This window comes from Ylistrum balloti, unplaced genomic scaffold, assembly GCF_031769215.1.
Source record: "Ylistrum balloti isolate Yb309-2 unplaced genomic scaffold, AGI_CSIRO_Ybal_v1 Utg369730, whole genome shotgun sequence".
Lineage (NCBI taxonomy): Eukaryota > Metazoa > Mollusca > Bivalvia > Pectinida > Pectinidae > Ylistrum > Ylistrum balloti.
The window spans coordinates 1,163,417-1,740,132 of record NW_026781945.1 but is presented as its reverse complement, the minus strand read 5'-3'; the positions used below and the strand labels follow the sequence as shown (position 1 = coordinate 1,740,132).

At 37.6% G+C, this 576,716-nt stretch overlaps 14 protein-coding genes across 76 annotated transcripts; 5 read left to right on the top strand and 9 right to left on the bottom strand.

The window, feature by feature from the left end:
* Positions 1-76,346: 76,346 nt before the first annotated feature.
* On the bottom strand, positions 76,347-139,836 carry LOC132565702 (lactadherin-like). Its single transcript, XM_060230400.1, has 12 exons — positions 139,800-139,836; positions 99,714-99,780; positions 92,632-92,837; positions 88,115-88,237; positions 87,595-87,733; positions 87,178-87,318; positions 85,174-85,346; positions 83,085-83,168; positions 81,750-81,894; positions 81,132-81,179; positions 80,590-80,868; positions 76,347-80,261 (listed from the first exon to the last, which is right to left on the bottom strand). The coding sequence occupies exons 2-12, from the start codon at positions 99,778-99,780 to the stop codon at positions 79,981-79,983; spliced, it is 1,686 nt and encodes a 561-aa protein (XP_060086383.1). The 5' UTR covers positions 139,800-139,836; the 3' UTR covers positions 76,347-79,980.
* Positions 139,837-215,226: 75,390 nt separating this feature from the next.
* On the top strand, positions 215,227-226,718 carry LOC132565678 (protein starmaker-like). Its single transcript, XM_060230375.1, has 6 exons — positions 215,227-215,455; positions 218,743-218,846; positions 219,654-221,025; positions 222,684-223,022; positions 223,284-223,416; positions 226,613-226,718. The coding sequence occupies exons 1-6, from the start codon at positions 215,227-215,229 to the stop codon at positions 226,716-226,718; spliced, it is 2,283 nt and encodes a 760-aa protein (XP_060086358.1).
* A 13,986-nt stretch (positions 226,719-240,704) lies between these two features.
* LOC132565703 (opioid growth factor receptor-like protein 1) lies at positions 240,705-265,382 on the bottom strand. Its single transcript, XM_060230401.1, has 7 exons — positions 265,245-265,382; positions 263,904-263,990; positions 263,235-263,307; positions 262,619-262,697; positions 258,602-258,668; positions 256,283-256,431; positions 240,705-241,963 (listed from the first exon to the last, which is right to left on the bottom strand). Exons 1-7 carry the CDS (start codon positions 265,380-265,382, stop codon positions 241,405-241,407), a joined length of 1,152 nt encoding a protein of 383 aa, XP_060086384.1. The 3' UTR covers positions 240,705-241,404.
* A 238-nt stretch (positions 265,383-265,620) lies between these two features.
* On the top strand, positions 265,621-280,553 carry LOC132565665 (mitochondrial potassium channel ATP-binding subunit-like). Its single transcript, XM_060230361.1, has 18 exons — positions 265,621-265,783; positions 267,418-267,841; positions 268,396-268,551; positions 268,969-269,114; positions 269,790-269,865; positions 270,213-270,353; positions 272,054-272,139; positions 272,747-272,844; positions 273,638-273,743; positions 273,922-273,994; positions 274,100-274,219; positions 274,564-274,636; positions 275,770-275,903; positions 276,416-276,487; positions 276,614-276,792; positions 277,209-277,267; positions 277,499-277,587; positions 278,382-280,553. The coding sequence occupies exons 1-18, from the start codon at positions 265,710-265,712 to the stop codon at positions 278,478-278,480; spliced, it is 2,205 nt and encodes a 734-aa protein (XP_060086344.1). The 5' UTR covers positions 265,621-265,709; the 3' UTR covers positions 278,481-280,553.
* Positions 280,554-282,465: 1,912 nt separating this feature from the next.
* LOC132565677 (uncharacterized) lies at positions 282,466-291,594 on the bottom strand. The gene is made up of 2 exons (XM_060230373.1): positions 291,456-291,594; positions 282,466-284,673 (listed from the first exon to the last, which is right to left on the bottom strand). Exons 1-2 carry the CDS (start codon positions 291,592-291,594, stop codon positions 283,718-283,720), a joined length of 1,095 nt encoding a protein of 364 aa, XP_060086356.1. The 3' UTR covers positions 282,466-283,717.
* Positions 291,595-294,275: 2,681 nt separating this feature from the next.
* LOC132565628 (protein sister of odd and bowel-like) lies at positions 294,276-391,195 on the bottom strand. 15 transcript variants are annotated; one of them, XM_060230274.1, is made up of 6 exons: positions 391,119-391,195; positions 389,764-389,941; positions 388,095-389,545; positions 387,578-387,846; positions 295,671-295,817; positions 294,276-295,517 (listed from the first exon to the last, which is right to left on the bottom strand). In XM_060230274.1, exons 2-6 carry the CDS (start codon positions 389,887-389,889, stop codon positions 294,571-294,573), a joined length of 2,940 nt encoding a protein of 979 aa, XP_060086257.1. In that variant the 5' UTR covers positions 389,890-389,941; positions 391,119-391,195; the 3' UTR covers positions 294,276-294,570. The 15 variants fall into 15 exon arrangements, 14 of the variants coding, with proteins under 14 accessions (XP_060086257.1, XP_060086258.1, XP_060086265.1 ...); XM_060230275.1 differs by lacking the exons at positions 294,276-295,517; positions 295,671-295,817 and adding exons at positions 310,534-312,264; positions 312,492-312,623; XR_009554928.1 differs by lacking the exons at positions 294,276-295,517; positions 295,671-295,817 and adding exons at positions 336,663-336,741; positions 336,947-337,746.
* On the bottom strand, positions 302,925-304,405 carry LOC132565630 (uncharacterized). Its single transcript, XM_060230298.1, has one exon. The coding sequence runs from the start codon at positions 304,388-304,390 to the stop codon at positions 303,461-303,463; it is 930 nt and encodes a 309-aa protein (XP_060086281.1). The 5' UTR covers positions 304,391-304,405; the 3' UTR covers positions 302,925-303,460.
* Positions 367,461-368,452, bottom strand: LOC132565631 (zinc finger protein 700-like). Its single transcript, XM_060230299.1, has one exon. It carries the CDS (start codon positions 368,347-368,349, stop codon positions 367,753-367,755), a length of 597 nt encoding a protein of 198 aa, XP_060086282.1. The 5' UTR covers positions 368,350-368,452; the 3' UTR covers positions 367,461-367,752.
* A 5,996-nt stretch (positions 391,196-397,191) lies between the features above and the next one.
* LOC132565632 (uncharacterized) lies at positions 397,192-400,214 on the bottom strand. The gene is made up of 3 exons (XM_060230300.1): positions 400,192-400,214; positions 399,502-399,611; positions 397,192-398,406 (listed from the first exon to the last, which is right to left on the bottom strand). The coding sequence occupies exons 1-3, from the start codon at positions 400,211-400,213 to the stop codon at positions 398,071-398,073; spliced, it is 468 nt and encodes a 155-aa protein (XP_060086283.1). The 5' UTR covers position 400,214; the 3' UTR covers positions 397,192-398,070.
* A 1,416-nt stretch (positions 400,215-401,630) lies between these two features.
* Positions 401,631-407,135, bottom strand: LOC132565676 (uncharacterized). The gene is made up of 4 exons (XM_060230372.1): positions 407,117-407,135; positions 406,590-406,696; positions 405,259-405,323; positions 401,631-402,834 (listed from the first exon to the last, which is right to left on the bottom strand). Exons 1-4 carry the CDS (start codon positions 407,133-407,135, stop codon positions 401,631-401,633), a joined length of 1,395 nt encoding a protein of 464 aa, XP_060086355.1.
* Positions 407,136-418,234: 11,099 nt separating this feature from the next.
* LOC132565629 (myoneurin-like) lies at positions 418,235-490,756 on the bottom strand. 11 transcript variants are annotated; one of them, XM_060230288.1, is made up of 6 exons: positions 490,644-490,756; positions 488,696-488,867; positions 487,145-488,418; positions 486,659-486,939; positions 428,484-428,621; positions 427,218-428,283 (listed from the first exon to the last, which is right to left on the bottom strand). In XM_060230288.1, exons 2-6 carry the CDS (start codon positions 488,828-488,830, stop codon positions 427,322-427,324), a joined length of 2,790 nt encoding a protein of 929 aa, XP_060086271.1. In that variant the 5' UTR covers positions 488,831-488,867; positions 490,644-490,756; the 3' UTR covers positions 427,218-427,321. The 11 variants fall into 11 exon arrangements, 10 of the variants coding, with proteins under 10 accessions (XP_060086274.1, XP_060086271.1, XP_060086272.1 ...); XM_060230289.1 differs by lacking the exons at positions 427,218-428,283; positions 428,484-428,621 and adding exons at positions 436,969-438,817; positions 441,801-441,920; XR_009554929.1 differs by lacking the exons at positions 427,218-428,283; positions 428,484-428,621 and adding exons at positions 454,083-454,126; positions 455,215-456,625.
* A 1,055-nt stretch (positions 490,757-491,811) lies between these two features.
* Positions 491,812-562,557, top strand: LOC132565723 (myoneurin-like). 39 transcript variants are annotated; one of them, XR_009554934.1, is made up of 6 exons: positions 491,812-491,898; positions 493,113-493,267; positions 493,656-494,980; positions 495,169-495,464; positions 506,518-508,275; positions 508,480-509,444. XR_009554934.1 is itself a non-coding variant. In XM_060230460.1 (6 exons), exons 2-5 carry the CDS (start codon positions 493,142-493,144, stop codon positions 556,110-556,112), a joined length of 2,154 nt encoding a protein of 717 aa, XP_060086443.1. In that variant the 5' UTR covers positions 491,812-491,898; positions 493,113-493,141; the 3' UTR covers position 556,113; positions 556,892-556,976. The 39 variants fall into 39 exon arrangements, 38 of the variants coding, with proteins under 38 accessions (XP_060086443.1, XP_060086424.1, XP_060086425.1 ...); XM_060230460.1 differs by lacking the exons at positions 506,518-508,275; positions 508,480-509,444 and adding exons at positions 555,706-556,113; positions 556,892-556,976; XM_060230441.1 differs by lacking the exons at positions 506,518-508,275; positions 508,480-509,444 and adding exons at positions 540,590-540,954; positions 541,967-542,171.
* A 4,117-nt stretch (positions 562,558-566,674) lies between these two features.
* On the top strand, positions 566,675-567,205 carry LOC132565675 (gastrula zinc finger protein XlCGF32.1-like). Its single transcript, XM_060230371.1, has one exon. The coding sequence runs from the start codon at positions 566,675-566,677 to the stop codon at positions 567,203-567,205; it is 531 nt and encodes a 176-aa protein (XP_060086354.1).
* On the top strand, positions 567,146-573,900 carry LOC132565728 (zinc finger protein 728-like). The gene is made up of 2 exons (XM_060230467.1): positions 567,146-567,213; positions 572,932-573,900. Exon 2 carries the CDS (start codon positions 573,000-573,002, stop codon positions 573,453-573,455), a length of 456 nt encoding a protein of 151 aa, XP_060086450.1. The 5' UTR covers positions 567,146-567,213; positions 572,932-572,999; the 3' UTR covers positions 573,456-573,900.
* Positions 573,901-576,716: the final 2,816 nt, after the last annotated feature.

Here is a 576,716-nt window from a genome sequence, read left to right as displayed (position 1 = left end):
GCTTACAGTGGACGTGACTTTGTCTCTGTTACATGCCGTACATGACCTATAGTGGGCATGGCTTTGTCTCTGTGACTTGCCGTACATGTCATACAGTGGACCTGACTTTTTCTCTGTGACTTGTCGTATGTGACCTACAGTGGACGTGACTTTGTCACTGTGACTTGTACTATGTGGCCCACGGTGGACGTAGCTTTATCTCTGTGTCTTGTCGTACGTAGCTTACAGTGGATGTGACTTTGTCTCTGTGACTTGCTGTACGTGTTCTACAGTGGCCGTAGCTTTGTCTCTGTGACTTGCCGTACGTGGCCTAAAGTGGCCGTGGTTTTGACTCTGTGACTTGCCGTGCGTGGCCTTATATGGCCTACAGTGGACGTGTGTGCAGGTTCACCTGATCCCCGGTCCCACTTGTACCGTAGGCCCATGCAGATTGTATCAGTTCAATAAACTACTCAACTATCATTCTAATTAGTGTACCAGCTCTGTGTTGTACGGGTTGGGGTTATTAACACCCCTAAAAACATTCCTAAAGACGTTAAGTAAGTTGTCGCTGATTGGTTATCAGCTAATCACATTTACGTTTTTCAATGAGCCGAGGAATAGCATGATTTATGAAACAAAGTGAAACATATAAAGAATTTGTTTTTAAACGATTGTGGATTGACACGAAATAATGTAATTACTGTCGTGTTTGTTGTAGTTTTGAGTAGGATTTGTGTGTTACACCACCAAAACCATTCTCTACCTTAAGACATCCATAGTCACCATTCCAAAACAACCATCTGCTGTAGTAGTAGGCACCCATCCCAAACAACACTCCTTTGTAGCCCCCCATCCCAAAGAACCCTCCGTTTTAGTCGCCCATCCCAAACAACCCTCTGTTGTAGCCCCCCATCCCAAACAACCCTGCGTTGTAGCCACCCCCCCAACCCAACAAACAACACTCCGTTGTAGCCACCCCCCCCCTAACCCAACAAACAACACTCCCCCCCCCCCCCCCCCCCCCCGATCGTGGTTCCCTTCCCGTCATACCTGTTTATGGACGCGAATGTTCTCTAATTGAAACCACTTAGCTACAGTAACGTCCGCTTATAGCTATTGTCATATATACACACGGAATATTATGGTATTGGAAACGATGTAGCCCATCCGAACTTTAACTTACCTACTAACTATAACTTCCCTTTATTCCTATACCACCAGGAACAATAACTATTGTTTAATTTTGCTTATGATATACTTTATATTACAAGTAATGGAATTAATTCAGTAGAAATAAGATATTGTTTGTACAAAATGACAATAGTTTACATATCTATAGTTGCATATGTTATATATTTGTAGTTGAATAGTTTGAAGTTCTCACGACAGCCAGAATCGTGATTAGTAAGACCAAGAGACAACTCAAACGTACTTTTATAGTGAAACACACTAATTATTTATATAGGATGTCATAACCTGGACCTGACAGTGCACCACTCCATCCGGGTGTATAGTAGACACGACCATCAGGGTAGTGGTAGGTACGTTTCCTTAATCTTTGCCTTGATGAGGAAACGAAACAGAACTATTCTCGTTTTGGTAAAGAAGGCTAAATGTGATTATTTCCAGGTAAAGTTTTAGGAATAGAGGTAAAATGTGTAGATAGTAGTGAAAAGAAACGACGATAGATCTAAAATGTCATAATAGGTAAAATATTGTCGACTTCCACATGAGTCGCCTCTCACGAACACTAAGCATACCACCATCAGTTTTTTTTTATCCGAGGTACAGGAATAACCTAGATATAATATACAGCATTTGGTCTGATTGTAAGTACATTAACATTAATCCAAATAACAATTTTGATATTTGTCTATATGCCGGTCTTTATTTCCAAATTCCCTGTCGGGATTCAATACATCATTGTAGGGTGCAGATTCTATAACTTAACGTCATATTAAAAAATACTATATATACCTCTGTGTGGTGTATAATCCTTATACCAGACATTTATCTATAGAAGAAATTTATTACATTAAAATGACAGTCGTGTACTTTAGAGGGACCAATTTGTGACAGTTCTAAGTCCAATATCAGAACAGTGGGGTCTGCTATACGATCTCAGCACATTTTTCTCGTCAAAGAAGTCACAGTATGACATAAGCGTTGCTAATTTTGTCTCGAATGTTAAGGTCTGTCAAAAAACGTAACACCCAGGATAGTGCCTGATAGTATTAGTCCACACTTCAATTGACTTTGTAGTGTCGACTTGGATTAAAATAGTCATTAATGCAATTACGGGCGCTAATGAAACACAATACAAAGGTTGAACTCTGTGTACAGTATAACACTAAGAGGTGTCGATCATACGGTCCGGTCCGGGGGTAATATAAAAACTCCGGGAGATTTGTCACTGTCCGGATTGTTAATTGTGTTGACTCGTTTATTAATTAGACCGAACTGTATGTAAACACGTCACTACCTTAATACGCCGCGGTGGCTTAAACGTAAGTGTGCATTGTGCACGGAATTGGGCCGTCGTACATACAACCAGGAGGCTTGGGTTTGGCAGGCGTAATGCAGAGTCACAAGACATCTTAATGGGCAGATGTGTTGATATGTCCGTTTTTTAAATAGATAAAATTAGCGAAACCTTACAGAACATGTTAAATATATAATCGGATCTTAATTGAGTTTTCCTTTTCTTAAGTTTGTGTAAAACGAGGCTTAGAGAAGTTTTTGCTTTTGCGAGATTTGGCGATCAAAAAATAAAAAAATATATATAAAAATTCGAGACGAGTTTCATAAAATCTCACATGAAGTAAAAACAAGTTAAAAATATTTTTCTTTCACATGTCTCAGACACGTTACATCTGACAAGTTTATAGTAAAACTGTGGAGGATAAAATCAAATGGAAACAACTATTTTCTTGCGCCATTTTTAGAATTGTACGTATCCTGACGTAGCCAATGATAAATGTGTTAGGGTATATTACACGAGTGACATACACAACAATATTACAAGGCTGAAATCATCGGATAACAAACTATGTGATAAAAATACGGTTATCGGTCCCCAATTTCAAAATAAAGATTGTCTGGTTTCTGGTTTCATAACGCCATCAGATGACATCTAATCTCCGTATTCTGTATGTTGTCCTTCCTTTGGTTTGATGTCTGTTTTATTTTGTGTTGAATGCGTTTTCGTTCACTTTTGTTACCTTTAGTTTGTCTCTAAGGTCTGTGATGCCTGTAACGGACATTACTGTTAAGATTTGTCCTAACAAGTGGAATTGTGGACATTTTTAACTGTACAGTAGATCTTTAAAATATGCTTGACAATATGCTTTTAAAGAAAAAAACTGAAATGAGATAGCAGAGTTATCTTTAATATGAAATTTCCTTAAATAGAACATGCGTTTATTTAAATATCGCCTTTGATGGCGCTCGAATTTAGTCGTGTATGATATAAGAAGTCACTGACGCATATGTGTCCACTTCACTTCACATTTAATTGTTTTCAAGAATTTAATTTTAGTTCTAAATTGACATTTCTAATTGATCAACGTTTGGTGTGTTATAGGGCGTGAGTATTGTTGATATCATCTCTTTAAAGTCTGATCAGTGGAATTACAATGCTCGGTTTTGCAGTTGTCATTCAAGCCCAAAGTTTAGCAGATCCTTCCCGATTAGTGTCCAAATCCAGTGACGTAGCAATGTCACCGTTGTCAGTTTTAATTGTGTAGCATTCCACGCTGTTTCTGTTTGTAGATTTGCTAAAATCTCAGGTTTCCTCAGATTTTCTGTTTGAAACGATATAAACTGATAGAGAAGAGCCAATTTGGCTCATAAACATATTTTTGTTAAATACCGGTAATTTGAGTCTCGTTAAATATGTATCTAATAAAAAATATGATATTATTGTAATGACTTCACTGTGTAAGTTATAAAGCTATAAATCGTACACAAAGGAATAACTGGTGATGATCGAAGAGATAATGTGACCCCGAACATTACCGATCAAACGGTTCCATCAATAACTGTCATTTAGATGATAAATTGCAGAATTATATAAAATTGTTGAAATATTTTGACAATTTTCTGTGTCAATCTTTGCGAAATTAATAAAATTGGACTTGAATCCAATATCATCATTGCTAACCATATTGAAGGTATAGTTAATTCATAATTTAAATTACGTCTAGTTTATCTGTTTACATGGACTTTCTATTGTTTTTTTTTTAAATTACGTCAGAATTTTGAATGCTATGTCCCGTTACTTTTTATACATTGTTTTTGCTCTATGTTCCTTATACAAACATCCCTATCGTATTTGAGAGATTAATCACGTGACCACACCGATTTCATCTATTTCTGATTTAATTTTCACTATACCCCGAATAGACACTATTGATTTACAGATCTATCCCATCACTTTAAAAAAATCAACACCTCAAAAGTGATGACGTTTTATACACTGTATGGAGATCATTACTTATTTCGATATTCCAAGTAGTACCATGTATATGGTGTGTCTAGGTAAATTTATTTTCGACAAGTACTTGTCATACCTGTATTCTGGTCAAGAATGAAAGTGTAATAAGATTTTTAGACTCAAAACTCAAATACTTAATCACATGTCCTTTAATGAAAAGTACCAATTTATTATTTGTTAGTACCTATTGATTCACTGCCATAATCGGAAACTATGGATTCAAGTACTCATTCACTTATATTACCATTAAACGCGTTCTTATTCACATACTTTGTTATTGATTGATTTGTTATCGATACTCATTTATTCACGTACCTGTCATTGATTCACGTACCTGTCATTGATTCACGTACTGATTCACGTACCTGTCATTAATTCACGTACCTGTCATTGATTCACGTACTGATTTACGTACCTGTCATTGATTCACGTACCTGTCATTGATTCACGTACCTGTCATTGATTCACGTACTGATTCACGTATCAGTCATTGATTCGCGTACTGATTCACGTACTTGTCATTGATTCGCATACTGATTCACATACCTGTCATTGATTCACGTACTGATTCACGTACCTGTCATTGATTCACGTACCTGTCATTGATTCGCGTACTGATTCACGTACTTATCATTGATTCACGTATCTGTCATTGATTCACGTACCTGTCATTGATTCACGTACTGATTCACGTACCTGTCATTGATTCACGTACCTGTCATTGATTCGCGTACTGATTCACGTACTTATCATTGATTCACGTACCTGTCATTGATTCACGTACCTGTCATTGATTCACGTACTGATTCACGTATCAGTCATTGATCCGTGTATTGATTCACGTACCTGTCATTGATTCACGCACTGATTCATGTACCTATCATTGATTCACGTACTGATTCACGTATCAGTCATTGATCCGTGTATTGATTCACGTACCTGTCATTGATTCGCGTACTGATTCACGTACCTATCATTGATTCACGTACCTGTCATTGATTCGCGTACTGATTCACGTACCTATCATTGATCCGCGTACTGATTCACGTACCTGTCATTAATCCGTATGCTGATTCACGTATCAGTCAATGATTCGCGTACAAATTCACGCACCTGTCATTGATCCGTGTACTGATTCACGTACCTGTCATTGATTCGCGTACTGATTCACGTACCTATCATTGTTTCACGACTGAGTATATACCTTTCCACAATCACCTACTCCACCTACTCTTGGATTTACCGACACACAAACTTTAGACTTGTTAGGATGTTTTCCACCTACACCACGTGACGGAGATCGATCACCGCTCGTATTACCGATAATATGTCTACTCATTATTAGCTAACTTGACCCCAAACCTGATATGCGCCTGCTTGACAGGGTGTAATCAGGCGTGCACACGTGGTGTAAGGACATGTGCAGCGCTGACCTAGATGTTAATCACGATTTAACCTTTTATGATCGCGTTTCATAATTTGAACATAACCCAATGATCAATTTCATTATATCGTTGTTCAATTTCGACGTTTTGACGACATAATGAAACATTTCGATATCTATGTACAAATCTAGGTTAGCCAACAATATATCTTTTGACAAGCAAATATGCAACATTGGATGGCTTTGAAACAAAGGAAGCCATTGTGTCAAACACCACACAAAAAGCCGTGAATGTTCCTAACATCCATTTTGACTCAATTTGCGGTAATAACGATTTGTGTAAGTGTGCACGAACGACAGAGAGCGATTTGTACTTTTTCGTTCTCTCTGTCATCATCTGATGAGGCTTGTCATGTCTGGGGTGCTGTAGTGGGTGATATTGTCACTGTGATTTAGGGGTGATGTGGGGTCTATAAGGGATGTCGGGGTTACATGTTATTACCGTCACTGTGATTTAGGGGTGATGTGGGGTCTATAAGGGATGTCGGGGTTACATGTTATTACCGTCATAGTGATTTAGGGGTGATGTGGGGTCTATAAGGGTCATAGTGATTTAGGGGAGATGTTGGGTCTATAAGGAATGTCGGGGTTACATGTTATTACCGTCACTGTGATTTAGGGGTGATGTCGGGTCTATAAGGGATGTCGGGGTTACATGTTATTACCGTCATAGTGATTTAGGGGTGATGTGGGGTCTATAAGGTATGTCGGGGTTACATGTTATTTCCGTCACTGTGATTTAGTTGAGATGTGGGGTCTATAAGGGTCATAGTGATTTAGGGGTGATGTGGGGTCTATAAGGGATGTCGGGGTTACATGTTATTACCGTCACTGTGATTTAGGGGTGATGTCGGGGTTACTTACCGTCATGATTTAGGGGTGATGTGGGGTTACATGTTATTACCGTCACTGTGATTTAGGGGAGATGTCGGGTCTATAAGGGATGTCGGGGTTACATGTTATTATCGTCACTGTGATTTAGGGGTGATGTGGGGTCTATAAGGGATGTCGGGGTTACGTGTTATTACCGTCACTGTGATTTAGGGGTGATGTCGGGTCTATAAGGGATGTCGGGGTTACATGTTATTACCGTCACTGTGATTTAGGGGTGATGTGGGGTCTATAAGGGATGTCGGGGTTACATATTATTACCGTCACTGTGATTTAGGGGTGATGTCGTTATTAGGGGTGATGTGGGTCTATAAGGGATGTCACTGTGATTTAGGGGTGATGTGGAGTCTTATAAGGGATGTCGGGGTTACGTGTTATTATCGTCACTGTGATTTAGGGGTGATGTGGAGTCTTATAAGGGATGTCGGGGTTACGTGTTATTATCGTCACTGTGATTTAGGGGTGATGTGGGGTCTATAAGGTATGTCGGGGTTACATGTTATTACCGTCACTGTGATTTAGGGGTGATGTCGGGTCTATAAGGGATGTCGGGGTTACATGTTATTACCGTCACTGTGATTTAGGGGTGATGTCGGGTCTATAAGGGTCATAGTGATTTAGGGGTGATGTGGGGTCTATAAGGGATGTCGGGGTTACATGTTATTACCGTCACTGTGATTTAGGGGTGATGTCGGGTCTATAAGGGATGTCGGGGTTACATAAGGAATGTCGGGGTTACATGTTATTACCGTCACTGTGATTTAGGGGTGATGTGGGGTCTATAAGGGATGTCGGGGTTACATGTTATTACCGTCACTGTGATTTAGGGGTGATGTGGGGTCTATAAGGGATGTCGGGGTTACATGTTATTACCGTCACTGTGATTTAGTTGAGATGTGGGGTCTATAAGGGTCATAGTGATTTAGGGGTGATGTCGGGTCTATAAGGGATGTCGGGGTTACATGTTATTACCGTCACTGTGATTTAGGGGTGATGTGGGGTCTATAAGGGATGTCGGGGTTACATGTTATTACCGTCACTGTGATTTAGGTGATTTAGGGGTGATGTGGGGTCTATAAGGGATGTCGGGGTTACATGTTATTACCGTCACTGTGATTTAGGGGTGATGTGGGGTCTATAAGGGATGTCGGGGTTACATGTTATTACCGTCACTGTGATTTAGGGGTGATGTCGGGTCTATAAGGGATGTCGGGGTTACATGTTATTATCGTCAGTGTGATTTAGGGGTGATGTCGGGTCTATAAGGGTCACTGTGATTTAGGGGTGATGTCGGGTCTATAAGGGATGTCGGGGTTACATGTTATTACCGTCACTGTGATTTAGGGGTGATGTCGGGTCTATAAGGGATGTCGGGGTTACATGTTATTACCGTCACTGTGATTTAGGGGTGATGTCGGGTCTATAAGGGATGTCGGGGTTACATGTTATTACCGTCATAGTGATTTAGGGGTGATGTCGGGTCTATAAGGGTCATAGTGATTTAGGGGTGATGTCGGGTCTATAAGGGATGTCGGGGTTACATGTTATTACCGTCACTGTGATTTAGGGGTGATGTGGGGTCTATAAGGGATGTCGGGGTTACATGTTATTACCGTCACTGTGATTTAGGGGTGATGTCGGGTCTATAAGGGATGTCGGGGTTACATGTTATTACCGTCACTGTGATTTAGGGGTGATGTGGGGTCTATAAGGGATGTCGGGGTTACATGTTATTACCGTCACTGTGATTTAGGGGTGATGTGGGGTCTATAAGGGATGTCGGGGTTACATGTTATTACCGTCACTGTGATTTAGGGGTGATGTGGGGTCTATAAGGGATGTCGGGGTTACATGTTATTACCGTCACTGTGAGTTAGGGGTGATGTGGGGTCTATAAGGGGTGATGTGGGGTCTATAAGGGATGTCGGGGTTACATGTTATTATCGTCACAGTAACTTGTGGGTGATGTCGAGTCTATAAGGGTCATAGTGATTGTTCATAAGATCGTTTTAAAGAAGAAAAGTGGCAACAGATAGTACTATTGTATACTTTTGGTATCACAGGTGTTTGGGACGATGTTCACAATCGGAACAATAACGTAATCACGCCTTGTTATCATCAGTGGGTAGTTAGATTGATATCTAATTTATTATGTGACAGATGGATTTTGATATATTAGATTATAGTGATAGTAATGGCGCTTACACAATGTCTACATTTTGACAATATCATTGATATCATTCAATTTATCATTTTTTTTTGTATTCCGTTTCCGTACCAACAAAGCCGCCCTGTTCCATAGATGACCTTTGACCTTGTCCTGTGACACCTTCCTGTAGATACATGCAATTTTGTTACGAGACGTGTTCATTGTAATGACTTTAATCAGCAAAATATTGCATAATACGTAAATTTTCATTTCTCAACATTTCTATAACATTAAAATGTCATCTGGATCATTTTGTTATTCTCAGTTTTATAAAGGAAGAAGAAATATGATATTTAACAAAACATTTATTTTTTTGACGAATCATATGTCGGGGTTTACTTATTGTGAAAAACGCCTGGTAATGGTGTCTACATATCAAAGTTAATGCTGATATTAGTCACACGTCTGATCCTGAGCTTGATTCATGATAGCAAATGGAAACTAAACGAAACACAACAATCGTCAGCCATTGAAAGTTGGCATTTACATCTTTCCAGATACCGTGGATTGGCGTATATTGGTTATTCGGACAGTTCCCTTTACAGAAATGTTCAATCTTTATTTTTCAAAATAATGAAGCTGTGGAATTGCACCTGTTTAGGATTACATGTATATTAATTTAGATATGTCGATTGCTTTAGACGTGAATGAGTTTGTCCTACAGCATGGAAAACCTCATGGCTCAGTCAGCATGTTGCACGAGTATTCATCCTCCTCCCCCCTCCCCCTCCCTCCCCGGGGTATTTGTACTTGTATTCTAGACTACCCGGATTATAATTTATGTCAATAAGGTTTTTTATAATGGGCGTAAACGCTGACGTGACGGATGTATAGCTGACAAGGTCCTCTCACCACCAGAATACACACGGCGTTATGGCAGATTATGAAGTAGGTGGGTGAAGTTTAACACGTAATAAATGTCCTCTACATTAATACACAACCTTTGATTAATGTATTAAAGCTGAAGTATGCAGATTATGTTTCCTAGTGTCAACAGTTTTGCACTTTTACCGGGATGTCCTAGTGGAGACAAGTTTACACACAGACCTTTTGAACCGGTAAAAAGTCTTTGGTAACCAGAATGATATTAATGAAGATTTGCTTATATCTGTTTTATGTCTTCCTTTATCTGTCTGGGTTATCAAAGCAGTGAATATTTAAGTTAAATGGAATTCGGGTCTTATAACAAACATCGTTATAGGTGAAAAACTAAACAGGAAGCTGTATAGGGTTTGCCGGCGATAGAAATATGTGTCACTGGACCATAACAACATTTTACATAAAACATTCATAACATTTTCAATATTTCAATAGAAAGGAAATTTAATCTTTCCTAGTTATTTCATCCTCCCAGCATCAGTGTATGACGTTCTATGAAAAGCGAAGTCCATGTTGGCGCAATGAGATCGATTGGTTAAGTAATAAGATATGTAGAATCGAGTAAATCTCTGTACTAATTGTGAGATAGACACAGTGTAGCTAAATGATAAAGTAAACTGTACGATACAACCTTAAGTCATGTGTGATGGAAATAATTTTGATGAAGACGATATTCAATTTTTATTTCATTGACTCTTAAATTTTTATGTAATTTTATAGTTAATTCTAGTAGTGTTAAAATTTACCAGGTCTGACTGCTAAAATTAATATATCTAACATTATGTAAAACAAAAGTCAGCGACAGTTACAGGAAACATTCGTGAAACGGTGATGACAGATAATATAGATCTCTGTTTTTAAAACTTGTGATACTGCATGATAGAAAATTCTCTCGCACTTATTTCCCTTTTGCCTGCCTCTCAGCAACACTCCGACTATCGTCCTTGCCTGCCTCTCAGCAACACTCCGACTATCGTCATTGCCTGCCTCTCAGCAACACTCCAACTATTGTCATTGCCTGCCTCTCAGCAACACTCTAACTATCGTCCTTGCCTGCCTCTCAGCAACACTCCGACTATCGTCCTTGCCTGCCTCTCAGCAACACTCCAACTATCGTCCTTGCCTGCCTCTCGGCAACACTCCAACTATCGTCCTTGCCTGGTTCCGGTTTTAGAGCTCCATGTTAGGTTAAATCTTCGCTTAGCTTCCCGAGACCACAGGCCGCCAAATCATCCTTCATTCAGTATTCTATCATTCTGGTGATATTCAATACTAAACCTCGTCTTCGAGAATATTCTGGAACCATTTTCATTATCAATATGCCGATAATGTGTACCATTGACAAAACATCACTTAAAATGTGCTTAAAACTTCCGAAACAAGTACATTTATCGCCTTCCTAGAAGTGTTTGATAATTTTTGTCCTTTATGTTTTTCTTTCCTTCCTTTTTCTTTATATCCTTTGTTCTTGCTTTTTTTCCTGTTCTTTTTCCACACATTCTTTTATTGTCTCTCATAAAAAGCTAATGGTGTTTTATATCGAATTTTTAAACCCCATATCATCTTTACTTAACTGACATAGTGGTATTATTTTCTCTACTTATCACAATTGGTATGGAGGGAATTAAACCACAGCATACTGAACCTTTCTCACCGTATTGGCTAGCAGTACCGAAACAAACCAGCTTTACGCTGTAGTTGTAGTAGTAACGATGATGCAGTAAGTCAGAAACGTAATTTTGAAATCTTTACAATAAATATAACTTCGATTTCAAAATGTTTACAACTCGAGCTTAGTTTATTCATATTTTCTATATAAAGATAGAGGAATCTTTATACCATCACCTTGGTCCGGAATCTTATCTGAGATTGGGTTTTAATTTAGAACTACCTGTGACACTCTCAAGTGAAATCTGAGAGTGCTCTCGGTATTCTGCTTCTAACCGTGACACTGCAGGAATAACATTTCATAAAACATATGTAACAAAAGTCCAGATTTTATTACCACACTGACTTCCCTCTAATGCAGTATTTAAGACGGTCCTTTAAATTAACGGATGAGTCTAATTTATATAACCGGGGTGTGGCGATGACCGAGAGATAACGTGTGAGTGAGGTGAGAAGAAATGACACCAAAGTTGTAAAATTTGCACCATCAGTTGGGGTAATACTATATTTACTATTGTGATAGACGTCACATGAAACAATCTGGCCTCACTTATTAAACACTTTAATGGGCATGGAGTGGCCTATCTTCTATACATCTGAAGTCAGCACTTCCGAGCTCGTGTTTTCTGAACAAGTGGTTATCTCGATAACTTTAAAGTTCCTACTAAAACGTAATACTGGTCCTGTCTATATCATGCAGTTTTCTAATAACCCTATTCGAACCACAACACGTGTGGACCTTTGTCTGGTGGCTGGAATCGATGAAACATCAAACGAAATGTGAAAGAAAACGTTGTAAATCTTAAAGAAAACAACGGAAACTGAGTAGATATAAATGAAAGCAACAATGACGACAACAGATAAGTGAAACTAGAAATAACACAACGACAGGAACTGATAAAACCGACAGGCAACGACAGGAACTATTAAAAACAGACAGGCAACGACAGGAACTGATAAAACAAAAAGGGAGAGACAACGACAGGAACTGATAAAACAAAAAGGGACAAAACAAACAAAACAAACAAAATAAAATTAAAAACAAAACAAAACAAAACAAAACAAAAAAATACAGAAAGTGTGAGTACCTGAAATTAAGTATGGAAATTGGAAAGACTGAAATTAAGTATGGAAATTGGAAAGACAAAAGTTGGAACAGGGGAACAACACGAAACTGCAATTATTTTGGTTGATAACTTATTAACATGACAGTGAAAAGTGAAGTGATGCATTTGTTTATGTTCATGCATACACAATAGTTTGGTTAACAAGTTTTTTTAAATTAATCGATTTCCACGAACGGTGGAATTTTACCGAAGCTGATCAGTGTTACAATTATGATTGAAATAATTCAGGCACACAATAAGAGAGGTCATTATGTAGGAGTGACAGTATTAGTGTTGACTGTCAGCCTAACTCTGAGCCGTTATCTCTGAATAGTGTTTTAAATCAACACACAGTGTCCTCCATTAATGCCTACTTACGGATTCGTAAATCTATAAGATCTATAGATCATTTAACTTATTACACCAATAGTATAATATATAGACCCACATCTCGTAAACGTCACATTCATAAGATCGCAAGTAGGACGCATGCTCTATATAGTATTTACATGATAAAGGTAAAGTGTTGTTTAAAATCATGTCGTCTTTGTGATCGTTTGAATGTCTATTGTAACGTCTGTACACCAATTATATAGGATACGCTTTATACTGCCCTCCAGTTACGTTTATCAGGAATCTACAAAATAGTGATAATAGCATATTTCATATTTTTCATAAAAAATGGAGAGATAAGATTTGCTGGTAGTTAGGGTAGTTTAATTCCGCGGTTTAAAATATGAGCACAAAAGTGCATTGAAAACAGATTCTTTCACTTTTTTATCGAACTTGTTCAACCGAAAACTAATCAGAAAAAATCTAAAAAGCGCGCGAAAGGGTCACAGTGAACAGACGACAGCTTCTACAAAGGCATTTGTCTATCGCAATGCTATCATGTCAATCAAACGTCTAAATTTAGTCGGAGACAGATTTTGATCAGTTTTGACGACTTGAAAACTTTCATTGATAAGAAATTTACGTACATGAACGGTTAGAATGCATGGTGATAGACTTATATTCCATGTTATATTTCCATTAATCGATTTCAATTTTTATGTCATTTCAAGCAAGTAATACAGGCAATGCTTCCGGTCTATGAATTATTTCATAAATGATTTGAAATGGATAAGCCAATAAGAGCAAATCTACCATCAGGAATCAGGTAAACTTAACGTATACCCAGTTCTACCATCAGGAATCAGGTAAACTTAACGTATACCCAGTTCTACCATCAGGAATCAGGTAAACTTAACGTATACCCAGTTCTACCATCAGGAATCAGGTAAACTTAACGTATACCCAGTTCTACCATCAGGAATCAAGTAAACTTAACGTATACCCAGTTCTACCATCAGGAATCAGGTAAACTTAACGTATACCGAGTTCTACCATCAGGAATCAGGTAAACTTAACGTATACCGAGTTCTACCATCAGGAATCAGGTAAACTTAACGTATACCCAGTTCTACCATCAGGAATCAGGTAAACTTAACGTATACCCAGTTCTACCATCAGGAATCAAGTAAACTTAACTTATACCCAGTTCTACTATCAGGAATCAGGTAAACTTAACGTATACCCAGTTCTACCATCAGGAATCAGGTAAACTTAACGTATACCGAGTTCTACCATCAGGAATCAGGTAAACTTAACGTATACCCAGTTCTACCATCAGGAATCAAGTAAACTTAACGTATACCGAGTTCTACTATCAGGAATCAGGTACACTTAACGTATACCGAGTTCTACCATCAGGTAAACTTAACGTATACCGAGTTCTACCATCAGGAATCAAGTAAACCTAACGTATACGAGTTCTACCATCAGGAATCAGGTAAACTTAACCTATACCGAGTTCTACCATCAGGTAAACTTAACGTATACCGAGTTCTACCATCAGGTAAACTTAACGTATACCGAGTTCTACCATCAGGAATCAAGTAAACTTAACGTATACCGAGTTCTACCATCAGGAATCAAGTAAACTTAACGTATACCCAGTTCTACCATCAGGAATCAGGTAAACTTAACGTATACCCAGTTCTACCATCAGGAATTAGGTAAACTTAACGTATACCGAGTTCTACCATCAGGAATCAGGTAAACTTAACGTATACCCAGTTCTACCATCAGGAATTAGGTAAACTTAACGTATACCCAGTTCTACCATCAGGAATCAGGTAAACTTAACGTATACCGAGTTCTACCATCAGGAATTAGGTAAACTTAACGTATACCCAGTTCTACCATCAGGAATCAGGTAAACTTAACGTATACCCAGTTCTACCATCAGGAATCAGGTAAACTTAACGTATACCGAATTCTACCATCAGGAATCAGGTAAACTTAACGTATACCGAGTTCTACCATCAGGTAAACTTAACGTATACCGAATTCTACTATCAGGAATCAGGTAAACTTAACATATACCGAATTCTACCATCAGGAATCAGGTAAACTTTACGTATACCGAGTTCTACCATCAGGAATCAGGTAAACTTGATATACATCAGATATAGCGCTGAATAAAGACTTTTCATGCCTAAATCGATTGGTGCAAATCCTACGGACCAGAAAGTAGTGAATAGTCATAATAAGATAGTAAAAACATTTTGTACAAACCAATTAAACACTAGAGAGTGTATATCATAGAACAAAAGTGTTTGTATATCAATGTTTGTACATTTACCATACAAACCAAATTCTTGTGAAAGCAGTAACATTGGACGTGTTATATAAGAGAAGTAGAGAGAAGCTCCACATCCTATGCTCATTACGGTCAGGTTTAGTTTGCTCATCATGTTAGAATAAGGATATAAACAGTTTACATTCGTTGTTCGTTTGTCAATATTTAGGATGCTATACATCGCAATGTACAGCATTGCACACAACGTGCATACGTTTTCTACATTATCTAGTGTCAGCAGATTTGATGGTTTTAACTAGTGTTATCTGTTATAGATGATATGCTAGTGTTGAGTGGTCCCATGGCGTACCTATATCGCATTAATATCGAGCTCTCCAGGGTACATAAGTAGCTCTGGTAGGTGTCACATGGTATTATTTAAAACTACCTAGTCATCTAAGCTCACCCCATTATTTAAAGCTTGTCTGACTTTTAAATCGATGGATTATGTTTGAAAATGTATTTTACATGCAGACGTTGTCTATTTTTTAGACAGAATCTCATTGTGGGGTCTCCATAGCTCTTAAACGCACACTTGACCCCTGACCGCACGCTGTTGAGGTCGAGCCCACGCTTGTTTAGTAATCATGCTCCGAACACTTTCCACAGATGGAGGAAAAGACTAGGAGACAGAATCGATTTGTGTGATGGATTGGATTGTTTACTTGTCTTATTAGGTTTTTGTTACTTTTTTGTTTTGTAGATAGTTTCTTCATTCATGCGTGAATATGCGTGCGCGTTCTGCTGTAAAACGGGTATTGAAATAGAATTACTAGACTATAATTTAGATTACCCAATGATTGGTCACGACTGTACCAATCAAAATATCTAAGGCATAACGGTGTGAAAAGTGGGAATAGATGTTTTATAAATATGTCCATGACCCCTCGTTCTAAAGGGGCAAAAACCAGGCAATAAGCAGTAATCTTTTGTACACGTGAAAAATCACGATTTCAAAATGAAGAACGATTTCATCATGATGAATGAACAATGGATACAGTGAAATAACATTCCCTGTTTCACTAGTCTTGTGTGAAGGTCGGGTAATTCATGCCGTCCGGGGGCCTCTTCGCATTCCGCCCACAGTCAAGTCTCACATAAACTAGATATACATAAGCAGATCCAATACTATGCCATCTGAACCGAAACATATTTGTGTCCGGATTTTGGTTGTACGGGTGTCGTTTTCTTTAGTAGATCTGGTATCAACATTGAGGTCAATCGTCCGGTCAGCGAATTTTTGTCTCAATGCCAGATTAATAGAATGTGTTTTGTCATACACTGGCCGATTGGAATTCTATATCAATTCACCATTTCCCATAACTAAAGGTCATTTCATTGAATCTCACGCCGTCACCAATGCTGTTTCCTTTTATTTTTTGATTTGCTTATAGAGGTCATTTTTCATGAATGGACCATCTTTATCTGTTCAGGTGGCTCAAATTATTGTGAGGGTGTGATTTATTTTGACCATTTGTGCCACGTAGAGCAAGTGTCTCTTGGTTTTTATGTATAGTGGTGAAGAATATATAAAGTTTTTATTGATTCGGGACGGGTTAAGTGATCATACAAGATGGAAGCATCACGGGCATGCTGGGAAGTCTATTAGTTTGTAATCTGAGGAACGTGTTATTTGATTCCATACTCCAGTTTCATGTTTAAGACTCTTGTTGATGTGAAATCCGATTATAAGGTGAGAAATTTTCCAAGTTTGTGAAAAGAGAAGCATTGTCGACTTTTATTGGTGGGTTGAGGGGTTAAAGGTTATGGCCGGAGATGACCTTTGTCTATATATTCAATGAATGAATTTTGATATTGTGGAAAACGCTTATCATCCCCAAAATACGAAGTCAAAATTTTAATTATCATGGTTACCGATGTTGTTAGATTCTTTGTCGGGAAAAGTGTCGTATAGAGATGTAATTTATATATAGTTACTGACGTATGGACGATTTGATGTCGTCCCTTACCTATATTGACCTGCACGTCGTATCATTTAATACGACTTTGACGATTCCCTGTCTTTACTTACTGCTGTCCATTCAAAAAATACAGTCCGGAACGTCCTGGTGTGTCTGTGGTGAATTTAGAAACTGTCACTTTATCGAAAACCAGGCCAGTCACATAGACAATGATTAAATCAGCAGATCTTCCAGTAGGATTCCTAGGGTTTCTAAACAGTGTTGTATAGGAAGTTGATTTGATTGTAAGATAAAACAGTTTTTGTCATATTTCGAAAGAAGTTTTCTGACAGCAGCTACTAAATGATATCCAAAAGACAGACGTTTGTGAAATACATTAAAAATAAAACGTTTTGTTCTTATAAGACATGAAGATGTCTTAACGCTTACAACATGTGTTCTTCGAGATGTCAAATGGTAAGTTCACAGCCTACATACTACCGCTACCGCTAGTAAGTCACTTGTCTGGTGCTGACAGCAGACGAAAATCGTACGACAGAACGACAGTAACGCCCAATCTAAACTAGTGTTGTATATGTGTGAGGCTCGTACCAAAATCAATCAATTCCAACAATGCCATAGCTTCATGAAGTATAAAAACATCTGTTTACCTCCAAACTAGAAGGTTTATCTTGATACGAAGGGTATCAAATTATTTCCCGTAAGATATTAATCTGATAGATTACATTTCTCATGGTTACAAATCCGCGCCAAAAACACAGGAACTACGTAGTTGATCATAGGGCGATAGCATCACTGGCTACAGGGACGAAACGATTGTAGGGTGTAACATCACTGACGAGTCTTAAAAGGACGAAACAGTTGTGTGATGTAGCATCACTGACTAAGTCCTACAGGGACGAAACGATTGTAGGATGTAACATCACTGACTAGTCTTAAAAGGACGAAACAGTTGTGTGATGTAGCATCACTGACTAAGTCCTACAGGCATCACTGACGAGTCTTAAAAGGACGAAACAGTTGTGTGATGTAGCATCACTGACGAGTATTAAAAGGACGAGTTTATCATCCCAATATATGTCTCTACAGTAGTAGTATATCATCCCACAATATGTCACTGCAGTAGTAGTATAGCTTGTGTTGTATATCCTCTAGATAAAGCTTACTAACTTCCATGTTCGTATCCAACGGTATTTACAAAAGACGATTAAGTATGTTCAAGGATATGTTGTCTATCTTTACTTATAACGTTTGTAAGCCCACAACTTTAGCTTACATCCACGAATCTTCGTTTGAATATGAAGAGACATCTAAACGCGATGTTACATGATAGAAGTATTTGCAAAGAGCATACAACAACATAATTTTAATAATTTGCTCTTGAAACTACTTTGTGGTGTTTGCGTTGTCAATGACGCCAATGTGGCGCCATCGACTGTATCCAATGTTATATGGCAGTTAAGTTGAGTTGAACTCGACTCTGATCTAACGATGTGTATAAAGCAATTTCTTCATTAAAGTTGATGAAAATCTGTTTATCCCTAAATGTAAATATAAGGATTGGTATTAATTTCCTGTAACTACAGTATTTACATTGGGGTTACTACTGGTTTTAGTGCTCTGCGGAATATAGTTGCCGAAATTTAAATGATATTAAATACTTCGATGCATGTACGTGAAAAACAATCCTTAATTACATGTTATGTTAGACTTTCTTTGTCAAACTTGGCTTGTTCTTGTGTTCTTAAACTATAATTTTGAAGACGAATCATTGGTCTAATTATAAGAAATCCGTCAAGGTTACTGAATGGATAGTCCCTAATCTTATCCTCTGGCCCGGCGTAAGTACGCCTGCTCTTTTTCGAAGAACCGCTGAGTGGTCTTAATCGTGCGAGTTAGACATTCTCACACGGGCCGCCATTTTAAGTCGCATCCAACGGACTGAGTATCAGTGGGTAGTTGTTAGTAAGGTGTTGGTGCTGATATATGTTTGGCGGTCATACGCTACACTGAAAACTGTTCGCTTTCACGATGTCCATACTTTCTGTTATTTCAGACCATTCCTGGTATCCGGTAATTGGGAGGGTTCATACGCTTATCATTGATATTGGGTGAATCCTATTTTATATTGTAACCTTTATAGGGGAAGATGATTGAGAGGGAAGGGGTGCCTGTTGTGTTTATTTGACTGAGTGTGTGTTTACAATGTTTGTTTTATGTGATCTTTACTTAAGATGGAATCAAGTGCGCCGCCTGAGGTGTCAGTGTGCACCAATTTATGAGAGGATCAATAGTGACCCTCCTTGGTACAGCCTTCAAGGGTATCCTGGGAATCCTACCCATTACGCAGAGTACTGCGTAGGGTTCAGGTAATCAGAAGAGGAGCCCTACTGCGTCCCTTACAGTGCCCTAGGTATGGACCCGAGTCTCCAAATCATACACCATCGCCTTTGCAATTTAATATTTAGTACTATGGCTGATGTTATATTTTACAGTATAAATCTATAGATTTTAAATATCTAATTATTATGTTGTCCATTATGCCCTGTATATCTAGTGAGGATAAAATGTGATTGGTGGAAATAACAGGGACTGTATTACTATTTAATTCCTTATACAGTTCTACCCTAACTGTTAAATGTTGGGGACATCAACATTCTCACAAAACTCACAATTTGGTAATATATGTTTCATCATAATATTAATGTTTTATTTCAATTTTGTTTTGCCTTTGCTTTACAGAAAACATCCATTTTTGGATATCTATTGTCTAACGAAACAATGTTATGTCTTTCTTGGTTGTCTCAAAATCTCTATAGTTAACAAATATCGGTAACACAAGAACGGCAACGCGCTGTCGTCAAGCACAATGATTCTCTGTAATGCCGAGTCACATACAAGGTCCAATATCAGATCGGGACCAGATAGTCTGAGATTCGACGTAGATTTATCAGAGAGACGTCCCATAATATTATTTTAACATCTCATGTCACCTTGTTCTTTTCTCTTTGATTTTTGACCGACAGGAAGAGGCACAAAAAATAAAGACAACAACAACACATACCTTAACATTGGTAGTAATGGACACTATATCAACAAGTATGACTGATTACCACCGTCACAGCCACCCGTAACACCACATTAGTCAACGCTCCATTAGAGAAGGAATCTTATCATGTGAAATAGATAACCTTGGACAGGTAAAAAACACAGGTAAACTGACCCTTTGACTATCTGTTACACCTAACGAGCAGGGTCATTTATACCTCTAACTCCGAAGCCCATTCGTATAGTGACGACCCTTTTATTTAACAATAAACGTTTTCAATTTCCACTTTGATCTGTATAATTCACGAGGGTACGTTAGAGAGAGGTGTAAGGTAGGTTTGACCTCATTTATACACTATTTACAATGGATATTGCTAGTTTCCCTCCTTCCGAAATACACGTGTAACAATACCTGTCGACCAGGTAATCACTGGTTCCCATTTCACATCTAATAACCGTCAAGATTCTCTTATTCATCAGCTCGAGACGTACACCTAATTTTCAGTACATTAAACTGGGTTTCCACACAAAAGAGTTCCGCGTTTCCAGCAATCACTCGTGACAAAAGCTAGTTTAAATCAATGCTGGAGAGGGGTTAGCGCTTTGGAATGGCGATGATGATCGGAGTCAATGGTTCGGGATTTAAGCTGACATTTTTAAGAGATAAAATTCAATTTGATATGAGATACTCTTGATTTCCCGTCAGTTCGATACCATTAAAGTTGTCGGGAGGAGATGTTAATCTGTTACATTGTAAAAGGAAACATACCTTGTCAAGTACCTGGTCATCAGACGCATGTCGGCTGATTTGTGATGCAGTGACAAATGTGAGCGGTAGAACGGTTTGTTTTATACGTTTGCTTCTGTGCTATGGGTCGTATGATACACAACACACTACACGCAGATACTTGGAATTGTGATGATAGAATATTTGAAAAAAAGTTATATAAAAGATATATATTTGCTGAAATCAGTACGATAGCAAAGCGATAGGTTTCGAAACACAACTGAACATCAAGACAAAAACACAGCAGAATACCTGTATGGGGGAGAGAACAAAGACAATTTCTTATACTATATGACCATGTGTCTTAGAAGGACAAGCGCCTTATGCTTTGTCATTGGTGTCCAAGGTGTATAGGTCAATCGAAAGATGTAACGACATGTTCTTCAAAGTAGAACCCAACGAGCGTCGAACACATTTAACTTAATGTCATCATAAGTGTATGGTGTTTATATGCTTAGTAAGAACGACACTGAAGGAAGCGTCTGTCTCGTGATATCTGTGTTCAGAACGTACGCAAATAAACCGCACCGTATGTTATGAAAAAATCACAAGTTATGTAAAAAAAAGTTTAGAATTCAACCCTTGTCAAATGATTTTTCAATTCTAAGAAGAAACCAAAAGTTGTTTTTTTTGAAGATTCATTTTAATACAGTCCGTGTACTGTTGACCAAGGTCAGACTATTTATTTTTGTCTTGTTTGTCTTTCAGTAATATAAACCAGATATATTCAGTTTCCATTAGAATCTGTCACTCAACACACAAATAGAATCGTTCCTAACCTAAGTAGTCTTAACACCACATTTGTATAGAAATTGGAAGAAAAAGTATTTTTCGAATGAGGTTGACGAAAGTTAAACCGTAAATAATTTACATTACATGACCTAAGTTACCTGTCAAAGCCTCCAATATCTATAGATTATCGTCTATAGTTTGTAGACCTTTTGACCCCGGCTGATCTTCATGACAATCCGATTGGAAGGATCATCTTATTCTATAAATAGCTAAATATAGATTCGAATGGTTTTATCGTTGTAAAATATATTTGAAGTATTTTTCTTTCATGACCGTTTGAAGGGTTGAATCTCTCCTTGATCTGGGCGTAAAATAGTTTATGGGTGTCACCAGTTGCCATAGTCCTTCTAGGTCTTGTAGAACACGTTTGTGTTTGTGATCGCCCGCTATCAACAAACATCCGAGGAGGGGAGATCAGTTGGTTCTGTAATATTACAAATACATACTGCCTAAAAAAGCCGCGAGAACCACGCATTGAATTGAAGATTGGATTTGGTACATTCAGATATTAGAGAAAATCTCAAGAAATATTTCAATTAAAAAAAAACACATTTAATTTATTTTCGTCTTCTGACCCTTGAGGAGACAGATGTCAAGTCCGGATTTAATTTCCGTTTCGCAGTGACAATTAGACGTCACTTAATCGCATCAACGGGTATCCGCTGTACATTATATGAGTATACAGTCAGAAGTTGTCCTCGCCCGCCATACATCAAACGATATGGCTCTTATTTACTAATCTAAAGTATTCCTTATTTAAGTTTAAATTATAGTCACCATAGAATTTGGCACATTCTTTTTCCTATTTTTTGATGTATAGTTCGGAAAAATGGCTTCATTTTGATGACGTGATTGTTTCAAATAGGATTAAGATATATAGCATCACGACGAAACTGACTAAAGAAAATCGTCAAAAGGCAGGTGCGCTCTGTGACTGGTGAATTATGCCTTTGGCATTCTATAGTTCCACGTGTTACCATGTCAAATTACACGCCGATTTACCTTATATGGACTTAAAAGAAATCCTTCTTCGTAACAACGACGAAAGAATGTGTACATGTAATAAATGAGCGGCTCAGATCTGAGGGATATATACAGGCGTAACCGCTTTATCCTCACATTCCCCCGTGTGTAACTTACACAGAAAGCAATTTGTTCACTGGTGTCAATAATTTCCCATGAAAAGAAAAACACTCATCTCTCATCCTTTTAACTCAAAGAAAATTAATATCGCACGGGTTGAAAATTTAATAATTGTGATAGAATTGTCAACTCTTGGCTTGGTTGGAGTATCTAAGTCACAAAGTGGATCGTCCCCAAGAATGTTGTAGTATTGCATATCAATGTTTACAGAAACATGGAATTATATATCAAACACCACTACATCATAATTTAATACGATAGGTGTGGAACGATGAATCGAAATTCAAACAACTTAGTGATGGAAAAGTCGTGCGTATGAATATATCACCCAGCCTACAAAAGTAGCCAATGGAGAACGCAAAATTCCTGTTCTAATCAACCAACAAATATTGGTCGTTCACTACAAAACCATTTTGTATGTTTCCAAATTTTAATTGGTCAAAAAACTAAGCTATGACTACACGAACTAAAAAAGTAATTATGGACTACTTTCCTCACAAAAAAAAAAAGACAAAATATTGAACGACACATAAAGATATTTTACTTAAGATTGAAACTTATCCTGAACTCTTAAGAGGTGTTTTGTCTATATACCAAGTAAAGGCCACTTCTCTTGTTTGTTTATTTACTGTGTTTATCGCCCCGTGAACAACAAGGATCATTTGAGGCAGAGTCTGTATATAGTAGCTGGTAGGTAACTCACTGAACAACATACAGGAGATCCGTCTCATCCCATCCAATGCAATTAGGGTCAAGTATCCTGCCAGAGGGCATAACTTTGTCAGCAGGGAAAGGTCCGTTTCTGAGAACCACAGTTAACACCATGGGTAGGAAGCGTCGAACCTTGGACCTTCACTAGAGGTACGTAGACCGGCACACTTACCAACTGAGTTATGTGGCCCCAGTTTTAGCGATATTTGTTAAAGTAAAGGTGAAGTAAAGAGTAGGAGTGGACAACACCAAAACAGCTGACCATTACAGATATTATAATACTGTCTAGTTAATCTACATCCTTTACCGAGAACAATGCCACTCAAAGCAAACCCAGGAAGACGTGAGGAGGAACGAGATATTTTTTTTACAGATTTGAATGAAGTAATGGTATATGATACAGAAATAAGGACAACATTGTATTCTGCCTTCGTCTTCAGACACAATCTTACACAAAAGCTTGATATATATGTAAATTTGTAACAGATGATTTCTGCTCAGCAAGAAGATGACGTTAAAAAGTTGAAGTATAAAGATGAATTATTTTAGATTACAAAGGAGATTCAGTCTTGTCATATTAAACCCGTCCCTGTGTGAACCATAGAATTAGATAGGAATTGCCTGGTAGTATTGTTGGACATACACTAAGCGTTGCTTTTTATAGCAATTGTTAAATAAAAATAACTAATTATCTCTGTCTTTATTTATCCCAACAATTAACTGTAATTAAATATCTAGGTATGTTCTTAGGTATCTAAGTCTCTTTTCGTTACCTATATCTCTAAATAACACAATATCGTAACGATATGCTGTTAAATTTATCCCTTTCTTAAATAATTTGAGTTTTATGACTTTTTTATTTACATAATTTTGTTGGTTTTTGTAAACACTACAATATAGATTACATATAAACATGTCGGTAGCTGTAAATTTGTTGCTTCTTTAAAGGTCCTTGGATTTATAGCGACATTATTATTGTACAATGAAACAACCCTCGTAGATGTTTATAATTCCCTGTACCCAGTGATCCCGTGGTTAGTGTAGTATCATCCTGTGACCGTGTAACCGTCATGTAACTGCTGTTACCGAAATAACTACCCCATGATTAAGCTGATTTCGTTGTTCTGTGGCGAGAGGTCCTTGTTACTTTAGACCGATATTCAACCCAGAAAGTATTTTAAATGATCCGCGCGAAGTATTGTAGAAGATAATTCGGAGAGACGAGTTTCGTATACAGTATCATTGTCTAAATCACAGTCGGATGTGGTAACGAAACCAGCATTTCGAGTTCTGTGGACGTCTGGTCAAAGACTGCTCTTTGAAAAGGTTCAAAGACATATTGAACCGAGAAGCAGGAAGACTGAGGCGTGTTGGAACAGAAGAGCCGATTTGTACAGGAAATCTTTAGAGTTTGTTTCGGAAAATGTTTTCCCGCTTTCTTTAACATGTATATCTAAATTGTAAATACACATCATTATCCAGGTTTTTTTTATATTTGTTTGAAAACTCTGCACATGTTCCGCTATCTGTAGCCCCGTTATGGTAAGGAATGCAGTTGTACCCTATGCTCCTACTTATGCACTAATTAGGATGTAAATGTAGCGTGTCGTTAATGTAATCGGTGCATAGATCTATCTCTCCTCCACTACTGAAGAGCTTTGTGACTGTCTCCGTATCGTTAAGTACCACGACCTGTCAGCCATATGCGTCTCTAAATCCTATACCTTATCCACTACTGTTACGTGGACCTAACCAAGATTCTTATCGACTTGTCAAAATATGTCTTGACATTTTAGGGATCAAAACAAAATTTAAAAGTACGAGTAGCAATGATAAGACGATGGGGACATGCCTTTTGTGGCCATGTTCACATGAGTGAGTCTAATGACACGGCTGTCCTTTGACGATGTGTGTAGGTATGTATTCCTCTCATAAAGATGCTTTAATAAAGGTTACTTGTGGCCGACCCCAACATGCCACACCGGAGATCAAGTTTTGCCGCACGTCACTGGTAGGTTTATATTCCAGGTACGGAGTCCGTTCCCTTTATGTGTCAAAGTGACACGTATATTAACACGGAAAACACACAAGTATTTATCTGTAATGGAGTTTTTCATTTACATATTCAGATGAAGAAATTTTGAAATTCTTTCGGCCGAGATTTTTACGTGATCCCGGAACTAATTGACGTATGTATTTTGTTTTTAACACAGAAATGTCAATCTCGACTTTAAAAGGTCGAAGAGAAAGTATTCCAAATATCTATGGTATACGCTCTGTTTCCACAACAAGTACACCCCTTGTCAGTACTTTTTGAACTATCGTTTGTTTATTCACATTGATGCTCGTGTACTTCCAAATACCAGTACTCTTTAAGAAACTCTCCGGCTGGACAATCACATCAGTTCTGGTATGTGAATGTTATAATACTTTGTCGTAATACTTTTCATAATTGAAAAAGGAAAAGAATGTTAGGTGCCCGATTTAGAATTGATTCCTAATCCTGACCTGGCAATGTAGCCACCTTACTAGATATAAGTGTATGGATAGGCGATTTAACATCGTCTTTGATACGTTTTCATAATTCAAGGTTCTTTCCGGCTATCTGAACAGATTATCAGCGCTTACAAGACTTACCCACAGTTCAATATAATATTGCTGAATCACGTCTCCACGGTCAGTACAATGGAGAGCTCCGTACAGTTGTCATGATTAGAGGAATCTATAACTGGGTTTTAAATCTGGCCTCACAATGGACAGAGGATTAGGTTTGACAGAAATCGTAATACTATCTGTGTCCCTGGTGTAGTTTTGGTTTCCCTAGTCTAAATATTGAAAGGCACGTGCTGCGATCCACGTCCGTAGATATGATATAATGACCAACGAAGACATTTTTGACGGAAACAAAGCGTAAATTGTAACAGGAGAGTTTGGAAAACTGTTATTTCACTATCATAATTCTGCGGTCTGATTTCTGAAAGACATTCCGTTGGCTGTTTTTACTGATCTTATACGTCATACGATAAACAATGTTCTCCTCCCACTCTGTCAGGTATACGGAACTGGACACTAGAAGCACTCATATATCATCTGAGTTATACCTATGTAGAATTACAATCTCAGTGAGGCTAGATGAACTACAGGACAAAACAGCTTCATAAACAAAAAAAAATAAAAGAAATCACAACACAAAAGACATTTTCATCTTCTTATCAATATATATTGTATTTAAGCTTGAATACGAACGTTGGTATACTCAATACAAGGTTAGAAGAAAAGTCAAAACTTCTGTTTCTCATTAACTCTGCTCAGGTTCGAAGAACAGCAGGTGATACTATTTGTAAACAAGTGTTGGACGAGACGCTACCCGGGTTGTCTCTGGACCAAATGACTCTCTCCAGTTTGTGGGTATAATCAGATGGTATTCAGCCGCGGACTGTGTCTGGTTTATAGGTAGCGCAAGAGGACTGTACCTAGATTGTTGGTATAATCAGCTGATACTCAGGCTGTCTCTGGTTTATAGGTAGCGCAAGAGGACTGTATCTAGATTGTTGGTATAATCAGCTGATACTCAGGCTGTCTCTGGTTTGTAGTTTGGACAAGAGGACTAGGCATATCATACTCGGGTTGTCTCTGGTTTGTAGGTTGAACTAGTTTTCGGACGGATAATATGACCGGTTGATACTCGAACTGCCTTTGGTTTGAAGATAGGACCGGGTGATATTCGGACTACCTCTGGTTTGAAGATAGAACAGGGTGATATTCGGACTGCCTCTGGTTTGAAGATAGGACCGGGTGATATTCGGACTACCTCTGGTTTGAAGATAGAACAGGGTGATATTCGGACTGCCTCTGGTTTGAAGATAGAACCGGGTGATACTCGAACTGCCTCTGGTTTGAAGATAGAACCGGGGATATTCGGACTGCCTTTGGTTTGAAGACAGAACCGGGTGATGTTCGGACTGCCTCTGGTTTGATGAAAGAACCACGTGATACTCGGACTGCCTCTGGTTTGATGATAGAGTCGGATGATAATAGGACTGCCTCTGGTTTGATGATAGAACCGCGCGATACTCGGACTGCCTCTGGTTTGATGATAGAACCGCGCGATACTCGGACTGCCTCTGGTTGATGATAGAACAGGGTTATACTCGGACTGCCTCTGGTTTGATGATAGAACAGGGATATACTCGGACTGCCCCTGTTTGTATGTTCAGATGATAATTTGACTGGTCCGCAGATTGGTTAGGTCACTACTCGGGTCGTAGCTACAGTAACGGTTTAGTCACACATGTATATAGGATAAAGCTGCTGACCGAACAGTCTTTGACATCGGTAAAATCTTTTCACATTATGCTCATAATTTCTCACCTGAAGTGTAAATTGTTGATATATATAATATTTCCCAAATTTATACACCTTTTGTGGAGTTATAAAAAGCCATACTGGTGGTATTTATAGTGGGGTCGTTAGCTCTGTGGGCAGATAAATTATGTATGTAATTTGTTGGTGTAAGGATGGACGAGAAATGTACATGATGGGTAGAAGACATGTCATATTGTCACTTTCACATCGTATGGTGTCAGTTTCCGCGACCCGCTAGGACCACCTAGAACGCCCAATAACATGCTACGCCGATTTTGTCACCCGGATCGTAAAAATCACATCACGAGATTTGTACGTTACAATAAAAAGGTCTGGGGTTGTCCGAGCTATAATATATGACCGGGGACAGATGATATGTGAAAGCTGTTGGAATCTCCGGGAGATTTTCCGCTCTGGGTTAACACTGGTCAAACATCACCACGTCACTAATCCGTAGACGACACTACGTGTTTTTAAACACATTTTTGCACGGAAATAAATGGAAAGGGAGGTTAGATAATTTATCAAAGTTAACCGACAGGCCATTGTCTGTAATAATATACAAATATGCAAATCAACAACTTTAGCGGTCAGTACTATTTTACAGGTAAATGCGACAGATGAAAAAAACCATTAAGCAGCTGGGGTACTAATACACTTTGGAATGAGGTTTTAGGGGACAGGTATTTAAGTGACGTCAGTAATTTGACGTAGTGTGTGTTTATCTCGTTAGGTAGCACACCTATATGTGGAAAACTACCGTGATATGTAGAAATATGCTTGAAACTCTTTGCTAAGGTTTATCTAAGTTCAGTATGTGACAAAAGAAGAATGAATTGATTGTTGTGTGTGGTAGGCTCTACATCATAACTCCTATCACGCGCTGATCAGAAAAACGCATTTCTCATTATTCTAGACAGGGATTCAAGGGAAATAGGATTTATTGACATCATTAATTGAAATAAAGTGAGGAAATAATTTGTTAATGAGTGTAGAATGATACATCACACTGAAAACACATCATGCGGAGCTAAAATTACCTGGTTCTCACGTCACTGTAATGGAGACTTTTAACAAATATCTAATTTCCTTTTTTAACACTATATAGATAAATCTAATCCTAAACGCTAAACAATATGTTCTTGAAATTTCATCATTTATCTGGTTTGTGAATTGAGAAGGCCGCTCTACTCATCGCTAATGTGACAGTATTCCGAACTTCATTTTTCTTATTTCATTCACCGATTTTGTCTTTAGTACACACTGGAAAGTCGAATTTCACATCGATCAAGGTTGTAACAACATGAGGCTCGTGTCGTCATATTAACCTCCAAATAAACATCTGATCATGTTAAAATAATATCAAATAAATAAATAAACCGACAAGGGGTGTGGACTTTAAATTATATGAAAAGAAAAATATTTAAATCCAATATCAAATTTCAATATCATCATACATCATATTTGTCATTTCTGTAGAATTTAAAATGGAAGGGTTTGAAAAGTAGATGCAGGATAATCACACATGATAATAGAAATCACTGCATGTTGTCGTAAAGTGCAATATTTCTTGTAGGAAATGTGATGCCCCGAGTCTTAAAACACCTTAATATCATTTTATAATGTAAATTTCACAGTTTGAAATGTCTATCCCGCTAAGTAAAGACTGTGTAAAAGTGTGCACAGCGCCAGTAGGATATTGTAACAATGTCTGTTGGTGGCGTGATAAAATCCATCTCCCGGTCCAATTCAATACATTCTTATGTAAGCCTAAACAACTATTTAAATTCCTGTTTGAGAAGTTTAACGCCCTGAAACCGAGACCCTCCGCACCCCTCCCCATACTTACACTCCCACCCTTGCCCACGCTTTGTATAACGCTGTGGTATTCCTGTTTTCAAAAGACACAATGGCAACAGTTTATACAATCTTTTTTCTTGCTGGAGATTCTTTCGTATTTTCTATTTGTTCAATTGCACCCATAAATCATGATCTTTGTTCTTCACAAAACATGCATATCATGTCTATGTAGGTTTGAAGACAATCAAATTACTGTCACTATTATCAAGCTGTAAAAAGGCTTCGGAAGCCGATAGTGTTGTAACGCTATGATACTACGGTAGCCGGGAGTGTTGTAACGTTATGATACTACGGTAGCCGGGAGTGTGGTAACGATATGATACTACGGCAGCCGGGAGTGTTGTAACGCTATGATACTAAGGTAGCTGGAAGTGTTGTAACGCTATGGTACTTCGGTAGCCGGGAGTGTTGTAACGCTATGGTACTACGGTAGCCGGGAGTGTTGTAACGCTATGGTACGGTGGTAGCCGTGAGTGTTGTAACTCTATGATACTACGGTAGCCGGGAGTGTTGTAACGCTATGGTACTACGGTAGCCGTGAGTGTTGTAACGCTATGGTACTACGGTAGCCGTGAGTGATGTAACGCTATATCACTACGGTAGCCGTGAGTGTTGTAAGGCTTCGATACTACGGTAGCCGGGAGTGTTGTAACGCTATATCACTACGGTAGCCGGGAGTGTTGTAACGCTATGGTTCTACGGTGGCCGGGAGTGTTGTAACGCTATGGTACTACGGTAGCCGGGAGTGTTGTAACGCTATGGTACTACGGTAGTCGTGAGTGTTGTAACGCTATGGTACTACGGTAGCCGGGAGTGTTGTAACGCTATGGTACTACGATAGCCGGGAGTGTTGTAACGGTATGGTACTACGGTAGCCGGGAGTGTTGTAACCCTATGGTACTACGGTAGCCGGGAGTGTAGTAACGCTATGACATTTCTGGTGACATAAATGCATTTAAGATTTGTCAGGTATTAATGTGGACATAAAGACAGAAGGTTTGTTCAGTATTCATGTGGACATAAAGACAGACGGTTTGTCCAGTATTCATGTGGACAAAAGACAGACGGTTTGTCCAGTATTCATGTGGATATAACGACAGACGGTTTTTCCAGTATTAATGTGGACATAAAGACAGAAGGTTTGTACAGGTATTCATGTGGACATAAAGACAGAAGGTTTGTTCAGTATTCATGTGGACATAAAGACAGACGGTTTGTCAGGTATTCATGTGGACATAACGACAGAAGGTTTGTCAGGTATTCATGTGGACATAAAGACCGAAGGTTTGTACAGGTATTCATGTGGACATTAAGACAGAAGGTTTGTTCAGTATTCATGTGGACATAAAGACAGAAGGTTTGTCAGGTATTCATGTGGACATAAAGACAGAAGGTTTGTACAGGTATTCATGTGGACATAAAGACAGAAGGTTTGTCAGGTATTCATGTGGACATAAAGACCGAAGGTTTGTTCAGTATTCATGTGGACATTAAGACAGAAGGTTTGTCAGGTATTCATTCTAACATAAAGACAGAAGGTTTGTCAGGTATTCATGTGGACATAAAGACAGAAGGTTTGTCAGGTATTCATGTGGACATAAAGACCGAAGGTTTGTCAGGTATTCATGTGGACATAAAGACAGAAGGTTTGTCAGGTATTCATGTGGACATTAAGACAGAAGGTTTGTCAGGTATTCATGTGGACATAAAGACAGAAGGTTTGTCAGGTATTCATGTGGACATAAAGACAGAAGAATTGTTCAGTATTCATGTGGACATTAAGACAGAAGGTTTGTCAGGTAGTCATGTGGGCATAACGACAGATGTTTGTCCAGTATTCATGTAGACATAAAGACAGAAGAATTGTTCAGTATTCATGAGGACATAAAGACGGAAGGTTTGTTCAGTATTCATGTGGACATAAGGACAGAAGGTTTGTCAGGTATTCATGTGGACATAACGACAGAAGGTTTGTCAGGTATTCATGTGGACATAAAGACAGAAGGTTTGTACAGGTATTCATGTGGACATAAAGACAGAAGGTTTGTTCAGTATTCATGAGGACATAAGGACAGAAGGTTTGTCAGGTATTCATGTGGACATAAAGACAGAAGGTTTGTACAGGTATTTATGTGGACATAAAGACAGAAGGTTTGTTCAGTATTCATTTGGACATAAAGACAGACGGTTTGTCAGGTATTCATGTGGACATAAAGACAGACGGTTTGTCAGGTATTCATGTGGACAAAAGACAGAAGAATTGTTCAGTATTCATGCAGACATAAGGACAGACGGTTTGTCAGGTATTCATATGGACATAAAGACAGAAGGTTTGTCAGGTATTCATGTGGACATAACGACAGAAGGTTTGTCAGGTATTCATATGGACATAAAGACAGAAGGTTTGTACAGGTATTCATGTGGACATAAAGACAGAAGGTTTGTTCAGTATTCATGAGGACATCAGGACAGAAGGTTTGTCAGGTATTCATGTGGACAAAAGACAGAAGAATTGTTCAGTATTCATGTGGACATAAAGACAGAAGGTTTGTACAGGTATTCATGTGGACATAAAGACAGAAGGTTTGTCAGGTATTGATGTGGACAAAAGACAGAAGAATTGTTCAGTATTCATGTGGACATAAAGACAGAAGGTTTGTTCAGTATTCATGAGGACATAAAGACAGACAGTTTGTCAGGTATTCATGTGGACATAAAGACAGAAGGTTTGTTCAGTATTCATGAGGACATAAAGACAGACGGTTTGTCAGGTATTCATGTGGACATAACGACAGAAGGTTTATCAGGTATTCATGTGGACAAAAGACAGAAGGTTTGTTCAGTATTCATGAGGACATAAAGACAGACAGTTTGTCAGGTATTCATGTGGACATAACGACAGAAGGTTTGTCAGGTATTCATGTGGACAAAAGACAGAAGGTTTGTCAGGTATTCATGTGGACATAACGACAGAAGAATTGTTCAGTATTCATGTGGACATAAAGACAGAAGGTTTGTACAGGTATTCATGTGGACATAACGACAGAAGAATTGTTCAGTATTCATGTGGACATAAAGACAGAAGGTTTGTACAGGTATTCATGTGGACATAACGACAGAAGAATTGTTCAGTATTCATGTGGACATAAAGACAGAAGGTTTGTCCAGTATTCATGTGGACATAAAGACAGACGGTTTGTCCAGTATTCATGTGGACATAACGACAGAAGGTTTGTCAGGTATTCATGTGGACATAACGACAGAAGAATTGTTCAGTATTCATGTGGACATAAAGACAGAAGGTTTGTACAGGTATTCATGTGGACATAAAGACCGAAGGTTTGTTCAGTATTCATTTGGACATAAAGACAGACAGTTTGTCAGGTATTCATGTGGACATAAAGACAGAAGGTTTGTACAGGTATTCATGTGGACATAAAGACCGAAGGTTTGTTCAGTATTCATTTGGACATAAAGACAGACAGTTTGTCAGGTATTCATGTGGACATAAAGACAGAAGGTTTGTCAGGTATTCATGTGGACAAAAGACAGAAGGTTTGTCAGGTATTCATGTGGACATAAAGACAGAAGGTTTGTTCAGTATTCATGAGGACATAAAGACAGACGGTTTGTCAGGTATTCATGTGGACATAACGACAGAAGGTTTGTCAGGTATTCATGTGGACAAAAGACAGAAGAATTGTTCAGTATTCATGTAGACATAAGGACAGACGGTTTGTCAGGTTTTCATGTGGACATAAAGACAGAAGGTTTGTCAGGTATTCATGTGGACATAAAGACAGAAGGTTTGTCAGGTATTCATGTGGACATAAAGACCGAAGGTTTGTCAGGTATTCATGTGGACATAAAGACCGAAGGTTTGTCAGGTATTCATGTGGACAAAAGACAGAAGAATTGTTCAGTATTCATGTAGACATAAGGACAGACGGTTTGTCAGGTTTTCATGTGGACATAAAGACAGAAGGTTTGTCAGGTATTCATGTGGACATAAAGACAGAAGGTTTGTCAGGTATTCATGTGGACATAAAGACAGAAGAATTGTTCAGTATTCATGTGGACATTAAGACAGAGGGTTTGTCAGGTAGTCATGTGGGCATAACGACAGATGTTTGTCCAGTATTCATGTAGACATAAAGACAGAAGAATTGTTCAGTATTCATGTGGACATAAAGACGGAAGGTTTGTCAGGTATTCATGTGGACATAAAGACAGAAGGTTTGTACAGGTATTTATGTGGACATTAAGACAGAAGGTTTGTCAGGTAGTCATGTGGGCATAACGACAGATGTTTGTCCAGTATTCATGTGGACATAAAGACAGAAGGTTTGTACAGGTATTCATGTGGACATAAAGACCGAAGGTTTGTTCAGTATTCATTTGGACATAAAGACAGACAGTTTGTCAGGTATTCATGTGGACATAACGACAGAAGGTTTGTCAGGTATTCATGTGGACATAACGACAGAAGGTTTGTCAGGCATTCATGTGGACAAAAGACAGAAGAATTGTTCAGTATTCATGTGGACATAAAGACAGAAGAATTGTTCAGTATTCATGTGGACATAAAGACAGAAGGTTTGTCAGGTATTCATGTGGACATAACGACAGAAGGTTTGTCAGGTATTCATGTGGACATAAAGACAGAAGGTTTGTACAGGTATTCATGTGGACATAAAGACAGAAGGTTTGTTCAGTATTCATGAGGACATAAGGACAGACGGTTTGTCAGGTATTCATGTGGACATAAAGACAGAAGGTTTGTCAGGTATTCATGTGGACAAAAGACAGAAGAATTGTTCAGTATTCATGTAGACATAAGGACAGAAGGATTATTCAATAATAATGTGGACATTATCATTTATTACATTTCAGAAACATTGCTATAAACATTTAAAATCACACGTCATTGTGGTATTTGTACTCCAGTTAAGCCGTATATCAAACATTCTAAATACAATCAAATGAATTATTCATTTGTCAGTAATTTAAGCTCGGCTTTTTTCTTCGTTTAAATACTGAAATAATTAACAAACGTGAGATAAAAATCATCCGACAGTTTTTTCTTATACAAATATATTTAAGTGTCAATCACATAAAGTATGGACTAAATAGAGTATTGATCTGATCAACAGTAGATCAGGACCTTATCAGATAGTAATGCTTTATGAGATGATGGGCCGAACGTGCACGCTCAATTCCAGTCTTAAAAGGAGTACTTGGCCGAGTAAACGGTTACAACGCCGTCACTAATTTGGGAACCGGCCAGAAATCTATCCGGATTATTTTACACTGCCTCTCAAATCTCTGTATCAGTTGTCTTAGGTGTGAAATATTCAACCATTCTCGGTTACAGGGTTCGAATTCGGATATCGTACGATTATGGATACAAGGTATTGCACACAGACAAAGTATTCATTATTTAATGTTAGATGGATGAGGACTTAGTAAAATAGTACCTTCTGTGAAAATCGTTTTTGTTGTACATGTAGTAATATCAGGAAATAGATTTGTCGTTTTCCCGAATTTTAGAAGAAACCGACATATAAAAAATCGAATTTAATTTAAAGCAGTTATTTCCGAAAAAAAAACGCAATTATATTATTCCCTTAACTCTTGCACTATGACTGGTCCATAAAACGGTGCCCTGACTTGGTCCCGGTAATGGTCCAAGTGAAAAATCTCACGACATCCAGATACTTTGTAGCAATATCTGTCGAGTCAGAGCTATTTTTTAGGTCCAGCAATTCAAACAAACTGGAATTGTTCTTTGAATATATCGACTTTGAAAGTTTTGTATTAATCTCGGTGAACTTTAGGCGTGACGATATCCGTAGGATTATTCATGGATGTGGTATATGTAATTTTAATATTCAAATATCTTTAGAAAAGTATGACATTCATCTATAAATCCAATACAATCGGCGCTAGATCTTAATAGCCTCGTGATTAGTTGATGGATGAGGGACGATTCGTCTCCATGGAAACTTGTCCAAAGTCACCATAGATCTGGTCCTGGATATAGCAGCCTTGTTAGACTTATCACAAACGTGAACTTCTGGAGATGATGAAGATTATGATGATGATCATTATTTCTTTGATCAAAAACTTATACAGAGAATAAAAAACAGAGGATTATCATAACAACAGCGACATGTAGACTCTATAACAGGCTGGGCGTGTGTGTTGGTTACTACCGAGGAAAGAGATCTCTTGTCACCCCTCTGTCTCAAACCTAGCTTTTTAATCAGGTAGCCTGTCTCTCTGTCGTTTTCATATTCAATTTCCCACTAAATAAATGTGGTTTCAGCTCTTCATTAACGTGTATCCTTATTCATACTACAGATGCTAGGATAAAAAAGCAGATGAGATACAAGTATAAACAAACTTATCATAAATAAAATTGATGACAACTTGACTTCGGATAGAGGATAGGTGTAAAATGTGAAACTGGAATGTGTTGTAAAATGTACAGTATTCTATAATAATATATTAACAAATCTCAACATTTTATTTTTCAACAGAAGAAGAATTAATTACGATTTAATTAGGACAGACAGATTTCAAGGATGAACGGAGTCATATTTGGTCGATAATTTGTTTTATAAAAGGCACACAGAAAATCGTTCTCAATTGTACTGTGTATATTGAAATCTTAAACTGACACATCTTATGTCAAAAACTACCGGATTAAATTTCGTCTTCTTTAACAACAAAATGATTTGAAAATAGTTATAAAATTATCTTCAGAGATTGCGCCAAGTTTATGTCATACGTCTGTCCTATATTGAAAGGTGGGAATTAAATACAGTAGGAAGGTATTGGGTTATGATTGGCTGATACGGCAGGGACATATGACACCGAACAGCTTGCACCTTGTTAAGGGTGAAAAATGGCAGGTTTAACCTTTATCTAACCTTACAAGTTAAAAAAAACACAAATTAAATATTCTTATCAATATTTGGTTTTTATTCAACAGGAGCGGTTCTACAACACCAGATGTTTCCAGTTTATGACGACTGTGTTGATTCACATCTGTCAGATAGACAAGATCTTGCTTACAAGTATTTGGCATTACAAAAGACGATACTGTACCCAGATAATTGTAGGTAGACCTATTACAGTTCCAATTTAGTATCAGAAAAAAGTATTGTCCCTATATATCGCTATTGAAACATGTCAATCTTTACCAACATTACTTCACGAATTGAAGATATGATTTCCATAATCATCGTCAAATTTTATAAAAATAATAATAAAAAAGTTAAAATTATTTTGATTTCTTAAATCGGTTCTTCAGTGATTTCCTATACAATGCTATTCATTTGATTTCAGACTTGCCGTGAAGTTTCTGTCTCCTACGGTATAGAAGTAGGTATTCCGTAACCAGGGACGTTTGTTTCATAAAAAATAGTTGTACATGAACTTCAGATTCTGAAATCATAGATATAAAATTTATCTAAAGCTAGGACTCAACATACATTGAGTTGTTCTCGCCTACATTAATGTGTATTGACGTAAGGAAATCTTGTTTACACCGATGTTTGTAAAACATTTGTGAAGTTAATGTGTTTAATTTGAAGTTGTTGATGGTTGGCGTTTCAAGTATGTGTTGGTGTTTTTTCTTTAGCACATTTATAAATGCCTGTTCTGTAATCATTGGAAAATTTATATGTTAAGTTTCCTACGAAAAAGAATTAAGTATCCAATATTATTCATCGTTAAAATACCGTGCACATATAGTGTCCTTCTTTCTGTCCTAATATGTGTAAATAGAAATAGCAACAACAGTATAAATCACTACATATTTTTATCTACACTGCAATTAAATTTCATGACATAGCAAATTTAAGTATACTTCGTCTCATCAATCAACAATTAGAGCATATCTATTTCCATATTTCTCAACTACAAAAAATATCTAAATTGTCTGCATTCATTTCAATAAAATAATTAGGGGAAAAAACGAAATTAAAAACGTGTATCGTGTCACAGAAGAGATAGTGTAGTGAAATTCCAATTTCAAATTGCAAATTATTTATAACTTCCGAAGTATATCACCATCGCATAAATGTTTCAAGGATTCATTTCAGTAAATCGACAGCGACTAGTGTAGACATATAATCAACTATAATTATTTTACAACAATTGCGAAGCAAGTTTTTCCAACTTATATTAATCCCTCTTGTTGGCTCGGATGGAAGCGCGCGAGGGGTCTTAGTGTGGGTGAAAACCGGAGTACCCGGGGAAAACCCACGTGGTCGGGCAGGTGACCCCATACTTTTTCACATCTATTCTGGGAATCGAAACCAGGACGGCTAGGTAAAAGGCGAGAGCGTTACCACTGCACCACCCGACCACCCTGTGTAGTCCTAGATAATGATTCTTTTCCACTCCCAGTGTAGTCCTAGATAATGATTCTTGTTCACTCCCAGTGTAGTCCTAGATAATGATTCTTGTCCACTCCCTCCCAGTGTAGTCCTAGATGATGACCCTTGTCCACCCCCTCCCTCTGTAGTCCTAGATGATGATCCTTGTCCACTCCCTCCAAGTGTAGTCCTAGATGATGACCCTTGTCCACTCCCTCCCAGTGTAGTCCTAGATGATGATCCTTGTCCACTCCCTCCAAGTGTAGTCCTAGATGATGACCCTTGTCCACTCCCTCCCAGTGTAGTCATAGATAATGATTCTTGTCCACTCCCAGTCTAGTCCTAGATAATGATTCTTGTCCACTCCCAGTGTAGTCCTAGATAATGATTCTTGTCCACTCCCTCCCAGTGTAGTCCTAGATGATGACCCTTGTCCACCCCCTCCCTCTGTAGTCCTAGATGATGATCCTTGTCCACTCCCTCCAAGTGTAGTCCTAGATGATGACCCTTGTCCACTCCCTCCCAGTGTAGTCCTAGATAATGATTCTTGTCCACTCCCAGTGTAGTCCTAGATAATGATTCTTGTCCACTCCCAGTGTAGTCCTAGATAATGATTCTTGTCCACTCCCTCCCAGTGTAGTCCTAGATGATGACCCTTGTCCACCCCCTCCCTCTGTAGTCCTAGATGATGATCCTTGTCCACTCCCTCCAAGTGTAGTCCTAGATGATGACCCTTGTCCACCCCCTCCCTGTGTAGTCCTAGATGATGATCCTTGTCCACTCCCTCCCAGTGTAGTCCTAGATAATGATTCTTGTCCACTCCCTCCCAGTGTAGTCCTAGATGATGACCCTTGTCCACTCCCTCCCAGTGTAGTCCTAGATAATGATTCTTGTCCACTCCCTCCCAGTGTAGTCCTAGATGATGATCCTTGTCCACTCCCTCCAAGTGTAGTCCTAGATAATGATTCTTGTCCACTCCCTCCCAGTGTAGTCCTAGATGATGACCCTTGTCCACTCCCTCCCAGTGTAGTTCTAGATGATGATCCTTGTCCACTTCCTCCTAGTGTAGTCCTAGCTGATGACCCTTGTCCACTCCCTCCCAGTGTAGTCCTAGATGATGATTCTTGTCCACTCCCTCCCAGTGTAGTCCTAGATGATGACCCTTGTCCACTCCCTCCCGGTGTAGTCCTAGAGGATGACCCTTGTTCACTCCCTCCCAGTGTAGTCCTAGATGATGACCCTTGTCCACTTCCTCCAAGTGTAGTCCTATATGATGACCCTTGTCCACCCCCTCCCAGTGTAGTCCTAGATAATGATCCTTGTCCACTCCCTCCAAGTGTAGTCGAAGATGATAATTCTTGTCCATTCCCTCCCAGTGAAGTCCTAGATGATGACCCTTGTCCACTTCCTCCCAGTGTAGTCCTAGATGATAACCCTTGTCCACTCCCTCCCAGTGTAGTCCTAGATGATGATCCTTGTCCACTCCCTCCCAGTGTAGTCCTAGATAATGATTCCTGTCCACTCCCAGTGTAGTCCTAGATAATGATTATTGTCCACTCCCTCCCAGTGTAGTCCTAGATGATGACCCTTGTCCACTCCCTCCCTCTGTAGTCCTAGATGATGATCCTTGTCCACTCCCTCCAAGTGTAGTCCTATATGATGACCCTTGTCCACCCCCTCCCTCTGTAGTCCTAGATGATGATCCTTGTCCACTCCCTCCAAGTGTAGTCCTAGATGATGACCCTTGTCCACCCCCTCCCTGTGTAGTCCTAGATGATGATCCTTGTCCACTCCCTCCCAGTGTAGTCCTAGATAATGATTCTTGTCCACTCCCTCCCAGTGTAGTCCTAGATGATGACCCTTGTCCACTCCCTCCCAGTGTAGTCCTAGATAATGATTCTTGTCCACTCCCTCCCAATGTAGTCCTAGATGATGACCCTTGTCCACTCCCTCCCAGTGTAGTTCTAGATGATGATCCTTGTCCACTTCCTCCTAGTGTAGTCCTAGATGATGATTCTTGTCCACTCCCTCCCAGTGTAGTCCTAGATGATGACCCTTGTCCACTCCCTCCCAGTGTAGTCCTAGATGATGACCCTTGTCCACTTCCTCCCAGTGTAGTCCTAGATGATGAGTCTTGTCCACTCCCAGTGTAGTCCTAGATGGTAACTCTTGTCCACTCCCTCCCAGTGTAGTCGAAGATGATAATTCTTGTCCATTCCCTCCCAGTGAAGTCCTAGATGATGACCCTTGTCCACTTCCTCCCAGTGTAGTCCTAGATGATGACCCTTGTCCACTTCCCAGTGTAGTCCTAGATCCTTGTCAGTGTAGTCCTAGATGATGAGTCTTGTCCTCTCCCAGTGTAGTCCTAGATGGTAACTCTTGTCCACTCCCTCCCAGTGTAGTCGAAGATGATAATTCTTGTCCATTCCCTCCCAGTGAAGTCCTAGATGATGACCCTTGTCCACTTCCTCCCAGTGTAGTCCTAGATGATGACCCTTGTCCACTCCCTCCCAGTGAAGTCCTAGATGATGATCCTTGTCCACTCCCTCCCAGTGTAGTCCTAGATGATGAGTCTTGTCCACTCCCAGTGTAGTCCTAGATTATAATGTTGGTTAATATGATAATTTGAGAAATGAATGGAAAAACACATGGTTCAACGATTTGGTGAATGGTTGATTATGAAATTTCGTCTTTGTAACATGATAGTTGATGTGAAGACGTCACAATGGAATGACATCATATGTTTGTACATTCTCCCATGTAACCAGTACGTATAATGATCTGCCACACCTTATCTTTGATCAGCTGACATCATAGATGAGAGGATCATTGTCTCGTCCTTTTGTTGTGTTCTGTTCTCATGGTCAGATCCAGAGTTACAATGACGGTTCGGGGGTGTAGTCAGCTGAAAACCTTGTCATAAATACACACTGGTATGAATGGAAACTCTAATGTGAACAAATTAGGATTTAATGGATAAAAAATTTAATATGAAGTGTGTTACCCGTAAAAAACACGAACAAACTGTTCATACAAAATCGTCATTTATCGCTGGAAATTTCTGCTCGATTTCGCCCAGACACACATTGTTATTAGCTTAGAGACTAGGTCGACCGTATACCCGTGACACCTTGTCAATGATATCATTGTTCTTATATCACACGCCAGCAGGTTCAGCTACACCAAGAATCTATATGTTTATTGATAATAAATCATTCTGTGGGCGATACAGATCCAAGTTTGAGTTTAGATTTCATATTCTTTGGCATTCGAGTCTAGCTTGTCAACATCTTTTACAAATACTCAAGCCGAGGAAGAGGTTTATACTCCGGGGTGTTATCATTTCGTGCTCGAGTTTTTCTCTATATTTTACAAATTTCTCATCTAGTCAGATTATATACAGAATATACACGTTACAGATGTACATGAACTTATCCCAGTTATTAGAGATTGTGCTTCAGATTCTATCATTTTGTATTCGACATTTGCTTCCAATAATACTGAACAAATGTAGGCGATATTGTCCCACCAATGTTAGATTTATTTGTATGCGGTTTAACTTCCTGTTGCCTTTTTAAATATTAATATTTTCATGGCAAGGTAGAGTTTAGTCTCCAGGCCCCACTTGTATAAAACATCTCAACTTGAGATTTCCTCAAGCCCAGATTTTCCTCAGCTAATATTGCCTTGAAAATATCTTGTATGAATATTCCTCAAGGAATTTCAGGACATCCTAGCCGATGCCTTCCTCCTGTTCCTTGAGAAAATTTTATACAAGCCGTTTTTGAGGAGATATCAGCTGAGGAAAATCTCGACTTGAGGAAATCTCAAGTTGAGATGTTTTATATAAGTGGGGCCAGGTCCTTACCTGTTTAATTCTATAACAGTGACGTGACACGTAAAGTCTTCCGTCCTGTATTCCACGCAACATTTTCCCCTCGATTTTTACACCATTATTCTAACTGTTAAGAGTTAAGACTCTTGGTCTTTACCATCTTGTACTCCACTGTGGATTTTAACCATAGTTTTATACAAAATTGTCCCGACTACTCGATTTTGGGCTCATGTCGTTATCTGCTTAGCAGAATTTATTGTCAAACCTCGTACTATATATGACAGTATGTCTCCGACAAGGAAATAATTCATGTACTTGGAATTTCGAGTATGATGCTGAACAGCCTTGTAATCATTTTTGAAACCTTACTTAGATTTTTTTCAAATGATTGAACAACCAACAGTTTTATTTTTTCCATGTTATGTGTTACTTACTGTATGTAAAACATAAATATAACATTAAGCTAGATTAATTTGAAAACACGGTTCTATCTGAAATTACATCCTGTTTGTAAAAAGAATGATATATTGTTCGTATTAATGCCGATAAACCGTCATATTTAGGTTTGAATTAATTTCAATATTTTTTGCTGGATTTAAAGGATGTTCGTCTTGGGTCGATCACATGACATAGGTAGTATACGTCCTTAGATTTCTGGTTATGTTATCGTATCGTTGTCACTTCTCTAATGAATTTACTTTCTTATCGCTTATTAAACACACTATGACGTCATTAAGCGCCTTTCTGACCTACTTTCTGTTATCCATTAGTGGCCTACTCCTGTAACTTATACTTTGTATCAATCGTTTGAATAGTTCAGAGTTTTGACAAGATTATCGGAATTTTACAAAAGATATCACAGGATGAATTATGGTAGTATGTGCAACATTTACTTCCCTTGATAACTACTTCAGTTATATTATAACGCGTGTTTTAAGTTCAGTTTTAACATTTTGTATTCCAATCCGGTTAACCTGTAATCTATGTTGTAGATTTATACCCCTGGTGAAAACTTTCCCCTAAAATCACGGGCCAATCCCCAACAACTTCCTGTTGAAACCGCTGTTCCGCTACGTGGCGCTTTGATCGACAACTTAAACATATTTTTTTCTGTTGGAAATAAAATGTCAAACTGGCAACGTAAACAAAGTTTGTATAGATAGGTATAATCAATCAATGATGTTGATTTCCAGCAGTGTATTGCTAATTCTGTTGTGGATTAAACAGATAAAGCCTAAGCTAACTAGGACTACACATCCACACTCCATTGACCAACATAACTACCGGTAGCTGTATGCAACGCCAGCTTGGGATCATATAACCAACAATTTCAATTCCCTTCAAACAAAAAATCTAGGTCATATTTATGCATCTATAGTGTTAAAAAGATTGTATCCATCATGTACTTATCCCCTCTATACAATCGTGTAATTTGCATTGGCATGCAGTAAGTCATGCGCAAAACAATTTTCAGTTTTTTCATGGCTCCAGGACCTGAAGCATTATGTTTTGGTTTGTGTGACTGACAGCTCAGACGACAGACCAAGCCTCAGAGAGGACGCACATGCGCAAGCTTTCTGTAAGGAGAGGACGCAGGCTGACACGGTGACACTTGTAGATGGGAGAGCAGAAGGGCACCTTGTCGCACTTACATAGATGAAGTGATTTTATCTATCTGATGTATCATCCTTGTGCAAATGAAAGTAACAAAGTGGAGAGCTGGTTTAGTCTTATAATGACGTGAAAAACACAACTACCAGCACATTGATGTCTTCTTGTAGGAAATTTTCTGTAATATTTTTTCTACAGCTAAATTAGATATAGGTCTTTGATACAACATCGTCATACATCGTAATCGGATATTCTCCAGAAACAAACTGCATACAAAGTACTGTAAAATATTATCTTAAATTCTTTGTAAATAACTATTCAAGCAAATACACTCGATAGATAGGAAGCTAGGGAACCGTTGATACATCATTTGTATGTGTAATAGTTAGGGCTTTTTTAAGGTAGAGCGTGGTAATACTTTAACTACTGTGTATACTAATGGGGCGGGCGTTTTATGGTGCAATCACACATTGCCACATTGAATTTTATCTTTTTTTTTTCATGTCTACGTCAAGCTTTAAAATATATGAAAGATGGATGTTAAATTATCCATCATGAAAAATTTCAATAAACACATTTATTAAACTGACATTCTCCTTTCAAATCAACATCCTCCTAACTTTCTCATGGCCTGGGATTATGTTTCAGTTTACGAGACCAATTTTCTCACACTAAAGGTATATAGCATACGCAATCTCACTTTGACCATGTAATTCAAATATGTTTATTTTTGAAATGATTTCGAAATAAATCGCTCTTCAGATATATCTACGTTATACAATGTTCTTGTTGTAATTCATGGCTTTTCTGTTCTGAGATACAAATGTACACTATTTTGCACAGTTTTATCATACTTTTATCTGGCATTGATAAATCACCATGGCGATCAATGTTACAACATTGTTTTACAACAAAATATAAAGCGCACGTTTAAAGCCTTGTTTCTCAATATGGCTCAGTTGATAGCGCATATGGGTCTTAAGGTAAAGAAAAAATACCCAAACAGTTGGATCTGTTTAAGAGACGTTTGACGACAAATCTTGTATGGTTGATACAAGATGATTTATAAAGGTTTTCATGTCATCTCTTATGTATCCAGGGGGATTTTCACGTTTAGAAACGCTGTGATAATCCGACCCACCCAGTCAATGTTAGTGACAGGTGACGCATACCGACCCATTGGTAAGGGGTGTGTTAGTTATGTTATTACCAACTATAGGATTACGAGTTGTCACTAAAGGTGAGGAATGGTTAGGTTTGTCATATCATAGTTAGGGTGTTATCACCTTTGGAACATGACAAGTCAAATCGACAGAAAATAAACTGATCTGGTGTCGTTGGTTGACCGATGGCCGCTGCACGTGTGCGTTGTGTTTGAAATGATTTCTATATACGGTAGTGTTACCCTCAGTCATCAAAGGTATGTCGGAAATAACCTTGGAATCCAAACTTTACCGCCCCCGTAGATTCATGGGGACACAAATAGCACTGCATGAATCGTTTGGAATACTTTGGACAATGTAGGACACTCTTTGTTGTAGCAACTGGTATCTCGATAAAAAGATTCTCCCAACTCTTCCATCTTTATCGCCAGTGAACAGTCTTTGTAACGTTGCATTGTAGATTCCTCTTAGACAAGCAATTACAATAAAGATCAGCCCCTTTATACACACACTATTCAATGGAAACTATCTTATTTTCCACTTGATCCTTTTCGTAATTACGACTTTGATAGAATGATCATGATAATGGTGAAATGATACATATATAGAATGCATATGTACAATTAACAAACAAAACAGAATCTAAAATTATTTAATGAGAACGGAAATTTAAAGCGCTGATAATATCAATATGACTAATGCATATTAAAAAGAAAAACTTGTCATATACATGTAAGCTGCAAGTTGTTTTCTTCCGTAGAAACATTTTCTGACTAATTAGAGCTTTATAATTAATTAGAGATTTAATCAGATATTCATGTTTAATTAGAAATTTATGATTAATCAGAGATTTTTTTCTAGAGTTTAATGATTAATTCGAAATTTATAATTACTAAGAGATTTATTTTTAATCAGAAACTTATAATTTGTGTAAATTCAGACAAATTATCACGGTATATCATCGTATTATAAACGAGTTACATAAACCCCTGTGCTGATTGTAAGTTGTTCAGAATACACAAAGTACTTGATGTTCAAATAATGTAAAAATATATGAAAATAACGAAATCTAATTAATTATTGGGCAAATGCACCTCCCCATCTATATTTTGATATTTCTTTAGATTCTTTTTTTCAATTTTTTCCTCAGTCGCCTCCAAGGTTTCAAAATTCAGGACCTTTGCATAATTGGCGAGTCCTAGAAGGACTGTATAGCTGTATGGTGCAGTTTTTTTATTCAATGTTTTGTCTAACTGTATCTAAATGTCCTGCATTGCATGCGGACATTAGGAGACCCCGTCTTAATATGACCCTTCCTGTTAACGTTATAGACCCGACAATCGGTACAAAAGACGCAAAAGATCATAGCTCCTTTATATTCATATTAAGATAAGATTACGCTGGTTGATTTGTGACATTTCGTTATCTCGTCTTTTCACCGGGAAAGTGACGAGAAAAAAAAAAAAAAAACAAAAACAAATTGTTGTCGTTTGGTCTTTCACCCCAAAAACACTATTAATCAGCAACCTTAATGTTCGCGGCGAAAAGACGCAATAACGAAATTGCAAAAATCAGCCACTGTATTGGATAGTCTTAAGCCAAATTACGAATGCCACTGCATCATACAGCTGGACTTGTCAGTGATGCTAAGAACCTAAATTTGGAAGCCGAGGTGGTGATTATGGAAAATCAACTTACTTCTTGTATATTTGTGAGAAGAAAAACGTTTACGTCCTTGAATAGGGAACATTGCAACTAGGCTCTATACCTTAAACGTTTTGTTTGATATATTCAATATATGAATTCTGTTTTGTTAACCATGTCTTTCGCTTTAACATATTATCAAAGTGATCTGGTAATTAACACCAGATTTCTAACACACTAATTACATTCAGATCTTATTTTGAGAGTGAACTGACCTAAGGAAATCATAGGGTCTTTCTATAAAACGAGAAAAGTACCCGTGCTGTCTGTAAGTGGACAAGTCTGAAGCTCTTCCCTTCAGTTGTACTTGTTGACCTGAAGGCCTATCAGCATAGCAACTCTTGTCATCACTTCCAAAACATTGTACAAAAGTAAGTGTCACATTCAGAACATTTCGAATGATATACAATAAAGCCAAAACGAAGGACAAGAACTACTGATTCCATCTGACACAACCTCCTACAGTAAATCTTCGCTATATAATGATATTCCAAAGTGTTTAGCATCAAAAGGTCCAGTAATGAAGTCATTGAGCAGATGATAATAATGTTTATATGTAGATACAAACGGATCACTGACCTTTATATGTTGTCATAGCGATATTGTTGGCATATATTTGTCATAGGTATATATATTAGGTGATAACTTGGCTCAGGTATACGGCTTTACATTTGTTTATGATACCTGAGCAAATTGGTGATCAACTGTTTTGTCAGGATGCTGTCGAAGTGGGTCAGGACAACAGAAGCGGGGATGCAAATATTCGATATGGAAAGGGATATGTCAACGTTCTCTTTACGACTTGGATCGCCCTTACGAAATTAAAAATGCTTCCATATTCACAATGAGATGGCCTGACCTTCACTCTGTATCTCTGCTATCAAAGACATTACCTGGACTTTACGGCCCCTTAAACTGTCCTAAATGTCACCTCCCGCCTCATCTGTTGGGCCATCCCCTCGGACAGATAAGACAGAAATTATCTCAAAATGACCAAACACCACTCTTTACCAAGTCATTTTCATGATTTGAGACAAATACCGTAAACAATATATACGTAGCGAGCGAAAGGACAGACATACAAGTGTCTGGAATCACATGGTGTGTACTCATTATGGTCCGACAGATCTGGACAACGTGCATAATTTATGGTCCGAAATTCATCGGTCACTTTGAAATGTATAGGCCTGAACTGACAAGTAAATAATTATAATTGATAGTTGATTAATATTCGGAAACAGAGAAGCTTGTCTTTTGTACTATTTTATGACGCTTTTAAGTATTTTAATGAATGTGTTGCTGAAATGATATGTCTTTGTCCGTAAAAATACCAGGGTTCACTGAAGTTCTAATTGAAATGAATAGTAAGGTGACATATTTTGAATAAAATTATGTGGTACTTGATAGGTTCAAACGAGCAGTGACATGTTAAAGACATTTTAAAATAGGTCTCCATACAACCGCTTGTTGTTAAACCATATGACAATGGCATCCTCCTCAATGGACCCCCTTGGTGGGGCTGTTAGTCAGATTCTGTTGACAAGCGTTACTAGGTGCACATTTTTTCAGTCAGGTATGACAAACCCTATTACCCCCTATTTATATTATTGCTTTGTTTACGTAATTGTTTCAAAACATCCAAGCTGATTATCATAATAAACGTTACAGATTTTTAAAATTAATATTAATATGACACGTATATTAATCATAATGCATTCCATTCTTTGTGAATACTGTAAAGGGATATTATAACATAACATGCTTTTATTAATATAGATGATTGAAATTTGGTTTCATTTAGTTTGCGCACTTTTGCGTTTGTATTCGCTTCGTTACTTAAAAGGTTTTACATGATTTGAGGATCATGCCCACATCATTGTATTTATCTGTAGTATGACTGGTACGTGATTGCTGTATAAAGGAAATGCTTTATGTAATAATTACGGAATACATATACAGAAAATCTCATTTCACAATGATAATTAAACCAAGTATTGTGAGTTTATTTGAAATATCGTTTAATGACAACGTTAATATGTATGATAAAAACAAATGGTGCCACAAAGGAAGTAATTGTTTTACCTACAGCAAGCATTGGTTATTTCAATGTATTTTACTCAGAGTATTCCTCAATTTCAGGTAATTTTTGCTTTATATCTACAAATAAGAAATAATAATTTGAGTTGAGAAAATATAACCAAAGACAGGCTTTTTTTAATAAATGTAATGCTACTCTGTAAAATTGGTGTCTTATTCTTACAAATAATGCGATCTGAAGACGATAGATGAAATGAACGTCCATTCCTGATCTGTAGGTCTTTAGGGTGACCTTGGAGGTGTGACAGTCACTGTACAAAATATAACCATTAAACAATGTATCTGTTTATTGTGGTCTCGCCTGACGTGTAAGCCACATGATGGACGTACCTGACAATGCCCCTTTAGGAGATAAAACACGGCGTATTTATTATGGAATGTACAGATTAATAAGTGTATTGAGAGAACAATACGTTTACGCCGTATTAACCTAATGAGGCGTTTATCGGTTACTATCAGCCCCACATATCTACAAGTCAGTAAGTGTACGGGGGGTAATTAGGTGTATGTTGCATTAATCTGGTATGATATATGGATTGTATCTATTGTCCAAAGTCTGCACCGATCACATCAAACATAACATCACAGCACACGCCCTATTTGTGCAACCTTACTTACAGAAATCGGCTTGAATCTGATGTTCATTTGTTCAGATACAATTGTTTTTGGCTTGGACACTTCAAAAAGAATAAAAATCAGAATATTGAATATAAAGGATCAAAGGAAACAATTTTTTTTATCAAAAAAATATTTTTTTGCTGAAGCACCCTACTGTAAGTCGTGGTTTGGTAAAAACAAATAGTACCTCGTCGATGTAAGTTCACCATTCCATGTCCAGCATTTAAAACAATATTGCAAGCAAGTTGACCGGAAATCTGCAGGTTCATAAAGAAGGCTAGAAATGTCAAACTATTTGATAAAATTTTACCCTTAAATCTGAAAAAATGTCAGTTCAATGCAGACTCAGTTTTTGATGAAAACATATTTTATTGAACAACTTCGAGGGGATTAGGCACTTCAAACTTAAGGTTCAACTTCATTACCACAAGACAAAAACGTGATGTTTAAATACAAAATTACACGGAGAGAGAGAGAGAGAGAGAGAGAGAGAGAGAGAGAGAGAGAGAGAGAGAGAGAGAGAGAGAGAGAGAGAGAGAGAGAGAGAGAGAGAGAGAGAGAGAGTCATATATACAATTTATGTTTTTAAGTGTAAATCAGTCTCTACTAAACTGAACAACACTAGTATTAGTGATACTGTACACTTTCTCCTGTCATCTGGGCCCTCAGTACACCACTATAGTAATATGATGAGACTTGACGTAGACCAATAGTATTGCGATTTAGACATGAATTTTGTAAGCAATTGTTACCAAATAACAGCAAAACAATCAATGAAAATAACAGAAACCTATTTCCAAACTTACGCAAGTCTTCTTGTCAATATAATTGAAATATAATGGTTGTAAATCAGTTATTGAGTTGTAATGTGTTATATTATGTTCTTTTCGTAAAATGTGAAATTCAACAAAAAACCAATAAACATTCTTTATATCTGAAATTGCAATGAAGACAGATCGGTAAACTGAAGAAAGATTGTACCTGTAATACCACTCTGATTTTTCTTCACGGAAAAAGTCAAAACATTTCAAATCTTTTTGCAATTCAATAACAAGATTATACTAACATGTGAACAGAGTCGTAATCGAAACTCAAATTCAATAAAACTAGAGCAAAATATATACAAAATATTAAGAAAAAGATAAACGGCAATGTATGACATTGGTGAATGGTGATCCGTTCCAGTAAGCAGTGACCGCTTGCGATCTGATGTAAGGAATGACAGCGGTAGTGATAGTTTCAGATAATGTAAGTAACAACTAAATGCTTTTGTCCTGGAAATTAATATTCAGTGTGATTAAAGGAGAAAAATATATCACTTTCAAATCATCCTGTATTTAGTGTAACATGGTTGAAATATATAATTCTTGAAAACAATCTAGAATCTTTATAATTTTCCGTAGGCTAAATGAATGGAAACAATTCCGACTAACATGTTCATATTAATTCTTTGCAATATCAGTTTTTCTTGTGTTTTTTTTTATACGAAATTTGTGGACGAGATATTCAATAGACTAGAAACTAGAATAAACAAAAACCTTGTCCGTTGAAACCTCTTGTAATGCTTAAGGATGGGGTTGCACTATTTAAAACACTTTACAGAGGAGAGTATATCTAACGCTGCTTCGAGCAAAGGGATTCAATGGTGTACATCAGCGCATCTTGGCTTAGGAAAATGCTTGAACGGGGCTTTCAGGAACGTCATTTTGAATGATGAAAAAAAAAACCCCATTTTCATCCTCATTTATAAATTTAAAAAGAGTATAGACAAAGTATTTCAGCTGTCTGTGCGTTTTGCGTTGTTTAAAGCAAACTTTCTTGTGGAAAAACAACCCTTTTCGCCGGAACTTGTTCTAATTGTTCATGTCCACTATCTCCTATTATAGTTTGAACTTTTGGCATGTCTTTGCTTCGTTTACTATAACTCTAACTTACAACGTCTGGATATTCAAAGAAATGACCAAGAGTTCTAGAGGAGAAAATCAGTTTATACAAATGTGACTTTGGAAGCAATGACGCAATTCGTTTAAAAAATCAGAAATTTATACGAATAAGAAAGTGATGATGGTATAAGACAGACTGTACTTTATAATTGCTTACACACTACAAAATAGATTGTGCAATAGACACACAAGTGAATAACACCTTTCAATACAAAAGGTAGATACAACAAAGCAAAATAATGAATTAAACTACATCATACAGCTGTTTCGTTCTTCGATGACTCGCCTTTGATGCTTAAGGCTTAAATGTTTAACCTAGAAGGCAACTGAGAAAATCCAAAGTGATCGGAAGAAAGGTCAAAATCTACACGGAGAGGTGCGCTAGCCCCATATGAGTATTCATATCAGACTTTTGTAATGCTTATTTGTTTATTTTTGATGTGTTCTATCGTTTGTCTTTAAATGACCTTTATGTAATTTATAATGACAGGTTAAACCTCTCAGGCAGAATATTGACCGATGAAGCAATATCTCGTTGTCTTACTCAGGTCAGCCGACAACGTTCCCGTTGAGCTGACATCGATCACGGAGATCAAAGTGAAAACATTAAACCTATACAATTATAAAAAAACACATGGAAAAAAAGAAACATGAATATGCACACATTTATCAAACTGAATGGTTGTGTCAACATCAGGGGATTTATTGGCCTGCTTTGGCCGCGATCAAAACCGAAAGGCTCGTAAAAATAATTCTTTAAATTTTAACTGCATTCAAGCATAAATAGTGATCTAAAAAGTACATACAGTATTGTAGTTATCTCTCCTCCCAATCCCTTACACGGACTGAGGTCGGCGACGGACACACAGGATAAGTCGTCTTTAATGGCTATTGACGATTATTGACAGTTTGGGGGGTAATGGTGAACACCAATATCTACGTTTGTACCGGGCGTCTTTAATCACCAGAGATCACTAAATGTCCCGACCTCTACATCAAACACGTCGTTCATAGGGAACAGATCGGATGTACTTCTAAGCCTTACTGTTTCCTAGCACTGTGAAAGGGTCGTCTTATCAGTGAATCGTGATTTTTTAGCTTTATGTGACAGCAAACCTTTTGAGAATATACATAAATACTAAATGCTTTAAAAAATACATAATTAGATTCATAAATATATTTATTGAAACCCCGTTATCTGTTCTAACGTCGAAGATGTCCCCTTATTGATAAACTCAAGTGGTCAAAGCTAGATTCCAGCTGTATATTTTACATACTTTTTCTCAGTATAACAGCAAACACTACTCAAGTACTGTCATAATTATTTCCCCGCTGTTAATGAAATATACATCATTCATCATCACGTGAACCGTCAGGTGAAGAGACCTGACCAGCATTGTTGGCAGTGTTTGAAGGAGATGGAATGTGATCCGACGACATTTCAAGGCTATCTCAAGTCAAATCGCCTTCTATCATTTTCAACATTGTAAGGCATAAATCAAAGCAAATGACTAGTTTTTCTTTCTTGAAAGTGTGACTTTCACACCTTAGAGAAAAAGAGGTAACATAAGTACACCACTGCACAAAAGAGTTCGTGCTGAGCCGTCGCTATGGAGACAAGACAACAATAATTTACATGACATCTATCATGTCAAAAAGCTCTCTTGTCTATTCTACAATTATCGTCTTTATCTTCCTCCTCATTGTCTCTGTAACCGAGAGACCCCAGGTCCTACCTTCACTGATTGGACGAGCATAAAGAAGTGATAATAATGTTTAAAGATCTTTGTGTACTATTGAATACAATATAAAGAACTGTAATTTACGAGGGGTAAACTAAGAAACCGATGTTAGCCCACACATACATTGTATCATTTTCTGGTATAACCTCAAGCGTAGATTGAACCACTTTCTGGTACCATGCCTGTTTTAGACCATGAAAGCCCAAGGCAGGATTAAACACTTTTCTGGTACCATGCCTGTTTTTGTCCATGAAATCCCAAGGTAAGGTTGAACCCCTTTCTGGTACCATGCCTGTTTTAGTCCATGAAAGCCCAAGGTAAGATTGAACCCCTTTCCCGTTCCATGCCTGTTTTAGTCCATGAAAGCCCAAGGTAAGATTGAACCCCTTTCCCGTTCCATGCCTGTTTTAGTCCATGAAAGCCCAAGGTAAGATTGAACCCCTTTCTGGTACCATGCCTATTTCAGTCCATGATAGCCCAAGGTAAGATTGAACCCCTTTCTGGTACAATGCCTGTTTTGGTCCATGATAACCCAAGGGTAGATTGAACCCCTTTCCGGTATTGATATTGTTTAAGCCGGCGATAACCCAAACATAGATCGAACTCCTTTTTGATATATGAAAGTATTTTTGGCGGATTATTTGCAACAGGAGCCAGGCTGTGGTTGTTTTAATTACTGGGCATTACCACGTAACAACGTAATAAAAAAAACTGTTTCGAGATGACCTGTATCGGAAATCCTAATTGAAAGGTGTCATAAGTGTCATTGTCATCAAATGATCGACATGATGATGATGACGGTTGCTTCTATAGGGGATGAAGTCGATAGTTGTCACTGATAGTCTGTAGGGGAGGTATCGGTGTCGTTGACTTATATATGTCAACTTATATAGGTAGAACCTAACCTAGATTATTTGTTTGGTGTAGTGTTACACGGATTTCACGAATAGAGTTACCTATTAACATAACCCCCATCAATGAGGACTAAAGGATAATGTGACATGACGTGATTCTAGTTCCTGACTTAATTAACTTCCAACACTTACATCTTTCATATATTCAATCTATTTTGAAAACTGACATGGACGTGATGGTTGTCAGTATGTAGATGTGACCTTTTCAAAGTATCATTAAAACACTTTTATATTAGTTCTTTATGCTTTTACACTTAAAGTACTAAACTTATTTGCAGTATGCTTGAAAGCACAAGTAAAAAGCAAGTTCATTATATTTATGTATGACCTCATCACTGTATAGTTATACACACACGCACACAAAACTCCACTAGGACAACAGATATAGGAAAATGACTAAATCATTTGATAAATAATTGAAATCGTACTCATATTTTAATTACCGGGATAACACAAGCACACTAATGCACGTTTTAGGTAAAAAGAAAATAAGTACTATCATCCCCGTACCTTATGAATCTGTCAAATTATAGACAAAATTGATGAATTTTGAAATAGTGAAACAAATAAATAAACATTTTAAACGCTTCGGCCGCTCTAGCCAAGAGAAAAGTTTGTAGAATCATGAGACTACTTCTATTCAATAAATATTGATGAATCCGAGCTTGCACCTGCGGTGATCGTCTCTCGAGGAGCTATTGAAGTCCCATTTATGTCTGGATTTTCCGAAATGTTATTTACAACGAATGTTATTTCAACACGATAGACTGATGGCAAACCGACACGCCTCACTCGTTGTCTGCATAGCCGTTTTTTCTACAATCGTGCATCCACCAGAATATGCTTCCTAAATATTTTGATTGATCAAGAAATAATTTTCTTATATCAAACTTCAGTTTAAAATTTCGGATAAGTGATACACAATTTAAAGCTGTCGACGACAGTATATTATATAACCATCATTAACAAGACCGTTTCTACGATAATGCCATGACCCTTATCACTTTCCTACGAAACAAAAGCTGTGTTTTTTGACACCATTTCCCGTTATAAAGGTCAACAAATGCCTTTTTCTTGATATTGCGTGACTTTAGCGGTGGATTGGAAGGAAATTGTGATGTAAGAATGGGCAATGTTTTTTTGTTGTATTATTATTTTTTTTCCCAGCATTCATGAGGTCATAGTAACATTTCTGGATATCACTTAAATAATTAAGAAATGATATCCGAATTGACTTATTGGTTTCATGGCCATACCAACGCTTCACAACTATGTGATGGAGAATTGTCTAATGGTATTGTTAGAGTATAGAAACTGAATCGTCACAAATACATGCTCTGTCTACTTATATGCTGAACATCCCTAAACAAATGGAGCCACGAAATTGTTATCTCATCCTGGATATTCAACATGAAAGCACCACCTGAAACATTTACTGAAGCGTTTGTAACTGTTTGTCGGTAATTTTATCGCCAATCTGACTCGACATTTGTAGTTTCTTAGTGGCTCGTATCTTGATAGTTATTCACAGTTTCAAACAAGTTATTTCATATTCTTGTCATTACAATGATTCGTACAGCTTCATTCCAAATACACTTTAGTTTTCATTACAAACAAATGTTAAAGGTGTACCTGCTGCACATTCTTTAAATTATTAAAAGGGAAAAAAAGGGGAAAAAAAGAAGAAAATATTAGTCACCTTGGGAAACGTTCCTCATTCGCCCTTACATTATATGTATATGTAGACGTTTGTCACAGGGTGCTGTTTTGAGTTTTTGTTTTAAAAGCGTGTTCCCAATCCGTTTTTTCTGTCGATATGATGAATAAACAAACAAATTAAAAATATGATGACCACCTTGATGAAGAAATGGTGACAAAAAATCCAACAGGTGTTTATTATTTCTTATTTCATTGGCTCCGGAAGAACAACTGGGTATGTCGAGATGTGTTCCGAAAACGATGAAGTGATGGATTTTTAAAAAGTATATATATAAACAGCTATTGCGAACAGGAAAAATATCCAATGGCCTTGGATAAGAGGAGACAGCATGCACAAGGAGGTGTTACGAACACGAAGTCGTGTAGTAGGTGGTCTTAAAGCTACTTTTAGATTTTATGTTTTAAATACGAAATGCAACATCAAATAAGCTCCTGGCAAACTAATAACTTTTTGGAAGTTTTGCCGTCAGAACTAACAACTGGCAGACACTACCAGTAACTAGCGTACTTTGAAGTGTATTATTGATGAAGGAGAAACTGATGTGTTCTGTAATAAAAATGACCCTGAATTGTATTGTATCCTTTCTTCTCTACAAAATAGACCTCATAAAAACAACATTTTCTAACAAAAACTATTGACTTCGTTTGCACGTGGTCGATGAACCATCTGTCACTCGCTAATTGACAAATCCTATTTCTATAATTTGGTGTTCAGGTTAAATATTAAATCTTTCTTTCGGCCTAAATCAAAAGCAGGCAATGCAACGAAAACTTGATAATAGTCATATATTTTAGAAATTATCAGATTTATTTGTATGGAAAAGATTATTTGTTACAGATATCTAGTTTTTGTAAATAAAAGATAAATAAGTAAAACGGTAAAGACAGATATACTTTCTCCATTTAATATATACACTAGACTTGTGTCTAGGTAATCTACATCACATACCATACAGCGATCGCACAGTGGAAAGAAGATACGTTCATTCTTACATAGATAGTTTCGAAAAAAATATCATTTAAATTTTCCCTTTTAACACGTTGTAAAATCTGAATTCTTTGAACAAATGATCTCTTTTACTGTATAATTATCCGGGGGAACTTGTCCCATCTCCGGCAAATACTATCTTCTGTTTCTCCACCGTCCCGGCATCTCTTTCTTCTTCATGACCGACTCAACACGTGTTCTACTTGAGTTACATGGCTGCTATAATTGGGAGGCCACATTGTGGTATAACCGAGTTGGTGAACACATCTATCTAATATCGGGATGACTTAGCAAAACACAGGTGACACACTAAAACATATCATTTAACTTTCTCTGATACATCCACTATTGCTGACCACTAAGCGGAACATCACGGTTAAATGTTTAAATATTGAAAAATCTTATTCATGATATTTGCTTTAAAGTATGTTTTTTATGGACAAGATATAATCTTTGGTGATGTCGCATGTCCGTCGGTAGAGTTAAGCAGACGTAGATATCTCGGTCATCACTATTTTAAGTCAAATCTGTGTTCTTCACGTGAAGTGTCTATATTCATTAGTCATAGTTGCAAGATGTTTTATTGCTTTATATTGGGTTATTTTTAGACGTTTATTCCCAACTTTGCTCGATTTGAATCAACCTTGAAATGAAAGGAGAGTGTGGTACTTTTTTGGCTTTTATTATTTTGTTTGTTCTAAACCAGTCCACAAACAAGCATGGTTTGTGGTATGTTTGAACCTCGATCTGAATCATCCCTCGAACAGGTGTTCATTTTTCCAATTTAAAAATTGTGTTGATGTTCAAATCAGTCCTCAAACCATGCTCTGTATTTTTATCTGGTCACGAGTCGAGATCGATAAAGAGAAACTGACAAGATATTTGTAACTTTTCCAGGGAATTAAAGCACGTGGACATTAGAGGCCAAAAATATTAGTTCTTTTTAAAACCTGAGTAGTATGTTCATCATGTTCACCATTATTTCATGTGTATGAAATGGTACAAAAAGCTCTGGAGCCCAAAATAATAATGGATGTTAATTATGTTCTCCTACACCATCACATCCTTATGTGTATTAACCAACAGCATCAAATGAGAATACAAAGACAGGTCTGTGATATCATGCTTGGTACTCAGTCATATTTGCATGGCTGAAACATTTCATTCTTGACAATACTAAAGACACATAAAACAGCATGGTCTTGCATTTTAAGTGCGGTTTGTTTCACTCAGCTAACGGAGCATTGCTCAGTTCATAGAACCGTGGTTTATCACTGCAGCCACGGGTTCGATTCCCGTCGGGACACTAGATACGAATTTTTCCTGCTCTTTCGCGGCCCAATACACGTTTTTCCTTGTCTCCGTGCTGTGTTACACTTTAACAATATGAACGTCTGCACGTGTCTTGTTGTTTTCTCACACTTAAACTTATGTTACTTATATTTCGACTTGATGAACTTTGGCACAAGTCTAGTGGCTGACTTTATTATTTGCTTAACGAATATTTCTACACTTTTATCTTTTTTTTACTCCTGAATCAAATGAACGCTGTTTCTTTAAACTTAACATTTTAACGTAATGAAAATTGTTATATTTTCACCTGTTGAGCATTGTTACATTTTAACCTAAAGAACGTCGTCACATTTTAATCTGTGAACTTTGACATAAGGTCTCGTTGATGGATCCAATGGTAACATCTTAGCAGTTCTATACGTGTTGTAGGCAAGTACACTGCCGTTAAGGTTGGCACGAACAATCCTATGACAAGAGGAATGTCAATGTTTATAGGTCGATTGTGTCCTGATAATTAATTATCACCGTTGTCATTGGACAACTCTATTTCATAAACAATAAGTAGATTGGCAATGTGACATTCATATAAAAAGGCCATGTATATTTTAATAGATAATTTCAAATCAATTTAAATACTTGACAATTACCAATTTTACTTGAAGATGTCAAACCAAGCACGAGCTTATTACCTATGCAAACGTTTGGAGGTTTGTAAGTAAAACAATGGCATTTATTTAGACTGTGATTGCTAAAGGAGAAACGCCCATTCTCATATCGAAATGACCTGCCAACGGTGGCTTTCAAACTCTCTCGAGACATTTCTCAGCAATATATGACGACAATTAAAACACGTGTTACATCATTTGTAACGAGGTAGCAGGTTTAATGGTGGTACGTCTAATTACCTGTCATAACCATACTAACAAGTCCGTTGGATGTAAACGTCACCTTGGTGCATGTCTCAACGTCTTACCATGAATGAATGTCACATGAATTCAACATTGAGGCGGTCAGCGTTAGATTCTGTACATCTTATGACGAGTTAAAACACAATATGCAAAACACTGTCCATGTCTGTAACATCACTCCTTCACCGTACATAGTACATAAATACTGTCATTGTCTATAACATCACTCCTTCACCGTACATAGTATATAAATACTGTCGATGTCTGTAACATCACTCCTTCACCGTACATAGTATATAAATACTGTCGATGTCTGTAACATCACTCCTTCACCGTACATAGTACATAAATACTGTCATTGTCTATAACATCACTCCTTCACCGTACATAGTATATAAATACTGTCATTGTCTATAACATCACTCCTTCACCGTACATAGTATATAAATACTGTCATTGTCTATAACATCACTCCTTCACCGTACATAGTATATAAATATTTTCATTGCTTGAACACAAGTTAGACATAAGGTATACCTATTTCACCTTACTGCACAGAAGTCCACCTTCATCTAAAAGGAAAAAAATACTAACGAGTCACCTAAATTTGTCTGTTATGTAATGACTTTTAAAAAAGTCCGTTAATTGTCAATCTCGTCCTTCAAATTTACTGTAGAGAGAAAGAAGGTTAGAAAAGTCTCAGACGGTCATTTAGCAATCGTTTTGTAGATACTAAAACGAAGAAGAACGTGTTGACCTGGTCATATTCAAGAGCCACTATCGGAGAAATTCAAAACCTAATTTTCGTTCTGTATACTTCACTTTGAGTGATTACTGGACACGGATATCTCGACTTGCATAAATCTCAAATTCCCTCTGGAGGATCGCCATGAGATTACACTAATAATGTATTATTTGTACAATTACTTATTTATTTATTTATATACTAACTTTTACAACAAAAGTAAATTATCTTGCTTTAGAGAATTAACAGGACTATCAAGAGAACCATTTGATCACAAATGTCCCTTACATATGCATACATATCTTGTTGATGTTCTATGTTTATCATAGCTATACAAAACGGCGAAAGGAAAAGAAAACAAAGCAGAGTATGAACAAAAGACAGATATACAGAGACCCATGAGAAAGTAGAAAGATCAGTAAGAACAGGTGTCAGGATAGGGTAATTCCGGTCTGCTTCAACGACGACACACGCAATGTGAATCTTGTTTACTCCAACTAAGTTATGCCACGTTCTCAATTGCAACCATATTTAAAGCAAAGAAATCACTAGCCGTGATAACGAGCTTCTGAAAAATCTAAATTTACATCCCACATTGAAATAGAGTTTTTCTTGGTAAGATCATGGTGACCATGAATCTGCTTTTAATACATATCACCTTGCATGTCTGAACATTTCTCTGTTGTGAGTTTATCTACCCGCCGACGACATTTCTCATATAAAAATATAATATTGGAAACAAGCATTGGAATAAGACATCCGCTGAGATAACACTATAGGATGGGAAGAAAGATTGGTACTAACTAAAAACGGGAAATTCAAATTAGGAAAACCGAAACGACTGGTGAAACGCTGTCCTGGCTGGTTGGACTGTAGACAGAGATCGACCTAACTTAGTGTTTAGGAAACTTTTCACCGAAATGAATTTCCCATGTTCAGATCTAAACCCCTAACTATAAACATCAGTATATGGAGGTAGATAGTAACGGGTATATCTTTAACATTTCCATGGTGTTATTAAGAAAAAGGGACTTACTGTAGATTTTGCTTGAATTATCACAAATCATGCATCACTGATGTGCGAACTGGTTATTGTAATTATGACATTGACTTAAGAACATGTCATTAGACTTGAATTACAACTTATTCTGTGATATCTGCATTTGTCTACATACTCACAATAATAAGCGACTGATTGGAGACAACATACTGTTCACGTCAGCCGCCATGTTTAGTTTTATCTACATATGACATTAACTCGTGTTTTGAGATGAAGTGAGTTGGTTCATCAGTGTTTTAAGATGACTTGTATCGGTTCACCAGTGTCCTGAGATGACTTGTATCGGTTCACCAGTGTTTTAAGATGACTTGTATCGGTTCACCAGTGTTCTGAGATGACTTGTATCGGTTCACCAGTGTTCTGAGATGACTTGTATCGGTTCACCAGTGTTTTAAGATGACTTGTATCGGTTCACCAGTGTTGTAAGATGACTTGTATCGGTTCACCCGTGTTTTGGGATGACTTGTATCGGTCCACCAGTGTTCTGAGATGACTTGTATCGGTTCACCAGTGTTTTAAGATGACTTGTATCGGTTCACCAGTGTTTTAAGATGACTTGTACTGGGTTGAATAGTGTTTTAAGATGACTTGTATCGGTCCACCAGTGTTTTAATATGACTTGTACAGGGTTGAATAGTGTTTTAAGATGACTTGTACTGGGTTGAATAGTGTTTTAAGATGACTTGTATCGGTTCACCCGTGTTTTGGGATGACTTGTATCGGTCCACCAGTGTTCTGAGATGACTTGTATCGGTTCACCAGTGTCCTGAGATGACTTGTATCGGTTCACCAGTGTTTTAAGATGACTTGTATCGGTTCACCAGTGTTCTGAGATGACTTGTATCGGTTCACCAGTGTTCTGAGATGACTTGTATCGGTTCACCAGTGTTGAGATGACTTGTATCGGTTCACCAGTGTTGTAAGATGACTTGTATCGGTTCACCCGTGTTTTGGGATGACTTGTATCGGTCCACCAGTGTTCTGAGATGACTTGTATCGGTTCACCAGTGTTTTAAGATGACTTGTATCGGTTCACCAGTGTTTTAAGATGACTTGTACTGGGTTGAATAGTGTTTTAAGATGACTTGTATCGGTCCACCAGTGTTTTAATATGACTTGTACTGGGTTGAATAGTGTTTTAAGATGACTTGTACTGGGTTGAATAGTGTTTTAAGATGACTTGTATCGGTTCACCCGTGTTTTGGGATGACTTGTATCGGTCCACCAGTGTTCTGAGATGACTTGTATCGGTTCACCAGTTTTTTTAAGATGACTTGTATCGGTTCACCAGTGTCTTAAGATGACTTGTACTGGGTTGAATAGTGTTTTAAGATGACTTGTATCGGTCCACCAGTGTTTTAATATGACTTGTACTGGGTTGAATAGTGTTTTAAGATGACTTGTACTGGGTTGAATAGTGTTTTAAGATGACTTGTATCGGTTCACCCGTGTTTTGGGATGACTTGTATCGGTCCACGAGTGTTCTCTGATGACTTGTATCGGTCCACCAGTGTTTTAAGAGGACTTGTACTGGGTTGAATTGTGTTTTTAGATGACTTGTTCTGGGTTGAATAGTGTTTTAAGATGACTTGTATCGGTCCACCAGTGTTTTAAGATGACTTGTACTGGGTTGAATAGTGTTTTAAGATGACTTGTATCGGTCCACCAGTGTTTTAAGATGACTTGTACTGGTTTGAATAGTGTTTTAAGATGACTTGTATCGGTCCACCAGTATTTTAAGATGACATGTACTGGGTTGAATAGTGTTTTAAGATGACTTGTACTGGGTTAAATTTCGTTTTGATAACTTGCAGACACAGCACTTTTGTCTACCTGTTATCTCGGGTGACCTTGAAAAACGCTGAAGTTAGAGCAATACACCAAGATGACACATTGGCTGTCACACAAACTGTCGGCCATAATTAAATACTTCGAACTCAGATATGCCTTTCAGCGAACATATGAATTACATTTGAATCTGTTTTAGTTCGGAAATGTCAAGACAACTCCACCGTACCAACAGATTCGAGATAGCATCAACTTAGATTCTGGACCACGTCGTGTCTTGTTTCGTGTCCAGATGTCTCCGGTATACTTGACACGAGTCATGTTCCTAAATGCGTTTCTTTAATCTTATTTTTGTCTCCAAGACAAACACAGTAGATACCTAGACAATGCCATTGCTACATATATATAAATATAAATATATATTTATCACAAAGCTCACAATACACCGACAACAAAACGTAAGTGTAACACCGAGTATTTAATTTTTCAGGAATCATGGACACATTTGTATTCAAGGACAGTTTCAAAATACCTTTTTTTCTTTAAGATTTTTTATATGGCGACAAGAGTTTAACCTTAGTGTGTCGATACACAGGAAGTCTTGATACGTCAAGTCCAGACACATCATGACAGGAGATACCAAAATGAGACACTCCAAGACATTTAAATAATTGCATGTGGCTGTCACGTGATGATCATGTGGTCGTCTTCATCTTCTTCTGACAATGAAGTCTATTTGACCTTAACTGATAACGTTGTAGACTATTTGACCCGTAATTGACGACACTGAGAACGTTTTGGTCTATTTGAAATTGAGTGCTGATGCAGAAGAATATTTGACCTTGGTCTTTTTAGCTTTTAGAACGTTTCGACTTTTATAAATTAAGTGAAGACGTTGTAGTCATTTTGAAATTAAGTGCCTTCGGCGGTTTAAGGCGAGTACATTGAATTTTACTAGTACAAGTGGTCCATATTTATCATATTTTATATTCTTCTTTAAAGCTTAATAAATCATGATGACATTTTTATCGTTATCAGTGTCCAGAAGATATTAGGAACAGAAGTCATTATTTTGTCCTGAGTATGGCATTTCCATTGCTATTCTTCCTCTAATTTCTTTTCTGTAAAATTTAAACCTCTATTAACCCGCCCACTTAAGGTCCTATTGAAAACGACCGACCTTGTGATTCATGATATATGACATTTTGGTACCAACAATATTTACTGTTTGTGATCAATTTACTCCTGACATTCGTCATTAATGTTTGTGATCAATATTTTCCTTCAATTCGCCAATGTAGATAATAACTGTTCTTACCTAATACAACCTTTTTAGAGTATTTCTGATATAATTTTATACCCAGGAAATTCAGTACATTGTATTTTGTTGTTACCCTTGTACAATTTTACAAAATGAGCTTTGATATTTCCCTTATACCCTTGTACAATTTTACACAAGGAGATTTGATATTTCGTGGATACCCTTGAACATAGCAATGTCATGTGACATATTGAAGTATCGAAGTAATGCCCTGTAATGTTCCCAATCTCAAAGCAAGCCTTATCCCTTTCACGAATTTATAATTACCCCAATCTCACACTTACTTATATGAGACGTGTAATACACGTGCCACACTTTTAGTTATTCAAACAACAATTTCACCTCCTATGTGTACATTAACCCTTTGTTCTTTACATTACCGCCACATAAACATGTTTTCACCTGTCCTCGTCATTGGCCTCCGTTGCTGGTGTGTTGTGCAGGGTCAAAGGTCAGTCGTTTGCCATACGTCATTATCAAGTGTATGCTAATAAGCCGGAGGGTGACATAAGAATGTGAACAACAAACAAAACTGACTTACACATAACACGCTCTCATTAGTATGCATATGTTAATGAGTAGATCCGCCATGGGGTTTTTACTTTTTGTGTCTCCAGTTCGCCCGTACACTGTAAAATGTCAGAGCCTGTGGCTCATACCGAGACAGTCTGCATTTCAGACTTGTAAATGTATTGTTTGATTGTAAATGAAATACTTGATTGAGGTTAAAGGTTGAAAATACTAATAGAAAGGAAGTACAACGCGCATTTTTAAAACAATTTTCCTTACACTTGTTTTATATCTAAAAACAATTACATTTGACCTTTGCGCGACCCTTCTGCGACCTTGAACTCTCCTAGGGGAAGAACGATGGGTTTTTTTTACCATCATAAGAATATAAAAGAATATATAAGAATTTGACTGACACTTTTACCAAATCTGAACGTTAATATATTAGTTGGAACACCTACAGGAATTGAACACACTTGGAAGGTAGTTACATCGTTAAGATTCGAACCATTATCCCGGCTGATTTGGACATACAGAGCGATTCCGCTCACGTCCACGTAACCACCATACTTGGTCGTGAGATAAGTGTCCCCAGCATTTGCTGATTTCCATTTCGTCAGAAGTACGTCTGGCATGACTTTCGTGTGTCTTTTGTCCGCTGATTCATTTGCATTTTGTTGAGTCACTGAAACTTTCGTCGTACCTCAGTAACTGCTCAATACGGTCCGAACATTCTAACAAGGTTGTGACGTCAGCAAACTTCACTTTCACTCGCTCTAGTTAGGAAGCTTCATTAAGCGATTTTCACACAATATCATCTATTATAAAGTAAAATATTTTTAATCCTTTGTTTAATAAACAAATGACAGATCTAATAATATCTTTATCATCACAAGGTATTGTAGTCTTGTAGCTATGAAATGTAATAATAATAATAAAATGTTATAACTTGGATTTGTTTAGCAGAGAACTCGTTTTATCTTGGTGACAAGAGATCTATTTGTATGCCGATGGTTGTCTGTGTACACTATTAGTCCATGATTTATGATATTATCGGGTAGGAGGTTTACAGTCTATTTCACGGCAAGACATCCTGTAGTAGATGATAAACATTTATTTCAAGGTGAACATCACTTGGTTACTTGAAATAAATAGATATAATTGGAGCCGGGAACAGGTATTTAACATAAAAATGTGGGAGAATATGTCTGTTATAAAAGTATGTATCCAGATTTAATCCTCAAAACACTCTAACGTTAAGAGGTAATTGCTGAAGAACAGTATGTAACATGGTGACGGGGCACACAACATAGAGGGTCTTTGAGAGCAGTCTTCAAGAGCTGTCGTATTAAATTGTAACATCCTTGACACGTTAGTTTGTGATAAAGACAAGAACGGTCGTACAGACAGACGTCACATCTGTCCTTACACTATATAACTCAGATTTACTGTCTCTACTCTGCTTCAAAGTAGAAAGAATGAATACAATCAGAAGTATATAGCTACAATTTATTGTGACAAGAATGTCAGTAGGTTTGTTTAAATATGTTGAGTATTCTAAATGCTTTGGAATGCCTTTCTTTCATTAATAGGTAAAGATGCTCGAAAACTGACAGTTGTTGAAGGCTCAACATTTGTTTGTTATTTGGAATGTTCATCTTGCATTTTGTTGGCGGATGAGTGTGATTGTGTGGTGTGTTAGGGGATGTGGTGTGACTGTGTGTTGTAATTGTGTGCTTTGTTAGGGGGTGTGATTGTTTGCTGTGATTGTGTACTGTGTTAGGGTGTATGATTGTGTGCTGTGTTGGGGGAAAGTGATTGTGTGTTGTGATTGTGTGCTGTGTTAGGGGGTGTTGTGTGACTGTGTGTTGTGATTGTGTGCTGGGTTAGGGGGTGTGATCGTGTGTTGTGTAAGGGGGTGTGCTTGTGTGTTGTGATTGTGTACTGTGTTGGGGGGGGGGGGGGTTAGTTATTGTGTGTTGTGATTGTGTGCTGTGTTAGGGGGGGGGTTAGTTATTGTGTGTTGTGATTGTGTGCTGTGTTAGGGGGTGCGGTTGTGTGCTGTGTTAGGGGGTGTGATTGTGTGTTGTGATTGTGTACTGTGTTAGGGGGTGCGATTGTGTGCTGTGTTAGGCGGGGGGGGGGGTTAGTTATTGTGTGTTGTGATTGTGTACTGTGTTAGGGGGTGCGATTGCGTGCTGTGTTAGGCGGGGGGGTGGGTTGGTTAGTTATTGTGTGTTGTGATTGTGTGCTGTGTTAGGGGGTGCGGTTGTGTGCTGTGTTAGGGGGTGTGCTTGTGTGCTGTGTTGGAGGGTGTTAGTTGACGCTGACTATTTGAGTCTGTCTGTTGTTAGATATTGACGTCGCCCGCTTCCTTTGACAATTAACGTTCCAGTGCTGTATGCTCTGTTTTGATACAACTCACTGTATTATCTATTGCACACCTGGCTGTTAGATGTCTACATCATTGAAGGGCAGTTCAAACAGAATGTAATTAGCAGGTGGGTCGTGATAAGCAGTTCTATTAAAGCATGTCACCTATTCATGGAGACGTATTTAAGGAATCCTGGATAAAGAAAAAAATATCAGATTGAATAAACAGGTAGGTTTACATACTATTATAGGGTAAGGTAATTAATTAAGGTGCCTGTCCACCAACTATGTTAGGGAACCACCTCTGGTCACCCGCTACTGTTTACGTACACTTCTTGGACACACGTGAGCAATCCATAACAGATTACACGCCTTAACGCCACCCGTATCGTCTTACACCGACCGGGGTTTACACTTCTAGTTAAAATGCGGGCACATTCAATCAAGATCATATAACACTATGGCATTCCTTTGAGAAGAGAAGTGTTTTACATAATCATTAGAGGTAATACATTTACAAATACGCGTGCCTCCATTACAGACGTAAAAGGGCGTTGCAACTCTATTAGATTGTCAGAATGGATCTTTGATGATACGCATCTTTTTAAAAAAATGTATGCAACTCCTGATCCACAAGTTGAAACTCATGCATTCCTGTTTACTAAGTATAGGACGTGTATAATGCCTTATATGGTTAATTACCCTATACAGCTGCATGCACATCAGCATGAAAAAGTTATACGATCTCATAAATAATACATGGTGTACTTGTTGGGTATCGTATGTTAGGACATCACGATTACAGATTTACGTCTGTCAAAAATTCCCTTGCTTCTTATAATCTACATATTCTCAATTAAGACAGTACAATAGCATTCTCCACTTACAGCTAAGTGAATTATCAGTGATGAATTTCGTACTGCTTAAGATGACTGTGCCCATATTGTTAAATAGCTAAGATACATTTACAGATATCAGGTCAGTATCTGGTTTTTCTTCCGGTTGAATTATCAAGTTTCCTGACTTATGCAAGAAAATTACAGGAAATTAGAATATCATAGCTGCGTTTATTACAACAAAAACACGCAGAGTGTTTTCTAAATGCCAATAGCATTACGTACCATTTATGATATGATAAGAAATTATTTTTAAAATAAAAAACTATTGTTTCATACTAAATCACCATTATTGTTTCAAATAGATATAAAAAGAGTCAGTCTCATATAATGTGTAGAAACAGAGTGTGATTTGGCTGCTGGAAGCTGTTATACCATTACATAAATTGAGATGTCTTAGATTGTGACGTCGTGCAGGTATTCCGCGATTTTTATCAATAGGACATGATGAAGTTGAAACATTTTAATGACTTGGATGATGTTGTCTGGGTAAAGAGCCCGTATGTAGCCTATACAGGTATATATAAATCATGTTTGTCCTACAGATTTTAAGTAAAAGCTTTCTGTAACATGTTTTAAATGCATAGATATGCAGGTTTTTACTGGAAGTGTTAAGATACCATCTGTAAAACACGTATACTCGCACGGAATGTATAGATAATATATTCATTATATTTTCTACCAGTTTAAGATGAAAGAAATTATTTGTAAGTATTGTAATTATACTTTGGCAATCTGTCAAAATGTTATTCTAAATTGATGATAGCCAACGAGATAAAATAGTTATCAATAATAACGAAATGGTGTGTGAATATTGTCAGGGAGAGCCATGTTCTTCAGTAACAGGTGTCCCGAGAGCTCGTTGGTGTTGGAAGTAGGGCAATTATCTTTACAATGAAACTTCACAGCGAAGATGAAAGTCTGCCTCAGGTTCACCTCGAATGTTGTAATAAAGACACATCAACGGCTACGTAATTAAACATGTCGAGTTTGTTTGATGGAGGGCCGAAATAGGTTGTTTTACACGTGATCCTTTTCATCCAAACAAGTAGGACAGATTTACCCGAACACGTTCATTACACGCGCGTTTGATGTAGCATTATATAAATCTTGTGTAATTTTACCTACATCAACACAAGGTCTACTAGGTCGCTGCTCCGACCCATGTTGATGTTACCACGATCACAGACGTCACACATCTGTCATTCATAGGTCGTCCGTAAAGATGATACGGTGAATTTAACATGCATCGAGAATGTCCAGTCCTGTAGGCGAGCAGGTATAACGAACCGCGACGGTACCCAATTCACTCACTCATCAAGGTCCATCACTCTTCAAGGTCACTCACTCTTCAAGGTCACATATTGTTACAATGATAACATCTATTTTACTCAACAACCGGACAGAGTATGATTTAGTGTATCTATCTATTAACTCCGCTGATAGACAGTTGACAACTGACATGCATTTCACTAACAACAGATGTGTTGTACAAAGATCAAACCAAGATTTATTGTTGAGTCGATTTCATTCCGATACATTATTTGACTTGATTTAACCCCATCACAGCTTTTTTACTCATTTTCATTCCTTCAGTTGTTGACTCGATTTGACACGCCCACTAGACATGACACTGATGCGGCAGTAGATTCGAACGTCGTTGCTGTTATGGCGTGAACCTCACTTTTACACGTTATGACTTTTTTCTTTAAAAAATACCTTATTTCAATTTTTTTTATCACTTTTTTCAAAGGTCAGTGAGTCAGATATTGACATCATGCATTTTCTCGTGTCAGTTAAATCGGCTCGTTATGGTTTATTTTACTGTTGCTTTTGATAAGAGTGAATGAAGGTCTTATGGCCAATATTTCTAAAATTAAAATTTTGTCTTGGTGAAGGTATTTTTTTGAAAGATTAAATGAAAAAACGCATTTCCAAAAGAAACAAATATTATCATTACATTTTTATCGCTAAAGGAGTCAGAATAGGTATTATAGAAATAAGCTGAAATGCTATTTTAATTGAATTCTAAAGATCAAAACTTCCTATCAACCAAAATACGTCAATTATCAAAAATTGCTTAAATCCTATATTTGATAATGCTCTGATTTCATAAAGACTTTATATTATGATAGAAGAAATTATGTGAATATTTTCAAAATTAAAACGAAGGGTTGCAGTGCTTAATTTTCCACAATTTTCACACAAATATCCGTTTTTAATGATCCAGAGACAAATCAAGATATTAATTTTCAGACCCTAAAATAAAGTGAAAAAATCAAAATACACGTGTTTAAAATCTGCGTTTTGTGGTGATAACTCATGTAAACTTTTGTTGAAAAATTACTGACATCGAAAACCGAATCATGATGTGAACTTCACCAAAACAAAATGCAGTCTTCAAGCGAACATTTAGACTACTACAGCTACAAATATAAATAACAATGTATATAAACATTTAAAGATGTTGGATATTACACTGGGATCATTATCTATTACATCATCGTCCTATTTTCATATAGCCTTAAACGCTATTAAGAACATTTTACACCCAAAAGTGCGTCAAATAATCTTCAATTTTCGGCAGTTTCCTGAAACTCTTAAAAGTACTCACCCGTGTTGTTATGTACAATTGTATAATCATAATGTACAATGTCTGAAGTTTCCTTTTTTAAATTTTGTTGGCAACATTTTTACCTCCCTGATCATTAAGCAGTGTTTAACATAAGTAAAGAAATGTGAATTTCTCATGTGGGATTTCTTCAGTGTGACACATACACAAGCACCTTCTGTAACTGGAGTAATTACAGCCAAATCGTAATTAAAAAGGGATTTTATACACCTGTAGTTATATTTTTTGGGGTTATTACGAGTATGACCTGTTTGAGTGACAAATAGAGATACATTCCTGTGACTTATCGAGTTTGTGTTAGTATGGAATATTGTCTGTCTTAGATCGACATTTGACTTAATTACAATAGTTAATGTACTGTCAAAGCGTCACACCTAGCTTAGCTAACAAATTCTTTACATTGTTAAGTCTCCGTCATACGACTATATAAATATTGATGATGAACCTTGGGTACAGAGAGAGAAGGAAAATGACAGAATCTGTGATAGAGAAACCATGACGTTCAATGTACCGCTTGCTACATATGCCAGACAAGATCCAGTGTAACTGCTACAGACATTGGACATACCCCCTGGCTTACTGTGGTCATGTTATTCTGTGGGAAAGGATTTTATCTCGGTAGCATGACCAGCTTTGTTAAATCTTTTCTCTCAGTATGACCAACTTTGGTAAAGTCTTTGTCTCGGTAGCATGACCAACTTTGGTAAAGTCTGTGTCTCGGTAGCATGACCAACTTTGGTAAAGTCTGTGTCTCGGTAGCATGACCAACTTTGGTAAAGTCTTTGTCTGGGTTAACCAACTTTGGTAAAGTCTTTGTCTCGGTAGCATGACCAACTTTGGTAAAGTCTTTGTCTCGGTAGCATGACCAACTTTGGTAAAGTCTGTGTCTCGGTAGCATGACCAACTTTGGTAAAGTCTTTGTCTCGGTAGCATGACCAACTTTGGTAAAGTTTTTGTCTCGGCAGCATGACCAACTTTGGTAAAGTCTTTGTCTGGGTATGACCAACTTTGGTAAAGTATATGTCTCGGTAGTATGACCAACTTTGGTAAAGTCTTTGTCTCGGTAGCATAGCCAAATATGGTCCGGCTGTTTTAGGTTGAAAGCGATATCTGACAAATTAATTTCCCATTAATTTCTTCGTCCGTTCTTCGAGTGTTTAGGAATCTATATCGTTTCTATTCTAGTTTCGTATTGTCATCAATTTGACAATAATCGTGATAGCTATGGATTCTATCAATCGGGTCCAGAAAAAAGTAAATTTGAAATTGTTGTTCTGTTTATATTACCCGATATTACATTTTGTGTAAACACGTTAACTGATCTAGGGCATCATTAGGTTAAGGTTTATTCAGATGGTTCTGTTGATAATAGAGAAAGCATTTCCTCCCGCGTAAAATCCTATACTGTTTTGTGGTACATCAAGCATCGGTTACCGGTGTACTGTCGCTTATTGTCTTATATGGTAGACGTCTCAATGAAGATGAATGTAAAAATGGATGACAATGAAATATTCAATGGGTGGATGAAAAGAAGGATTCAGTCATTAATTCATCATGAGAGCGGGAAATCGTTAATAAACGATACAGGATACATTCTGATACAAAATAACGCACCAGTTAATTTTCTACATAGTTCTACTTAAAGTACTGGATAATGTAGGTGTTACGTCATGTTTTGTTTCACAAACAGGTGTACAGGTGTGTAAAACTTTATCTTACCTACTCCAGGTATATCGAGTCGTATGGTTTATTTGGACGACCTTTTAACCTTTATTACAATAGCAGATGGAAACAAGATGAACAAACAATTCGTGTGGATTTCATGATACGGGAATAAAACAGTCCAGGTAAGGAGTGTTATCTCTGATTCGTATATAACGCTGGTATAACTTACATTTGTTTAAATAAATACCTAGTGCATCATATGTCTCTTTACGCATGATACAGCTCGTTAATATTTTTCTACATCTGTTTATATTGGCGGACTTTTTTTGTTCTAGCGGTGAAGAAAGTTGATGGCATTCTTGTACTGTCCTATATAAATTGGAAATGTAACTCAGCGAAGTCATTTGTCAAATAAACATTGGACTTGACACTTGAACACGATCTCGCCACAGCGTTGCATACACATTTTGCGTGTAAAGACCTAACTTTGCTAATTTGCATATGCTAATTATTACGCCGCCTCTTGGGCGACGGACTATATCCCTTTAGCTATTGCACCATGTAGCAGTATAATGTATATGTACCTCAAACGATGTAGGTTTTGTGGGTGAAATATTTAAAATTAATCAGGCCATTAATATTGTATTTTGCATTGAGGGATGACACCATTACCCGAGAATGTTACCTATCTCACCGATAGAAGAATTATATATGGATAGATTATAACTTGACACATTTCTATAGTAATGTATTCAAATACTTTTCTAATGTTAATTTACATATTCATGTATATTAAAATAAAATATGGGGTGATAAGAAATCTATCTGATTCCAATCTGTGATAATGTTGAGCATTTGGCCTCAAACGGATAATGCTACGTAGCGCTGCCTTAAACATCTATTTTCTCAATGAAGATATCTAGAATATTCCATTAAATATTCAACCTTTCTGCCAGAGCGCTTTTTTTCCCAAATTCTTAAATTTACAAGAAAGAGCGATTGACTTAATGATATATGATACATCTTTTTGTAATATTGGATCTTTATGTTTGTTTTCCACAAAGAAAAATGGGTTGTAGGAATAAAGCGAAAGGTGCCCTTTAATGATGTTGCTCGTAGTTGAAAGTTAAAATATCAGTAACTATGACACAGCAACTTTTCCACATTTTGTTGGAAAAGTGGTATAGAATACACAATCAGCTTTTTAAAATAAAAAAATAATTAATGACCCTTTAGTGAACAACCTTTAAATCTATCTTTCTGGGCCGAGTCAAAATCTTCCTGCCACCGACTATAATTCTATGATAAAGGCCGCCTGTTGTAACCCACTACATAATCATTCTGATATAAGTACAATATATGATGATGAATTCGACATATTTGTATTTGAGACTAAGTAGCATCGTGATAATGAAGCTGTTTTATGTTGCGATAATGACTATCAATTATCACGATGATAAAATGGACTTTTGTCGACTTTTTATGATTAAAACTTTCTTCTCTTGTAAAGAATTAAAATATTAAATTAACTCTAATGCAAACATTCGTGTAATTCAATTTAAATAAGTAAATAAAATAGATAGTAACACTTTTTTCAGTTAATTCTACTTTTTGTGGTATTTTGAGATTTATGACACGTTTAGTACTAAACAATGAAAAATGAATCTCCGTTAATGTAATTCTAGCAACCGTCTCTATTTATATGTTTCACAATTATTAATGAAAAATTAATCCTTGCCAAGGAAATACTCACAAATAACCTTCAGCCTTTATCTAGTAAAGTTAAATTGTGATGACGGAATACAGAAGCCGAAATTGAACGATCGCCATTACGTCATCCATAGATCGGACTGTTTCTTGCTTAAGACCTAAAGAGGTAGTACTTAGGGACTTACGACAAACTCTTGTTAATCGTCCAATTACTTGGTGCATCAGGTTCAACGACGTTCGAAATGACAGGAAATATGTGAACTAGGGCCAGTATTAATTGTAATTGTGTAAAGTTTGATTGTTGTTGAAGTACAGTTCTGTATGAGAAACCCACGAGCATGATCTATCAAACCTGTGACAAGCGACCGCAACCTGTTACATAAATAGATGTCAGACTTGTTATATTGTGATTGTCAGCCTGACACGGAGTTCGATCGTACGACTGACGAAGGTCACAGCGACATTCTTGTGGGAATATAGTTCCTCCTGCTCGGGATGGTTAACACTAAATTGACAGCTTTCCTAAGACATTGATTTATTTTTTGTTTTCATGCTGTTAAACTACGAGTGTAACAAACGCATTCAAGACCCAGAGTAAACTGGCCAGAATGATTAAACACGTGGTCACCTTAACTGATTGTACGACCTATTGATTGCAAATAAGTGTTCAATGATTCTTGCTAAACAGAATTTACCTAAAACTCAGATTATTGCGGTTTCAACTGTTCCCACCAAAACCATTCATAGAGTCAAGTTCCAGTTCTTTGTTCTGAGACTGTTAAACGCCAGCTGGTCCGATGTGATGACGTTCTTACACGGTAAATGTTGCTCTCTAAAACGTCTATTACGGCTATGTGAAGACAATACGTCATATTATCATTTCGAAAGTCGATTTTAAGAAACAAATACCACGCGTAGAAAATTATGCCAGGTATATTTTTATCGCCAAAAAGATTTAACACAGCATTCACGAACACTGCCTTGTCACAATATATTCTCTATAATTGTACAACGCTTTACTAAACGTATCTATCAGTAATACATGAGAGCCGAACATTTACTTCGTGTTTTTATCATCAAAACATAAAAAGCAGTGTCCATTAAGCAGTGCACCGCATTTTTCTAATGTACAAGTTAAAGTATGTATGCTTTCCCAAAACGCGAGATGTGTTTCATGAACAACTGCATTTCTCTTATATAATAGAATGAGAAACTGCTGTGTGTTTCTCCGTAATTCAAAATCACTGACGGCATCGAGTACAAACCAGTTTTGAAATTTCTTTGAAGTTTTCATTCTTTGGTTCAGGCATTGGTTTATGGACCATTTGAATAAATGCCAAGAAGTTATCAAACATCTTTTACGTGAAAAACTTCCAGTAATTTGGAAAACTTTGTTCCCAAATTAATATAGCCTTTTTGTCGTAAAATAAGAAAAGAACCGAGATTAAGAAAAATCATAATTAAGATAAACCATGTGTGAGTTCTATTTTTATATTGTTATTCAATTTGATATGATTCTCTATCTTTTCCAGTAAATATCCATTGATAAAATTGTATGTAGTGTCATTTCATGTTCGCTTATATAATCACCATAGACATCAAACGGACTATTAAACTTAATTCTCATCAAAGTTCGCAATCGGAGGTTATGATTCGAACAATATTTCTTGTTCTTGTTTAGATTACAATATAATCAGGTTCGATACATATTTCTGTTTTATTCTGTTTGGAAGTAATAAAATTTTGTGTCTATTTTTTTTTTTTTTTTTTTTAAGTTACTAAGGTATTTTCTATAAGGAAACAGTGCTGGTCTTTCCACAACAGAGAACATGAAAATATATTCTTTTTGAATATAAAAACAAATTGGACTTGAAGGAAATGTTGCTCACAATCGTGAATAGTAAGATATACGTACAATGGCGAATCATTCCTTTGTTACCATACCATACTCATCAGTGAATTACCAGCTCATGAACTACTAACGGCGCAGAAATATCGAAAGTATTATGAACAAACTCAGATTGTCTTCCTAATAACTAAACGGAATTTAAATATTACAGATAATTAAATTCAACAGTTATTAGTTGATGTATAAATACATTATGAATGCCAACTGGAAAAAAGGCAACATGTATCACTTTAACACGCTTCATTGAACTTGTCCGTATATTCTGTTGGCATTCATATAAACGTGAGTGTCAGATGAAAGTAGTCAAACGTTGAAATGAATTCCAGTCTTAATGAAAGCATGACGTTTTTAAAGTTCATAAACTTAGTATGCCACTTTAATTAAAATTCTCTCTCCGCCGTATGACCTTCAACACCAGCCCTTATAACACTTATTAGCTTTTTCAGTTTTCAACTCGAAATTTTTTTTCATCAAAGTATTCCATTTTATATTCCAATTAGTTTTATTGCACAAAATTATCCCCGGGAGGAATGGTTTGATTTCTGATTCATTTACAAAGTGAACTAGAACATCAAAGATGGTTTTCTTTTGGAAATAAAATGTGAAGTGTTTTTAAAGTATAAGACCACGCTGATCTATAAAGATACACAGTGTCTCTATAAAAATGTTAATGAGGTATGTTACAACAGAGGGTCGTTTGAACATGTCTTGTACCACGTGTTTGCTAAGTCGTGCGGTTAACAGTCAATGTCTGGTGGGTCCTGAGGTTATAGATTTTCAGAATACTGTATAGTTTCAGTACACAGTAGGTAAATAACAACAACTGGTCATTTTCTTGTTTTTTGTATTATAATTTATTAACATTTTTGTACATCCGATAACAACGATATAACAGTTCTGTTTCAAAGCGTCACACAGGAAGCCTAGGGGTCCTGGGGTCAAATTCAAAGGTCACAAAAGTCAAACAAATACAGTAAGATACATATTCAAATCAAAAATTAGTACCATGCACAGATTTGGTAACAATCGTACGTTGATATCAATACAATATTTAATCATTACGTTTGTAAATGGTGCAATCGTTGCTTTTATATTTTGCGCAACTCTTGATTTGAATACCATCAAACATGTGTTTGTTTTTACTGTAAACAAAAACACTAGAGCAATGTAGAATTGGAGCTAAAAATTACCTTACCAGAACTTCTGATAGTGTAACAAAACACGTGTCGACTTCGCAACACTGACGTCATTCATTACATCACTGATGCATAAGATGACGTAAATTTTACGTATTTCCGGTAATAACAGATCAACGAAGAACAAAGTGAAGACGTGATTGAAATGGAAGTGGGGAAGAAAATAGCACTATTAGAATACCCGAAGGCGATAAACAAGAACATACATAGACAGAGGCTAAGTTGGAATCAGAAGACAGGCTTTATCTATCGAGGTCAAGATTACAACACCGGTTTTGTTTATTTGTGTTTCTATTGAAAAAAAATAACTACGATATTATCCCTCTGTTATTTAGAAGGATTGGTCCTTTATCATCAAGTATCAGTGGTGTTATCTACATCGAGTAAGAAATCGGCTACCGAATCATTGACTTGTAGTACTCTGAGAATTGATAGAGATGTTGAATTACCTTGTGGACAAATTCGAAAACGCAAGTGTTTATCAGCATTTGTTTTCAACTATTGAGGTCACAATTCTGTATTTAATATTATTCCATCTGTAAATCTTTAAAAGGTTTCGGAAAATGAAGTTTATTGGTCGTTCCTTATTCCAACGCTTGGACAACTACAGTAATATGAAAATGCGTTAGACTTCACCAACTCGTCTGTTCTAAATTTTTATGTATGAATGAGTATACAATGACACGGGTATTTCAGCACTACAACACATGGGGAGGAGTTGTTGTTAGTCATGCAAGATATACGACTTGGATTTAATGTTACATGGAGAGAACTCACAAGAGTTCTCCTTATCGAAAACATATCATTATCGGACTATTCTTTTGTTATGATACTAAATTTACAAAAACAACACATCCATTCATACGTATGTGTAGAATATCGCCACACAAGTGTTTCAGTTTTAGCTCCACAGACCGACAGATGGATTTGGTCTTGTTAACTTTATGTAAACTACAATCAAATTTCATTTTGATATCTTTGGAAAATATAATGATACTGACCGGTTCAAAAATATCAAATTAAACTTCAATTGTCTTTAATTTTAATTTGATTTGTGTTAAGCACCGAACTGGAGCATTTGTTTGACGATAACCGTACCCTCACACCCCAATACTCTGACATGCACCACGACGATATGAATAAATAATATCAATAACAATAACCTATTTACAAGCATTGCTACGGTAACCATACAACAATAGTTCAGTCCATACACTAGACACTAGTATCAAAGACCATATTCTCAGTTATATACAAATCAAAATTCAGAGAAAATTATTAGAATAATCTTGAATAACACTCTCACATTTTCGAAAAATACTTCTCTGAAAGGTCAGTGGATGTTTTAGACAGACACCTGAATATTCAGAAAAAAAATCTTTTAAAAGATTTGATTAATGTACTTTCATTCTACAACAGTCAACCATGTCACGGATCACATGTCCGTATATAAGGATACCCCATACAAGATATAGTTTGATATAACATACATACTGGCTGTGTCTTATTTTGTCGATCTTAATGATGGCCAACGCATCAAGCAAAACAAAATCGTACACTTTATTAAATCTAACATATATAAATGTCCCGTCGATGTTGTTTTTAAGATGTTAAGGAAACTTTCGAACAGGTTCTCGTTCAATATATATTATCAATTAACATATAAATAGCAATGATGGCATCGATACAATTTGTCGTATGTAGCGTTGACACGTGACCCATCACGTGTTATTATGCTGTGTATATGGTGGTACATACCCTGGTTAAACGAGATATTCGCTGACAGGTGATAGGTATTATGGGGTATGCACGGTTGATAACCGGACTTATATATAGTGTCGTCATGTTCTGCTCCAGAAGCACGCGAAGTTTATTGTAGAAAAATATGACTTTATAAAAGACACACGAGATTCAGATAACAATGAATTATACAAACAAATGCATTTATAGTATATTGTTGATGGGAAATGTTACAGAATGCATGATTCACCTCATCTCCCTTATAATTACGATAATGCGAATTGCATATACATTTGATGGATAATACGATTATAAAATAGTTGGTCATCACAATCGGTTGTCCCAATATCCGTTAGTTCTGCGCATGCACACATCTGATGACGAATCACACGCGTGACCTATTTGTATATGGCGTACACAACTGACTATACATTTTACTTTGAACAGTTTACATTACGATGGAATAAGTAATAAAGGTAATAGCACGGGCCCTAATTACAACTCGTACAGGAGTTAACATCGAAATTCTGGCATATTTCGCCAGTATACTTCACCATTTTGTGTATTTCTAGGCACTTTAATAACTGGTTTTAAGTATGCTTTGTATGTGATACAAATACCGACGTTAGTCTGTATTTCTTTGGTACCAACAGCCGGGGTACTCGTGTTAAGTATGTACTTATCAGTACACAGCACACCTGTGTGTAACAGCATGCTACACACTAGGTACATAGTGCCTCAGCACATCTGTCATTGTACCTTCGTCTCTGCACACCTGAGTACCTGTCTTAGTACCTGTGGGATAATCCGCTTTACATAGCACCGATTCACATCACTATCAACTGTACATACAATCCCACTGTGAACATCGCACCGTCATATTCCGGAGTGAATTGTCTGGTTCGGCGTCTCTTACCCTGTTTGGTAGAGATGTGTGTCCACCGAACCATCGCTCTGAACAGAGCGGGTGCGGCCCGTGAAACCACCATCCTGAATACTCTTTGTCAACAAGAACTTGATCCTTTGTCAACCTGGCGGTTATGTTATTCATACTTCCGTGTCGGTTTACACCAAACAGAAGGATTTCATCAATGACTTACAACCTCTCAGAAAACGTTAACACGTGCTGCGCAGAATATATAGGTCTTCAACACAATGGCCAGTGATTGGCCACATTCGAAATCAGCAGCTAAATACCTCAGTCGATTTTTATATTTGGTTGATGTTGTTATAATTTTTCCTTGGTGCCAAAAGCTCGTATAGTTCCAATATTGTTTTGTTTTTCCCAATATTTGAAGTTCGGTAAACCTTCTGTTGTCGCGTACGACTGCGGGCCTGTAAACCACGTGTAAAGTTGCTTCTGTTCAGATGACTGGCAGTATTGTTTTTTTTAAATAATCGTCTTTCCCGAAAACAGAAGTATGTTATCTTCTGTTTAAAGAAATATCACAATGAGTTAAAAACAGTCAATGATTCCTAAGGAACAATGTGTTATATTTGGTACATTTTTGTTGGAGTATTACGTTAATCACGCGTAGACCATCACTTCACATAGCACAGCACTAAATAGTCTACTCCAACTGTTAGAGGCTCCCCATGCCTCCACCAACACGTACCGGCCGTCCTGGGGACGCACGCACTGTACGTGGATTTTCTGAGAGAATAATGCTCCGTTGATTTTGGACACATATCCACACATATTTCCGGAAACACTAGAGTCATCTTCTCCTTTCGATTTATCATCCACATAAATTATAAGTCGATCCAGGTTATTCATCATTTCATCTTTATACGGCGTACCAGCTTCACCTGGAAAACAGAATCATTACAGAATATTATACTTATGTTATATATTGATGACCTAGACGACCTAAAAATGCCTTGTTTAACGTTTTCTATGCTGATAAAGGTTTATATTTACCAGAGTCCATTCTATGACACCATAGCTTATGGTAAACACTTAACAAATACGTCAATACAGGATAGAACGAAACCTCACGAGAAAAGACAATATCATATCTGAACCCTTTTCGTCAGGAACTAGGCTTCTTTCTAAACTTTGGTATCTTTGATGAAATGACACTGAGTCAGTCTTTCATGAAGGATCCGTTAGACCCTATTTTGTAGCGATGCTTACTTGACTCTAGTGCTGTTGTTTCGCCGGTGTCTTGGGTCGTGCCCTCCTGCCAGGTGTAGATGACTACACCTGATATTGGGTTGATTTTGCCGATGTCCACTGTCCAGATCGGGTTATCTCCGTAGAGATTATCCAGGATCGTACAACTCGACAGACTCACATCTATTCTACCGTCAACAGCTCTCGACGCATGCCCATGAACGATCCTATTCCGGATATGACGTTTGTAATGACGTTTGCTGTTGATCCATGCTTCTTTTTTGTATGCCAGATTTTCAACTACAACAATATAGGTCATGGTTACCTGGATAGTTTATATGTACTTTCGTAAGGACCAAAGACTATGTAGAATCTTCAACTGGTAAGTCCTAGTGTACCGAATAGAACCAGAAATTGATGGGCTATGGTATAAGCTCATCAATCAACATCTACCTGTATAGTCCTGTATGAGTACCCTATCACCACTTGTTTATATTTACTTTAATATTTTGGAAAAAAAACAAGAGCTTCTGACTCTAACGATGTCTTGAAACATTACTTACCACATGGTGTATCTTCGTTCACTCTCATGAAAGCATCACCACAGCCGCCTGTTTGACACAAAAGATCGGCATTGTATGTCACATGATCAGGAAGGTGTATTACGTAACATTTACAGTTACTGTTAAGCGGTGAGAAGTTGAACACTTACAATCGACCATTCAATTCTAGGTTAATTACATCTAAAACATTTCTTTATGTAACAGATAGGAGATAAAACCAAGGAGGAACGATTGTTTCAATAGCAACAGGCACATATTGCCATGGTTTCCAAGGTCATTTTACAAACAAAAGACTATGCCATGTATATTCATTTGACCTTGCGAACTACGCCCAATAAATTCACAAATATCTACTTGATTTATACGTAAAGATCATTCCAAGGGCAAAGACAGTCTACATTACAGATAACTGTAACACAGAAAATCTATCTGTTAAATACGGCAATTCATATAGAACAGACGGCCAAAGTAACCGATAAATCTGTATAGGTTAGACAGAAAGAAATATTATTCATAAATTTCCTTTTATTTAGGCATGACCTGTGTGTACGTATCCGTTTTTTTTCACAAATGGCAGACAGTTATGGTTGGGGTCGTTTAGAACTGGTCATTACGTACCTGTGTGAGGACATCCATACAACCCAACACGCATGCTTATCTTGCCATGCCATTCCAGAGGGTGGAAACGGATGTAGCGGGCGACGAAGGGAGAGTTGATATAATGCACTCTCTCTGTATTTTTATCACTGTTGCCACCGAAAAGCTGAAATACCATCGAAATCACAGCAATTAGTGGGGCTGGAACACGATGAAGTATTTAGGAGTGCACTGGTGCTGACATCCTAATTCCTATTGTGCGATTTGTGCCGGTGCATTCTACTTCCGGTTTCTCCATGCGTTTCTCGGAAGTATAGTAGAATCATGCTCCGGAATTCGAAACACACAACAAACGCACGTGCAATGAATGTTGCAAAACAACAGATCGAGTGTACTACTTAAAAAAAAGCAAATATCTTACCATGTGTTTGGGATCGAATTGTGGACTATGTTGAGACATAACTAAGAAAAAGGGGATTCCCTGCACATGCATTGGATACAAAAGTGAGATTTGGTTAGAATTAATCTTTATTAATATCGTTAGAAGTCAGAGAAGGCTGGACAGAAAATTCCAATTAGTATAAATGATTGGGATAGGGTTACTGACTGCGGTAAGTTGACATGCAATGTTAGCACAGTGGACATGCACGCATGCAATGTGATATGAATGTTATTCCCGGGCACTGCATTCGTCCGGCCGACCAATCGTAAACGTGGGTCAAAAAATTACGTAATGACCATTTTATTTGGTGCACGTGACAAGCTAGCTTGCAGACTGTGATGTGCTTGAAATTCAAATTGCAACATCATGTTGTGTAATATTCCATGCGTACAATGATAAAGTATTTACTATAAAACTAAAAGAAGGAAAAAAACAATAATAAATCTCGATTTCAAAGCATGATTTGGAAAAAAGTTAATCTAATAATGACAAGATATGTCTTATTATCACTAAAATATCTGCTAACAAGCTAATTTCTTTACTAACTGGTCTCATTGTTCAAATGAATCTTAGGACTTTACATATATCGAATAATTTTGAAAATAACGTGTTGAACAATGAGACCAAGAAGTTACGTGTTTATCTATGGATATCTCTGATTGAACCTTCTAGTCTGACGGTGGTATCTGTGACACTGCATACCATTTACAAAAGGTCATACATTCTTTATGAAACATTTAAATATGTGACATTTCATTGCCCATCATAAATATATCATTTCTGTAGTAATAAACATTGAATCACGAATAGTTCTAAATGAACGGCACGACCCGGAATGAAATGATATGCAAATCCACAGTGTCACCAAAGGTCAGTTTGAATAGACAGCGCCACCTGTACGGGTTAGTTCTTACCAGGCCATCTTCTGTATATATGTCAGGTATTAATATCGGACGAGATGAGTTAATCCCCGTTTTCCATAACCACGGATTCTGAGGCTAAAAAACGAAGATTGTCAGTTGAGCAATGATAGAAATTCTAAAGGAAAATCCGTCCCATCAAATCACCTTTATCTAGTAGACAATAAATTATATCTCCATTAGGGTTTCATCGACTCGGAGGGAAGGCATTATGAACCAGCACTGATGTTAAACTGCAAGGTTACGGAACTTATTTGGTAGTTAAGTTGTTAAGTGTGATATGACATAATAGCGACAATTTGGATCATGTAACTTAAGCAAAGCACACTTATAACATCATTAATGATAATTCCATTTTGGGCAAATTAATTTATAAAGCAACAGTTTGGACAAAATTGTTAGAAATTAAACAATATATAAATGTCATAATGTAAACAACAACAAATTATGATCTGTCAATATTAGTTACATATTAGGAGTCATTGGTATAGATGGTAAAATGATGAAAGCCATGTAGTGTTATGATGATACGTGGTGATCCGAGTAAAGCGTATTAAAGTAGGGATGACATTTTTGGTGGTTTTTGATGGTTATGAATGTCTTATCAGGAGGCAAAGAGAGTGTGAAGATGATATCAATACATTATGTCTAAACATACCTATACTGTCCTGTCACACACTGGGTTAATTACCAGTAATACTACAGGCTCTCTAATTCCCACTCTCTATTCACAATACTGTAATTAAACCTTCAGGATCATACCTATGTACTTACTACGTTAGGAGGCTAAAACTATTGTTACTAATAGAGCTAACACACAATTATGTTCAAGTCTGTTGAGAAATCGTTTTGCAATGTATTCGAAATACTAATACCAACATTAAACTAAAACTGTGTACAATAGTACTGTGTGTAATTGCTAGTACAGTAAAACCGTGTGTAAGTACACAGTACAATATAACCGTATGTAATTGTTAGTACAGTAAAACGGTGTGTAAATACACAGTACAATAGAACTGTGTGTAATTGCTAGTACAGTAAAACGGTGTGTAAATACACAGTACAATATAACCGTATGTAATTGCTAGTACAGTAAAACGGTGTGTAAATACACAGTACAATAGAACTGTGTGTAATTGCTAGTACAGTAAAACGGTGTGTAAATACACAGTACAATATAACCGTATGTAATTGCTAGTACAGTAAAACGGTGTGTAAATACACAGTACAATATAACCGTATGTAATTGCTAGTACAGTAAAACGGTGTGTAAATACACAGTACAATAGAACTGTGTGTAATTGCTAGTACAGTAAAACCGTGTGTTAATATCTGAATAACAAGTTATATACATATAAAACGTAGTATTAATTCTTTTAAGATTATCCTTTATCAATGTTATTTTGTAAATACAGTGACATATCACCCGATATAGTGTATTGTTAGCCGTGAACATTAAGGAATACAAGTTAATCAAAATACATGTGCTTTTCGAAATATCTTCGGGGCATATCGTTTGTTATTTAGACCATGTGACTATTTTGTCACGTGTCTGTTATCAAGTGCACGTGATAAAGTCATGTTAAGTGACGATTACGTGACGGTCATGTGACCACAAATGCAACAACTTGCGAAAGGTGTTTGATAGTATGGATGTGAAATACTGTCATAATGATCCCTCCCTATTACAATGTACGTGTAAATATCATTTCAGCAGAAAACAGAAAGACAACAGAATCAAGTTGAAATGACAGAATACGTCAATTAGAAACAAAATCCTCTTTTACCTTGATATACATATATCACATAAATAACCTTGAAGCCAAAATGAAAGTGAAACCAAGGTAATAAAATAATGATAAAAACACATCGTAGTGATAATATGTTAAATCATTGACAACAATAGCACCTGATATCTGGCATGTATGAAATGGAGATAAGAATTTTCCTTTTGGCTAGGTGCTAAGTCAGAGCATGAAAATTACATAGAAGTTGATATCAATGAAATGAATGCAGAAAGTAACACAAAGAGTGATGACGTGATTGTGCATCACTCAATAAATGATGACGTAAATGGACGTACCCGAGGCTCCGTGTGTTGTGGGTCTTTGTATTTGTACCAGAAGAGCGTATCGTTGCTGTAGGAGATTCTGTACCGGGTGACCCAATGTTGTTTCTTACTGTCCGATCGTCCTTTGGTGATGATACCAGTGATGAGGGTGGGAGGACCAACATCCACTTGTAGCCACTCGTTAGCTAAAAAAACAGAGCAATAATTAGCACTGCCACACGCTGGTTAATTTCCTCAGTCTAATTCAGTATTTCGACAGCAGGGAAGAGAAACTACAGGGCTAAATGTGTGACAAAGTAACCGAGGTAAGTGACTGGCAATGTTCAATGTAAAGTTTTCACATAATTTAGAACAGTTCATGATTGATGTTTTACAAAGAAGTTCAGTAATATGATTTTTACTATGCTAGGTTACTATTTTTTTTAATTCAGGTGTTAAAGAGATGGTATTCGTCTTGGTTAGGATGGAATATGGTGTACAAACTTCATTATGTATGGACTAATGAATTGCTGTTAGTTATTCAAGTGTTATTTAATGTTTACAGGTATCTTAATGCTATCCCTTCTTTAGATTTCCTGAGATGCTGTGTTCAGTAGACAGGTAGATGTACACTGACGTTTACTATAAAGTTAAATATTGAACTCTGTTGGTTCTGGAGGTGATAATATATTATCGTTTCCATCGTCTTGTCTACATCTGTGTTGCCATTGTTTATATTCGTAATGCAAGCTACGTGACTGTACCAAAATGCCCTCTACCTTCATGTTTATATTCATGCACACATCTCTCTGTAGAAAAAATCGCCATATTTTATTTCCTGTTAAACAATGGCATCTATATTCGTGGAATAAGGTAGATTTATAAAACATTAACAAGGTTACAATATGCGTGACACAAGGAATGCCCTTCACTCATCAATAGATACATTATCAACGGAACGTTAACCAATTAGATGTTTATTGTTGATGGGCATACTAGTTTCAATTACAGATCCGCGAACCAACACCATCTTGACATGTTGAGTTAGACTGAGGACCAGTGTGTGTATTGTCTGTGATAGGACGTAATCCTTTACCTGTGAAGACTGTCATACCAAGTGAGAAGACAACAACATTCCTGATAGACCTCATGCAAAAAACGCCACTACCGAAGAGATGACTGGTTAGATAAGATATTCATTGTGGAGATGGCTAGATGTCCAGCCATCACATGTCAGAGCTCCATTGTCCGAGCTAACCAGATCACTACTAGATTCTATGATACCCTATCGCTTCAAAAAATAGTTCGCGTTCATTGGTTCATGAAATCATATTATTGTGTAAATCTGCATTGGGAGCAATTGTGTCGAACATGTACAATATACATGTATCATATACAGTAAACACTGGCCCCTATCAATACTGCTTCGCTCATAATAACACCAGTAATTCCTAGCAAAAGACAAATACAACTCTTATTTGTAAAAACATAAAACTTAAGTTTCCAATCTGGATAAGTTTAGATAAAGATACAAATATCAATAATACACCAGTCGACTGACAGGAATGTTTAGTGATAACTAATACCTCATTACACGCTCATAAACAGTTAGATACACCATAAAATCTCAACAACTCTCATTTCATACTATCCTAATCAGAGAAATAACCATCCTATTTCAACCAGTAAAATTAATTATGTGAACAGTTCACCTCCCTATCTAGATTACGGCGTTTCTTTCGATCACTTTAGATTTTTCTCAGTTGCCTTTAAGGCTTCATGATATATATTCTGAACATCACTGGCGAGTCCTAGAAGGACGAAATAGGTGTATGATGCATTTTAATTCACTATTTGGTCTCTACTGTATTTAATCTAAATTTGATTTTAAAATGTGTAATCCACTTGTGTGTCTTTCGTACAATCTTGTATGGATGGGTAGCTAGTTCATTATGGCGTGTGCTTTGAATCAACTGATGGTTGTTGTGTGCTGTTAATGTCCCATAAAATCGTTACATGAAAGATCGAGATACTTACTGTTACTGTGCTTGGCGCACCAGCCCTTGTTACTGAGAACGGTACCATCCTCTGGCTGGCAGGAACTCTTCCGACGGTGTTTTCCGGAGGAGGAGGCTGTGATCCGGCCATAGGGCGGTAGGCCTATATATTCCTTACACACTGCCAAGCAAATTACATTTACATGTAAAATGTTTTAAAGTTGAATGATCAACACAAAAGGAAAGGGTCTACAATTAACTAACAAACAGAAATTTTCATTTTTAAAAGCATTTTGAATATGACATAATATATGTATTAATGTTTTAATTTCGAACGTTGTAAAAAAAAAAACAACGCAAAATGCCAACATGTTATTTCGGTCCATTAACGGACATCAATTTTATGTTATCAACTAACTAAGAAATATTAACACCATAATTAATGTAAGAAACTCACATTGACAGCCCTGAACCTCGACGCGCATGCTCGGATGTCTGTGCCAGGCTACAGTGTGGAATTTGACATATCGAGCTAGGATTGGTCGATCCAAGTATACATGTTTTACAGAGTAGGCATCAGTGTTCCCCTCCAGCACCTGTCATCAACCAGTAACAAATCATAAATTCAAACAACACTTATCTTTATGTCCTAAATAACACAACACATATTAAATTCCACAGCATTAATCATCAGCCGATGATAATCATTGTTAATTCTATAAAGAAATTGTGTAAAATATACAAAACATGGTTACTTCCCTGAAACATAACATACAAACTGTCTAACCTCGTTATCTCGAACTCGTATAAATCGAAGACATCCGTAAATTCGAAATATTAAGTTTTCCCAAAAGATGTGACGACATTTGAACTTTCCAGGTTTGACTGTATATTCTATTCCTATCTTTTAACCAGTGATATCGTTAATTTTACACATATGGATATTTTGCTGGATGTCCTTTGTCCAGGAACCTTACCCTGTGGTTGCCATACTGGTCAGTAACGTACTCCTCGTTGTAATCGTCCATACTGTAGGATACCTTAAATGACGTCACCCATTCCTTCCCATCACCTCGACCTTGGATCATAACACCCGTTACCTGTAACAAGGTCAAAACGTGAAAAAATACGTAATAGAGAACTTGTCGTTCTAATGAGATTTCAATGACAAGTGTATGCCTTTGAAAACAAAAATATGTTTGTTTAGTTATATATGTATTGTGTAACAAGTCCCGTCCTTAAATCAAGAATGTATAAACCATGTCAGGTCTCCGTTTTATAGTTTTATTCTCATCATAGGAGACAGATATAACCGAAGGTTTCCATTTCAGCTCAGCTAACTGCTGTTATTGTGCTGATCGTACAGACAATTTGTTTGGTCGTATGGACTGAGATAAGACTTATATCTATGGGAACCTATCTATGTTAACTGTTACTAATTGGAAATTAACCTCATATCACAAGACTCTCAAGTATGACGCTGCATGATTGCTGAGATTTGCTTGCCTTCCCTGTTAGTATTGAGTTTCTACACTAGTGTAAAGCAATCACTTTACTATAAACCCTAGAATCTTATCTATCCAACATACTTAAAATATTTAGTACATCATTATTTTTCTCGTGGATTTTCTTCTCTGTGTAGCCCTTGCACAGAAGCAACGTTAATGCCCGGATTTCATTGTGGTGGCTTGTCATCTGTATTATGCTGTTAAAACTTTGTAAAACATTATCTAATATTTTCATTGTTGGCTTCTCCTTTGGATATAAATGACACATTAACATGTTTAGTTTGTTTCTTGGGGATTTACTCTTTATAGAAATTGCATGACATTTACGTGATAAGGTTTGTACCTAACGATACCAAATGTAAATGATTAATCCCAGAACAATAAACCATTTAATCAATGCAAATGAACGACATGCGAGTCTGTGCAATTGTTGCAAATGAAATGAATATACTCCTAAAATTAGCCATTAACTCACTATTGTAGCGGAAGTCAGCATTGTCGTGTGTAAGGTAGCGTGGCTAATGAGTATGATTGGTCGGAATCTCTTATTTATTCAACATTTTACGGCATTCGTTTTTACCTTTGCTGCATTCCTCCGTGACATAACTTGAAGCTTGAGTTAATCAAGGATATTTTCGTGTCAGTAAATGTCACATGTAGCGAGACCGGTATAATTAAGCAAACATTACATTGAATATATTTAAAGAATTAAAAATTCAATAATGTCTCCTAGAATACATTCGCTTGTAATGATTTTATAAAATTGTATAATGATGTAAAAATTAAGTTAAAACTCAGGTAAGTAATTACATGAAAGTTATTTATCGACATCAGACGGACATTAATCAACGTTTACACCTGGTTAAGATTTCCTGCCAACTGGATAGGTAACAACATAGACCAGGACGATAAAATCGCATGCGACTGCTTATTTAAATTGCTTGAGATATCCTTAGAAATATAAATATAAGACTAGACAATAAAATCAATTTTCAGGATTTGTATCGGATATGACAGAAAAAAATACATGAAGAGTCTCCCCTACGCAGAATTATCATATATGAATCGTGTTCATTAATAGAGCTTGATTGTGTGTACTCATTACGTTGTATACGGTGTAATTAAGTGTTACACATCCATTGTCTGTACCCTGGGATAGTCGTCAATACGTGCGTCTGAGCGAGGATAAATGATCTCCAGGGTAGAGTCATCCCCAGCTCCACTGCTTGGGGAGTCGTCTCTAATCTAAAATCGATCTGGGCGGGACACGACATCAGTGTAGGACTAGAAGGAATGTCGTGACATTTAAGTCTACTTCATAGTCACTTTGTCTACCAGTTATATCATATTTCCAAAACGCGTTCAGTTTTTGTCATCGGGAAAATCCGTGTTTGAAACAATCTCCAGTTCATATTCATTTTTTCTCTAGGAAATTCGTACGCATTGTGACCCATAATATGCATTGATAACGCATGTGGTCACAAGGAATGCTCTTCATGTTTAATTTCTTGACTTTGTCGTGTATCTAGGACGATCGTGGCCTCCGCTATAAGTCATAACGCCAGTCCTGTTTATAGGTCCGTCATCATTCTTTTGTACACTTACGTGTTTATGATCACGAAAAGATCTAGAAATCTTACACGAGACAGAGCAATTTTTCAGGAACCTGAGAAGTTATAAGTGTCTGGGTTAATTTCTGTTTCACTTGTCAAATATTTTAACTGTAATTTTCGTCATATCTAAACATGTCAACTAGACCTCGTGTCTATACAAGGATGATATTTCGTTATTACTAGTACTTTAAACTATTATCCACACAGTCAATATAATGAATCCCACATCAGCATGGGTTTTGTCAAAAATCAGTATTCCTGTCAAACATGACGACACATACATTGAGATAATTCCACTACCTGACAGCTGCATTCCGTTTGAGTACGTGTGGTATTACGACGACCACAAATTCGGCAGATAAAAGCAAATCTCGCCATTTATCTTAAGGTTTAAACATTACGTATACCTATACTCAATCAAGCATTCATTTAAGGGAAAAGTATTATTCAAATTAATGATATTTATGTATGAAGTAAGGATATTAGATGTGTGATAAGCACTGTGTGGTATAAATAGGCCGTTAATACAGACCCTGCCACCTTTTTGTCTCTATCACGGAACAGCCACAGGGAAGAGTCGTTCAAACATGGTGATATGATGCGAAAATTATCGTAATTATGCATGTACAATAAATCATATTTAAGCAATTATTTTCTTTGTTGTAAATGATATGACGAAAAAATATTTCACTGGTGTGGAAGTAGATTATCATTGTAAATAGAAGGAAATAGACTAAAACTTAAAAAAAAATAATATGGCAGACTTATTTATACTCCAGTGAATGGTTTAAGATAGACACAATGTGTAAGACCAGTAACACCACGTGCTTTAATTAAATAATGTTATAAAAGCATATAAATAGACTACCTGTCACGTGATAATTATTTCAACAATCATACCCTTTAGACAGGTCTGTATCGAAACATTGAAGTAATTGCGTTTATTTCCGATAAGCATCCACCTAATACATTGTGAATTTTCTCCATCAATACTCTTAGCCAAAAGAAACAGTCCCTATTGTTAAAAGTTAGACGCAATTTCACACCTTAACTATCTTGCTCCTGGCTCTACCGAGTAGCATTTTGCTACTTTGTTAAAACCTTAGATAAAATATGCAGACATTTAAGGGATGAGCGCTGAGAACATTGGAACTTGCCGGAGGGCAGGTATGCCGGACAAATTCTGCTCCATGACTTTGCGTCCTCATTCTTGTTTATCTTTTTTCACAATGATACTCCAAGTAATCAGAGATAGGTATTGAATTTTCCAAAGAGAGATGAGATGTGGTATTCTAGAATTTTTGTCTAGAATGTAGTTTAAAGATAAATCTACAAGATATATACCGTTGTTTGTATACCTTGCTGTTCCTAATTTGAATAATCACAGGTTTTGTCAGGCGCGTGGTGTACATCTGCGTCGTAAAACCATATCTTATTTACATTTTCATGACAAAAGTTTTTTCTTTTATTTTTTATACCGTTGGTTTTATTACCAATGTTATGCGATGCCAATGAAATTTAGTTATCATTAAATTCTACTACGAAACCTTTATATTACGAACCCTGACAGCTATGCCAAGCTAAGCATTACAACACTGATAACCCGGCAAGTAGCACGTGATAAAATGGTCAATTTCACTTGATAAAGCTTTCTTTTTATTTTTTGAAATTTATAAATATTTTGTATAACCGTATTTTCCAATTTTGATTAAGTTGACAGATATTAACACCTTTGGATGTAGTTATATATAGTGATTTGAAGAATGTCAGAAGGATTTACAAATGTCGCGTGGTATTAGTAATAAGTGCTTGCTAAGGTCTGGCACATGACCAGATACTTGATTGATGTTTAAGAGTTACCACGTTCGTTTCATCAACACTAAATGTTCTTCAAACAAACGAAACTATAACACTATCAGCACTGATGGCGGGTGTTTCAGCACGTTCATGAACACAGGGGGATTTCGCTTAAAACGTGTGCCTTTATTTATGTAATGTATTTAGTTTACGAGCATCATGCTTTGTACAATCTCTAATGGACAACTTACAGTAACGTATACCATATACTATATTTGACGTGTTTTTAACTTAGCACCTAAGCTACCACACAAAATTTAGTGTGTGCCTTTTATGTACATATTTAGCTTTATAAAAAAAGCGCTGAGGTTTACAAATATACTACTTTATTTGATAGCTGACATGCATGTAAAGCAGCACCGTATACGCTTGTGTATCTCTTAAACTGAAGAATATCACGTAAGATATATAGAGAGAGAAGTAAACGGAAAAGTACTCCGTCAAGTATTCACCCATAAGCATTAGCATAACACCGACGTTTCTTTGATCGAAGTGGTTTGTGCGCTTTGTACTTACCCGGGCCGCGACTCCAAGGTCAATCTTCAGCCATTCTGAGGAAGATTTGTATTTTGCGCACCACCCGTATTTATTTGGTAGGTAAACACGTGCATATTTGACATCACATTTTCTGTCCCATGATCTTGGGTAGGTCGAGGACGCCGTTACCTGCCAGTCTTTTATCTCACCAGTTATCATACCAAGGGGACCGATTTTGGTACAAACTGTAAAACAGCAGAAATATGTGATTAATAACAAAAAATCAATCTTTACATACATTAAGGTTTGTATTCGATATTATTCTTTTATTTAACGTTATAATGTATAAATTGTGTGATGCATGTGTCCGTATCTTTTTCAACTATGTATTAACATCTCACTTGACGTACATATGTAAATAGTTTTCTTTGAAATGCCACTTATTATGAATAAGTCAGTTGAAAAATATCAGCTAACACAAGATTAGAGACAAAGAGTCGTGTTAGTGGCAGGTAGAACGGACATTGGCCTCGGGTGAGCGCTATATATTGACTACCCTGCAGTCTACTCCTGTCAGAAACTTATCTAGATGTTACTCAGACAGGGGTGATAGGTATCAATAACAGACAATCAAGTGGAAATACTAATCAAATGAAATATGTATTTCTTTGGACATATTACTAAAATCTACCTAACAGAAGAAAAGTCGAAACATTTTCCTACAACCCTACTTTGATTTAGATTGAAAAAATCACCCTGAAAGCATTATGAGGAGGTCCTGTAGTTAGCGCACCACCAGGATTTAAAAAAAAATCTTTTCATAGGCTGATTTATTTTCGATCACATATTTATTAATCAGATTTTAAACACCTAATTGCCGTCTAATACTGATTCAGAAGAAAAACCAAATTAGCTCTTAAAAAAGATACACTAAAATTTTACATTTTAAGAGGCTGAGGTATTCCGTCTTAATTTAGTAACCCGTCACCGTAAAAAACGAAAACAGCTGCATTTGTTTCATTCTGTTAATTGCTCGAGAAAGAAAAAAAAACGTTATATTTTGTATAAAGAATCACCAGTACCCCAGTAAACAAATTAAAGTAAAACTTAAAACAGAAGTTGGTGTTGTTGGAAAATAACTAAAACAATAAAAAAAACACACTAAATCAATCTGTCATATTCCATTTTTAGAATTAGCAAATATCCTTAGAAGTCAATTAAAAGACATGTGTTTCCACTAGATTGGGGAATTACAGCACGACTTTAACGCTATATCTATAGTCTGTACATAAATACTTTATCTCTACATATACCATTATTCCTAATTAGTGAACATGAGTCGTCTATTTCATGTTTCTGTTATCTTTTTAAATTTGCCAGTAGGTATAGAGTGTAAAACAGTGACTGTACCAAGTTGTAATAAAGTCATTTCCTTACATCATGATTTTACTTCAATTCACCAGACGTTGTTAATATAAGTAATTTGTTAACCATTCCCTCTAACAACCCATTCTGGATTTATTACGGCATACTGAAAAGGAGCAAGTGAAAGCCATGAACCAAGTATATAAAAATCACGATATCAAAATAAAAAGATAAATTCGATGATACATTGCCAATATCATCTTAAATAAAAACTAAACTTAATTGATGTTACCAGTAGTTTTGAGTTAAGACGGTGTCCAGTAACAGTGTTTTCTACGTACTTATAAATAATTACCTGGCCTGTTGTACCGTCGTACCTATACTTTTTTATGTATCACGTATGTAATGATTGAACTGTAAATACGACTGACAGAAAATATGAGCAAGGCAGTAAAGCTTTGAGCAGGAGTTGTCTACATCACGTCACAGATATGTTCAATGATTGGGAGGAATAATATGATAACGTGTTATTGAAAACGTTTTGAAATATCTCCGTTAAATGAATGTTTTTCAGATCGTAAAATACGAGCTTAATCTGCGAACTAACAATTAAAACAAGATAGTCGGAGACTGAGAGCAGGGTGCTGTGTAATGTAGCTCTCTGATAAAGGTCATCGTGCTATAGCTATAATCCAATGTAAATGTCAAGATGTTTTAATTTACCATTCGTGGCGCCCCCCAGGACTTAAGGTCGGCGAATTAGTGGGTGTTGGAAGAAAAAGCTATCTGGTATTGTTGACTAAGAGATAGTTTTTCTACTCCCTCGATAGGCTCTAGACATTACACAAATCAAACATTCCGGCATTATCTATTTACAATCAGTGTTTGCAGGGACTAGTCTATACATCATACAAGTCTACAACATTTACTTTTGACCACTTGGTTTGAAATTCATCTGTACGATCCACCTACCGTCTCTGGCCCTGGGAATGCTACCTGGTATGTGATTTATTAAATATCTTCCGATAAGTATATCTGTTAGATTGAAATGTATAATCGACCTCTATCACTGACCATTATCAAGTGATTGCGTCACCCCCTTGTGATAATGAACCCAGTCCAAACTTGTTAACATACAATTATGTATAACGATAAATCCATCACTTTGACATGAATTCCAACAGCTACATTCTAATGAATATAAATCTGGGTTTTAATAATTCATTACCTTTTTTTTTTATTTTAATAACATCTATCATGGGATTTCAAGTGAATAGCACAAACTTTTCTTGATTTTGTGTTACGTAAAAGGCCTTCACCAATTTCTATTGATTTCGGATGACATTCCCATAGACTGCAGAGTTGACTCGAACATCTATTGTAATGTTATTTTCAACTGAGTATGTTTCTCGGACAAAACCACCATAGGTAGTATTCCATGAAACTCTACTCAACAAATAATTCACTAATTATCAAATTACCCGTGCTATTTTATTTAATATATTGAAGCGATATATAAATTCAGTTGGTATTTATCAATGTCTTTGGGTGTGCCTACCTGTATATTATTCCATTATAGTTTAAAAACATCCGAAATATTACACTTCGGAAATCGAATTCAGTTGGATAAGACAGACAATAATTGTATTTCCTCGTCCATGCATGCAGTACATTCTTCGTAAATGACCTCACGCAATATTGTTCTGTGTGTTGTAATACAAAATGAAGCATTTAAAACAGACATAGATTTCTAAAAGCTTAATTTACTTCGCTCGTATATTGTATATACAAGGACAATAACGACATTTTGCAATATTGAAGATTTCGTACACAATATTTATTATCTATATGATATAAGGAGGCGAACGGTTTTACGTACAGGTAACGGTATGATCGTCTGTGTGGCCCTTTAACGAGAACAGCCGTACTCCACGCTTACCTGAGTTGGGCCACAACATACACATGCTCTGCATGGAAATGTCGCCACACCATTATAAGAAATAAAACTTGTGACAGTCAAGATTGTCGTGTAACACTGACAAGATGTAGGGTTTACACATAATTTACTCCACCCAAAATTTCTCCGTGTAAATTTTTTGTGAAGTGCATGTTATAGGACTGTTCGTGTCCATGTTTATTCTCACAGCTGTATGTACCTGTTTCACATAGGTTTTTTCAGTAAATTGGTTATAAAATTTAAAGCCTATATCTTGTTGGTTAGAACTTAATTTACCAGCATATTAGACTCGTAAATTTATTTTATGGACGTAATGAAATAAAAATGTAACTTTGAAAAAACACAGTAAACCAATGATTGTTCGAAATTGGTTTATAAAGACAAGGTCCCGTCATCAGCGTGTTTCCCGAAATACTTGATATATTTCTCTATTTATGTAATGCACTCCTCTTAGAATCATACCCAGCAAGCTTCTATTCTGAGAGGATTCCATTTTTTGATAACCAAATCGGAGATGATTTTTTTCGCCTACATCCATTCAATTTTGCGCCGGATATATTCTAATTAAGTACTGCTTTACTAACAGATTTTTAACGTTTATATTTGTGTAATCAAAAGAACTATATTTCCTAAATTCAGTGCGTTTCTTCCTGGGAATTAGTAATGTCCTAGGTCTTTAATCAGGTAATATCGCATTACAGACGGGCATGTTTTCAATTAACAAGAAACTTTTTGTTACGTGTTTGAGTGTGTTTTTAACTTGTACAAGTAGGGCGATCTTTACGGTTCCGGGAAACGGGTTACTACTGTGACATGAATTTCAAGTGAAAGCTTTACATTTCAAGATTCCTAAAATACATTTAGAAAATGAAAGAGAGAGGAGAGCACTGTTTACGCAATAGCTTTTAATTGATAACGTCAAAAACTGATTGCGAGCTCTCTAATGTATTTGACAACCGGCTTGTTGAACAGATTTTATCATTAGCTCCGTTTTGAATGACCCACATGAAGGTGTCTGTAAAAGCGATGTCTAATCCATGTAAATCCCCGTATGTCGGCTGTACATGCAGAAATGTTTACACAACAAATGTGGAAATAACTCTCACTTTAAACGAAATGTCTTGTTGAAGGCAGTATTAAACGACAACAAAGCCATAAAGACTTCCCAACTCTAACATTTTGAATAATATCTCATCAAAATATGTTTTAGAAATGAAAACATTGACATATTTGATAACATATTTAAACTTGTTTCTGCGTTCTTCCATTGGCCACGACCTAGTTTGAATAAGATTATTCATATATTGGCGGAAGAAGCTATATGTTTTGAGTGAATTCATCCGCGATTCTAGCAAGGTGTATAAAGTGAATATTTCACATGAATTTACATAAAGGAAATTTTAAGTTATATTCATGGAAACATACTTGCAATGAATGCATAGCGAATGTTTTGCACTGTTGCTTTTCTTGCAAGAAAGCACAAGAATAAAATTTATGGGAGTGAAGTAGTCTATTTAAATGTAAACGCCTTTTGATCACGTTACTGTATCATGGCAAACTATCATACTTGAGACGCATCCTTATAAAGTATCAAAACCCCGTCTCGATTGACAAGTTTTATATCTTTAGTTACCTTTAAAATGAACCATCCTTTTTTAAAAATTGTTTGTTAATTATGGATAGAATGACGACAGAAATAGCCGAATCATTCTTTTAAATTGAACCTTTTTTCACCATTGCAGGCAGTAGGTCGGGATCGTAAACATATGATCACTACTTGAGAAGATGCCAAGCTCTGAAATATACATGAAATTTGCTTTCTCTCAACTTGCCCTCCGAAGCGAATAATAGAGAAGTGTTGACACTAGTTGTGTAATGATTGTGATGACATTGACGATAGAAACGAAACTATCCCGCTAACGACCCCAGAATGGTGCTTATCATCTGCTAGGTACCTGGTGATACGGGGGTCTACAGTCACAATATAGCACTGATAATACACCCCACCCTTCCCATTCAATAACAACCTTATCTAAAACAAAAGGTCCCCAAGTTCTCTCATGTAAACATCGCGGCCTGCAAGTGTTGTTATCGCCTCTGATACCGCGTTATCATTTCTTCCTAATTATATACACTAAACGCTTCTCCTCATCACTCTCATAGGTTTTATATCAAGGAAGCAAGGAGGATTTCTAGTGTTTAGAGAACAAGCTATTGTATTCAAACGGTTTATCAAATTCTTGAAATTACCATCAATATTGTGTAAAATTACTGGTAAAGCCATCATGATGAACACTTAAGACGGTATCTATGCAGAACACGGATATAGATATGGTTAAAGATCATTGTAGTTAGTAGTAACTTCCCTGACGACATTAAAATGATGTATCATTATAAAAGTCATTTTGTTTACATCTTGATCTGAGCAAAGAACGTGTGGAATGTGAATCTCCTGAACACCAAAATTCAGAAAAAAATCTTCTTTGAAATCTATCATGTATTGTCTATATTTCGTAAATACTGAAATAAGGTAAAAAAAAAAAAACTTTTCTTTGCTGTTTCCACACCGACACTTGTATGTGTACCAAAAATTAATTTTGCAATTTTCAGGGAAGCAATGTTAAAGTTATGATCACCCTCCTAGATAATCCTTGTACAAAATATTTGAAAGAAAACCTACCTATTTACTCAAAATATTGCCAGCATTTTGTTCCCCTAAACCGTTAGTAATAAATGCCACCTTATGGTTAAAATTCAGCCAGACAAAAAGCAATGATCGTTTTTATTCATAAATTTACAAATAACAAAACTATTCTGTGCATAAAATGTCAAATATAATTAAGAAAGAAGAGTTTTATATAATGATTATCATACTAAAATTGTACTATGATTGATAAAAGTGTTGATGAATGAAATACAAATTAATGGGCTATGTCAAAAGAAATAAATCTTTAACTCAATGTGAATTAATTAGCAGCATGTTAGGTACAGGTATATGCCACGCATTTAGCGTTATCTAGAAAATAGAAACGACATGTTTAACAGTTTGATTCATAGTTTATAACAATCAACTTGATGGATGAATTCGAAAGAAGAAAAATACGTTCCGTTTACTTCCTTTTGAATTTTTCATTCTAGATATGTCGCTATCGTCCATTGAAAGTTTTGTTAAAGAGAATATTAATAGAACTTCATTAAAATATCTTTTGGAAGTGATATCGATACTGAATTAATAATTTGTAAGAGACAATTTAAAATCGACGCCCATTAAATATAAACCCTTCGTACTTTAATACTACATATTTCATTGAATAAATAGGCAGTAAACATAGACATATATTTACGCAATTGAAATTGGAATGTAACTGTATGTTATACAAACAAAATGTGTTTTTAATGTAGGAGGAATGGTGAAGAAAATAAAGTATACAATGACACATTCTAGATACAAAGGCACAACTACCAAATCCCACAAGTAATGTATTTAGTTGACTGAAGGAGATTTGCGTGAAAGATCTCATAACCTGCTCCTGCATGGTTCCCGACATGATCGTTCACATTCCAACTTCATCAAATTACATTTCATCGGTGAAAAACAGCTTGGGCGACTTGAAAATGTTTTCTAAGCGGTGTTACATACTAACAATTTGACATTTTAAAATCGTATATCTGTTTTTCAAGAAATAGTATTATAGAACAGAATATATCAAAAGTACAGGGGTATTATGTCTAAAATATTATTAGTTTTTGTTATTGACATATGACATTGTATTTAAGAGTGGGATGGTATTTTACTTACCATTAGCTAACGCCAGCCCGATCCCCAGGTAGACAAGAAGACACGTCTTCCAAGCTCGGCCCGCCATCTACAAAGTAAACACTCCACCAGTAATATCCAATATCGAAATCACGTAAAAATTAAAAACTAACGTCGTGCTATAAAACACTAGGCAGTTGTTGATTTCACATCGGGTTTGAATAAAATCCAACGTGTCACAAAAGACGAAAATTGGCCTGCTGCGGAAGCGGGACCAACAGCGGTTCACATCTGCCGACAGCTATTTAAATCAAATACACATAAGTTGTAAGAAATCCACAGAAATATTTGGTTTTTGTTTTGTAATCCTGGTGAGAAAAAGTGAACACAGGAAACCAGCAACACAATGTGGTTACAAGCCTCTCCTTATACTCCGAGGCCGTACTCTCGCACACAATATCGCCACTTTTTTCTCTTTTATAAATTAAAGACACGAAAAAAAGACACGAAAAAAAATTCTTATTAATCCTCAATAAGATGTTTTTCCTAAATATAATCGGTTTCACATATAAACACTGACTCCACGTAGCGTTATGTTCGGTGGCCGAGGTAAATCCACAACGCGTCTGTTCCTCTCGCCGTCTTACTTTAATATTAGTGATGATCAACAGAGACCGCCTCGCTGTACAGGTGGAGTGAGCTACGCGGTACTCTAAAAGGCATACAGGTAACAGGTAAATATCTAATACACCGGGACAGTAGGACTATAATATTGTAGCCTGACTAGAAATATTTCTCCTTTATTATTACATCCTAATAGTACAATTATTTTAACACACGAAAGCCACACACATTATATTAGTTTTTCGGATGAAGGATACACGTAATTAAATATCAAGGATTTTAATAGATAATATGTTTAAGTCATCTTTAAGGAATTAGATTGCATACACAACATTCCAATATAAGATAGATCAGATTAGTATATTTCCTTATTGGGTGATATATTCATATATGGTCATATGTCCCAGCAAACTAATAAAGGAAAGATAACATGTCTACTATTCCAGTGGCAAGGTATCTGTTTTTCAAAATATAAATGTTTTTGTTGTTAACTTGGTAAATATTATCAATTCATGCAAATTTAATCCACCTATTAATGTATAATGGAAACAATGTCATAGTTCATACCCTATATTCAATCTAGTTACATTACACAACTTTGTGTAAAGCCTTTGATTTGCATATAATGTCTATCTTGGTTAAGACATCCTATGAAATGACATGTATCGCAATATCGCGTGGAGAGATTTTACATACTGGACTCTATCGAATAAAAGGATTGAAGTATGGGAAGGTTTTTTTCTTGGTGTTTTGATACAGGAATTCAATTGGAGCGATCTGGAATTTTTCTGTTTCATATTCTTCCGTGCACCCCGCTTCTCTTTGTTTTATTATAGTTCTATCGAGCCAACATTACCCCCTTGTAATTGTTTCAGACGATGAAACCGTCAGCGGGGACCAATCATGATTCTATTTCCATGATATAATGAGAACAATTTAAGACGTTGTATACATTGGAGATGTTTGTTTTTAATGCCGTTGATTAAAACCATGTTCCATATGGTACATTTCACGCCTTGTACCCCTCATTACATGTGATGTTATAGAACGTAATCATTTCCCAGGTCTGTGTTTCCCAGAGGGGTGCAGTGGAAGGGCCCTCGGAATCACGCTCGCTTAGACGCTTTAGTTTTACTGAAGCTTGAGGAATGGTGTGTGATTAATTAACCAAGTACCAAATAGAAAAGGTAACGGCAGTAAGTTAAAAAATCGGTAAATAGTAAAATAACGAAGGTCCTGATTGGCATTAATGTAAACTTAAAAACACATTCAGAAACACAAGCAGCCAAGGAAAAATCAATGTTGTTACAAGTAACAAGGATTAAAACCGAAGAGAAACTCACTAAAACTGCCCCAGGAAGCTCCTCCTAGGTATATGGCAGCCTTAGTAACTTTTAGATATTTTTTTTTTGTTCAAATAGAGTGAATGGTAAAAAATGAAAATAATTTCTCTGCTTGAAATACATAACTTCAATGGATAACGTGAATTTTTTAACTGTTTTTGTAAATAAAAGTAAAATTCCAATCATCGCTATATGGTGCTTTTACTATGCTGTGTAAATATCAACACGTATTAAAACATATTTACCCCATGGGGAGTATAGACTAAATGATCGTCCTTGATAATGACACTTAACTCGTTAAGGACATAGGACAAAAGCCTGTGTACGGAATGAAGAAATATAACCGACCCCTCCAACACCATACTCTCTCTATTATTTATTACCTATATCAACTCCAGTTAAAGAAATAAAACACACTTAAAGAAATTCGAAACATATCATAATGATTCAATCGATTTCAATTACAATCTTGCTATTTTGGCGCTCAGTAAGCTCTTGTATTTGTGATAGTGTTAAGTTGTGTACGAGCCTTTCACATGTAATTACACAGAGATCCATAGACGCAATGTGTGTATAATGATAATTCTATGTATACCATTCGCTTAAGGTCAATATGTTTTTTGCTGTCTTTCTCTCTAAATACCTGTGGTTTTATGTATAAACATGTTTAGCGTAGAAGACAACAGTAAGAATGGTTACGTACACAGGTAAGCTAGAACACCTGTCTGATGTATTCAGGTACACACTGAGACAGTGTCCTACACTAGAGCTAGCAAGGGTGGAGTTGACGCGTTCTCAGCCACGCCCAGCTTGTGGGATGTTCCGACCATCCTCGGGCTTATGTTTCGAGAGTAAAGGAAACTGAAAATAAATATGAACATATAACAAAGACAAGAAGTGCCCATTACCATGCGTTTTGGACACAGCTGATGTGTGGACGATCTGGGTAATTTTCAAACCCAATATTTAATATGTTTACCACACAAAGAGCGGGAACGACTACATTCCCGTGTTCAGTGGACCGAGTTACCTCGACACGGCGCAGCTCCTAGTCGACATGGCAGAGGTGCGCATACTGATAACATCAATGATTTCGCTCCTCATCGGTGCAAAACGTAAATTTATTCAAGAATGTCTTTCTTGATCCTTAGGATACCAGTAATCTTAGACAACACAGTATTACCAGCAAATGGAAATATTCTATCTTTCTTTTCTTTGAGCCAAATTCAATTCAAAACCACGCATTGTTTGGCACCGATCTAATTTTTGGGTCAAGTAAATACTTATTAAACGTTCCAAGTACAATACTCTTAAGAAACTGGTACACAATGAAAGCACCTTCTGATAACAATTTAGAATAAAACACAATAGAATAATGAACGAAAACATCATACAGCTTCTTTCTAGGATTCTTCAATGATTCTAATGACTTTGAAATTTAGACCAAACTGCAGAATTTTAAAATTGATAGAAAGAAATGAAAATCTAGCTTGGAATGAGCACTAGTACCACATTTAAACAAAGTTTGTAATTTCTATATTAATTATAGAAGAACGTCCAGTATAAATATATTATTTAATTAAACAATGTCTTGATCAATTCAAAACTTCGCTTTACATGTACGTATTTTCTTACCATTAGTTAAAAACGGTTGGGATTTGTAGAAACCACCCATTCGTAATAAACTAACTGTCCAGATTGAAAACCAGTGATTTAAAGATGCAGATTTGTTTTGCTATTCACATCATTTAATCATTGTACGAAAGAAGAGGGTATTTTTAAGACAAATTTCCGCGCCAGGTAGGTTTTCTTCATTGTGTCTCAACAGAAAAGCCAAACAAGAGATATAAAACGCATTCCTAAGTGTAGATTTAGGACACGATTCACCACACTAAGGTTGATTTGCATATATGGTGAAGAGAGACGATAAAATTATAAAAGTTTTAAAGAACAACATTAGCTATGAATACTGATGTACTGGTATGGTACAAGGTATCCGTTTAGTCCTTTCAACATTCCACAATACTGCCACACTCGTACACGTTACACAGAGCATATTGGCTGACTAATTTACTTCTAACACTGTAAACAATAGGAAAAAAATATTGCAAATCATGCAGTGAAGTGAAGGTAAGACTGAGAAGTCATTAAAAGATTAAAACGTTGCTACAATTTTAGAACCGACAAGAAAACAGCAGGTAGCGAGGAATCTGTCAGAACAGCAATAAACAGCAGTAGGAAGCAACAAAACACAAAGGCTGATGGCGAAAGAGTTTTGAACATCTATACAGACCTTTTTTTAAAGAAAAGTCAATTTTAACCTTTCAGCCAAAAAATTAGCTGACAATAATGGTGAAACCTTTGCCGGAGTGGTTTACATGGAAAGTATTCAATCAAATAAAAAACTAGACTCGACTTTGTTCCATCAACAAGACAGAGAGGGTACAACAAAGATCAAGACGCATTGATAATCAAGTACAGGCATGACGCATTCAAAAAACGGAAAATGCCTAGTGATTAGACCCAATGTACAACCGAGGAACAATCATTCAGGAAAAACCGTGCCTTCTTTTTACACCATATGATACCAGAATGTGTGTGGTGTTGGCTACTGGTTGGTTACTGTCACAGCCGGGGAATACATTGTAAGGTGTTCAGATTTCATAGACCGGTGAATATTAATGGGTCTCTAGAGATATTTCACGGCGTATGAATTTTAAAATTCACACCTGAAGAACCATCACAAGATCTTCATCTTTTGTTACAGCCACGAAACCGAATACATACATAATACCTAGCTAAGCACATCGTTGTATGATAATGTTACAAAAGAGTGCCTATATACCAGTGTACTGGAATACGAAGATGGGCGACGGTAGGGATACCAAAAATATTCCATACTGGTCGTTTACGTAGTAATCTATGAACACCAAGACACCAAAAGATTTTTCTGAACTCTAAATTAGCTTAGTATTACATTAATTCTGATCATTAGAATGTTTCTTGTCCATTGAAGTTCACTCAATAGTACAAATAATCTTCTATCTAAAATATTCCTATATTCATATGTAATGTGCATGTAATTACTGTTATATTTTTTAAGGAGAGGGCTAATATAGGCTATGAACACCAAATAAAATATTCTGAAATGAAATGAAAAACAATAGATTAAGACAAGAGTAAATGACTTCCTGTATTTAATCATCACCAGTGATCTTTCTTGTCTTTTTATAGTTTCAAAATGAAGATGATTTCTTTCTTCAAGTTTGACATTTCCCATCCTCTTTTAATTAAACACTATATGTCATCTGCATTCGTTGCATTTATTGAGGAAGTTAAGGTGTAATTATCGACCTTGAATGACTGAGGTGTAGCGCGGCGCCATACTTTTTACGCTGATCATATTTAGAGAGCTAAAAAGGGCTCCCGCCACTACAGTCGTCATTCATCAAAACCGGTACGTTTAGGTATCTTCTTAATTCTTCAAGCGTACCGACGGGTTATGTCATAGCCCTGATAAGGATTCCTGTTTCCTCTTGTCAAAATGAATGCGTTCTGAGATTTCTAGCTATTTCCTACATACCTTCTCTAAGTGATTGTGTGATTAGTGCCTTCAGACGTAATCAATTTTAACGTCATTGCATTGAAGATAGGTGTTGCACCACAATGGTAGCTTTCACATAATTCATTATGGATTAAAATAATTTAAATGACCTTGCTTTTACTCAGAATTCACTTCTGGTATTAGCATCAATAAGACATATTTATATACCAGAATATTGATGACAGATCGAGGAATAGTGTAGTTGTATGCCTGTCTTACTTCTTTTGAGGCGTTCAGAATGGTATAGACTTGTGTCTTATTTTAAAATACGTCTGTTTTGTTTACTAGTAAGCTGTTTTGTTGGGACTTTTTGCTTCAACTTAAGTAATTTATGTTGTCTACAACTTCTTTATTTCCTCCATGAAAATAACAACGCCAACCGACAACACCAATGCTGCGTCGTACAATGTTTATACTGCCATCAGAAAGTGACGCTGTCCAGAAAACATAAATCGATTCATCGTGTCGGGTGATAAAACGTTAGTGTTGACATGCGTCCATGTTTTGACGGTTTATACATTATGAAGGGTTCCACGTGTCGTGTAGAAAATAAATTAATCTGTTTTATAATATTTTATTCTTATAAACTTATTTGTGTATTTGTTTTAATATAATACATGTCCATAAGTATTTGAGAAAGCTAGGACCTGTCAGCAGTTAAAGTGGAGACGTTGTTGAGGGTAAAGCGTCTCTCACAGGCTTTCATTGTCATAACTATAGTATGCGTCAAATGCAAGAAAATACCGACATGCCAACATAATCATAATTCAAACTCAAATTCAATACTAGTGCAAAATTGCTAACAAAAGAAAAATTTTCGCGGAGACTCCTGAAAAAGGAGAATATGACCAGGTGTTCCGGCACAGTACGCGTCTTCTGCTTAATCGACGACACTCGCTATGTACACCTTGGTCAATCCAAGTGAGTATGTCACTTTCTCAAATGAGAAGAAAGTGAAAAAACAACTGAATTAAATTAATTTTTCATCAATAGTATCTAATTATCGCAATAAAAGTCAATATTGTAAATTATATAAATTCCCAATTGCTGATTGTAAATAATATACGCAAAACAAAAAAGAGAGCATACTAGTATCAATGCATAGGTAAAATGGTAGATACTATTCTGACTGGCGCTTCTCACAAGTTTCCAGGGAAAGATGATCAAGAACTCAGCAAGCAAATCTCTTAATTAGGGCTAGTAATATTTGCACAGGTTATCATATCATTGGAGAAAAACAAGAGGGTAACTCCAATAAAGATCGTTATATTTTTGTTCCAGATACGTTATGCTAAATTTACATGGGAGATCGTTGATCTTGATCGAAAATTCAGTGAGATGTTTTCTATAGTCTAATGTGTGCCCGTGTGTTGCCCTTGGCTGCCAGAGTTCTATAACAGAGTGCTCCGAGACCTACACCACTGTAACTAATCTACACAAGAGTCCACACAGGCCTCAATGGGACCATAAAATTTGCCTTTATCTGCATTTTTGTTGTGGAATTCAACACGTGTTTTTGTAGCCCCTTATACTCACATGTCATAATTTAACAGAACCTGTCCCCCACTGCATGTTCTACACATAGAAAACAGTCGCATTAACGATATACAATTGTACCTGTTCTCATCGCGTGCTCCTCCCACTCACGTGCAGCTTGTACAAGACGAGCAATCAGTGCTAAAGGATAGCAGCATTAGGGACAAGAATGCTTTGTAACGGTAGCTTCTAAATGAATGGAATGTGCATTAGATCAAGTGAACCCTAGACAGACCTGCATGCCGTGACATAACTCGAGACACAAAAACACTCGTCTAAAACAGTTTCAGGAGACTCGAACAGGTCAAAAGCTATCATATGTGACGTTCTGTGGAAACGTTCACATATATTCTATATAATGTAAGTCAAGTCTGAGAAACCTAAGTCGTACTCAATATAACGTGAGACCAGTAACGGTGCTTGTGGAGGCTGAGAGTGGAGTGCCGTTAGCTATAGTAAAATCCTCAGGGTGCAATTTCCTTCGACAAAAAGATTGACATGTTTTGTATGTACCTCTCATCGTTTGTTGACGTAAGGATGCAATAATTGGCAACGACTTATAGGAACCCCCCTCCCTTGCTAATGAAAGAGACAAGTGTTCTCCTACCACAGCAATTAGCATGGCGAGCACCTTTTGACGCGTACTTCAAAGGAAGGGTATCTAAGGACCAAACAATACACCTCAAAGTAAAAACAACAACTAAAGCAAGGTTAAAAGGGCAACCCATGGAGGAAAATGTCGCTAAACGCACATCACAATTCATTAAATTACCGTGGAAATCCTCGCCAATTTCTGACTTCTAGTAATAACGTATGAGTATGTAGATTTTTTCTAACGGATTCAGCTGGAGCAAACCCCCGACATGGAAGGCATCCCTCACACTAATCATCGTTCTAACGGTTCGTCAGATCTCCACAGTGACGGTGCAGACGACATGCACTTTGCTGTGATAACAAAACTAACATATTGTTTACTACACCATTAACGTTAGTGCACATCAGCGTTGGCGGTATCATGATTTCCTGTAGTGTAAATTTCTCCTTCATTACTTCCGGAAAGTTCAGACATCTCCAAGCTACAATGATGCTTGGAAACGGTTCTAAATGCCTTATCTCAAGTCTTACAGATATATGTTTGAAGTAATTGTCATTGTAGATACATTAATATACACTATCATCTATTACTTTTGAATAATATCCATGGCGAACCAATATTTTTCATATTATTTAAAAGTATTCAATATCCAAAGTAACAAAACTTGATTAAGATAAATTAATTTTCGTATTGGTGTGACGCTGAAGACTTATTCCAGCTTACGTGGCCTTCCTTCTAGAAAGCCTTTGTCAGTAACCGAAGTACAAAACAGTTGTATGATGTAGTTTTTATTAACAGCGACTTTATCTTCTATTTAATCTTATTTAAAAGTGATGTTCACATGTATATACTCTCCACGATCGTTATTAATTGAAAAAAACGAAAGTTGAAATACTTCATTTCACGATAAAAGATCTTCAGGAAAAGTAGGGATATATTGAAACATTTAGATAACATCCGATCTTATTTACATTTAATCTTGTTTTAATTAATATCTATCTAAACGGTATCCCAGGAATCAGGCAGATAACGTTTCCTGTGTAACGTAATATCATAGAAATGAGGGAGGGGCGATTACGTTTTAGGTCTAACGTCATCCCGACAGGTAGATAGTGAAATGTCTACTTCTGTTAAGGGTGGATATTTATTCCATATCCTGATCTTAATCTGTAACAAATCTCGTAAATTACGTCCTGGTATTGAAAAATATATCCCTAGTAATAAAACTTCAAACAGAAACATGTACATATCTAAGCGATGAATGTGTATCATTCCTGTGGGAACGCCAATACGAAACCAGAAAAAACGCTGTATTTTTATGTTTAATCATATGAAGAATCAAATAAAATCAGGAATAACGAAGATATGGTTGAACATTTTACACATAGAAAAGAAAAAAATCTAAGCGATTTAAGAATGAAATATCTTTAGCAGTCTCGCATTTTATCTAGAAATCATTTGGATCATTAAAATACAAATGTTTCAAGATATTCTTGGGGTAGTATGGATAAACTGAAGTGTGTAAGATAATATACAAAACACATACAAGTTTATAGCATTTTTCAATGCAAATTGAGGAACCAGATTAAGCATCATGCAGCTGTTCCGTCCATCTAGAATGTATCAGTGATGCTTAAAGTATTGAACCATTTCAGGCGACAGTGAAAATCGATACTGGTCAAAGTAAACATCTAAATCAAACTTTGAGATTTATTTCCACCAAATATCAATAAATTTCTAAAATTCCGTAATCTCAATATTGGATTATTGAATGATTATGTCACGTGTGTTTTATGTTATTGCATTACAACAACGATATAAATGTTTACATAGCGTACCTCCCACGACTTCAGCACTTGTTACATAAATGTTTCACCAACACAATACTTTATGTAATCATAAAGCCCGTAATTGGCCCTGTGTTTGAGAGTTTCCGGGTCCTTGTTCTATTCTAGAACTTTATGGATGAAAATATATTGAAAGTGGTTTCACTCTATATGACATAAATCAGAAACAAATTAAAACACACGTGTCGAAATACAAAGACTAACCGGAACACAGTGTCGATACTCTCAAGGACGATATTAGAAAAACGGTTTTAACGAACTTTGCTTTCATAAACAATAAAGGGAGACCTACGGAGTATTTTAGTGTATAATAGTTTTGTCTTTGTCTGGTTTTGTTAACTCATTTATACCTGTCTTCATCCCGGCCTGTTTCTGTTTACATAGCTATAATGTAAATATGATTTTTTTAGTTTCGATCTGAAAAACAATTAGGTGTGTGGGCGTGTCAGTGATAAATAGCACTTATCATTCTATATATAGTTTGTTTTGTTCTATGTACCATCATCCCTCCAAAGTTATGATGTCCTGTCTAAATCTGGACAAGCACTTGAAAAGGTATCGGGTTAATACGGATGTTTCACCGAATGATCCTTGTTGATAACGGAAGCACAGTATGTCAGCACTTCGTAGGGCACCCTTTATACAAGCTTACACCATATATAGAGATTCCACTTTATGGGAAAGTTCAGTTGTTTCTACAATTTGACGACATGTTGATAGATAAATGTTACATTAGAGCTTCCAAATGCGTCAAGATTTGTCAACGCGAATGTCTTACACATCGTTCTAAGTTGAACTGAGAAACATTGATATCTATATTCAGTAACAACGATATCTATATTCATTGATATCTATATTCAGTAACAACGATATCTATATTCATTAACATTGATATCTATATTCATTAACAACGATATCTATATTCATTAACAAAGATATCTATATTCATTTACAACGATATCTATATTCATTGATATCTATATTCATTAACAACGATATCTATATTCATTAACAACGATATCTATATTCATTGATATCTATATTCATTGATATCTATATTCATTAACAACGATATCTATATTCATTAACAACGATATCTATATTAATTAACAACGATATCTATATTCATTGACAACGATATCTATATTCATTAACAACGATATCTATATTCATTAACAACGATATCTATATTCATGAACATTGATATCTATATTCATGAACATTGATATATACATATATCTACATATATATGTGGTATATTCAATAACTTACGTATTCCATCTTCTCCATCATTTCTGATCAGTTCACGATGATACCTCGCAAACTTAGATAACAGTATATGATCCTGGAAGTCCCGTGGTTTGTCACACTTTTGATGCAGACAAGTTACCTGTATTAACGATTTCCTTTAAAAGTCATCGCCTATGTTTTTTAATTCATTTATGTGTGTTTCTAGGTGTTTGCATGTTCATGTTTGTAATTGTAGGCGTCTGTCGACCAACCATGACACATCAAACCACAAAACATCGGCAACACATCGATCTCTTAATCATATACCCATCTACTCTGTTTATAGTAATCATGGTCTCTTTCATGAACCCACTTATTACACCCAGGTTTTAATAAATCAGTTGTTATTAGCACCGATGCAGGCGTGGTGTCTTTTAAAGACAGGAAGAAACTAAATTACCACCCAATTCAGGAATTACGGTTAATCTAAAAATAGAAATATGACGACAAAGATATGACACCAGACTTATGAAATATGCGGATAAAATAATAAGGAATTTAAAAGTCATTGTAGAATGAATCATTACACTGGTCACGTGATAGGACAAGTATGATCACGGCGACCGTCATACGAGGAAGGTTGCACGTGCCGATGTTTTAAGGTCTGGTATGTTTTAAGAGTTTATTTACAACTTGAGGTATTCTACAAAATTCTCTCAACTTAGGCCTAGTTGTTACTCTTGTATTAACGAAAAGCGAAGTTTATAGAAGTCGTTATCAAGTTAAAACACTGTGTCAATTAATGCGCTGTTTGGTCAACAAATGGGTAAAACATCTATATTATTTTAATATAACATTTTATGAGTTCTCAGCATGCTACAGAGCCTAGATTTTACAATAAGCCATAGTGTCGGCGTGTGTTCTAGTGATAGTTAACCAATTGGGTGTATTTAGCATCTTTATATACATGTAAACCTTTACACTAACACGCGCTATAATGATGCTCACATCCAGCTACTGAGGCTTTGTGAAGTGATGTTAGTATATCATATCATCTTCACCTTAATGTGTCGTAAACGTTACTCAATCGGCTAAGATGTTAGGACCCCTTGAAACAAAAGCGAGAACTGATGTTGTTTTTATAAATGGATAATGAAGGGAACGTTATATAAACGTTTCATTAAAATAAACAATATTACATTTACAAATAAGATTAATAACGATTCTGAACTTGCTCACCCCAAAAAATCTCTTAATGTTCAAAGGCGTGTATTGTAATAAATTCATTGGAATAGTGATTTAAATTTGTAAGATTATGAATGCCTTTGATATATCCATGTTTTGAAAGACGTGTGCGATAGAAATAACCCAGAGGAGGATTTCCCAGTACATGAAAGGTTATTTCTCTTTCCTACTCGACAATAAGAATGCTTTACTTTAATAAGTATGTCGTCCCATTTAGCGTGAGAATGTTCAATACAGAAGAAGATCGAGCCAAACCTAATTGATTCCTGTGTTGCTTACATTGCCTGTTCATTTCACCCCGTATTTATAGTTTCGGTAGAGTACCTGTTCAGCTTACACTACCAAAACTACACATGCTTTACATCTCTTTTACTGGCCATAGTTCATATGAAAAATATATATTAATTTGACTACTGTTGCGATTTTTGATAGATCTTTTACATTTCAAAGACACATTTGTCGGAAATTAATATCAACTTCCGGAGATTTCAGAAAAGATATAAAATATCAATTAAAATAAAACCAAATTCATCCTAACCAGGCCAACGAGATAATACGAGATCAAGTGCTTACTATGTATGTTCAAAAGAGGTCATGCCAGAACGATTCCTCAATACGGTCCGTGAGTCCTGATCACGTTCGCGACGTACTACACACACCTTGTAACTAGGCCACGCCTAGCACTGCCTCGTGTCCACAATACACACCAAATGGCGCGACTCACTCGGCATTTTTAAAATACCTTCAAAAATTGAAGAGCAAATAATTGACAAAATGTCAACAAAGAGTGCTTGGGCCTACAACAGTGTATATGATATGGGGATTTAGGGGAGGGGACTATCGAAACCGTACGTATCCGCCGTGGTCTATAAGCGGAAATTAATTGTCACTTCTAAGTCTACAAGAAAAAAGTGGACCAGTTTTTTGTTTACAAATTAGCATCCCGCCAAATAAAGTGCGTGTTGACATTTCGATGTGGTTCTCTATATTTAGAATAATTGTGACGTAAGCAGTGCGGCTCTAATGTATTCGATGGGTGACGATGCTATTTGGAATATCACTGTTGCTGGAATTAAGATGTTTTGGCTAAAAAACACACACACACAATAAAAAAATAAATAAATAAAATAAAAAAGTTTTACTTTTGACAAGTTTTTTCTAATGTATTTGAGATATCACTGTTACTGAAATAAAAATATTTTGGCTCCACTGATTTTTAAAATAATAAAGGAGGTAGTTACTGCAACCCTTGAAAAGTTCCCCCAATAATTTACCTGTGTTGTTAGACCTCCATTGTTTTCTGTTTGATTAAGGATTTCGGACGAAAAATAAAGGCGAGGTTGAGATTGTTGATTCTAAGGTCACGCCTCGTAAATAGATACTGGTGTACAAACAATATAATCTTGTGGAATCTTGACCAACACACATAAGTGTGTATCATGACTATTTGATGACACGGTCACTTAGATATCCGGACAGTGGTCAGTTTGTAGTGGCCTCATTGATCAAGTCAAGGTGTCACCCTTCACACGTTACAGACAAAACAGGGTCAAATTTTCAAGTTAAAGACAAACACTCTCATGAAATCCAAACACACAGAGAAGAGAACCAAGACATCTCGGTAAACTGGACTGATTTCACACAGATCCTAACTGTTCACCTTTACACCAACATAACATTTATAATATCTGAAAATGTTGTAGTTATTTTTAAAAAAAAACTACGTGTAAAATGTTTAAGAGTTATACAAATAAATGCTATAAATTATATAACACCTATTTGATACTTGACTGAAACCTCGGGTCGTGCCCCCCAGACTAACATAGAAATGGATGAACGACTGCACAGCATGCAAATGCCTGCTCCAGCGCGACGTCACCCTGCTACAAACTCGCGATGCAATGAATTCTGCAATCTGAACGTCTCTCATGTTTGGGATCAAAGGCAGGTGCGCGGACAGCCTGGAGTGTTCTTTTCCAAGTAAAAGCTCGTTACATCAACTCAACAGAAAAGGGCGTAGATGTTTTACCCGTGACGCCATTTATATTGCGGCTATTTTCTATCGAAGTTGTATTTCGAGCTCCTTACGCAAATGCCTATAACTACATAGGGGTGTAATATACACAACACCTCGGAATGTGTTACATTATAGTCAAGCGTTGGATAAAAACTAATCTGATAAAAAAAACCTAACTGCACTTCATCACGCTTAATTACTTTCAATTAATATACGGAATATGTTTAACGTTAAATTTAATGCGTGTTTATGATTAATGCGCATGTCATTAAGAAAAGCATTATTTTGGTTAATTTGACTGGTCACGTGATGAATGATATATATGACATCAATCAACTTTTTTGTAATTTGTTTATCTGATGTCTGTGTAAACACTACGCAAAACAGACTGCAGTGCTTTGTCATGTGTATTCAATGTGTAGTCTTCTACAAACTTTAAAATATGGTCACGACTAATACTGGTGTATATGGTTTATAAAGGAAAGATGTGGGTTTTGTTGGGATTGCGGTACATACAGTTTCTGATACCATTACGATAATGTCATACAGATGTTATTTGAGGAACTAACAACGGTTCATGAAAATAAACATAAAACATCCATGTTTTTACACATACAAACAAATTAAGTATGACTAAATTCTGGATTTTCAGAGATCACACAACCACAAATTTCAATCCATTTTACAAGTATTTGACATGAATAGGCCATAATCCCACTTTGCCTACAATTGATCGTTTACCTAGAGTCATAAACTTGATTTTAATACATTTATGCCATAAAACGGCTGGTCTTCAATATCGTGCCCTTTCATAGCAGTGGGGCCCTAGGGGCGATCTGCCTATATACCCTAATGCTTCCATACATATCACTGTTGCATTTATTGTCGGAAGCAGATAATTAGAGACGGTGAAATTGCCTTGCCGGCAATTACCTGCCTTTGTCACCCTGTGTGCACCTGAAGGCGAATATCTGGCTGGTTATACAGGTAAGTTAGTTGATCGTAAGAGTGGGGGTGGATGTATATAAAGCTTTCTATCTACCTGGCAGCTAGATTGTGATAGCAGCACCAGGCAGGTATTTACCAGTAGAAACGATGCCTTATACACGATAACCAAGCGGCATTTTGCCCAATATAGAGTTAATGCAGTGATGACGTACTTAAAGTAATCTAGCTAATAGCACATTAACACTCTGGGTGAATTATCAGCCTCTGTTAGTAAAAGGTAAGGGCCTATGCCTGGTAATATTCGTATAGCGTTAAGACATTTATGTTAGATAATTCAGTAAAGTAATAGTATATTTGTCACCAGATACCCCAAGTTCAGATAAAAAATACGATCCAATCATTGCTTTTACAATATATGCAGCAATATTGCCAGATCTGAAGAGCTGATTGCCAGCAATGGCTACCCCTTGTCATGTGTAGTTCTTTACTTTGTAACAGTACGGTAACATAATGTGCTTTTTGACTGGTTGAGAGATATATGGAATTCGAAACATCATCATGAATAGTCACTGTCAGAAATGGCAATAAAGACACAAAGGTAGGATCAGTAATATTTGTTCTTGTTGAAAATATCAGAAAGTATTGTTCCTAAGAGAAGAGTACTAATACCAGGATCTTGAGTAGTTACCACTTAAATACAGTGACTATCATGCTGGTCCATATTCCGTCATTTGTTCGTCATGTAAGTTGAAGATACCTATCGAGGCCCAGACACAACTTAATCCATTCTAAGAAGAGGTTCTGAAATTATCCAGGAGAAAAATGAGCATGGGTTTATTTGATTTCTAGACTTTAGAAAAGAGCAGGTTTGATCTGAAGCCAAAGCGTTGTCTAACCGAGAGACCAGGTGTTGCTATGGGTAAACAAGTGTTTATATCACCGTGTTTATCGTTGTTTGATGTATCACGTTGGTGGGTAGGTTACAAACGTTTTCGTTTTAATTACAGTGCCTGTAATTGTTGGTGTGTTGCTACGTACATACCCTTAATTATCACTTTAAAAGTCCTCGTGACAGTGAAAAGTGATCAGTAGCCGGGGCACCTGAATAATATACGGTGTTCTCCGACTGTTTGTATCGTATCGAGGAGACTAGAGCGACATCGTGATGGGCGGTAATCATTAACGTTACGATGGGAATACCTAGGTAGAAGAACCCAGCATGACGATGCAGAATGGCCTTCCGACTTCGGAATGTACGGGCGACAATAGAGAGACAAACATAGTCGAGACCCTGAATGGCTTTCATGTCGTGATAATCATCCCTCTCTCCCAAACAAATCCACTCTTTGGCAACAGTTGCCTATTTCGTAAAAAAAGATGTTCGAAAACTTGTGAATATATTAATGAATGTGAAACCTCCTCGACAGCTTTGTGTTTGCCTTTGATCAGGGTTTGGACCATGTTGCCGACAACCCTTTGTGTCGTTGTCGTTCACAGCACGCCAAGTGTTCGGGTCCAAGGGTTGAAAAGTTTCGTGGAGATCTCTTTTTGTCAAAGATTTCTCAGGACAATTTTGAGGGCATTCAACTGTAAACATTGCATAAGAAGGGTGTACTGTAATGTTTGTTTAAAACAGGGTGTTTACGGTGTACAACCACGTGTCAAAGCAACCCTCCGATTATATCGATTGACTAGTAAGTAGTGTCCTTGAATACCACAAATCATATTAATCCCAACCATAACAAATTCCTTTCCAGCAACAACTCGAAACCCGGCAAGACTATTTTTTTTTTATTTTATACAGATAAATGATCAACAGAACATTACATTTTTATGACAAAGTATGCTGACGTTATCGGTACATGTCACCTTGTCAGTGAATTGAAAAGAGACAGACCCAAACAGGCGTTACTGTGATCTACATTTTCTTCTGCCTAGCGTGGTAAAATAAAAATCCATTTATCAATCTCCATACATACCAAAAAGTCGACACTATGTATAGCGAACGGTGGTGGATGCTGTGTGGGTCTCCCGACGGATACAAAACATCAAATAGATTTGCTGTACATATAACTCAACATTTAGTTAACTTTTCGTTTAAATTTGCAAAGTCTAATTTATTTTGAGGCTAAACAGATATCAGATTCATTTATTTTAAACATCATGCCTTGTAGAATCCAATTTTTAGCAAATCGTGTCGAACAGGTTATTTATAGGGCGCTGTTTTCGTCATGTATCGAGGGACTCCGAACAGAGAAACCTACAAGATCTGGTAACCATGGTGACTGGTCAGTATGTCCGTTACGATCTTTACCACTACACTCATAAATAATGTGCGCTTGACGCCAGATTTTTAGGTAAATGTCTGTAAATGCAAACATATCAAAACTATCCTAAATGTTCTTTTAGTAGACCCCAAGTTCACAGCTATTCGTCCAAGTTTGAACTAGGAACTGGACCCAAGTATCACTGACCACTGGTCTGCCGTTTTATTTGATCTAGGAGTTTGATGTTTCGTTTAGTGGTATCTGCTGGAATGCCTGGGTCAGTATACATTTGGGACGATTTCCGGTGGCCAAAGTACTTAAACTCGAAACTAAACACTTCGCTACTTCATGAAGAGCATACGGTCAATATAACAACCAAAACGGACCCGGTACGCCCGGATCTTCCCTCACGTAAAGATATTGTCAGCAGAGCTTGAATACGCTCTAATGTCACATAAATAAATACGCTAAACAAATGTTTGAGTGTGGTTTTAACTAAGCACTTCAAACGACAAATAAAACATAATTAATTTGGTTTCTAATGCAAGCAATAATTCAATACCTTCGTGTGGCTTTCATCATAACGACAAACTATTAATAACGTAAACCAGTGCGGCATTGTATCACCAACTTAAAATAACTTGTATAGATCGCCTGCTGGATAAATACAAAATATAGTCCTTCATAAAATATGTGTACTGTATGAAAGAAATTAATATTTCTTATAGCCGTGAGTAATAATTGAAATAATGAAAGACTCATTTAACTCCTGAAATCTGCACTACAACATATTTCTTTCTATTGCATGTGGTGTTATGAAGTGTGTGATTGTATGGGGGCCCTAGGGTCACGTCTCTATAAAGTGCACGCTATTGGCTAACTCTCGCCTCACTACACTTGGCATAGAGGCTGTAATCTCGACACAAAATATGTGGCATTTATCAAAGCTTATCAATATAAGTAAAGTTCAATGGTATATGATGGCTATCAATCTGTTATTGAACGTGTTATTTAAGGTTAAGTAATCCAGATTGTTGCTGATTAACAGCGGGTTTAGTATATTGGATGTGGGGTTAACAGTCTCCAAATACTTAAATTGTGCTTCATCATCGAATTAAAGATAAAAAAAACCGGCAACTACTCCACCCTAATGTATACTGTTAAAGACAGAAGGACGAACAGGCAGAGAAACTGAAAATATGATCACTGCGTTAGATACTGAATCTTAAATTTCCATTACACAACTTGTCATACCATCAGAAATTATCGTCTATTATGATCAATGAAAAATGACGAACTGTGTACCAAAGAAGACTTACATTTTCGAATATTTTTGTCTGTGTGTGTTTGTCCCCTTGCTTCCTATTTTAATTTCATCTGATTAAAAGAATACTTCACCTAACATTGGCCGAAGTTTGTTTTCTCCAGTCGGCATTTTTTTTCTAAATCATCTAAATGTCTCATTTTAAAGAACTATGGTGGGTTTCAACCAAACTCTCACTACTGGCTCACCCGTCACGTACACTGTTAAACGCCGTAGTGTTAGAAATCTGAAAGATCTGTGGAGTCTGTGAATGACCTAAAGTCAACTAGTGTATGATGTGTATCTGGAGACATTTTCTTTAATTGAAAACAACATGTGTGTAACAGATTTGCCATGCATCCCCTCCACTAGATCCGATTTTATCAGATCCCGGGAGATCCCTCGGAACCACTGCAGCCCTAGCCGAGAATGCTCTGATTCCCATTCATTAACAAGGTCCCTTATCTAATCCTACTCTCTTCTTACACCAAAGCATTTCCATCGCTATTCCATTGATACACGTGCCTATGCACGTACATATACAACCGTGCGTCATACAGAAAGATGATGATACTGTTGGTGAACATGAATCAGTATTTGCAGTTTGAAACAGAACAATGTGATTATCATAAACCTCTACGTTAAACATAAAATACATTTACGACAAGTAATACATTCAGTAGCGTATAACCAGCCATGTTAAATCAATGTTTCCGTATTTTTACTGAATTAAAAGTAGAGTGCGTATAATCCCTATTTACTTTACTCCATCATCGATAAATTTCTTCATCGGCAACACATATTTTCTAGACTCATTTGTCCCATTTGTCCGACAACGTTATAAACGTAGAAATGATGATCATTTTTCCATTTATATCAATCGACAATAAAAAAAAACATAGCCAAAATAATCCGGACGTTATAAATAATCAAATCTCGTGATCAGCTACCGAAGGTTTATAGACACCACCGGTCAGATCACGTGATCAGCTACCACAGGTTTATAGACACCACCGGTCAGATCTCGTGATCAGCTACCATAGGTTTATAGACAACATCGGTCAGATCTCGTGATCTGCTACCACAGGTTTATAGACACCACCGGTCAGATCTCGTGATCAGCTACCATAGGTTTATAGACAACATCGGTCAGATCTCGTGATCTGCTACCACAGGTTTATAGACACCACCGGTCAGATCTCGTGATCAGCCACCATAGGTTTATAGACACCACCGGTCAGATCTCGTGATCAGCCACCATAGGTTTATAGACACCATCGGTCAGATCTCGTGATCAGCTACCACAGGTTTATAGACGCCACCGGTCAGATCTCGTGATCAGCTACCATAGCGTCATAACACCACTGGATATTTTACCGATGTGAGTTTTTTATGAAGATTCGTGTGTTGTCACTCCACGTCACAGTACACATTAGCAGCATTGCTATCCATAAAACAAAACTACGTTTCATGTCAACAACACTTGAAGTTTGTTTGTTAACCCGCATTTCGGTCTGGTATGCACTTTAAAACTACTTGTATAGTTCTGATCACACAATGATTAAGCAACTAGCTCCGCTGATTTACACAGATATATAAAATGGCCACTTACAAAAAACGATTTTGGAATGTGTTTTTTTTTTTTTTTTTTGTAAATTTCAGACAGCATTTTTCACGCTGATTTCTTGAATTGCTGATGAAGCATTGACGAAACATTCGATACCTGTTAATGTTTGGAACAAACCTGATTAGCTAAGCACGTTTTGTGACCACGAATACTGTATGTGTGGCGATAGGGGGCGCTGAACTGATGAAAGGAAGAATGAAGGCGTCGAGAGCTGGTCATCACATTAGCTAAGGAGATACAATCGCTTCTGCAAATGCTGACAGCGTGAAGAAACCATACCATGTAGCCAAAAGTAGAACTGTTTTACTGTTCCTAAGCAGCTTTTGATATAGAAAACGAGATTTTACTATACAGTCAATTTAATTTGTATGTACTTTATAAAGCTATGGACGTACACGAAGAAAACCCAAGTTGAGGAAAACACGCCCAAATAGTGTTTGTCTTTTCAATTACCTCTTTTTATACAACACTGTAACTCCCTAACAGTTTACTAGGAACAACTCAAACCAATTAAATATAAATGGTAAATATATCTGCTAATCTATTTATAGGGTCGGAAAAGTTTGACGTGGTACCCTGCCGTGGGTAATCAGTCAAGGGTCTGTACGAACTTGTACGTAACAGGCCTTTGTCACTCACACACCCGGAAATTACCTATATCGCCGATTAAAGGGCTTTTAGAGGGAGTTGCTTAACCTGTGTAATTGGGTAGACATTGGACGAGAGGACTATCTCACGGTCTGTGACTCTGCTGATGCTATATACCATTGTTCTGGACAGCGTCATTAAACAATTAATGTAACCTTGTTATCGCCATGTCGAGTGGGGAACATAGCGCCGCTGACTTTCAATGCCAAACGTTGAGGTTTTATTCAGCGCCGGGCGTTTTTAAATCTTTACTTCATTAAACATAGATGTGAGAGTTTCGTTGTCAAAGGCTTCACAGGACAACACCTACATCCTTAAGCTTGTTACCAGGACAAATTAGCAACTTCTAAATGTATCTGACTAAGTGCTCAGAAAAATAACCATTACTGCAGCTTGTCCTATTTTCACAAAAAGTCTTGAATGTGCTCTCTTTATCATACAAATAATATTTTTAGACGTTACAGTAAAGGTTTTTATCCGACTTTTATGATATTGCAAAAGTAATTCTGATCTCAGATGTGTGTATGTTTTGAATTAACACTGCTCTGTGCCTAGATACATTCCTCTTTATGAAGACATGTAGTAAACAATCAGATCTGAGGATTTGTCGGATCACTTATACACGGAGATATCTGGTATATCAAGAAAAACTCTCAAATTAAGATTGTCAACAAACATTTATTTGGCAAAAGTAAGCAAACAAAGATAAGTTTCCTCTTTCAGACTCACGATCCTGATCCGCGACTTCGAACTATTAACATAAACACGTAGTTTAGTCTTGACCACAGACAGTGTTCGCTTACTGTCTTTGTGTAGCGGATCTCAGCCCTGTTGAACACTACTGAACTAAGACAGCTGACCACCCAGAGCAGGTTGAAATCGTCAGTATTTACATTTACACTTCAAAACCGCCGTGATGTTCCAATAACACATATTGGTGAGGTGGCTGGTGTAACAAGTACTGGATACAGACACTGGTAAACATCACTGCACTCACTGTTCTTCTAACTGTGTAGGTGATTAATGTTTTATAATTGGTAGAAATCTATTTTTATGACATATATACGTAAGTTCCATGATTTTATTTCTCTTTAAACCGTGATAGTTATTATCATAATTGCCATAATTTTTGGTGAATTCCGAGTTCTGTTACATATGTAGTTTCCCAAAATATTTATCTAATATATGGGTATCGTTACTGTTGCCGGTGTGTAATTGAAAGTGATAGTCATTGATCATGGTAGTATTTAGTGGAGCTTGTAATTAGTGAATTCAGCGTATATACGTTACAGATTTCCCGACCAGTTAAAGGTCCGGCAAACATTTCCCATATATATTAGAGGTCAATCGCCTGTGTTAGGTCACTGATTCTATCAACACGCTTGACTGACCAGCTTACTCCAACATATTCTACTTGAATGACCTCTGTCACGGGTATCAACCATATTAGGTTCTAAATTGATTTGATTACACATGGTTTAGATATACAAGACGTACCTTTGTTCTTAACGGAAATCGATTTTCGAAAAGTGTGATTTTTTTTTTCAAAATGGATGCAATTGATATTTGGAATTCGTTATCGATATGAGCCTGTAATCATATTTTGTCATAATTTAAAGTAAAACATGAAATAATGATATATTCGTTGGAATAAAACGTCACATAATTTGGGAATATTTGATTGATGTCCCGAGAAGACTTCTAGTGAATGTTGCGTAATGTTATTGTACAACTGTATTCGTGCTATAGATATTCAAATATTGACTATGGCAGCTTATCCCGACAGAGTAAACTCTAAGTCTACCTCCCAGTTATAGTAAGTCTTGTTATCTTACTCACTCATAAACATTAATCTGACTTTAGCTTTTTCACACTTTCGAACGTACTATACAGGAATATTTCATGTGTCTTAACTCGTGATGAACGTCGTCACATTTAGACTAAGAAATATCGATAAATATCGGGTATTTTAGGGTAGATCATGATGTCCGCCATGACAGAGTTAAGCTTACGAACATGTGTAAGATAAGTTACCCACTGGACATGAAGAAATATGAGGTAAAACCTAGTTATATTTACCGTCGATTTAACGTGTAAATAGTGAAAACTCAAGTGATAACCCGCTCACAACTTTATTTAATTAAGATATTGTCAGAAGTATTAATTAGCTGTACGTTACGTATAGTGTGTGTATCCACGTTACATACAAACAAACAACATCATCAAATACACTATAGGTATTTCTGAAAATCGCCATAACGCTAATGTGGGTAGGGGACAGTGTAGATGTACTTTCTATGTTAGCACTTTTACGACTGTGATAGAATTTGGCGATGACAGGTGTGTTAGAATCAACTCCACTTCAATGTGTGTTATTGACCGATCAGTTCATGATATTTGTTAAGGCGATGTACTGTTGTATCATACGAAATATTTCTGGTCCCGGCTTGCATTTTTCACAAAGTAAGTGTACCGACAAATTCGACAAAAACACATGTTTCACATTTGTTTCACTATGACAGATATCGAATTCAATGATTTCTTGTTTTTACACTTGACGAAAAATGTGATCCGTTTACATTAAAAGAAGTGGTGGTCATTGAGTTCGGACCGTGAAAGTGCCTGTTAGCCCACGGCGACATCTCTTAGCTTACACATAAATTACAAACCTTGAAATCTCTGTCACGAGAAATAATAAACCTAACATGTTAGTCCTACTTGTAGAAGCCTGGTATCACCCCGTCAACTTGTCGAGGACACTTCGGAAACACCTGTCACCAAATTGTACATTCCATCCCTGCTGTGCCATTTTAGGACATGTCAAATTTCAGCTATATTCTAACGCATAAACAATTATGAAAATTTAAAAAAATATCTATAAAAGTATATCCTGTTTTGACACCATCTATCAACGAGGGTTACTGCACTAACATTGTTATGATGACCTCGACACGTGCATTGTTACCATTTCCCAGGATGCCATTCATTTACACATTTTGGCGGGTGATTGACGTATGTTACCGGTTGTCAATTACACACATGGAATTCTAGTATTAATACTAAACCGAGGCTCTAGTCATAAATGACAGTTAATGAAATATTAATGAAGATAGAACAGCACCTTGTAGTATACCGTGATGGTAATTAATTTATAGTGCCTCGTTCTCGACAGAAATTATATACACAAAGGAGACAGATTATTAATGAAAATTCCCACTTCACGAACAGGGACATTAAAACACGTGCTGCGAACCTACTATTTTGTTTGTTTTCTATTTTTCTCTTTAAAATTAACCCATTTCTTAGTGCAATCTTTCAGAATGTTTTTGCAAACATTCCGACATTGGAAAAGTGCTTTACAAAGGATCCCTGAATTAAATTTGATATGTTTTGCAATAAAGTTTACGTAATTCGTAAATAAAAAAGACGGGCCAACTTCATGAAACAACATGGCCCTGTAGATGATGTGATTTTATTTACCATGCACTTTAGTAAACAAGAAAAGAATGCAGATATGTTGATTCTTTATACTACAGCAGCAGAATAGAATTACAAATTGGTCAGTATGATTGACTAACTTTCTAATCATGGAAATGATGTACTGGTTCAATTCTGACGTACAGCTAAATGTCAGACCCGGCGGGGAGAGGGATACCGTTCTACTTACACAAGTAAAGGCAGGTGTTCAAAAGACCACGGGATTGCTATCAAAACTAATATAATATGAAAAATCTGTTTTTAATGCCTTCCACTCGTCTATATATAAACTTTATACACGTCTGTGTATAGCGACTTTAGTTTTGAAGTGCTGTGTAGTCCCCCCGGCTTTTCTATAGAATGTAAATACCGCGCGATTACACAGGATACTGATTTATTAAGGATTCGGGATTTCTAACAAGAATACTATGCTAAGTATTACATCACTGTATTTAATTTGAAATTGAAACCACTTACATAGCCCTATAACTAGATTCGTCCATGGATCTTCACGGTTTCAAAAATCAACATATCTTTCCAAGAGTCGTTTCCCATTACTTTGAAAATCCGACGTTTAAACACGCCGTGAAAACATTTGTGATTAAAATAATTCAAATTTAAATATTGAAATTTTGTTTCAATGCCGTGTGCATTTAGAATAATCAATGAACTTACCAGCTTTCGTGTTTTTGTTTGAGATTATTTCAGTAGACAATGACTGAGTCTTTTTATAAAGTCACGTTCCGTATTTGATATGAGTATCGTTACTAATCCTAAACAGGAGTCTTGGTCCCTTACAAATAGTACTAAAAGTGCACTCACTGCCAAGCATATGGCGTATTAACCATTCTCAGTCACTGGCTTCAGGGCAATCTCCGTGCGGTAAAAAATGTTGGTTTCATTTTGAAATATTTGAAATATCCAATTGTGTGGTGAGATAGTAGGACACTATTGGAAATGTAGCGCCTGTATATCACACGACCTACATATATCTATTATAAGTAGTGGTCATTTGTGTCCCGCAGGTCACTGACATGTTTTTATATGCCAAAGACACTGGTTGTATAAACAGTATATATTATATATAAATGACGTAATAGCGGGTTTTTCACAATATAGCTGAAGACAAGCTGCATTTATGATGATGATGATGATGATGATGATGATGGAAGTATGTTGTGAAGGCGGGAGCACTTGCTCGTTTTTAATCGATTACGTAAACTCGTTCCTGAATCTAGAACGATGCCGACTCCTGCGATATATTTTATCATGTATCATTAAAATAAGTCTACTCGTAAACATATTTAATTGATTTTAAACGATAGAATAAATAGCAAATACCGTAATACAATCCATCTTCACAACAGAATGATTACAGCTGCAATGCAGTATGTGAAGTGACCAGACAGAAAAAAAATTTTTGTAATATGTTTGTTTGGTTTGTTGCCCCATAAACAGTCAGGGTCATTTTAAGGCGTGGTCTCCTTTAAATAGCTGATGGTTATTCCACTGAACAACATACAGGAGGAACGCCACGTGTCATCCATCATTTGGAGTAAATTGTTATGCCCAAGGACACACCACGACACCACATCCTGGTTCGCCACACCGCCATGGGTAAGAAGCTGCGAATTCCTCGTATTTTACACGAGGTTACGTATACTAACCCTCTAACCGAACTCTCCTGGCCTCATGACCAGAGGGAATTTGGAAAAACATAATATTTCTTTGTCAACAAAATAGGAGAACCCGTCCTTACGTTGTATCAGAATCACGGAAACATTCTAATGTAAACAACATATCCTTCCGTCAAAGGTGTAAAGCAAGTGATTAAGATATTTGTACTGATGGAGATTAGGTCGACAACGATACATATCAATCGTTGTCTAAGTAGATTGAATCGTCCACGTAGAAAACACAGATTTATTTATATTGGAAATCTAACAAAATCCATAAAACGTGTCACTACCGGGCTTAGTTTAGAGAAAGGCTCTAGAATAGTTGACCTAATGTCAGCATACAATAAAAGCTGGACTGTTACTTCTGATAAAAGGAAAGTTACGTCTACGTTTATATTTTTTGTGATAATTCTTCTTTTTTATTGATTGACTGTGACACTTATTAAAATTTACCGTATACTTATAACTTAGCAGGAAAATAAGGGACGAATATTTCCCTCTGATAAAACACTTCTGGGTGCATGCAGAACTTTACAGTCCGGCAGGGATGTTGGTGATTGTATTTAAAAGACATGATTTTGATTATTTGTATTCAAACTTAATCCGCCGAATATTAACAGCGTGCCTTATTTTCTTCGTCACAATGGCACATCAGATCCAGATACATCTAACAGATGGAGAATAGTGCTTAACCATGACCAGTGAACAATATGGAATTGATACACGGACGGATTAACGTGTGTACCTGTTATTTCTATCAGCTGATGACGGATCCCACAGATTTATCAAAACAGAAGAGAAGTTCCCCTACACGTGTCCTCGTTCACCCCAAATAACAGTAGGATAAACACAGGGACAAGTAAAAGATGCGTCAATGTTTTACCACAGACCGAAAACTGTGATCACCCACAAAGGCTTAACTATGTCCCATCTGGACTATCGACCAGATTAACGATGCATCACATCAAACGATCTCTTAAATGAAAGGAGGTATATAATTATGAGAAAAATTCACGCGCATCATTACATTTTTGCATTCTTCATTATTTACGAAGATGTCCTGTAATTGTTGTGGACGACGATAACACAGGGGGTTGTAGTCATTATCTGCGCATGAATATCTGCAATAATGACAGTCGCAAGCAGCGTTTGGTCCAGTCTTGGTTGACTAATTTACATAAATATGCGTTGGTCAGTGTAAGGGCCGGAGGTAAAGTGGACATGACAAGAGAAACAGATGTTAGAGACGTGTAATGGGCCGGTCAACATTGTACAGCGACACATCAAGGTGTGAGGTTGCATTAATAAAGCCGTCAACTTCCAATGGTTCGTTCTAACGTAGATTACGAATTCTAAATCCAGTCCGACCTTTATCCGGAAAATGGTCGTTGTTAAAGATATATCACTTTAATTATGGTAGAATTCAGATTGCAGTGCTATAAGTGTATTCTCACGTATGGGTGGTGTGCATATATCTAACGGCCCAGGTAAAACAGGTGCCGTTATCTTAATTAGCATGAACGAGAGCCCAGCCCAACGACACCTTCTCGTCGTCCAGGTCTTGTTCACACGGGTGGTCAGTGAGTGTGACTGTGTTATGCTTTCCGTCACGATTATTATTACAATTAATTATAAAACTTGGAGCCTTGAATCACATTAACTTTTCTTTTTTGTTTTTTGTTGTTTTTTCAAATTATATTCCATAAGTTTTACAACTTACATATGATCATGACATGTTTTATTAGCTGTCGTCTGTCTAGGTCTGTATAGTATTCATTGTCCACGAAAGACTTAATAAAGTATGCAAATACTGACGCCAATATCAGCACCAATTATACTTAGCTATCAACATTTTCCACATCTCTATGTATCTTTACAATCTTGTCATGAGCAAAAATTTCACAAATGCTTGTACACGAATTCTTCTTCGTACATACAAGATATTTTGAAACGTTTTCAAACGTCAGTTAACCGAGTCTCTCATACGAAACCAAGTAAACAAATACGGTACTTGTGACTTGAAGGCCAGACCACTGCCCCCTCTGGTGGTGGTGAGGATATACAACAACCAGACAACTATTATTACCCTCGACTTTAATCGTCTTTTTTATCTTCATCAAAAAAGGATTTGAGAAACGCTGTGTAGTTGATAGCTGGGTGGACCCGTGTTTTACTGTCAACTGTAAAGGCTTAAACCCCTACTTATCAATGTAAGGCAAAATTCACATTCTAGGAGTCATTCTAAACTCTAAACCCGTAACGGCGGTCTCTGTTTGACGGATTGTCAGTACAGCCTCTCTACAGCTGTAGACGGAAAGTTCAAGCTCATTTGAAGCAGAGTATGCTCATTTATAATTAAGAACTTTAACATATATCAAGCTGCCATTTTAAGCGGCAAAACAGATGGAAAGATTTAAAGCTGGGGGAATTTCTTTACATGCGCTTACATGCCTGTGGACGAATGAAGTAAGGTTATAACACACCAATGACACCGTAGTTAAATACAACAGCAGTTTTGGCAAGGTGGTAACACATTACTTCTCCATTGATTAATTTGTTAACGAATATATCCCGAGTGTTCAGGAGTCAAATTAAGACATTTATAAGATATTAGAAGCAATACCGGTCGAGATCGATCGATTGTAAGTAAGACTAATAAGCCAGAGGTCCTGGGTATGAATCCTTGCGGAGACATTGAAATAAATGATTACTGCTGTTACACATTTTTTTTCCTTTGCTGATGATATTGAGAGTAATCTCCGGGATGTACAATGTTATAATAGTCCTTGGTGTGTCCTCTGTGTTGTATAACCACCACACCAAAGGGTATATTGAAGAAACTTTAAAGTCACATCTATCAACTTTTTTATGCGGGAAGTAAAACATTCAAGAAAGAAAAGAGTTGAGGTCATGGCGTCCGGAACGATATATATTTTCTCAACTTGAAATTATTTACAAACTAAATGTTACATCAAGCCGACGTGACAAAGAAATTTAGGTCACGGTGCCCCGAGCGACGCTGGTCCAGTAAGATTCATCATACTGTTCCCTTTTATGTCTTAAGGTGTCGTCCTTTGCTTGCACAACGACGACGCAATTTATGTGCAGTACAGTCGAACAGCAGACGCCACAACAACAGTTTAGCGTAGTTTTGTGACGACCTAGCATTCCAAGGAACATATATGTATATCGAACGGGGAAAACCAAGCGGGTTTGCGTAGAAATTCTAAATGGCACTTAGAACACCAAGAAATTATACGGATAAATATGGTCTGTTGTACGTGGTTAGACATACGTGTTGTTGTACTGAGAAATTCGGGTGATTTTCAAAATAAGAAAACCAAGCGATTTTATGCAGAATTACGAGTCTCGTTATCAGGAGAAATATGAGTCTTCGTACCGAGATTTCAAAACGGAGAAATTCACGTTGTTGTACAGGAGATATAAGTTGAACGAAGAAATACGAGAAATTCACGCTGTTGTACGGAGCATTTTAGATTGTAACACGGAGTAAATCAAATGGTTAGACGATGTGCGAAATGTGACGTATGAATATTAGTGTACGGAGAAATTTTCATTCCTGTGTATACCCGTTGTGGACCTTACTGTATGAACATAATTTACACTTTACTTTGAAAAGAATTGAAATCTACACATATTCATCCATACTTGCATATCTGAAATTTAATTTCAATGGTCAATTCTTAAAGCACTTCATGCATGTTTTCCCTGTTTAATCAGTAAATCCAATCAAGAGAAAAAGTGGCTAAACTTTTATTTTCGAGACCAACCTTTGTTTCGCATCTCTCGGATAAGGCCTTAAATAACCATTCTTGTGGTTTTACCTACTGCCGTGTAAAATAGAAAACTGCTTTTTGCTCAATGATAACGACACGAAATTTTTGCCGCACGATTTCCTTAATGAGAAATGCTATGGATCCCAGGGATAACCAATTTCTTTGTGTTACATAGTCTTGTCTGTTTACATCTTGAATGATTCATTCAAACGGACAGCTGTTTAAAGTCCTACAATGTAACATTTGAACGGTGACGCCTGTTGCCATAAACAGACATTCAGCCCTCCCTCTGCGTACTTGGTATTGTAAACACAGAAAACTATTGCACTCCCTTCAAAGTACGCCTTGACCCCCACGGACAAGATCTGGCGTCTAGTGACGTCACAAACTTCCCAGCCCTGTATCGCGGAGTTAAACAAAGACAAATGCAATGATTAAGGAAGAATTTGTATAGGACGGTAATGAATATTGTGGTTGTAAGAAATATGTTTGGAAATCGAACGTCCACCAGCTTAGTTCTGTAGGATATGGCCATTTAATTACGCAACTCTGATCTATTTTAGAACGATACAAAAAGTGTGTCTGAACTACGTTGTATTTAGTCCCCATATAGAAGTTATTTGACAACATGTGTAGCACACATTCTTCTAACTAGTTTTTGTTTGCAAAATCCCTAAAGAAAGAAATTTTAAATAGCGTAATGTTATGCGTACTTTTACAAAAAAAAAAAACTTTCTGTATCTGTCAACGACACCTGTCTGATCGGTATGTTGTGTAGACATCACGTGGTGCTCATAAACATGTCTATAACTTTTCAGATTTGTTGTTACAAAGTCAATAAATAATTTGAATATTTCATTATATCTACATGTATAATGGACACGCTAATTTACTAAACCGGAGAGGTATTTTGCTGATGTATATATATTTACTGAACGTGCTGGCCTGAACGTGCTGTTGCACGTGTCTTACAGATGTCACGTAACTAATGATGAATGGAGATATGTAGTAAATGCTGTAGGTGTAAGGGGAAGTCAAAGCACATAAAACATGCGGGTCACAGAATTAAGATATTATACTTATGTTGTAATGTGTTATCTCTATAAAACCACATGACCACGGCTGTCGCATGCTGATAGGAACAATGCGCTCATTCATTTTTGTTGACACGAGCAATATGCAATTTAGACCACAAAAACAGTTATTTTTACTAAACTCCATTGTATTTATTCATTCAGATGTTTTGAGCTGAGTTACACAACTGCACACGAATGCATTTGTAAATAACCCGGTGTTTGAGTACAGTGTCTTCCAGTATCCGTGCGATTGACCATGTTCCCGAACATCCTCGTTATGGCATTGCTAGCTTGTGTCTTTTGATGAACAATTGTTTTGCTTTCTGTTTCAATTTTTCCGCGAGTGAAATAATTTTTTCTGTCGATATGCTAGATTACGACATGACTTCCGCTTTTTATATAATGCAAGGCTATAGATCTCTCTGTTATTTACACAGAACACAGACTGGATTCCTGACGTCAGCAGGCCAGCAGGTAAAATTTACATCTCAATCTGGCCTCGGTTCAAAAGATTGTTATTACAGCTTTTGAATCAATAGTATTATGTAATTAAGTTTTTTGGCAATATATGCTTTCAGATATTGGCCTATAAGTAAAATCCTAAGAGAAGGCTCCAACTTTATGTCCTTCTCCTTTACTCCGAATGTTTGTTTACCCCCTCCTCCTTGACCCCATTCTCCCAATCCATTGGGTATGTTTATGAAAGGCCCGTCCTGTCTTTCCAAAGACTACGTTCAAGCTTTTCATCTTCTAATAACACAGAATCCGGACTTTCACAAAACCAAGCGATGATTTTTATACCGAACATTTTGCACTGCTTTGTCCTCCTGTTGCGACACGGATCCGGAATGCACGCTATTCAGGACAAATATGTTTAAACAAACAGTAAATATACTAAAACATGGCTTGTAAGGACAAGTAAACAAGGTTGACGATGTGTTTACAACTGATACTAGACAGAGCCTTATCACGAATAACAACATCCATGTCAAAACACCTATTAACAGTCAATCCATTCACGAAAAAGAATTTCCGACATATTGGGGTACTCCGGTGACGAATGGAGTACGGGTATTTCAGCGGAAACACTTGACAGGGTCAGGTTTCTACCCATATCCAGTGTCCTATCAGAAAAAAATACTTCTGGGTATCGGGTTACTGTCGGTGACAGTGAGACCATTGTACGTCTACAATGCCATGAAAACACGTCCACCATTTTCACTACTATTCTAGCTAGTATTTGTTCACAATAATAATTAATAATAATTTATATATTAACTTGACATGGTTGTCATGTTCTATATTTATCCTTTGTTAATGCATATGATATACACACGAATTAGGGTTACGCCCCAAGTGCAAACCTCTCTCAAAATTATTATAACTACTTTCGTTAGTATCCCTGAATTATCTATATTTGTACTCTTGAAAACTTGTTTGTTTCCCGAGATTTAAGTTTAATGCAACCCAACTTAATCCTGACCTTGAGTAAGGGTGACCTTGATTCGTCTTGGTCTTTGCTAACGTTGACCTTCATTGACTATATTCGTTGACGATGACTTTGAATATGCATAACCTTTGTTTGAGGTCATGGATGACCACGTCATTAACATTAATCCCACAATGGTTAATAGATAGCAAAAGAGACTCCATTTGTAACATATAAATAAATGAGCTCTTCGTTTAATGATGTACAGTCCTTATCGTTTGTAACTCAGAAATGATTATCTTAAGAACTTTTCGATGACACTCCGACGGTCCATTTAAGTCTCAGGTTTTACCGTACTTATAACGAACTACAGATATACGACACGATTTGAGTTACAATCTACTGGATCAGGAGATAATATTCTCAAACTAAAGGATTTAATCCGAATCAATTGCCAAAGGGACAGGAAAAGTGATTAGGTGACCAGAGATCAAAATGTCATGTTAGATATGGGTGACCCCCTCCTCCCCCCAAATTATAGAGCATATACCCCGAATATCTCCGGTCTCCTCGGGATGACACATAGGATGTGATACAATAAATACATTGTATCATTCTATGTAAGGTCAGCGACCTCTGGAGGGGTAACACAGAACTGTCACGTGAGACGGGATAACATAATTATAACGTACAGAACCAGACCCGTCAGCATCAAATCCGGATCATTGATCATACGTAGTCTGTTATATACCCGAGTGAAGACAAATTTAAATTTTACATGTAGCTAATCCTTTAAAATTTCATCAACAGAAAAAAAGATATTTACGTAATTCCGAACACGGACTACTTTTGTACATAAGAAATAAGCCAACAGAATTGTATATTAAAAGGTCAGCTGTTCTGTAAACCATTTTTGTTTTTATAATATTCTAATGATGTCGAAATTTCTGTATTAACGTTTATAAACATTGGTTTGGTGACACGTTTTATGTAGTGACGAATACTTCGAGTATTCAAGATTTGCAATTACATGCTTCTTAGAATCGTCTTTTTGCGCCAAAAGGAACAAATTGGGCAAAACGATGCCAACATAACGTATATCTATGTAGCCGAGAATGGTATACAGAGGAGGCGACAACATGTAGCCGAGAATGGTATACAGAGGAGGCGACAACATGTAGCCGAGGGTGGTATACAGAGGAGCCGACAACATGTAGCCGAGAATGGTATACAGAGGAGCCGACAACATGTAGCCGAGGGTGGTATACAGAGGAGCCGACAACATGTAGCCGAGGGTGGTATACAGAGGAGCCGACAACATGTAGCCGAGGGTGGTATACAGAGGAGCCGATAACATGTATCCGAGGGTGGTATACAGAGGAGCGGACAACATGTAGCCGAGGATGGTATACAGAGGAGCCGATAACATGTATCCGAGGGTGGTATACAGAGGAGCCGACAACATGTAGCCGAGGATGGTATACAGAGGAGCCGATAACATGTAGCCGAGGGTGGTATACAGAGGAGCCGACAACATGTAGCCGAGGGTGGTATACAGAGGAGGCGACAACATGTAGCCGAGGGTGGTATACAGAGGAGCCGACAACATGTAGCCGAGGGTGGTATACAGAGGAGCGGACAACATGTAGCCGAGGGTGGTATACAGAGGAGCCGATAACATGTAGCCGAGGATGGTATACAGAGGAGCCGACAACATGTAGCCGAGGGTGGTATACAGAGGAGCCGACAACATGTAGCCGAGGGTGGTATACAGAGGAGCGGACAACATGTAGCCGAGGGTGGTATACAGAGGAGCCGACAACATGTAGCCGAGGGTGGTATACAGAGGAGCCGACAACATGTAGCCGAGGATGGTATACAGAGGAGCGGACAACATGTAGCCGAGGGTGGTATACAGAGGAGCCGACAACATGTAGCCGAGGGTGGTATACAGAGGAGCCGACATGTAGCCGAGAGTGGTATACAGAGGAACCGACAACATGTAGCCGAGGGTGGTATACAGAGGAGCCGACAACATGTAGCCGAGGGTGGTATACAGAGGAGCCGACAACATGTAGCCGAGGGTGGTATACAGAGGAGCCGACAACATGTAGCCGAGGGTGGTATACAGAGGAGCCGACAACATGTAGCCGAGGGTGGTATACAGAGGAGCCGACAACATGTAGCCGAGGGTGGTATACAGAGGAGCCGACAACATGTAGCCGAGGGTGGTATACAGAGGAGCCGACAACATGTAGCCGAGGGTGGTATACAGAGGAGCCGACAACATGTAGCCGAGGGTGGTATATGGTGGTATACAGAGGAGCCGACAACATGTAGCCGAGGGTGGTATACAGAGGAGCCGACAACATGTAGCCGAGGGTGGTATACAGAGGAGCAACATGTAGCCGAGGGTGGTATACAGAGGAGCCGAGGGTGGTATACGACAACATGTAGCCGAGGGTGGTATACAGAGGAGCCGACAACATGTAGCCGAGGGTGGTATACAGAGGAGCCGACAACATGTAGCCGAGGGTGGTATACAGAGGAGCCGACAACATGTAGCCGAGGGTGGTATACAGAGGAGCCGACAACATGTAGCCGAGGGTGGTATACAGAGGAGCCGACAACATGTAGCCGAGGGTGGTATACAGAGGAGCCGACAACATGTAGCCGAGGGTGGTATACAGAGGAGCCGACAACATGGTATACAGAGGAGCCGACAACATGTAGCCGAGGGTGGTATACAGAGGAGCCGACAACATGTAGCCGAGGGTGGTATACAGAGGAGCCGACAACATGTAGCCGAGGGTGGTATACAGAGGAGCCGACAACATGTAGCCGAGGATGGTATACAGAGGAGCCGACAACATGTAGCCGAGGGTGGTGTATGGTATACAGAGGAGCCGACAACATGTAGCCGAGGATGGTATACAGAGGAGCCGACAACATGTAGCCGAGAATGGTATACAGAGGAGCCGACAACATGTAGCCGAGGGTGGTATACAGAGGAGCCGACAACATGTAGCCGAGGGTGGTATACAGAGGAGCCGACAACATGTAGCCGAGGGTGGTATACAGAGGAGCCGACAACATGTAGCCGAGGGTGGTATACAGAGGAGCCGACAACATGTAGGGGTGGTATACAGAGGAGCCGACAGAGGAGCCGACAACATGTAGCCGAGGGTATACAGGTGTACAGAGGAGCCGACAACATGTAGCCGAGGGTGGTATACAGAGGAGCCGACAACATGTAGCCGAGGGTGGTATACAGAGGAGCCGACAACATGTAGCCGAGGGTGGTATACAGAGGAGCCGACAACATGTAGCCGAGGGTGGTATACAGAGGAGCCGACAACATGTAGCCGAGGGTGGTATACAGAGGAGCCGACAACATGTAGCCGAGGATGGTATACAGAGGAGCCGACAACATGTAGCCGAGGATGGTATACAGAGGAGCCGACAACATGTAGCCGAGGGTGGTATACAGAGGAGCCGACAACATGTAGCCGAGAATGGTATACAGAGGAGCCGACAACATGTAGCCGAGGATGGTATACAGAGGAGCCGACAACATGTAGCCGAGGGTGGTATACAGAGGAGCCGACAACATGTAGCCGAGGATGGTATACAGAGGAGCCGACAACATGTAGCCGAGGGTGGTATACAGAGGAGCCGACAACATGTAGCCGAGGATGGTATACAGAGGAGCCGACAACATGTAGCCGAGGATGGTATACAGAGGAGCCGACAACATGTAGCCGAGAATGGTATACAGAGGAGCCGACAACATGTAGCCGAGGGTGGTATGGTATACAGAGGAGCCGACAACATGTAGCCGAGGGTGGTATACAGAGGAGCCGACAACATGTAGCCGAGGATGGTGGTATACAGGAGCGGACAAGCCGATGTAGGAGCCAACATGTAGCCGAGGATGGTATACAGAGGAGCCGACAACATGTAGCCGAGGGTGGTATACAGAGGAGCCGACAACATGTAGTCGAGGATGGTATACAGAGGAGCCGACAACACGTAGCCGAGGATGGTATATAGAGATAGTTTGTGTGGAGAAACAAGGCCCTTTGGGTGATAGAGGATCCGTCACCGTCGTCTTATGATACAACTATTGTCAGGATTCGTGTCAAGGACTAGCCACCCGAACAGTTACCTACAGGGTGTTTGTATCCACAGGACCGGACACTTGGACTTTGTTCACAGACGTTAAATACACAATGACAACTTAAAACAATATTTGTGAATGCTTCGTGAACCAACATGAGAATGATTCTCTAGCCTTGCTCTTCCGGTTCACTACAAGTCTTGGTCTTTTTCACACAAAGTCTCTGTTGATAATAGTAATTTCATAAGTAAATTCCGTTTCGTAATAATTATGTATAGACCTATGTACCGATATGAGAATACAAATATTAGATTAAACATTTTACTGTAGTTTCAACGAGAAGCTGTGAACCATGGCAACTGTTTTAAAATGAAATTGCCATACGGAATGGCAACCTCCGGCTAAAATGTGTTTATAAGGTGGTACCGTCGCAACGGAAGTTAACTTTAGGGAGGGTCGAGACGTGGTTTCAGTATCATCTGAGAAAATGTCCACGTCATTCTTCTGAAACAACTCAACAAGGACTGATCTTATGTTATTTAGCATTGTTTGGTAAATACATGCTGTATTGTGAACAGAAATATGTATCTCCCCGATGTGACGTCACAAATACATATTGCCTAGTGTTAAATTTCACCTTAACGATTATATCTGTATTTTATTTGATAAAAAAACTACAAACATTGATTAACAGTTTAAACTACATTTCTTAAAATTATATAACATGACTGAACATTTGAAAAACACGTGCAGCAATATGTTCTATAAAACCTGACACAGCAACAAACGGTTCTTAATTGCGAAGATTGTTGAGTTCATACGAGTTTCCTCGATCGCAGGTTTCATTGACGTTAGATATGTTTTAACTTTTCTTTCCTGATTTTATCTCCTAGACAGTGCAAATTCATACCAATGATAAACGATATCTTGTATAGCAGTTGAATACATGTTTTCACTGCCAAAATAACTTTTGTTGGAATAATGTACGAGTTTCACCAGCTAAATTCTGGTATTTACATATTGTAGGGAAACTGATGCACGTGAGCCAGATCCGCTGTTGTGTTTTATATGTCCCTTGGGTCGTGTAAATCTGTCCCTTTCCATGTACTAGTCGTGTTAACGAGGTCAATTACATTTCTGTAGCACGGTTTGTTACTCATGGTAACAAGCATAATGTACGTGCGTTACGTGTTCGGAGAGATTGATGTTACGAGTATCTGCCCTTGGCGACGTACACCCCGTTACATCTACGACCAAACAGGAATCAATCCCGATTTATTGCCCGCTCTCCGCACCACCGTTCGATACGAATGTTTAAGAATTAGCTGAAGAAGAGGCATGCGAGATCGTTCAGACAAGAAAACATGTGTAAGCCAGCTGCTACAACATTCAAACGATCTCAGGCTGTCAGAAATTATGCAACGTTTTGATTGCCCGTGTAACGAACTTCTAAACAGACTATCGGTTATTTTGCCACCATTACCTATCCATGAAGTGAGAAATGCTATTTTCAATAGCAAAACACGAAAGAAATATGCAAAGTTGCAAGGTACCAATTTTTATGATAAATTTACCGTTTAAACTCCTCCTTTGTATGTTTCCCGCAAGGTGCAATTCTCTTCAGGAACTTCCTATTCAGTCACTCAATTTGATTTAGAAATAGTTTTTATAATGATGTGTCACTTTGGTGTAGGGTTGGGGCCCACGTACAACTTTCTGACACTTTCAGATGAGTATTAATTGAATACACAGCTAAAAATAAATGGTTTGCCAGTCATTTCTGAAATACCAGAAAATTATCTGTGGAGTGATGTCGTTACGTATATCGGCAGAGTTCTGTACACTCGGCCTTTTAGATATTCTGGCAGTTTTATGTTTTAATTTATTACATGGTAAGCACAGCTAGAAGAAAAGTTAACTTGGAGCATGGGGAAGTAGACACGGAACTACCATGTGTTTTGTGCCATGTACATATGCACTGTCCGAGCAATATTATTAACATTTCCGACATAGGCACAACAACCACTTCACAAATTTTACATGTACAACTATTTCACTAAATAAAGATTATGATCATACATTCAATTTATACACTTGTCCTTACAAAATCTTGCAATCTGAAATAAACCAACAATTTGGTGCGCAGACGAACATGTCACCGAACCAGAAATACCATTCATCGTGACCCCTAGTGTCATTTCCGGTGCAGCAAGTGAGTTGATTGAGCTGGCATGTGACATGTAATTATCACCGTATACCTTAATAATCAACAATTAGGAGTAGACATGATAGGATTTCAACTGAAGAAATTTATTAACAATCACAGACATTGTTCGCGAGACCATGTCACGTTCCGTCTCGCGATACCTCAGATCAGAGGGTATGTTACGGGCACCTTCGGATACATGAAGAAGCCGTAGTTAGACTATAATTTATTTATTACCAGCGATACACTGTCAGTCCATATATTGATATAGTTCACAAACACAATAAGGAAATACCGAACGACATTGTATATACTAATTTTGCAATGGTGCATAACTCAAAACGGCACAAGAAAAAATAACGATTTTATACACAATGAGCTAAAAATACCTTCCTGGTAAAGAAGGAACTAAAACGTTGAAATGACCTTTAGAATTCAAGGTCACAAGAAAAGTTCTTATTAACATATGGAAAGTTGTAATATATTGTTCTAAGGGGAGATTCCGATATCTTTCGTCGCGAAGGACATTATCATTGTGACAATCTAAAAGTTAAACAATAAGTTTTCTTCGGAGTTTTAACCGATTCCGGGATTTTGTTGCGAAATCCAGCGTATTCTAGATGATTTTAACAATAAGGAACTTTCTTGCACAACAGTGAGAAATGACAAACAACACACACCCACGCTCTGATTTCGCCCTCGGCACACGATTTAGTACCTAACTAAGGAATGTCTGGGCAAACACATGGCCCATTCAACAAGCAATTCATTCATTTTAATGTAATTAAGCAAACTTTGAAATTTTGATTGACCAAAAGTGATCCATTGAGAAATGAAATGTAGAGAACGTTACAGCTGCTGGACTCGAGACGGAAGTCACGTGTCTTTCTCCATGAATTATCTTTTATAACATCACGACCAGTTGTAAGTTATGTTCAAAACTTGAGTTTATTTTTCAAAACAGAAGTGGTAACTTAATCAACCCACTTCATCAATAATTATGTTCTGTGGATGTGTTGACGGGCCAAAAGTAACCATTGACCCGTCACATTCACAGAACATGTCCAACTTTTCCACCAATATGGTTGACTCGTGGACGGGAAAAGACATGACGTAAGTTAAGTTATGAAAAAAGTTTTCACGTGCTAATGTGACGTACTAGGTGATACATTCTACAGTAGGACAGCTATGTACATATTATGGTCGGTATATACGAGAATCACAGGTGTAGAGATAACAAACGAAGTAAAATTACACTACATTATACATATAACATATTATATGATATTTTTTTACACTACAATTTATCACATCGCCTCATTACACAATGCACTGTTGTATACTTTTGTTGAATAATCATTATTGTATCAAATGTACTAAATAAATATATCTTAAAATATCGAACGAATTTAAACCAAGACACCAAATGTTCATAAACAAATTCAACAAAATGCTGTGACGTCATCATGCTGATAACATTATTTTACTGGAGCCAAGCTTTTCGACTTACCTCTTGAAGGACTCTGGCCCTGCTCCTGAACAGTTTCACATGTCTTCAGAACGGCTCCTTAGAGCAAGCCTAGTCCAACCCGTGACAACTTACTGTGACTACCAGGTGTTCAACTCTTCCGAAAACCAATTCCGAAATCAGAATAAAGAATCCTTCTGTTGTGGAATTCACATCAGTGCGGAGTGCACAGTGGATTCACCTGCATAAGACGAACGATTTCAGAATTAAACACCTGAGTTTTATAATATGATCCTACAGCTTAGAATGTACCTATTCTCAGCTAGTTATCTCGGTTTATCTCGTATTCTGGTAGTGTACTGTATACCTGTATGGAGTTTCAAACCGTTCTACCGTGACTATATTACTCCGCCTGGTTTGATTGTTGTCAAATACAGACTACACAAGCTGAAAGTGCACGGACGTGTGGGTGCATTTTACGGGCTCATCAAAGATTGAGAGAGAGGTTAAAAGGAGAAAAAAGGATACCCGCACTCAAGGACATTTGCCAAGGGAGTTATGTCTCTAAAGATAGCAAATACTTGACCCCGCGTCTGTTCTCCGACGTATGTGGAGGGGGAATTCTACCTCCCAGAAGAAAAAAAAACACGATTGGAAAAATCATCATTGAATTAAATGTATTTCCTCCCCAATCCTCGTTAATATGTTTTATCAACAATTATATATATCGTTACTATGGCAGCAAGAAAATGCAAGAAAAAATTCCTGAAGTCATGGTAATGTAAATACATTATCCTCATCATATGCATGTGGATAGACAGTGTAAAAAACTTATTAATTCTAAACAGTATCACACCTGTTACAAAATCTTAAGAATGCAATTCATTCAGAGTTATGGTTCTTTCCTTCTAGACAGGATGGAATCGAATATGTACGTTACGTGTATAACACACTGTTTTGATATATCCGAAGCCCTACATTATTTTTTTTCTGTAATTAATGTTTCCAAGAGAAGTCTGTTTGTTTTTGTTTCTGTGTTTGTTGTTTTAAAGATATTACGTTTACAGTAAAGTTCCTGTTTATCGTCTTACTTACAGCAGTACTGCTTCCATCATTTATTTGATTGCGTTGTTTGGCCTCGTTCTGAATAACAATGGTGATAACAACATTGCTTCGCTTTAATTACGTACGTGACCATACCGAGAGGCGGGGTGCCTACATTGCGATACAAAGTCACATTTACTTATCATTTCCGCCATTAATTACGTCATGTGTCGAGGAGTCGGCACCGTTGTGTTCCTTACATTGATATATGTGTTTCTATTTAAACTGTATCACACTTTACTGTAATGTTAGATGAACTTGCGGTGTAAACTAATTGAAAGTTTTTACGTTACCGAAATACCAGTTGATGAAGAACACGGGATCACCGCCCAATAAAAGGACCTGATTGGCTGTTTGGTGCAAGCTTCAATCTGAGTATAAAAATAGAGATAACTCGCTAATTATAAACATGCCTTTGGACTCTATCACTAGGTATTTAGACAAGTCATTTAACTCTACTGAGATGTATGTGCATTTTAAGAAATTTTTACCATTAATTAATCCTATTTGCGATAGATTCTGTTTCCGGAATTACCTGTCTGCTGCCACAACGTCATGAAAAGAACTCAGTTTTCCGATTGATATAAAATGTCAATTTTCTTGCCATGTAATGTGATAATATAAGAATGCACATGCTATTTTTTCCAGATCCAATTGGGCTCGGATCATTTTACTTTCATCCGCCTGCCATGGACTTCTAGGTTCGGTAACAGAGTGCTACTCACAGAGGAACATAAAACACACGTGCTGTCTGAGGTCACGGACGTAGTGTGAGAAGCTAGAACCGTAAACATTTTGATGAAACTATAAAATAACTCGGTATACTTTTTAAATTCTCAAAGAAAACCATCCTTTTTAAGAATGAAAACTTGACAGGGCCGTATCCAGTATCACTCTTGTCTAAATAGACGGTTAAATATGTTCTAAGATGCAATAGGTTATCATATATCTAAAATAGGGAATTCAGCAAAGTTCTTTTGACCTTGGGACACTTCATGTTCGGGAGATAAACTAGAAATGTATGCGGATCTTGTAGAAATAATCCCGGCGCCAAACTGGAACTCTCGGGTTGTTTAGGATCGCTTACCAATGTGGTAATAATTATTATGACGAATAAAGGCCCGAATGGAATTTCAATACACGCTAAAATTAGTCGGCAATCTTTCTTTTTGGGTTTTAATATCCATTCACTGAAGGCATTTTATGTGATGAACACGACTGACATATTTTGTTGGTGTAGAGTTGAGACCAGAACAGAGCTGTATAAGATCATGGTCAAACTATTCAAGTATCCGATGCCTGACAACTTGTTATCTGAGATACGTAAAACGAATTTGCTTATAAGTAATTTTTGATAATCAATCAATAAGAAGTGGATTTGTGAATATCTACCATGGTATAAATCTGGATATTTATAAACTTGGACATACATGTTGTTGTAATTAGGTCAAGCATGGGTACCCGGGCAACGCCAGCCGCATTCTACTACACCATGGAGATTTGGGACTTTATATTTGGAGTTTATATGTAAATATAGTGAAATCTTTACATATGGACACCTTGATAATAAAAAGTTTTTATTTCGTTTCTGCATTTAATTGAAGACGATATTTCATCGCGTATAACCGAATTTGGTACTGTAAAAATCACGTACCGGCGAATGCACGGGTATTGCCTTATATTCTAGCATCAAGTATCTACTGTCATATGTGACATTTGTGTGCTCAGTAGAGCCCGTTTTGTCCTTGTGTCTTGTGGATGTAACCCATTTGTGACCTTTGTGTGCTCGATAGAGCCCGTTTTGTCCTTGTGTCTTGTGGATGTAACCCATTTGTGACCTTTGTGTGCTCGATAGAGCCCGTTTTGTCCTTGTGTCTTGTGATGTAACCCATTTGTGACCTTTGTGTGCTCGGTAGAGCTTGTTTTGTCCCTGTGTCTTGTGGATGTAACCTATCGAACTTTGTGCTATGTGACATACTTGTCTAGAGAGGGAACTTTTTACTGGTTGTTTTGGTGCCATCATGTTTAACTCAATAATTTGTCATAATATAGGAAAACATTTGTGTCATAGAAGACTCACAGGAACATGTCACAGCCTTTTAAAAACACATGCACTCAGCACATGCAATCACCTCGCTTATACGGTGAGGTGGTCCAAAATGACCAGGACGCTCAACAAGCTAAAACCAAACTGAACCAAACCATCTTGGAAACTTTTGTCACAGTACAATTTGTAAGTATTATACGTGGCGTGTATAGGAAAGGAATGAGAGTGTTTGTCTAGGTAGATAAGTGTAACCCTGTATGTATTATTGTCTTCTCTCTCACACAACAGACATCCGATACAGTGAGAGCAATCCTGTGTCTCTCATACACGACTCCTAATTACCAGAGATCGTGTTGAGCAATAACCATTACTTTCCGGGATTCGTTTTCAATAATCGGAGGTGAATTTTGATATTTTCGTAATTTGTAATTTATGAATCAAATTAAATTGCCATCGGACACGGGCGGAAACGCCAACAAGTGTTTGATAACCTGGTGGTATAAACTGTCGCAGTAAGTTTACATTGACGTGTGTCACAGCCTGTCATGGCAACGACAGCACGTTCTAAGCTTGGTGTACTCTGTGCAGTTCACGCCGTAAATCTACCGTCGTAGCGGTGTTGTAGTTAACACCCAATAGGAAAAAATAAAAATTTGATAAGAATACCAACTTTCAGTCAAACAATTCCCAGCTTATACATATAATGTCCGGTATTTCACCGTGAGTTTGAAACGAACCGAAAGACCTGTTTCATTAAGTCGCCCAGTGCGAGGCACTACTCAGCTCCGGGCTGGGGACTACGTTTGTTAAGACATCAGGGCAGTGGCGTCGTTGACCCCCTGGACTGAAGTATTGACCTGACGAATGACATTTTTCTTTTCCCTTCACTTGTATTCAAATATCCACTACATGGGAACGTTTTGATCTCGGTTTGCCAAACTCTTGAAGTAAAATAGCTTCTGTTCAGAACCAAGACATGTGCGATATCAATTGTTGTTGACTACACAGGAAACAAAACAGATCGGGTGGCATTTGATATTTGTGATACTCGATAACTTTATCGGAACACTTTGCTTTTTTTTGAGAGGTGACAGGTAAGCCTTAGGTATTGAAGTCTGTAACTAACTGTAGCTAATTCACGTGATTATGGCCTTGAGTTTTACGACATCGAGTGACCGTGTGATGTCTATTTCTAATGGGCAACAAACACATGAAGATGTTTCCCGGGGCCACTACATTGTCCGCCCCACACAGCGCGGATATACATCACGCGAAAACACGCGTGTCCGTGGCGAGAACAGCAGGGCGGACTTCAGGAATCAAACGGACCAGCACCGGTAAGGCACGTGATGTACTGAGCATGAAAATTACTTGGACACGAGTTAATGAAAATAGAATGGAAACACATGCACAAACAGCAGCAGGAATCTAATTAAAACAAAAAACATGCATACCAATATGTCCTCCTCTTATGAAATGTAACAACAGCATAACAGGTAAACTTTTATAGGAATAACATGGAGTCATCAACTGTTAACTATAACAACTTGTTTAGTCGGTAGTGAAACAGAGAAACACACGATCATAAGTAGGACAGACAAAATATGTATGTATCAATACATTCTCTGGTACTTCATCAGAGAGGTAAAATTGAGTAAACATAAAACATGGAGTATTGTCGAGTGATATTAAAACCTTGGTCTTGTTTAAAGTGCTTGAGCATATGTGATTCACTAATTTGATCAGTGTTCTACACACGTTAATACATGACTTTCACATTGTGGGACGACTTTGTGGTCCTCGATGATATAAATCGGAACAGTTTGATTCACAGTACAACCATCAAGGTATCAAAACAGATATTATCAAGGCATGTGTATGAAAAACTCCTACATGCACATGCGTCCCCGCTACTTGTACATCTGAAGCATTGATTGGTATGGAGTATTAGTGGAATTGTATGCCAGGTACATGATATTCACGCTCGTACTGGCTTTGATGTGGAGACGTTTCTGTGTCCCAAGTATGCCGATGATTTTCTCGAGTTTTTCTTCGCTCCTATGATCGACCGCTAGCTTTCATTGGACAGATGATTAACTTTTTTAACCCCTAACTCTAAGGTTGGTATGTGTTCGGTACAGACACAAACCGTATGGTGAGCATACCAGGCCCTAGGAACGCTTGGCAGAACAGTACAAATCAAACTAAAGAATATCGCAAATACATTTGTATTCATTCCTTCAAATGCACGTGCTTCCGATCCATCGATCATATACATATACACATGTTAGATTTGATATGGACGCTCACCTCCGTCTAAACATATTTCACTTATTACAAAGTTCTAACTTACTAATTGAGTATCGAACTTGGTATTTGTTAATGACAACGGATAGAGAAATCTGATGACGTCATTGCATTGTATCATTATCTATTTCTGTGACTTAGGGAAGGACAGTCACATTGAGAACTTTCCTACAGCCTGTTGATTTAACTGGCATCCATTATAAAAGAATGAGCTTGGTGCAAACACAGGTGGTGTAAGACTTGTATCGCATTGGTAAATGTGTATCGATGATGGGAGGTTTTAAACTAAGGAATTAAAAGGGTTAATGTTGTCTATGTAACCAGATAAATCTCCTATCATTCATGGTGTTCACAGTCTAACAAACCCCAAACATTCCAGTGTGTCCATACCCTGACTGCATCATATTCTCATGTTATTCATAGTAATTCCCCAAACTTTTCGGGTTTAATCCATCAAGTTAAATAAAGTAGATATATTTCCTTTTCCTGATGTAAGCACTATGTATCTGACGAGGAAGATGAGCGAATCATCTCTGACGGGACACGAGTTCCTAGTTTTCCACTGAGCTATCTTTCTCGTAAACATTTCTGCCATTGTGAGCGGATACCTGCCCAAATGTTGCTCTACCGTCACCTTACCGCAACAGACGGCCGTTTATGTCGGAAACAATCACCATGGAAAGTCAACATACACACGTGTAGTTTGTCAGATAACGCGCCAACAGGCTAGTTGTTAGGGGCAAACTACACGGAAATACTTCCATTCTCGTGGCAGCCAGTTTTCTCAAACACAGAATGTCATAAAATTTCATTTTAATTCAGGTTTGAAATACGTTCTCGTGATACAAAAATCGAACACTTCTCAGTAGAGAATTCGTAACATAATATTTCACGACCACGTGATCTTGCCGCAAAGGAATCAACCATATTTCCCACAGTGCATTGTGGCACCCCGCATAATACTTCTATAAATGGATCATACCATTTCAAGATAATTTTCAGTTAATTAATACGCGGGATTATTTCGGCGGAAACATTTACGAGTCAACAGTCACGTATACATGCGCTATGTTTTTTGTTTTTATTTTTTTCTGTGTAGTATCATGTTTGCAAAATCCAAATTTAAACTGTCAGGTGATTTTATTATGATACGTCAAGAAATGCTTTCGAATGAAAATTCGGGTGATTTCAGAATATGATACGATTTAATTACCTATCGATAGGTGACAATGTCAACATGATTAAATGCCTTCATCTGGCGATTACATAACGTTATCATTGACGCATGCGCTATGGATGACACTGGTAAACAATAAAAAATAATAATCTTGTTTCGTTATAAATACATTTGATCTAAGGTCAAATAGGATAGGCCTTGAGCCAAGAACGACAACTCTGGTAGAGATTGGGTCGGGCAAAGAGCATGGAGTGCAGTGATTTGACAGGACGACAGTTTCTGCTTGTCATCATTGTAGTGGTCAGAGTCTAAGACAGCACAGAAGCAAGTGTCTAAATTATAAGTAAATGATATATATTCTACAGTTTCGTTAAGTAAATATAAAAATTAATCGTTTCATAAACCCCTTCTAATCCTTCCTCTTGTCCTGTATGGCTAATATGCATAACAATCGGCGCGGTAACAGCAGCTTCCTGCTGGATGTCCTAATCAAAATGAGTTAAGACAGAGTCTAGGTTCTGAATGTTAACCTGTTGCTAGTACAATTTAATTGGTGATGTACAATAATGCTGTGTCCATGTTCTGAATGTTAACCTGTACCAAAGTGCCGTATCTATGTTCTGAATGTTAGTCTGTACCAAAGTGCCGTGTCCAGAATCTGAATGTTAGTCTGTACCAAAGTGCCGTGTCAAGGATCTGAATGTTAGTCTGTACCAAAGTGCCGTGTCTATGTTCTGAATGTTAACCTGTACCAAAGTGCCGTGTCAAGGATTTGAATGTTAGTCTGTACCAAAGTGCCGTGTCAAGGATCTGAATGTTAGTCTGTACCAAAGTGCCGTGTCAAGGATCTGAATGTTAGTCTGTACCAAAGTGCCGTGTCCAGGATCTGAATGTTAGTCTGAATGTTAGTCTGTACCAAAGTGCCGTGTCCAGAATCTGAATGTTAGTCTGTACCAAAGTGCCGTGTCAAGGATCTGAATGTTAACCTGTACCAAAGTGCCGTGTCTATGATCTGAATGTTAGTCTGTACCAAAGTGCCGTGTCTAGGATCTGAATGTTATGTACCAAAGTGAAATGTTAGTCTGTACCAAAGTGCCGTGTCAAGGATCTGAATGTTAACCTGTACCAAAGTGCCGTGTCAATGATCTGAATGTTAGTCTGTACCAAAGTGCCGTGTCCAGAATCTGAATGTTAGTCTGTACCAAAGTGCCGTGTCAAGGATCTGAATGTTAGTCTGTACCAAAGTGCCGTGTCTATGATCTGAATGTTAACCTGTACCAAAGTGCCGTGTCAAGGATCTGAATGTTAACCTGTACCAAAGTGCCGTGTCAAGGATCTGAATGTTAGTCTGTACCAAAGTGCCGTGTCAAGGATCTGAATGTTAACCTGTACCAAAGTGCCGTGTCAAGGATCTGAATGTTAGTCTGTACCAAAGTGCCGTGTCAAGGATCTGAATGTTAGTCTGTACCAAAGTGCCGTGTCAAGGATCTGAATGTTAGTCTGTACCAAAGTGCCGTGTCAAGGATCTGAATGTTAGTCTGTACCAAAGTGCCGTGTCAAGGATCTGAATGTTAACCTGTACCAAAGTGCCGTGTCAAGGATCTGAATGTTAGTCTGTACCAAAGTGCCGTGTCAAGGATCTGAATGTTAGTCTGTACCAAAGTGCCGTGTCAAGGATCTGAATGTTAGTCTGTACCAAAGTGCCGTGTCAAGGATTTGAATGTTAGTCTGTACCAAAGTGCCGTGTCAAGGATCTGAATGTTAGTCTGTGCCGTGTCCACCCTGTACCAAAGTGCCGTGTCTAGGTTCTGAATGTTAACCTGTACCAAAGTGCCGTGTCAAGGATCTGAATGTTAGTCTGTACCAAAGTGCCGTGTCAAGGATCTGAATGTTAGTCTGTACCAAAGTGCCGTGTCAAGGATCTGAATAGTAGTCTGTACCAAAGTGTCGTGTCTATGATCTGAATGTTAGTCTGTACCAAAGTGCCGTGTCTATGATCTGAATGTTAGTCTGTACCAAAGTGCCGTGTCAAGGATCTGAATGTTAGTCTGTACCAAAGTGCCGTGTCAAGGATCTGAATGTTAACCTGTACCAAAGTGCCGTGTCCAGGATCTGAATGTTAGTCTGTACCAAAGTGCCGTGTCAAGGATCTGAATGTTAACCTGTACCAAAGTGCCGTGTCTATGATCTGAATGTTAGTCTGTACCAAAGTGCCGTGTCAAGGATTTGAATGTTAGTCTGTACCAAAGTGTCGTGTCTATGATCTGAATGTTAGTCTGTACCAAAGTGCCGTGTCTATGATCTGAATGTTAACCTGTACCAAAGTGCCGTGTCTATGATCTGAATGTTAACCTGTACCAAAGTGCCGTGTCAAGGATCTGAATGTTAGTCTGTACCAAAGTGCCGTGTCTAGGATCTGAATGTTAACCTGTACCAAAGTGCCGTGTCAAGGATCTGAATGTTAACCTGTACCAAAGTGCCGTGTCAAGGATCTGAATGTTAGTCTGTACCAAAGTGCCGTGTCAAGGATCTGAATGTTAGTCTGTACCAAAGTGCCGTGTCTATGATCTGAATGTTAGTCTGTACCAAAGTGCCGTGTCAAGGATCTGAATGTTAGTCTGTACCAAAGTGCCGTGTCCAGAATCTGAATGTTAGTCTGTACCAAAGTGTCGTGTCCAGGATCTGAATGTTAGTGTGTACCAAAGTGCCGTGTCCAGAATCTGAATGTTAGTCTGTACCAAAGTGCCGTGTCAAGGATCTGAATGTTAGTCTGTACCAAAGTGCCGTGTCAAGGATCTGAATGTTAGTCTGTACCAAAGTGCCGTGTCAAGGATCTGAATGTTAGTCTGTACCAAAGTGTCGTGTCTATGATCTGAATGTTAGTCTGTACCAAAGTGCCGTGTCTATGATCTGAATGTTAGTCTGTACCAAAGTGCCGTGTCAAGGATCTGAATGTTAGTCTGTACCAAAGTGCCGTGTCCAGGATCTGAATGTTAGTCTGTACCAAAGTGCCGTGTCAAGGATCTGAATGTTAGTCTGTACCAAAGTGCCGTGTCCAGGATTTGAATGTTAGTCTGTACCAAAGTGCCGTGTCAAGGATCTGAATGTTAGTCTGTACCAAAGTGCCGTGTCCAGGATTTGAATGTTAGTCTGTACCAAAGTGCCGTGTCAAGGATCTGAATGTTAGTCTGTACCAAAGTGCCGTGTCCAGGATCTGAATGTTAGTCTGTACCAAAGTGCCGTGTCAAGGATCTGAATGTTAGTCTGTACCAAAGTGCCGTGTCAAGGATTTGAATGTTAGTCTGTACCAAAGTGCCGTGTCCAGGATCTGAATGTTAGTCTGTACCAAAGTGCCGTGTCCAGAATCTGAATGTTAGTCTGTACCAAAGTGCCGTGTCCAGAATCTGAATGTTAGTCTGTACCAAAGTGCCGTGTCCAGGATCTGAATGTTAGTCTGTACCAAAGTGCCGTGTCCAGGATCTGAATGTTAGTCTGTACCAAAGTGCCGTGTCAAGGATCTGAATGTTAGTCTGTACCAAAGTGCCGTGTCAAGGATCTGAATGTTAGTCTGTACCAAAGTGCCGTGTCCAGGATTTGAATGTTAGTCTGTACCAAAGTGCCGTGTCCAGGATCTGAATGTTAGTCTGTACCAAAGTGCCGTGTCAAGGATCTGAATGTTAGTCTGTACCAAAGTGCCGTGTCAAGGATCTGAATGTTAACCTGTACCAAAGTGTCGTGTCTATGATCTGAATGTTAACCTGTACCAAAGTGCCGTGTCCAGGATCTGAATGTTAGTCTGTACCAAAGTGCCGTGTCAAGGATCTGAATGTTAGTCTGTCTATGATTTGAATGTTAGTCTGTACCAAAGTGCCGTGTCTATGATCTGAATGTTAACCTGTACCAAAGTGCCGTGTCAAGGATTTGAATGTTAGTCTGTACCAAAGTGCCGTGTCTATGTTCTGAATGTTAACCTGTACCAAAGTGCCGTGTCTAGGTTCTGAATGTAAGCCTGTACCAAAGTGCCGTGTCCAGGTTCTGAATGTTAGCCTGTTGTCAGTATAGTGTGATTGGTGGTTTTTCACGTTATGAAATTTCCGTGCGATAACACTTTAAAGCCTCTTCGATTGACCCCATCATTGGTTGTATTATTAGTTTTCTCGTCATCCAAGCATTTCTAACAGCAGGCGATGCCCTATTATTTGTTTCGTTGTCTTAATCATTGTTTTATACATAAATGAGCCTGTGTTTACCACACGTAAACGCCTCTCACACATTTCACTTACTCAACGGCCATATCATATTATAAATTTAAAAACATTTTGCTAGCAATGACAAATGCACTGAATGGAGCCTGTATACTGGTACAGTTCACACGTCCACAGTAGCCTTCAGTTGTACATACAACGCAGCTCTGACAGAAGGAACGAACAGCTATTATCTGCGTATAATATAGAAAAATCATTCAAAATTGAAAACTTTTCAAGATCTCATCAAAATCAATTTCTGTGGAATTTCCAATACAAATGACTGTTTGCTGATTTGTATAGTATTATGTGAGGAATAGCAACACCCACTATGTCTATATATTTAACACAACATATACAATCAATTCAATAGCTCTCTACATACCGGACCCCAGATTATACCAAAGATTGATTAGACAAAACTGTTATATTTGTCAAAAGGTATTCATATCTGACCGAGGATAGATCGTCATAGGCGACCAGTGAGATTTTAAATCTCGTCTGTAGTGATATTAGAAATAATAATTGGTATATATAGACTGTGCCAGCTGTAAACCTGTGCCATGACAATAGCGGTCTATTGACATTGATACAAGCGACCAATTGCTGACGTAAATACACGGAGTGGGTAAACGACAGTAACACCGAACAAACACACTTCGTTGCGAAAACATAAAAATGTATTTAGGACATCACTGAAAAATCACATGACAGATCGCCATGGAAATACAATGTATATACTGTATACCTCCAGATCGTTAGGTAGGTCGACGAGAAAAAGAGAGTATTTTAAAACAACGTCGGCGACATGAAGGAGGGCTTCCTATAAACATATCGTCACGGAAGGCGAAGGGACGAAGTGGTTCCTATAAACATATCGTCACGGGAGGCGTCGAGGAGGAGGGGTTCCTATAAATATATCGTCACGGAAGGCGTCGGGGAGGAGGGGTTCCTATAAACATATCGTCACGGGAGGCGTCGAGGAGGAGGGGTTCCTATAAATATATCGTCACGGAAGGCGTCGGGGAGGAGGGGTTCCTATAAATATATCGTCACGGAAGGCGTCGGGGAGGAGGGGTTCCTATAAATATATCGTCACGGAAGGCGTCGGGGAGGAGGGGTTCCTATAAATATATCATCACGGAAGGCGTCGGGGAGGAGGGGTTCCTATAAATATATCATCACGGAAGGCGTCGCGGAGGAGGGGTTCCTATAAATATATCATCACGGAAGGCGTCGGGGAGGAGGGGTTCCTATAATCATATCGTCACGGAAGGCGAAAGGAAGAAGGGTTCCTATAATTACATCTCACGGAAGGCGACAGGGACTATCCTTTGATCGGATCGTCATCGAAGGCGACGGAAATGCGTGTCTTTATAACATATCGTCACGGAAGTCGTTGGGGAGGAGGGGTTCCTAGAAACATATCGTCACGGAAGGCGACAGGGACTATCCTTTGATCGGATCGTCATCGAAGGCTACGGAAATGCGTGTCTTTATAACATATCGTCACGGAGGGCGTCGGGGAGGAGGGGTTCCTATAATTACATCTCACGGAAAGCGACAGGGACTATCCTTTGATCGGATCGTCATCGAAGGCGACGGGAATGTGTGTCTTTATAACGAATCGTCACGGAAGGTGAAAGGAAGGTGGACATCTCATTAACTTATCGTCATTGAAGGCGACGGGAAGATGAATATCCTTTGATCAGATAATCACTGAAGACACAGTAATGTTGGTTTCTTGCAGGCCGTTTGTCATAGAAGGCGACGAGAAGGTACGTTTCCTGTGAAAAGATCGTCACGGAAGGTGAAGAGAAGGCGGGTTTTCTAAGAACAGATCGCCATGGAAGGTGAAGAGAAGATAGGAAACATTGGAACAGACCGTAACAAAAGTCGACAGGCATGGTGTCATAGTTTGAGAAGATCACCATCGACGGGAAGGGAGGTATCGTGTAAATAAATCACCACTGGGATCCTTGGATCTGATTATTTTCTGTTATTTATATTCGGTGTGAATGTAGTCCTATGATACAGGGTCCTGTAAACGCTGTATAACGTAGGGCAAACGCTGGTTAATCAGGGCAGTATCAGTCAGAGAGTCACGGGTTAGTTCTCCTACATACAGGAAGTCACCGATCGATTTGAGGCCATGTTCTTCTGTCTGATTAATACATTGTTGCAACAATAGGACGAATGATAGAAATGGAGACGTAATTAGACTGTGTACTTATTTATCCAAATGATGAGTGCAAGGTCAACAGGTGTCCAAGATCTAGAACTACAGAAACCGGATGTGTGGGGGAAATTGCGAAAATAGGAAATCAGCGACATCTTGAACTCTTCCAAGGTCACCTTGCGGTAAATCTATGACTACATTATCGTCTAATGCGGTGTCTGTGACAATAGACTCAATGAAACATTATCTTCTTGTTTCTCTGTCCTGTTTACCACAAATTTCTATTGTGTAAATGCTTAAGTCCCATTTTTTGATTGCTAAAGTCCCCTTGTATACATGCAACGGTCATATTTTTACATGCTACAGTCCCATTGTTTACATGCTACAGTCCCATTGTTTACATGCTACAGTCCCATTGTGTTTATGCTACAGTCCCATTGTGTATATGCTACAGTCCCATTGTTTGTATGCTACAGTCCCAGTGTTTATATGCTACAGTCCCATTGTGTATATGCTACAGTCCCATTGTGTATATGCTACAGTCCCATTGTGTATATGCTACAGTCCCATTGTTTGTATGCTACAGTCCCATTGTTTATATACTACAGTCCCATTGTGTATATACTACAGTCCCATTGTGTATATACTACAGTCCCATTGTGTATATGATACAGTCCCATTGTGTATATGCTACAGTCCCATTGTGTATATGCTACAGTCCCATTGTGTATATGCTACAGTCCCATTGTTTGTATGCTACAGTCCCAGTGTTTATATGCTACAGTCCCATTGTGTATATGCTACAGTCCCATTGTGTTTACGCTACAGTCCCATTGTGTATATGCTACAGTCCCATTGTGTATATGCTACAGTCCCATTGTTTACATGCTACAGTCCCATTGTGTATATGCTACAGTCCCATTGTGTATATACTACAGTCCCATTGTGTATATACTACAGTCCCATTGTGTATATACTACAGTCCCATTGTGTTTACGCTACAGTCCCATTGTGTATATGCTACAGTCCCATTGTGTATATGCTACAGTCCCATTGTTTATATGATACAGTCCCATTGTGTATATGCTACAGTCCCATTGTTTATATGCTACAGTCCCATTGTTTACATGCTACAGTCCCATTGTGTTTACGCTACAGTCCCATTGTGTATATGCTACAGTCCCATTGTGTATATGCTACAGTCCCATTGTTTGTATGCTACAGTCCCAGTGTTTGTATGCTACAGTCCCATTGTGTATATGCTACAGTCCCATTGTGTATATGCTACAGTCCCATTGTGTTTACGCTACAGTCCCATTGTGTATATGCTACAGTCCCATTGTGTATATGCTACAGTCCCATTTTTTGATTGCTAAAGTCCCCTTGTATACATGCAACGGTCATATTTTTACATGCTACAGTCCCATTGTTTACATGCTACAGTCCCATTGTTTACATGCTACAGTCCCATTGTGTTTATGCTACAGTCCCATTGTGTATATGCTACAGTCCCATTGTTTGTATGCTACAGTCCCAGTGTTTATATGCTACAGTCCCATTGTGTATATGCTACAGTCCCATTGTGTTTACGCTACAGTCCCATTGTGTATATGCTACAGTCCCATTGTGTATATGCTACAGTCCCATTGTTTGTATGCTACAGTCCCATTGTTTATATACTACAGTCCCATTGTGTATATACTACAGTCCCATTGTGTATATACTACAGTCCCATTGTGTATATGATACAGTCCCATTGTGTATATGCTACAGTCCCATTGTGTATATGCTACAGTCCCATTGTGTATATGCTACAGTCCCATTGTTTGTATGCTACAGTCCCAGTGTTTATATGCTACAGTCCCATTGTGTATATGCTACAGTCCCATTGTGTTTACGCTACAGTCCCATTGTGTATATGCTACAGTCCCATTGTGTATATGCTACAGTCCCATTGTTTACATGCTACAGTCCCATTGTGTATATGCTACAGTCCCATTGTGTATATACTACAGTCCCATTGTGTATATGCTACAGTCCCATTGTGTATATGATACTGTCCCTTTGTGTATATGCTACAGTCCCATTGTGTATATGCTACAGTCCCATTGTGTATATGCTACAGTCCCATTGTGTTTACGCTACAGTCCCATTGTGTATATGCTACAGTCCCATTGTGTATATGCTACAGTCCCATTGTTTACATGCTACAGTCCCATTGTGTATATGCTACAGTCCCATTGTGTATATACTACAGTCCCATTGTGTATATACTACAGTCCCATTGTGTATATACTACAGTCCCATTGTGTTTACAGTCTTGTTTATATACAGTCCCATTGTGTATATGCTACAGTCCCATTGTTTCCATGCTACAGTCCCATTGTGTATATGCTACAGTCCCATTGTGTATATGCTACAGTCCCATTGTGTATATGCTACAGTCCCATTGTGTATATGCTACAGTCCCATTGTTTATATGCTACAGTCCCATTGTGTATATGCTACAGTCCCATTGTGTATATGCTACAGTCCCATTGTGTATATGCTACAGTCCCATTGTGTATATGTTACAGTCCCATTGTTTATATACTACAGTCGCACGTTTTAATTTTTTTGTTTTGTTTGATAGTTGACGAAAGTAAAGGACTCGTGGACATATTGTTTTCATATCTGTATTTTGCAGTTACAGCATAATTTTCCACATCATATCATATATGTACTAATGGAGTGACTCGCTGCCACGCTGGCAAATAAGTGCTCCCTTGTGTTATCAAATTCTTCATCAAAATGGATTACAGTTTGTTCTTGCCAATGGGGGTTTCGTTAATAAATTTAAATTTGTTATAATTTGAATATTTTAAAGGATCTAGCCAATAAAATGTTCATATAAATTTAATGTTCATCCACTTAAACATGAAAATGTCAGCAGCCGTTCATTAACATGTGGAACTTCTAATTAAACAGGGTTTAAGTACTTGTATCTATCAAACAAAATTATATTCTTCAAACACTAATAAAGATACAATTGTCAATGTGAAGACAAATGGTAACAATTACGAATGTATTGTTGTCACATAATGATCCCGAGTAAACAGAAACACGGCTTCAACACACATTCTTCCATTATACTACACGGAGAGCGGCATCACGTCACCATATGTAGACATATCATATCACGACGTAAACACATCGCACCATGATGTCAACACATACTGACACACCATGCTACGACGTCAACAAAAATGACACATTATGTTACTACGTCAACACATATTGACAAATCATGCCATGACGTCCAAACATATTAACAAACCATACCACGACATCCAAACACATTGACACACCATACCACGACATCCAAACACATTGACACATCATACCACGACGACAACACATATTGACACATCATACCACAAGGACAACACACAATGACAGCGTCATCGCACTTTTTATTCCATGCAAGATCCCAAAACATGCTTATAAACGCGTTTGATCAACACAGCGGAGTTTTGACTCACTTCCTACACTCAGAACATATAATTGGACATCAGCTAGTATAGACATATTGGTTCGGTACATCTGCGAGAGAAGAATGGTTTCTATGGATAGAGAACCAGATAAATGTACAGGGGAAGATATGGAGAGCGGAAGTGGAATAATGCGATTAACATTCGCTAAGAACAAGTGGTCAACCACAGTAAATCAAAGGTCACCAAAAATTTTCTACCCCAGGGGGCATCGGTCAACTGTCCTGTGATTGTTTGTGGGAGTGACGGTCAATAAAGCTGAGGACAATTGGTAAAGAAAACAATTTACTGTGCGAAGGTTTGCAGTATTGTTCGTGTAAACGTTGTGTTAGGTGGACAGGCTTGGCGGACAAATAAACACGGTACGACAATTAACTTCGGCATTTATACATGTCACAAACACATTTAATTTCAATTTCACTGTATCGTGAATTATTTATACTGTGGGTGTCTGGTGGCCCTCTTCCTTTGACAATACACCTGGACATACCCACCTGATCCCAGACGGAATAATTAAGTCTTTTATACAGGACACATGCCTGTACTCTACAATACGTAACATAGCCATTATCAGTCTCCCCTTAGTGCCTTGTTACTTCATTCATTTATTTATTTTTAAAAAAAAAGAAGAAATTTGTCCAATGCCGAAATACGTTTCACTGTCACTGCTTTCCTGGTGAACAGGATTGCTGTCCAGAACCAGTGATTTTTCTAGACAACATTTTATAGCTGACAACTGGACACCCCAGTTTCTGCCCGTGAAACGGAATCTCCAGTCTGAACCCCTGACCTAACGAAGAATGTGTGTTGTAAGCCTGCGTGACCACTATGTCTGGTCAACAGAAATGGAACGCTGCCCAGCAGGGTAGTTTATGCTTTGTCATGGACTACACTAAAACACACTAGGGAATTCAAAATATTCCAAATGGTCAGTTTAAAAATCGACCCTTAAGAACTTTTAAATCTAGTATGATAGTGTCTTATTAAAACATTTCATGGATCTGTATTTTGATTGTTGGTTTTCCTTAAACAGCATGTACAAAAAAAGGTTTTGGCAAACTTTCAGAAAAAAGTCAGATTGTCAATCCACAGATGGAAGTCATCAGATGATGATGATGATGATGATGATGATGATTTTGATGATGATGATGATGATGATGATGATGATGATGATGATGATGATGATGATGGAAACGGATCATTTCGTCACCACTTCGTCGATGACGGACATAATTAAGTCACCAGAGAAATCTGTTGTTTGTATGAGGTGGTCATACTCCACTGAGTACAATGTAAATCACCCCTGACAGCGATCGTACACTGTACTTATAATACCTGTAAATTAGCGACAATTTCATTCTTCAATAAGGCGCATCATGATACAGGGGAATATATACATTATATCTTTACGACACTTCAACAACCCCTAGAAAACCTAATACCAACGCAGTTAAAAACATTCTGTCTTTAGCATTATCCACTGATGCGAACACTAAGTGAAGTACATTGGAAATAATTATCAAATTAGGATCATTGTCTTTAATATTTGTGTTGTAACTGGGAAAGATAACACAAGATAACCATGCAGTCGTAATTATCTCACGAGACCCAAACATTCATGATCGGAGCACCAAAATTAGTAGAATCAAGACCAGAGCACCATGCCTACAATTTACCCACAATGATAGTAGTTGTTTCAAGCTACATTGCACATTTGTAATTGGATCCACTGTCAAATCATCATGGTGGTTATTGATTCACGTGACCAACAGATCCACGTGATCAATATTAGATAGTTCATCGTGGTCATAATTGACCCACGTGATCAATATTAGATAGTGCACCATGGTCGTTATTGACTCACATGATCAATATTAGATAGTGCACCATGGTCGTTATTGACTCACATGATCAATATTAGATAGTGCACCATGGTCGTTATTGACTCACATGATCAATATTAGATAGTGCACCATGGTCGTTATTGACTCACATGATCAATATATATGTTACATGTAGACATGTACACAACAATACACAACAGTAAGTATAACGTCTGTTAGCAGTGATACCATACTAACAAGATCACATTAAAGTGTCACGTGAACACATTCCATTCAATGTTGATTTTGGGTTTTTGAACATAAACTATAAAACAGCTGTATCATCCCTCGTCCATTTATCAGCAATGTAACGACAAATAGTTTGTAATACTTCATACACAGTACAGTAAGCGCAATTTCTCGCTTCGTTCGCTCATGTCAACATCGAAAAGATAGTACAGCGGTCCATCACGGCAAATTATCAATGGAAATAGGGATCGTCAAAAACACGTTTAGATCTAAATTGGCAAAGATCTACTGATTTATATTTAACTGGAGTCAGTACATCACATGTAAACACCTCTTGTCTTCGCCAGGGTCGCCATGATTAATTTAATAACAAAAACTCGCAAAAAAAAAAATTTGTTAAATTCAATCATTTTTACTCTTAGCACTTACTTGATAATGAAATGAAAAAAGGCTGAATGCACTGGAATTAAAACCGCTTTTATCAATATCAAAAGATAATTAATGGATTTTTTAAAGAAATGTATTGCTTTGGTTTAATTATTGAGTATTTTATGAATTTTATTGCAAAATGATGATAGTAGATGAATGATAGCGCTAGAAACCTTTTCTGTCGAAAAATGCTTACTCACTGGTAATTGAATGTCGTCCTACATCCTCTGGTATACAGACGGTTTAGTCAAGACTTCCTCTAGTATACAGACGATTTAGTCATGTCTCCCTCTAGTATATAGACGGTTTAGTCAAGTCTCCCTCTAGTATATAGACGGTTTAGTCAAGTCTCCCTCTAGTATATAGACGGTTTAGTCAAGTCTCCCTCTAGTATATAGACGGTTTAGTCAAGTCTCCCTCTAGTATACAGACGATTTAGTCAAGTCTCCCTCTAGTATACAGACGATTTAGTCATGTCTCCCTCTAGTATATAGACGGTTTAGTCAAGTCTCCCTCTAGTATATAGACAGTTTAGTCAAGTCTCCCTCTAGTATATAGACGGTTTAGTCAAGTCTCCCTCTAGTATACAGACGGTTTAGTCAAGTCTCCCTCTAGTATACAGACGGTTTAGTCAAGTCTCCCTCTAGTATACAGACGATTTAGTCAAGACTTCCTCTGGTATACCAATGATTTAGTCAAGTCTCCCTCTAGTATACAGACGGTTTAGTCAAGTCTCCCTCTAGTATACAGACGATTTAGTCAAGTCTCCCTCTAGTATACAGACGGTTTAGTCAAGTCTCCCTCTAGTATACAGACGGTTTAGTCAAGTCTCCCTCTAGTATACAGACGATTTAGTCAAGTCTCCCTCTAGTATACAGACGGTTTAGTCAAGTCTCCCTCTAGTATACAGACGATTTAGTCAAGTCTCTCTCTAATATATAGACGGTTTAGTCAAGTCTCCCTCTAGTATACAGACGATTTAGTCAAGTCTCCCTCTAGTATACCAATGATTTAGTCAAGTCTCCCTCTAGTATACAGACGATTTAGTCAAGTCTCCCTCTAGTATACAGACGATTTAGTCAAGTCTCCCTCTAGTATACAGACGATTTAGTCATGTCTCCCTTTAGTATACAGACGATTTAGTCAAGTCTCCCTCTAGTATACAGACGATTTAGTCAAGTCTCCCTCTAGTATACAGACGATTTAGTCAAGTCTCCCTCTAGTATACAGACGATTTAGTCAAGACTTCCTCTGGTATACCAATGATTTAGTCAAGTCTCCCTCTAGTATACAGACGGTTTAGTCAAGTCTCCCTCTAGTATACAGACGATTTAGTCATGTCTCCCTCTAGTATATAGACGCTTTAGTCAAGTCTCCCTCTAGTATACAGACGATTTAGTCAAGTCTCCCTCTAGTATACAGACGGTTTAGTCATGTCTCCCTTTAGTATACAAATGATTTAGTCATGTCTCCCTCTGGTATACCAATGATTTAGTCAAGTCACCCTCTAGTATACCAATGATTTAGTCAAGTCTCCCTCTAGTATACAGACGGTTTAGTCAAGTCTCCCTCTAGTATACAGACGATTTAGTCAAGTCTCCCTCTAGTATACAGACGATTTAGTCAAGTCTCCCTCTAGTATACAGACGATTTAGTCAAGTCTCCCTCTAGTATATAGACGGTTTAGTCAAGTCTCCCTCTAGTATACAAACGATTTAGTCAAGTCTCCCTCTAGTATACAGACGATTTAGTCAAGACTTCCTCTGGTATACCAATGATTTAGTCAAGTCTCCCTCTAGTATACAGACGATTTAGTCAAGTCTCCCTCTAGTATACAGACGATTTACCTAGTCAAGTCTCCCTCTAGTATACAGACGATTTAGTCAAGTCTCCCTCTAGTATACAGACGATTTAGTCAAGTCTCCCTCTAGTATACACAAGTCTCCCTCTATTTAGTCAAGTCTCCCTCTAGTATACAGACGATTTAGTCAAGTCTCCCTCTAGTATACAGACGGATTAGTCAAGTCTCCCTCTAGTATACAACGATTTAGTCAAGTCTCTCCCTCTAGTATACAAGGATTTAGTCAAGTCTCCCTCTAGTATACAAACGATTTAGTCAAGTCTCCCTCTAGTATACAGACGATTTAGTCAAGTCTCCCTCTAGTATACAGATTTAGTCAAGTCTCCCTCTAGTATACAGACGATAGTCAAGTCTCCCTCTAGTATACAAACGATTTAGTCAAGTCTCCCTCTAGTATACAACGATTTAGTCAAGTCTCCCTCTAGTATATTTAGTCAAGTCTCCCTCTAGTATACCGACTATTTAGTCAAGTCTCCCTCTAGTATACCAAAGATTTAGTCAAGTCTTCCTTTAGTATACCAATGATTTAGTCAAGTCTCCCTCTAGTAAAACAAGGATTTAGTCAAGTCTCCCTCTAGTATACAGACGATTTAGTCAAGTCACCCTCTAGTATACCAACGATGTAGTTCTAGTCAAAATGATTTAGTCAAGTCCCTCTAGTATAAACACGATTTAGACATGTCAAACGCAAGAATAAAGTAAATATAGTAAAAAATCCCTATAGTATACAGACGATTTAGTCAAGTCTCCCTCTAGTATACAACGATTTAGTCAAGTCTCCCTCTAGTATACAACGATTTAGTTCTCCCTCTAGTATACAACAGTTTAGTCAAGTCTCCCTCTAGTATACAGACATTTAGTCAAGATTTAGTCAAGTCTCCCTCTAGTATACAGACGATTTAGTCAAGTTCCCTCTAGTATACAACAAGTCTCCCTCTAGTATACCAGACGATTTAGTCAAGTCTCCCTCTAGTATACAGACGATTTAGTCAAGTCTCCCTTTAGTATACAAATGATTTAGTCAAGTCACCCTCTAGTATACCGACTATTTAGTCAAGTCTCTCTCTGGTATACCCATGATTTAGTCAAGTCTCTCTCTAGTATACCAATGATTTAGTCAAGTCTTCCTCTAATATACCAATGATTTAGTCAAGTCTCCCTCTAGTATACCAATGATTTAGTCAAGACTTCCTCTGGTATACAGACGGTTTAGTCAAGTCTCCCTCTAGTAAACCAAGGATTTAGTCAAGTCTCCCTTTAGTACACAAATTATTTAGTCCAAGTCTCCCTCTAGTAAAACAAGGATTTAGTCAAGTCTCCCTCTAGTATACAGACGATTTAGTCAAGTCTCCCTCTAGTATACAAACGATTTAGTCAAGTCTCCCTTTAGTATACAAATGATTTAGTCAAGTCTCCCTCTAGTATACAGACGATTTAGTCAAGTCTCCCTTTAGTATACAAATGATTTAGTCAAGTCACCCTCTAGTATACAGTCTCTCTCTGGTATACCCATGATTTAGTCAAGTCTCTCTCTAGTATACCAATGATTTAGTCAAGTCTCCCTCTAGTATACCAATGATTTAGTCAAGTCTCCCTCTAGTAAAACAAGGATTTAGTCAAGTCTCCCTCTAGTATACAGACGATTTAGTCAAGTCTCCCTCTAGTATACCAATGATTTAGTCAAGTCTCCCTCTAGTATACCAATGATTTAGTCAAGTCTCCCTCTGGTATACCAATGATTTAGTCAAGTCTCCCTCTAGTATACCGACTATTTAGTCAAGTCTCTCTCTAGTATACCAATGATTTAGTCAAGTCTCCCTCTAGTATACCAATGATTTAGTCAAGTCTCCCTCTAGTATACCAATGATTTAGTCAAGTCTCCCTCTAGTAAAACAAGGATTTAGTCAAGTCTCCCTCTAGTATACAGACGATTTAGTCAAGTCACCCTCTAGTATATCAATGATTTAGTCAAGTCTCCCTCTAGTATACCGACTATTTAGTCAAGTCTCCCTCTAGTATACAGACGATTTAGTCAAGTCTCCCTCTAGTAAAACAAGGATTTAGTCAAGTCTCCCTCTAGTATACAGACGATTTAGTCAAGTCTCCCTCTAGTATACCGACTATTTATTCAAGTCTCCCTCTAGTATACCAATGATTTAGTCAAGTCTCCCTCTAGTATACCAATGATTTAGTCAAGTCTCCCTCTAGTATACCAATGATTTAGTCAAGTCTCCCTCTAGTATACCAATGATTTAGTCAAGTCTCCCTCTAGTATACCAATGATTTAGTCAAATCTCTCTCTAGTATACCAATGATTTAGTCATACCAATGATTTAGTCAAGTCTTCCTCTAGTATACCAATGATTTAGTCAAGTCTCCCTCTAGTAAACCAAGGATTTAGTCAAGTCTCCCTCTAGTATACCAATGATTTAGTCAAGATTCCTCTGGTATACCAATGATTTAGTCAAGTCTCCCTCTAGTAAAACAAGGATTTAGTCAAGTCTCCCTCTAGTATACAGACGATTTAGTCAAGTCACCCTCTAGTATATCAATGATTTAGTCAAGTCTCCCTCTAGTATACCAATGATTTAGTCAAGTCTCCCTCTAGTATACAGACGATTTAGTCAAGTCTCCCTCTAGTAAAACAAGGATTTAGTCAAGTCTCCCTCTAGTATACAGACGATTTAGTCAAGTCTCCCTCTAGTATACAGACAGTTTAGTCAAGTCACCCTCTAGTATACCAATGATTTAGTCAAGTCTTCCTCTAGTATACCAATGATTTAGTCAAATCTCTCTCTAGTATACCAATGATTTAGTCAAGTCTCCCTCTAGTATACCAATGATTTAGTCAAGTCTCCCTCTAGTATACCAATGATTTAGTCAAATCTCTCTCTAGTATACCAATGATTTAGTCAAGTCTTCCTCTAGTATACCAATGATTTAGTCAAGTCTCCCTCTAGTATACCAATGATTTAGTCAAGTCTTCCTCTAGTATACCAATGATTTAGTCAAATCTCTCTCTAGTATACCAATGATTTAGTCAAGTCTCCCTCTAGTATACCAATGATTTAGTCAAGTCTCTCTCTAGTATACCAATGATTTAGTCAAGTCTCTCTCTAGTATACACGACCATGGTATTGGTGTGATATGATGCAGAAGAAATCATGACAGAAGAAATGTTCTATAAAATTGATAACAAATTTATTATATAATGAAACTCTATATTTCATAACATTGGATACATCAAATGAAACATAAAACTACAGCATGCTATTATTAATAAGTACAATTTAACCTTTAACGTGAATGTCAGCATATGAATTATTTATATCAAAAAAGTAAATAATTCGGAAAATCGTCATCGTTTCGCACTTCATCCAAACATATGCAATATCGTCTTAATATAGATATAATCAAGTCCGCCGCCTCGAGGAAATATCTTTTGAATCGACAAGGCCGTAAACACGGTTATAACGGTTTCTCAAGTAGAAACAGCCGCATTGTGACGTCACTACTTCAAACTTTCAAATGCATGCAATGTATTACTTATTTAGATCAATGTAAAGTGTTTCAGTAACATACAGGCGCAGCCTTGGGCTCTAGCTCGCGAGACAAACGTCAAGTACCATCAACAGCGTGGTGCCCCTAGAGGAGTACCGAAAGTCACATTTCAAGACATTGATATATGTAGCTGAAATTTTATTTTTAGTTGTAGTTAAATTTATTAAAATTCCTATCGAAGTCTGGGTATTTGTCTTATGTAAAAATCAACAAGAATGAATACCAAACTCAGGTTTATATAAAAAAAAATGTGGAATATCCAAGAGAGTATTTATACGGACATGTTTCTCTGGTTTTTATGGTACATGTGTCAATTGCCACTGCATCATTCTTTGCTCATACACACAATATTTTCTCAAACACATCTAAAGAAATATGTCTGTTTATTTCACTTTCCCGAATATACACATGAATGATTAGTTTTTGTGATAAAAATGAAAAAAACTGATATAATGCAGAGACCGGAGCCAGGTGTAGTATTTTCCGGAAAGTGAAAAGGGACGAACGTCACCATACATGAAATAGTATACATACACAGAGTAATTTTGGTTAAAAAGATGGCGGATAAGGGTCTGGATGTGAGATATTAGGCATAGATTAGACTGATTAGTAATGTCGGCCCATTCACGAGGGATGAGAGATCGAGATAGACACACCTCGCTGGCCCTGTAATATCACACCTTCGGTTATAAGCCTGATTGGCTTCTAGACAAGGTCACAAAGTTCTCACTTATATTTTTGAAATTCCTAAAACAATCATCAGATTTACGGATGACAAAATACATAGATATGTAACACTAGGATACCCACAACTGCACAATTAACATATTAAACATTTCTATTTGGTGACAAATATTAACTAATGTCTAGGATTATCTATGTTTACAATGCTAATCTTTATAAGTTTATATTTAAAAGCAGACTCTTTTCGTCACATTCACAATTCATTTATCAGTTGAAAGCATCGACTTTAACCGATCAGCGTTTGTCTGGTGTTGTCCGATACACCTGTTGATACAAGGCTTTACAATTCGGTGTCTGTGCCTGGCTTAAAACAAGAACAACAGAGAGATATTCTGGCAATGTTAAGACAAGCGTGCAAGGCCAGTAGGTACATAGAATCACTCTATATCTCCTAGCAAAGGTAAATTAGAATATGAAATAGTTGGTCTGTGGGTAGCCAATTGCCAATCCAAAAGAAAAAACGTTAAAAGTATTTTTTTTATATATTTTAAGTTCTTCATCAAGTCATCAAGATCACTTTTATAGTGCCATCACACTGAAATGACATTATCTGAAGACAGTAGCATGACACCCCATCCGGTCACATTATATTGACAACGGACATACCAGTTGAACGTCGACCAAAATGACGAAAGAACAATGATCAATACAAACAAGTTAAAATGCATTGCTTTTCTTTCTTGTAAACTAAGATTGCAGACTCTGCTTGGATCCGTTTAACAATTCGATAAAGTCAGAGTGAAACTGGAGTATGTTGTTGAATGTTTATAAAAAAGCTGTTATAATAAGCAGTAAGGACATATATTACTGAAGTTCGGTATCATCTGTCTCGATTACAAAGGGCACTCACCAATTTGGCTACACGGGAGAGGAAAGGGGGAGGAAAGAGACGATAAAAACCCTATCTCTCTCATTAAGGAGTGGGTTATTTTGTTGGCGGATTGTTTTTGAAGTTACCGTGTGTGAACCTGGATGATCCTACTTAAACAATAAAATCGAAACAGCGTTGTGGTAAATATCCTTCTCCCTTTAGTTTGTGTCTATACAAAGTCGTAAAGGTGGCTACATTTGACACTTAAAGGTTTAAACAAACAATCAATGTCACACAGAGGTTTGGTCTTGCAATTACGAGGTTAACAATCACAAAGCACTAATAAGGCTTTGGTCAACAGGTTCACAGGGGGTCGATAGGTCTGTTAGGACCTGGATAAACGTGTTCTTATAACATACGGTAACATACCTATACACCATACATGTAATATAGACCCGGTCTTATCTGGCTGTCGATGAATGACAAACGGTATAAAGTGTAGAATGCTGAAGTAAATGGATGTTGTTTTCTTTTACTTCATTCGAATAGCGACACGGTTCAAAATATACACGTGTACTTGACGTTGTTCCAAAATCATCTGATATCAAAAAAAATTACGAAATCTTTTGAGTTATGGGGTTACTGTATCTCCTCATCTCGATTTTTACTCCTCTTTGGATCACTTTAGATTTTCTTTAGTCGTCTCCTAGGCTTCAAAATTGAGACCCTTAGCATCAATCTCGAGTCAGTCTAGGTGGGCGAAACAGCTGAATGATGCAGTTTAATTCATTGTTTGGCTGTACTCTATCTAATTCTCAATTTGTATTGAAAGCTGCTTTTCATTTGTGTCTCTTTTGTACAATCTTTCTAAATGCCTAATTCATCGTATATCGCAATTTTACTACCACAAGCTTAATATAATACTTGTTATAATTCAAGTTATAGGTCGCACTAAACTTGAATTTTCTCCACTTCAGACGACGCCATTTCGATTTTCTATGTAGATAATATTTTAGACGAAATGTAAATATGCATTCTAAAATTTAAAACGTGGTAAATTACATTTTACAACTTCCGGTCTGTCATTGTTTACCGTTCAACCGTGACCAGAACAATTAGAACAGTTCTGGAGATATAATACCAAATATGGCTTAATGTGATAAATAATGTTTCTGGTAAAACAAATCATCCAAAATATATATGATAACAACGATTCTTTTTTTATATTAATGTTTTACACCTATGTAGTAAACCGTGATTGATTTCTAGGTATGTGGTAAGTGATAACAGTCGGGTTATTGAGGTTACAGACAGAGGACGATAAGTATTTCATTATCACAGAAAAAGTCCCCGGACTGTCTAGACGGGTGTTAGGTTCGTGAACGACCCGCGTCATACATGACATCGCGAACATTGACTGGAAAATAAAGTAGCTTACCTATAACACCAATAGATTCCGAATGTTGACAACCTGTTAAACACAAAAAGGTAGCAGGCGACCTGGAATATGGCAGTAAACGGTTCTTCACTTAATCGAATTTTATACCGTATGGTACAGTCGTTTAGTTATATCAGCTTTGCTTCAATTGTACGAAGGCTGTTTGATAAGTTGTGAGCCCCACATTATATGACTTTTGGCAGACATATTGCATAATGTTTTAACATAATCCCCTTCAGTATCTATACGAAATGTTTATGGGTCTCGATGCAACTTTTAAAGAAGTCCGTTTCTTGACTGTTCAGAAAGTCCGCCACTGCATATATGACGTCATCATCTGACCGAAAGTGGACACAGGAAATGGCGCGAGATCAGGCGGATGCTCAATAAATTCAAAGCCACAATCGTAAATGGCAGACATGACAATGACAGACTTGTGAACACTGAGTTTTCCGTGGCACTTGAGTTTGATATGATCTCTTGATATTCTAAGAATTGACAACTATATGTCATTGATTGTTTATCCCTGTTGCAGATAATCTACCATCAGAATACCATTAGCATCCCAGAAAACCGAGGCCATAGCCTTTCCAGCTGACGGAACAATCTTTGCCTTCTTTGGCTGGGGTGAACCAGGATGCTTTCATGTTTACACTAATATTTGGCCTCTGGGATGAAATGATGGACCCACATTTCATCCATAGTCACAAACCTCTGCAGAAAGATAGCACGATCTTCGTCTAAAATGTTCTTCAGGTGAAGCACGCGACAAAGTTTGCCTGGTGTGCTTCTGATCAACTGTCAGAAGTCTTGGTACCCAAAGGTCTGAGTGATTTTCCATCGCAAGATCATCCGTAAGAATGGAATGTTCTCCTTCCTGGGAAATTCCAATGTTACTGGCTATATGTGTTTGTGTAACTCGCCTGACAGCCATAATATATCAGGAACCTTTTTTTTTATATTTTCTGTGGTTGCAATAGTGACAGGCTTTCCAGGACGGGCGTCATCCTCAAGGCTCTGCTTGCCACTCTAAACTAATCACTGTAGCATATGAAGGGGCATCATTCCCTAGTGTTGCTACCATATTAGTATGGATATCCTTTGGTGCTAGATCTTTAAAATACAAATACTGAATCTACTTTAGAGAGCTACCTCTTCGACATAAACTACACAGCCTTAAATAGTCAGGGAATAGGACAGCTTACATCCCTGCTTAACTTCCTCAGTACAAGGTTCATAACTTATCAATCAGCCCTCGTAGCTGACTATTTTTTACACATCCCACTATACAATCGATAGAACATCCTTGGACTCTGAAACGCAATAAAAGGATCACCTAACGAAGTCCGTGTAAACACACGATATACGGTGTGTTATGAGTTATTATGGTTACTTTTTCTGAGAAATCAACAACAACAAAAAACACAACCAAGAAATGTTCTATAATATCACTGTCAGCCCACACAGGTTTCTCGATCGTTCGGATGAAAGTATCATGTTTATACCACATCGACGCCAAGGTACAAAATCTCGGTGTCGATATAGAGACAGAAAGATTAAAGTAAGATCAATGAAATATTTTCCACCTCATCTTCCAAGATCCACTCTTACAAAAAAAATCCACATTTCAATAGAAAATGTATAAAGACTGGCCACAAAATTGTTCGAGAAATCAGAAATGTACCACAACCAATGTTTTTTTTTTATAAATCTTGGATTGAGGAAAGAATGACGTTATACAAGTCCGGACGATTGGCAAAACCGTCGAAATAAGTTCAAGAGTTTTCTATGTATTACAAAAACCGGAAACAAACGGCTAGATACAAGATGCACCTCTGATTTCTAAAATAAGTAGATACCACTAGCAACCAACTTACAATGTTGTTGATTCAGTATGATTACGAAATCGAGTCATTTGAGTTTTCAAGTTATATTTCAAAACGAAATGAAGAACGAATCAAGTGTTAGCTCCCATTGTTGTATATTTGACCCCTGTTTGGTGCATTTCTGTCCCGAACCCATTCTAAGTGTCACGTGCAAATACAACAATCCTAAATATGAAGCATTTGTCCGATCAAGTGATTGATGGTCTGATCGTTATGGGGGTAGCCTTCGTTTTACCTAAAATGCTGGCTATTTGATCTGCTACATACTGAACAAAACATGTTTAAGACGTACACCTGCATTAATCATACCCATATCTAGTCGATGTCATGTACATTTCATACATCAAATAGCTGCCTCGTAAGTTATTAAATGATATCCAATTCGTTAAGGTTAAAAAAAACAGCATACCGTGCATATGCTGCCACCTATTCTCTCTGAAGGTGAAACAACATAATAGAATAAAAATCGGCACCTTTTCACAAGATAACCTGCCTTAGAACTGGGTGTACTAATTCCTCAATCTGATAGGTTTGTATTTGGTGGAATGTCAAGTTCACGCTTTCTTTTTGTCAAAGCATAATTCTCAAGGCTGGGAATCGAACTGGAGCTTTTGGTGCGTAACAGTGCAAAAGAGAGCACCGTTGGGTACATTGAGGGGAGGAATGTTACCAAATACGCGACCCTCTAACGATAAACACTAAGTAAACAATGTATATGTATATATATAATTATTGCTGTGCTTTTACATCTCCTTTATAATTTGTCGAATGTCAACAACTCTTGCGAGGTCGATAATTGTGATTCCTATGTTGAAACACAATACAGAATATGTTCTATTCGCATTCCTCACACCTTTCTAGTACATTCACACTTATATAATTGATTTAATTTTATACTACAGGTAGCCATTATTTCTTTTAAACGACACGTTTTTATTCTTCCAAATTAGAGGTTAATAGTGAAGACCATAAATATCCGTATGAGCCTCATGCGATAGAGTTTCAGTACAGTCAGGTTTTACCCGTTCCAAGATGAGTAAGGAATTCTATAAATAATCATATCTCTTGTCCTATCGCCTTTCATCTATTGTCTAAGCCGCGATAGAAATGTTGCTATATAAAGACCTATCTGTCACATTTACTCCTATCAGTGATGGGGTGGAGCAATCGAAAGGACCCCCAGGTGGGAACGAGGCGCCGCTCTTCGGCCCTGAAGGTGGGAAAGTGACGTCCATGCACAATGGCGGTATATCAAACTCCCTACTTCAATTAGTCGAATACACAACAGTACTGAAATAGTCTGAATAGGAACTCTTTTCGAACTTCAGTATTCATTACAGATTTAAAGACAGCACACTTTATAATGATATTGAACTGTGTGTTAAACCCTAACAAATTAGGATATAAGCATGAAACATATCTGAAATTGGAGAATTTAATCTGACATATCTGCCCTCAACCCAATCTACCCCAACCCTTACCCGAGCCCAACTCCAGCCCCTACCTCAGCCCCTTTCTCAACTCCTATCCTAGCCCCTAACCATAGCCCATACCCCAGTCTCTACCTTTGCCCCTACCCGAGCCCATAACTCAGCCCCTATCTCAGACCTATCCCAACATCTACCCGTGTACATACTCCCCCTAATGCACTCCCGTTGCTAGTTTAAGACTGTACGGAAGTATTTGGTCTCATCGGTTAATACCCTATTCCATAGTAAAAAGGATGCCTGGCGGTTTCCTGGCTATGATCCTCATTGAATATTGTGGCCTAGATTTACATAACGAGTGTCATCTATGATGCTGTAAGCCTTCCATATGAACATATGATGATACTGCTATTGTTTCTTTTGATGATATTTTACCGTCGTTTCAGAGATTTTTTTTCCAGTTAAGATACAAAAATTTGTTAAAGTAGCGGCATTTTGTTATTACGGAACATAGCCTGCTCTCCATCCCACTCACCCCCTGCAACCGCTACAATTTTCATGTCCCCTGTCACCTTTATTTCAACAATAAATTTTGCAATTTTTAAGAGTATCAAAGCTTTTAAAACGACATTCTGACATTATCCTCCCCCTCCCGAAAGCCTCCACCCACCACTCAAACCACAGACTACTTAATCGATAGGAAAGCACTCTGACAACCATTGTAATGAAGTGTTTATGGGGGGTAGAGTTCCAAGGTCTAAATGATACTGTGTTGTTAGTGTAAAGACGGATTAAAAAGGAACCTTCTACTTTGCGTGGATCTGTCATAAACTATTAGATTATTTCGGTGATGTATTTCGATTTTCCCTATGACTATCTGTTTCGGATAAATATGAACATTAAAATCGATTGAAATTGATGTGTGCACTTTGCTCAAGATGAAACTAGCGATAGCTTTTTATAACATACAAGATGTACTAAGTTGACCTTCCTGTACATTTCTCTGAGGTTTGATTAAAGATAGAAAGTGCCTTAAACTGTTATATATAACTGATAGTGAAGTAAATGATACTGCTTTGTCAACGATTCTTCCCAATAACCGTACCACTTCCGGTCTTTAAAATTTCATTGTACCAACTGAAGGATCACCTTGCATAACGTAGCGTTAATGTATTAGTCAGCAAAATTGATCCTGATCAGACTTCAGATCTCTGTCAAGTGGTCTGTTTAAAGCGAGTGTAACATGGTACATGGATTCAGCGATGTAACGATATTGCGGTCTGTCTATACCCCTATTTATAATACGTTCGCTGTGTCATCAGTAAGCACTCTTATTGTCGAACCAGAAACATATTGACAAAAGACGATACCAAATGTAAACACAGCTTGTTTGGATCCTACATAAATATGAACGAAGCGCTCCGATACTCCTGAGCAATGATCTCGAGTTAGATCTCTCTTTATCTACCTCGCCGTACATTCACGGTGACCTTGAGATTCTTGTGGTTAGATGTAATGCAGTGATTGTAGTTAGATAAGAGTTACATCCCCTTATTGACATTTTTTTATTCTTTTGATGTAGGTTAAGGTTGTAGCAACTGAACTAGAATAAATCATATTGTATTTTTTAGAGTCTGTTTTACCTCTGACATTTAAAGCTTCAGTTGTTTTTTTTTCTTTTAACCATCTCCACATTTATTAGTTACATTGAACAAGTTCATTCTCGTAGTATGATGGAAAGTTACATCTACATTGCAAATTTGATCAACTAATTGTCAAGTACGTCACTAACTATTTAAAAAGTCCTTGGAAATTCCTTAATACAGACTGTCAAGTAAAAACATGACGAAAAAAGAAAACGATTAGACATCAAATAAAATCACAAGCAGCGATATCGTATGTATATAAAATAACGAAAAAGCAATTAGGCAATATATGATATTAAAAACGAAATAGGAACTGTGATACCATAATGCGTTAATAACGGAATTATGTAACATCTAACGCGGATAACGGAACTATGTAACATCTAACGCGGATAACGGAATTATGTATCATCTACACGGAAACGGAATTATGTAACATCTAACGATAACGGAACTATGTAACATCTAACGCGGATAACGGAATTATGTAACATCTAACGATAACGGAATTATGTAACATCTTACACGGATAACGGAACTATGTAACATCTTACACTGATAACGGAATTATGTAACATCTAACACGGATGACGGAATTATGTAACATCTTACACTGATAACGGATTATGTAACATCTAACACGGATGACGGAATTATGTAACATCTAACGCGGATAACGGAATTATGTAACATCTAACGCGGATAACGGAATTATGTAACACCTACACGGATAACGGAATTATGTAACATCTAACGATAACGGAACTATGTAACATCTAACGCGGATAACGGAATTATGTAACATCTAACGCGGATAACGGAATTTTGTAACATCTAACGCGGATAACGGAACTATGTAACATCTAACGCGGATAACGGAATTATGTAACATCTAACGCGGATAACGGAATTATGTAACATCTAACGCGGATAACGGAACTGTGTATCATCTAATGCGGATAACGGAATTATGTAACATCTAACGCGGATAACGGATTTATGTAACATCTAACGCGGATAACGGAATTATGTAACACCTACACGGATAACGGAATTATGTAACATCTAACGCGGCCTACGGAATTATTTTGCAGTAATTACGGAATAACCTTACTTCTAAAATTTAGCACGGATTACTAGATTATATATCGGCGAACATTTTGCATGGATTGATGCGTTACAAATAATGTCTAACATTTAGTCCGGATAACGATTTTATCAAACGTCTAACATTTACATTGTAACACGGATTACGGAATTACATCATGCCTAACATTTACGTTTTAACACGGATTACGGAATTACATCATACCTAACATTTACGTTTTAACACGGATTACGGAATTACATCATACCTAACATTTACGTTTTAACACGGATTACGGAATTACATCATACCTAAAATTTACATTGTAACACGGATTACGGAATTACGTCATACCTAACATTTACATTGTAACACGGATTACGGAATTACGTCATACCTAACATTTACGTTTTAACACGGATTACGGAATTACATCATACTAGCATTTACATTGTAAAACGGATTACGGAATTACATCATACCTAACATTTACATTGTAACACGGATAACAGAATTGCATCATGCCTAGCATTTACATTGTAACACGGATTACGGAATTACCAAAAGTTATAATTTAGCACAGATCTTAGAATTAAATCACATCTAATATTTAGCACGAATTGCAGAATACTCGAAAATATCACCTAAAGATCAAATTTAATTTGATTAGAAAGAGAAAAATATGTTGACAATTTTTGAGATATATTTTGTTTAAGTAATAGATCACGGCTTGATCCAAGCTTTCTTTTACGTATACTGGCTCATGAATTTGTAAATTTTAATATTTTGTTGTTATGTTACACCAATACTAAACGGGTTTCTTCTAATTCTTATTTTGTATATGTTTTAAATAAAAACGGTCGTGCATTTCCCTGCGTATTCGATACAAGATTGATCAAGTTAGGATTTGGAACATGGTCAAAATTGTTGATTTATTACGTCTGTGCCATATGCCATCACTTGCTGAAAGTTTTCAGTTAACAAACAACAAAAATGTGTCACCGTCAAATCAATAACTTATAAACGAAACGCAGTAATTTAAAATTTAAAACAAAAGGGTATTTTATGTGATTATATGAATTCCGCGTTTGTGTTTTAAGTATATGTGTGCAATGTTCCGTGAGTGACAAGCCGTGGTAAGGCCGGCCCGTGTTGGACTGTGGGTGGGGCACGGATCCAATTACACGTGTTGCATTTTCATTTGTAAATAAGTTTTGTAGTAGAGTACGGTACAAGGATTTAAACTGGTACACAAAGTTTATGAAGTTCGCTAATAAATTTCAGAACCCGTGCTACCCTACCGGCAAAACCAATAGAATGCTTGTAGTGTTTAGCTAAAATTATGTCTGTTTATAAATTTCAATATTTTTGTTTATCTTTCTGTGTATTTTCGACTTATCTAACACCTGATGAACTTGTCCTTTCACACCAACACGTCATTTACTGGTACAATATACATGATCTTAGCTGGCAGGTTGATTATTTAAACCTTGCTTTTCTGCTTAGTTACAGTCATACTTAGGAGTCTCTGTTTACCGCTAATGTATGTATTGATAGACCAAGCCCCGTCTCTTAATGAGCCAATAATGTTCAGCTTCCGGTCAAACATTTACGTCACCTCGACTATTATTTATGTGCCTAGATCAGTCAAGCGCAGTCTATCGATGACAGAAAATAGGGAATGTGACACTTACCAGTCGCTTTTATTAATTAAGTAAGTAATATAAAACAATTTACGCTAACAAAACAAAACCTTCTTGTTCACTTCTGTAGTTATACATTACACAGGTACTTTATCAAAAGTGATAACTGGGTCATAAAAACTGTTTGTTTGTTTGTTTATAAGAAATCATTAAGAATAGATGACTACAATGGTGATGGATTGGTGTCGATTAAAGCGACAATTAAACACGATCTGATATTAATGACGGAATGATCACAGCAAATATATGGTGACGTCACAACGCGCATGATCAGTGCAATATCATCATAATTCCATAAAACTCCGTACTCATTATTCCGGAGAAATTTTTATAGCGTACTTCTGCCGTACCTGCTGCATACATATACTGTGACCTTGATGGTTAGACTTCGATCTATATAGTTGACCAAGTACCCAGACTGTGGACTATATGGTTCACTGGGTACCCAGACTGTGGACTATATGGTTCACTGGATACCCAGACTGCAGACTATAAGGTTGACTGAGTACCCAGACTGTAGACTATAAGGTTGACTGGGTACCCATACTGTGGACTATATGGTTGACTGGGTACCCAGACTGTAGACTATATGGTGGACGTGGTACGCCAACTGTTCTATATGGTTGACTGGGTACCCAGACTTGTCTTTGTGGGTGACTTTGCAGACACCGATCTAGGAATATTTGTCCTTCTCTCCTCCTTCTCTCTCTGTCACTTATCACCTCTTATTACATTTATTCTAATGTAAAACCTTATGATAAAGGTAACATTGACTTCATCAAAAACATAAATGTGCGTACCGTATATCGGCAAATTTCTTAAACGTCAACATAATATGAAAATTCGACATAAAAAATACATTTCTTAAGTCGAATCTGAGTAACATTTCTCTCCTGACGTGGCAACCAACAGGACCTCTTGGGGAACGTTTCGCTTTGCCAGAAACTGTAAAAGTCTAAACTGATGTAGCGAAATTGGAAAAACATCAAACGATTTACCAGTCCCTCCTCGCACTCAGACAAAACCACAATTAACTTCTGTACGTAGATTTTGTGAATGGAAAGAATCAAGCTACTAACCAATCTTATTGTACTGGCGCTATATGATGTTTCTTTTAATATCAACTAAACAGGATGTCACGAATTTGTAATATAAACTAAACATCTCGTTTTTTCTTCCATCTTAATCGTTCCCTAATAGATTTTTAAAAGACGAGTAAAGACAGGGCTTTGTTTTATAAGTGAAATGTTTGTATATATATAGAAACACTTTCAAAGATAACGAGATTGATGATATGTATATCATTATCTTGACTCTAACTCAACAATAAATGATAATTATTACTGATAACATCTCATTAGCAGCAACATAACACAAAATTAATTACGTTTGACATTACATTGCGAACAGCTGCCATGTAATACGTTTTACATTGAACGAAGAGGCTAGTAACGTTTGCTGTGAATTTATCGTTTGGTAGAGCTGCAGCCAACAAAATCTCTGGCTGATTTCTATACAAAAGGTACATCGAATGAAATACGTATGTACTGACATTTCGTGTCTTACTGAAGATACGTCTGATGAAAAAAGTGTCTTACTGAAGATAAATCTGATGAAATACGTGTCTTACTGAAGATACATCTGATGAAATACGTGTCTTACTGAAGTATCATCTGAAGAAATACGTGTCTTACTAAAGATACATCTGATGAAATACGTGTCTTACTGAAGTATCCTCAGAAGAAATACGTGTCTTACTGAAGATACATCTCATGAAATACGTGTCTTACTGAAGATACATCTCATGAAATACGTGTCTTACTGAAGAGTCCTCAGAAGAAATACGTGTCTTACTGAAGATACATCTGAAGAAATACGTGTCTTACTGAAGAATCATCTGAAGAAATACGTGTCTTACTGAAGATACATCTCATGAAATACGTGTCTTACTGAAGATACATCTCATGAAATACGTGTCTTACTGAAGAATCATCTCATGAAATACGTGTCTTACTAAAGATACATCTAATGAAATACGTGTCTTACTGAAGAATCATCTCATGAAATACGTGTCTTACTAAAGATACATCTCATGAAATACATGTCTTACTGAAGATACATCTAATGAAATACGTGTCTTACTGAAGATACATCTGATGAAATACCTGGCTTACTGAAGACACATCTGATGAAATACGTGTCTTACTGAAGATACATATGATGAAATACGTGTTTTACTGAAGATACATCTCATGAAATACGTGTCTTACTGAAGATACATCTGATGAAATACCTGGCTTACTCAAGATATATCGTGTCTTACTAATGAAAAATACGTGTCTTACTGAAGAAACATCTCATGAAATACGTGTCTTACTAAAGATACGTGTCTTACTGAAGATACATCTCATGAAATACGTGTCTTACTGAAGATACATCTGATGAAATACCTGGCTTACTCAAGATATATCTGATGAAATACGTGTCTTACTGAAGATACATCTGATGAAATACGTGTCTTACTGAAGATACATCTCATGAAATACGTGTCTTACTGAAGATACATCTCATGAAATACGTGTCTTACTGAAGAAACATCTGATGAAATTCGTATGCAATACTGATCTGTTCGTGTCTTACTGAAAACGTCTTTTCGTTTAATCGGAGACGAATATTATGTTGATTATAATGGAATGTTTGCTTACTAGACAACAAAACTCAGACACGTAACAGAAAGAAAGAAGAAATAAAAGATGTATGAGAGAGTAAGACACAGAAAAATCTTGAGAGATAGAAAACGATAATTACAAACTGTATCAAAACAATCCATCATCCTCCATCTAACCTTGAAAAATAAACAAGCAAAAAATAAAAACAAAACAACAAACAAAACATAAAAATACAGAATTGTAAAGGTGAATGGCACCTCCCTTTGATGATATGGAGGCCATTTAATTTCGCACAATTGTAATATATAACTACCAGCAATGTTCTTCATCACGGTAGACGCTCTGCACTGAAACCAAGATACGGGGTATTTTTGGCATCTCTTTAGTAGCGTAATTTCACGTAAAGTCATATACTTCATCAGGTAAGGCTTAAAGACTCGAGATGATGAAGGACCCCTATCTATTGTTTCCGTGTACACGTGCGCACATTTGTCAAACGCCCGCAGCGCCCTCTAGTGGCGAGATCCTATCAGTCGACCTATGTAACATCTCTACGGGAAGTCAAAACAACTGTAGCGCGCATCATCGGATCGCAATCAGTCAACTTAATGATGATCGAAGGCAAAAACTTGTTGAGATGAAAAGAGCGGTTTTTCTGATGTTACTGTGTGTAATTCCTATGTAAGAAAGGTTGCCAATTAGCCCACCTGTACCCGCACTGATCGCACCGCCTCTCCCTAAACTCCTACATCCTATTTGATTTTAAATAGAATAAAATATTTCCGGGGCTCCTTACAACATTGCAAAAAAATGTTTGCCATCTTTGCTTGTCAATGGAAGTGTAATTAGGTAATAATTCACTTTAAAATACGTTACCACTTGAACAGGTGCATATACTCCTCCATTGAAAATAGCCAAGTGACTGGGTTTGATCAGCTCAGATCCTACAACTGTTTTCTTTGCTGAACAGGAAAGCACATTATTGATGTTTATATATCGTGTTCATTAATACTTCATAGCGGAATATAGGTAAAAAAAACTTACCTGACAAAAGTCGTTTTACTGATGAAAGTGGGCATCACATCCTGTGGTATTACCAGTAAAGGTTATACATGTAATGATGAAGTTATGGAACGGTCCTAATCCCCCTGCTGACAGCATCGCTTACACAAAAACAGTTCTATCTGTGAAAATGACTGAAAATTGCTCCCAAATGAATTGTGAGCACGTCCTTTGAGAAGTGAATGTGTGACAGTTGGCCCATTAGGAACACATTATTTCGGAGTTAAAATGATCAAATATCACATCAAAAAGCATTTCCTTTATCCGAACTAAAGACCATTTGATATCAAGATGTGGCATAAACTTTGGGGCAGACGTGCGACGCAAGGTCAAAGGTCACTGCGACGAATGCGTCATTTCGGGGTGAGGAGGAAGCTCAAAATAAATATCATATCATATAGCGGAAGTCATCAATCCGGATCATGGTTCATTATTTAGACAATGATCAAAACTGAGATAGAAATTAATTGATAACGCTTGTTCTGACAAAGAAGTAGACGACATGATCCCCTTTCGATCTCCTTGGATAAGATACTTTGGCTGGTGCCTTCTACAAGACGATAAAAACTCACTATCTATCGAGGATATTGAACCTAGGTCGCAAGTACACGCTCAGAAACCCCGTAAATAAGGCACCAGAGAATCAGAGCACTGTGCAGAATACTACGAGACATGGCTGCTGATTGCTGACCTCCCCGACTGTGAGTTTGTTGAGAGTTTGGACAGATGATGAGGGGAGATAAGATGATTACAGATAGTGTAATTGTTTAACACACGTAAGAATTCACGGAGATAATTGATATAACCTGTACGTTTATTCACATTGGTGGGGAAGGTAGGTGTTGTAGTCTGTATAGGAGATAGACTTGAGGTTACATTGTACGATATCTGACCCACTAGAATATTCTTAATTGTGCAGAAGACATACTGTAGCATCAAATGAAATTATCAAAATTCGCAAAATTTATGTTTCTGTGAGGAAGAAAAAATGCTATCCATTTCATTAATCAATTATCAAAGAAGTACGAATTTTGATTCTGTTGCGAATATCATAAAACTGACATTTTATTACTTTATCCAACGTTTTCTGGTTGACTTAATCCTGCCGTGCTAACAGGTATACAGAGGTATATCCTGTAATCTGGTTCACAGACAGGAAACAGATAAATAATGACCCAAACACCGTCTTTACTAACTTATTATTGCTAAAATCACTGTCACTATATTATGTTATCATTAAACATATCATATCATGCATGACATTGAATGATGGTTCTTGACTAAAATAACTGCCATCCGTAGACTGGTTGCCTGTCGTAGTTTTCAATGCTCCGCTAGACTTCGCATCAAAGTTACAATGACGTGTCAGGGCAATAAATCCTGTGATTTTGATTGGCTGATATTTATATTCAACAAAGGGTATTCCCTACAAAGATGGCGATTTTTTGGATCTTCTCGAAAAAAGTCAATGATCGCTACAATATAATAAAGTTTATATGCATTTCATAGCACTTAACAACATTGATGTGTAAATGAAAACATTTCAGCTTATCGTGGCTTGTGCATTTATCTAATGAAAACTTGTCAAAGTTATTTGAAACGGGATTTAAAACGAGTAACTGTTGAATTTCAAATCAATTTTTCAAATGATTTATTGAAATTTAATTTAATGAAATACATTTACCATGTCGATTATTAAACGATTCACGTTTCTTCTAACACACTGTTTAAAACAAGAAGGAATTCCAAGAATCAAACCAATCTAACGATTCGCCGATTTAATTGATCAATCAGCGTCGTTTTTATCGAATTTTGACCAAGGATAGGCCCTGTCTTAGTTTCAATAAGCACAGTTTAGCGTTGAAATGTTGTAATTAAGAAAGGTAATTCAGTCTATTGCCATGCGGTACAGCCTTATGTTACCTAAAAGTTTGCATTCTACGATAGTTTAATTAACGTTATTCGATGAGGAACACGAAGCGTCTGATTTACGCTGATGCAACTGCGTTTGTGTCTGTATGGATACCAATATTTACGAAAGTATGGCCACAGAAACTTGAAATGAATATTATGTAATGTAACAAGCGTGCACGTTACCATATCATTTCCATGGCTCAGCTTACAGAAACGTATATATTCAACTGATATCAACGCTCTATTTCTCCACGTTTCAATGTATCTAGATCATCCGTATCATGCACCGCTCACTCCTTCATGTCTCCGGAAAATTTTATTATACCCGACACATATTGTAGATTGTTTATTTTGTTGGAATAGGATTTGTGTAAATTTACCGAATGTTCCCAGACATCTGGCCTTCTCGTGCGTCCTGCATACAGTCTCCACACAAAGGGGCTATGATCTTGTTTATGGCACAATGGTATACCTGATGTAAATCTTCCATGTCACGACTTTCACAACCATTACAATACTGGCTTTTGTCTACGCAGACCTTGGCACCAGGGATCCTAAATGGAAAGGGCCAGTTGCTCTGTTTACTCAAGACATAGTGCAGAACGTAAACTCTTTAAACCATATCAACATGAAACAACTTTCAACACTTCGTTAGCATCGACATTCGGTATCATTCATTCAGAACCCACGTCTTCAAAAAAAGAGAGAAGAAAAGATCAAAGTGGCGTTTAATGTTTGTCATAACTTTATTCCCCCAATGTATGTTTTTGCAGTAAGTGAGAGTTGCTCCAGGATAATTAACACATAACTACATGCTAGCTTGGAAGGATGGCTGCGGGAGAAGACGAGCCTCGTTATATATAACCTAGAAACCGGAAAACGGACGCGCTTTTTCCGGAAGAATATAACCCAAATATACCTGGAATTGTAATTATAGGGCAAATAAGTCTTAACACAAGACACATTATCATGCTATCAGACGTTTTGGCAAAGCTTACACATACTAAAAGTCTTTATGATCGTAATGGGATAGGAAAACGAAGAATTTTTGGACTGTGTACTTGAACAACGACCTGCTGCATATACGGAGGATGTGAACAAAGAAAGCACTAAACATATATAGATACTCGTCTTGGTGTCGCCATGAGTTACCATTGTTTTAGGTTTGATCAAAAGTAAAAGAGATTGTTTATTGCTTCTATTTGGACATTCAAACTTACCTGAAGAGTTCGTATTAAAACAAACACGACTTCAAGGGACTAAGACATAATGACCAATCGATTGGCTGTCCTTAACCGCTCGCACCTTGGATGTCCCACTACATTTTTGAGCGTTATAGCGAGACAAGAATTACCTCCACTGCAAAAAGGACTACAGGTCCATTTTGAGTTTATAAACTGACTGAAAGACATGATTCGGATCACTTCATGACATTTAATTAATTTAAATGATTTTCATGAGGCGAGACTAATGTGAAGTGAACTGTTTATGACTATAATTGTGGGTTCGGTCACTCACATTTCAAGTATCCGTACAAAGGCGTGGCCCATCTTCAAATTCTGGCAAGTATCCGATTCACTTTGAAAGTGTACTGTCAAAAACATTGATATCTTTGCCTTTTCAATTACTGTTTTTCTTCAAATTTTATACTCTTAATTTGGTTTTAGAGTACAATTTGTTCCAACTAATAAATTCACAGGAACGTGAACTGAGCTATATACAAAGGTTGGTCGATAGTAGTACACGATACAGCTCTGTTCTGGTAGTCCTCAGTGAAGGCATTAAATCGTATTTGTTCTTAGTATGACAGAATCTGTGGATGTTTAGTGTCAAGTACGCCGGGGGTATCGGTCAATGGTGCCTATAGCCAAAGTTTCACAAGTACTGGTATGCTGAGTAAGACATGGACGCCATTGTAGTCGACTTGAAATATATAATTTTTCTACATAACTATGAAACTTACTCGATCTGAATTCAAGTCCATGAAAACGGCTTCAAGGCGTGTATTTAGATATTTTAGTAACGAAGTCGACAGCGTAATTCAATTTGATTTAAGCGAACAAGATGATGAAATGTATGTTTTTCATTAGTGACCTGCCGGAGGAGGGTGTTGGAGTATCAGGGAGGGAGGGGGAGGGTTCTGGGGGAAAGGTATCGAAAGGAGTTAAACAGTTCTCGTGAGATTCCCGACTTTCCCTATCATCTGGTACCTAACATCTGATAACAGTAATTTGTCTATTGGTCTAGGATAATGAGTCGGTATAAATATCACACAGCATCAACTATCCGCCTAAACAGAGCCTAACACAATGTCTACAACTATATGTCTAAACAGAGCCTAACACAATGTCTACATATATCTGCCTAAACAGAGCCTAACACAATGTCTACAACTATCTGCCTAAACAGAGCCTAACACATTGTCTACATATATCTGCCTAAACAGAGTCTAACACAATGTCTACAACTATCTGCCTAAACAGAGCCTAACACAATGTCTACATATATCTGCCTAAACAGAGCCTAACACAATGTCTACATATATCTGCCTAAACAGAACCTAACACAGTGTCAACAACTATCTGCCTAAACAGAGCCTAACACAATGTCTACATATATCTGCCTAAACAGAGCCTAACACAATGTCTACATATATCTGCCTAAACAGAGCCTAACACAATGTCAACAACTATCTGCCTAAACAGAACCTAACACAATGTCAACAACTATCTGCCTAAACAGAGTCTAACACAATGTCTACATATATCTGCCTAAACAGAGCCTACCACAATGTCAACAACTATCTGCCTAAACAGAGCCTACCACAATGTCTACAACTATCTGCCTAAACAGAGCCTAACACAATGTCAACAACTATCTTCCTAAACAGAACCTAACACAGTGTCTACATATATCTGCCTAAACAGAGCCTACCACAATGTCAACAACTATCTGCCTAAACAGAGCCTAACACAATGTCTACATATATCTGCCTAAACAGAGCCTAACACAATGTCTACAACTATCTGCCTAAACAGAGCCTAACACAATGTCTACATATATCTGCCTAAACAGAGCCTAACACAATGTCTACATATATCTGCCTAAACAGAGCCTAACACAATGTCTACAACTATCCTCCAATATAAGGTCTAAACCAGTCCTTTCACACTGGGTTAAACACCTGTCCTCTAACACTGCATTCACACCTGTCCTCCGACACAGAGCTGACACCTGTCCTCTAACACGGCATTCAAACCTGTCTTCCGACACAGAGCCGACACCTGTCCTCTAACACGGCGTTCATACCTGTCTTCCGACACAGAGCCGACACCTGTCCTCTAACACAAGGTCTGCACCTGTCCTCCCACACAGAGCCATCACCTGTCCTCTATCAGAAGGTTTGCACCTGTAATCGACACAGAGTCGACACCTGTCCTCCGACACAGAGCCGACACCTATTATCTAACACGGCTTTCACGGCTGTCATCCGACATAGTGTATACATCTGTCATTCGACAAGGAGTCGACACCTGTCATCCAACACAAGGTCTGCACCTGTCATCCGACACAGAGCTGACACTTGTCCTCCGACACAGAGCCGACACCTGTCTTCTAACACGGCGTTCATACCTGTCCTCCGACACAGGGTCTACACATGTCTTCCGACACAGAGCCGACACCTGTCATCCAACACAAGGTCCGCACCTGTCCTCCCATACAGAGCCAACACCTGTCCTCTTACACGGCGTTCACACCTGTCATCCTACACAGGGTCTACACCTGTCATCCGACACAGAGCCGACACCTGTCCCCCGACACTTGTCCTCCGACGCACGACCTTCACCTGTCCTTTAGATAAAGGCTTTACACGTGTCGTTAGGCACAGAGCCTATGGTGCAAGTTCTAAACCTGCCGCTAGACACAAGACCTAGACCTGTCCCTAAACAAAGGGCGTACACCTTAACAGTTTTAGGGCCATATTTGTTTTTGTTATATATAAATGATATAGGAGATAATTTATCATCTAATGTTAAGCTTTTTGCTGATGACACATCCTTATATACACTGATAGAGGGTAACAGACAGGAGGCTGCTGACATACTCAATGAAGATCTACGCAAAATTTCCACTTGGGCTAAAAAATGGGGTATATTATTCAATCCGGATAAAACAGTTTCTCTTCTTTTTTCAAGAAGGGCTGACTCTGAGACGTTGCATCCTGATCTTATTTTTAACAATGAAGTAATCAATAATGTCACTAATCATAAACATCTTGGTCTTGTATTCAATGGCAATGCCAACTGGTCATCTCATATAGACTTTATCTATGAAAAGGCTTGTTCAAGACTTAATATTCTTAGAATGTTAAAATTTAAGATTGATAGAAAATCCCTTGAGAAAATTTACATCTCATTTATTCGTCCAATCCTCGAATATGCCGATATCGTATGGGCCAACTGTTCCCAGAGAGAGTGTGACGTCTTAGAGTCAGTCCAACTTGAAGCATTGCGAATTATATCTGGACTAAGGCGAGGCACTAGCCATGACACTCTATATAAAGAGACTGGCTTTGTTAAACTTAGGATGAGAAGACACTTACATCAAAATATTGTATTTTTTAAAATTTTTAACAGCATATGTCCATCTCATGTATCTGACTTGCTACTTCCCTTTTTTAACAATGTTGTCAATTACAACTTTAGACATAACAGGTTATTTGATTGTCCTTTACCAAGAACGAATCTATATAGTTCTAGCTTTTTTCCAAGACTTATGTCAGAATGGAATGAGCCAGCCTGTCTGTTACCCACAATGACATCACTTGCAGCATTAAAAAGGGAATGTTTAAACTCATCAGATACGGATGCCTATCCATTATGTTCTAATGTTTTTAAATATCAAGGTGATAGGAAATTTAACATAATATTATGTCAGTTAAGAAATTTTGCAAGTAATCTGAACTCTGATTTATTCAATTCATACCTTAGTGATAGCCCTGCTTGTACATGTGGTGCTCCATTAGAAGATCGTGAACATTTTTTCTTGCACTGTCCTCTATTTTCTAATCAAAGACTAACTTTACTCAACTCTTTGTCAGCAATAAACGTTTCCATTCCACTCAATATTCAAACGTTAATTTATGGTTTTCAGCCTCAAGTTATAAACATGAATATTTATATTATGGAGGCGGTTCAGAAATACATCAGAGACACCAAAAGATTTTTCTGAACTCTAAATTAGCTTAGTATTACATTAATTCTGATCATTAGAATGTTTCTTGTCCATTGAAGTTCACTCAATAGTACAAATAATCTTCTATCTAAGTTATGTAATAATACAAGAAGATTATGTTCAAGCTATATTCATATGTAATGTGCATGTAATTACTGTTATATTTTTTAAGGAGAGGGCTAATATAGGCTTTGCCTGTTGCCCAATTCCTTTTGTACATACGATCCGTACAATAAAATATTCTGAAATGAAAACACCTTAACAGTCAGTAGACACAGGGCCTTAACAGTCAAAAGACACAGGGCCTACATCTGTCCGTAGATATAGGGCCTTAACAATCAGTAGACACAGGGCCTACATCTGTCCGTAGACACAGGGGCTTAACAGTCAGTAGACACAGGGCCTGCATATGTCCGTAGACACAGTGCCTTAACAGTCAGAAGACACATGGCCTACATCTGTCCGTAGACATAGGGCCTTAACAGTCAGTAGACACATGACCTACATCTGTCCGTGGACACAGAGCCTTAACAGTAAGAAGACACAGGGCCTACATCTGTCCATAGACACAGGGGCTTAACAATCAGTAGACACAGGGCCTACATCTGTCCGTAGACACAGGGCCTTAACAGTCAGCAGACACAGGGCCTACATCTGTCCGTAGACACAGGGGCTTAACAGTCAGTAAACACAGGGCCTACATCTTTCCGTAGACACAGGGGCTTAACAGTCAGTAAACACAGGGCCTACATCTTTCCGTAGACACAGGGACTTAACAGTCAGTAAACACAGGGCCTACATCTGTCCGTTGACACAGGGCCGTAACCGTCAGTAGACACAGGGCCTACACCTGTCCGTTGACACAGGGGCTTAACAGTTAGTAAACACAGGGCCTACATCTGTCCGTAGACACAGGGCCTTAACAGTCAGTAGACACAGGGCATACACCTGTCAGAAAACACAGGTGTCACATTTGTCCCTTTCCTGACAAAACTCCATCCCGGCAGTGTCATATCAGATATAAATAGAATATCATTTTGCAGTTTGAACTACAAAGGGAGATAAGCGCGACAATTCTGACAAAATATTGTTTAATGCAATGTGGTGTATATTATTACCTATGAACAACACATTTTTCTTCACAATTACGTAATTGAACATGTCTGAGAGATACGTTTCGTCAGAAATCGACGAGGTGTGGACAGTTAACATAATAAAGAATACAGACATTAAATAATCTTATCATTTATAGAACCAAACTATGTTTTATTGTGATAAGAACACCTGGATTGTATCAGTTGCCAAGCATCCTTTATTAGGGGGATGGGGGTGGGGAGGGGTGCTGTGGTGGTGTAATGGCTTTGGCAGTTTGGAATTTTTGGCTAGTCGATTTGGTGCCGTAGATCGTGAGTTCGAGGCTCGGATAAGGGCACGAGTATGTCTTCCTTCGTCAAACGTGTTACGATGTCCAAAAATATAATTGATTAACACAATGCATTAGATACAGTACTGTTATTGTCCGAATATTTGAATTACCTGTCGTAATCATACTGTAGTTTAACATAATAGGTTTTTCGTCTATAATATACTTTTTAAATATTGATATATTTTACTGCACTTTAGTAACGTTAGTCATTAATGGGTTACGAAGTCAAAACAGAAAAAAATAAATGATATTATATAGTAAATGTAGTATATGAGTAGTGTGTTGGAGAACTGTGCTCGATTGGTTTGTCTAAGTGGCCCTCCCTTCCCCACATCTGGCAAGCGGAGTGGTACAGACAAGTTTACACAGATTACGGTTGGTGCTAATTGCTCCTAAATGAATTTCCTTCAACAGTATTCTAAATGTCATCGCAATATGATGTATTATGCAGAAAATATAAATATTTCTCTGACCCAGAAATGTGGAAGTCATAGAAACCTACTTTGAGTGAGTTACACTACCAGACAGGGTAATCCGTAGAGAGATTCAAAACCATTGGCCTCAACTATTATATAGAGTTATAAACATTTTCTTCAATCAAAATGGATGCAGAAGTTTATACACCTAACAAATAATTTCAACACGTTTATAACACTTGACCAACAAAAATCAATATCAACTACAGTCACAGATCCTGGATCAATTTAGATAGAGACCGATTGAGACACTGGTCCGGGACTAGTAGATACAGACCGATAGAGACACTGGTCCGGGTCTAGGAATACAGACCGACAGAGACACTGGTCCGGGACTAGGAGATACAGACCGACAGAGACACTGGTCCGGGACTAGGAGATACAGACCGACAGAGACACTGGTCCGGGGCTAGGAGGTACAGACCGACAGACACTGGTCCGGAGCTAGGAGATACAGACCGACAGAGACACTGGTCCGGGACTAGGAGATACAGACCGACAGAGACACTGGTCCGGGACTAGGAGATACAGACCGACAGAGACACTGGTCCGGGACTAGGAGATAGAGACCGACAGGCACTGGTCCGGGGCTAGGAGATACAGACCGACAGAGACACTGGTCCGGGGCTAGGAGATACAGACCGACAGAGACACTGGTCCGGGGCTAGGAGATACAGACCGACAGACACTGGTCCGGGGCTAGGAGATACAGACCGACAGAGACACTGGTCCGGGGCTAGGAGATACAGACCGACTGAGACACTGTTCCGGGGCTAGGAGATACAGACCGACTGAGATACTGACATAGTCCAGGCCAAAGAGAAAGGGGCTGTGATCAGAAACTACGGTATACAAGTCAGATGTGAAGCCTTTGGGATGAAGATCAAACGGCTTGCTAACACACACAGGTAACACTTCAAACGCTTAAACGAGATTTAGACAGATAATCTGATTCAATCTCAGTTCATATTGTTAACACATAGATTTACTTTGAAAATATTTTTTTGTACTTAATTTTTGGATCTAATAAATATGATATCAATTTTCATAGATACGAGTGACATGGCCTTGAATGACTATCATTAAACTGTGTAGCGACAAATGACACCTTGTCCTCATCAGTGTTCTTTATCAGCCACCACGGGTACGGGAGCCTATCAAACCCAAACTGTAAAATCTCGTTTGAATATTTATTGGTTTTGATAATGTTGTTAAAAGAAAGTGTCTGGTTCCTATTTACTTTGAACTGATGGGCCAAACCATTACCCAACTGTATTGTACAGGTGATCATATCTGATAAGCTGGGAGTCCTAACGGAAAAGGATGTAGTATAACAAAGGGGTAATTCCAAGAAAGTGAGATATGAGCTGTGATTCCTGTCTCTTTAATCTCTATATTGTTTGATCTATAAGCTCTTTGTTTCTAAAAGACTTCCCCCCTCCCCCCCCCCCTTAATATCAAAGTAAAGCACCAGGAAATCACAACTTATTATAATAACTAACCAAGACTTACAGCTGCAGCGGAAATGAATTTAGACAATTCAGAGACTTTGCCAAAAAAGCGATTTCTTTGTCAACTAAACGCATGCGCAGATTATATGGTAGTTTCTCCGATCGTATCACAGGACATGTGGGCGTATCCTGTAATTTTATGTGTTTGTCTGTGCAGCTTACTGCACAAGGCAATAAGCAATAGGTTAATTACAGGTACGTCTCTTGTAATTACCTCCCCTCCCCGAGGTCATTAACTATTTGTCTATCATATCTAGTAGTCAGTCCATGTAACGGGCAGTATCGTTTAGACAAAGTGCAATCTTCAAGTGTCTGTGAGGGACACAACTAGTGCAATCCTTTGGCGTTTTATACCTCAAATACCGACAACAATGACAAGAGTAACAAAGTCGTGCTTAGGGTAATTCTTCGTAATAATAAGTTTTTAAACATGCTATTAAAATATATCAAACCGTTTAACATAATCTCGGAATTTTATGTCTTTTGTCGTTGTGCATTGCTCCTTGTCATTGCAATTACTACATGTTGAGCTTGACTTCCGGTCCAACATAGCGGGATAACTTTGATGTGGCGAATAAAAACGGATGTGTGTGTTATAACCACCAGTCGTTATCGGCCTATCAGCGGATATCGGAGTCAGTATCATAATACTCATCTACATTAAGATACTGAAAGTGTGGTTTTTATATGGATGTGGGTGCTGATTGGATAATCATAACATAGATTCGAATCTTGGGGTTAATGGCTGTTGTTGATAAAACCAAAATGGCAGAACAGTACCTAACACCGTTAAAAACATCATCACGTTTTTTATTGTATTGTCTCTGGTAGATAAACACCGCGCAAAACGCGACATCGCATGACTTCACTCGGACTACTTCTAGACCGATCGTACTTAATCATATAACATCACCTGGAATCAAACCCAGCCCTCATTAGATCCTACTTATCTAATCTTGCCACCGAGATGAACATTTATTGTCAAGCGATATTTTATTTCAAATGTAAATTTCTCAACAGAAATAAGTTTGAGAATGAGATACCTCACGTTTATTTTATTGATGTCTGTAAGTGAAGTCGCATTAGTAACGCCGTGTTGTGCTCATCAGGGGTCGTTTTGTCCTTCAGGGTAACACCGGGTTTAGCAGTGCAACCTCTCCTCACCATTCTCAATCTGTGTAACTGTAACTTTGCGGTCGTTAAGTGTTTCAGGGATGATATTCACACTATAGATATCTTCTATTTCAATAGATATCAAATAGCAATTATGTAAAACACGAAACTGAGACATCTTCAAGTAAAAATGGCGGTATGAGATAACACAGGCACTTCCCGTTTACGTTATCCTGATTTCTGCGTAGTAAGAATGATTCAATAAAATACATTGTATTGCTGTAAGTGTTTTGATACGCTGATCAAATAGAATGTATGACAAATCTTACACTATCAAATGTATATGTATATGACAGAGTGCGCCTAAGTACCCGCAGGACATCTTGATACCATCAACAAGCGTGAAGCACCGTCGCCTCATAATTGCGGATTTGCTTTATTACAAAAATTTTATCGGAAACGATAAATTTTGAATAAGAAGATCTCTTCCCGATGAAGTCGCCTGGAAAATATCTATGTATAACAATGCCGTGAGCGAATAGGACACATATTTAACACCATCTATTGGATAATGTTCATAAATTATTCTCATCAATCCGATAGTAGTGACGACATCGAAGGCTCGTACTGCCAAAGGGCAAGCAAACTTCACAAACATGCGACAGAAGGCTCCAATAGCAGATGATATCTACTCAGAATTAACGCCTTTGTTCAATAAAATCATTCAGACAATGCTAAAGTTGTACTCTTCGTAACATACATTGTTTCAGGGTGACATTCGGCGAAAAGTTCGGAAGTTTGTCTGTCACGATTTTCACTACATTCTGTCGTTGCAACACGTGGAAAAGAACGTCACTGGATTGGTATGTTCCGTTTGTCATCGGGGGTCAGATGTCTAACATGCCCTGGTATTGATATCCCGGGAATCTAGTCTGTGGTCTAACAGGCCCTGGTATTGATATCCCGGGAATCTAGTCTGTGGTCTAACATGCCCTGGTATTGATATCCCTGGAGTCTAGTCTGTGGTCTAACAGGCCCTGGTATTGATATCTCGGGAGTCTAGTCTGTGGTCTAACAGGCCCTGGTATTGATATCCCGGGAGTCTAGTCTGTGGTCTAACAGGCCCTGGTATTGATATCTGAGGAGTCTAGACTGTGGTCTAACAGGTCCTGGTATTGATATCTCGGGAGTCTAGTCTGTGGTCTAACAGGTCCTGGTATTGATATCCCGGGAGTCTAGTCTGTGGTCTAACAGGTCCTGGTATTGATATCCCGGGAGTCTAGTCTGTGGTCTAACCGGCCCTGGTATTGATATCTCGGGAGTCTAGTCTGTGGTCTAACAGGCCCTGGTATTGATATCCCTGGAGTCTAGTCTGTGGTCTAACAAGCCCTGGTATTGATATCTCGGGAGTCTAGTCTGTGGTCTAACAAGCCCTGGTATTGATATCCCGGGAGTCTAGTCTGTGGTCTAACCGGCCCTGGTATTGATATCTCGGGAGTCTAGTCTGTGGTCTAACAGGCCCTGGTATTGATATCTACACCGATGGGTGTTTTGTCTGTAGACACAAAACGGCTCCCCACGAGTGTTTTCCAGATCACACACATGGTAGAAGTTGATGTTTCTGTAAACACAGTGCGTTATTTATTCCATTTATCATTCTTACAAGTTCATCTTTAAGTAGAAGTGGGGCGATTATTGTATACCAAACGCCCGTGAGTAATGGTAAATAGGCACTTTAGATTCGGTTTGGTAAAGGGAGGCGTCTATATGATCCGGTGTACAAATACAACGGCGTCAATCAGAATTCTCTCACGTTTAAATAAGATTGACATTTTAAAAAGATGCTTCCAAAGTTTCATTTTATTTCCTTTTTACCGTTCAGAATTGAATTATTTACACAAAGTCTGATTCTCGTAGAAGCGTGTCGGCCAGCCAATCAAGTGAGCGATGTTTGTCAATGATCAGGTGCACCTACTGGCCGTGCGCGCCTTGCGGAAGTAATGGCGCGAACGCGAGCGTTACAATGATCCACTTGTGTTGGTGTTGATGCATACATTCAACTTTTACCAACCTGGTGAAGTTAATCTGTTAACACAATAATGACCGGGCTTTGATCTCCCGTGTGGCTAAAGGTATGATAGTCAGAGATCAGATTTGTACCTCATAACCTGGCTAATCAGTTTAACCGTCCGCACAACTAAGATGATCGTCGTTAAAGGAGTCATGTCTATTTACTGAAACAGGACCGCATAAAATTGCGCGTGACGAGTATAAACAAATATTTCCTATATCGTATCATCAACTCGGTTTCCATCTAAAGCTGATACTGACGTATGCTGACAAAGCTTTGATTAGAAGGATAGGGTCACTATATCTTAGATACGATGTCGGTTCAACATCTTACTCTGTATATTAGATTGTAACTCGAATAGCGCTTAAATCATGACATTGTTGGCGAACCACGGTGGACATATAAATTCCTTTTTTTCACTGTATATCAAAGAAGAGAAAAACAGTATTTTTCCCTTAAACAAGACACTGGTATTGTCTCTGTAAAACTCTCCCTAAACTAGACCCGAAGTGTCTGTAAAACTCTCCCTAAACAAGACACCAAAGTGTCTCTGTGAAACTCTCCCTAAACTAGACCCGAAGTGTCTCTGTAAAACTCTCCCTAAACAAGACCCTTAGTGTCTCTGTAAAACTCTCCCTAAACTAGACCCGAAGTGTCTCTGTAAAACTCTCCCTAAACTAGACACGTGTAGTGTCTTCGTAAAACTCTCCCTAAACTAGACCCGAAGTGACTCTGTAAAACTCTCCCTAAACTAGACCCGAAGTGACTCTGTAAAACTCTCTCTAAACTAGACCCGAAGTGTCTCTGTAAAACTCTCCCTAAACAAGACACCAAAGTGTCTCTGTGAAACTCTCCCTAAACTAGACCCGAAGTGTCTCTGTAAAACTCTCCCTAAACAAGACCCTTAGTGTCTCTGTAAAACTCTCCCTAAACTAGACCCGAAGTGTCTCTGTAAAACTCTCCCTAAACTAGACCCGAAGTGACTCTGTAAAACTCTCTCTAAACTAGACCCGAAGTGTCTCTGTAAAACTCTCCCTAAACTAGACCCGAAGTGACTCTGTAAAACTCTCTCTAAACTAGACCCGAAGTGTCTCTGTAAAACTCTCCCTAAACTAGACCCGAAGTGTCTCTGTGAAACTCTCCCTAAACTAGACCCTAAGTGTCTCTGTAAAAATCTCCCTAAACAAGACCCTAAGTGTCTCTGTAAAACTCTCCCTAAACTAGACCCGAAGTGTCTCTGTAAAACTCTCCCTAAACTAGACCCGAAGTGTCTCTGTGAAACTCTCCCTAAACTAGACCCTAAGTGTCTCTGTAAAAATCTCCCTAAACTAGACCCTAAGTGTCTCTGTAAAACTCTCCCTAAACTAGACCCGAAGTGTCTCTGTAAAACTCTTCCTAAACTAGACCCTAAGTGTCTCTGTAAAACTCTCCCTAAACTAGACCCTAAGTGTCTCTGTAAAAATCTCCCTAAACTAGACCCTAAGTGTCTCTGTGAAACTCTCCCTAAACAAGACACTAGTAATGTCTCTGTTAAACTCTCCCTAAACAAGACCCGAAGTGTCTCTGTGAAACTCTCCCTAAACTAGACCCGAAGTGTCTCTGTAAAACTCTCCCTAAACTAGACACGTGTAGTGTCTTCGTAAAACTCTCCCTAAACTAGACCCGAAGTGTCTCTGTGAAACTCTCCCTAAACTAGACCCTAAACTAGACCCGAAGTGTCTCTGTGAAACTCTCCCTAAACTAGACCCGAAGTGTCTCTGTAAAAATCTCCCGTTACAGACATCGTTTGTGTCTTTGCTAAACCACTCCCGTGACAGAAATCGGTAGTGTCTTTGCTAAAACTCTCCAGAAAGAGACACAGGTAATGAAATTGTAAAAACTCCTGAGACAGACACCAGTAGTGACGCTGTAAAACTTACTACAAAGGATATATATATACAATCACAGCTAACATTTTAATAAATCTAAAACTTCAAACAAACTTCACAGACATTTTTGTAAGGTTGATGATCATTGTCAGTGTAGAAGAAGATTTGATGTCGTTGCTATTTGTAGTAGAGGCTGTATATTGGCTGGATATCTATTCAGCGCCATCGGTAAACCATCACATAAACATTACATCGCATGTTAAAATGTCTTAATATATGTTAATACCTAACAAAACAAATGTAAATTCCTTATACCCATATATATATAATGATGTTATGATCGTTTATGTTTCATTTAAGTATTTTTAAGATCAAAAAGCATTTTGTTGTTTTTTGTCTTTTGGTATTCAGTCTTTGTAGACGTGGATTGTATCTTGGGAATATTAATTACCGGTATACCCAGTTAGAATGTGGAGACTTACAGATCGGCTATGTCAATCCCCATAACGCGCAGACATGACTAGAACACTTATCAATAGCCTATGTCAATCCCCATCACGTGCAAACTTCTGTAAATGATCAGGGTACTCTTAAACATCCACTGTATAACACACTCGTCCAATCAATGTCTACATCGACAAACGATACCACTCCCCCTAACTCAAAGTCTTGTCAGTTTCACGAGAGTCGATACAGTTTCCAGCTTGAGCATTTTCAGACTGATGACGCCTAGCCGTAGACGTGTACTGGTGGTGTAATGAGTGACGATGGGTATGTGGAGAATACCAAGGTACAAACAACACGGATGATTTTAATTTAACTCCTCAAACTAACTAGGCAAACATAGAAATGAACCATGGTGATTAAAACGCACCGGAAGAGGTTTGATAGTTTGATTTTAAACGATGATACCTCAATTTATTAAATAATTCTAAACGCATACACGAAAATAGAGGAGGAATTGAGATATATGTAATGATATAACTTACAGAATATATTTGTGATTAAGGTCAACTCACGCGCACCTGCTTTATCTATTACCGTTCTGTGAGCTTGTGTTGTGGCGAGAAACCACCCTTTCATTCAACAGTAAAATCCGCAATACAAAAGTTTCGAATAAAACTTTTGATCAGCTTTAAATACATAGAACTTACTGTGATCTTAATGAAAAGCACCAAAGATTATAAGGTTACCAACAAACTTACGATCTAAAGCCTTCAGAATGCAGTGTTGACTATTTAACGAGACATGGTACAAAGAATATCTTTGAATCACACACCGATACATCGATAGGGAGTAATATTCATCCGAAATAAAATCACATTAGTGTACGCCGTTTTGATGCTTAAAGTGCAGATTACTTAAACGTTCTCGTATACCGTCTCAATAGACTGAAACAAGGTATCACATAATACATACCAGAGAAAGGATAGAAGTAGGTTGAGAAAGGTATGTCAACGCAAAATTATCTGGCAAAGCTGGAAATTATTCCTACCTAGGCATGTAATAAAACAATGAAAATCGATAATGACAAGATATGACCATCAACATTGAGGAAACAAACAATCGACCATGAAAAAATGATGTATTAATTATGACAAGATATGACAATCAACCACGATGACCAAATATGACGATTAACCAGGGCGACAACATCTGAGACACTAAATCCATGACTACAAGATATGACAATTAACCATTACGACAGCATACAAAATTTAACCGTGACGATAAAATATAATGCTTAACCACGAAGACAAGATATTAGAATTAACCACGACGACAAATTATGACGATTAACCACGCAGACAAGATATGGCAGACAAGATATGACTTTCAACCATGACGACAAATTATGACGATTAACCACGCAGACAAGATATGGCAGACAAGATATGACTTTCAACCATGACGACAAATTATGACGATTAACCACGCAGACAAGATATGGCAGACAAGATATGACTTTCAACCACGACGACAAATTATGACGATTAACCACGCAGACAAGATATGGCAGACAAGATATGACTTTCAACCATGACGACAAATTATGACGATTAACCACGCAGACAAGATATGGCAGACAAGATATGACTTTCAACCATGACGACAAATTATGACGATTAACCACGCAGACAAGATATGGCAGACAAGATATGACTTTCAACCATGACGACAAATTATGACGATTAACCACGCAGACAAGATATGGCAGACAAGATATGACTTTCAACCATGACGACAAATTATGACGATTAACCACGCAGACAAGATATGACAGACGAGATATGACTTTCAACCATGACGACAAATTATGACGATTAACCACGCAGACAAGATATGGCAGACAAGATATGACTTTCAACCATGACGACAAATTATGACGATTAACCACGCAGACAAGATATGACAGACGAGATATGACTTTCAACCATGACGACACATTATGACAATTAACCACGGAGACAAGATATGGCAGACAAGAGATGACTTTCAACCATGACGACAAAATATGGTAACAAACTATGACGACAAGATATCTCAAACAGCCCTGAACTAGTACACTTGGTGTGTTTGATAAACTCACATGTAAGAACCAGGACACGTATTATAAAGACACAAATAATTTACTATTGTTAAATGAAAACTTGACAGATATTACAAGAATGTATTTCGTCAACTATAATTTGATTTGGTGGCTGGGCGACATCCTGTTGTTTACCTGTATAAATTGATAATGCAAATTAATTTCATAAAAAGAAGGGCGTGTCTGTTTAACTGCATAATGTTTGTAAACGATTCTGTTGCGCCATTAAAATTTATAAACGATAAAAATGAAAGTCACGTGACAATGAAAAAGGTTGACGAACCAATGGTTGTGTAGTAAAGGTTGTGTATAACGTGTGTTTGTGTGACCTTCTGTGTCCATTCATTAACATACATCATACTATTATGCATTCCAACATTACAAAACGTATGTTATTAAATCAGAAAATTCACGTCTTTACTACAAAACAGAGTCCTTGTGATACGTATTGAGCTTGATCACGCCTGGATTATACAGTAATTTCTTACATTTAGGTTAATCGCATGTAGAATGCTGGTTTTACCCTGTCTACTTCACGTGCTGACCCTCCACAAGTCAGGTGTGGGCGTAGATTATGTTTACCCTCAAATATTATTCACTTTCCAATTCAACTGATAGAAAAAAAACGCCAAAGGAATTCAAAATAGTCATTGAAACCTACGCTCTGTGAAAGTAAACAGTTGTAAAGAGCATTGAGTTGTACGGGGACACAGAACGCCTTCCTCTCTAAGCCCGGTCGTGTCTTAACTGTACAATACTTACACAGAACAGAAGCCATTACGGAATCACAGCTAATTAATGTTCTCAAAAACGAAATAAAAAATTCTCTATTAAACTTATGTATTCTCACACGTTGAGTTGCGTGCAGTCTTTCTAAAGCACCGATCTTGAATGTATATTGGTATTTTTCATGAACGTGCTTTAAATCGTTGCTCAACAGGTGGGGGAATGGAATGAACATATGTCGGCTAGATTACCAAATGTAGGCAGCTGCACACTTCACAAGAGAAGGGATTATCTCAACTATTTCAATATTTGAAAGGGGTATTAATGTTTAAAAGAGCGACGAATTTATTTTTGAACATTGACATGTCAGCTATATGCGATGCATGTGTCAAATTCTGTCAAAGCACAGCTGCAAACATGCTGTTGATCAATCTAAATTTAAACCAAAATGTTAGAACATGTAGTATACTGTTAACAATATGTTTATCTATATGGAATAGTCTGAGACTCGGCATGGTTTAAGCACAATTACAGCACTCTAAATACATAGAATTACTTAACCTTTGTACACCATTAGTTTCGGCGTCAAAGATGGTTTTGACGTATCTTCCAATTCGGTGCCAACTTGCTGCGCACTTAGTTCCTGGTCATATATTTGTATTCTTATCATATAAATTAATCAAAGTGTGACTACTGTAATGGGTTTTAGAATGTGTGTTATCGTTTGTTGTAAAACTTGCTTTACAAGCGGACATATCCATACCAAATAAACAACCAGAATGATTTTTCTACTTATTTATTAGCCACACATTCAACCAGGATCACTATTCCACACATTCAACCAATATCACTATTCCACACATTCAACCAGGATCACTATTCCACAATATCATTTAACCCGGATCACTATTCTACACATTCAACCCGGATCACTATTCCACACATTCAACCAGGATCACTATTCCAAACATTCAATCAGGATCACTATTCAACACATTCAACCCGGATCACTATTCTACACATACAACCAGGATCACTATTCCACACATTCAACCAGGATCACTATTCCACACATTCAACCAGGATCACTATTCCACACATTCAACCAGGATCACTATTCCACGCATTCAACCAGGATCACTATTCCACACATTCAACCAGGATCACTATTCCACGCATTCAACCAGGATCACTATTCCACACATTCAACCAGGATCACTATTCCACACATTCAACCAGGATCACTATTCCACGCATTCAACCAGGATCACTATTCCACACATTCAACCAGGATCGCTTTCCACACATTCAACCAGGATCACTATTCCACCCATTCAACCAGGATCACTATTCCACACATTCAACCAGGATCACTATTCCACACATTCAACCAGGATCACTATTCCACACATTCAACCAGGATCACTATTCCACAATATCATCTAGGATCGCTTTCCACACATTCAACCAGGATCACTATTCCACACATTCAACCAATATCACTATTCCACACATTCAACCAGGATCACTATTCCAAACATTCAACCAGGATCACTATTCCAAACATTCAACCAGGATCACTATTCCACACATTCAACCAGGATCACTATTCCACACATTCAACCAGGAACACTACTCCACCACAATCAACCAGGATCACTATTCCACACATTCAACCAGGATCACTATTCCACACCTTCAACCAATATCACTTTTCCACACATTCAACCCGGATCACTATTCCACACATTCAACCAGGATCACTATTCCACACCTTCAACCAGGATCACTATTCCAAACATTCAACCAATATCACTATTCCACACATTCAACCAGGATCACTATTCCACAATACCATTTAGGATCACTATTCCACACCTTCAACCAATATCACTTTTCCACACATTCAACCCGGATCACTATTCCACACATTCAACCAGGATCACTATTCCACGCATTCAACCAATATCACTATTCCACACATTTAACCAATATCACTATTCCAAACATTCAACCAGGATCACTATTCCACAATACCATTTAGGATCACTATTCCACACATTCAACCAATATCACTATTCCAAACATTCAACTAGGATCACTATTCCAAACATTCAACCAGGATCACTATTCCAAACATTCAACCAGGATCACTATTCCACAATACCATTTAGGATCACTATTCCAAACATTCAACCAGGAACACTACTCCACCAAAATCAACCAGGATCACTATTCCACACATTCAACCCGGATCACTATTCCAAACATTCAACCAATATCACTATTCCACACATTCAACCCGGATCACTATTCCACACATTCAACCCGGATCACTATTCCACACAAACAACCAGGATCACTATTCCAAACATTCAACCAGGATCTCTCCTCAGACTTTACCACACCTCTGTAAGGTACTTAGACACGCCGATCTAAGTATCAACTCTACTGCCAACATCTATATATTGTTTGTTTCAAGACTGTTGAAGACTACTAAAAACATACTAAATAACAACACATTAAAACCGATCCTTAAACAACTATTTTTCGCTACATCGTTTTGATGCTGTGTATAGTTCATATGTTAAAATCTTTCGCCTTATTTATGTGTATCTAAGAATCCACTCATATAAGCAATTACACAATCTTAAATGCATTTTATTTCTTGAATTACACTCGCGTATTATGCATAGAATTCACATATTGTGCCCTTTAAAACGCCAGACTGCATGGGTCGGTTTCGGCACAGAGGACGGACGTGCCTGGAATCCGGAACAGTTGATCCGGACATATTCACTTAGGAAATTAGTATACACAATATAGGCAAAAACATCACAAACGCTCATTGGCAAATACCATGGCTGTTTTTTATATATACATTTATTCTTCGCAGGATATGTAAATAGGTCACATTCCCGAGGTGTAAATGTGTGTCGCCCTGTCGCCTAAAAGTGTACAGGTTTTCTCTTCAACGCCTCAGGCATGTTGTATAATATTACATTTACGTCCACAATCGAACATGCTACAGTAACTTATTTCATCACTGAAACTGGCAGTCGACATCATTTAAAAACCAGTAACATTGTAAAAATACTGAATAATTTTCAATTTGTTACAAAAAAGGTAACTAGATGTGAAAATGCGCTTTATATCTATAAACATGCAATACTCATTTTAATGCACATTTTTAACCGAGTTTCTTATTGCAGAAAATGATTCGTTTCAAATCAAACGACTTCTTTTTCTCGCTATTTGCTACCTGGCGAAAGATATAACATTTAGTATCTCGATTCTCTGACAAAAGCTGTTGAAATACTTCGACAACTTAACAAAGGTTCATTTGATAACTCGATACTCTGAAAAGGTCTTTAAGACATAATTACTTTGACAGACGTCAGTGAGATAGCGCTACTCTGACAAATCTGTAAGGTACAAATGTATCTCGATACTCAGACAGAGGTGCTTGAGACATCTCGATACTCTGACAGAGGTACGTGAGACATCTCGATACTCTGACAAAGGTACGTGAGACATCTCGATATTCTGACAGAGGTATGTGAGACATCTCGATACTCTGACAGATGTACGTGAGACATCTCGATATTCTGACAGAGGTATGTGAGACATCTCGATACTCTGACAGATGTACGTGAGACATCTCGATACTCTGACAGAGGTATGTGAGACATCTCGATACTCTGACAGATGTACGTGAGAGATCTCGATACTCTGACAAAGGTGCGTGAGATATCTCGATACTCTGACAGAGGTACGTGAGAGATCTCGATACTCTGACACACTTCTGTTCTTTGGCGTCACTTACAGGCATACACGTAAAACAAGCAATTCCATAACTTCCTTATATTAGTTTAACGTTTCAATGAATATTGTATTTCTTATCAGAAAATATAAACGAAATACCGCTTGGACAATTGGGTGTGTTTTGTTACTGCTTAAGATATTTGGTATTTTTTGGAGATCAGTGAGAAGTGAAATAGACTGTCAGGAAGACGACCGTGCTTCTGTTTCTCCACTAGACGAGTTTATTGTGTAATTTCCGTCACACTTTACGACTAAACTGATAAATGTCATGTTAACATTTGTTTTGAAATACGTTTGAGATTTACTTAGATTTCCTGTAATTACAGATAACTAACACATAGGTCTCTCAACAACGTCTGGCGACACTTGATATCAAAGCGACGTGGTCTTCGCTTCAACAAGTTTTCCTTGGTCACATTCTTAAGTAACGGTCACAACATAAATACCATGTGTTGTTGGCATATCGTGCATATGTACGTGCCCAAAATGTCGGCTTTTGTAATTAGTAATACATAGGTAAACTCGATCATATAATTATCGTTGGTAAGTAAAAAAACCCCACGCGGTCCTGTCGCTCAAATATTTGGCATTCTGGGGTAGGTTATTGTATATTTATTTGTGTGTGTGATGTTAGAGGTAATCAGATATCTCAAATCTACGCAACTCCTAAATGGAATTCAGCGTTATTTTTATTTCAATTCAAAATGTTATACTTCACAAACGAAGTACAAAGTTTTCCTAGCTCGACATTAATGGAGTGTAGTTGTTCAAACTGATCACCCTTTCGTAGACTATCCGATCTTAGTGCCAAGAACTAGTCATATCTCGGTAATACTTGTCCTACTAACATTTCAGGAGCAATACTCACTGACTTGCTTAACTTCATTTTGTTCTGTTATTCCTATATAAAAATCCTTTCAGCAAGATGTAGGTTAATAAGCCTGCCTTCCCCAGGCTTTTCTCTTGTTTCCGTACTACATACGGATTGTCTGTGGGATTGGATATGCGTTAGGAAGCGAAAATGTTCGCGAACGTTTCCTTCCTTCATGCAAGTAAAAATTACTTCCTTTGCCCCAAATGTTCGCGAGCGCTTAAACACCCGTAAACGCCCGTGAATAAATTTAGATAACACCTGTACACAAGACAAAAATGTGGTGCGGCGATTGGGAAATTGAAGAGTGGAGTTATTTGGTAATTAAATACAAGAGTCATTTTCCTCGTTTTCAGCTTTAAATTTCTTACATTATCACGACGTTTGACTATTGTTAAAGTTATAGTCACAACAGGAAATGCACGTGCATTATTCCTAATATGAAATACGACTGGGTATATACTGTTTATTCGAATTTGGTTATCTTTTTTGCGTACAAACATCTATTTTCATGCTTGGTGTGGTTTAGTTTTTATACAAACAGCATACTTAAATGCAAAGTGTTATGTATATTCCATATACCGCACGAAATATTCAATCGGGAGAGACGGACAATTAGAGGGTGCAAGCATGGAATGTTAAAAAATGTAAGGCTTTCAGTAAAATATCCATGATTAATTTGACTATAATCTGGCCCTTTCGGTCTTCTCGGGTATCTGAAGAGGTCATTAGCTAACAATTCTTGATTCTACAAATTTCACTGCCCAACAGAGCGCTTGTTTATTGATACTTTAAACATCACTTAAAACAATACAGTGTTTCACTATAACAGTATAAATGACAATTAAGGTACACGTCGCGGGCTGATTGTGACTGACAGATTAATATTCAGCACACTGTAGAGCAGTACATAATTAAGAAACTTAACCTTTAATTAATTGTAAATATATACTAAAAATGTTTCATAGCAATCTTTACCCTTCAGAAAGACAATACTATTTCACAGGAACGCATCTCAATTTGTAAAATAAATAAATTCTACTTGGAATACACCTACGATAAATCAGTGTAAACATTTTGAACTGCTAGTTCATTGCTATAAAAGATTATGCACAAAGGGCCATAACTCTCTAGACGAAAAACTTTTTTTATATACCGATTTTCTGATAAATATAAAAATATGAACCCTAAATATGTATTGTCACTTTAATGGCTAAAAAGGATAATTAAATGTCGATAAACGCACCATGAATTTGTACACTGTAGAAATGTTGATAAGGCTTTATCTGATAAGCATGATGTACACTGAGGACAAAAATAAAGGTCATACAGGACAGTGCGGGTCGCGTCAGCCCTACTCGGGTCTCAGGTCAGTCAGCACTCTATTTTTGGCCTTATCTGAAACACAATCGTAAAAGTTTTTTATATATATATAATATCTTTATGAATGCTGTGACGTCGTAATGAGATGGTCATGATCTACAACCGCTACCAGCACAATACCAGCACTGGAGATCTCCCGTATCGGCGGACGAACAAACACTTTCTATGTTAACATTTATCTCTGACTTTTCAGCGAAATCGTATGGTAGTAAATGATTAAAGGAGGTGCTATTAGGTAACAATGAAGTTTCCAGACTATATCAGTGTGAATAACAAACAAAACATAAATTATTTTACCTGAACAGAGAGTAAATAAGTCATACATAATGACAGCAACTGTTCAGTATATATACGTATATAAATGGTGTACCCCGAATCAGAGGGATGATGGAGACAGAACGTCCTACCTGGATTAGTGAAGTCTAGCTGGGGTCAATGATTACTGATGTTAACACGGGGACAAAAAGTTCAACTGGGGCCAGTGATCACTGATGTTAACACAGGGACAAATAGTCCTACTGGGGCCAGTGACCACTGATGTTAACGCGGGGATTCTGCTGGGGCCAGTGACCGCTGATGTTAACACGGAGATTCTACTGGGACCATTGATCACTGATGTTAACACAGGGATTCTACTGGCCCAGTGATCACTGATGTTAACGCGTGGACAAATAGTTCTACTGGGACCAGTAATCACTAATAATAATGCTGGGATTCTACTGGGACCAATGATCAGTGATGTTAACGCGGGGATTCTACTGGGACCATTGATCACTGATGTTAACGCGGGGATTCTGCTGGGGCCAGTGATCACTGATGTTAACACGGGGATGTAAACACAGGGACAAATAGTTCTACTGGGGCCAGTGATCACTGATGTTAACATGGAGATTCTTCTGGGGCCAGTGATCACTGATGTTAACGTAGGGATTCTACTGGGACCAATGATCACTGATGTTAACACGGAGATTCTACTGGGACCATTGATCACTGATGTTAACACAGGGATTCTACTGGGGCCAGTGGTCACTGATGTTAACACGGAGATTCTACTGGGACCAGTGATCACTGATGTTAACACAGGGACAAATAGTTCTACTGGGGCCAGTGGTCACTGATGTTAACACGGAGATTCTACTGGGGCCAATGATCACTGATGTTAACACAGGGACAAATAGTTCTACTGGGCCCAGTGACCACTGATGTTAACACAGGGACAAATAGTCCTACTGGGGCCAGTGATCACTGATGTTAACACAGGGACAAATAGTCCTACTGGGGCCAGTGATCACTGATGTTAACACAGGGACAAATAGTTCTACTGGGGCCAGTGACCACTGATGTTAACACAGGGACAAATAGTTCTACTGGGGCCAGTGGTCACTGATGTTAACACGGAGATTCTACTGGGGCCAGTGATCACTGATGTAAACACAGGGACAAATAGTTCTACTGGGGCCAGTGATCACTGATGTAAACACAGGGACATATGATCCTACTGGGACCAGTGATCACTGATGTAAACACAGGGACATATGGTCCTACTGGGGCCAGTAATCACTGATGTGAACACAGGGACATATGGTCCCACTGGGGCCAGTGATCACTGATGTAAACACAGGGACATATGGTCCTACTGGGGCCAGTGATCACTGATGTTAACACAGGAACAAATAGTCCTACTGGGGCCAGTGATCACTGATGTTAACACAGGAACAAATAGTCCTACTGGGGCCAGTGATCACTGATGTTAACACAGGAACAAATAGTCCTACTGGGGCCAGTGATCACTGATGGTACACTGATGTTAACACAGGGACATATGATCCTACTGGGGCCAGTGATCACTGATGTTAACACAGGAACAAATAGTCCTACTGAGGCCAGTGGTCACTGATGCTATCACGGAGATTCTACTGGGGCCAGTGGTCACTGATGTTAACGCGGGGATTCTGCTGGGGCCAGTGATCACTGATGCTAACACAGGGACAAATAGTTCTACTGGGGCCAGTGATCACTGATGCTAACACAGGGACAAATAGTTCTACTGGGGCCAGTGATCACTAATGTTAACACAGGGACAAATAGTCCTACTGGGGCCAGTAATCACTGATGTTAACACGGGGATTCTACTGGGGCCAGTAATCACTGGTGTAAACACAGGGACAAATAGTCCTACTGGGGCCAGTAATCACTGATGTAAACACAGGGACATATGGTCCTACTGGGGCCAGTAATCACTGATGTAAACACAGGGACATATGGTCCTACTGGGGCCAGTGATCACTGATGTAAACACAGGGACAAATAGTTCTACTGGGGCCAGTGATCACTGATGTAAACACAGGGACATATGGTCCTACTGGGGCCAGTGATCACTGATGTAAACACAGGGACAAATAGTTCTACTGGGGCCAGTGATCACTGATGTAAACACAGGGACAAATAGTTCTACTGGGGCCAGTGACCACTGATGTAAACACAGGGACATATGGTCCTACTGAGGCCAGTGATCACTGATGTAAACACAGGGACATATGGTCCTACTGAGGCCAGTAATCACTGATGTTAACACGGGGATTCCTGTGGGGCCAGTAATCACTGATGTAAACACAGGGACATATGATCCTACTGGGGCCAGTGATCACTGATGTAAACACAGGGACATATGGTCCTACTGGGGCCAGTAATTACTGATGTAAACACAGGGACATATGGTCCTACTGGGGCCAGTAATTACTGATGTAAACACAGGGACATATGGTCCTACTGGGGCCAGTAATCACTGATGTAAACACAGGGACAAATAGTTCTACTGGGGCCAGTGATCACTGATGTAAACACAGGGACATATGGTCCTACTGGGGCCAGTAATCACTGGTGTAAACACAGGGACATATGGTCCTACTGGGGCCAGTAATCACTGATGTAAACACAGGGACATATGGTCCTACTGGGGCCAGTAATCACTGATGTAAACACAGGGACATATGGTCCTACTGGGGCCAGTGATCACTGATGTAAACACAGGGACAAATAGTTCTACTGGGGCCAGTGATCACTGATGTAAACACAGGGACATATGGTCCTACTGGGGCCAGTAATCACTGGTGTAAACACAGGGACATATGGTCCTACTGGGGCCAGTAATCACTGATGTAAACACAGGGACATATGGTCCTACTGGGGCCAGTGATCACTGATGTAAACACAGGGACATATGGTCCTACTGGGGCCAGTGATCACTGATGTAAACACAGGGACATATGGTCCTACTGGGGCCAGTGATCACTGGTGTAAACACAGGGACATATGGTCCTACTGGGGCCAGTGATCACTGGTGTAAACACAGGGACATATGGTCCTACTGGGGCCAGTGATCACTGATGTAAACACAGGGACATATGGTCCTACTGGGGCCAGTAATCACTGATGTTAACGCGGGGAATTTACTGGGGCCAATGCTCTTTGTTGCTTATATGCTAATATTAATAGAGAGACAATAAGTTCTGATCGCCGTAGTTTTTGCACTCTCCGCTAGACGTCGCCTCGAAAATACAATGAAAGTTCAGGGTTATACATCCTGTTACTTTGATTGGCTGATATTTACATTTATTGTAGGTATTCCTTGCCAGTAGATGCTCTGGATTATCGCGGGAAAAAAGCACAAATATCTGTATTCAACATTAACGGTGTAATCACCGTTGCTAGTATATTGACTATTTCACGTAGATGTTCGACGTGTCCGCTATTTTAAACACTTCATCAATACACTTACCATGGTGATAACACACGAAGTATTTACCTATTCTTCATCTGACAGCAGTGGCCATTGTAAACAAGAGGGAATTCCGAGACTCATTCCCAATTAGCAAATCGTTGACTGAATTGACCAGTCAACGTAGTTTTGATAAACATTTTGACAAAGATGGCGGCTCAGACCATTCTCTGTTTCAACGCGCACGTTGTAGAGGAGAACAGTTGTACTAAGGCAGGTAGTCCATTCTAGTTGAGGTTAACACGTCAACGAAATACCTCTACAGGAGCCAGTGATCATTGGAGTTAGCGAGGGGAGAAAATGCCCCACTAGGGTCATTGGTCGCTGTTGTCAGTGAGGGATGAAAAAAATTCTACTGGGGCTAACCATCGTTAGAGAGGGTACAAAAATATTCCTAGTGGGACGGGTGATCACTAAGGTTATCGAGGGGCAAAAATATTTCTTCTGGGCCAAGTTATCGATCATTCTAATTTTCGCCAGAACATTAAACCATGTAACAAAAATATTAACGGTTTATTGGAGACAGTTACAGTTATTTTAGTGAAAGCGAACACATTAACACGCGGGTGGAATGGCCAACATTTGACACACCTTTGCTCTTCTTTGACCATTGAACCTTTCAGAAGTAGTGTCTGTGTGTCACAACAGCCTGATAACCTGCTAATAAGTGTCATATGGACTTTGTGACAAAGATAACAAGGGGACCTGTAATATTAACACATTGGAGTTAGGGCCCAGGCGTTAGGGTCCTTAATCTTTGGCATTAGAGTAATCGGGTTCATAGCACTAGGGCCCGAGGAATAGGGTCCTAATTAATTAGAATTAGGGGGCGATGAATAGGGTCATTAACGATTGGATTTAGGGTCCAATTATAGCGTCCCTAATCATCACCGACCGTTTATCCACTGATAAAATCGATTACAGCGAAACATTCAGAAACAGCCAAATCTGTACTTCTGTGTCCGTCCACCATTGTGACATTATCCGCTGTCTGATTCAGAAACATACAGCGTGGGTAACCCCGATCGGCTTTAGTAGATTTTAATTGTTGATCTGTTTTGAGTACGTATGATGACCATCAGTCAGAAACAGATACCTCTGATAACTTTACGACCTAGTTATACTTTCTCTGTATTTACATACCTATTGAGTAGCATTAGTGATCGTACCGTCTAATATAATACAACTTATTATTTGTCTGTATACCGTTAGGGTCATTGCCCGAGCCATTACTTAGATTTTCGACACCTGAGTATACTTATAGTACAGCTGACTTCAACTTCTTTCGATTCAATTACACGTGCGAGCTAAATATAGATATGAACAAACAATCATTTCTTTAATCAATTTTCAGAAGTAGAGATTCCTGTTCGGTGGTTTACGAGGATATTAGAGGTATGAGATAGGCCTAATACATCCCGCCCCGGAATGTACATAGTTATACCTCGTGTATGGAATGAGTATTATCTGGTCTGTAATTAATATCTTATCTCAAACCTTAAGTTATGTCTAGTTTAACACCTGATTAACAACCGTTCTCCAGCGATGGAGAATATTTGGGAGGGAATCTCATGTGTGAGGGAGGATCAAAGATCGGGGTTCTAGTTGTGTTGTATCCTCAATCCTGGTGTTATCGCTGGTAATATCGCAGTCGGAGATTTATATTTCAGTCGAAATTCCAGGTTTAGGTTTGGTCAAACATGGAACATTTAGACAAACCTTTGTTAGCCACAAACACTGACGCGAACTATTGTTTACCATAGACACTGACGCGAACTATTGTTACCACGGACACTGACGCGAACTATTGTTACCATGGACATAGACGCGAACTATTATTACCACAGACATTGACGCGAACTGGATATTGACGGTAACTATTGTTACCATGGACACTGACGCTAACTATTGTTACCATGGACACTGACGCAAACTATTGTTTACTACAGATACTGACGCGAACTATTGTTACCACAGACACTGACGCGAAGTATTGTTACCACTGAAACTGACGCGAACTATTATTACCACAGACACTGACGCGAACTGGATATTGACGCGAACTATTGTTACCATGGACACTGACGCTAACTATTGTTACCATGGACACTGACGCGAACTATTGTTTACTACAGATACTGACGCGAACTATTGTTACCACAGACACTGACGCGAAGTATTGTTATCACTGAAACTGACGCGAACTATTATTACCACAGACACTGACGCGAACTGGATATTGACGCGAACTATTGTTACCATTTACACTGACGCTAACTATTGTTACCATAGACACTGACGCGAACTATTTTTTACTACAGACACTGACGCGAACTATTGTTACCACAGACACTGACGCGAAATATTGTTACCACGGACACAGACGCTAACTATTGTTACCACGGGCACTGACGCGAACTATTGTTTACTATGGACACTGACGCTAACTATTGTTACCATGGACACTGACGCGAACTATTGTTTACTACAGACACTGACGCGAACTATTGTTACCACAGACACTGACACGAACAATTGTTTACCTCAGACACTGACGCGAACTATTGTTAACACGGACACTGACTCGAACTATTGTTTACCACGGACACAGACGCGAAATATTGTTACCACGGACACAGACGCGAAATATTGTTACCACGGACACTGACGCGAACTATTGTTACCACGGACACTGACGCGAACTATTGTTACCACGGACACTGACGCGAACTATTGTTTACCATCGACACAGAGGCGAACTATTGTTACCATCGACACAGAGGCAAATTACTCGTAACTCTGACATTGTTGCAAACTTCAATGTATGTATTTCTTCCAATACCCGCACTGACATTGTCAAATGTTAACTCTAAGTATTGGGGCCAACAAATTTTAACTGAATACTCCAGAGAGCAAATGAAACAACTTGTTCCATGGAGCCTAATAACCACTCATTTACTGATAAGTTCAAAAAGAAATGGATGTGGACCTTTTGTACTTACCATGTTCACAAGATGACCCTTATCGTCTGGTAACAGGGGGCATCATTTTAATAACAATAGTTAATCATTGTAGTCAGATGAGACATGGTAAAGCACTGAAGACCTCGAGTTCTATTGATAATGACATTAGATTGGAAACTTGAGAATGTCAGATTTACTATCTTAGAACATTGTTATATTAAATGTAAATCACACAAAGCTTGTTATCAACTGCATACAGCTGTTTGTTTGTTTGTTTGTTTGTTTGTTTAGGTTTTTATTTCATGATTTGTAGTGATACTAGAGGCCAACAATGTGAAACTTAGAGGGCGATATAGGAAAATTGAAATAGGCCGAAACAAGCGGTTGTAATATATATATATATAGGGGGGAAATAATAAATGGGTATCACTGTACACTATTCTGGGCAACTGTTGGTTGATAAATAGAACGGATAAATAGAAATGAATAATTATTCTCAACTTTGGCCTCATTATAAGAAAACTAGTTGTGCGCTGCTACCAGGGTAGCCGTTTCCTACACTTAACAAGATGACGGCGACCATATCCAATAGTTTCAGTTCGTAAGACTTACCGGTAAGTGTCATACAACCTCTGCGAAGGACTTTCAGAGTAATCGTCGCATGAAAACATATGTCGAGATGAAAAATTTTGGAAAATTAGTTAAAGGTAATTAAATTGCGTTATAGGTACTGAAATCGTAAGGATCTCCACAGCGAATCATTTATTGACATATTTGTTCTTACTTGTTAGTGTGTTTACTGGTTCCACACATACCGAATGTTCATAGTCGTCTTACGAAAGTTGATTGGAAATGTGGTACCTACACTTCATCACTTAATAATGGCTAATAAACGGGTGAACGGACGAACGGACAGTATGTGGACGCAATAGGTGGGGTGCAATCGTTTGCATAGTATCAAAAACTTTGAAAATTCGTCGAATTCTCGGACATTCCGTCGTTTGAAAAGCACATGCGCACTGATTCTGAATTAACGTGGATATGACATCCAACTTTCTATCGATTTTATTGCCTACAGGAAATGAAGTGAATACACTTGAGTGAGGTTGGACAGACGGACAGTTATCAAAACATTACTGAAAAAGATACAGGGGTTGTGAGGCTAAAACGACATGTCAGAATTTAGTTTGAAAATGGCAGCAGTAATAAAATGGGTTTACGTACCTTGTATATGGAAAAAGTACACTATTCTGCAAGTCATTATATCAAATTCTTAACGTTTCAATGCTAATAAACTATTTCAAGTTGTTTCATGTGTCAGTTGTGATTAGGTTAACTGCATCACGTCCACCCATAGACGCTCGAGCCGGTTAATCACAGTAAACACTAAAGTCGACATTTATGTCCCATACAGGCGACCCGAGAATATCAACACTCACTACTAGGACGTGTCTCCTTGGTGGTATCCAAATCCCGTCACTAACGACAAAGGCGATTCTATACTATAAAACCAAAATGTTACACTTACGATATGACTTTCATTATATTTCATATACATCGTGGTTTAGTGAATGCGTGTGAAAACCAGGCAAACATTGACCTCTGAATTTTGACAACTACGACAACAGAATTAGCTTTTTAAAAACATTTTTTTCTCTCGTAATTACACATTTTATTTATCATTCATCTGTTGACACTGTCAGAACACGGTTTTATGAAACACAATATCGAATAGTTAAAATTTATTATTCATGAATAAGTTCTATATATCAACCGTATATATATATATTATTATTATAAAAAAGTTAACTTCATGGAGTCGACGAACCAATATAACGTATAACGTTGAAGTACACTATACGATATGTATGTTTGATAGCGCCATAGTGTAACCCGTACACACTGATGACGTATTTGTGTAAGTACTCTATACAATATGTATGTTTGATAGCGCCATAGTGTAACCCGTACACACTGATGACATATTTGTGTAAGTACACTATACAATATGTATGTTTGATAGCGCCATAGTGTAACCCGTACACACTGATGACGTATTTGTGTAAGCACGCTATACGATATGTATGTTTGATAGCGCCATAGTGTAACCCGTACACACTGATGACGTATTAGTGTAAGTACACTATACGATATGTATGTTTGATAGCGCCATAGTGTAACCCGTATACACTGATGACGTATTTGGGTAAGTACAATATATGATGTGTATGTTTGACAGCGCCATAGTGTAACCCGTACACACTGATGACGTATTTGTGTAAATACGCTATACGAGATGTATGTTTGATAGCGCCATAGTGTAACCCGTACACACTGATGAAGTATTTGTGTAAGTACGCTATACGATGTGTATGTTTGATAGCGCCATAGTGTAACCCGTACACACTGATGACGTATTTGTGTAAGTACGCTATACGATGTGTATGTTTGATAGCGCAATAGTGTAACCCGTACACACTGATGACGTATTTGTGTAAGTACAATATACGATGTGTATGTTTGATAGCGCCATAGTGTAACCCGTACACACTGATGACGTATTTGTGTAAGTACACTATACGATAGGTATGTTTGATAGCGCCATAGTGTAACCCGTACACACTGATGACGTATTAGTGTAAGTACACTATACGATATGTATGTTTGATAGCGCCATAGTGTAACCCGTATACACTGATGACGTATTTGTGTAAGTACGCTATACGATATGTATGTTTGATAGCGCCATAGTGTAACCCGTACACACTGATGACGTATTTGGGTAAGTACAATATATGATGTGTATGTTTGACAGCGCCATAGTGTAACCCATACACACTGATGACGTATTTGTGTAAGGACGCTATACGAGATGTATGTTTGATAGCGCCATAGTGTAACCCGTACACACTGATGAAGTATTTGTGTAAGAACGCTATACGATATGTATGTTTGATAGCGCCATAGTGTAACCCGTACACACTGATGACGTATTTGTGTAAGTACGCTATACGATGTGTATGTTTGATAGCGCCATAGTGTAACCCGTACACACTGATGACGTATTAGTGTAAGTACAATATACGATGTGTATGTTTGATAGCGCCATAGTGTAACCCGTACACACTGATGACGTATTTGTGTAAGTACACTATACGATAGGTATGTTTGATAGCGCCATAGTGTAACCCGTACACACTGATGACGTATTTGTGTAAGTACACTATACGATAGGTATGTTTGATAGCGCCATAGTGTAACCCGTACACACTGATGACGTATTTGTGTAAGTACGCTATACAATATGTATGTTTGACAGCGCCATAGTGTAACCCGTACACACTGATGACGTATTTGTGTAAGTACACTATGCGATATGTATGTTTGACAGCGCTATAGTGTAACCCGTACACACTGATGACGTATTTGTGTAAGTACACTATACGATATGCATGTTTGACAGCGCCATAGTGTAACCCGTACACACTGATGACGTATTTGTGTAAGTACACTATGCGATATGTATGTTTGATAGCGCCATAGTGTAACCCGTTCACACTGATGACGTATTTGTGTAAATACACTATACAATATGTATGTTTGTGGCGCTACAGTGTAACCCGTACACACTGATGACGTATTTGTGTAAGTACACTATACGATATGCATGTTTGACAGCGCCATAGTGTAACCCGTACACACTGATGACGTATTTGTGTAAGTACGCTATACAATATGTATGTTTGACAGCGCCATAGTGTAACCCGTACACACTGATGACGTATTTGTGTAAGTACACTATGCGATATGTATGTTTGACAGCGCTATAGTGTAACCCGTACACACTGATGACGTATTTGTGTAAGTACACTATACGATATGCATGTTTGACAGCGCCATAGTGTAACCCGTACACACTGATGACGTATTTGTGTAAGTACACTATGCGATATGTATGTTTGATAGCGCCATAGTGTAACCCGTTCACACTGATGACGTATTTGTGTAAATACACTATACAATATGTATGTTTGTGGCGCTACAGTGTAACCCGTACACATTGATGACGTATTTGTGTAAATGCCATCTACCTCGGTGCTGTTTATATTACCACCTTCTGAGATCCTAATGACCTATTATGCCAATTGTTTCATCAACATTCAGTTAAAAACATATTAATTGTTTGTTTAGCATTTCAGTGACTTCAACTCTTGCTGCGTCTGGCATGAACACGTGGTACTTTCATCATGTTTTCATTGTTTTACATAAAACAATGATCGACAAAATCAGTCTCATCATTTCCATAGAAATTAATGTACCTGGTACTTGGACAACCTAGATCGACTTTTAATTATCTTGATACATAAACTCCTTGATTTCTACAGGCACCAACTCATCATTGTCTTTATTGGTTTCTTGCGCCAAAAATGTTACCGTTATACTGGAAAATGTCCTAGCGATAAATGTACGGAATTCCAATTTTGTGTCATCGACCACTTCGTATTTCATTCTATCATTCGAAAAACACACCCAAAAGACACTTCCATCCTTTAGTATAACCAATAATATAATTTTTGATACGTGAATAAACTATCAACATCAAAATACGAAACGGCGGTGACGTCATTATTTCAACTTGTCTTTGACGTCATGGTGATCACGTGACGTCACAATAGCGTTTGAACGACAACTTCAGCAAGATTTCTACTGTCGTCTGACTATTATTAGAAGGAACATGGTCAGGATTGTGATCGTCCTGTCTATTATAGCCCTCCTGTCATTGCCAGGTTTTGCACTTCCTTTCAATAAGCCTAGTGATGATGATGTTATCAAGAGTGTAAATGAGCAGATAAAACAGAAATTAGATCAGATTCTATCTTCGGATTCCGATGACGAAGTCGAGGAGGATAGAAAAAAGAGAGAGTCGTCTTTAACAAGCAGTCCAAACTTAGAAACGAGTAAAGGTATGTATTAAAAGGAAGTACCACTGAACAGGATTCGCGACTTTCCGTCGTGTCATGCCAGTACTGTTAACTACGAGATACCATAAATGTAAAAGTCTGTATGGTTCGATACCGTCCTACAATAAACAGAATTCTATATTTGACCCATGACTGTTCAGGAACACCTCTTTAGATAAAGTCGTGGATGGAGGAATTTATCTTGTGTGAATTTTACCAGAGAAATAATTTTTTTTCTGGTAAAAGCGTGGTACTTGTTGATTATTATACGACCACTTTTTATCAGCCCGAGAGTCTTAGATGTGTGATATCAAAATGGTTATATACCAGTCTTTTATCGTATTTTTTTTTTCTTTAAAATAAACAAATTGCAAAAATCATGTTTTATTTTCTTTAAATTAAACAAACTACATAAAAAAAACTTTTGAATTATTCCACCCGGGAACTTGAGTGGGATTCGTAATAATTTTTCGTAAGAAAAAAAACCGCAATTCTTCCAGGCAGCCAACAACAGCGATAAACGGTGGTGGCAAAATAAAAAAAACGAGAAGAGGTGAGATATCACTTTCTAGGGGGTGAGATATCACTTTCTAGGGGGTGAGATATCACTTTCTAGGGGGTGAGATATCACTTTCTAGGGGGTGAGATATCACTTTCTAGGGGGTGAGATATCACTTTCTAGGGGGTGAGATATCACTTTCTAGGGGGTGAGATATCACTTTCTAGGGGGTGAGATATCACTTTCTAGGGGGTGAGATATCACTTTCTAGGGGGTGAGATATCACTTTCTAGGGGGTGAGATATCACTTTCTAGGGGGTGAGATATCACTTTCTAGGGGGTGAGATATCACTTTCTAGGGGGTGAGATATCACTTTCTAGGGGGTGAGATATCACTTTCTAGGGGGTGAGATATCACTTTCTAGGGGGTGAGATATCACTTTCTAGGGGGTGAGATATCACTTTCTAGGGGGTGAGATATCACTTTCTAGGGGGTGAGATATCACTTTCTAGGGGGTGAGATATCACTTTCTAGGGGGTGAGATATCACTTTCTAGGGGGTGAGATATCACTTTCTAGGGGGTGAGATATCACTTTCTAGGGGGTGAGATATCACTTTCTAGGGGGTGAGATATCACTTTCTAGGGGGTGAGATATCACTTTCTAGGGGGTGCAATATACCTTCAGGGTGTGTGATATCAGACTTATCACACATACAAAGCGCTGTTATCAGTATTAAACATATGATAAAGATATATACGATATAATCACTACTTATTCCTATTTACATCACATCAATTTTTGGATTATTACAATATAGCACAAATTTAAAAGGTACCATACAGCTAGTAAACAACAATTTGTATCAAGGTGTCCTCAGGTAAAGGTTTTAAATTATTTCGCACCCTTCATAAAACTCAAACTGAAAATTAGTTCAATACACATCACACGTATACAAGGTCATTCTTTAACTTAAATTTGAGTTGTATGGCTGACGAGTGTAGGACCATATCATACACTAGACCATGATGGAAGCTAAATATGATGTTAACCAAATTAGAACACTTTTTGACATAAATTTTAAATATTTTCTGTCATGTATTTTAATCCTGTATATTTCTTAATATTTCGCGAATAGATTAATCCAGCTTTCATTTCACGCTTTGGTAAGATGTCAGCAGCACACGTGTCTATAAGTAGAACCCAGTAATGCATGCCAGGTTTAGCAATGCGTTTCAACATTTAGAGGTACCCAAAATGGAACACTTCTTTTATTCTGTACATTTATAGAAATAACTGACTAGTCTTGAATAGTTTTCTTCATTTCTTGAAAGTTCACTGACTTTTTCATTAATTTCAGTCACTAACCTATCAAAAAACAAAAAAAAAAAAAAAAAAAAAAAAAACAAAAAAAAAAAAAAAACAAAAAAAAAAAACAACAAAAGTGACATTTTCCATTGTGTAAAAACATGATACAATATTTGAGATGTCACATCGCACCATTTCCCCGGATGTATTTTTTTTTTTAATTCTTTAAATATTAATTTATAGATACAATTTATTCTTGTTTTGGATAGTTAATATTCACCTGTATTGTAAATGAAAACTTTTTTATGTCAGATATTTAATAAATGTTTCATTTTGGATAGCGTCGCGTTACTTCAAATCCATTACAAACAGCCAAAGTACCACACACAAAAAATAGAAAAAAGCGATGTATCCAGGTTCGTTACAATTCTCAAATATTTGACACAGACTTTTTATTTTGCAACACAAGTGAACATTTATAATTTCTACACGAAAAAAATAAGAATAAAAAATTCTTAAGATATTTTTTAATCAACTCATGTCTTCTATGTCGCTTGTTATCTCTATTTAAGATTTAAACAATTAAATTATGTAAAAGAAAATCCCGGGAAATGTTGCGATGCTACAACACAAATATTCACGTGTTTTTAAACAATGAAAAAAATGCTGAAATTTATATTTTTGATAGATAAGTGACTGAGATTAATGAGAAAGTGATATTTTATAGTTATTTCTAAAAATGTACTGAATGTAAGAAACGTTATATTTGGGATACCCGTACCTTTTGAAATGCATGACTGAACCAGACATACCTTATTGCGTTCTATTTATAGACATGCACCATGACATGACAAGTAACCAAAACATGAAATAAAACCCGAAGGAATCTTTTTGTGAAATATTAAGAAAAATACAGGATTCAAACAGGATTACCGCAAGGCCATGTGCTAGTAACTTACCTGTTTCTGTTGTATGTTCTTAATGCCAAGTTTTGACCGAGGGAGACGAGCACGTAACATCTACAACCAAATTACTTTAGCGTTAGACAAATTGGGAATATGTATACTGTATTTGTATTGTGAGGAGAAAACTCCGATAGCTTTTGTCATCTATTTTTGGTATACGGCATCGGCACAATTAGTGTTTATAAGAAATATTCTCAAACTGTACATTGTAATCAGCAACCAGATATAAAGAAATAGGACAAAATAGTCTGTATTCGACGGGAGTCTGACGTTGGTCCCCAGTTCCTAGTTCTGTTCAAGAAAAACGGAGCTAGGAAGGTTAAATTGAACTAGGATCTAGTTCCCTGTTCCTTTTTCTTAAACGGAACAAGGAACTAGGGACTGGGAACCAACTTCAGGCTCCCGTATTCCACTATGGGAAGCGCGTAAACAGATTTGTGTTGTGCTTAGCGAGAATTTACATATTGTGTTTTGCCATAAGTAATTTTAAATGGGACGGATGACTTTCTCTTAAATAGACGATTACTCCAACGAGAAAACTAATGATGATGAGGAAGACACCGATGATGACGAAGGAGGAGATATTAAAGAAGAGCGAAGGAAGAGGAGTATATTTGATGAGGTACAGACACTTCACTTATTTCGACCGTTCAGGTGTAGAGGTTACAATACGAGTTGTAAAAGCGAGTACCCTGAAATTCAAACAACACTCAAATCATTACATCAACAATAGTGAAATGCTCACTGCGCCGTGAGTGCGTGAAGCGCCTTTCCAATCATAGTTCATCCTGTCAGCCAACCAAAACATGCCAAACTCAGGAAATACCAACATTCGACAATAGCGACATCCAATGTAGTTGTTTTGTCGCGGCTTATGGACAGCTGACGTGATTACCGAATTGAATACCGACACCTCACATGCTTGTTGTTTCGTGTAAAATTGACACATCATGTGATTGTTAGTTATTTCATGGGATATGGACACCTCGCGTTATAACCCCACCCCCACCCCTCTCATCATCGCTTAAATTTGCCCAAAGGGAACACCAGTTACGGAACAATTCCTTAAATTGAAATTTTCCCCTCAACTTAAGGAAGATTCGTGAAACTGATTTGACATACTGAAAACAGAAAATCCGCACAGATTTATAGGACCATCGCATCCCCTATTATCTTCTGTTAGATTTAAGTCATCAAATTATGCTTGGGTTACAGGAATATGATAAACAAATCAAAACTATTTTTGGTTCATAGGGAAAGGTTGTTTTTGTTTTGGTAAAGAATAATATTCAAAGCCAGAACATTTATCAAGTACACCATGTCTATTGTATAGAAAAATGCACTAACCCAGTTTACATACTAATCTTTCTGTAATGACATATATCTTGAAACCGGATAATCAAAATATATCTGTCCTTAAATATTGCAGATTTCTTCCATCGGAAGTTCGGCCAGTTATCCATCCGCAAAACTCGAAAAAATAAAGAATGAAAGGACTGATGATGAAGAGGAAGAGGGGGAGAATGACATTGATACAGACGACAATGACCGGAGAAAGAGAAATATTGACTCGCAGATTCGGGAAGATGAAAACGATGAAGGTGACATAAGGCAGGAGAGGAGGAAAAGAAACACGGAAACGGAAATAAATTATACGGACGATGACGACGATGATGATTATTTGTTGTTAGAGAGGAGGAAAAAAAGAGATGCAAATTCTGGTTTCAATGATGATGATGATGACCGTGATGATGATGATGATGATGACGATTATGTTGGTGAAGGTGATCTAACATTGGAGAGTTTAAAGAAAAAAGATTCGGAATCTGGAGTAGGAGTTGAAGTTGATAACGGCGAGGAAATTGACGATGAAAAGAAAGTAGAACGAAAAAAAAGAGACGCAGGCTTAATGATCGGTAGTGACGAAAATGAAGACGGAGTCGACTCTGATGATTTGACAACATATCGGAGAAAAAGAGACGCATATTCAGAAATGATAGATGAGGAGGACGAAGACGACAGCGACATTGGATCGACGTTGATAAAAAGGAGTACAGAATCTGTTCAGAAATATGCAGGTAATGTTCATGTAGCACCTGTAGATGAATCGGGCAAGGTTTTAATTACTCGTATAGGACGGGACATAAGTGAAATGAACAAGGATGTCGATAATGTCGACAAAACTCCACCTAGCGGTGAACCTGCCGTTTACATTGTCCGAAAGGAAAGAGATCTCAGCAAATATGGTGATGGAGATGGTAGCGAAATGGGGACAAAAAAGATAGATTTACAAACAGGGCCAGAAAATCTAAGTATTGATGATGAGGACTCAGATGATGACGAAGCAGATGATGATGATGCTAATGATGACGATGACAAACTTTCAGAAAGACGGAAACGTGAGACAGAATTTATCAATTTCGATGACGATGAGGGTCTTGATGAAGATTATGATGATAATGAAGATACCACACCCAGATTAAGGAGAATGGCTTCAGTCAAACCCAACTCTACAGCTCGACCCCCGTCAAATACAACCTCTGTTACCCCATCGTCATCAACCACTGAAAGTCTGCTCCAAACGTTTCTACGTAAGTCGGCAGCTACAAAATTCACTGCATCGTCATCAAATGACGATGCTGACAAGGGCAATGAAACTGATGACGAAGATGAATACGACGACGACAATGATGATGATGACGAAGATGAAAAAAACAATATTTCAAATAAGAACAAAGAATTAGAAAAACAACTTCGATCCCTTGTGAAAAGCGTGAGCAAGCAGAAGCGTGACATAACAGGTAAGTCAGAATATTTTGTTTCTACTATGGAGGGGTTTCCTCATTACTAAACGTGTAAAAGAATGGCACAAACAACGCCTCCTTTATGTTACAATAACAGAAATTCTGACAGTTACCAATATGTTCATCTAAATTTAACGTGAGAATTGATTAGCCTTCAATACTATATGATCTTGTTATGTGACACTGAGTTGACTTCTATGGTTGTGAATTTCATGTTTCTAAAATAACTGTGATGATGTGTATCTGAAGCTTTGTCAGGTTGTGTTGCTGAACCTTTTGTCAGGTTGTGTTGCTGAACCTCTTGTCAGGTTGTCTTGCTGAACCTTTTGTCAGGTTGTGTTATTGAACCTTTTGTCAGGTTGTGTTGCTGAACCTTTTGTCAGGTTGTGTTATTGAACCTTTTGTCAGATTGTGTTGCTGAACCTTTTGTCAGGTTGTGTTGCTGAACCTTTTGTCAGGTTGTGTTGCTGAACCTTTTGTCAGGTTGTGTTGCTGAACCTTTTGTCAGGTTGTGTTGCTGAACCTTTTGTCAGGTTGTGTTGCTGAACCTCTTGTCAGGTTGTCTTGCTGAACCTTTTGTCAGGTTGTGTTATTGAACCTTTTGTCAGGTTGTGTTGCTGAAACTTCGTCAAGTTGTGTTATTGAACCTCTTGTCAGGTTGTGTTGCTGAACCTCTTGTCAGGTGGTGTTACTGAACCTTTTGTCAGGTTGTGTTGCTCAACCTTCGTCAGGTTGAGTTGCTGAACCTTTTGTCAGGTTGTGTTACTGAACCTTTTGTCAATTTGTGTTGCTGAAACTTCGTCAAGTTGTTTTATTGAACCTCTTGTCAGGTTGTGTTGCTGAACCTCTTGTCAGGTGGTGTTACTGAAACTTTTGTCAGGTTGTGTTGCTCAACCTTTGTCAGGCCGCTGAGCACGTTGTCAGGTTGTTTAGCTGAACATTTTGTCAGGTTGAGTTGCCGAAACTTTTGTCAGAATGTGTTGCTGAACCTCTTGTCAGGTGGTGTTACTGAACCTTTTGTCAGGTTGTGTTGCTCAACCTTTGTCAGCCTGCTGAGCACGTTGTCAGGTTGTTTAGCTGAAACTTGTCAGGTTGTGTAGCTGAACCTCTTTTCAAAAAGGTTTGTAGGTTAACAAGTTGAGTTACTGAAAATGCCATTGTGAAGCCGACATAGTTGTCTGGATGAATGGAGGAAAATTTGTCAAATTCATAAAATAGCAGTTTGAAAGTATGAGAATTGGCTAATACATTTCATCAACACATTTCAATTGTGTGGAATGAGGAACCATAAAGACAGATTGAACTATATAAATAAGTTTTATATAGATCTGCTTTCAATGTCAATGTCTTGTATTTCGTCAGACAACACTTCTGGTGTTCTGGACCTCCAGTAGTTGTTGTAACACGGATATATAACCTGCTAACCGTTGTCAGAAATGTTATGTGTGAACAACGTTTACTAGTGGTTGATTAAGAGGAATATTTCTACATTCAGATATAAAGTAACTATGTGACGCCAGGGTCACTTTTACCGCTGACATCAGGTGTTTGACACTATTAATAATGGTCACACTGTTGTCTCTCAGCTGATTCCTTCTATTTGTTAACAGTGTAAAGTTAAGGATGAGGTCGGCGATGTGTATTTGTCTTTTCAGGTTACGCTCCTCGGTATACCGATGCAGATGATGACCTGCAGAAAAACGATTTTCTTTCTGAAAACAAAGTTCCTGAAACAAAAGAAAGCAGTAACCAAACACACACTCGTATACACATCGCCGAACCATCCGACTTTGATCTCCATGATAATTCAAAGGAAACTGCATTGGCCACAGTAGATGTTCACCCTCGTGCTCCAGAAGTTACTCAACACACAAGTAGTAACGGTTTATCATTGGCGTCAACAAAACAGATGGGCGGGGAACCATTCGGTCCCATAGCAACAAAAAGGAGTGTCGAACAGCAGTATTCGGCATTCTTTACTAAGAATGCTAAACGTTAGTATCGTAATCTGAACGGGTTTTTTTTATTACTATCTCGCTTGGTGCATTTTTGCAAACCTGACTAGCTTCATAAAATCTCACTCCAATTTGAAATAACGCGTTTCCCATTTTGATAAAATTTAAAACAACGGTTGACTTGAAACAAAGTGATCATGAAAGGTAAAACACGTATTTTGTTTACGATTGAAAATGGAGAATGAGTATTAATATCATGAATAAAAACAACTTGTTGAAACAGCGCGTTTGTATCGGTAGGTCGTGTGGCATGGGTGGAGCCCAAGATGATGCAGAACTGTTGGGCACAAGAAATGCTTGCCTCACGGTTCGGATACTCGCCCAGTTGTAATGCAGATGGCTCTTTCTCGCCCAAACAATGCTTCTTGGAAAGGTTAGTGTTTTGTGAAGGACGTGGAACAACTTTGGGTGTATGTTTAGGAGTACTATCACCAGCAAGTCGGTGAGGTGGCGGACAGTGTAAACGAGGTGTGATGGTGAAAACGTGCAGAACGTTATTGCTATACGATCAATACAAAATGGTCACTGACATCCGCCGTTTACACGTCACAGACATTGGTAGTGACAAAACCAAAACTATATACCAGTTATTGCTGGTATTATAGATGCAATCTAAATGGACGCCGAAATCCATTTTACTTAAACCACTCTCCTTCTGAAAACTGCCATAATTTTAATGTTTAACGCTGAAAACCATGATAAACCTCGATTATATAGATCAATCTTGTCAACATGTGTATTAACAATGATTTGTTAACAAGCAGGTAGCCCATCAGGAGGAATGTCCGGTATTTTTATAATAAGCACTATCGTCTTTAATCAACTCTTGTCATCGATACGTCGAGACCCCACTGTGTTCCTACAACATCCATCATTCGGTTAGTGTATTACAGTCCGAGTTCTGTCCACTTAGGCCAAAATTTGTGTTTGACCGGAGATTATCACTATCATCACTGACCAGTCGGTCAAATGTCCGCATAGTGAAACAAATCCATTGGTCAACAAAATCAGTAGATTGGCCTAAAACCTGTGGTCAAGGTAATGATTTTCTCCGGCAACTACCGATATAGACCTCATATATCACTGATATAAATGACCGGAAGTTGGTACTAAATCACTTGATCATAAATCCTTACGTATGTCCATATATACTATAGTATATACACTTAACGATAGACGGCAACTTTATAATTTCTCTTGGTCAGCTTTTTTTCGTAAGCCGATAGACTACGGCTGAGAGTATCCAGAATCTTACTACATGTTTGTATATCTCTCTAGCCTGCAGATCACTGCACCCGTGCATTTTCTTTGGTCCCTTATTTGTAATGTTCTCAGTTTTTTATTATTTCATTCAAGTTTGTTTTTACACTGATACGAATCTCGCGCGCGATAAGATTTTAAGTACGTACGATATAATTGCTGACACCAGCCATTTTTACATTATTGTGACCTATTTTCCACGATTCCTTCAAGTCACACTGGAGTCAGGTTGATTCTGCGTTCACTACTTCCCGTAAAGTCTTTGAAGCTACGTTTTAGTTCGATTCTAGTTGTGTGTCTTAAATAATTTGTTAGTGCCCTCACTCATTGTATTTCATGTCATTTATGATGTCAAGTTAAAAGCTTCGTGATGCGATAAGAATTCGTTACTCTTGTTGGTCCAATCTCTGCCGGAGTTGTCGTTCCTTACAGTCACAATATACACGTGATCATGTAGGGTACGGCAATGCACTCTGGGAAATATTATCCCATTAGCTGTATAATGTAGTTTAATTCATTGTTTGGCTTCAAGATTGCATATGATCTACACTATAAAGTTTAGATTTTGACATTTTTTTCGATCACTTTTGACTTTATTCAGTCGCCATCTAGGTTTAACATTTAGTCCCGTAGCATCACTGACGAGTCTTGTAGGAATAAAACAGCTATGTGATGCAATTTCATTCACTGTTTGGCTCTACTATATCTATTCATTTGTGTGTCTTTAGTACAATCGTTTTTACCACCTTTCACATGCCAATGTCGTTTTGAATTCGCTGTTGTACACATAACGCTACCATTCCATGCTGTTACCTGACAAAATGTGTCTTCAATACTAATTCCGACCTTCAAAATGTATTTAAACAACAAAAATGAGCTTAAAAACATACAAAAATAAGATTCCTTAGTGTCCATAATGTTTATGTATCAGTCTTTAAATAACTTCACGTCAACACCACTTCACGCTTCGCGTCGTTTCATTTGAAAAATGATCCGTAAAATACATGTACTATGTGACAGGAAGGCACGAATATAAACGTAAGAACGCATTTCATATTTCTTGTTGATTTCTATTTAAAGTTATGCTTTTATATTTTCATGAATGAAGATGTTTTAAGATAAAAATGCCTCTTTTCACTTAACCTTGTGTTTTGGTATTTGTTGTGTTTGTTCAGGTTGAAATGTCGCGCCGTCAACTATAGCCAATATAACCAACCACGAAATATTCGAAGTCTCGATGTATCGATTTTTTGGTAGTCCCTTGAACTTCGAAACATCGAGGTTTGACTGTAATTACATTTACACAGCACGCCACTGAAATGAAATCAAATGCTATTTTCCTATTACTTGGTAAGACTTCATAACTACTGGCAATAAATCCCTGCGCATACTGTTCAACAGTTTCCAGTATATTCATTAAATGTTTTCGTAACGAAACGCAGATATAAAAAGATGTAGGCCTATTTTGGTATCTTTGTGGAATTAACTAATGCTGTGGAATTCCCGCCAACAATGTAAAAGCTTTTCCGTCAACATGGACTGCGATATAAGAATGATTTTTCCCTGCTTCTGCAAATGAAAATCTGCACGGGCCAACTTAATTGAAACTTAATTGGTCTGCTTCCTCACTAAAGAGGCTTCAGTTATGTCATTTCCGATCTGGAGATATCAAAATTCAAAGTCGATGGTGATGGTGAAGAACGTTGTCTTAAAGGCAACACATTTTTTTTCATACCGATTTTTCATTTCCGAATTGTTAGATCACGACCTTTTAGGAAAATAACTATAAACTCTGTTTGTGTGGTGTAACCTTCGCTATCTCAACAATATCAACGGTCAGTCAGTGTGGTCATGTTATCTCTAATCCATTTGACTCCTTCCGGCCAACAACCACACCCGAGTGAAACATGATGGACAGGTAAACAGCCGTAAATACCCGTAGGATCAGAGGAATAACATGTTACTTTGATCTTGGCGACATATTAGTTGAAGAGACAGTCACCACAATGTCCCTCCTCTCCCCTAATAGAACATGTCACACGTTACGGGGCAGTCAAAATAACCAATAAATTGTTGACAGGCGACGGGTTCAAAACAGGTCGCCCATAACAATTATTCGTGGTTCTCCGTCTACTTCGCGTAAAAATTGTTAGACAATTGTTGCAACCCGGTCTACAGTCAAAACTGATGTCTGGCATGGAACATGCGACTGCTGACCTGTTAAGCATAAAACAAGTTATATAGTTTATCACGTTTGATATATATTTTCATTTTTTCACTTGACTTGCATCTCGTCTTTTTCTCCACAGATGCTGGTGTGTTCACAGAGACGGCAGTCCCCAAGATCCCAATGTAAACACTCGTTTTGTCTTCTCTGTGGCAGCTATTATGATGGAGTGTACACAGAATCCATAAACAGAACTAGTACTTTCTCCTTAGTGGTGACTGATGATGACTTTATAAAGAATCGTGTGTGTAATGAATTAATAGAAAAATCTTATAGTTCTTTGAACGTATGTCTCGGATGGCAATCCCGCTAAAAGTCCCGCTAATTTTTTTATGGCAATCGTACTCGGAATACCCGGCCTATTGGAAGTTCAATAAAAATGTCTAAATTTCATATTTTTGTCGATGAGGATATCAATACTTTATTATAAGTACATGAGATACATAATTTATATCATACTGTAGACTAAGGCTGTATTCCAATAAAACGTTCACTTTCCACTTACTACCAAGGGTAAGATTTAGAAAACACGGTAACGAATTAACATGTCTGATCAGGAAAATTCTAACAAAATTGTGAAAAATACATTAACGAGTTAACGTGTCTGATTGTGAACTGTTCACGTGAAGGTGGGTAATTCATGTTTATGGAGGAAATGTTGGTGTCCTAGATAGACACATTCCAGCTGTGTAAGCGATTAGGTGTTGCGCCAGAGACAAGAAGTGGACAGAGGTGACCGGAGGTGTCGGGCGAACCGTCAAGTGGCCGATACTGGTCATTCAACACAGCAATGTGAACAGATAGTGGCCATCGCAATGACCGGTTCTCCTGCTCGGCAACGCTGTCAACATGAAGATGCTTTCATCACAACCAACGTAATCACAGAAACACCGTGAATGGGGCGATAATTTATTACATATGATTAACAACCTAAAACTTTACTTGATCTAACCAGTCCCTAACTTTTGGGTAATGATGATGAATATGAAGTTGCTACAGCGCTGACAACCGTTGGACATGTACCGGTAATAAACGGTTCTGAAAACCCCTGTCTGTGTGTAACAGAGCATTCTAGTTCTATAGATCAAGACAGAATAGTCTATTTCAAATTAAACCGAATACAGAGTTAACAATTGTTATCTCCCCACCATTCTGTGTTGCACACCAAGTTTATCCAATTGTCAAAGAAAATGTTGAGGGTTTCTTTTAGAAAGATTGTGTTTAAGTAGAATTTTACGAATGACTAGACAATACGATTCCAGATTACAGATTCAAGCGATATAAAAAATTGGTTGTACAAATCAAAAATCAAAAATATTTCTAACACCCAACAAAATCAAAAAGTTACTACACACATTTCGTCCTATTCTTTACTAACCCAGAAACTGATAATGATATGGCGTCAAAACTGAAATTACAAAGGAAACTGCCTTTTAGTCAGCCAATCACTTCTCTGTGATGAAGTCTCATCCGATGATTAACTTTATCAATACCTAAAGTATATTGATCAAGAGGCGTTTTAATCAGAAAATATAATCCTTCGATCGTGTTATCACTGTCTACATCACACAGGTCCCCGAATTTCCGATCATTCAATACTGTCAGTTACAGTAAAGACTGAAATACAGAGCGGCATCACAAATGACGCGTGAAATTTTCAACATTGGTGACCTCTGGTTGTGACGTGATTTCATTACATAAAATGATGAAGCAACTTTTTTGAGAGTGAGGGATTTTTAACAATGGATGCACAAGTGAACTGTCTTTTATTTGAAGGAGAGAGACTTCGTGTAACGAAGTGAAATATCATATTCCTATCTAGACACTTCATTGTAATGTAACCAGTTACACCTTGTACTACACGTGTAATGATATCCGAGAATGGTTGTATACGAGATTAAACAGTCCAAACTACAAGTATTTGAGCAATTTCATAACACACTTCACAAAGCTTCAGAAAATATTACTTTGTAAGCTATGGTATATGCTAGACGCTAACGATTCCATGCCATCGTTACGTCACAGATAGAATCTGGGATGACAGGTGATAACAGTGTGTACATGGATGTAGAAACCTTAGCGTTACGTCACGCCGATAACTCGATAGCTACCCGTTCCCACGCCGTTTAGAAACAGGCAACGATTGCGATACAGAGAGAGGATTTTAGGTCCGCTGGAAGATGTGTCCGCGTTAAAAAATCTCAACTGCATTCCTTCTTCTGTAGTAACACTACATTCCCTCACTGTTGTTACACTTCATTCCCTCCACTGTAGTAACACTACATTCCCTCCACTGTAGTAACACTACATTCCCTCCACTGTAGTATCACTACATTTTCTCCACTGTAGTAACACTACATACCCTCCTATACAGTAAAACTACGTTTAGTAACAGGCAACGAGTGTGATAAAGAGAGAGAGGATGTAAGGTCCACTGGAAGTATGTCCGCGTTAAAAAATCTCAACTGCATTCCTTCCACTGTAGTAACATTGCATTCCCTCCACGGTAGGTACACTACATTCCTACACTGTAGTAACACTACATTGCCTCCTCTGTAGTACCACTGCATTTTCTCCACTATAGTAACGTTATATTTTCTCAACTGTAGTAACACTATATTCCCTCCACTGAAGAAACACTTCATTACCTCCACTGTAGTAACATTATATTTTCTCAACTATAGTAACCTTACATTCCCTCCACTGTAGTAACACTACATTTCCTTCACTGTAGTAACATTGCATTCCCTCCACTGTAGTAACACTACATACCCTCTTATACAGTAACACTACATTCCCTCCACTGTAGTAACACTACATACCCTCCACTGTAGTATCATTACATTCCCTACACTGTAGTAACACTACATACCCTCCACTGTAGTATCATTACATTCCCTACACTGTAGTAACAATGCATTCCCTACACTGTAGTAACTGTACATTCCCTCCACTGTAGTAACACTGCATTCCCTCCTCTGTAGTAATAGTAAAGTAGTAATGTAGTACTGTTTAATATAGTGAAGATTTCCTCAGAAGAACTGATCAGTAACCACAGTCTATTGCCACTGATTGTGTCCAACAAGTTAAGCCCTGACCAAATATCTAAATGAAAAACATTCGATGTATTAATGGTCATCGGAGCCCTGTATCAAAACATCCAAGTCAATAAATCACAGATTTGTTAAATAAAAAGGAATTCTTCTATCTCTTGTGTTTAATGGTAAATAAATGGGTATCTAGCAACTGGTCAATTTTGGTCATTACTTATATATAATGTATTTACTTATACAGGTTATCACTAACTGGACAGTCAATGACCACAGGTAAGATAGGCACTCTTTGATCACACCTAGATATGTATTCCAAAGGTCGTGTACATGTTGTCGTTATGATGCTGGACATAGTTTCTTTGAACAAGAGACATATATATCTATCATCGTAGACTTATTTACTCCAATGAAGAGACACGTGATTCCCAGTTCTGTGTGAAGTGGTGCTCCTTTTCATGTTGGACAGCGACCTTCAAACAAATATACATTCTAAATTGTACATGTATCATGGAATTACAATCAAAAGGGAGATAACTCCTAAAACTGCCGTAAATCGTAAATCTTATTGAGAAATAAAATGTACGAGTTTAACGAATTCGAGATTTGCTTTTTACTAAGTATTTATATTGGATAGAAACATTGCCACAGCAGAGAAAAACGCCTTTTTTAAAATGCTGTGGTTAATCAATTTCTAATCGTTGTTCTTTTTCGTAGTGTAATGGTTTACTTTTAGATAGAGTTAACGGTAGATGTTGTAGATCTCTTCCGATCCGAATCCTTGATCAAGTGTTTTCACTTGTTAATCTTCAAAATTTAATTGCCACAGTAATAACAATTTTTTCTGTTCAAATGTATTTTCAAATTCTAGATCTCGCAGTTTCATTTGTTTTAAACCAAATCCAGGGGTGTCTTTATCATACGACTGTGACCAAATCAGATGATTTCTTCGTATATTAACTGTAGTAATGTGTGAAATCATATAGGACATAGAGTCAGACGATGAGAAATAAGCCCATGAGTCCAGGTAAACCACATGGGCTCTCAGTTGGGATTTTACTGGCGCGTCTTTCGAAATAATTGACTATATGCACTCTTATCATAAAATGTGATGTTTTTATTCATAAGGTATTTTTGACCTGAATTGAAACACTCTGATTTTTATAATAATCATTGAAGGTGGTTATTTTTTGTTTGTGGTTTTGAACATGGATATTTATGCTATCACAGATTCCAATTCGAAATATTTCCGACATGTTATGTACTGTATTATTATGGACAAATAGATGTGTAACCTTATGTAGGCTACAAAAATACATATAAGACCATCGCTGCATGGGTCTCCGATTCCAAGTCTGTAAAAATCACTCATCCAAGACTGACCCAATTCTACCAGTACGTGCACGTGCCATATACGACTCAACTAGCGCTAAGGGGACGTAACCCATGGTATCCCGTAGAAATCAATATGGTTGCAAATGAACGAAATAACTTAAAAATCTCATCATAAATCACTTTTTTCGTGAAAATATTGCCACGTATTTTTTTTATTTTAAGCATGAATACCTCACGACAGGTTAGTTTGAATAACTGCATTGAATCTTAGGTGAAACTGTGTATCAGGTATGTAAATGAGTGTATACCAACACAGACGATTTTATGTAACCCCATATAAGAAATGTACAAAAGGGTGGATGGTGGGATTGTCTGTACTGCATAAAGGCTGGCTTCAGACGTTACTCTGTCCTTCTACAAGTTAGACACAGTTGAGCCGAATAATGGATTAAACTGTAAATCCCCACTTATTCCCCTCGTCAGTGATATTAAGGGATTAAAATGATCTGAATTGATCGAAAGACAATGGACTTTTGCCTCTTGTGTTAAACTCCCAATATAAATTCTCTGAGCATATATCATAGGTTTAAAACACAAACAGGGTTTGATTTTCTTTCTTTGAAAGAAACATTGACATTTCTACAATTAATAGGTCTAGAATCAATAACGTAACGTTAGCAAAGTGGTAAGATCTCTGCTCTCAGCTGCAAAGTTCTTTGATCGAATGCTTCTGTCGTGTTTTTATTGAAGGTATTTCTCTCTGTCTCCATCGCTTCCTCCCCCCTCTCTGTCTCTCATTCTTCTATCGTTTTGTAAACAAAAAATATAAACTCAGAATTGAATTATTGACTGCTGTTTGTAGATGTAAGTCATAAATCTGAATGAGAAATGAAATATACGAGTTCAATTAATTCGAGATTTGTTCTGTATTATGTATCTATATTGGATAGAAGTATTACCATAGTAGAGAAAAAATGTCTTTTAAAAATGCTGTGGTTAATGTATTTCCAATCATTGTTCTTCTTTTCCGTAGTGTAATGGTTACATTAAATATAGTTAAGGGTAGATGTTGTAGATCCCTTTCGATCTGAATCCTTGATCAAGTGTTTTTAGTTGTTAATCTTCAAAATTTAATTGCCACAGTAATATTCAATTTTTCTGTTCAAATGTATTTTCAAATCCTAGATCTTCTCGTAGTTTTATTTGTTTTAAACCAAATCCAGGGGTGTCTTTATCATACGACTGTGACCAAATCAGATGATTTCTTCGTATATTGACTATAGTAATGTGTGAAATCATATAGGACATAGAGTCAGATGATGAGCCACATGGGTTCTCGGTTGGGATTTTACTGGCGCGTCTTTCGAAATAATTGACCATATGCACTCTTATCTTAAAATGTGATGTTTTTATTCATAAGGTATTTTTGACCTGAATTGAAACACTCTGATTTTTATAATAATCATTGAAGGTAGTTATTTTTTGTTTGTGGTTTTGAACATGGATATTTATGCTATCACAGATTCCAATTCGAAATATTTCCGACATGTTATGTACTGTATTATTATGGACAAATAGATGTGTAACCTTATGTAGGCTACAAAAATACATATATAACCATCGCTGCATGGGTCTCCGATTCCAAGTCTGTAAAAATCACTCATCCAAGACTGACCCAATTCTACCAGTACGTGCACGTGCCATATACGACTCAACTAGCGCTAAGGGGACGTAACCCATGGTATCCCGTAGAAATCAATATGGTTGCAAATGAACGATAACTTAAAAATCTCATCATAAATCACTTTTTTCGTGAAAATATTGCCACGTATTTTTTTTATTTTAAGCATGAATACCTCACGACAGGTTAGTTTGAATAACTGCATTGAATCTTAGGTGAAACTGTGTATCAGGTATGTAAATGAGTGTATACCAACACAGACGATTTTATGTAACCCCATATAAGAAATGTACAAAAGGGTGGATGGTGGGATTGTCTGTACTGCATAAAGGCTGGCTTCAGACGTTACTCTGTCCTTCTACAAGTTAGACACAGTTGAGCTAATGGAAAACTGTAAATCCCCACTTATTCCCCTCGTCAGTGATATTAAGGGATTAAAATGATCTGAATTGATCGAAAGACAATGGACTTTTGCCTCTTGTGTTAAACTCCCAATATAAATTCTCTGAGTATATATCATAGGTTTAAAACACAAACAGGGTTTGATTTTCTTTCTTGAAAGAAACATTGACACTTCTACAATTAATAGGTCTAGAATCAATAACGTAACGTTAGCAAAGTGGTAAGATCTCTGCTCTCAGCTGCAAAGTTCTTTGATCGAATGCTTCTGTCGTGTTTTTATTGAAGGTATTTCTCTCTGTCTCCATCGCTTCCTCCCCCCTCTCTGTCTCTCATTCTTCTATCGTTTTGTAAACAAAAAATATAAACTCAGAATTGAATTATTGACTGCTGTTTGTAGATGTAAGTCATAAATCTGAATGAGAAATGAAATATACGAGTTCAATTAATTCGAGATTTGTTCTGTATTATGTATCTATATTGGATAGAAGTATTACCATAGTAGAGAAAAAATGTCTTTTAAAAATGCTGTGGTTAATGTATTTCCAATCATTGTTCTTCTTTTCCGTAGTGTAATGGGTTACTTTAAGATGTAGTTAACGGTAGATGTTGTAGATCCCTTCCGATCCGAATCCTTGATCAAGTGTTTTCACTTGTTAATCTTCAAAATTTAATTGCCACAGTAATAATAATTTTTTCTGTTCAAATGTATTTTCAAATTCTAGATCTTCTCGCAGTTTTATTTGTTTCAAACCAGATCCAGGGGTGTCTTTATCATACGACTGTGACCAAATCAGATGATTTCTTCGTATATTGACTATAGTAATGTGTGAAATCATATAGGACATAGAGTCAGATGATGAGCCACATGGGTTCTCAGTTGGGATTTTACTGGCGCGTCTTTCGAAATAATTGACCATATGCACTCTTATCTTAAAATGTGATGTTTTTATTCATAAGATATTTTTGACCTGAATTGAAACACTCTGATTTTTATAATAATCATTGAAGGTGGTTATTTTTTGTTTGTGTTTTTGAACATGGATATTTATGCTATCACGGTTCAAATTCGAAACATTTCCGACATGTTATGTACTGTATTATTATGGACAAATAGATGTGTAACCTTATGTAGGCTACAAAAATATCTATATAACCATCGCTGCATGGGTCTCCGATTCCAAATCTGTTAAAATCACTCATCCATGACTGACCCAATTCTACCTGTATGTGCACGTGCCATATACGACTCACCTAGCGCTAAGGGGACGTAACCCATGGTATCCCGTAGAAATAAAAATGGTTGCAAATGAACGAAATAACTTTAAAATCTCACTATTTTTCACCCTTTTTGTGAAAATATTGCTATGTAATTTTTTATTTTAAGCATGAATACCTCTCGACAGGTTAGTTTGAATAACTGCATTGAATTTTAAGTGAAACTATGTACCATGTATGCAAATGAGTGTATACCAACACTGACGATTTTATGTAACCCCATATAAGAAATGTACAAAAGGGTGGATGGTGGGATTGTCTGTACTGCATAAAGGCAGACTTCAGACGTTACTCTGTCCTTCTACAAGTTAGACACAGTTGAGCTGAATTGATCGAAAGACAATGGACTTTTGCCTCTTGTGTTAAATCCCAATATAAATTCTCTGAGCATATATCATAGGTTTAAAACACAAACAGGGTTTGATTTTCTTTCTTTGAAAGAAGCATTGACATTTCTACAATTAATAGGTCTAGAATCAATAACGTAACGTTAGCAAAGTGGTAAGATCTCTGCTCTCAGCTGCAAAGTTCTTTGATCGAATGCTTCTGTCGTGGTTTTTATTGAAGGTATTTCTCTCTCTCCCCTCCCCCTATCTCTCTCTCTCTCTCTGTCTCTCTCTCTCTGTCTCTCTCTCTCTCTCTCTGTCTCTCTCTCTCTCTCTCTCTCTCTCTCTCTCTCTCTCTCTCTCTCTCTCTCTCTCTCTCTCACATTTTTTATCGTTTTGTAAACAAAAAAAATATAAACTCAGAATTGACTTATTAACTGCTATTTATAAATGTAAGTAATAAATCTTAGTGAGAAATACCATGTGCGAGTTCAATGAATTCGAGATTTGCTATGTACTATGTATTTGCATTGAATAGTAGCATTGCCACAGAAGAGAAAAAGCGTCTTTTTTTTAAATGCTGTGGTTAATCAATTTCTAATCGATGTTCTTCTTTTCCGTAGTGTAATGGGTTACTTTAAGATGTAGTTAACGGTAGATGTTGTAGATCCCTTCCGATCCGAATCCTTGATCAAGAGTTTTCAGTTGTCAATCTTCAAATTTTAATTGCTAAAGTAATAATCAAATGTTCTGTTCAAATGTATTTTCAAATTCTAGATTTTCTCGCAGTTTTATTTTTTTAAAACCAAATCCAGGGGTGTCTTTATCATACGCCCCTGACCAAATCAGATGATTTTTTCGTATATTGACTGTAATAATGTGTGAAATCATTTAGGACATAGAGTCCGACGATGAGAAATTTACCCATGAAAGAGATGGCTATAGTTCACACGGGTCCAGGTAAACCACAAGGGTTCTACTGGCTCGTCCTTCGAAATAACTAACCATATGCACTCAAATGATAAAATGTGATGTTTTTTATTCAACAGATATTGTTAAACTGAATTGTAACACTCTGAATTGTATTATAATAATAATAATTGAAGATGGTTATTTTTTGTTGTATTGGATATAGATATTTATGCCATCACAGATTTAACTTCCGAGTCCGATATTTACCGTAATATTACGGACTAGCAGGTGTGTAACATATATATAGGCTACAACAGATACCTATATAACCATGGCTGTACTGATCTCCCGGGTAACGTCGCCAGAGAATCGACGCACGTCGATTGGACAATGCCCGGCGACGGGCAGAGTCACGAAGACGATAAACCACCACCATCATCATCATCGGTAAAACAGTACCAGCTAAGTCCATATTAGTACAGAGTGTAATTTGATAAAATCACTCATCCTTGATTGGGCCCCATCCTACATGTGAACTCTCGTGCCTACGACTCGATAAGGACCAAGGGTACATAACTCATGGTATCCCGTAGAAATAGCTGCATATGAGTTGGTAAACCTTAGGCCCGCCTCATACAGCTAACCCGTTCTGCCAACTTGGCAATCTCTCACCCTGATTATTATTTTGTGTATAATTAATTTAAAAAAAGAATTAATGAATTGATGTCATTGAAACGACATGACATCAAACAATGGCAGTGACTTAAAAAATTCTCCCTCTCCTCCCATCTCAGCCCTGGTGTTCCTGGGGGTCATTCCTGGTGTATATCGGACAAATCTGAAGGATCAAATACCAAAGGAATTCTGGGTAAACCTTTGATTTTCTCTTTTGTATTGTGACCCTCAGATTGTTGTGACTTTATCCTCATCCACGATAAAGTCATTATACCTGAACAGTGTGTTACATAAATGATCCCAGAAATGTTGTTTTATACCAGGTACGTCTCTGCTTATACAGAACAGTGGAAGTAAGTACAAACGTGAACATATATCTAATACATCATCCATATGTTCTGGTAGTATTGACGAACCGAATGTGCTTAATGGACGTACGACTGAAAAAAAGTAAATGCAGGTGCTAAGATGTTAAAGCCAACATTTGGGGGTGGGGCTGGGGTGTAGGGGTTGGGGGTTATATGGCGGGTAAAAAAGGTAGCATTTTGTATGGATATAAAAGGACTGTAGTAAAACACACACTTATAAGATCAAGAGTTAGGTTTTGTTTCAAAACATTAGTTTTCCAGTGGCTCGATTCAGTATTACGAAATGCCTGGTCTTCTCCATGTGTACTATAAACGTATTGAAAAAGCAATCTGAACTACTCACTGACTGACAATGGTAGATCGTATATGACATATACGTCCCTGGGTAGATTGATAACTGAACCAGCATAATGTCTTCATCACATCTGAACTACTCACTAGCCGACAATGGTAGATTGATATCTGAACCAGCATAATGTCTTAATCATGTCTGAACTACTCACTGGCTGACAATGGTAGATTGATAACTGAACCAGCATAATGTCTTAATCACATCTGAACTACTCACTGGCTGACAATGGTAGATGATAACTGAACCAGCATGATGTCTTCATCACATCTGAACTACTCACTAGCCAACAATGGTAGATTGATATCTGAACCAGCATAATGTCTTCATCACATCTGAACTACTCACTGGTTGACAATGGTAGATTGATAACTGAACCAGCATAATGTCTTCATCACATCTGAACTACTCACTAGCCGACAATGGTAGATTGATATCTGAACCAGCATAATGTCTTAATCATGTCTGAACTACTCACTGGCTGACAATGGTAGATGATAACTGAACCAGCATGATGTCTTCATCACATCTGAACTACTCACTGGCTGACAATGGTAGATGATAACTGAACCAGCATGATGTCTTCATCACATCTGAACTACTCACTAGCCGACAATGGTAGATTGATATCTGAACCAGCATAATGTCTTCATCACATCTGAACTACTCACTGGTTGACAATGGTAGATTGATAACTGAACCAGCATAATGTCTTCATCACATCTGAACTACTCACTAGCCGACAATGGTAGATTGATATCTGAACCAGCATAATGTCTTAATCATGTCTGAACTACTCACTGGCTGACAATGGTAGATTGATAACTGAACCAGCATAATGTCATAATCACATCTGAACTACTCGCTGGCTGACTGGTAGATTGATAACTGAACCTGCATAATGTTTTAATCACATCTGAACTACTCATTGGCTGAAGATGGTGGACTGAGAGTAGAGCTGGCATGTTCACAATGTGAATAGAATATAAGTTCTTATAACACAAACAGTAGCAGATTAGAGCGTGACATTTCAATGACTGTGTCATCAAAATGTCACACTCTAATCTTTTGCTGGTTCCTCTATCTTATTAACATTACCAACCTGAAGAAAATGTAAAAAAAACAACAACAATGTCAGTTTCTTTAAAACGATATTTCAAATTCAAATTGATGCTTTTTCAATTTTGATCCCTGTTCTCACAGACTGAAGTATCACTGCACATTGTACAACTATCACATTATTACAGCCACTTCAACATTTCTAATCCTAGCATTAACATTAGTCACTGAACTGCGTCATCTGACCAGTCATCTGACCAGCGCCATCTGACGGGGACTAAACATATAGGTAGAGTTCTGGCAACTACTAGTACAGTTTTCAAGGTCATCAGACTGCCTGGGTTAGGATGATGGATTGCCATAATATTCATTCATTCAAGGTCTGCCTCGCTATGTTGTAACATTTACACATTTTAAACAACTCTTTCAACCCCCTTTCAGGATTTTAATTGTATTTGGCTATAAGAGATTCAAAATTGAAATTTCAAGGAATAACCTCCATTGTCAAAATAGAATAAAAAAGAGCTGAAATCCTCTCAAGAGCATGAATAACAATGAAATCATTTAACAGTTTAAATCCTCTCTGAGGTTTTACCAACAACAGGAAATTCAGACTAGTTCTGGGGTGAAAGTATTCCTGGCATCTTTGGCGAATCAGGTGATCAATTTAAACCATATTTTGCTATGAGTGTCCTTCGTGTAAGGCAATTTTTTAACCACTGAGTATTAGACTGTACAAGGTTGGAATAGGAAGTGATGACATCTGACATCAGACCAACAGACATACAACTCTACCCTAACCAGAGCAGAGTATTAGACTGTACAAGGTTGGAATAGGAAGTGATGACATCTGACATCAGACCATCAAAGACATACAACTCTACCCTAACCAGAGCAGAGTATTAGACTGTACAAGGTTGGAATAGGAAGTGATGACATCTGACATCAGACCATCACATACAACTCTACCCTAACCAGAGCAGAGTATTAGACTGTACAAGGTTGGAATAGGAAGTGATGACATCTGACATCAGACCAACAAAGACATACAACTCTACCCTAACCAGAGCAGAGTATTAGACTGTACAAGGTTGGAATAGAAGTGATGACAGTGATGACATCTGACATCAGACCATCAAAGACATACAACTCTACCCTAACCAGAGCAGAGTATTAGACTGTACAAGGTTGGAATAGGAAGTGATGACATCTGACATCAGACCAACAGACATACAACTCTACCCTAACCAGAGCAGAGTATTAGACTGTACAAGGTTGGAATAGGAAGTGATGACATCTGACATCAGACCATCAAAGACATACAACTCTACCCTAACCAGAGCAGAGTATTAGACTGTACAAGGTTGGAATAGGAAGTGATGACATCTGACATCAGACCATCACATACAACTCTACCCTAACCAGAGCAGAGTATTAGACTGTACAAGGTTGGAATAGGAAGTGATGACATCTGACATCAGACCAAGGTTGGAATAGGAAGTGATGACATCTGACATCAGACATACAACTCTACCCTAACCAGAGCAGAGTATTAGACTGTACAAGGTTGGAATAGGAAGTGATGACATCTGACATCAGACCAACAAAGACATACAACTCTACCCTAACCAGAGCAGAGTATTAGACTGTACAAGGTTGGAATAGGAAGTGATGACATCTGACATCAGACCATCAAAGACATACAACTCTACCCTAACCAGAGCAGAGTATTAGACTGTACAAGGTTGGAATAGGAAGTGATGACATCTGACATCAGACCATCAACTCTACCCTAACCAGAGCAGAGTACAAGGTTGGACTCTACCCTAACCAGAGCAGAGTATTAGACTGTACAAGGTTGGAATAGGAAGTGATGACATCTGACATCAGACCAACAAAGACATACAACTCTACCCTAACCAGAGCAGAGTATTAGACTGTACAAGGTTGGAATAGGAAGTGATGACATCTGACATCAGACCAACAAAGACATACAACTCTACCCTAACCAGAGCAGAGTATTAGACTGTACAAGGTTGGAATAGGAAGTGATGACATCTGACATCAGACCAACAAAGACATACAACTCTACCCTAACCAGAGCAGAGTATTAGACTGTACAAGGTTGGAATAGGAAGTGATGAAGTGAGACATCTGACATCAGACCAACAAAGACATACAACTCTACCCTAACCAGAGCAGAGTATTAGACTGTACAAGGTTGGAATAGGAAGTGATGACATCTGACATCAGACCACTAGACATACAACTCTACCCTAACCAGAGCAGAGTATTAGACTGTACAAGGTTGTTTAGGAAGTGATGACATCTGACATCAGACCATCAAAGACATACAACTCTACCCTAACCAGAGCAGAGTATTAGACTGTACAAGGTTGGAATAGGAAGTGATGACATCTGACATCAGACCAACAAAGACATACAACTCTACCCTAACCAGAGCAGAGTATTAGACTGTACAAGGTTGGAATAGGAAGTGATGACATCTGACATCAGACCAACAGACATACAACTCTACCCTAACCAGAGCAGAGTATTAGACTGTACAAGGTTGGAATAGGAAGTGATGACATCTGACATCAGACCAATAGACATACAACTCTACCCTAACCAGAGCAGAGTATTAGACTGTACAAGGTTGGAATAGGAAGTGATGACATCTGACATCAACCAGAGCAGAGACAAGGTTGGAATAGGAAGTGATGACCACATCAGACATACAACTCTACCCTAACCAGAGCAGAGTATTAGACTGTACAAGGTTGGAATAGGAAGTGATGACATCTGACATCAGACCAATAGACATACAACTCTACCCTAACCAGAGCAGAGTATTAGACTGTACAAGGTTGGAATAGGAAGTGATGACATCTGACATCAGACCAACAAAGACATACAACTCTACCCTAACCAGAGCAGAGTATTAGACTGTACAAGGTTGGAATAGGAAGTGATGACATCTGACATCAGACCAACAGACATACAACTCTACCCTAACCAGAGCAGAGTATTAGACTGTACAAGGTTGGAATAGGAAGTGATGACATCTGACATCAGACCAACAAAGACATACAACTCTACCCTAACCAGAGCAGAGTATTAGACTGTACAAGGTTGGAATAGGAAGTGATGACATCTGACATCAGACCATCAAAGACATACAACTCTACCCTAACCAGAGCAGAGTATTAGACTGTACAAGGTTGGAATAGGAAGTGATGACATCTGACATCAGACCAATAGACATACAACTCTACTCTAACCATAAGGTCCAAAGCACTGGCACTGTTTACTTTAGTATGTATATTTACATGAAAGTGGGTTCTACATAACTGGCACAACAGTACATTTAAAGAGGTCCATGACACTTGTACTGATGCATGCATTTGTTTTTATTTAAAAAGTTTTAAATCAAAGGTGTTTAAACCTCACTCAGGCTATAGGGCTGTGTTTCGTCTGTCTGTGGTTGTGTGTTTGATTCCTCAATTTGGCTCTGCTCAACCTCCATCTTGTCCTCCTCTGTCCCAGCCTTCATATCAGTATCACACACAGTTTCCACGTCTGCTGATCCTAGTAAATCTGCATTTGCCCACATTTTCATCTCCTGTGAATCATCACTAAATTCATCGTCAATACTGACAGAACAGTTTGAATTTACGCCCTTTTCACTGTTAGAAGATTTTAATGTACTTTTCTCTTTTGGGGCTTGTGCCTCCTTCAACTCATCATCGGAAGGTGTATCATCATTACCATATCCTGCCTCCATTTTAGTAACATAATCCATTAGTTGTTTGCGAGCATCATCGTCCTTAATTGTACCTATCCAGTAGTTAACACAGCTCTCCAGGACATTAGCTAGATTTCCTGTCTCCAATGCCTCTTGCAGAACAAATTCCACAAATGGTCGCTTTAAATGCTCATATCCAAACTCCCCCAAGGATTTCAGAATTCTGGTGATCCGCAGGTAGTTATGGTAGGAACTAAACAGCAAAGGAAAACATCAATATTAATGGTGTATCATCAGAAATTTTCATAAAAATTGCAATGTATAACTAAAATTTGATAAAAAATAAAACAAGATCCTAGAGGGGTCTTTGTGCCAATCAATGAATTATTTTAATTGGTTCTATGCAAGACTGAGCCTTTCTTTTTCAATCTTACCCATTTTCTCTATATCGTTTGATAATCTGGAAATGCTACATAGGAGGTCTAAACAAAATCAAACACTTTTTACAGTTTGCGTTAACAAATTCCAAGTGTCAAAACCAAGGTTGTCTTCAGTCAGCCATTTTAATATCTTAAACGACCTAATGTGTACATGAAGGTTGTGACCTTGGGTATAGGCAGAACACCGAGATGAAGCAAGTATTATAAGGCCTGATGTCAGTCTTTCACAGTCTGCATTGTGGTACCCCAGTAACACCTCGGTAAATGGCTCATGCCATTTCAAGATTCTTGAAAAAATATTTTTATGTCAAATAATTTCATTCTTTTTCTGTTTTGTTACTTGGTTATAAATGTTAAGAATTATTTCGCAGAGGATCAATTTTGAGTTAACAGTCAAAAACTGTCATGTTTACGTTGAGAACTTTCATTTTTTACATGTTGATATTGTGATTTCAGTGATAACTGATGGTAATTTAGCTAAAATATCTGCACATAACATCTCAAAAAGCACAAATGATTTTTACACTGATATATAGCATACAACACAGTTTACAGCTGTGTCCTTCATAGGTGTCGTCAGGAATGCTGAAATAGTTTTGCCTAACGGCAAATGTTGACCCTGACCACATGGTCAATTATTGGTAGTTCCCTGAGCCATTTACAGAGACGTATTGTGACTGATATGGAAAGACAACTCTGGTATTGATTGGCCTGGTGTGCACCTGGAGGTCATGACCATGACTATAGGTAGAACAACCAAAGGTACAATATTTAAAAAGCCTGATGTGTACCTAAAGGTCATGACCTTGACTATAGGTAGAACAACCAAAGGTACAACTTTTAAAAAGCCTGATGTGTACCTGGAGGTCGTGACCTTGAATTCAGTGATAATCTGTTTATTCAGTAGCAATTATTTATGACCATTACTATTTGTTTACAATCACTTGTATTGCTAAAAAAAACTGCATCAAGTGATATTGATCAAGGCTTTACTGGAAATCTGATAACAGAGGATCAAATTGTCCATTTATGACTAACCCTAACAGTACAGACGATTTTAAATCTGGATTCATGAAATACTTCTAGGATTACAATACAAATCCTTCAACCTGACAGTGTTTATAAAATAAAAAGGAAATATGTGTAAACCCCTCCAATTCCTGTACACATGTCAGCTTATTGTGACCCTGTTTTCTTGTACACATCTCTGTAATCCCCGACTCAAGGAATGTCATAGTGCATGTTTGTAACAATGTTCAGAGACAGGAAACTTTCAGAGTACTTAGAGAAACATTTATGAAAAACATTTGGCAAATATACCCTTAAGATGAGTCAAACATTGATCTGTATTTCTCAGCATACCATGTTACACACGTTGTATTTCTACTTTTCTCACCAGTAACTGACTATAGATTCATATAGCAACACTCAAAGTCTCTCTATATTGAATCATAGGGAATGAATATATTGAAGATCCCTGATTTCATCACACAGTTACAACATCCAAGATTGTCTGCTAAAAATCCTGGCATTTATTGTTGATAACCAGGCCTTGATTTCATTAACAAAAGTCTTTACCTCACAAATATGATATTGAAAGCATGCCAGATTAACATAATTAAATATCAACTGACGTGGCCGAGGTCCGATCACAAATGTGATTTTACTTCAGTCCTACAAGAAGATGAATACAGTCATAAATAAATCTACTTTGTATAACATGAAATATCCACTTGGACAGTCTTTTATTATTTTTTTCCCAAGCCATCACTTCAATGATAAAAACTTTGCTGATTTAGCAACAAAGAAATAGAAACTTTCTAAACAATACACATTTCAGGCTATACAGTAATAGTATCTACAAGTGTGATAACCAAACTAGTCATTTATACACTTTTAATTAATAATTCACTAGAATTCCCTCTAATATTGCCTATACATTTCTCCCCTATCACAAGGCTATGACAAGTATGCAGCTACCACAGATATGTTTTACTACCTTTAAAAATACATTTTATCTTAATCCCTTACTCTCTTTTGGTTCAGCCTATCAACAAATCAAATTTTGGCAGCATGGCTTTGTAAAATGGTTTATTGAAGAAACCAGACTATGGTCCCTATTCCAGGTATGTGGTGGTCCCACACCATTTGACCACAGGGATCAGGGTGCCCTTTAAAGGCCACACATTTTTTGAACGGCTACGTTTTTGTACTTCACATTTGCCCCTGCTGTGACATTAAGAGTTTACAGTGCCTGTTCCTGTCTAGGGACTGAGCTATTTGTAAATATTAGTGTCACTTTTACTTTTTATCTTAAAAAAAATTACCTCCAACAACAGAAAATGTTGGAATGATAAAATATTGTACTGAGTACAGAACACAGAGACAAGCTGTATACCTCAAGTACCACAATCATTTAACTAAATAAGATCAAGATATTTTTGTATTTAAAACCAAGACCTGTTTATGGATGAGACAGCAATACCTTCTGGTGTGGTGAGATTTACTTGAAATTGTGTAAAAACATGGTGGGAAAGGTTATACACCGCAAAGGTACACCCATTCTCTCAAACATCACCTTACAGGTTGGTAGGTTCTCTTCCCACAATGACGAGGCAGTTACCAAAAGATGTAACAAAACAATACAAAACATGACTCACTGTTTCATGTCCTATATTTCAAACATTCTATATTTGGATAGATATTTTATCTATTTCAGATAGAGGAATTTACTGTCAATAGCAGACATGGGGTAAACACTTGTGGGAAGTGCTATCCAGATCTCTGTGAGAACTGAGGGGGTGGAGCGTTGGTGTAGTATCCAGATCTCTGTGAGAACTGAGGGGGTGGGCGTTGGTGTAGTATCCAGATCTCTGTGAGAACTGCGGGGGTGGGCGTTGGTGTAGTATCCAGATCTCTGTGAGAACTGAGGGGGTGGGGCGTTGGTGTAGTATCCAGATCTCTGTGAGAACTGAGTGGGGGGGGCGTGGGTGTAGTATCCAGATCTCTGTGAGAACTGAGGGGGTGGGGCGTTGGTGGATTATCCAGATCTCTGTGAGAACTGAGGGGGTGGGGCGTTGGTGTAGTATCCAGATCTCTGTGAGAACTGAGGGGGTGGGGCGTTGGTGTAGTATCCAGATCTCTGTGAGAACTGAGGGGGTGGGGCGTTGGTGTATTATCCAGATCTCTGTGAGAACTGAGGGGGTGGGGCGTTGGTGTAGTATCCAGATCTCTGTGAGAACTGAGGGGGTGGGGCGTTGGTGTAGTTCAAAAGTATTTCACAAATGAAAGTATAAACTTAATTGTAAATAGCAATCAACTATTGGTAAAAAACAAATGGTTGAAAATTTAAAATGTTATCAAAGAGAGAATGACAACAATTTACAAAGGAATATCACATATACTTGAGTTATTTTTTTAATTTTACATTATTTATGTCCAGGATATGTAACTTCTGCCAAAGGCTTGTTATATCTACCTTACAGAAAAATTCAAAACTTGGATGATAAAGCAACATCCCCCCCAACATTTTAAGTCTCAATGGCTCAAACAATTTCTCTTACAAGACTTATGGAATCTCCTGGTATTGCAAAACAGTTTAAGAATGATATCTTTTGACCTTATCAGGAGAAGTAAGCTTGACAAAAACAGCTGTTGGTTTTCCTCATGGTACATGTATTAAATACCCTCTATCATCAAGGTGTCAATTGCAGTTTTATCAAATTGATAAAATTGACGATCTATTTGCTTTAAACAAGCAAGTATGTGACTAGAATCTTTGTTCATGGTAGATCTATAGCTTTTCATTTCAATTAAACAGCCCAAACTGGCATGGTTTGCATCGTAAATTTCATACTGCGGGTGGCATGCTGTGAATATTGGAATTTCTATTAAATGTGATTATATTAACATGCAATAAATATTCCTAAACTTGTGTCAGTGACAAATTACACGTCTACACTGAAGATTAACAACATGCACAAAAAACATGCACCTCTCCAGCACCTCCATTTCTATAAAACCATGTATTTCTATTTTCTATTCCTCATAACAGGGCTATATAGGGCTTTTTGGGCCCAATTTCCAAATGAGATTATTTCACATTTAAGTCAAATTCCAAATGTTTACAATTTGCTCCTGAAAATTTTCCTTCCCAGTTCATTGATATTCTTCCCAAAATGAGGCAAACATTCCCAATCCTACAAACATACCCCATCCCACAAACATACCGCATCTCACAAAAATTCCCCATCCCACAAAAATTCCCATCCAACAAAAATTCCCAATCCCACAAAAATTCCCCATCCCAATCCAGTGAAAAAAGAGGGAAACACCAATATGTGTCACTGTAATTGTAACACTTGGGACACACCATCAGGTGTTGCTATGAGAGTGACACTTGGGACACACCATCAGGTGTTGCTATGAGAGTGACATTTGGACACACCATCAGGTGTTGCTATGAGAGTGACACTTGGAACACAACATCAGGTGTTGCTATGAGAGTGACACTTGGGACACACCATCAGGTGTTGCTATGAGAGTGACACTTGGGACACAACATCAGGTGTTGCTATGAGAGTGACACTTGGGACACACCATCAGGTGTTGCTATGAGAGTGACACTTGGACACACCATCAGGTGTTTCTATGAGAGAGACACTTGGACACACCATCAGGTGTTGCTATGAGAGTGACACTTGGACACACCATCAGGTGTTGCTATGAGAGTGACACTTAGGACACACCATCAGGTGTTGCTATGAGAGTGACATTTGGACACACCATCAGGTGTTGCTATGAGAGTGACACTTGGACACACCATCAGGTGTTGCTATGAGAGTGACACTTAGGACACACCATCAGGTGTTGCTATGAGAGTGACATTTGGAAACACCATCAGGTGTTGCTATGAGAGTGACACTTGGGACACAACATCAGGTGTTGCTATGAGAGTGACACATGGACACACCATCAGGTGTTGCTATGAAAGTGACACTTGGGACACAACATCAGGTGTTGCTATGAGAGTGACACTTGGACACACCATCAGGTGTTAGGAACACTACTAGATGTTTTTGTGAGTATAACTCTGGGACACACCACCAGGTGTCACAGTTACAGACAGAGTAACACTGGGACACACCACCAGGTGTCACAGTTACAGACAGTGTAACACTGGGACACATCACCAGGTGTCACAGTTACAGACAGTGTAACACTGGGACACACCACCAGGTGTTGCTATGAGAGTGACACTTTGGACACAACATCAGGTGTTGCTATGAGAGTGACACTTGGGACACAACATCTGGTGTTGCTATGAGAGTGACACTTGGAACACAACATCAGGTGTTGCTATGAGAGTGACACTTGGGACACACCATCTGGTGTTGCTATGAGAGTGACACTTGGACACACCATCAGGTGTTGCTATGAGAGTGACACTACACAGATGTTTTTTGTGAACACAACATCAGGTGTTGCTATGAGAGTGACACTTGGGACACACCATCTGGTGTTGCTATGAGAGTGACACTTGGACACACCATCAGGTGTTAGGAACACTACTAGATGTTTTTGTGAACACTGGGACACACCACCAGGTGTCACAGTTACAGACAGAGTAACACTGGGACACACCACCAGGTGTCACAGTTACAGACAGAGTAACACTGGGACACACTACCAGGTGTCACAGTTACAGACAGTGTAACACTGGGACACACCACCAGGTGTCACAGTTACAGACAGTGTAACACTGGGACACACCACCAGGTGTCACAGTTACAGACAGTGTAACACTGGGACACACCACCAGGTGTCACAGTTACAGACAGTGTAACACTGCCACTTCACTTGTTATTTATAATAATGTCCACTTAGACGTAAGATTCCAAACATCTTTGACCTGAAGGTCAGCCAAACTGTTTGAACACAATTAGAAAGTTATTAAGCCACGGTTTGTAAGTATCTGATACACTACCAGTCGTGGCTCTGGGATACACCACCCTTCGGTGACAATGTTCTACAGTATAAACTAGTAACCCTAACACAGATTTATTAATCCCATGCCTTACAACAGCGGCATTTCCAGGTTCAGGATTGTGTCAACTCCTGCAGATCATGAGAATGTTTGTTTGTATAAGTTTTATTAAAGAACATTAAAGAGCCTTTTCCACTCGGTTATCTGATTAGAGGTCACCTTGAGGAATGTCTAGTGAAAGTTTTGAAATTGCTGCTCGTCTCTACAGTATTCAGCCCCATTAATCAGACTAAGGTTCTGAGGAAATAATCACTTGTTAATGATTTAACAATGATGGAGTGTGCAAACACTACAGATGTCTCTAAACGGGTGCATGGCTACTTGAGTTTACAGTAGGTCATACAAGGCAAATTTACTCTCAGCACAATCTAGAGAATGTGCCAATCTGACGTAACATTTACCTCCTTATGGTATGAGGGGAGGATCACTGCTATATAGTACTTTGTCAACTCCAGTTTTAGAAGTCTTGGCATGACAAACTATTACTGGCATCCCTCCAAACTAGAACTAGAACTGTCACCTAGGGACTAACTAATATGTCCTGCCAGTGGGCTGCTAGGTAACCCTATAAAGGCTAGGAAAACAAGTTGGAAAAAAATTATCAAGGGACATAACTCTGGTAAGAATCGATAAAACATAATGGCATTTACAGACAAAGAAATCCATTCATAGACAAGTATAAAACATCAGTGACTTTTGAGCTTATGACCTTGCGTCTTCAATACTTTATACCTTGCATATTTGTATACAAAATACCTATCATTCTGAGATCATTTCAGAAATGTACAGCATCCTTTCCCTTAAACTCCATGACCTCTAACCATCATATAATGCAGCCTTTGTCTCAATAAACAAAATATCTGCCATTTCATTTTATTTAACCATTTAGTACTCTTATCCATGTCTGACCATTGATCCCACGACCTGCAAAGTTTGTCAGAAGTGAAGCTAACACCTAAGCCTGCAATAATCCAATTTATAAAAAGTACTTGATCTTAGATCTTAGTCAGGGGCACACAACGGACCAAGCGTGACAAACACAACTGTCCTAGGCCAGACAGTCAAAGTGGCTTAAGTCAGACAGACACAGCTGGTTCTAGCCAGTAAGAAACATTGGCTCTACCTAAACAGATATGCTAGCCCTAGTCAGTCAGAAACAATGGCTCTAGCCAGAAAGACACATTCACCCTTACCAGTCAGACACATTGGCCCTCCCCAGACAGATACTCTAAACCCATCCAGTCAAATGCATTGGCTCTAGCCAGACAAGACACCTTCACCCTTGCCCGAAAGACACATTCACCCTTGCCAGTCAGACACATTGGCCCTCCCCAGACAGATACTCTAAACCCACCCAGTGAGACACATTTGCCTTTCCCAGACAGATACTCTGGACCTAGTCAATCAGACACATTGGCCCTCCCCAGACGGATACTCTAAACCCACCCAGTCTGACACATTGGCTCTTGCCAGACGGATACTCTAAACCCATCCAGTCAGACACATTGGCTATAGCCAGACAAGACACATTCACCCTTGCCAGACAGACACTCTAAACTCACCCAGTCTGACACATTGGCTCTTGCCAGACAGATACTATGGACCTAGTCAGTCAGACACATTGGCCTTACCCTGACAGATACTCTGGACCTAGTCAGTGTGACACATTGGCCCTCCCCAGACAGATACTCTAAACCCACCCAGTCAGACACATTGGCTCTTACCAGACATACAGGTGATATTTGGTAAAACCATGTATGGACAGATAACCTAGGCCAGCAGCTTTTCCTCAGTACAGGAATGTTCAAAAGCCTGTAGAATTTAGATTTGATTTTTATAATCATCTCCTTATCACAACTTATCATAAAATCATACCGTCTTAACACCTGCTGTGAAAATATTTTACAAATGTCTGTCATAAAAGAGATATTATTTTACAATATTGATATACGCAATAGTGATTTAATGCTGTGACAGTTTAGGTCAGATTAGCTTTTGTATAGAAGCCAATCTTTGTACAGCCAATCCAGGAGTCATTTTGAAAGCTATGCTATCTTAACAGGTGAAAAAAGCACCTGTAGAGCTTACACAAGGCTTAAAGTGATTTACAAAATCAATTGTACAAAACAATTTGTCCATTACAACGTTGGCCATAAATTCCTTAATTTATCTGGACTTTGAGCAAACTTGGTTTTAAAAATATCTGTATCGACATGTGAGGTATGGTATAAGTACACGGATGTGGCTACTGTCATGGTAGGTAAAATTTATTTATATGATTGTACTTGTTTACCTGTACAGGTATTTAATCAGGATTAAAGATACGTCAACAATACTCTAACACATAGGCCCTATCTAAATCCTTGTCAACAAACAATTTAAAATTCAAATTTTATCTTTTCAAAGAAGCCTATAATTTGAATGATTGTTAATTTCCCTTTTTTGTCTATGAATATAAATAAGCTTCATGTAAACTCCAGACTAAATGGATGCTCAAAACCAAAATCTGAAAAGTCAGAAAAGTGATTATGTTTACTAAAAACTTGTTGCAACTACAGCGTGTGTATTTGCACTGAAAAAATAAAGAAATAAAAATCATTAAAAAAATTGAACTGCAGTAATGCAGTGCTTAAGCTGCAGTAAGTAAACTTAATGACTGAATCAAATATCTGAACAAAAACATACTAAATGTTTTATGTAATTTCACTGCTCTTCATTCAGTAAGCAAGACAATGAATTTAGTCTTCAACCACACATTCAGGTGATCGTACCTTATGGCCTGGAAATAGGCGTGATACTCTGCCTTGTGTTGTTTCCATTTTATTACAGTGATCTTCGTCTAGTCAAACATTACAGCCAGGACTGACGCAGAGACACCTACATGTCAATTACCTAAGGCATTAAATATGTGCACCAATTCTAATGATTTTTCTCATTCAGTTATCCAATGTCATGATTCTTGTCATCATCAAGGTATCATATATACCTTCTTTATAAAGGAGGCCCTGATATCTCAGTACAGCACCAGATTTTATAAAGGAGGCCTTGATAGCTCAGTCAGTACAGCACCAGATTTTATTAAGCAGTCAGTACAGCACCAGATTTTATTAAGCAGGCCCTGATAGCTCAGTCAGTACAGCACCAGATTTTATTAAGCAGGCCCTGATAGCTCAGTCAGTACAGCACCAGATTTTATTAAGGAGAACCTGATATCTCAGTCAGTACAGCACCAGATTTTATTACGGAGGCCCTGATAGCTCAGTCAGTACAGCACCAGATTTTATTGCGGAGGCCCTGATAGCTCAGTCAGTACAGCACCAGATTTTATCACGGAGGCCCTGATATCTCAGTCAGTACAACACCAGGTTTTATTAAGGAGGCCCTGATATCTCAGTCAGTACAGCACCAGATTTTATTAAGCAGGCCATGATAGCTCAGTCAGTACAGCACCAGAATTTATTAAGCAGGCCCTAATATCTCAGTCAGTACAGCACCAGATTTTATTAAGGAGAACCTGATATCTCAGTCAGTACAGCACCAGATTTTATTATGGAGGCCCTGATAGCTCAGTCAGTACAGCACCAGATTTTATTATGGAGGCCCTGATATCTCAGTCAGTACAGCACCAGATTTTATTAAGGAGACCCTGATATCTCAGTCAGTAAAGCACCAGATTTTATTATGGAGGCCCTGATAGCTCAGTCAGTACAGCACCAGATTTTATTATGGAGGTCCTGATAGCTCAGTCAGTACAGCACCAGATCTGGTGATCCAATTATGTGAACCAGTAGTTTGATCCCTACCTAGAGTGTTTCTAGAGAAGCTGAGGTCACTGAACATTCTCTGCTTTCATGGTTGTGTTCTGGACTTGACAGTTCACCCCGGTTACTTTAATAGCATGTGATGGGCCTTTGGTATGTTGTTCAGTAAGGTAGTCACAAACTACTACAAGGAGACCCCATCTTTGAATTACCCTTTCTGTTTATGGAGCAGTAATTCCATCATACACAGCTCAGTATTTATACGAATTACATTTATATTTAAACCTTTTCCGACAACAAAAAGTATGATAAATGATAACTGATTTATCTTTCATATTCTGCAGGTATATGTCTTGATGTTCTCTAAAATTCAGCTAAGACATTAGCAAATAAGTATAAATTTCTTTCAGCAGGCTTCTGTCTGTCATCGTAAAGCTATATTTCTATATGTCTAACATGGACAAGAAAAATGCTTAAAGGGAGGTAACTCTTATTAGCTACTATCTATTACATAAAATCTAATGGTCTTGATACCTGTTTTAGTCAGACACTAAATGATAGTGTTGATGACCTTTTTATCTTTTCCAATAAGTGAGAGGTCTGTTACTTTTTACTGGGATGTCTTCCTCAAATCTATCAGTCTGTAGATTATCAATACATTGTAGTTACCAGAAATTTCTGCAAAAAACCCTATTGACCCGTACTAAACAAACTACTAGAGATTTTAGCATTCTGGGTAAAGAAATTCTGCCAATCTTAGCTCATGGCAATATAAGTGTGCTTTTATAGAAACATGATTTACAATAATTTTTTCAAGCAGTAAACACCTTCTATAAATAATAACAATACCCTAATTACCTGTGAGAAATTTTTTTATCATGTTTGCCTTAGTTAAGTATGTTAGGGATATACACTTCACCTGTGTTAATTGTATCAACATAATTTTGTTTATTATTGTACCAGTGGTAATGATGTATATCATTGTACCAGTGGTAATGATGTTTATCATTGTACCAGTGGTAATGATGTATATCATTGTACCAGTGGTAATGATGTTTATTATTGTACCAGTGGTAATGATGTTTATCACTGTACCAGTGGTAATGATGTATATCATTGTACCAGTGGTAATGATGTTTATCATTGTACCAGTGGTAATGATGTTTATCATTGTACCAGTGGTAATGATGTATATCATTGTACCAGTGGTAATGATGTATATCATTATACCAGTGGTAATGATGTTTATCATTGTACCAGTGGTAATGATGTATATCATTATACCAGTGGTAATGATGTTTATCACTGTACCAGTGGTAATGATGTATATAATTGTACCAGTGGTAATGATGTATATCATTGTACCAGTGGTAATGATGTTTATCACTGTACCAGTGGTAATGATGTTTATCATTGTACCATTGGTAATGATGTTTATCGTTATACCAGTGGTAATGATGTATATCATTGTACCAGTGGTAATGATGTTTATTATTGTACCAGTGGTAATGATGTTTATCACTGTACCAGTGTTAATGATGTATATCATTGTACCAGTGGTAATGATGTTTATCATTGTACCAGTGGTAATGATGTTTATCGTTGTACCAGTGGTAATGATGTATATCATTGTACCAGTGGTAATGATGTTTATCGTTGTACCAGTGGTAATGATGTATATCATTGTACCAGTGGTAATGATGTTTATCATTGTACCAGTGGTAATGATGTTTATCATTGTACCAGTGGTAATGATGTATATCATTATACCATGATGTTGTACCAGTGGTAATGATGTATATCATTGTACCAGTGGTAATGATGTGTTATCATTGTACCAGTGGTAATGATGTATTATCATTGTACCAGTGGTAATGATGTATATCATTAATACCAGTGGTAATGATGTATATCATTGTACCAGTGGTAATGATGTATATCAACCAGTGGTAATGATGTTTATCATTGTACCAGTGGTAATGATGTTTTATACCAGTGGTAATGATGTATATCATTATACCAGTGGTAATGATGTTGATCATTGTTTTAGTGGTAATGATGTTTATCATTGTACCAGTGGTAATGATGTTTATCGTTGTACCAGTGGTAATGATGTTCATCATTGTACCAGTGGTAATGATGTATATCATTGTACCAGTGGTAATGATGTTTATCATTGTACCAGTGGTAATGATGTATATCATTGTACCAGTGGTAATGATGTTTATCATTGTACCAGTGGTAATGATGTTTATCACTGTACCAGTGGTAATGATGTTTATAATTGTACCAGTGGTAATGATGTTTATTATTGTACCAGTGGTAATGATGTTCATTAATGTACCAGTGGTAATGATGTATATCATTGTACCAGTGGTAATGATGTTTATCATTGTACCAGTGGTAATGATGTTTATCATTGTACCAGTGGTAATGATGTTTATCACTGTACCAGTGGTAATGATGTTTATCATTATACCAGTGGTAATGATGTTTATCACTGTACCAGTGGTAATGATGTTTATTATTGTACCAGTGGTAATGATGTTTATCATTATACCAGTGGTAATGATGTATATCATTGTACCAGTGGTAATGATGTTTATTATTGTACCAGTGGTAATGATGTATATCATTGTACCAGTGGTAATTATGTATATCATTGTACCAGTGGTAATTATGTATATCATTGTACCAGTGGTAATGATGTTGATCATTGTACCAGTGGTAATGATGTTTATCATTGTACCAGTGGTAATGATGTTTATCGTTGTACCAGTGGTAATGATGTATATCATTATACCAGTGGTAATGATGTATATCATTATACCAGTGGTAATGGTGTATATCATTATACCAGTGGTAATGATGTATATCATTATACCAGTGGTAATGATGTTTATCATTGTACCAGTGGTAATGATGTTTATCATTATACCAGTGGTAATGATGTATATCACTGTACCAGTGGTAATGATGTTTATATACCAGTGGTAATGATGTTTATCATTATACCAGTGGTAATGATGTTTATCACTGTACCAGTGGTAATGATGTTTATTATTGTACCAGTGGTAATGATGTTTATCATTGTACCAGTGGTAATGATGTTTATCACTGTACCAGTGGTAATGATGTTTATTATTGTACCAGTGGTAATGATGTATATCATTGTACCAGTGGTAATGATGTTTATCATTGTACCAGTGGTAATGATGTTTATCATTGTACCAGTGGTAATGATGTTTATCATTATACCAGTGGTAATGATGTTTATCATTGTACCAGTGGTAATGATGTTTATCATTATACCAGTGGTAATGATGTTTATCATTGTACCAGTGGTAATGATGTTGATTATTGTACCAGTGGTAATGATGTTGATTATTGTACCAGTGGCAATGATGTTGATTATTGTACTAGTGGTAATGATGTTTATTGTATTTACCTGGAGTGTGTTTACAATATTTTATTCTACAAGTCAAACTGTAAGAATCACTACCTGCAGTCCTCCCTATATCTTGTTTTTACTTTGCTGTTGACATTCTGTAACTTTGACTTCCAGCACAACTGATTGTCCTTACCTGTTGAGATGGCGTAACTGTGACCTCCATTCCTCATCATGTCTGATCTGTCCTTACCTATTGAGATGACGGAACTGTGACCTCCAATCCTCACCACATCTGATCTGTCCTTACCTGTTGAGTTGATGGAATTATGACCTCTAATCCTCACCACGTCTGATCTGTCCTTACCTGCTGAGATGACGGAACTGTGACCTCCAATCCTCACCACGTCTGATCTGTCCTTACCTGTTGAGATAACGGAACTGTGACCTCCAATCCTCACCACATCTGATCTGTCCTTACCTGTTGAGATGACGGAACTGTGACCTCCAATCCTCACCACGTCTGATCTGTCCTTACCTGTTGAGATGACGGAACTGTGACCTCCAATCCTCACCACGTCTGATGTGTCCTTACCTGTTGAGATGACGGAACTGTGACCTCCAATCCTCACCACGTCTGATGTGTCCTTACCTGTTGAGATGACAGAACTGTGACCTCCAATCCTCACCACGTCTGATCTGTCCTTACCTGTTGAGACGGCGGAACTGTGACCTCCAATCCTCACCACGTCTGATCTGTCCTTACCTGTTGAGATGACTGAACTGTGACCTCCAATCCTCACCACGTCTGATCTGTCCTTACCTGTTGAGATGACTGAACTGTGACCTCCAATCCTCACCACGTCTGATCTGTCCTTACCTGTTGAGATGACTGAACTGTGACCTCCAATCCTCACCACATCTGATCTGTCCTTACCTGTTGAGATGACGGAACTGTGACCTCCAATCCTCACCACGTCTGATCTGTCCTGTCTCTTTACTCTCAAGCTCCATGCCATAAAAATGAAGCATCATCTCGTAAGACTTGAGAACTCGCGCATGAGCTTCTTTATCTTCCATGATTTTCTGATTTAAAAAACAACAAAAATGTTAATACAATCTCATTTAACAAAACAACTTAGAAATTAAAATCAAAGTGTCAAGGACACTCATAGACGATGTGTATTAAAATGAAGGAAGTGATCTATCAGTATGGAATGGCACATAATCTTTAGTGATTGGTCACTATTGATTATTTATTTATATAATTTGAAGGTTCAAGACAATCAGTCATGATAAGATCTACTTTGATCAATATGCTGGAAGAGTGTGATTGGTGGGGTAATAACTGACCATACCCAGTCAAGTGTAACTCCAAAATCTACACTTTTTGTAGTATAGTGCATTGTTATAGGCCACTGAAGGTTTGAATATTTTCTTGTGTTCATGAAGATGGGTTGAGATTTCAACATGGATGATCAGTTATTATAACTGGCTAGTAATCAATCAATTACTAGTTTATCCAATTAAATGTTTATTTTTCTATTCTTTTAAATTAACTTATACATAAATGACTTATGCCATTTTATCAGTTTAGAGTTTGTTTCAGTACTGCACATTATTACTGGTTTAGGTCTCAAATACAAAGTGTATGTTTTAAACTGATGAGTCCTAATGATACTAGAAGTTGTAGAAGTTGAGGGCAGACATGGTCACCTTTCTAGCCTTAGCTAGTGGGGTTTTCTTTACAGACTAGTGGTAGCATGTCTGGCTAGAGACCAGAGTCACTATAGTCTCACCAGAATCATCAGTATTAGTGGAGGTGAAAATCAGAGAGAAGAAGAATACAAGCTATAGACCTGATTTAACTCCTTTTGCTAGGAGCTGTGTGTTTTTTATGACTCCTTCCAATTACAACTGTATGTATTAATTATTGCATCTAAATCCAAGAAGATCTATATACATGTTCATTTCTGAGTGTAAATATAAACCAATCACACCTTCATTTTCCAGGTACAATTAACAACGCCTGCACAATAGGTTTCATTTCAATGGAAAAAGAGTTGATAAAGCCTTGCTCGTGATTGTACACATTATTGTACAAGACAGATGTAACATGATATAAAAAAAAATCATGTGTATTAGCTGTCTAAGCATTTATACATGCTCTTCATGATATGTTGTAAATTCATAATTAGGGCTATAAACATTGACGAAACATGAACACATAATCAGATCAGTCGCCAATATTAAAATAATTATTAACATTTATTAGCACAATTTCATGGTGTAATCTAAAGACTGCTAGGTTTGTTTGCTTGTTTGTTTTCTTGTCCATGCTTATGAACAGAGTTTAAGCTTACCACCAAAGGATATTCCATACATATTTAAGTAAGGAGATTCCTTACTACCTCCAAAGATTTCTGATTAAGATGTTCCTGACTGTTGTGAGAGAATTCGGGGAGATTCTTGATTAAATCCACAGATTTATGACTAAGGAGGTTTCTGACCAAATCAGTTAATCTGGTACAGGTTATTCTTTAATAAATCTGAAGATTGTCGATTAAGGATATTCCTAACTAACTCCAGAGACTTCTGACTAAAGATATTTCTAGCTAATCCACATACTTCTGTTTATGACAAACTACTTACTACCTCCAGAAATTTCTGATTAAAGAGATTCTTGAGTAAATCCAGCTTACTGTGGTGCTTCTTGACTGACTCCACAGAATAATGACTGAGGAGGTTTCTGACTAACTAAAGGGTACTGACTCCACAGAATAATGACTGAGGAGGTTTCTGACTTACTAAAGGGTACTGATTACACAGAATAACGACTGAGGAGGTTTCTGACTAACTAAAGGTACTGACTCCACAGAATAATGACTGAGGAGGTTTCTGACTTACTAAAGGTACTGACTCCACAGAATAATGACTGAGGAGGTTTCTGACTTACTAAAGGTACTGACTCCACAGAATAATGACTGAGGAGGTTTCTGACTAACTAAAGGTACTGATTACACAGAATAATGACTGAGGAGGTTTCTGACTTACTAAAGGTACTGATTACACAGAATAATGACTGAGGAGGTTTCTGACTAACTAAAGGGTACTGATTACACAGAATAATGACTGAGGAGGTTTCTGACTAACTAAAGGTACTGATTACACAGATCTCTGACTTCTTGCTTACAATTAAAACTATTTGTTATGTTGTATGTAGTTTATTGTTGCATGTCAACATACTCAGACCTACCTTGATTTCATGGAGCTGTAATTCTTGTGAATAAAAGTTCATGCCTGACTCTCTAATGGGAAACAGCCTAAAATAAAATTTAAAACAGAGTTACTTCCCTTGCAAGATGTTTTTCTCACAGCCAGATACTACATGTACATACAGTACAGTATATCAGAGGATATTTCAGTACTATCTAAGTTAAATCTACATATCCTTTTTGTTATTTCTCCTTACTGCGGTGATTGACTGTTATTTTAACAATTATGACAGTATCCTTTAACATTTGACAATTGACAATTATCCAAACGATGAGTGCAGTATGCTTTAACATTGACGATTGACAGTTATCCAAATGATGAGTGCAGTATGCTTTAACATTGACAATTGACAGTTCTCCAAATGATGAGTGCAGTATGCTTTAACATTAGATGATTGACAGTTATCCAAACGATAAGTGCAGTATGCTTTAACATTGACAATTGACAGTTATCCAAACGATGAGTGCAGTATGCTTTAACATTGACAATTGACAGTTATCCAAACGATGAGTGCAGTATGCTTTAACATTGACAATTGACAGTTATCCAAACGATGAGTGCAGTATGCTTTAACATTAGATGATTGACAGTTATCCAAACGATGAGTGCAGTATGCTTTAACATTAGATGATTGACAGTTATCCAAACGATGAGTGCAGTATGCTTTAACATTGACAATTGACAGTTATCCAAACGATGAGTGCAGTATGCTTGAACATTAGATGATTGACAGTTATCCAAACAATGAGTGCAGTATGCTTTAACATTAGATGACTGACAGTTATCCAAATGATGAGTGCAGTATGCTTTAACATTAGATGACTGACAGTTATCCAAATGATGTGTGCAGTATGCTTTAACATTAGATGACTGACAGTTATCCAAATGATGAGTGCAGTATGCTTTAACATTAGATGACTGACAGTTATCCAAATGATGTGTGCAGTATGCTTTAACATTAGATGATTGACAGTTATCCAAACGATGAGTGCAGTATGCTTTAACATTAGATGACTGACAGTTATCCAAATGATGTGTGCAGTATGCTTTAACATTAGATGACTGACAGTTATCCAAATGATGAGTGCAGTATGCTTTAACATTAGATGACTGACAGTTATCCAAACGATGTGTGCAGTATGCTTTAACATTAGATGATTGACAGTTATCCAAACGATGAGTGCAGTATGCTTTAACATTGACAATTGACAGTTATCCAAACGATGAGTGCAGTATGCTTTAACATTAGATGATTGACAGTTATCCAAACGATAAGTGCAGTATGCTTTAACATTGACAATTGACAGTTATCCAAATGATGAGTGCAGTATGCTTTAACATTGACAATTGACAGTTATCCAAACGATGGGTGCAGTATGCTTTAACATTAGATGATTGACAGTTATCCAAACGATAAGTGCAGTATGCTTTAACATTGACAATTGACAGTTATCCAAATGATGAGTGCAGTATGCTTTAACATTGACGATTGACAGTTATCCAAACGATGAGTGCAGTATGCTTTAACATTAGATGATTGACAGTTATCAAAACGATGAGTGCAGTATGCTTTAACATTAGATGATTGACAGTTATCCAAACGATGAGTGCAGTATGCTTTAACATTAGATGATTGACAGTTATCCAAATGATGAGTGCAGTATGCTTTAACATTGACAATTGACAGTTATCCAAATGATGTGTGCAGTATGCTTTAACATTAGATGATTGACAGTTATCAAAACGATGAGTGCAGTATGCTTTAACATTAGATGATTGACAGTTATCCAAATGATGAGTGCAGTATGCTTTAACATCTGACAATTGACAGTTATCCAAATGATGAGTGCAGTATGCTTTAACATCTGACAATTGACAGTTATCCAAATGATGAGTGCAGTATGCTTTTGCTTTAACATCTGACAATTGACAGTTATCCAAATGATGAGTGCAGTATGCTTTAACATTGACAATTGACAGTTATCCAAATGATGAGTGCAGTATGCTTTAACATTTACAATTGACAGTTATCCAAATGATGAGTGCAGTATGCTTTAACATTAGATGATTGACAGTTATCCAAATGATGAGTGCAGTATGCTTTAACCTTTGATAAACAAGAGAACAAGTGTCACATCCACATCATAAAATCTAATTATTTGATCTTTAACTGATCTAAGTAATTCGGTAGGTTTTTTCTCTCTCTTCTTTTCACTTATTTGTCTACATTGTAAATTTCATTGACAGAATAATCACATTGCAGTTGAAAAAAAAGTTGGAGCATTTTTGGTACTCTGACTTAGAATGGAGGGGCTGTTATGTAAAATGCAGTGTACTAATGTACATATTACATCTATATATGTCTTATACCCTAAGGATCCAAAAAAAAAACATATTCAGGGACACTGGTATGAGGAATCTTTATACGTCACCATAGTCATAACATATATGAAATAGACAATGCCTAAAAGCGAGCTAAGATGCTCAATTAGGTACAAACAATTACAAATGTACTGTGTAAATCATTTTAAATTGCCTCTTTCCTGGCTTCACTCGGATTGTTTATACATCTCAAATGAAATCTCATAAATTTTCAAATGTAATTAAATTCAATCAATTGTATTTCATTAAATGCATACAACAATAAACAAATATTAAGAATTTGTCTAAATAAAGAAGTTTGAAGCATTCAGTGTCTTCTTGTGCCTTCAGCACCTTCTCTGAAAGGCAATGATGCATTTCTCATATACAGAAAGTAACAAAGGTTTCCCTGCCTTAATTAGAAAATCAAGTGATTATGAAATCAGATGAGCTCTCATCTTGATTACTTGAAAACGTATTTTTAAGTTTTTGGCGATGTGCATTTCAAGCCATTTATATATAGAGGTTAATCTAGAAAACGTTATACTATAAGAAAAGGGTAATCTTCTCCAAGTGGTATGTTTTTCTCTGTGAAACAAATTTGCCACTAAGAAAAACATTGGAAAATTTCACAGAGCTAATTATTATATTTTACTGAAACTAATTAGTATGTTTTATTTGATATATTTTTAAATAATACCACAATGAAAAAGATATATCAATCTAGCCTTAACATTGTAATCTTCATGTATGTCATATATTTTTATTGTATCCCTCTTTGACCTAAATGGCTGTCTGAGATTTCTCCAAACATCTCTCAAAATAAGCCGAGAAATACCTTTTTTCCGACACTGGGTAGCATTGCTCATATCTTAGACTAACCCATCATGCATATGTTTATTATATCTATATCGGTTAGTTAAGAATTTTGGTTAATATCTTTATTTCTAAACAAAATCTTGAAATGATAATTTGTTGGTAAAGTTACTTTTACATGGAAACAATGTGTTGGAAGTTTTCATTTTATGCTGTTCTAAAATTCCAGCAGCTTACTTGATAAACAATCATAAAATATGTCCCAATATCCCAATATATCATTATATCAATTAGAATGGGGTGTATGTATCACTGTATGTAGTCATGGTGATATATCTATAAGGAAATGGTGTGTATGTATCACTGTATGTAGTCATGGTGATATATCTATAAGGAAATGGTGTGTATGTATCACTCTATGTAGTCATGGTGATATATCTATAAGGAAATGGTGTGTACCTACCACTGTACGTAGCCATGGTGATATATCTATAAGGAAATGGTGTGTACCTACCACTGTACGTAGCCATGGTGATATATCTATAAGGAAATGGTGTGTACGTACCACTGTACGTAGCCATGGTGATATATCTATAAGGAAATGGTGTGTACCTACCACTGTACGTAGCCATGGTGATATATCTATAAGGAAATGGTGTGTATGTATCACTGTATGTAGTCATGGTGATATATCTATAAGGAAATGGTGTGTACGTACCACTGTACGTAGCCATGGTGATATATCTATAAGGAAATGGTGTGTACATACCACTGTATGTAGCCATGGTGATATATCTATAAGGAAATGGTGTGTACCTACCACTGTATGTAGCCATGGTGAGACTCCAGAAGCCTGAAATTTCCCCACCAGTTCTCATGGATCTTTTGTATGTAATCTCCTGAAATTAGATAACTCCACACTCAAAACCAAACCTGAGCTATGAGTCTTTCTCTGTTAAAGGAACTTCAAACTCTTTAACTTTTGAAATTGGATGTTTGTGTCCAAAAATGACACTATGGTAATCCAACAGCTATTAATTGTCAGGACCAATCTGGCCCAGAATTTATAAATCAAAATTCAAAACCTTGAATCAAACATTTAAAAAAATATTTTTGAATTTCGATTGTGATGATATCAGGTAAAAAAATCAAAATAAGTGAAATTTCAATATTCAGTGAATTTAACTTAATGAACTTTTCCTTTTAAAACACCAAGACTTTTCTTAGATCATCATCATTTGCTAAATGAATTAAAACATGTCACATGTGCCTAGAATTCTCTGATGGCACTAAGGCTTTTTAATCATGCACTCTACATTTTTTTTAGTGAAACAACAATCAGATCATTTGACAAAATGAACAAAACATGAAAATTTGACTTGTTTGTTGTCATTTTTGACACACTCTTGATTCGTGATTCTGGATGTGTCACCTACCGTCTGGGTGAGACTTGATCTGCCCTGTGTAGAATAGCAGGTTTTCTTTCAGACTTGGGTGATCCTTTTTCCCCTACACACAACACATTTTTTTGTGAAAATAAATTTGTTGACATTTCAAACTTCAAACTGATATTTCACAATAACTATGTACAAAATTACATCATGTCTGATGGTATAGTGAAGATGTAGTACTTGTGAAACCTACACAAATTACATGAGTATTATAAAACACTTGTTAAAAAGAAATGTCTGCTTTCTTAATTCAATTTCTGCAAGCATGAAAACTCATTTCTAAGGCATGCTATTACACAGATATTATGATACTAGGCATTTGGTTTTTAGATGTTCTTTAAAGATCTTAAAATATTTGTAGCCTTTTTTGTAAACTTGAAACTGGATCAAAGGATTTCACTTGAACAAACTTAGTAGCCATTCATTCCAATATACTACAAATCTAATATTACTACCCTGTTCTCTTGGTTAAAAAGTGAAAATTGTTTTTAAAGGGATACAGTACACTGTCAATATACCATTTAACTTTATTTTGTAAAGTTATTTATAAAATTTATCTTAATACAAAAGAACAAAATGGACAATTTAATCATCTAATTAAAACTAAACAATGGGAATAAACTAGAATCCTAGAAGTCTGTAAATATTACTTACTGGGTATCCCTCTCTGTACTGCTGGGTGTCTTTATCACTCCACTTTCTAAAGAATGATGCACCAAATATGTGTCTACCTCTTCCTACCTGCAACAAATATACAACTTGATCTGTCATAGCTATAAGTATATATTTCAAAGCTTTCTTCAGTCATTGATTTGAAAAGGCGCTTTTTTCTATTGAAGAAATGCGGTACAAGAGACAGCTAGTGTTTTTAATAACCAACTACCTCAGATCTTACTCAGTGATGTTCATAAAGGAAAATAAAAAAACAAATGACAAATAACTTCAAATTCAGGTGTAATATAAGTCGCATACAATCATTTCCAGCAATTGATATGTTTTACCTGACAAACGTAATAAACATGCTGTATGGAAACTGTCTTCTTTATGCTGCTTGCTCTAAATCAAAATCGGGGAGGTAACTGTATTTTTCATGTACCAGATTTATTAGTGGTAGTAGTAGGTAGTTGATTGTGTGGCCATTTTTGTTCATTAAATTACCCCATCTTAATGCTTTTATTTTTGGAAAAAAAATCCTCAAAATAATCGGTAAGGTCATGATGAAGTTGACAATGTGTGACTTCACAGTTTTTGGAGTAAAATATTTGTACGAGGTTGAAGATTACTATTTGGACAATCTCCAATTCATGTCTAAAAACCATTAACTTGCTTTACATGATGTGCGATTTCCTAACAGTTACCACATTCATATCATGAAACCATTATGAGTTGGGATTTGCTTAAACATGAGAACATTAATAATTTTTGGCAGGTGTACAGAAATCGATTTGCATTTCCCTGATAACTTATAAATACAAACACATGTAAGGGTGTATTTCAATAAATCAATCTGCTATACCTGTATATCTTAAACATGTCTCGTTCAGGAAAAGGCAACTGAAATGTTGTCTGCTACATTGTACCAGAACTTAAAGTCAGAGGGATAACACTTTAATTTCATACAACCAAGAGATTGGAATTCTATAGGAACATAATTGATTCTCTATATAGTAGAGGAACTTAAAAAGATACCAGTGACATCAGAATGATGAAATACTCTGTGAAAGGAATTACAACCTTCTGTTAATTAAACTCATTTGTATTAAATACATATACAGGCACAGATTCGTGTACAAATGTACTTTGCTTTGATGATATTCTGTGTTTTGGGTTTCCTTGACACCTCTGTATTACTTCGAAATTCCGTTAATGCTCTCAGTTTGGTAGCTACCTTGCCATGAACGAGTGATAAAATACTGGTTGGTTACTATTGCGCTAAGGTTAGCAACAACGAAACAGCTTTCGGTTTGACTGGTTCACAAATCATTTAGCATTTACCGCACGTTTTCTGTGTGTCGGCGACTCATCTACGCTCATATTGTTGCCCATTGTCGTCTGCTTGAATTTGTCTTTGTAAGATACTGCTCCTTTAGACGAGGAACTTTTAACTTCACGGCTATTTGATTTAATGGACATTGCACCATCTACTGGCTTGCAAAACAAAAACGAAACAGGAAGTTTACGCTTGATTTTAGAGTTTATAGTTTCGTATGCATCAATACTTTCGTTTCATATGTAATATAATGGCGCCCGTATATATTAATTTTACCTCAGTCCACTTATATGACGATTAGATCCATTTGTTTAGATTACAGTTTAAAATCGACCAAAGTGATGTTATTTTCGTATTTAGTGTTAGCTCTGTAAAGATGGCAGCCTCCATGTTAGGTTCACTGAAGGTTAAGCCGGTTCCGTGTCGTCTTCAATAGTGCTTAGTTTGATGACATACCGGCATCACACAAGATGTATTCAACTAGTGTGCAATTTTTACATCGCACCATATTTAGTGGTCACACTGTTTCTCCTGTCATATCGCGGTTCGTATCAAGCTTGTTTTATCCGGTTTTTCAGACCTTTACGTTACCAGTCTCAGAAGTTCTTCCTGACCTGTTATATGCAGGTTTTATTGGAATTACATTTGTATTCATAAACCAATACATGGATGTAAATCCTATCAAATGTATGTAATTAATCGTTATTAAAATCTAGATATGAAATACTATATGTATGTAGGAGTTGGGAGTAAAAGGTCGCCTTGCTGATGGAAATTTCCCTGTAGTCAAGCGATAGAGTGCCCGACTAAAGACCCTTCTGTCGCTGATTCGAATCCTAGCGGTAGCAGGGAGTTTTTCATTACTCCTTCCTATTACAGATTTTGTGCTTTTTACCTAGTCCTAGGGTAGAACCTATAGGAGATTGAGATGCTTCCTTGGAGATGTTGAACCTGGGTTTTCGTCGTTTTTCGGGATTATAAATTTAAGAAGGAGGGAGCAGTTTGGAAGTTGAGAGTACAGGTTGCTTTACTAGCCTCAGCTAGTGGGAATTTCCCTTTAGTCAAGTGGTAGAGTGTCCGGCTAGAGACCTTAGGATCGCTAGTTTGAATCCCAGCAACAGCAGATATTTTTCATTACTCCTTTCTGTTACAGATTAGGTGTCATTGACCACTTCCAGGGTAGAGGTTATAATAGATTGAAATGCTTTCCTGGAGATAAAAAGCTGGGTTGTTATCTTTGGGTCCAAAGACTTTGTGAAGGAGGGAGTAATGTGTAAATTGAGAGCACATGTTGCCTCACTAACCTCGGCTAGCGGGAAATTTCCCTTTAGTCGAGCGGCAGAATGTCCAGCTCCAGACTGAAGGCAGGGTGTTCTTCATTACTACTTCCTATTACGATAGTCTGTCTGTTTGCATTGTGAATCTGCAATATCTGTCAAAAGATTCTTGTGATGTTGAACCTCTAACATTGTTGGAGTAGTCCATGCTACATCGGTTTTTAGGGTAGAAAGAGCTTTTCAGGCTTTATGCCAGTTAAGCTGCTTGTGGTTGTTTCGTGGCCATCCAGCTGATTGTCCTGTTCTCTAAGAATCAATTGAACAAGCTTGTCCCATAGATAACATGTTACACATATGTATGGTTTACAAGTATGAAAAAATTATTGACAACCTGGGATACACAGCATGTCTCATTGTCAGGTAGATTGTAACCTACATACAATGGACATTGTATCTTTGTCAATTAAATGTTAATGGTGCATTTTCTGTGATAGATTTTATCATCAAAAATGCTTTAACCTGAGAGTACCAGTTAAAATGTGTCAAGAAGAGCTGCCTTTCAGATGTTCTCATAAATCAATGTAGAAAAAGTCTTTTCCACCTTATTTTTTTTTTTTGGTAAAGTTTTTATTAATCATATAAAAACTGCTGCAAGAGATCAGTGGAATAGTATAGAATTGGGCAATTCTGTCAATTTGTAAATTCTGCAATTTGCAAATACAAGCTGTGTTTTGTATGGAATTTAAAATGACTTAAACATTTCATGATGGTGAATGTAACATATGTCATAGTAGCTAGAACAACTTGGTTGTATTCAGTAGTTCTAAACACCTTACATTGTATCAGTATTGTATATAGTACATATTGTCATAGTTTTCTCATTATTAACTTCTACTTACAGGTACTCTCAATGCAGTAAGTATGGGCGACAATTTTTTCAGTGTCAAAGAAATATCACAAAACAATGGACAAAGCTTCACAACAGATCAGGACCAAATAAAATCTGGTGTCAACAGTCTTCACCAAAGTCACAGAGAACAATTTCCATTGGACACAGAACTTTTTCTATAAGTACTTCAGTAACTAGGAAGTTACTTAATATCAATGAAAAACATGTGAATTGCTTAATAGGATTAGTCAGCCTCGGAGGCTATGTGACCTGGACTCTAAACAGTACCAAAGTTTACTGTAAAATAAAGAATCAGAAGTCAAGATTGGTCGGGTCTAGGAATATAGACAAGTCAAGCCAACAGCCAGAATTTGATTGGAAGACATTTTTCCGGTTATTACGACCAGACTTATTGTATCTTATTTCAGCAGTTGTAGTAAGTAATTTACCTTCTCTCTAGAATGTAAAAGAGATCAAATCTATCAGTATTTTTGATATTTTTTTCTTGCGTTTATGATGACTTGATTGAAATTGTTAAATCAGAATTTTCATTGGGCTCAGTTTTCCTTGTTTTTCAAGACATCACTGTTTTGTGCACATTTGATTCCATTTTATATATAGCACTCTAAATGTAATTATACCTATTACTAAAGTTTGTGAACATAGAAGTTCATGGATAGATATATAACACTATAAATGTAATTATACTTATTAGTAAAGTTTGTGAACATAGAAGTTCATGGATAAAGTGTACCTTCAGACTCCATGATTCTGAATATCTGTTAAAGGTAAAATATTTCTTAAATCTTGACTAAAGTTGTTACTCTTCATATTTTTAAATAAACACAATATTTACAAATGTACACGCACTATCTGAATAGCAGAAATATTAGCACACGGTAAGTTACAGAATATCTAATGTCACTGTAAGGCTAAATATTGGCACAAATGTTATTGAACAATCCATTCCATTTCACTGCTCTTTTTCAGTGTGCTGTTGCTGCAGCAATTGTTAATATCCAGATTCCTTTGGTGCTGGGAGAGATTGTCAACATTGTCTCCTCCTTCACACAAGATGTGGCCAGGGATTTTATACAGGAAATCCGTCAGCCAGCAATCAAAATGATAGGTTATTATGCTGTACAGGTAAGACATCTGTAGTATACGTATACTCTCTCATTATCTGTCTTCCTGATTTCTCTGTCCATTTCTTCCACTGGAGTCTAAATAACTCTGTTTTGATGGGACAAAAGTCGAAGTCATAATAATGACTTCTATTCAGATACTTTGAACTTCAGACATAGGTTCATTCCCCCAATCTATTGGATGGTGGTAACTTAAGGAGCAGACTCTGGACATAAAGAGTTTTTATTTCTTTATTTTGTAACCAACATTGATTGTGATCTGTATATGGATATGTGGGTGTGCCATCCCAATGCATTTCATATCTGATTGTAATATCATTATGTACTCATGTGTCACCACATTTGTAGTCCTGAATCTGTGACTTAATACCTTAACATTCCTATTCTGACATACAGTACCTGTTTTACACACTTGCAGAGTGTCCTGACTTGTGCCTACCTTTCCTTACTGTCCACTGTGGGAGAGAACATGGCAGCCAGAATGAGAACATGCCTTTTTGATTCCCTTCTCAGACAAGATATAGAGTTTTTTGACAAACACAAAACAGGAGAGCTGGTTGATAGGTAGGTAAAATCGAAATGGTGGTCAACAGTTAGGTAACGGAACAGGGGTATTTGTCAACATAGTCAACTTGTTAACATAGAAGAGAAGTGCTGGTTAACAGTTAGGCAACACATATATATCAGGAATGCTGGTCAACAGTTTGGCATCATAGAGTAGAACAGCAGTGCTGGTCAACAATTAGGCAACACATATATATCAGGAATGCTGGTCAACAGTTTGGCATCATAGAGTAGAACAGCAGTGCTGGTCAACAGTTAGGCAACACATATATATCAGGAATGCTGGTCAACAGTTGGATAAAGAACAGGAATGCTGCTCTAATGTTATGTAACATGGAATAAGAGTATTGGTCAATAGTTTCATAACATGAAATCAAAATGCTGGTCAACAGTTAGGCAACATTAAATCTGAGTGCAGGTCAACAGTTAGGCAACATAGAGTAGAACAGCAGTGCTGTCAACAGTTAGGCAACATTAAATCTGAGTGCAGGTCAACAGTTCAGCAACTTAGAGTAGAACGGTAGTGCTTGTCAACAGTTAGGTAACATAAAAGCGGAAGAGTTCACAGAAATTGGGTTACAGGGAGTAAGAGATCTGGTCTTAGTTCAGAACATGAGAGTTAACTCATTAATTTTCTGTAGATTGAGTCAGCATTTTCTGTTATTTTTGCTTCAGGTTAACATCTGACATTCAAGACTTTAAGAGTTCATTCAAGCTTTGTATATCTCAGGGTCTAAAAGCCAGCACACAGGTAGGTTGAAACCCTCTAAAGTCTAACTCACTTTTCTATTTATTTAGTCTTCACAATAGACATACAATAATTATGTCATTCCTTTCTTTTACCAGTTTACATTGTCATTTCTAGATAATGTCTTTTGTTAGGAATATCACTGATTTGGCCAATTTAAATCTGTTTTGTTGCTGATAGACTTAACTCCTGATGTTGAGAACAATTTTGTTCTAGAACTGTAATTATAAATTGTACGTCATAACATTTACAGAATGTCTTGATTCTCCATGTCCACTTATCTTATACCAGGTACTTGTGTAAGTTTACATAAATCCTTGCATGATTCATTCAGGAATTGGTTATTACAGGCAGTTGGATGTGTGGGCTCGATGTTTGTTATCTCACCAAAACTGACAGTTGCCATGGTGACTATCCTGCCCGCCATTGTAGGTATTGGTACTCTGATGGGATCTGGCCTGAGGTCATTGTCAAGGTCAGCCCAGGAACAGGTAAGATGGTGACCCAAATGTCAATGTCAAGTGTAGAACACATTAGATACAAAACAATGTCACTGTGAACCAAATGTCAAGGTCAGCCTTAGAATGATTAAGACGTTGACCAAAATGTTATTGTCAGGTAAATGTAGAACTAGACACTGATCTGATGTATTTATAACTATAGAACTAGACACTGATCTGATGTATTTATAACTATAGAACTAGACACTGATCTGATGTATTTATAAATATAGAACTAGACACTGATCTGATGTATTTATAGATGTAGAACTAGACACTGACCTGATGTATTTATAACTATAGAACTAGACACTGACCTGATGTATTTATAGATATAGAACTAGACACTGACCTGATGTATTTATAGATATAGAACTAGACACTGATCTGATGTATTTATAAATGTAGAACTAGACACTGATCTGATGTATTTATAACTATTGAACTAGACACTGATCTGATGTATTTATAGATATAGAACTAGACACTGACCTGATGTATTTATAACTATAGAACTAGACACTGATCTGATGTATTTATAGATATAGAACTAGACACTGACCTGATGTATTTATAACTATAGAACTAGACACTGACCTGATGTATTTATAACTATAGAACTAGACACTGACCTGATGTATTTATAGATATAGAACTAGACACTGACCTGATGCATTTATAAATATAGAACTAGACACTGATCTGATGTATTTATCACTATAGAACTAGACACTGACCTGATGTATTTATAGATATAGAACTAGACACTGATCTGATGTATTTATAAATGTAGAACTAAACACTGACCTGATGTATTTATAACTATTGAACTAGACACTGACCTGATGTATTTATAACTATAGAACTAGACACTGACCTGATGTATTTATAGATGTAGAACTAGACACTGACCTGATGTATTTATAACTATAGAACTAGACACTGATCTGATGTATTTATAGATATAGAACTAGACACTGATCTGATGTATTTATCACTATAGAACTAGACACTGACCTGATGTATTTATAGATATAGAACTAGACACTGATCTGATGTATTTATAAATATAGAACTAGACACTGATCTGATGTATTTATAGATGTAGAACTAGACACTGACCTGATGTATTTATAACTATAGAACTAGACACTGATCTGATGTATTTATAGATATAGAACTAGACACTGACCTGATGTATTTATAACTATAGAACTAGACACTGATCTGATGTATTTATAACTATAGAACTAGACACTGACCTGATGTATTTATAGATATAGAACTAGACACTGATCTGATGTATTTATAACTATAGAACTAGACACTGACCTGATGTATTTATAGATATAGAACTAGACACTGACCTGATGTATTTATAACTATAGAACTAGACACTGATCTGATATATTTATAACTATAGAACTAGACACTGATCTGATATATTTATAAATGTAGAACTAGACACTGATCTGATGTATTTATAAATGTAGAACTAGACACTGACCTGATGTATTTATAACTATAGAACTAGACACTGATCTGATGTATTTATAGATATAGAACTAGACACTGACCTGATGTATTTATAAATGTAGAACTAGACACTGATCTAATGTATTTATAAATATAGAACTAGTTACTGATCTGATGTAATGACATTGCAAAGAGAATTCTGTATTTTCCTGTAGTTGGCAAAATCGACAGCATTGGCAGATGAAGCCATTGGTAATGTGCGAACTGTTCGTGCCTTTGCTATGGAAGATAAAGAAAACGAGTAAGTGTGTCTCCCATCAGGAATCTTTATGTACAAATCACTTCAACATTATTAACAACCATCCAGAATTAAATGTATTTTATTACAAATCAGACCAAGGACATCAAAAACATCAGGATTTGCTGGAAAAAGACTTATTACTTGTTATAGTGTGTAGCATGTGTTTAAGTTGTTGGATCTGTCAAACCTTTTGTTTAGTATATGTGGGTCTGTTATAGTCTGTTAAAAGTCCCTGACCCCAGACTTCTCCAGCTGGAGCCTGAAATGCCTATCATATACACAGCACTGAGAAATCTGATGTGCTACCCACTGCGAGAGCTTTCTGTCTAGTCTCTGTTAGGTACTTAGTAACATGTGAACTTTTAGGTAAAATTTGGAGCCAAGTAACATCACAGTAACATCATCTCCAAATGTCTTTCTGACAAGAAACCTCAGAGAAGAATTCAGAAAGGAAATAATTTGATGTAGTTTTGACAGGATAGTGTGTGAGAAAAAGAGTCATCTGTTACCCATGTCTATTTCAAATAACTTTATCTCAGGTGACAAATATTGTTATTCTATTCTATACATTAAAACATGTAGAAAGCACTGCCTTCAATGGTTGTAGGTTGTACTCAAAGGAAGTGGAGAATGCACGACTCCTCAACATAAAACTTGGATTTGGTATTGGATCATTCCAGGGACTAGCTAACTTTGCACTGAATGGTATGTACAACTGACAGCACTGTTATGTCAGCACTGAATGGTATGTACAACTGACAGCACTGTTATGTCAACACTGAATGGTATGTACAACTGACAGTACTGTTATGTCAGCACCGAATGGTATGTACAACCGACAGCACTGTTATGTCAGCACCGAATGGTATGTACAGCCGACAGCACTGTTATGTCAGCACCGAATGGTATGTACAACCGACAGCACTGTTATGTCAGCACCGAATGGTATGTACAACCGACAGCACTGTTGTATCAGCACTGAGTGTTATGTACAACTGACAGTACTGTCACCTGTTCATAGTATCAGCTATTAGTTGAATTGTCAGACCTGTTAATATATCCTCACGAACAAAGTCAGGAGATATACTAGAATCACTCTGTCTGTCTTACTCTGTTGTACATCCCTCCATCAACTGGCTCCTCTCACTTTACTAGGTTGATTTAAACAAATATTGATAGGTTTGAATTTTATATCAATTCAGCTGTGATTTTTTTTAATCATTTTTGCAGATTGTTACATTGGTATTAGAACTAATGTGTTTGATAACCTTAATCAAAACAATGGGGGCCTCTGATACATTGTTTAGGACAAGCACTTGTGGTGGTATTAGTTATCATTGTGATATATTCAGTTTTAACTTTCTCCATTCACACCTGTAATTTACACCTGTAATTAATCTGTCTCCACAAACTTTAATAAAATGAAGAATCTGAAACTGGAATATTACCTTTACAACACTTGAAGTTCTCTTTGACATCTGTTATTTATGTTGTACAGGTATTGTACTAGGCACCTTATTTACCGGTGGATGGCTAATGTCCCGACAGGAAATCACCGCGGGTAATCTGATGTCATTCCTGGTGGCTTCACAAACTATTGAAAGGTGAAATATTAACATTTAAATTGTAAAATAGATACTTTTAAGTGTATTGAATGATAAAATATCTACCATCAACTGTTTAATTGTCATTGTAAATAAATAACTTGTGTAAACTGTAATTGCATTTGTAACTGTAAGATATAATTAACTTAAATACGTCCCCCATTTTCCTTGTTATCAGGTCACTTGCCCAGATGTCACTGCTGTTTGGAAATGTTGTACGTGGCATGAGTGCTGGGGCAAGAGTATTTGAGGTAAATTTGGATATCAAAAAATAACCTGATATTAGAAGTAAATGTATCGAGTGTGAAGAGGTTTTGCTGTGGTTGATCTATACAGAACATTATTATTTTTTGTAGTTTATCAACTCTGTACCATCCATACCATTAAAAGGTGGCAAGAAGATTGCCTTTCACACCCTCATGGGGAATGTAGAATTTCAAGATGTCAGTTTCTCCTATCCTACTCGAAGTGAACAGGTGAGCATCATTATAAAATTTTGTATGTCATTTTATTGCGCCGGTGCTCCAGGACATATTGCACTTAACCAATTGAATATCATTTCTATTTGATAGTATACCATTAAACAAGATCAGCCTCTCACCTTAATATCTAGGTCAACTTCTCTTGCACCAATATCTAGGTCAACTTTTCAAGCACTAATATCTAGGTCAAGATCACCTACACCAATATTTCGATCAACTTCTCCTGCACTGACATCTAGGTCAACATCATTTCCTTTCCAGCAGTCAAAACAATATAATTGTAATCAAAATCTGCATGTATTTTAATAAATGTTGTATTTCTTGTCTCTACACATCAGACTGTCCTGAAGGATTTCAATCTGAAGATAAGGTCTGGAGCAGTAGTGGCCCTTGTTGGACTCTCTGGAGGAGGTATGTTGGATCTTTTTCATTGACTCTTGAGACCATAGGTCCATTCTTTGTAAGGCTTTATGAAGGAGGAATGGTCAGTCCCTGGTTTGACTCCTATGGTGGCAGTTTAGTTCTTTAATAGAACTTATAGAGGAGGTATGGTTAGTCCCTGGTTTGACGCCTATGGTAGCAGTTTAGTTCTTTAATAGAACTTATAGAGGAGGTATGGTTAGTCCCTGGTTTGACTCCTATGGTGGCAGTTTAGTTCTTTAATAGACCTTATAGAGGAGGAATGGTTAATCCCTGGTTTGACGCCTATGGTGGCAGTTCAGTTCTTTAATAGACCTTATAGAGGAGGTATGGTTAGTCCCTGGTTTGACTACTATGGTGGCAGTTTAGTTCTTTAATAGAACTTATAGAGGAGGTATGGTTAGTCCCTGGTTTGATGCCTATGGTGGCAGTTTAGTTCTTTAATAGACCTTATAGAGGAGGTATATTTGTCCCCTGTTTGTCTCCTGAGTTGGCGTTCTATGGCAGACTTTATGAAGGAGGTATGTTTTGTGCCTCCTTTGACTCTGGAGGTGGTGTTCTTTGGCAGACTTTATGAAGGAGGTATGTTTTGTGCCTCCTTTGACTCTGGAGGTGGTGTTCTTTGGCAGACTTTATGAAGGAGGTATGTTTTGTGCCTCCTTTGACTCTGGAGGTGGTGTTCTTTATGAAGGAGGTATGTTTTGTGCCTCCTTTGACTCTGGAGGTGGTGTTCTTTGGCAGACTTTATGAAGGAGGTATGTTTTGTGCCTCCTTTGACTCTGGAGGTGGTGTTTTCGGCAGACTCAATAGAGGAACAGTGAACAATTAAAACAGAAAACTCAATGAGTTGTCAGGTGACCAAAGGTTCCATAGTCACAAAACACATATTGCATTTTCTTTGCATTTCTATGGTAGGATATACATCTGCCAGTATATATCAAGGAAACAGAAGATAGGGAGCATTTGATTTAGCAATTCTTATATCAAAATCTTATTTGTCGTTTGAGTTGTGATAAAACTTTAAACTTTTGATCAAAAAGTACTAGCTAGATAGTGTGACACCATTGCCCGCCGAAAGACTTTGTAGGATTCATTTCCCACAACAATCTGATGTCTGATTCCAGGCAAGTCCACAGTGGCTGTATTGTTGGAGCGTTTCTATGACATCCAGAAAGGGAAGATAACTATTGATGGATACGACCTGAAGGATCTGGACCCAACTTGGCTCAGAGGCAGGGCCCTGGGATATATCAACCAAGTAAATACTATTCTAGTTTATTTACAAATTTGTAATTACAAATGTGGAAGGGTAAATCAGAATTATCTTTGATCTCGAGGGCATAAAATGAGTATGCATTTCTGGTCGTCAGGATCACCATAACTATTCGCAGAAAGTCACTAAGTAATTTGATTCTAATAATCAGAGTTATACCCCTTTGAATGGTTATCAGCCATATTTTCACTTCATAGTGTCAGATTTTGATCCTGTACATGAATGGTAAAGCTATGCTTACACTTCTAGTCCAGTTACTTTTATAGAAATTAATTTTCAAAAACCGTAATCATTTTGAATTTTACATGTCCAGAATAGTGTAACCTACCTTTTATTTGTTGTGAATTTTAATTCATGACATATTTTATTGTTTCGCACTTAGTTTCCTACTGCCTCTCCGCTGTAAAGAAAGAACATTTTCCCCGTCTAATTCATAACCAGGAAAATTAATTATCTTCATTTGGTACCTGACATTTATTACCTGAAATATATTTCAGGAGCCTGTTCTGTTTGCAACCTCAATCATGGAGAACATCCGATATGGAATGCCAGAAGCTTCTGATGTTGAGGTAAGGAAATATCTGAAGATAATATAAGCTAATTACTCTATTGCAAAGGATGTGTTAATGTTCTTAGATAATGTATTTCTGAATTTTTCCATTATTATAATGGACTTTCATTTTCCTGTACTTAAGGTGATAGAGGCTGCCACATTGGCCAATGCCCACGATTTCATCACCAAGTTCCCTGACGGGTATAACACAGTATTGGGGGAGAGGGGTGTAACGGTGTCTGGGGGACAGAAACAGAGGATAGCTATCGCACGTGCTCTCATCAAAAACCCTTCCATCCTCATCCTGGATGAGGCTACCAGGTAAGATTAGCCATCAAACATACTCTCTTTTTAAAAAGCCTCAAAACTAATCCTTGATGAGATTGCAAGGTATGGATAGCCATCAAACACACTCTCATCAAAAAGGACTCCAACCTGATTTTTGATGAGGTTTACAGGTAAGGATAGCCTTTGAACACACTCTCATCAAAAAGGCCTACAACCTAATCCTTGATGAGACCTCCATGTAAGGATAGCCATTTAACACACTTTCATCAAAAAGGCCTACAACCTAATCCTTGATGAGACCTCCATGTAAGGATAGCCATTTAACAAACTTTCATCCTGATGCAGATACAAGTTAGTTATGTCAGAAGAATCCATGTCAAAATTTTTCATTCTTAACATTTTTTTGTTTATCTCTGTTGTCATGTAGCAATAAATGTAATTAATTACAGTGCACTGGATGCCGAGTCAGAGAGGATTGTCCAGGAGGCTCTAGATAAAGTAATTAAAGGTAAGTCAGGTCACATAAAAGTCACTGTCACCATGTCTTAATTTATACCATTCAAGTTAAACTTCGTGATAAAAGAAACAAAAAGAGAGAAAAAATGCAAATGTGCCTCACGTTTGCTTTTCTACCACTGTGTATCATAGCGTTAAATGCTTTATTCTTTTTTACAAATATAATTCAGGTAAGGTTTTAGCACATTAAACACTTTTTTGTTCTCATGTTTTGTATTTCTAGGTCGGACCACTCTAGTCATAGCTCATCGTCTAAGTACCATCCGAGATGCTGATGTGATAGCTGTTGTATCCGGTGGGAAAATTGTGGAGGTAAGGAACTATTAACAAATTGGTCAAACAGACATAGGTATTTTATTTACCTTTCACATTTATATATAGAAATACACAATGCACAATTAAAGGGATTGGCTTATACATTGTCCTTTATTGGGCACTGGATGGTAAGATGAACATCATTTTCCACTTGATCCTCTCAGAAAGTATTACAAGGCACCAAAGGTCAGATTTTGTAATCTCTCTTTATATTTGGCTCATCCCCAAGTGTTGTATAGAGTAGAATAGAAGTTTTTATAACACAACCAGTAGCAGATTCGAGTGTGAAGTTTTGATGACTACACTGTTACCTTCATCAGACAAATGACCGGTTTGAATGTAAAAGCACTGATGTATTTAGTGTATGAGACCATCTCGTACACTATGTACATTAGTGTTAGTATGGTTCACACGGGTCATTTGTCTGATGAAGGTGGCAGTGTAGTCATGGAACCATCACACTCTAATCCTATACTGGTTATGTTATAAGATGAAGGTGACCGTGTAGTCATCAAAACGTCACACTAATCTTCTACTGGTTGTGTTACAAGATGAAGATGACCGTGTAGCCATCAAAACGTCACACTCTAATCCTCTACTGGTTTGAATATAAGAACTATTTTCTATTGACATTACCAACTTGAAGAAAACATTACAGAGTTATATTAAGTGAAGGTCTGTTTGTGTATTGTGGAGTTATATTAAGTGAAGGTCTGTGTATTGTGGAGTTATATTAAGTGAAGGTCTGTGTATTGTGGAGTTATAAGTGAAGGTCTGTTTGTGTATTGTAGATGGGAGACCACAAGAGTCTTAAGAAGAAGAAAGGTTTGTACTGGGAACTGATACGCCAACAAGAAATTGAAGAGGAGATCAACGAGTTTCAGAATTAAGCTTGCTTTCTTGATGGAGTTTGAAGGATACTTTTCTTGATCAGAAGGACAGAAATTCTCTACATATCCAATATCTTTTGTACACAAAGTGATGCAAATTATATATAGGTCCAAAATTGATATTGATAATCTGATTTTGATCACAATTTCTCTGATCATATCAGGAAGAAAAAACAACATCTTCCTGATTTTGTGATTAGGTTGATTATGGTGATATACTGTAGTGGGGCGTTACACGGACTGATGAGTGTATGTCAGTGTGGACTATACATACACGGACTGGTGAGTGTATGTCTGTGTGGACTATACATACACGGACTGGTGAGTGTATGTCAGTGTGGACTATACATACACGGACTGGTGAGTGTATGTCTGTGTGGACTATACATACACGGACTGGAGAGTGTATGTCAGTGTGGACTATACATACACGGACTGGTGAGTGTATGTCTGTGTGGACTATACATACACGGACTGGTGAGTGTATGTCTGTGTGGACTATACATACACAGACTGATGAGTGTATGTCAGTGTGGACTATACATACACGGACTGGTGAGTGTATGTCTGTGTGGACTATACATACAAGGACTGATGAGTGTATGTCAGTGTGGACTATACATACACGGACTGGTGAGTGTATGTCTGTGTGGACTATACATACACAGACTGGTGAGTGTATGTCAGTGTGAACTATACATACACGGACTGGTGAGTGTATGTCAGTGTGGACTATACATACACAGACTGATGAGTGTATGTCAGTGTGGGCTATACATACAAAGAATCTATTATAGTTGTCATTACACAGGCTGATGAGTGTATGTCAGTGTGGGCTTTACATACAAAAAATCTACTATAGTTGACGTTACACAGACTGATGAGTGTATGTCAGTGTGGGCTTTACATACAAAAAATCTACTATAGTTGACGTTACACAGACTGATGAGTGTATGTCGGTGTGGACTATACATACCCAGACTGATGAGTGTATGTCGGTGTGGGCTATATATACAAAAAATCTACTATAGTTGACGTTACACAGACTGATGAGTGTATGTCGGTGTGGGCTATATATACAAAAAATCTACTATAGTTGACGTTACACAGACTGATGAGTGTATGTCGGTGTGGGCTATACATACAAAAAATCTACTATAGTTGACGTTACACAGACTGATGAGTGTATGTCGGTGTGGGCTATACATACAAAAAATCTACTATAGTTGACGTTACACAGACTGATGAGTGTATGTCGGTGTGGACTATACATACACAGACTGATGAGTGTATGTCGGTGTGGGCTATATATACAAAAAATCTACTATAGTTGACGTTACACAGACTGATGAGTGTATGTCGGTGTGGGCTATATATACAAAAAATCTACTATAGTTGACGTTACACAGACTGATGAGTGTATGTCGGTGTGGGCTATACATACAAAAAATCTACTATAGTTGACGTTACACAGACTGATGAGTGTATGTCGGTGTGGGCTATACATACAAAGAATCTACTATAGTTGACGTTACACAGACTGATGAGTGTATGTCGGTGTGGGCTATACATACAAAAAATCTACTATAGTTGACGTTACACAGACTGATGAGTGTATGTCGGTGTGGGCTATACATACAAAAAATCTACTATAGTTGACGTTACACAGACTGATGAGTGTATGTCGGTGTGGGCTATACATACAAAAAATCTACTATAGTTGACGTTACACAGACTGATGAGTGTATGTCGGTGTGGGCTATACATACAAAAAATCTACTATAGTTGACGTTACACAGACTGATGAGTGTATGTCGGTGTGGGCTATACATACAAAAAATCTACTATAGTTGACGTTACACAGACTGATGAGTGTATGTCGGTGTGGACTATACATACAAAAAATCTACTATAGTTGACGTTACACAGACTGATGAGTGTACCGCCGGTATGTCGGTGTGGACTATACATACAAAAAATCTAGTGTGTATTTAAATCTAACAAATATTTAAGACGTATGCTTGATTTATTTTTTGTTTTATATGAGAGGAATTAAAATATTGTGTGATTTCACATTTTTCTGTTTGTTATTCAGTTTTAAAAATTCAGGAAATTTACTTAAACTCAACATGTAGAGTTTACACCTGGCAATGAATAAAACCTCAGCAAATATCAAATACCTCACTATCACCAGCCTTCAGGTTCTACAACTACCACTATACTGGTTGTCCCATTAACCACTTACCACTAATCTGGTTGTCACACTATCTAGTCACCACTAATCTGGTTGTCCCACTCTCCAGCCACCACTAATCTGGTTGTCCCACTCTCCAGCCACCACTAATCTGGTTGTCCCACTATCTAGTCACCACTAATCTGGTTGTCCCACTCTCCAGCCACCACTAATCTGGTTGTCCCACTCTCCAGCCACCACTAATCTGGTTGTCCCACTCTCCAGCCACCACTAATCTGGTTGTCCCACTCTCCAGCCACCACTAATCTGGTTGTCCCACTCTCCAGCCACCACTAATCTGGTTGTCCCACTCTCCAGCCACCACTAATCTGGTTGTCCCACTCTCCAGCCACCACTAATCTGGTTGTCCCACTCTCCAGCCACCACTAATCTGGTTGTCCCACTCTCCAGCCACCACTAATCTGGTTGTCCCACTCTCCAGCCACCACTAATCTGGTTGTCCCACTCTCCAGCCACCACTAGCCACCACTAATCTGGTTGTCCCACTCTCCAGCCACCACTAATCTGGTTGTCCCACTCTCCAGCCACCACTAATCTGGTTGTCCCACTCTCCAGCCACCACTAATCTGGTTGTCCCACTCTCCAGCCACCACTAATCTGGTTGTCCCACTCTCCAGCCACCACTAATCTGGTTGTCCCACTCTCCAGCCACCACTAATCTGGTTGTCCCACTCTCCAGCCACCACTAATCTGGTTGTCCCACTCTCCAGCCACCACTAATCTGGTTGTCCCACTCTCCAGCCACCACTAATCTGGTTGTCCCACTCTCCAGCCACCACTAATCTGGTTGTCCCACTCTCCAGCCACCACTAATCTGGTTGTCCCACTCTCCAGCCACCACTAATCTGGTTGTCCCACTCTCCAGCCACCACTAATCTGGTTGTCCCACTCTCCAGCCACCACTAATCTGGTTGTCTCACTATTTTAGAATGTGATGTAATTTACTTGGATTGACTAAGATAGGTGTTGTTGGTGAAATAGAAGACAAACTTTCAGAACACTGGATTTCTTCTTGTACATTTTTCAGGGGTCTCAATGAAAACCCTAATTATTTTTCTTTTAACTACCAAATTTGAGTTTGAATTAAGATTCTGTTGGCATGCTGGTTTTTCTATGTTAATGTTTGACCATCTTGACCAATTTTAGCCCAAGTCACATTTGGATTAATCTTCACCGGTTGACTTTGCAAACATCACTTGGGTTGACGACAACAGGTTACCGTAATACAGAAACTGATATTGACACAAGATATATATCCTTGTTCAATCCCTTTAATTCAGTTTCAAAGATAAAAAGAAAACTCAACAACAAAGTAGGTTCCCCTATTTTTAATTCCAAATGTCAAAAGAACATTTGTAGTACTTTGTACTTAATCTAATCATTTACATTATAAATTAACAAATGAAAAAGCATGGTGTAAATGTAGTGAAATCACATATCATCACATTAATTAACAAACAAATACTGAGTATTGCTAAAGCAATACACATCCCCTACTGGCCCCAAAATGTTATTACATTTTCTAAGAGTGTGATGATGAGAATCCCTCGAGGATGAAGTCACTAGGATGCTGATGGTTTTCTATAAGAAGTAATCTGGACCTGGATCAATGAACACATATCATTGCCTAATGTTAATGGAAAACAACTGAAGTACAAAATAAGTACAACAATATTGTTTTCAATCATCAACAATATAAAGTTTATAGACTAAAAACAGTAATTTGTAGGCTTACTCAGTGTAGGAATGTGATCCATATTACAATGTAACAATTCCTTGTGCCTTATCACAACGAAACTGGTAATTCCTAACCTTGATTTTAGTACAGAAACCTTGTAGAATCCTGAATATCTCCTGATCAATATATATACATTATCACTCTGAAGTCTAGCCTCAATATCCCATATAAAGTTGTAGATTACAGATTACGAATGCAAAACTGTGCTTCTTGCAATATCTATACAGTTTTGTAGGTATTGTAATTTTACTCTCACAAGTAGGAGATAACTATTATTTACATGTAACTAAGTGATACTTCTCTGTAGATTGGTTTGTGGAGCCTAACACCAGCTACATCACACTGATAGTCTACAGAATCTAGAGTTCACATTAAGTTGTGTCCATTGCTGCAGAGAATTATCTAAAACAACTTCCTCATACATCTACCATTAGATCTAGGCTTAGATTAGGGTTCCATCACTTGCCATCCTCGATATTTCATGGGTCACAATTACTTTCACTCTCTACACCCCTGCAACATGTCATTGCAAAATGAAAAGGTTTCATGTGTGACATCTTGTAGAAAGATACAAAGACTAGGTTGACCCTTTGATGTACATTGCACATATCTTGAGATCGCATAATAGTATATTGTAATGGCTTTGAAGTTGGGTGTTGCTCCTTTGCCATGACATGTTCCAGGGGTTACGATCACTTTTGCTCTCTGCACCCTTGGAGTATCGATGATGTTCATTCGCATAAAAACTATTTCAGTGAAGACCTAACCAGACATTCATCAGTATTTACTGTTAGTCCTGTACCCTTCAGTGTAACACAGAATTTTGTTTGAAGATCTATGCTTCATACTATGACGAACTTTATGATTTTGTCTTTCTGCAGAAGTTGGGTTTAAACATGTTTGAAAAAGGACATTCAGCTTTAATCTTTTCATTCTGCCATGCGAGGTTACTCTTATTCAGCATTATGATTTAGTAGTCTTATTTCAGCCTTGTGAGTCGTTTGCCTCATTTGACCTCAGCTGTTAGTCTCAGAGGATTCAGATTTGTCAGCTGGCTGCCTCATTAATCTTGTGAGTTATCAGTCTCGTATGATCTAATATGAGTTATCTGTGTTCCTTACCCTCTGAGAACTCTAACCATGTAAAATATTTGTTTGATTTGACCTTGTGAGGTATTACTTTCATCCAACCTTATTGACCTCATTTGACCTTTGGAGGCACTGGTCTATCATGCCATGTAAGCTGTTAGTTATGTTCCCCTTCACAAGTGTAGAATGCATTGTGAATCAAATTGCTTTTGAATTCCAATCTGTCTGAAGTGATAGGTTCTCCTTTTTGCATGAACAGTACATCCAAAACGACTCCTTGTTTTCCAAGCAACTCATCAAGTGTGGAGCGAACAGAGGTATTGGTGTAGATACGAGAGAGCGAAGAGAACCTGGACATGTCACTCATCATCTTCATGACTGCCTGGTCACCCATGGGACCTCGATACCAAGTTGTATCACCATCTACACCAGAGCACATCGCGCGGGACTCTAAGGCCCGCTGGAAGAATTCATTACAACTTAGACTTAACTTCTGTAGGTACTTGGACAGACTTTGAACAGGGCACCTGGGACTGTCAGCAATTTCATACATTCGTGAATACCAATACCAGTCTTTCATTTCCGAGTAGACTTCTTGTTTTGGTAGCTCTGTCTCATGGTTCAGATGATAGTACTGTCGGCCAGCCTTATCAACCTCCAACAAGAAAGAGTTCTTGGTCAGTGCCCACATTGCTTTGTTACCACGGAGACCAAAGTGAAGCACAATGTCCAGCCATACCTTCTTTTGAAGTCCTACTGGGAATGAAGTGTGTAGAATCTTAGATGACATCAACTTGTTTAGATCTGCGAGTGAGATTGGCACAGTCTTTGGGGGCCTGTCCCTGTTCCTCTCCTCTGTAGATTTGCGGTTCATGATTCTGTTAGAAGTGGCAAATGCAGGATGTTTGAGTATGGTACTCCATTGTTTCCTTCCAGGAGGAAGCGACAAAAGGTAACGGTTGAGGCTGGCCCTAAGCCCAAGCAGGCTAGTCCTTGTAAAAGGTTTATCATCCTTTGTTCGGGCATGGAGGTAGAATTGACAGAGCTGGTCATTCAAATCGGCTTCTGACATTGTCTCAAAATCTGGTAAACATCCATTGGATCGGAACCATCCTGAAACATACAATTCAGAAATTCTTCTATTGAACATGTAGCAGATTTCTTTTCCAGTACTATCCAATGATTATTTATTCAAACACGGTACCAGCATAACTTCAATGTGAATTAAACAAAAATGTCTTACAGGGTTTCACTGGAAAAATAAGCATGCAAAGGCAAAAACTATTAATCTATGTGACACCTGAAAGGTAACAATGAAAAATATGCCCAAAAGATTTCAGTGATTTCTCCTATAGCAATTTAATAGACAAACATCCATGTAACCTCAATAGGATACAAAGTTCTTAACACAAGAATAGAAAAATTTAAGAACTAGGTCTTCCCCCATACCACTATCATCTGAAACCTGCTTGAAGAGAAAACTGTCAGCAGTGCTACATCTAAAACATTCAAGGTTCCAGTTAGTGAACAATAAGGAACATGTACTCCTCTCCCCAATACATTGTCTTGAAGGACTCAGCATTGTAAACATACATATACAATTACAGATGTGACACTGCATAAACACCATAAAAGTGTTAGATCACCTTTTTTATAAACAAGTGATTTAGTGGAGAAATGGCAATCAAAATCTATTAAATAGTTTTTGAGATACGGTGCAGCCCCTATGGATTGATTTTGGTATCAGGAATGAAGTTGGTCCATCAGTCCATAAAGCTGTATAATTAGATCTGAAATGTTCTAACAATAGTTCTGCCCTTTCATTGGTTCTCTGTCTTTGTGGAAACATCCTAAGATATAAATAAAGCAAGGTCACTGTCACACGTCCTCTGGCCCCGGTCATTGTTTTAATTAGAGTCCTCTGGCCCAGGTCATTGTTTTAATTAGAGTCATCTGGCCCCGATCATTGTTTTAATTAGAGTCCTCTGGCCCCGGTCATTGTTTTAATTAGAGTCCTCTGGCCCAGGTCATTGTTTTAATTAGAGTCCCCTGGCCCTGGTCATTGTTTTAATTAGAGTCCTCTGGCCCCGGTCATTGTTTTAATTAGAGTCCTCTGGCCCCTGTCATTGTTTTAATTAGAGTCCCCTGGCCCCGGTCATTGTTTTAATTAGAGTCCTCTGGCCCCTGTCATTGTTTTAATTAGAGTCCTCTGGTCCCGGACATTGTTTTAATTAGAGTCCTCTGGCCCCTGTCATTGTTTTAATTAGAGTCCTCTGGTCCCGGACATTGTTTTAATTAGAGTCCTCTGGCCCAGGTCATTGTTTTAATTAGAGTCCTCTGGCCCCGGTCATTGTTTTAATTAGAGTCCTCTGGCCCTGGTCATTGTTTTTATTAGGAGTCCTCTGGTCCCGGACATTGTTTTAATTAGAGTCCTCTGGTCCCGGACATTGTTTTAATTAGAGTCCTCTGGCCCAGGTCATTGTTTTAATTAGAGTCCTCTGGCCCCGGTCATTGTTTTAATTAGAGTCCTCTGGCCCTGGTCATTGTTTTTATTAGGAGTCCTCTGGTCCCGGACATTGTTTTAATTAGAGTCCTCTGGTCCCGGACATTGTTTTAATTAGAGTCCTCTGGCCCAGGTCATTGTTTTAATTAGAGTCCTCTGGCCCCGGTCATTGTTTTAATTAGAGTCCCCTGGCCCTGGTCATTGTTTTAATTAGAGTCCTCTGGTCCCGGACATTGTTTTAATTAGAGTCCTCTGGCCCAGGTCATTGTTTTAATTAGAGTCCTCTGGCCCCGGTCATTGTTTTAATTAGAGTCCTCTGGCCCTGGTCATTGTTTTTATTAGGAGTCCTCTGGTCCCGGACATTGTTTTAATTAGAGTCCTCTGGCCCCTGTCATTGTTTTAATTAGAGTCCTCTGGTCCCGGACATTGTTTTAATTAGAGTCCTCTGGCCCAGGTCATTGTTTTAATTAGAGTCCTCTGGCCCCGGTCATTGTTTTAATTAGAGTCCTCTGGCCCAGGTCATTGTTTTAATTAGAGTCCTCTGGCCCCTGTCATTGTTTTAATTAGAGTCCTCTGGTCCCGGACATTGTTTTAATTAGAGTCCTCTGGCCCAGGTCATTGTTTTAATTAGAGTCCTCTGGCCCTGGTCATTGTTTTTATTAGGAGTCCTCTGGTCCCGGACATTGTTTTAATTAGAGTCCTCTGGCCCCTGTCATTGTTTTAATTAGAGTCCTCTGGCCCTGGTCATTGTTTTTATTAGGAGTCCTCTGGTCCCGGACATTGTTTTAATTAGAGTCCTCTGGCCCCTGTCATTGTTTTAATTAGAGTCCTCTGGTCCCGGACATTGTTTTAATTAGAGTCCTCTGGCCCAGGTCATTGTTTTAATTAGAGTCCTCTGGCCCCGGTCATTGTTTTAATTAGAGTCCTCTGGCCCAGGTCATTGTTTTAATTAGAGTCCTCTGGCCCAGGTCATTGTTTTAATTAGAGTCCTCTGGCCCAGGTCATTGTTTTAATTAGAGTCCTCTGGCCCAGGTCATTGTTTTAATTAGAGTCCTCTGGCCCAGGTCATTGTTTTAATTAGAGTCCTCTGGCCCCGGTCATTGTTTTAATTAGAGTCCTCTGGCCCAGGTCATTGTTTTAATTAGAGTCCTCTGGCCCAGGTCATTGTTTTAATTAGAGTCCTCTGGCCCAGGTCATTGTTTTAATTAGAGTCCTCTGGCCCAGGTCATTGTTTTAATTAGAGTCCTCTGGCCCTGGTCATTGTTTTAATTAGAGTCCCCTGGCCCCGGTCATTGTTTTAATTAGAGTCCTCTGGCCCAGGTCATTGTTTTAATTAGAGTCCTCTGGCCCCTGTCATTGTTTTAATTAGAGTCCTCTGGTCCCGGACATTGTTTTAATTAGAGTCCTCTGGCCCCGGTCATTGTTTTAATTAGAGTCCTCTGGCCCTGGTCATTGTTTTTATTAGGAGTCCTCTGGTCCCGGACATTGTTTTAATTAGAGTCCTCTGGCCCCTGTCATTGTTTTAATTAGAGTCCTCTGGTCCCGGACATTGTTTTAATTAGAGTCCTCTGGTCCCGGACATTGTTTTAATTAGAGTCCTCTGGCCCTGGTCATTGTTTTTATTAGGAGTCCTCTGGTCCCGGACATTGTTTTAATTAGAGTCCTCTGGCTCCTGTCATTGTTTTAATTAGAGTCCTCTGGTCCCGGACATTGTTTTAATTAGAGTCCTCTGGCCCTGGTCATTGTTTTAATTAGAGTCCTCTGGCCCCTGTCATTGTTTTAATTAGAGTCCCCTGGCCCTGGTCATTGTTTTAATTAGAGTCCCCTGGCCCTGGTCATTGTTTTAATTAGAGTCCCCTGGCCCTGGTCATTGTTTTAATTAGAGTCCCCTGGCCCCGGTCATTGTTTTAATTAGAGTCCCCTGGCCCTGGTCATTGTTTTAATTAGAGTCCTCTGGTCCCGGACATTGTTTTAATTAGAGTCCTCTGGCCCAGGTCATTGTTTTAATTAGAGTCCTCTGGTCCCGGACATTGTTTTAATTAGAGTCCTCTGGCCCAGGTCATTGTTTTAATTAGAGTCCCCTGGCCCCGGTCATTGTTTTAATTAGAGTCCTCTGGCCCTGGTCATTGTTTTAATTAGAGTCCTCTGGCCCCTGTCATTGTTTTAATTAGAGTCCTCTGGTCCCGGACATTGTTTTAATTAGAGTCCTCTGGTCCCAGACATTGTTTTAATTAGAGTCCTCTGGTCCCGGACATTGTTTTAATTAGAGTCCTCTGGTCCCGGACATTGTTTTAATTAGAGTCCTCTGGTCCCGGACATTGTTTTAAATAGAGTCCTCTGGTCCCGGACATTGTTTTAATTAGAGTCCTCTGGTCCCGGACATTGTTTTAATTAGAGTCCTCTGGCCCCTGTCATTGTTTTAATTAGAGTCCTCTGGTCCCGGACATTGTTTTAATTAGAGTCCTCTGGCCCTGGTCATTGTTTTAATTAGAGTCCTCTGGCCCTGGTCATTGTTTTAATTAGCATCTCTGGCCCTGGTCATTGTTTTAATTAGAGTCCTCTGGTCCCGGACATTGTTTTAATTAGAGTCCTCTGGCCCCTGTCATTGTTTTAATTAGAGTCCTCTGGTCCCGGACATTGTTTTAATTAGAGTCCTCTGGCCCCTGTCATTGTTTTAATTAGAGTCCTCTGGCCCTGGTCATTGTTTTAATTAGAGTCCTCTGGTCCCGGACATTGTTTTAATTAGAGTCCTCTGGTCCCGGACATTGTTTTAATTAGAGTCCTCTGGCCCTGGTCATTGTTTTAATTAGAGTCCTCTGGCCCTGGTCATTGTTTTAATTAGCATCTCTGGCCCTGGTCATTGTTTTAATTAGAGTCCCCTGGCCCCGGTCATTGTTTTAATTAGAGTCCTCTGGCCCTGGTCATTGTTTTAATTAGCATCTCTGGCCCTGGTCATTGTTTTAATTAGAGTCCCCTGGTCCCGGACATTGTTTTAATTAGAGTCCCCTGGCCCCGGTCATTGTTTTAATTAGAGTCCCCTGGCCCTGGTCATTGTTTTAATTAGCATCTCTGGCCCTGGTCATTGTTTTAATTAGAGTCCCCTGGCCCTGGTCATTGTTTTAATTAGCATCTCTGGCCCTGGTCATTGTTTTAATTAGAGTCCTCTGGTCCCGGACATTGTTTTAATTAGAGTCCTCTGGCCCCTGTCATTGTTTTAATTAGAGTCCTCTGGTCCCGGACATTGTTTTAATTAGAGTCCTCTGGTCCCGGACATTGTTTTAATTAGAGTCCTCTGGCCCTGGTCATTGTTTTAATTAGAGTCCTCTGGCCCTGGTCATTGTTTTAATTAGAGTCCCCTGGCCCCGGTCAGTGTTTTAATTAGAGTCCCCTGGCCCTGGTCATTGTTTTAATTAGCATCTCTGGCCCTGGTCATTGTTTTAATTAGAGTCCCCTGGCCCTGGTCATTGTTTTAATTAGAGTCCCCTGGCCCTGGTCATTGTTTTAATTAGCATCTCTGGTCCCGGACATTGTTTTAATTAGAGTCCTCTGGCCCTGGTCATTGTTTTTATTAGGAGTCCTCTGGTCCCGGACATTGTTTTAATTAGAGTCCTCTGGCCCCTGTCATTGTTTTAATTAGAGTCCTCTGGTCCCGGACATTGTTTTAATTAGAGTCCTCTGGCCCTGGTCATTGTTTTAATTAGAGTCCTCTGGCCCTGGTCATTGTTTTAATTAGCATCTCTGGCCCTGGTCATTGTTTTAATTAGAGTCCCCTGGCCCCGGTCATTGTTTTAATTAGAGTCCTCTGGCCCTGGTCATTGTTTTAATTAGCATCTCTGGCCCTGGTCATTGTTTTAATTAGAGTCCCCTGGTCCCGGACATTGTTTTAATTAGAGTCCCCTGGCCCCGGTCATTGTTTTAATTAGAGTCCCCTGGCCCTGGTCATTGTTTTAATTAGCATCTCTGGCCCTGGTCATTGTTTTAATCAGAGTCCCCTGGCCCCGGTCATTGTTTTTATTAGGAGTCCTCTGGTCCCGGACATTGTTTTAATTAGAGTCCTCTGGTCCTGGTCATTGTTTTTATTAGGAGTCCTCTGGTCCCGGACATTGTTTTAATTAGAGTCCTCTGGCCCCTGTCATTGTTTTAATTAGAGTCCCCTGGCCCTGGTCATTGTTTTAATTAGAGTCCTCTGGCCCCTGTCATTGTTTTTATTAGGAGTCCTCTGGTCCCGGACATTGTTTTAATTAGAGTCCTCTGGCCCCGGTCATTGTTTTAATTAGAGTCCTCTGGTCCCGGACATTGTTTTAATTAGAGTCCTCTGGCCCCTGTCATTGTTTTAATTAGAGTCCCCTGGCCCTGGTCATTGTTTTAATTAGAGTCCTCTGGCCCCTGTCATTGTTTTTATTAGGAGTCCTCTGGTCCCGGACATTGTTTTAATTAGAGTCCTCTGGCCCCTGTCATTGTTTTAATTAGAGTCCTCTGGCCCTGGTCATTGTTTTAATTAGAGTCCTCTGGCCCTGGTCATTGTTTTAATTAGAGTCCTCTGGCCCTGGTCATTGTTTTAATTAGAGTCCCCTGGCCCCGGTCATTGTTTTAATTAGAGTCCCCTGGCCCCGGTCATTGTTTTAATTAGAGTCCTCTGGCCCTGGTCATTGTTTTTATTAGGAGTCCTCTGGTCCCGGACATTGTTTTAATTAGAGTCCTCTGGCCCCTGTCATTGTTTTAATTAGAGTCCTCTGGTCCCGGACATTGTTTTAATTAGAGTCCTCTGGCCCAGGTCATTGTTTTAATTAGAGTCCCCTGGCCCTGGTCATTGTTTTAATTAGAGTCCTCTGGTCCCGGACATTGTTTTAATTAGAGTCCTCTGGCCCCTGTCATTGTTTTAATTAGAGTCCTCTGGTCCCGGACATTGTTTTAATTAGAGTCCTCTGGTCCCGGACATTGTTTTAATTAGAGTCCTCTGGCCTCTGTCATTGTTTTAATTAGAGTCCTCTGGTCCCGGACATTGTTTTAATTAGAGTCCTCTGGTCCCGGTCATTGTTTTAATTAGAGTCCTCTGGCCCAGGTCATTGTTTTAATTAGAGTCCTCTGGCCCCGGTCATTGTTTTAATTAGAGTCCTCTGGCCCCGGTCATTGTTTTAATTAGAGTCCTCTGGTCCCGGACATTGTTTTAATTAGAGTCCTCTGGCCCCTGTCATTGTTTTAATTAGTCCTCTGGCCCTGGTCATTGTTTTAATTAGAGAGTGTAGAACATGGACATCCTTTATCAGTATTTCCTACTTGTTACACTGTGTTTCTACACAGATTCCATAATATACTTTTTTGTGTTTTGTCTTGTGTTTGTGCTAGAATCTATTGTCACCTATAGTAACCGATCAATGACAGAGTTACGTACCCTTGATGAAGTTAACATCTCGAATGGTTCTCTTCCGTGTGCCGACGAGGTAACGGTGCCCAGATGGAGATGTGGTCAGCTCTGGTGTCTGTGATGTCACATCCACTAACGACGTGTCATAATGACTATGCATGACCATCTCATCCTCTGTTACAAACATAAAGAATCATGGAACAGTTAATATCTTACAATTTAGATACGGCTAAAATCTTAATTCATTTCAACATAACCATTTCAAAATCTTTCACCAAGATTAACATAATGGTGAATTTGTGAAATAATTTACTAGATGTGAGACCATCTCCATCTTCTGCTATGAATGACCATTCATTAAAAACACCAATGACCAAAGGAACTAACAGTAAATTATCTCCCCACTTCAACAGGTCTGTTAGAGTATTGACCAAACTCTCTACTGTTAAATGTTTTAAACATGACAAAATAAAACATTGCTTAATTACCCACCTGTTACACCACACAAACTTTGTTGATAAGTCATTTGCTGTGAAATGGTGTTGGCATAATTACCAAATAGGATATTAAACACAATCACCAATTCCCCCCAAGTAAATATTTCTATACATTACTTTTATAAGGACACAGAATTTTCACAAGTACTCAATATAAATCTTCAAATTATTTTTCAACTGTAACAACCAATCACAGAGAAAGACTAGATACAGCAGCATGCCATGTCAGGTGTCACAGGTACAGGGCTGATCTTGATTATACCAGCTTGTTACCCGTTGTTGAGGGGGTATTTTAAATGAGCCTGGATGACTCATCTCGCCCATCCCTTGTTTAGATCCAGTACTTCTTCTAAAGAACCATACAGCACAAGTTCAGAATAAATGACAAGAAAGATGTGTCTTTGGTAAGTTGTTCACATCAGACATTAAGTTTTTATTAAAGTTCACATTTCACTGTAAAGTGGAAATTTTCATGCTTTAATTTATTAAGAAAATGATTTTTATATATCTTGAATTGTCCTTCAGGAGTATCAAACTTTATTTAAGTATATCTAAATAATTGTTCATTAGATACTAGAATTCTACTAACAAGAGATAATACCATCTGTTTGAGAGCTCAGTAGATTTATCGCACTTCACAAATTATATATGAATTCTTTAAAATATCTAAGAAATCAATAGAAATAAATCCCCCACAAAAATAAAGGACTTTATAGTATACACAGGTGGATCTCACTCACTAGTAGTGATTCAATTACTCCTTTCCTTCCATTTCAGAATTGAAGAATTTCAACCTCTCCAACCTCCCCCTTAAAGTTTTTTGTTTTGCCAGCTCCAAATCATTTTAGAGTCAATTTTTTTACCTTTCCTTTTTGGAGTCAGTTTTCTTACTTCCCCTCCAGAAGAAATCACTGATGAGCCTTCCCTGTCAGTTCTCAAATTGTTTTTATAATGACATCACTCCAGTCTTCTCTGGCCTTGTCTAGTAAAATTTTGTTCATTATATTACACCATTATAAGGAGAAATCCACACTAAAACTGGTTAAGTCGTGTTGATTTCAGAATAATACATTTTCACTGTGTTGGACAGTCTTTTGTCTACACTCCAACCAAAAACTAGCGTGACAGGAAGTGGAATTTTCTCAGTGACTACACATGCTTATGTTGTGAAGTCGATCAGAGTCAGGATTTGCTTAAATGTGTGTACCTGGTAAATTGTTGTCATGTTCCGTAATAAATTTCTCAAATGAAGGTGTAGTATTGAGTTTAAATAAGTCATATTTTTACTTTTTCAGAATTGGTAACCATGGTTATATATTTACATATAAGGGTGTATTTGTCATAACCAATCTGCTATATCTGTATATCTAAAACATGTCCTTTAATTTCAGTTTAAAAAAGGCATATTAACTTTTCTACTACCCAGCTCAGAAGTACCCGGAGTAAAAAATAGAATGAATATAAAATTATGATTCATGATCCAAAATCAAAAAGGTTGAAAACTGCATCAAACTTGGCTTGCCCAATACTGAGATCAGCCTAAAGGTGACTTACACTGAATGGAACCCTAGTCACAAGTTCACACTGGAAACAGTTGCCATGGAAGCCTGAATTTGGCGAGATCAAGAATAGCAATGCTTTGCAATGTCAGTTTTGATGAATTAAAAAATTCTGATAACATAATGTAGATGCTAAACAGCCATTTGAAATTTGCCAGGATTTTCAGTTATCAATTAAACATTTTCATTGTCAACTTTAGAACAAGCGATGAGGCACAAATATTTAATATTAAGATCAAAATATATTACCAGGTTCAGTGAAGGACTGCACATGTCAGAAGATATTTGAATTAAGGTCTACAGCAAGATGAAGAATCTTGAACAAAATTGTATCCAAACTGAACTCAACATTCAAAGTAGTGAAATTTTATACCAAAATATTCCTGTCGTTGGTATAACAAGAGGCCTAGATGGCCTGTATTGCTCATCTGAGACATTGAATATGTGTGAAAGACATTTTCATTCCTTTGTCCAGCTTCATGCCAAGAATCTTTCAGTCAAATGACTTTTGGCCTTCTTCTTATTGAAAATAAGTTGTTTGAAGGTTTAAACAATTTCACCATTATGACTTTAAATATGGGTCAAGGTCATATCTTTCTGTAGACATTATCAGCCTTTATGTCAGGAAACTTCTTGGCCTTTTGGCTGCTGAACAAAAGTCATTTAAAGGGAAAATTGACACCATACAGAGGGAGGATAGAGCTAAAAGATTAAGCATTTTACAACAAATATCAACAAGTCATCATACTTTTTAAACACAATGTTTTTAATCAATAATGACAACACCTTAAAAAAAATAGGCGACAACCTAACACTACATCACGAAAGCACAACAGTGAAGGCAAACATTTCTATGCAATGTACAATTATTGTTTGAATTTCCTATGGAAGATGAATAAAGCATAATTTAACATCAATCCATGTCGAAGAGTTAGCCATCAATCCTGTGGGTGTCTTGAACTCTACCAGTTCTAATTCACATTAAATTGTAGAGGGTAACATTAACCATATACTTCCCTAGAGACATTCACTATTGGTTATTAACAGCTATTACATTGAAGTGTTCCTAAATCACACAACCTATCACTATACAGAACTACTTGTATAGATGGCATTATGAACCAAACAGCTTCTCTGATACATTTCATCTGATGTGGCATGTGCCTGGTTAAATCCAAACATGATATCCAGATGTTTGGTCTTCTGTAAGACGAGACTATTAATTGTGGCTTTGACACATGTGTTTGTGTATTTGTGGGACAGGTCAGCCTCTGCAGACATATCTGCCATCATACGCATAATGACCTGGTGCCCCATTGGCCCTCTGTACCACGGCATATGGTCCTCTACACCCTGTAGAAATTTGGCATCAACAATTCTTTGAAAAAACTCATTCCTTGCAATGCTGAGTTTGCTGAGATACAATGACAGACTTTTAACGGGGCAAGTTGAATCGTCAGGTAGTTCATAGAGTCGTGAAAACCAAAACCAGTCCTTCATCTCCGAGTACAGTTCTTGTTTAGGAAATTCAAGTTCATGATTCAAGCGGTAGAATTGTTTCCCGTGCTCGTCTTTCTCTAGGACAAAGGAATCTTTTGACAAAGCCCACATTGCCTTGTTTCCACGGAGACCAAAGTGAATGACCAGGTCTAGCCATACCTTTCTCTGTAGACCGTGAGGACACGTGATATCTAATACACCAGAAGTCATCAACTTGTGAAGGTCACTCACAGATATTGGAATGCTCTTTGGAGGTTTGTCCCGACCCTTCTCCTCATTTGATTTTTGTGCCATAATTCTGTTTGAGGAAGAAAACATTGGATTTTTAAGGATGGACTGCCAGACCTTCTGATCTTGTGGGAGAGACAATAGGTAACGGTTCAGACTGGCTCGTAAACCTAGTAGACTGCTTTTTGTGAACTTCTTTTCCTCTTTAGTGCGGGCATCTGCATAAAACCGGGTAAGTTGCTGATTCAATTCAGACTCATCCATAGTCTCAACATCTGGAGACAAACCATTTGCACTGAACCATTCTGAAAAGGACAACCAAGAAAAATAAGAGTTATAATTCTGGTATATTTATCAAAGCACAGAATAGTGATGAATACGATGATAAATCAGAACTTAATACAAAGGTAAAGAATAACACACAACAAACATTGCATAAACTCTCGGCATACACTCACCCTTTATAAAGTTGACATCTCTTATAGTCCGTCTGCGGGTGCCCACCAAGTACTTCTGGCCAGTTGAACAGACACCAATATCCGATACTGGTATGGATGCGCCCTGCTGGTTCAAATCGTAGTGACTGAGCATGACCATCTCGTCTTCTGTGATGATATATAGAAAATGAAAAAGTATATTTAAACAGCAGAAAACAAACAAAGTACTACGTAACACGACATACCAGTCATTGAAATCCAAGTTGGGACCAGTAATGTGCAATAATGTTTTTCAATAAAGATTTACAAAAATCATTCAGAAAATATGGAAAATAAAAATTTCAGATGGTTTGTTTGAATAATGAGATTCAAACACTGGCAATATCCCCTTCCGTAAAAACATGTATTTGAATCAAATACCACTTATAAATGGTTTTTGTGTGGTAAATACCTTATAAACATTTCAATATCTTGGCTGAACAATATTTTAAGGAACTTAAAAACGTTTGTTTTCCTTAACCTTGCAATTATGAATTATTTGTCGAAACTTCACGATGCTGAATGTTAGATCATCACAATGTTTTAATAACATTCTGTGAATTGTACATCAATGTTTGTAATGTTTACACTCAGCACTGACTTTTCCTATCAACAAGATTCTACTAATCATTGCTTAATGTTTACAATCATCATTACCTTTTCTATACTGGGTTAAAGAATTGTATAAAATCGTTACCTTTCCTATACTGGGATAAAGAATTGTATAAAATCGTTACCTTTCCTATACTGGGTTAAAGAATTGTATAAAATTGTTACCTTTTCTATACTGGGTTAAAGAATTGTATAAAATTGTTACCTTTTATATACTGGGTTAAAGAATTGTATAAAATTGTTACCTTTTCTATACTGGGATAAAGAAATGTATAAAATCGTTACCTTTCCTATACTGGGTTAAAGAATTGTATAAAATTGTTACCTTTTCTATACTGGGTTAAAGAATTGTATAAAATTGTTACCTTTTATATACTGGGTTAAAGAATTGTATAAAATTGTTACCTTTTCTATACTGGGTTAAAGAATTGTATAAAATTGTTACCTTTTCTATACTGGGTTAAAGAATTGTATAAAATTGTTACCTTTTATATACTGGGTTAAAGAATTGTATAAAATCATTACCTTTCCTATACTGGGTTAAAGAATTGTTACCTTTCCTATACTGGGTTATAGAATTGTATAAAATCGTTACCTTTCCTATACTGGGTTAAAGAATTGTTACCTTTCCTATACTGGGTTAAAGAATTGTATAAAATCGTTACCTTTCCTATACTGGGTTAAAGAATTGTTACCTTTCCTATACTGGGATAAAGAATTGTATAAAATCGTTAACTTTCCTATACTGGGATAAAGAATTGTATAAAATCGTTACCTTTCCTATACTGGGATAAAGAATTGTATAAAATCGTTAACTTTCCTATACTGGGATAAAGAATTGTATAAAATCGTTACCTTTCCTATACTGGGTTAAAGAATTGTATAAAATTGTTACCTTTCCTATACTGGGTTATAGAATTGTATAAAATCGTTACCTTTCCTATACTGGGATAAAGAATTGTATAAAATCGTTACCTTTCCTATACTGGGATAAAGAATTGTATAAAATCGTTACCTTTCCTATACTGGGTTAAAGAATTGTATAAAATCGTTACCTTTCCTATACTGGGTTAAAGAATTGTTACCTTTCCTATACTGGGTTAAAGAATTGTATAAAATCGTTAACTTTCCTATACTGGGATAAAGAATTGTATAAAATTGTTACCTTTCCTATACTGGGATAAAGAATTGTATAAAATCGTTAACTTTCCTATACTGGGATAAAGAATTGTATAAAATCGTTACCTTTCCTATACTGGGATAAAGAATTGTATAAAATCGTTACCTTTCCTATACTGGGTTAAAGAATTGTATAAAATCGTTACCTTTCCTATACTGGGTTAAAGAATTGTATAAAATCGTTACCTTTCCTATACTGGGTTAAAGAATTGTATAAAATCGTTACCTTTTCTATACTGGGTTAAAGAATTGTATAAAATCGTTACCTTTCCTATACTGGGATAAAGAATTGTATAAAATTCGCTACCTTTCCTATACTGGGATAAAGAATTGTATAAAATCGTTACCTTTCCTATACTGGGTTAATGAATTGTATAAAATCGTTACCTTTCCTATACTGGGATAAAGAATTGTATAAAATCGTTACCTTTCCTATACTGGGATAAAGAATTGTATAAAATCGTTACCTTTCCTATACTGGGATAAAGAATTGTATAAAATCGTTACCTTTCCTATACTTGGTTAAAGAATTGTATAAAATCGTTACCTTTCCTATACTGGGATAAAGAATTGTATAAAATCGTTACCTTTCCTATACTGGGATAAAGAATTGTATAAAATCGTTACCTTTCCTATACTGGGATAAAGAATTGTATAAAATCGTTAACTTTCCTATACTGGGATAAAGAATTGTATAAAATCATTACCTTTCCTATACTGGGATAAAGAATTGTATAAAATCGTTACCTTTCCTATACTGAGATAAAGAATTGTATAAAATCGTTACCTTTCCTATACTGGGTTAAAGAATTGTATAAAATCGTTAACTTTCCTATACTGGGATAAAGAATTGTATAAAATTGTTACCTTTCCTATACTGGGATAAAGAATTGTATAAAATCGTTAACTTTCCTATACTGGGATAAAGAATTGTATAAAATCGTTACCTTTCCTATACTGGGATAAAGAATTGTATAAAATCGTTACCTTTCCTATACTGGGTTAAAGAATTGTATAAAATCGTTACCTTTCCTATACTGGGTTAAAGAATTGTATAAAATCGTTACCTTTCCTATACTGGGTTAAAGAATTGTATAAAATCGTTACCTTTTCTATACTGGGATAAAGAATTGTATAAAATCGTTACCTTTCCTATACTGGGTTAAAGAATTGTATAAAATCGTTACCTTTTCTATACTGGGATAAAGAATTGTATAAAATCGTTACCTTTCCTATACTGGGATAAAGAATTGTATAAAATCGTTACCTTTCCTATACTGGGTTAATGAATTGTATAAAATCGTTACCTTTCCTATACTGGGATAAAGAATTGTATAAAATCGTTACCTTTCCTATACTGGGATAAAGAATTGTATAAAATCGTTACCTTTCCTATACTGGGATAAAGAATTGTATAAAATCGTTACCTTTCCTATACTGGGTTAAAGAATTGTATAAAATCGTTACCTTTCCTATACTGGGATAAAGAATTGTATAAAATCGACCTTTCCTATACTGGGATAAAGAATTGTATAAAATCGTTAACTTATACTTAAAGAATCATTACTATACTGGGATAAAGAATATAAGAATTGTATAAAATCGTTACCTTTCCTATACTGGGTTAAAGAATTGTATAAAATCATTACCTTTCCTATACTGGGATAAAGAATTGTATAAAATCGTTACCTTTCCTATACTGGGATAAAGAATTGTATAAAATCGTTACCTTTCCTATACTGGGATAAAGAATTGTATAAAATCGTTACCTTTCCTATACTGGGTTAAAGAATTGTATAAAATCGTTACCTTTCCTATACTGGGATAAAGAATTGTATAAAATCGTTACCTTTCCTATATTGGGATAAAGAATTGTATAAAATCGTTACCTTTCCTATATTGGGATAAAGAATTGTATAAAATCGTTACCTTTCCTATACTGGGTTAAAGAATTGTATAAAATCATTACCTTTCCTATACTGGGATAAAGAAATGTATAAAATCGTTACCTTTCCTATACTGGGTTAAAGAATTGTATAAAATCATTACCTTTCCCTTACTGGGATAAAGAATTGTATAAAATCATTACCTTTCCTATACTGGGATAAAGAATTGTATAAAATCGTTACCTTTCCTATACTGGGATAAAGAATTGTATAAAATCGTTACCTTTCCTATACTGGGTTATAGAATTGTATAAAATCATTACCTTTCCTATACTGGGATAAAGAATTGTATAAAATCGTTACCTTTCCTATACTGGGATAAAGAATTGTATAAAATCATTACCTTTCCTATACTGGGATAAAGAATTGTATAAAATCGTTACCTTTCCTATACTGGGATAAAGAATTGTATAAAATCATTACCTTTCCTATACTGGGATAAAGAATTGTATAAAATCGTTACCTTTCCTATACTGGGATAAAGAATTGTATAAAATCGTTACCTTTCCTATACTGGGATAAAGAATTGTATAAAATCGTTACCTTTCCTATACTGGGTTAAAGAATTGTATAAAATCATTACCTTTCCTATACTGGGATAAAGAATTGTATAAAATCGTTACCTTTCCTATACTGGGATAAAGAATTGTATAAAATCGTTACCTTTCCTATACTGGGATAAAGAATTGTATAAAATGTATTTAAGTGAATAGCACCTTCACAACAAATAGTTGAATTATTACTTTCCAGATAAAACAGACTTCTTAGACAATCAAACGCTATCTATCACAAGACAGATGTCTAAGAATTCTCAGTAATTTTAATCAAATTTTATCAGGAAACAGATTGTTACCCTTTTTTCAAATATACAGGTAACTTAAACCTCATCATCCAAATTTCTCTAACTTCTAACATCTCAACAACACATCTTTAATTTTTTTCTTTGCTCTGTATTATCCACCTTTACAGAGAGGTCACGTAAATAAATCTGACCTTTACAGAGAGGTCATAGTAATAAATCTGACCTTTACAGAGAGGTCACATAAATAAATATGACCTTTACAGAGAGGTCATAGTAATAAACCTGACCTTTACAGAGAGGTCATATAAATAAATATGACCTTTACAGAGAGGTCATATAAATAAATTTGACCTTTACAGAGAGGTCATATAAATAAATATGACCTTTACAGAGAGGTCATATAAATAAATCTGACCTTTACAACAAGGTCATATCAATAAATCTGACCTTTACACAGAGGTCCTATCAATAAATTTGTTATTTACCAATAGGATACAGCTATAAACATAGCCATTGCTCCAACACTTTTCTGCCCGGTGAAAATCATGCTATCCCTTATTCAAGTGATACAAAGATCTTGCCAGAGCTTGGTGAAATGAAAAATCCCTTGATTTGTGTCATAACTTGATTTGTACAAATGATACCACACTCCCCTTTCTAAAATACAATATGACAACATAAAAGCTTGTCAAATATAAATATGTGATCTTTGATGTTCCTTTCCTTAGTAGTTACATGTCAGGATCGTTTTAACTTAGAAGGCTTCGATCTATATAACTTGTCATAAATGTTACAGTTACCAACCTTATTTGATTATCATAACACTTTAGAGTCCCCTAAAACTAAAACATACAACATAAAGATTGTACTAAACTCATAAACAACCAATCATATATGGCTTTCAAAAAAAAATATTGAATACCGACCAAAATTATGATAGACTTCTTTCAATTTTCTATGACCGCCATGATGTGGTCAACAAACAATGATAATCCAAAGCGTTAGAAATCCACAGTCAGTTACAACCACAGAAAGAAAGGTGATTTGATGTGTATTTTATACAAGTGTTTTGTGAAGACAGCACCACTGGTACTTAATCAACATTTTGTTCATCTTCTGGCACTATGACTTACAGCTAGTAACCAAAAACATCCAATTTGTTCTGAAATTTGTCAGCAAGGACATCCGGAATTCATATTGTCATACATTACCCAGTACATATGTACTACACTAGTGAGATGCCATTGTTATCATATTTGTCTGCTCATCAGAATCCATGTTGAGAACCACAATAACAACAAAACCATCTCTGTTTAACACAATATTTTACTAGAAACATATTTACAGGAACTGTTCAGCATTTAAAAGGCAGAAAACATTTGTAAGAGATGTTCTCCTCAAGGGAGATAATTATTAAACATTTTGTTTATTTCAATTATTTCTTTTCAATTTACTCTATACACTCAATTTCACATTGTCCATGTCTGCTTGAGATGTTTCTGGATTGGACACTTTCCCTTGTGATTATTCATCTGGTAGGTTAGACATGTACTTTACACACACAGATAAAAATGGATTTTCCATACTTCTGGATTCTTCCTTGGCACAAGATTAATACATACAGCAGGTAAGAGATAGATCCTTCAACTTTATACTGGTCTCATCAAGTGTTCAGACTAAAGATGGATCTATTCACTTAAATGAGACAAATTAAATTGTATATATACATATGTATATCCCTCATTCACCCTACCTGGGATCAATCCTTAAAAAGATCTAATAGAAATAATCAAAAACATTTTAAAACTGAAATGAAAACCCTAAATCACGTTTCAGAGAAGTACCTGATGGACACACCTGAACCTTAAAACCATTAACTAATTACACAACATAATAAATGTAGCAACATGTGTAAACTTCCAGCGCTTAAAACAACATCTTTTCATGTACAAGTGTTCCATTATTATGTAATAAAAAACACATACCTACTAGAGATCACCAAAACAAAGGTGTGAACTAAATAACCATTAGAGATCACCAAAACAAAGGTGTGAACTGAATAACCATTAGGTATCACCAAAACAAAGGTGTGAACTGAATAACCATTAGAGATCACCAAAACAAAGGTGTGAACTGAATAACCATTAGGTATCACCAAAACAAAGGTGTGAACTGAATAACCATTAGGTATCACCAAAACAAAGGTGTGAACTGAATAACAATTTGAGATCACCAAAACAAAAGTGTGAACTGAATAACCATTAGAGATCACCAAAACAAAGGTGTGAACTGAATAACCATTAGAGATCACCAAAACAAAGGTGTGAACTGAATAACCATTAGGTATCACCAAAACAAAGGTGTGAACTGAATAACCATTAGAGATCACCAAAACAAAAGTGTGAATTGAATAACCATTAGGGATCACCAAAACAAAGGTGTGAATTGAATAACCATTAGAGATCACCAAAACAAAAGTGTGAACTGAATAACCATTAGGTATCACCAAAACAAAGGTGTGAACTGAATAACCATTAGAGATCACCAAAAAAAAAGGTGTGAACTGAATAACCATTAGGTATCACCAAAACAAAGGTGTGAACTGAATAACCATTAGAGATCACCAAAACAAAGGTGTGAATTGAATAACCATTAGGTATCACCAAAACAAAGGTGTGAACTGAATAACCATTAGGTATCACCAAAACAAAGGTGTGAACATTCTGTTTGCACTTCCTCTGATATATTTTGATAATGAAATCTTAATAGCTCTAAACAAACCATTCTAGATATTGAATAATATAGAAGAGCCAACAGAGAGACACTAAGGACCACCATTTAGTAATTATGTTTGTAAGCCTTAGTTCAAATATATGACATACAGACACCTATAATAAATATCCTTTTAAAGAATCTTTATTATGGTTCCATACATATACTTAAGGGTGCTTATTTTAAGCAGAGAAAAAACAATATGTTTCAAATAAAGTTGTTAAACAAATCCCTTGTCGATTTTATGACTTCATTAGAAACAGTCACTTTTTGCTTTATGCTTTTAATATTAATTGTGACAATTTAAACCATCCAAAATAGCAAATTTTACGGCATATTTTTAAACAAATATAACAATTTGAATTGGAACAATGAGCTGACCATTGCCAGTAAATATTTTATTTTACAACAACAAAGGTACATGTACTACACAAAACGCATGGTTTTCCTGGGTCTGACATCTAATCCAGACAGATGATGGCATCACCCTGGCTGTATCTATCCTTGTAAAACGTCTTATGTAGGCATGTGCTTTGCTTTTCTAAAACAGCATCGTCTTGGTGTACAGGTCGTGAGTATGACAGGACTTTAATGTCCATGTTCAAACCTAGTTCACTCAACATTTCCTCCCCTGTAGCCCGCATGCAGATGTTTGTGTACACGCGTGACAAAGCAGCCTTCTTGGAGATTCCTGCCATCATTGTGACAGCATTTTTATAGCCCAGCCCTCCGCTGTACCAAAAGCGTGCGCGACATTCACCCTTCTCGTTCACCAAAGGTTTCTGGAAGAATTCAGGATGTCCAGAATCTAACTTTGACAAATATAACACAAGACTCTTCACGGGACAATGTGGACTGTCCTTCACCTCATACATACGAGAATACCAATACCAATCCTTCATCTCCGAATGCGTCTCCACCTTGGCAATGATCTGATCCATGTTCAGATGGTAGTAGACCTTGCCATTTCCATCCTCCTCCTTCTTGAATGTGTCTTTGGTGATAGCACCAGCAGCAAATGAACCTTTTATTCCAAAATGAAGGACCAAGTCAGTCCAAACCTTTCTCTGGAGACCTGCAGGGTTATTTGTAGTCAGTGTATCAGAAGACACCAATTGTTTAATATCCTCTTCAGTCAGGGGAATCTTTTTGATGACCTTTTCCCTGCCTCTTTCATCTTCCATCAGCTTCTCCAGGACACGATTTGATGACATAAAACTTGGATCTTTGATCATGGATATGTCTTTCAGATGAGGACATGCTGAGTGTAGATAGCGGTTAAGACTGGCTCGTATACAGACAAGAGTATTTCGCGTGAACTTTTTATTGTCTTTCGTACGCCCGTTCTGATAGAACTGTGCAATGATCGAGTTTAGCTGAGTTGTGTCCATCTCTTCCAGGTTAGATGGCAGTTTTACAGACTGGAGCCAATCTATAATCAGACAAAATCATGTATGACCAACTCAAAAGATATTGAGAAACCATTCCCTTGATTTAAATAGATCTTTATCAATCAGATCAGAATTTTGATGGTACTTTTATATTGGCTAATAAATAAATGTAAACAAAAGCTGATGAAAATTAACAGGAAGAGAATTAAATCAAAATGTAGATCACCTCGTTTTTTCTTGTATCGAAGTCCACATCAGTTTTATAATATCTTATACAAATGAAACCAATTAAAACTTTCACACAAGATGTTTCACATTCACAAAGAGAAAAACTAATTTTCTGATTCTGTGAACCTTACCTTTGACAAATTTGACATCTCGAATTGTACGTTTCTGGGTTGCAGGGAGGTAGCGCTGCACTGAGGCTAGGTTCGGAATAACAGTCAGGGTTAGCGGTGCTGTAACCATGACTGGACTTATAGGCGGTAATGAGGCTGATGGAAATGTTGTTGGGTTGGGTACTCGTTGCTGTGATTCAACCCCTGTTAAATAACCAAACATATAGTCTTAGGAATCAGGTAGACATCACAGCCATAGTAACCAAACATATAGTCTTAGGAATCAGGTAGACAGCCATAGTAACCAAACATATAGTCTTAGGAATCAGGTAGACAGCCATAGTAACCAAACATATAGTCTTAGGAATCAGGTAAACATATAGTCTTAGGAATCAGGTAGACAGCCATAGTAACCAAACATATAGTCTTAGGAATCAGGTAGACAGCCATAGTAACCAAACATATAGTCTCAGGAATCAGGTAGATATCACAGCCATAGTAACCAAACATATAGTCTTAGGAATCAGGTAGACAGCCATAGTAACCAAACATATAGTCTTAGGAATCAGGTAGACAGCCATAGTAACCAAACATATAGTCTTAGGAATCAGGTAGACAGCATAGTAACCAAACATATAGTCTTAGGAATCAGGTAGATATCAGGTAGTAACCAAACATATAGTCTTAGGAATCAGGTAGATATCAGCCATAGTAACCAAACATATAGTCTTAGGAATCAGGTAGACAGCCATAGTAACCAAACATATAGTCTTAGGAATCAGGTAGACAGCAATAGTAACCAAACATATAGTCTTCAGGATAGATCAGGTCACAGCCATAGTAACCAAACATATAGTCTTAGGAATCAGGTAGATATCACAGCCATAGTAACAAACAGTAACCAAACATATAGTCTTAGGAATCAGGTAGACCAAACATATAGTCTTAGGAATCAGTAACCAAACCAAACATATAGTCTTAGGAATCAGGTAGATATCACAGCCATAGTAACCAAACATATAGTCTTAGGAATCAGGTAGATATCACAGCCATAGTAACCAAACATATAGTCTTAGGAATCAGGTAGACATCACAGCCATAGTAACCAAACATATAGTCTTAGGAATCAGGTAGATATCACAGCCATAGTAACCAAACATATAGTCTTAGGAATCAGGTAGATATCACAGCCATAGTAACCAAACATATAGTCTTAGGAATCAGGTAGATATCACAGCCATAGTAACCAAACATATAGTCTTAGGAATCAGGTAGACAGCCATAGTAACCAAACATATAGTCTTAGGAATCAGGTAGATATCACAGCCATAGTAACCAAACATATAGTCTTAGGAATCAGGTAGACAGCCATAGTAACCAAACATATAGTCTAGAACAGGTAGACAGCCATAGTAACCAAACATATAGTCTTAGGAATCAGGTAGATATCACAGCCATAGTAACCAAACATATAGTCTTAGGAATCAGGTAGACAGCCATAGTAACCAAACATATAGTCTTAGGAATCAGGTAGACATCACAGCCATAGTAACCAAACATATAGTCTTAGGAATCAGGTAGACAGCCATAGTAACCAAACATATAGTCTTAGGAATCAGGTAGATATCACAGCCATAGTAACCAAACATATAGTCTTAGGAATCAGGTAGATATCACAGCCATAGTAACCAAACATATAGTCTTAGGAATCAGGTAGACAGCCATAGTAACCAAACATATAGTCTTAGGAATCAGGTAGACAGCCATAGTAACCAAACATATAGTCTTAGGAATCAGGTAGACAGCCATAGTAACCAAACATATAGTCTTAGGAATCAGGTAGACAGCCATAGTAACCAAACATATAGTCTTAGGAATCAGGTAGACATCACAGCCATAGTAACCAAACATATAGTCTTAGGAATCAGGTAGACAGCCATAGTAACCAAACATATAGTCTTAGGAATCAGGTAGACAGCCATAGTAACCAAACATATAGTCTCAGGAATCAGGTAGACAGCCATAGTAACCAAACATATAGTCTTAGGAATCAGGTAGATATCACAACCATAGTAACCAAACATATAGTCTTAGGAATCAGGTAGACAGCCATAGTAACCAAACATATAGTCTTAGGAATCAGGTAGACAGCCATAGTAACCAAACATATAGTCTTAGGAATCAGGTAGACAGCCATAGTAACCAAACATATAGTCTTAGGAATCAGGTAGATATCACAGCCATAGTAACCAAACATATAGTCTTAGGAATCCAAACATATAGGGAATCAGAGATATCACAGCCATAGTAACCAAACATATAGTCTTAGGAATCAGGTAGACAGCCATAGTAACCAAACATATAGCCATAGTAACCAAACATATAGTCTTAGGAATCAGATAGACAAACATATAGCCATAGTAACCAAACATATAGTCTTAGGAATCAGGTAGACAGCCATAGTAACCAAACATATAGTCTTAGGAATCAGGTAGACAGCCATAGTAACCAAACATATAGTCCATAGTAACCAAACATATAGTCTTAGGAATCAGGTAGATATCACAGCCATAGTAACCAAACATATAGTCTTAGGAATCAGGTAGACAGCCATAGTAACCAAACATATAGTCTTAGGAATCAGGTAGACAGCCATAGTAACCAAACATATAGTCTTAGGAATCAGGTAGACAGCCATAGTAACCAAACATATAGTCTTAGGAATCAGGTAGACAGCCATAGTAACCAAACATATAGTCTTAGGAATCAGGTAGATATCACAGCCATAGTAACCAAACATATAGTCTTAGGAATCAGGTAGACAGCCATAGTAACCAAACATATAGTCTTAGGAATCAGGTAGACAGCCATAGTAACCAAACATATAGTCTTAGGAATCAGGTAGACAGCCATAGTAACCAAACATATAGTCTTAGGAATCAGGTAGACAGCCATAGTAACCAAACATATAGTCTTAGGAATCAGGTAGACAGCCATAGTAACCAAACATATAGTCTTAGGAATCAGGTAGACAGCCATAGTAACCAAACATATAGTCTTAGGAATCAGGTAGACAGCAAAAGTAACCAAACATATAGTCTTAGGAATCAGGTAGACAGCCATAGTAACCAAACATATAGTCTTAGTCTTAGGAATCAGGTAGATATCACAGCCATAGTAACCAAACATATAGTCTTAGGAATCAGGTAGACAGCCATAGTAACCAAACATATAGTCTTAGGAATCAGGTAGATATCACAGCCATAGTAACCAAACATATAGTCTTAGGAATCAGGTAGACATCACAGCCATAGTAACCAAACATATAGTCTTAGGAATCAGGTAGATATAGTAACAGCCATAGTAACAAACATATAGTCTTAGGAATCAGGTAGACAGCCATAGTAACCAAACATATAGTCTTAGGAATCAGGTAGATATCACAGCCATAGTAACCAAACATATAGTCTTAGGAATCAGGTAGATATCACAGCCATAGTAACCAAACATATAGTCTTAGGAATCAGGTAGACAGCCATAGTAACCAAACATATAGTCTTAGGAATCAGGTAGATATCACAGCCATAGTAACCAAACATATAGTCTTAGGAATCAGGTAGATATCACAGCCATAGTAACCAAACATATAGTCTTAGGAATCAGGTAGACAGCCATAGTAACCAAACATATAGTCTTAGGAATCAGGTAGACATCCATAGTAACCAGCCATAGTAACCAAACATATAGTCTTAGGAATCAGGTAGACAGCCATAGTAACCAAACCAAACATATAGTCTTAGGAATCAGGTAGATATCACAGCCATAGTAACCAAACATATAGTCTTAGGAATCAGGTAGAGATCACAGCCATAGTAACCAAACATATAGTCTTAGGAATCAGGTAGACAGCCATAGTAACCAAACATATAGTCTTAGGAATCAGGTAGATATCACAGCCATAGTAACCAAACATATAGTCTTAGGAATCAGGTAGATATCACAGCCATAGTAACCAAACATATAGTCTTAGGAATCAGGTAGACAGCCATAGTAACCAAACATATAGTCTTAGGAATCAGGTAGATATCACAGCCATAGTAACCAAACATATAGTCTTAGGAATCAGGTAGACAGCCATAGTAACCAAACATATAGTCTTAGGAATCAGGTAGACAGCCATAGTAACCAAACATATAGTCTTAGGAATCAGGTAGACATCACAGCCATAGTAACCAAACATATAGTCTTAGGAATCAGGTAGATATCACAGCCATAGTAACCAAACATATAGTCTTAGGAATCAGGTAGATATCACAGCCATAGTAACCAAACATATAGTCTTAGGAATCAGGTAGACAGCCATAGTAACCAAACATATAGTCTTAGGAATCAGGTAGAAATCACAGCCATAGTAACCAAACATATAGTCTTAGGAATCAGGTAGACACAGCCATAGTAACCAAACATATAGTCTCAGGAATCAGGTAGATATCACAGCCATAGTAACCAAACCTAAACTGATTTATCATGACAATACATCTTAGCCACACAAAATCAAGTGTACATAACTTATTGTGGCAATGTCTTACAAAAGATAACAGAAGGATTGTACAAAAGATATGCAGAAGGTATCCATGGATACTAAAGCCAATCACAGACACTTTCATAGTGTAAACACTTAATTGTTGTAATCTGGACAAATCTAGGACACCCCAGTCATATTACACTGTCAAATGGCTAACCACTAATTTAAAACTGAATGTCAATTAAGCAGCAATAAGTATGTTAGGAACAACCATTGCTTGCAAATGTGACTGAAATCTATTGCACTTGACACATCTCTCCAGTTTCAACACCTTGACCAACAACACTCCTGCCACATTACATCATTCCAGTCCCTTAGATCAGGTTTAGTATAAACTGATGTATAAGTATATGGTTATAAAACTGGGTTACCACTGTAAGCATCAAGGTATGGGCTGTGAAACCAACATGCCTCACCAATAGCATAAATATGTTCATCACTACTTGTCTATCATAGTATTCTTCTGGTGTAGGGATTTCAACAGCTCTTTGTTATAGATCCACATCTCAAAAAGTGGAGACTACCTCTTAATGATAAATCATGATAACAAGATGTTTGTCAGTCATCCCCAGCAGTTGTTCATGTAAGGTAAAGGTTAAGTTAAGATAGATAAAAACATGAAAAATCTTTCATTCCAAATGCCTATCCTACTTCAGAGATGTTAAGCTCTAACTCTGGTCTCTAATCTAAGGTAAATATTTCAGTAAATGAAGTGCACCAGAATCATCTCTTTTTAGAGAAATCAGCAGAAATTTCACAAGATCAATCATATTACGTCCTGGTGTAAGCTCTCTTTTTCCTACGAATGTAATGCTGATCCTGACAGTTCAAGACTATTGTTCAGCTAATAACATGTTAAACGAATGTTGATGAGTCATTAAAGATTAACTAATTGATACTTTTACATTATTTCAACAACTCTGTTTAATGCTTTACACAAACAAGATTTAGTCATTGCGAACACGTAAGGAGTTAACCATGTTATTTTAACGATAGTTTTGAACAACCAGGCCCTTGAAGTACCAATGGTGACAGATAGTTCAATGACTGGGCAAAAATTGACATGGTTTAACAGTAGTTCAATGACTGGGCAAAAATTGACATGGTTTAACAGTGTAAAGGTTTGAAGTAGCTATTAACTCTAGGAATGACATGTGCATATTATGTTTTTAGAATATATAAGGATACATATGCATCAGAATAAACAATTGAACAAGATCACATTTTATATATTTTATTGTCAACAGGAATCAAAGTTTGTCATCACATTTTCTTATTTTAAATAATTCTATGATAATTAATTTGCCGTAATTATTCCAAACCAATAAGTGTCTTTCCTCTCATGGATATCTTAGATGACTTTTGCCTTGGAATTTTACAAAAGAAATGGAACAAACAAATCAGGAAGAAAAAAATAGACATATGTACAGATTTTCAAACATCCATCTGATCCTGGCAGGTACATGACATTACAGATGACTGATCCCACACATTTACCAGTTGTGTTTTTTTGTGCTGAGCTGAAGTAACAATACAACACACACTCAGAATAGGGTATGTCTGGCCATCTATTCCAGAGTAAATCAATGTTGTTTAAATGTTTGGTATAAATCAATGTTGTCTGAATATTTGGAATAAATCAATGTTGTGTGAATGTTTGGAATGAATCAATGTTATGTGAATGTTTGGGATAAATCTATGCTGTCTGAATGTTTGGAATGAATCAATGTTGCTGAAAGTTTGGAATAAATCAATGTTGTCTGAATGTTTGGAATAAATCAATGTTGTCTGAATGTTTGTAATAAATCAATGTTGTCTGTTGGGATCTAGTGTCTGAGACTTATAAAAAGTAATACATATTAGAACATAATTAACACATCAAAAATAACTCAGATCTGAGAACAGAACAACTCTTGATGATAGAAGATCTATCCATACTGATTTGGATCATAGATTGCAAAACAAACTTCTTACATGTTTGTAGAGTCATTACAATTCCTACAAATATCAGTAACATGCACTATAAAACATTTTATGGATGGCATGACTGCTCGCCTTCTGTTCATCATCAGATAATTTGGGTCCAGATTGAGACAAGCTGGGGAACATGGTATCAAATGTGAGGGAACATTCTAACAACAGTTCATTAATGGTAGAACGAACAGAAGTGTTAGTATAAACACAGGACAAGTCTCCATCTTTGGAGATATCACTCATCATACGGGTGATGGCCTGCAGCCCAAGTGGCCTCTGGTACCAGGTTGGTAGGAAGCTCCACATACCAGCATCCATAGGGCGCTGGAAGAGGTTGTGATCAGTGTCGCACAGCTTGGACAGGTACCATATCATACTTGCTACAGGACAATAAGGGGACTGTGGCACTTCATACATACGGGATGCCCAGTGCCAGTCTCGCATCTGCGTGTAGGTGGCAGCCTTCCCTATCTCAGCATCATAATCCAAAGTAAAGTAGCGCAGTCCTCTATTGTCAGTGCGGAGGACAAACGAATCGCGACTCAGAAGCCACATAGCATGGTTACCCTTCAACCCAAAATGGAGGACAAGATCTATCCACACTTTTCTCTGTAGTGATACAGGGTTTGTCGTCGCGGTGATGTTACTGGAGGTAAGTTTTGCTCGGTCATCAGCAGATAAAGGTATAGACTTCAACAGCTTCTCCCGCTGTCGTTCCTCCATATTTCTCTGGTCCAAAAGGTCATTGGATGAAGAAAACGCACTATTACGTAGCAGGTTCTGCCATCCAGCTGGTCGTTCTGGCAAGGACACCAGGTAACGATTAAGACTGGCTCTGTAGTTGGCTAGTGTGTGTCTGGTGAACTGCTTGTTCTCTCGTGTCCGTACCTCACTGTAAAACCGCATCAAAGCATCATTTAGTTCCTGATCACTCATATACTCAATGTTGTCCGGGATTTCTTTTGATCGGAACCATGCTGAAACAGACACAATGTGACATATTGATAATTCATTAATGTAAATTTCTTTCAGAGGTCGCAGAATTTTTCTTGTAGATAGAACCAATCAAGTACAGATTAGTAAATAAAAATCACTCAATATTGTCTTTAATGGGTAGTCAGTTAGCAATTTGATTATTAACTTCAGTTAACATACCATTTACCAAGGAAAACATTTACAATTGAAATTTAAAGCTTAACAATACCTTTGATGAACTTGATGTCACGCTCTGTCCTTTTCTGTGTGGCTGGCACATACTTCTGAACTGGCCTCTGGACACTGTATTGATTGGGGAGGATCTCTTGGTTAGGTAGTGGAAATGTGAAATCCTCATCGCCTGTTAAATGTCAGGAATAACATCAGCTATCTGTCAACATCTGTTAGTATTGTATCGGCTCACCGCTACACTTGTAACCATGGTAAACAAGACCTACGCTCAGTATTGACACCATGTATCTGATATATTACAACACAATAAATTTATACATATCCCAGCAGTACTGAAGTAATGTAAACAGGTTTAGTAACTCAACGTTTTCATACAATGTCAACTGACCTTGTGTTACAGAGTGTAAACAGATTGTGATCAACTGACCTTGTGTGACAGAGTGTAAACAGATTGTGATCTACTGACCCTGTGTAACAGAGTGTAAACAGATTGTGATCAACTGACCTCGTGTGACAGAGTGTAAACAGATTGTGATCAACTGACCTCGTGTGACAGAGTGTAAACAGATTGTGATCAACTGACCTTGTGTAACAGAGTGTAAACAAATTGTGATCAACTGACCTCGTGTAACAGAGTGTAAACAGATTGTGATCAACTGACCTTGTGTGACAGAGTGTAAACAGATTGTGATCAACTGACCTTGTGTGACAGAGTGTAAACAGATTGTGATCAACTGACCTTGTGTGACAGAGTGTAAACAGATTGTGATCAACTGACCTCGTGTAACAGAGTGTAAACAAATTGTGATCAACTGACCTCGTGTAACAGAGTGTAAACAGATTGTGATCAACTGACCTTGTGTGACAGAGTGTAAACAGATTGTGATCAACTGACCTTGTGTGACAGAGTGTAAACAGATTGTGATCAACTGACCTTGTGTGACAGAGTGTAAACAGATTGTGTGTGACAGAGTGTAAACAGATTGTGATCAACTGACCTTGTGTGACAGAGTGTAAACAGATTGTGATCAACATGAAACACAAAGTTTTTTAAAAGACAAAACTTATGATATAATCTTAAGCAGATGCATCAAAACAAACATATCCCCATTTGAAAATTCCTTGTGGCTCAAAGTGATGTAAACTTCAGAGTAACAAGGGAAATTCAACAACAACCAACATTCCAAAAATTTCACTTCAAATTGACCTCTCATTTCCTTTAAGCCAATCAAACTTCTCCCTTTAACCATTGATAATGTAGAAGCTTGAACCACTTTTCAAGTTGTTCAAAGATTCAGATCAGGATTTTTTTATCCGTGCAGATTATCTGTCAAAATGATTTTTTATCTGTGTAGATTATCTGTCAAAATGATTTTTTATCTGTGTAGATTATCTGTCAAATTGATTTTTTATCTGTGTAGATTATCTGTCAAAATGATTTTTTATCCGTGTAGATTATCTGTCAAAATGATTTTTTATCCATGTAGATTACCTGTCTGTGTAGATTACCTGTCAATATGATTTTTTATCCTTGTAGATTATCTGTCAAAATGATTTTTTATCCGTGTAGATTATCTGTCAATATGATTTTTTATCCGTGTAGATTATCTGTCAATATGATTTTTTATCCTTGTAGATTATCTGTCAAAATGATTTTTTATCCGTGTAGATTATCTGTCAATATGATTTTTTATCCGTGTAGATTATCTGTCAATATGATTTTTTTATCCGTGTAGATTATCTGTCAATATGATTTTTTATCTGTGTAGATTATCTGTCAATATGATTTTTTATCCTTGTAGATTATCTGTCAAAATGATTTTTTATCCGTGTAGATTATCTGTCAAAATGATTTTTTATCTGTAAATTATCTGTCAAAATGAATGTTTATCCGTGTAGATTATCTGTCAAAATGATTTTTTATCTGTAGATTATCTGTCAAAATGATTTTTTATCCATGTAGATTATCTGTCAAAATGATTTTTTATCCGTGTAGATTATCTGTCAAAATGATTTTTTATCTGTAGATTATCTGTCAAAATGATATTTTATCCATGTAGATTATCTGTCAAAATGAATGTTTATCCATGTAGATTATCTGTCAAAATGATTTTTTATCTGTAGATTATCTGTCAAAATGAATGTTTATCCATGTAGATTATCTGTCAGTGATTTTTTAACCATGTAGATTATCTGTCAAAATGATTTTTTATCTGCTTAGATTATCTGTCAAAATGATTTTTTATTGAATCCTGTGTACATAGCTGAAATTTACCAAGTCTTTATATGACTAGTAAATACAATTGTTAGTTGAATCAACAGACATCTCGGGGAGCAGCTTTGGAGTTTAAAATCAACAGGAGAATTGTGGATGTGAATGCAAATGAAATCTTACTCATCATTCTTTATAAATATCCCCAGTTAATTAAGAAGACCGTACAATGTGCCAGTTGAATTAATGTTAGGACATTATAGTTGATCCTGTAGACTGAATATTTCACATTTCTTGACAAAGATTCTGACATTAATGATAAATGATTTCCCAGGGGAGACGAGGGAATCACAACATGTCTTTTAGATTGTCATGATCATTATCTTTGTCTGGCAACTTTTGTCAGATTATGTCATGTCTCCAATTTCAACAATTTCAACTTCAGTTATATACCTGACCGTTACAGAAGGCCACCAAATGTTTTGGGTTGCTATGACAACATATTGGCGATTTGTAAGTATATCAGTGATCATACATCATGAAAATTATTCAATCAAAAATTCTTTTTTTTTTTTTTTTTAAATCACCATCATGAAACTGGAGTCCGAGTTCATTTTTAAGAGTTAAGGTTAAGAAGTGAGATGCTGAACTTGCTATACCTGGGCAAATCATCAGTATATCTACCTGGAAAACTTGATAAAACTGTCCTTCTCACAAATAACATAACACCATGGATAAGACCAAGTATAAAATAGAACATGGACAGTCTGTTGTAACAGTTTAAAATTTTACTGTTAAACAAAATAATCTCATGCTTCCTTGGTACCAGAAATTATTGATGTATAGAGACCAGGTTCAGGTTAAGAATAAGAATGATAATGGATTAATTACCCAGGTTCAACCAATAGAATGACTCTACGGCCTCCTTACTGCTGCATAATTAAACATGTTGCCACAGTTGGCAGTTGTAGAAATAGTCTAAAGAACACATCAGACAAATATGTATCTGATGATTCAGGAGGTAAAGATCTCCACTCCAGACAGTGTTGGTAGAAGATCATCACACCATGGAAAAGGTTCATTTTTCTGTAAAATTATCACCGAGAATGGTCCCTAGAAAGAAGTATTACTACCTGGTCTGGTTGTCTGGGTTCTAAAGCAAGACTTAGATTTATCTAGAGAGCATGCTGTATAATATACAATAAGGTAGCTAACACTAGCAGACAAATACCCCACCTAAAAAGGATGGTGGGATAAACCAAACAAGCAGGGATCTATATATAATTCTGACAGTGTCTTTTTCATATATGGACATTGAAAGTACAACTGATTCTTCTGACATCATACCATTGGGTAACAGTAGGGTCGTCCTGATATATCCACTAAGTCTTGGGGAAACCTGATTCTTCTGACATCATACCATTGGGTAACAGTAGGGTTGTCTTCTGACATCATACCATTGGGTAACAGTAGGGTCGTCCTGATATATCCACTAAGTCTTGGGGTAACCTGATTCTCCTGACATCATACCATTGGGTAACAGTAGGGTTGTCTTCTGACATCATACCATTGGGTAACAGTATATCCACTAAGTCTTGGGGTAACCTGATTCTCCTGACATCATACCATTGGGTAACAGTAGGGTTGTCTTCTGACATCATACCATTGGGTAACAGTAGGGTCGTCCTGATATATCCACTAAGTCTTGGGGAAACCTGATTCTTCTGACATCATACCATTGGGTAACAGTAGGGTTGTCTTCTGACATCATACCATTGGGTAACAGTAGGGTTGTCTTCTGACATCATACCATTGGGTAACAGTAGGGTTGTCTTCTGACATCATACCATTGGGTAACAGTAGGGTCGTCCTGATATATCCACTAAGTCTTGGGGAAACCTGATTCTTCTGACATCATACCATTGGGTAACAGTAGGGTTGTCTTCTGACATCATACCATTGGGTAACAGTAGAGTCGTCCTGATATATCTACTAAGTCTTGGGGAAACCTGATTCTTCTGACATCATACCATTGGGTAACAGTAGGGTCGTCCTGATATATCCACTAAGTCTTGGGGTAACCTGATTCTCCTGACATCATACCATTGGGTAACAGTAGGGTCGTCCTGATATATCCACTAAGTCTTGGGGAAACCTGATTCTTCTGACATCATACCATTGGGTAACAGTAGGGTTGTCTTCTGACATCATACCATTGGGTAACAGTAGGGTCGTCCTGATATATCCACTAAGTCTTGGGGAAACCTGATTCTTCTGACATCATACCATTGGGTAACAGTAGGGTCGTCCTGATATATCCACTAAGTCTTGGGGAAACCTGATTCTTCTGACATCATACCATTGGGTAACAGTAGGGTTATCTTCTGACATCATACCATTGGGTAAAAGTAGGGTCGTCCTGATATATCTACTAAGTCTTGGGGTAACCTGATTCTTCTCATAGCATTGAAAAGTGATAACGTAAAATAAGAAAGATTTTCAATGAATTTTAATGAAATACTAAAACTATAAAAACATGTCTATCTTGTTCACTTGTCATCCATCATGTTAATTTGTCACAGAATGACCAACATGCCACTGTAGCAATAATGGTTCATCACATGTTAAATAACATTCATACCTCAACAGACTCCGTTATACAACACTACAACATTAAAAGCCAGATTGTCTAGGACTTAGGAAAACTAATATGGTGATTATCTGTTATATTTTTGGTCCTACTGATAATCTTTAACATCTATTTTAACAGATAATCCCAACATGAATGGATTTTTTGATAACTTTGATACTGGGAAATACTGTCAATTATATCACAACCTATAGTTTGGATGGGAAAATATTTCTGTATCTTTTAATGAAAATGACGTCTAGTTTTACACATTAATCTTGATTTGATATCTCTTCATAGATTCACTTGAAACAAATTATAAAGGTTTTGTATGGGGTATATTTAAACAAAATCATCACTATTGGACAATTATTTCAACTGTTCTGATGATATTTAACAATAGCGTGATTGAATAGGGATATCTTGATTCATAATATCGGAGTTTATTGGGGCCCTATAACCATTCTGGTGTATTGTAACAACCTCTATGCACCAGTTATGACAGCATCCTTGTTAATGATCAAACTATCTCCATATATGTGCTAGATGACAAAGAATTATATTTGATCATCACATCATCCCCCAATGTATCCGTGGAAGATGACACAGAGTATGATATTTGATCACAACATCATCCCCCAATGTACCTGTTAAAGATGACACAGAGTATGATATTTGATCACAACATTATCCCCCAATGTAGCTGTTAAAGATGACACAGAGTATGATATTTGATCACAACATCATCCCCCAATGTATCTGTTAAAGATGACACAGAGTATGATATTTGATCACAACATCATCCCCCAATGTACCTGTTAAAGATGACACAGAGTATGATATTTGATCACAACATTATCCCCCAATGTAGCTGTTAAAGATGACACAGAGTATGATATTTGATCACAACATCATCCCCCAATGTACCTGTTAAAGATGACACAGAGTATGATATTTGATCACAACATCATCCCCCAATGTACCTGTTAAAGATGACACAGAGTATGATGTTTGATCACAACATCATCCCCCAATGTAGCTGTTAAAGATGACACAGAGTATGATGTTTGATCACAACATCATCCCCCAATGTAGCTGTTGAAGATAACACAGCGTATGACGTTTGATCACAACATCATCTCCCAATGTAGCTGTTGAAGATAACACAGCGTATGACGTTTGATCACAACATCATCCCCCAATGTAGCTGTTGAAGATAACGCAGTGTATGACATTTGATCACAACATCATCCCCCAATGTAGCTGTTAAAGATGACACAGAGTATGACGCTTGATCACAACATCATCCCCCAATGTAGCTGTTGAAGATAACACAGTGTATGACATTTGATCACAACATCATCCCCCAATGTAGCTGTTGAAGATAACGCAGTGTATGACATTTGATCACAACATCATCCCCCAATGTAGCTGTTAAAGATGACACAGAGTATGATATTTGATCACAACATTATCCCCCAATGTACCTGTTAAAGATGACACAGAGTATGATATTTGATCACAACATTATCCCCCAATGTAGCTGTTAAAGATGACACAGAGTATGATATTTGATCACAACATCATCCCCCAATGTATCTGTTAAAGATGACACAGAGTATGATATTTGATCACAACATCATCCCCCAATGTACCTGTTAAAGATGACACAGAGTATGATATTTGATCACAACATTATCCCCCAATGTAGCTGTTAAAGATGACACAGAGTATGATATTTGATCACAACATCATCCCCCAATGTACCTGTTAAAGATGACACAGAGTATGATATTTGATCACAACATCATCCCCCAATGTACCTGTTAAAGATGACACAGAGTATGATGTTTGATCACAACATCATCCCCCAATGTAGCTGTTAAAGATGACACAGAGTATGATGTTTGATCACAACATCATCCCCCAATGTAGCTTTTGAAGATAACACAGCGTATGACGTTTGATCACAACATCATCTCCCAATGTAGCTGTTGAAGATAACACAGCGTATGACGTTTGATCACAACATCATCCCCCAATGTAGCTGTTGAAGATAACGCAGTGTATGACGTTTGATCACAACATCATCCCCCAATGTAGCTGTTAAAGATGACACAGAGTATGACGCTTGATCACAACATCATCCCCCAATGTAGCTGTTGAAGATAACACAGTGTATGACATTTGATCACAACATCATCCCCCAATGTAGCTGTTGAAGATAACGCAGTGTATGACATTTGATCACAACATCATCCCCCAATGTAGCTGTTAAAGATGACACAGAGTATGATATTTGATCACAACATTATCCCCCAATGTAGCTGTTAAAGATGACACAGAGTATGATATTTGATCACAACATCATCCCCCAATGTACCTGTTAAAGATGACACAGAGTATGATATTTGATCACAACATCATCCCCCAATGTACCTGTTAAAGATGACACAGAGTATGATATTTGATCACAACATCATCCCCCAATGTACCTGTTAAAGATGACACAGAGTATGATATTTGATCACAACATCATCCCCCAATGTACCTGTTAAAGATGACACAGAGTATGATATTTGATCACAACATCATCCCCCAATGTACCTGTTAAAGATGACACAGAGTATGATATTTGATCACAACATTATCCCCCAATGTAGCTGTTAAAGATGACACAGAGTATGATATTTGATCACAACATCATCCCCCAATGTACCTGTTAAAGATGACACAGAGTATGATGTTTGATTAACACATTAACCCCCAATGTATCTGTTGAAGATAACACAGCGTATGACGTTTGATTAACACATTAACCCCCAATGTATCTGTTGAAGATAACACAGCGTATGACGTTTGATTAACACATTAACCCCCAATGTATCTGTTGAAGATAACACAGCGTATGACGTTTGATTAACACATTAACCCCCAATGTAGCTGTTAAAGATGACACAGAGTATGACGTTTGATTAACACATTAACCCCCAATGTAGCTGTTAAAGATGACACAGAGTATGACGCTTGATTAACACATTAACCCCCAATGTAGCTGTTAAAGATGACACAGAGTATGACGCTTGATTAACACATTAACCCCCAATGTATCCGTGGAAGATGACACAAAGTTTAATTGTTACATTATTCCCATGTATTTGTGGTAGGTGACAAAGCAATTCCTTGACTGACAGAGTGGGACATCGCAGGCCTCACATTTGTGTGTAGTATACACGTACCATCCAGACTTGGTTTTCACCTTGTTAAGGCTGCAGTAGACACACAACCTGAGCTTCTTGCCTTCAGTGTGGATCATCCTATGTGTAAGACCCTGTGGTACATCAGGACCTGTTGGAAACACACCAGTCCCTGTCTGCATGTAAAGAGGTTCTATTTGTCCATCACCTGTAGCTCTAGGATCCTGAACAACTTGTGGTGGGTCCATGTATCCTATTCGGGGCTGTCCTGTGGCCGTTGGTGGAGTGAAATAATCATCGGCCATATAGGACATCTCGCTTTGTTTTCGAACCCCTTCTAGAGACGGCTGTTGCTGTCTTCCTTGAGGTGCTCTGCTTGTGAATGTCTCAGATAGCTGTTCCAATGTTCCGTGCTGACTGAACGTTTTGGTAGGTTGTGTCATTGTATTGTGTGACATATGCAGCTCTTTGATGTCATCTTGTTTGGGTCGCCGTGCTTTATGTGCTGAACCTTCTGAAAAATACATTGCAATCCTTATTATATGCTCAATAGTGCACGCAATGACATCTAGCCATGTACAAGACTGTAAATACACAACAGCATGTAACTATCCACACCAATCTTAACATTTGAATACCTGTAAAGTGTACACAATGCCATCTATGAGACAGTTCATATAGGATGCAGAATCATCTTGGTTTCTCTATATATGTGATCACTTCAGATGTAAAACTAACAGCCCAGAACAGCTTTTAATTAGTAGAAGAGTTATCTCCCTTACATCATGTGTTTCTAAAAAATTCCGCATATTTAGATTTTCTATAAGTTCCTTGATATTTACACGAAATTTCCATTTACAATGGATGAAGCTGTATTAACACCAGGTTATATTAAGGTAGTATACACAAATACAAGTGGTTGTTTAAGGATTACCTAATATTATGTGTTCTTCATTACATGTTGTGTGCATATTTAATAACCAGTTTTAAGATTCCCTCAATTCTCAATACCTATACTGGTAATTTCTCTGTAGATTTGGTACTATAGAACATCTAAACATAATCTAGTACTTAACACAAGTATTTTCTATATAGATGAAGTAGAACTTCTGTACTGGTTCTAACACATGTAATTTCTCTGTAGATTTGGTAGAACATATTTACTGGTACTTAACACAAGGAATTTCTCTGTAGATTTGGTAGAACATATTTACTGGTACTTAACACAAGTATTTTCTATATAGATGAAGTACAACTTCTGTACTGGTTCTAACACAAGGAATTTCTCTGTAGATTTGGTAGAACATATTTACTGGTACTTAACACAAGGAATTTCTCTGTAGATTTGGTAGAACTTATTTACTGGTACTTAACACAAGGAATTTCTCTAGATCTGGTTGAATTTCTGTATCGGTACTTAACTCAAGTCTATTTTGTGTGTGCATTTGGTATAACAGAACAAATGGTAAAAAGACTTACAATGATTAGAGACACAAGAAAACTTCAATAAAGAATCATTTATTTTCAATAAACCAATGTTAACTTATTTACATGTCTATGATACAACATTTTCCAACAAGAACTAATACATCTACCGCCATTTGTTACAAGGTATATATAATATACACATCTGTAACGAAGCTAACCATTGGACCAAGAAATGTCATCATAAAACCACTTGCCAAGATATAGTAATACAACACTAAGTGACACACTTATTGTAATCAATTAGTAACATATATCCCTCCCTCCATTTACCAAAATCATTTATCAACACACATATCCCTCCCTCCATTTACCAAAATCATTTATCAACACACATATCCCTCCCTCTATTTACCAAAACCATTTACTACTACACATATCCCTCCCTCTATTTACCAAAATCATTTATCAACACACATATCCCTCCCTCTATTTACCAAAATCATTTATCAACACACATATCCCTCCCTCTATTTACCAAAATCATTTATTAATACACATATCCCTCCCTCTATTTACCAAAATCATTTATTAACACACATATCCCTCCCTCTATTTACAACAATCATTTAGTAACACACACCCCTACTTCCACTTACAACAAACATTTACTAACACACAAATCCCTCCATCCACTTACCACAAACATTTAGTAACACATAAATCCCTCCCTCCACTTTCCACAAACATTTAGTAACACATAAATCCCTCCCTCCACTTACCACAAACATTAAGTAACACACAAATCCCTCCCTCCACTTACTACAAACATTTAGTAACACACACATCCCTCCCTCCACTTATCACAAACATTTAGTAACACACATATGCTTCCTTCCACTTACTACAAACATTTAGTAACACACATATGCTTCCTTTCACTTACAGCATTTATATCTAGCACACTTCTTCATTAAATTACATTATAATAATCTTCATCAACATCCATTAATCCTTCCTTGCACACAATGTATGATGTGACATTTTCACATCACACTGTCTATGATCACCTCTCCATATACATATATACACTCATTCAAAAACAATTTACAGTCCACAAAGTAAACAGTACTTTCTATTATTGCAGCTATGTAACATTTTCTTATAGCATTCTGACAGTTATCTGGTTCCAGGACAAACAATGATACATGTTGTGAGTGATACTAACACGAAAAGAAGGTTAGAAGGCATGGAACAAAGACTGCAGACAGAAGAATATAGACAAGAGGGTGGGTGGACTTATTTATCTGATTATAAATCGGTTTATTTTTATCATTTTTCTCCTTTTTTATCAAAAAATGAACATATATACAAGATTTCTCGCAAAGCTCAAGAAAAATTGCTGAAATAACAAATCCCACAACCAGAATCTAAATCAACGTTGCTGAAATACAGAACATATGTACATACTGTATCTACAACTGATATTGATGTTGTCCCCATCACCTCACTTAGGTGTCTTCCATCAAGGTCGTCACATATTTAGGATTATTCCACCTGATATAGGTGATTATACAGGTGATTGTCTTTTTTTATTTAGCATTTTTCTAATAGTATGTTCCCTAACAAAGGTATCAGTTGGGGAAATAGCATCAACAGAACTTGTTTACACAGCTCCATCTCAAATTCAGGAAAGACTGAAGTTCAATGATTTTTTAAATCTCAGAATTCAGAAAAGTGGTGATGATATTTTCAGATATCAGCAATGATTTTTGATAGAAAATATCAAGGAATACTGAGGGTATATATAATCTTGGAAACTCAATAATGGTAATTCAGAATATCTCATCTCACAGGTGCTGAATACATTCAGATTATAACTTGAAGAGATAAAGATTACTTAATTCAACACCATCCTTAACTCAAAGAAAACATATTTCTTTAAAGCAGCCACAATGGTGGCAGCTTGTTACAGGTGTTGTTACTGGTGTTAGTTTTGTGACAAAATTTCATGCTGTTACAATGGATATCTAATATGCACTATATGATGTGTGATGTACATTGATGTATAAGTGAAGGTGTGTGATGTACATTGATGTATAAGTGAAGGTGTGTGATGTACATTGATGTATAAGTGAAGGTGTGTGATGTACATTGATGTACAAGTGAAGGTGTGTGATATCTTCTACATATGATGGAGTATGTATTTTGAATATAATTTGACACTAATATTACACTTATTTAGATAGTGGAAATGACAATGTGGTATTAAATTTAATCAGAAAACATTAATACAAATATTTTTCCTTTTATAAATATTTTTCCCTTTATAATTATTTTTCCTTTTATAAATATTTTTCCTTTTATAAATATTTTTCCCTTTATAATTATTTTTCCTTTTATAAATATTTTTCCTTTTATAATTATTTTTTCTTTTCCTTGTTTTGCAAGAGCTTTATTAATATAGACTGTCAGATTTCTGTATGTAAAGGCAGACAGAATGTAGCCCATCCCGTGTCTAAGGTTATGTTTTTATTGCAAACCATCGGATTCCTGTGTCTAAGGTTATGTCGTCGGATTCCTGTGTCTAAGGTTATGTTGTCGGATTCCTGTGTCTAAGGTGGAATTTCGAATGTAAACCACCATTGCCCTGTGTATAAGATAGATTTTAAGTAAACTGCTGGTTTACTGTGTTAATAGTGGTATTTTTTAAACATAATCTGCCAGTCTTTGTATCTAGGAGGATTTTTTAATGTAGTCTGCCAGTTTCCTGTGTCTACAGAGGATTTTTGAAAGTAGACTGCCAGTTTCCTGTAAAGAGGATCTGGTGGTACACCCCAAAGCAGTTCCTATTGTTTGTACACAAAGCCACCTGGCAGTGACTACACCTATAGATGGTGTTCACACGCCAGCCTGACTTGGTTTTTGTTTTATTGGCCTGACAGAGAACACATAGCTTCAGACGACGCATGGGAGACTGAACCGGTATATGCCGCATACGCTCAGATTCTGTATCATATGGTGCAACATAGGACATAGAACCAGGCTGCTGTGGTTGCTGCATCAGATGGGATGGAAAGGATGTGTCGCCTAAATAGGAACCCAAATCAGCCTGTTCCCGAAGGCCTGCAAAGGACAAAGGGAACAAGTAATTAGTTAAAGATATTGACTATTACACTTTAATATCTTTGGTTTGTTTTCAGCCAAAGGTCAGAGAACACCCTCTTACTAACTTGGATCAAATTGAGGCAGCATAACCACGTAGTGTACAATCCAACATGAGTAATACTTTATTAACCAGAAAACGCTTGCCTTGCTCTAGTATTCTATACACAACAGTGAGGAACACTGGTATTGAAAAAAAAAAAGAGTCACTATATCATCCCCATAGGATTCACAAAGGATTTACCCATCATGCCTTTTACAGCACCACTTATGCTTCATGCCTTAGACCACAAAATGTTCAGAAATACCCATCAGACTTCAGACCACTCCTCAGTTAAAATTTACCCATCATGCCTCTGACCACATTGGGTAATGGGAAATGCCCATCATGCCACAGACTGCACATTAGATAGGGTTTACCCATCATGCCACAGACTGCACATTAGATAGGGTTTATCCATCATGCCACAGACTGCACTTTAGATAGGGTTTACCCATCATGCCACAGACTGCACTTTAGATAGGGTTTACCCATCATGCCACAGACTGCACTTTAGATAGGGTTTACCCATCATGCCACAGACTGCACATTAGATAGGGTTTACCCATCATGCCACAGACTGCACATTAGATAGGGTTTACCCATCATGCCACAGACTGCACTTTAGATAGGGTTTACCCATAATGCCACAGACTGCACTTTAGATAGGGTTTACCCATCATGCCACAGACTGCACTTTAGATAGGATTTACCCATCATGCCACAGACTGCACTGGAGATAGGATTTACCCATCATGCTTCAGACCACACTTGACATGTATTTCACCACATTGCACCACCCGATTTCACCCCAGAGATGGCCGAGTAATGTTCCTGGTGGTAAAGGAAAAAACAGCCTCTCCCTCGACACAATGGCACATGACACACCGAACACTGGAGGCGCGTGTCCACATGTAAACCTGTCCTAGTGCGAATATTGTGTGTTTTGCAGTAAACACACTTGTATCGTTTGGACTCTGGTGTAGTCATACTTTCATGGACAACATTATTGATGACAAGATCACGAGCATACTGACGTCCATCTGAGCTAAAGAACGGACCGCTTGCCATCGGTAAGAATGCTTTCGTAGAACGACCTTCTATATTCTGACTTCCAATACCTGAAAGGGAGTAAAAGAAAATAGTCACAACCTTGACATAACCTTGAAACACAAAGAATATATCACCAGAGATCAGTAAACACCTTCCACCAATATGTCTCCAGCTGCTGACATAATTAATCAACACTTCAGCAGTGTTTCCTTGTCAGCAGTGATGGTGATAATTGTGATTGTCTCCTGAGATCTAAATTGTTATTATTATTGAGGTCCTTCGGTTAGGTTCACTTTATCAATCATGTATTGTGTATTAGTGTCCAGCATCTTATTAGAACATTAGAACAACAGACTGCCAGATCCATCTGTCTACACCATGGATCTTCAGCCCAATCATCTGACAGTCATTGGTCACATGATACCACCAGACTGGGCCCCTGTATTAGAAGTCTGTAGACGCTGGAAGTATTGTTGATGGTACTGGAAGAAACAGCCCCGACCCCGACACAAGGGGACATCACACACAGAACATTTGAGGCGAGTATCTACGTGCCAGCCAGACTTGGTGCGTACACTGTACATCTTGCAGTACACACATTTGAACTTCTTCCCTTCAACAGTAGGCACACTGGTGTGGACAACACCATCGATGACAAAGTCACGACCATAATGCCGTCCCTCGGACCCACCAAACTGACTGGTCATGTTGGGGTCCTGAGAGTGGCCTTCTAAATAAGGACCTCTGAAATCTGAAATGGATCAAAAGAGAAGGTCAGAACCACTAGGCACTGTTTGTCTGAACTCCATATGATACATGTATAAACTGTAAAACTTGTGAACACCTTACAGATAACACCATACCAGATCACTGACCAACAACTTTAACAGGAAAACACTCCATTCACCCAACATTTCCTCAGTTACTGAGTGGCTGATCTCTGGAATGGTTTCTGATGTAGATACTGTTTTACAAGTGGAGAAGTGGTCAGATGTACACTAGTAACAAAATTATCTTTCAACTGCAATTGAAATGGAGTCAGGGCACTTTACATTTATACATTGGAATGACATAGAGGCTACAAATCTGCATACATTATGTAACCACATGAATACTTATAGATAGAAACCAAGTGATAACAGACATCATATCTTGTGGAGTGATAGAAAGACTTTCTACTAAATTTGTGTGATACTGATTCTTTCCAATACAACTATTGATACAGATATCCTTGGAGTCTGGGCAAGCTGTTTTGGATGAAATTTCCCAACAATTAGGCTAGGTACGTTAGGCTTGGTACTGGTATATAACCAATGTGTCTGCAGTTCATTCATACTTTTTTCTGTTGTATGTAGAATTAGCAGATCAGATTTTGTAGGTCAGTACTAAAGGTTCAAGTGTCAAAGGTCACACATGAGAAATGGAAAGTTTGTGTTCTGGACATCTGATGAACCAACAGATTCACTTTATATTCCGAGTGCAGTCAAAGGTGATATCAATTTCTTAATCTGCTAATATTTAGTGCATCAGTACATATCTGGTAAGGTTACAGGGTCAGAGGTCATATTTCCTCCCTCAGTAAATATTTATATTAACAGGCACTGTACCCGATTAGATATTGTTGTCACAGGCCGAGGTTAAAGGTACAATGGTTCCATTGACCACATCATCAGAATGGAGTGTTTGTAAGCCCTCGTCAATTATTACTTTGAGAAATGAGTATAATTTAGATGATAGATTACGCATGTTGTCTAAGCAACAAGATTAATTAATACATCTTTTATTTCCGGTTACACATCATACTAATTAAAGTGTTATCAATATTTTGGGTGAATACTAAGTATATGATACTACACAAAATCAACAGGAATGTCAGATGTCTATGTTCTGTAGTATAAAATACAGATTCTATATAGACCCACTAATTTTCCAATACAAGGATTACAACAGACCTGCCACCAAGCAGTTTAGTGTATAAAACTTCATTGTACTGATGAGATTAGCCTCACATAATGTTCACAATTCAATGATATACTTCAAGTGTTAGTGAAATAGTTTTCTACAGATATTTTTTTCAACAAGCCAGCTCCCTGTTGAATCTTCATTCCTACATCAGTTTTTCCTGAGATGAAATAGGAACATTTGATTTCGAGGCACAGAATTCCTCATGGAAACGCTGGAAGCATCCTCGTTCCCGACACAGGGCCACGTTACAGACAGAGCACTTGAGACGTGTGTCGACGTACCACCCAGATTTGGTGCGGACACGCTGAATTTTACAGTAGACACACTTGTATTTCTTACCACCTACAGATGACACACATCTGTGAACTAAAGAATCATGTACAAATGTTAGCTCAGAACCTGACTGCCGTGTGGTATGGGAGGCCTGGCTTATAGCTGAGTAACTATCCTGGGTACTCATGCCCGGAAAACTGGCAAGGCTAAAATACGGGTCATTAAATTCCCGTGTGGAATCCTTTAAATACATATCGCCAACATCTGAAAGGGATGAAAAGAAAAGATGAGCACTAGATACATGTTATTTAAACTATCATGTATAGAGTTTAGGATGCTGTATAATTGGACATATTAGTGAATGAAATGGACCAGGAGCCCATGGCAGACTAGGACAATTTTCTGAAAGGAGATAATGGGAATCTATTATTGTACCAGTATTGATTTCTCTTCAGTATCAATATATATACATATAACATGTAACCTTCTGTATCTTTTGATGTCCTCACTTCATAGTCCTATCAAATTCACATCATTGATCAACATGTAACCAACTTCTTACATCTGATTTCAAACAAATGGCGAAAATCAATTTTACGATCTATAACATTGAACTCAAGTTCAGTGGAGCATCGTAAGCCTACAAGATGTTGGTACATGGGCAAAAAAACGTGTCATTTATATTTTTTCAGTTGGAGAAAAAAATGTTTCCGAATATTTGTGTAGTATATCAAGATTTGGAATTCCAAATGTTCAAGCATCTTTTTATTCAACAATAGAAACTTCATTTGAATACACTTCAGTTCAAATCTTACAGATGCAAGAAAAATTATTCTTTTAACATATCAGTGATACATGTTACATGATTAAAATGTGCTGGAGGAAAATCTCTCCAACTTTAAGTATGTTTGTCTTCAGCTGGCGTAAAAGGTCCATAACTTAACACACGTTTGTCTTCAGCTGTAGGAAAATCTCCATTACTTAACATATGTTTGTGTTCATTTGGAGGAAAATCTCTCCAACTTTACACATGTTTGTCTTCAGCTGGAGGAAAATCTCTCCAACTTTAAGTATGTTTGTCTTCAGCTGGAGGAAAATCTCTCCAACTTTACACATGTTTGTGTTCAGCTGGAGGAAAATCTCTCCAACTTTACACGTTTGTCTTCAGCTGGAGGAAAATCTCTCCAACTTTACACATGTTTGTCTTCAGCTGGAGGAAAATCTCTCCAACTTTAAGTATGTTTGTCTTCAGCTGGAGGAAAATGATTGACTATAGCGAAGTAGATTGGAGGAGACTAACATGTGACTGACTATAGCGAAGTAGATTGGACGAGACTGACATGTGATTGACTATAGCGAAGTAGATTGGAGGAGACTAACATGTGACTGACTATAGCGAAGTAGATTGGACGAGACTGACATTTGATTGACTATAGCGAAGTAGATTGGACAAGACTAACATGAAGTTCTTGCTTTTTGCCTCACTATGATTTCTTAATTTTCACCCGACTCTAAATTCTAGTCACTCCACACCTAGTACTCTTCGTGGTTGCACCCTTTATTGTAAAGGAGTATATTTAGGCTGCATTTGGTGATATGAATAAAGTCTTGTCCTGTCCCTGGCAATGGTATGACTAAAAACCAGTGTGTAAATCCTGGCAGTATCTGGAGTGAATTGTCCACACTGAACCCTCAAGGTCTTCTCGTGGTTTATGAGAGACTGTTACACTAGTACAAGTTTTGTTCTTAACAATAGCTTGTTTAGATACTCGTGGTTTATGAGAGACTGTTACACTAGTACAAGTTTTGTTCTCAACAATAGCTTGTTTAGATACTCGTGGTTTATGAGAGACTGTTACACTAGTACAAGTTTTGTTCTCAACAATAGCTTGTTTAGATACTCGTGGTTTATGAGAGACTGTTACACTAGTACAAGTTTTGTTCTTAACAATAGCTTGTTTAGATACTCGTGGTTTATGAGAGACTGTTACACTAGTACAAGTTTTGTTCTTAACAATAGCTTGTTTAGATACTCGTGGTTTATGAGAGACTGTTACACTAGTACAAGTTTTGTTCTTAACAATAGCTTGTTTAGATACTCGTGGTTTATGAGAGACTGTTACACTAGTACAAGTTTTGTTCTTAACAATAGCTTGTTTAGATACTCGTGGTTTATGAGAGACTGTTACACTAGTACAAGTTTTGTTCTTAACAATAGCTTGTTTAGATACTCGTGGTTTATGAGAGACTGTTACACTAGTACAAGTTTTGTTCTCAACAATAGCTTGTTTAGATACTCGTGGTTTATGAGAGACTGTTACACTAGTACAAGTTTTGTTCTTAACAATAGCTTGTTTAGATACTCGTGGTTTATGAGAGACTGTTACACTAGTACAAGTTTTGTTCTTAACAATAGCTTGTTTAGATACTCGTGGTTTATGAGAGACTGTTACACTAGTACAAGTTTTGTTCTCAACAATAGCTTGTTTAGATACTCGTGGTTTATGAGAGACTGTTACACTAGTACAAGTTTTGTTCTCAACAATAGCTTGTTTAGATACTCGTGGTTTATGAGAGACTGTTACACTAGTACAAGTTTTGTTCTCAACAATAGCTTGTTTAGATACTCGTGGTTTATGAGAGACTGTTACACTAGTACAAGTTTTGTTCTCAACAATAGCTTGTTTAGATACTCGTGGTTTATGAGAGACTGTTACACTAGTACAAGTTTTGTTCTCAACAATAGCTTGTTTAGATACTCGTGGTTTATGAGAGACTGTTACACTAGTACAAGTTTTGTTCTTAACAATAGCTTGTTTAGATACAGACTGGGCAGCCTCTAACTCTTCCTTCTACTATCCGAGATGTGTAAGCATCAATTTTCATCAAGGTCAGTTGATTTTGTTGGCAATATAAGTCAACTAATAGATACCTATGTAAGCCGTTAAAAATTGACGAAAATGCCAACGAAACTGTATTCTTCAAAAAAAAAAAAACAAAACAAACAAACAAAAAAGAACACCATGAAATTAGTTTTAAATTTACAAAACATTTGGTTTTGGAAAACTTGTTAAGACTTCACACAACAAAGTAGAGGATTATTTATATGATTTGATAGCCTCCGTCATTACTGAACATAAAAATTGATGTAAAACCCAAACAATTTCCTAGGCTATTATTGCAGGTAGCTTTTAATTTTACCTGTCAGACAGGTGATAATGGTGAGTCTTTGTAAAGTAATGTCACTCCAGTACAGATGAAATAAGTCATGAATGGATTTAAAAACAATATCAACCAGGTCATAGAACTATTAAACTTTATTTACAACTGGCAGTCATATCAATCATAAATTCACCAGGAAATTTTAACTAACAAACATTATCTATAAAATCAGCCATTTCCTTGATACATCCCTGGATAAACTTACCAGGAAACTCGTATATTTTATTTACAATAATGTTGATAAATATCTCTGGATAAACTGAAAATTTTACAATATCAACTGATCAAACAAAGGGAATCTGACCAACAATACTTGCATTAGCAGGAATTACTTGTGTTAGTGCAAATATAATGGTATACTCAAACCATTTTGACATATTTTTCTTTCTAACGAAATGTTCATGAAAACAGCTTTTACATACAATAAAAGTACAAAAAAGTAAATGTACAACCAAATCAGCTATCAGGCTGCTGAAACATTGGAAGGAACTAAAGTTCAAAATCACAATCATTTATTTACTTCTGACAGGTTACTGAAATCTCTTGTCCTGTACAATGTTTAGCTTACAAGGAGATTTCATTCCCTTCCTTCGTATCTATTTCCAGTCTGAAACCATGTAACAGATTTATAATGAGTATCAATGCTAAAGTGATGTAAATCAGAATTAATGAACGGTAAAATCTGACTTAACAAATATGAACGTGGAATTTAACTATAGGACACATTCTCCTTGTATATATACAAACACACACTCTCTCTCACTTATAATGAACATGGAAACCTTACATTAACTATTACTTGTGACAACATTAAGTGAAGATGTAGAAAGATGTGGTGGTCATCACAGTGATGAAATATAAAACACTAGTAATTACAGTTATGTACATGTTCACATTTTTGTAATTTTCTGTCACAGCTTTCAATGATATTAAGGCTCAGTGTACACAGACCATAGTACCACAAGTAAAACCACCCATAGCTGACTCAGAGTAAACAGACCACTGTACCTACAGAGTAAAAACACCCATAGCTGACTCAGAGTAAACAGACTACTGTACCTAATGGGTAAAACCACCCATAGCTGACTCAAGAGTAAACAGACTACTGTACCTACAGGGTAAAACCACCCATAGCTGACTGTACCTACTGGGTAAAACCACCCATAGCTGACTCAGAGTAAACAGATTACTGTACCTACAGGGTAAAACCACCCATAGCTGACTCAGAGTAAACAAATAACTGTACCTACAGAGTAAAACCACCCATAGCTGACTCAAGAGTAAACAGACTACTGTACCTATTGGGTAAAACCACCCATAGCTGACTCAGTGTAAACAGACTACAGTACCTACAGAGTAAAACCACACATAGCTGACTCAGAGTAAACAGACTACTGTACCTACAGAGTAAAAACACCCATAGCTGACTCAAGAGTAAACAGACTACTGTACCTACTGGGTAAAACCACCCATAGCTGACTCAGAGTTAACAGACTTCTGTACCTACGGAGTAAAACCACCCATAACTGACTCAGAGTAAACAGACTACAGTACCTACTGGGTAAAACCACCCATAGCTGACTCAAGAGTACACAGACTACTGTACCTTATGGGTAAAATCACCCATAGCTGACTGTACCTACTGGGTAAAACCACCCATAGCTGACTCTACCTACTGGGTAAAACCACCCATAGCTGACTCAGAGTAAACAGACTACTGTACCTACAGAGTTAAACCACCCATAGCTGACTCAGAGTAAACAGACTACAGTACCTATAGGGTAAAACCACCCACAGCTGACTCAGTGTATACACAGTGTACCTCATTAATGACACACAGGCTGTACTTACTGGGTATAACTGCCCAAAACAAGATCAGGGTATATACTAACTGTACAGGTTAAAACTACGAATACCATCCCTGGATAAAGAGGTATATAATTATATCTACATATCACCTGGAACTTCTGGGTAAAACCATCATTGCAGTTCCAGAATAAATATACAGATATCTAGAGAGAAATCCACAACATGCGAGATTGAAGTTAAATTAACTTCATAAATCTCACTATGTCTCGTGATCTAAATTGTTACCTAATATGGAGAAAAAGGAGCTTCAATTTAGTGGGAAAAACTTCCAGAGGCTTGACCAGGGTCCGGTCCAAGATTCTGTCCTGGGTTTTGTCCAAATAAGGACATTGATAATTCAGATACGAGAGCCTTGTGGAATCCCACAAAACATCCTCGGTCGAGACACAGTGGGACCTGACAGATATTACAGCTATGGCGGGTGTTAATCTGCCAGCCAGATCGCGTCCGCACCTTTAGCAGTTTACAGAATTTACAGATGCGCTGTTTCTTGTTTTCTGCCCTGACGCTACGGTGGATCTGACCATTGAACACCACCTCTGTAATAGGAGGGGGTTTTTTATAACCGGGGATGTGGTGTGGAGGCAGGTGCTGGTGGAAGTCACCTGTAAGAACAAGAGGTCAAAGGTTATTGACAGGGCATCAATGCATCCTTATATTACACGCAGAAAATCACATGACCATAATACAAAGGAGTTGCTTACATTCAGTGGATCTTGGATTTTAGGAATGATTCTCCCATCAAAAACAAGAATGTGTTCATTCCCAGTTAAAAACAAGGAAACCAAATATCTCAGTTTTAAATTGCACTGTCAATAAAAAGTGTATATATCATGAATATAAAAGATCTCGTATTAATCCAAATTTAGGTAATTTCTAGGTTAATGTGAGGTAATTTAGAACTTTTGATTTCTGTTTTAAATATTACATAAAAACAATTACGAGTTATCAAAATCCTAATCATTTGTTGCTTCTTGATATCCCTAATGTACTATGTTCTAAATGCCTGTGTATATATAACTTTCTACTTGACCTTGATTAAGTGTGTACTGACACAGAGAAGGTTCAATCCATTCTAACTACACTATAATCTATCAGAACTAATTGATGCTTACCCAAATACCCTGAACATTTAAAACATTTTCCTCACTTGTCTGCTACATTGACCAAATAATAAAAATCATATTAAAAACATTAATGTCTGGTACCCGTAGAGAGCAGTTGTAAGATATACTAATATTCTTTGGCCCAAACTAGAATCAGACAATAACTCCGAGACAGCTAGGTGTCCAAGCCACTCTAAACCAATTCAGCTAAGACCATATATTCATTTTAATTGTGAAACTGGCCAGTATTTGTCAGAGCTTTGATTGAGCTGGGCTACAAGACACAATTGCCTGAAGATGGGATTTTCACTTCTTCAGCAGAATTTGATTAGTACAACTTTGATTTTGATTGTCAAGAGAGCAGTCTTTCAAAAATTAGGCTTGTAAGCAGTTATTCTGCAACAAAAAACTGTTCAGCCTAAATTGAGATTGTAGTCGGAACTTTGTTGCCTAGCCGACATGACTTGCTGGTTGTGATGATGAAACAGCAGAAAACAGCCACGTCTTTTACACAGAGGCACCTTACACACTGAACATCTGAACATGGTGGTCACACGATGTCCAGCCCTAGTAGTCACTTTCTGTAGCTTACAGTATAGACATTTAGTGGTGGTGAGACTTTCCGACTGGACACACTCATGTGTCACGCCATTAACATCTATCTTTGTATGAGCATCTGCATATGCATCAGATATCAAACGTGTATCAGGTTTGGGTTGTATTGCCCCCTGGTGCTGGAAGGGGAGATAACTGTCAACAGCATGCCAATCTAGAATATATCTGGGGTCTTCCACCTGTGTGAACCCTCTGGGGTCTGAAAGGAGAGAACACAGTATGTAAAGACACAACAGATATATTTTACTATTGGAGATGCTTAGTAGTTTTAGTAATGCAATTTATGTGAAAACTAAAACATTGCACAATGTCACTGACATCTATGGTGGTATGACTCTAAAAGTAGCAAAGTTTTCATAACTATGATGCCTCATTAGACCCAACCTTTTCACATTTATCAACTGAAACAATCTTCGCCTCATTAGACCCAACCTTTTCACATTTATCAACTGAAACAATCTTCTTAAGCCTCAAAAATTGTCAAACACCTGATATCAAAACAAGATGATTCAATAAATACACTTATACTAAAAAAAATATCTCACTGAATTTCAGAAGAGAATTTCTACTCCAGTATCACCTCCGAGTGTATCAGCTATAATCAAGGTCTCCAACTTGATGAATTCAAGTCTTTCTAAAGATTTAAGTCAGTGCCCTCCATGTTTTTTTTCCTCGGCAAGCCAGCTATCCTTGCACTGTATTCTACCAGAGCCATCAAAGTCAGGCAGTGATCCCTTGTATCTGCTGTTCCACCGCCCAATACTAATTTTAATTCACACATCTCAGTCTTTAGCCAAACTTCATTATGAAACTTTAATGACATAAGTGTCCAAGCTTAGTCAGTTTGATATTTCCTTGTTGTGACTTACTGAAGGTTATCTCCAGAATTTGTATACATTTTCCTGAACAAAGTAACATGAAACAGTTATTCTCAATGTATTACCAGTCAAACTTTCATTTTTGATTATATTTAAGTTGAAGTAAGTTGATTCTTCTGGCTGAAGATTGTCTGTATTTTCTCTGTAACAACAAGTCAGATAAACAGTATTGTTTACATCTATAACAGATCATCATCTTCATCCTCCTTTATATATTATTGCCTTTTCAACCTTGTGTCAAATTCAAACCATCCCTTGGTGATCTGCTCTTGATTCCAGTAAACAATTTCCTTTACTAATGGTCACCAGCCACTAGCTGCCATCCCCTGTAGTTCCTGACAACATCCTAGAGTGGAACTGAACAAAACAGCCACGCTCCTTACACAGTGGAATTGTACACACAGAACACCTGAAACGTGTTGTAACCCGATGCCCTGCCTTGGTACGCATCCCAGTGTGTTTACAGTGTACACACATTGTAGTTGTGTAACCCTCCGATTGGACACAATGGTGGGCTATGCCCCTCACCATGACAACACACGGTTCCTTAACAACCGGTCCCAAATGGAGGCGCTGCGGCGAAGGAACAACATTCCTTGTGGTATTCAAATCTATCATCGTACTGGGGGGATACCATTCTGAAAGGGACAAAGAAAACTGAGTTATCTTCCCTTGGTCAAGGCAAACTTGAGAGATCTTCCCCCTTTATGTCAACAAATGCAGTAGGTAGGATGAAATCAAAAACTACAAAATGTTCTAATACTTTTTTATATACTTTTTTCTGGTACATTCGGTTTTTGTTTTGAAATGATAATCCCTGATGACCTCGAATAAATTGGATACCTGGTTTTCTCTGGTGTCAATATCGCTGCAGTGATTTTTCCGGTTGGTCAGATATCAATATTTAATAGTTGCACCAACTATAACTCCTTATCGTCCTGTTTTATAAATCATATCTAATACAGATTAATAATACACATCGTGGTCCTGGAGTCAAATCCAAAGTATTTACAATACAACACATGCGAGAGTTTTCAGTCAAAACACAAAACCACATCAATAGACTCACTGGCTCATCATATCCACAACTAAGGAGGATTTCATTAGCTTTTATTTGGGGAAGAACAGAGGTAGGCTGTTCGGTTTATCTTCTCCCCCAGTTGCCTTGCATGCCTCTGTGTGACATTTATACTCGTATTCTGACGATAAATTCTTCCCACATTTTGGACACTGTTTGTCCACTATGGTGTGTGTTGCCATGTGTTTTTGTAGAACAGAGTTTTTGATAAACCCTTTCTTGCAGTAACTACACACAAATTCGTACTCAAATGTATGGTAAGCTATTTCATGTCTCTTCAGACTCTGTTTTGTAGTGAAAGACTTCAGACATTCTGTACAGACATAGGACTTTTCTCCTTTTGATAATGTCTGGGAACTCTGAAATGACATTCCTGAAGAATTCTGGTTCCAGTTTGGGTTTTGAATTTGTTCTTCCATCATGGCTGCCCAATCCAAAGTTTGGGAGGAGGGGTCAAACGTCCCCTGCCTGCTTGGCGTCATCATCATAGAAACATTTCCCTCATCCATTACCATTGTCGTTTGCTGGTGGCTGACTGCAGCTTTTGGAAAATGAGTCCTTGGCACTGAAAATAACATGTTACAATTGCTTTAGAAAGGCATCTCTGACATGTAGGATCTTTAAGCCAACATGTTCCTGAGGATCAGGATAATCAAATTAAGGCAGGTGATTAAGAGCATCTCCCTAAATAGTACATACTGTGAATTTATCACCAATAATATTTCAGGAATATATCCTTCAATAATATTTTAGGAATATATCCCTTTTGTCTCAGAAACACATCTCCGTAAATGGTGTTTGTCACAATTCACAATAACACATCTCTTATAATGGTAATTGAAGAACACATCCCCTTCATTACACAGACTTTGAAGAACATGCAACCCTTCATGGTGTTCGAGAAAAACCATTCCCCTTGATATTTGGAAAAATACTTCCCTGTTGATATGAAAAAAGAAATGATTTGTCTCAGAAACACATCCCTCAAATTGTTATTTCATAGCAACATATCCAACTAAATGGTATTTGAAGAAAACATTGCTCTCATGTTTTTTTTTCATCACCCTAGATAATATTTCAGTAAAACAAAAAAAAAATCACTAATATTATTTGAGAAACCTATTCCCAATAATTATCTCCCCTTTATATTTGAAGCACACATTCACATAAATCATACTGTGCAATAACACATCCCTGGTTTAATAGTAATTGGGGAACATATTTCATATTAATTGTATTTGAGAAATACGTCCACACTATGGTATTTTAAGGACATAATTAATTTCAGATGTAGTTTAAGGAAATAAGGTACTTGTACAAAAAACATATCTCCTTGAATACATCTGTGGAAATAAATAGAGATTTATCAGAAGGCCAATTCATAGAAGCTGTAAAAATATTCAACCCTAGAACCTGCTTAGCACACCATAAAACACTAAGACTTTAAAACACTACGAGACCTTGAGCCCATACACCTTATAGGACATGCCTCAATCACTATAGAACCTGTCTATAAACATCGATGATCAGACCACCTTATAGAACATGCCTCAATCACTATAGAACCTATCTATAAACATCGATGATCAGACCACCTTATAGGACATGCCTCAATCACTATAGAACCTGTCTATAAACATCGATGATCAGACCACTTCTCGGTACTTAATCACTACAAGACCAGTCCTAGAACTTTACACCTTACACAATAAAATTCATCTACACTACAATGTTGCAGTCACTTTTCAGCCTACACACACACCAGTATATATACACTGTACCATATTAATATCAACAATAAGTCTTTCCCAGCAGGTAAGGAATGTTTTACTATTTGAGTACAAACTTGTAAATGACAAAGTTCAATAAAACCATAAATCAAATGTAAGATCTGATACTATATTAGAGACTTGTATGTGGGCTACTTCAAGAAAATATCTCTTCAATTAGAGTGAATACTTACATGTCTTAAAACTGTCACTTATTGAATATTTAAACAGGTAATTGGAAGTTTGTTTAAATGAGACAATCTCACGAAAATCCAGACTGGCAAATGTGTATTCCTATAACTTTCATTTCTTTTAAATGAAAATTTTGGCAGAAGTCTGAGAAAATCCTTGATGATCTACATTCATGCGGCTAAGTTTGAGTTGCATTTTTTCAGATGAGCCCTTAGTGTGTATTTGGAGAAAAAGCCTTTAGAACAGACTGGACATGTCTCTGTGCGAATGTTTGCATGTCTGCGCAGATGCTGCTCTAACAGGTAGCGTTTTGTGAAGCCTTTCTGACAGTGATGACATTTGAACTTGTACAAGCCTGTATGCTGTGAAATATCATGCAGCTGCATGCTCTGTTTTGTGGAGAAAGTTTTTCCACATTTTATGCAGTCAAATGGTTTTTTCCTATTGTGCAATATGAGGTTGGCAGGATCTTCCATTTCCAGTGGCAAATAAGTGTATTGGTTGGTCATCGTGTGTCCTTCATCTTTCATAGCTGCAAATGACATAACAATGCGTTAGAGTGTTAGAGACCAATTTGTAAAGAGCTACTTGACTATCACTGTAATCACTATAAGGAGATACAAGACTTGCCCATATTTTGCACATTCTATAATTTGGAAATACTGCGTGTGAGTTATACCAAGTTTTATCTTTTTGGACTTCTTTCTACGCCTTTTATCTTAGAATGTCTGCAATTATTTACTGGTCCACACTGATTAAACAATTTATTTCCCTAATAAAATTTTCTTTCTTGCCGAGAAAATGCAAGGCAGAATTTTGTTGTCCTTACTATGTCATTATCCTACCATAAAAGATTAACAAGTTTTAGTCTCTTGTTGTAAGTCAAATATGCTGAACAGTTCCATTAATTTAATATGGATCTAGATGTACAGTTGTGATCATATTAGCTTCCTGATGTTGTCATTTGGCTTGTCAACAGCTTATCAAACCAGTCTGATTTCTACTCACATACCAGCTGATAAATTTGATAAAAAAACCCAACAACGGATGCATATCTCATGAACAAATTGATATTTATTATAAATTCAAAGATAAATGCATTTACTTAGGCTAATTGTTTGATACAAAATATTTATAACATAAAGATCTGAACAAAAAATATACAATACTAATGTCCATCAGAGAGACTGTCTACTTTCTAGACAAAAAGATCAAAAATATTATCTAGATATGTGAACAGAAAAATAATGTCTACTTTCTAGACTGAACAAAAGGCATAGTAATGTATCTATCTGTAAACCTGAATGACATAGCACACAACATACTATATACTCATTCATTACACATTCCAATAAATCTGATCCAGAAACTATGTACATTTCAAAACTCATCAAATAAGAATGTGAGAAAATGGCCAAACCCTTCAACATTTTTACATTAATTTTTGAGAACAACTTAATCAACACAGTTTACTTATTTACATTTGGCTGCCCCATCAACCTCTGTCATTTACAGGGCTAAACACACAAAAAATACCAGTATACTGTTCCACTGAAAACTCGGAACAAAAAGAGAAAATTCTTTTCAAATTGTTGAACCCGCAAACATTGGACTCAATAGCTAACATGTGACTGACAATAAAGGCCTTAACCTTTCATAAAGGACTGTTTTAAGGGTCAGAAAATCCAGACTGCTTTACATGAACTAAAAAATGGTTTCCATAGAAACAGTATGATGTCAACTTGGAACTAACAGGACTTGACTAACAACCAAATTTTCTGTTATTACAAATTACCATAATAGAGGTCAATTCCTGCATTATCAACCTTATGCTAACACAGCACATAGACAATAGAGTAAACACTAGTTCTGACGAACTCCAGAACTCCGATATTAAATGGCTCTAATTCAAACTCTCAAGAAAAGAAAACTACTTGTTGAAATCTTCAAATGGAATGTTGATATTGAGGATAAAGTGTACTTAAGACAGCTGAGGAAAGTGTACTAAAGACAAGCATTTATATCCAGCTGAGGATAAAGTGTACTTAAGACAAGCATTTATATCCAGCTGAGGATAGTGTACTTAAGACAAGCATTTATATCCAGCTGAAGATAAAGTGTACTTAAGACAAGCATTTATATCCAGCTGAGGATAAAGTGGACTTAAGACAGCTGAGGATAAAGTGGACTTAAGACAAGCATTTATATCCAGCTGAAGATAAAGTGTACTTAAGACAAGCATTTATATCCAGCTGAGGATAAAGTGGACTTGAGGATAAAGTGGACTTAAGACAAGCATTTATATCCAGCTGAAGATAAAGTGTACTTAAGACAAGCATTTATATCCAGCTGAGGATAAAGTGGACTTAAGACAAGCATTTATATCCAGCTGAGGATAAAGTGTACTTAAGACAAGCATTTATATCCAGCTGAGGATAAAGTGGACTAAAGACAAGCATTTATATCCAGCTGAGGATAAAGTGGACTTAAGACAGCTGAGGATAAAGTGTACTTAAGACAAGCATTTATATCCAGCTGAGGATAAAGTGTACTTAAGACAGCTGAGGATAAAGTGGACTTAAGACAAGCATTTATATCCAGCTGAAGATAAAGTGTACTTAAGACAAGCATTTATATCCAGCTGAGGATAAAGTGGACTAAAGACAAGCATTTATATCCAGCTGAGGATAAAGTGGACTTAAGACAGCTGAGGATAAAGTGTACTTAAGACAAGCATTTATATCCAGCTGAGGATAAAGTGGACTTAAGACAAGCATTTATATCCAGCTGAGGATAAAGTGTACTTAAGACAAGCATTTATATCCAGCTGAGGATAAAGTGGACTAAAGACAAGCATTTATATCCAGCTGAGGATAAAGTGGACTTAAGACAGCTGAGGATAAAGTGTACTTAAGACAAGCATTTATATCCAGCTGAGGATAAAGTGGACTTAAGACAAGCATTTATATCCAGCTGAAGATAAAGTGGACTTAAGACAGCTGAGGATAAAGTGTACTTAAGACAAGCATTTATATCCAGCTGAAGATAAAGTGGACTTAAGACAGCTGAGGATAAAGTGTACTTAAGACAAGCATTTATATCCAGCTGAGGATAAAGTGGACTTAAGACAAGCATTTATATCCAGCTGAAAATAATGTTTCTCCTCTTTAAGTAGTTGTCAATCTAGCTTTTGTAACCTACAGCAAACACAAGAGGGTTCTTCAACAGATCACTCCTTTCAGACTTTTTTTTCTGTAGAATTATCAAGTGATTTTTTTCCTTCTACATGTCTTTTTCCTTGCGAATGTTGAACAGCGGAGATTTTCTTGCCCGTGTTTGGCAACATGCTGTCTGAAACGATATTTCTGATAGAAACCTTTATCACAAAGCTGGCAAATGAAAGGATAACTCTTTGTGTGTTGTGATATATCATGATACTGAAGATTCTGTTTGTAGGAAAACACTTTTCCACATTTTGGACAAATATATCTTTTATCACCAGAGACAGTAGACACTTTAGTCCTCCGTATTTGCTTGTGGGTAGTTGTGGGTTCTGAGGGCTTTGCCAAGACATTCTGGTGTGTCGTGACGCTATGTTGCTCCAGATAATTTTCCACTGTAAATGACATAATAGTGTACTTCATTAACTGATTTCTCCTCATTTTCTCCTCAACACAGATCATACAAATCCACTGAAATCAAAAGATGTTACACTGGACATACAAATCCATTGAAATCAGAAGATGTTACACTGGACATACAAATCCATTGAAATCAGAAGATGGATTGAATGTTTGGGTGTTCACTGCCAAAAGTAATGATAGATCAGGGGGATAGCCAACACTATAACTTGCCAATACAGTCTGTTTATCTGGTGACAAAGTGTTATAACATCCTCCTCCTAAATCATGGAATTTACATATATTTAGTACTAGTACACCATGACATGGAGACAGCACACCTGTTAAGGACAGAGTGCCAGCACACCTCTCTATATAATGATAAGGAGCCAGCACACCTGTCTATATGATGACAAGGAGCCAGCACACCTGTCTATATGACATGGAGTCAACACACCTGTTAAGGACAGAGTGCCAGCACACCTCTCTATATGATGACATGGAGCCAGCACACCTGTTCAGGGCAGAGTGTTAGCACACCTGTCTATATAATGATAAGGAGCCAGCACACCTGTCTATATGATGATATGGAGCCAGCACACCTGGTGCATGCATCGCTAGCAAACCTTGGGCATGCATTTCTAGCACACCTCCATACCAAGAGGATATTATATATAGATAGTGCTCAGTTATCTAATGATATCACATAGTGCTTTCACCTGTGACAATGAGCACATCAAGAGGTGGTTTTAAACTTAGAACTGTCATATTTGCATTCTGCTTTATGATAAATCATTGCTGCTGACGTGGTAAAGAACTTTCCACAAGTAGAACATATCTCGTTGTTGGAGTGGCGGATGAGATGCCTCTTCATCAGGTTTTCTCGGTGGAAGCCTTTCGGACATAACTGACACTTGTATCGGAAGTTCCCAGTATGGATTGCTATGTCATGGGTTTGGAGGTTTTGCTTGGTGGAGAAATTATGGCCACATTTGTGACAGAAAAATGGTTTAGGCGCAGGGAAGATGGAGGTATAATTTAGTGCTCCTATATCAGCCTGGCGGACTGCTTTAATGCTGAGCTGGTTTCTCTCTTGTGTTGACTTCGTTACACCCAAAGCTGCAAAGGACACAACATTGGCTTGTATTAGACTTGCAACACAGGATATAATTTGTTTTTTGATATTGAAATCAAATTGATACATGTTACACATACTCCTGAAAAATAGCGTCACAATTAAGTTTACCTCACTCCATCATTAAACATTCAACATAAAAGTGTATGTTGTCATAATGGCTGTTCATAACACTACTGTGCTTTATCCTCATATAATCCAATGATATTTCATACTTTTGTGATTAATTAAAAGTCCACCTGTAAATAAAGATGCTATGCTGAAAATCAATAAATATTCCAGTCTTTGTGAATCAGGAAGTGAAATAATCATCACTAATGATAATGCCAGCAGTAAATTATCTTCCTAGAGCCCAGTAGTCTATGTCAACTGTATATTCAACTGCACAGAAGTTGGAAGGACCCCACTTTTCAATGAAGGATTCAGTGCATACAAGCACGGAGCAACAAATTTATACACATCTAGCATCAGAATGCATGTCCTAAATTACATTTCTTCAAGTGATATCGCAGTGCATCTTTTGAGTAAAATCCTTTCCCACAATTTGAGCAAATTTCTGAAAATACATTGGCATGTTTTTTCAAATGTTCCTCAAATCTGTATCTTTGATAGAATCCTTTGTGACATTGTGGACAAGAATAGGTGAATGACCCGGTGTGTTGGGAAATGTCGTGGTACTGTAGATTCTGTTTATGGACAAAACCCTTGCCACATTTACGACAAACAAATTGTGACTTTCTACTGGACACTGTATCAGGATTCCCTGCGGGCATGCAACTCACATGGTAATCTCTGCTTGGAGCATGATTTCCCTCCACTGAAAACGACACAATATCGTATTAGTGATTTTATAATGTCAAACTAAATGTGAAAAACAGGAAAAATTCATCCATCATTAATTAATTCCATATAAGGAATATCATCAAATTCTAGATTTCTTTCTCCATGTCCTAATGTGATTAATTCCATATAAGGAATATTATCAAATTCTAGATTTCTTTCTCCATGTCCTAATGTGATTAATTCCATATAAGGAATATTATCAAATTCTAGATTTCTTTCTCCATGTCCTAATGTGATTAATTCCATAAAAGGAATATTATCAAATTCTAGATTTCTTTCTCCATGTCCTAATGTGATTAATTCCATATAAGGAATATTATCAAATTCTAGATTTCTTTCTCCATGTCCTAATGTGATTAATTCCATATAAGGAATATTATCAAATTTTAGATTTCTTTCTCCAGGTCCTAACGTGATTAATTCCATATAAGGAATATTATCAAATTTTAGATTTCTTTCTCCATGTCCTAATGTGATTAATTCCATATAAGGAATATTATAAAATTCTAGATTTCTTTCTCCAGGTCCTAACGTGATATCATGACAAGATTCAAGGTTCATATTAACAAAGTTCTAAATATCCTCAATAGATATATTTCACCACAAGAACAATCCATTATCACACTATTAATCATGGAGAGTGTTCAGCTTGCACTGATACTACATCTGTAACATGTAAAGGTCCCAGGAAGGTGTTGGTGAACCATTTCCACTATCAGGTAAATCATTTCAGTGACCAGCCTTTGTAGATATTAGAAACATATTCAGACACTAACAACATTTTTGTCAGTCATATATTTATCCATTATTGTTTTCTTTGTTGTATCAAATATCAACCACACAGAAGTCTGCAGGATTAAAGTATGTGTATGTACAGGATACAATATAAACTTGCATAATTTGCAAGATCCAACATGACTCACAATTACAGAATGCAATGTCAACTTGCACCATGTGCAGGATGCAATGTACCTGATATGAACTAACAACTGCAGGATCCAACATAAACTCTGAGTTGCTGTAGCCAATGTAAATGAACAAGTGTAGGATCCAGTTTTAAATTTGCATAATCTTGAGTATCAAACATGAAATGTGAATGCTCAACAGCTTTATAGAATCAAGCATATTCCAAATTACATTTCTTCATGTGATATCTCAGTGCATCTTTTGAATAAAATCCTTTTCCACATATTGAACACATTTCCGAAAAAACATTAGCATGTTTTTTCAAATGTTCTACATATCTATATCTTTGATAGAATCCCTTTCGACAATGCTGACAGGAGAAGGTGAATGACCGAGTGTGTTGTGAGATGTCGTGGTACTGTAGCTTCTGCTTGCGGACAAAACCCTTGCCACATTTACTACACACAAATGGTGCCTTTTTACTGGATACTGTTACGTCGGGGTTCTCTGGATTAAGGACAGAGCCAGCAGCCAGGCAATTCATGTAGTACTCACTGCTAGTGTCTGGTACACGATTGCCCTCCACTGAAAACGACACAAGATCTAATTAGCGAGTTAAAATATCAAACTGAATCTCTTGGAAAAATTTTCACATAACAGGTTTCTCTGAACTACAGTTCAGTAAGTTCAAGATATTGTTTCCTTAATAGGACATTTCATCTTGTATAATCAGTTCACCTAAATAAGACAGTGCATTTCTATTGAAAAAAAACACCTCCTTGGATGATAAATACTTGATAAGCAATACACATTTTATCTGGTATTTTCAGTTCTCCGAAGACAGTCCATTTGTGTTGGACAAAAAATGATAGCATCTGAACCTCCTTCAATGATACTTTATACATGTCACACAATTTCATCTTGGATTTTCAGTTCATCTATGACAGTCAAGTTGTGTATAAACAATAAACTTCATTTGATGATTATATACTTAGTGCACAACAGAACACCTGTATCACCACACCTGTTGACTTCATGTTATATTTCCCATGGTCCATCACAGTACATTTCATTTATAAACCTATTTTGGAATATAAGGATGCACATGCTTTACGTGATAGGTTAAATCTGTCTTTGTGAAAAATCCCTTGCGACAAATTGGACATATTTCAGATCGAACAGACAAAGTGTGTTTTTTCACATGTTCTTGAAATCGATGTTTCAGGTAAAACCCTTTGTTGCATATATGACATTTGTATGTAAAGGATCGTGTGTGCTGCGAAATATCGTGGTAGCGAAGGTTTTCCTTGCGAGTAAATGACTTTCCACATTTATGGCAGACAACAGGGGACCTCCCCAGCCCAGCTGTTACACTAAGGCTTAAAGAATCTCCCACCGTGTCTGTTGTCAAGGACTGGTAGCCACTGGTAAGGTCCCGGTTTTCATCCAAAAGTCCTTCCACTGAAAAGGACATAATAATGAATTAATGAACAGAATTATCAGTGTTCCTTATCAAGTTCCATAGTGACAGCAGTCTTCAACCAGTCCAGTAATGTTACAACACCCCATCCTCCCTCATCCAACTATGTAATTTTACAGGACAGTCATAAAACACATCCTTAACATCACAGACTCAATGTAGTCCTTGGTTCAACAGTGCACAGCCACTTCACATAACATTTGAAACTTTGTAGTTACTGGAAACATCATTGGACACTTTGTTGCCACTCAACAATAAACATTACATCTACTTGCCACTAACACTTGGTGGCCACTAGACAGTAAAACTGACACGTGGTATCCCACTGCACAGTAACACTGACAACGGGTAGTCCACTTAGAGAAACATTTGACACCTAGGGGTCAATTTTGAGCAACACTGTCACCTGGTGGTCACTTCTGAGCAGCACTGACACCTGGTGGTCACTTTCGAGTAACAGACACCTGGTGGTCACTTTTGAGTAACACTGACACTTGGTGGACACTTTCGAGTAACAAGGACAACTGATGGCCAATCCAATTAATTACTACACAAAGAATAAGTTCAACTCAGTGCCAACACAAAAATTGTTATTTTAGGATATGCACATGCCTAACATGAGATCTTAAATCTGATTTTGTAAAAAATCCTTTCCCACAAACATTGCATATTTCGGATCGATATTTCAAGGTATGCTTTTTCATGTGTTCTTGGAAGCGATATTTTTGGTAGAATCCTCTATTGCACTGATGACATTTGTATGTAAACGATAGTGTGTGCTGTGATATATCATGGTAACGAAGGTTTTCCTTGCGAGTAAATGACTTTCCACATTTATGGCAGACAACAGGGGACCTCCCCAGCCCAGCTGTTACACTGAGGCTCGAAGTATCTACCAATGTGTCTGTTGTCAAGGACTGGTAGCCACTGGTAAGGTCCAGGTTCGCATCCAAAAATCCTTCCACTGAAAATGACATAATAATGAATTAATGAACAGCATTATCATGTTCCACACCAAGACTGTTATTCTTACAGCAATTTTCCAAGTTAAACAGTATTCTTGTATCTTGACACCTTTATCCTCACAACTAATGGAATATCCCAAATCAAAAAGTTTCATACAACATTTGAAGTATATATCACTGGATGGTCTGTCTCTAAATCAGACTAATCAGACACCTAACAGGTATTTAGAAGGAGAAATCACATTTTGCTGAAAGTAAAACAACTTCACACAAGAGTTAATCTACCCCAGGTCATCATTATCAAAATGTACTATTCATCGTCATGGAAACTTCACACTTTTTTGTATGGTCCCGTAAAGCATCCAATGAGAAGAATCCTCTATGACAATGAGAACAAATGTACGACCTGATATTGGCATGTTTTCTCAAGTGTTGCTCGTATCTATACTTCTGATAAAAGCCTTTGCTGCACAACTGACATTTAAACTTGTAGGACCCAGTATGTTGCGATATATCATGATATCGCAGGGTCTGTTTATGGGTGAACTCCTTCCCACATTTCTGACACATGTATGGCTTTGACAATGTTCCTTGTGATAATATATCAAATGGATTCAGAGTTTCAACACCAGATTCTTGCATCAGTTCGCCTAGTTTGGAGTCACTTCTGAAGTTTGGCTCAACGACACCCGTCACTGAAATTGACATAATACTGTATTAATAACTGATAACAACACAAGTGGTCTAGAGAAACTCTGTTCCAAAGTGAACACTTTTTGTTTGGAAGAGACAGAGCTTCTTTTGATATAAAACAGGAAAAAATGACATTTTTTCAATGTTGAGGGTTTATTATATTCTACAAGTTTTATTAAAAAACACCCTTATCAAGAGACCTTTAGTATACCGAATAAGGTTACCATGGGCATCATTCACATTTAACTAGGTCACTATTGGTACCATAAACACAGATTTAGGTCATTGTTGGTATCATATACACAGACCTAGGTCACTATTGGTATCATATACAAAGATCTAGGTCACTATTGGTACCATATATACAGATCTAGGTCACTGTTGGTACCATAAACACAGATCTAGGTCACTATTGGTACCATATACACAGATCTAGGTCACTGTTGGTACCATATACACAGACCTGGGTCACTGTTGGTATCATATACACAGATCTCGGTCACTGTTGGTACCATATACACAGATCTAAGTCACTTGGTACCATATACAGAGATCTAGGTCACTATTGGTACCATACAGACAACTAAGTCACAACACACGCAAAAACATTGGTTATGGTTTATATCAAGTTCACTGAACCATGTCCTTCTATATCATATATAAAACTATGTCACTGTTTATTGACGTGCACAGATCTACATATCTGTAGAGACAAAGCTACTACCATATTCACATAGTTTGATTCAGAATACACTTCTTTCTGTGGTCCCTTAGTGTATACTTGGAGTAAAAACCTTTCCCACACATATTACAAATCTCAGATCTGATATTAGCATGCTTGCGTATGTGCTGTTCCAGCATGTATCTCTTGTGGAATCCTTTGTGACATAGTTCACATTTGAACTTATAAGCCCCTGTGTGCTGTGATATTACATGAAACTGCATATTTTGCTTGTTCGTGAATCTCTTTCCACATTCAGGGCAGGTAAATTTTTTTGCTCTGCGGTTAAAGGACATGCCTGGAATATGATGGCCGTGAATACTTTCTGTTGTCAGGGCAGTAGATAAGCTGATGTCGTCGTTGACATTCCCTTCAACTGCAAATGACACAATATTTCAAAATGTTAGACTTAAATATTGAAGATGTATGGATACATTATTTTCTAATGATATACCTTTATTTCAAACTAAATGGAATCTTAACTAGTCATGCATGAAAATCTAATTCTGGCCAAGGTTTTCAGCTAATTTTTGTGTATTGAAAACTTGCACACAGTAGGTCAACACAAAATCTGAGCATATTTCATTATCTATCATTCATGTTCCGCAGTGCACACAATCGATCATAAACAAAATTCCACAGCAGCCCCGATTTTCTGAGGTCTTTTTATCTCCCTTCAACTCTGTAGCCATAGTTACAACAGTGAAGCTAAATGTCATTTATAAAAGGACAGAATATTGTACAAAAGCAAGATCCATAAATTACATTAAACATGAGAAAACTATTCCACTATACTCCACAATGGTCCTTTCTTGTGAAGTTTAAGCCATATTCATTACACATACTTGGTGCCGAGAAGACATGTCACGGTGGATTTTTATCCAATCATTTAGTCATGTTAGCATCACACTTTTTCATATGTGCATTGAGTGTGTATTTTGAGAAGAATCCCCGACCACAGTTTGCACATATTTCTGTACGAATATTTGCATGTCTCATTAAATGCTGTTCCAGTAGATACTTTTTCGTAAAGCCCTTTTTACATTGATGGCATTTCAACTTGTAAGAGCCAGTGTGCTGTGCAATGTCGTGAAATTGCATGTTTTGTTTCGTGGAGAAGGCCTTTCCACATTTTCCACAGATGAACCGTTTGATTCCCGATGAAGCACGTGCTGTCGTACTGCAAACGCCAACACTAGCATATGGAAAACCAAATTGGTTGTTGTCGGAGAACACCGTTTGCTGGGTTAGACCATCCACTGAAAATAACACAGCATGGTATTAGACTTGTTTCCAGTACTTGTTTACAAAAACAAATTTTGAAATAATGTTTGTGTACAAAATCTCTTCATCCACACGTAAATGTCTATTGTATGCATGTCTGGGAAAACAACCACAAACATGATTATTATCACAATACTTTATATTGAACAATACATACAACACAAGTATTTGAAACACTATATTTATTCCCAATATGTGTACCTAACATCTACATAAATACAATGCATAAGCTGTGAAAAAGCTACATTTTGAAAATAAAAGTTTGCAGCTTTTGTTCAAAGACAACAGTCCAATAGTTACATATTGTCAAGCTAATAAAAATGTCAAGCATTCATGATACACCATTTCGGTGAATGCCATCTGGTCTGACCAGCAATACAATATGATGAGGGAACGTCCTTAAAACAGCCTCTATCACTCGACATGAATCACTGGATCAACAAAAACAGAATCTATATTCACTTCTGTAAATTTGACAGCATGGATGTTTGTAAGGTTAGACAATATCGTAATTAGAAAACTCCACTCATTTCCAATCCAGTACATTTTTAAGGCCTCGTGGGTAAACAGCTTTGTGCTGGAAATCATTATCAATCCACGTTTATTTCCCGAGAAGATGTACTCCATCATGCTATGTAGAAATAGCCACAACACACGTACTTCCGAACCACAAACCCCGATAATGGTCACACAATCGTGTCAAATATCACACCTACTCCTTACCATACAATTATTGTTTTTAGCTGAGGTCAATACAGACATTTATCAACTTGAGAGCTAAGATATAAACTAGCAGGTGTTAATATCTTGATCTATAAACATTACTAAAACAATGAATTTACTTTTATATGAGCAATGAAAGAAAGATGAGCACATTATGAAAGTTTCTCAACAATAGTTTCCCTAATCCACAACACTTATGTGACGGGGAGATGTCATAACCGAAGTTGCGAGGAAAGCTATGGTGATCATGTGTTGCGAGGTCAGTACCACAAAACACACGACTCAACACAGGATGGCTGTCCTTTTATCATAAATGTTACAGTAGTATATTATGTCTGTTTATATAAATTAATGTCTATAGGTTTTTGTTCTTATAAGTGTCTCCTTGGCTGAACCTAAGTCCTAATGAGGATTGAGAGTGTCTTCGTGGCTGGTAGGGTTCATGGCACTATGATATAGGACAAAACAGCCTCGTTTGCCACATAGAGGAACTTTACACACAGAGCACCTAAACCTTGTAGTGACGGCCCATCCAGCACGTGTCTTCACTGAATGTATCCTACAGTATACACAAGGGGAAGTTTTGTAACCCCCGGAGGGCACGCACGTGTGTTCCACGCTACCCATGATCACACTAATGTGGTCCCGGGGGGTGTAGGTGCGTGTTATCTGCAGCAGACTTGTAATCCCTGGGGTTAAGTTTTGTCCAAGATCTGTGTAAGAGTCTGAAAGCAGAACAGTAAAGGATTAGCCTAACTTGCTTTTTAGAGATTTTACACACAGAAAGGTTGTGATGTTTGTCATGCTGATGTTAAATATACGACCACTCATATCAAGTACGGGACAATTGCACCAGTGTAAGACCATATTGGAGCACACACGATTCAAAACCAAACAGGTTCACGATAGAACAGAATCAGTTCAGATTCATGGCAGACATTTTCAGCATGAATTCCTCACCTATTTGAACATCCGAGTCAAATTGAAGGTGGCATTGTTCTTTCCAAACAACTGTATTTCCACTTCCATAGTTGGATACTATTTTAGTGTATGTGAATCAACCTGTGTTGTATCACACATTTTTATCATCAGTTATAAAATCAACGTCCTTTTCATTCAATACTGATAACAGGAAACCTCTAAAAAATTCTGATCTTTGTGATTCAAATAGGGATAGCTCTATCAAGAAACATATATGTATATTAAAAAAACCCATCATAACAGACATCAGAAATGTGAAAATTTATTTGTAACTATCAAGATAATTAATAATTTCCAGCACAAATCAAGCTATTGTTTGTAAGTTATAAAGAGAAAATCAGATGGAAGTCCAATAATTACTGCATAATTATACTACCACTTTCTGTACACGGCACTTATTCAAATTTTCTAATTGGATTTATGAAGGAATGGACATTTGGTAGTGGAGTGGCAAAACGTCAAGGATTTGAAAAAGGATTAGGCATTCAGTAGTGGTGTGGCAAAACGTCAAGGATTTTATGAAGGATTTTACATATGGTAGTGGTGTGGCTAAATGACTAAGGTTTCAAGAAGGATTTGCTAAGCAAGAAGAAAAGCTGACCGACATTCAAAGAATGAGGAGGAAATCGACGAGGTATTACACTCATGCTTCACTGTGGATATTCCCTATTTCCCAGTTTTAGATAGAGTAGGATGTTCCCACTTCCCTAAAACATCATTTATTCCATTGTCAATTTCCACATGGCCAAGTATTGAAGTTTTACTGTAAATATGACTTAATTCCAAGAAGTTGGATATATAACACAGATACCTCAATTTCCTTTTGTTTTACATGATTTATATTACATGAATCAGCAAATTGTTTCATGGTCCTACGACCTCTGCAGTTTCACTTATTCCATTGTCAATTTCCACATGGCCCAGACCTCTGCAGTTTTAGATCTGTGAAGTATGACTTAATTCCCACGACCTCTGCAGTTATAGATCAGTGAAGTCAATTTCCTTTTGTTTTACATGATTTATATTACATGAATCAGCAAATTGTTTCATGGTCCTACGACCTCTGCAGTTTCACTAGATCTGTGAAGTCAATGACGTTATGGTCCTACGACCTCTGCAGTTTCACTAGATCTGTGAAGTCAATGACGTTATGGTCCTACGACCTCTGCAGTTTCACTAGATCTGTGAAGTCAATGACGTTATGGTCCTACGACCTCTGCAGTTTCACTAGATCTGTGAAGTCAATGATGTTATGGTCCTACGACCTCTGCAGTTTCACTAGATCTGTGAAGTCAATGACGTTATGGTCCTACGACCTCTGCAGTTTCACTAGATCTGTGAAGTCAATGACGTTATGGTCCTACGACCTCTGCAGTTTCACTAGATCTGTGAAGTCAATGACGTTATGGTCCTACGACCTCTGCAGTTTCACTAGATCTGTGAAGTCAATGACGTTATGGTCCTACGACCTCTGCAGTTTCACTAGATCTGTGAAATCAATGACGTTCAGAATAATTGTTGACAATAAATAAATACACTATTGTATGATACTGCTAGGTATATCTATCAATGCAGTCTCATTTCTCTAAATCTATCTGCTCTATTCAATAACGAAATCAAGGTCTGTCTTCATCAATTACATTTTCATTCTGTATTTGCAGTAACACCAACTTCAGACTCGTCCTCATTTCCCAACTTAAACACTTGTTTATGGAACAGACTGAAACAACCACGTTTGCTACATAGTGGAACTTTGCACACTGAACAGCGTGCTCTTGTGGTGACAGGCCAACCGGCCTTCGTCTTTACATTGTGTTGTTTACAGTACAAACAGTTGGTTGTTCTGTAAGGTTCCGAGGGCACACAGCAGTGCTTCTTGTTATCAATGGTTATGCTGATTGACTCCCGCGGAATTACAGTCCCCTCCCCCCACGGCCCACTCGGCGGCATGCCCATCTGGAGGGAGGGGGCCTTGTACAATGATCCCGCTGTCGGATATAAATAGGGGGCATGTTCCAGGGACCTGAAATAGTCCAAGGACCTTAATGCAGTGTCTGAAAGGTAAGAGGAAAAAACGACATTAGGCCTGCGTAGACGTACAGCTTCAAGAAATTGATAAGAACACATATGCAACAATTTTGGATAGAAATGATCATTTATATGTCTACAAAGGCCAATGTTTCATGATTCATAACCGAGATGTTTCATTGTTTCCATGACATGCACAGACTTACGACAATTGTTCAACTCCTGAGAATGATTTTGGTTCCATATACCGGGGGAAGATTTTTCTAGAAAGACTACCACACAAAACAAAACTTTAAGACATTACAACAATCCAAGGTCTCTCCAACATATTTCCTTAGAAGTTAGCATGTAGAATGTGCTTTTCTGTATCAAAGCTAGCAGTGTCAAGGTCAGCAAGTAGGACTTGCATTTTTGTGTATAACATCTTGTTCAGTTCAATCATTTTGTATAAAATTTTTTTTTATATCTGAAGTATCCAAATATGACAAAAACACAAATATTTAATCAAAAGATTTAATTCCAAAAGCGAAACATATATACAATTGTAAATCTAAATCATCTCAACGTCAAACATTTCTCATATTCTTAAAGTTGGCTTTTTATATTTATAAACGTTCTGTTGAATATCTGCTGCGAATAAATCGCTAGTAATATGATGTTCAATATACATGGGTTTATAGTTAATTATAATCTCCCACTCTAGTACACGCACGCATGCACACACACACAATCAATGTTTGCACCTGTGTAATGCCAACTGTAATCTAATGACACAAGGATATCAGATCTATCAGATACACACCTCACTCATAAACAATGTAGCTATAACTGATAATTCTAACATTGACACGTCACTTTAATATGCTGAGAAACGAACTCAACTTTTCAATCATGACTCAACATACAAAATGACAATTAAATTGAATGATCTGATGCTACGAACTCAGCACCTATAAACAGCTTAGTCAATACCCATGTAAAGTTTTACAGTCGGTACTTTGTGATATAAATTGTAAAACTTTACATTCAGAATCAAACCTGTATCGTAATAATGTATAATTCTTAATAGTCAGTAATTGATGTAGTTGGGTTGAACAGGAAAATGATTTTTAACTGACAGGTGGATCATAGAGTATTAGTTACATTGGTGTTATTGCCTTCTTTGTTAGAGACTCCTACGCGCTGATGATAGAAACGAAAACAGCCACGTTTGTGACAGAGAGGAATGTCGCATTGTAAACACTTGTGTTTAGTTGTGACCCGCCAGCCTGACTTTGTCTTCACCTGTAGCATATTACAATAAGCACAGTTCTGCGTCTTGTTGCCATATGTGCGCACAAGCAAGTGACGACCATCACCAGATAAATCGGCCACCTCAGACTTAAAGTGAGGCAGGCTTGGGCTTCCAACCACACGACCTTGATCCCTAGATGGGTCAAAGGCATAGAAATTTGAGAAAGGGTCATAGTGTTGCACAGCTTCTCCTGAAATGGTAAAGGAAGACCTAGGTTAAGTATGTTGTGAAAACCTTTCTTTAAACATATTTATATACCAAAGTCTGATAAAAACATCTAAATGTAAAAGGATGATCACCATAGTGGAACATTGATACAAGTTTCCTATAACCTCTCTGCTCTTCCTTGTTTGGAGAACTGTGCAACAAAAACAATCGTCAGATTAATTTTAGCAATCAAGCAATTTATTATATACATATTGCTTGAACAAGGAATAAATCAAACAAAATATATATAGTGATAAAAGTCTGTTGTATATATGTCGAAATATCTCTGACAGGAATTTTTAAGTACATTTAGCAACAGCTGCGAGCACAGGCTTAAATAGCCATTTTCAAGACTAGAACCCAATCTCAATTCATTTCTGGGTCATTATTTGTGATATGAAAGCTGTTCCAATGGTGAAACAATCTGAGTATTCTGCCAGTTATCAACAGAAACCGACTTGACATGAACAACCTTGCTTTCCATATCTTGTATAAAATCCACAAATTGATTTAATCAGAAAAACTAAAACTTCAGTCACTGTAATCTTGTGTGGAAAGTTTCAAGATGCTGGCTCATAAATCCCCATCGGGAAGTGTGTCCTGAATCATTTCATGGTATTTGTCAAAGCAGTCCCTCATTTTTGTATTACACAAAGCCACATCACACTTCTGGCAACGATAACGTGTGTAGATTGGAAAGCCAGACTTGGTCTTCATTTTGTTGAATGAACAATTGATGCATACTCTAGTATTTCCAGAAATAGTCCGTACCAGCTGGTGTTTCAGGGGTAAATTACCCTGCACACTTTTATCTAATGAAGTTTGATTGTTACCATAACTAGCAGTGTATTGTGAACTTTGACATTCAGTGACAATGCCATACTGATGCATGTGACTCTGAATGCCATACCAATGGGTCTGATTGCTGTGTAACGGATATCTGGGATTAGCCTTACTATACTGCGCTCCTGAAAGTAAACAACAAACATCTGTATTATATAGAGTAAGAAGTCCGACTTTAAGATTGGCACGGTAAATAAACAAACGTAATATTTACAAGGTCCTAAATAGCATTTCCATTCAGTAATGATGTCAAGACAGATAGTAAAACCTCTACTTAGAAATAATTAGGATGAGAGCATCATTAATGCTACCAGCCGTAATCAGAATCAAATGTTTGGTCAAGCAACATCACATTTTTCTGATATTCTACACAGTACAACTGTTAGTGTCACAACCAAACTGATGTGATGTCTACATCGCCACACTTCCAGAATCACTGCCAAAATTATCTGATCTAGAAAGGTACATATGGAACTGCCAGAGTCCCTACCATGAACTGATCAAGAAAGGTTCATGTGGAACAGACCCAGTCCCTACCAAACTGATCTAGAAAGGTACATGTGAAACAGACCGAGTCCCTACCAAACTGATCTAGAAAGGTACATGTGGAACAGACCGAGTCCCTACCAAACTGATCTAGAAAGGTTCATGTGGAACAGACCCAGTCCCTACCAAACTGATCTAGAAAGGTTCATGTGGAACAGACCCAGTCCCTACCAAACTAATCTAGAAAGGTACATGTGGAACAGACAGATTCCCTGCCAAACTGATCTAAACGGCTACATGGTAGAGCTACCAGAGTCCTGACCAAACTGATCTGATCTGGGCTGATGCATTGCAACACTGCTAGACGATTCCTGGGTATATTGATCTGTTTTAGGCAATTCATAATTATATTGTGACGATTTGAATTGAACGAGGTTAGCGTCCTGCCTGTCCTCAGTCATATGTGTTGATGGTATGGAGCTGGTCCTAATTGCTTCCTTTCTGGACATTTTAAAAGGGCTGTTGATATCTTGCGTTTGTTGTGCTAGCCCTGACATTTCATATTTGTACCCAAACACCCTGTGGAATGCTTGGAAACAGTCACGCTTCCCCTTACACAGAGGTACAGTGCACGCCTCGCACTTATGCCGAGTGTATACGCCCCAGCCCGACCGTGTCTTTATCTTATTGAGGGAACAAAGTGCACAGGTTCGTAGCTTGTTGCCCTCAATAGACACCATTCTGTGAGTAAGACCCTTGGAAGGGTTGGGGGCTGCGCTACCACTACTCATTTCTGATTTAACATTGGGGTCCTGCCATGAAGGCATAAGGCCCGGGACTCCATAGTGAGGCAAGGCTGTCATAGACACTTTGTCATAGCCACTCATCTCTGAAAACATAAGAAAGACCAGTATTAGACAGTTCCCTGATAACAAAGTCAATTGCTTTTACCATCTTAGTTAAAGTTATCAAAATCTTAACTTTATTTTCTACTTAAAATTCATTATAGATATCGGCTCCAAAAACCTCCACAGAATAACAGTGAATTCTCCAGTCTGATGTTGATTCCTTTTGTCCCCAACAACTATATTCCTCAAACTGAACCAAAAAGATGTAACTTCATTTTAACAAGCTGCTTCCATATTTGTGTGATCAAAGACCAACAATATCTCATGTTGAACTTGAAACAAAAAGTATCTGAAACTTCATCACAGCCTGTCCACAATAAACAATATTCAACCATACTCATGCCCCGTGCCAAAATTATTTTCTACACACGAAGTCCCTTTTAATTTTAGGAAGGACAAAGTTTTGTATAAATAACTTAAGTGTTGTAATCAGCAAAGATACAGTTTTAAAATTCCATTTTTTCACTGTGGCAACATCTGTGTTAATAAGTAGAAAAATCTTTGCTCCCTGAATCAAACAACACTGTGTCTGTAATCATGCTAACAATCCAGTAACATCTTTGTCACCATGCCCCGTGTTTTGGGACTCGGAGCCCATGTTCTGAAGTAGAAGATGGTACCGCCTGAAGCAGTCTCGCTGACGAGGTCGACACAATGGTAGATTACAGGCATTACACTTCCAATAAGATTTGATGGGTAAACCTGTGGTGGTTTTGATACCTCTGAGTTTACAGTAAACACACGGTTTGTTTGTGCTGTTTGTAGATCCTCGATCTGGTACCAGAACATGGTCACCAGACGATGCCTTGTCACTATCTTCGCACTCAAAATATCCATAATGGCTATTATCAAACTGGCCCCTGATATTGGAAGGGATGGCCTGACCAAAATGGCTCGCAGGTAGAGCACCACTAGAATGAGGCATGTAAGCCGATCCTGCAAGGATAAAGAAAGTCAAAGATCACATAAACAGGCAAGGAAAACTATTACCTTACACAGACCCAAAGTACAGCATCACCAGTGCCTACCCAAAGAGCCTCATCTACAACACACCATTGTACCAAGGGTTATCTAACAATGGTCATTAAAAACACTCCAAATCACATGTTCCACCAAACACATGCAAGACACCAAATGACCCAGAACTGCAATTTATAAGATGTTGATCTTGTCTTTGACTTTTTGGATTTTGTCTCTAGGTAACACCTAGTATGAAAATAAATGCAAATCCCACAGGAAGATGAATTACTCTCTCAAGACAGCTGATCTGTATTAGGGGTAGGGAAGGAAATAATAGGGACACAATTGTGCTCCTTCAAGTTTTTCTTGTGTTTGTAGGAGCGGCCGCATGTTACACAGATGAATGGTTTGTTCTCAGAGTGGCTACGTTCATGGTAAACAAGTCGGCTGCGACTCGGAAACTGCTTTCCACACACATGACATGTAGGTAAAGTCTGGGAGTCTGACTCATGCATTTTTTTATGAAGATGCAATCCAGAAAATGACCTAAAGCCTTTACCACATTCAACACAAAAACCTACAAAGTCGTTCTTGTGTACATCATTCATGTGTTTTTCAAGATTTTTCAGATCATCACATCGTAGGGAGCATATTTTACATTGACCAGGAATGGTATAACCCGTTCCAGTAAACATTCCTTCGGAGCTGCCCATTCCCATCTGCTCTATATCATAGAAAGGCAATGAAGAACTGCTGCCATCCACTCCTTTCTTTCCTATTCAAAATAAGAGAGAAATTATCAGAACCTGAAAGTTATTTCTTACATAACTGCTAATTAATTGACAAGTGCTTGTGTTTAACATTGACTTTGGTGTGGTCAGCCTAATATACATAACAAATTTAGCTTTGATTTTGCTGTCTCTAGCAGTAAGTTAACACTTAAATTCAGATCCTTTAAAATTAGCTTTTTATTTCATTGAAAAGTATCTCAAGACAAACTGGCCAAACAAAATTACCTTGGAACCGAATTTCAACACGCGCGCACACATGCACACACGCACGAACGCACAAACTAAGCCATACACACACAAACTAAGCCATACATCCTTCTGCTGAAGTACAATATCCAATAGAATAGCCTGTTCCTCACCAAGTAAAGGATGTGATGGCAAGTGTGACCTTTAATTATTGCTGAACTGTGATTGGTCAGGACCACTGCAGACCTTAAGGTGTACATTGAGATTCCCACGATACTTGTAACATCTGCCACATTGAGGGCATTTGAACTCCTTGACCTCTGAATGCATTTTCTTGTGTCTTTGTAAGAAGGAATCAAACTGAAAACGTTTGTCACAAATGCCACAACGGTAGTTTTTGGGATATATAGGCTTGGTCGGTACAGTCATGGTGGAAGGTGGCTTACTCTTGGAGAAATGACAGGAAATACAGATAAGAACCTCGTTATAAGGGTAGGAGGGATTTGTCTCAATTTGTACAGGACGACCCACATTTCCACAAACAAAACATGCATTGGTCACGTCCATCGGCTCTATTCTTCCCTCGCCTACAGGAAGAAAAAAAGAAAATCCAAAATAAGAAGAAAATCTATTATTTCTGTCCGAAGAAAAAGAAACCAGCTTATTATCTTCTCTACAAATCACACTACTTCACATATGTGAAACTATCAAAGAGACGCCCCCACCTTTTGGAAATAATATTTTCTACAAAGCTTTAAGTTCCTGACTTTGAACAAACATTTGTATGGATCTTCTTGATCAAAGTGAAAGTGGCAACATATTCACAGCTAGCAGAATTCCAAGCTAAAGGAATATCAATTCACCATTCCAGGTAAACAACACAGCTTCCAAAGTGTTTTCTAGTTCTAGGTTGCATGCAGCTCCTAATATGTGTATTAAGACACAAGTCATCATGTGCCTTTTGTATATAAGAATCCAATGACCACACCTTACCACAGAGGTGACATTTAAAGTGTAAGGTTGTAGTTGGCATACTGGCCACAACACTGATGTTCATCAACGAGACGATGCACACCAACACACATGGTTTTAAGGCTCAGACAGTAAGAACATATCACACCAACACACAGTGGTTTAAGGCTCAGACAGTAAGAACATATCACACCAACACACAGTGGTTTTAGGCTCAGACGAAGAACATGTCACACCAACACACATGGTTTTAAGGCTCAGACAGTAAGAACATATCACACCAACACACAGTGGTTTTAGGCTCAGACGGAGAACATGTCACACCAACGTACATGGTTTTAGGCTCAGACAGTAAGAACATATCACACCAACACACAGTGGTTTTAGGCTCAGACGGAGAACATGTCACACCAACGTACATGGTTTTAGGCTCAGACAGAAAGAACATGTCACACAAACAGACAAGACATATCTGAGGAAGGAAAGACATGGTGTAAAGGACAAAGTCCTTAATATTTGTGTCCTCTTCTTCACCAGAGATAGGACACCCCCCTCTTCTTCACCGGAGATATGACTCCCCCCTCTTCTTCAACGGAGATAGGACACCCCCATCTTCTTCACCGGAGATAGGACACCCCTCTCTTCTTCAACGGAGATAGGACACCCCCCTATTCTTCACCGAGATAGGACACCCCCATCTTTCTTCTTATTTTATTGTATCTTTAGAATTTTCATAAAACTATTCTCATCATATTTGTATTTTTGATTCCGCTAAGAAACAGCAGTTGATAAAGCCATGATCCATGGAGTCTCAACATGAAAGACTTCATACACATGGTAGACACTGACCTTGTGATCATGTTGTATTTAGTGAATAAATTCAGTTTCATTTTTACTTCCAAATTCCTTGCAAGTCTTCATGTGAAAGTTCAGGTGGAAAGCATATTTATAACATCTGCCACACCCCCAACACACAAAAGGTTTTACTGATGAGTGTGTCCGCAGGTGTCTCTGTAACAATGAATCGTACAGGAAAAGTTTGCCACATTTAGGACAACTTAAGTGTCCCTTTGATACTGACTTATATTGCGAGGGTATTTGGCAGTGTTTGCACATGACTAAGTCACTGTTGAGGTCAGAGCAGGAGATATCTGAGGGATGACAATTAATTCCACACATTGAGCACTTTAAACCTGGATCGATCCCTCGGTGGGCCCCAACTGTACCCTGAGCCCCTACGGAAGAGAGGAAAACAACATGAAAATGTGCCACTCTCTATATAATTGGTATGGAAGGCAAAATGATCGAAGCTCTTAGTGTAGTAATAGATATAGTGATTAGGACTTGGATTATGTACACATGATAAGCCAATACTATATTTTAATTGATAAAGAGAGTGCATGTTCAAAAAGACAGGATATAAATTTTACTAGTGAAAGGTGGGTGCATAGTCTTTTTTCCCCATAATGAATGGAGGGATGTTTTACAAGTGAAGCTACAACAACCTTTTCTTTCATGAAGATAAATTCTCTTTTCTCTTAATGTCACTTTATACACTTTACACCTTTTGTCTTAATGTCACTTTAAACCTTTTGTCTTAACGTCACTTTACACACTTAACACCTTTTGTCTTAACGTCACTTTACACACTTAACACCTTTTGTCTTAATGTCACTTTCTACACTTAACACCTTTTGTCTTTATATCACTTTACACACTTTATATCTTTTGTCTTAACGTCACTTTACACACTTAACACTTTTTGTCTTAATGTCACTTTCTACACTTAACACCTTTTGTCTTTATATCACTTTACACACTTTATATCTTTTGTCTTAATATCACTTTATACACTTAACACATCTTTTCTTAAGGTCACATATAAGTAAGCTTTTCTTTATCTTTAGTTACTTTATATATTATAACGAACTACAGCATAAGTGAAACATCTAATTTTATTCAAACAAAAATAATCCAACATATGAAATCTCTAATTTTAATCAAACAAAATGAATCCAACTTACAAGCTTCTGTTACAGCAAAGTATTTTCAACATTTCTAAAGAATTTACAACAATATAAATTTGAACTTTATATTTACATAATAATCAACACTTTAATATTCTGACACACAATGACAAACTTATTTTCACAGGATATCCCAGTCCAATATTTAAACACTTTTTCTCAACACCCTTTCATTACATATCAGATCTGACTTCATTATATTTATCTTTTACAATCAGTTTCTCCACACCCTAGTATAATTTATGGTGATGCTTGACCTTTCAAAGTGGTCCATCAAAATTAATAGATGGTCCATGTTTACAAATACGCATGTGTCTGGTCAAGTCAAAATTGTGTTTGTAACAACGGCCACAATCTGGACAAACACAAGATTTGACTGCTGAATGACTGCGCAAATGACGTTTAAGATGTGCTCGAGATTGAAAGCACCTCATGCACAACTCGCACCTAGGAAGTGATTCATTACCCTCGTGCATTTTCAGGTGAAACTCGTGACCTTTATCAGATTTGAAGCCTTTCTGACACGGTTCACAGTAGGCAACAAAGTCATGCATAAGTTGTTGATGAGATTTAAGCTCTGCCTTATCCCGGAGAATGGCTCCGCAGTCTGAGCACACACACCAAGCAGACATGGGGTGAAGGGTCAAGTGATTCTGTAGCAGGTCAAGCGAGGGAAAGGTCAGTCCGCACTCAGGACAGGGCTGCGTTGCCTGCTGACTAGTGAATGCCTCAATGGCCTCGACTACATGGCTCGGGGCTCTGGGCATAGGGGCAATATGTAAGCCTAGAAAAGATAATAAAATACCAAGATGTAAAAATAAAAAAAATAATTTAAACTTTCTGAAATTGTCAACACACACTTCTGTATTGATAATGCAAATACCTTGGTATATATTTTTTAATCAAATAAGCCATCAAAAAGCTTATTCAGTACAATGATGGAATTGACCAACTTTCAAACTCAAGTGGCTTTAGAAAGTCTTAATACAAGAACTCCTTGTTTCTGTTTACAGGCATAAGAACTCCTGAATCTACATAGTTGTTACTTGATTTACCTTCATTCTATTTTGATCATAATGATATAGAGGTATATTCAGGATGTTGATAATATCTTAATGGAAGATTTAACTCCTATAAACTAAGGAACGCCATAGTACACTACATCTCTATCATATTGCTAGCTGAAAATTAATGATAACAGGTGGGGAGAATCTACTTGTTCCAAACTGTTCACGACCAGAGGTTTTTTTTCTTCTTTTTTTTCCTTATGATTGAATCACACATGACTTTGTTTTGAATGAAGGGCAAGATCTTTTCTGTGTTTGTAGGCTTTGTTACAGATTGAGCAAACATGTGGTTTTTCAGATGAGTGACTTTTCATGTGACGTCTTAAGTGTGCTTTAGTCTGGAAGTGTTTTTCACAGATCCTACATTGTGGACCATTAATGCAACCTTCAGCATACATGTGCATTTTCCTGTGGAGTTCAAACCCTCGCATGGACCTGAAGCTCTTCTCACAAATATCACATTTAGCCACAATGTCGCTGCCATTTTCTGACGAGATATTAGTGAATCGGTCGTACACAGGAGTTACTACCGAGTCACTGAGAGTTGATCGATACACAAACCCCCCCTCCACACTAGAATTTAGTCCTCCATCATTTGATTTCAACCAGTTTTCCTCATTCAGGGAAGAGGATGCCATCCCTAGAATGAAACAAAATGTGCCATTAGGTAGAATAGAAGAAAAACTTTTACATGATGCTTTCATAAATTGATTTGAAGGCATTGTAAACTATTAGGAAAACTTTCTATCCTTTCTAACATTATCACTACAGGAAAGTTACAAAAGCAATAGATACATATATTTCTACAGAATTTTATGGTGGTACCTCGTGGTAAAACTGTCCCTTAATGGTACCTCGGGGTAAAACTGTCCCTTAATGGTACCTCGGGTAAACTGTTCCTTAATGGTACCTTGGGTAAACTGTTCCTTAATGGTACCTTGGGGTAAAACTGTCCCTTAATGGTACCTTGGGTAAACTGTTCCTTAATGGTACTAAGGGAAAAAGCCCTCCCTGTGATGGTCACTCAGTTCAGACATGATTTGTGCTCTCCTTGTGATAAAGCAGGTCTTTCTTGTGTTTATAACTCTTAAAACAAATCCCACAGAAAAATGGCTTTTCCTCCGAATGGCTCCGCATATGTCGCATCACATGGAAATTACTCTGGAAGAACTTTCCACATGTGGGGCATTCATGGGTGCATTTAATACTCTTAGTACCAGCTGGCTTTACCACTGGACTTTTATCTGAGGAGTGACTTTTCATATGACGCTGGAGATGAGCATTACTTTGAAAATGCTTCCCACAGATTCTGCATTGTGGACCTTCTCCTTGACCTTGAGCATACAAGTGCATTTTCCTGTGATGGTCATAGCCTTGTTTGGACCTGAAATGTTTTCCACAAATATCACATTGGGCTGTAACATTATCTGCTGGAGGGTATGTATGAGGAGGAACTACAGACTCATTAATTTGAGACTCGTAAACACTACCCCCCTGGGGCGGTTCCCTAACATCCATTTCAAGATTTAATCCATCCTCATAGGATTTCAACCAGTTTTCCTGATTCAGGTAAGAGGAAGCCATTCCTAGAATGAAACAAAATATACCATTAGGTCGAGTAAAACTGTTCTGACTAAACATTCCTTAAAGACTCTTAGGTCTCAAATTTAAGGAATATTTTTTCCAGAAAATGATTTTGAAACAAGACTGTAGAATTCTGGGAGAAATACTGCATGTGTAAATTTGTAGTCCTGATCTTCGTCTGTTTCTGTACAATGATGTTCCTATTTCAACATGGAATGACAGACTGTCACAAAACACTGTTCAATTCAGGTATGGTTACTGTTTTCCTTATGGTTAATCAAATCTTTCTTATGTTTATAACTTTTAAAACATATTCCACAGAAAAAAGGTTTCTCTTGAGAGTGGCTTCGCATATGTCTCAACAAGTGGGCATTGCTTTGGAAGAACTTTCCACAAGTTGGACACTCAGGACTGTCTGAGATTCCAATCTTGGAATCATGAATTCTCATGTGAAATTTGTATCCAGAGGGCGAGAAAAAACCCTTGTCACATTCCTGACAAAACGCCACCATACCAGATGAATGTACCTCCATTTCATGCTGTGCTTTTGACTTCCTATCATTGAAAATTCCTCCACAGATTTTGCACTTTATCTTCACAGGATTTTTTTTGGGCTTTTGATTCGACACTTGGGGATTAAGAAATAAATGTGCAGAGATATCACCTCCACCCTCACTTATAGTACCCAGTGAAGTAGGATCAAGCAGGGAGTCTTCGCCTATAAAGGAAAAGAATACAGGGAGTTAAAAGCCATATATATCCCATTTTTCATTGTCAGGGTTCTGAAGTCTAAATATTAATTAACATTTCTTTTAAAGATTAAATTTCTTTTTAAATGAATTTTGTACTAAATGCGGGGCAAAAGCTTACACATAACAATGTTTGGCCAAGGCCAATAACAGAGTCTGTCAAATCTATATAGAAATCAAAATGGCCTCTAACAAAGACAAACCCCATCGTACAGCGATATGTTGGGAAAAAAATTCTAACTCCACAACTTTTAAATCAACACACCATCATTTTGATACCGCTAAGAGTCAACATCATGCAGAGTAACACATTTAAGTTTTCGTTGGTGTTTGTGAAGGTCTTGTTTGCGTTTGTAGCATCTTCCACATTTGTTGCAGATATTTGGCTTCTGTACGGAATGACAAGTCATATGCCGCTCAAGATTAGAGAAAAATGAAAGCAACCTTGTACAGTACTTGCATTTGAACACTTGTCTGTAACCCTCAGAGGCTGGGTGATTCATGATATGTATTTTAAAAGCTTCTTGAGAGTGGAGGTCAACACCACAATGGATGCATTCACCAATTGCAGCAGTTGTTGTATGTGACGTCAAATTATGTAAATTCATTTTTTTTCCATCATCAAAAGCCAGTTTACAGATATTGCACCACCATACCCTCCCTGAAGGATTAAAATTGATTGAATACGCACTGTCTCCCTGCTCTACTTTATCTATAATGCACAAATGATTTTGTAAATCTTCTAAACAAGAAAAGCTCTCTCCACAGGAATTGCAAGATTGGCCTGTTGTGAACCTTTCTGTTGTTAACTGTGACTCTCCAATACATTCCTTGTTCATGTCAAAATGTACTGGATGACCTACAATGAAATAAAATTTTCTGTTTAAAATTGAAATACTTCTTCAATGTTTGGAAACCTAAATGATCACATATCTCAACAAACCTGGTCTCTTCTTATTCCATTTATTTTAGCCATTCCCACTAAAATCCTGGTAATACTTACAAAGTCATAACTACAATGTAGAAGAGTCGAATGTCTTACGATATCTTTCTGATCTAAGATACCCATGATACCTTACAACTCGCTGTGCTTTTTTGTTGTTTGTTTTAGTTTAGGTATAAGGAACTATATACACCTGCATTAGCTTCCCTTTTTTTTATGAAATTGTTTCTATGCCTGACATGGCTGCTACTACACAATTTTTGCGTTTGTGACGATTAAGGTCCGACTGATGTTTGTAAGACTTCCCACAATAATCGCACACTTTTTGTTTTTCAAACGAGTGGCGGTGCATGTGTCGTTCCAGATAGGAAAAGAACTGAAAGACCTTTCCACAATACTTGCACTGCAAGGTTTGTTTAGGATTATTGGAGCTGTCAGAGGGCTGATGACACAACATGTGAAGCCGAAATGCTTCTTGAGAGTGGTACTCTTTACCACATAAACTACACACATTAAACACCTCATCAATCCCACTGCTGTTTCCCATATGGCTATGAAATACAAAATCATGTTGTTCCTTCCCAGTTTTGTCCTCAAAAAACATTTTACAGGACTCACAATGAAGTTCCTTTGTACTCAAGCTTGATTTTGAAGATTGAATTTCGTGCTCTAGAACTCTCAATGCCTGTTCACAGGAATGACTTTGTAAATCTGCCACACAAGAAAAGCACAGGCCACAGGAAACACAAGACATGTTGGATGTGAACTTTGACCCCTTGGGTGATGGTCCTCCCAAACCATGGTCTTTCATGTCAAAATATACTGGATTACCTCCTAAAACAAAACAAAAATTTGTTTTGAATTTTATTTTTTTTTTTCAAAACTAAAGTTTTAATACAAGTATTTGCTGACTGTTAGAGGCTGAGAAGCTGGCCCCTGTGAAAACCAGACCTGCCTACACAGAAGTGCTGGAATATGGAAACCACCAGGACTTTTCCCAAGATTTCCTTGAAATTTTGTTGTGCATTAATTACCGTTTCAAAAGGTAATAAAACTTGTGTAATATTCCCTCCTGAAAATCTATACAGCTGAAAAAAAAACAAAGGAAGAAATATATCACCTATTGAAAGGCCACTTCTGGCCTCAACTGGACTACGACGTCCAGAGGTTGTTTTTTTTACTGCAACCTGTGCCTTTATAATTTGTGAAATGTATACTATTTCCTGATAAATATTTTTGCATTTTACTTTAATATGGGAAAATAGCACATTTTGACACAAGGAAACTGCTTTTTCTGGCTGTAAAACACAGTAAAAAATCACTGACATTAAAAGTTACTTGACAAAATCCACAAAATTCCAAAAAGTGTTCATCGACTGTAATGTGGGGTACTTAATTGACATTACAGGGGTCCAATGCCTGCTTTAAGAGGACAGGAGTGTGCTTTCAAGTCATACTTCTGCTTGTATGACTTTCCACAATTCACACAGACATAAGGTCTAGCCTCCGAGTGATTCTTCATGTGTCTACGAAGATGGGAACCAGATGTGAAAAACTTGCCACATTGAGAACATTCGTGGCAGTTGTTGGTGTTGCCCAGTGACCTCTCATGACTTTTTTGATGACATCTAAACCCCCACATGGACTTAAATGTCTTATTACAAACATCACAAGTAGCTACAATCACACTCTCATCTGAACAGTGAGTCTCATGGCTTTGTTTTTCAGCTTTGCTAGAAAATAGTAAATTACACTTTGAACAATTAAGAAACGGCACTTTGTCATCAAAGTTTTTAACACAGGGATGTTCTCGAAAATCTTCAGTACACAAGAAGAATCGTCCACATCTAAAGCAGGGAATCTCTGCACCAAGCTTGGGTGACCGATCATTAAATAATCCAAGGGACATGTCTCTGACAGGGACAGATAACTCCTGGCCTAAAAAATAAATAAATACAAGTCAGTTGTCTTCCTTGACACTGCAATGATGGAAATGTCTACATATCATGCAGGGGAACTAGACATTTTTTGTCCTTTTAATTTGGAAATCGTGAAATCACAGCCAACACCAGGGCTTAACCAAATTATTCGCTTCCTCATTACCGGCCAGGCCAACATTCACATCATGCTCAGAAATTGCAACTATTGTTCCCCTCAAATCCGTGGCGGTATTCCATTCCAGAACAAACATGTTTTTTCAAAGCATATTTGTGTTTATAGGCCCTCCCACAATTGTTACACGAGAAGGGTCGTTCTGACGAGTGACTCCTCAAGTGTCTATCCAGGTAGAACTGTGTCTGGAAAAACTTTCCACATACTTTGCATGGATAGCTAGAATCAGTAATACCAGCTGACCTGTCATGAAGTTTCATGTGGTACCGATAGCCTTGGATGGACTTGAAACTTTTGTCACAGGTCTTACAAGTGCCTGCAATGTAGTGATCAATTTGATGTACTTGTGACTCATGTAAGAAAAGAGTGTCCTCATTCAAAAAACTTAGACCACAAATATTACAAATCTTTCCATTTGACGTTTCTATAATTCCCTCTATAACACTGGACCTCAAAGTTCCGTCTTCCTTTGAACCTACAAAGACACCAAACAAAGGCCCTATAATTAAAACATCTTTTGATTTTTTATTACAGAAAAATTATGCAAATAGGGTCTTGGAGATATAAACATAACTATTTTAGAGTTGAAAATAGGTTATGTCATCAAATTCTGAAAATGCTTGAGGACAATGCCATGATAATGATTATTCACTACTTCCTTCCATAAAACTACCTCTGTCCATCCTCTTATAAATTTTTTTGATAAACAATATGTGGCCACAAAGACTAGACATTGCACACTTGACATTAATCCTCCAACTCCAGCCAAGATTATGGCTTGATAACGTATAATTTGGCATTGAAGCTGTTTATCTACCAAGGAGACACAAAATCTTTTCCAGGACATGAATGTTTTTTTAAAGCAAATTTATGTTTATATGCTCGTCCACAATCGGGGCATGGGAATGGTCGTTCCGACGAGTGACTTCTCAGATGTCTCTCCAGATAAGACAAGGATTGGAAAGACTTTCCACACACTTGACAGGAACAATTAGAATCTGTCAATCCAATTGATCGCTCATGAAGTTTCATATGATACCTATAGCCCCAACTGGACTTGAAACTTTTCTCACACGGTTTACAAGTTCCTGCAATATTCTGATGGACTTGTGCCATGTGTATTAAAAGATCATTCTTATTTACAAAACTGAGACCACAAACATTACAACATATCTTTCCATCAGGCTGTTCTATCAATCCGTCTAAAACACTTGAGGCACCACCCTTCACAGAACCTAGAAAGACAAAGCAGTGCCCTTTAAGTATATCTGCCATTGACAAGCTATTGGAAATAATTGTATACAGCCATATAAAAAAAACTAACGCCCACAAAAACTTTCTGAAGCTGATTAAATATTTATTTTGTAATATCTTGTGCAAGTAGCAAAACTTACTGGTTACACTTCAACTTAACAATGCTAATAGTTATCATTAAAATATTAGAAAAAATTTGATATATTCGTAAAACCATCAGTCCTCAAGGTCACTCCATTTTTTATTATCACACGTGGCCTCTGGATCACCTCATGAAACAATGGCATTGTGTACAACATTGTCACGGCCCCCATGTTGATGTATGTGAATACATTTGTTTATAACATGAGGCCTGATGCATTTTTAGGCCACTACTATGTTTATAAGACCGCCCACACCTTTGGCAAGAATGGGGTCGTTCTGTCGAATGACTCTTCAAGTGACGCTGGAGGTAAAACAGAGACTGAAAAAACTTGCCACAAATTTTACATTGACAACTGCCACTAGTTTTACCAAAAGAGCGTTGGTGGCTCTTCTGGTGGTAGCGATAGCCCCAAATGGACTTGTAGGTTTTCCCACAAATATTACAGGTTGCAACAACATTCTTATTCTTGTTTGATTTGTGAACAGTTCCCATATGAAGCACTTTCTCATTTTCAGTGTTAAATAAAATGCCACAGCTTTTACATAGTAATCCGGATGACTTCACATTTTTGCCTGTTGACTGGTGCGTATACAGATCAGATCCATGTATTAATGACAGATGTTTTGATTTTTCACTTTCACTGTTAAAATAAATGCCACAACTTTCACAACTCAATCTGGACATATCACTGGCTGATTCACGCATCCCCTCAATAACATAGGAGCCAAGCGTTTTTTCATCCTTGAAACCTACAAAGACACCAAACAAAGACCTGTGAATGATTTTTGTACTATTAAATGTCTGAAAGCAAACCTCAAGTAGGATATATCAAATAAGATCTGTTCACAAGGCAACATGCTTTCACTGCAGTACAAAAGGAGATACTTTTTCACCATTTTGTTTTTACTATTTATCATTTGATTAGGTATATTCTCAACCGTCCTTCATTTCTGATACACAAAACTACTAGGAACACTTGAAAAGCGACACTGATGGACTTTGAGGCCATTGTTATGCTTGTAAGCCTTCCCACACTTTCCACATTTGAACGGTTTCTCCTGAGAGTGACAGCGCATGTGACGCCGAAGGTGTGATACAGACTGACAGAATTTCCCACACTCAAAACATTTAAAGCAGTCATCTGGGCGACCAAGAGAAATAGCATGTATCTTTTTATGACACTTAAATCCCCAGAGAGACTTGAATTCTTTGTGGCATAAACTGCATGTTGCAACCACTGTCGAGTCTCCTAACCGCGACTTATCACTTTCATTGAGACAACTAGTGTGTTTGCTTTGAGGACCAGTTAAATCCAACATGCCCATATAGTTGTCCATATTGAAAGAGCTGCCTTCCATTTCTGGCATTAAGCTTTGCCCTACAAGTACAAGAATAAAATTCTTTTAATGAATTGCTATGGACTCTTTTATTCCTTATTTTTTGTAAATATTCATGGTCTGGTCCTTTTTTCTGAAACAAATAATTTTGTTACATACAAATAAATAAATGGTTTGAATGAACATTTTTTTTTTTTTTTTAAATCCTGCCAATGCCTTTGATTTCAGAGCTCTTCAATAGAGTAACACACTCCCATGTCTCAAAATGAAACTTCATTATACTACATTTTCAGCAAGGCATGAATGATTTTTCAAATCACAATTGTGCTTGTAGCCCCGTCCACATTTGTTACAGACATAGGGTCTAAGATCAGAATGGCATCGCATGTGTTGACGAAGCCGAGATTGTGTAGGAAAGAAATTCCCACACGTATCACATTTAAAACAGTCACTGGTCTTCCCTTGAGATATATCATGTTGTTTCTGGTGAGTTTTAAACCCTAGCAAAGTCTTAAACCCTTTTCCACAAATCTTGCAGAATGCTTTTACACCATGTGTTTCTGCATCATGCTGTGATTTAGCAACTTCAGTGCCAAAATCTACTCCACAAATTGGACAGAATGAGAGGCTAATGTCGAACTGCCCAATCTGGTAACCTATTCCTTGTCCAGAGTCAAAAATCGTCTGGTGATTCCCTACAAATAAAAATAAAACAACAGCTGTTTGAAAATGCCAAGATTTTCCTTTTATTTCAAAAATAATCCAAAACACATAGAGACTACAGTGTTCCTTAGAAATCTCTTTAAAGTGCCCCAACTTCACTGCATTTTTGTCATGCTAAAAAGCAAGCTTAAGACAAAACTTGACAGTTTGGAGCGACTCCTGGTATATATCATTTATTGCCTGCAGCAGAACAAGTATGCATCTTAAGATGACAGTTATGTTTGTAAGCACGTCCGCATTTACCACAGGCATACGGTCGTTCTTGTGAATGGCAGCGCATGTGCTGACGAAGCCTTGCGGAGGTAGGGTAAAAATTTCCACATGTTGTACACTTAAAACACTTGTCCAGTTTACCAAACGAAATGTCATGAATTTTCATATGACATCTATATCCCCACAATGATTTGAAATCTTTCTTACATATATCACAAGTGGCTACTACTGGGCCTTTGGCAAATTGGTTTTTGTAAACTAAACTTTCATCAACAAACTGAGAATCTGAGAATTTTAAATTGGCGACATCCACAGATCCTATAAAGCGCTCTGCATTGAAATAGGATTCCTGGTCTTCGATAACATTATTGCCTACAAATACAAGAATACACTTCTTTAAGAAACCAAAAAATTCTGATGGCATTGAAAAGTTACAAAAACGCAACACATTTTTGAAGATAATCATTTATTCAAATAAAATTCACTCAAACTGGTAACAAAAAATAATGTTAAAAAAAGGTGTTTCTCATAAATGTGGCTTTTGTACAAATGCATATTTCCATCCCCATTATTTTTCAAAGTAACTGACTACTAATAATACTAAGAACATTTCTCTTCAACATATATGAAAATGTTTTCCGGAGGTTATTTATAAAGAAGTTATGCCTGGACATACATGTATTTTTAAGTCACACTTGTGTTTGTATGAACGTCCACATTTATCGCATGTAAAAGGTCGGACTTCGGAGTGACAGCGCATGTGACGACGTAGGTGCGACACAGACTGACAGAACTTGCCACAATGCAAACATTTAAAACAGTCCTCGATTTTCCCTGCAGAAATGTTATGAATTCTGGCATGACATTTGTATCCCCAAAGTGATTTGAAGTCTTTAAAGCAAATATTGCATGTAGCAACAGTACCCCTGTCTGATATAGGATCCTGGATCTTTAATCGGTCTTTTGCTTTTAAATCGGCCAAAAACTTATCAAAACAATCTGAACTATCTTGACGAGAGCTTGTGGAATCCAGAGCTCCCACACAGTTGTAACCTGTATAAAACGTGGACACTTCTGTGACTGGAATTACGTTCTGGCCTACAAATACAAGAATAAGAATCAGGTCGTGTTTTAGCCTTCTTTGTATCAAGTTTTATTTAACATTCTTTAAAAAAAAATCAATCTGAAGTGTGATTGTTAGTATGAATGCAGTAATTTTCTGGAATATCTGCATCTATCCCCAAAACCATTGTCAAAATATTTTTTTTCCATAGTGAACAAATGCAAAAATGCAACTTCATATCACTGTGGTGTTTGTGAGCTCATCTGTATTGTTTACAGATGAAATGTTTCTCATCAGAATGACTCTGCATGTGTTGGGGAAGTCTTGTCGTGGTTGGATAAATCTTTTCACAAATTTCACATTTGAAACAGTTGTCATGCTTTCCCTGTCTTTAAATATAGCATTTGTATCCCCATAAAGGTTTCAAACATTTTCTGGCTAATGGGAAAGATAGCTACATTTCTATAATGACTGAACAATCAACAGAAACCATAAAGCAAAATCTCAAAAATAATTCAAAACCAAAGAACTGTCAGTCTGGTCTTGGTGCCTCAGGAGTGAAGTTCATCCCTCCAAACCAAACAATACCATTTTCTTTTTGAGAAGTTCCTAGTCAGGACACTCATATCTCAAGGAATATTCAAGACAAATCACAATTCCAATGTACAAGGACTCAAAACTACTAGATGTTTTCTCCAGAACAAGTATGCAACTTAAGACCACAGTTGTGTTTATAAGCCCTTCCACATTTATTGCATATAAACGGTCTGTCATCAGAATGACATCGCATATGTTGACGAAGTCGTGCTGTGGTTGGGTAAAAGTTTCCACATATTTTACAGCGAAAACAGTTGTCAAGTTTGCCATATGAAATGGCATGTATTCTGATGTGACATTTATATCCCCAGACAGATTTAAATCCTTTCTGACATATAGAACAGGTTGCTACTAATGGTTTATCAGACTCATTAATTAATTTTCCAAAACTTTCATTGGTATGATCAACACTCATGTTTGTATCCAAATTTCCCATATAGCTGTCAGCCATTATAGTGGACGTTTCCATGTCCGATGATATTTTGTGCCCTACAAATAGAGAAGAGAGTTTTTAATGACCAAAACCTATAAATAATTGTTTTCATATGAAGACCTAAAGTGCACACCCAATACAAGAAAATACATGCAAATTGTTTAGAACTCCCACTGACTATCAAAATGTCTAAGATATTAAACTGATGCAACAAGCCAAACATGTATTCACTTGTGCTCATATTCTTGTTTTTGTCTCTATCTGTTTTCTGTTTCCACGTGTTTCCAGTTAGATATTGGCTTTAGGACAGTCATGTTTTTTCAGTGCGTTTTTATACTTGTATGCACGTCTACACTTGAAACAGATGTAAGGTCGAAGCTCTGAATAGTATTGACCACACAAGGCACATTCAAATGTGGTTTGACTTTTCCCCTTTCTGTTAAACTTGTAACCGATGCCTTCTCTACAAGTACCACACAGTGATTTTACAGCACCAATCTCTTTCTCTTCACTAGATTTCACCAATGCATTTTGTTCTTTAAGAACTTCACAGGTATCAAAATTCACATCAGCTGGTTCAAAATTCTGGCAATCTATTGGTGGTGCAGATCCAAACTCTTCTTCTAAACCCTGATAAACAGCTAAAAAAACAAACAAAGCAAGTCTTAGAAACGGTGTTTATTGTAAGGACAACAAAATTAAAATATTCTGTCTACAGCGAAATAGCCGAGAAATAAATCAACAACTAAACATCAGTACCATGACAAGTGTGAATTTTCAGTCCATTGTTGTGTTTGTACGCACGTCCACATAAATTGCATGTGAAAGGTCTGGCTTCAGAATGACAACGCATGTGTTGACGAAGCCGTGACACCGTAGGGTAAAAGTTGCCACATGAACTACACTTATAACAATCCTTGGTCAACCCATAAGATATATTGTGCTGTTTTATATGATAGCGATAACCCAACACAGAACGGAAACCCTTTTTACATGTCCCACAGAATGCCTTTACACCATGTATCTCTAGATCATGCTTTGATTTTGCATTTTCATTTGCAAAAACAATTCCACAATTTTCACACTTCAATTTGTGATGTTGGACACTCTGGATATCTAATCCCTGGCCCGAACTGAACGCATGAGAGTCTTCACACTCCCCTAGAAATAAACAAAGAGAAATCTTTGAAATTATTGCATCAACTGTCGGCCAAAATCAAAGAATCTACCAGCAATATCACTGTACAAGGTTTGTCAGAGTTGGATTTCAAGTGCTTAATTCTTCTCCGAGAATATTTTGCAGGAGGAATTCTATATTTACTATTTCCAAGTTCTGTCTAATTTCGGCAGACATGCTTAATCAGAGCAAAATTGTGTTTGTAAGATTTACCACACTTGTTGCAAGTGTAGGGCCTCTCAGACGAATGTCGTTTCATATGTCGACGAAGATGTGATGGTGACTGAAAGTATTTTCTACAAAAGTAACACTCAACACAGTTATCAGTGTTACCATGTAGTATCTCATGTGTTTTCATATGACATCTATATCCCCATACTGACTTAAAACCCTTTCCACAAACTTGACAATAAGCTACCAGGCTCTCTGCTGTAGCTTGGCACTCCTGTTCATGTTGTAACTTTGTCATTTCATTTTCGAAAGTCATTCCACATTTGGTACAGGTCAAAGCCTGCTCTGAACTCAAAACACCCTTACTTAGACCTTTAGAGGTCACCTCACTTCCATCACCTCCCAAGGTCACAACCTCGTCTACACAACCTTGAGAGGTCTTCGCCAGATCTGGCTTTATGTTGACCCCTACAAAGAGACAAGAATGTTGATTTTATTCTTTAACTGTTAGAACTAGTTTTGTTTTTTGTTTTTTTTTTCGGAAGGGAAAATACTGTAGAAAATAAAACCAGAGTAACATCATTTGGATTTTTTAAACAAATGACTTTATTGAAGTAAATGCCAATCAATGGCTGCATACCTCTGCATTCAACTCAACATTATTAACTCAAATGAATGAACTTAATTCTGGGCAAAAACACTAATTAAACATATCTACACATCACTTTATCAGATGTGATTTCACTGTCCGAACTGACAATCATTCTGCCTCAAGCAGCCTCAGGGATCAATGGCAGTTATGAGTACTAAGAGCAGTCTTGTATTTGTATGACCTTCCACATGCATTACATGTGAATGGCTTCTCGGTGGAATGACTTCGCATGTGTCGCTGCAAATGTGCAAAGGTCTGAAAGTATTTTCCACAATGGGAGCACATTGGGCATTGTGGATTGCCCTGCTTAGACTGGTGGATCTTTTGGTGAACCTCGTAACCCCAGGCTGACCTGAACCCTTTATTACACTCCATACAAAATGCCACCAAATCTGAGCTATGTTTCTCAATGTCATGTTTGTCCTTTTCTTTTTGATTCTTTAAGTATATTCCACACTGTTTACACTTTGTCTGCCTTTTCAAACTAGTTCTCATACTAGGTCTGTGGAATCCACGGAAATGGACATGTGACCTTTGTGCTGTAGCCAATGACAGATCAAATGGTACTATCCCCTTGCCGGCCTCACTCCCTAACTGTTCATTGCCAGAGCCTGATTCTGTTGCTATAAAGAAAACAAACAAATTTAGTCCCATAAAACTTTATATTCACTACTTTCTTAATAATTTTCTAAATCAAATTTGATACAATGGAGAATTCTCCCTTTTCCTCATCCATGCATGTGTCTTGAGTATTATTACTAGCTTCATTTCGAATGTCGTTTAATTGAAGGCGTCAGGTGAACACAAATGATTTAGTATGCAGTGAACATATCCCTCACATACCAGTTTAAAACTGACTTCCATCATTTAACTGTTTGTTGTCGTCCATATACACTGCTTGGGAATCTTCAGAAACATTGGGGATTGGACGACAGGCATGACCAATCAAGCCCTCCCGATGCTTGTAAGATTTTCCACATACGCCACAATAGAAGGGACGAATAGTTGAATGACTTTTCTGATGTCGCAACAGGTGAGCCTCTGTCTGAAACTTTCGTCCGCACACATCACATGAAGCGCATTTTGTGCTGTCATTTGATGAGTCATGCATTCGCTCATGCAAATTTAAACCCCAACCAGAGTAAAAGCTTTTACCGCAATGTTTACAGAAACCTATAAAACCACAACCATGCACGATCATCTGGTGCTCGGCACTTTTCCTTTTTTCTGTAAACGTCAGCCCACATGGCTTACACTTGAACCCCATCTGGCCAATGCTCATATGTACTTTTTTGTGAATCTGCAGTTTTTTCTTGGATGAGAATAAATCACTACAGTGAAGACACACATACTGCTTACATAACTGGGACTGGTCCTGTTCTGAGGTCAAACTAAGGTCAACTGAGGTCATACTTAGATCAACCCGTGAATCCCACGTGGAATGGGCGGGGCCTACAAAACACAAAAATACACTGGGATCATTCAAATATCTTCTAGGACCACAGTTTCCTTAAACCCCTTTCACAGATATCTTGATTTATATAAACAGTCACATACATTCTGTTCAGTATTTAATGGTAATTTTTCAAATGTACAACTTTTTAACAATTTTATAAAGCAGTAAGTAACACATTAGTCAATGGGCTGTTGCGGTCGACACACATGTACATCAAAGCCCTCCTTATGTTTGTATGATTTGAGACACACAGAACACACATACGGCTTCGAGTTGGAGTGACTCTTCATGTGTCTTTGCAAGTGTTTCTCAGTTTGGAAGTGCTTGTCACAAATAGTACACATAGGGCACCACTTGTTACCCTTCGAGTCCGGGTGCAGCCTCTGATGAAGACTTAGGCCTCCACTAGACCGAAAACACTTGTTGCAGTGTTTGCAGAATGCCACGTAACCCATGTGATGACAGTCCATCAAGTGCTTAGCCCCAGAACTTCTACATGGGAGGTGTTCATTACAGACAATGCAGTAGAAACCATTTTCTGTCAGATGAGAAGGCAAGTGACTATGAAGGTCGTTTGCAGTGTAGAACTTTTCCCTACATGCAGGACAATCATATTTGCCCAATAAATCCTGCCGAGAGCCTTTTGGTTCTAAATCATTACTCTCAAAACTAATTTCCTGGCCCCAGCTCGCGTAGCCTAAAAAGATAAACAAAACATATCAGGAGAGATATATTCTTTTTAATCCATGCCTATTACTTAGAAATCTTTTTTAAATATCCTTCTTGGCAAATAACACGGGGACATATTCAGTGCAAAAACTTCACATGCTTTTTGTGCATGACAACTGAACTTTCCAAGAACAGGTTTTTCAGATCCCTAAAGCATGCCGGAATGTATCGTCTTTTCAACTAAAAGAGTGTTGGGTTAGTTACTACTAGACAATGGGACACAAACATGACCCTGTAAATTTTTCTTGTGCTTGTAGGATTTTCCACATTTTGTACAAAGAAAGTTTCTAGCGTCGGAATGTGATCGTTCATGTATGCGCAATAGACTGAGACAGGTGAAGTACTTTCCACATGTCGGACACTGGTCTAATGCTGCCTTGTCTTGGTGGCAGCGACGGTCATGATGGTTAGCCCCAGATTGAGATTTGAACCCCTTGCCACATTCCACACATATAGCCACAAAGAGTGCATCATGTTCACTCTTCAAATGCTGCCCAAGGGCAGGCTTGCTACTGAAGTGAACACCAACACAAACAGGACAGGCCGAAATAGGTTGAAATACAGCTTGACATTTGTCATATGCAGACTGGTACAAAGCACTGTCAGAGACTGCTGGGTCCTGCCCATAAATGTCTTGTCTGTCCCCGAAGTAACTCTGGCTGGGTCCTAAGTAAAACAAGAAAGAAGTAACTACAGTAGCACATCTCACCCAACGTTACATGAGAATTACTAATCAGAACCAAGTCTATACCCTTTTTCTATAATGCCCGTTTTCAATCCCTCTTCAAGCTTGGAATGGTTAGAAAAGGATACCATACACAGACCAAACTATCCATATAAAGACAAAATTTATCTCCAACCACACCTTTTGCATAAATTCATGAAATCAGTCATTTTTTTCAAACCACAGTCAACATGTGATCTTTAAGTTACACTGGATATCAGTATAGGACAGTTATAGATTCAAGACTGAGCTGTCGGATTTTTTTTGCCTTTGCAGTTGTGATTGAGTAGATCGTGTTTTTGAATGTAGGCCTTGCCACAAGCTGTACACAGAAATGGGCGTTCTCCTGTATGAATTCTCTCATGAATCACTAGTCTACTTCGGCACAGAAACTGCTTGTTACAAAACTGACACTTGGGAAAGTTGTTTTCAGTTGTACTGTGGTACATCTTGCAATGCATCTTGTATCCGTGCACAGACTTAAACCCTTTCACACAATGATCACAGAAGGCAACATACTCTAGACTGTGAACAGTGGTAATGTGCTCCTTGTAACCGTCTTGGTCTTTGAATGCAATTGAGCAGAATTTGCAGAAATAACACTGGCCAAATGTGAGTTCATCAATTGGTCGGTTAGCAGAAAACAGCCTGAAAGAATCACCTGAGGGAACATCTCGTTTTTTCTCCGTTCCTATATAATAGAGAGAAAATCATTCTGAGACTTTCTTCAAGTCACTTTTATTTCATAACCCTTAACAACTTTTTTCATCCCAAAGAATGTTGATATATTGATTACCCAAATTCACAACAAAACAATTCTGAGATCTCATTTTATATCTATTTTATTGGGAGACTTTTAAATAAGATTTTGAGTCTTGTTCAGTTCCCTCCTGGCACTTTCATACACTTGCAGTTGTGATCAAGTAAATCACGTTTTTGCTTGTAAGATTTACCACAAGCTTTGCACAAAAAAGGACGTTCCCCTGTATGACACCTTTCATGAATAACCAATCGACTCTCGCACGGAAACTGTTTTCCACAATATTTACACTTAGGAAAATTGTGTTCAACTGTGCTGTGGTACATTTTACGGTGTGTCTTGTACCCATGCACAGACTTAAACCCTTTAGCACAATCATCACAGAAAGCCAGATATTCTAGACTGTGAGCAGTCATAGTGTGTTCCTTGTAACTCTGCTTGTCTTTGAACAGTAAGGAGCAGAACTTGCAGAGATAGCACTGGCGTGCAGATACATCACCATGGTGACTAACACTACCATCTGGTGACACTTCAGGGTACCTCACCATGCCTATATAATAGAGAGAAAACCAGACTAAGATATATCTTTCAGCAAAGTCTTTTAATTTTAAATATTTGAATCTCTTCTTTGTACAAAATCAGTTTTATACATAATACTACTTATCAACACTTTCCGGCAAAAATAACTTTAAATTCCTCTCAAATCCCTCAATAAATTTGTAGTTTACACCTCCAATCTTACTCTCTATGACTAGAAGTATAACTCATATTGACTAGTAGAACACATCAGCCATCTCATAAGATGGTTCTCACCAACCAGAAAAATACACCACAATAGCTAGTTGATTCTTATTATTTTGTTTTGAATACAGATCTGTTGTACCAATAGAATAATGGATTCCACTTGAAAAATATTTTTGAGTTCATTTGTCGTCGATACTATTCTACAACAGGTTGTTTACATCATCACCTTCTTTGCTTTATTCATTCATTTGTAATGAGGTTACAAAATCTATTGAAATTTACTCTTTGTGTCAGGTTACCTCCAACCTCTGACAGAAACATCTGGCCATTTGTTCATGGTTACTTATGGTCACTATACACAAACATGACACTACATGTAAATGTAATACAACGGAAATCAATATTTCTATCCAACTTGAATGAAGTTCTTGTGGGACTTTCTCCAACTTTTTACAATATAGCGTTTAACCTAAGTCCATTTTTCTTCCTTTGAATAAATGGTACACATGTCTACAGCAATTTGATTTTATTACATACATGAGTATTGAGATCCTTTTTGTGTTTGTAACTTTTTCCACAAGTCAGACAAACAAACGATTTCACGGTTGAATGACTTCTCATATGAATCTGTAAGTGAGCATTGCTTTGGAAAATTTTCTCACAATGTGTACACTTGGGACAACTTGATCCACTGTGCATTTTCACATGCATGTTGTACCCTGACCAAGATTTAAATGTTTTATCACACTCAGGACAGAATGCCACAATATCTAATCCATGTATCTGTATTAAGTGTCTCTCATACGACCCTTTCTCAAAGAAACATTCTGAACAAAGTTTACACACAAATGTTTGCCAGTTAATATTTGATAAATCTGTAGGTTTCTCGCCTCGAAGCGGACTAGATGTGTGTGAACGACAGGTCTTAACGTCCCCACTTATAATATGTTTGGAGTGAAGGTCAGCATCACCAATAGTTTCCTGTGTTATTAAAGGCAGAAGCCCTCCTGGCATCACCCCTAGAAAGATAAACAACACTAACTGTAGTGGACATCTCACAATCCCAGTTCTCACATCTACTCTGTCCTCTTCAAACAGAATAAAATCAACTACAAATAGATCAAGATCCTGTGTGGAAATTTTACACTTTACCATCTCAATGTAAGCATCACATTTTTATTAATTCTTACTTTCTCTATAAAAACTGAAATGTCCAATAACCACTTGAACCATCTAAAACCAGTTTCATCTCTTGTGAATCCACCTAATATTTTTACAATGATACATCCAACTATTGTCAAATATCCCTAAGCCATCAATCACATGGTTCACTCTTGATCTTATTCTTGAAGTTTCATGCTCCACAACAGATGACCAATGACCCATCCAGACAAACGGATGAAGTGGATCTAATGTGCCCCAACAGGAAGTGGATACTATGTGCCCAAACAGGAAGTGGATCTATGTGCCCCAACAGGAAGTGAATCTTATGTGCCCAAACAGTAAGTGGATCTTATGTGCCTCAACAGGAAGTGGATTTTATGTGCCCCAACAGAACATGAATATGATTAAAGTGAATCAAAATTTATTCATATATAGATATATCACATACTGCTTTATAACTAATAAATAACATGATAGTTGTACAATACCCAGTTCAATCTAGTTTGATATAATTCAACCATGATCAGTCTGATTCGATTCCATTTCACTCGTGATCAATCTGTTCTAAATTCTCTGATGATCAATATGATTTTAAGTCATGTTTGGTAACAAACAGGTTGAAATCTCAACTGAGAGTGTCTTGATAATGAATGGCAGCGATAACAGGCTGGAAATACATATTCAGTCTTGTGGCTGTGTTGTTTATCAGGGGAATTCCATTTCAGTTTTAGCATAGGATTCCTCATCAGTATGCTGGCCTTGGGTATAAACAACTGGCTGATTATCCTGTACATATGTTAGAAGAGCAGGGTACGAGGGGGATGGCTGATGAGTGGAAGAGCCAGACTTCATGTAGTGACCATGTATGGTATTCCGTATACCCTTATCAATGGCAACTGTACAATCAGACCACATCCTCTTAGCAGAGTCCCCTGAACCCAATGGGAAGTATTCAAACACCAGTTTGTGAATCATATTAAGTTTTTTAGGACAGATGGCCTGCTTTCCTTTCCTACCGAAACAGTTTCTACCTCTCATTTCATCATTGTTGTAGAAATATCTAGCGAGTCTCCAAGCAAAGTTTGGCCGCGATGAAGATGATCTGTTTATTTCAGAGATAACATTGTAATCCAAACTTGCAAGATCTGGTGATAAGCGTGACAAATAATTTAAAGGTTGCCCTGCTCGGCTGTAGAGAGTCAACAATCGCGGAGAGCTACCCGAGTCGTTGTGAGCAGATGTCTTTACAGTGATAGAATCCAAAGAGTTTTCAAGGTAGGACTGAGCTAGCGAGTACTGATCACTGCTTGCCCCTGCCCCAGGTAGGTGACCTGAAACAGGACACAAGACTGGATCACTGCATGTGGAAGCTTCTTGCCCTTCCAGATAATCACCTAAAATGTCATTGCTAATGGTATTCATTTCAGTGCACTGGTATTATCACATGCAGATCTGTACTATATTACAATTGCAACTTGTCAATTTAATATTTCTTGTATATCAAAGAAACTTATATAACAGAAATTTGGTACAACCCTCACTTTTGTTTATCTTTGTTTATGAAAGTAAATTCTGTGTTAAGAGTAATTACTAATATGTTAAATGTTACAATTCTTGGATGAAAATCCACATGAATGTTCAGAATACCCAATATCAATCCAAAATCAATTGAAATTATTCCAGTACAGAAAGAATATCTCGGACCACAATCAAACCAACCACATCAGGAAAATCAAAACATCCCTGTATACTAACAACATCACAGCCTCTGAAGTTTGTGTCTCCTGGCGACACTCTCTATATCTGGGTACACATACATGTAAAAACATATATATGTTTATAGCATATCATTACCCAGCCCCCAACCCAAACAACTTAATTTTTAGGCCTCAGTCCAATTCCAATGGATTTATGAGGTATCCAGGGTTTATAATGTGTTTCACCGAAACTGACAGTGTTTGGTGCGGGTTGATCTCTTCCCAATAAAGGTAAAAACATTGATATACACATGGACAGATCAGAGAATCAAGCTTCTTGCTCCTTTCCTTGCCATACAATGTATTTTCAAACAGACATGTTTCATTTTTGAAATACTGCACGGAAATTTCTTGTAGTTTTTGTGAACTTTGTGAGGAATTTGATTCTTCTGATCTGATTTTATGTGCATGCAAACTCTAATGTGATGGTGAAGATTTTAAATCATTGAAATGGTATATTTCAGAATTTCTGAAATTCTTTATAGAAATGTCTTCTTCAATACCACACAGCGTTTACATGTACCAACATGCACGTATTCTTGTGGTTAACTTACCTGCCTTAGCCAATCCTAGTCCCTTGCCAAATTAATTTTTTAATTCTTTTTTTAATATCTTAGATTTGTGCTCTGGATCAATTTTAAATGATGATCTAAATATAATCATTGTTGTCATGGATACTAACATTCCTGAATTCTCATTGCTGATAAAATGTCAACTTATTTTTCTCTATTGTACCTCAAACATATGCAGTATTTCACACAAAAAAGTAAATTTCAGAACGATGGTTTCAACATATTTTGTAAATCAAACAATTGGACAGATATTTTTGGCAAGGGAAGGTATATTGTGGCTTGGTCCACTGCATTCATGTGTGTTTCACCAAACAAAGCATATGAACGAAAGTTTTATTTTAACAAAGGTTCAAAAATCATTATCAGAAAACAATATTTTCTTCATCAAATTCATATGCTTCATTTGAATTTGTCATTTTAAATGTGTATAGATGCGAGTACATAGTTTCAACCTTTGAATTTTTGGGATAATGATTAGTAGGATCTTTTAGAGATTTTTCAGTATTGATGTTTATCAAGTATATAAACAAGACTTTAAGGGAATTATAAAAATCAATTTTAACACCACAAAGGTTGAAACAAAATATCAAAATCACTTCTTCCATCCTTACTGGGAACCAACATTTGTTAAACATTTCATCTAAAATCAATTAAAGCTTTTATCTCTTATTTTCTTTTACATCGTCTATGAAAATTTCTATCAGAAAATGTATCTGTTGGTTCCCAGTGTACAGGAATAAAAATGTTCATGTAGGACATCAGTACTTTCTTGCAAGACCATCCACTTGAAGAGGATCTATTCCAAAATGTATAATTACATTTCAAAATTAGCATATCTTCTTATCAAATGAGCTTGTTTTTTGAAAGTACCTTTATTTCAACATCAAAAGCTTCCCAATTTAATTTTTCACAAAAACTTGAGGCACTAGCATTTTTCATTTCTTAAAGTGAAAACTTCCTAGTACTTTCAACTTTCCGTAATAAATTAAAATGAAAAAAAATACAAAATCTTGCATAATAAATTTCCTATTGGATGGAAGAGTGCTTTGTTACCTTTGTCATAATCCACTGAATTACTAACATCTTTTTTGGTAACAAATTTGATGATCGCTTCATTAAACATTTGATATCAAGACATTGTCTTTATCAGATTATACAAAGGTAACAAAGTGCTAAACAGAATCAACATGACTTAAAATTTCATTCATTAGTGTCCCTTGCCGTTTTTGTCGGTCTTGTGTTTCGATCACTGTATCACTCAGTGCCAAAGTATCTCCAAAGTTCTTTTTATATCAAATATACTGACTAAAATTCATTTTTTGATCTCATCTTATTTTCTTCATTTTCTTTTCAAATCTTGACAATTATATATGGACACTGATGAAAAAACATTTCAACATTTTTCAACATAAAATCAAAACCAGAATGAACTTGTTTGCAATAATTAAATGTCTGAATTTTAAATAGCATCATTAATTTTTTAAAATGAAGTCCAGTATTAAAATTTTGGAAAGGTCCTTTGTGGTATTAGGTAATATTTCCTCACCCTACTCGTATAAACCCTACAATTACAATTCCTTGTTCATGTATTTTTTATATAGCTGTCTTAAGCCTTTCAATCTGCAATAAGCTTTCATGAATAACATGTTACACTTATCTTCCTAAATCTTTTTTAATTTGTAGACATTCCATTCTGGTTTTGATCTGAAACAGACCTTCAAAAGACTTCTGGAGTACAATGATGCTCTTTTATACAAAACCCTTTTAACCTTTGAAAATCTACCTTAATTTTTATTTTAAATTCACTTGGATCCCTTTATGCCCATTTCCTGAAATATCAGTTTCCCTCTGCCAGATATTTTACAATTTCAGAAGTAGATTTTCCTCTTAAAAAAGTTTTTCTTAGATTATAACCTGAAAAAATTGATATGGGTCAATTGCTTTAACTAAACATACTTTCATTTATCTTTTATATCGAGTGAGGTGTTTGTCAAATTTTCAAACATACCTAATCCCATTTCTACTCCTATTAAAGCTTACACTCAAACATCCCTAATCCCATTTCTACTCCTATTAAAGCTTACACTCATTGTGCAAAACTTCAAGAATCAAACATTCCACCAAGTTTGAAATAATTTTTAAAGTACAAGAAAACTACAACTAATTCTGAAGTTGAGAAGAAACATCAAAAAGCTTCCAGAAATGTTTTAAATCCATTTCATCAACTACTTAAGTGAGAACTGGGATGAAACCTACCTTTCATTGTATTGAGGTACCATGCGTTTTGATCTCCACTTAAGTTGCTGCCTTCATTTGAGCCCTCCATTTCCCCTGGAGGTTCTTCCACATCATAGTCACTGCCACCTTCATACGTTTGTTCGCCATCACCCTCCATTCCATGGGGATGCACCTCACCATCGTCACCAGTGTCTACATACATATCTAATGCCCCTGTCTCATCTTTGTCTGTAGATTCAATTTTGACTATACTTATGTCCGGGCCTACTAAATCAACTGTTGGAGGCCTAAATGGGAGAGAAAACAAGAATCAGTAACATTTACACTAAAAGTCATCAGTGGAAGATTCCCTCAAACCGAGTTTCTGAAGAATTACTTTTTTCATGACTATTGTGCAAGTATAAACATTTTTATTAAAAATGGACAGTACATCAAAAGTTCAACATATATATCAAGGGTTGCTTCCTTCTTAGCAATTGACTAGTAAGACCACTATCTTGTCCTCACAAAAAAACCATTTGCTTAGTATACTGACCTTTCTTCTTTCATACGTTCACCGGAACCAGGCCTCTCCACACTCTCAGACCTTGAGGTTGATGGTTGTGATTTGCTGTTTGGAGAGGCCGATAGACTGAATGAGGTGTCTGGAATGACAGGAGAGACAGGAGGTAGACTTGTAATGGGACTACTAGAAGACGAGGAGGTGTTGATGTGAACAGGGACTGACTGGTTTACTTGACCAGCACTACCCGCAGCAAATGGTTTCGACTGTTGAGTGTTGTTTTGCTGACTGCTCATTTGCATCCCTGGGAACACAACATCGGAGGGTTTTGGCAAGTTTGTTGGGAAAGCATCTGTAGCTTTTTGTAGACTTGTTGGGAACACATCAGATTTTTGTTTAGCTGCAGTAAAATCCATGTCAATTAGAGCTTGTGGAATAGAAGGATATTGTGAACTGGATTGTTTTTGTTGTTGCTGCTGTGGTTCAGATGAAAACTGATTTTGCATGGATCTCTGTATGTCTGAACGAGGCATTTGGGACATAGTTCTATCAGATGAAGCTCGTGATAAACTTGGCATAGGAATGTCACTTCTCATGGACTGGGATGATTGTTGTGATGAAAATGAGGAATGCATAAATGACCCTCGCGAGTCACGAGCAATGGGTGTAGATGTGGTATGCGTAGCTGTTGACAATTGTGCACGAGATGTTGATGATGAAGATGATGTACCGTCTTTAACACCTGAAACATTCACAATTTGAAGATCTGGGTCACCACCTGTGACTTGACTTGCTACAGATATCGCGACAGTTTTTTGCACCGGTGGTCGTGAATCTATAGGCCTTCCTGTAACAGGATCTCTTTCGACAGGCTCTGTCTGCACCAATTCTAAACTGTCCTCAATTACCTCTACTACACCTGGCTGGAGATTTCGTCCAGCAGCACCTGGAAATGACCCTAAGCCGAGTCTGGGTACTCTATCAGAGTCGGAATGACTAGAATGTCCATACATATTATCGCCACGCTGACCATCTGAGGGACTCCCGGGTCTGTGCATTCTAGGTCGCTTTGATCCCGGGCTATTTGGTCTTTGGAAATCTGAGTGACGTTTCATCATGCTGTCCTGAACTGTTTTTTGAATACCTGATACCCTAACATGTTTGAATTCCAGCATATCATGTGAAGAGTATTTATACTGTCCTGCAGAATAAACAGACAGTCCTGTTTTCTCATGTAAACTCTTACAAAAGTCAGCACAACATTTAATAACACTGTCGACCTGCAACAGTCTGGCAATTTTTTCAATGTCTTTATGATTGTCTTCAGTTAGCATCATGAAGCCCTCATATAAGTATTGCAGAAACATATTGACTGAATCTTGTTTGATTTCAGAAGCCAAACGAACTTCTAAGTGAGATCCAATGGATGCATTGTCCATGGATTGCAACATTGGACAGGCAGCTACCAAGACAAGTCTGTGTGCCTAGAAAAGATCAGAAAAAAAGATCATTTGATTTGCCATTTCTTTATGGTTTTACAAGCAGGACTTAATATTACAATTTATCCTGAAGTATGCATGTTTGTCATTCAATGTTATAATTATTTATATCGCTTTCAAATCACATTGTTGCAATACAAACACTTGATCTTTCTAAAAACAAGCTTAAATTTTAGAGCCTCTCTTGATAATTTCAGACTGACCTTTGTGTTAATGCTGCCTGTCTTTATGATGGCATCACACAATGTCTGGGACTTCCACATGGTGGCCAGTTGGCAAAGTAAAGAGCTTGAATGGATCCCATTTGTGTAGAACTTCTGGTAATTCATGGTGATATTTTGGAAATTTCAATGAGACAATGATGATGACGAGGGCTTTTTTCTGTGAACAGAAAAGAAGTACTGACTTACAGAAACAAATTCATCTGAACACGTTGCCTTTAAAGCCTCTTTCGAAAGGCAAAACAAACATCAAATCTACTGAACATGGTATGGCACCATATTTTATCAGAAATTTTCCTCTCTACATTTTACAAACAGCACTGTTGGTTATTGACATATTGAGAAGTTATAACAGAAACTAATTATTGGCTCCATTAATTTCCCATTGGATCCTTTTATATTCTATGATTTACAAAATATTAACATTAAAGATTAATTATCAGACATGTATTTACTTGGTCTCAAACACTTCATATAACTAATTATATAGTGCATCAATTGTGACTATCTTGATGAAGCAATACACAAATAAAATAAATTAAACCAGAATCAGTAAACAGGACAAGCAGCTTGAATTTAAAATATTAATGTAAACGTTTTCTGAAAAACTTCGACAAAGATTTAGAAGCTTAATTATCAAAATGCTGCAATCCAGTCCTCTGATATTTTAACAAACAAATTGCAGCACTTTCTAAAAAAATCTTTCCATTTTAAGTATGTTTAAAAACAAAACATCAACAGTATATATCTATAACAACACCTTCGCGCCGATGCTCCTAATCGTGGACGAAATCTGGCTTACAGGTGCGCGCGCTTTGTTCGTTTTTTTTTTTTTTTAAATATCGCTCAGTCGCAATTTCAAACTTTATACTAATTCCCTGAGTAAATGTGGTTATAGAACAAGTCAAAAGACGCAGATATTTCCATAATATCAAACACCTTGAAACTCATGAAATGCATAAATTTGCAGTACCGGGTCCTCTCCTGGGCTTTCCCTGCGCTGCGTCCTTTGTTCGCAAATATATTCGATTTCGCTTAACCAGATAAATAGGTTAATTTCACATCATATCAATATTAAACATTAGTTGATGAATATAATAACAAACTTCTTTGCTCTCGGATTTTTATCAGGATGATGACAAGCAAATAAATATTAGAAAATCAAAATTCAACTCCCAATAACCCGGATTGAAATTGACCACGAGAGTAAGTATTCTACCCGGACGCAGGTGCCCGTGTACATATTTCGATCAATTTAGAACATTAAAATGCATGCAAATTGCAATAAAACATTGTCAATGATTAAAAAGTATATAATTGTTTTGAATGATATTTACATTAATTTGAATCCTCTTCTGAAACCAGTTAATGGAGGTATTACGTGTTCACTTAGGAGTCCACTCTACCGGCCGCCATTTCCTTCTTCTTCGTAATGGGTTGCGGTGCGCAATTGTTATGCGCAGAGGCTCAACCGATAGGGGCTCACCGAAGGGAAATTCTTTTCTTTTGTCATAAATTATCACGCTGAAATCACACTGCTACAGTTATCGAACTTATTTCGTGACAGAAGTAGTTCGATAAACAAAACATACTCTCTATATAAAACAACACAATAGACAAAAACATTTGATATGGCACGATGCAAAATAAGATTTATTGATAGCTCAGTCGACGACAAAATTCATGTGAGATGTTATAACTATGGAGTAAAGAGATACGGTGTATATTTAAACATGTTATCATAGAGACCTGCCTTGCCGTTATTATTATTGTTGTTGTTGTTGTTATCGGATTTCAGAGGACTGAAAATTACTGCAATTATACGTACACAAGATACTTTGATTAAATTCCTGAAATTATTTGTCTATCTAATTACTGACTTTCTGTATTCTCTTCGGTGTAGGCAACTCTAAATATAGATCCGGTACTGTTTACTGTAATATTGGTGTCACTATTACTACTCGTAGTAAAAAATGTTAATAATTGAGGTAAAAAAAGGACTTGGTGTATCCTTAACAATAACACAATATCATAATTACACACTAGATAACGTATCCATAGTTATCTGCCCTTAGACGGTGATGAGGTCCAAGTATGGCTTATATTGTGGGTTAAGTACGACATTGAAGCACAGACGAACATTTAATTTTTATACGGCATTGGTTTACACATGATTTACTTGAATTAAATATCTAAAGTGTACTAGACACAAGTTGTCAGATATTTTCATTATCCTTTCATGATATCATAGAGAGAGAGAGAGAGAGAGAGAGAGAGAGAGAGAGAGAGAGAGGGGGGGATGGAAGTAGACACATTAAAACTTATAAGGAAACTACAATGCACTTTAACCCGTATCAGATGCCACTATTCATATGTCTTTCTCAAATATTAGTTTTATTTTCTTGTGTAGACAACGCGTGAATTCCAAATATTAGTTTTATTTTATTGTGTAGACACCAAGGCAACATGTGATACATTACAAAATAACCCCATGTGAGGTGATATTTTGAATTTGGCTCTTTTATAATCTGGATTCCTCCTTAGCGTCGAACAGATTAGTTGTTAAATACGGAAATCTTCAACAGAATGTCCACACTGACAGCGAATAAAAATTATTTAAGAGTGTTAGACAAGTTTCTTGACCTCGCAAGGAAAGGTGTTATATTTTCTGTCACCAGTTAGATTGTAGAAGGGAATTTATGTATCTGTAAAGCTACGATGGAAATTTTGACAGGCCGAATATGATACACTTTGTCTAATTCCAGGTTACTATTGGTTCAATAGATTGTAGAGAACCATGAAACTACAATTCTCAAACGGTAACTAGATATAGTTTGCTCGACTCCGAACTCTTCTGTCTAATTCATCCCACAAGTGTTTTACTGGGGACAAATCGGGACTGAATGAAGGCCAATCAATAGGTACGATGTTCTTGATTGAAAGGAAGTCCGTACAAACTCTGGCAGTGGCGTAGCAAAACATTTTTAAGAGTGTATGCTTTCAAGAGAGGATCCAAGGGCGAAGCCCCGGTTAAGGGGGTCTAAGGGCGCAGTAAGGTTAAAAAAGTAGGGCAAATATATCTCAATGGAATTCGAGTGTATGTTTAAGCATACAAGCATACATTATTGCTACGCCTCTGTCTGGCAACGTATGGCCTAGTGTTATCATGCTGAAAGGTCAAATGGTGCCTTATAACGAAAGACATAGCATGAGACTTCAGGATCAATTATCACCAAAGGCGTCTTTAAACCATGCGGAATTCCTCCCCGAACAATAACCATGACCGATCCACCCCTAAATATGTCCTGTTCTTAAACACAAGCGTCTGCAAGACGTTCTTTTCGACGCTGGTACACACGTTGGAGGGCATCTGATCAAAACAGCAGAAACCGAGATTTATCCGTGAAGAGCATGGTCTTCCAACCTCTCATGTGGAAGCGTCTGTGCATAAGACGTGTTCGACGTTAAGGTGTTAGCTTCTCGCAGTCTACTTATCACTGTCTTTGGGTGGATTTGATGGTTCCAATTTCCAATGGTAATTCGTGCCGTTAATGTACTGTCACGCAAGCTTTTGGGCAAGCCTAATGAAGCGATCTTAACATCGCGACTATGCACGTGGACGTCCGGATCTCGGTCTGCCATCAAACCATCCAGTGACACTGAGACGTAAAACTAACCGACTTCTGGTCGATTTGTGAACTCGGAAGTGCTGTTGAATGCTACCTTCCATGAGCATTACGAGAGACCGTCCTCTATCAATTTGGCATTTGGTGACATTTTTGTAAAAATAATTATTGATTGCAAATGTATTGATCAGTCTTGGTGGTAGTCAGAAATCGACACCAGCTTGAATAGAAAAAAAACCAAAACAATTTGTTTTTTAATTTAGAAATACCAGATGTGGATAATTTTTTGTCACGGATGACGTATTTTCAACATTTATTAGGGGATTGGTAAAGGTGCTCTGATATTCCTCTTACTATTTATACAGCTATGTATATTCAATACAAGACATTCTAGAATTAAAGAAATTGCGTTTCTTTATCCTGTCAGCATAAAATGAGTTACAATAGGTACTTACGTAAAAAAAAATAGTTGTTAGTATTCCTAACGTTACATCGTCAATTTTCTGAGAAAAGCTGTAGGTAATCAGATGTCAATTTCGTCTGTTAGAAAGTGGTTCTCATCTACTTTCGAAACAAAGAGAATCTCTGTCGAGTGGTTATGAACACTTGAGTGTGAGTTTGAGCAGAGTGGGTTAAGATGTGAGTGCGCATGAGCAGAGTGGTGTCGAGATGCGACCGCGTGTAAGCAGGGTGGTGTTTAGATGTGAGCGCGTGTAAGCAGGGTGGTGTCGAGATGTGAGCGCGTGTAAGCAGGGTGGTGTTTAGATGTGAGCGCGTGTAAGCAGGGTGGTGTCGAGATGTAAGCGCGTGTAAGCAGGGTGGTGGCTAGATGTGATCGCGTGTAAGCAGGGTGGTGTTAAGATGTGAGCGCGTGTGAACTGGACGGTGTTAAGATGTGAGCGCGTGTGAGCCGGGTAGTGACTGAATGTGAGTGCGTGTGAGCAGGGTAGTGCCTAGATGTGAGCACGTGTGAGCAGGATGGGTTTAGATATGAGCGCGTGTGAGCAGGGTGGTGTATAGATGTGAGCGCGTGTCAGCATGGCGGTGTCTAGATGTGAGTGCGCGTGAGCAATGTATATATTGGAAATGTGAGCACACGTGCACAGGACAGTATGTTGATGTTAGTGCCAATGAGCAAGGACTTACGTTACATCTACTGGTGAGCAAATGTGAAAAAGATAGTGTATAAAGGTGAGCGTTACAGGATGATATCGTAGTGTGTGTTAAGTGTGCACGCGTGGGAGTTATCATTATGGATAAACTAGCATGGTGTTCACGTTTATACGTGATGCGAAATATTTCGTAGGATCTTCGCGATTAGAAGTAAACTAGAAAAGTTCACCAATCAAATGAGAAGTACAGACAAACTGGAAATTATACAGGTAATCTTCACACACTTCAACATATAACACTAAGGGATAAATAAGATTTAGTCCTAATCCACGGATAGAAAACTTTCATATCAGAAAATAGGTCTGATATCAATTAATTATATCTAAAATGATTTAGGACCAGATATAAGTTGTTTTTATAATATATATTACAACATTTTTGAAATGCTTAGATTACCAAAACGCGGAAATGTTTAAAAGTCAATACTTCTATGGTGCACCTGATCATATCATGATCGGACAGAAAAAAGACTGGGGCCCGGATGAGTACAGGATTCCTATATTATTACCGCTGTCGTTTCTATGGTGTTACAGAAGCTGCCAAGTGATGTAGTTTCTATTTGACTTTAAACTACAACAATTCTACTAGTTTTATTGAAAGGTGCCATTCACATTTTTGCACAACATCTAAACACATTCATATGAGGACTTAACAATCACTAGAGAACCCATCAAACCAAGGTTCACCATAGCTTCTTTCTTGTACAACTGAAACTCAACTCAATGTACAATACAATTAATGTTATCAGTAACAAGTTGCTGAACATTGCAGAGACTCCTGTCAGTAGATGCAGTGTCAACATTTATGCTTCATCCTCCCTGTATACAATGCATTGTTGTATACAAATCTCCCCTGGGCTAAGAACTAAACCGAAAATGAATTCAATTTCTGAGTAAAGTTCTCATAATTTAACGTTTGGGTTTCCAACATCTGGTCCATTTCGGAACATCATTTTTAATGATGAAAGAAAGGAAAGAAAGGACAGGCAGTGATCCATGATCCCCTATTCTTTTTCACTCTTACAAAAACTAGCTCATCATGTGGACAGCTTGTTGGTTGATAAGGATCACTAAGTTAGTACTAACTTCATTGGTCCTAAGATCTAATATTAATACCTGAATCATTCAAACACAGACTGAGGGAAAAAATTCATTCATTAAATTAAAGAATGAGAGTAAAGAAAATCGCCCACCAAACACATACTTGGGAGTACAAAATTATTCATGAGAGCAGACTTAAAGTACAAAATCCCCCATTAAAACACAGATGGTGAGTACAAAATCCCCCATTAAAACACAGATGGTGAGTACAAAATCCCCCATTAAAACACAGATCGTGAGTACAAAATCTTCCATTAAATTAAGAACTAAGATTTCAAAATCATCTATGAAAACACTGAAAATTTAAAACCATTCAATAAAACAAATACAGAGAGTTCAATTATCAAAACACAAAATGAAAATATAAAATCCATTAAATCACAAAATCTTCATCAAAAACACAGACCGGCAGTACACAATTATAGAACAAAGACTGAAAATTAAAATTTTTCCATTAAGACAAACTGAGAATACTTAAATTACACATTAAAACACAGGCTTCTATCAAAACACAAGCTGAGAATACCTAAATTGCCCATTCAAACACAGACTCCTTATACAAAATCTTCTATCAAAACACAAACTGACAATACCAAATTGCCCATTAAAACATAGACTCCTTATACAAAATTTTCTATCAAAACACAAGCTGAGAATACCAAATTCCCCATTAAGAAACATATTCAGAATACAAAATCCTCCATTAAAACACATCTTACATAATAAAAACACAAACATCTGTTGTTGCAGCAAATACATGTATATATAACATTTTCAGCCTTCCCATACTATGTAGATAACTGCAATATTATGTAAGCATATGCAAATAGCACATCATATCAAGCAAGAAGTATGTGAAACTAGAAACTGGCACTTCATTGTGGACGTATTTGTTAGAACAATCGCTTACAAGAGGCCCAGAGGGCCTGTACACTCACCTGTATATTTAAGTTGGGGGTTAGGGTGGTGGTGGCGGGTGTGGGGGGCATAGACCCACCATTTAAACAAAATTGGTTTCTCTTTCCCCAAGTATGCTTCAGATCAGACTTTGATTAAAGCTAAGTTGTTCATGAAAAGTTGCATTATATGTTAAAAGTTGACACATGACAGATGCTGGACCCTGTGGTATCCCTTTTACACACTTGGTCCTTCTGGCCAGGTGAGCTTAAAATCATATTCATCATTTATTTAAACTTTTTTGAAGAAAAAATATCATATATGTTGAAATTCTACACAAAACTGATCATGTTTTAGAGGCTACAGTACTCATTCGGAGCTAAATCATTATAAGTATTCAGACATTCTGCATATTACTTAAAATCCTATATTGTCATGTATAAACAGAGCTCAATATGTCTACTTATAATGATTTTTAACAGTTTGTGGCCATAAAAAAACTGAGGAGTGGAAGCACCCACAAAGTCAATGAAAATAACACATCCAAAAATATTGATGATTTTACACTAGACGGAGTATGAAATGTGAAAACATAACAGTCAAAGCAAGGCATCATTGTAGTCTGATTTATTTGTATTGTTCCAGAGGTAAAATGATGAATACACACATGACAGACAAATTACGATGGCAAATGTTTGAGATAGTTACTAGGAATCAGAACACTAGTTTTTTGCATGAGAGATGGACTAGGGCATATAACTCCACTGAAATGAGGCTTCTATTACTAACTTTGTCATAAGAGATGAACTAGGAGTTATGACACTACCTATTACCTGAGAGAGAGATGAGGAGTTATGACACTACCTATTACCTGACATATGAACTAGGGCTTATAAACTACCTATTACCTGAGAGATGAATTGAACATATAACACTGCCTTTTGCTTGAGAGAAGGATTAGAGCTTATAACACTACATATCACTTGAGAGATGGATTAGGTCTTATAACACTACATATTGCTGGAGAGACTCAGGACTCAGGCACTTCTTTTGAATGCAAGATAAACAATTTTTTTTATGAGAGATGAACCAGGACTTAAATTTCTGCTTTTGAGATATAATGCAGTGATGAAACAAACATGTTTAATTAGACGTTAAAGTCACAACAGAATTGCATTTATATCAATTTGTTAAGTACATGTATTGATAATTATACATATGTAAATTCAATTATATAAATTTTTTCCTGAGTTTCACAAATGTAAAATGTAACCCATTTGATGTAGGTTTTTTATAATAACACAGGTAGGAACTTTCCTCGATGGTTACAAAACACAAAACAACAGAGCAATTTAGGTCCATATAAAGTTTCACTTGGCTGTCCATATCAATGTATTACAATGTGCTGGCTGTAGGAGATTAATCTCTACTTTGTGAGGGTGGAGAGTTGGAGAGCCCCATCTGGTCTGTCATTAGCTGTAGTGAGCTGATCTCTACTTTGTGAAGGTAGAAGGTTGGACAGCCCAGTCTGGCGCATCCTTAGGTGGCACTCGACGGCTTTCCTCCTCAGCCTCTCGCCTGCTTAGACAACGGTCACTTTTTAGGTGGTCAGCATCAAGTTTTGTGAACCAATGATCAAGAAAATCACTCCTCCATGCAAGTTTTCTAACTACAAGACGTTTTGGCCACGCACGGTCATCTGAGTCTGAGTCAGATTCCTGAGAGGAGATAAATGTTGTTGTACTTAGCGCTTCCTCTAGCTTTGAGCGGTCGGATTCACTGATCCCAGTTGTCAAACTGGACAAAGCTGTCAGTCTACGGATACGGTTCTGAAAAATTTAAAGCACTGCATTATCATTGGTGACTGGACATGAGCTAAAGCTTGTTCAGCTATAACTATAACCTTGGTTATTCAATAAGTACCAAACCTTACTGAGTTATCAATGGACTATTCAATAAGTACCAAACCTTATTTATCCTCAGCAATAATTCTCCAATCTTGACAAGTTATTTTTCAAATGAGTAAGCTCTGACCCTTAACCTTAATGATTTATCATAAACAAAGTCACGGCAGTCAGTTATACAGTCCTATTTAAGCACTTTCAGACTTTCAGAGCACAAAATCATCATTAAATGTTTCCATTTACTTCAGGATTTTTCATGTTTTAAATCTCTGACATCTGTCTACATTGTGAGTGTGGTCAAATCTTTGACATCTGTCTACATTGTTAGAGTGTTTAAATCTTAGGTAAACACAATACCTCACATCATTAAAGCAATTGGAGATCATTAAAATATAATTTATAGTAATATATTTGTAACTGAAGCAAAGCCATCACAATGTGTGTTTTGGTTAATACATACATATGATGACAACATATGTTAGGCTTACATTACATGTAGAACAAGAATGTGTGATGTTTTCTGGTTCACTCATGAAAGCTTTTGAGAGTCACCTGTCATTCAATGTCATTGAATCACTTCCTGACATACACATGCCATTTACTGTTGTAAAATTTTGCTACATACATTTGCCATTTACTGTTGTAAATTTTGTTACATAGATTTGTCATTTACTGTTGTAAAATTTTGCTACATACATTTGTCATTTGCTGTTGTAAAATTTTGCTACATACATTTGTCATTTGCTGTTGTAAAATTTTGCTACATACATTTGTCATTTGCTGTTGTAAAATTTTGTTACATAGATTTGTCATTTACTGTTGTAAAATTTTGTTACATAGATTTGTCATTTACTGTTGTAAAATTTTGCTACATACATTTGTCATTTACTGTTGTAAAATTTTGTTACATAGATTTGTCATTTACTGTTGTAAAATTTTGCTACATACATTTGTCATTTACTGTTGTAAAATTTTGTTACATAGATTTGTCATTTACTGTTGTAAAATTTTGTTACATACGTTTGTCATTCTTTGTCGTTTTCGTTGTTTCTTTCTTGCCTCCTCCACCCGATTGGTCTGAATCCGTTTGGCCCTTGTTTTTCTCGTCATAAAATAACTCCTACAAGCCTCTGTAGAATTATAGATAGCAGGTGGATTTAACTAGTTTCATTTTTGTCTCTCAAAGGTCACCTTTAACCTTAATAATTCTGTTGTTCTATTGCTATTCTATTTTTATCTCACCTCTATTTAACCTTCAATGACCATAATTAATTGTTCGAACCTTTATGTCTGGTGTTTATTACTTTTACCTGTATATTCTGTGACATTGTTTCATCTCACCAAAGTATACTCACTAAAAAACTTTTAAATTACATAATTATATCGTAGTATCATTTATTTCTTGTCTTCCTCTCACCTCATTCATATCTATCCTTTCAGTTCATTAATCAACCTCTCACAGCAAACCCTCCTATCCCCCAATCCTGTCCTCCCCCGTTACCCTCTCTATGTTCATTCCACCTTCCCTACTATGTTAGGGTACTGTGACATATATACTTACTGACGATCCCCGACAGTACTTTGTTAGGGTAATGTGACATATATACTTACTGACGACCCCGACAGTACTATGTTAGGGTATTGTGACAGATATACTTACTGACGATCCCCGACAGTACCATGTTAGGGTACTGTGACATATATACTTACTGACGACCCCCGACAGTACCATGTTAGGGCACTGTGACATATATACTTACTAACAACCCACGATAGTGCAATGTTAGGGTACTGTGACAGATATACTTCATGACTGCCCCCAACAATACCATGTTAGGGTACTGTGACATATATACTTACTGACTACCCCTGACAGTACCATGTTAGGGTACTGTGACATGTATACTTACTGACTACCCCTGACAGTACCATGTTAGGGCACTGTGACATGTATACTTACTGACTACCCCTGACAGTACCATGTTAGGGTACTGTGACATATATACTTACTGACGACCCCCGACAGTACTATGTTAGGGTACTGTGACATATATACTTAATGACGACCCTCGACAGTACCATGTTAGGGCAATGTAACATGTATACTTACTGACGACCCCCGACAGTACTATGTTAGGGTAGTGTGACATATATACTTAATGACAACCCCTGACAGTACCATGTTAGGGTAATGTGACATGTATACTTACTGACTACCCCGACAGTACCATGTTAGGGTACTGTGACATGTATACTTACTGACTACCCCTGACAGTACCATGTTAAGGTACTGTGACATGTATATATGTACTGACGACCCCTGACAGTACCATGTTAGGGCACTGTGACATATATACTTACTGACAACCCACGATAGTGCCATGTTAGGGTACTGTGACAGATATACTTCATGACGGCCCCCGACAGTACCATGTTAGGGAACTGTGACTTATATACTTACTGACAACCCCCGACAGTACTATGTTAGGGTAGTGTGACATATATACTTAATGACGACCCCAACAGTACCATGTTAGGGTAATGTGACATGTATACTTACTGACTACCCCGACAGTACCATGTTAGGGTACTGTGACATATATACTTACTGACGACCCTCGACAGACTATGTTAGGGTAATGTGACATGTATACTTACTGACGACCCCCGACAGTACTATGTTAGGGTAATGTGACATGTATACTTACTGACGACCCCAGACAGACTATGTTAATGTATTGTGACATGTATACTTACTGATGACCCCAGACAGACTATGTTAATGTATTGTGACATATATACTTACTGACGACCCCAGACAGTACCATGTTAGGGTACTGTGACATATATACTTACTGACGACCCCTGACAGTACTATGTTAGGGTCCTTTGACATATATACTTACTGACGACCCCCGACAGTACCATGTTAGGGTACTGTGACATGACAGCATTGATAATCCTCATGTTGACCTCAGGGTTGATACCTTCACGGTAACTGTGAAAAATGAAAAATAACCAGATTTATCTTGAGTGAAAGGAGGCAGTGATACTCCTGAAAGTGTTGTTGGCTTTTTCAGTGCTGTAGGCTGTACCTGTGTTGTAGGCTGTATCTGTGTTGTAGGCTGTATCAGTGATGTAGGATGTGTCTATGTTGTAGGCTGTATCTGTGTTGAAGGATGTATCTGTGTTGTAGGCTGTACTTGTGCTGTAGGATGTATCTGTGTTGTAGGCTGTACCTGTGCTGTAGGCTGTATCTGTGCAGTAGGATGTATCTGTGCTGTAGGCTGTACCTGTGCTGTAGGCTGTATCTGTGTTGCAGGCTGTATCAGTGATGTAGGATGTATCAGTGATGTAGGCTGTATCTGTGTTGTAGACTGTACCTGTGCTGTAGGATGTATCTGTGCAGTAGGATGTATCTGTGCTGTAGGCTGTATCAGTGGTGTAGGCTGTATCTGTGCTGTAGGCTGTACCTGTGCTGTAGGATGTATCTGTGTTGTAGGATGTATCTGTGCTGTAGGCTGTACCTGTGCTGTAGACTGTATCTGTGCTGTAGGCTGTATTTTTGTGATGTAGGATGTATCTGTGTTGTAGACTGTACCTGTGTTGTAGGATGTATCTGTGCTGTAGGCTGTATCTGTGTTGTAGGCTGTATCTGTGTTGTAGGCTGTATCTGTGCTGTAGGCTGTATCTGTGTTGTAGGCTGTATCAGTGATGTAGACTGTATCTGTGCTGTAGGATGTATCTGTGTTGTAGGATGTATCTGTGCTGTAGGCTGTATTTGTGCTGTAGGAGGTACCTGTGCTGTAGGCTGTATCTGTGTTGTAGACTGTACCTGTGTTGTAGGATGTATCTGTGTTGTAGGCTGTATCTGTGTTGTAGGCTGTATCTGTGCTGTAGGCTGTATCTGTGTTGTAGGCTGTATCAGTGATGTAGGCTGTATCTGTGCTGTAGGATGTATCTGTGTTGTAGGATGTATCTGTGCTGTAGGATGTATCTGTGTTGTAGGCTGTATCTGTGCTGTAGGCTGTATCTGTGTTGTAGGCTGTATCAGTGATGTAGGCTGTATCTGTGCTGTAGGCTGTATCTGTGTTGTAGGCTGTATCAGTGATGTAGGCTGTATCTGTGCTGTAGGATGTATCTGTGTTGTAGGATGTATCTGTGTTGTAGGCTGTATCTGTGCTGTAGGATGTATCTGTGTTGTAGGATGTATCTGTGCTGTAGGCTGTATCTGTAATGTAGACTGTATCTGTTGTATCTCTGATGTAAGCTGTACATATGGTAGAGGCTGTAACTGTAATGTAAGCTGTACAGCATGACCAGTGAGGTTGACTGTTCTCGTGTAAGATGAACCTGTTATTTAGGCTATGACTGTGAATTAAGTAGGACTAGTGTTGTAGGTATGTGATATAGGAGGTATTTACAGACACTAGGCTGTGTTGTAGGTTTTATTGATCTATTCAGTATTGAACCTGTGCTGTAGGAGGTATTTACAGATACTAGGCTGTGGTATAGGTATGTATGATATAGGAGGTATTTACAGACACTAGGCTGTGGTATAGGTATGTGATATAGGAGGTATTTACAGACACTAGGCTGTGGTATAGGTATGTATGATATAGGAGGTATTTACAGACACTAGGCTGTGTTGTAGGTATGTGATATAGGAGGTATTTACAGACACTAGGCTGTGTTGTAGGTTTTATTGATCTATTCAGTATTGAACCTGTGCTGTAGGAGGTATTTACAGATACTAGGCTGTGGTATAGGTATGTATGATATAGGAGGTATTTACAGACACTAGGCTGTGGTATAGGTATGTGATATAGGAGGTATTTACAGACACTAGGCTGTGGTATAGGTATGTATGATATAGGAGGTATTTACAGATACTAGGCTGTGGTATAGGTATGTATGATATAGGAGGTGTTTACAGACACTAGGCTGTGTTGTAGGTATGTATGATATAGGAGGTATTTACAGACACTAGGCTGTGTTGTAGGTATGTGATATAGGAGGTATTTACAGACACTAGGCTGTGGTATAGGTATGTATGATATAGGAGGTATTTACAGACACTAGGCTGTGGTATAGGTATGTGATATAGGAGGTATTTACAGACACTAGGCTGTGTTGTAGGTTTTATTGATCTATGCAGTATTGAACCTGTGCTGTAGGAGGTATTTACAGATACTAGGCTGTGGTATAGGTATGTATGATATAGGAGGTATTTACAGACACTAGGCTGTGTTGTAGGTATGTATGATATAGGAGGTATTTACAGACACTAGGCTGTGTTGTAGGTATGTGATATAGGAGGTATTTACAGACACTAGGCTGTGGTATAGGTATGTATGATATAGGAGGTATTTACAGACACTAGGCTGTGGTATAGGTATGTGATATAGGAGGTATTTACAGACACTAGGCTGTGGTATAGGTATGTATGATATAGGAGGTATTTACAGATACTAGGCTGTGGTATAGGTATGTATGATATAGGAGGTATTTACAGACACTAGGCTGTGGTATAGGTATGTGATATAGGAGGTATTTACAGACACTAGGCTGTGTTGTAGGTTTTATTGATCTATGCAGTATTGAACCTGTGCTGTAGGAGGTATTTACAGATTTGCTGTGTATTTGGGACTAGTGTTGTAAGTAACAATGACATAGGCAGTGGTGTACCTGTGATGTAGATATCAGTGATGTAGGAGGTATTTACAGATACTAGGCTGTGGTGTAGGTATGTATGATATAGGAGGTACTTTCAGACACTAGGCTGTGGTATAGGTATGTATGATATAGGAGGTGTTTACAGACACTAGGCTGTGGTGTAGGTTGGACTAGTGTTGTAGGTATGTATGATGTAGGAGGTATTTACTGATACTAGGCTGTGATGTAGGTTGGACTAGTGTTGTAGGTATATGTGATAAAGGAGGTATTTACAGATACAAGGCTGTGGTATAGTATGTATGATATAGGAGGTATTTACAGACACTAGGCTGTGATGTAGGTTGGACTTGTGTTGTAGGTATGTATGATATAGGAGGTATTTACAGACACTAGGCTGTGGTATAGGTATGTATGGTATAGGAGGTGTTTACAGACACTAGGCTGTGCTGTAGGTTGGACTAGTGTTGTAGGTATGTGATATAGGAGGTATTTACAGATACAAGGCTGTGGTATAGGTATGTATGATATAGGAGGTATTTACAGATACTAGGCTGTGGTATAGGTATGTATGATATAGGAGGTATTTACAAATACTAGGCTGTGGTATAGGTATGTATGACATAGGAGGTATTTACATATACTAGGCTGTGGTATAGGTATGTATGATATAGGAGGTATTTACAGACACTAGGCTGTGGTATAGGTATGTATGATATAGGAGGTGTTTACAGACACTAGGCTGTGGTGTAGGTTGGACTAGTGTTGTAGGTATGTATGATATAGGAGGTGTTTACAGACACTAGGCTGTGGTGTAGGTTGGACTTGTGTTGTAGGTATGTATGATGTAGGAGGTATTTACAGATACTAGGCTGTGGTGTAGGTTGGACTAGTGTTGTAGGTATGTATAATATAGGAGGTATTTACAGACACTAGGCTGTGGTATAGGTATGTACGATATAGGAGGTATTTACAGATACTAGGCTGTGGTATAGGTATGTATAATATAGGAGGTATTTACAGATACTAGGCTGTGGTGTAGGTATGTATGATATAGGAGGTATTTACAGACACTAGGCTGTGGTATTCAGGAAGTGTACCTACCTGACATTATAGTCCCATTCCTTTCCCTGCTGCTCCAGATCCTGGACAGTTGAGTGGACAGCATGCTACATCAGATAACAATTCATTCAATAAAGAATTTCATAACCATAAAATTTTGTAATACAAACATGACAGAGAAGACTTGATCATTATGGCATTTCCTTGAATGCTTGGTGAGTTTGCCAGTTTGCTTGGTGTAATACAAGTTTGATGCAAGAGAGAATAAATGATTTTATCTCCTCTAATGATTGATGGTTTGTGAAAATAAAGATTTCGCAGAATTGAAATTGATTGAGCAGAGTTTCGCTGCAGTACATGCTCTTGGGTTATGATGAAGTTTTGAATCAGCAGAGTTTAGTGGTTGAGCTTAGGTTTGAAATTAGAACGTATCTGGGAATGACTTATGGGTAGGGGGCCAAGGTTTGGGGCGTGTTGCTATGATGAACGTTGGGTAAAGTGTAGGGGTGGATCAGGTAAGGTATTAAAGTAAGCCTTGGTTCAATGACAGAACACATTTTGATTTTGGTCAGTGTGGAGTGTGGCATTGGGTAAAGTTTGGAGTTGGTCAGATTTTGAAGTGGTGTCAAGACTTTGGAATAGTGTCAGATTTTGGAGTGGTTTTGGAGTGGTGTCAGACTTTGGAATAGTGTCAGATTTTGGTGTGGTTTTGGAGTGGTGTCAGACTTTGGAATAGTGTCAGATTTTAGAGTGGTTTTGGAGTGGTGTCAGACTTCGGAATAGTGTCAGATTTTGGAGTGGTTTTGGAGTGGTGTCAGATTTTGGAGTGGTTTTGGAGTGGTGTCAGACTTTGGAATAGTGTCAGATTTTGGTGTGGTTTTGGAGTGGTGTCAGACTTTGGAATAGTGTCAGATTTTAGAGTGGTTTTGGAGTGGTGTCAGACTTCGGAATAGTGTCAGATTTTGGAGTGGTTTTGGAGTGGTGTCAGATTTTGGAGTGGTTTTGGAGTGGTGTCAGACTTTGGAATAGTGTCAGATTTTGGTGTGGTTTTGGAGTGGTGTCAGACTTTGGAATAGTGTCAGATTTTAGAGTGGTTTTGGAGTGGTGTCAGACTTCGGAATAGTGTCAGATTTTGGAGTGGTTTTGGCGTAGTGTCAGATTTTGGAGTGGTTTTGGAGTGGTGTCAGACTTTGGAATAGTGTAAGATTTTGGTGTGGTTTTGGAGTGGTGTCAAAGTTTGAAGTGGTTTTGGAGTGGTGTCAGACTTTGGAATAGTGTCAGATTTTGGAGTGGTGTCAGACTTTGGAGTGGTGTCAGACTTTGGAGTGGTATCAGAATTTTGGGCAGTATCATACTGTTGATTTGGACCTTACCTTGATGTTTTTGTGGATGGTTGCCTTCTCTATCTCACCAATAACAGCAGATACTGCAGAGTTGTTGAGAACATCAGACAGCGGAGTTGTGGCATTAGGGTCAAAATCTGGAAACAGAAAATAAAGAAAAAAAGAAGTTTTACAAAATTTGTAAGATAGTATAAAAACAAGGTTCTACTAGCCATACACTAGTCAAATCATGCAGTATTGAACTCTGTACTTAATGTAATGAGACTATGAGATCATAGAAACAGTTCATCTGTGCTATGTCACAATCATTCTTCTCACATTATAATGACCACAGTAACCTCTGACCCAAAAATATGAGAATAATGAGCTGGTTTCTGATTGGCCACTCTGTTTTGTCCTTGTGACTTTGTCAAGATACAACTATCAGTAATTCAACAACCATAGAACAAAGTGTTCATATTCTGCTAATGAGGACAAACATTGGAAATTCATCGAACAATATTTCTAGTCTGGTTACAGGTACATCATCTGAACTAGTATACAATCAAAGTACTGACATACTGAGGAGTCAGACATTATGATATCTTAACTCACCAAGTACTGTACTAGTTTCTATAGCATTAAGACATCACTCCTGAATGAATTGATGAAATTAATTGCAATATGCATGGTTTATTTTAAGTCTGATAATTTTGAAACATCAGTTTGTTGACAAATTCTAATTAACATCTCTACTTCACCTATACAAGTGTCTCTACTTTACCTATACAGTTGTCTCTACTTTACCTATACAGTTGTCTCTACTTTACCTTTACAGTTGTCTCTACTTTACCTATACAGGTGTCTCTACTTCACCTATACAGGTGTAATAAAGGTACAACAGGTAAAATATACAATTTTCATTTAGAGAAAAAATTATTGGCAAATTTCATTTGGACAGGTCAAACTTAATTCCAATAGACTGGTAGTCAGGGGACAGGTCAAACTTAATTCCAATAGACTGGTAGTCAGGGGACAGGTCAAACTTAATTCCAATAGACTGGTAGTGGTAGTCAGGGGACAGGTCAAACTTAATTCCAATAGACTGGTAGTCAGGGGACAGGTCAAACTTAATTCCAATAGACTGGTAGTGGTAGTCAGGGGACAGGTCAAACTTAATTCCAATAGACTGGTAGTGGTAGTCAGGGGACAGGTCAAACTTAATTCCAATAGACTGGTAGTCAGGGGACAGGTCAAACTTAATTCCAATAGACTGGTAGTCAGGGGACAGGTCAAACTTAATTCAGGTCAAACTAATTCCAATAGACTGGTAGACTGGTAGTAGTCAGGGGACAGGTCAAACTTAATTCCAATAGACTGGTAGTCAGGGGACAGGTCAAACTTAATTCCAATAGACTGGTAGTCAGGGGACAGGTCAAACTTAATTCCAATAGACTGGTAGTCAGTGGACAGGTCAAACTTAATTCCAATAGACTGGTAGTCAGGGGACAGGTCAAACTTAATTCCAATAGACTGGTAGTCAGTGGACAGGTCAAACTTAATTCCAATAGACTGGTAGTCAGGGGACAGGTCAAACTTAATTCCAATAGACTGGTAGTCAGGGGACAGGTCAAACTTAATTCCAATAGACTGGTAGTCAGGGGACAGGTCAAACTTAATTCCAATAGACTGGTAGTCAGTGGACAGGTCAAACTTAATTCCAATAGACTGGTAGTCAGGGGACAGGTCAAACTTAATTCCAATAGACTGGTAGTCAGGGGACAGGTCAGACTGGTAGTCAGGGGACAGGTCAAACTTAATTCCAATAGACTGGTAGTCAGGGGACAGGTCAAACTTAATTCCAATAGACTGGTAGTCAGGGGACAGGTCAAACTTAATTCCAATAGACTGGTAGTCAGGGGACAGGTCAAACTTAATTCCAATAGACTGGTAGTCAGGGGACAGGTCAAACTTAATTCCAATAGACTGGTAGTCAGGGGACAGGTCAAACTTAATTCCAATAGACTGGTAGTGGTAGTCAGGGGACAGGTCAAACATAATTCCAATAGACTGGTAGTCAGGGACAGGTTTCAGGGGACAGGTCAAACTTAATTCCAATAGACTGGTAGTCAGGGGACAGGTCAAACTTAATTCCAGACTGGTAGACTGGTAGTCAGGGGACAGGTCAAACTTAATTCCAATAGACTGGTAGTGGTAGTCAGGGGACAGGTCAAACTTAATTCCAATAGACTGGTAGTCAGGGGACAGGTCAAACTTAATTCCAATAGACTGGTAGTCAGGTCAGGGTAGTAGTCAGACAGGTCAAACTTAATTCCAATAGACTGGTAGTCAGGGGACAGGTCAAACTTAATTCCAATAGACTGGTAGTCAGTCAGGGACAGGTCAAACTTAATTCCAATAGACTGGTAGTCAGGGGACAGGTCAAACTTAATTCCAATAGACTGGTAGTCAGGGGACAGGTCAAACTTAATTCCAATAGACTGGTAGTCAGGGGACAGGTCAAACTTAATTCCAATAGACTGGTAGTCAGGGGACAGGTCAAACTTAATTCCAATAGACTGGTAGTGGTAGTCAGGGAACAGGTCAAACTTAATTCCAATAGACTGGTATTCAGGGGACAGGTCAAACTTAATTCCAATAGACTGGTAATCAGGGGACAGGTCAAACTTAATTCCAATAGACTGGTAGTCAGTCAGGGACAGACAGGGGACAGGTCAAACTTTTCCAATAGATTCCAATAGACTGGTAGTCAGGGGACAGGTCAAACTTAATTCCAATAGACTGGTAGTCAGGGGACAGGTCAAACTTAATTCCAATAGACTGGTAGTCAGGGGACAGGTCAAACTTAATTCCAATAGACTGGTAGTCAGGGGACAGGTCAAACTTAATTCCAATAGACTGGTAGTGGTAGTCAGGGGAACGGGACACGTTAATTAATTCCAATAGACTGGTAGTGGTAGTCAGGGGACAGGTCAAACTTAATTCCAATAGACTGGTAGTGGTAGTCAGGGGACAGGTCAAACTTAATTCCAATAGACTGGTAGTCAGGGGACAGGTCAAACTTAATTCCAATAGACTGGTAGTCAGGGGACAGGTCAAACTTAATTCCAATAGACTGGTAGTCAGGGGACAGGTCAAACTTAATTCCAATAGACTGGTAGTCAGGGGACAGGTCAAACTTAATTCCAATAGACTGGTAGTCAGGGGACAGGTCAAACTTAATTCCAATAGACTGGTAGTCAGGGGACAGGTCAAACTTAATTCCAATAGACTGGTAGCGGTAGTCAGGGGACAGGTCAAACTTAATTCCAATAGACTGGTAGTGGTAGTCAGGGGACAGGTCAAACTTAATTCCAATAGACTGGTAGTCAGGGGACAGGTCAAACTTAATTCCAATAGACTGGTAGTGGTAGTCAGGGGACAGGTCAAACTTAATTCCAATAGACTGGTAGTGGTAGTCAGGGGACAGGTCAAACTTAATTCCAATAGACTGGTAGTCAGGGGACAGGTCAAACTTAATTCCAATAGACTGGTAGTGGTAGTCAGGGGACAGGTCAAACTTAATTCCAATAGACTGGTAGTGGTAGTCAGGGGACAGGTCAAACTTAATTCCAATAGACTGGTAGTCAGGGGACAGGTCAAACTTAATTCCAGTAGACTGGTAGTGGTAGGCAGGGGACAGGTCAAACCTAATTCCAATAGACTGGTAGTCAGGGGACAGGTCAAACTTAATTCCAATAGACTGGTAGTCAGGGGACAGGTCAAACTTAATTCCAATAGACTGGTAGTCAGGGGACAGGTCAAACTTAATTCCAATAGACTGGTAGACTGGTAGTCAGGGGACAGGTCAAACTTAATTCCAATAGACTGGTAGTCAGGGGACAGGTCAAACTTAATTCCAATAGACTGGTAGTGGTAGTCAGGGGACAGGTCAAACTTAATTCCAATAGACTGGTAGTCAGGGGACAGGTCAAACTTAATTCCAATAGACTGGTAGTGGTAGTCAGGGGACAGGTCAAACTTAATTCCAATAGACTGGTAGTCAGGGGACAGGTCAAACTTAATTCCAATAGACTGGTAGTCAGGGGACAGGTCAAACTTAATTCCAATAGACTGGTAGTCAGTGGACAGGTCAAACTTAATTCTAATAGACTGGTAGTGGTAGTCAGGGGACAGGTAAAACTTAATTCCAATAGACTGGTAGTCAGGGGACAGGTCAAACTTAATTCCAATAGACTGGGTAGTCAGGGGGTCACAGGACTGGTAGTGGTAGTCAACTTAATTCAAGGTCAAACTTAATAGTCAGGGGACAGGTCAAACTTAATTCCAATAGACTGGTAGTCAGGGGACAGGTCAAACTTAATTCCAATAGACTGGTAGTGGTAGTCAGGGGACAGGTCAAACTTAATTCCAATAGACTGGTAGTCAGGGGACAGGTCAAACTTAATTCCAATAGACTGGTAGTCAGGGGACAGGTCAAACTTAATTCCAATAGACTGGTAGTCAGGGGACAGGTCAAACTTAATTCCAATAGACTGGTAGTAGTCAGGGGACAGGTCAAACTTAATTCCAATAGACTGGTAGTGGTAGTCAGGGGACAGGTCAAACTTAATTCCAATAGACTGGTAGTCAGGGGACAGGTCAAACTTAATTCCAATAGACTGGTAATCAGGGGACAGGTCAAACTTAATTCCAATAGACTGGTAGTCAGGGGACAGGTCAAACTTAATTCCAATAGACTGGTAGTGGTAGTCAGGGGACAGGTCAAACTTAATTCCAATAGACTGGTAGTCAGGGGACAGGTCAAACTTAATTCCAATAGACTGGTAGTCAGGGGACAGGTCAAACTTAATTCCAATAGACTGGTAGTGGTAGTCAGGGGACAGGTCAAACTTAATTCCAATAGACTGGTAGTGGTAGTCAATGGACAGGTCAAACTTAATTCCAATAGACTGGTAGTGGTAGTCAGGGGACAGGTCAAACTTAATTCCAATAGACTGGTAGTCAGGGGACAGGTCAAACTTAATTCCAATAGACTGGTAGTCAGGGGACAGGTCAAACTTAATTCCAATAGACTGGTAGTGGTAGTCAGGGGACAGGTCAAACTTAATTCCAATAGACTGGTAGTCAGGGGACAGGTCAAACTTAATTCCAATAGACTGGTAGTCAGGGGACAGGTCAAACTTAATTCCAATAGACTGGTAGCGACATTAAATCAATTGTCTCCTTCACAGGCAACTTCATTAAGTTATCCTTAAAATAGCTTTAATAAATCAACTGTCACTATCTATATTTAAGTTTAGCTTAGAAACAAGATTTACATGTGAAAGATCTGGCCTAAGATATCACAATGTCTCTTCATTGTCTGCCTCTGTTTCTCTAGTATTCCTGTATTAAAGTTTTGTATCATAAGTGTATTTTCACCCAACCTTTCAAAATCATTAATGTTGAATCAGAGTTAAAAAAGTTCATTGGAACTTGGTGAAGGCTTTGGCTTTCACCTGTGTCAGCCATATTGTGACATTGAAAAACTGAATATGTGGTCTAAGGTCAATAACTTGTGTGCTTTCGAAATAACTCATGTTAGGATTTCAGTAATTGGTTTTTTATTCACAACAAGCCAATCAGCAGTAGTTTTATGAAAGCACAAACGTTCTAGAAGCTTACAGACCACTCAATGAGAGAAACTGTTGTAAAACTATTTAAGTCACGACTTGAAATGGCAGACAGGGTTTTACCATCATGGCCGTAGTTGTGATAAGCACTTGGAGGGATAGTTAATGTGTCACTCACTATTAGTACTTGATTGAAGGAATTCTGGTTTAATTAACAACAAACAGAAAATTTCAATACTTTCTTTTTATTTTTTATACCACATGTTGTACATATACTATAAGATATGTAGCACCTTGTTAATGTGAAAACATATTTATGATTCATAGGAGTTACATCAACATTTAATATATTGTAGTCTGTTTTGTAGTATTTACAACATCCCGTGACTTTTGTTTACCTGTGAGGGTGTGTTGTGTTTGTGAATGTATTGTGCATGATTGTCAATCATGTTGTTTTTGTTGTCCGGATGTTATGTTGACTGGATGTTGTGTTGTCTGGATGTTGTGTTGGATGTTGTGTTGGATGTTGTGTTGACTGGATGCTGTGCTGACTGGATGTTGAGTTGACTAGATGTTGTGTTGACTGGATGTTGTGTTGACTGGATGCTGTGTTGTCTGGATTTTGTGTTGGATGTTGTGTTGACTGGATGTTGTGTTGTCTGGATGTTTTGTTGACTGGTTGTTGTGTTGACTGGATTTTTTTTTAATGACTGGATGTTGTGTTGGATGTTGAGTTGACTGGATGTTGTGTTGACTGGATGTTGTGTTGTCTGGATGTTGTGTTGGATGTTGTCTTGACTGGATGTTGTGTTGACTGGATGTTTTGTTGGATGTTGTGTTGACTGGATGTTGTGTTTACTGGATGTTGTTTTGACTGGATGTTGTGTTGACTGGATGTTTTGTTGTCTGGATGTTTGTGTTGACTGGATGTTGTGTTGTCTGGATGTTGTGTTGGATGTTGTGTTGACTGGATGCTGTGCTGACTGGATGTTGTGTTGACTAGATGTTGTGTTGACTGGATGTTGTGTTGACTGGATGTTGTGTTGACTGGATGTTTTGTTAACTGGATGATGTGTTGTCTGGATGTTGTGTTGACTGGATGTTGTGTTGACTGGTTGTTTTGTTAACTAGATGATGTGTTGTCTGGATGTTTGTGTTGACTGGATGTTGTGTTGACTGGATGTTTTGTTGACTGGATGTTGTGTTGACTGGATGCTGTGTTGTCTGGATTTTGTGTTGGATGTTGTGTTGACTGGATGTTGTGTTGTCTGGATGTTGTGTTGACTGGATGTTGTGTTGACTGGATGTTGTGTTGGATGTTTTGTTGACTGGATGTTGTGTTGACTGGATTTTTTTTTAATGACTGGATGTTGTGTTGGATGTTGAGTTGACTGGATGTTGTGTGGACTGGATGTTGTGTTGTCTGGATGTTGTGTTGGATGTTGTTTTGACTGGATGTTGTGTTGACTGAATGTTTTGTTGACTGGATGTTGTGTTGACTGGATGTTGTGTTGGATGTTGTGTTTACTGGATGTTGTGTTGACTGGATGCTGTGTTGACTGGATGTTTTGTTGTCTGGATGTTTGTGTTGACTGGATGTTGTGTTGTCTGGATTTTGTGTTGGATGTTGTGTTGACTGGATGCTGTGCTGACTGGATGTTGTGTTGACTAGATGTTGTGTTGACTGGATGTTGTGTTGACTAGATGTTGTGTTGACTAGATGTTGTGTTGACTGGATGTTTTGTTAACTGGATGATGTGTTGACTGGATTTTGTGTTGACTGGTTGTTTTGTTAACTAGATGATGTGTTGTCTGGATGTTTGTGTTGACTGGATGCTGTGCTGACTGGATGTTGTGTTGACTAGATGTTGTGTTGTCTGGATGTTTGTGTTGACTGGATGTTGTGTTGTCTGGATGTTTGTGTTGACTGGATGTTGTGTTGTCTGGATTTTGTGTTGGATGTTGTGTTGACTGGATGCTGTGCTGACTGGATGTTGTGTTGACTAGATGTTGTGTTGACTGGATGTTGTTTTGACTGGATGTTGTGTTGACTGGATGGTTTGTTAACTGGATGATGTGTTGACTGGATTTTGTGTTGACTGGATGTTTTGTTGTCTGGATGTTGAGTTGACTGGCTGTTGTGTTGACTGGATGTTTGTGTTGACTGGATGTTTGTGTTGACTGGATGTTGTGTTGACTGGATGTTGTGTTGGATGTTGTGTTGACTGGATGTTGTGTTTACTGGATGTTGTGTTGACTGGATGCTGTGTTGACTGGATGTTGTGTTGACTGGTTGTTTTGTTAACTAGATGATGTGTTGTCTGGATGTTTGTGTTGACTGGATGTTTGTGTTGACTGGATGTTGTGTTGACTGGATGTTTGTGTTGACTGGATGTTTTGTTGACTGGATGTTGTGTTGACTGGATGCTGTGCTGACTGGATGTTGTGTTTACTGGACTGACTGACTACAGAAACATCATGCAACATGTGATACATGTCTTTCTTCCCCCCCCCCCTCCCAGCTTCCTTTCTCCTTTCTTTCATTCCTTCCTTCCCATCATTTCAGAACTGGCCATGGAAATATCCATATTGTATAATATACTGTCTCATCACTGAATGTATCGCTGAAAATATTTTGTACTTGGTCTCCAGCACTACATGGAGGGTGGGTAATACTGTGTTATATAATGGCGTCAGACTTTCCTTATACTAAACAGCCCAATATATGTATTTATATCTATATATCTATAAGGACCAAACTGATACTTATTGATATTGGCTTATTTATGTCCGGGCTGTTAGTTCAGTATTTGTCAGAATATTCAGATATTCATCATTGTCACATAAACCACATTTAAATCAACAGCATTTTAAACTGATATTTTGTATACATTTTGTCCAAAAGTCTGTTGTTGGGTCAATGTTAAATGGTAACTTTACATATTCCGTTGTTCGTAAATAATCAAATCATGTTCCGCTAAAAAAAAATAATCAAATATCAACATAATCATCATCCAATCTAAAATCCAATAAAACTAGGGCAAAACATGAACTAAAGAAAGATTTACACCGAGACTTCTGAAAAAGTACAAGAATACACCGCACCTTGAATGCACTGATAATTTTATATAAATTATGGATACTCAGTTTTGGAAAATATATATTTTCACCTATACACTTTCCATCATTTATATGTCAATTCTAAATTGTCATAAATTCAGCAGACTAATTAATATTCAAATACAAATTGTAAAATATATGTAAATCAAATACAGATAACACACTTATTGGTCCCCGAGTGTATATTTATATACCTTTTAGAAACTAACACCAGACCATACACTACTCTCTAGTATTTATAGAATTTGATCAGCTGTAACAATCAATTGATTACCATCCTCCTTTATGAAGAAATCTGACGATTATAACTATAACACCACGGACCAGTCACATTGTCAATAAATCAAATTATTGACAGATACGTAAGATACATTAATAGTCACAAAAGATTTATTGACAATCACGAAAGACCCATAAATTGTCACACAAGACACATTAAAAGACACACAAGACACATTGGCAATCACAGAAGACAAATTGATTGTCACAAAAGACTTAGTGGCAACCACAGAAGACACATTAATAGTCTTACAAGACAAATAAATAGACACACAAAATATATTGACATTCATTAAAGACACATAAATAGTCACAAAGATACATTGATATTTACAAAAGACACATAGATTATCACAAAGGACACTTAAAAAGTCACAAAAGACACATTAATAGTCACAAAATACAAATGACAGTCACACAAGACACATTAACTGTCACAAAAGAGACATTAATGGTCACATTACACATTGATAGTTACACAAGACATACTGACAATAACACTAGACACAATAACAGTCACACAAGACACACCAACAGTCATCTAAGACATAAACATGGACATTTACATGAGACAGTAACACAGGACAAAACATAAGACACATAAACTGTCTTAAAAAAACCATAATGACATACACAAAAATACAAATATTTAAATAAGACAGTCATACAAAACATAAAAACAATCACAAAAGACACATAAATAGTCACACAAGACACATAAACAATCACAAAAGACACATAAATAGTCACACAAGACACATAAACAATCACAAAAGACACATAAATAGTCACACAAGACACATAAATAGTCACATAAGACACATAAATAGTCACACAAGACACATAAACAGTCACACAAGACACATAAATAGTCACACAAGACACATAAATGGTCACACAAGACACAATGACAGTCATACAAGAGTACATTATTGATAATCCTTATATAATACATCAGGGGAGGTATCATCAGTATAAGGTAGCATATAGCCTTAAGTGAACCAATTATCTTGAGTAGAGGCAAGTGCTACTGTAAAAACAAAAAAGAACACTTTAATGATTCAATGCTTCTTTATTGATAAAAAAAGAGAAACAAAAGACATTTAAAATTCATTCATGCAGATTTTCAGTTATCATCTTCATCACCTGAAATATCTTACATTTAGAGTTCGTTTGTGTAATATTCAATTAAAATTTCCATCATAAAAAATTTCTGACAATTAAAACTAAATAATGTTATATACAACAGAGGGAAATGATGACAAAATAACCTCAACATGATACATCTATCTCACACACAACTGACAAATTCAGATTAAATATATTCACAGTAAACCTATAACACAAGTGTAATACTGAACTTCTCACTGAACACTGGATTTACAATATGTCACTGGAGTTAGACGTCTTTTCACTCCAACTTTCAGTTTAGTAGGAATCCAAACTTCTCCACCATCAAAGTTCACAAACAATCTCCGCTGTATCAGTCCTATTTCCTTGGTAGTGTTAACAAACACTGTTGGTATTAACACTGTTGGTAGTGTTAACACTGCAAGTTAACAGTTAGTAATTAGCACTCTGTGAGACATACTGGGAATGAAGTCTTGGTTTCAGTAAGAACTGATAATTAAACATCTGCTGTCAGTGATAAAACATGTCTCTCCAGAAAATATTAGGACAAGTAGTGGAACCAGACTTAGACACAATGATTAAGAAAAAAACATCTCACATTTTACATCAACATCTAAGTTGAAACATAACACCAGTAAATTGAAATATCATTGAACAATCCATCACAGGATAAATTACCCAAGTGATGTATAAAGCTGGGGGAAGTGTGTGAGGCTATTAATATTACAGGTAAGTCAAACAGGGATTAAAGTGTCTCTGATAAGTCACATAGGGATCTTAGTGTTAAGGTAAGTCACATAGGGATCTCAATGTCACAGGTAAGTCACATAGATATCTCAGTGTCACAGGTAAGTCACATAGGTATCTCAGTGTAACAGGTAAGTCACATAGGTATCTCAGTGTCACAGGTAAGTCACATTGGGATCTCAGTGTCACAGGTAAGTCACATAGGGATCTCAGTGTCACAGGTAAGTCATATAGGTATCTCAGTGACACAGGTAAGTCACACAGGAATCTCAGTGTCACAGGTATGTCACACAGGGATCTCAGTGTCACAGGTAAGTCACACAGGGATCTCAGTGTCACAGGTAAGTCACATAGGGATCTCAGTGTCACAGGTAAGTCACATAGGTATCTCAGTGTAACAGGTAAGTCACATAGGTATCTCAGTGTCACAGGTAAGTCACATTGGGATCTCAGTGTCACAGGTAAGTCACACAGGGATCTTAGTGTCACAGGCACATCACACAGGGATCTCAGTGTCACAGGTACGCCACACAGGGATCTCAGTGTCACAGGTAAGTCACACAGGGATCTCAGTGTCACAGGTAAGTCACACAGGGATCTCAGTGTCACAGGTAAGTCACACAGGGATCTCAGTGTCACAGGTAAGTCACATAGGGATCTCAGTGTCACAGGTAAGTCACAGTGTAACAGGTAAGTCACATAGGTATAGATATCTCAGTGTAACAGGTAAGTCACATAGGTATCACACAGGGATCAGTGTCACAGGTAAGTCACATTGGGATCTCAGTGTCACAGGCACATCACACAGGGATCTCAGTGTCACAGGTACGTCACACAGGGATCTCAGTGTCACAGGTAAGTCACACAGGGATCTCAATGTCACAGGTAAGTCACACAGGGATCTCAGTGTCACAGGTAAGTCACATAGGAAGCTCAGTGTCACAGGTATGTCACAGAGATCTTAGTGGCAGAGGTAAGTCACACAGGGATCTCAGTGTCACAGGTAAGTCACACAGGGATCTCAGTGTCACAGGTAAGTCACATAGGGAGCTCAGTGTCAAACTCTGTCATGTACTATGATATATTGACAAATAACAAATATATTACAGGAATCCGTCCACTCCCTGAACTTCCCCTCTGATCTGTTATGATGAGCTGATGTTACAATTTACTACCTATATAAAGATGGACCAAATCAGGTGGTAATAAGTGCTTTAATGAGTTCACTTTCAAGACTGTCTGGAGGAGTCCATTTCTTTTGTAATAACCCTACTTTTGATAATTATATTATAAGGCCAATATAAAATCTGTTTTGATATGTATGATGATTAAGACTGTTTTTTATCATGATCCAAATATTAAGACTGTTAAGACTGCCCACTATTGAGATATTTTTGTTCTGACAAGACTACAATCCAGATTGTTTTTGACAAGCCCACTAATGAGATTGTTTTGTTAAGACAAGTCCACTATTAAGCTTGTTTTTTAAGACAATATATTGTTTTATTGAGACACACCACTATTGAGATATTTTTGTTTTGACAAACCCACTATTAAGATTGTATTGTTAAGTCCAGTATAAAGACTATTTCATTATGATGAGCCTTCTAGTAATACTGCTTTGTTAAGATGAGCCCATTACTGATATTGTCTGTAATATTTCTTGTTTCTTTGTTTACATTAGGATTATCAGTTATTTTAACAGGTAGTCCCAGTAATTTTGTCCATTCTCACTTGATACTAATTTAATTGATATGGCCATTGATGGTTCGCTCAATTTCATCACTGTAGGTATTAGTGAGGTCGGAGGTGTAGGACAAAATACTTCGAGAGAACATCCTCAAGGCTGTATTCTTGTAGTAAGTGTTTATACCAGCATGTGAGCAGAGTGTGGCCAGCTTGTTACTGTGAACATTCTTTCCTACAGCTGTTTCAGTGTACCAGTGCTGAAGGTTGGATTCTCGTCGAGGCTGCTGGAAGAAGACATCTGAGTTGGGATTGAGCTTGGTAAGGTAGAGCAGGAGACTGGACACAGGGCAGAATGGACTCCCAATCTGTTCGTACATACGTGACATCACCTTATCCTTTCCTATGTTACTGTCAACAATCCGAAAGAAACGCCGGCCATTGTTTAGGTCTGTCTCAAGCACAAATGAATCCTTCCGCAGCTGTCGAAGAAATATTCGACTGAGAACTCCAAAGTATAGGTTAACATCCATCCATACCTTGTTCTGTAGAGAAAACGGGTCATTGCAGCTGAGAATACTGGAGGAATAGAGGATTTGTAAATGTGCAGGTGTTATTGGCTTTGTGGCTGTTTCTGTATCCCCTCCCATGATGGACTCTAGAACTCGATGAGACGATGAAAATTCGGGGTTGTAGGTGACATCTATATCACGATAGAATGGCTTTGCCTGCAGGTAACGAGTCAGCTCAAAGGGGTATAAACGCAGCAGCTCATCTGGCAGGTTCTCATTGGAGTGGTAGTAACGATAGAAGTTGACGAGGTAATGGTTTATTTTCACAGCTGCCATTTGTTCAAAGTTGGGATCCTCTCCTTGGATTGTCAGCCATTCTGTGAGGGAAAGAAGAGGGACAATGTTGAGTAGGAACTTATGAGATTCTTGTACCATTGTTCCAAAGCAAACATAACACATTTAATTCAATGACATGTTGAAAAAAGAAAAAAAACTTAATACAAAATGTAAATCACTTTAACCTTTCATAATGGCCACCTGTACACTATAAGAATACCTGTCTATAAAGGTCACTGCTTCTGGTCTCAATATGGTAGGAATTGAACTTCTTCATAAAGGCAACCTGCCAATAAGGGCCACTTTTCTCGTCTTCCTTAAGTGACCTTTATAGACAGGTTCCACTGTACTTTTGTATAACATTCTCAATAACTGTCAGTTGAGGTTGTTCATTCCCGTCATATCAGTAAAATAATTAATGTACACATTGTGTAGAATCCTGAACATGTGCAGATATGTCCTATGTACATTAATCTGATACCACCATAGTCAACAAGAAGTGTCTGAAATAACTTCTCCAAGTCAGTGTTTAACATGCAACAACAATTATTTTGGTGTTTGTGGCTATAAATAAACCAGGAAAATAAAATGCAATAAAAGAAACATTAAATGAAAGAATAAATATGTATTGTTATGTGGTAGCTGTGACCCTTGAAAAGATGTAGGATTAAACTACAAAAAAGTTCATGTTTCATATTATGTCATAGAATGCTAGATCTGCTTCGGTTCTCATAACAAGGATTTGGCATAAATTCCCAACCCACAGTCCATATATTCCATTATCGTGACAAGGGTTGTAAACCTTGGAAATGGAAAGAAAATTCAACCTATTTTTTTAAATTACATTGTTTGATATTCTAAGCACCACAGATCTTAGTAACACATGCATTACCTTTAAGAGAAATGTTTTATCTTTCCAATGAGTGTTTGATGAACGAGATTGGTCAAGTTTAAACTATAATACATATATATTGATCATGGGTTGGGAATTAGTGCCAAGTGGTTCTAATTGCTAAAATGGAGCTTTTTTGGTGGATATTTCAGGTGGTGGTATCTAACATACATAATCTGATTGGTGGTAAGGCTGGGAGAGTTTAAAAAATTATACTAAACAACTGTTAACTGAGACCTTCTACCCAAGTCTCCTAGTTTATCCCTTCAGTTGTAAACCGGTATACAAATACCACATTTAAAGAAAACAGGACAATATCTTAATTTTAACCAATCAAAAGCCTCAGTTTGGCAGCCATTTTCATTCGCTAGGAGGGTGTCCTTAAAATTAATGTTTTCATTTCAAACAATTCTCATCTTGATGCCATGAATAGTGAGAAAATAGTGAAAGGTTACTCATAAGGAGCCAGAAAATGGCAACCATCTTGCAAAATCAAAAATGAAATTTGTTTTTACATCAAAAGGTCATCAGTATAATAACAAGATAACAAGAGGGCACAGTCTTCAACTATTAAAAAGAAGGAGCAGACTTAATCTGAGGAAGTATTCTTTCTGTGAACGGGTAGTTAACCACTGGAATTCACTTCCTAATGCCGTTATACACTAACAATCAAAACTTTCGAATCCCGATTGGATAATCATCGGAGGCAAACTGAATGTATTTATAATCATGAACTGGACAATAACACACTGATCCATATCCGGGATACTAATTCTCTTTAATTCTGATCTGGATATATAGGCTTAATAAGTATTAATTCCTCAAAGTTTAGTGAGAAGAACAATAGGTAAAACAAATAAGTCGCCATTTGTTAGGGGGACTTCACAAACTTTGGTTAGTCACAGGAAACTTTTAACCTTTTACACTGAATCAGATTTGTTTGGCTCAACATCCATTATACAGCACAAAGTCACCTTCATATAAAGAATTAAGAATCCTCTTTATCATTGAAATAGTTGCTTGATAGATGTTGCACTAAGTGAACTGACTAGCCTTAACTTGGTTTACAAAACAGTTCAGGAACTTGATTAATTGGTGAAAAAGTAACAATCATGGAAGCAAATTTAGACCAGCTATAATTCTCCAAATCTTTTCTGGGCCAGTAGAATTTATTGTTAATTATAAGTAGATGGTTTTCAATGATTTATCTTGAGTGAATTTTACTTCCTTGTTCTACCCATCATTGCAGACACTCCATGCTTTATAATTTTCCTATGTTATAATATTGTATACAGTGGAACACTCACAAGGAGCTAAGTTGGAAAAACCTTGGTCATTCAAACTGTAGTGAAAGAGCTCATTGGGTCTACACAACCTCAGTTCAGGATCTCTGTTAGTAAAGCCTTGGTCACCCGAACCTTTGTTAAGGAGCTCAGTTGGTAGAGCCTTGGTCTACACAATCTTTGTTAAGGAGCTTAGTTGGTAGAGCCTTGGTCTACACAATCTTTGATAAGGAGCTCAGTTGGTAGAGCCTTGGTCAGCCAAACCTTTGTTAAGGAGCTCAGTTGGTAGAGCCTTGGTCTACACAATCTTTGTTAAGGAACTCAGTTGGTAGAGCCTTGGTCTACACACCCCTTTTTAAAGAGCTCAGTTGGTAGAGCCTTGGTTTACACACCCTTTGTTAAAGAGCTCAGTTGGTAGAGCCTTGGTCTACACACCCTTTGTTAAAAGAGCTCAGTTGGTAGAGCCTTGGTCTACACACCCTTAAGACATTTAACTCTATAATGCTCTGACTGGTACGCGATGGGCTCCTCTTCTATCAACGTTGTTCAGTGAGAAAGTCACCAGTTACTACAGCAAGACAGCCTTAATAAACCCATGAAATCAAATACGTAAATCATTAAGGTTTTTTAAACCTCATATCAATCTGTTCAATTTAAAAACAGAGTTTAATTCACCCTAAAATACATGAAAATAGATATTTCAGCTTTAACACAAAAAAAATAACTTCTATAATGGAGACATTTTTCAAAGGATGAGAGTTACCCTTAATACTACTTTGGATATCAACATTAGTACTTGTCTGCCTCTTGTCATAAAGAGTTATTTAGACAGTAAAAAGATGTCAGAACATGTATAATAATATGTGGGGCGTTGTCAGTCAGTAAAGGTCATACCAAATGCTAAGTCAGGATTATTAGACTTTACACATGTCTATCAATTTACATCTCGTTATACCTGTATATAGTATTTCATTGATTCACTGTAAAAGGTTTGTGTGTATTTAATAACATGCTATCTTCAATGACTGTGAATATAGTAAAATTAAATCTCTCAGCATTACCAGCTAAACATTACAGAAAAACCATCTTACTGATAGTAAAATATTACACCCCACAACGACTCCGAGTGTCGACTTGCTCTATGAAGGAAAACATCAACAGCCTACAGACAGTTAAATTATTTTATTTCAATAACAAGAACCAAGCAAGGTTACAGCTAAAAAACATCTATCATAAACAAGGGACATCATTCATATATTTATATTGCACAAACTATTCTCCATAAATTGTAACACTACAGGTATAAACGTATACTGGTGTAAACAGTCTTGAGAACAACAGACATATATACAATGCATTGCAGGGTAGTATCACATCAATCCTGCAGCAAGCACAGGGAGGCAATAGTTACTCTCCAATTTAGGGGTTGGACTCCAGGAGAATGAAATAGCACAGGTTTTTAATTCTACAACTTATCAATACATAATGGTAGGGTTAATACCAGACATAGACAGACTGTCAGATAATGAAACAGCTTTGCTTTTATATTTGAAAATACCCAGCAATATATGATGGTGGGCTTATTACAAGGCATGTATGAACTAATCACCTGATGCACAATATATATTGTTATGCACAAGAATGACTACTTTTAATAGTTCAATATCAAGTGTGATTTCTGATAATTTGTCAACAGTGTGATGTATCTGTCAGAGATTGAGTTACGGATATCATCTGCTAAGCACATTTATTAAACATGATTGTGTTATGTAGTAGACAAACTCAGTCGTAGGTGACAAGAATGATGAAAACTGATAAACTTGTTCAAACACTTAAGGAAGCTCATGTTTTCAGAATACATGATGAGATCCTTATTGTTTGTTAGCTATGTGACTGTCACAGCTATTCAACAATAGTATTTAGTATCACAGCTACAGTCAAAAAAAATCTATAACAAGGAACAGTTTAACAATTTAAACAGTTGTGAAGTTTGTCAGCTGTGCATGGTTGTATGGTTTGTTAGGTTTTATGATTAATCTGTTCTATTGACTGTCTGTTTTTCAGTTGTAATGGCTGCCATTTTATCAGTTATAATGGCTGTCAGTTTGTCAGTTGTAATGGCTGATTGTCAGTTGTAATGGCTGTCAGTTTGTCAGTGGTAATGGCTGTCAGTTTGTCAGTTGTAATGACTGTCAGTTTGTCAGTTGTAATGGCTGTCAGTTTGTCAGTTAAAATGGCAGTCAGTTTGTCAGTTATAATGGCTGTCAGTTTGTCAGTTGTAATGACTGTCAGTTTGTCAGTTGTAATGACTGTCAGTTTGTCAGTTGTAATGGGTGTCAGTTTGTCAATTGTAATGGGTGTCAGTTTGTCAATTGTAATGGGTGTCAGTTTGTCAATTGTAATGGGTGTCAGTTTGTCAATTGTAATTGGTGTCAGTTTGTCAATTGTAATGGGTGTCAGTTTGTCAATTGTAATGGGTGTCAGTTTGTCAGTTGTAATGGCTGTCAGTTGTAATGGGTGTCAGTTTGTCAGTTGTAATGGCTGTCAGTTTGTCAGTTGTAATGGGTGTCAGTTTGTCAGTTGTAATGGCTGTCAGTTTGTCAGTTGTAATGGTCATTGTCTGATCTTCATCAGTCATAGCTTGACCACCGACCTTTGTCCAATGTTACAGCCCTTCCTTTGTCCTTTGCCATAATCAAACCTTTGTCATTTGTCTTTGTTTATAATGTCGGTGAGTGTTATGACATCAAAGTTTATCACATGTCCTACAAATGGCAATGGCTGTAGCAAGGTTGGCATAGCCAAACAGATGATAAAACGCATATTTCTTAGAGTCATATAATTGGCTGTGTTACTATATTCAGTTGTTGTAATCATACAGTTGGCTGTGTTACTACATTCAATTGTTGTAATCATACAGTTGGCTGTGTTACTACATTCAATGGTCGTAATTATACAATTGGCTGTGTTACTACATTCTGTTGTCGTAATCATATAATTGGCTGTGTTACTACATTCAGTTGTCGTAATCATATAATTGGCTGTGTTACTACATTCTGTTGTCGTAATCATACAATTGGCTGTGTTACTGCATTCAGTTGTCGTAATCAAACAGTTGGCTGTGTTACTACATTCAGTTGTCGTAATCATATAATTGGCTGTGTTACTACATTCTGTTGTCGTAATCATATAATTGGCTGTGTTACTACATTCAGTTGTCGTAATCATACAGTCGGCTGTGTTACTACATTCAGTTGTCGTAATCATACAGTTTGCTGTGTTACTGCATTCAGTTGTCGTAATCATACAGTTTGCTGTGTTACTACATTCAGTTGTCGCAATCATATAATTGGCTGTGTTACTACATTCTGTTGTCGTAATCATATAATTGGCTGTGTTACTACATTCAGTTGTCGTAATCATATAATTGGCTGTGTTACTACATTCTGTTGTCGTAATCATACAGTTGGCTGTGTTACTACATTCAGTTGTCGTAATCATATAATTGGCTGTGTTACTACATTCTGTTGTCGTAATCATATAGTTGGCTGTGTTACTACATTCAGTTGTCGTAATCATATAATTGGCTGTGTTACTACATTCTGTTGTCGTAATCATACAGTTGGCTGTGTTACTACATTCAGTTGTCGTAATCATACAGTTTGCTGTGTTACTGCATTCAGTTGTCGTAATCATACAGTTTGCTGTGTTACTACATTCAGTTGTCGCAATCATATAATTGGCTGTGTTACTACATTCTGTTGTCGTAATCATATAATTGGCTGTGTTACTACATTCAGTTGTCGTAATCATATCATTGGCTGTGTTACTACATTCTGTTGTCGTAATCATACAGTTGGCTGTGTTACTACATTCAGTTGTCGTAATCATATAATTGGCTGTGTTACTACATTCTGTTGTCGTAATCATACAGTTGGCTGTGTTACTACATTCAGTTGTCGTAATCATATAATTGGCTGTGTTACTACATTCTGTTGTCGTAATCATACAGTTGGCTGTGTTACTACATTCAGTTGTCGTAATCATATAATTGGCTGTGTTACTACATTCTGTTGTCGTAATCATATAATTGGCTGTGTTACTACATTCAGTTGTCGTAATCATACAGTTTGCTGTGTTACTGCATTCAGTTGTCGTAATCATACAGTTTGCTGTGTTACTACATTCAGTTGTCGTAATCATATAATTGGCTGTGTTACTACATTCTGTTGTCGTAATCATACAGTTGGCTGTGTTACTACATTCAGTTGTCGTAATCATATAATTGGCTGTGTTACTACATTCAGTTGTCATAATCAAACAGTTGGCTGTGTTACTACATTCAGTTGTCATAATCATACAGTTGGCTGTGTTACTACATTCAGTTGTCATAATCATACAGTTGGCTGTGTTACTACATTCAGTTGTCGTAATCATACAGTTGGCTGTGTTACTACATTCAGTTGTCGTAATTATACCATTGGCTGTGTTACTACATTCAGTTGTTGTAATCATACAGTCGGCTGTGTTACTACATTCAATGGTCGTAATTATACCATTGGCTGTGTTACTACATTCAGTTGTCGTAATTATACAATTGGCTGTGTTACTACATTCAGTTGTCGTAATTATACCATTGGCTGTGTTACTACATTCAGTTGTCGTAATTATACAATTGGCTGTGTTACTACATTCAGTTGTCGTAATTATACAATTGGCTGTGTTACTACATTCAGTTGTCGTAATTATACCATTGGCTGTGTTACTACATTCAGTTGTCGTAATTATACCATTGGCTGTGTTACTACATTCAGTTGTTGTAATCATACAGTCGGCTGTGTTACTACATTCAATGGTCGTAATTATACCATTGGCTGTGTTACTACATTCAGTTGTCGTAATTATACAATTGGCTGTGTTACTACATTCAATGGTCGTAATTATACCATTGGCTGTGTTACTACATTCAGTTGTCGTAATTATACAATTGGCTGTGTTACTACATTCAGTTGTCGTAATTATACAATTGGCTGTGTTACTACATTCAGTTGTCGTAATTATACAATTGGCTGTGTTACTACATTCAGTTGTCGTAATTATACAATTGGCTGTGTTACTACATTCAGTTGTCGTAATTATACAATTGGCTGTGTTACTACATTCAGTTGTCGTAATCATACAATTGGCTGTAGAAGAGATTATGGAGGATGTAGCTATACTGTTTGAGTTTTTCAGAGGGATATGTGGGAACCAGACCAGTCTTGTTTTTACAATATATGTTTACAACAGAATCCTCATTGAACTCCTGGTGATCTGAGAGCATTTTGGCAATAGTGGCCTTGAGACAAATGTTAGTGTATGTGATAGACAGTCCAGCAGAGTCAGATATATCTGCCATCATCTTTAGAATTGTGTTATGACCCATTGGGCCCAGGTACCAAAACCGCGAGTTGCACTGCTTTGATTCTATTGACCGCTGGAAAAAGTCATCATGCACATGGCCCAGCTTGGAGATATACAGAGACATGCTTCGTACAGGGCAGTGTGGACTGTCTGGTATCTCATACATTCTCATGTGCCAGTTCCAGTCATGCATTTCAGAAAAGGTCTCAATTTTCGGCATTTCTTTTTCTAGATTTAATCTGTAATAATTAAGTCCATGTTCATCTGTCTCCAGTAAAAAGGAGTCTTTGGTCAGGGTCCGTATTGCTTCTTTGCCCTTGATTCCAAAATGTAGTGTCAGATCAAACCAGACTTTCCTGACTATAGACAAAGGATTGCAAGTGGATAGAACCCCTGATAACATGAGCTTTGAGATGTCTTCACATGACAGACATTTTTTAATGGTGGTACGTTCCCTGCCTTTGTCCCGATCACAAAGTTTCTCCAGCACTGCATTGGAGGAGGCAAATGCATCACTCTTCAGTACAGAGTAGACTGAGCCGATAGGAAGACTTTGCATGTAGCGATTCATACTAGCCCTGATACCGACGAGTGTTGAGCGGGTATAAGGTTTCCCATCTCGTGTGCTGGCTCCTGCATAGAAGTGTTCGAGACAATTATTAAGGGTGACTGCATCCATTGTTTCAACGTTGTTGGACATCCCGTGCAAAGCTAACCACTCTGTAACACAAGAGAGAACACCATGGCAATGGTTATATACACAAAAATAACATCAATATTTGTCTCTCATTCTAAAGGGAAATTAGAAATATTTATTTCTCAAAATGTGATTTATTTCAAATGTCCTAACAGAAGACATTGAAGAAATGAACAAAGTTTTTCAATAATCCGATTACTAGATTATAATAAAGGGAGCTAACCTTTTACGAGTTTGATGTCCCGCATTGTTCGCATTCGGGTGCCAGCTAGGTACTGTTTCCTCTCCGCGATATACACCGGCTGCTGCTCCACACAGATAACATCGTCGTCTTCCTCATCTTCCTCAACAACATCCCCTGCTGTAAAATGGTGGAGCTTTACATTACGTCAAGTCAGAACATGTGATTTCCTAACTACAAAACATGCTCTGCTGTTTATCATGCAATTTACCTCAACACAAATGTATACCTAAGTATAGGCCTTTCATAGCTTTATATAGTAACATCTGTCAACAGAGAACAACACTTCCATCCTACCTAGTACTCAGCCAGGTCAGTAACATGTTATAGGTCAAGGTCAAGGTCACACTGAATAAGTTTGTTTACTATAAACTATTATGTCTAAGGTCAAAAGTCAAGGACAACACTTTCTATTTTGTTTGTCTCTGATCTAATAAATACATTGTATTGAAGAATACTAAGTAGCAATCGTCTCCCCATTTACTACAAAAGTTGTATGGGGTATTCCCTGGAAAAGAATCAACACTTTTGATAAAATATCTGATGCTTAATGTTATCATAAATGATCACAGAAAACATCATACATTTCTCAAAAAGAAAAACATAAGCTGATATTTTTTTGTATTTTTTAATCAGGTAAGTCATATCTGTACAAACCACTCAATATTAATTCAGAATGAACAAAGTCTTTTCTGTACAAATCACTCCATGTAAATTCTGTATGGACAAAGTTGTACTAACCATCCAATATTATCTATATTTGGACAAAGTCATTGATCTATGTACCTGGCTGATTCTGCACCTTTGCCGTTCTCCGGTACCTTTACTCAGCACACAGTCCTATAATCTGATTCAGCACCGCTGCCCATCTCCTGTACCTTTACTCAGCACAAAGTCCTGTCATCTGATTCAGTGCCGATGGCCATCTCCCGTACCTTTATTCAGCACAAAGTCCTATACTCTGATTCAGTGCCGATGCCAATCTCCGGTACCTTTACTCAGCACAAAGTCCTGTCATCTGATCCTTTACTCATCACAAAGTCCTGTCATCTGATTCAGCACTGATGCCCATCTCCCGTACCTTTACTCATCACAAAGTCCTGTCATCTGATTCAGTGCCGATGCCCATCTCCCGTACCTTTACTCATCACAAAGTCCTGTCATCTGATTCAGTGCCGATGCCCATCTCCCGTACCTTTACTCAGCACAAAGTCCTGTCATCTGATTCAGTGCCGATGCCCATCTCCCGTACCTTTACTCAGCACAAAGTCCTGTCATCTGATTCAGTGCCGATGCCCATCTCCCGTACCTTTACTCAGCACAAAGTCCTGTCATCTGATTCAGCACCGATGCCCATCTCCCGTACCTTTACTCAGCTAAAAGTTCTGTCATCTGATTCAGCACCGATACCCATCTCCCGTACCTTTACTCAGCACAAAGTCCTGTCATCTGATTCAGCACCGATGCCCATCTCCCGTACCTTTACTCAGCACAAAGTCCTTTAATCTGTTTTCAGTAGTCTGATTCAACACTGAGCTTTAATTTTGTTTGATTCACTATCACTGAGACCTGTCCTTTATACATGATGATATTTTATCACAACATCCTGGTACACTGTACAGATTTTACAATCAGTTAGAGATTCCTGGACACTAATTACAGTATAAATCCAATATATATATTATAAATGTTCTTTACAAAGCCAAGAAATCTTTAAAAAAAAGTGCTTATATACCACTACTAAACAATATCATTTCAACTTCAGCAGTCATTGGAATGGAAAATACCTAGACATTAAAATCAGAGCCAATAGAAATGCTACATTATTCTAGAATATCAGATCAGCGTATTGAAGTCTTGACATAGTTCTGGCCATATCGATAACGTTGACTTGGGGATTTTTCCTCCAGTATGGAAATCTCTTTTCCACGATACAAAAGTTTGTTGCCAACAACATCAAACTCATGTCTACATCTCTGAAAATGGCGGATAGCATTCCTCTGCTCCTGTGTTCGAAGTCTGACTGGGATTCTAAATGTTCCTGTCATGAGTTGGAATATCGTATTGTATTTCTCGAGAGTCAAAGGTCGTGGCTTCTTGGCCCTGCCTGTTACCCCAAGGGAAGACTCACCCAGGTCATCTGAACGAAAAAAAGAAAATAAGGACCATTTAGCTGTAGTAGAGGCAGAGATGAACGTTTTCAATAGGGTGTGTGTTAATATGGTGTCAGTGATAGACCCTGTTACACCTTAGGGCTATGTTGTAATACATACAGAACATGTGTACCCTGTGATCCAACATCTGATGCAACAGCTGAGACTTTGGTGGTGAGTTTGAAGTCTCTATTGAGGATCAAGATTTAAATACTTCATGGATTTACACACAATATAACATTACTTGATTTATCATACTTGTTATAACATTAAGCCACGCCTGCTGGTAAAAACAGTATCAGAGTGTAAATATGTGGTATCTAACGTTTCTGTGTTTCATTTCTGTTGGACATAGCCAAACCCCACCTGGAAAGCATTGCCAATATAGCCAATCAGCAACAAGAAAGAATAGCCAATCCCAAAGTGGACAAAATAGCTATAATCCCCATCAAGATGACATAGCCAATCCCCACCTGGAAAACATAGCCAATCAACAACAAGAAAGCATAGCCAATCCCCAACAGGACAACATAGCCAATCCCCAACAGGCCAACATAGCCAATCCCCAACAGGACAACACAGTCAATCCCCAACAGGCCAACATAGCCAATCCCCAACAGGACAACATAGCATATCCCAAACAAGTCAACATAGCCAATCCCCAACAAGACAACACAGTCAATCCCCACCTGGAAAACATAGCCAATCCCCAACAGGCCAACATAGCCAATCCCCAACAGGACAACATAGCCAATCCCCAACAGGCCAACATAGCCAATCCCCAACAGGACAACATAGCCAATCCCCAACAGGCCAACATAGCCAATCCCCAACAAGTCAACATAGCCAATCCCCAACAAGACAACACAGTCAATCCCCACCTGGAAAACATAGCCAATCAACGAGAAGAAAGCATAGCCAATCCCTAACAGGACAAGATAGCCAATCCCCAACAGGACAACATAGCCAATCAACAACAGACAACATAGCCAAACCCCAACAGGACAACATAGCTAATCCCCAACAGACAACATAGCCAATCCTCAACAGGACAACATAGTATATCCCCCACAGACAACATAGCCAATCCCCAACAGGACAACATAGCCAATCCCCAACAGGCCAACATAGCCAATCCCCAACAGGACAACATAGCCAATCCCCAACAGGCCAACATAGCCAATCCCCAACAGGACAACATAGCCAATCCCCAACAGGCCAACATAGCCAATCCCCAACAGGCCAACATAGCCAATCCCCAACAGGACAACATAGCATATCCCAAACAAGTCAACATAGCCAATCCCCAACAAGACAACACAGTCAATCCCCACCTGGAAAACATAGCCAATCAACGAGAAGAAAGCATAGCCAATCCCTAACAGGACAAGATAGCCAATCCCCAACAGGCCAACATAGCCAATCAACAACAGACAACATAGCCAAACCCCAACAGGACAACATAGCTAATCCCCAACAGACAACATAGCCAATCCTCAACAGGACAACATAGTATATCCCCAACAGGACAACATAGCCAATCCCCAACAGGACAACATAGCATATCCCAAACAAGTCAACATAGCCAATCCCCAACAGGACAACACAGTCAATCCCCACCTGGAAAACATAGCCAATCAACGAGAAGAAAGCATAGCCAATCCCCAACAGACAACATAGCCAATCCTCAACAGGACAACATAGTATATCCCCCACAGACAACATAGCCAAACCCCAACAGGACAACATAGCTAATCCCCAACAGACAACATAGCCAATCCTCAACAGGACAACATAGTATATCCCCCACAGACAACATAGCCAATCCCCAACAGGACAACATAGCCAATCCCCAATCAGGAAAACTTAACTGATCCACAGGGATTTTGGGTTGAAATCGAGAACCAAGGAGAGACATGTGATTTCAAGCTCACTTAAATTAGATGATTTTTTGAGCTATTTTATTGTGATTCCAATCAAAGAGCTGCTTTATTTATCTAAGTAAGTAATATTTTATGAAATAACAAAATTCAAATGCAATACTTTTATCAAATAAAAAAGCACTTTATGATGTCTGAAACATTCTCAAGGTGAAGGTCTCCAGTCAACGTCAAACAATTTTAAGGTGAATGTCCCCACTTGAGGTCAAAACAGTTCAAGGTGAAGGTTATCACTAGAGGTCAAAAAATTTCAAAGTGAAGGTCATCTACTTCTCAAGTAAAGTGCAACTTTCAGGTCTCATTAAAAAAAAGGAGTTAATTCACTCAAGAAACATATCAATAAAATTTAGAAACTAAAACACATATTCATCTTCAAATTGTTTATTATAAAAGAATCACACATATTCACATGAGATTGGCAGCTATAAAGAAATTACAAATAAAGAAAATCAAAAGCTGCTTCCTATCAGCTAATACACTTACATGGCACATGATTTTCTCTACAGTATAACAGTTTGACAAGGTTTTAATATTGCTAAAATTTACAATGGGAACACATTCTATTAAACATAAAATCTTTTACCTTCATAGATTGTCCCCTGTATAATGGAATATAAACACATTCTGATCCAAGCACCTCCTCTTACATCAATATTACATAATTATACTAGTTCTGAATAGGTTATTCTCTACATATCAGAATCTCTCAAGGACCAAGGTAGGTAGGAAATCAGGATTCAGTGGAGAGGGGCGAGAGTCTCAAGGTTACGGAGTGGGGATTCAGTGGAGATTTACAGAGGAGGAAGTGCAGATTCAGTGGGGAGGGAATGGAGGTTCTGTGGTTATGAAATTTTGCTTGGAGGAAGTGGAAATTCAGTTGAAATTCAGATATAAAAGAGGCGACAATTTAGAGGAAAAGAAGTGAAGATTCAGTGGAGAGTAAGTGGGGAGTAAGTGGGGAGAGAGTGGGGTTAGTGGAAAGGCAGTGGAGATCAAATGGGAAGGGAATGTGTATCAAGTGGGATGGGAATTAGGGTGAAGTGGGAAGGAAGCGGGAATCAAGTGGGAAGAAAGCAGGAATCAAGTGGGAAGGAAGTGGGGATTAAGTGGGAAGGGAATGTGTATCAAGTGGGAAGGGAGTGGGGTCAAGTGGGAAAGGAGTGGGGTCAAGTGGGAAAGGAGTGGGATCAAGTGGGATGGGAGTGGGGATCAAGTGGGAAGGAAGCGGGAATCAAGTGGGAAGGAAGTGGGGATCAAGTGGGAAGGGAATGTGTATCAAGTGGGAAGGGAGTGGGGATCAAGTGGGAAGGGAGTGGGGTCAAGTGGGAAAGGAGTGGGATCAAGTGGGATGGGAGTGGGGATCAAGTGGGAAGGGAGTTAGGATCAAGTGAGAAGGGAATTAGTTAGGGTCAAGTGGAAAGGGAGTGGGGATCAAGTGAGAATGGAGTTAGGATCAAGTGAGAAAGGACTGGGGATTTCAGAAATTAAACAGGTGCAGAACTTTGAAGGAAAGGTTTATGATTTTGAAAACATATCTCAAAATTTAGTATTGGCCTCAAAATCAAAGTCCAAAGAACAGTAAATTTTGTGAAAAGCAATGGTAAGAAAAAATCAACATTTAATCTTCCTGACTTCAAAGTCTTTTAAAAACTTAAAAATTTTGAGATGGGATGCTGATGAAGAAGCCTGGAGAAGAGCATTACAAAATGGTCGCTCGTAACCAGTGAGGTGATGAGTTGAATGAAACCAAATCTGTTTTTGGCTTGTATATTTTCATTATAACTTGCCTACTAAAATTTATTTCAGTTTTTTATGTATCAAAGTGTAAATGAAAGTAAATGAATGTCAATTAATGGCGACCATGAATGATGACCACAGGCAGCATTACATATACAATATTAAACTAGCAAGGACATGGATATTTCTCTTGTATATTTAACTTATCAAACGATTCATAGCAGTTCAACGAGCAGTACCAGACAAACTAAACATGCCCCTTTAAAGCCCCACCCCCCTTCCTCAGTTTGGAAGCTCTAGATGACAGGTACATAAACAAAGATTAATCAAGTTAATGTAAAGCTATTGGTAGATAGATGGAGGTTGTTATCATTGAATGCCATTGATATAAGTAAGCCTCATGTTGGAGTCAGTAAACTGATACAGCAACACAGAATAAACTGATACAGCAACAAAGAATATATAGACAGTGTTGGTAGCTAGGTAAACTGATACAGCAACACAGAATATATAGACAGTGTTGGTAACTAGGTAACCTGATACAGCAACACAGAATATATAGACAATGTTGGTAGCTAGGTAAACTGATACAGCAACACAGAATATAAAGACAATGTTGGTTGCTAGGTAAACTGATACAGCAACACAGAATATATAGACAGTGTTGGTAGCTAGGTAAACTGATACAGCAACACAGAATATATAGACAATGTTGGTAGCTAGGTAAACTGATACAGCAACAAAGAATATATAGACAGTGTTGGTAGCTAGGTAAACTGATACAGCAACACAGAATATATAGACAGTGTTGGTAGCTAGGTAAACTGATACAGCAACACAGAATATATAGACAGTGTTGGTAGCTAGGTAAACTGATACAGCAACACAGAATATATAGACAATGTTGGTAGCTAGGTAAACTGATACAGCAACGAAGAATATATAGACAGTGTTGGTAGCTAGGTAAACTGATACAGCAGCACAGAATATATAGACAATGTTGGTAGCTAGGTAAACTGATACAACAACAAAGAATATATAGACAGTGTTGGTAGCTTAAAGTAAACTGATACAGCAACACAGAATATATAGACAATGTTGGTAGGTACGTAAACTGATACAGCAACACAGAATATATAGACAGTGTTGGTAGCTAGGTAAACTGATACAGCAACACAGAATATATAGACAGTGTTGGTAGCTAGGTAAACTGATACAGCAACACAGAATATATAGACAATGTTGTCAGCTAGGTAACCTGATACAGCAACACGAATATATAGACAATGTTGGTAGCTAGGTAAACTGATAAAGCAACACAGAATATATAGACAATGTTGTCAGCTAGGTAACCTGATACAGCAACACAGAATATATAGACAATGTTGTCAGCTAGGTAAACTGATAAAGCAACACAGAATATATAGACAATGTTGTCAGCTAGGTAACCTGATACAGCAACACAGAATATATAGACAGTGTTGGTAGCTAGGTAAACTGATACAGCAACACAGAATATAAAGACAATGTTGGTTGCTAGGTAAACTGATACAGCAACACAGAATATATAGACAGTGTTGGTAGCTAGGTAAACTGATACAGCAACACAGAATATATAGACAGTGTTGGTAGCTAGGTAAACTGATACAGCAACACAGAATATATAGACAGTGTTGTCAGCTAGGTAACCTGATACAGCAACACAGAATATATAGACAGTGTTGGTAGCTAGGTAAACTGATACAGCAACACAGAATATATAGACAGTGTTGGTAGCTAGGTAAACTGATACAGCAACACAGAATATATAGACAATGTTGTCAGCTAGGTAACCTGATACAGCAACACAGAATATATAGACAGTGTTGGTAGCTAGGTAAATATTACGTTGGTGTCAGTAAACTGATACAAGCTTACTAATGCCTGGATTGTCACCATATTTACTAACCTGTACGACCAAATATTCACCAATCCATACCTGGATAGTCACAAGGTTTACTCACTCTTACAACTGGTGATTCACCAAGCTTACTAATAACTGGATTCTCACCATATTTACTAACCTGTACAACCAAATATTCACCAATCCATACCTGGATAGTCACAAGGTTTACTCACTCTTACAACTGGTGATTCACCAAGCTTACTAATAACTGGATTCTCACCATATTTACTAACCTGTACAACCAAGTATTCACCAATCCATACCTGGATAGTCACAAGGTTTACTCACTCTTACAACTGGTGATTCACCAAGCTTACTAATGCCTGGATTGTCACCATATTTACTAACCTGTACAACCAAGTATTCACCAATCCATACCTAGATAGTCACTTAACTTAGTCATTCCTGGACAACTATCAACCTCGTTAATCAAATCTTGTGAAAAATTACCTTTATCTATGTAGCTACATATAGTACAAATGCATACAAATATTAGATATAGTGAAAAGTGTGGATGCATTTACAATGTACTGGTGTAATGTAGATTAATCAAAATAATATGTTTCTACTTCTGCAGGTTTTACATATCCACCATCAATAACTAGTGACTGGCCTCATTCAGCAAATGTTCCAACATGAGAATAAGGCCAATCCCCTCCCCCACCCTCCCTCCACTTTTTTTTGTACATAACTCTCCATCTGTAAAGGTGAACATTGTTATTTATTCAACATTCATTGCTCTTAGTAGATGCTCTGGACTAAACATTTCATGGCAACACTACATTCCCGAGACCACATGTTGCTTCATGAAAAACAAGCTAAAAATGGTTTAAGTCTCTTAACACAAAAAGATTTCACTGTAAATCCATTTTTTTAAAAAATTTTTATGAGCGAAACAAGTTGGCAAAATCTCGCTACCACAAATTAAAACATGGAGACAATAGTGTATGTGATATCATCTATTTCTTTAAAGCGAACAGCTGCAAACTTGTGACGCAGAAATCACTAAAGTAAGTAGTAGCAAAAGAATATTGGTTTCTACAGCAGTTATATAGAACAGTTACCAGAACACAAGGTAACGAATACTATAACAAGTCAGCTGCTAGTTTGACATCAACACAAAATAAGATATTTCAGCAATGGTTATTAAGAGTTATAAAACGACCAATCAAACATGGTATTGCCATTTCACTACTTCTACATATATGTTTGTCTTATAAAATCTACAACATTCATTCTGGAAATACATTGTCTAGAACTGTTTGACTAGAAGCAATATGGCGATGTCCAGTACCAGACAGGAAGCAGTAAGCAGGGCAAAGTAATGGTAGACTTTGGTCATGCCAGGCGCCAAATAGACAAGATATTCTGATAGAAATACAAGCTTATATGGCTCAACCTACCTGTAGTGCTGTACACAGTTCAATAATCAAAGCTTATTTATATATGCAAATGAATTAAAAGTTCAAATCAACATGGAATTGCTCTTGATAAGGTGTAAAAATGTCTACTTTTCACCTGCCAGTACATAAACTTATTTGGTTTAACGAGAAGTCAAAGGCGAATAACTTCAGTTAGTGTCTGTTTGGTACATGATCTGATGTATGAGAATAGAGTTAGTGTGGAGATCATCAGCTTTCGCGTTGGAGTAGGTAGGTAGTGATTTGGTCGACTTGTTTCGGGGGTCCATACCCATTGTTGTCTCCACACTGTAACCCTTCCTCTCCAGAAGGTCCGCAATGGTTACTCGGATACTGCTGTTGGTGTATGTACGACTCAGACATGCATCTTCTGCCATCTTGGACATGAGGCAGGCAAGAACACCATGCCCAACTGGAGACTCGTACCACACCATGTCATTTGGATGCACATGCCCTTTTGGTCGCTGGAAGAATGCGTCTTTGTTCGGATTACGTTTGGACAGGTACTTGTCCATGCTTTTAACTGGACACATTGGGTTACCGATAATTTCATACATGCGGCCATCCCAATTCCAATACTGCATCTCCATACATGACCTTGCCCTTTGAATTTTGATACTATGATTGAGCCTATAGAATTTTCTACCTTTTTCGTCTGTTTCTAAGATAAAAGAATCCTGTGTTAGTCCTCTCAGGGCAGATTGTCCCCCACATCCAAGATGCAGTGTGAGGTCATACCACACCTTCCTGAACAGGCCCAGCGGTGTATCAAGGTTTAGACACCCTGAGGATATCAAAAGTGACACATCCGATGAGGTCATTGGGATCTTCATCGGAGCCTTGGGTTTTATCGGTGTCTCTGACAAACTCTCTCGCAGGTTGTCAAGTAGATTATTAGAAGGCTGGAATACATTTGAGTGTTTGATGTGTGACTTCCATTCTGGGGTAAGATTGGAGAGGTAACGCATAATGCTGTTGCGGACATCAGTGAGTGTGCTGACATGATACATTTCCCCACGTTTGGATTTGGCCTCGAGATAAAACTTGGACAGACAATCATTGAGCTGTGATGGGGGAAATGCTTCAAAGTCGACAGATAGGTTCAAACTAACCAGGAATCCTACAACCAAATGAACACATCATAAATTATACATAAACAGTGATGTTGGGAAACCTCATACCGTTAAATGAAAAAAGATTTCGCCGTGCTTCAATTATTCATATTCTAGAAAATCATCAAGAAGATTATTTTTGGATAGCTTACTGCTTTTGACATGAAAACAAAATTGATTTACAGATAAATATGAAAAATCTTTAAATTTGTTTATTTGTTGATTAAAATAGTTAAAAATTCATGTCATATCCTGCAATGATGGTAAGAGCCTTTTAGCAGCAACTGACATTTATGTAACAAAGGCAACAAATTATATGGATAGGATCAAAGAAATAAGCCCTACCTCCATTAATAGGCTCAAAGATATAACCCATACCTACATGGATAGGCTCAAAGAAGTAAGCCCTACCTACATGGATAGGATCAAAGAAGTAAGCCCTACCTACATGGATAGGATCAAAGAAGTAAGCCCTACCTACATGGATAGGATCAAAGAAGTAAGCCCTACCTACATGGATAGGATCAAAGAAGTAAGCCCTACCTACATGGATAGGCTCAAAGAAATAAGTCCTACCTACATGGATAGGATCAAAGAAGTAAGCCCTACCTACATGGATAGGATCAAAGAAGTAAGTCCTACCTACATGGATAGGCTCAAAGAAGTAAGCCCTACCTACATGGATAGGATCATAGAAGTAAGCCCTACTTACATGGATAGGCTCAGAGATGTAAGACCTACATGGATAGGCTCAAAGAAGTAAGCCCTACCTACATGGATAGGCTCAAAGAAGTAAGCCCTACTTACATGGAAAGGCTCAAAGAAGTAAGCCCTACCTACATGGATAGGATCAAAGAAGTAAGCCCTACTTACATGGATAGGATCAAAGAAGTAAGCCCTACCTACATGGATAGGATCAAAGAAGTAAGCCCTACCTACATGGATAGGATCAAAGAAATAAACCTAATGTAACACATATTGTAGTGATGTACTTACTATGATTATTATCACTAAAGCAGATGGCGGCCAAAATATTTATGGGAATACATGCTCTTCTTGTATCTTTCACATATTTTAATAGTTTTGGCAAAATCTAAAGGTTTCAATACCACAGCATATGCATTTTATAGCAATATCATTCTGATGGAAAATAAAAATCAGAATTTACAATTCATGTTCTATGTATTGGATATATGTATAGGATGATATGATCAGTGATTTTGTGATTAAGATTGAATACCTGCAATCATATAGAATCCAAAATAAATTATAAAAATTCCAAAAACTTTATAGCAAAGGTTTAACTATCCCACTTTTAAATCAAAACTTCAATTTTTAAAACTAACACACCTTGTTGATGTTTGTTGCTTTATCTAAGAAATGAAGTTCTTTCAACTTTTCCAGTCATCTTTTAAAAGTATCAGCTATATCTCCCATTTTGTATTCAGATTTCCTACCTTGATTCAGGCAAACTAAAATTTAATTTCGACTTTCAAAAAATCTGAATTAATTCAGCCAGAGATTGTAGAATCAAAGCCAAATCTGTAAACTGTTTAATTTATTTTTTCATTTGAATTTCTTTTTGCTGTAGTGCATTCAGTTGCTACCACATAACCTACAGCAAAAAAGCCAGGCTGTGGACAGGTCACTACCATATTACCTTCAGTAAATCGGCCAGTTAGTGGATCAGGCCCCTACCGTATTACCGACAGTAAATGGGCCAGCTAGTGGATCAGGTCACTACCATATAAGCTATAGTAAATGGGCCAGCTAGTGTATAGGTCACTACTGTATTACCTATAGTAAATGGGCCAGCTAGTGGATAGGTCTCTACCATATTACCTACAGTAAATGGGCCAGCTAGTGGAACAGGTCACTACCATATTACCTATAGTAAATGGGCCAGCTAGCGGATCAGGTCACTACCGTATTACCTAAAGTAAATGGGCAAGCTAATGGACAGGTCACTACCATATTACCTTCAGTAAATGGGCCAGCTAGTGTATAGGTCACTACCGTATTACCTACAGTAAATGGGCCAGCTAGTGGATCAGGTTTCTATCATATTACAGACAGTAAATGGGCCAGCTAGTGGATCAGGTTTCTATCATATTACCTACAGTAAATGGGCCAGGCTGTGGACAGGTCACTACCATATTACCTTCAGTAAATGGGCCAGCTAGTGTATAGGTCACTACCATATTACCTACAGTAAATGGGCCAGGCTGTGGACAGGTCACTACCATATTACCTTCAGTAAATGGGCCAGCTAGTGTATAGGTCACTACCATATTACCTACAGTAAATGGGCCAGACTGTGGACAGGTCACTACCATATTACCTCCAGTAAACTGGCCATCTAGTGGACAGGTCACTACCATATTACCAACAGTAATGGGCCAACTAGTGGACAGGTCACTACCATATTACCTACAGTAAAGGGGCCAGCTAGTGTATAGGTCACTACCGTATTACCTACAGTAAATGGGCCAACTAGTGGATCAGGTTTCTATCATATTACAGACAGTAAATGGGCCAGCTAGTGGATCAGGTCACTACCATATAAGCTATAGTAAATGGGCCAGCTAGTGTATATGTCACTACCGTATTACCTACAGTAAATGGGCCAGCTAGTGGATCAGGTCACTACCTTATTACCTACAGTAAATGGGCCAGCTAGTGGATCAGGTTACTACCATATAACCTAGAGTAAATGGGCCAGCTAGTGGATAGGTCACTACCGTATTACCTATAGTAAGTGGGCCAGCTAGTGGATAAGTCACTACCGTATTACCTATAGTATTGGGCCAGCTAGTGGATCAGGTCACTACCGTATTACCTACAGTAAATGGGACAGCTAGTGGATCAGTTTTTACATATCACCTACAGTAAAGGCACAGGTAATTCCATGGGGTCCTAACATATTACCTACACATAATGTACAGTGATGACAGAAGAAAACATAAAGGAAAGGATATATGTTTTACCCACCTCTGAAGAGCTTAAGCGCCCACTGCACTGTTTGAATGTCTCCCGTGTCCAGGTACACGTAGTTAGGTGCTGCGTCATGTCCTGGGGAGAAAGTTAGGTCCTCGGGACAGCTGGATGTGCCTGTCAATGGCGACGACCAAACGTGAATGACTGCGTCACTATAGCGACCAACTACATAAAGACTAAATCTACTGTATATATATCATGCACATGGAGATTTACACAACTGTTTCTTGTGAAATCCCTTACCAAAAAGAGGCTGTTCTGTATGGAGCCGATGGAAGGTTAGGGAAGAAACGAGAAATAGAAAATTCTATTCTTGTAGTTTTAGCCTATAACCAGCAATGAACATTTGATGCTTTTTATAACAATTGTTCCTGTCAAATCTCATGAAATAAGAAAGGTACACAAACAATTGACTTCCTGTTTACCAAAGGATGTCTCATTGTATGAACTATTCACCAGGGGATATCTCGGTCTAGGAAATAATTGATTTCCTGTTTATCAAGGGATTTCTAAGTATATGAAATGAATTCCTACATGTAAACCAAGGGATGTCTCAGTAAATGAAATACTCCTGTTAACCAAGGGATGTCTCAGTAAATGAAATACTCCTGTTAACCAAGGGATGTCCCAGTAAATGAAATACTCCTGTTAACCAAGGGATGTCTCAGTAAATGATTTACTTCCTGTTTACGGAGGGATGTCTCAGTAAATGATTTACTTCCTGTTTACGGAGGGATGTCTCAGTAAATGAAATACTCCTGTTTACCAAGGGATGTCCCAGTAAATGAAATATTCCTGTTAACCAAGGGATGTCTCAGTAAATGAAATACTTCCTGTTTACAGAGGGATGTCTCAGTAAATGAAATACTCCTGTTTACCAAGGGATGTCCCAGTAAATGAAATATTCCTGTTAACCAAGGGATGTCCCAGTAAATGAAATACTTCCTGTTAACCAAGGGATGTCTCAGTAAATGAAATACTTCCTGTTTACCAAGGGATGTCTCAGTAAATGAAATACTTCCTGTTTACCAAGGGATGTCTCTGTAATAAAAATACTTCCTGTTTGCCGAGGGATGTCTCAGTAAATAAAATACTTCCTGTTTACCGAAGGATGTCTCAGTAAATGAAATACTTCCTGTTTACCAAGGGATGTCCCAGTAATAAAAATACTTCCTGTTTGCCGAGGGATGTCTCAGTAAATAAAATACTTCCTGTTTACCGAAGGATGTCTCAGTAAATGAAATACTTCCTGTTTACCAAGGGATGTCCCAGTAAATGAAATACTTCCTGTTTACTTCCTGTTTACCAGGGATGTCTCAGTAAATGAAATACTTCCTGTTTACAGAGGGATGTCTCAGTAAATGAAATACTTCCTGTTTACCAAGGGATGTCTCAGTAAATGAAATACTTCCTGTTTACCAAGGGATGTCTCAGTAAATGAAATACTTCCTGTTTACCAAGGGATGTCTCAGTAAATGAAATACTTCCTGTTTACAGAGGATGTCTCAGTAAATGAAATACTTCCTGTTTACCAAGGGATGTCTCAGTAAATGAAATACTTCCTGTTTACCAAGGGATGTCTCAGTAAATGAAATACTTCCTGTTTACAGAGGGATGTCTCAGTAAATGAAATACTTCCTGTTTACCGAGGGATGTCTCAGTAAATGAAATACTTCCTGTTTACCAAGGGATGTCTCAGTAAATGAAATACTTCCTGTTTACAGAGGGATGTCTCAGTAAATGAAATACTTCCTGTTTACCAAGGGATGTCTCAGTAAATGAAATACTTCCTGTTTACAGAGGGATGTCTCAGTAAATGAAATACTTCCTGTTTACCAAGGGATGTCTCAGTAAATGAAATACTTCCTGTTTACCAAGGGATGTCTCAGTAAATGAAATACTTCCTGTTTACAGAGGGATGTCTCAGTAAATGAAATACTTCCTGTTTACCAAGGGATGTCTCAGTAAATGAAATACTTCCTGTTTACCAAGGGATGTCTCAGTAAATGAAATACTTCCTGTTTACAGAAGGATGTCTCAGTAAATGAAATACTTCCTGTTTACCAAGGGATGTCTCAGTAAATGAAATACTTCCTGTTTACAGAGGGATGTCTCAGTAAATGAAATACTCCTGATTACCAAGGGATGTCCCAGTAAATGAAATATTCCTGTTAACCAAGGTATGTCTCAGTAAATGAAATACTTCCTGTTTACCAAGGGATGTCTCAGTAAATGAAATACTTCCTGTTTACAGAGGGATGTCTCAGTAAATGAAATACTTCCTGTTTACCAAGGGATGTCTCAGTAAATGAAATACTTCCTGTTTACCAAGGGATGTCTCAGTAAATGAAATACTTCCTGTTTACAGAGGGATGTCTCAGTAAATGAAATACTTCCTGTTTACAGAGGGATGTCTCAGTAAATGAAATACTTCCTGTTTACCAAGGGATGTCTCAGTAAATGAAATACTTCCTGTTTACCAAGGGATGTCTCAGTAAATGAAATACTTCCTGTTTACCAAGGGATGTCTCAGTAAATGAAATACTTCCTGTTTACCGAGGGATGTCTCAGTAAATGAAATACTTTTACAGAGGGATGTCAGTAAATGAAATACTTCCTGTTTACCGAGGGATGTCTCAGTAAATGAAATACTCCTGTTTACAGAGGGATGTCTCAGTAAATGAAATACTTCCTGTTTACAGAGGGATGTCTCAGTAAATGAAATACTTCCTGTTTACAGAGGGATGTCTCAGTAAATGAAATACTTCCTGTTTACCAAGGGATGTCTCAGTAAATGTAATACTTCCTGTTTACCAAGGGATGTCTCAGTAAATGAAATACTCCTGTTTACAGAGGGATGTCTCAGTAAATGAAATACTTCCTGTTTACCAAGGGATGTCTCAGTAAATGAAATACTTCCTGTTTACCAAGGGATGTCTCAGTAAATGAAATACTTCCTGTTTACCGAGGGATGTCTCAGTAAATGAAATACTCCTGTTTACAGAGGGATGTCTCAGTAAATGAAATACTTCCTGTTTACCAAGGGATGTCTCAGTAAATGAAATACTTCCTGTTTACCAAGGGATGTCTCAGTAAATGAAATACTTCCTGTTTACAGAGGGATGTCTCAGTAAATGAAATACTTCCTGTTTACAGAGGGATGTCTCAGTAAATGAAATACTTCCTGTTTACCAAGGGATGTCTCAGTAAATGAAATACTTCCTGTTTACCAAGGGATGTCTCAGTAAATGAAATACTTCCTGTTTACCAAGGGATGTCTCAGTAAATGAAATACTTCCTGTTTACAGAGGGATGTCTCAGTAAATGAAATACTTCCTGTTTACCAAGGGATGTCTCAGTAAATGATTTACTTCCTGTTTACAGAGGGATGTCTCAGTAAATGAAATACTTCCTGTTTACCAAGGGATGTCTCAGTAAATGATTTACTTCCTGTTTACAGAGGGATGTCTCAGTAAATGAAATACTTCCTGTTTACCAAGGGATGTCTCTGTAATAAAAATACTTCCTGTTTACCAAGGGATGTCTGAGTAAATAAAATACTTCCTGTTTACCGAGGGATGTCTCAGTAAATGAAATACTTCCTGTTTACCAAGGGATGTCTCAGTATGTGAAATAATTGACTTTCTATTAACCAGGAAATGTCTCAAAACAAGTTATGATTAAGTTTACGTTATAAAGGGGATGTAAAGAGTGCTGTTTACAATTAATATATGAAGGTATAACAAAGTGTTACTACATATATATCTGTAAGTATAAAGTAACTATCAAATATTTCGTGCTGCACAAGTTGTGATCTGTGTTTTTCAGTATTTATGCAGAAGGAAAAGCAATATTTGTATTAATTAAGACTTCAAAAATAATATTTATCAGCTATGGGACTAATTAGTTCCTTCCATTACAAAAACATCTCTGAAGAATTTGTATATTTTGGCCAGTAGTGATCCCTCCAAACTCCAGAGAGAAACTTCAGGATGTTGTAAATATTCCTTCATGTCTGTGCTTATACTTGTTTCTACCCCTTTGTTGAGCCCCTGTCAGTTAGTAACTATATGCCAGGTGACCTTTTGACCTTGTACAAGGTACAGCTGGTCACAAGACCCAGCTTTGTCTGCCTACAGCTAGCTACGCTGCAGAGATACAGCTACGCCAGCTACAACAACCACAACACACCATCAGAGCACACCTACCACCACCAGCCTACCACCACACTGTGTGTATACACCACAGCAGTTGTCAGCCAGGCCCAGTAGACACCATGCCCTACTTAGCTAAGCAGAGACACACAACATTAGATAATACATTATTAATCGTACAGGCAACAGACTATGTAATAAAGATATCCCATGCATGACAAGGGATGCATATTTCTTACATAATAATTTACGCATTGCTACACTGTTTGTCAGTGTTGTAGTGTAGTAATATGAAGTACAAACTCACTGAACCTGTTAGAAAATGAATGCACCTATACCCAATATTTCATGACATTATTCAAGAATATAGAAATGCATAATCAACACTGACTGAAAAGTAGTTCTCAAATAAGACAGCCATACAGACAATTTTATACTGATTTTGTGACTATGTCTACAAATATAATTTTTATGTTTGGAAATAAAAATCTCTAAATGTAAATTTGTTATAGGTCTGGGGTTACTATCCAGAGGAGAAGGATCTGGTAGACATGAGTGCTGGCTCCTTAGCTCTGCCAGATATATCTGCGCTAACAACCTGGACCAGTTCCCACTAACATCCAGAAAATCCATTACTGTAATAGATCTGGTCTGCTTTATCTCTTCACTGTCTATACAACACACTATGTGCATAGCTAGTTGACCTAACTGGACTAGAGCACAAAGGTTGACCCTTTAGATAGGCTAGGAAGAATACATGTATACCATTCCTATTTATCATGTTGTTGATAGTGGAGGTTTTTTTTATCACAATTAAAAACAGTGTGATACAAGAATCCCAGTGTAATCAATTTCATCACAAATTTGATGAATATCCAATATGGCTGCCAAAATGTGTTTTTTTCTCTACATTTTGTATGTAATATAAAACTTGACAAACTTGTCTGTGTGGAAAAGTTACTTCACAAATATGGCAATACTTTCAAGCAGTCAAGCAAATCTTGTTTTTAAACATTTTTCATTTTACATAAATTATGTAACAAAACTTATACCAGTCATAGAATTGGACATGGTTAATGGTTCTTCTCCTATGTCAACTAGTAATGTGAGGATATGGTCTATAAACAATACAAAAATTACTCAATATCAACTTCTGCTGATTGCAGTTTTCAACACATTAAATTTGAATATCTATTCTTTTTCTGTTACAAGTTTCATCAATATCACTTTGATGTGATGTATTTCCCCCTTGCTTGGCCCCAGTAACCCTTTGGTAACCCCAGTCATGTGAGCCTGACAGCTCAGACCTCCCGATATCTGGTTTCTATGGTTACATGGGGGTTTTTACTGAACACAAGCAGCCTTACAGATGGATCATTGATTTTGTGGCTGGCAGATCTGAGCCTTGCAGTGAGCTGCCAAGTATATGTGAGCTGGTGTGTACACATACAGGCTGTAGACACCACCAGGCCATGCACTAGGTCGGCTCACTGGGACTGAGCCAGACTTACAACAATGGCCGACAAATCAACAATACACATTGTCTGTATACTATTGTGGGACAAAGTCTGTCTGTATTCAACTATAGGACAAACAGGATGTGTTCACACGAAGTATCAAATATCATTACATTGTAATTGAAATCTTGGCCCATATTTTTGTACCTTAATGAATAGGAGTTGGTGAATGCAAAGAAAATTCCCACTAAGCTCCTAAACAAGTATCTGGGAGTGGTACAAAAAAATTTCAATATCCATTCAATATATCCTGTATTTAGCAACAGCAGACTTTTTAAAAAATGTGCAATTTTCATTTACTGGGATTACATGTCATATATGTATGTACCACTCAAAAATGTTTAAAGTTCAACATCCATGAACATGTAATTGTCTTCTTGTTTAAGTATACATTTGGTGTATATTGAAATCTCCACCAGCTATTCCACTGAAACATGATATATAGTGTTGGCTAGGTGTATAGTTTGATGGTCATGCCACACACAAGCACCTAGGCTATGTTTAGTTAATGTATACAGCTGGTGGATGTAATGTAGAAATACACATGAGGTACATATCAGATGTAGACAGGTAAACTATGGTGGCCCAGAGGGATCAAAATAACAAAGTAATTGTGGTGTATCTCTTCGCCTCTTTATAAAAGGTAAATTTGCCTGCAGCTGGTTTAGCTTTTTGTTGCCTATAACAGCGAGGGTTATTGAACAAAATGGCAGGCTTGGGTGGTGCAGAAACCTTTTAGCTGTAGCCAGTACCTTGCGACTGCCCCACCTAAGTCTCCAACTCACAACCCAGAGGTGAAGGGCTTGTAAAAATTCAGTCAAACTCTAAATTTCATGTCATTAATATCAACTATAAATGATACACCAAACAGGACATTAATCATATTTACATTGCTAATACCTGAGGTTTTTGCCATGGTATGTATACTTGATTGTATTTCGACTAAATGAATTTATTTCAGACATCTTGATGGATGCACTATAGCCATTCTCACTGTTGTGTTTTCAATGGATCGTAAATGTCACTGCTTTCTGTTATGACAGTGTACAGGAAATGCCATGAACATCTCCTGTATTAGTAAAAACACTTTCATTATACTGCACTATAAAAAGATACATGCATGTTTCCATATTCTATGGGTTTTTTTTTATCTTTTCCATTTAAAGTCTTTCATATTATACCCAAATGATATAAGAGTTCAGGTCAATTTTTGTATCAGAGTGCAAAGGTTGAAAAGGTAAAAAAAGGTTGCGTTGGTTTCATTTTGGATAAGTGAGGCAGTGCCTCCATGTTACATCTTTCCATACTCAATCTGAAGTCCATGCAGAAACCTGTCACCAAGAGGTGTGTGTGCTGGAACCAATACATCTATACCAAAAGTCAATGAAAGTTCTTATAGAGGTCACAATGTCCTTGTATTAGACGGGAAAAGGTCAGCAGTGGAACCGTCAAACAAAAGAAAAGCTGCATACTTTGATCACGGAGGAGGCATAAAAGAATTTGTCTAAAAATTTCATATACATCAAATCTTTGTAATGTAGAAAATGTCATTTTAATTTGTACCATTGTTAAGTGAGAACCTTTATCCAGGGCTCAATATCATAAGTGATTGTAATTTGTACCAATGTGATGTCAATAGAGAACCTTCATACAGGGCTCAATATCATAAGTGATTGTAATTTGTACCAATGTGATGTCAATAGAGAACCTTCATACAGGGCTCAATATCATAAGTGATTGTAATTTGTACCAATGTGATGTCAATAGAGAACCTTCATACAGGGCTCAATATCATAAGTCATTAAAGTGCTAGTGTGTTGTTACTTTGCCTAATCTAAACCAATGCCATAAACATTGCCATAGTAAAAGAAGAAATGATGTCCAATGGTTGTCTTGTAAATGAAAACTGAAAGGAAATTAATCTTGTCTTTAGGGAGAAACAGATATTAAAAATTATAGCCATTTTTTGTATACTAGTCAATACCATCATTAAACCGGACCTGATAAGGAAGTCACCTCTATCAAGAGATGATCAGCAGAATTATAAACAAATGTGATTTCATTGTTGTTTAATAAGCCCACCCCTGGTCTTTCCAGCAGAATTGGAATGTTTATCACACGGACTTACTGAAATATAAATACAGGTATGCCTTGAATGTCAATGCACATCAAGCTTTATTACACTATCATAATTTTACATCATAATTGGACATGTTTTCCTCAGTTATAAATCACAATGTGAGCAATTTTAAACCTGGAGTTCAACCAATATCATATTGCCTTCAACATCATGAAGAATCCCCTACTTACACAATGCAGCCATATATGAAATATGACCTGTTAAACAGGCACCGTGTACAATAACAAGGAATGTCAACAACCATCACTTTATATGCCATCTCCCTTCCTTATTTTTCTAATTAATTTTCTTATTTCCATACTCCAGTAATTGTGGAAGAGTGTTATGTGTTTGTCTTGACTGTGCATCCATCTGTAACGCATGGGTAATCTTTGCGTTTTTCTCCATTTCTGTGGTGCTGTAGATCCCAGTAATCAAATGGCGTATGTCACCTTCATAACACACTAGACTGTGAGAAGTCATTCACTTGACCTAAACTGTCACCAGATTTTCATTAACTATTGCATGCTGCATTTAGCTTTTTTTCTACATTTTACAAATGTTTTTCAAAGTTTTCGTCTTCTTTTATTGAAATTGTTGCCTGTTACAATCATATTACAATTTTCTCACCACAAATGTAACCCAATACTTTGCCTGACAATAGTGTATGTTAAACAGTTGTTGGTGCACTAAAGTCATAAATGATCGGAATTCATTAGATATTCCAGGAAAAAATGTTGTGTCTACCATGACATTCCCTTTTTGTACTTAAGTGAAATAGAGAATGGTTATTTAAATAAGTAACACCAAATTAAAGTTCCAAAAATTTTAATGGAATTGACATCTGAACTACTTAAAAATAACATCCAGTGTTCTAGCTAAACATGATTATTTATAACATCAATTAACAGATCATTAAATATTTAGCAGTGGTACTACTTCTCAAACTAAATCATTATGAACTAACGTGTCTGTTTACAAGAAAATTATAATTCTTCTCACAACATCTTCCAGCTATATCACTTATATGACACATAATTTGTATACTAAGCTTTACCTTACATGTTGTATCAAATTATTGTACATCACTGATATGATAAATCCTAGAATATGATACATCCTAGAATTAATATGACACACCCTTGTATTAATTATTCTGATCATGACTAGCCTTATGGGTGTGAAATATTCACTATAAAATCAAGAAATTGTAAAAATTGACTGGAGAGTTTTCAGTAATAATCTAAAGGTTTTTTTTGTGCCTTCCTATCTGTCACTGTTAGCTCAACTGGATTGACATAAGTAATATCTGAGATGTTGATCGATTGCCCAATGAGTCAGCGTCAAATTGACTGGGTTGTTTAAATCACATTTATGATGTTGATATGTTGCCCTTCAGTCAGTCACTGACCATTTCAATGGATAGTTTTAGTTATAATTGTGATGTTGATCTCAACTCAGTCACTGATCACTTGTCTGGATAGTTTTTAGTTGTAACTGTTATGTAAATATGTTGTCCTCCAGTCAGTCACTGACCACTTAACTAGATAGTCTTTAGTGGCTATTGTGATGTTGATTTGTACCCTCCAGTTAGTCACTGATCACTTAGCTGGATAGTTTTTAGTGGTTATTGTGATGTTGATTTGTACCCTCCAGTCAGTCACTGACCACTTAACTAGATAGTCTTTAGTGGTTATTGTGATGTTGATTTGTACCCTCCAGTTAGTTACTGACCACTTAACTGGATAGTTTTTAGTGGTTATTGTGATGTTGATTTGTACCCTCCACTTAGTTACTGATCACTTAGCTGGATAGTTTTTAGTGGTTATTGTGATGTTGATTTGTACCCTCCAGTCTGTCACTGACCACATGACTGGATAGTTTTTAGTGGTTATTGTGATGTTGATTTGTACCCTCCAGTCAGTCAATGACCACATGACTGGATAGTCTTTAGTGGTTATTGTGATGTTGATTTGTACCCTCCAGCTAGTCACTGATCCCTTAACTGGATAGTTTTTAGTGGTTATTGTGATGTTGATTTGTACCCTCCAGTTAGTTACTGATCCCTTAACTGGATAGTTTTTAGTGGTTATTGTGATGTTGATTTGTACCCTCCAGCTAGTCACTGATCCCTTAACTGGATAGTTTTTAGTGGTTATTGTGATGTTGATTTGTACCCTCCAGTTAGTTACTGATCCCTTAACTGGATAGTTTTTAGTGGTTATTGTGATGTTGATTTGTACCCTCCAGCTAGTCACTGATCCCTTAACTGGATAGTTTTTAGTGGTTATTGTGATGTTGATTTGTACCCTCCAGTTAGTTACTGATCCCTTAACTGGATAGTTTTTAGTCATGACTGGATAGTCTTTAGTGGTTATTGTGATGTTGATTTGTACCCTCCAGTTAGTTACTGACCACTTAACTGGATAGCTTTTAGTTACATTTATGATGTCAAAATATTGCCCTCCAATCAGTCACTGAATGGATAGTTTTATATTATGACTGCCTCCTTCAGTTGACACAAATCCTTATTGCCAACTGTATGACTAGAATGTCTATTGTTATGACTGAGACATCATCCACTGGACTAGAATGTTGTTACACTACGATTGTAAAGTTGACAATACATTGTTGCTGTCTGCTCTGGTGTTGATAACTTGACCAGGTAGTTTGTTGTCCATGTGGTAGAGTGCAAAGCAGTTTCTCTGTCCAGTACACAGTGGCACATCACACACCTCACATTTGTAGGTGGTGTATACATACCAGCCTGATTTAGTTCTCACCTGTTTCATCAAACAATAGGCGCAAGGCTTATTCTTCATCATGGGTGTGTGTATTGCCCTGTGATTTAACATGGCACCAACACTGCGAGGACTTCGTTCTCCAGTGCCTGGCTCATCTGGGAAAGCGTCCTGATATGAATGAGCTCTGTGCAGTTCTACTGGGACAACCTGTGAATCTCTTGACATAGCAACCTGATCCCAGGAAGTGGCATGCCCCTGGGTAGAACCCAGTAGGGGCCGTGGAGACCTGCCCCGAGCTTTACCCGTTCGTGGGGATGCACCCCAATTGTGTTGTTTATGTTGCTGAACACTTGAGACACCAGGAGTGTTACCAGTGATGACAACATCATCCTGGTTCTCTCCCCCTATGTCTATATACACCTCTCCTGGGGTAATACAGCTATCAGTAATGCCAAGAGCTAATAGGGCAGGGTCTGCCCCTTCAAACTCAGGATACACCTGTTGCCTAGATGAGGAAGTTACAGTGGTGGGGGCTTTGGAGGAAGCTACTACAGGAGCCATCTGAGGAAGTTTGAGATTCTGTTTCTCGCCATTCTGCTGTGTTACACTTCTATGTTTTGGTATAGGCTCTGAAATCATAAAGAAATACTTGTATCACTACTCGGGTATTTCAAAATTTTGACAATTTTATCAGATATCTTTACATTATTAACAAATGATCTATATCATAACGTCTTTAGAAGTGAAGGGGTTCACTGACCATGACAAAGCACCTGTTCCAAAAACAGAATCTTCAAAATATTAGGAAGATAAAAATGTTAAAATGAAAAGGGAATTCCAACATAATGAAAAGACATGACAGAATAACAAGGGCCAAGAATAGGGCTGTCTCAGTTCGTATATAGATAAGTGTAGCGGCTGTGATACTGTGCTGTGATTGATACTGCCAATCTGATTGGTAAAAGTGCTGAAGATATGCTGGTCAACTCATTTCCACACGATCTCAAAGCAGAACAATACGTCTGTTTGGTAAGATGAAGACTTTGCCTTTCTTTATTATACATTTGAGTGATTGCACATCAGGGCATACCAGCGGACCTTTTAGCTTCCTGTTTTGTTCGGACTTCCACAGGGTGAACTCCCCAGCCCGAAGCATTGGAAATGTCTGTACAATCAAGGATTTTATCCCTTCCAATGTCATGTTCCTCATAACCTTTAACGACCTTTCACCTATAAGACAAACCATTCAGGTCACGGGTAAAACAAAAATCTGTAACCTGATATCCACAGACAAGGTGAGAAATCTTGAATTAGAGGTGTAACGGTACCGGTAACCTAGAAGTCTACCTTAACAATGCCAGTTATTTCACATTAATGTTCACAGATTGCTCGCAGATGGAAACTAACCTTAACAAGGCCAGTTATTTCACATTAATGTTCACAGATTGCTCGCAGATGGAATCTAACCTTAACAACGCCAGTTATTTCACATTAATGTTCACAGATTGCTCGCAGATGGAAACTAACCTTAACAACACCAAGTATTTTACATCAATGTTCACAGATTGTTCGCAGATGGAAACTAAGATACTTAACATCAAATGATAGACAGATATTCAGTACACATGAAATCAATTACCCAAGCCTCTGGCTTCCAGCTCTCTCAGAGTGGTGATTTTGGGCACCTCTGTCAGATTGGGCTGGTCCAGTAGTACAATGGTAATGTCAGTAAAGTTGTCCTCTCTTCGCCCTCTGCGGCCCCACCCTTTGGCTGGGTACAGGGGCCCTATGAAAGAGGTGAGTATTGTAAGAGTTTAGTAACATCATCATTACTCCATCAGTGATAAAGTGAACACCTTTGCAGGTATGGTAAGTGTACAACTACATCAAAAGTCTGGCAAAAACATTGGCAGGTGTGGTCAGCATATATCTACATTGAAAGTGGCAAAAACATTGGAAGGTGTGGTCAGCATATATCTACATCGAAAGTCTGGCAAAAACATTAGCAGGTGTGGTCAGTGTGCAACTACATCGAAAGTCTGGCAAAAACATTGGCAGGTGTGGTCAGCATATATCTACATTGAAAGTCTGGCAAAAACATTAGCAGGTGTGGTCAGTGTGCAACTACATCGAAAGTCTGGCAAAAACATTAGCAGGTGTGGTCAGTGTGAACCACATCGTAAGTCTGGCAAAAACATTAGCAGGTGTGGTCAGTGTGCAACTACATCGAAAGTCTGGCAAAAACATTGGCAGGTGTGGTCAGTGTGCAACTACATCGAAAGTCTGGCAAAAACATTGTCAGGTGTGGTCAGTATACATCTACATCAAAGGTCTGGCAAAAACATTAGCAGGTGTGGTCAGTGTGCAATTACATCGAAAGTCTGGCAAAACCCTCAGTAGATGTGATTAGTGTGTATCTACGAATTCAGCCTGGCAAAAAAATCTCATGGATGTGATAAGGGTGCATCTCCATTGACAAAAACATTGGCAGGTCTGATCTGTGTGCGTTAAGTCTGGCAGGTGTTCTGGTGTTCTATAGGCAAATTAGAAGACAGTTTTGACTTCAATTTAGTTTTTTTGTTGGAGACCAAAAAAGAAGAAACAAAAAAAATCATTTTACAACCTGGAATTTTTAATTCTTTGGATTGCCTAAATATTCACAACTTGTTAAAAACTGTCTTGAACATCAAGAGCATTGTGTGGTTTACAAGAAAAGAAGGGAGGAGGAAACCCTGGTTATTGTTGGTGTATTACAGGAAAATATCCAACCTCTTCACATGTCATCAAGGAAGACATTACAGAACATTCATCAATAAGTTTTAATCTTCTACATGTTTATAGTAGTTTCAAATATCATAACAGATTCAGCCATACTCTTTTGTTCAGCCCTGGTTATGCGGACCACCACAGACTGCAGCATACTCTTGTTCAGCTCTGGTCATACAGATCACCACAGTCCGCAGCATACTTTTGTTCAGCCCTGGTCATACAAATCACCATTGACCGCACCATACTCTTGTTCAGTCCTGGTCAAATGGATCAACATAGACCGCAGCATACTCTTGTTCAGTCCTGGTCATACGGACCACCACAGATTGCAGCATGCTTTTGTTCAGTCCTGGTCATACAGACCACCACAGATTGCAGCATGCTTTTGTTCAGTCCTGGTCACACAGATCACCATAAAATAATTGACAATGTTTCTGTTCCTACACATCAACCAATATTCTACCCATGTAAGGCTAGAAATATCAATATAAGGCAACAATTAATCAGTGAATCCAAGTAAGGCTTTTGATATGGAATATTTGTACATGTATACATGTTTTACAACAATTTTCTTTGAAAATGTTCAGAAATCAAAATAATTCTTCTGTAGGAAAGCCAGTTACTTTATTAGGCAAGACACATGCTCTTCATGTAAAAAAAAGGATGGAACTAATTGGTAAAAAAACACTATTTCTTTTTAGCATCACTCCACCAGGTATTGTATATTGTACATTTTGTCTTTATCAAACAAGTTCTTCTTCATCAGTTGCACACAAAAGGAATTTCTTTCCAGAAACAAAGAAAAGGTCTAATTCAGAACAGCTAATTCAGTACTCATTTGAATACTTTTTGTGGGAAAAGCCAGCAACTCTAGTAGGTATTGTAACATCTCAAAATAAGGGTGTTCATTGATTTAGAGAATTTTGGTACGAGTCGAGCCTCGATTTAGGAATATTGACGCCACCATAATCTTTGTTGATAACAAGGAATTTGTGATACTGGTTGAAACAGTCACGACTGCCCTTACACAATGGTATGTCACACACATCACATTTATAGTACGAGTAGGCATACCATCCTGATTTTGTCTTTTTCTTGTTGATCTGACAAAAGACACAAGGTTTATATTTCTTGTCAATGGTGTACACCAGCTTATGATCACTATAAGGACCAGTGTTGTGAGATTCACCATGACCTTGACCTTCACCTTGCTGCTGTAACCAAGCTCCCTGTTGTCCAGGCTGTAGATTGGGAGCACTAGGTTCAGATACACTTCCTGTCAATAAAGCTGTCTGGTGTCCCGACAGGGAACCATGAATCATAGCTGAGACTAGCTGACTTTGAGACAGACCATGTTTACTATATCCAGGACCTTTCAAAAAGGATCCCAAACCAGGCAGGGCCTTGGTAGAGCCTAATGACGACCCTTGGTGGGCCGTACCCTTAAAAGGAACTGCATCCTGCCTCATCGCATTAGATAACCATTGAGCTTTACTGCCAGCAGATGTTTGTGGGTCTGAAAGCAAAAAAGAATGCTTTTGTTACAACTCAAAAGTCTGTACCAAAGGATATGTAACATACCACAATTCACTAGATCTTCTTGAAATCTCTCTAAGACTGAGGGTGGTTTTTAAAATAATTCAATCTTTACTTCTCAACTTCTAAAGACACTTCTTGTAAAATTGACAGTAGTAATTCAATGCACACATGGATGCCATTCAGAAGCAGTTCTCTTCAAACCTGCAGTGTAAGGACAAAGAGGATTGAGTGGTTATAGAGCTCTACTTGTAAACAATGGAAGATGATAGTCCTGATAAGCGTGGGGTCCAAATACAGCAGGTTTCATATTTTCCTTCAAACTTTATATAGGTGTGTTGATATTAATAAAGACAACAGACGATTATTGATTTCACTGCAACCGTTTTTATTTTTAATAGAAATCATAACATTTCAATATTCAGATACTGAATTTCAACATTTTTACAAATATTTACAAACCTACAAATGTCACAATATGTTGTAACGGCGATGTTTGGTTTATCTAAATATCACACTGAAAAAGAGAGAACTCAAATGCACTCTACTGCAGGATTTAATGCATATTATTCATTGCTTCCTTTAGACTAAATGACATTTCCCTACATATCTGTCTGCAATAAAACAAACAGCCTTAAGGGCCTGAACCCCAAACCTACATTACAGTCTCAAAACAAGATGGCATGATACCGAGATTTTATCCTGTTACCTTTCATGTTCACTTCAAACATCAAACCACTTCTAAACAATACACATGTTGCAGGCTAAGATACCTAGGTATCATGATCTCTCTTTCTTACTGAGATGATGTTTAAGGATTTCAGCACAATTGATCCTTGTGGTCTTGAAAATGGGTCAAGGTCATTCAATTTAGCAAAATGAGTACCCTTTCATCTTAGCATGGTACAGGCCCAATATTATGAGCTAGGGCCTCTTGGTTTTTGAGAAGTGGTTGTCTATTAATGATGGATTGACAATGAACACAGCATCATGGCATAAATTCACTTGTTCTTTGGGAAGATGAGCTATAAAAACCAGTATGGTATACAGAATAAATACCACACTTTAGAATAATTATTTTTAATGCCATTTCTGTTTGTTTGTAACTTTAAATATCAATTCAAGATCAATATAAAATTTAGAACCTATAGTAAAACTATGCCACATTGGAACACAATGCAGCGTAGTAATTGGAGGTGACTTTACTCCAAGATTTACAGATCAATGTAAGGACGGCTCAAACCTACATCTTTTATTTTTAGAATAGAAGTTCTTAAATTCTCACAGCCAGTAGGAGATACTCCCATGACTACACTGCCATCTTTATAAGACAAATGACCAATGTGAAGCTTACTAGCACTTAAAAAAATGAAGTATATAAGATGGTAAGGAATCATCTATCTTTTTCTGCTGTACCGTAATTCCATGAAAACTTTCACTTTGCTTTCCGCGTAAAACATTGATGAAAGGATAAGCAATACTTTTTATCTTGCTTCTAACATGATGTACCAGTTATTGATTATAATAGGCAAAGAAATTGAGGGTTGTTTTAATAAGAATATTCTACAAATATTTATTAATTTACAGAAATTGAGGGTTGTTTTGACAAGAATATCCTACAAATATTTATGGCTAGGTAACTTTATATACAAAATACCAATCAAGGCAATGATACCAGAAATGCTTCATCAATGAGGTTAATCAAATACCTCAAAGACATCAGTCTCTACACACAACTTTATGGAACTTTCATATGTCATGAGCCCCTAAACTGTATTGAAAAGTAACCTTTACTCCAGTATGAGGAGAAAACCTGCACCATACTTCATGAAACTAGGTTTTACACTCTAGAAACACTTCAATGACATCAGACTTTTACAAACCTAAGTGACAACAGACTTTCACCTGTCTTAGGAAGAATCTTGCACTATACTTACATGAAGAATTCAGGATTTAGACTTTTTTGGGGAGAAAACTCCTATAGAACTTTAATGAAATCAGTTTCAAGGTGGAATGTGTGTATAAAACTTCACACTAAAAGAGGACAAAACATTCACACTTTCATTGCAGACTCTACGGAATGGCCATTAGCCTGTATGGGAAGGAAAATTCAACTGCAGTTCACTTGTATCCATAGTAGACATATACTGATGGTACTGATGGAAACAGTCCCGCTTACTACGACATAGAGGTACATCACACACCTCACATTTGTAATAAGAGTAAATATACCACCCTTTAGGGCTTTTCACCTTGTTAAGTACACACACCACACATGGCTTGTACTTCTTGTCTGCTATATACACAAGCTTGTGCTGTCCATAATCATGTTGACCTCTATATGCAGAGGAAAGGCCTTGACTTATATTCAAGTTGGGGTCAGGTAAAACTATATTTTCATGGTGTCGAAGCATGGAGTCAGACATAACTGTTGGGACTGTTGTCATATTTGAACTTTGACCTTGAAACCTTGTTTGTGAAATGTCAGAACTTTGACTTTGTAATCGTCCTTGTGAATTTTGCTTTGGAATTATGAATGACTGTAATAGTTCAGGAGGGAGGCCAAAAGTTTCAGAAATCAGTGGACGTTTGCCAGAGGTAACTTGTCTTATGAATCTTGGCATGTTACTGCTATCACTAGGCTCTGGATCTGAAAGAATAAAAATGTATCTATTACCATGCGAGAAACCTTACACACGAAAGAATCTAAAAATAATAATTGGAAGATGTGAAGGTCACGCTTACAACATACACATAGGAATTCAAAACTCAAAGCTACGATTATAAAGGATATATTAATATGCAAATTTGTTCAAGGTCAAAGTTTGTTGTTCTCCGTCGATAACAGGTAAATAACATGTCAGATTTAACACATCACTAGGAGCCTAGATCCAGGTATGGTAGACATCATTTTAAATCTATACAATAAATACAATATTCCCTCTCCCCGCCATAGTATGCACCAAGAATCAGTCTAACTGCTCATCTTCAAACTACCATTAATATCTGTTTTGAAAACTGTCCGGGTGTCTGTCCCTCTTCGGCAGGCATTAAGGAAATTCTGTGTTAAGTTTAGATCAGATTCACAAGGTCAGTAAAATGAGTTGTGATTTTAACCCGAATAGCACAGAAAGTATACAATGAATGTCAGACACAATGCCAGTAAAATGATTAACAGAGCAAATACACAGGTGATAAGTAGTTCCTGCTTTATAGAGGAACCAGTCTGATCAAAACCTGGTATAGAATGGAGGACAACTACTATTGTCATATACAATATAAAGTTTAATCTGCTTACTGAATGGTCAAAACTCCTTTCATAGGTCTAAATAAATTGTGATGTTACCCTGAAACAGACAGAATCTGGGTTTGTAAGGTGAATACAGTTGTCCAAATCCCTGTCTGGCATCTACAGGAAAATAGAGCGATCCAGAAGTCTGGCAATCAGAAACAAGGATTGCTGCCTTCCAAAACAACTGCTGGTATTATCTACGTCAATAAGTTTAAGTTTCCAAAACAACTGCTGGTATTATCTACGTCAATAATTTTAAGCTTCCAAAACAACTGCTGGTATTATCTACGTCAATAATTTTAAGTTTCCAAAACAACTGCTGGTATTATCTACGTCAATAATTTTAAGTTTCCAAAACAACTGCTGGTATTATCTACGTCAATAATTTTAAGCTTCCAAAACAACTGCTGGTATTATCTACGTCAATAATTTTAAGTTTCCAAAACAACTGCTGGTATTATCTACGTCAATAATTTTAAGCTTCCAAAACAACTGCTGGTATTATCTACGTCAATAATTTTAAGCTTCCAAAACAACTGCTGGTATTATCTACGTCAATAATTTTAAGCTTCCAAAACAACTGCTGGTATTATCTACGTCAATAATTTTCCAAATACATGATTATTTTTAATGAATGTTCCTGAATAGTAGGTGATAATGAATTATTTCCCTTTTTTCCAAACTTGTTCAGCTATGCTATAAATATTCACTTTATGTGAACTTCCTAATGGCATGTTCGTATCTGTTAAAGCAGTGTGTCTGTAACTAGCTGTTAGAGAGCCCATCCTATGACAACTTTCTGTTGGAGAGTCTGTCACATGACCACTGTGTTTAAACACAGGAGAGAAAAACAACAACATTGATGTTTAACATTATTTATAACTTTATTTTTATCGTATTGAATTTTATAAGAAAATTAACAATTGAGATATTTACAGTTTGTTGTTTTAACATCACAGGTTAAATTCTGTACAGGGCCTTGTACATTTAAACATATTAGCTCACCTGTATTTTTTTATTTTTACAACACTATTCAGTCTCCTCACAGGTTAATTTCTGTACAGGGCCTTGTACATTTAAACATATAAGCTCACCTGTATTTTTTAATTTTTACAACACTATTCAGTCTCCTCACAGGTTAAATTCTGTACAGGGCCTTGTATATTTAAACATTAGCTCACCTGTATTTTTTTATTTTTACAACACTCTTCAGTCTCTAGTACTTTCTCTTCACATTGATCTTTAGAACTACATGTAATTTTCAATTATTGGTTCCCTACATTAATTCAGGCAGCATATTCTACATCTATTACACATTCAACTTTTATTATTTCGGCATTTCACATTCTATACTCTCTAAACCAACCCAACTTTTTCCTTACCTCTTCACACTTCATACTTTCGACACATATCATTAAACATGCCATATAATATCATTTTGAATATAATATCAGCCTGCTTTCTAGACAGATAAGATAAACACCCTTTGTACTTTCTGAACACATTAGAAGCATTCTCTCTAAACATATCAGACATTACTCTCTCTAAACACATTAGAAACATTCTCTCTAAACATATCAGACATTACTCTCTAAATGTATCAGACATTACACTCGAAACACAGTAGATATAACAACTCTTCCCTCCAAACATATTGTACTCTCCATTTTTCTTATTATCTACAATTTTGTACTGTTTTTATACATCTGTACATAAATTTACAACCTGTCCTGGACTGACATTTCAATTATGAATGTCTTGATTATCTCCTGTCACAAGCCTGTAGATCAGTAGAGCATGCAAGACATGGAGCGATGTTAATTTAATTATGCACCAAACATTGCCAAAATCAGAGGCAGTACAAAAACACCCTAATCAACTGTTTACAATTATGATAGCTGTGTTCTTGCATTCCAATTTTATGTGGAAAATTAACAACCAATAAATATTAAGATATTCTGAAAATGTCACTTTTAGGAAGTTTTGTCTCTTGACAACTGATAACTTGGTAAAACCATGCTAAATATTGTTGTCTTTATCCCATTGTTCTCAGGGGAAAAAAGCTAAGATGAAGAATTAGTGTCAGCATCTTGCAATGAAAATCTACCCTCCTCCTCTTCAACTAGTATCTTATTGTGATATGCTCTCAGATGATAGACATATCGTGACTTTTTCCAGAAAGTTTTACCGCACATTTGACAGTCAAACCTCTCGTCAGACTCTTGGTGAAACTTAGTGTGCTCATAGAACCCCATACGCGAGGCGAAACTACGATCACACAGATTGCATTTGAAGGCACCAGAGTGACCAGCAACATGATGTTTCAATTCATATGCATCCAGAAATTTTTTCTGGCAGATGTCACACTTTAGTTTTGCATCGTCATTATGGATGCGACAGTGCCTCTGGAAGTTATATAGTCTAGTAGTTCTGAAGTCACAGCCTGGTTCTGGACATACATGCTCTTTCCGGTTCATCAAACGCCCATACGTGCCCCTCCTGGGCCCACGGGCACGTCTTTTGACAATACCTGTGTTTCCCTCATACAAGCCAATATCAGAACTGAATGTCTGTTGGAGATCGAGCATGTCGTCCACCTCCTCAAGGGTTGATGGCTGGTAAGCAGACACTACTGAGTCAGGGTCAAGCTTCAGGTCCATCCCAGGTACTAGAAGGATAAAACAGAACCAAGTCCTCAACTGTGATTGGACTAGACACATCACATGACCCATTATCATATGGCCAATAAAAGTTCATCCTCTAGCACACTGTAACGGTGCAATGAGGCACAGTGATGGGAGCTTACTTGGATTTGTTGGCCTTTCTGATATGGCTTGATCTCCATCAACAGTAATCTAAGCTTTGTGCGAATATGTTTCATAATATGTAATATCTATAGTTGAGTTCTGCTGAATCGTTCTGACTTAATTTCCAGTGGTTAATACACAAAATCTTACCATTTATCAATCATTTCAAAAGAAGGAAGCCATGTGGTACGTTCTTTCAGTACATACTTTGACCCTATCTAACAGAAATAGAAAGTGCCAGAGATCTATAACAAAGCATGAAATTAAAAACAAAATGTAAGGAAGTTACAGACAGAATGACACAATAGTAAATAATAAATGTCCCTTCCAGTATTATGAAAGTAGAATAAATATGACCACAGAAAAAATTTGAATTCCAGGAATTCTGCAAGAACAAATAGGTTTGTCTTGTAGTTTCATGATGACCTTGTAAATGGCTAACTTGTTAGATTTGTTGAGCATTTAGTTACCAATTCATAATTTATCCCTGTAAATTGTCTCCTGTAAATTTCATCTGTAACTATACTCTTCTTTCACACACAACTCTATACAACATTCCCTGTTCAACTCAATATCCTCTCAATATAACATAATGATGTATGGACTATATTACTGATCCTCTGGTTTTAATACTTCCATAAAAGTTTACAACACTGAAACTTTAAAAATTGTCTTTGGAAACTAAAAAATCAAAAGAAAGTCAAGACAAACTCTATGATATGAATTTTGTACATCTATCTCACAATAAGCCCTGCCAAAACCAACCACTATTTCAAATAAGCCCATTCTAAGCCCTTTCACAAACAAATATTATTTCCAATATGTTCCCTCTAAGCCCATTCACAAACAAATGTTATTTCCAATAAACCCATCCTAAGCCCTTTCACAAACAAATATTTTTTCGAATAAGCCCACCCTAAGCCTTTTCACAAATATTTTTTTCAAATGAACCAACCCTAAGCCCTTTCACAAAAAATATTTCAAATGAGCTCACCCTAAGCCCTTTCACAAACAAATATTATTTAAAACGAGCCCACGCTATGACTTTCAATTTTGTTTACGATGTGATTTTCAGCCAGAAACTTTATGGTGACTTCCAAACAAGACACAGTTTATTTCTAATAACCAATATAAAGTATTTTGTACACCATTTCTGTTCAAATTAAGTAGTGTGTTATACAGTACCTTTCATATATATTTACATATCAGCACTTTATTTTATTGATCATGTATCTAGTAAAACACATCCAACATTTCTTTGTTTGGATCCGGAATCAATATTGGACCATGCTGTCAATATTTCTTATCAAACTCTATTTATAGACAGTACAATATTATTTCTGAAAATCCAAACTATCAAAAAAATATATATATACTGAAGAGATCAAACCCAAAGGTAAACTCTGTTGTTTAATGTCTAAAGGCTAGGTTACAAGTAAAGTAAGTAGGACAGAAAACACCTCCACCATCAAGTTACAATTTGTACACAAGTCTTCACCTGCCATGACAAGCAATAACCCAGACAAAGATCTCCATTTGTATTGCATATAAAAAGCTATTTCATATCTTCCATATCCAAGGCAATCGCTTGCTATTGGATTATGTATACAATCACAATACTCACACAAATGTTAATGTGTTTTTCGAGTTAGTGAATACATATCTGCATATGAATTAAGTTTGTTCATTTATCAATGTTCACGCTAATGAGATGTTAGCAGTGTGTGTCATTTCTGGTTTAGGATGAGAAACATTTAAATCACAAAATGTAGCACTATTTCTAGCCTTCCTCTGTCCTGTCATGCATAAAGCTTCGAGTTGGGAATACTACACTTCCGTAGGCATAGGAAGCATTTCCAGTCACATGATCTGAACTGCCAGTCACCTGAGCAGTGCTTTCTGACACATGATCTGTATCGGAAGTCTCCTGACTGGAAATAATGATGTCTTGTCCAGAATCTGCAGCCATGTTATCAGAATTTTCTGTCACCATATCAGGACTCGGTGCCATATGACTAGAACTTGGCATCGCATGACCAGTACTTGCTGTCACAGGACCCGAGTTTGCAGTTACATGTGCGGACATTGTGAGGGCAAGAGGTTCCTCAAAGTCAGGTCTGCTGTGACCAGTTGACATTGTACTGTCAACAGATGAGGAAGGTAACTGGTGGTATTCTCTTTTTGGAGAAGTAGGACAAACCAGAACATGAGAATTATTTGGATGTGTCGAGGAGACATTTTGATTAGTAGACGACAAATTTGATTGTGACAATGAGGCGACATGGTGTGACAAGGCATACTTGGAGTATGGTGCAGTGTTACTTAAAACTGACGAGGAGACATTAGCCTGAGACATGGTGACACCACTATGAGGCTTGACGATGAACTGCTTCAGGTTCACATTTGAACCGACGCCCGTCTGAGACTCGTTCGCCTCATTGACACCGCCGAAGATGAGATCATGGTAGAGTTTAAAACATCCCCTCTCCCTCTTACACAGCGCCACATCACACGCCTCACACTTGCAGCGACTGTACACCAACCAGCCTGACTTGGTCTTAGTTTTATTTAGCTGACAGTAAACACAAAGCTTTCTATTGATGGGGCCAGTGATAGGAATGAGTTTGTGGATGGCAAGTCTAGTGGGCAGGGTACCCACATGACTCGAACTTCTCCAAGAAGGTGAGGCCGGGAAAGGAGAGCCTGATACTGAGGAGGCTACCCAGGGATCTTCTGAAAGGATAAAGAAACAACACCAATTACAAACACGACAACAAAAAGGGTTAAGAGGCCACAAATAAAAAGATGGCTTACGAATTCTGTTTAGCTATCACACCAAATTCACTGCATCACTCCATACAAGTTCACTATCTTAACCTGTAGGAGTTTATACAAGGGGGGAAGAATATCTACCTATCACAGACAGGGCCATGCCTATAAAGCTCTAACAGCACCGAAGACTAGGGTCATTCAAATGGGTACTTAAATAGCTGTGGGTTTGTGTATTGACTAGCCTCTGATTTGTATGCAAGAAGCTGGCGATGGAAAGTCTCAAAACAGTTCCTCTCTCGGTTGTTACACAGAGGGATGGAACAATGGCTACATTTGTAGTAAGTGTTGACACGCCAACCAGACTTTGTCTTAGTTTTATTCCTCAGACACAGAAAGCACTTGGTGTATTTGTTGTTCTCGTTCTTGACAGGGATGTGTTGGGTGAGGTCGCCTGTCAGAGGCGGGAAGAGTTCTACACTTGAAGATTGGGAGAAAGGAGGATGGAACAGGCCAGACTTGGTGTCTGAAAGGATAAAGAAACCACGCTTTAGATATATAGCCCGAACTTAGTACTAAAAATCTTAAGCATGGTCCCAATCAACACATATCCCAACATGCTGCTGTAAAGTAGTATGCAGTTTACAGAAGCCTTATAGTTGCTGTGATAAACAGGTCTATCAATTTGATATATTAGGGATAGATCCATGTTCTTGCTTTGTCAATATTCCTTCCCTTAATTTAGTAACTGTACAATGATATTAACTATCAACTTGTGTCCTTGGTGGAGGTAGATAAACACCAATACATTCAATGAAAGCTATTATTTTACCAAGTTGGATGATATCATAATGTTGCATACTCAAGTGTGTCATTTGAAAGAATTTTTACAAAGTCTTGCAGGAGAACTAAAATTACAAGAGGAGAGGAAAAAAAAAAAAAAAAAAAGAAAGAAAAAACTAATAATCAACTGTTCATAAATTCATGGTGTATTTTTATCTAAATTTAAGTATTTGTGAAAACCAAGGAGTTGAATAATAACATTATTACACATCTATCTATATTCCTTCTTCTAAATTTATAATTTTCATTGTGCAATTGTTAAAGATGATTGTTATTCTTTTCCATTTGGTATATTATTTAATCTCTACTTGAGAAAATGTGAGTTAATGCTGGTTACCTCCCCTGCAAATGTCAGCTGATGAATTTTGGGGTTTTTCACTTCACATAGATAATAAGTCATAACCTGTTCTTTATAATGGCTGTATCTGTATTGGAACTGTTTCTTTTCATTAAGTGTTGAATTTGCACAAAAAGTTTAAAAATAATGTCAAACATTAGTACACCCCTTATTTTCTCCCTATTGTCAAAACAGCACGATGAAGTTCAGCTGCGTGAAAGATTCCAGGTGTACCTCTCTCTAAACACAATTCTCACTTATCTGCAACTTAAAAGTCTCAATCTCTGTACAAAGGTCTGTGCCAAACTTCTAAACGAACTGTTGTAATAAAGAATAATAGTCAATGGCAAGCATGCATATTCATTGCTTCATTAAAATGTTGTGGAACAGGTCGAAACAGTTTCTGTCCTTGCCGATACAGAGTGGCACATTACACTGTTCACACTTATAGTAAGTGTTCACACGCCACCCTGATTTTGTCTTCACTTTATTTCTGAGACAGAAGAAGCATGTGGTGTACTTGTTCCCATGGTTACGAACAGCCCTGTGATGTGACATGTGCATGGTGGAAGGGAAAAGAGGAGGCATCGTGGGAAATGGGACGGAATCACCTCGCTCTGAAAGGAAAAAGAAATTTTGATGTAGAATGTGAAAGCCCAGTGAACCTAGAACTTATTTGAGAAAATTCAGTTAAAAGACTATGCCTGTAAAAGGGTTGGGTTTTTTTGTGTATTGATACGGCTTGAAATAAAATTTAAGCAATTGTAATCCGAAACATAGTTGTAGGTACAAACACCTGTAACATGGTATGTCTGGTGAAGGTACAAACATTTGTAACATGGTATGTCTGGTGATGTACAAACATTTGTAACATGGTATGTCTGGTGAATGTACAAACATTTGTAACATGGTATGTCTGGTGAATGTACAAACATTTGTAACATGGTATATGCCTGGTGTCAAAGTACAAACAATGTTATTGTGTTAATGTTTGGTATACATCTGAAGGTATGTATCTTTATAGACTTGTCAGTTTTTATGTTACTGTTCCCTCTCAGTTACACAATATGCAGTGATAAAGAGATGACCGTGTGAATGTGAAACTATTAACATCAAATCAATATTATTCCTTACCTATATCATTATAAGCAATAACTATAAAATTTCTGTAGAAAAAAGGAGTTAGCTCCCTTTACATATTTGTGAATGCCATGACAACTCATTGTGTAATTTAACCTTCTAAAGGAATTTTATGTAAAGATGACACAGTCAGTTTGTATGATAATACATCATCAATGTTTAATGACAGTGAAGGCTTGTGGTGTGAAGCTGCATTGCACAACAACAGTGTATCTCCTCAGTTATGTAATTTTGTTTACAATAACAAACATAAAAACTGTTCTATTTGTGATGAAAATTTATTTTAAGTATTGGGATAGTGGAAAGGTTGGTTAAATATTAAAATAACAGTGTTATAGAGGTTGGCACAGGATCCTACCGACAACACTTCTAGTCATCATGATACATGATACATGATACAGTGCAGTACACTATTATCAGGTTATGTAAACACCAGTCTAGCCATTAAATAGAATACCATCACTACAAGGTAAAGTCATCTAGTCCCTGGTAGTTTCCTTTTTATTTCATGTTATTACTGTTTTTACTGGTTTTATATCAAGTGTTCCAGAATGAAATCCCTTTAATGCCTTTAAACGGGTGAAAACAATTTCCTGTTTCAGAGAACATGTGAATAGACAGTTTACCCCCTGAAGGGCCTCAGACTTTCAAGTTATCATATGGAGATAATTGTCCTTGAGGTATCAAAATAGAGAACTCCATTTGGATGGTCTCCAAATTTCAAGTTATCAATACAGGTTTTTATATATGGAAACACTATAATTATGTAAACATCTTTTCTGATACGTGTAGCAGTTACATAACCACTTCTAAATAATTCTTATATTTTACACTCCATACATCAAACATAACTAAACACACGATTGAGCAGAGATCTTATTTATTTAGGAATGAGAGAAGAAAATCCTACAGCTGCTGTTTTGAAGTTCCCCATTGGATGCCTCTTGTCATGTAAGCTGTTTATCATGGCAAACATGACAAGCCTAGTGGTTTGCCTGGGCTGTGTATGACTCAGACAGGCTTCTTTACCAGGCTGCTAGGTCACACAACAGTCAGATTGGGGCTCCAACAGCAATTGATAGCTTTATAGCATCAATCAAAATGTCTAAAGTGATGGTTTTCTCATATTTTAATATAAATTTCTAAAACCAAAATTTCATAAATAGAAATTAAATTGTTCATGTCAACACATAACAGTGTACATGTATGCACAGAATACCTTACAATGTTCTGAATTAATTATTATGTACATAATATTTAAGCTGACAAAGCTTTTCACCTTTTGAGCTCTGCTTTATCACAAGACTCCTGTTAGTGATAACTGAAATCCCTTGTTATAAACCTTCTATTACATTGGTTCCCTGAGGATATTTATATGTGCCACTCCTTACAAAAAGCACCAACACCATATAAGTCTAGTCACAGTTTTATTTTACAACATCAGTAGGCCAGCTAGCAGTACATAACCATAAACACAAATTCTGCATTTTCCTATAAGGTTAGAAATATTGAGTAACATATACATATTGTGTTTTCATATAGACATTACAGGTTGTTGTTAGAGAATTCATAGATTGGAACTGACTTCAACTGATAATGGAGAGTTATAAAAAATTCTCTTTCGTATATATCATCTAGTTTACACATTTATATCATAAATTATTCAGATACAAATGCAAGGATGAAAAAAAACTTGTAAACCATAAAATATACACTTGTTGCTCATCCCCACTTCATCTGAAATGCGCCAGGCTTCACAAGAATTATGAATTTATATATAATGTGAACAACCTCACAGATCTGAACCCGGTAGCAGTTATGTGAACCATGTTACTCATCTGAACCAGACAGCAGTTATGTGAACCACGTTACTCATCTGAACCAGTTATGTGAACCACATTACTCATCTGAATCATATAGCAGTTATGTGAACCACATTACTCATCTGAACCAGTTATGTGAACCATGTTACTCATCTGAACCAGACAGCAGTTATGTGAACCACATTACTCATCTGAACCAGTTATGTGAACCACGTCACTCATCTTAATCATATAGCAGTTATGTGAACCATATTACTCATCTGAACCAGTTATGTGAACCACATTACTCATCTGAACCAGACAGCAGTTATGTGAACCACATTACTCATCTGAACCAGTTATGTGAACCACATTACTCATCTGAACCAGACAGCAGTTATGTGAACCACATTACTCATCTGAACCAGTTATGTGAACCACGTCACTCATCTGAATCATATAGTAGTTATGTGAACCACATTACTCATCTGAACCAGATGGCAATTGTCTGAACCACTTGTCAATCATATTGTACCTGGATATTCCAGTAACCAGACTATATGATTCATTTGAACCATCTAGTGTCAATGTCAACAATGAAATGCCAGACTTTTAAAAACTGTTGATCAAATATTTGAAATAGGTAGCTTTGATATGTATCAAATGCTATGTATCTAGACTCTTTAGTTGACAAGAACCATCCTGGCTAACCTAATAATAGAAACTGCTGGCAAGTACATATACCATACAATCTTTGAAAAGTTTGCCTTTTCCCGAACTACCCAAATATCTCCGAATCATTTACTTTGTATCTGAAGCAGTGTTGTTTTAACGAACTATCCTGTATCCGTTTATGTACAGTCTGGTAGGTATCTGGATCACACAGCCCTTTCTGTATATATCCAGTAACATGTCAATGCTTAGTAATAAGCCCAACCATTTATACTGCTGTAATCTTTGTCTTGTAAAAATCAACTGTCCTAACTCTAGGTCAGAGATATGTGACAGTCCCCTGCTTACTGTATCACCCCAAATAGGTGTTCCTAACTAGATAGTGTGGGACAATAATCTGCTTTCGGCTATGTTGTCAATATTCACAAGTATGGAAATGGTGGATTTGCTAAGACTTGAGTTCTGTCATCGTCCGAGAGATTATGGAACTTTACGAAACAGGCACGAGGGCCGGTACACAAAGCAACATTACACATAGCACATTTGTCTGAGGTATACACCCGCCACCCTCTCTTAGTTTTTACGTTATTGAAGCGACACACAACACACACTTTTGAGGGCCTGGTCTTAGTGGGGATATGCCTGTTAACCTGCGAGTCAACTATACGTTCCAAATCTAGAGATAGGGGAGACGTGACCGACATGCTCAGTGATTGGTTAGCACGCATTGTTAGGGCATCCATCGGTCCTGAAACAACAAAATAAACGCACTCAGTTTTTTTCTTGATATTTTTTATTTTTTATTCTCGTCTTCAAGAAACTATTAATACATTATGTACCAAGTCATGCATATAATACAATACGTTTTTTTTGCCTCTGGTGAAGGATAGGAGTTAAGGTAATCTTGTATGTACAGCAATTTCAGATATTGGTAATCAATTAATTTATTCACTATATTGATATGAAATAAATTGTGCCTACAAAGTTATGAAGATCTTTTAACGTAATTCTTTTTCTCTTTTTTTTTTTCTCTCTTTCTCACTCTTTGCATTAAGATGTCATATGCTAACAATTTTGAAGAAAGATGAATAAATATTTTCAGGATTTGAGAAAAGATATCTGGACTCTTGATTTAACTGTCTGCACAGTACTGAATCAAAATTATTACATTTTCTGCAAGGATATAAACAACCGTTTTTACACAACTACTTTGCCTTGCAACCACTTTATTTTTCTACACCTTCACAGTTGATGAAGGTAATTTGTGGTATCACATACATTTTCCTCCAGTGAAAGGAGACAGAAGGCAATGGCAGGGTCAAAGTTGTTCATGACAAAGTCAAAGTTGCAGACGACAAGTGAATGAAGCCATTTTGTGATGAGCTTTGCCAGACACAAAATATTCAATTTAAATTTAATGATATTTTGGTTTTTCATCCTCAATGGAGGGATACATGTGACTCGAGAGGATGATAGGCCCTATGTTGGGAACAGCAGCACTCTCTTGGTTCAGGAAGGGTTCACAAAGAGACTTATGGAAGGTACCAAAACAGTCCCTTTCCCCAATACACAGAGGGACGACACAGGCAGAACAGTGGAAGCGAGAGTACACCTTCCAGCCCTTCCTGGTCTTCACTTTGCCAGCCTGACACATCACACACAGTCGTGGCTTATTCTCTACATTTCTATCTATTCTATGCCCCAGCCCCTCCAGGTGCTTGGTAATATTGGACTTAAAGGGACTTAAGCTGCCAAAGGTTGCTGAGGATCCACACACAGATCTAAGGGGGCCAGGGTCTGAAAGATAAAACAGAATGGCCAAAATCATCTCTCCTGTTCCAGAAACCTTCAATACTTAAAACTAAACCTTCAGTATTAGCTAATTCTTTAATGACCTGATCTAAAAGCCTACATTATTAGATATCAAACTTTTAGTGTATTCCAATATATAGTCAAACTAGGCCAGTATCTGGATATCTCTGGTTATCCCTGGAGGTGGTCCAAGGTGCTATACATGTAATCTTTGTTGCAAGCTCTGAAAAAATTTCTTATGGGCCATGCAGGATTATCTGAGATATGTAGGAGCAGGCCTAGAGAATTATCAGAGGTAAAATCAGTAATAGATTAAGAGTATGTTTGTGATAATCTTAGGATAAGGTACAGGTTCTGTGAGTTCATCTAAAGTTATCTTTAGACTACAGCTTGTGAAGGATTATTTGGACATGATCTTATGACAAAACTCTGAACAAAATATCTGAAGATTATCTTAGGACAAATCCTTACAACATCATCAGGAGAGTAAACCCGCAGTAGGCCTTCTTATTGATATCAAACACTCTTAGGTATCTAAGGTTCTGAGACAAGTATTGATAGATTCTCTGTTATAAATAGTTATTGCAGAACTCACTAAAACGGTGTCCGTCTCGTACACAACTGTTGATTACAACATACAACACAAGTGAAAGCTTTACAACAAATAAAACAATTTTATTTCATGAAATAAATCACAGAATGACAGGTGTAGGAAGAATGTGGCATATAAAAGACAGAGCGTGATGAAAACCTTGTTAGAGAACACAGAAAGGTCTTTTTATTGTATCACATTACAGGTAAATTCTTGGTACTTCAAAAGAAATATGTGATATTGGTTAGGGACTTTAGGTACTTTGGTGAGGACATATGGTGTTAGCGTTCAAACTTACACTAAAGTTTGTATAGGGATGAAATATGTTTCATTTCTGGTGTTGAAACTCACACCAAGGACACAAGATGGCATTAATGCCACACAGGCATTACAACAGTTGTTTAACCAGTATTAAGTATAAACAGAAATGATCTTACTGTGTAAAAAATCTTATATTGTACCATGTGTAGATGGTCAGTGACAATCTGATGTCATATTACACAGTGGTACATAGCATGTATAGTTTAATAGGCGTGACAGATTCCGTCACAATTCACTGCCGTACCGCATGAAGTAACAGGTATATATCAATGTGAGTGATAGAGTATAAAACAGTCTCGTTCCGACGTCGTGTTACACAGCGGTACCTCACACCCTTCACATTTGTACCAGGTATAAACCCACCATCCTGACTTAGTTTTTATGTTATTTAATTGGCAATAAACACACAGCTTCTTTTGGCCTTCTAAGTGCACCAGACGGTGTTGTAGATCCCCCTGGTGGCTAGGGTCCACCATCAGTGTGCCCTTGCTACTAGTCCTCGCCTCTAAAACATGACCTTGAGGAGGGTGACCTTGTGGAAATCGACTTTGAGCTATGACCATTTGTCTTTGGGGTGCCACTTGCAGCACACTTGGTACGGACATTCGAGCCATCGTTGTTAGGTGGCCTGATAAATTTAATAAGGATTTTGAATGGCTGTAAGGGTTTGAGGCTGGTTCTGAAAAGGATAAAAGGACATTTGATTACCCTCCTATCACTGTAGCAGCAATATCTATAATGTAATTAACACGCCACGTCGTGTAAAATCCTTGTATCTAGTTGTCTACTCTGTCTGCATTGTAAACATTTTGTCCTAAAAAGGTAGAAGTTGAAGTGCTTTGTGAGAATTCTACCTTTGCATCATTATTTGTAATGCTTTGTACAAGCACAGGATCAGGGACCGAGGTTCGAGTCTCAATGAGCGGAGAAGCTTGGCCAACCTTTGAACCCTCAACATTGGAACCCCCGTACATCAAGTTGTGGTAAAGCATGAAGCAGTCCCGTTCTGACGTGGTGTTGCATAAAGGCACTTCACAACCATCACACTTGTAACGGGTATAGATCCACCACCCAGATTTGGTTTTGATCTTATTAAACTGACAGTACACACATAACTTCCTGAGACCCTGAAGATGAGCAAGTCTATGGTGATGACCTCCTAGATACAAAGACCCTGTTCTTTGCTGATTAACACCAAAGTTTGGGCTTTCTTTACCCTGCTCTTTACTACTGTACACCTGACCATGGAACTCTGGGACTGACATGCAAGCAAGCTTTGCTAGGTGACCTGAAATATTCCCCTGGCCTAGAATTTGTGATTGTCTGGAAGGACATGGTGCAAAGTTTTTTGAAAGGCTCTGAAAGCTTTGCATTTGGCTGTGGGATACTGATGCCGAGTCTGAAAGGATAAAAGGATTTGGAATTATCCAAACAGTATAAAACTCATCCTTTATCTAGCCATTAAAAACACCTACATGCACCTAACATTTTAAAGAATGTACTGTGAGGAATCAGAGGTTGGTTGGTCATTGCTTTTTTGTTCATGAAATAATTCTTTGTGATACATCTGAAAGCAGGCCCTTGTTCCTTTACACAATGCCACATCACATGTCTGACACATGAATCGACAATACACAATGTAGCCAGACTTGGACCGCACACGATGAGATGCACAGTAAACACACTTTTTCAGTTTGTATCCTTGAGAAGTTATCTGTGTGTGAATGACACCTTTAGGATCTAATATGGTCGGGTTCTCCCCACTCTTGAGCAGGCCCAGGTGCTCATTTGACCCATAGGAGCCATGATCATCAAATGGCCCCAAAAATGAGTCAAGGGATCGTTTTGGACTCAGAACACCATGAGGCACTGAAAGGGAGAAAGAGAAAAGTTAGGACAGAGACCATGAGTACCTGGTACAGTTAATACTTGTACCCTATAATCTTATCACTAAATCACAAGGGTAAAATACACACAGACCAACACAAACACGAGGGGAGAAAAGAAGATTAATGTTATCTAAACAAATGTCTTTTGTATCACTGACCACTACATCGGACCATGTCCTGAAATAAGTTGGTGATAATAGTGGTAACACTCCCGCTGACCCCGGCACAGGGGTACACCACATGCCTCACACATGTAATAGGATTTCACCACCCATCCTGACCTCGTTTTGACCTTCTTCAACTGACAGTACACACACGCTTTCAGTTGACGCCCTGGTCTTGTTACTAGCCTATGTCCAGGAATTTCTGATTGGAATGTTGCATGTGTTCCATAGTCCTTAACTATGCAAGAAGGAACACTTTCAGAATGACTGGTTGATTGAGATTGTATGAAGCCTTCTGATTGGCTACTTTGATAGTGTGCTGTACTTTCTGATTGGCTTATGTAGGCAATGTTTTCTTGAGGAACTGGCGTTCCTGAAAGGACAAAGAAACCAGGATTACCCAATTATCAAAAAAAAAAAAAATAAATAAAAAAATAAAAAAAACTTTTTGATATATTTAATCACATTGTTTTGATCTTCAAGGATACTAACAAATTAATAAAAAAACTTTATATTGGTGCTAGTTCCACACAGCAAGGTGTTTGGAAATCAAGTTATTTTCTTCTCAGTTGTACAATTTTCAACTGAAGCATTAAAAAAAACATTAATACACGTGTCATATAGATGATTTTGAACTCAGGACATCAGATTATTTTCATAAAGTATCCATTAATCTTTTTTTAATTAATCTGGTTTCTATATACTGACAGCCATCAGAATCAGCCATACATATCCAGGAACCAGGAATAGTTCTTATACAGACAGCCAGTGTTCAGTCAACAACTTGGATCCAGAAATGGTTCTTAATTTAAAATCCATTGTTACTGATGGAAAAGTCAATATGGCTTGGCAACCATTCTTTCCTCTCCTTGTATCAACTGATGAAACTATTTTAGCAAATCACATTTGAAATTTTTCAATTTCAAAAATTTTATTTTGGTTCTATGTTGCCCAATCCAAAGTCCATGCTTTGCATTTTGAAAGTCTCCTGCACAAAGTCTACTTCTACTTGTGATGAGAACTTCCTTAGGAGAAATTTGTACAGATTTTTGGGGGAGTCTACAAGGTGTTGGTGCTCCTGCACTAAGTCATGATATCGCTCGTAGCAATTAGTCTCCCCACGACAAAGGGGCACTCCACATGCATCACACTTGTAGTAGGACTTCCTAGCCCAGCCTAACCTGGTTTTATTTTTACTTATAGTACAGTAAGCACAAGCCCGGTTCTTCCCTCCAATATGTATGAGGCGATGGTCAACACCTTGTATTTGTATCTGGTCTTGCCACTCTGGCAGATTAGTCGCCATGGACATGTTGGTACCAATCCCTAGCAAGCTTGTTGTCATATTAGCCATGGAATTGTTACCCGACAGGCTAGTTGCCATGGTAACTGAAGAGGGCTTACCCTGCGGGAAGGTTACACTACTGCCCCCTGCAATTATAAAGAAAGGCTCGGTTACTAGTGTCACTTCCTGTCAACTGTACCTGGAATTTCATTTGCTATATATGTCAAACAAAACGAGATCTGCTGAAGAAATATGGGTCAGCAGCGCAGTTTTGACATTTGTAATTTGTAAATATTTCACAACATTTCCATATAGGGTATGAAAACAAACATTCAATGATGGTGTGACACTAATATTGGTAGCCTTTCTTCATAAAAAAAAAAAAAAAAAATAGCATGCCACTATATAGGTCTCGAAATAAGATAAATATAACTTAAAATTTATTTTAATACAACAATAAAATTCCCACAAACAATATGCATGATTATAAATAAGACATTTGAAAATATGTGCATAAACATAATGTGTTATAACCACTGTGCATGTCTAAATCTTTTTGTTGGGCATCTCGAGGTAAAAATTCTGATATGATCAGACATTATACATGTTTACAGGATATGTAACACAAACTCTTAAAGTGCTTAAGAAATACTGTTATTTACAAATGAACTTGAGCAAAAATTTCCTCAACTGCATTGTTTTGATTTGTTTCTACAAAATAAAGATATAACGGAGTTGTGCTTTTTACCTCACACCTCATATTACTTTATTTGAAGACACAAAAAATCCATGTTGATAAATCAAAACCGGTTACGAACGACTTTGACAATCAGTATCATTATCAAATATATAAACTACCAATATATATTTTTCAGAAATAACCTGACATACTACAAATCACCTTATCAATAGTCGTAGTCCCAATTAAATATTTTCTTACTTTCAAAATAACCTTGCTGACCACACAAAATTGTATCATGACATCAACAAGCCCAATTTCATGATATTTGAAAAAACATCCTGGTGATTAGCCATTTTGGAACCGAGTAATATCTAGACATCAAAGTATCTGTGTTGATCGTCCACAACAATTACTACATCTTCTGGCGCACCAAAAACCACGAGGAGGAAAATCTCCAACAGAATCTGAATTTCCAAATTTGATTTTCAATAGATGATCTGTTATAGCACTTATTTATTAAGTTCACAGTGAAAAATAAAAACTGCCAGATTTTCTGATGGACAGATCACCAAAATGATAGTGGGGGATCTGCTGTCTTAAAGGAAAATTTAGCAGGTTTTGGCATAGAAGCTTTGATAGCTTTCTGCATCATCCGAGGTGACATGTTGTCATGTTCCCTGCGCAGTTCATGGTATCTCTGGTAGCACTGTTTACTTTTACCCCGACATAGTGGTACATCACAAGTTTCACACTTATAGTAAGATTTTATTGCCCAGCCTGACTTAGTTTTAATGTTATGCATCTGACAAAATGCACAAGCCTTCTTGTTGCCTTCGATGTGTATCATAGCATGACCCTCGATGTGGACCTCAGGTCCCTCCCCAATCTCGGGGGTAATGTCTGGAGCTTCATATTGCCAATTGCTTGTGTACATACCAGTGTCAGGTCCTGAAAGGGATAAAGAAAGGCTGTGTTACCAAGTCCAGTTACCATGTACCAATGCTTTTACATACTTTCTCAGTTCAAGTAAAAGTTCACATTTTTTAAGTAAAAATGATTTGTTAGATATACATGCCTTTCTTTATCCACATCAAGACGGACAGCACTGTACAACAAAGCTGCATCATAAAGTTTCAAAAAAAAATTCTTCTTGAAGTTGAAGATATTCCTGAGATCTGCATTAACTACTTAAAAACCTGATTCGGTATGATTCCATTATTCCAGCGTTTTCATCATCACGACTTAATTTTCTCAACATATCCATTTGTTTCCTTCCACATTCGGATAAAGAATGAAACAGAATAATTGTAATAATATTAGAAATCTTTATTAAAACTTAAATATTTAACGAAACTTTCAAGTGTACGACACACTTTCTGTTCTATAGAAATTTATACAATACATATGCTGTCTTTTCGTCATTAATTATACAGTTTCAACACAACATACTGTCTTCATACACATATTACCACATCCAGAGAATCTGTCAGACCATAGTCATCATCAAGTTGTTACACTTTACTCTATTAAATTCGAAATGAGTTATTTTTTCCCCACAATTTGAATTACTATTCGCAACACATATGCTTAGCTTGTTTATTTTTCAATTGTCTGCCACAACTGTTACAGGTAAACTGTCTAGTGTCTGAATGTATAGCCATGTGTGCTCGCAGTTTACTTAAACATGAACACGCCCACCCGCAGATATACCACTTAAAAGGTGAGTTGGACAGACTGATGCTGTGTCTAGTCTTATTATGTTCACTAAGCCTGCCTTTGCTTTTAAAACCATGCCCACATTTGTAACAAAAGAAATTAAACTCCCCACAGTGATAACCGTGTAGATGCTCTTTTTTCAACTCATTAGAGGCAAATTTGTACTGGCAAATAAAGTATAGAGAATTCTTACTCCCAAAAGGGTGTTTCAATTTCTGATGCTTAACAAAGAGATATTTTGAGGGGGAGGAAATGTGACATTCTATGTAGTGATACTTAAGAACGCGAGTCCTCGTTGTTACTGAACCACCATCTTTCACCAGTTATACAAACTCAACATTCCTGGCTAAGCCAAGGTGCTACTCTATACACAGACTTGAATAACCATCCTTAGAATGATACAATTCCTTGTCAGTGATTGGCTGGAAATCTCCACATCGAATAGAAAATATCCTGATTAACTTGCAGTATAACTTTCACATGCACAGTACACTGTACCATTGAATACTGTTTATACAGGCTTTTTCGTAGGACCTATGAAATATCAGCCATTTCTTTTAATCATCTATGTAACACATGCCGAAGGCCTTTATCTGATGCCATTAGTATATCACAACAACTTGTCATGTGATGTTGTAGTGTTATGACAATTGATCATGTGATGTTGTGTTATGACTATTGGTCATGTGATGTTGGAGGTGTGAATGCCGAGCAAAACACTTTCCACAGACAGGGCAAACAGGCCCTGTGCCATGATAGGTCCGCTGGTGGTCATAGTAACCTGAGTAGGATTTGAACCCCTTGCCACATACAACACAGAAGTGGAGATAGTCTACAGAATGTTGGGAAACCAAGTGCTCCCCAAGCTGTTTTCTATTGATCGCAGATGATCCACATATTTTACAAACAAATCCCATTTCAGTTTGAGAATGACTATGTGTGTTTAACTCATCTAGAGTCCAAAAGTTTTTGAAGCAGGTCTGACAACTATAAGTGGCCTCCCTTGAAAAGGAACTTGAAGCATCTCCTGGCAAAGTCATCTCACTCATGTTGAATACTGGATTACCATGACCTATATAAGAAAAAAGAGGATGTTTGGTAACCTTAGGCTGATGCTTGTAAAGGTTGTTCACTTGCAGCAATATGCCCCCCACCCCCGTTTTAAGTATAGATACCTAGACCGATTATCTGCTGGAGTCCCTGTGCATATTTCCTGAGCATGACAACAATCAAATACAGCCCCTGTAAGATGGACTTTCAACTTTGACAATCAGTTTATTGTGTTTAAATAAATCCTCTCCTACTGAAACTGGAAATAAGTATCCGTAAAGAATCACATTTGTGACGTTGTTGATAACACCAAGACTTTCTACAAGTCAAATATATCTTGTACATCCTGTCATTTGTAATACTTTAATTAAGAACTACATTTATCTGAAACAACTTATTATCAGTGAGTGAAGTATGACGTGCCATTTTTGTCCCTCCATAATTTAATAACATACCACACCCACATCCTGTGACAGTCAAAGGTCCATATGCGGACACATCATCAAACTACAGCCATCCATCACAGTTGATCACTCATTCGGACATATTAAGAATCGTATGAGCTGTGAGTATAAGAGTACAAAAGCTGGAGACAATATCCACTGATCACTATAAAGACGGTGAAGTGACAGTAAAAATTTTGTACATGGTGGTTTTTTACAAGGACACTCAGCATACATGTTCCTTAAGATTCTGCATGTGTTTATAAGTCTTGCCACACCTCTGGCAAACAAATGGTCGCTCCTTGGAGTGTTTTCTCATGTGTACAAGCAGACGACTCTGACGAGCAAAGTACTTGCCACAGACATGACAGGTTGGCAGGTTTTCCCCTACAGCATGGTTGCTCTTGTCGTGGTCATACAGACCAGAATACGCTTTAAAACCCTTTCCACATTCAAAACAGAAGTGAGAATACTGAAGGCTATGACTGTCATACATGTGCTGTTTCAGGCTTGCCTTGTCAACATAGTTTTCACAACAGATTCGACAGTTAAACACTTTATTGGTGACACCTGCACTGGCCACTGTCTTAGTAACCTGCCTGCTTGTTTGAACTACATACTGGTTGCCATACCAACTGCTGTCCATAGTACCCATCTCACTTGCATTCTGGATGGTTGGTAAAAATGGCTGCTTGAAAGTCCCAGTCAAGTCTCCTAAAAACAAGAGAGAGCTTGTGTTCTTTGAAAGTTCTTTTGAGAGTACAATTTCCTTTGAGAAACAGTTTAATTTAATACTGTCAAAACTAGAAAAAAATGATGACAAATTGCCTTTCTTTAAGACACAACACACCTAAACTTATTGGACTCCATCAACTTTTAACTCGCTTCTCAAATACTCAAAGCTATATGTTCACTTGATATGCATTACAAACATTGTTCTCGCTGTGATATTCCGCATCCTACTGAGGGTTAAAGTTCCTTCCAGAACTTTTTGATGTGATTGTAATGAATGTATGTATGCCCTTTCTAAGATCCCAGCAATATATTCACTATCTACCCGATACCCTAAACTTTATAAAATTTCAATAAAGAGACTTAAATCTCCGTTACAGTGACAATACACAAATGTATTGTCATTGTGTGACACTTGGAACAATACACAAACCATTTGTATGACAGATCAAATGATTCCTCAAACAGTGTTCAGCTTACAACCATCACAGTAAAACCTGCATATCTTTATATGGAAGGAAACTTCAAGAAAGTTAATGAAAAGGCATGGTTACTAAATAGAGATCATGTTCATGGCAACTAATTATCACAGAAATAACAAAAATTACGCCAGCTGGGGTCAGTTTCTATTGTAGGCTTATGAAAATGACACTGGAATAGAGGCCAAGTTAATAATCTTAATCGCTGGACTGTTGCCGAGGGTGATAATCACAGAAAGTGTTTCTAATACCCTTGTCTATGGCAACAGTGCATGCCTTCCATGCACGCTGTTGGAGGACACAATCATCCAAAGGATAATAAGAGAATACAAGCTCCTTCACCTTGCTCAGCTTCTCAACATCCAGTGAAGGTTTGCCCTTCCGTCCATAACAATTGTGGTCCTTTAATTCGGAGTCTTCAAACATAGAACGTACCAGCCTCCAGGCAAAGTTTTGTCTAGAGTAGGAAGAACCAAATATTTCATATACAGCCTCCTGGACCTCTGGATCTAGTTTAATATAACATGTCTCTGGTCCTTCAGACTTTCCATCTATACCTTTATCAGAGACAATAACTGAAGGCCACATATTGTGCCTCTTTCCTTTAGGCGTATTGAGTAGTATTTGTTGAACTAAAGAAGAATGCTCTGTCAGGATCATTGATGTTTTATTATCTAAAGACACACTGGAAGAGGTATCTAGAGCCAGGGTCGGACTTTGTAACCATAGCTGAGAAGGGGCAGACAAGTGCTTTGATTCCCCAGTAAGTACATGACCTCCTGTTCTCCATTTATCAGGTCTTCTGCCTGAAAATGGACATAACACAGAGGTATATATATCCGCTACTAAAGGAATTCTAAGCTATTTACCCATTCCATAAACTACACGATTTCATCACTCCTTTCATGGTATCATTAACTGACCACTAATATCATCATGACTGTTTAATACCTGTATTAACACTGACAGAATGGATTGTATATGGCCCTAACTACATTTCAGTAATATTATTTCTCCCCTCCCCCAATCCAAAGTATCCCTCAATTCAGGTCTATTTCCAAACCAGAAACTTGTCCAAACACCAAATTCCTCAAGGAAACCAGTTGTAACATACTCAGCACCATCCAGTAGAACAGATATGATGGTCTTCTCTTTGCTAATGAGGTAGAATCAATAGTGCAACTTTCCTGTAGTTTTATCTCTCAACATAGAATATACTACAAGTATTGTAAATCAGTTATATTTCCATCCCCTACCCCAAACACACTTTTCATCCTTTATAGGTCATACAATGGTGCATTCATGAAGGTCATTTTCCAAGGTCATCAGTAAATCAGTGTAGGTAATTTAAGTTTATTAAGCTGTGATTCATCAAGGGTTTTTTCCCTTTAATATCTTATGGCAAACATTCTCTATCATCATCTGTATTCATTTAAACATCAATGGTCCTCATCAATAGTTATCTTTCCTTGTAGTAATTAAGCATATACATTTCGTAGGCCAATATGACACACTGAAGACAAGCTTCAGAGGATCAGCTCCATAATGTGTATAAACCAGGTCGGCGCAGGGAGTGGGGAGGGAGGGGTGAATGCATACACTGGAGAAAACTTGCATTGGAATGCCAATAGATCTTTTTTACAATTTGGATAGATTTCTGAGATATATTATGCAGGTGCATTGCCTGTATGTTATATTTTATTTTAAACATACGACAGACCACCACAAGGTTTCCCCAGTTACTGTGTGTATATGTTCGTGTGAGATCACTTACCTGTGCCAAGTTCAATCTGAAGTTTATATCCATCAATCAAAAATCATAAAAAAATGCTTGTTTTAATTTCTCTCTTTTTCACTCTTCCTTTCCTCCTGAAATTTCTAAATCTGTAGTTCCTACAAAATTTTATTGGACTCGGCAACAGATTGAACTTTTTTTGCAGGTCCTCCTTCTGATCCAGCCAGCAAACATGCAGTTTTGTATTTATAGCTGTAAATAAAGGAGGCTCACCCCAAACATATCTTTATACATGAACTGCTTACTTCTATATTGCTAAATTTTAAGTCACTTTTTTTTTGTTTCTTTTTTTTTCAACTTTCAAATTTTTCGATTATGATTTTATCAAATCTGATGATGCTTAACATATTAATAGGAAGAGCCTCCAAAGCTAACTTGTAATTGTTGTATATGTGACTGTATGTGTGCAAAGGGACGTCAGGAAACTGGACATAAGGCACAAGTAATAAAATTGATTGTTTGGTTAAGGCGAGTACATATATTTACAGACCTTCTGTGACCAAACACTCAATTATACTACTGCTGGATGCATTTTCTATCAGAAAATTTAATGGTTTAAGAGAATGAAAATTTGTTCATATTGCACTTTCACTACTTGATATGTACTTTTTAAATATTTACTGTGTGGGGAAGGACTACCCCATTTAAACTGGCGATTATCAAATATATTCACATGTGCATCCAAATTTAGAAAGAACAATAAAGGTCTGTAAACAATGTAACACGCTATAACACTAATATCACAGGTCTTTAAAGTTCCATCAATAAGTGATTTGCTATATTTATCAGACAAGGCCTGAAAGGTAATTTAGCATTTCCTTATGTTACTGACTTCAGTTCAGTAAAGAAAAACTATTTTGCAATACAGACTTGCATTGCTGTAGAAAGTATTTGAAGAGTAAATATCTTTACTGGAACATTTTCACGTATTGATGGGACTTGTGACATATTAATTTTTGCCAGGTTTAAGTACATACACAGATAACTTTCAAGATGTATCATTAAAATACTGTTAGACTGATCAGTCCTGCTACCTGTATATGTACTTTTAGGCTTTAAATCCCAACTTTGATGTCATATGCAGATCATCCTTCTTCAGAGCAATAATCATCCAAACAAATGGGATTCATTTTTATCAATGAAAATTGCTCTTTCTTGACAAGTCCATGAGACATAAAGTTGGAATTTCAACAAATAAAATATTCCAACATTGTAAAAACAATATTCATCATGACTCTGCATTCTTAACAAAGAAATGAATATACATATATTAGACCTGTACAGTACATACAGCTTATCCTTATTCTTGTATAATTCATCAGTTATAGCTATAGGGAGCACCTGCTTATACAAAGAAGTTACAGGAAATGAAATTAAACTACACCAGCAGATTCTGGGTTTGACAAGCATGTTTTGGTCGGTTAGCAAACATCAATATCAGTTTGGTTTCATTTCTTGTCAGATACATTTAAAATACATATCAAATTCTTGTCAGATAAATTTAAAACAAGAATCAAATTTTAAACTAACTCCATTCATGGAAATTTTCTTCTATCTGATCCAAGGTCTTAATTTTCAAACTTTGTTAAAAGTGCAGTGAAAGCCAAGCATGCTGGTTCAATATCAATCCAGGGAGTTTAAATGAAACAGCAACTTCCTTGGATTTTTTACTGAACAAAGCATTTCTTATACTGATGTAGTAGTAAATGATTAATACTACATAGTATTGTAAAAATCATTGCAAGTCTGGTTAAAACTTCCAAAACGGCGACAGTACTGGCATCTTTTCATGTTTGGATCATTCTTGAAATATAATAATCTAATGTATTCAGTAGGTCTTAAAAATCTTACCATTTAATTGTGAAATATATTAATTTTAAAAAAGGTTTAATTTTTGGCTTTTATCACATTTTGATGTCAAAATGAAAATTACCTTGAAGCAAATAACCAGACAAGAAATGACACAGATAAAGGAGTGCTTAAACAACCTGTAGTCATGTCTCATCATCCCTACTGTCCTACAGCTATTAAGACATTCGTAAACAACCTCAACACTTCCCCAGCTAAACAACCTCAACACTTCCCCAGCTAAACAACCTCAACACTTTCACAGCTAAACAACATCAAGTTTAATGGCCTCAAGGTTGTATTAAGTGTCATAACAGTCCTAAGGTATACCAGGTACTTTCTGGGGTTACATAAAGTAAAACTTCTATTACAGGACCTGGTTACATAAACCTAAACTATTCTGGACCCTTGACCTCTACTTGCTATCAATCAAACCTAATTACATGTACCTGTGTGACCTTTGACCTCTACTTGCTTTCAATCAAACCTGATTACATATACATGGAAGACCAATGACTTCTACTTTCTATAAGTCAGACCTAATTATGTTTATCTGGACTATTCTTGACCCTTGACCTGTACATATTATTAGTCAAACCTGATTACATATACCGGGATGACCCCTGATCATTACTTTCTATCAATAAAACACATATTTGACCTCAACTTATGTCATGCGTTATTTTCTAGAACACAGATGCTCAAGTACCTTGATTAAAGCGAAATAACCTTTTCACCTCATGTCATCCTTGGCATACATATTGCCTGGACTACAGACACTTGACCTTCAACTTAAGACTACAGATCCACAACATTAACACAACCTTTCTTTCTTCTACATTGTTGTTAGCTGGACAATAAAGTATCACTTGGATATCAACTTACTTTGCTCAGACAATTCTACCTTGACTATCGATGCTTGACCCGCTAGTAATATTTTTATGATGAATTCAAACATTACTACATGGATAACCAATATTTGACTTTAACCTTATATTGGTTACACCCTGCTATCTGGATGATATATATTTGGCCCTGACCTCAACCTCCAGTACTTTTGAGAAGATTTTGCTACCTGAACAGCAGGTATCTGACCTTGACCTCAACTTACTACTGATCAGATCTTGTGACCTGGACAATAAGCAATATGACTCCTGACCTCAATGAATTATCAATCAGACCTCAAACTTCTGATATATGACAATCAAGCACTTGTTAAAAATAAAGTGATTGCAGGTCTAAACATGACAGATTGTTTGAACAGTTCCTCTGGAGCTGTTCTATGTGATAATTCAACAAATACCAAGAAAGTGAATTCATAACCATGTTGTGAAATGATATCACCATCAAGAAATGATATTCTCTTACAAAGATATAAACATTTTTCATTAAAAGATCATGTGACACCAGTTTATTGGATTAAGTCCTCCCCCCTCCCATTTTTAAAGAAGATACTATTAATTCCCTGACTAACTACAGTACTTGTTTGATTACATAGAACAGCTCCAATCAAAACATGAAAGGTTAAAGGAATGACACCTACCTTTGAATGTTCCCATGTACCACGAATTATTCTGATCACCGCTAACATTGCTTCCTTCATTTGACATTTCCTCACGCGCCCAGTCTTCTATTTCTTTGTCACTTGTGTCTTCTTGTTCCTCTGGTAACCTGCCTTGGTGAATACGCATCACCCCCTCCTCTGGCATATCTACATGCATATCGAGTCCTCCTGTTTCATGATTGCTGGCTTCTATTTTCACTATACTCAAGTCAGGTGTCATGTCAGCTGTACTCTGCATACCAGTTGCTTCTGACGCCCTCCTGTCAATGGAAATATATCAAATTCATTAAACTTCACTTAAAATATAGCATATAAGTACATCTTTAGATAACATTTCTTTAAATAAATGTTAGTTGAATTGCATGTCATGATCAATTTCACTACATGGAACTATAGTTATATGCTCAAATTTTTTTTTTTTTAAAATTCGGAGATTTCAATCTTGGCCAAACTTTTTGTTCTTACCTGTTGTCCCTTGCCCGTTCAGCGGGTGAGGCTGGTGCACTCCTCGGCTTTTGGACTGATTTACTGCTAGATGGTGAACCAAGTGGTAGGGACATAGATGAGGGTGAGGAAATTCCTGCTTGCATTGCACTTCCTGCTGCAAAAGGTTTTGGTTGGTTGATGGGCGACACAGACACTGGAAACGGTCTCTGCTGAGGTGTACTAGTTAACTGACTATCTGTATTCTTTTGCTGTTTTCCTGCACTATAAACACTGTCCATATCTTGTCTTTGTGAGAAACCTGAAAACTGCATCTCTGGTAATCTTTGTTGTTGATCTTGACCTGATGAGGAATCTACAGCAGATGAGGAGGGCGGTTCAGGAGCAGACGATGATGGAGGATGGGGGTCCTGAAATATTGTTAACGGGCTGACGGTGATGGACCCACGGGATGAACTAGATGAAGTGATAGTATTGGCAGAAGCAGTGCCAGCAGATGCTGACTGTGTTTCAGGAGCACCAAACACATTGACAACACTGATGTCTGGTTCTGTGTTAAATTGACTAGTTACTGCTATGGACACTGCTGCTGATTTTTGTGATGAACGAGATGATGATGGTTGTCCAGAATCTTTTTCTGGAGGCTCTGTCTGTACAAGTTCAATACTTTCTTCCACAATTTCTATCACACCGGGCTGGGAATTCTTTCCAGTAGCACCTTGACGACCCATGCCTGACCCCAGTTTGGGGACTCTATCCCAGGGATCTGGAGCTCCAGTCATGTAACTATGGGACATACTTGCTGTATCATCAGCTTTGTCTGACCCTATCACAGTAACATCTGAGGGACTTGCCCCTCTATGTAACCTTGGTCTCTTATTTCCTGGACTTCCAGGCCGAGGGAAATCAGAAACACGTTTAATTATTCTTTCAGATGCAGTTTTTTGCAAGCCAGTAGCACGTACATGACGAAATTCAGCAAGATCATGTCCAGAAAAGGAATATTTATATGCTGATCCTGGGAATGGTGCACCCGTTTTGGCATTCATGCATTTGTAAAAGTCAGCACAACATTTAATAACACTGTCTACCTGTAAAAGTCTGGCTACTTTCTCAACATCACGAACATTGTCTTCTGTTAACATCATGAAGCCTTCATATAGATACTGTAGGAATGTGTTGACGGATTCTTGTTTGATATCGGCTGCTAGACGAACTTCTAGATGTGAACCTGCCGATGCATTTTCCATGGACTGAAGCATGGGACAAGCTGCCACCAGCACAACTCGGTGGGCCTAAGAAAAGCAAAATTATTATTCAAAGTTTGATTTTTAAAGCACAAAAACTTTTTATTTGAAACTCAAATTACCTTTTTTGAAATTGAGACAACCATGAAAGTTCTGTGAGCGATGTTTAATGATCAATTTTTGGTCAATTTCAAAATGAAGCATTATCTACTGGCAGCTTAAAATAGCCTAGATTACAGGTTATATCAAGTTTTGTGAAAGAAAATGAAATTCAATCAAATCCCACAAACTGACAACAGACTTTCAATAAATAGAAATTTCTTACTTTAGTGATAATTTGACCGGTTTTGATAATGGCATCACACAGCATTTGACTCTTCCACATGTGAGAAAGCTGACACAACAATGAGCTGGAGTGGATCTGGTTCATGTAAACTTTCTGGTAATTCATACTGGACATCTTGTTGGCTTGTGTGAAATACTATATATGGCCAATCCTGCAAAAAAGATGATTCATTCATGATCAGAAGTTTATTAATTTACACGTCTGTCCCCAAATGATAATGGCGACGATAATTTCCAAAGAACATGTAATTGCATTAAAACAAAAAAAAAAAAAAGGAATAAACACATCTACAAAATATACAAGAGTGAAGACATTCCAGTGGGATATTGTCACCCAACATTGTAGGATCTTTATTGGTTCTATCTATACAAGATATCCCTATAGGATATTGTCACCCAACATTGTAGGATCTTTATTGGTTCTATCTATACAAGATATCCCTATAGGATATTGTCACCCAACATTGTAGGATCTTTATTGGTTCTATCTATACAAGATATCCCTATAGGATATTGTCACCCAACATTGTAGGATCTTTATTGGTTCTATCTATACAAGATATCCCTATAGGATATTGTCACCCAACATTGTAGGATCTTTATTGGTTCTATCTATACAAGATATCCCTATAGGATATTGTCACCCAACATTGTAGGATCTTTATTGGTTCTATCTATACAAGATATCCCTATAGGATATTGTCACCCAACATTGTAGGATCTTTATTGGTTCTATCTATACAAGATATCCCTATAGGATATTGTCACCCAACATTGTAGGATCTTTATTGGTTCTATCTATACAAGATATCCCTATAGGATATTGTCACCCAACATTGTAGGATCTTTATTGGTTCTATCTATACAAGATATCCCTATAGGATATTGTCACCCAACATTGTAGGATCTTTATTGGTTCTATCTATACAAGATATCCCTATAGGATATTGTCACCCAACATTGTAGGATCTTTATTGGTTCTATTTATACAAGATATCCCTATAGGATATTGTCACCCAACATTTTTATTGGCTGAGGCAGGGACATATTATACGTCCCTGGCTGAGGGTATTTTCTCAGTAAATCATAAACTAACATCAATAAACAAATAATCTTACATTGAACAAAAATCAAAGTCAGGAAGTCCTAACATTTCTTTTTTATTTTTAACTTAACCTGTTCAGCTAATTAAGTGTCTTGTATGCATACTTTGTGTTAAAGACACAATAACTCACTAATCTGTCACTTAACATGGTGTGGGAATAAAATCAAAGGGATATATAACAAAGGTTTATGTTAAACTGTTAACTCTCGTATTGAGTAATAGTAGGATTGACATATATAATTGAAATACATTATTGAAGAAGTTTATAATACTATATTTTTTTTTATTTTCATAGGCTATTATTGTAACAACATGTTAACAGAGCTCTTCAGTTTCATTGTCTTTTTACTACGGAACGAAAACTGTTCTCAGTTTCAAAAAATTACATGCAAGCGTGTTAAAGAAGATATACGTAAACAGTACATGGCCCTCTATACATAAAGACGACCTGTGTACAATACACGAGGTACAAATACACACACACGCACCCGGCTTAGGAGGGCGGATGCGCAGGTGCTTGTTTACAGTTACATGCCCTCATGTCACTAGTTTCATATATCGGTCGATTTACATCATCAGAAAGCACCTTTTCAATCATCTTATAAATTAAATAGAGCAAAAATGCCACATATCAATTGAGTAGGCATGAGTACGACAAATAGAAATAAAGTCGGGCATAATTTGTGGCAACGATGCTGCAAATATGGCGGTAATATCAGAATTGTGCCCAGTGCAAAATGCTATGCGTTTCGGTAACTTCTGCTCTACTGCAATTATTATTTTTCATCATATGTCTTTCTGAAACGAGACAAAGTCAACTTACAATGTTAAGACAGATCGTTGATAGCCTGGTCCTTTCGCTTGCTTGCCGTTAATGAACGCGGGCCTTATTTTTCTAAAGTTTACCGATCTCTGCCATTGTTCAGTGGTCCGAATTTGCTTGGTACGCCAAGGGCTCGTGGTACTGCGCATAGACTATGCGCAATAACTTTTCAATTAATATGATGTGGGGCCCTTCAAAGGGTAACATTGAAATTAAGAGTTCATTTACGAATTTAAATGTGTTTGTAGTACTATTTCATCAAGGACTTCATTAGATCAGATAAATATGCATGTTTAGATTTAGGAAAAAAAGCGATTGATATCTAAGTAAGTCTGAAACATTAGCAGTGTACTATACGAGATAATGAATTTGAATCAAACTTAGATGTGAACGTGTACTCACTACTTCATTATAATTATTACCACGGCACGCATCGAAGTCCGTGTAAAATTCTATGCATTTTTACGTCTACCATTTGGATTATTGTAACTTTTGTGTGTTCTAAGATCTCTCGCATTAGACAGCGAAATAGATATGTTTGAAACTTTATCAGCTTTGTACAGATTATCATTAAAACTTTTTTGCCGTTCATATTTCAAAATGCTAGTAGTCAATAAAAGAGCAGTTATTTTTCGTAGATGTTAGCAGAGAACATGATATTAGATATTGGTCGCTAATGTAAGTAGATTTGGCAAAGTATTATGGTATGTGTAATTTTTCATCGACTTGAAATCTTCTATTCACATAAACTGAAATACCATTAATCAATTGTCTGATTAAAATTGCAACTTATAACTGAGCCAATAAGTGGTAATATATGTGGGTTTATAATTAAGATCGATACATATCTAATAAAGATATTTTTCTTTGGTGTAAACATACATATAAACTGTCCGTGGAGTAAGTTTAACAAAGTAAATAAATGCTTTTTAAATGAGGGTGATCTTAGACAAATGATACGACTAGTTTGGTGGTACATAATATATTTTCATTGATTTCTAGTTTCTTTGAATTTCAATCTGCACAAATTTTAAATTGTTGATGTTAATATCTATCTTGTCGAAAATATATAAGCAGTCTTACTTTTCTCCCTAGAAGTGCCTCTGATGTGATTTGCAATCAAGTTCTGCGCAACAACTCTGCGCAATAAACGAGTCCATGGCCGGGGAACAATGAACGAAAGTGACCAGAAGCAGGAAGATTGAGCGTTATCCACAGAAATTCTGCATGAAACAGCATTTACCGAAACTTCAAGGTTATTATAACACATTTTTGAATTTGGTTAAATTGATATTAGCTTGATTGTTTCCATAAACTGCTTGAAAATACTAAATTTATTTGAGGCGAAGTCGGCCGTCGACGGCGACGTGACGCTGAACAGGTAAAATGCCCTGGTCGTAATGTTTCTTCGCCTAAGTAATTATGTCGACTTGATTTGGTTTTTGAATAAAAATTCAAATGAAGAATTTTTTTGCCATGCAATCCACTTTGCAGACGTAATCGTCAGTATTTATTGTTTACGTTTGGAAAAACGTCACGCGACCTGTAAATGGTAGGCAAACGAGCACCTTGCCGGCGCGCGGTTATTATTGACCACGCGGCCATGAGCATCGGTTCACAAGTTGCAGTGCATGCGTTTCGGACTAGATTTTATTTCCTTCTTGAAACACGACATCTTGGAATATATATAATGCTTTATGAATCGTATTGGGATTTTGTACAATGTATTGAGTAATTTAAAAGCATATGACTGCGACTACCTAGCCAATATATCGAAAACGTTGGTAAGCAATATGATTTCATGTGTATTAAGTTTGTTTTATATTGCAAAGTATTGGAATGAAAGATTACCATATCAAGGATAATGTTGTACGAATTTCTTGTATTTTGTTTGAAAACATGCATAACGAATTTTACAAAGATCACGTGTTTAAAATGTTTCTTTTGATTAAGGTCACGCTTGGCCAAATATAGGTCTACTAGTTTACCTGATTGCATTGGCACCTATCAAAAGTTTCTCGTCATGTTTAACCTCTAACACTGATGGAGAATATAGAGCTAGGTTATACATTACTATGAGCTATGGAATCAGTAATTGTTCATGTTATTGGAGGAAATTTTTTTTTTAAGTTACTAGATTTTAAAAATTTCAGAAGTATTGTTGTTGAGAACTTGGGTTTTAAATTTAATGTTGTTAATGTTAGTTGCTTGGATTAACATTTATCCACGTCATGATGTTGTCAAAATAAACCTGTTCAACCAGATGTTGCACATAATAAGCTATTCAGTCTATACAAAAAAAAAAATCAGTTTTAATATGGAATAAAACGGCAATGGTAGTCTTTTTTGTTGAACACGTCTGGCAGTCTTGCAATTCTATTAATTGTTGCATTAATTAAAGGGTGGGGGCATAAATAATTTTTTTTTAGATTTTAGAATTTGATCATACAATTTTTCTATATATTTCAGATTATCAACATTAGAGAAAAGAAATCAAGATGAATTACCAGAAGGTTTACATGAACCAGATCCATTCCAGCTCTCTGCTTTGTCAGCTGTCTGCAATGTGGAAAAATCAATTACTATGTGACGCTATCATCAAGACGGGTCAAATCATTACTAAAGTAAGTAGTGAATTGTTGAGAAAAGCATTTGCTGAGGGTTTGTTTTTGTCACCTGTCTCAAAACATCTTGCAACTTGTTAGATTTGCTTGAAATACATTAAAAGAATCATATTAAACTTTGAACTTCAGACCACTACAATTTATATTTACCCAGGTGGCAAAAGGTATAAAAAAAAACTGGTGAAAGTTCCCTTGAACAGTTAAAAGCACTGTAATAGTAAACTGAAATTACAGGTTCTAAAAATAAAATGCTGTGTTACTACTTAGAAAAGTGTGCAATCCATGAGTAATTCAGAAGTAAAACTGATAATTGAATGACCACATCACTATAATCTTTCATCCAATTGTTATCCAACTGCTATGTTTGTGTGAACTTTTTTCCCATTAGGCCCACCGAGTTGTGTTGGTGGCAGCTTGTCCCATGCTTCAGTCAATGGAAAATGCAGCGGCAGGTTCACATCTAGAAGTTCGTCTAGCAGCCGATATCAAACAAGAATCCGTCAACACATTCCTACAGTATCTATATGAAGGCTTCATGATGTTAACAGAAGACAATGTTCGTGACGTTGAGAAAGTAGCCAGACTTTTACAGGTAGACAGTGTTATTAAATGTGTTGCTGACTTTTACAAATGCATGCATGCCAAAACGGGTATTGCATTTCCTGGCACTCAATACAAATACAACTTTAATGATCTGATAGAATTCCGTCATGTTCGTGTCACAGACTTACAGAAAACTGTTCATGATGGAGCGGCTAAACGAATGTCAGATTTTCCTCGGCCTGGAAGTCCAGGAAGTAAGCGACCAAGGTTAAATAGAGGGGCAAGTCCCTCGGATGGTACTGTGATAGGGTCAGACAAAGCTGATGATACAGCAAGCATGTCCCATAGTTACATGGCTGGAGCTCCAGATCCCTGGGATAGAGTCCCCAAACTGGGGTCAGGCATGGGTCGTCAAGGTGCTACTGGGAAGAATTCCCAGCCCGGTGTGATAGAAATTGTGGAAGAAAGTATTGAACTTGTACAGACAGAGCCTCCAGAAAAAGATTCTGGACAACCATCATCATCTCGTTCATCACAGAAGACATCATCATCAATATCCATTGCAATAGCTAGTCAATACAACACCGATCCTGATCTTAGTATTGTGACTGTTCCAGAAAAGCCCTCGTCAGCAACACAACCGCCAGGGCCAATTAGCTCGTCATCCACACCTCAGCAAGGTTCAATAACAGTCAGTCCTCTTACAGTATTCCAGGATTCTCAACATGCCCAATCATCACCATCTTCATCTTCATCTTCACGAGACTTGCCAGGTCTTGCCTCATCTTCTACGACAGACAGACAAACATCATTTAGACAAGAGCAACCATTCTCAGGATTTTCACAAAAACAAGATTCAGAAAATGTGTTTTCATCATCAAAACAGCACCAGCAGCAGCCTCGTACCTCTGACAGTCAAATGACTAGTACACCTCAACGAACGCCATTCCCAGTGTCCATTACTCCATCAGCTAGTCAAGGAAAGCCATTTGCAGCAGGCAGTGCCATGCAAGCAATGGTGACCAGTTCTCCTATTTCCGTTTCTCAAAGTTCACCTGCCCCAAGTAGACCTAGGCCAACACCACAACCTGCAATGTCCATGAGTGTACCAGATTCCAGTTCCTTGTCCATGGATGTTGGTCCAGGTGGTGATGACGGCAAAGGAAAAAGGTAATATAAATATATAATTGTTTATTTTGTGTCTTTGTAATATCTTGGAAAATTTGGAAATTCTAATGTCATATCCTTAAGTAAATGGCTAATATTAACATGTAGATATTTGCGATTACACTATGGTAAAAGATTCTTAATACAAAAATGTGTGTGTATTTATAATGTGTGAATCTGTTCTTTCACAGCACAAAAATTGAAATTGCTGATTCCATGCAAGAAAGTACAGCCGACCTTACTCCTGATTTAAGTATAGTGAAGGTAGAGGCAGCGTTAGGTGATGGAGAAACTGGAGGACTGGATATGCATGTGGATATGGCTGAACAAAGTATAATGCAAATGCAAGCTGGTGCATCGCATCAGGAAGAATTTGAAGAACCAAGTGATGCGGAAATTGAGGAATGGGCTCGAGAAGAAATGTCAAATGAAGGTGCTAACATGAGTGGAGATCCAAATAGCTCTTGGTACATGGGATCTTACAAAGGTAGGAGTCACCTTCTTTTCTTTTCAAATATCAATACATTTTACAATTGAATGAAAACCAGTGAAGCGTTTTGGTTGTTAACATCCTATACAATCAAGTGAAACAACTGCTTTAATAATGGTAACAATTTTTTTTTATTGATTTTTGCATTTTCTCATGCAAAATTATGTTTTATTTCATAAAAAGGTAAAAAAAAAACATAAGGTTGTTTAATATCAATCAAAAATAAGTCTGTCGAATTGATATGTTGAAATTTCACAATCATTTTGTGAACTTAAAAATGCATTTAAAGTCAAAATGTAAAATTGTGTTTGAAACAATGATAGGAAAATTGGTTTCATCAAAATGAAATGACTTCATAATAATTTATATAGCAATTTCACACAAATGGTGATGGCATCTGAAATTTGATACATTTGGTCACCAGTTAATTTTTGTCCTCATCTAGTGATTTTAGTTCCCATATCCAAAATGTTCCTCTGAAAGGAAGAAACGCCATAACAGTGGATATAAAACCTTTTTATAATAAAAAGCTATTATGAGTGATTCACAAGGCTCATTGATAATTGATTCTGGCATATGCAAATAACATCTTTGTCTATTATCAAAATCATCTAAAAAAAAAAAATACTCCATCTTGCCAAATTTACACTATTCTGGTTTTCTTTGTTGAAAAATGTGTTGGTATTTCCCAGAAAATTGTTCAAAGGCTGTTTCAAAAGCAAATTTTTTAGGAATTTATGCAAGTGGAATGTATATTTTGGGTAATCTGTGGGTTAATTGTGGTTTAATATAATAATCTTGTTGGCAATTTTTTCTTGCAGTTGATATTTGATTTGATTTTGATGTGATTCAAAAAAGCGATCGATCAACAGTCCTTGCGACTTCATAATTTGCATCAAATAAGTCTGTCATTAACTTACATTGTTGACCCTACCAGTTATAGTGTTACATTATCTCCTTTCGACAAAATCACTAAGGTCAAAAAAGATTGTCGCTGGATAAAAATGTCAGACTAAAGTATAATGATGTATTAAACTGTGATGACATCCAAGAGGTGTACAGAGTTAAATGATGAAGCTATGTTAAATACATTGAAAGAAAACACTGAAAGCAAAAAAAAATTGCCAAGAGATTGTGTGGTTGGAGAAGTTGAACATCAATTAAAATGTAAAAATGAGGTTGAAGTCTTGGAACAGTGCAAGGTTATAAACTTGTTGGCATTGGATGTTGCTTGGAAGGATATCCGTAATTTCATTGTTTTCTTGTTTGTTTCCCGATAGGATGCAGACAGAAAAAATGCATTTCATAAGGATAGATAAGTAAAACAGCTGTTAATTTGACAGGTGAAAGAACAACCCAGTTGGCAGTGTTTGTTTTCAACTTTGAGACTAGTGAAGTGTACAATGGGTCCATAGTTTGTGTTGTTTTCAGTGTTGAAACTAGAAAAGTAGTTCTGTGCACAGGGTCCAGTAAAAGTTATTAATTCCAGTTGCCAATAGAAGTGACTATTTAATATCAAATGGTATTGGTAGCATATTTCTGTGTATTTGTGTGCTTGGAATAGATTCAGGAGCTACAACATGTGAAGATGGTTCTTGTCTAAAAAGAAACGTCCTGATAATTCTGGTTATTCCTCTGTGATTAACAGAACACGTTGATAACAGGTTAGGATCGGAGAAGTTTAAGATGACTGGTCTTGGGTAGTGAGGACTAGTAGTAATTCTACTGTTATTGGGTTCATTACAGAGGCCAACAAATATCAGGCAGTGAATACCACAAGTTTTCCTCCTTTCTTCAGTCAGGAGAACAATGAAATTCCTCCTGGATTTTATGATGGCATACCAGAAGAATTTAGATTTGACAAGCTGTCTCTTCTTGATATGAAACTGAATTCTGTAAGCCCAGGGAATTTTGCAAAGAGATTATGTGTGCGACTTTGGAAAGAGCTGTATGGGCCAGATAGTCTAAGGTTGAATTACTCCTATTATGGTGGTGGTGTAAAGGGAAAAAAGGCATTAGATGAGAGAAGGAAGTCCTACCTTAGAAAATATGTTCTATTGTTCTATCCTGGTTGTGCTATTGATATGATATGGAAAAGTACAATTGTTACCAAGATTAACGAGTCTCTGAGACGACCAGAAAAGAGAAGTTCACAGAAATAGCACTGAATAGAAGTTGTACAGACTTTGGTCTGGTTTTGGATTTTCATTGGGCTCAATAAACATTCCACTTGTTATAATACAATTTTGTTGTTAAATTTCTTTTGATCTTTTTAATCATGATTATTGATTTATGATTTGATTATAATAATACTATTATACAGCCTTTGAACTCTGTTATAGGAAGTGACTTATTTCTATGTTTCTCTCACTGTTGCCATGGTCACTGGTCACAATGATAGAAACTTTGGAAGTATGTCAATTCCTTATATTGAGTACTGTACAAATCCAAGCTAAATTTACTATCATGAAATCGAGATGAAAAAATATTGACAGCATGGTCATATCATTTGAAATGTTGATAGTATGTATACTAGTGAATTCAATTTGTTTACAGTTAAGCAATCCTTCCATCAAAAATCGAGGTGTAATAACATTCCCATATAAAAGATGTTCAGAACTTTGACAAATGACAATTTAAGTAAAATGGGTTTAAACAACTAAAATGTTAATGATCACTTGTTAGGATCTGATGATATCAAGGTAAGATTTTTATGCAAGAGCAGTCATGTGATCCATCTGCCGAAATTTTCTGGCATTAGCAGGTTTAATTGTTATGGACAAATCTAAATCTATATGATATTACATCCAACCTAATTAAATGAAAAAGAATTTGACATCATGAACATATAGGGTTACACAACAACATCACATTCTTTATCTGTTGGTTATCATCACTTTTGCAAATCAATATCAGAAGGGAATTACTATATTATATTTTTTACAGCTACTGTAAAATTTCTTACTTTCTTGTGGCTAAATTCTCATAGTTTTGCAATAGAAGAAATTGATTTCATTAATGAATGTGGCTCTGTATTCTAACATTTGTTGACAGAAGCATAAGCAATGGAAATTAAAAAAAATAATAATAATGATTGTACAGCAATAGTGAACTGCTTAGTTTGGTTGATCAGTTTGAATACAGGTGAACACTTGAAAATTAGTAATTGATTAATTCTTTGAAATATGTATACTAAATACCTTGAAATATGATTACTAAAACATCTTTTTTGTTTAAATTGGATTTAGTTATTGAGAAAATATGCATGAACATCTCATCATGTGATAGAAAATTTTAGCACTTGGATGTACAGTACTGAAATTGTTTTATACAATATTACTACTATACCATTGTCAACTGAACATGATGGTGATCACAATGAGAAAATATGAATTTTGGTTTCAAATGAAAAATATAAAATAATATTTGAATGCTGTCCTACAATTTTATATCTTTATAAAAAATGTGTAATTGGCTAATTGATGTGATAATCTTGTACACTGATTGCCTTACATGTTACATTGATTGTTATCGGTTTGAGATTCTTCTTTTGGCTTGTATGCATAGAAACTGGTATATTTGATGGTCGTTTGAGGTTGTTCAGTTTGGTCCTTAGACTTCGACTGCTAACTGAAAAATTAAATATTGACCAATATCTTTGAGACTTGTTAGGTTCTTAGTGTCCAGTAGTGAATGAGGCTTACAAAGTTTTCACTTGTGCTGTCATTTTGAACACACCTTGACCTCAGGAAAATAACTATATGATGAATTGATTTCTGGCAAAGGAATTACTGTCAATATCATTATACTCTTGTTTGCATATATATTCTTTCAGCTTTTGGACTTGTCTGCAAATTAATACTTAAAAAATTTAATTGAAAGCTTGTGATCACTATCATGCGAGGAAAACTCTGGTCTGTTCACAGATAATTGTATATTCCACGCTCAGTCCCAGAGAAAGTCAATAAAGAAGTAAAAGAGTCAACACCTAATCCTGCAGTAGGAGTTGATGACTCATTGACAGTAATGCCTTGTCTCCAGTATGTCTTTGGTTGTGGAAACAAATAAAAACAACTTGTTGGGTCAGACTATGTAAAGTTGACTTTCTCTTCACTAAATGCAGCGGACAAGTCTTTTCTCAATTGGCTCATATGCTAACATCATACATTTTAATGAATGAAATCAAACAGTAATAATTAAAGGGATATTGTACAATTTATTCCTAATTTGATAAATGTATGATCTTATTCTGATATATATGTGATAGTGTATACTTGTACACTAGGCAAAGATGTTAGGATATGGAGTCATTATCAGCCTTGTCACCTGCAACTGAGCTCAAACAAATGTCACACAAATTTGAAAATTGTATTGGATTTTTGTATGGTACAAAGTTGTACAGTATCTCTACAGAAATTTTGTCAAATTTGTGGAACATTGGTTGTTGCAGGAAAAAAAGACAAACCAATTTATTAACAAGGAAGAAAACAAAAACAAGATTGAACAAAGAAGTATTAGGTGTTGGTTTGTTTGTTTTTTCTGTCAAATATTGATTGTTTGCAATGATGGTGATCCAAATCAGATAAATTCAGATTGTGTGAAAAATCTTGCATGAAAATAATGTCTTTGTTCCAATTTTAAACCAAAAATTTCCTTTCATTTATTGATAAGAAAAGTTTCATAAAAATGCTTCTGTTTTAGTAAAGTAAAAAAAATCATTGCAAACAGTCACATTGTATACTTACCAAAATAATGAATTGTACACACACATACACTTGTATATATTGGTATCAAAGTTCCTCTGTCGGTAACAAAAGTCATATGTGATCTAGGGACAGAGTAACTATGATACTGTTTGATGCTGCTGTTGCTGAGGAACATCATTTTGTATTCACACCAAAAACAAAATCCTTGAAAGAAAAAAGAAATTTTCAAATTGACGATTTAGGAAACAGAAGTTTACAGAGTTAAAAAGTTTGACAATTATTGTGTTTTTTAGATATTTGAAATAATAATGAGTACAAAATTTGAAGGTAAGTGCGGACACTTTGTAAGTACAGGAATGATTCAACAGCACTTTGTTAAACTTTATGGATGGAACTCTCCATTCCATTTGGATACAATTTGTTGGCTTGAATTGTTATAGTACTTACCTATACGCATACACCAAAGACATAGAAGGGAATGGAAAGCGCAACGGGAAGGGGATGGAATTGTAGCGATGACCTTGTGCTGGAACATACTACAAATATAAAGGATTCTCAAAACAGAACACACAGAAAATCTTTAAACCAGTACCTAATATAATCCATGAAAATATCGATTACGAAAATATAAAGGTTGACACTTCTTGTGTTATGGGTGAATACCACAACTGCAATGGAAATTATTGGCAATGTGATGGATCAATATATGGAAATTGTCGACATTAATGATTTTTGAGGAGAGGATGTTGGTATATATACACGAGATCAGAAAAAGTATAATGTTGTGGAGTTCTTGGTGTTGGTAGCTCAATGTAAAGAAAGTTATTTTGACAACTTGATAACTTTTCCTGACGCAGCGTTGTGTGTTTTGCTGGGATGTTAGTATGGAGTTGGGTTTTATATAGCGACTCACACGAATCCTTCCTTGTGTGTTTTAGGAATGGGATACAGAACTTCTCCCAGTCATCTTCATTCGGAATACTCCTCTGTCAACATGCCCCAATGGCCAGATATTTATTCTCACAAGTTGTCTGTTGTACCGGGTTACAAAAAGTCCCCTGCCACACCAAGCTTGCCCTATATCAGAACTGTGGATAAGTGGAGGAAAGAGCTTGATGCTGATTGGCTAGATTTGGAAATCGAAGGGAATTTTGTTGTTCAGCTCTCCTGTAATGTATGCAAAAAATATTCTGTTCAGAAAATAGGTCCTTACATCACAGGGACGAGAAATGTAAAGAAAGGTTCTGTCCTTTTTCACATGAGAAGTGATGCTCACCAACAGGCCATGAAGGTCAAACTTGACTCAACACAGGGCTTACATTCGTCTTCACAATCCAACATGTAGTGATTGTGACCATATGTAACAGTATAGATTCTATGTTAGAAATGAGTACTAGGTACTCTTCATCTTATTCCTGAGGACTTGTCCACTGTTGTTGCTGAATGCTATTTAGTTGAAAGACAAAGTATTTCCACTTACAAACATCCTCACTTGTGTATTTTAGGGCCAGGAAGTTTACCGGATTCCTTTGCATCTATTCACCCTTTCACAACGGTGAATTCTCACCAGGTTCAAGATAATCATCCCTCCACTGCGTATTTTGATCATACATCTATTAAGTATAATTTCAAAAAGCCGACAACAAGCACAGTTGGATCAACGAATTCACCCTATGTTAGAACAGTTGTCAAATGGAAACAAGATCTGAATGCTGATTGGCTAGATTTTGAGGTTAAAGGTGACACAGTAGTGGAATTATCATGTAAAGTTTGTAAGGAATTTTCTGTACAGAAAACAAGTCCCTATGTGCACGGGACAAAAAATGTTCATAAAGCATCCGTGATATTCCATATGAAAAGTGATGCCCATGCTGTGGCTTTGAGAATCATGCAGGATATTGGAGCAGAGAAAGACAATTGAAGCATCATTTTGTAAGGGGAAGAGATTGTTGATGTCACAGATTTGAAAAAGGACATGAAACATCATAAACATTGTAAGGAAAGAGCAAATAGTTTCATTGTTTTCAGAGAGGGTTTGTTCTCGGCAATTCTGATCAATAAAATTTGCAATATTAATTGCTTGATATTATTGGATCCCTTCACACTAGTATGTGGAATTTACTGATTAAAAGTTTTTGTTGTAATCTTGTCTTGTCACTTTTATATTTTTTTAAGGGATCACAAAAAATCTTAAAATATGTTTGACAACCGTGAAAGTATTCGGTGTTTGTGATATAAATGTGATTATGCATACTTAAGTAAAAGATTCTAGGAAGATGTGATAATTACTTGAAGCTTATTAATATCATTTGCCATTCATGCTGGATTTTATAAAAAAAAAAAAATCATTTCATGAAATTGAGGACCTTGTATTGGTTTTCTAAAATTGAGTAACTTCTTTGATTTCTGAACGGCTTCTTGACTTGTACATTCCATAACTTTTTGTAAATTGTGACTTTGTGCAGCATGGACTTGTGTGGATCCTGTAAGTTCCTTGACCATGTGTAGGTTCCATGACCTTGGGAAATTTATATTGCCTGATGAAAGTGCTTTGGTGTCTTGTATGCAATGTTACCTACATTCTAGATTTATTGCTATTTAACATGAATAGGTATCTGAAGATATTGATATGGATAGAGTTCTCCACACTTACAAACATCATCGCTTGTGTATTTTAGGGCCTGGAAGTTTACCGGATCCCTATGCATCCCTTCATCCTTTTGCGATGATGAAATCTCCTCAGTTGCAGGAGAGAAATAGCAATGCTTTGTCATCATCCTATTCTGATCCTATGTCATTTATGTACAATTTCAAAAAGCCAGCCACAGTTGGACCATCAACTTCACCCTATGCCAGAACAGTTGCAAAATGGAAACAAGAACTTGATGCTGACTGGCTAGATTTTGAGGTTAAAGGGGATGTTGTTGTGGAGTTATCTTGTAAAGTTTGTAAGGAATATTCTTTTCAGAAAGCAAGTCCCTATGTTCATGGAACGAAGAATGTTCATAAAACTTCTGTGATATTCCATATGAAAAGTGATGCTCACGCAGTAGCTATGAGAATCAAGGAGAGCAATGAGACAAAATGATTCAAGACTAGTTGGAAAAATCTTTCTACCTGTCCATGTGATGATGATATCGAGAGTACAATGTGATGTTGCAAACAGCTTTGGTCAGAGCAATTTATAATGGACTTGTTTATGGACATTTAATGACTGTGTTGTGACTGAAATGGATATTTTTACTTTTAAAAAAAAGAAAGGGATAAAAGCCCTGGACATGTTCAGTATGTCTGATTTGTGTGAATTGTCATAAATGAAAAAGTGAAAATCAATTTAATTAGACTTTTCACAATTATAAAGTCATAATCCACTCAATGTGTTATTAAACTTCACCTGTTAGATATCATTGTAGTTTCCTGCTTTGTTTGTTACAAGACAAAAAGTTTCGTTAAATCTCGAGTGATGATTGACAGCATTTGACTGCCCATCGTATTACCCAATTTGGTAGGCTTGTTTGACTAGAGTTGCAATTTGTTGATACTATTATGTTGACCTTAAACTAGAGCAGCTTTATTCTTTCTTCCATGCCTAGGCTCCAGTGTGGGAGACCAGTATCATCTGCCACCAGGTGTCAACACCAGTCCTTCCGGAGTATATAAATGTGGAATTTGTAACATTGGTTTTGAAACCGAAGAAAAACTAAATGATCACAAAAAGATTCATTCCCTCTCTGGATTCCTCTGTCATGTCCCACCATGCGCGAAACGTTTCCCGAGCACCCTACTTTTGAAAGATCACCTGTTGAAGAACCATGGCTGTACATACATTCATTTCTGCTTGGAGTGTGGGAAAGGTTTTAAGTCATCTGTGGGTTACAATAATCACCACAAGTTGTATCACGGTGGAGCTCAGGACTGTCCCTCATGTCACATCTGTGGCAAAATATTCCCGACCAAAAGTAACCTCCTAGTTCACCTGAAGAAACACTCATTTGATAGGCCGTTTACGTGCCAGAAGTGTGGGAAATCTTACAAATACAAACAGACATTTAAAGACCATTACTGTAACTAACTGGGTTCATACTCCTATGAACTAAAACAGCTATTGGTGAAATTTGTCAATAATGAAGACTGTAACGAGTATCAGGATGTTAAGTTGTGGAAATTTTTCCAATTTTTATGGAAGTTATTGAGATTTGTGTGAATTTTTAAGCTGCAATGCCCAGTGATTATCCTGTAGATTGATATCTGTGTATGTAGGAAATAGGATCCTCTAAAAGATGATTGTATGCTATTACCACTAGCTTCACTTAGTATATACTTAGTAATAGAAGTGCCTATAAACACCATGATAAAAGTACTGGGAGGGTCCTAACAATACAACCATATGGAATCTGATATTGTGATGGCAGTAAACTAGAGGTCATTGTGTTGCTAAATACTGCTAGAGATGATCGTGATAACGGTCCTGTTGATTCTTTGTAATTGTCCAGTTTATGAAGGTCTGCTGTATTTTATTTTCATTCAGGTAGAACCTCTTTTGATGCTGAAAGAATTGTTGGCACCTCATTTCCCTGTGAAAAGTGCAAACTAGTGTATTCAGCTGCGGAAGATTTAAAGACGCACCAGAAATCTCACAGAATAGGCCCTGAAGAATTTAGCTGTGAAGTCTGTTACACAGAATTCAGAGATTCAGAACAGCTGAAAAATCACATGATTTATACGCATGGAAACAAATACAAACACTTGTGCTTTAATTGTGGGAGAGCATTTAAGTCCTATCCATCGTTTAATAATCACAAGCGTTTGTTTCATAGACCTGATGTCCAGTGTCCTATATGTGATATTTGTGGGAAGATCTTTCCCTATGAAAGTAACCTACAATTTCATTACAAACGACACTTGGAAGTTCGAGAGTTCTCCTGTCAAGTTTGTGGCAAATCCTACAAGTATAAACAGTCCTTAAAGGAACACATATGTATCTAATGAGAAAGAGAATAAAAATCCTAAAACAGTAAGAACCTCCATGCATTTAGTACACCTTTCAGAAAATGATTTTAACACCTGAAATGAGTTTCAGCTGTCGGGAGTTTGAAGGGACATGTTTATTTCACATGTATGATTTGACCTTCAGTTTTGGCGATTTGACCTCTTCAATGACCAAATGTGAGGGGTCAGTTGAATGTCCTAACCTTCATATTCTCCTTAGATTGGAAGTTTTACTTGGAATTTGTATTGGCAATGGCATGTCTCTGGATAGACAGATACACAGGCCTAAATGTAAAAGGAAAGGAAACTGTCCAAACCAATTGTCTCTAATCATTTTTTCTGATCTTGGGAACCATCATGGTACAGCTTTACCTGGACTTCTGTCAGTAGTATTTGTTGGTTTCTTTTCTGTTGCTGAAAGACCAAAAGACTGTTAAAGTGGATGTAAAACAAACAAATTTTAAGAAACAAAGGGAGTAAGGCTTTGAATGTAATTTTGTAATACTTGTACGTTGAAAACTCCAACTGTTTGTAGCCCAATTCTTTTCCAAGTTACTGAAAGTGTTATTTCTCTGTTTCTTTTAGGTGAACTCTTGGTAGATGACCGCTTTGGTTCATCTTTTCCGTGTGAAATTTGCAATATTGTATACTCCTCTCCTGAAGACTTAAAGACCCATCAAAAGTCTCACAGAAACGGTCATGAAGAAATTACATGTGAAGTCTGTCACTCTGAATTTGCGAATTGCTATCAACAAAAATCTCATATGATGAAAATACATCGCCAGGAATTCTCACATTTCTGTTTTGAATGCGGAAGAGGTTTTGGATCTTACCCAAGTTTCAATAATCATAACCGTCTGTTTCACAGGCCAGATTTGCAGTGTCCAGTTTGTGACATTTGTAGGAAAATATTTCCATTTCAATATTTTCTTGATAACCATTATAAGAAGCATTCAGAGGTTCGCTCATTTAAATGTAATCAATGTGGGAAATGGTACAAGCACAAAAAGACATTAAAAGAACATGTGTGTACTGGATTGAGTAGTAGCTGTAAAGTTCAACCTAAGTAAATATACCTGAACAGTCTCAACTATATCTTCATCAATGTCTGGACATCATTGACAGTTTTCAGAGATGTTTTGAAATATCAAATGACTGTGAGTTTAGTATGTTGACCTTGATTGTTAAGTAGAGGTCATTATGTAAAATTCTGTGATGCCTGTGACAGTGATCCACTTTAATTTCATACCTAACAAGGTTGTCTTGCTGAATATTAACAGTTAATTACTGAGAATGCTTTGATACTGCCATTTTGTCCAGAAACTGAAGGTGTCCTGTTTCTCTGTTTCATTTAGGTGAACTCTTGGTAGATGACCGATTTGGCTCCTCTTTTCCGTGTGACAGTTGCAAAATTGTTTTCTCATCTGCGGAAGATTTAAAGACGCATCAGAAGACTCACAGAAATGGTCCCGAGGAATTTACCTGTGAAGTCTGTCATACTGAGTTTGTTGATTCTTATCAACAGAAATCTCATATGATGCAAATGCATGGGCAGGAATTTAAACATTTTTGTTTTGAATGCGGAAGAGGTTTTAGATCCTACCCAAGTTTCAATAATCACAAACGACTGTTTCACAGACCGGACTTGCAGTGTCCAATTTGTGACATTTGTAGGAAAATATATCCATTTCAAAACACTCTGGACAACCATTACAAGAAACATTCTGAGGTGCGATCTTTTAATTGTAATCAATGTGGAAAATCGTACAAACACAAAAAGACATTGAAAGAACACCTGTGTACAGAGCCATTGCTGTTTATACCAAAATAAACTGAAGGTACCTGTCTAGAATTGTATAATTCCGGAGTGGCATCCTCTGTGGAAATGCATCACTTGTAAATTGAAATTACCAATTACACAAACTTAATTGATTGATGTGGAATAGTTTGCTATTCACAGTTGCTAAAACCGTACAAATATATTTCTTCTGGTCTGGCCTAGTGAGGTATTCTGACTTAGTTATGAGACCTATGATTTAAATAATGGGTGAGAAAGATTGAATGGATTTTTGTAGAGGTCATTTGTTTGTCGACTGTGGAGAAGGTGAATAATTATGTAGTAAGGCTATTGGTTGAAAGTTTGAATGAAACGGTAGATATTTTGTTGGTCTGTTCTCTGTGGGTGAAATGTAAGTGAATTTGCTGGGAGGTCATCAGTTGGTTCACTTTGAGATTAGATTTATAACGAGGAAATTGGCTGGTTTATGCTATTGAATTTGTTTCTGTGGATTCTTTGATTTTCTCATAGTTGGGAACTTTGAATTTTGACAACATGCATGTGACAACTTCAGATATGGTAAATTACATTCTCTTAATTAATGTGTGCTTTACAAAAATAGTTCAATAAAAAGGTTGTTACATTTAAGAAAACTATATACATCATTCTTCTGACATTATTTCTGTATCCCGGTAACTGAAGGTGTCCTGTTTCTCTGTTTCATTCAGGTGAACTCTTGGTAGATGACCGCTTTGGCTCCTCTTTTCCGTGTGAAATTTGCAATATTGTATACTCCTCTCCCGAAGACTTAAAGACGCATCAGAAGACTCACAGAAACGGTCCCGAGGAATTTACCTGTGAAGTCTGTCATATTGAATTTGTCGATTCTTATCAACAGAAATCTCATATGATGCAAATACATGGGCAGGAATTTAAACATTTTTGTTTTGAATGCGGAAGAGGTTTTAGATCATATCCTTGTTTTAACAAACATAAGAGACTTTTTCACAGACCTGACTTGCAGTGCCCAGTATGTGATATTTGTAGGAAAATATATCCATTTCAAAATACTCTGGACTATCATTATAAGAAACATTCAGAAGTACGATCATTCAGTTGCAAGCAATGTGGGAAATCGTACAAGTACAAGAAATCTTTGAAGGAGCATACCTGTATTAATTAGTCAACGCCCAAACTAGTTAATGGAGGGGATTACCATGGCCATCTGTCCTGTTGTGTTTCAATATCTTGAGAACCTCTTGACAGATTTACTTGATAATCACCAGATCAGATGCTGTTTCTGAAATGTAGCAATCGCTGTTTCCAATGTTTGGTGGTGAGAAGTCATGCTTCTATTGATTATATAGAAGAGTTACTTGAAATTGAGATATGCAAGATTTTTTTTTCTCTACGAAAATAGCTTGGTGTAAAGAAATGGCTGATATGAGAACAAGTGGTGGTAGCAATATCCCTTTATGAATAACAAGTGGTATCAGTTTTGTCTCTCTCTTATATGGCCTTTGCTATTCTTTTTGTCTAGGTCAAGGGTCGTTGGTTCAAGAAAGGTTTGATGCTTCTACAGACTTTTTAGGACGAATCAGTGGAAATTCTTTCCCGTGTGAAATTTGCAAAATTGTGTACTCATCTTCAGAAGACTTAAAGACTCACCAGAAAAGTCACAGAAATGGCCATGAGGAATTCAGCTGTGAAGTTTGTTTTTTAGACTTCCATAGTTCTGACCAACTACATTGTCACATGATTGATTTGCACAAAAATCAGTTCAAACACATGTGTTGTGATTGTGGACGGGGATTCAATTGTTATACAAGTTTCAACAATCACAATCGTCTGTTCCACAGAACAGATTTGAAGTGTCCTGTGTGTGATATTTGTAGAAAAATATTCCCATTTGAGAGTAATCTTCGCCAACATAGTATAAAACATTCAGGTGTGAGAGAGTTTAGGTGTGGACAGTGTGGTAAATCCTTCAAATACAAACATACACTGAAAGAGCACATATGTACTTTGAACATAGCCAGTTCAAATAAGGCAGAACTCAAATTATACCACACGTAAGATTTTAACATTTATATGAGATGTTCATGATGAAATTTCATACATGTATTGTCTGGTTGTTTTATCAGCAGGGCATTGGAGTTTTCAATTAAGGTCAAGCACTGAAATCAGTGTTGACTGACATTATTTAATTGGTCCATTTTAAACCATGTCTGTGAAGGTCATGTTACCAAAGGTCATAGATAAATGACATGAGGATGAGTTAGAATCACATGTCTGGTTGATAAGGAAGAATTTTTGTGTTGACTTTCGGGTATGGATCTGTGCATTAGAGCATCATCTCGTAGTTAATCCAATGACAAAAGATGACTTCCTGTTTAACATCTCCGTAAAGTCAAGGTAATACAATGATTTGACTCCTGGTTATATGATTATGTTGTAGTTTGTCTTACTGTTTGATGTTCTTGTGTGTGTTCACCTGTCTGAAGACTCGATTTCTTATTTTGGTCAGGTGACCTATCCCACAGAATACCAACAGAGGACAACTACTGTGAGGCCTTGTTGGAATACGCCGACAGGCTGGCTGCCAAGCATCGGTGTCCGGTATGCAACATCGTATACCCGACAAGTGAGGACCTGAAGACACATGATCGTTCTCACAGTGAGGGCCCTCACCTTCATATCTGTGCTTTGTGTGATGTTGATTTTGGTACTCTGGAAGACCTCAAAAGTCACTTGTACTCTCAGCATGGGTCAAAGTTCAAACATTTTTGTTTTGACTGTGGTCGAGCATTTAAATCCTATCCAAGTTTCAACAGTCATGAGCGATTGTTTCATCGTTCAGATACCAAATGTCCAGTGTGCGAACTTTGTGGAAAAATTTTCCCCTTTGAGAGCAGTTTGAAGCTACATTTAAAGAAGCATTCAGAATTGCGACCATTTATCTGTGGTGTCTGTGGAAAGTCCTACAAACACAAGGCAAATCTAGCTAGCCACTCTTGCACATAGCCCTTATAACAGTCATTTTATGCAAGGTCAAAGTTCACTTACAAGATGTAGATTACTCATGGGTGATGTCATGGTGAATCTGATTTGTATGATTCTGTCATAAGACATGAACATTTGCCATGGAAATGTTTTTCACCTGAAGATATACTCTGTGATTTAAATGTTCTTTTCCTTTGATTCTGTTTGTGATGTAGATCAATAGCTGTAAATTGTAATCTATGGATCTTTTTCCCATACAGTAAAAAAAGAAATTGTTCCAGTTTTGTGTTCAAAGATTTATGTTTATAAATGTACATTACAGAATATGAATAAAAATTTTCTTTTGAAAATATGTTAATTAGTTTTATGTTAGAGACAATGTATCTATATATTGTCCAGCACTGCTAGCCATTATGAAGATGCAACAAACACACTTCACTGACCGGGGAGTGCTGCGACATCCTTCCCTTCTGTAAAGAATGAGTTTACGTGGTTGGCTCCGTCATATTTTCTCTCACTTTTCATCGGATGAGGAAGATCATCTTTTTATATTTTTGGCATATTTTATCGAAAATTATAACTACCTGGAAAGAATGTGCCAGTAAATGTTGTTTCTGAAGGACTATCTCTTTTTTGTTTAGGTAAATCCTCATTTGGTGATGAAACTTTCGAGTGCTCTGTGGATATGTCGGATCGGATGTCGAACTTCTCATTTCCATGTGAAATTTGTCGACTTGTTTATTCATCAGCTGAGGATCTTAGGACTCACCGCAGGAGTCACAGTGATGATCCATTAGTACATAGCTGTGAAATTTGTCATATTACTCTTTCCAGTGCCAATCACCTGAAAACACACATGACTTTGTCACATGCAGAACAGTTCAAGTATTTGTGTTTTGATTGTGGTAGAGGTTTTACATCTTACTCAAGTTTCAACAATCACCAACGTCTGTTCCATAGAGCCGATTTGAAATGTCCTGTGTGTGACATTTGTTGGAAAATATTTCCATTTGAAAGTAATCTCCGATATCATTACAAAAGGCATTCTGAAGTGAGGGAATATGCATGTCAGCATTGTGGAAAGTCGTACAAACACAAGGGGAAGTTGAAGATGCATAACTGCCTGATGTCGGGTCAGCCACAATTGTAGCGAGTAGGTGTTCTAAGGCCTTTCACTTTACCCGTAATATAAGTGATAGGAAATGTAAAAATTAAATTTACAATAGAATTAAAAAAAAAATGCCATTTTGTACATGTCAAATCTTGTATAAAACACACTCAAATACATTTGAAAGTACTTGATGGTACAACATATTACTTAAATTGCTGTAGTTATCGCTTTCCAACACCTACAACTAAAGCATAAGTGGTTATACTTAGCAGTTTTCAGTTTGACAATTATGCTAGTAACTGGACTCATGTTTACCTTGACAATTGAAATAAACAAGACTGCTACAGGCAGGCAGTATGTTATCCTGGGGAGTACTCATGCTCTATTTGTTTTGTTTAGGTAAACACAACCGTGAGGAAAGTGGGATGGGAGATGATGACCATTTGAACCCTGAACAGATAGGGTCCAGTTTATTTCCATGTCGTACATGCAACCTAGTCTTCTCCTCATTCGACGATCTAACTACACATGATCGATGTCACCACATTGGGACTGAAGACTGGCACTGTCGTGTCTGTCTGTTAGACTGTCGTACTGCAGTACAGCTTAAAGGTCACCTCATACAGGTGCATGGACCCGAGTTCAAGAATCTGTGTTTTGAGTGTGGACGAGGCTTCAGGTCATACTCCAGTTTCAATACTCACAACCGTCTGTTTCACCGGGCAGACATCAATTGTCCAGTATGTCCTATTTGCAGAAGAGTCTTTCCCTTTGACAGTAAACTTCAAGTCCATTTAAAGAAGCATTCTGATGATCAACCATACTTCTGTAAAGTCTGCGGGAAAACGTACAAATATGAATGGAATCTAAAAGTGCATAACTGTATACATAACCAAGGACCATCGTAACTCTGTATAAAATATTTACAATCGAAATTTGGAAACTCCTGGATATTTCATTCTCAACTTGAAATAGCTAGTGGAACTTGCAAAGTGTGATATATATCTATAGGATTGATAACTGTGGAGATATTTTTTTAATTGAGTGACACAATGAGACATTTCAGTAATTGACAATAAGTGATGGATTATACTTATATTTTATGTACCTAATGAAAAATATATGTAGTTATTGATTATAATAAAAAGAATTGCTTTATGAGTTGTCTGTTGTGTTGGAAATATTGGTCTTGTGGATGTGCTTGCTTCCATTGAGCATTGGAATGAAATTCTAAATAGATGCATAGGAAAGAGATATTCGTTCTGCAGTTAAAAAGCCTTTTGTGTGGACAAGCATTGATCCAAATTTATTTGTTTCGTTTAGGTGAACACAACAAAAAGAGGGGTCTGGACGATGAAGGATTTCCTTGTAATATCTGCAACATAATTTACTCAAAAGCAGAAGACTTGGTATCGCACAATCGCAGCCATGTAACTTACGACACGTGGCGGTGTCAAGTTTGTCTCATCGACGTCCCAAGTGTTGCACATCTGAAAGGACATATGCTCCAAAATCACAATCATCAGTTCAAACATTTCTGTTTTGACTGTGGACGAGCTTTCTCAGGAGATTGGGGTCTAAATGCCCACAATCGCTTGTTTCATCGTCCTGAGGCAAAGTGTCCTGTCTGTTCAATATGTCGAAAGATTTTCTCTTTTGACAGTCAGCTTCAAGTGCATCTCATGAAGCATTCAGACGAACAGCCATATTTTTGTGAAATCTGTGGGAGGACTTACAAATATAAACGCAATTTAAAACAACACAATTGTTCGCATATATGAGTTAAGTTTTACAGATGTACTCCAAATAGGAATCAAGAATCCAACACTTATATTTAGCTTTATATATCACTGTCTGCCCTTTAGATGCCTGAACAAAACTTGAAGACTGCTGAAGCATTATGTGTTTGTGCATTGTACAGGAAGTTGACTTTGGATCTTCTGTAAGGTGAACCACACATTAATATTTGATAGAAATCTGTTGCTTAGCACTGCCAATATCAAGATGTACCAGAATTTCCACATACTTGTGGATTTGTAAAATTGCCAATGCTAACCGGATTAAATACTGACACCAGTAAAATCCTTGTATTTTTATTTCTGGATAAATACTGACAGCTATTTATTTGTTTTATTTAGGTAATCTCCACAAAAATACAAATTTGGGAGACAACTTCCACTTATTTGAGCTGCCAAGCAATAGCTCCTTCCCTTGTAAACACTGCCACCTGGTGTACACTAAAACAAATGACTTCAGATCACACCAGCGTTCTCACAATATTGGCACAATGACTGGTTCTGTAGCATTTGTTTCTCTGACCTTGGAACATCAGAAAAACTCAATACTCATCTTATTCAAGTTCATGGTCAAGAATATAGCCATTTCTGTTTTGAATGTGGAAGGGCTTTCAAGTCCTACTCTAGTTATAATTCTCACAGTCGATTGTTCCAACGTGCTGATACTGAGTGCCCCGTGTGTAACATTTGCTGCAAAATTTATTCAAATGAAAGTCATCTGAAAACTCATTTATAGACACACTCACAAGAACAGCCGTTCACGTGTGAACACTGTGGAAAATCTTACAAATATAATTGGCATTTGACCAGGCACAACTGTAAAAATATACCTTTGAGGGAAGTCCTGTCTTAAAATTGGATATCGTTATATTTGCTTAACAGAATCTTACAAGTTTCATTATGTACTGCACAACAACATACTGTAAAACCATATATTTTTGTGATGCTTCATTTTGTTTTTCAAAAACTCTTTTATGACCCATGATTTTGTGTAGTCCCTTCAAAATCAAGGGGATAGATTGCTTGTGCTTCTTTCTGCACATAAAGTGAAAGCGTTGATGGAATAGTCAGCAAAATGTGGCAATATCTCACACAGATTGTTTTGTTTTGTTTAGGTTATCACAACCAAACAAAAGATTGGGAAGATGGCCGCCAATCATTAAAAGAGACATCCTACAGGTCATTCCCGTGTCACAGTTGTCATCTTGTATACACACAAGCAGAAGATTTGATATCACATGAACGTTCTCACAACATTGGTAATGAAGTCTGGTGCTGTCGGGTCTGTAAATCGGTCTTAGACTCTGCTGAGGGACTCAAAGTGCATCTGATTGAAGCTCATAGTGACACATACAAATATTTCTGCTATGAATGTGGACGGGCCTTTAAATCCTATCCTAGTTATAATTCTCATGATCGACTGTTCCACCGTGCAGATATTGATTGCCTAGTGTGCAATGTGTGCTGTAAAGTTTATTCCAATAAAAGCCATCTATTATTGCACTTGAAATCGCATTCTCAGGAACAACCATTTTCTTGTTGGCACTGTGGAAAGTCGTACAAATCTAAAGCCCAGCTAAAGGCTCACAACTGTAAAGCCGCATCAGGCGGAATATACTGGTGAATACCTCATCGTTGGATTGATGTTGAAACATTACTGACTATCGATGAAAGAGATCTTGAGAAGTGTCGAGCTATATTAAGATGGGGGTTTATTTGTGTGGTAGTAGTATAAGATTGCTGGTTAGCAACATAGAAATAGCAGCTTCTTATCCCGATTTGTTTGTTTTATCTAGGTGATCAGTACCAACAGAAAGGTGAGGAAGAAGGACAGAATTTTGACTGCAGTTCTTATCCTTGTCGTATATGCCATATTGTGTTCTCAAAACCTGAAGATTTGACATCTCACGAACGCTCCCACAACATCGGCACTGATTCTTGGTGCTGCCGTGTGTGTCTGATGAACTGTGAAAACCTTCAGCATCTGACCAGACACATGCTACAAGCACATGGGGAAAATTTTACCCATTTCTGTTTTGAATGTGGAAGAGCTTTCAAGTCTTACTCTACCTTCAATGCTCATGAGCGTATGTTACATCGTGTGAACAAGAACTGCCCAGTGTGTCCAGTTTGTGGGAAAATTTTCCCATATGAAAGCCAACTTCAGATTCATTCAAGAAAACACTCCACTGACCAGCCCTATATCTGTGTTTTGTGTGGGAAAACCTATAAACATGAAAGGAATTTAAAAGTACATCATTGTTCAAATACACCGTTGATTAACTGAATGCTTTATAATGATTGATCATAGGTGTGCCTGAAGTAATGACAATTCATCATAGGGTATATTTTTGAGTGATTGGAATGTTTGTACTTCTGTTTGTCTGATGTAAGCTGAGCAGATTTTTTTAACTTTCATCTAAGCAAATTATGATTCATTAGAGAAAAGGTTTTGAAGAAAACTAGCAAAATAGCTCATTTTCTAGAACACCTTTCTCTGTTCATGTGTTCTATAAATCCATTTCTATTTCAACTGAAAGGAACAACTGATAGCAGATGTACAAAAGGTTTGAAAATTAGAAGGAAGTTAAAATGAGTAGCATTTTTAGTAGTTTATTACAAGTTTTCAGAACAATATCAAAACTGCTTCTAGGGAAATATTGATAAACAGTTTGTCTCCTTTAGGTTACCACAACAATCCACAAAGTGGCTGGGAGACTAAATAATCATCTGTGGCACAGGTTGCAATTACGTTTCCTTGTATCACTTGCAACATTGCATACTCAAATCAAGATGATTTGGCGTCACACGATCATTACACAGAAATGTGCCTGATTGTTGGTGTTGGTTAGAATATCCAGCCATTATGATGTTCCATGATCATTTGATGAAAGATTATATTTATAGAGTCATTCAGATGAACAGCCTTTCTTGCGAGATACATGTGGCATGACATATAAGCCAAAGTCACATTGGAAGTCTGACAAATGCAAACCTCCGTGATTTTAGGAACTGATATTTGAGTCCTGCACTCACGCTTTTTCTGTGGGACTCAATCCAATTTTGAGAACCCACTTCATCATTTGTATTGGGACTTGTATTTTGGACTTTGCTTATAAATTCCTACAAAAATGACTGAAACCTGCAATAGAATAGACTAGTATGGTGTCAACTTGATCTCAGTCATCTGTTTGAATAAGATCCATACATATTATAGGTTTAGGCCAAAATATGTAATAGGATATTGCCATATGTTAACTAGGAGGTATTGTGTTATGGCAGTGATGAGGAATCTGTGGTTCAGAGGATAGGACCAGTTTCTACATAAACTCTGGGATATGGATACTGATGTCGGAAGTTTGTGATGTCTGTTGTCTATTTTGGTTTTTGTTTTTTTTTAACCAAAGAACAGGAAGTTTGTATGACAGAAATATAGAAATTGAAAAGTTATTTCTGGATTTAAGATATCTTTTTCATTTCTGTTTCGTTTAGGTGTACTGTTCTCCGAGAAAAGTAGTATTGGAGATGACGGCCAGTTATATTCCCCACAGATAGGTGGTACTTCATTTCCCTGCCATACATGCAACATAGTCTACTCATCATTAGACGATTTGGCTACACACCAACGTTGTCACAGTGTTGGTAACGAGGAATGGCGCTGTCGTGTCTGTTATGAAGACTGCAAAACAGCTATTCAATTAAAAAGTCACATGATTCAAGTGCACAGTCAACAATTTAAGCATATCTGTTACGATTGTGGTCGGGGATTTAAGGGTTACTGGGCCTATAAGTCTCATAACCGAATGTTTCATAGTGATAACAATGTTGACTGCCCTGTATGTAATGTATGTGGAAAAGTGTTTCCCTTCAACAGTAAACTTCAAATTCATCTGAGAACACATTCCACTGAACAACCTTTCCAATGTAAAATCTGTGGCAAAACTTATAAGTATGAAAATAATCTCAAATTACATCATTGTGTAGCGGTCTCAATGTGATGATACAAACTTGATTATACTGACTGGCGTCTGAAACCATTTTCTTCTCCATGTCTACAGGAATTATTTATGAAATACATTGCAAACACAGAATTCTTGGATTTATAAACAAAAACAGGATCATGGTTCATGGTTTTGATAGACTTATAGATGTCGCATAGCATAAACAAAGTATGGCTGTAGGCTCTGTGAAACAGGTCTATGCTTACTTTAATATATTCCATATATTGGATGCTTAAGCAAAATATATAGTCAAGCTTCACCCAAAGAATGTATGTTTTAATTTCACTTTTGAGTGAAGGCCGAACAGCATCAACCATATTCAATTGAACATAGGTTCTCACTTCTGGAAAAAGTTGCCAGAATTGATTGTGAATTTTAATATGGTGGTTGAACATGTTTGTAGATAGATGTCCTGTGTAACATTGTTTGTTTCGTTGTTTTATCTTACCTGTAAACATCAACATTGTAGTATGTGAAATAAATAATTAATACCTGAAAGTTGATTTCTTGTTTATCTCAGGTATTCAGTTAAACACCAGAACAATCGTAGATGCTGGAGGGGCTTGTACTATGTCCTTAGTGGATAAATCACAACAGCTGTCCAAGTCATTGATGGAAACCACACTTCCGCAATCATCTGGCAATACCTTCAATCAGATGTGGATGACCTCGGAAGCTGTAGACGAAGCAACCAAGCATTATACAAAAACCATCACTTTGGAAAAAGAAATGATGGCAGACATTTTGGACAAGACAACCTATACTTGCACAATATGTGGGATTGTTTACTCTACCCAGGCTGATCTGGAGTCCCATGAGAGAACACACTGTCAAGGCCCGAAGAAATATGTGTGTGTGCTGTGTCAGTGCAATTTTGATTCAAAGGAGAACTTAAAAAATCATATGGAGACAAACCATGGCCAGGAGTATAAATTCTTCTGTTTTGAATGTGGTAGAGCTTTCAAGTCTTACCCCAGTCTTAATAATCACGATCGTTTGTTCCATCGATCTGACGCTGTCTGTCCAGTGTGCGACATCTGTGGTAAAATATTCCCATTTGAGAGTAAGCTTCAAGCCCACATGAAGAAACATTCTCAAGATCGGCCATTTGTGTGTCCTGTTTGTGGAAAAGCATACAAGCACCAGCAGAACCTAAAGGATCATGTTACTGTTTGTCCTTACAGTCAGCCAATGGGCAACAGTTAGACCTTGACCTTGATTAATGTTATAAATCAGTCTCATTGTAAAGTACCAGGTGTGTTGCTATGACAAGTACTTGCCCCATTTTCTCAATGGTTTTTAGGCTCTGTATTCATTTACATCTCACTCATTAGAAAGTCTAACTCCATATAAAACCTGAAGGCTTGTAAGATCCTGAAAAGAGAAGTGTATTGGGCAACATCAAGGACATGATATGATATTTGAAAGATCTTCAGGAAATGAATTAGATTTGATTAATTTCTTGACATAATTGTGTTTGTGTATAGTTTTCTTAGGTTTAATTGTCATATAGTGAGCCAATGTGAAAGATTTGTTTACATTTGGTATTCAGAACACTGGTTGATGTTGATCATAAATTCAGCTGCTTATTCATTATGACTTAGTGTAATTTTCTAAGAGTAACTGTGGTTTTTGTTGTAACAACCCTTGCTTTTGCTGTATCTCGACTGGTTTTACACGGTGTCTCAGTTCAGGCCTGGATTCTGGGAGTTAAGCTTGTTCTTTATTCATTTCCATTTAATTCTATCTGGTTTTCTACAAGTTTTGCTGGAACTAAACTTGTAGGTTGGACAAGTGTACCATACCTGTAGTAGCTGACTCCATGTTTTTGATGTAATCATGTATACACAAACACTGCATGAAAAGATGTAAGGGTTGGGTGTACTATAACCGTCTTTCTTCTGTACTTTATGAGTTAGATCATTTCTGATGCTGTTTCTTGTCTATCTCAGGTGTGAGGAAGACCAGTCTGTCTGGCCAGTCAACGATTGACCAGGATGAGTTTTTAGCACAGATTCTGGACACAGCGGATTGTGACTACCTGTGTCGGATTTGTAATATAGTGTATTCTACAAAAGAGGATTTAAAGACTCATAATAAGGTCCATTCTAAAGGACCTAGACAATACAATTGTGAAGTCTGCCAAACTCAACATCCTGATCAAGTTCTACTCAAGGAACATCTCCTTAAATGTCACGGCGACAAGTACAAATTCTTCTGTTTTGAATGTGGAAGGGCATTTAAATCATATGCCAGTACCAATAATCATGATCGTTTATTTCATCGACCTAACACTAACTGCCCAGTTTGTGATCTCTGTGGTAAAATTTTTCCATTTGAGAGTAGTTTAAAAATCCATTATGCAAAACATTCTCAAGTGAGACCGTTCTTGTGCCAAATCTGTGGTAAATCTTACAAACACAAACAGAGTCTTAAGGAACATATTTGTTCTATGGTCACTGGTGTGACCCATGACCACTAGGTTCAGAGGTCAGACTAAAGGCTGTAACCCTATCAGAGGTCAAGGGTGAAATACACATTCTTATAAACTCTCAGTGTACTATTTTTAGATGTACCTTTTCAAGGTGATGAGAGGGTGTATCATGTGATGAGTGATTGATTGAAAAGTATTATATACATTATTCATTGTCTCCACTAACATGTGATTCATCTTAAAGATTGTTGTAAAACAAAAAACTTTTCATTCAGTCATTAAAAGTTTCACTTTCTGTTCGCGTTGTACATTTTTTTCTGAGGTTACAGGATGGTGTCCTAGGTTAAAGTGTGGTGTCCAAGGTTACAGGATGGTGTTCTTGGTTACAGGATGGTGTCCTAGATTAAAGTATGGTGTCCAAGGTTACAAGGTGGTATCCTAGGTTACAGGATAGTGTCCTAGATTAAAGTATGGCGTCCAAGGTTATAGGGTGGTGACCTAGGTTTCAAGGTGGTTTCGAGATGGTTTTCTAGGTTAAAGAGCAATTTTCTAGACTAGTCTTTGTTACAGAAACATGTTCTAACCTACACAGCAGTAATGTAGGTTAAAGAGCTTGTTTACAGTTTACTAATTTTTTTAAACACCAGACACATTTTTAGGCACATCTGCAAATTGTTGTAAAGTGTAAGCAGTATTTTGCAAAATACTAAAATGAGGTATACCAATGCTACATTGATGACAGTTTATGGCATATTGATGTTATAAGATCTTACATTGCCCAAGATTTGTTCCAGGAATAGTCTATAGGGGATCCTGTGAGCCTTTTCTTACACTGTCTTATTTCTCGTGCAGGTAATCCTAGTGATGGCGGTGTTGTGTTTCTGGACAGCATGCCCACTGGAGTTGCCCCCCTGGCTCAGTGTACCATATGCAGTGTGTTATTTAACTCCAAAGAGGCTTTATCAGCACATGAAAAAACACACCACAGTTGTAAATTTGTATGCCAGTTGTGCAACAAAGCATTTCCATTTGAAAGCAATCTTGTTCGACATATGCGTTGTCATTCAAGTGTTCGCGCATTCAAATGTGTGACATGTGGAAAGGCATATAAGCATAAGCACAAACTAAAGGAACATGTTCGTCTCATACATATGGTACCTGACAAAAGTCCACCCAAAGTTATGCTGCAACCCAACACAGACAATCAAGATCAACAGTTTGGTCCCTCTCCTTTAGAAGAAAACATTTTCTTTGTAAAAATGGATTAACCATAGGATTATCTACAATTTACACTTCTGTTTGGAGTTTTCTTAACTTGTACAATACCAACAGTATCTTTAATCATTTGCTTTTGTCTATTCATAAAATAATGATTGTCAAGGACAGTTAGTCTGTTATAAAAAAAGAACATCTCTTGTTTTGTGCAGGAAATGATGTGCCACAAGATGCGTCTACAATGATGTTGCAGTGTTCTGATTGTGGTGCGTACTGTTCTTCAGCGGAGGAATATCAGAAACACCACAAGACCCACAGAGTTAATCGCTTTGTTTGTGATATATGTCACAAAGGCTTCCAGTATGATAGTTTCCTCAAGGTTCACATGCACAGTCATTTGGTGACGCGGCCCTATGGTTGTAAGGCGTGTGGCAAGACGTACAAGTGGCAACACCACCTCAAGACGCACAAATGCATCATGCAGGGCGATTTGTCTGGGACAACCTCTACACAGGAGTCCCCACAGACTCCAATACCTCCCTCCCAAACATCACCTGTTGTGATTTCTTCCCAAATCTCTAATGCAGTACCACCTCACTCACTTCAATCCATGGTTCAACACCAGACCTCGGCTTCTATACATCCATCACAGACGTTTTCATCACCTCCACAAATTTCATGGGCTCGGCCCAGATAAGCTCTACAAGAACACTCCAAAATACTTGGTAATTGAACTTAAGTATGTATCCAAATTGACAACGTGTTTGGTGTTCAGTCCATATAAATGCTGAGATATTGCTGATTTGTTGTGGTTTTTTGTCTGTTGTACAGTCTGTATAGATTCTGATGTTGCCGATTTGTTGAGATTTTGTCTCGTGTACTGTCTACATAGATGCCCAGATATTGCTGATTTGTTGAAGTTTTGCCTGGTGTAGAAATAATAAAAAAATCATGAAATTGCTTGAAAGGACAACTGAAAATTTTTGTCTCCGGTTTAGAATACGTAAAATTATTTTGAATTTTATCAACTGGAAGTTAAAATGTCTTAATTTCAATCTAAATTTTAGTTTCTGAATCAGTTTTGTTTTTATTTTGTCAGGGAAAATGCCAGTAAATATATCCGAGGTTTACTCAGTGCTTCCCTCCTCGGAGAGACGGACATTTAAGTGTGATATCTGCTCTTCCTATTTCTCCACGGATAAGTCCCTGGACAAACATAGAAAAAGCCATGGCACTGAACGCTTTTCCTGTCACATCTGCCAGAAAAAGTTCCACTTTATGAGTTACCTAAAGGCACATGTGAAGTGTCACTCGGACGACAGGCCTTTTGTGTGTCAGTATTGTGGCAGGTCCTACAAGCATTTACACAACCTCAAGGAGCACAGGTGTTCTGGCTGGCATCAGTAGACAGATGTGATACAGGACAGTTGTTCAGGCTGGCATCAGTACACATGTGTGATACAAGACAGGTGTTCAGGTTGGCATCAGTAGACATGTGTGATATAGGACAGGAGTTCAGGTTGGCATCAGTAGACGTGTGATACAGGACAGTTGTTCAGGTTGGCATCAGTAGACATGTGTGATACAGGACAGTTGTTCAGGCTGGCACCAGTAGACATGTTATACAGGACAGTTGTTCAGGCTGGCATCAGCAGACGTGTGATACAGGACAGGTGTTCAGGCTGGCATCAGTAGACGTGTGATACAGGACAGGTGTTCAGGCTGGCATCAGTAGACATGTGTGATACAGGACAGTTGTTCAGGCTGGCATCAGCAGACGTGTGATACAGGACAGGTGTTCAGGCTGGCATCAGTAGACGTGTGATACAGGACAGGTGTTCAGGCTGGCATCAGTAGACATGTGTGATACAGGACAGTTGTTCAGGCTGGCACCAGTAGACATGTGTGATACAGGACAGTTGTTCAGGCTCGCACCAGTAGACAGATGTGATACAGGACAGTTGTTCATGCTGGTTCCAGTAGACATGTCTGATTTGGGATTTGTTTCCGGCTTGCGTCAGTAGACAGGCGTGATACAGAACAGATGTGATAACTGGTGTTTTATGACAAGTGTTCAGACTGTGTACAAGTGTTTGACAAGATTCAAGTTTTGATGATCAAGGTATTGTGTGATGAGACAGGTTGAAATTTTAACAGGAGAAGTGTCATGTGTCACAAGACGTTCTAGTGTGTATCATTTGTACCTTTATACGGGAAGGCGTAACTACAAGTGTGTTCAGACTGGCAAAATTATGCAGCCTAAGGACAGGCTTACAGTGATTAAGACAGTTGTATACATTTTCATTTAGTGACATACAATATCGATGTATGAGTAATTGTAACAGAAAGTGCTATTTTTCTGTAGATATAAAGATAAGACATGCTCAATGGCCACTTGCAGAGCTAGCTATAACACAAACACTACAGGATATTGATTTATCATCAAAGGTCCTGTTCTACAAAACTACCAGATATTGATCTTCAATTACAGACCTTGATGTAATGTATAACAAAAAGTCCACTTGATCTACCATCAGTCTTCACTAAAATCTACTGGAGCAATTAAATTCAATAAATCATAAGATTCTACAAACAGTTTTTCTTACCGAAATCTCTCGGAGCAATTTAATGTGATAATCAGAGGGTCTCAAACTCTCCAAAATCTACAGGAGTATTCATCTTGGGTTAGACGTAATTACTTTTGGTAAAAAGCATCTAGAGTGAATAAAAAGCATCTGGAGTAACAATGTCCTATAGTTGAAAGCATCCTTATATTGCCAGTTGTTGACTAATTTTGTTTGATGTAATTCTGTTACATAAATATTGGCTGTATAAGTACTTAGAAATCTGTTGTATATAATGCATGCTTCATAAAATATCTTGTCTTTATTTAAAGTTGCGAACATTTTGTTTAATAAATAAAACCAATTATCGAATTATTGTTGTGTGTTATATCTTACTTTGAGCAAGTATAGGAAAGCAAAATCTCAAAGTTTGCCAAAGTAATGCAAAGGTGCTATCTTGTTTTGTACAGGAGACTGGGGAACCCAGGCTACAGGTCACAGTCAGGAACACACAGTACAGGCCTCAAATAGTGGTCAGATGTTCAGGTGCAAAGAGTGTTTGGAAGTGTACTTTTCTCTAGAAGGATTAAAATTACATCAAGAAAACCACAAAATAGGGGTGATTGTGTGCGCTCTGTGCAAGTTCACAATTGAAGATAAAGATGCATTCAAAACGCACATTCAAAGTGTGCATCCGAATCACAGCTTCACATGTCTCGAATGTGTTAAAGTGTTTCGTACCAAGCCAGAATTTTACAAACACCAGATACTGTTTCATCGATCTTCAGAATGTCCTACCTGTAAAATATGTGGCAAAATGTTCCCATTTGAGAGCAATCTAAAAATCCATGAGCGAAGTCACTACAATGTACGGCCATATTTGTGCAAGTTGTGTGGAAAATCTTACAAACACAAATGGAACCTAAAGGACCACAAGTGCTAAGTTTAACACAGGGGACAAACAAGTGCTAAGTTTTAACACGGGTGACAAACAAGTGCTGAGTTTAACACAGGTGACAAACAAGTGCTGAGTTTTAACACAGGGGTGACAAACAAGTGCTGAGTTTTAACACAGGGGTGACAAACAAGTGCGGAGTTAAACAGGGGAGACAAACAACTGTAAAATTTTAGTGCTGAGTTAAACAAGGGAGACAAACAGCTGTTAAACTTTAATGGCGAGTTGCCACAGCGGTGACAACAAGTGCTGAGTTAAACAGGGGAGACAAACAGCTGTTAAACTTTAATGGCGAGTTGCCACAGCAGTGACAACAAGTGCCGAGTTAAACACAGGCGACAGACAAGTGCCGAGTTAAACACAGGCGACAGACAAGTGCCGAGTTAAATATGGCAAACAACTATAATGTCTTAGTGCTGAATTAAACACAGGCACAAACATCTGTAACATTTTAGTATTGAATTAAACATTAGTTTTAGTGCTGAGTTTTACAGAGGCAACATACAAATAAAATTTTAGTGCAGCTGAAACAAAAGACAGTATCTCATAATCTGTTTAGTATTCACAGGTTTATGTAACAGTAGATCCTGTATTATTGTGCTAAATGTCTTAGTTTGTGTATTGAGGTATTAGCTTGGTTTTCCTTTTCATAAAGAAGCAAAAGATGATAGATATTTGAAAGTGAGATATTTGCCATTTGAGAATGGGAAGAAGATAGTGGTCGCTGGAAAGTGAGACGATAGTTGTCGCTGGAGAGTGGGATGGGGACTTCTGATGCTGGATAGTGTAGTGTGGGATCACAACAGTTTATAAACTCTGTGAGTTTGGTGTAGGAAGGCTATCCTTAAGATTATATTCATATCTTAACTTTAACTGGTCTAAAGTGCAAAATGACATTTTTTTTTTTTGTATGATAGGCTGCATGGAAAGAGAATTCCTTATCGTGTCAGAAAATGTGTTGAGGGTACCCACACTGGTCACTAGATAAACAAAAACTGGTATTGATGATTACAATAGGATTTCCAGCACACTAACTTTTTTCTTAATAATAGCATCAGTTTAGCATATCTTGAGGTAAGCTGTTCAGTTAAAATTTCACATATTTGTTACAGGTTTTTAAAAACCTCTGTCTTTCCCATGCCTGGGTACTAACATATGTAACCTACCCACCCTCAATGTAGTTCTCTTCTCTGCCAATGTAGCTGTGTACTGTTGGAGACCAAACTGTTCTATAGTCATAGTAAGTGTAGGATGTCTCATTCCAAACACAATGTCTCATCCAATCTTTCTTGTCTTGTGTAGGTATGCCACAGCCTCCAGTTTCCATGGTAACAAAAGGCGGTGGGTATCAGTGCCTGTTGTGTAGCGTTACGTTTGCCACCAGGTCCGACTTGCAGATGCACTTTCCATCTCATCAAGTGTCCCAATCCACTGGGTTACCTCCCCCCACCCTTGATAGCGTACTGGTCAGTGACGCTAAAATTGTATGCGAGGACTGTGGAAAGGTGTTTGAGAGTGTAAGTGGAAAGAGCCGGCACAAACTGCGATACCACAGTGATGCTGAGTGCTTGGTATGTGAAGTATGCAGCAAACGCTGCGAGAACCAGAGCACCCTTACTCGACATATGAGGAGACACACAGATCATCGGCCATTTGCATGTGACATTTGTGGCCATAAGTTTAAACACAAATATCACCTCAATTCCCACCTTCTCTGCCATAAATGAAGACAGTTACTGATCCTGTTACCATGGAGATGCTTTGCTTGGATTTAGTTATGTATTATTGGTACTACTTTTTTTTTAAAATTTGAATCGTGTAAGGGGTACCAGAGTGATTGATTGCTCGGGTAACTAAGGTAACTCAGTTATTGATTCTACAAATGCATTACCCGATTCAGGCAACTGAGACAATCACTAAAAATGACCTTTTTTGTCTTGAATAGGTCCATATGCCACAGACCAGAATATTCAGACTCGGGATTCCAACATGGAAATGTTTGGTCAAGTGAATTCTAGCAGCACGCTTCCGAGCCAGTTAGGTACGGTAGGCTTTCCGGTTACCCCTTTCACATTCTATAAACCAAGGAAACGCAGTATGACTGGTATACTAAAGTACAGCTGTACTGAATGTGGTAAATACTTCCAAACCAACAGTGGCAGGAGTCGTCATATGTTCTGTTACCATAGCAATGATCAGCGCTTCGTCTGTACAATATGCGGTAAAAGGTGTGAGAATGACAGTGCCTTTAAGCGTCACATGTTGTGTCATTCGGACGAACGAGCATTCAAGTGTAACATTTGTGGACGCACATTCAAACACAAGGAAACATTGACAGCACACATCACTGTAAAGCACAAGGAGACTCAGGCAACCAATGTTTTTTTCCAACCCTAACAGCAGCTGTAAGGTTGCTTATGACGATATCATATAAAGCTCTTACTTTTTAAAAAAGTCTTGCAGAATCTGAAACACTATTTGAACATGAAACGCAAAAACTGGCTGGAGAGTGGGTGATTTTGAAAGTGGCAAAACATATTAGGGCTGGCTCGAGAGAGGGGCTAGTGGTGATTTTGAAAGTGGCAAAACATATTAGGGCTGGCTCGAGAGAGGGGCTAGTGGTGATTTTGAAAGTGGCAAAACATATTAGGGCTGGCTTGAGAGAGGGGCTAGTGGTGATTTTGAAAGTGGCAAAACATATTAGGGCTAGCTAGAGAGAGGGGCTAGTGGTGATTTGAGAGTGGCAAAACATATTAGGGCTAGCTAGAGAGAGGGGCTAGTGGTGATTTGAGAGTGGCAAAACATATTAGGGCTAGCTAGAGAGAGGGGCTAGTGGTGATTTGAGAGTGGCAAAACATATTAGGGCTAGCTAGAGAGAGGGGCTAGTGGTGATTTGAAAGTGGCAAAACATACTAGATGTTGCTGGCTCGAGAGAGGGCCAGTGGTGATTTGAGAGTGGCAAAACATATTAGGGCTAGCTAGAGAGAGGGGCTAGTGGTGATTTGAAAGTGGCAAAACATACTAGGTGTGGCTCGAGAGAGGGGCAAGTGGTGAATTGAGAGTGGCAAAACATACTAGGTGTGGCTGGAGAGTTGGCAGCAAGATGATGTACTGTTGTGTTTCTTTGAAAACGTTTTCAGCACATCAGGAATTTTAAAATTGTAAAGCATACAGAAAAGTGATAATGTAACAGAAATGTTTTGTATATTGTTTCAGCAGAAGTATTTCGTGGCCTGTTTGTCATTTCAATGTATTGTTAGCTATGTCATTTTGAAAACTGATTTTATGTACTGTTCAGAAATTAAACATTCCCAATAACAAAACATGTTGTGTTTATTGTCAGCTGGTAATCACTTTGCTTGTGATACCAGTATTTAACACAGAGAAGGTTTCATATATGCAATCTAAAGGGGATTAACGATATAAAATGTGTATACAGAAAATAATACTTGTAAAGTTACACCTCACCCAGGAAACAAGTTACTTTAAAGTTACACCTCCCCAAGGCAACAAGTTACTACAACTCCCTAAAGTTACACCTCACCAAGGCAACAAGTTACTACAACTCCCTAAAGTTACACCTTCCCAAGGCAACAAGTTACTACAACTCCCTAAAGTTACACCTTCCCAAGGCAACAAGTTACTACAACTCCCTAAAATTACACCTCACCCAGGAAACAAGTTACTTTAAAGTTACACCTCCCCAAGGCAACAAGTTACTACAACTCCCTAAAGTTACACCTCACCAAGGCAACAAGTTACTACAACTCCCTAAAGTTACACCTCACCAAGGCAACAAGTTACTACAACTCCCTAAAGTTACACCTCACCAAGGCAACAAGTTACTACAACTCCCTAAAGTTACACCTCACCCAGGAAACAAGTTACTACAACTCCCTAAAGTTACACCTCACCCAGGAAACAAGTTACTTCAACTCCCTAAAATTACACCTCACCCAGGAAACAAGTTACTACAACTCCCTAAAGTTACACCTCACCCAGGTAACACATTACCTACAACTCCTTGAGTGTCACCTCCCCAAGGCAACAAGATACCTACAGCTTCTTAAAAGTGCCACATCACCAAGGCAACAAGTGATTTGTACCTCAGCAAATTAGTACAACTTTCTTCAGCTAAAAGGGTGACATTTTCTGAAAGAATTACACCATGGAAAGACACCAATTTATATTTTGCTTTCAGATAAGATGTAACATCGAAAACAAACCTACATTGGTTCCTCCAAACTGCTGAAGGCTCCTGAAATGTTAGTGGGTGTTTTATTGCTGCATTAGGATAGAGATAGCTATGTCTGCCATGTTGGTGTCTTTTACCTTTGTTTTATGATTAGATTGATCCCATACCTACCACCAGGTGGCACCACTTTAACTCATCTTTCTTGTATTGTGCAGATTTGAGCCTGGTACCTGTGTTTCCATCGCCGGGAATTCCCTCACAAACGTCACATGGAGTGTTTCAGTGTGATGTTTGCAATCACACATTCAGTACAGAGCCAGAATTAAAAATACATAAATCTGAACAACACTCCACTCTGTATGTTGACGTGGGACCTGAAGGCCCCTTTCAGGTAGACCTTAATGATATGCCAAAAAGGCATACTTGTGAGGATTGTGGAAAAATTTTTGAAAGTTTGAGTGGTAAAAATCGTCATATTTTGAGATGCCATAGTAACGCTACTTGTTATGTCTGTCAGATTTGTCATAAGAGATGTGAGAATCTCAGCTCGTTCCGTTTCCATCAGGCCAAACACTCAGACAAGAGGCCTTTTCAGTGTCAGCATTGTGGACAGTCTTATAAACACAAACACCATCTCAATAAGCATATGTCTTCACATGGTGGACTTAGTGTTCAGAAACAGACCAAGTAACAAACAGTGTTCAAAAACAGACTTGATGAAAACTAGGGTTCAGAAAGATACCTAGTAACAAATAGTGTTCAGAAACAGAGACACAGGCAGAGTTTCTGAGCTGTTTTATTTAACTGACTTCATGTATCTTAGTTAACAGAAGCAGAATTGCTGTGATTTTTTTTAAATATCAGATGTCATATCTGTCTGGAAACAGTGGCAAGGTTGAAGGACTGTTTCACTGATATCACGTCTATCTGACACCATGTCTGTCAGGAAATTGATGGGCTGTTTTACTGATGTCATGTCAATCAGTTAACAGAAGCAGAATTGCTGTGCTTTTTTGAATATCTGATGTCATGTCTGTCAGTTAACAGAAGCATGGTTGATATGCTGTTATACTGTCTGATGTCATGTCTGTCAATTAACAGAAGCATGGTTGATACGCTGTTATACTGTCTGATGTCATGTCTGTCAATTAACAGAAGTAAGGTTGATATGCTGTTATACTGTCTGATGTCATGTCTGTCAATTAACAGAAGTATGGTTGATACGCTGTTATACTGTCTGATGTCATGTCTGTGAGTTAACAGAAGCATGGTTGATACGCTGTTATACTGTCTGATGTCATGTCTGTCAATTAACAGAAGTATGGTTGATACGCTGTTATACTGTCTGATGTCATGTCTGTGAGTTAACAGAAGCATGGTTGATACGCTGTTATACTGTCTGATGTCATGTCTGTGAGTTAACAACTTGCTTTAGGAGTGATAGGTCATTGTGAAATAGAAACATTTTACATGGTAATTGTTAATTCCCTCTACTTTAGCTGTGTTGTACATTTTTCAGTATAAAAAATAATAAACTGTTAAAAAAAATAACAAGTGGCTTGTATTTTTATCAGTGAAAATAATACAGGTAAAATAAGCATAAACATTATTATGGATAAATTATGGATACTTGCAGTATAGGTTAATTCATAAAAGTAAAACACATTCCTATACAGGTAAAAGGCATTATATTTCAGGTAAATTACAGATAAACAAGGCAGGTAAAATGTAAAACAAGTTCCATCTCGAAGTATCTTTGTAATTTAGCAGTTATATAAATTGACTTAAAGAAATAACACTTACTACCTGAAAATACAGGTATAATTACACACTTATCATTATATATACACTTACTACCTGGAAATACAGGTATGATTACACACTTATCATTATATATACACTTACTACCTGGAAATACAGGTATAATTACACACTTATCATTATATATACAGATTATTACTCTGTTGATGTGTTACTTGACCATGGCTGTCCCACCTAACTCCATCTTTCTTGTCTTGTACAGATGGGAGCCAGGCACCGGAGTTACCTCCCTTGAGCAGCCTTTCTCAAAAGTCTGTAGGCATTTATCGGTGTGATGTCTGCATTCAGATATTCAGTTCCGAGGAAGAAATGAACTTTCATAAAACTAAACACCATGAAACTTATAACATCAGCCATGTTGGTTTGTTCAATAAACAAACAGTTTATATACAAGCAAAACTACCATGCGAGGATTGTGGGAAACTATTTGAGACGCTAAGTGGTAAAAAACGCCATGTTTTGAGATGCCATAGTAACGCCACTTGTGAAATCTGTCAGATCTGTCACAAGAGATGTGAGAATCTAAGCTCATTGCGTGTTCACCTGGCACGACACTCAGATGAGCGACCATTCAAGTGTTCTGTCTGTGGCCAGACCTACAAACATCAACATCAGCTCAACAGGCACAGAAATGGGTCTAAAAAATGTCAACTTTCAACGAATCTAAACTGAGTGCAGTTATGGGAGTAAGTGTACGCTGACAGCTGATAGTTCCATTATCAGATGAGATCTGCAAAGAAAGCTTCCATCATGAAAAATGAGAAAACAAAAAAGTATCATCACAGATGCAGATATGGATAAGATATCTTTCAAACTCAAATTGTTCGGAGGATTGACACAATGCTGTCATTGAGCATGATGTTGTCTCAGAAGAGTGACACAATGTTGTCATTGAGCATGATGTTGTCTCAGAAGATTGACACAATGCTGTCATTGAGCATGATGTTGTGTCAGAAGAGTGACACAATGTTGTCATTGAGCATGATGTTGTCTCAGAAGAGTGACACAATGCTGTCATTGAGCATGATGTTGACTCAGAAGAGTGACACAATGCTGTCACTGAGCATGATGTTGACTCAGAAGATTGACACAATGCTGTCATTGAGCATGATGTTGTCTCAGAAGAGTGACACAATGCTGTCATTGAGCATGATGTTGACTCAGAAGAGTGACACAATGCTGTCATTGAGCATGATGTTGACTCAGGAGATTGACACAATGCTGTCATTGAGCATGCTTTTGTCTCAGAATTTGCGCGATGTTGGCACAATGCTGCCGTTGAGCTTTGTGTTGACTCAGAGGATTGACATGATTCTTCCATTGAGCTTGATGTAGACTCAGAGGATTAACATGCTGCCATTGAGCTTGATGTTAACTCAATATTTCATCCATATATATATTCAATTTAATACAATGATGTTTTCTCTTTGGTTCCATACATAAAACATTTTATACACTGAAAACCTATGTTGTTGATCAAAGTGATTTCAAAACATCTGATGTGGTGGTTATTGAGCAAGTAAGATTATTTGATTGGTGGTTTCACTGTATAACGTGTACAAATAACTGGCTTCATTAAATACAAAATATTTCAAGGATAAGCCTATAGTAGATGGTTTGTGTTGTTGATAAAGATTATACGTGTTGTTTATGTTGGTTAGAAGGCATTATGGATTGGTACTATCTTGTGTATTTTGCAGTCTATAATCTGTTACATCTTGACACACAATTTTTGACCATAGTGTACATAGGATTATAGTTCAGGCGTTAAATTTGGTTGATTACATACCTTGTACACTATGTACGTCAGTGCTAGTACACTCCACACTGGTCATTTGTCTGATGAAGATGACCATGTTGTCATCGAAACGTCACACTCTAATCTTCTACTGGTTATGTTATAAGAACTTCTATTCTATTGACATTACCAATATGAAGAAAATGTTCTGAGGTCATTGATATTGGAGGTCAATATACATGTACTAATAAACTGAAGGTCATTGGGTTAGAGGTCAATGATCTCTTACGACTGTAAGTTCAAGGTGGGTAGCTAGAAGTAAAAAAATTTGAAGACTGAAGGTCAAAGATGTTTGATATCAAGGTCAAATGCAAAGATGGAGGTACTTCAAAAATTTCATTGCATTTTCAGCTGGTTTTGATTGTATCTGATTTTTTGCAGGTATGGCTGAAATTTGTTATAAGGAGATGTTCTTGTAGAACTGAACAAGACATTGATCAAATAGGTTATGTTTTATATCACTGATAAAACAGGACTGATTTTACTAGAGGTTTTATGTGTGTGCTAATTATATTTCAGGTACTATTCTATGGAAATAATATGTATAGTGCCCGAAATATTAACTTTCAACTTAATTGCATTTAATTGAAAAAGAAGTGAATATTTTCCTGTATTTTACAGGATATGTGATAACAGTGTGACATTTATATCGCCTATGAGTGTACTTGGACCCCATTGTTATCATTTACGTGATAAGAGATTTACATGTTGTATTATTTTGGAGCTTTAACTTAAGACATTTTGTTTGTAATGGCAGGCTTTTGTATAGCCACTAAGAGAACTATTTCTTGTCTTGTGTAGGTGTGCCTTGGCATGGAGGACCCCAGTCAGATATGCAGGACCCTCCGCTTATCTACCTGTATCGGTGCACTGTATGTGGTCACAGTAGTTCCACTGAAGACGAGGCCGGCAAGCATGCCTTGTCCCACAATAGTTCTCATGAAAATGCTACATTTGAAATGGTTCAAGTTGATGATGTTTCTAGCCAGCTTCTCCCTACCACCCCATTTTGTGAAGATTGTGGGAAACCTTTTAAGAATAATGATTGCCTGATGAAACACATTCGTGTTGTCCACATGGCAAAACTGAGGACTAAGACTTGCCCAATTTGTCAAAAAACATTCTCCAGACCCAGTAGTCTGGAAGAACACATGAGAATGCACTCTGATCTTCGGCCATTCCAGTGTCTGACCTGTGGATCAAGTTACAAACACAAGAAACACCTGAATCACCATCTACGTGTGTCTTTCAGGTGTGCTGGGGATCACGCTAGTCATCTGTCTAATTCCTGAAGTCACTGGCTGTTTATAGGTATAGGAAATATTACTAGTACAATATAACAACCATTGCTTCAGACTTCATTGTGTCTTATTAACACCAAGTCAATGACCTAGCAGTTGGACTGGAGCGTTTCTATTTTTAGCTACTAGAGAGTAACATCTAGTAAAAGGACAATTTATAGAAGTTTTAATGATTTAACTGCTTAACAGGGAGACTGTTAGCTAGAATCAACTTGTACTGCAAGTCTGCAGATAACTACACTGCTGGTATACAATTGTAATCAATAAGTGGTGTACACAGCAAAGCACTACGCTGGTTTGATCTGGTGATGATTGTTGTCCAAGAAAGTTGGTATTGGAATATTTTACAAACTGGGAGTTTCTCATCTGTTATACAATCAGATAGGAGTATTTCCTTATTTGATATTACAGGGTTATATTAATGTAGGGTGAATGCATTTCTCTAGACAAATGTTGGTCACTGTATGTACCTTGTATTGGTGCCATTGTGTTCTCTCCATCTGTGTTTTAACATGTTCCATTTTAAACATGACTTTAGTCATAAGATTGCCACTGGATGCCATATCATGTTTTTGTTAGCATGGCAGTGTTTTATATCTCTTTACAATGGCGGTGTACTTAAACAGTGTTTCTTGTTTGTGTAGGTGAGGCCGTCCCATTGCCGGTGCAGCGAAATCTAACTCTCTATCAGTGTATGGTGTGTAATAAACTTTGCCACTCGGAGGAAAAGTTCCGGGAACATATGCAAGACAGTACACACACATTTAAAAAAAAAAAAACATTGTCTATCGTCTGTGGGGTGTGTAATAAACAATTTGCCCATAAAAGTCGACTGGAGGAACACATGGTGAAACATTCTAATGTGAGGCCATTCCAGTGCCAGACATGTGGTGTCACTTACAAACATAAGAAACACCTTAATCATCACCTCTCAGTGTCCCCATTGTGTGGTCCCAAACGCTGAATTATTACAGGAGACACAAAAATTCATTAATGATAAAATATAGTGTCCTCTACCATAAAACTCTTGATATACCATAGAAGAGCAGTCTCTCTCTGATTTACTCTAGAAAAGCAGCCTCACTCTGATATACCATAGAAGAGCAGCCTCTCTCTGATATACCATAGAAGAGCAGCCTCTCTCTGATATACCATAGAAGAGTAGCCTCACTCTGATATACCATAGAAGAGCAGCCTCACTCTGATATAAGATAGAAGAGCAGCCTCTCTCTGATACACCATAGAAGAGCAGCTTCTTTCTGATTTACTCTAGAAAAGCGGCTTTTCCATACTTTCTTGCTGGCAGTTGTCTAGTTTGTGATCATCGCTAAAGCAAAGAGAAAAACACCATTATTCTAGAGTAATATGAGACAAGTTTGATTTCACTTCCTTTGTGTATAATTAGTTTGTTATTACCGATGATTTGATAAAACTTGTAAAGATATGTTCAGAAACAAGTTAAGATACATTGAATCATTTTTATGTGCAATGAACGTATTATTTGGAAATTGTGGTGATTGCACTCTACAGCAGAGGTTAAACTATGTTTGAGTGTATTGTTTCTATTCCAGTGTGTTTTTTATTCTGTATTGAGATTTTAATGGTATATAAAGCAGAATTTTGAATAAAGTGTAAGAAATCAATTTGTGCTAGTATGTTGTATATATCTTTTATTCAACTACATACCAATGAAAATTTCCAGGTAGGACGGTACTTGCTGTTGCTGTCATCTGTCACTGTTGTGTCATTGTGTATCATTATTAAATCTGATCGCTGACTTTCTGATATACAGATCAAGTGTACCAGTATAGATTGGTATGGGGTCAAACCATTATAGGCTGAATTGACCATACAGGATTTGGTCATTGGTATTGGTAGGTCAAATATGATATTGGATGAAATCACTTACTTTCATAGGATGGAACATTTGTGACATTTGTTCCTACTTTATAACATACAACATAGTACTTTTTTGGGATGCTAGTATTTGAATGACAACCTAGTTTGTTACTATGGCAGTACAATACAATGTCAGTGTAACTAAAAAGTGTTTCTTATCTGTGTAGGTGCAGACGATCCGGTGCAGACCAATCTATCTGTCTATCAGTGCGAGACCTGTAACATGATTTGCTACACAGAGGCAATGTTTCGGAAACATATGCAAGACCATACGACAGAAAGTATTATCTGTAATGTCTGCAAAAGTGTTTTCTTGAATAAACATTCACTAAATGAACACATGCATCAACAACATAAGCAATTGTCCATGGCCTGTGGGGTGTGTAATAAACGATTTGCACATAAAAGTCGCCTAGAGGAACACATGGTGAAACATTCCAACGCGAGGCCATTTTTCTGCCAGCATTGTGGTGCCACCTACAAACACAAAAAAAATCTCAAACATCATCTTTCTCAGTCTTATTCTTGTGGTCACAAACATAAATGAAGTGAGATTTAATTGACAGAAATAAATCATCACCACAACGGTTCTTTCCCGGAAATAGTGAATCCAAAACCAGATACTACACAATTGATACTTTTCAATGCTACACACACATGTTGTATTGGAGTCTTACTTCAACAAGCATAGCTGACACAGCTCTCTTTCTGGTTTACCCTACATTCACCTGTTTCAGGTTAGCATGATAAGAATATATTTCATAGATAATGATTATTAATAGATAACACTATTTCAGTACACCAGCTTGTCTCGTTCAATGACAGTGTCCTCTTGTAAGTAGAAATATCCTGTTCAGTTTATGTTCCTGATTCTGTTTTCTCAGAGTTTATGTAAAAACTTAACTATTTCAATAAAATGTTAGAAAAATGCTATTTGAGTTGGTGCATTTTATTGACTGTCTAGTTCCAATTAGACATTGGAAAACTATTTTCAAGGCATGCCATTGTAGTTGTCATCTACATCAGCACCTGAATCATCTTAAGACTTTTTTGGTACCTGGGTCATCTGCATTCAGAAATGTTTGGTACCTTGGTCATCTTTACTCAGACTGTTTTGGTATCTGGTCATCTTAACTCGGACTGTTTTGGTACCTGGATCATCTTAACTCAGACTGTTTTGGTACCAGGGTCATCTTCACTCAGACTGTTTTGGTACCTTGGTCATCTTTACTCAGACTGTTTTGGTACCTGGGTCATCTTAACTCAGACTGATTTGGTACCTGGTCATCTTAACTCACTGTTTTGGTACCTGGGTCATCTTAACTCAGACTGTTTTGGTATCTGGTCATCTTAACTCGGACTGTTTTGGTACCTGGATCATCTTAACTCAGACTGTTTTGGTACCAGGGTCATCTTCACTCAGACTGTTTTGGTACCTTGGTCATCTTTACTCAGACTGTTTTGGTACCTGGGTCATCTTAACTCAGACTGTTTTGGTACCTGGTCATCTTAACTCAGACTGTTTTGGTACCTGGGTCATCTTCACTCAGACTGTTTTGGTACCTGGGTCATCTTCACGCAGACTGTTTTGGTACCTGGGTAAACTTCACGCAGACTGTTTTGGTACCTGGGTCATCTTCACGCAGACTGTTTTGGTACCTGGGTCATCTTAACTCCGACTGTTTTGGTACCTGGGTCATCTTAACTCAGACTGTTTTGGCACCTGGGTCATCTTAACTATCGAAGTCAGCTTGACCTCAAACATTTTTATATGCCAGGTCCTTCTTCTCTGATCAATGTCAGACTTCTTTGGTCTTGAGTTCTCAGGATTTTTTTTCAACATAACTTATTTTGCGTTTGGAATTTGAAAAACATCAAGATTCAGTGAAGTAAAGAAGTATTTTGTCCATGATTGTCTATGTTGTCACATCAGTAATCCAGATAATAGATATGTATACACACCTTCTTTGTCAGAGGACAAAAGTTGACGTTTTCATTATTCATTATGTATTGATATCAGACTGTCTGCCATCGGTCAGTTTTACAAAAATATGACCACAGTTCTCTGTTTAGTTGCAGACACTTCGCTTGATGGACAGGGGTCCAGTGTCTCAGGCCAAGAGGCGGGTTCTCAGACGGGATTACGCCTGGATTTTACCTGTAACATCTGTAGGTTCACGTCACCCTCGCATGATGCACTGCAGCGACACATGAAACAGCATCAGCTACAAGTACCACATGCGCAATATGAGGCCCCGTTTGCATGTGAAAGCTGTGGTAGGACCTACAGAACTAAGACAGGCCTAAAGCTTCATGTCAATACAAAACATAAGTTGGAATTCCGCTTCACCTGTGAAATCTGTAATAAAGGGTTCAATGTGTTGTGTAACTTTCGGGGACACATGGCGAGTCACAACAAAACTTTTCTCGAAAAATGTGAGAAATGTGGATCAACATTTCCTCACCGGGAAAACCTTACCACACATGAAAAATTCTGTTACGGACACAAACTCTTCGCTTGTAAAAAGTGTGCAAAATCATTCAATAACCGTCGTAGTCTTATGGAGCACATACTCGCTAAACATGAATCAAAACCAACAGAACCGACAAAAACTAAGGGACCCAATTAATCGGTGTAGAAATCAATACATACAGCTTTAAACCCAGACATGTCACATGATTGTTGGACCTTCTTAGATAAAAGCTCATTATACCATACAATTGCTCAGAAATACTTAATATGTGTGGATGTAGGAGTAGTGGGGCCTTATTTGTTTGTGTTAGGCCTGCAGATATAGGGCTCAGTGTTGTTTTTGCTAAGCTTGGTCATGCTAGGCCAGATCAGTTTTATTGGTTATTTATAGGCCTACAGCGGGAGGTAATTGATTTCTGCTAGGCCTATACATGGGAGGAGGGGTCATGTTCGGCAAGGGAAGTAGGGTAACAGGGTTATGAAAGTTATGCTGTAAAAGTGTCTAATTTTGTGGGGCATATATTTTCACAGGTGTCCGGATTTGGGCAAGTTCACAGGTATAAAATTCTGCACACATCTATGAACTGATGGCTATAAATACAAGCATACACAGATGTTTTCTGAGATTTTTATTCCTTGTTCACTGGGTATTTAATTTCACACTTTCTTTATTGACTGGGAATATAGTAAACTTTAATTCTGTGGGAATCCAACTATAGAGAATGATTGAACCATGAAGGGCTGGGGGGATCACATAGTAACACTATTGCTTGCATACTCTTGTAGAATTTATTTCGGTTTATATTGGCCTATGTATAGATGTTACATGTATAGGTCACAGATAGTTTGGCTACAAGCACAAGGTAAAGATCAGTAAAGTGAACTGTCAGGGCAAGATAATCATGTTTCATTGGAAATCCATCATTTGATATTAACTGTATGTACCCTTCTGATAGCAGAGGCAGGCAGTAGATAGAAGGAAACCAAAGAGAAAGGATGGCAAGAAATGGAGAAGGGAGGGGGTTCAGGACCGGTGTTTATATAGCATGTTTTGCATTTAAACCATCATGTTCAGATGTTTGATTTTGAAAATAAATGTTGTGAAGAAGAACTAAACAGTTTATTATCATTGAATTGAAAGACAATTTCTTATCTGTTCAGGTCCCCAGCTGACCCCTGTGGGAGTTCCATCCTCCCTGGCAACACAAATAACCATGACGACTCGTCCAGGCCCTGGTGTGGTACATCAGGGGAATAAAGGGGCAGGTCATGGGCCCCTTACAGGGGCAGATGGATCTTTTCGCTGTAATTTCTGCCCCAAGTCTTTTCTCACTGAGATGGAGCTAAGTGTGCACTTAACAGAGCACCAGCAATTGAAGAGATACCGCTGTGGAATTTGTCGCCACTCTCTCCCTGATAGAAGTGTCTTGAGACAGCACCTACTACAGCATAGTAATGAGTTTACCCACTTCTGTTATCCATGTGGAAAGGGATTTAAGTCCTACACGGGCCACTATCGTCATGAAAAACTCTTCCATCGACCACAAACTAACAACCCAAAGTGCCAGATTTGTGGCCGACAGTTCCCTGATGACAGTAGTCTCAAAATTCACTACCGCCGACACTCGGACGATCGTCCATTTAGGTGTGGAATGTGTGGAAAGTCCTACAAACACAAGAAAAGTCTACAGGACCATACTTGTAACCCTTAAAAAATAAAATTTAGAAATCCTATGTCACTATCATCTTTTGGAAAAAGCAATTTGATGGATACAGCATTTCTCCATTTGTGGTGACAACTTTTGTTCACTTGCATGTCACTGTGACCTTGATTTTGTCACTAGGTTGAGCATGGCTACCATCTTATGGGGAATTTACATTATTACGCGTGATGATTTCTGAGAGATATGGGATCTCTCTCTGGAGGTTTACCAACAGAAGATATTATGGTGATGGGTAATTCTTGTACTAGTCTGTTAACTTTGAACAACATAACAATAAATTTCATTCCTCTAATTGTACCACACACCAGAGCTTCCAACAACTGTGTACCATATATCTGTCTTGGTGGGTATAAATTGTACCACACACCAGAGCTTCCAGCAACTATGTACTGTATGTCTGTCTTGGTGGGTATAAATTGTACCTCATACCATAGCTTCCAGCAACTGTGTACCATATATCTTGTGTGGACACAAATTGTACCACACACCAGAGCTTCCAACAACTGTGTACTGTATATCTTGTGTGGATACCAGAGTCTTCAGTGTCTGTATCTGTCATGTTGATGTGTGTGTCTTCTGCTTCTATAATTAAATTAAATGATCTGTGTACCAAATAATCACTTTAGTTGTTTTCTCATTATTATGCACTGATGCTGAACTGTGAAATGTCTAGATTTGTCAGATAGAATTATTGATGTAATGTGACTAGAAAAGGTTGTCATGGAGAAACTACAAGAATTAAGAGAAATAACAAATGGTTGTCATGGAGAATTTGATATGATCTTTCCTGGCTGTATAATGTTACACTTAGGACATTCAGAATTTAGTCCTGGCTGTCTGATTAGTTGGTCAGTAGCACAGTAAAAACTCTCTGATTTCAGATCTTGTATATTTAACAACTTGATGTGTGTTGAGTTGTGATGACCTCAGTAATCAAACATTCTGAGCTAAACCTTTTACAATCAACCAGACTCTGACACCATGTTGTTGATGTAAGTGAACTTGTGTAATCTATAGACCTGTGTATAATGGAGATTGAGCTTGGACTGTTCTATTTAGACATCTAAAGTGGAGATGGATGTCGCATTTATGAGCTCCTGATGTGTAGTGAGTTTACCATGACTGAAAGCCTCTTGTTAATGAGCTCCTGATACCGTATAGTGAGTGTACCATGACTGAAAGCCTCTTGTTAATGAGCTTCTGATACCGTATAGTGAGTTTACCATGACTGAAAGCCTCTTGTTTATGAGCTCCTGATACCGTATAGTGAGTTTACCATGACTGAAAGCCTCTTGTTAATGAGCTTCTGATACCGTATAGTGAGTTTACCATGACTGAAAGCCTCTTGTTTTGGTTTCAGATTTTCAAGTGGATTCTTTGTTGCAAGGCAGTGTTTTAGAAAACCCTGTCAATCTAAAGGGCCTCCACTGGGCCAAGCAGCATCTCAGCGGGGCCAATCCCGAATCACCTGGGAACAGACGCTTCAAGGGGCCGCACGCTAGTGAGGGGGAGGGGGAGAAGACGGTTAAATGTGGTTTTTGTTACATGCCCCGCAGTAGTCGTGAGAGCCTGCGGGAACACATCACCACACATCATGGCGAGGAGTACCAGCATATCTGTTATGATTGCGGGAAAGCCTACCGCTCCATGGCCGGCTACCAGAAACACCGCAAGATCTATCATGGAGAGGGTCGTAACTGTGTCATCTGTCAGATATGTGGCAGCGTATGTGCTAATAACAGCATGCTGATGAACCACATGCGATCCCATACTGATATGCGGCCCTATATGTGTAAACGTTGTGGCCGATCTTACAAATACAAAAGTCACTTAAATGAACATGAACGTAACTGTACCACAACCAGCGAACAAACACAGAACTCTCAACCATCACAGGCACAAGAAAACACTGAATGAATCTGTGGTAACTATTCAAGCTTCTCACTGAAGGTCTTATCTTGGCTGATCTTCCATTGGTCAAACAATGAAATTTTAAATATGTTGTAGAGTAATCGCAGCTACAACATTCTTTCACACCAGTCACACTGTCTAAAGTAAAAACAGCTTTGGAGTGAAGTACTCTGATCAGGAATTGTATGTATTAGAAATGCTGCTTAAAATGGCAGCACACATGAATCAAGAGTGAATTTGTGGACTGACAATAGGTTTGCTCTTTGTATTGTGGTAGAGAACCTGTAGAGATGGCTTCTTGGCTTTTCTCACCTAAATACTGAGCATTGAATACATAACTTTCCTCAATCATTTGTGACGTTCTTTGGCTTTGTTTGGTATTTGTCCGACTACTTCACTGCTTTATTTAGTAGTCCAGCTCCTTTATTGATTTTCAATGCTACAGATTAGCAGTAGTGGGATATTAGGTACAAATCAGACAAGTCCTCCAGGTAATTATCGCAGGTGTATTGGGTTGTCAATCTGTTACTGATGAAGAACAACAAGTGGAAACAATTTAATGATAAATCAAACAACATTTAACTGCTTTGATAGATAATTCCTTTCCCGTTTCTACTCTGATATCACCACATGTTTCTTCATTACATACTTCTGTGTTGTGTAAACGTTAAGCATGGAATATTTGGTAAAAAGTTGCTGACTGTATAATAGAGATTAATGACGCAACATAACAAGCCAATTTGTTCACACTTGTAAACAAGTTTCCCTGTTTCCTTCGTATCTCGTGACCATGTGACTGAAGGTCTTTCCTTGTCTATTTGGTCAGGTGATGCCAGGAACACGGGCCAGGGACCTACCATGGATCTCGGGACGTATGTGGATAATTTCTACGAGAACAATAGTACAGCTGCACCAGTCACCCAGTCACCAGGATATCATCATCACTTTGGTCTAGGGAATGGAAGGTCATTGGAAGGTCAAGGTGATGGACTTTCCGGAAATCAAGGTGATATTGCTTGTGGATTGTGCTTGATGTGTTGTCGAGGTAAAGAGGAATTCCGCGACCATGTGATGTTAAGTCACGGGGAACAATATACACACCTGTGTTATGAGTGTGGTAAATTATTTAAATCTTACCAAGGCTATAAAAAACACGAGAAGTTATATCACCGTGGAGGTGTGGACTGTAAATCATGTGAGATCTGTGGCAGACAGTTTCCTGATGAGAGTAGCCTAAAAAAGCACAGATTGAAGCACACTGGTGATCGACCATTTTCTTGTGACAAGTGTGGCAAAACCTATAAACATCGAAGTAATCTTAAAGATCATTCTTGTGTGGGATTTACTGTATAGTCACAAAAACGCCAAATGTTACCCCAAGCTTGTGGTGACTGTAACTGGCATACAGCAATACAACTATGACACATCTGTTTTGATAGAAGAGCTTCATATAGAGACACATTTCAAGTAAAAGTAACTTGTTAATTTAGTTTTTTTTATTTCAGGTCGTTTACTTCAGTGTGATACGATGAACAGAATCTTGTACTTCTGATAAAAGACATAGTAGTTATACATGTAACAGGTGCCGAATAATTAAATGTGAATGTTTTATTTTACTAAGTTTGTCTGATATTTCTATTTGAATTAATTCCAGTTAAGGACGTCTGGTATTAATCCTGTGTAATTTGTGACGATGAACTGACACCAGCATTAGCTAGGACATGATCACTTGGTGTCTGCTAAATTAACTGCCAATACAAAACTAATTCACCTGTAAAGATCTGTAAGTGATTGTTTATATGTAATTTTCCAAATAAAGTGTTTAACTCTGAGATTATGTTTGTTTAAATGATGTGTTTGTATTGAGACATGAGACTAAGCACGGTTCACTGGTGTGAAAGGCTGAAGTGATCTGCTTTGATCTCATCAGTTCATCTACTTGATATACAACAAATGGTATGGAAAAAATCTACACACCTGACCTTGACCAAACAATTTTACCATGGAGAAAATCTACACACCTGACCTTGACCAAACAATTTTACCATGGAGAAAATCTACACACATGACCTTGACCAATTAATTTTACCATGGAGAAAATCTACACACATGACCTTGACCAAACAATTTGACCTGAACTTTCACCTGCCCTGATAAAGCATTTATCAATATACCACACAATACTGTATGTTTGCTTGTAGATGAAGGGTGACTTTGGTTCATTAAGTGTTGTTTTTTCTTGTTTGTTGTGAATTTGACCTTGAAACCTCAAAATACTAAATGTTGCATTAAGTTATAAATGGTTGACCTTGAATGTTAAATGATTTGGTGTAGACCTCTGATCCTATGTCTGATATATTGTAGACCTCTGTGTCTGATATATTGTAGACCTCTGATCCCTGTCTGATATATTGTAGACCTCTGTGTCTGATATATTGTAGACCTCTGTGTCTGATATATTGTAGACCTCTGATCCTATGTCTGATATATTGTAGACCTCTGTGTCTGATATATTGTAGACCCTGTCTGATATATTGTAGACCTCTGTGTCTGATATATTAGACCTCTGATCCCTGTCTGATATATTGTAGACCTCTGTGTCTGATATATCTGTGTCTGATATATATTGTAGACCTCTATATTGATCCTATGTCTGATATATATATTGTAGACTTCTGTGTCTGATATATTGTAGACCTCTGTGTCTGATATATTGTAGACCTCTGATCCTATGTCTGATATATTGTAGACCTCTGTGTCTGATATATTGTAGACCTCTGATCCCTGTCTGATATATTGTAGACCTCTGTGTCTGATATATTGTAGACCTATGTGTCTGATATATTGTAGACCTCTGATATATTGTAGACCCTGTCTGATATATTGTAGACCTCTGTGTCTGATATATTGTAGACCTCTGATCCCTGTCTGATATATTGTAGACCTCTGTGTCTGATATATTGTAGACCTCTGATCCCTGTCTGATATATTGTAGACCTCTGTGTCTGATATATTGTAGACCTATGTGTCTGATATATTGTAGACCTCTGATCCCTGTCTGATATATTGTAGACCTCTGTGTCTGATATATTGTAGACCTCTGATCCCTGTCTGATATATTGTAGACCTCTGTGTCTGATATATTGTAGACCTCTGATCCTTGTCTGATATATTGTAGACTTCTGTGTCTGATATATTGTAGACCTCTGATCCCTATCTGATCTATTGTCTCTGATGTGATATGTGTTTCAGCCTTAGTTAGTAACCTTAGAAGTATGATCACATGTTAAATAAGAATATATCATTGTTTCTTTATTTGTTAAATATTTTACAACACAAGGCCATGTTACAGATCAAGTCCCCTATGAGTTCTTAAGAAAGTCAAACAGAATGCTTCAAAATTGGAGATTGTTTTCAATAAAATGTTTTGTAGAGGATTCTTAGATTGAACAGGAATTATTAAGGCTCTGCAGCTTTTAATACTTGTTTGTTTCTTTTCTTGTGACATGAAAAAAGGTCATATTTTCATGTTGTATATTTGGTCAGGTGATGCTGCAAACATGGGCCGGGGACCTACCATGGATCTCGGGACGTATGTGGATAATTTCTACGAGAACAATAGCACGGCTCCCCCATTGATAATGTCCTCAGGATTTCAACATGAAACTGTTCAAGGGCATGGAAGTGCAAGGTCACTGGAAGGTCAAGGTCATAGATTTTCAAAAGATCAAGGTGATATTGCTTGTGGATTGTGCTTGATGTGTTGTCGAGGTAAAGAGGAATTCCGCGACCATGTGATGTTAAGTCACGGGGAACAGTATACACACCTGTGTTATGAGTGTGGTAAATTATTTAAATCTTACCAAGGCTATAAAAAACACGAGAAGTTATATCACCGTGGAGGTGTGGACTGCAAGTCATGTGAGATCTGTGGTAGGACTTTTCCTGATGAGAGTAGTCTAAAACAACACAAGTTAAAGCACACAGATGAAAGACCATTTTCCTGTGACAAGTGTGGCAAATCCTACAAGTACAGAAACACTCTCAAAGATCACTCCTGTGTGGGCTAATATAATCATAACCCTATTGTATACAACGTTAATAACTATATTTGTTGTTATTCAAAGAGACCTACTTATCATAAAGGTATTCTGTCCTTGGGTAGTGAATTGATCTTGGGGATTGACTGTTTATAATATGTATGTATCTTATTTTTCAATTTCATGTAATTTGGTTACTATGACATTCAGCTTCCCATGGTAACTAATTGCTGACTTTAACTCTCTAACAATAATAAGCACTCACACTCATTTTTAGCCACCAATGGTCACTAAAGTTGGCCATTAGCTCTCTGGTAACCATTGCTGACCTAGAGTTGTTCATAGTTGTCAAAGATAATCTTGATATACAAACTATAAACAGCGAGGATGTACACCTGTGGTAGTGATGAGGATGTACAGATGAGGTAGTGATGAGGATGTACAGATGAGGTAGTGGTGAGGATGTACACCTGAGGTAGTGGTGAGGATGTACACCTGAGGTAGTGGTGAGGATGTACACCTGTGGTGGTGGTGAGGATGTACACCTGTGGTAGTGATTCGGATTTACACCTGAGGTAGTGATGAGGATGTACACCTGTGGTGGTGGTGAGGATGTACACCTGTGGTAGTGATTCGGATTTACACCTGCGGTAGTGGTGAGGATGTACACCTGAGGTAGTGATGAGGATGTACACCTGTGGTAGTGAAGAGGATGTACACCTGTGGTAGTGATGAGGATGTACACCTGTGGTAGTGGTGAGGATGGTGATGAGGATGTACACCTGTGGTAGTGGTGAGGATGTACACCTGTGGTAGTGATGAGGATGTACACCTGAGGTAGTGATGAGGATGTACACCTGAGGTAGTGATGAGGATGTACACCTGAAGTAGTGATGAGGATGTACACCTGAGGTAGTGATGAGGATATACACCTGAGGTAGTGATGAGGATGTACACCTGTGGTAGTGAAGAGGATGTACACCTGTGGTAGTGGTGAGGATGTACACCTGAGGTAGTGGTGAGGATGTACACCTGTGGTAGTGGTGAGGATGTACACCTGAGGTAGTGATGAAGATGTACACCTGTGGTAGTGATGAGGATGTACACCTGTGGTAGTGAAGAGGATGTACACCTGTGGTAGTGATGAGGATGTACAGATGAGGTAGTGGTGAGGATGTACACCTGTGGTAGTGGTGAGGATGTACACCTGAGGTAGTGGTGAGGATGTACACCTGAGGTAGTGGTGAGGATGTACACCTGAGGTAGTGGTGAGGATGTACACCTGTGGTAGTGGTGAGGATGTACAGATGAGGTAGTGATGAGGATGTACACCTGAGGTAGTGGTGAGGTTGTTAATCTGTGGAACATCTGTTGTTACCATTTTAACCTTTGCAACACTGTAGTGAGAATAGTTCCTCCACACTGTAACATATGCTGCAAATATTCAACTGAACAATATTAAGACAACATTTCAAATAAAGTTTTTTTACAGAATTCTGTCTGTTCCTTTTCCATAGAAAGTTGATGGAATTGTTTAGATTATATCAAAGTTGTTGTTAACCTTTGACTGACTTCACAGATATGAAAGCCTCTTGATATTGTGTTATGAATTTTCAAGCTTTTTCTTCCCTTATCTACTTACCTGCTGTATACATTGCATACCGTTTATACTTGATCTCAACACAGTAAGGAAAAACAGTTCTCCAGTCATCATATTATTCTTCATTTTTTGTTACAAATTATTTGAATGTTGGTCTTAACCTTTATTTGACCTTTCTATTTGTTTTAGTAGTGACTGAAGGTCGTTTCAACACTTTGTCTTTGGTTAGGTGATGCTTCTGATCCAAGACTGGAACAGCTCATAAACAACCCTCCAGGCACAGGTACTGTTTACCCCTCAACTACAGCACCACCTGTAGTCAAGTCCAGATACAGTGGGCAGTACAAAGGTCAAGGCTACACCAATGTAATGCCTAGAGAAGATGAATGTCAAAGGTCACTTCAAGTCAATAGAGATTTGGGTATATTTGCATGTGCTTTGTGCCTCACCAGATGTCAAGGACAAGAGGGACTCCGAATGCATGTGTTGTCACACCATGGTCCTGACTATACACACATTTGTTATGAATGTGGTGGACGTCTGTTCAAGTCCTATCAAGGGTATAAAAAGCATGAGAAGTTATGTCATCGTGGTGGTCTTGACTGCAAAACTTGTCAAGTGTGTGGCAAATCCTTCGCCAATGATAGCAGCCTCAAGCAACATTTAAAGAAGCACACAGAGGAGAGACCCTTCTCATGTGACAAGTGCGGCAAACAATACAAGTTTATTCACAGCCTTAGGGCCCACACCTGTATCCAAGTTAATCCTCAGACCTAGGACCCACACCTGTATCCAAGTTAATCCTCAGACCTAGGACCCTCTCCTGTCCAAGCCTCAGGACTCACTCCTGCTTACAACAAGTTAATCCTATGCTTCAGAAGTCTGGAAAAATATTTTAAACAACTAGGCACAGGACTAGTGGGCTGAAAACTTTTCTCGTCCGGATTGGAAATTTACTTGTCCAAATTCAGCTATGAATGGTGACTTAATCAGCGAGGATGTTACTTTATTCTGTTTTTATTTTAAGTCTTAGTGAAAATTTATGCAGTGATGGCTGCTTTGCGTCAGACATTGTGCACGACTTAGACCTAGCTGTAGAGTTTGTTTATATCTGACTGACTGGGTGCTGTTAAATACAGACCAGTACATGTTGGTACTGCCCGAGAGCCTGGTATCGGTATGACCGAAGGAAAATGACTAAGCTATTCCGAATGCTATATTTGACGTCATGGGAGTTCCGGTGTAATCAAAAGTTAGAGTGCGGACTGGAATATTTTGTTTTCGAAGTACCGTAAACATGTTTCTTTGTTTTGAATTTTCTTTACATTTTATTAAAGTTTAAGTTGTAACATTAATATCATTGGAAAAAAGTACTCGTCCGACGGACAACTGACAAAGATAAATCTGGTTGTCCGAGACAATTTTCACTCGTCCATGACGACCAGACAAGTGCTTATCCGGACCCCTGTGCCTCAGGACACACACCTGTATACAACAATTTAATTCTATGTTTCAGGACATATACCAGTATATCACAGGTTAACCACAAACCCCAAGACATAAACTTATATCTACAAGTTACTTCCAAGCCTTAAGACGAAACACCTGTGTCTACCAGTTAACCCCAAGGCCTCAGGACAAACACCCATGTACTTCAAATTAATTTGTAGCCTAAGGACACAGTCACTTGTGTACTACATGTTAATCTTAAGTCTCAGGATACACACCTCTCTGATACAATTTCATTCTAAGCCCCAAGACACACACCTTTGTATTCTTTTTACTTCTAATTCATCCCAAGCTGAAGGACACACACTTGTGTGCTACAAGTTCATCCTAAGCCTTCAGACACAAATGTGTACTACAGGTTTCTTCATCATCCTTAATGATACTCTCATCTGTACCTTAAGTTAATTAATAGTTCAAAGACTCATTTATCCAACATGAAAATAAGTGAAGATAGGTGAATGTTGGAAATTTGAAATTAACCTTGCTTAGAACTTTGGATAACACATATCATATACTATTGATTATCATAGAAAGTCTGAACAATGGACCATTAGGCACACAGATAACATACTGTTAGTTCTTGTTGGTATAACAAATTGGAGTGGCCTTATAGAATCAAAAGATCATGTCAGATGACAATGTATACATATTCCTTCTATATGTTGATCACCTGTAGTTTAACTGTTTGTAGAAATTGCCTTCATTTAAATGAGGAAATAAGATAAAGTTTCCTAGTGTTATAAGCATTGACTGTCACTGCTGAAGGGGTGAAGGGTTTGACTGTCACTGCTGTGTGGTTTGGCTGTAACTGCTGAAGGGTTTGACTGTCACCATTGTGAGGGTTTGACTGTAACTGCTGTGAGGTTTGACTGTCACTGCTGTGAGGGTTTGACTGTCACCGTTGTGAGGATTTGACTGTCAATGTTATGAGGGTTTTACTGTCAGTGTTGTAAGGGTTTGGCTTTCACCATTGTGAGGGTTTGACTTTCACCGTTGTGAGGGTTTGACTGTCACCGTTGTGAGGGTTTGACTGTCACTATTGTGCGGGTTTGACTCACCATTGTGAGGTTTGACTGTCACCGCTGTGAGGGTTTGACTGTCACCGTTTTGAGGGTTTGACTAACCATTGTGAGGTTTGACTGTCACCGTTGTGAGGGTTTGACTGTCACTGCTGTTAGGTTTGACTGTCACTGCTGTGAGGGTTTGACTGTCACTGCTGTTAGGTTTGACTGTCACTGCTGTTAGGTTTGACTGTCACTGCTGTGTGGTTTGACTGTCACTGTTGTGTGGTTTGACTGTAACTGTTGTGAGGTTTGACTGTCACTGCTGTGAGGTTTGACTGTCACTGTTGTGTGGTTTGACTGTCACTGCTGTGAGGTTAGACTGTCTCTGCTGTGTGGTTTGACTGTCACACTACACTTAGTCTTACCATCACCATCCGAAGATTTGACTATAGTTACATTAAGGTTTGCTTGTAACCATCTTAAGATTTGACATGATATTGCCCTGTAAACAAGCCTTACATAAGATTGTACAGTGCCAAACTATGTGTTAGTGTACACCTGAAGGAAGTAATGATTATTCAAACTGATAGAGGATATTTAGTTTATAGGTTTGAAAACCTTGGTCAGTATACATGGCAAATATGATATGTTTATAATCTTTGTGTTTGTTTGATCCGTGTGTTTCTACCGAGTGAAGGTTATTATTTCACCTTGTCTTTTGGTCAGGTGATGCAGTGGATCCGAGCCAAGGTCAAATCAAGGATATGGGATTGATGGATAGTTTCTTCAGGAATACCTTGTCTACAGTTGCCAATGAAATGCCTTCCACAGGATTTATTACACAACAGTTAGATCAAGGTCACAGACATGCAATTTCACTTCAAGGCCAAGGTCAAATTCTTTCAAAAGTTCAAGGTCACATTGGTTCAAACATTTATGGATGTGGACAATGCCTTTTACAATGTGAAGGAAAAGAGGGTTTGCGTAAACATGTTTTAGAAGTCCATGGTCCTCAGTATACTCATATTTGTTATGAGTGTGGTAAATTGTTCAAATCTTACCAGGGCTACAAGAAACATGAGAAATTCCTCCATCGAGATGGTGGTGATTTCAAGAGGTGTCAGATATGTGGAAGGAACTTCCCGAATGATAGTAGTCTCAAACAACACCAGCTGAAACATCTAGACAGCAAGCCCTACACATGTGATAAATGTGGGAGGTCATACAAATACCTCAACTCACTACATTATCACACGTGTGTAACACCTGTTCCTTAATACAACACTTGGTAATGATATACAGGTGTTATATCACCATACCTAGTAAAGATATACAGGTATCAATATACCACACCTTGTAATGGTATACAGGTGTTATATCACCACACCTTTTAATGGTATACAGGTGTTATAACATTACACCTTGTAATGGTATACAGGTGTTATAACATCTCACCTTGAAATGGTATACAGGTGTTATAACATCTCACCTTGTGATGGTATACAGGTGTTATAACACACCTTGTAATGGTATACAGGTGTTAGAACATCACACCTTGTAATGGTATACAGGTGTTATATCACCACACCTTGTAATGGTATACAGGTGTTATAACATTACACTTTGTAATGGTATACAGGTGTTATAACATCACACCTTGTAATGGTATACAGGTGTTATAACATCACACCTTGTAATGGTATACAGGTGTTAGAACATCACACATTGTAATGGTATACAGGTGTTAGAACACCACACATTGTAATGGTTTACAGGTGTTATAACATCACACCTTGTAATGGTATACAGGTGTTATAACATCACACCTTGTAATGGTATACAGGTGTTATAACACCACACCTTGTAATGGTATACAGGTGTTATAACACCACACATTGTAATGGTATACAGGTGTTAGAACATCACACCTTGTAATGGTATACAGGTGTTAGAACATCACACGTTGTAATGGTATACAGGTGTTACAGCACCACACCTTGTAATGGTATACAGGTGTTATAGCACCACACCTTGTAATGGTATACAGGTGTTATAACATCACACCTTGTAATGGTATACAGGTGTTATAACATCACACCTTGTAATGGTATACAGGTGTTATAACATCACACCTTGTAATGGTATACAGGTGTTATAACACACCTTGTAATGGTATATAGGTGTTAGAACACCACACCTTGTAATGGTATACAGGTGTTATAACACACCTTGTAATGGTATACAGTTGAAGAGACAGCAGTATTGAAGTACGATTGATGTTGACATTAGATTTTATTTTGTATGGATAGTTGTGTTAAACTCTGTCAGAGATACTGATTTCCAGCTTTTTATTTCCTCCTGATTGGTGAATCATGAATGCCATTTAATGTGATAATTGGTTAAGTTTAGGAGGCCTGGTTTGATTGGATGCAGTTTGTAAATAATTGATCATTTGACACACTTATTCTGGAGTCGAGACTTGTTTTTATTGTTATTAAAATTTGAGATGGAAACATTGTTTTCACTTTGTTTGTACTGATTACTAGACCATGCAAATGGTACACTGATCACTAGACCATACAGCTGATCACTAGACTGTACCACTGATACACTGATCACTAGACCTTACCACTGGTACACTGATCACTAGACCGTACCACTGATACACTGATCACTAGACCATACAACTGATACACTGATCACTAGACCGTACAACTGATACACTGATCACTAGACCTTACCACTGATACACTGATCACTAGACCTTACCACTGATACACTGATCACTAGACTGTACCACTGATCACTAGACCGTACAACTGATACACTGATCACTAGACCTTACCACTGATACACTGATCACTAGACCGTACAACTGATACACTGATCACTAGACTGTACCACTGATCACTAGACCGTACAACTGATACACTGATCACTAGACCGTACAACTGATACACTGATCACTAGACTGTACCACTGATACACTGATCACTAGACCGTACAACTGATACACTGATCACTAGACCATACCACTGATACACTGATCACTAGACCGTACCACTGATCACTAGACCGTACTACTGATACACTGATCACTAGACCGTACCACTGATACACTGATCACTAGACCGTACCACTGATACACTGATCACTAGACCGTACAACTGATACACTGATCACTAGACCGTACAACTGATACACTGATCACTAGACCGTACAACTGATACACTGATCACTAGACCGTACCACTGATACACTGATCACTAGACCGTACAACTGATACACTGATCACTAGACCGTACCACTGATACACTGATCACTAGACCGTACAACTGATACACTGATCACTAGACCGTACCACTGATCACTAGACCGTACAACTGATACACTGATCACTAGACCGTACAACTGATACACTGATCACTAGACCTTACCACTGATAACTGATCACTAGACCGTACAACTGATACACTGATCACTAGACTGTACAATTGATGCACACTGATAAGGAAGTCTTTGTTGCTGTGATGAAAGGGAAGAAAATAGAAAAATACTGGCTGCATTTTGTATTAGGTTTGACTTATACATGAGAATCAACAGCAGTGAGTGTAGTGATACATCTACATTTCTACAGCACAATTGACTTACAATGTATGACTGTTGTAGTGACGACATCAATGATCGCCCCACTCTGTGTGATATAATGTACGACTATAGTGACGACACCAATGATCGCCCCATTCTGTGTGATATAATGTACGACTATAGTGACGTCACCAATGATCGCCCCATTCTGTGTGATATAATGTACGACTATAGTGACGACACCAATGATCGCCCCATTCTGTGTGATATAATGTACGACTATTGTGACGACACCAATGATCGCCCCATTCTGTGTGATATAATGTACGACTATAGTGACGACACCAATGATCGCCCCATTCTGTGTGATATAATGTACGACTATAGTGACGACACCAATGATCGCCCCATTCTGTGTGATATAATGTACGACTATAGTGACGACACCAATGATCGCCCCATTCTGTGTGATATAATGTACGACTATAGTGACGTCACCAATGATCGCCCCATTCTGTGTGATATAATGTACGACTATAGTGACGACACCAATGATCGCCCCATTCTGTGTGATATAATGTACGACTATAGTGACGACACCAATATTCGCCCCATTCTGTTTGATATAATGTACGACTATTGTGACGACACCAATGATCGCCCCATTCTGTGTGATATAATGTACGACTATAGAGACGACACCAATGATCGCCCCATTCTGTGTGATATAATGTACGACTATAGTGACGACACCAATGATCGCCCCATTCTGTGTGATATAATGTACGACTATTGTGACGACACCAATGATCGCCCCATTCTGTGTGATATAATGTACGACTATAGAGACGACACCAATGATCGCCCCATTCTGTGTGATATAATGTACGACTATAGAGACGACACCAATGATCGCCCCATTCTGTGTGATATAATGTAAGACTATTGTGACGACACCAATGATCGCCCCATTCTGTGTGATATAATGTAAGACTATTGTGACGACACCAATGATCGCCCCATTCTGTGTGATATAATGTACGACTATTACAGTGACGACACCAATGATCGCCCCATTCTATGTGATAAAATGTGTTGTTGTGTTAAGACAGTTTCCGTGTTAGCTTGTTATGATAGTGTTTGATCCTTGTCTTTGGTCAGGTGATGCCAGTACTCCCATCAAAGGACCAACTCTGGATTTCCAACCATCTCATGTCAAGTCATCCGAGCCATCTGTGACAAGATATTTGGATCAATCTTTAATTCAAGATCATGGAATGCCTGCTGTGCAAGGTCAAAGACTGGCAAATCAATCAAGTCAAGGTCATGGCAGTACCACATCAAACAGAGGTCAGCGACCTGTGTTTTCATCAGGTCACGGCCATGTTGGTCCTAACCTTTATGGTTGTGGATTGTGCCTTGTTCTTTGTCAAGGTAAAGAGGGCTTACAAGACCATGTCTGGTCGTGTCATGGGACGCAGTTCAAGTACATCTGTTACGAGTGTGGAAAAGTGTTCAGGTCCTACCACGGACACAAGAAACATGATAAGCTGGTACATCAGGGAGGTGTAGACTGTAAGACTTGTGAGATCTGTGGCAAGGTGTTCATTGACAACAGCAGTCTTAAACATCACCTGCATACACACTCAGATGACCGCCCATTCACCTGTGACAAGTGCGGCAAATCTTACAAGTATGCCACTACGCTAAAGGAACATGTCTGTGTGCGGATCCAGTGAGATCTGTATTTGAGTAGATATCTAGGCATGCAGAATGAAGCAGGTGACTGTGATGCTATTCTCTCTCTGTCATGATATCTTTGCTCTCTGTTGCATCAGTGTTGATGATCAGTGTTGATGATCAGGTGTTTAGAAAGAGAAACTGCATGAAAAGATAGCCTTTGTTTCAAATATGCAAAAGTTGACAAAAATCCATACTGCAAACTGTATTGCTATATAGTGTTACAACTTGTCTACAGAAAAGCCTTAATTTGTAAACAATTGATCGATGGATACTTGCCCTCATCTCTGGCTAGGATAGTGATTGGTGGAGAGTTGATCTTGTGCCTGGCTCTGTCATCTAGTGGAGACTTGCCCTCATTTATAGATCCATCCTTCTCTGAGAAAACAGAGATAGTGATTGGTGGAGAGCTGCCCTCATGACATTACTTTGACCTTGACTGTAGGAGGACATACATAGACTGAGTTACATCACTTGAACTAACTAACACTGTTTGGATTTACCATACAGTACCTTTATACACCTTCTGTTGACAAAGTCATGCTTCTGACAAAGTCATGCTTCTGAACAGTCTCTAAGATTTGCTTTCCAGGTTGATAATTAGAATTTTTGCGAGGTTTGAGTCAAAATCTGGAAAGCTACTTCTGAAGTAAGGACAGTTATCAAACAAGCTGTCTTCATAATGTGCCTCCTAAGCAATGTTGGTTATCCTTCGTCTCAGATCTTCTTGTAAAAATAACTTCATTTCCAGAATGGCTGAAGGCATTTTAACCATACTTAAGGCAGAAAGGCAAGAGAAAATGTTCTATTCATGTTGTATTCATTCATATAGTGGACTATGTATCATAAGTTAAGGACTGCTGGATCCAATTCTATGGAGATAAACCCTGCTATGCTTTCAAAATGTGTATTGACTATTACAACAAAATGGAGCCGAGATGTCATTATAATACTAATAGCTCTTTGTTTATTTTGCATGTCATGTATTTCTATAAGCAAAACACAACATGTATTAAGATATCCACCTCAACTACTGTAATAAAGTATTAACTAAGAGAACGTTTTCGTCTTTTGTTTTCCATAGGTATGTCCCCCTCTGACAGTGCGGGTTTGTCAATGTTTGTACCAACACAAACTGAGAGAACACAGTTCGCCTGTCAAATCTGCAAGATTATCCAATTTTTCCCCGACATGGAAAGTTTGCGGGGACATATTTTATCCCACCACAAGGATGACTACCAAGAGTTCTGTTTGCTATGTGGCAAGGGCTTCAAATCTGTCAGCGGTTTCAGCGACCACCAAAAAATTTACCATGGTTCTGGCAAACAGAAATTTAGCTGTGAAGTGTGTGGCAAATGTGTCGCACGGAAAAGTCACCTTGATGTTCACATGCGTCGCCATTCAGATGTGCGATCCTTCAGCTGCCTTACATGTATGAAATCATTCAAACACAAACATCAGCTGAGAAACCATGTGTGTTTCCCTGAATAGCGTAAGTCATTTGTCTGGACTGTTTAGGGTGGTGTTCCCTATCAACAGAAACTATTTACTTACAAAGGTTGTTTACTCCAGTGTGATGAAACTGTAGTACATCAATGTAGATGTCCTCTCAAATACCTTGATTGGACAGTCAATGAACGGAACATTGACAGGTTACATCAATGCCTTATAGACACATTCCAATATAAAATGGGATATATATGTTTTTTAAGGTCCTACTGATATCTACATGTGATTGATTGGTCTCTCCTTGTAGTCATACAATCAGACAATAACTACTGTATGGTCTATGTACATTTGACTAGATAACGTCTATTGTATGGTCATGTGACCAGATTATATCTACTGTACAGTCATGTGACCAGATTATGTCAAATGTACGGTCATGTGACCAGATGATGTCAGCTGTACGGTCATGTGACCAGATGATGTCAGCTGTACGGTCATGTGACCAGATGATGTCAGCTGTACAGTCATGTGACCAGATTATGTCAGCTGTTTGGTAATGTGACCAGATTATGTCAGCTGTTTGGTAATGTGACCAGGTTATGTCAGCTGTTTGGTAATGTGACCAGGTTATGTGTTCTGTATAAGTCATTTGATCAGACATTGTGTTCTATAAAGGTCATGTGATCAGATGATGTCTGCTGATGTCTACTTTGTGATCATGTGACCTTTTAATTATCTACTCTCTTTACAGTGAAGATAGTTGATGTTGTCGTGTATTTGTTCTGTCGCTATAGTCAAATTACTCTTGTTTATATCCATAGGGGCGTCAGACAGTCGGATTGACAAGATGGGACATGACTGGGAAATTGAGGAGGAGAAGGACAAGACAGGAGAAGAGAACGTGCGGAAATATAGCTGTAACATCTGCCTCCATTCTTATTCCCAGAGCGACCTCCTCAAGGAACACATGCTTGTTAATCATGGCACTGAGTTTTCACTCTTTTGTTTTGAATGTGGAAAGGGCTTCAAATCTGCTGGAGGATTGAAAGGTCACAGGAAGGTCACACATTCTGATGGGGCAGATGTGCACGAGTGTGATATTTGTGGTAGGGTGTTCCCTCATAAAAGTAATCTCAACTCACACATGGTTAGTCATTCAGATCACCGTCCCTTTCTGTGTAAAGTATGTGGAAAGTCGTACAAGCGCAAACAAAATTATAAAGAACATCTGTGTAATTTGTGAAATCCAAAGAAAGTTGTACAAACAAGAACATCAGTATAATTTGTAAAACCAATCCAAGTATATCTAAATCTATGCTATGTGGAAGATTTCTGGGTGTCAATACTGCCCTCAAGCTTCACACAAACACTAAATATAAACCATGTAACAAAAAACTTCATTTGTTTTACAACAATTTGAAATCATTGTCAGCCCGGATTGAAGCATGTGAGAGACTTTTCTGAGAAAACTGGAGCACCTGGGAAAAACTATTGTTGTCAGGCAGGTGACATCGTATTTTCACATCGTATTGGAGAATTGAACCCAGGTCACCCAAATGAAAAGCAAGTGTGTTATCTACTAACACTGATCTAGACAACCTTTTTGGCCTTGTTGTTCCAGAATCATAAGAACAACTATTACACTAGAATTGTGCAGTTTGTAAGTCTGCAGAAAGCCATTGAGACCTTCAAAAAACTTTTGCAAAATTATATTGAAAGTCATTAAGATACACACAAGTCTGCAGGAAGAGATTGAGACACACAAAAAACAGCTCGAAAATGTGAAATAAAAGTTTTCTTATCTGCAATTTGTAAAATGTATGGAAAGTCATACTAATGTAAATAAGAAAGCTTCAGGTTAATGTGTTGATCATGATACGGCCTTGACCTTTACGCCGAGGTCATTGTGTTGAACATGATATGGCCTTGACCTTTATGTTGTAGGTCATTGTGTTGGACATGGTACGGCCTTGACCTTTATGCTGCAGATCATTGTGTTGATCATGATGTGGCCTTGACCTTGACAAAATGTAGAGTATTCATGTATGACTGATAATGACATGTTTTTACCTGCTGTATATAAAAATGCATAATGTGTATAGTCACAGCTTCATGTGACCTTGTCTCATTGAATAGTTTTTACAAGATTGTACTGATGAACAGATCACAAGAGTTCTTTCCCTTGTGTAGAAGTAATTGAAAAATTTTATGATGGAATATCTGTTACATGTAAAGACTCCCAAAGTTGTCATGGTTTGGATGTCTCTACTGAATTTCTATGGGCAAAATTGCTCACATGTTCCAAGTTATTGCATGGTTTTTAAGTAACACAGAATTTATTACATCCAGGAGCCAGTGAGGGTGTTAAAAGACCAGAGTGAATGGAAGTCGTGCAGTAACCTACATACTGTATACTTCTCACCTTAAAACAGAGAAAAGGGAGTAAAAGAATTCACATTGTCAGCCCCAGTGCTCTAACTTTATTGTTTTCTGTATAATTTACCTGTACTGGTATGAGTGAGTACTTCTCGGTACCAGCAAACTCTTGACTCACTATAAATATCAATCTGTCATTATGCAATTTAATGGACACATGGATTATTTTCCTATGAAGGTGATTCTGCAAGGTTGAGGAAAATTTGAAAGTATGTGACCTAGTTTTAAAATTTGATAACTCAAGCATCAGTCTCAAAGAAGGAACAAAACTCTAAATACAAGGAGAAATCCTGTTTGAGAAAGAGAAAAGTCTGTTTTTTTTACTGTCAAGTCATTCAAGTATTTCCTTTCTGTATCTGAAATGATATATTTCAAAGCATCATTTGGTCGACAAGGAAATAGCTCCTAGTTATTGATTATCTCCCCTTTTCTTAAAGGTTTGTTGCCAGTCCACTGCACTCAGCTCCTTTAATCATGAAAGTATGATTACCTATGAAAGAGCATTGGATGCGCTGTGGATTGTGGTAGCAAGTTTGTGAGTTGTGTCAAGTATGTTGTAAGCGAAATCATTTAAAGATTTCTAACTGAAATTAGTCTTTGAATGAGCAGTTGAAAGAATGAGCCCAGAAGATTGATCAATATATATATATATACTACCTTTGTGTGTCATCTGTTGTGTATAACACTGATACAAGTCTTCACAAGAGGATATTATTTTGTAGATGATTAGCTTTGTGCCTAGAATGAATTTCTTTTTTTTTTACTGTTTTTGTCAGCTTTAACTGTTGTATATTAAAAATCAAAATGGAGTATTTTGTTTTTGTTTTACTTACTTCTTCCATCACTCAAAGAAGCGATCCATTAGTTTGAGATCAGAGAAGTGATCCATTAATTTGAGATCAGAGATGTGATCCATTAGTTTGAGATCAGACAGGTGATCAATTAGTTGGAGATCAGAGATGTGATCCATTAGTTTGAGATCAGAGAGGTGATCCATTAGTTTGAGATCAGACAGGTGATCAATTAGTTGGAGATCAGAGATGTGATCCATTAGTTTGAGATCAGAGAGGTGATCCATTAGTTTGAGATCAGACAGGTGATCAATTAGTTGGAGATCAGAGATGTGATCCATTAGTTTGAGATCAGAGATGTGATCCATTAGTTTGAGATCAGACAGGTGATCAATTAGTTGGAGATCAGAGAAGTGATCCATTAGTTTGAGATCAGAGATGTGATCCATTAGTTTGAGATCAGACAGGTGATCAATTAGTTGGAGATCAGAGATGTGATCCATTAGTTTGAGATCAGAGAGGTGATCAATTAGTTGGAGATCAGAGATGTGATCCATTTGTTTGAGATCAGAGATGTGATCCATTAGTTTGAGATCAGAGATCTAATTCATTAGTTTGAGATCAGAGATGTGATCCATTAGTTTGAGATCAGACAGGTGATCAATTAGTTGGAGATCAGAGATGTGATCCATTAGTTTGAGATCAGAGAAGTGATCCATTAATTTGAGATCAGAGATGTGATCCATTAGTTTGAGATCAGAGATGTGATCCATTAGTTTGAGATCAGAGATGTGATCCATTTGTTTGAGATTAGACATGTGATCCATTAGTTTGAGATCAGAGAGGTGATCCATTTGTTTGAGATCAGAGATGTGATCCATTAGTTGGAGATCAGAGATCTAATTCATTAGTTTGAGATCAGAGAGGTGATCCATTAGTTTGAGATTAGACATGTGATCCATTAGTTTGAGATCAGAGAGGTGATCCATTAGTTTGAGATCAGAGAGGTGATCCATTAGTTTGAGATCAGAGATGTGATCCATTAGTTTGAGATCAGAGATGTGATCCATTAGTTGGAGATCAGACAGGTGATCCATTAGTTTGAGATCAGAGATGTGATCCATTAGTTTGAGTTCGGAGATGTAATTCATTAGTTTGAGTTCATAGGCATTATTTTTTCTAAATAATGTGGCATTACATCGTCACAATAAAATGACATTATATTGTCACAATAATATTGCATTATAATGTTACAATTATGTGGCATTACATTGTCAAAATAATGTAGCATTACATTGTCAAATTAATGTGGCAGAAGTTTGTCATGATGTGGCATTTTATTGTTACAAAATATTGGCATTAATTTATTCAATTATTGATGTGATTAATTCCAATAGAGAAACAGGGTCAATATTCTTACAGGGATATAAGTACACGACCTTCATACAGCAGGTATGGATGACCTCTTTTTCTGATGTAATACTGACATATTACTGTGGGTCTGGGTGGATAATGAGTGATGACCTTCACAAATAAAATGTAACAGTGTACTGACCTTCAGCAAGGGACAGGTTTTAGATGTGACAAGTGACTTTATAGGTATAAACACTATGGAGCGAAAGGTCATTATTATGAGATTTCAAGTGTGGTTAAAACACTTTGTAGCTGTATATGTATTATCAACATCACTTGTTAATTTCACTAGGAAAAATATGAAGTTTTAATATTACCTTAAGATCCTAATTGAACCTTTCAGATCAGAAATATTATAAGTATAAGTGGTTTAATTACACACTTCTCCAAAATGGAGTTAAATGTTGTTAATATCCACAAACTTTTATTTATTTTTCAGATCCGAAAGTGAAATTAGAAACACCTGAAATGAGTTCCTTTGAAGTTCCGCCCCATTATTTACAGACCCAATGGTCAGAGGACACGTTTTCCTCTGAGACACCGATGGCGTCCGTAGTAACCACCAGTCCAGATACCATGATGATGACCTTGACCTCTTGTGGCCCAGACATGAAATGTCCTGAATGTGATTTTGTGACCAATAAGATATATGTGATGACCCGACACAGACAGAGCCATTCTGTGCTAACATTTAAATGCACCAAATGTCCAAAATCATATACAACCAAGTCCCAGCTTGACAAACACGTACGCTTCAAACATACAGGTCAGGGTCATCTGGTATGTGACCTCTGTGGCAGAAAGTATACAAGTAACACTGGTCTGCGAATGCACAAACAAAGTGTGCACGAGCAACGCTACAACTACCAGTGTGAACTTTGCGATAAGAAATTTATGCACCTGAGTCACTACAAAGGTCATGTAAGCTCCCATTACTCTGTCAAGTCAGAGGTGTGTTCCAAGTGTGGCAAAAGTTTCCGATTCTCACAGGATCTCTCTCGTCACACCAAACTCTGTGGCCTGGGAGTGGGATTCTCGTCTAAAAATAGGACCAGTCACAACACATCACCACAATAAATCTCTCTCTCAACTCAGTATAATATTCCTATCATGTTCATGATAATGTGCAAAAAGTATTTGCACACTACAGCATGTCTTGTACCATATGGTAATGAAACAATAGTATTTCTGTTGTTTTTCATTTTGTCTTCCACATTTGTCAATAGGAATGTGTACTAAACAGACTATCAGTGATATTTAACTACACACTGTATCCTCATCTAACACCTGTCTGAAAGTAAGTAACAGTTTAATACAGAGCTAGATAACAGCTCCGACATACAACCACTTTGTCAGCTGATCAAAATGTTTTCATCATCATATTTGGCCATGTTTGTTTTCTGTCAATAGCAGTTAAAAGTCTGCAGTGAGTTATGTATGATGACTGGGTTATATAGAAACAGCATGTACATGTTTCTACAAAATACATACTGCTGTGCTATTCTAACTGAGAGAAGAAATTGAAGTTTGGAACTTGTAGATAATGACATATATATACATAGATAGTTTATAGATAAAGTTATGTGTATGGATTGAAGGTTGTGTTTATAATCATTTGTATATAGATGTATGAGTTTCGATGCTAATATTGTGTGTCAATTTGGAATTTCAAAGATAAAAAAATAAGTGTTTGAACTTTTGTATATAAAGATAGTTACAAGTTTGGAGTTATATCAATAATGTATACAAGTTTAGAGTTTGTAGATAATGTGTTTAACACTCCTAACCTCAGCACCACTTATTTATACATATATCTCATTTTGTTTTCCACTTTTAGGTATCTTTGTAAAACTATATGATGTGGTTTTAGTAATAAAATCTAGTATGTTTTAATTTGTTCTAGTTATGTGTACAAATACCAAACATCTCAGTAATACATCTACATATCTGTTTATAAACTACCACACAACACCTCAGTAATGTCTACATATCTGTTTATAAACTACCACACAACACCTCAGTAATGTCTACATCTACATATCTGTTTTATAAACTACCACACAACACCTCAGTAATGTATAACATTTACATATCTGTTTATAAACTACCACACAACACCTCAGTAATACATCTACAGATCTGTTTATAAACTACCACACAACACCTCAGTAATGTCTACATCTACATATATGTATATAAACTACCACACAACACCTCAGTAATGTATAACATCTACATATCTGTTTATAAACTACCACACAACACCTCAGTAATGTATAACATCTACATATCTGTTTATAAACTACCACACAACACCTCAGTAATGTCTACATCTGTTTATAAACTACCACACAACACCTCAGTAATGTATACATCTACATATCTGTTTATAAACTACCACACAACACCTCAGTAATGTCTACATCTACATATCTGTTTTATAAACTACCACACAACACCTCAGTAATGTATAACATCTACATATCTGTTTATAAACTACCACACAACACCTCAGTAATACATTTACATATCTGTTTATAAACTACCACACAACACCTCAGTAATGTATAACATCTACATATCTGTTTATAAACTACCACACAACACCTCAGTAATGTCTACATCTGTTTATAAACTACCACACAACACCTCAGTAATGTATACATCTACATATCTGTTTATAAACTACCACACAACACCTCAGTAATGTATACATCTACATATCTGTTTATAAACTACCACACAACACCTCAGTAATGTCTACATATCTGTTTATAAACTACCACACAACACCTCAGTAATGTCTACATCTACAGATCTGTTTATAAACTACCACACAACACCTCAGTAATGTCTACATCTACATATATGTATATAAACTACCACACAACACCTCAGTAATGTCTACATCTACGTATCTGTTTATAAACTACCACACAACACCTCAGTAATGTATACATCTACATATCTGTATATAAACTACCACACAACACCTCAGTAATGTATACATCTACATATCTGTTTATAAACTACCACACAACACCTCAGTAATGTCTACATCTGTTTATAAACTACCACACAACACCTCAGTAATGTCTACATCTACGTATCTGTTTATAAACTACCACACAACACCTCAGTAATGTATACATCTACATATCTGTGTATAAATTACCACACAACACCTCAGTAATATATACATCTACATATCTGTTTATAAACTACCACACAACACCTCAGTAATGTATAACATCTATATATCTGTTGATAAACTACCACACAACACCTCAGTAATGTCTACATCTGTTTATAAACTACCACACAACACCTCAGTAATGTCTACATCTACATATCTGTTTTATAAACTACCACACAACACCTCAGTAATGTATACATCTACATATCTGTTTATAAACTACCACACAACACCTCAGTAATGTCTACATCTACATATCTGTTTTATAAACTACCACACAACACCTCAGTAATGTATACATCTACATATCTGTTTTATAAACTACCACACAACACCTCAGTAATGTATACATCTACATATCTGTTTATAAACTACCACACAACACCTCAGTAATGTCTACATCTACATATATGTATATAAACTACCACACAACACCTCAGTAATGTCTACATCTACGTATCTGTTTATAAACTACCACACAACACCTCAGTAATGTCTACATCTACATATCTGTATATAAACTACCACACAACACCTCAGTAATGTATACATCTACATATCTGTTTATAAACTACCACACAACACCTCAGTAATGTATACATCTACATATCTGTTTATAAACTACCACACAACACCTCAGTAATGTCTACATCTACATATCTGTATATAAACTACCACACAACACCTCAGTAATGTATACATCTGTTTATAAACTACCACACAACACCTCAGTAATGTATACATCTGTTTATAAACTACCACACAACACCTCAGTAATGTCTACATCTACATATCTGTTTATAAACTACCACACAACACCTCAGTAATGTCTACATCTACATATCTGTATATAAACTACCACACAACACCTCAGTAATGTCTACATATCTGTTTATAATCTACCACACAACACCTCAGTAATGTCTACATCTACATATCTGTTTATAAACTACCACACAACACCTTAGTAATGTATACATCTACATATCTGTTTAGAAACTACCACACAACACCTCAGTAATGTCTACATCTACATATCTGTATATAAACTACCACACAACACCTCAGTAATGTCTACATATCTGTTTATAAACTACCACACAACACCTCAGTAATGTCTACATCTACATATCTGTATATAAACTACCACACAACACCTCAGTAATGTATACATCTACATATCTGTATATAAACTACCACACAACACCTCAGTAATGTATACATCTGTTTATAAACTACCACACAACACCTCAGTAATGTCTACATCTACATATCTGTATATAAACTACCACACAACACCTCAGTAATGTATACATCTGTTTATAAACTACCACACAACACCTCAGTAATGTATACATCTGTTTATAAACTACCACACAACACCTCAGTAATGTATACATCTGTTTATAAACTACCACACAACACCTCAGTAATGTATACATCTGTTTATAAACTACCACACAACACCTCAGTAATGTATACATCTGTTTATAAACTACCACACAACACCTCAGTAATGTATACATCTGTTTATAAACTACCACACAACACCTCAGTAATGTCTACATCTGTTTATAAACTACCACACAACACCTCAGTAATGTATACATCTGTTTATAAACTACCACACAACACCTTAGTAATACATCAACATATCTGTTTATAAACTACCACACAACACCTCAGTAATGTCTTTGTGTTAATTTTGTTACCACACAAAATCCACTTCTCTAACAAGATACAACTATAATAAGTCAACATTAATAAATAGACCACATTTATAATGTGACTACCTCCATAATGAGACCACCTCAATGATTAAACCCCATCTACCATGATACATTCCCTACAAAGGGACCACATCTATAATAACATTTATGATGAGATGATGCCTATAATATGTCAACCTCTATAATAAGACCACATCTTTGATGAGACCACCTCAATAGTGAGACCATATCAATATTTAGACCACCTCTGTAAAGAGACCACTTCTATAAAGGGACCCTATTTATCATAAGATATCATTGTTTTATAAAACCATATCTATAAAGACACCACCTGTATAATAAGACCACCTCTCTAATGAGACAACCTCTCTAATAAGACGTCTATAAGGTACCATATCTACAATGTATAATAAGACCACCTCTCTAGTAAGATGTCTATAAGGTACCATATCTACAATGTATAATAAGAGACCACATCTGTAAAAAGACCACCTCTGTGAGGAGTCCACATGAGTTCAAGTTAACTACATTGATAAAAGGACCACCTTAAGGGATTTTTTGGAGTTTTTCTATTTAAGGTTTTTGTATAGAGGTCATGTATTTTTCACTTTATTTAACCCTTCATTGTCAATCTGACTTCTGAGAGGAACACAGTGGCATCCAAATGATACTATAAGTAAGCACAATGGGAGTCAATATAATAATACAACTGTATGATTTCACTTTTAGAAAACGTCAGATTAAAAGGGCTGTACTGTATAGTGAAGTGGTATCCACACTTTTCTGTTTCTTTGTTCTTATTCTCTTCAATCTAAACATGCTTTCTATTTTTATTTTCAAACATTGTGTGATGATAACAAAATTTACAAATCTTCACTAATTGAAGATTTGTTAACATGATTTCACATTATTACTTTTGAGTATCAAATTTCTATATTCCTGTCCAGCTTTGATTTTTGATAAAAATGACACCAATTACCTCCCCTGTTATTGATTATTTCCCTTACCGGCCTCTGTTTTATCTCCCCTCTAGGTGGGATGAGTCCGGGGGGAGAGGAGGACCACACTCTGGGTTTGGAGATTGGACCAGTGCGGACTGTGAAGAGATACCCTTGTTCTGCTTGCCAGAAGATTTGCAAGACACCAGAAGATCTTGTCCGACACCAGGCCATTCACCAAAGCCCAATAATTGTTTGTCGGATTTGTGAAAATCAGGCCTTTCCTACACCACAAACCCTGAAGGATCATTTGATCCAGAATCATGCCACAGAATTTACTCACTTCTGTTTTCAGTGTGGTAAGGGCTTCAAGTCTGATGCAGGCATCAAGGACCATCAAAAGGTATACCACGTGACCTCGTTGGAATGCCCAGTGTGTGAGGTATGTGGCAAGGCATTTGCCCTACGGAACCGTCTAGTGGTACACATGAGAAGCCATTCCCATCAGCGTCCATTTATCTGCCCTCACTGTGGCAAGGCCTACAAACATAAACATGGATTAAAGACCCACATCCAGACAAGTTGTCTCCCCTCTATGGGTGCTTCTTACAATCCAAGTGATCCCCATTGAGTTACATGGTAGGTAGTTCCATGTTGTGTCCGACTTACATGTCAATGTTACAAGTTACAGTAGGAATATTCCCAGCCTTCATCTGTTGTATCTATTGTTATTGTCTCATCTGTCCAAGAGTGCCACACGGATGATCTGTAAACAGAGGAATTATAGCAACAGAGATGAACAAGTCTAGAGAATTGTTTGGAGATTAACTAGACTAAAGTGTGATGGAAAACTTATTATATTGGGTTCTAAATTTACCATATTGATGTCCTTTAATGGCTGATGTCTAGTGATGATGTCAATAACACACTAAAACATTTTGGTAAGACCATGTGTTTTGGGGTTTGTAAGGTGATATGTAAAATCACAATTCTATGTACATTAATTTAAGTGATACCTTTAACAGGTGTAAAAGTCATAACATAGTTATACAATATGTATTACAAGTCATACAATATGTATTACATACAGGTCATACAATAGGTATTACATACAAGTCATACAATAGGTATTACATACAAGTCATACAATAGGTATTACATACAAGTCATACAATAGGTATTACAAGTCATACAATAGGTATTACATACAAGTCATACAATAGGTATTACATACAAATCATACAATAGATATTCCAAGTCATACAATAGGTATTACATACAAGTCATACAATAGGTATTACATCTAAGTCATACAATCCAAGTCATACAATAGGTATTACATACAAGTCATACAATAGGTATTATATCTAAGTCATACAATCCAAGTCATACAATAGGTATTACATACAAATCATACAATAGGTATTACATCCAAGTCATAAAATAGGTATTACATACAAGTCATACAATAGGTATTACATACAAGTCATACAATAGGTATTACAACAAGTCATACAATAGTTATTACATACAAGTCATACAATAGGTATTACATACAAGTCATACAATAGATATTAGGTATTACATACAAGTCATACAATAGGTATTACATACAAGTCATACAATAGGTATTACATCTAAGTCATATACAATCCAAGTCATACAATAGGTATTACATACAAGTCATACAATAGGTATTACATACAAATCATACAATAATGATTACATACAAGTCATGAAAGACAGTATTATGTACAAATCATACAATAGGTATTACATACAAGTCATACAATAGGTATTACATACAAGTCATACAATAGGTATTACATACAAGTCATACAATAGGTATTACATACAAGTCATACAATAGGTATTACATACAAGTCATACAATAGGTATTACATACAAGTCATACAATAGGTATTACATACAAGTCATACAATAGGTATCACATACAAGTCATACAATAGTTATTACATACAAGTCATACAATAGGTATTACATACAAGTCATACAATAGGTATTGCATACAAGTCATACAATAGGTATTACATACAAGTCATACAATAGGTATTACATACAAGTCATACAATAGGTATTACATACAAGTCATACAATAGGTATTGCATACAAGTCATACAATAGGCGTTACATACAAGTCATACAGTAAGTATTACATACAAGTCATACAATAGGTATTACATACAAGTCATACAATAGGTATTACATACAAGTCATACAATAGGTATTACATCCAAGTCATACAATAGGTATTACATACAGGTCATACAATAGGTATTACATCCAAGTCATACAATAGGTATTACATACAAGTCATACAATAGGTGTTACATACAAGTCATACAATAGGTATTACATACAAGTCATACAATAGGTATTACATACAAGTCATACAATAGGTATTACATACAAGTCATGTAAGACAGTATTATGTACAAGTCCTTCAATAAGTATTACCTACAGGTTCTGCAATATGTGTTATATACCAGTCATGCAATTAGTATTATATACAAGTTCTACAATAAGTATGACATATTATGTATATCTTCCAAACATTATTATGGGGTGTTTTGTTACTTGTTGGACCTGTCCAGGGTACCAATGCTAGACCTGTCCAGGGTACCAATGCTAGACCTGTCCAGTGTACAAGTGCTGGACCTGTTCAGTGTACTAGTGCTGGACCTGTCCAGGGTACCAATGCTAGACCTATCCAGGGTACCAATGCTAGACCTGTCCAGGGTACCAATGCTAGACCTGTCCAGTGTACAAGTGCTGGACCTGTTCAGTGTACTAGTGCTGGACCTGTCCAGGGTACCAATGCTAGACCTATCCAGGGTACCAATGCTAGACCTGTCCAGGGTACCAATGCTAGACCTGTCCAGTGTAGTAGTGCTGGACCTGTTCAATGTACTAGTGCTGGACCTGTCCAGGGTACCAATGCTAGACCTGTCCAGGGTACCAATGCTAGACCTGTCCAGTGTACTAGTGCTGGACCTGTTCAGTGTACTAGTGCTAGACCTGTCCAGGGTACCAATGCTAGACCTGTCCAGGGTACCAATGCTAGACCTGTCCAGTGTAGTAGTGCTGGACCTGTTCAGTGTACTAGTGCTGGACCTGTCCAGGGTACCAATGCTAGACCTGTCCAGGGTACCAATGCTAGACCTGTCCAGTGTACTAGTGCTGGACCTGTTCAGTGTACTAGTGCTGGACCTGTCCAGGGTACCAATGCTAGACCTGTCCAGTGTACTAGTGCTGGACCTGTCCAGGGTACCAATGCTAGACCTGTCCAGGGTACCAATGCTAGACCTGTCCAGTGTACTAGTGCTGGACCTGTTCAGTGTACTAGTGCTGGACCTGTCCAGAGTACCAATGCTAGACCTGTCCAGTGTACTAGTGCTGGACCTGTCCAGGGTACCAATGCTAGACCTGTCCAGTGTATAGTGCTGGACCTGTTCAGTGTACTAGTGCTGGACCTGTTCAGTGTACTAGTGCTGGACCTGTCCAGGGTACCAATGCTAGACCTGTCCTGTGTACTAGTGCTGGACCTGTCCAGGGTACCAATGCTAGACCTGTCCAGTGTATAGTGCTGGACCTGTTCAGTGTACTAGTGCTGGACCTGTTCAGTGTACTAGTGCTGGACCTGTCCAGGGTACCAATGCTAGACCTGTTCAGTGTACTAGTGCTGGACCTGTCCAGGGTACCAATGCTAGACCTGTCCAGGGTACCAATGCTAGACCTGTCCAGTGTACTAGTGCTGGACCTGTCCAGTGTATAGTGCTGGACCTGTTCAGTGTACTAGTACTGGACCTGTTCAGTGTACCAGTGTACTAGTACTGGACCTGTTCAGTGTACCAGTGTACCAGTGCTGGACCTGTCCAGTGTACCAGTGCTGGACCTGTTCAGTGTACCAGTGCTGGACCTGTTCAGTGTACCAGTGCTGAACCTTTTTAGTGTACCAGTGCTGGACCTGTCCAGGGTACCAATGCTAGACCTGTCCAGTGTACTAGCACTGGACCTGTTCAGTGTACCAGTGTACCAGTGCTGGACTTGTCCAGTGTACTAGTACTGGACCTTTTCAGTGTACCAGTGCTGGACCTTTTCAGTGTACCAGTGCTGGACCTGTCCAGTGTACCAGTGCTGGACCTGTCCAGTGTACCAGTGCCGGACCTTTTCAGTGTACCAGTGCCAGACCTGTCCAGTGTACCAGTGTACTAGTACTGGACCTGTCCAGGGTACCAGTGCTGGACCTGTCCAGTGTACTAGTACTGGACCTGTTCAGTGTACCAGTGCTGGACCTGTCCAGTGTACCAGTGCTGGACCTGTCCTGTGTACTAGTGCTGGACCTGTCCAGGGTACCAATGCTAGACCTGTCCAGTGTATAGTGCTGGACCTGTTCAGTGTACCAGTACTGGACCTGTTCAGTGTACTAGTACTGGACCTTTTCAGTGTACCAGTGCTGGACCTGTCCAGTGTACTAGTGCTTGACCTGTCCAGGGTACCAATGTACCAGTGCTGGACCTGTTCAGTGTACTAGTGCTGGACCTGTTCAGTGCTGGACCTGTTCAGTGTACTAGTGCTGGACCTGTCCAGTGTACCAGTGCTGGACCTGTTCAGTGTACCAATGCTGGACCTGTCCAGTGTACTAGTGCTGGACCTGTTCAGTGTACCAATGCTGGACCTGTCCAGTGTACCAGTGCTGGACCTGTCCAGTGTACCAGTGCTGGACCTTTTTAGTGTACCAGTGTACTAGTACTGGACCTGTTCAGTGTACCAGTGCTGGACCTGTTCAGTGTACTATTGGACCTGTTCAGTGTACCAGTGTACCAGTGCTGGACCTGTTCAGTGTACCAGTGCCGGACCTGTTCATTCACATTTCAGTTTTCTGATAAATATCTTAATTTTTACAAAAGTTGTAAGAAATTTCTGATGTAGTTATAATTGAGGTTGTGACCTGGCCTACTGGTCATTAATTATCTGGAAGAATCTCAGCTATCACAATAAGGTAGGTAAGGGAGATATATAATATGTATGTATTCAGTCTCACAACTTTTTTCGAAAGAGTAGTAGAGAGATTTTTCTGTATGTTTTGGTAGATTGTTAAGAAAGAGAGCTACCAGTAAAATGTGGTAGGAAATTCATGTTTGATCCTAATGATGTCAGATATTGACTATCAGTGAACGGTTTCCTGTTTGATCCTAATGATGTCAGATATTGACTATCAGTGAACGGTTTCCTGTTTGATCCTAATGATGTCAGATATTGACTATCAGTGAACGGTTTCCTGTTTGATCCTAATGATGTCAGATATTGACTATCAGTGAACGGTTTCCTGTTTGATCCTAATGATGTCAGATATTGACTATCAGTGAACGGTTTCCTGTTTGATCCTAATGATGTCAGATATTGACTATCAGTGAACGGTTTCCTGTTTGATCCTAATGATGTCAGATATTGACTATCAGTGAACGGTTTCCTGTTTGATCCTAATGATGTCAGATATTGACTATCAGTGAACGGTTTCCTGTTTGATCCTAATGATGTCAGATATTGACTATCAGTGAACGGTTTCCTGTTTGATCCTAATGATGTCAGATATTGACTATCAGTGAACGGTTTCCTGTTTGATCCTAATGATGTCAGATATTGACTATCAGTGAACGGTTTCCTGTTTGATCCTAATGATGTCAGATATTGACTATCAGTGAACGGTTTCCTGTTTGATCCTAATGATGTCAGATATTGACTATCAGTGAACGGTTTCCTGTTTGATCCTAATGATGTCAGATATTGACTATCAGTGAACCGTTATGTTTCTGATTTACTGTAATGATTCTTACTGTTAAGAATGCTCAGATTAATGTCACAAAGAAAATTATATCTCCTGTTCAGCATACAATGAGGCAGAAGTCTCTCATCCCAGTCTGTTACTTTACAGATGTTGGTTGAGCAGAAAATTTTGGGGAAAGTATTTACACCTGTTTAAATGCTTTAAAAATGGAATGAATTTTAAAGATTGTTCTGATCATCGTAAGATAAACTCGCTTCTAATTGTACATATGTGACTTGCAGGTACATATTGTAAACTTGTAAAACAATCAATTATACTATACAGATACATACTTCATATTTACTGTAGATAGACCTTAAGTATATAAATAGATGTATAAACTCCATATAACTTTGACATAAGCTGTGTATATAGAAGTTTGACAACATTATTTTAAGTTATTTAAGCTAAGTATATTAAAGCTTTATAATATTTTCATAAGTTATTATAAGCTGTATATAAAGAAATGTTGTTTTGACCTCATTCTAGCCTGCGGTTCTCTTTTACAGTCGGGGCTGATGAGGACGTGAAGAGTGCACCTGATGTCTCAGTGGAAGAAACCGAATCAGTGGCTGAGATGTACTTCTGTCCAATATGTAACGTGCCATTCAAATCACAGAAACGCTTGGCAAACCATGTCCTGTTCCACAAGGAGACACTGCATCGTTGTGCTCTGTGTGACATTCGCTTTACCAGCCGAGAAACACTCAAAAATCACATGCTAGGTATGCATGGCAACCAGTTTTACCATTTCTGTTTTGATTGTGGTAAAGCTTTCAAATCTTACTCTGGCTTCAACGACCACAACAAGACAAACCACGGCACAGGTGCCCACAAATGTGATGTCTGTGGCAAATCATTCTCCTGTAACAGCCGTCTACTCGTCCATAAACGCAGCCACTCAAATGAGCGACCATTTGTGTGCAATAGGTGTGGGCGCCGATACAAACATAAAAAGCCGTATCGGGACCATGTATGTCTCTACCAACAGCCCAATGATGCCTCAGATCAGGACATTTTCATCAAATACTGAACATGTTCAATTTGTCAAGTGATTAGACGTTGTAAGGTTTTCAAGTCTGTCCCCAGATTTTACGTCAAGGTCATTGTTTTTATTTAACATTACTTAGTAGTGAAGGATATGACCAGTTATGACTCAAATTTAGATCTTGTTTCTCCAAATTCACAAAAGTCATTCCAAACACATGTTTGTGTAATTGTCAGTTACCTGGACGTTGGATTGGGAAATTCAGATGTCCCTATTACAGCTATGCAGGTCAACACAACAACATTTGGTAATTTCTGTACAAAGTTTGTCTAAAAGTCGGAAAAGGAAAAGATTTGAGTTGATTAAGAACTAATTTTTTTTTTTTTTCTGTGAAATCTAAACAAAACATATGTGAAAATGTAAACATATATGTATATATTATTTGTATGATGGGAACTATTAAGTGATATATAAAATATTCATCAGAGATAATTGCAGACCACAATTTTTCTCCGTAACCTATATATTGTATATAGGTATAACATATAAATATTAGTTTGTTGTATATGTTTAAAAGTGAAGAAAAAACAATTGGTTTGTGTGTCCCCTCACCAGGTCATCCTTGTAGAGAGCTTGGCTTGTGTGTCTCCCCTCACCAGGTCATCCTTGTAGAGAGCTTGGCTTGTGTGTCTCCCCTCTCATGTCATCCTGATGTAGAGCTTGGCTTGTGTGTCTCCTCTCTCTATGTCATCCTGAGGTAGAGCTTGGCTTGTGTGTCTCCCCTCTCATGTCATCCTGGTGTAGAGAGCTTGGCTTGTGTGTCTCCTCTCACTATGTCATCCTGGTGTAGAGCTTGGCTTGTGTGTCTCCTCTCACTATGTCATCCTGGTGTAGAGCTTGGCTTGTGTGTCTCCCCTCACTATGTCATCCTGGTGTAGAGAGCTTGGCTTGTGTGTCTCCCCTCTCATGTCATCCAGGTGTAGAATTTGACTGGTGTGTCTCCCCTCACCATGTCATCCAGGTGTAGAATTTGACCGGTGTGTCTCCTCTCACTACTTCATCCTGATATAGAGCGTTGCTTTTTTTTATTTCAGAATGTTTCATTTTCACGATTTTACTAATAAAAGGAATTGGGCAACAGCCATGGCCTTTAAAGTCCTCTCCTTGCTTTGATAAAAAATATACACATCAGTTAAATGATATATGCTAAATATTATTAGTTTTATTGGGAATAATATCAACTCAATGATTTGGACAAAATTCAGCCCTGAAGTGGACTTGCATGGCATGCACCTAAGGCATATTGTCCATACATATTCAACCTCCATTGCTAAATCCATACAGATAACAAGCTGACAAAAACCAGACACGACAATGTATGAACGGGATGTTTACTTTACAAAGATGTCTGGTATCAGTAATGAATCTCTAAATCAACTCAAGAATGGAATTATTCATAATTGCATCAGCTCACGGCAGCCATTTAGAAATGTTTGAATGTTTAGAGGAATCACTCAGGTCATTAATATATAATGAAAACATGTACAGATCTAAAACTGATCCTTGGGGTATTCCTTGCTGTAATGTTTTCCAGTTAGAGGTTAGCTTGTGTGTTTCATCTTCACCAGGTTGTCCTGGTGTAGAACTTGGCTTGTGTTTCATCTTCACCAGGTCATCCTGGTGTAGAACTTGGCTTGTGTTTCATCCTGACCAGGTCATCCTGGTGCAGAACTTGGCTTGTGTTTCATCTTCACCAGGTCATCCTGGTGTAGAACTTGGCTTGTGTTTCATCCTCACCAGGTCATCCTGGTGCAGAACTTGGCTTGTGTTTCATCCTGACCAGGTCATCCTGGTGTAGAACTTTAGAACTTGGCTCGTGTTTCATCCTCACCAGGTCATCCTGGTGCAGAACTTGGCTTGTGTTTCATCCTCACCAGGTCATCCTGGTGCAGAACTTGGCTTGTGTTTCATCCTCACCAGGTCATCCTGGTGTATAACTTTAGAACTTGGCTTGTGTTTCATCCTCACCAGGTCATCCTGGTGTAGAACTTGGCTTGTGTTTCATCCTCACCAGGTCATCCTGGTGTAGAACTTGGCTTGTGTTTCATCCTCACCAGGTCATCCTGGTGTAGAACTTTAGAACTTGACTTGTGTTTCATCCTCACCAGGTCATCCTGGTGCAGAACTTGGCTTGTGTTTCATCTTCACCAGGTCATCCTGGTGTAGAACTTGGCTTGTGTTTCATCCTCACCAGGTCATCCTGGTGTAGAACTTGACTTGTGCTTCATCTTCACCAGGTCATCCTGGTGTAGAACTTGGCTTGTGTTTCATCTTCACCAGGTCATCCTGGTGTAGAACTTGGCTTGCGTGTTTCATTCTCATCAGATAATCCTAGTGTAGAGCTTAGCTTGTGCTTCATCTTCACCAGGTCATCCTGGTGTAGAACTTGGCTTGTGTTTCATCCTCACCAGGTCATCCTGGTGCAGAACTTGGCTTGTGTTTCATCCTCACCAGGTCATCCTGATGCAGAACTTGGCTTGTGTTTCATCCTCACCAGGTCATCCTGGTGTAGAACTTGGCTTGTGTTTCATCCTCACCAGGTCATCCTGGTGCAGAACTTGGCTTGTGTTTCATCCTGACCAGGTCATCCTGATGCAGAACTTGGCTTGTGTTTCATCCTCACCAGGTCATCCTGGTGTAGAACTTGGCTTGTGTTTCATCCTCACCAGGTCATCCTGGTGTAGAACTTGGCTTGTGTTTCATCCTCACCAGGTCATCCTGGTGTAGAACTTGGCTTGCGTGTTTCATTCTCATCAGATAATCCTAGTGTAGAGCTTAGCTTGTGCTTCATCTTCACCAGGTCATCCTGGTGTAGAACTTGACTTGTGCTTCATCTTCACCAGGTCATCCTGGTGTAGAACTTGGCTTGTGTGTTTCATTCTCATCAGATAATCCTAGTGTAGAGCTTGGCTTGTGCTTCATCTTCACCAGATAATCCTAGTGTAGAGCTTAGCTTGTGTGTCTCATCCACACCAATTTTGTCCTGATATAAAGATTTACCTGTTTAACTCACCATCACCAGGTCATCCTGGTATAGAACATGGCCTGTATTTCATTTTCACCAGGTCCTTCTGATGTAAAACTTGGCCTGTGTGTCTGAACTACTGCAGTCTATTACTTCTGCCAACACCAACATCAGTTACTTAGGAGATCACTGACATCCTTATCTTCTGACATCATCAACCTCCTTACTTCTGACATCCCTGACATCCATTACTTCTGACATCCCTGACATCCATTACTTCT

Bases quoted from the DNA above. Each gene is read 5' to 3' on its own strand.
- LOC132565702 (XM_060230400.1), bottom strand. From the start codon at position 99,780: ATGGCGGGCCGAGCTTGGAAGACGTGTCTTCTTGTCTACCTGGGGATC. The intron at 88,238-92,631 runs GTAAGTACAAAG...ACCTTGTTACAG, and splicing joins ACCTTGGAGTCGCGGCCCGG to GTAACGGGTGTTATGATCCA. The intron at 80,262-80,589 runs GTAAGCATCGCT...TCTGTTTTCCAG, and splicing joins AACAACAGCACTAGAGTCAA to GTGAAGCTGGTACGCCGTAT.
- LOC132565678 (XM_060230375.1), top strand. From the start codon at position 215,227: ATGGTCAGGATTGTGATCGTCCTGTCTATTATAGCCCTCCTGTCATTG. The intron at 215,456-218,742 runs GTATGTATTAAA...TCTCTTAAATAG, and splicing joins AAACTTAGAAACGAGTAAAG to ACGATTACTCCAACGAGAAA. The intron at 221,026-222,683 runs GTAAGTCAGAAT...TTGTCTTTTCAG, and splicing joins GCAGAAGCGTGACATAACAG to GTTACGCTCCTCGGTATACC.
- LOC132565703 (XM_060230401.1), bottom strand. From the start codon at position 265,382: ATGTCCATTAAATCAAATAGCCGTGAAGTTAAAAGTTCCTCGTCTAAA. The intron at 263,991-265,244 runs GTAAATGCTAAA...TATTTGTTGCAG, and splicing joins CGACACACAGAAAACGTGCG to GTAGGAAGAGGTAGACACAT. The intron at 262,698-263,234 runs GTAGGTGACACA...ATCTAATTTCAG, and splicing joins GATCAAGTCTCACCCAGACG to GAGATTACATACAAAAGATC.
- LOC132565665 (XM_060230361.1), top strand. From the start codon at position 265,710: ATGTATTCAACTAGTGTGCAATTTTTACATCGCACCATATTTAGTGGT. The intron at 268,552-268,968 runs GTAAGACATCTG...ACACACTTGCAG, and splicing joins TAGGTTATTATGCTGTACAG to AGTGTCCTGACTTGTGCCTA. The intron at 269,115-269,789 runs GTAGGTAAAATC...TTTTTGCTTCAG, and splicing joins ACAGGAGAGCTGGTTGATAG to GTTAACATCTGACATTCAAG.
- LOC132565677 (XM_060230373.1), bottom strand. From the start codon at position 291,594: ATGGTCATGCATAGTCATTATGACACGTCGTTAGTGGATGTGACATCA. The intron at 284,674-291,455 runs GTACGTAACTCT...TGTATGTTTCAG, and splicing joins AGATGTTAACTTCATCAAGG to GATGGTTCCGATCCAATGGA.
- LOC132565630 (XM_060230298.1), bottom strand. From the start codon at position 304,390: ATGGACACAACTCAGCTAAACTCGATCATTGCACAGTTCTATCAGAAC.
- LOC132565631 (XM_060230299.1), bottom strand. From the start codon at position 368,349: ATGAAAGACCATGGTTTGGGAGGACCATCACCCAAGGGGTCAAAGTTC.
- LOC132565628 (XM_060230274.1), bottom strand. From the start codon at position 389,889: ATGAATTACCAGAAGTTCTACACAAATGGGATCCATTCAAGCTCTTTA. The intron at 387,847-388,094 runs GTCAGTATACTA...TCTCCCATTTAG, and splicing joins GAACGTATGAAAGAAGAAAG to GCCTCCAACAGTTGATTTAG. The intron at 295,518-295,670 runs GTGAGTGTATGC...TGTCCTTTTCAG, and splicing joins AGATGTCAACTTTATAAAGG to AATGGTTCAGTGCAAATGGT.
- LOC132565632 (XM_060230300.1), bottom strand. From the start codon at position 400,213: ATGGTACTGTCGGGGGTCGTCA. The intron at 399,612-400,191 runs GTAAGTATATAT...ATAATTCTACAG, and splicing joins GGTACTGTCGGGGGTCGTCA to AGGCTTGTAGGAGTTATTTT. The intron at 398,407-399,501 runs GTATGTAACAAA...TAAATTTTTCAG, and splicing joins AACGACAAAGAATGACAAAC to AACCGTATCCGTAGACTGAC.
- LOC132565676 (XM_060230372.1), bottom strand. The intron at 405,324-406,589 runs GTAAGGTCCAAA...TATCTGATGTAG, and splicing joins CCATCCACAAAAACATCAAG to CATGCTGTCCACTCAACTGT. The intron at 402,835-405,258 runs GTAGGTACACTT...CCTAAATAACAG, and splicing joins GAATGGGACTATAATGTCAG to GTTCATCTTACACGAGAACA.
- LOC132565629 (XM_060230288.1), bottom strand. From the start codon at position 488,830: ATGTCCAGTATGAATTACCAGAAAGTTTACATGAACCAGATCCACTCC. The intron at 488,419-488,695 runs GTAAGAAATTTC...TGCTTTTCTTAG, and splicing joins CCGGTCAAATTATCACTAAA to GCCCACCGAGTTGTGCTGGT. The intron at 486,940-487,144 runs GTAAGAACAAAA...TTCCATTGACAG, and splicing joins GAACGGGCAAGGGACAACAG to GAGGGCGTCAGAAGCAACTG.
- LOC132565723 (XM_060230426.1), top strand. From the start codon at position 493,142: ATGAATTACCAGAAGGTTTACATGAACCAGATCCATTCCAGCTCTCTG. The intron at 493,268-493,655 runs GTAAGTAGTGAA...TTTTCCCATTAG, and splicing joins CGGGTCAAATCATTACTAAA to GCCCACCGAGTTGTGTTGGT. The intron at 494,981-495,168 runs GTAATATAAATA...GTTCTTTCACAG, and splicing joins GATGACGGCAAAGGAAAAAG to CACAAAAATTGAAATTGCTG.
- LOC132565675 (XM_060230371.1), top strand. From the start codon at position 566,675: ATGAGTCCGGGGGGAGAGGAGGACCACACTCTGGGTTTGGAGATTGGA.
- LOC132565728 (XM_060230467.1), top strand. From the start codon at position 573,000: ATGTACTTCTGTCCAATATGTAACGTGCCATTCAAATCACAGAAACGC.